This window comes from Monomorium pharaonis, chromosome 4 (genome assembly GCF_013373865.1).
Source record: "Monomorium pharaonis isolate MP-MQ-018 chromosome 4, ASM1337386v2, whole genome shotgun sequence".
In the NCBI taxonomy this organism is placed as follows: domain Eukaryota; kingdom Metazoa; phylum Arthropoda; class Insecta; order Hymenoptera; family Formicidae; genus Monomorium; species Monomorium pharaonis.
The window spans coordinates 27,666,584-28,193,355 of NC_050470.1; the positions used below are offsets into that span (position 1 = coordinate 27,666,584).

General features: G+C 36.5%; 7 protein-coding genes and 2 long non-coding RNA genes across 37 annotated transcripts; 5 read left to right on the top strand and 4 right to left on the bottom strand.

Moving 5' to 3' along the window:
• Positions 1-5,977: 5,977 nt before the first annotated feature.
• On the bottom strand, positions 5,978-134,205 carry LOC105836929 (zwei Ig domain protein zig-8). 5 transcript variants are annotated; one of them, XM_028188994.2, is made up of 8 exons: positions 112,956-113,072; positions 104,935-105,783; positions 79,388-79,563; positions 26,398-26,608; positions 25,963-26,016; positions 20,067-20,230; positions 18,484-18,640; positions 5,978-8,274 (listed from the first exon to the last, which is right to left on the bottom strand). In XM_028188994.2, exons 2-8 carry the CDS (start codon positions 105,071-105,073, stop codon positions 8,138-8,140), a joined length of 1,038 nt encoding a protein of 345 aa, XP_028044795.1. In that variant the 5' UTR covers positions 105,074-105,783; positions 112,956-113,072; the 3' UTR covers positions 5,978-8,137. The 5 variants fall into 5 exon arrangements, with proteins under 5 accessions (XP_028044795.1, XP_036141058.1, XP_028044794.1 ...); XM_036285165.1 differs by having other exon boundaries at positions 104,935-105,572; positions 112,956-113,031; XM_028188993.2 differs by lacking the exon at positions 112,956-113,072 and adding an exon at positions 112,252-112,388.
• A 7-nt stretch (positions 134,206-134,212) lies between these two features.
• On the top strand, positions 134,213-138,030 carry LOC105837958 (DNA helicase MCM9). Its single transcript, XM_012683176.3, has 11 exons — positions 134,213-134,441; positions 134,812-134,956; positions 135,284-135,445; positions 135,529-135,654; positions 135,726-135,832; positions 135,968-136,184; positions 136,305-136,538; positions 136,637-137,007; positions 137,087-137,293; positions 137,409-137,563; positions 137,699-138,030. Exons 1-11 carry the CDS (start codon positions 134,347-134,349, stop codon positions 137,749-137,751), a joined length of 1,872 nt encoding a protein of 623 aa, XP_012538630.1. The 5' UTR covers positions 134,213-134,346; the 3' UTR covers positions 137,752-138,030.
• LOC105837967 (secretory carrier-associated membrane protein 5B) lies at positions 135,139-141,911 on the bottom strand. Of its 2 annotated transcripts, XR_003625325.2 has the most exons (9): positions 141,517-141,911; positions 140,607-140,870; positions 140,441-140,504; positions 140,233-140,361; positions 139,744-139,900; positions 139,566-139,667; positions 139,343-139,469; positions 139,060-139,276; positions 135,139-135,411 (listed from the first exon to the last, which is right to left on the bottom strand). XR_003625325.2 is itself a non-coding variant. In XM_012683196.3 (8 exons), the coding sequence occupies exons 1-8, from the start codon at positions 141,571-141,573 to the stop codon at positions 139,115-139,117; spliced, it is 1,062 nt and encodes a 353-aa protein (XP_012538650.1). In that variant the 5' UTR covers positions 141,574-141,911; the 3' UTR covers positions 138,083-139,114. The 2 variants fall into 2 exon arrangements, 1 of the variants encoding a protein (XP_012538650.1); XM_012683196.3 differs by lacking the exon at positions 135,139-135,411 and having other exon boundaries at positions 138,083-139,276.
• Positions 141,912-144,821: 2,910 nt separating this feature from the next.
• On the top strand, positions 144,822-165,225 carry LOC105836449 (protein tyrosine phosphatase domain-containing protein 1). 2 transcript variants are annotated; one of them, XM_036285774.1, is made up of 10 exons: positions 144,822-144,970; positions 152,514-152,732; positions 153,323-153,519; positions 154,245-154,367; positions 160,177-160,466; positions 160,933-161,140; positions 161,444-161,566; positions 162,171-162,391; positions 163,062-163,395; positions 163,832-165,225. In XM_036285774.1, exons 2-10 carry the CDS (start codon positions 152,515-152,517, stop codon positions 164,011-164,013), a joined length of 1,896 nt encoding a protein of 631 aa, XP_036141667.1. In that variant the 5' UTR covers positions 144,822-144,970; position 152,514; the 3' UTR covers positions 164,014-165,225. The 2 variants fall into 2 exon arrangements, with proteins under 2 accessions (XP_036141667.1, XP_036141666.1); XM_036285773.1 differs by lacking the exon at positions 144,822-144,970 and adding an exon at positions 150,921-152,151.
• Positions 165,226-168,056: 2,831 nt separating this feature from the next.
• On the bottom strand, positions 168,057-458,381 carry LOC105836453 (forkhead box protein P1). 22 transcript variants are annotated; one of them, XM_036285767.1, is made up of 19 exons: positions 457,530-458,379; positions 359,495-359,548; positions 311,478-311,585; positions 271,857-271,991; positions 194,689-195,291; positions 194,020-194,106; positions 192,038-192,287; positions 189,999-190,103; positions 189,705-189,879; positions 188,032-188,218; positions 186,570-186,876; positions 185,791-185,859; positions 185,017-185,061; positions 183,879-183,955; positions 183,251-183,352; positions 177,182-177,357; positions 173,404-173,479; positions 172,888-172,994; positions 168,057-172,277 (listed from the first exon to the last, which is right to left on the bottom strand). In XM_036285767.1, exons 4-19 carry the CDS (start codon positions 271,977-271,979, stop codon positions 172,028-172,030), a joined length of 2,739 nt encoding a protein of 912 aa, XP_036141660.1. In that variant the 5' UTR covers positions 271,980-271,991; positions 311,478-311,585; positions 359,495-359,548; positions 457,530-458,379; the 3' UTR covers positions 168,057-172,027. The 22 variants fall into 22 exon arrangements, with proteins under 22 accessions (XP_036141660.1, XP_036141662.1, XP_036141663.1 ...); XM_036285769.1 differs by lacking the exon at positions 457,530-458,379 and adding an exon at positions 413,970-417,009; XM_036285770.1 differs by lacking the exon at positions 457,530-458,379 and adding an exon at positions 396,494-400,502.
• Positions 274,079-276,608, top strand: LOC118645171. Its single transcript, XR_004962987.1, has 2 exons — positions 274,079-275,227; positions 275,969-276,608. It is a non-coding gene; the product is annotated as an uncharacterized LOC118645171 (long non-coding RNA).
• Positions 360,963-380,010, top strand: LOC118645172. The gene is made up of 2 exons (XR_004962988.1): positions 360,963-363,160; positions 365,603-380,010. It is a non-coding gene; the product is annotated as an uncharacterized LOC118645172 (long non-coding RNA).
• A 55,743-nt stretch (positions 458,382-514,124) lies between the features above and the next one.
• LOC105836450 (histone deacetylase complex subunit SAP18) lies at positions 514,125-515,220 on the bottom strand. Its single transcript, XM_012680481.3, has 4 exons — positions 514,953-515,220; positions 514,762-514,868; positions 514,444-514,638; positions 514,125-514,357 (listed from the first exon to the last, which is right to left on the bottom strand). Exons 1-4 carry the CDS (start codon positions 515,022-515,024, stop codon positions 514,264-514,266), a joined length of 468 nt encoding a protein of 155 aa, XP_012535935.1. The 5' UTR covers positions 515,025-515,220; the 3' UTR covers positions 514,125-514,263.
• Positions 515,221-517,828: 2,608 nt separating this feature from the next.
• LOC105836455 (dual serine/threonine and tyrosine protein kinase) lies at positions 517,829-524,068 on the top strand. 2 transcript variants are annotated; one of them, XM_012680499.3, is made up of 5 exons: positions 517,829-518,079; positions 518,799-518,972; positions 519,061-521,496; positions 522,177-522,320; positions 523,308-524,068. In XM_012680499.3, the coding sequence occupies exons 2-5, from the start codon at positions 518,849-518,851 to the stop codon at positions 523,337-523,339; spliced, it is 2,736 nt and encodes a 911-aa protein (XP_012535953.1). In that variant the 5' UTR covers positions 517,829-518,079; positions 518,799-518,848; the 3' UTR covers positions 523,340-524,068. The 2 variants fall into 2 exon arrangements, with proteins under 2 accessions (XP_012535953.1, XP_012535952.1); XM_012680498.3 differs by having other exon boundaries at positions 522,177-524,066.
• The last annotated feature ends 2,704 nt before the right edge of the window (positions 524,069-526,772 follow it).

The window sequence follows — 526,772 nt, forward strand, 5'->3', positions numbered from 1 at the left end:
AATTAAATATTATAAAAAATAAAAATTATGTGTTTTGCTAATTAGTTATTAAAGAGATACTAAAGAGAGTTATTAAAAGCACAGAATTTATAGTAAAATATATATTGATTTTGCAATATAGAAATAGACTAATTATTAATATATATTATCAGTGGTGTATAAACAGCTTAATTTTAATGCATTATAAATATTGTTAATATTACTAAATTATTTGCAAGCTTTTACAATCTGTATTCACATTCTGAATGACGTCAAAATACAATTGTAATTTTATTTGTCATAAACAGTAATCAAAAATAGTTTTATACATAGTTAAATAATATATAAAACAATTTCCATATCTTTACATTTCTAAAAAAAAACATGAGCATCAAACATATATAAAAAATTTTTCTAATTAATAATGGCGGTAAAATTATCAGGTCCTTTAATCTGTATATTTGTATGTGTGACTGTTATTTACAATACAATGAAAAAAGCAAAAGATGGTGCATTAAAATTGTAAATTTTTTATCTGCAGTATGATTCAATCAAAATATGATTTTATTTTCTTATAGTACACGTACCGTCGCGTCGATATGTTATATCATTTTAAAAATATCTGTTGTTCTAAACGCCTTTCATACAGTTTTTGTTTCATAGTAGAAAAAACATTGACATGCATTGACAATAACTCGTTATTGACAACGAGAACAAACGAAACTAAATAAACCAAGTCGACATTTAGCCTGTATTTTTGAATATTTCGTATACTACATGAACTGGTGCACCAAAAATAATTGCATTGAATTATTTACGATTTATCATAGAAACAAAATTCTGCTTTTTATAAATTTCTGAAAATGACAATTGAATGAATCCATTTTGCAAGTAGTTTGTACGGAATGAATTTCAATGATTGACTAATGAGCACTGTTAAAAGTCGATCAAATCTATCCATGTGACATACAAATCGAAATGCAGGTTGTTTCAACGAGTCGTATTCCGAATGCAAATTTAAGTAAACTCCAATGTAAATTTGTTGAAACTGTATACCATTAAAATGTGCATATATTTCAATTAAATTCGCACTGACGGTCAGTGATTGATCAATTTATAATCGCCAAGTTCATTTTTTACAGACTCAATTAAAAAGCAACATGTGTGTCACAATTAAATAGTTGTTCGGCATATCTATGTAATACAAGAGAGATAAACATTTTTATTTCTGCCAATTTTTAATCGAACATGTTTTTTATATATCTAACTTTTATATACTTACATTTATAATATTCATGAATATAAATTTTTAAAGTAATTGTAAAATTGTATAATCAATTATTTAACAAATGATAATTAATAAATGGCTATAATATTAAAATGTCGGTAAAAGATTTTAATAAGAAATTTTTTATCGTTTTAATTATCTTAAATATAATATGTATGCCGAAATTAAAAATTTACAGATTTTGGACATATAAATAAATACGCATTCCAATATTCCGAATAATAAAATACGTAAACGCATAAAATATTTCTTGGCTAAACTGAATATGACTAGTGCATTCTACTGCCAATGTCTTTATATTATCGCGTCCTAATTTCGCAGGATCGATATTTGACGTAATTACGGGTATATAATTGTGTACCGTGCTGCTGAGTGGTGATAAATTTACACAATACTCATTAAACAACTTTTTATCAAGTTTTTGAACTGCAAACTCAGATTTCTTGAACTTCATAATAATACAAATGATATTTGCATGCAACGATATGAAAATTATACAAATGTGGATTATACAAAGTTTAAATATTATTTCTTTATCTTTGATTTGACATGTTGACTTTTATTCATATCACTATTATCACTGCATATGTTTTGCAAAAATATTTTGTATATTTTTAGTTTTTTTGTTTTATTATAATGATATTCATGACACATTACGATTCTGAATTTAAAATATGTATAATTACATATTACAAAACTCTAATTACAAATAAACAGAAATATTTAACATAATTAAAATGTAGAGAAGACTAACGGAAATGGTTATAGTAAAATGTTAATTAGTGTGTAATAATATTTTTTATGTGCTGTTACTTTCGGTCTTAAAACGTAATTCTTAAGTTGAACCAAAACAGTAGTATCATGATATTAAATTGATAATCAGTTCAATATTATTGTTTAACAAGCATTTATTGTAGCATTGATGCTAATAAGATCTTATTCTACCATGAAATACTGTAAAGAATTTATTGCAAGGATATTATCTTTTTGCGTACTGCTGCAAACGATTCTTTGTTGTGAGACTGATTGACTGACTGACTGACTCTAATGCTGAAAAACAAAATCATTAAAATGTCGTCACAACGCTTATCCTAGTAACCTGATAAGACACTAAACAATAATATTATCGCGTGAATTGTTTTAAATTTTATACGCAAAATACGAAACAATGAATATTATAAGTTATAATCATTATTATATACATTATAATCCTAAATTATATGCAAATTTATATTCTAACAATATCTATTTTTATCTGTTTGTTTTGTGCAAAATAATGTATAATGAAACAGAAAACTTATATATAATTGCACTTCATAAATTTACTTGATAGCTTCGTAAAGTAATCGTGAGAAAAGAGAGTCTATAATGTAAAAAAAAATCGCCCATTAATTCATTATCGTAGCCGTTAACAATTTAATTTACTGCATGCTCCACGTTCCAGATTATATACCTAATACTCTGAGGTAACATGATGGCATCTCGTATAGGAAAGACATTTTATGCAGATTAATGCGTTTAAATGCGTTAAAACCTTAAATACATTGTATATATTTAAGAAGATCAACACTAATTATTTTTTTCATTATTAGTAAATTTAATTTATTGTTTAATCTATATAAAACAGAAACTCTAAGATAGACCACGGTTGATAAAAAGTCACATTGCATTTTATTATTCGAGCTGATGAAAGTTTGCATTTCCAGCTCTTGGTATCTCTCGCGATAAACTTGGCGTTCGTAAATATTTTAACTGGCCTAGCTTTTCGTGGCAATTTGCGTGAAAAGGGACGCTAAAAGCGAGGTTGAACGCGCTATTGGGAAAGTACATTCGTTTGGCCGATCGTTGTTTATCCGAAGCAACAAAGTTGAATTGTCCGTTAACAAAGCAAGATCGCAAACACTTTTTACGGAAAAGCGGCCTCTTTTTTTGTTTGAGTCACGCACAGAGGCGGATCTGCGAAAATTAGCCACCGTTTGTCTATCCGGCTATCGAAACCTCTCGATAGTCCCGTGCGCATGTCGCTCTACGAAAACAAAGCGAGTTTTGACAAAAAAAAAAGAGAAAATAGCATATATGAAATGTGTCCAAAAAATCAACTGCATTAAATCATCAAGCACAAAGAATGTACGGTGCAGATGCCTGCCGTTTATAAAATTCCGTTTCGTCATATCGCGAGTGTTCAATTTAACATGGGTATTTCATTCTGAAATTTCGGTATTATTATGCGCTTTCACATGATATTGTGGATTTAGCGCCAGTGCTCGCAGGATTTAAACGTATCAATATGTTTTGCGGTTTCAATAGTGCTTCAAGCAATCCAATTAATATACGCAATTTCAATACAATATCAGTACAATGAATATCCTAATTTTTTAGTGGCTTTTAGCTATGGCAACTTTCCCATTATACTTTTCCTGTTTGTAACAGAAAAAAGATCTTTTTAATACATTTTATACTACTTATTATATAATTTTTTTATTATAAAATTAACTTTTATTATAAAAGTTTTGATTAGATCGTAAAGTAATTTCTTATTTATAGTATATTCTTTGCTTGCGATACTTTTTGCATAATTGTAATTTGAACTTATGTTTTTTTATATGCGGATTCGATAAACGTGTTTCGAGTATATTTTTCAATTAAAATAGAGTGATGGATGGAATAGTAATGCAGAATAGATGCTCATGTGAAACGTCACGAATCGTGTATCGAATCATTATGTGAAACAGAATTCAAAGCTATGTCTTCCAAAATTAACTTTATCAAAGTTCCTCCAGTATATCGCGGTATAAGCACATATGACGTCACGAATATTAAATTGATTCTCAAGATCCGTGTATTGAATCGTATCACATTTCGAGACTGATTTCACTTAAATTTGTATTTAGAAACGCCCGGCGGTGTAAATACTACAAGGTTCAATATTATTAAAAAAATAATTATGACTAGATGTGAAATTATTCTAATAAATCCATATTTTCTGGAAAATATATTTAATAAAGGCAACCAATCCGATAGTCGTATGGAGAGCAATCACGATCAGACTGATCTTTAATTTGAGCGCAGGTGAAAGACGGGAAAGTGGAAGATACGCGAAATTTATCGTCGGTGGACGATGCCCACTAACGAATGTGTCCCAGAGGGTCGGAACGGGTGGACAATGCAGTTTTCCAATTTTCATCCCCCCTCACCCTGAGCGGGCATTCGAGCTCCTGTTCGACCTGACCAGCTAACTCCCCGCGCGTGCTCTCATCCTTTATCATCCGTTACCCGAACAATCATAAAGCATGTTGATTCACGGTCCGCCGTAAATTTAGTGTTATTTTATTCTTGCTTTAGCGTCGCTTAAGCGGTACTTTTAACGATCCCCGACGCGCCGCTCGAATTGCATCGTGCCTCGTTAGACGCGAGATCGTCGCGCTCGTTGACTTTTCTGCAGCTGTCTATCGCTATGACATTCACTGACATCCAGCAATTTAATTGCGCGTTGCACGATCTAATTAATTACTACATACACAGAGGAGTTTCTCTTTGAGCAACAACTTGAATTATTCATCTTTCCACACGTACAAGAGCATTTAAATTTAATGATATATTGGCAGTTCGCGCATTATAAATGCTTTTCACACGCGACATTATTTGACGTGACCAGATCGATATTGTATTCTTGTCGCTACAATTTTGAATTTGCGATAACTTGGGTTTTTTTCTTTCAAAGAAAGAATTGTACGCTGCAATATTAGAAATTTCAGTCACGCAAATGCTGTAGTTTGGATCTGAATACACGCTGGACTTTACGTTGACGCGGCTGGCCGAGTTTTACAGTTCGTATCACCTTTACTGCGGAGTGACAGTTATATACGATTACACTGAGAGAAAAGCTGAACCGGTATTCGTTCCGGCGACGGTGAGCAAGCAGGAGGGGTGGCTGAGACAGGAGCCTCGTCCGGGAAGAGTTACTACCGTTGCTACCAGTGCTCCTGTCCGAACTTGAAAAATAATTCAGCACGAAGTAATGTCCTGAATATAAAATGCGCGTAGAACGCGTTAATTTCAAAATAGATAGAAGTCCGGACGGAAAACAGTCGCTTGCCGCATTTTTATTTACAGATTCGACACAATTATGACGAAATCAAATTATTATTCAATCTTCGTAAAAAAATCCCGCGAGGAAAGTATCGAGAAAATCAAAATTATAGATAAAATTAAATCTTTATTCTTTTAAATGCGCACACATTTATATAGGATAAAATTTATGTTACATAAAATCAAAATTTGTTGGACTTGAATTGTTATATTAAATCAACCATTGTAAATTTTGAAATTTTCTTCAGATTTTGATTCAAAATTCTACTAGTATGAAGTTTCTAGCAAAAAAATTTGTAATAAAAAAATATTTTTTTTAACGTTTGGAAAGTTTTACTTGTGATACTGTACTAATGTACTTCATAGAGACAATCGATTTAATATATTTGTTTACATATTACATAATGCTTTTATCATCGTGTGAATCTTCAGTTGTATATTCAAATTGTTCTTTTAAAATATTAATATTTTTATTATAATAAAACTAAATTGTTTTCGCGAATTAAGTTTAAAAAGCACACTTAGTAATAAAAGACATGCTTGGGCCGTCACGTTCAGTGGTAAAGGAAGCGTATAGCTGCGGCGTGACGTTCGACGTGAATAGTATTATAAATGCCGTATTCGCTCTTTATGATCTTTACTATACAACCATAAAATTATTAAATACAAACATTAAGTTAAGTATAAAATGTAGTCTATTTTTCAAATTCTTGACAACAAATATTTAGAAATAAACAAATTTTGTCATATTTAAATTAAAAATCATTTAGGAAATGATTCTTTTCTAATCAAATTTTAATCGTGAATGTAGTTTGTTATAAATAGCATCTGTTGCAGAAAGAATAATGTATATCTGTAAATACAGCATTAAAAAAACATTAAAAAGAGTTAATGCATTCGTTGTTCCGTGTTTCTTCAGTCGTACTTTCTTGTCGCGCAGGCAATTCACCTTTGTGATCAAATATGTAATCGCGCCTGTCACGCTGTGACTTTTTGTCCATCTTATTTGTAATTCATAACACATCAAAACTACCACTATGAGAGTTAAATACCGGCGTAGTGGAATTGCGAATTTAAGGAGAATTATGTCTTCAAAATTCACGATGCATGACAAGAGAAATTGCTATAATGCACACATGTACCCGTATTTTACAAATTCGAACATACGTTATTTTCTTTTACGTACGGGAATAAACATGAATAAGCAAACATTGTCTTATTCGATATAAAAAAAGCATAATTCAGCTAGGCTAGTGATTATGTTATCGGAATTTATTCCGTGCAATACGTAAGTCGAATAAGAATTGCATGATTGCATGTATATGTATTATTTGTGGAAAATAATGTTTATATAACACTTTTACATCATAAAATTATTTTTGTTCTTCTCCGCTATATAATTCTTATTAAACGAAAAATACAGATAATAATAAGTTATTAAAATTAATACGTACCTTATTTTTCGCTGTAAAAATCCGACGAGTTTTTTTATTATTTATATGTAAGAAAGACATGATAAAGTAAAGAGTGTAACATACAATAGACACTTATTCGTCGGAATTTCATGAAATTCATGACGCATTCTCCTCGACTCTTCGAACGAAAGGATATAGCACGATACACGATATCAAATTACCTCCGCATCCTTTGGCGCTGCGCGGCCGCTTTAATCCCATTGACTTTAAGAGCTGCGCTCAAAGAAACGCCGTGAATTGCGAGGGCGCAGCGAAAAGAACGTTCCGGAACATTGAGATCAAATGGAGTATCACAGGTCATTTAATGAATTATTTGCGCACGAAGCTAAATTTACGAGACAGCACACGAGAAAACTTGTGCAAGAACATTTTATTTTTGTTCCCATTTGCGTGAAATTCTTTCAAAGAAAACCTACTCTTGTTATCTTGTATGCACAATCGGAGATTTGAACGAATATACGAAATTTATTGCGGTTTAATTAATGAGAAAAAGTCGAGGATTTTTAAGCACGGACGGAAAAGACTTCTGTAACTTATCAAGCAAAGATTATTTTACGAATACATTTTCGCTACTATAATATATTATGACAAAAAGATCTTAAATTATTTATGATCCAACTTCTCATTTATATTCTTCCTCAATTATATATGAATTTGCTTTATTGTAATAAAAACTCGTTTTGTGTATGTGTAACCATTATCTGTAAAAAAAAACTGTAAAATCTACATTTCATAAAATCTACATTTATCATTTTGCTGCAACCAATATATGTTTCCGTTACGGAGTGATTCGTAATTTCTACATTAAAATATGTATATATACTTTTAAAAATTTAACTAGTTATAATTATTGTTTACTTTTTCTGTTACTTGTAAAGTTGTAAAGATAGATTAACGTTAACTTTATAAACACACGCATTAATATTTACCCTATTTTCTTTAATTGCATTATGCACACTAAATAATTATATAAATTAATTGCTATTCTAATTTATCCATCACCACATAATTATATCTTACGATCTATATAATATTTTTAAGAGCTAATCAAACTTTTTATAACTCTATTTTTGTACGTATCTGCAATTAATATGAAAGATAAAGTTGAATCCATGAAATGGCTCATGTTCGAATTTTTTGCATAATCTTTTCACTTGTTGTATCGTATAACGCGATTTATAAATATGTTCTTAAGATCTATAAAAGTTTATCTTTACAATCTAAATTTGCGGAGTTGGTCGCATTTTAGGTACATTTCAGCGTTGGAAACTGCAAGAAATAAGCGTGAAATACTGTCGGGTGTGCGCTAGAGCAAGAAAGTTTGGCTGTTGCGCGCGAGTATTAGAAACCACGAAAACGGAAGCAGAAGTCCGGGCCAGTGCCTGACGTCACTTCCGGAAGAGACGTATCCGGCGTCACGTTGCATGGCTTCCGTGCGTTCCTCTGTAACAGAAAGGCAAAAAAAAAAGAGAGAATCAAGTGTCAGTGCTACACTCGTCAGCCGTCCTTGTATCGCGCACGTAATCGTATGAATATTTACGAGTGTGGTATCAAATTAACGCGGTTTCACGCGATATCATCTAATGAGTGTCATGTCGGCGGGAACGCTTCGCAGGAGCAGACGTTGAAAAATTGCCGTATTAGGATATTGAATCTGGATATCACGCGCCAGAAATCTTGATACTTTTTGAGAATAATGACACCACCCACACTCGTAAATCAATGTCGCTTCAAGATTACGAGGGATTATGGGTTTCCTCGTATTACAAGAGATCCATTAATTATTGCGTTGTTTGAGGGATGTCGATACGCGTTTCTTCATTCTCCGCTATTTAAACTTAATATAATGTTGCGAAGATCAATTTGATTAAATTTGCATAGCAGGTACTATCAATTACCATCAAATTTCCAGAATGGCAACTTTAACAAACATTGTTATATCAATAGAATCAAATGTAATTTACGTTATCAAACAACAATAAAATAAAATAATATTATAGTATGATTCTAAATAAAGCTTTTTAAGTGATAAATTCAAAAGAAAACCTTTGAATGGAAACTTTTAACAATACATAACAAAACATGTACAATGTATTATATTGTACATGTACAATAATCTTATGTTTAATATATCGAAAATATCGGTGATATTAAAATGTTGCATGATGACATACTAAAAAAAACATACATCCTGGTGAAAGAATAGCGTCACGTATGACCTCGATCATGGATAAGCGCAATCAGCTTGCATGAGGGCAATTGGTTTCATCAAAATTGAATCCGCATTATTTTTAACGAGTCGACAACAACGTACACGATGATCGTACGTTACAGGAAATTAAAAAAAAATTCGTAAATATTTCAATCGACCTACCATATTGCAAAAATTACTTCGTGACGTTGGTAGAGCAATGGGAATAGAAGCAATGCTTTTGCACTTTGATCTCACGGAATTCATTTTGCGTTCTCTATTTGCACACTTGAGATGCATCTATACTTGATTGCTAGCGACGCTAGCTAGTGTAGAAAGTAGTTAAAGTCTTAATGACGAAGAAAACCTTAATTCCAACCGCCGCGGCCCTTTGAAGCTTAGATTCCAATCGCGCCTTCATCTTTGCGACCATTAACGGGAACGAAAGCTGAACTTTACGGAGAAACCAGTAACAGGTACTTTATTTTCTGAAATTACGCTTTTAACGACTTCTTCTTTGATTACGCAACGTTGATCCTTTAATAGCTGAAATACGTCCTCTTTGCGAACAAACTTTCCGAACCATTCTTTTTTCCGATGTTCAAGAAAGACAATATCGATAGTTCTATAAAAGTACAAAAGGAAATCATCACTAAATGGATCACATAATGTTACAGGATAACATTTAATTTGGACTGGCAGTATGAGACAGCCACGCAGTAGCGAGGCTTTATATTGATGAACCATTCGTGTTCAGTAGTATAAGTATCGATATGATCAGTCATATTGCATAAGCAATATGTCATCAAAATTCTACCAATGTTTGGATTAGGTATATGTACTCACTAATTACTAATTAATAATTAATTTCTTGATACAAGTGACATAACGTATCACGAGATGTAAATTCAATTCTACGATTGCGACTAAATTACCTCATTACTAAATATGTTTACCGTTACGCAAGGATATTTTTAATTACATGTATAACAAAATTAATATACAACTAATTAAGGTCATAGTTGAATCTTACTAATTTTATATACATTTCATGAAACATTTTCATCAAACTCTCTACACGCGGAATAAATGTTCGATCCTGAAATATAGTTCTAAATTAAATAAAAATAGTAATATTACATTATTAAATTGATAATTCAATTATTTCCTAAATTTCTATTCTATGTATGTTTTTTAAAATAAAAATTGAATAAAATTCCGATCATAAAATCTATTGGTGTTCTTAATACTTTAAAAGAAAAAAAAATATACAGGACACAAATTATTTAAGATATATCATAAGTGTGTGTTAAAAGTATAATATTATAACGCTTCCTAATTTATTAAAAAATGATAAATAGACTTCCTACAAGTTACGTCATTACATACATTTGACCTGATAAGATGATGCAATTATCAATGAGCACAGCGCAAAATTCGATGAGGATCAATGACGATCGGCTGTATCATATCAAGCGCGGTCTCTAGAATTCGGGCGACAATATGCTACCGGGGCATGCCTGCATACCGCTGGAGTATGCGTCCCGATCAGATATTCGTACGAAAGCTGCGTCATCAAACGCCGTATGAATCGCACGCGCCGATCGGGGTGAGCTCACGATCACTACCATGAACGTCGTGCGTTCGTGTGTTAAGGTCTGGGAATGCGACGCGCGTGTGTACGGGCACGTGGCACGCATACGCGCCGGAACTGCACGCGCGGCGTCGATTAAAGCGGAAGCGAAATCTTTGCACGTGCGGTGCATCTACATCTGGGAACGCGATGATCTATCACTGTTGGTTTGCGATCGCGTATATATGGTAACACTTGACGGCGTCCACTTGGCACCTCCTGCATGGACAATTCCGAATGCAAATGACGTGCAAACGTACGCTTGATTATATTACTGTTCCAAGTTGTGGTACCGACCTCGACATGATAATTTCAGACGTTCGAGAAAGTCTTATTCTTCATTTGAACTTTCTGAAAAGTATTTTCTATTCTTATATAGAAAAAAAAATGTTGAATGCAGCGTTATTGCGCAGAATAAATTATCGGAAGACACTACAAAATTATTGCATTTATGTTGCTAAAATAAAATAGAAAATTTTAGATCACTGACAACAAATAATTAATTGCTATTATCAAAATTTTAATCATATAAGCGTACAAACTCTTTTGTTTTATTATAAAAACGTTATGTATACAATATAAATAACTGTCAAATATAATTGACAATAAGGTTGAAAATAAAGTATAAATATTGTGTTTTCTGTTAAATTAAAAATAATTAAATTAAAAAACAATGAGAATAATGCGACTATAATTGTTAATAGTTAATTAGATTTTTAAATTAACTTTTTTTATTAAATTTTCTACAATTTTTCATTAATCTTGTCTCTCCAAATATTCCAACCTTTTATTATTCATTGTCGTTTTTCACGTTCAAAGTATTTAAGCTCTTCTGAAAACTAACTGCGATATATTTTAAAATAACACGCGCTTAATTATAACGGGATTGATTATCGGGCTGAGCGAGAGCGGAATTAAAAATTAATTTTCAATCTGCGATAGCGGTCCGGAAAAGTATCGCATAACTCGAGCAATAATTTCCCTCGTGAGTCAATAACTTTTTCGAACGACCGGCTTGAGAGAAAGACAATCGTCATGTGCGAGAACGTGGTAGTTAAAAATTCACATTCCCAATCACGTACATAACGAGCAATATCAATTAATGTTCGTGTAGCGTTTTGATTTTCGCCGTATATAATTTCCGACCTATTTTTTTTTTTTTTTTTTTTTTTTTAATGAAATAACTATCAGCATATAATAAGTGCGAACGCGTTTGCATTACAGCCGCGCGGAATCATAATGATTTATGAACGTAGGAAGTTCACGAGTAAGTTGCACTTTAGCTCATCCGCTCGCGCTCTTAGCAACTCCTTAGACACTGTCTCGGAAACTGTCCGTGTACGCCGCGGAGAGTTACGTCTAAAGCGAGGTAAAAGAGTACAAAGTTGTACAAAAATGGAGATCTTTAGTTAATGGATGCACACAATTTTCCTCTTCTCTCGCGCGACTGCTCTTCTCGCGTGTGCAAATTCATATATCCATAATTACTTTGCGCGTAATTAACGATAGATCTCGGATGAATTATTAATATTGATGCAAAATAATTTTGGATTTTCATGCTTTCCCTATAACAAACGACGAAGTTAGAAGATTAAGGGCTTAGTTTAAATCCGTTTATAATCCACGCTATAGCTGCACCGATACGAGCGCTTTAACTGGCTCGGAAGATATCTGTTAAAGTGTGCATTGTCGTATTAAACGAAATAAATGGATTCCGCAGTTTAAGAACTCTCTCTCATCGGGATGGCGCGCGGATATGGGCAACGGATGAAAAATTAGCAGAATTCCGCGGAAGCCGAAGCTCGCGGATTTCACTTTGCCGACGGAGTATTTCGGCCACTGCGAAATTTAATAATATCGTACGTTAAGAGGACGCGACACCGTAAGAGGAACGGAGTGCGAGATAAGAAACGAGAGGCGAGATCTCTCGAAGAGCGGAGAGTTTGGAGCCGGTATAAACGACAGTCTAGGGAGCCGTTAGGTATTAAACTCCCTGCAAACTTCCGCAGTCCGTCGTGCTCGATATATATTTAAAATATCTTGGAAGTATCCATGAATCGTCTAGACTGAGCCGGCGACGTACCGAGGCACCAGGGATTCGTAGGATGTCGGAAAGTGATATCATAACTCGCTACAACGACACGGAATGTCCCGATTTTGTAGAGTCATATTTAACGCCATGTTTACCCAGTTCTCGTTTTTTAAACAGATTTTAATCAATTTTCCCGATGCTACCGTAAATAGCTGTAATATATAAATCTTATTCTCCGCTCTCGTTCGCGTTTCTAATGTATCCCTCGCGCGAGCGGAGGAGCACTTTAACGGATCGCGATAAAACATATTTGCGAACATCGAGAATTATTTTAAATACGTCTAACTCAGTTCCTTTCTCTTAAACCTTGCCCTCGAAAGTTCGCAATCAGTTGCAAGATGGTGAGAGGGGCGAGCTCGAAGGTATCCAAAAAAAAAAAGAAACAAGAAGAAGCCGCGCTTGAATCGAGGTAGTGAAATTAAAAGGGATCAGAGAAAGAGAGAGAGAGAGAGAGAGAAGCTTTCGACGGAAGCCCTCGACCATGCCTTGGTACTCTCTGTCTGCTGACTTTCTGGACGTTGCAGTACTATAGCTCCGCAAACGAACAAGGCGGGATTCTACCACTGCTGTGAGTGTAGCACAAGCGGCGCGAAAACTCGGTGATGAGCAATTAAGAAAATTGAATTCCGCCGTAATTAACTTTCTTAATTAATAGGATCGCGGAATTGTATCTTTAATCTGACCGAGGCCATAAGTGCCACTGGCAGACGTGCAAATGCACGAGCGGTAAGTGACAGGGGAAGAAAGAGAGAAGACACTAAGAATGGTCAAGGAACGCGAAAAGGGCGCGACACAGACAGAGTGAGGGATGCAGGTAGAACAAAGGGGAGGAGGTGAGGCATAGGACTACCGCAGGAGACGGCGACGTCGGCTGCGACGCCTGGGGATGGGGAGTCGCTGTAAGTTTTGATATATGCGCGACATTATTTACGATCGCATAAGAATTAGCTCAGACGGCCGCCAAAGCCCATCCCCTGGCAGGAGCCGGTGCAAAAAAACCGGCATCAGCCGCGGACTGGCACTGCACTCGAGGCGTTTTTACGCGCGACGCATTGGCTTCCTCAAAAGTCGTTAAATCCCGCGCCGCTTTCGACAAATCGCGAGCAAATGGCGCTTCTTGCCGCACGAATGTTCGGTGGAAACGTTCTCGAATACTTGAGGAGATAGCGACGCGAAGAACTACGATGTAACAGCCTCTCCTAAATTATGACATAGAGGTCGTAAATTAAGAAACACGCGTTATAACGTGTACTATGTCCAAAGTCCAATATTTGATAAGAAACGTGTGGATTTTTAGCGTAAATACGGCGATCGATACAGCTTCACTACTAAAACTATATGAATTCCATATATGTTTAAAATATGTAATTAATCTAATTAAAATATTTGTATAAATTATAAATAAGTAATTAATAAAAGTTAATTAATGTAAGAATAGATGCAGATTTTTTCAAAAATTGTAAATAAGTTAGATATGTTTATAATGTTATTTAATTGAACTGATTTGTAATTTATTAGATTATAATAAATTAAACAATGATATTATATTAGAATGTATTTGACGTGGTTAAATAACCCGTCATAATTCCATCTTCTCTTATTTATGTGCTTCGAAAGAAGTCTGCATCTAGCCTCATTAATTGCTGTTATTAATTATCCACTGTCAATTTATAACGATCTTCTAATTAGTACAAGCTATTTATTATTTTAAGGGGATATATTCATATAGACTGTCCGAGTTGAAAGCTCGTGCTGAAACATACAGATGTGTGTTTTAATCCATGTATTTTAACTGTCGTGTAACTTCCGCTAGAAATATTTCATATTTTGTGACGTGTTCACAAAATTGTTAATCAAATAATATAATGCTCGTTCCAATAAAATCTCATAATATAGTTTTCCCGTCACTGATTTATTGTGCCGCGCCGACCTCAAACTTTAATCGACGATGTGAAAATTTTTAATGGCCTTAATTCAACTCTCTAATCTTGAGAATGGTATAATGGTTATCAGCTTAGTCCCGATTATCAATATAGATGCCAGTAATTAATTGGAGGATGATCAATTATTGGTTATCCCCGCAGTATTCCCGAGATGGCCGAAGAAAGTTTTCTTCCCTCTACCATTTTTCTTCGATAAGATTGAACACAAAGTTTTGATATGATCTCGCTAGATCGACATTGTTATACGAGAAAACCATGGGGTGTTTTTGAAATAATTTTTAAACTAATTTAATGGATCTTGACAAGTTTTACATAAATAATTACAACAATATTATGATTGTATATCTTCAATTTTAAATATTTAATTTAATGTAAATCAAACAAATCCATGAATTGACTTAAAAAACCCGGACGAATTTTTGAAATGCACGTTTTTCTTTATTCTACCATAATTTAATCTAATGTTAATATAATCTGTATTCATTTTAATTGACACGAGAATTTTTTATTTATTTTTAAGTCCGCTTTTCATATGCAATATTTGTTTGTCATCCAGCAGCAGTATTTTTGCAGGCGCACTCTCATAAAAATGCCCACTGTCCCGTTTAATCCCATTGCAATGGCACTTCCTTCGGACCTCGGCTCGTCCGTGCCGATAAACTGCGCGAATTCGCAATCTGCAAAACTAGAAAACAAGTGGCCAGACTCCTGATTTATCGTCGGGTTCTCGCGCGGCCGCGTGAGTACGTATCGTGTCTGCGGTTGATGTATCGTACGCGTACGTATACACACGCGTGAGTGAAACGCTATTGCAAAGTGACTCACGATCAGACGGAAATTCAGTTTTGCAACATTCGCGAGTAGATTTAACGCGGGTCTCTCCGCGCGCAGTTTTTCCGTACCTTTTCATGCCGAGCGATTTACCTATTATAAGTTATGGAATTATATAGAAGAGAATTGGTGGTTTACGGCTTCCAATTTACATTTTATACAATAACTTTGTGCATTAATAATCAATATTTTAAATTAGAAACTTAGCGCAATGCAATTACATTTGTTAATATAATTATTTAATCAATTTTAGATTCAAAGTTATTAATTTAAAGAAATATTTATTACTTAGATCATTATTTATAAAAATATGTGTCACCTAATAACAGAGATCTTACGAGTGGCCATTATATCTACAAGGGGCCATAGTTCTATCTTGTTTTTTATTTACAACGATCCTTGCACTGACAAAAAAAAATACTTGATTCAAATAAATAATTATTTAAATAATAATAATAACATATTTTATAAAACATTAATTGTATTTATTTCACACAAGTAACATTTCCCAAATTATAGAAAATATTACTTACTTTTTAATAAAATTTTTTATTATTAATATTCAAATAACTATTCATTTAAATCAAGTATCCTTTTCTGTCAGGATGTATATGCAATTGCACATATAAACATACATACATACATACATACATACGAACAAGTAATAGATATTTAATTACCTGCTTTTTTTAGTCACGATCTCCTCCCTCTCTCCTCATAACTTGCACACGTGTTGAGTACTGGTATAACGAGTAAATGTACAATTTATACGCGTTGCTCACGCGCGCGGCCCGGGGAAGCAACGAATTAATTCTATATTCTCACGGAGATTTACTCCGTCGTACACGTGTGCGTACGTGAGGTTTCTACACGGAGTCATAATTTTACAGTATTTAAACTGTGTTTATGACTGTATAAATAATAATGAGATTTCATGAGCTACGTCAGGTATGATATTATTAAGCTTTTGCTGCGCATTTTTTATTATTCCGCTGTAATAAAATATAATGAACCTTTATTAAAATCGAATTTTGTGTGAAGCATCAAGCTGAAAAATTTTGACAAAATAATACTGCACGTAAATTTATAATTATTTGCACAAGTTATCTGTCATAACAATTTATAAACTTATAAAAGTTAATTGTTTTCATTTCATTTAAAATCTCACTTTTTTAATATTAAATTAAGTAACAGTTTTCAAAGAGTGCAAAATTATTCAAAGAAACAGTTCAAAAATTGAATTGAATAGCATTAATAATTCATATCTCGAGGCATCCTCTCGCAAATCCTGCGTTATATTTCGATTCACGGTATTCGTTTTCACATCTATCGCGATATTTACGCCGATACACCCTCGTAAAAATCGGGCGATGCACTTTGCTTAGTTACGCGCGGTCGAGACGATTTCCTTCGGGCGCGTCATAAACCCGCGTAAATCCGCAATCTACGAGGCCGCGAGTCGTCCAAGTTTTGATTTATAGCCGCGCGGGACGCGTTTCACGTGCGGATAGACACCGGGTTTCTAGATAGCGCACACGCGTGGCGCACGCGCTCGCTCCTGGGAAAAATGCGACCGCGCGCGCGCCCACAGGCGCTTCCTCGCAATAACCTCCGAAGGGAAATTCACGATAATAGAGACTACCCACGTGAATTTCGCATGCAAGTGTTCCCGCGATCCCACGGCGCGCGGCGTCTGCCTCCAGGCTTTGCGCTTCCTTCCTTCCTCTTCCGTGCCATTCGTTCCATTTCAGCCGAGGTGTGTTCGCGCACACTTCTCAGTTCCCACTGATGTCTCCATAATTTCCGTTACTTTTACTTCGCTACCTTATTATTTTCTTCTCGGTCCGCGACCGCCGCCGTCGCCGCCGCACCATGCGCGGGGATAAATCGATTCGGAGCGCTCGACTTTTTGAGCGGGAAACAAACGGGGTAAGTCGGCGCGCAAATCTATACTCATCTTTGAAAAAATGTGTTAAAAGCGCGCGGAATACAGGCGAGAGTAGAGGAAGTGATTTTCGCTTTTCTTTCTTTCTCAACTTTATCGATTGTGTTTAAAACTATTTACTTTCGTTTTCATTCTCCTCCATCTTCCTCTTCCTCCCCTCATATTTATCCTCTCGAGCTTAAAAAGGGAAAAAAGGAACGAAATAAAACGTGCAGCGAAGCTTGAATGAAGAAAGGAAAACGCGAGGAATCTCTCCGCTTATACCTACTTCTCTTTCGCCCCGCAAGTTTCCTCCTTTCTCTCAAACTCCATTCCCTCTTCGTCACCGTCCTTCTATCTGCGAACCGCAATTTCTCTCCTTCCGCGATTCCTCGTTCCTCGGACATTCCCCGCTTCTCGTCTCGCGCAGAAGTACACGCGCCCGAGCGAGCGGTCTTCCGTCTTTTCCATCCCTTCGCAACTACATCCCTCCCCTCCCCCCTCCCTCCTCTCTTCCCAATCCCTCTCGTCCTTCCGCTCCTTTTCATCCTTGCCGTGGCGACCGAGGGGCTGAGCTAGACAAATAGCTTCAGCGTGAAATACCGCTGCCTCTTTAAAACTTTAAAGTGTTTCAAGTAATCCTAAGGTACGATTTTACATCATGGCTGTGCCCCGCGGAGAATACACGCGAACGTAGAAGGAAATGGAATATCGGTGCGCCCGCGGTGGGCTTCCGGCTACGCTCGTGGCACATCCGGCAACAGCGAGATTTCCCGGAAGATCGCGAGGTGCACGTAAGTGTGCTGTTATTATATCATTATGTTTTGCAGGGTATACCCGATACACTTTTATATCCATACTTCCATCATGTTGCATTATTTTAAATAAATATTTTCACGACAATATACAATCGATAACTAAATATACAAATATGTACATTGTACACTTATATTACAGTCAATTTTTATATATAGATATTGCTAGTTTTTACTTTACGTTACGATATATTCGTGCAAGTAGTAAAGGACTGATACTAACCTTCCTCAACGACTAAAGTGACAGTGGCTGATCGACCCTCCGTCGGCCTGCATGAATAGTTCCCGACGTCATCTTGAGTCACCGTCGCCAAAGTCAACACGGATACCGTACGTGCTGCACCCCTTTCGGTCTCTACACATATACCACCGCGCGCTGCCTGGATGAAGAATACACAAATGAATTCAACGATGAAGAGTAAGTAGCAGAACATTTTTTTTTTAATATTTGAGAGATACAGAAGCGAAATGCAGATTTCTTATTTTCTTTTAATTTGTGATGAAGCCGAAAGAATTTTACGGAACACGTTACTCGGACCTCTTCACCGAATTGCATATAAAAACCTCTACATTAGTCCTGTCGTAAAATTTTATGTATCTATGAATAAATTTGAAGAAATTTGAGTTTTTGCTTCTACACCTCTCACATGACGTTTCATGCTCGAACTGAGATTTCGTTATGCAAATGCATATTTTTATGTGTACCGACGTAAGCGCGATCGTTGCTACCGGAATCAATGGAACAAATGCAAACTGTCATTCATGTTATATAGCATACGTAAATCAGTCCATAAAAATAAAATAATTAAAATACAATATGTTAAACTGAAAATGCATAAAGTTACAAATGCGCATGCAAGCAAATAATGGGATTCAACAGATGTACACTCAAAAAATGTCATAATATTGATGTCAATTTTGTGATGCCTTTTTAAGAGTGTATTCCTGTTATAACAAAATGCTTTTACATTATCAATTACACTCTCGTAACACGCCTCATTTGCAAAAAGGTTGTAATTTGTGCTGAATAAGACTCATTTAACTTATTTTATTTTTTAAGAATTCTATTTGTGTGTGGAGGGACAGGGATATTTTTTGAAATAAGTGAAAATAAAATCTGGTGAATAATATCACAATATATTAATCCATAAAATGATGTATATAATGAATATATACTGAGATTTTTATTTTTAAAAATGCCCATCTACTTTGTCACAAAGTTTTTGCACTGAACAATTGTGTTTCTACTGAATTCAATTTTCCAACCTTTTTTCTGTTTTCTATGACATACTTTTTAGACATATTATACTTTGGGAGTGAAGTATCTTTTTAAATAATAAATTCAAAAATAAACCTTTATTTAATGCCTCATTTGACTAAAATGTTTTATAATCTCAACGTGTTACGTTTTCAAAACGCAAAAAGCTCTTTGCGTTACAACAAACAATAAATAATATAAAAATGTCTCTCTAAAGAAGACTGACGATCAATGCTTCAAAGGACGTGCGTATCAACCAAGCAGGATAGTCGCGCGCAATGGCAAAACCGCGTCGGCTATCAAAATCGATCAACTTTCAGCCATTATGTATCGCGCGAAAGAAATAACCGACGCGACTACCACGCAAACAAAAATGTTGGAAGTCCATGGTTAGAGGGGGGTTGGGGGGGCATATGACCCATATCCCTTCGCGTTGGGGCGTGATGATATACGAGCGCGCCTTTTTTTTCTCCCGTTCTTCCGATTTCCGGTCGTCAAACAGAAATTTCATTAGAGCGACCCCGCGTATCCAGCTGAGGCTGCATTACCTGGAATGTTAGGAGTTTGTTATCCCGAAGCCATTGTACACCCCTGATGGGACGGGTCTGATACGGCGACAATATGACGCACCTCAGGGTGATCGTAGAGCCCGATGGCACCCTTTGCTCCCGGGGACCCATTATGTCTGCTACCGGTGCTGTGCTCTCGTAGCCTGGAAGTCATGTTCGGACAAATATCATGCGGTGGCTGAAGCAATTGAATGACCGCGTCGTGACAAGATTACGCGCATATCCGATGGCTGAGGGTAACCACGACGCGCCACGCCGCAACGGCGAATTTCCTCGAACTAAATCTGAAGATTCGGGTAGCTGGATCTTGATTTGAAACGGAAATGCAATCGGGGATTCCTTAACCGACTGCACTGTTTTAAAAGCAGCAAACTCGGTTGTACTTTACTTTAGTACCAACGCGCACATTTATCAATTCGTTTACATCAGACGCAATGTAATTTGAGCTAAACCTTCATTTAGATTTACTTGATACATATTACATTGTTTGTTTTACAAATATATTAAATTACAATATTTTTGCATGAAAAGTTATATGGTGTACGCGTGAAAGGTGGACAAATATTTTCATTTTAATAAAAAATAATTTGCTGTTATCGATAGCAAATAATAATTAAAACATATGTTTATAATAGGTAAACAATTGTAAATTAATTAATTGCTAAAATTCAAAGGCTATTTAATGGGTTAGAAACATTATAATAAACAATATGTCTGCTCGAACAGAATTTAGTCGGAAAATTTACTCCAGACTTTATTTACATCATGCTTTATGGTATAAAAAAGTATAATTTTTAAGTCGCTTAAGGTGTACATTATTTTAATGCATAAAGAAATTTTTATTAAGTCCTCGAGGTGATGTCAAAATGGTGAACAAAGGGCGGCGCGCGGAAAAGAGATTTGTAACTTTTTAATTGACAACGTCATAGCGAGTGTGACGTATCGTGAATATCCTCTAATTGATGCAATCCGTTCTCGGTTTTAATACCTCTACGAGGGGAATTAACGCACTGTACCTCCTCCAGAAGAAAAGAAACACTCTGCGCTGCCGAGGACGAGATGTTTTTGCGCGCCCCGTCAAGGATGCTCGACAAATGTTAATGATTTTAATTAATGCCAGCGTTATATCCACTTTCATTGCGCCGGTGCTCTGCCGACGCGGCACAAAGTAGAGAACGCTGAGATAGGTAAAAAACGTAATACGCTCACACATGTACCGTCAAGCTTGTATATTTTAATTTAGAAAGCAGGGACAAGTATTCGTTTAATGCGCAAACCACCACTACGCATCGGCCTTTACAACGTGTACCATAAATTATTCAGCCTTGAGAACTCTTTGGTTCCCCATTACACGTACGATAAATTGCGGATGGGTTTTCCGTTATGAACTTTGCTATGTAATGAAGTTCCGTTTTCCTTTTGTAGCACGTCACGTCTACGTACGATTACTATTCGTCTTTGAGAATACACATCTGAGAATATCGTGGTATTTCCCTTTAATTACACGTAGAATTCTAGAAATAATACGTACGTACATTGTCGTAACATACTGGCTTAAACGAAGACTTGTGCTGAAAGCTGAATAACATATATTTAAGTTACTGGCATTGCTGTTGCGCTTAAATAACATAAAATTATCTTAATAAAGATGAAAGTGTAAATTGTATTTTAAATAAGATAAAGGTGATTTAATTGTAAATTCATCTAGATGAAACATAAAAGGATATATCTAGATAATTTTAAATATCACTGTAGAGCAAAACTGTTTAAGATATCGAAATATATATTCATATATTCTTATAAATCTTTACTTTTTAGAAGTACAAAAGTACTTCAAATAATTCAACCTGACAAAAAAATATTTGTCTTTTGATTTGGATCGATAAATAAAAATCAATGTTGAAAAATAAAGAAGAAGAACCGAGACTATACCATGTACAAAATGCCATGAGTAAAATTAGACGTCTTAAGAACAACTTAAAGATGTCTTTGAGTCATGTTATGCAGCTGATTGAATAAAAGAGGGAAATAATATATGTTCTAAGAAATCAAATAAAGATAAGAAAAGCCTTTCCGTAATCTAGATAATTTTATATAAATAATGACAAGCACTGACAGGCATTATTTAATATCATTACACACTACGATTGTATCATTAAGCTCCTCTCAGATTAGATTAATAATTCACCATTATCTTCGAAGCAGAAAAGAAAGATGGCCGAAAGTGGAGTTCTCCGTTCTCGTATAAAAATATCGAGGTCCTTATACATTATTCAGTACAAGGACCGCGGTCGAGACTCATTTAGCGGTCCAACTCCTATCCCTTAGAACTCTGAACTCTCAGTGACCGACGAAGAAAAGGATACGAAGAAGCTGCGGTAGGACCGCGGGATTAAGGATAATCCTATTAGACTTAAATGAATCCGGCGACGACTGCGTTCTCTCTAGCGAAATATTATGTTATGCTGTTATTACTGTAAACTCGCTTGCGGACGTTTCTTTTTTGAGCGCGGTCTTGCTTGCTTTTTTGCGTTGCCGGAGACTTTGTGGATAAATTCTCTCATGATCTACCAAAACCCACTGAGTTGCAACGCTCAGGTGCGGATTCAACGTGTCAGTATGTCAGAACGAATTCTTACTTGATTACGTATGTTTCCTGATCATTTCTTGTAACAAAATTAAATATTATAATTCAATAATTATTAAGGATTAATAATAGTAATAATATACTATAATTATTGAATTATATTATAAAATATATATGAAACACGATTGTGCGAAAAAAAGCTTTATATGTCATTATGTCAATTTATTATGCGGTTCGTAGTACTTCCATTTGCTTTATTTCCCTTATTTATCTGTTACGAAACTTCGACAATATAGCTGGCAGCGATCTGTGACTATCTTTAAGTCTCGCATACATTGCGAACAAAAGCGAAAGAAGAAACTTGGCGCGAGTATATTTATTAGTCGGGTGAAACTGCATGGAGACTTTCTGAGCGGAAACACGTCGTGATACGAAAAGAAATATTCACGGTTGCAACTTTGCCATTAAGTTGATAGCACCGCAAAATAGTTAAAAAAATATAGCGATAATGCAAAAATAAAGTACAACATCTGTTAAGTAATTAACTTCATAGTTTGCGTGTTTACGTGTGAAAAAAAATGAAGAGAAAATCGGAAAAAATCAAGAAACACGCTGTCAATAATACAGATCGTGCTTTTGCAACATTTGTGAGTTTTTGTCAATGATTTTGAGCCATGGTATCAAGAGTAAGCTCTCCGATATCGAGAAAACGCAGCTCTCCATAATCTGCCGTTTCGACGTAAACGAAAAAGCGTAGACTCCGTAACATCGAAGGCGTCAGGGGAAAGGACGACGTGTCTGAAATAAAACGACGTTACTTAAAAAGAATTATGAAGCGGCTGAAGAAAGTTCGCAAGAAGAATCGACGACGACGGATCACGAGCGTCAAAGCCAGGACGATGTCGCACTTATCCTTAAGTGATTGATGTCGCTCGGTTCTGCGAGAAAAATAAAAAGCGGCTTCTAATGATTTTTTAAAGGGTGTTCGATGTACTATGACGAGAACGTGTCGGAGTTTATTAATACATTTATGAAAGATGTGATACGTTATCGACGTCGACGCCCGACTTGCTCTAAGTTCTTCAATACGATGTTATTAATATTTTAAGCAATGTTCACTTTTCCTGTTTGTCTACTTGTCTATCATTTACTACAGTAAATTGTATATTTCGCGGAAGAATATCTACAATGAAATTTAGTGTAATAGTAGCATTGAAGTGGTTTATCCAGGCAGAAATTGTTTGACCTACTGCGAACTATCACCTTCAAATATCGAATATTGGCGATACATGAATTAGACTCGAAATGGTCGAAGTACTTCGCCAGTTACACACGTACGCTATGCAGATCTGATAATAAACTTTCATATAATGCACCGGCTAGAGTTTCACAGAGTATTACAGTGAACAACAGAAATAACGCTGTTTACTCGCCTAAAAGTTTGCCACCGACCATCTAAAGCGGTAAACAGGCATCGTGCAAGTTTTATACATACATACGTTGTAATGTTACGCTCGTAAAAGCTCAACCTAATCTCCCGCCTATGCTATCGGCAATTGTGTCTAATTTATGGATTTTACAACCCCAATGAACATAGTTAATATAAATTTTAATAAATCCAACGCGATTAGTTTTATATGCGCTTTTGATTTTTACAAAAATAAATAATGCAATTTAGAAAAAAGGTAAAATAGATGGAGATTGAATAATATGAATATAAAGGACAAGGCAACAATAAATACTCTTAATAATGCGTATATATGAAAGTAACAATAAAATATATCAATTTAATGAAATTTAAATTAATATTGTTTGCGAATAAATAATAGAAATAGCAAAAAAATTTATTCTAATCTACATTTCTAAAATATTTGCGGATATAAGTAATTTAATAACCAATAAATCTATAATATTTTTGATAATTTTTAATAATTTGTTATATTAGTCACATTATATCGTTAAAATATTATTCCATGAAACTAAAAACAAAATTAATGGCTACGGTGATACCTTATAGTGAATGCCTTACATTTGTAATGATTGTATTACAAGAAAGCGCGCTTCTTTGCTTGATAATTATCAGTAAGCTTAGCGCTGTACCTCGCGGCTGATTAATCGCGCTTTTTCCAACTGATGCAATCTTAACGACGATTCAACCAGTGTGCTTTCGGTCCCGCTACTTTCCGAGTGGCGAAACAAAGCGGAAATTGCCAGTCGCTGGCGATGAAAGTTATATTTTTAAATCTCTTGGTAACCAGGTCAATCTTTGCACCCGAGGGAATTTTACAGATTTCTATTGGTAAAAATTTTTATTGTGTGAAGTGGTGTTCACCGCGCGTATTTTATTACGTTCATCATCCGTGGCGTGCGCATAGATAGAATGCGGAAACGAATAAATTCGAAGCGAGAAGGAAAAAATGCATCTTATCCGTCCGCGGTCCGTGAAACTTTCGACGAAGTTTTGATTGCATAATTGTACGCTTGTCCGAGTTTCGTGCCGATCAAGAAATTCATAAAATAATTTGCATGATATAATTTCAAACTGCGCGATACAGGCGCCTCATTTTATACACACCGCGCGCGCACACCCGATTTGGCTAATGCTGATTACGCGGGAAATTAATTATGCAGGTCTGTGCAAAATATTATCGCTGATATCACAGACAGTAAAATAAGTTTAGCGCCAGTGAAATTAGAATCCCAACAAAATGCAAATACACACATATAGCCACATAAATTTCGATAATTAACTTCGATTGTTCGAAAAAATATGAAAGCTTTAAGTAACAGCGAAATTAATTTTGTAAAACAAAATTTGCGTAGTTCCACAAATACAATTAAAGCAGAAAGCTTGCTCGTAGCTATAAATGTATAGCATTCATAATGAACGTGTAATATAATAATGTGAAACAGAAATAATCTCTTTTTTTTATTATAGTCAAATGGTACGTTTTATCTTTGCATATCAAATATCTTTAGTAACGTTTCAATCAAATAAATTGTATTTTTATCATACTTTTTTTCGTTTGCTACAGAGAAGGGAAGCTATTATAGTGAAACGCATGAATGAGCACGATAGTTAACAAAGCTTAATTTACCCTTTGGAAATCTTTATCTCTATTTCCGACGGTCCGTTCAGTGTTAATAGGGAACGTTTCAGTCGTGTCTTTAAATGTACGACCGATTCGATCGGCGTGTGCTGGAACGAAAGGAACGTCACGCTCATATATGTCACAAGCGCGCCAACTAGAAATACGCGTCTCACGTTCGCAGGGTATGTATACTTACTTATACGTGTCTGCTGAGAATGCGGCTCGTCATAGCCCTCTGATCTGTCTGGATCTAAAAATACAAGATCTCAATAATGAAACATTATCATCGTTATAAAGTAAAGAAAAAGAAACGCGATGATTTAATGATTTATGAAATCTTAACGTAATGAAGATGAAACTATTTCGTCGATTCACTATACCATTTATATTCATGCGGTATGTTATAGAAGAGAAGTCGTTTCGTTCTTTTAAGGCGAATATATTTTTGACTCTACTTTTATGTACGTGTTTGCATAACGTTGTTGAGGGAACATTCAGTGCCACTTTAAAGTTTAAATAAAAATTACGATTTTTATTTGCATGAAAACAAAAGTGTCAAATTTTTCGATCGTAAATTGTCGTACGGGGGAGCAAACGTGAAGGACGAAATGTGAAGTGGAACGACAATCACCTCGCACAGAGAGCTGCACTGCATACATGATCTTCGGTTCCGTATTGACCTGGCACTCGTACTTGCCAGAATCCGTCTTCCTGGCGTTATCCAGCCTGAGAGTCCAGGCGTCGCTGCCTGGGGTGTGCTGAGGTCCGAATCGCGCATCCGAGCTGAACGAAAAATTTCCTGAAGTAAGGATATGAAGATCCCTGCTCCTCATCCAGGAAACCTTAAATCACAAAAATATAGATTACTTGAAGGAAGAAAACATTTCATGGTCTCAAAATCACGTGAATTTTTTTACTTTTTAATCCTTTGGCCTCTTTTTATATCGTTTAAATATGAATGTATGAACAATGCGAGCAAATAATGCACGTGAAATAAAAAACCAATTATTTTTGGTAAAGTAAAGTTACAATTATGCAACAATGTTCACAATTAAAATTCGCAATTAAATGTATATTATATAAATTTGACATGAGCATTGAGCCTGAACAGTTACAAATGTAATTCGATGCAACTACTTTTATGACTTTTATAAATATATTTTATTTTCTGAGTTATTAATACTCAATACAAATAATTTATATATTGTAAATTCTATATATCCAGTTTCAATCAGAAAATCTGAAAAAAAATTTTTTACATAAATGTGCAGAAGTTTTAAACAAGAGCACAAAAATTTGCAACATAACATTCCTGATCCAAATGTAAAAAAATTTCGAGCAAAATTCGTGATATGTGAAGAAATGTATACGTTTCAGAGATCTTTCGTTGCAGTACAAATCAGGGATAGTGACCTGGACGCTCACGCGATAATAGCGACTCTCGGGAAGTGTAAAGTTGCCAGACGTCATTGATGACGCTCGTTTGTCAGGATGGTGTCATTTAGCCACTTAATGATATGTGAAACCCCGTGAAACCGTGAATACCGATTGACGCTTAAAATCCGAGAACTCTTGTACATGCACACTAAATCAGCATGCCCCGCTGTGACTTATCTCTCTCGCATTTCGCGTTATTCATACACGTAACGCGCGTCGTGTAATACATAATAATACATTACGACGTGATGATAATAAAGTTAATGAAGTGGAAGTGAGAACATGCGGCTCGAAGGGCGGTAACGCGACGATGGGCGTAATGGCGCTAATGGATGCTCGATTACTCGAGCGGCACGCAATTATTATTAATTATCATCGATACTGTATCAGTGATAGCGTTTTAGTGATCGGTATTCTCTTTCTCTAAAAATTTTGCTTCACATTGTGTGGAATAATACTAAAATAAAAGCTAAAAGTAAGCAATAAATGAAGTTGGCATTTTTCAGAAATTCAGCTTTAATGTCATTCTTAATTTTCGTTTAGTTTTAATCATATCGTTAGGCTTTCTTCTTATCAGATAATCAAGTACAATTAATAATCGGTGTGTATATATATATATAATATGTATACGATATTTTGAAAAAATTCCAAGGCCTTTTAGTAGATGTTTATACTAGATAAATGTTTTCACAAGAATTATTTGCGCAAATAATTCTTTTATAAAAATTAATTTTTTTCACACGCCTAATATGATACATTTATAAGGAACTTGCTTAATTTTATAATTTATATATGAATTATTATAATGTATATTTTCTATTTTGTCGTTTGAATAGAATTTTTGAACAAACAGCGTGTAGCGAATAAGGTGAGCTTAAAGAATATATCCGTTTTAAGCCAACTACAAGCATCAGATAATTTTTTCTGATTATTTATTCTTTTGTTTTTTTGTTACGTTAATTTCAAATTATTGCAGAATCTATTTTAGAAACATTACTAATTTTTTCACACGCCTAATATGATACATTTATAAGGAACTTGCTTAATTTTATAATTTATATATGAATTATTATAATGTATATTTTCTATTTTCTCGTTTGAATAGAATTTTTGAACAAACAGCGTGTAGCGAGTGAGGTGAGGTTAAAGTATATCCGTTTTAAGCCAACTACGAGCGTCAGATAATTTTTCTGATTATTTATTCTTTTGTTCCTTTGTTACGTTAATTTTAAATTATTGCAGAATCTATTTTAGAAACATTACTAATATGAGTTAATCTAAAAAAAAGTTTATCCTCGTTTTACTGATTAACATACGTAAACATGTGTACGCAGCATCAATGCAACTGATCCCAACTATTTGAAGCAGTTAGATTTTAATCATCATTATAGCTTCTATGGAAATTAATATAGAAAATATTGCTGCAAAACATTTAATAATTTATTCATTGCGTGGTTTTCAATATCTCTACGTACTTGGTAATTAATACTGCAAAATATGCGAATTTATTTTGATTGTAAAATAACGGTTTCATAGAACTTTGTGTTCATGCAATATTATCGCAAAGTGTAACATTTCAGTTAAAAATTAACATAAATACAGATGTAATAAGTAGTCTAACTGAAATAAAGCCTTCTTACTATTAACTGTTTAATTTTCTTAAAAAACTTTTTGTCTCTTTTTTGTCTGCATATATCGTAATTTGCTACGACAGCTAAATATTTGCTGTGTCAGCAAATCTATCTTTTTTTCCGTGATTACTTCGCGTTGTAAAAAAAGTAACTGATATCGATTCTTCTCTTCAACTTGAATTTTCTACCACATTCCTGTTCATTGAGCCTTCTTAATGGAACATTCAGTCTCTAGCGGGCCGCCAAGGACGAATCAAAATTTCTGCGAGTGCAGCATCATTGAAGCAAAAGGTGCAGTCCGATGAATATGGTTACCGGACAGTGCTTATCCGATTCTCATATTTTTCGGTACTCGGGCGGCCAAACGGTCGGATATTAGATATCCGGTTATCGGCTGGTAGTCATTTCCGGTCTATACCCAGTTACCATTTTCCCATTGGCTATTCCGCGAGGTGCCTCACCGTGTATTAGCTTCGTCGAGGAACGCCCGAGAATAAACGATGCACCTGATGATTTGTTACCATTCCGGTGTATCGAAAAAGTTATCGATTCATGGCAGCAAAAATGTTAGACATTCGCTATCGCTTTTAGAAAGAATGAATTTTAATAACGTTGTAAGTAATAATAAATAATTATTTTCTAAGTATTATGCCCATCTTCAGTTTAATCTTGTCTCTTCAAAGATATTTAGAACGAAAAATGTTTATGATGATACAAAAATGTCTATTGCACATGCAGAATATACAGAATTGGATATTTGGACAAAGTGTTACAAATTACTATTATCCCTGAAACCATGTTTCGAGTAATTATGTGCTTTTTTTACATCAATTCATTTCATTATTCTGCACATAAAAGTATCAAGACACAATTATCAAAAAATTACTAGTTTATATGATAATTTGTATTGCCTATCAGAATAAAATATAAAAGAAGCTATTAATTTGTAGATAACTCTATAATAATATTTTTACGTTTACAAAATAATTGGAGGAATCATATTTAAGAAAATTATATACATTTATAACTTTTAAATGTTTTACTCTGTATTTATTATGTATTTGTATTATGTACTTGTGTAATTGTAATTTAAATTCTCGAAGTGATTACTATTGCATTATTTAAGAAAATAATATAATTAGGGCAATTCATAATTTTATAAACTCATAATTCAAGAAGTTAAGTCTTTAAGAAAAAGGCACTTAAGAATAATGTTAAGACGCATTCTTTTATTTGGTTTCTTTATTCGAGAAGTTAAATCGTGCAAACCTTTTTTTTCTTCAATTCATCACCAGTAGTGCCGGTGAGCACAATCGAGAATGTCCCATCGACGTGACATCGAGACTACGAGAAAGTCCAATAATCTGGACGACAAAAAAAGAAGGCAATGGCGCGTAGTCTCGAATATTCCGTCGGCGTGGCGGTGGAACTCGAGATTTATCGTCGTTATTAAAACAAGCGCAGTGATACACGAGCGATCTCTGGTCGGGCGAACGTAGACATTATTCAAAGGGAACAAAAGAAGTCTAGATTAATCGGTAATTAAATCGACGGCGGAATACCGCAGTATACTGATACGCGCGCTCCCGCGACTTGCTTCTCCCGATTTTATCGGCCTGATTCGTGGGTTGATGCATTTGATGTATTTGATCATCGGTTGTGTGCGTCACACGGGGTTTTAATGGAGCGTCGTCTCGTTTTAATAAAAATAATCCGATACTTTATTGCGTCATTATAAATCCCTCGCGTAACGTATCTGGCGATATCGCGCCCCTCCCAAAAAATTCATTTGAAACATGCGAGAAAGAGAAGCAGAAAAATCAAACTCGTTAATACGTGCACCGTCGGGAGCTGATAACCGAGGCAAAAAATATTTTTGTGTTGAATAATAACGTTGCACTAATGCACCATTTCTTTAAATTGCTTTCGTTCCTAAGGAAGCACGTTCTAACCAAATCGCAGTCGTTCTTGAATACCGAACAGGTAACGGATTGTACAACACGTACGCGCAATGTAATATGCTTATACGTAAGCGGCATTGTAAGGAATAAGCAAATCTATAATTAACTGAAAGTTTCTCATGTAGAATACACAAATGACTTCCGCAAAACAGAATCCGTAAAGAATGCACCGACGAACAAAGATTTATGCGTAACGTGCTCTTTTATACATATGTTATATATCTGTACACTCATAAAGCATAAATTATTATTAAGAATTTAATTATGTGCATCACATATGCATCAATTTAAATTTAAACAATTGATCAAACAAAAAGTGGATTTGTCCGTGTGTCGTGCAAATATGCCACCTATAGAGATTCATGTGTTTAAATTTAATTACAGCTGGAAATGATCGCGTTATAAGAATCGATCTCCATCCTTCTTTCATGCATGACATCAGTTGGTTGGCTGTAATCGGCAGCAAAAGCTAATTTATGAATTTTCATGTCTCAATATCGGTAAACATTTATGTTATTAATGAGACAAATTTCAGACTTCCGGAGAACACGGACATTATGCGCGATTTCACATTTGTTACAACTCGTGATAAATGGATATGCAGAATCATTATTTCAACAAATGACAATAAGTTATCATCCAACTCGGATGTCAATAATTTTGTAACAATTTGTATTAAAATGTATTGAGCGAGAGGATATTAAAAGTGATCGAATTTTGTTTACAGAGTTGAACAGGATCGATTCAGCACGGAGTGTAATTTAATTTCCGGCGAAAATTATCGTTAATTCTCGATAGGCTTAAATATCTTTAAAAAATTAAAAAATTTTTTCACAAAAAAAAAAAGATTATTTCTATACGATAAATACAAATATAGACGGTAACTGATTGTAGTAATCTCATTTAAATCTCGATCAGACTTTTTCCGTAGAGAAAATACCTCGAGGCTACAGAGGAATCCGCTCTTAGCGGAATGCAAGAATCGCATAATGCAGGGAGTCGCGAGGAATGGAGGGGGGCGAGCGAGCGGTTGGTTTGGCAATAACATTAGAGCGAGAGGGATTCGCCATGCGGCACAACACGTTATACGGCATGTTGCAAGCGGGGGGTGGCGGTGTATCACGGCATTTGGTCGTACGCCAGTGTGCCCGAATATACCTCGGATGGCCCAAAATAGAGCCTGGCTTTGAGGTCGCGAAAGAGGAAGAAGCGGAAAAGATGATGGGGTGCGGAAGGAGGGCGCGGGGGAGGGAGGGAAGACGGAGGTCGGGGGATGGAGTCGCCGCGGCTGTTAGGGAACGTCTTGGATACGGGGTAGGAGACAAAGAACGGCAATAGAGAGCCGACATAACCGCTTTCATCTGCTGCGTCGGCACCATCCCGGATAAAAATGCAACGGCTCCTGGTCGTTCTAACATTTCGCCGTACCTTACGAGCATCCCCGCCGCCGCGGCTCGACCAGAATTTTCCGCAGGATGGCACCTTATGCACGTCGTTCCACCCCACATTCGGCTACCTTCCGCAGAGAGAGGGAAAACCAGCCGCGCGTACTTTGCTCGTGGCTTTATACATTAGGTGTTGCACGCCATCAATAACGCCGGCGAAATGTTCCCCAATTGAAATCCGACATGGAAAACTTTAGAATGCACTTTCTGTTATTTATTTCTTGGCACGTGCCAGCGAATGTATTATTGTTCTACGTACTCCAATATCAATAAAACTTTTTCTTATACATTTAAAAAGTGTCTCTTATATCCTTTAGACTTAGACTATAGATTTTAGTAAAACTATTAAGAGAAATTATTTTTGTTATGTCTACATACTCAATTGAATAATGTATTGTTTTCTAAGTTAAACGTATTGTTTTCAATCGCGTTCTCTCAAATCTTATAATCATTGTAGAATAAAAATTATTCATTTGAGAATTCGAGATACTACTTAATCTTTGATTCTTAATTCTTCTCAACGATCAAGTTTTCACGGTCATAATTCAACGGAAGAAAGGTTAATAAAAAAGTCGGTCTACGAACGGAGATCTCCGCGCCTCGATTTCACGTCTTACCGGTCGTTGCGAATCGGAACGGCTCTCACAACGTCCGATCGTCCGACATCATTTACTCTCCCGTTTACCCGACGAATCACGACAGTCCTAGATGTGCTTTTGCTCTTTCAGCTGGGACGGGTGGTGTCCCAGGGAATGGCGAAGGTACGTCGATGGAAGTACAATGAATTAAGGGAGTTCCCTCGCTCACCCGAGAGCCGAGAAAGTCACGAGTAGTCGAGCGAAAGGAACGGCGAGGATGGAATTGGGAGGAAGCGGATGCTCGTGCACCAAAGGAAAGTCACTCGATGGTGCCATCGAATCAGTGTTCCCTAGGTAAATTATTTACTCCTGCTTCCGCATCGACGATAAGAATCACGAGCGTCGTCTCTTCACCGCGAAGGACGGCGCGACGGTGCGCTCTTCGGGGACGAAGGTAAAGCCGACTCAGCGCTCTTAGATTTACATCCGGCTAAAGTTGTTCGGCGAGTGCGATCGAGAGATTGGCAGCCTTTGTGATCCTCCGTTGCTACTTTCCAGCTGAATTCCTCGCGTTGCGATCTCGCGGAATTGCATGATTAACCGCGATGAGATCTTCCTCTGACAACTATTGACATTGTCATCCGCGATTAGATGGTTCGCATTTTACGAGGACAGATAATCTTATTTTTGTTGAAAAGATTCTCTCTCTCTCTCTCTCTCTCTCTCTCGTACGATGGAAAAAAACACGAAATATTATTCACTTCAATGTTGAGAAATGTTCTCAAAACATTGAGATAAAACTTTCCGTAATTTATTGTTACCACTTTTACAACCTAAACCTTTGTTAGAAATACACTTCTTTTAAAAATCTATAGCACTTACGTGCATTTCGGCAAACTTAAGCGTAGCCTTCCCGATTCGAAAAGTTGAAAAATTTACGGACCCCCCACGCAACTTTGTGCCGCGTAATCCTCTTCGACATTCGGACCGTGTGCCATTTCCGCTTGGCGGAACAATTTTTACACTCACGCCGGCCAGCAGTTTCTACCTTTTCCGATAAACGAAATCGGATTAAAAAACGGACGGTGTGCATTTTTCCTATCTCCACGCGGATAAAAAAATGTCACTACGGAAGTAATGTTTGCAGGTGAGAGACTTGGTCAGGAAGCTTCGCGGCGGAGAATTTTACGTCCGTAAAGATGACACTTTTCCTTTGGGAAATGATAGTTTAAACATCTCCTGTATACAACAAGTGTTACTGCAATGTAATTTTTTAATTAGTTTGCGATTTTTGCTGATAAAATTACAGAGAATCTTTTATTTTCTTGCAATTCTAGTCTTTACGTACATTTTAATTAAATTACAGTGTTCCATGATTATTTTTATAATATTGTTTTATGGTGCTTTACCTAAAAATTTATCTAGAATAGAGTAAATAAGTAAATCATATAAAAGATAATGAAATCATTAGATAATTAATTTATAATTGAATTTCGATTTATTGTGGTTAAATTAGATTTGAATTATGATGGAGTATCTATTTGTTTCATTTGTGAATTTTATATTATTCATTTTTAATGCAGACAAATTTGAAACTTTATAAACGTTAGAACTTGATTACTTAAAAGTTAATAATGCATTCAACTTTAGGAAGATTAGATACTTTGCTTTCCGAGCATGAAGAAAGTTTAACTCAAAGAAAAATCAACGTTAATAAAATATTATCCTCGAAATAAGAGTTTGTTATCTTCTATTAAGACGTAAAAGACGCATAAAGTTTTACGCAATTTTGTATGTCTTAGTAATTTTAATAGCTTCTAAAAATAAGCGAGCACGTCTATTCATCTACAAATATTCACATTCGGAGCTGCAAAGTTGTATTCGCGTCGCCATTAAATGATTTTAAATTTCCAATGTGCTCTTATACCCTTTTTCATCATAAACTAGTTTTAAATACTTAACTCGTGTATTCCAATGTTCGAGAGTTATCCCACGTTAATTAACAAATCTTTAAATGTCATTCTTTCTTCGCGATGGTATTCATGATAAATTTCGCATGCAGTTCTGATTTCTCGGCTGATCTAAGCTAATCTATGGCCAACGGTGGTCTCGGGTCACTGGTGTTTTCATCGATTGCCTTTATTGCGTTACACGTTGCGCCAGCCGTGGTAGTAATGCCATTCGATTATCCATGTGCCTCTGACACTTCGCGTAAATTAAAATCCAGCGTGTCCCGGTCCGCCCACTCCGACGACTCGGAGATGCAAACGGGAACTGGGTCAGAGAGAAACAAAAACCAGATGTTCTATCTTCTTCGCGTCTCTGCAGGAGGCGCAATCAATCCTGAATGCGTGAGCCTGACCAATCAACGTTGGAACATTTTTTTTTTTTTTCATTGATACTGGCTTTTTATTTGAAACTCGCGCGCTCTAGTGCCACTGCAAAACTAATGGAATCTAGATTTCTTCTAAAGGCACTCGCCCGCGTATATCCGTACACAGTCGAAAAATCAAAAATCGATTTGATGTAATAAATAAAATCTGTGTTCTTTTTTTTTAGTTATCACTATTTTGAGCAATCACATATATATTTTATGAAAGCTTTAAAATCCTCTTTTTACACGTAACGCAATGCAACGTATCATAGACGTAGAAAAATATTTCTCGAAATTATATTATTACAATAATAGGCTGGTATCAGACTGCGTATTGGAGGTTGAGATTAAGATTTAAGATTATTCAATATTATAATATATGATTGCAATCTGCATTGCAATTGATATTGTCATATATCGTAGTATTAGATTCTTTTTATTTTATATATTAATATATGCTTTTTCTCTATTTTCTAAGTTGTTATTTTTGTAAGTATTGATACATATTTGTTGACATTGATCACGTGACTGAAAAACTAGGAGCCGAAATAATTGGTTAATATTGAGATTGAAGAATGGGAGAACAAATGGAGTCTTAAATTTTAATCTCAATTTTGATCTGCTTCGTTCTCATTGATCAAGTTTTAATCTTAATCTTAATTTCTAATTTATAGTCTAACACCAGGTTTATACGGATTAATTCCCATATAAATAATTTCGATAGATTTCCATCGAAATCTACGGAGAACGGCAAATACATTGATTTCAGAGCGAACTTTTGGTTGTCTGCCCGCAGGAGCGCCTTCAATTTTCGAATGTAGGCCAAGGAGATTCTTTCTTTTCCTTTGTGCCCATCGGCGACCTCCTGAGCGACCTCTGAAAGTGCCTGAACACCCTGAAACGGTCCAATTATTTTTCGCCATTATCTGCCCCTGTACACTGCCTCTCTATTCCGCGGACATTCGACGTCCTTAGAGTTGTGCCTCCTTACATAACCGCAGGAAGAGAGCCGGCCAGACATACGAAGGCTGAAATTCGTTGTGCGGCTTTGTCGTATTTCCTATTATGCGATACAAAAGGACGCTCGACTAACTGGATCACGGTGCATCGAGACTGTGCTCGTCTGAGAATGCAAAGGTACGATTTACCACACGGTACGTAATTTGTTCGTGACTGTAGAAATGTTCAGTAGAAATGTCAAGACTAAACGGATAAGATAACTGTGTATATGGTACAGAGGAAAATCGCCCAAAACAAAAAGCAAATGTGTGATTGCTAAAGAAATAATTCTTAAGACTTTTTAAGAAATGTTCTTGAAACTTATTAATGCACGTAATCACGAGAAACAAAGTAAGAAGTCAAGCTGAGACTCGCAAGCGTTCGATGTATTTCTCCGCTGTCGACGAAAAGAGTTTATCGCAAACTGGGCAAAAGAGAGCGTGAAGCTCGCTTATCACCTCACTTACAATCCGAGAAATATGAGAGCGAAATACGAGAGGCCGATGTTCTCTGACTCCACGCAGCGGTGAGAGCAACTTTATTCGTCCGAAAAGAAAGGAAAGAAAATACGAATGCCGCTTTGGTGACGCGGATAACACGCGTGGTGCAACTCCAGCGTCTTAAGTTGGAAAGGCAAAGGCAGAAGGGGCGGATAGAAATTTCTGACGGTCTACGTTGTTTCTTAGCAAACTAACTTCATTAGAACATCAAAGATGGTCTGGTCGACCAGCGGCGACCGCGTCAGCGCCGGCGGGGGATCAGAACGGAAATAAAAAAGAGAAGAAATCTTTACGACTCGGTGGACGGAACGGACGTGATGGAAACGCGCGTAGACTGCAAAGTAATCAAATTGAGAAGATAGGATGGAAAGAGCACCAACCGGATTTCTACATAAAAATTCAATTGTGGGACGATTTAAATTTCGCCTCCTGTGTGCCGGCCCATTTATTCGCGCCATTGAAATGTTCGTAATTCAATTAGATCCCGGAGCAGAACTTACAAAGCAAGCAACTCGCAAGAAACAAATTGCAGAGATCCGGAACGGGACATTTGCGACAAGGAAGCGAGATAAAATCGGCGGCGCGAAGTCTCGAGGAAAGTGCCGAGGCACAAGGAAGTTTTTGAGGCGACGAAAGAAGGAAACGTTCGCGAAAGGAGGTGAAAGAAAGGGATGAAAGGGAGAGGGTAACGTGGAGAGGGAGAGAGAGAGAGAGAGAAAGAGAAGATAATGGTGGGAGAAAAGCGGCGTGGCGGATAATTACGCTACGTGCAAGGCGACGATGTGCGCTAGAACACGCACGACACGACGCACGGGACACGCGTGCTCGGCGTACGATAATGCCCGACGCTGTCTCGCATCTGCGATGCGACCCGCGCACAAAGAGGCGAAGAGTTCGCTCGTCGCGACGGGAACGTCGGGTAGAGGCAGGCAGCCACCCGGCCGGGCGGTTTCAGCGGCTGAACGGAGCCGTCGGTGTATGGTTCCCTAGTCGGGGCAAATGGAGAACACAAGGGAGAACCATGCGCGCATCCCTCCGTTCTCTCCCTCTCCCCCCCCCTCCTCCTCCTCCTTTCCCTTCCGCCGCCCGTGAGAGCGAGTTCTACGTTTTGCATACTGATGAGGACACTTGCCCGACCGCGCGCGATACGCGTTTCCTTTCTCGGTCGTCTCCTTGTCATTTTCCGAGTTCCGCTTTGAGTTCGGCTCTAACGCCGCTTGAGGCTGCCTCGCCTCCGCCATTTTCTGGGACGTGCTGGAAAACAGACGACGCCAGTAATGTCAATTTCCTGAAGACAGTCGTCTCCGTGTGGCAATATGATGAGCGATTTAGCCGAATGGTAGCTGAGAACAGCGGTAATAACTATATAAGCGATGTCGGAATAGTAAAGTAAAGAGATTTGAAAATGTTGTAATTCCTTGAAGGGTCGTGCGCTTTTGTGTGTATAATTTATAAGATAAAAACTTTTTTGTAGCTTTTCAAATTAAATTTATACAAATTATTATCCCCATAAATTTTCCGTTGGATATATTTTAATTTAATTGCACTAAATTTTTTGTACACTAAAAAAGTTAAATTTTGATTTAAAGGATCATTGTTTTGTATATTTGAGAAAAAGATTTTTATTTATTCTAAATTACATAAATATAAAATATTTGTTAACACAAATAGATTATTTCTTCAGTTACTATATTATAATCAGATGTATTTTAAAGCGATTTGTTATTTTATATCTTAAAAGCATGATTGAATAAAAACAGGAACATTCGATTTCACTTATCTGGTTATCAGAGAAACATAGTTTCGCAGTTTCACGAAGAAAAGTTAAATATTCTGGAAATATTAACGACAACGCGGGAACTTCAATATATCGCGAGCTTTAGTCATTCATGTCATCTCTTCTTTGCGCTCAAAGGCAGCGAAAAGTCTAATGCACTGTTTACGTAATCTCTGCGCGCGGAGTTGCAACTGTAAAAATATCGAAGCGGATCGTTGTGCTGTTGAAAATAAAGGTAAAAATGTCGGGAGTATAAAACGTTGCACGCGCTACGTTGGAACGTTTCCAATCGCTTGTGAACGGCCGCGTGTAAATCCGAATTTGCCAGAGGCCATTATCTCATGGGGTAGAAGAAAGAGGTCTCCTCTCGCACCGCGCGTTCGTAAGCGATGAAGCGTGCATTAGGTCAAAGATCCTCGGTTTTTGGATATAATTCTTCCTGCGCTCTGCCTTCCTGTCAACGCTCCGCCGAGCGTCCTGACTAAAACATCATAAATCGTCGTCCAGCGGAAGTACTTACGCTTTCGAGAATCGCTGTTTCGGTGAATGATATATAGATGGGTCAATTTAAAAAAATTAAAATCTTTCAGGAAGAAAGAAAGGAGAAAAGCATAGGGAAAAAAATTTTCCCCTTATTTAATAAGGGCAATAATTGGGTTTGGAACAAAATTATCAGTATGTAATAAAAATGTTATAGTATATCAATATTAAACATTTTTTAATTAGATAATTATTACAATTATCAAGTTTCATAAAAAAATATTTCCATATTAAGATTTCTCTAAGATTATTTTGTATGATATTGCATGAAGCAGACAGCAGAAAATTAAAACTCTGGACAAATTAATGCGCGCGCATCGAGTCTGTTATTGATTTCAGATAATCTCTCTTTTATTTACAATATTTTTATATTTATAATTTACATTTATTATTTTTTGAAAATTAAATAACCGCGTTATTAATTTTTAATTATTTTGTTACTTTTTATTATTTTTATTAATTTATTACTTTGAATTTCTTATTGTGTGTTAGTTATGTTATAATGTTATATATAATTTAAAACTGCTTTTGGCGTTTTACTTTTACAAAGCCAACATTCCTATCAAGTTGTGCAAAATCTACTTTAATTAAAACTGTTTTTCTGTAGTATCGATTTAACGCTGGAGTTTGGTTACGAATGTAGTATGTGAAATTCTATCAAAGTACTTGAATGAGTATTAGCAAATTTACAGAGTTGTTATGTATTTCCGTTAAATTGTATTAAGCTGTCTTATTTCATTTACACGAAAGTTACAGTTTTTCATGTTTACTGCACAATGAAGATTAAATGAATTTTTTACGTTATATTTTATTAATATTTGTCTCGATTTGCTCACATTTTTATATCTGCTTAATAGAATGGCATTACAGCATTTATTAATTATGTAATATTATCTGAACTACAAGCAAATCTCTATCAAAAACTTTGATGCCGTTAAGTTTATACATTTGTTGGGAGCTCAAAAAGAGACCATAGATAAAAAAAAGAGGCAAAAAACTTTTCTCTGGTGTAAAAAAACGGATATCGACCGTTTGGTGGTACCAACGACCCATAAATGCTTTTAATGTCAGATATCCGATTGAACGACAAAACTATGCGAGGCCGAAAAATTCCGCGTGCTTCAAATAATTGAAGAACGAGCAGGCGTTTCATATCGTTGATGCGTGACATCGTGTTAAAAAAATCGTGTGCAACGTAGCAACTTCTGGCGCGACGTGATAGCAATTACGTTTGAAAAAACAGCGATCTCTTCCAAAAAAAAAGAGATGAAAAGAGGAAGAAGCATCCACGCTTTACCACCGTTAATGTTTTTAGCCCGATCTAAATTAAATACCGTGGAAAAATTTTGATTGTGAATTTTTATTGATCATACCTTGATTTAATTGGCCATAAATTTCGAAAGAATATCGTAATCTTTCGTACTTATTGTAATTTACGATCAATGGCTGGATTATAATATTAAGCAGTTAATATTAAACTAATTATTTTTCTCAATATAAAAGAGCTAATAAAATATTAAAAATAATATCAAAATATATTTCTCTCTAAAATATTATGGTTATAGTATAATAATATAATAAATAATTACTAATATATTACTGATGTAATTAAAATATGCTTAAGATAATAATATTAAAAATATTATCACACATAAATAAAAAATATTATAATCAATATATTTGTCTAAAAAAATTGTGGAACAGTAATTATTTTAATTGATATAAACGTAGTGGATTTTTTAATTAAAAAATTATTAAAATTGTTATTAATGATTATTACACATTTTGTTTCACAAATATACTTATAACATATAAAAAAGCAAGTAATATAAACATCTCTGATAATTATTCAAAGATTGCTAGCGTTATTTAATATGAAATTTTCTTCATTAATAATGTTAATGTTAAAGTATTATACATGCATAAATTTTATGCATGGCGCGCGCGCGTGTGTGTGTGTGTGTGTGTGTGTGTGTGTGTGTGTAAAAACAAAATATTTTTTACACAATTATTTCAATTTAAATAGATATCCCCTCTTAACTTCTAACAAATGTTTGCATGGCTTGTGTTAATCGTTGTGATATGTTTAGGCGCGTCAATCTAAATCCTCAGAGCAGCATTAATTATTAGGGTCCAAATTCCCTGGCTAAGTCCAGTAAACCTGACTTAGGGCAACTTCGCTCGACGTTTAAAATTTAAGCGAAGCTTCAAACTCGGCTTAAGCAGGAACCATTTGGTACACGTAATTTGGTAGTAGCTCAGCCATTTTAACACTTAACGCTATCGACTTCGGAGATAATCAAGAAAGCGGATTACTCGAGCTGATAACCGTTTACATAGTTCATGAAATATCTGATCTGGGAGGTTTCTTAATTATGTAATGTATTTGCAGCTACTCAGTGTGATAATTTCTCAATAATTAATTTTCGGAAATTAGTTTGTTTGAAAAGATTTTAGGAAAAATTTTACAATAAAAATAATTTATAAATTGGTTTAAAAACTCATATGTTTGTTAATTTTAATATAAATTGTTGTATAAAATAATGTGGTGCTGAAAACAATATTTATACATTTTTAAATTTTATTCCTAGTGCATAGATTTGAGTTTATATAACTAAATATTATTAAGTTAGTTAATTATTAATATAATATTATACAAACGTAAAATCAGAAAGAATAGGAAAAAAGAAATAATTGTGAAAGAATTTAAATTCTCCGTTGATTTCTCCTTGTGATTTTGTGTTCAAGAATTAAACGTTCTTTTTAAATATGTTCCGTGTATTCTTTCATAGTGACCTCAATAACTTAATTAATGCATTTTAGCGACTTCAGAAACATGTGCAGAATGTCGGAAATAAGGACATTACGAATGAAGAATATTCTGAACTTATGAAACCAACGGAGCTTTCGTCCCGAAGATAACAATGCCGTTAGCTAATCCGCTTTAATTATAATACGCTCGCGTACAAACGATGGTCTCAGGATAGATTTTATAACTTTGGAGTCAGTGCTTTTATCCTGCTTAAGCAAATCTGCAAATTTGCAGCTATAAGAAACTACTGAAGCAGACATATTTATAAGAAATACACTTTTTCGCTTTGTACAATTTTTTACTATTTGATCGTATATAAATATATACTCTGATTGCGATGAAAATATCGATTAAAATATTACATCGTTGGGAAATATTTGCGAATATTTAAAATACAAGTCGTGTCTCGCGGACTTCGTGAACGAAAGCCGTGTCTACAAAACTTGGTGTGTCCAGCCTTTTATTTACTACGGAGCGCACCAACAGATATCGCAGTATATCGTACTTGTCCGCGGATGATACACGAACGGGGAATTCCTGCAAGGTGGATTTTTCCAACAGTTTACGCCTTTCTTGGAGTTGTCGAAAGCGTGCGTGCTTCTGAAGTGTCTGTCCGATCGAGGGCGGCGACCTTTCACACCGTTCGGCCACGGCGGAAGAGTTATCCGCGTAAAACGTGCTACGCGCGGCATATTCGATGTAAAAGTACTTTTCCCAAGGCTCGTTTGCTCGGCGTCGAAGTTCCAAACGAGTTGCCTTTGAAATCTAACTCGGCGCTTCGTTCGCCAAGGCAATAGCAGCTCGCGCGAGTTACCCGCGCCTCCGTGGCAACCTGCGGGGATGCGTCTATCGGGAAATTTAATGAACGAAAAAAGTTTGTTGAAAGGTGTGTTTGATATTTATTGGCAATTAACAAACAACTAGTTTCAAACGCCCGTCCCCTGACCGTCGTGATCAAAAACGGATAAATAAAGTTTTTAAAATCTGTAAAATTATTTATCAAAGCTAATACAGCTAACATTTCTGTACGGTAATGATCAATTAGAAATTTTCATTGTTACTAACATATTCTCTCGTATAGATTTTTGTAATAATTTATACAATCGTGTACAGATCGGAACGTGTATGTCTTGTCGATACTAATCAGTTCTGAGATATTGGCTGTCTTTTAAAATTATTTAAGAGATGTACGACAAGAAAGTAAAGGATAGTAAAGCAATCTAATTCGAAAGAGGTGTGACCGTAGGCGAAAGGGATGACCAGTTAGAAGAAACATAGGAAGGTTTTACCAGAGAAATTCATTTCACTTTTCCCGGGTTCTTTTTTTATTCACCCTCGAGAAATCCAGGATCATTTGAAATCAACTCACGGTCCATTCCTGCGTTCTTTGCAGTATATCGCAAGGAAAGAAAATCTCGGTGGTGGACACCCGTATCCCCGCCTAGTACCGAGCTCATCGTCCGCCACCCTTTTCTCCCTTCGCTCCCCCTCCCCCCTCCGCCATCCTCTTTCCATCTCGACGTGCAACAACCTCGACGTCGCTCTGATCAAGTTTTCATCCCTGGTTTCCTGCTTCCTCCACCGCGACGGCAAGCGGACCGCCAAGTCGCCACCCTTGGAAGTTCCACCGGGCCCTGCTGATTTTTATTCGAGCCACACCGGCTTCGTTTATAACTTCGTTCCTTTCGCGCGGTCGTCGTCGCGATACGCTATCGATCCGGCGATGTACCTGAGGCATTCTACTTTAGTCCTCCCGTCGAAGTTCATAAAGTGAGTTCAACCATCTCTTTTCTTCTCTGTGGTTGACACGGTCTAACAGTTTCAAAGATAATCCCACCGCGAGATTGACGAAATTATATCACGGATTATATCACGAAATTAATTGTCCGCACACAAAACGCGGACGTTTATTTTATGCCGCAAAATATTATAATTAAAAACTAAATATTATAATTAAAAAAGAAAAACTCTATTGGAAAACTCTTGTTAGTGTTACATTTTTATTAAAAACTTTTCATTTTATAAAGGCCAAATATTTTGTGCCCGAACAATTAAATCTGTGTAACTGTATATAAAAGATTAACTTATTTATTTAATATTATTCCGCCACAATTATATCATTTTTACAAACATTTTTATAGTTAAGCAAAAAACAAATAAAAATAGAGATAAAGTAGAATCAACGCTTTGTTTCAATTTTAAATACAATCTTTCGATGATTCTGATTTTGTCAATAAACGGATCAGTGATTTTTTTCAGTTTGAATACAAGTTTTGTTTTTAATGTATTATTAGCAAGAGTTTTCACTTCCAATCGAGTTTTCTTAAAAGATATAATATTTCGCAGTACAAAATAAACTGTCAGTATGCTATGTCCAGATAATCAACTCCGTAACTGTACGTTAGTGTAACTGTCCGTAGACTGTACAAAAGAATATGTTGTACATGTGTTATTTTCGTAAAGCTATGGCCCTGCAGTTCGATGGGAAATGTTACATATTTAATCCGTTGGCGCAGGAGTTTTAATCCACTTACTCCAAGACCGTTTTCTCCTCGTTTGTAGAAGCGCTTCATATTTCGCGCAACAATAGAGGATCGCCATACTCTATAGTTTCCAGCCGCTTCTGTACATTATCCTGCAGTGGCGGCGATGGCGTCGTAGTAGTTATACGCGATTCATTGTTATATGCCGTTACATGGCAAGCAAGAAAGGGTCGCCTGGAGATTCCAGGCAACCGACGTGGAGCGTCGTCCTACAATTCGACGCGCATGCGGACGTCGTCGAGAATCGGAATTACCATAACGACATACATATATGTAGGAGAATCGCTGGGATCCCTGGAAGATCCTTTTACTGCCCGGAATCGCGAATCTCGTGTGACCTTGAGGGGACCGAAGGGAAGACATCAGGTTTGGTGGTTATATACGTGTATAGGGTGGATTTTATACTGCAAGTTATTGCGCGCTTGCAAGTAACTTGAGAGTTTATAAATTGTTTAAATGCAGTCCTTTGAGGATTTCTAAGAAACCGACATTTTTCGTACCAGACACGTATACATTTCTTATCTTTTTTTAATCTAAAAAGACTTTTGGATTTTAATTCTTTCTGCAACTAGTGTTCTTCCACTTCCCGCTTCATAATTATTTCAAGCATTGTTTCTATTAACAATAAATTAACATAAAAACATAGAATTGCAAAGTTGTTTTAATCCTAATATCTATTAAAAATTTAAACTATTCATTAATTCCGTTTTAAATTAACTGTCTATTTCAAAAATACAAACAAGATTTCTGTACAATATAGAAAACAATTTAAAATATTGACATTATGTGGAATTATTTGTCATCAAAAATCTTTTATATAAAATTTATAAAAATCCTGTCTGCTAATAATTTTAAAAAGTTAGAATTAATATTAGCTACACTGAGAGAAAAAAATGCTGGTTTCAAATAAATATTTCTTTGAATAGTACTAATAACATATTTTATAGAAAATCAATAATATTTATTTAAAACAAGTAATACTTTCTATAATTTAGAAAATCTTACTTGATTGAAATAAATATTATTGATTTCCTATAAAAGATGTTATTAGTACTATTCAAAGAAATATTTAATTAAATCCAGAATTTTTTCTCTCAGTATATATAGTATTATAAAAACTCGTAATAATTTTATTAATAATATCTACAAAATTACAGTCATGTAAGGTAAAATAAAAATAAATTTCCTTTTATTAGTTATATATGTTTCTACAAATAAGTTTTATTGAAATTGTATCCCCAAATTGTATTTGGCTTTTCTCGATTTTCAATAAGGAAAAGAAGAAATTAAATCAGCAACGGTTATTTATTTGTGCGGACGGTTTATACGTCAAAAGAAGTTAGCCAGAAGACAGTATGCGGTTAGGAGGAATACCCGCCAATTTCTCTTTTTGACCCGCAATTTTTCACTTTGCTCCCATCATCCACGTTGATAAGTTTTCCCAGGAAGACCGTAAAATAAAATGGATGGAACCGAGAGCTCCGGCGTTACTGTTCAGTTTTTTCCTCGGCTGGTTCGCGGAAGCCAGTGAAACAAGAACAGGATGAAAAAAATGCAGGGGGAATTCGGCGGTTTGTCAAAGACGATCAAGAATTTGAATCAACATAATTGAAACGTTCGTAGCGAAGCGTACGCTGGGGAAGCAGTTTCTTTTCTTCTTGTGATTTCTTCTTATCTGCTTTATCTTCAGACGGCGTGCGAAAGAAGAAAGGAAGTTTTATAGAGGCAATTAAACGCGCGATAAGTACCAATTTAAATACTGGCAGAAGATATTTGATATAAAGATCGGTCGCGGAGGAGGAACAACGGAATGGGAAAGGCGAAAGAAAGCCCGTGCGATTTATACAGCCGATTTTTCCGCTGTATTACGCATGGTTGGACCTTCGAAGACCGCAAGAAGTTCTCGATTCCAAGTAGAATCTTCCAAGAATTGTAACGCTCGTACATATATGCATGGAGGTTTCTGGTCTTTAAACATGCATGTAATGCTGTTTTGTTTTTAAAAATCAAAAACTAGAGAAGAATTTCTTGTGATTATAATTTTTTAAATTTTAATTATTTAAAGTGAAAAAAAACTTTCATATTTATTTTTAAGTGCGGTATAAAAATATTATCTCATGAAAACAGAGAGAGAGAGAGAGAGAGAGAGAGAGAGGGAGAGAGAACCTTTTAAAAAAACTAATAATTCTTAATATTATAAGATTATAAGATAGTTGAAAACAATTAATGTAATTGTATACGTCTGTAAATATGCATGCATATAGGAAAATAAATGTTTATTCGTTTTTCATAATATCAATATAGTATTAATAAATGCAATTTATGAGTCGATTAGCAATAACCAATATTTTAGGTAGAGAAAAAGGGAACTTTTCTCTCTCTTTCTCTCTCTCTCTCTCTCTCATCCCAGGATAGATATCTACGACAAAACTAATTATTTTTAAAGTGCATATAAGAGCGTTTGTCGATATTGACATATTATTCATATTTCTCACAGAGAAAATCTAAATATATCTCTAAAAATAAAAGAATTGAAATTATATCCAAATATATATATTTTCAATAGAAATATTTTTGTAAAAAGCCAATTTTATAAAATTATTATTAATTAAGTTGAAAAATATTCTATATCACATAAGTTATTCTCTTATTCATCACTATGGAAATATTCGAGGTGTTGCTTCGTTTGCTGGACATCCAGCTGTTCATAAAGTTCCTAGAGCATCAAATTAAAGATCGTATCTAACTTTCACCCCTTCAGGTGTGCTTTAACAAGTCTGATACGTTTTTCTTCCGCTGACGACATATTCATTTGAGATACCTTAATTCAATTCGCCGTCGATGAGTAGTTCCACTAATGAAGCACGGCTATTTAGCCCGGAAGCGAGATACCGGATCACTTCTCTGTGTTCAATAATCTCCCGACGTTAGAGATTGCACCGTCGGTATTCGTGTGCGTTTGTGCGAGTATATCTATGTCCATCTTGACGTTTACGATCTAGTTGAATATCGAAGTTAAGCTAATAAGACAAAGCAAATTCCACGGACAATAAATTCATTTGCGCATACAGCGAAATTTGAGAAATTCTTCTGATAAATCACTTACTAAATATCTATTAAAAAATATTTATCTTGAGTATCCAAACTTGTAGTCTCTCCAATTAACTTATAGTCTGAAAACATTTATCCTTCTTATTGACTAATTATTGGTTATAGCATTTGTTTATAATTGAAAAAAGCATACTTTTAGAGATGTAAAAGTCATTAAAAAATTTTTCTATATTTGCAAAAGTGATAAAAATTAACAATAAATTCATGTCCCTAATAAGATTCCAGAAAACAAAGGTATATATTAATAATTATGGCTGCAGATAGTTCAATAATAATATTAAATAGAAGTTTTATCATCTATGATAGAAATTTTCATGTTAAATGTATGCTAGTAATCGGATTCACCGAAGTCCGTAATTAAATGTTAAACGTATTTATAATTCTGAGATTAAACGTATACGGCGTTCAAACGTCTTCTGGATTGCAATTATGTTCGTGTATTCAATCGAATTAATGGCATCCACAGGAACGCGGATATCAGCAAAGTTTACCACGGTTGCGTTTATTAGCCACGAAATTCAAGGCAAGCGGCGGATCATTCTCGCGTCCTTCCTGCGAATATTCGGGTATACGACATAACACGAGATGCTCGAGGTACATTCGACGAATACTAAGCCGTACTCGGGGAAACTATATCTCTCTTCACGAGATTAGGAGTGCAACTAGGCGTAGTTGATTCTGAAGACGTTATAGTGGCGCAGTTCCTAAGACACCGCACGTTAGCAATGGCGTTAAACATCATATAACGAGCGCTTATTAAACGCTTAATGTGTCTCTCAGCTTTTAATATCATTATATTATTTAATATAATTATAATTATATTACATCTTTTAATGCAATCAGAATAATGTTGAGAACAATAATAAGCTTTTTTCGAGCTTTTTACCGGCTTGTGAAGCATTCCGAAAACAACTTCAACCAGTTACGTCAACTCAGGAAATATAAAATATAATTTTATGCGCGTAATAAAGGATATAAACTTTAACTGTGTACTCACGGTGCTGAACTCAAAGAATAAAATTATAAAATAAATGTTATCTTCTGTCAGGATGCGCACTCGATTATTCTCAATTGTTTATCGTAATATAAATTTGAATGGAATTGATGTTGTGGTACAGTTTTGAATAGGAGCTTTGTAAAGGGGGGAATCTGATCCATTCGAACTATACAATACCTATTTTGATGTTCATCTCTACTATGCGGGACATTTGCGCTTGAAACGATCGAAAATTACGAATCGATAATTGGATTGAGCCCATCACTCCCTTCTCTCTCACCCCCTTTCTCTCTCTCTCTCTCTCTCTCTCTCTCTCTCTCGCACATACACATACACATATGTTATATATGTACAATCACATTCGATTGTAGTGCGTCGATCCACGCCGTAATTCCGAGCCATGAATTCCATGCTATCTGCATTGTCATCGCGATAAAAGAAAAGAAGAGAGTCGATTGGACGTATATCGGTGCGTTTTTTGGTTCTCGATGTGGTTTCCGTCAAGCGGAAAGTGCTGGGTTTGATGCGGTCCAATATAGTGTTAATATAATTTCTGATTATTTATAGTCATGTAACTTTATGTGTAACATATGTAATCACATATATAGTACATGTTTCTTTTTTATTTATTAGATATTTTATAAATTTAAGATATCAGAAGATAAATAAAAAAGTTAAAAATATAAATAAAACAACTTTATATGATACGACATACATGTAAAATTATCTAATATCTTAATATATTCATTATTGTTTAAACTACATAATTTGTAAAAGATAATTGTGTAAATTTTATTCTGTTATAGAATTTGTTTTCAGACTGATCTTATGTAGAGAAAAAATTATGAATGTATTAATCATAGGTTTTTACTTCTTTAATTATCTAAAATCATATTTTCATCAGTGTAATATTTTCGGAAAAAAAGAAAATAATATTTTAGAAGATCTATCTTTAGAAGATCAGTATAGATTTTCTTCTACACACACCGTAAATATTTTTGTACATTAATATGCATTAATTATGTATAATATATGTTACTTAATAAAAAAAAAGACAATTATTCTTGATTTTTTTAAAGTTTGATGCGTCTAGTAAGACCTAAAGAAATATGGAATGCATGAAAAAATATGTAAATATTTTGTGCCTCGATTGCGCTACATATATATGGATGCAACTCGCATTGTCACGATGATGGTGGCTGCAGAAATTAATTAGCTGAGCTAACTCGCAATTGTACGCTGATTGGCGCATTCTTTTGGTGACCTCACTTCAACCGCGAGAGCACGTTCCGGATGAACTTTGAGATTTCTGCGTACAGACGGAAGTAGGTCGAACGAAGTTTTAATCGAGCCATCAGATAGCCCGTACCTTCGAAAGAGACATCCGACACAATTGGTCGCCAATATGCGCGGATGGAATATAGTATGTGCCTCAAATACTGTAAGTTAGATACTTGTGATGTAGTTTTGTCACGTTGGCGATTGCAAAATTCTCTCGCGTTACAAAGGATTTTCTATTGCCAAAAACACAATTTATTATGGCTTTCATTTGTCGACATCATAAAGGTATCCCAAAATCCTACAGCAAGAAGGTTTTCAAGAAATTAAATTAAATAATTCTTTCAAGCAGTAATTTTTGAGATATAAGAATTTAAACATATATGTGTATAGTCTAAGTGTATATATATATATTAAAAATTATTATTTGAAATAATAATTTACAAATAACAATTTTACTTAATTTTTTTGGTAAACTTTAACTAAGGTATTTGGTAACTAAGGTACGATTCGTGTATTTCGAAACAGCTTAAATAATTTATAATTTTTTTTTATTATTTAAAAAAAGAAGAATGTTGTATTTCGACAGAATATTATAATAATTTATGACATATTTATTGCTAAATAGTTGAAACATTAAATTTTGTTATTAAATAAGAAATAGACAAATATATAGTTTCTATCATTTTGTGAAAGAGAAAAATTATATTAGATTTTAATATTTAAAATACCAACATTAAGAAACAAAACCAATTTATTAGTATTTTTAAATTTACAAACTTAAAATATTTACATTTGTTATTATATTTTATCATCGATACGATACTTAATGAAAATATTTTGACCGTGACTAAATATGAGGCGTGAGGAGCGTAATAATTTCCCTTTAAATATTATCTCATAAATATCAAAACCAACATTCAATATTATTTATTCAAACAATAGTTTTACTCGTAGAAATTACACACACACGTTTTTGTGAAATTATGAAAACGGCACAAAATGTACAGAATCCGATTTGAATGAGAGACGTCGCTTGGAAATAGAGAATAGCTTCCAAAACGATCTATCATGATCGAGAACCAATTTCTGGCGGATTGAGTGTATCGTCAAATACAGACAGACCAGCTGGTTTTATGCGAGCTATACAAGAGAAATGAAAAATGTGAGTAGAAATTATTCTTGAAAATGTGAATGTATATAGTGCGATAAAAAGAATACATGGATTGAAACACGAGACAATATGTAATCGGAATCTTTTTTTACCAAAAAAAATTCTGTCGTGTATATCCGCAGCATATGTACTGTTTTCTTCTTAAATTTTCTGCAGTCAATTGTTATTAATTGTAATATCTCTCCCTTTCTTTAGCAATATACAAAAAGTTATGTTATTTATATAAAACATTTAATAGATCGGATTTGTGTTTTTGCAACGGTTATTTGCAAAAGCAAATTATTTTTCTGGATTTTTCTTTGGTATAAAAAGGAATTATCAAATCGTGAGATCATCGCCATTATCTCTGTGATTGTTGAAAGTGGATCAACAGTAAGTTTTCCGAGACAGCGAGGGGGATCGATTCTAGTACCACTGAAATCCGGATAATCCGACTGTATGACGTTCGTCTATCCTTTCAATGATAAACCGCGTATTAGTCAAAATCTGGCAAAGGGCACTGATAACTTGGTTGTGGTTTCGTCGCGATTCACCTTTAAAACATTGATCCGTTGTAAAACTATTATCTTCATTAAGTATTCGAATACAAACGTGACTCTTTATATGCCTTGAAATAAAACATGCAAAGGGGATTATTACGAAAATGAGATAAAGCAATATTTTTATATTAACAATCCTTCATCAACAAAAGAAAATTATGACATTTATCTTGCTAATTTGCTTTTAAAACATTAAAAAAAATTTGATTTTGACATTAAAAAAATTACTAGTGTGTTTTCACTTCTTCCAAATATACTTTTTTGAAACAAGCGTTCTTATTAAAAGAAACTTGCCGATTAATTTCTGGAGTAAAAGATCTCACCAAACTCTAATTTCATATTGAACGATTTTGTTGGCAGTTCCCGTTTTATTCGTAACGCGTAGTAACATAAAGTCCGAGTAATTTTGCGAACGAGTAAGTAGCCAATACGTTCTCCACGGTTCGTCAATTACCGAAAGTTCGAGTATTGCTAGAACGGAGAGAGACTCGGAAATACGATATAACTTTATCGTGGTCCTTTCGACAATCTCGCCGGAAATGGCGCAGTGGACGTCGGGGATCGAACCGGGGGTGATGTCGGCCAGAGGATGGGGCGAAACGCGCGTTCAGAACGTATATTCCGATAGAACAATACGATACAATACGCGAACGAAAACGGACCCGCGTTCGTACGATTTTCTCTATACGATGAACAAGTCCCCCTGCTTGCAATTCGATTCATGTATTCGAATCGCGCGCGCGTGGAACGGCCTTATGGGTGGAAAGAAGAGGGATATCGGACCATCATTGTTGCGCTTGCAATATTCTTTTTACCGAGCAAGCTCACGAGGCGAATCGGTTGATCGAGACGCGGAATTTGGGTAAATCAATGTGAAATTTATCGGATGCAATCTGAATTGAATTTGCACATAAATTCCGCTTTCTTTGCGCAATGCTACGACGAGGGAGCAGAGCATTATTTTGCGAAAAAACATATTACGCTCACAGTTTGATGTATGTCTTAAAGATGCATTTTTTTCATTGTACTCAACAACTTCATCTCTTTTTTACTTTCTGCCTTAATAAATTATCACTTCATATAGCAAATAATAGAAAAATTAATGAAAAATAATAATACTGTAACACATTTTATAGTTAAATTGCAAAGGTAAAGTAAATGTTCTATTATATAAAAAATTGTAATAATACAAAAGATTAAGAAAAAAAATTACACAGAAAAAAGAAAATATTATATTTGACCATGATATATAAAAGACAAAAATATTTCTTATAATTTTTTAATTATAGACTTTAAGCCTTTATGTAAAAAGTGCAATTTAGATAATCTTACTTTATACAACAAAATGATAATGATTTATTGTTTAAATCATACGATTATTAAATCTCGTAAATCGCCCTGAAATCTTTCTCAATAATTTATTCTAAAATCATCTTTATAATAGATTATTACTCCATGAGCTCCTTGTTCTGATTTTCTCATTACGCGAACTCTTGTAAATGAATGTGGACTGTCACGATTATGTTCACTTGGTGCAACTGCTAATAGCCGAAAACTGGAAATGATAGTGCAGCCTGCGGCTGATAGGGCAGGTTCTCATCGAAGTTCTTCGATCATCGCAATTATGGTTATATACCGCCCGTGGAGACACACTGTTGTAAGCGTCCTCGATAGTCTAGTTCGATGTTTCGAACTGAATTAGCTTATAATCCGTCTAAGTTTAAACGCAATAAATTCAACTTATATAAAAGCTGTAATGGTCCTAATCTCTATCTAATCTTATTTGATTCGGCAGCTTTGCCCATACATTTTCTTGTAAAACTATCAAAGCTCCGAGAAATAAGCAAAGATTAATTCAGAAGTATTTTTTAAAATTTATGATTTCTTTCACAGATTCAATTAATTTTAATGTAAAAGCAAAATAAAAATATCATCAAAGAATCTTGCATTTTATTGTAATATTGAAGTACAAAACTATTGCATGCGGATTTATAGAAAGTAGTAATCAGAACGCGCGATACATTACATACCGCGACTTCGTCGCACTTCAGGAAATTACAGCCGCGGAGCTCTCGCAGATTAAAAGTACGATTAAGGATGACGTATATTTAAAAAAATGGTAGGCACGGATAAAAGAGATAGGCGTCGGAAGGTGGAACACCTTCGTGGTGTTTACAGGATAATCCAGCAGCGTGAAAAGAAGGAAAAAGAGAGAAGGCGCAAAATCGTGTAATAAATTTAATGCTAAGTATACAAGACCCCGTGCAGATCCGTGAAGCGTCTACTTCATTGTTTGAGGAGGTACAAGCTTGTCGACGTATTATAGAGAAAGGCATAATACATAGCTTTCGAGAACTCCTCCGGAGAGTTTACCTTTCGGCGGAAGATAATTACCTTTAGAGCCGGGAGCCGCGGATTTACGTGTGATCATTCACGACTGGTGTTCTGGTGTTACCGAGCCGAGGAGTTCAGGAAGGAACGAATGTCCTGCTTTATGAGTAAGCGTTATTCGGATGATATACCATTATTTTTGCAACGTTCTTTCCACTCAATTCCACCGCGGTTCCATTACGTAAAATTATCCAGAACGGAATAGTTGGAAAGGAACATCACTAGTTAGGTAGGAAACATATTAATCCGAGATAAGTAACACAGTAAAGTAAGTCTTTGAGGAGAGTGGCGAAGGTTAGGCCAAGGGAGTGAGGAACGATAAAGACAGTGCGGAAAAGTTTCGCCACACTGAAGACGGAAGACGCGCCGTTGTCTTCGAATGAGAAAAATTTCTGCTACAGACGTTCTCAACGTTGTCGATTTCTTGTCTGCGGAGACCTTCATTCTCGCAACGAGTTCGCTGAACATCTCGAGATGAGACTAAAGAAACGCTGTTTTGAAGGAAACATAAGTGAAGTACTATTACACTACATGTACAATTATATTGCTGAAAAATGAAGGTAAGATCCAGCGAAGAGATTTGACTTTTGTTGTTAAAATGAAATTAAAACTGAGTTCAAACTTTTATGAAATTTTAATTTTTATTAATCTGATATATATTATATTTTTAATAATGTTAAGACAACTAAATAATTGAAAAAGAGTTTTTCGTTAGCATATAAATATATATATTTTATATATTAATTTTATTTTATAAATATATCCCTTCTCTCCCTCTCTCTCTCTCTCTTTTTACACACACACACACACACACACACACACACACACACACACACAATGTATATATATGTATGTATATGTAATTTAAATAAATAATAGCAAGTATATAAGATCATTTCTTTAGAAATTTACAAACTATTTTTTAAGGAAAATAATACTAAATATGTACATTTAATAAATTTTTTAGTGCATAAAATAAGTTTTGCTTTGACAATTCTTAAATTCGTGTAAAATTTATTATAATATGCAGTAAATCCAATAAACAAATTAAATACTTGACAATAATTTATTGCATATATGTACATAAACTGAAGATAATACATTTAATGCTTTTCACGCTATCTCTTTAATATTGGATTATTTTTTACTATTTCTAACCTTTTCGTCCAACATGTAGTTCGTTGAGAAACGAGTTTCTGAAGTTTCGACAAGAAAAATACGAAAGGAAATGATCAACATGGTAAGACGGACTTTCTTAGGCAAGCCATTGGTCTTTGAATGAGAAAAATTTCTGTCCCAAGACTTTTTAGAACATCCTTCTCAACAGTTATTTTCCTCGAGTGTCGTCTTTCAAACGTTCCTACATAAGCGTGAGAAAAACCGTCAGGTGAGAAAAAAATCGACCCAGTACTTCTACGAAGAGATTAAAGGATCTTAGAAGAATTTTTTCTCTGGAAAGGGGAAACCTGGACGAAGTGGGAAACTAATCTAAGACAAGTAACGCAGTAATGCGATTCTTCGGAGCAGAAGTCAGAAAGATGCAGAGGCAATAAAGATAGCGCGAGGAACTTTTCCTGAGGAAGACTGAAAACGTGCCCTCGCCTTCGAATGAGAAAAATTTCAGTTAGAAACGCTTTAACTCTTCGGCCACCATTTTCTCTCAACGTATAACGTATTCGCCTTCGCAAATTCGCTCTTTTGCATCTTAACATTTCCCGTGATTTATTTTACAACTTCCTCCCATTGCACTGTTGCATTATTATTTAATACGTCTAATATTCTTTTATTTTCCTTGCTCAATTAATTGTTTAATAAATAATAATAATATTATTAAAAATATATACTCATTGGGATGCTAAAAAATAAGGAATCCGAGAATGAAGCAAAATTGCTTGTGAAAGCTATGCTGTAAGAGTTAATATTAATTTCACGTATAGTTGATGTATGATCGTAACAAGATGTCATGTAATTTCACGATCAACTTTTTTCAAAAACTTGTTCATCTAGTCAAAATTCGGCGGCAACGATAAAACAACATGATTTATTTATATCATGAAAGTCACAGGCATATCGAAGTTGGAGGCTCGATGAGGCGTGAGGATGCGGAAGGATGCGTTTGTGTGAAGACGAGAAAAAAAGAGAGAGAAAGAGAGAGAGAGCGAGAGAGAGAGAGAGAGAGAGAGAGAAACCGCAAGCACCGTGATAAAAGGAACAGAATTTATCCTGCGTTTAAAGAGGTCTGGGACATTCGATGTCACGCTATGCTGATGGATGGTGGTGAAAATGGTGCTTCTTGTTAATGGCGGTAACGGAAAGGTTGAAAAGAGCTTTGACGGTTAAAATACAAAGTCTTTGCGCAAGCAAACCAACCATGTCGACCAGCCATGTCAATATCTATAATCGCATTCCAATAAAACCAGTCGAAGTGTTTTGCGTTCGTAAAAACGTTCTGTTTTCACTTCAGAAGAATGATCCCGGGGAAACAATCGTAACCGGTGCATTTAGGAAATCAAAGACGTGCGTCTTCCAATAATCCAGTTACAAATGAATGCACTTTAATCTTTTCTCACAAATAATGAAATTTACAAAACTTGATTTTTGTACAACAAATTATATTTTTGACACATATACACATATCAGAATAAATGATGATCATATAAAAGTTGCGATCTAGTTGTCAGAAACTTTTAATAAGGCTGAATTATATTTTCGTAAGAAAAAAATTAATGTATTGCAGGAAAAAGTGGATAAAAAGTTACGAAAAACTCTATTTTTTAATAACTTGTCTGATCTTAACAAGTTCATAAAATTAAATTAAGAGAAAAATTGGGAGAGAAAAAGTGAAAAAAAAAAGAAAAGAGCAAATTCTTATTAAAAACCCAAAAATTATTATTCTATTATTACTATTAAAAAGTATAATTAAAGCCGTATGTATAAAAAATAATTATAGTTATAAAGAAATAAGAGAAAAAAGAAAAATAGAATATTTTACATATACTTTAATTTTCTGGCGTATTTTAACGTGCAAAAATATCTCATCAAATTACTGTTTTTTTTTTATTCATACTTTAATATTTTTATATGCAAAATATTATAGAAATCATATTATGTAAAAAATTACATAATTCTGTTTAAAAAGGAAACAAAGATTATATTAAAATCTCGAAAACACGACTAGAAAAAATATGTCTAATATACGATATCCCGAAATAAAGTAACTCTTACTTAAAGTATTTTTTCGTATTTCCTACGTTTAGAAATCATTTCTAATTTAGAGACACTGTATGTATTATATGTATTATAATCTCTAAAGATTACGTGCTACATAAAAAATAATTCAATTATTCCAATGCGGACAGTAATTACATAAATATCAAACATAGAAATGCTGGCATCGTTACATCGATTAAAGTAGAATTTTGTGTTTTGGCAGGAAAAAAGTAAGAAGTTGAAAAGGCGTTCTTCGGCTGAAACGCAAAGTCACATTGCAAACAAGCCGACTTCTATTGCGGTCACGTTAATTTCAAGAGTTGCATTCTAATAAAAGTAATCGAGAAGTTGCACAAGGAAAATAATGTCATAAAGGCAACGAGAGCCGCGCAACGTCCAGTCAGCCAGGGTTGGTTCTGCGCGTAGGAACTCAAGTTTCGTAGTTGAGAGTGGAAAAGGATGAAGGATTATCATACTACTGGCTGAACTTTGCGGGTAAGAAATAAAAAGAGAGAAAGTAGAATCTGCAATTGAAGGCCAGCTTTGAAAGTCTTGAGTGTCTTTATTCTTCTTGTTTCTCTCCCCCCCCTCTATCTTTTTCTCTTTTTCTCCTCTTCCTCTTTTTTTATCATCAAATTTGCCCGAAATATATTGTTCTATGTTACGTTCGAGTTTCAATTAAAGATTCGAGTAAATTTACATGTCTTGTTATACTTAATTTTTTCGAATTAATAACATTAACTGTAAGTACAAATAAAATAATCTATTACATGTCAAAGAGAGTGATAACCACTTGTAATAATAAAATAAAAATGCAAAATTTTTAACAAAAATTATTAACCTTGCATTTTCATACGAAATTAGTGTATCCTTGTATTATTCTTTACTGATTATTCTTGTACATTTAGATGTAGATAAAAATCATACTTTAAAATTAAATATAAAATAAAACAATTCGAAATAAAGTTAAGAGCGAAAACGCTGTAAGATATCAAGAGACCGCTATAAGAAATAATTCTTATGATTTTGAAAAAAGATAAAACAATGTTTTTTGATATATGCTCGCGAATTATGACTGATGTATAATTTCATCATTTATATAGTGGAAAACTTTGTTCTATATAGTAAAATACAGTTCCTTCTTTTCGGTACTGTTCTCGAATTCGCCCCCTTTCAAAGCCATCGAATTGCATTTCGCAGTGGCTGCTAGGAACGTGCGAAGAATTTCCTTAAGGATACATTATATACGGCACTATGCCACGCTCTCAGTTCCACATAGAATGTTAAAAGCAACCGTCGGAATTCACTAACTTCTAACGGTATACTCGCGCAATGCTCGTCAACATGAGTATTTAGTTAACAAATGGAATATATGTAGAAAGAGGGTAGAAATTGCTCACCAAGAAGAGAAACGTTACGCAAGAGATTTTGTGATATATGTATTTTAAGTATAAAAATTCAGTCAGACTACTTTCGGTGAATGACAAAATAATGGTACGTCAGATTAAGGCGTATCATGCCGGAGTAGAAAGGAGTTTCGCTGGGCTACATTCTCAGGGATACGTCAAAATGTGGTAGAATGCGGCAGAATTCGGTGGAACGCGTGACAGAATACGACAGCGAGAGTTTGTCGGAGTACATTTGAGTACCCCACATTACACGCATAACGCGCTTCCGCGCCATGATCTTTTCCTCCAAGTGAATTCACGTTTTCCACGTCAATAACGCGCGCTAAAGATCCTGGGAAATTCGCGCGCTAATTACACGGAGAGCGGGACAGTCGTCGTACAGATTAAAGAAACAATAAATCTAATCTTGTCTTCCCTGCGATATAGCGAATTCGCGGGACCAATTCCTCCTCCGGTCATTATTGCCGGAGTTAATTACACTTCGTGAGATTTACAACGATCGAGATTGCCTTCTTCCCTAATAATACGTCACGCTCGTCGTCCTTGTCTCTCTCCCCGTCCGATCGGAAAGTGGCGCACTTGAAATTTTCGATCTTTTTGGAATTTTAATCCCAAAAGAGAAGCGGAAGCCATTCGGAAGGAACGACGGTGAGGAATGAATTTAAAGCCGGCCTATCGTGATGGTTTGCTCGAATCGGACGTCAGGGAAAATCTCATAAAAGCGCTATCAAATGTAATTCTTAATCAAGAAGTTTCGCGGAACAAGAAGTTTGCGAGACTCCGGGAGCGGTAGGATGTTTGAAGGGAGGAAACAAAGTAAAGGATGATTATCGAGCGAGAAACGTGGGAGCAGAAAGATTGGAAAATGTCGAGAGAAATGCATTGTGCAAACTGGTTGATTTCACACGGAAGTCATCATCTCTGAGAATATCGACTGCCAAATTGCATCGTTGATTAAAACGTGAATCACGCTTGTCACACGATCGTAAATCCATCCGCAGGGAAAAAACATTTTTTCACGAAGAATCCACGTTGATCCTACAATATTTGAGTGATTGTAAAATTTATATTTTTATTATCGCGTGACACTTCGTTATTTACTAATACTTTAATGCATTGAAAAATTCAACACATAGAAACATCGCACAGTTCATTTGCGATCGCTAACTCGGATTTTAATCCGATCCATACAGCCTGTCGATAAAAAAACTACCTGTTACGTTAAATGAAACAAATCACTGTTTGTGTTAAATAAAAACGTTTCGATGTACATACAGTTCGAACGCTATACTGAAATAGACACTAAAATTCCCCTTGTCATGGTGGTTTTTCGCAAAAAAATGCGTTTTTTATTCCCTTTTTTGCTTATTTTCCACGAAGTACAATGTACAGACGGTGTTATCGCCAAAAATTTCGACGATAAATTTATTTTCCCAGACAGCCCTCTGGCTGCAGATAATTAGATTTATTAAGTCGGTTCTATATTTACACGGGGCTCGAGGCGCGTGATTTATTGGAGTGGGCTCTTCACGAATACGACAGCGGGCGGTCGCGGGGGTGGTGGGAGGAGAGGGTACTTGTTACGAAGATTATGAGGTGAATTGCGCCTTTTCTTTCGTCCCTCAATCGCCTCAGTGGGTGCGCCCTTCTTCGCCAGTCTTCTTCCCGTCACTCCTTTAATCAACTTCAATAAGCCTACTACTAGTAAGTAGACTAATCTCAGTTTCAGGAGGGGAAAGGAAGCGCACCGGGAGTGTTTTATTGCCGAAATTTTGGTGAGTAAGATCCGACATTGAAATATGCGGGAGGCCGATGGCTTTACGGAAACGCGAGAAAGGGCTTGCGTGTGTTTGTGTTTGAGGATGTGTTCTTCCTTAATTAATATTGTAACATGCAAATTAACAGTCATCGGACGTAATTCCGCGACCCGTAAAGCGTGTATAACGGAACTTGGATTATTGTTCAGTTAATTTTGAATGAGACTAAAATACCGGCTTGCGTCTATTGACATTCGAGCTTTCCACCAGGAAGCCTTCATACACACTATTGCTTTTCAATAATTATTAATGCTTCATTTAATTGGGTAATTGCAATGCGCTTAAATGTCTTTCTATACAGGATGCACTGTTTTTAACGTAAATTAATTGTGATAAATTTGCATTGTCAGTGATACATCAACTATTATAAATTATAAATTAAATCGTTTGAAATTAAGTTCCTTTGTTTTTAACAATCTGTTTGCCTTCGTATTAGAGTACATGTAAATAATTAAAGTATATATACATTTATCGTGACTGTAAATTATATTATTCTAAATACTCTACATAGTATTAAGCTAAATAAGCATCTAAAAGTCATATAATTAATGTTGAGTCATATAGAAGAGTCGCTAATATATCGACATAAGTCTTCTAAACTAATACCCTCGAAAATTTATGTTTCAAAAGCTTTACTCTTAGTTTTTGTCTAAGAAATACAATATCCAAAAACAAAGTGGTATGTCGATGGCGCGGCTTTTCTCTAATAATTAGCATATCATTATATATTTTTAATGCTATTTAATAACATTAAGATAATTTCATGACATCCAACATTATTGCTAATTTTAAAAATAAAATTAAGACAGAAGTTAATTCACATAAGCATACACACGAATTTTAAAGAGTTCGACTTTGTACATTATCCGCCCAATAAATTTAAGCAAATCTTATGCAAATTATCGATTATTTCGTCTCACGAAAGCCGCCGAAACAATTCCATTGAGTTTATCGAAGTCTTAACGACCCCGGGCGAAATGTATTATTCTGCTTCTTTCCGCAATTAATGCGCTCGGTCACGTAATTTAGCGGAAACTCGACAGCTTCACGGATTTGTGAGCATTTACGTCCTTAACTGCACGCCAGAGCCGACGGCGCGTTTTCGCCAATTTGGAAACTCGTTATTTTCACTAGCGCTTTCATAGCGCGCCCCCGATGCCATTTGATGAAATTTTTACGCATTCAGGGGAGGGAAGAAGGCGGGGGTTTGTCGACGAGGGAAGGGGAGAGTGGATCCCACGGTCAACGTTGAAGTTAATCGGGGATGAGAACAGTTCAATAGTCGTGCGTCCGTACGCGCGTTTTCGGGTGGTACAACGAACGGGTGCAATCGGGAGCGATCCGATGGAGGAGAGTTGGCGGTGGTTAAATGAAACTATCCCATCCCACCGATACCTTGCTCCGCATCGACGTCAACTGTCGCTTCCGCCGGTGGTGGGCGAGACCGCGCGATCTGATCCGATACTCGCAACAAAAAAAAAAAAAAAAAACACCGTAGTTTCATGGCTTAAAATATTTGGAATGTCGATGAATAAATTAAAACCGTTGCGCGTGCGCGCGTTTATTATGAATTTCGAATGGGGGAGAGGGAGGGCGATCGACAGTAACTGTTTCGACGATTATGAAATTTTGCGCTGACGCGCGCGAGCACGCGGATCCGGTGGATTCGGTTTGTTTGCGCGACAGCCGGGTCGCATACGCCGCGTGGAATCGTCGTTAAATACATTTGCATATCATTATAAGGGAAACGCGCGTGTTTCTCCAAACTGTTGGCGCTGTTTTTCCCACGGTGATTGATGACGCGATTCGCCCAAGTACGAACACGCATATCTTGTAAGAGGCTACTACATCGACCTTATTAATTCGTTGTTTGCATTTAAAATATTATCTCTACACCTGAAAAAATTGTATTTTTAACTGATAATGATTCTTGAGAGTTCCATCCTATTTTTACAGTAATCTTTTCTAAAAGAGGTATCAAAAAGATTTTCTTAACTTCAAAGAGACTTCTTTTAAAGGATAAACGTAGCAGATATTCTTGATTTTTATAATGTGTAAGTAAGGTGTATAAATAAAATAAAATTAAATTAACTAATTTCGTCATTAATTTAATTGACGATACGCCGAAAAAAATGTATTCTCAAAATAAGAGGGTTACCTTAAGTAAAACGGAATTTATGGGATTTACTCCTATATATATAAAGCTGATTTTCTACAAATATCAAGGAAATATAAAGTAATTTTGAAATATTGAAGAACCTTATTGAAAAACGTATTATTTTTCCCCAATTATAAAGATTATACTTAAAAACAAAATAATGAAAATTATAAATACTATATATTAATCTTTAAAAATGCATATTATTTGAGATGATTAAGTTAGCTCCTTGAGCCACTTTTACTATTACTATCTTATTCATTATTTAAATATCACCTAAGATGTTTAAAGCTTTGAGCACCAAACACTGCACTGCAATGGTTTTATTAAATTATAACGATGTAATTGTTGCAAGCACTAAATGAATCATAATCTAATTTTTAGAATATTATTGTCCAAAAGTTCGTTTTAAAAAGAACATATTCTTAGTTTCAAAGGACAGATTCTACAGATAAGAATGTATTCTCATTAATTAAGAATATGTATTAAAAAGAATTGTAATATACTCTTATTTCAAAAATACAATTTTTTCGGTGTATTAGCATTTAAATTAATATTAATTTAATCTCATCTTATTTATATATTTTTATAAAAATGAAGAATATCTTCTGCTAATCTCTGCTTTAGAAGGATTTCCTTTGAAGTTAAAAAATTCTCTTGCTGACTATTTTAGAAGAAATTACTAAAAGGAAAATTCTTAGTTGAAAATATAATTTTTCAGTGTGCACGTGGCATTAATTAATTAAAATCACACCATGAGATTATACAAGCAAAAACACGAGGAGCAAGGGAGAAACGAGCGTTTGAATGGAAGACAATCATAATCACAGCGAGCGCTTCACATTCGTTATTTATAAACGCGAAGTGAATAAAAGCAAGGCTGAAAGGTTTCCGAATTTACGGTTAATCCAAAAATTCTACGAGCGTTGAAATTGAAAAAGCCCAAGCGCGCGATTTAATCTGCTCAAGATACGATCGTTAAATTCACCGTTGGATTTTACGGTGTCGCGTGAACTGACATTTTTTTCGGCTGCAGAATTCGACTGACTGGTAGCGTAAAACACGGCTGAGAAACGTAAAACGAGGCGTGAAATCGCTCTAAGCTACTTACGACAGCGACTTAAGCCCGTTTTGAATTCCGTCCCCGAAATGCCCGTCGTCATGGCGTTGCACTGCTAAAACATTTCGATGCAATCCTATCTGTGACGCCGGCGATAATGGGGGGGGGAGAGGGGGGTTCTATAATGGCGGACTTAAATCCTCTTTAGATCTCGCTTCTACGAGGCCCCGATTAAAAAATTCTATGACTACTGCGCGATCGCGCGACACGCTGCACTCAAAAGCGGATTAAGCTCGTTTTGAACGTGGCTTACATCAGTTCATCGTTCCACGGTTTATCGACCTCCGAGAGGGATGTGTTAAGCCGCGAAAGGTATATTTGTATTCTGATATCTTGTAATATAGCGTACCAATACTTCGGCTTCTATTTCCCCTTTTATTTGTAAATGCCTTTGCAAAAATGACTCCGCAACGTTCTCGATATTACATTAATGAATAAATATTATAAAAAGTATTAATTTTACTTGGAGCTCATTAGTATTTAACCCTGATATTCTCTTCGGAAATCTGTTTGACTTAAAATGTATTCTGTTTCCTCATCTTATTAAAAATTTTTTTTCTTTGATAAGTTTGATGAAACTTTGTCTATTAATGTAAGATTTCTTCTAAAACTTTTTTATTTCATATAAAGCTTTATTATTATTATTATTATTATATGTATTGACCCAAACATATTGTATAATATAATACAAAAAAAATGATTTTTTAATTTAAAGTATATAAAGTTTAATTAAATGCCGAAATGTGTGTGCATGTAAAAATAATTTTGAAAATAATTCTATTAGAACCGAAATAATTTTGTAAAATGCTTAAGCTGATTGCTAGAAGAATGTCAAAACTTTTGCAGCATTGCTTATCATACTTAATGATTTTTTTATAATTATTTCAATGATCTAACAATATTATTTTTAAATCTATATCTACAACTAAACTTTGAAATACTAAAAAAGACCTTTTTTGCTTTATGATCATATAATAAATTTTAGCAACGCTAAAAACAGAGCTGAGAATATCTTATCTTTTTAAATCTCATAATTAACACTTTTATATCTTATGAAATTCAACGTAAACCGTATATAGTCAATCCAAAACCAATTATTGTACTGCATTGTAGCCATGTAAGCTAACAAGTCATTCTATAATTCTGCTGTATAATTCGTGACTCATAAAAATGTCCTGCGCGGTTAAAAACCGTGGCTTTTGTTCGTGCCAAAATCACTTGATACCAAGGATGCGAAGAAATAAAGGTTGAAAGTGTGTCCGTTGGAGGGGGAGGAGAGGAGGGAGGGGGAGAAAAGCGAGCGACGGATTAAGCGACAAGCGCGGTAGAGTTATCTGCCTGGCTAAGCTCGAAATCTCCCTCATAAAAGTGGTAAGAACCGTTGTTTGGGAAACAATGGTGGCACAGAGACTACGGGCAGATCGGCAAAAGTTCGCTCCGAAGGTGGAAAGGGGGTGGGAAGGATGAGGGCTTCGAGAATGAAGGAGGAGGAAGGCCGAGAAGCAGACGCGGGAGAGGGTTGAGGTGAAACGCGGAGGGCGGCGGCGGTGGCGGCTTCCGGTTCTAACCCCCGCGAAAGCCGTCCAATAAATATCACCGCTCGTTATTAGCGTTTTAATTCAGCCCACCGACGGTAACTTAATCCGCGCTTCTAGCGGCGCGGAATCGGAAAAACGTCGGCCGGCGCCGCGCCGGCCACGGCAAAATTCGTACCATAAATAATGAAATAATACCGCGTCATCGTTTGTAACGTCGCTGCCGCCCATGCCTCCTCTTGCACGTTGCTGCACCCGCTCATCAATTATCGGTCTCTGGAATGGCAACTTCGGCCGCGTCACTATTATCGCGTCTATTTCCCTTTTTTTTTTTTAACACCAGGTGCCCGACTTCTTAATTAAGCCCTTGTCAATCCGTGTCAGATTTCTACGTTACGCACAAACACCGCGCAAATAAATTTTAAGAAAAGGAATATCCCTTTTTTCCTTTTATAAAGTTATTTTGACATTTCGCGTATTCGTATCGCATATTCACTTCGTGTCGATTTACCATTTTATTTTAAGAACGCAAGATTTTCGTAAATATTTCAGCTATTTGCAATAAAAACTTTCGCAATTAGGATATCGCTTCATTAAAACATTAAAAAGTAAAATATATACATGTGTGTAACTCGTGTAATTAATAGGTTGTTTTGTTTAAATTTTTATTTTGAAATTACAACGACTAGAAAAGATAAGCATGTTTTTATTTTATCAACGCTTATTTCTTCGTAAAGTCTCAGCTTTAACGCTTTGATGTGTAGAGGCGAAATTTCTAGGGACGTCAATTAAATGGCATGACGTTGACTGGGATTAAATCAATTCCACGGAAGCTGCGATGCCTATGCTCGCGAGAGAACATTGTCGTTCGGGCGAACGCCCATCAGAGGAATCGCGCGTCATTTTCTCCGCTCGTGATCGCCAGCACTTTTTGCGAGTGACGAGTGAAAATGGCGGGGTGCACGAGTGAGGAGGGTAAGGGCGTCGTTTGTCACGACGAGAGACGTCTCCGGTGGAACTTCCGGAAGAAAACAATTAGATGACCTCTCGACGCCGGCGCCGAGCTATGGCGAATGATTTTATCGACATCTTCTTTTACAGAACCGTGATAGACCGGGGTGAGAGATACGGGACAGATGGTACGGACGCGTAAGCTCGAAAGCTACATTTTTCCTAAGCTGCATTAATTGGGGTCATAGGTCTTTCTTATGTATTCGTATATACATGTATACATACACTGTAATACGTTGTCATATTTTGTCATGCTTTTGTTTTTAATGCTGTTCTCCATAAGTTGTTGGCCTAACAGTGTAGAAGTTTAAATTTCTAGGAATTTCTAGGAACAAACATTTTTCCTAGTGTATATGAAAATAATCGAAGCAGTAATAACGAATTGTTATATTTAATATGCAGCGGTAAAAAGTCAAGTACTATTAAATTTATATCACGGATCTCCAACTAGAAAGGATATATTTTATAACAGAAGATCACATTGACTCGAATAAAGAAAGTGCTGAATATTAATCGACAAAGAAAATAAAACGTATGAAAAAGAGAATATCCTTGTCCCTGCATTTATGCAAATTGACTCTCTGACAATGTCCGCAGGTAAAATACGAACCACCTCGAAAACGTACGTCGTGTTCAATATGCCCTCTCATATTATTCCCAATTTTTTTACATCGTTTTCTATTCTTCACGCCCTTTCCCATATTCTTTCTACTTCTTTCTCTTTGTCTCTCATTGAGCCACGCCAGAATCAGTCTTCGTTCCATTGAACACCATCGAAAAAAGCGAGACTCGTTCGACAATTTTCTACTCTGAAAAAGGCTTTCTAGAACTCGTTAAAAAAAAAAGAAAAATCGCGAAATGCTTCATTCAAAGCGGTTTTTATACAGCAAATATATGGGTATCTAGGTGAAATATAGACGAGTTGCGATATACTATTGAGACAACTTGATTAACATTAAAGTAATTACATGATTATCCTAGGTTTTTGTATCTTTAAAATATTATAATTTTTATTCAACATACATATATATAATTTGATTTTCTATGGAAAAAGGTTTTTACAATTCTACTTTCCCTTTTTTACTCCGTATAAATAATTCAACAGTTATTTAGTAAATAATTCACTAAATGATTCACTAAATTTACATTTTATGTTATAATGCCTTTATCTTCATGTTATGATAATATACAATACTGAAATTTTAGTTTATTATCCTTAGATATTTGATATTTCATAAAAAAATTAAATATTTTAATCCATAAATATTTTTAAAATTATAATGCATTTAAAAAATGCAAACACGCATTTATATAATTAAATCATGGAAGCTAATATTCGGTTATTTTAATTAATATTCCGTCACATTCCATTTCACGCTGGATGTAAACTCTCAAGCATAATATCAATACGCTTTAGTGCATATTTATGTAACAGTGCTTCGCGCCGTTAATGGCAGAACGAAGCTTTCGACCTAATTAATTAATTTCCATGTTAGCGTTGATGCTGATTTAAATCCAATAGCCAAAACGGTAGGCGTACGTTAAAATATGGAAAATTGTAAAGTCGCATCCATCGAAATCGCGCTGCAAATACGTTTAAATGAGATAAATTTAATTATCCCCAGGCGTCATTTAATTATCACTTGGTGTACAAACTCGATATATGCTAACAGAATTCAAGAATGCACATGATAATGATATTGAAAAAATACAGAAACTAAAAAAAAGTATTATTATTATAATGAAATAAATGTCATGTTGTTACTATGTTATGTTGACCAAAATTATAAAGTATGTGATATTGTCAAATTTAGAATTCTGAAAGTAATTGATATATTTGTAACATATTAAATGTTAACACACAAACAAAGTTGGGTATAGCTACTCATTAAAAAATTAATAACTTTTAAATTAACTTAGTTATTTTTAAATAAGTTAATTTTTAATTTTAATTTGATATTTTTTAAGCACATACATTTTAACTTATTAACTTTTTCCCGAGTTAAAAATTTACCTATGTAAAAAAGATTATCAAAGAAAAAAACATTTCCCTTCAAAAAACAAATTTCTTTGTTATATCATATAAACTTTAACAAATAAAATATTATTTGATAATTCGCTTTTAATTGTTTTATTATCTAATTTTAAAAAATGACTGCATTTTACAATAATTATATATATAATACTTTTTAAATTTAATTTAAGTTAATTCAATCTAAATGTAATCTTTAATCTTAGTTTTTTATTTATGCAATTCTTAACACGATTAAATTTATTTTATAGGCCATTAACTTCAACTTAATTTTGTTACAAAATTAGAAACTTGCCCAACTCTGTAAACAAATATATTACAGATTTAAAACTCATTTCCAACTAAGTAACAATCAAGTAACAAAATATCATTTGAATGCCAGTGTACGCGACGCGGTTTTTGTAATTATGCCGAAATGAAAGTAAAGCAAATCTCATAGTTCGTGTACGACGTGAATTACGCGAAACGTAAATTGCAGTTGCTTGCAAATTCTACAAACATAGTTAAGTGGATTCACTAAATCTCTGGGTGTGATAGCACAAACTTACCGCACAATTCGAGGCTTGTTAGCACGTGTATAACGCGGTGTCGTTTCGTGCGCAAAGTGAGGGATCGCACGCATTCATCCGCCCAACTAACCCGCGATGGATGTTTTTAATTTTAAACGCGACGCGTTCGTTGCCTGTGCCTGTTATTTTCATAAGCGACTTTTAAAACGTATGCCGCGCAGCCGACCGCAGTTGTCATATTTTTATTCGTAATCCGACATTGCGTTTGTGTTTTTTGGACGTTAATTACAGTAGGAAGCAGACTGTCTGTCGGTGACGTTGTGTTGCGTAACGATCGTACGTAAAAAAAGTTCTGCGGTACGTTTCCTAGTGCTGCCAACGCGTTGTTTTGCTTTCATAATTTGAATCCTTTTTGCTGTATTTTTCCTCCTGCAATATTTGCAATACGCAATTGTAATTCTAGATTTCGCATTTCAACGCACCATGAACTCTGATAAGGAAACTTATTAAGTAACGGTCTTTTTTTCTTTACTTTTGTTTAGCAAACTTTCATCGGCTTTTATTTTGTCGTTAATTAATTGCAATTAAATTAATTTTTAAAATATAAATAAATGTACAAATTCTTATTAAAATTAATTATATCATTAAATGAAATTTTTATTAGCGAAACTAAAGAAATCAAGATCCAAAATTATTAATTAAATATAAGAATTTTATTCATATATTATAATATATTATAATAAAAAATATTAACTTTAGTATTTATTTTTCGGAGTTACTTAATATATACTTTTTTGATATAGTATCGAATAAATTTTTAATATGACATTTGTCACGAGAAATATAAAATGAAGCAATCTTCATACATTATTTTTAAGCGTATATCAGTAATATAAATCAAGTATCAAACAGATTTATCTTTCAAACTTTAAACTTCACTGACTTCACAGCGTGAACTAACTTTCATTTCAACTTATCATTAGGTTGCAAATATTATTAATTAAATTACACAAATATGATAAAATCATGAGATAATAAACACGACATTGTCGCCGCCAATTACATTAATAACATCGTTCATTAAAATGTCCCAATATTAAAGCGCATTCATTTTCCAAATGAAAATCACAGGTACATCAAAATATTGCTTTTGAAAATCGAATGATAATCCGAGATTTGTTTCAACAATAAATTTCGATAATATATATATATATGAATATTTCCAACTCTAACATTCAACGAAAGCCGCCAATAAAAGATACATCAATTACATATTCGATCACGACATGCTCTTAAAAATTGCCCTATTTTAACTCCAATCGTCATTGAAACTACCGCCAATTCGCGCGAAAACTGCTCTACCATCTTTGAGATTTATTTGGCGCTTACGCGGCCGCAAGGTGGATGCTGACGTAGATCGTTTCTAAAAGGCGGGAACTTCTTTTCAGAAGCGCCGCTTCTGAGTAACCGGACAGTTTCACATTTCGCGATAAAAGTTTCGTAAACGGCGACGACGTAGCCGTCCGACGTTGGCAAACGGAAAGAAACTCCACGCTGCATTTCCACCGGTTTCGGTGTCGACTTCGGTTGTACCGGGGAGTTGTTACTGCCTGTAGTTTGCGAGCAGTGCTTTCCCTATCGTCTGCAGCTGTGGTGAGAGGGGCAACCTAGCTATTGTGCATCCTTGGAAGCAATATGTAACACTTCACGCGAAGGGGAGATATGGGGATAATAATTTACGCGTGTCATTGCGGAGCTTTAGTGCTAAAAACGACAAAAGGAAATGTCTTATATGCACGAAAAGAATAGTTTTCCTGAAGTACGATGTTTTAGAATTTAGTTAGATACAGATTTAAAAATAATTTTGTAGAGTTATCAAAACAATTGTGCACGGCGTTAAAATGTAATGATAATGCGACAAAAAGTTTTCAGTCTAGCAATTACTTTCAGTGTCTTACATATTAATATTTTGATAATTCAACAAAATCATTTTCAGATCTGTAGTTAAATTTTCAGACACGTCAGCAAAACAGTTTTTTTAAGTTTCATGAAAAAATATAGCGATTTTTCGCAAATTATTTGAGGTACTAAAATGAGAGTATTGAATATTCACATTTGTGGTACTTGTAACTGACATATTGTTCTTCGGACTCTGTAAAATATAAGCTATCAAATCAATGTTCGATAGTCGATTATTTCAATAGTGAATAAATCAACCATGAATTAATTTGAAATCAATTTGATTAAATAAACAAGTTTAAACGAGATAACCATTTGTTTCGTTTTACTTCTGTCATATGTTTTACACAGTTTTTTTAACTGACATAAAATTGTATTTCGTGAAAACATATTAAAAAGTATTAAACTGTCAAAAACAACGACAAATTATTGTTTAAAGTAGAAAAGGTAACTGAAGTTTAAACTATTCTTTCACGCATCTATGGAATATAAACATACACGAGTAAATTAACATCAAGAATGCATTTACAAGCTAAGTCAATCGACTGCCACCATTAGCAAATATAATTTCGAATGTTGTATGCTAAGGGCAATTTCCTTGTTCATGTAATTACAGAAATTACCGAATTGTATAATCAATCGCTAATTCAATCGCATAATTTTGCGGTCGATTTGTACGTTATAAAGCTCCAGATGCCATTGTTGCAGAATCTTCGCTCATTTCGTACAGCAAGACTTGAAGCTATACGTTTCCACACAAACTCCTGCATGTCTTTCCGATCCATCCGCACGTTTTTCCACCTTGCGCGCATTTCACGTATGTAGCAGCACGTGAAAGGCAAGAAGTTTCTTCTAAACGCAAAGTGATCTCTCACCTTTGAAATACCTGGCAACATTCCATCCCAAGCCACCTACCTACACTCGCTTCACTTTCTTTCTCCCTTTTTCACCCTGTCGCGCCTCTCCCCTTTTTCTTTTCTCCGTCAGAGCGACACAATGGAAAAGGGAACATTTGTTTAGAAAACGCCCTGGCAGTCCGCTGTAATCTTAATGAAAAAAGCTCCCTTTCTTTTGAACACTTGAAAGACTTCTCGTAATTAAAACCCCCGCTGAATTTTTTAAGAGTACTTAAGAATTAGCTATTCAGATGCAGCGCGGTATAATGGACATGTTGTCGTGCAATTGTTACGCTTTCTATTCTTAACTGTCCGCGGCAACTATCATCGGTAAGATAATATTCAAAATTAATGTCAATTACCAGTGTCTCGATAAAATGCAATAAAATTATCGGCTAAGCATCAGACGATTTTTAAAAGCAAAATTAAAGCATCAAACATATAATTCAACAATTGTATATGAAATAAAAATTATAATGCATCTGAAAATTTGCTACTTTAACAGTTACTATTCATATATGTACGTAAATATCATTGATTTGATAGCAATTTGACCAGCATCAATCATTATTATGTTCTTTTGCAACTCGTTATTGAACGCAGCGATTTGTTGCGGTAATCTTCAACTGCAATTATGACATCAGCGTTATTTCCTATGCATCGTACATTTTCACTCGTCGTGATATGTTAATGCGCGAATGTGTTACTAATATCGTCGTTGTACTATTAAAAAAAAAAGCGTTCATACATCCGCGGCACATAAACCGTAAACACATCAAGCCATACATCAAGCTCGCGCAGCAGCCTCTGTTGATACAGTTCCGAGGGAATACGGGCAATTATTCAAGCACGTGATGTTTTATGAAAGCGCCAAAACATTTTCAATTTTATTCCGTAATAATCTCAGGGGAAACGATAAACGATACCTCGCGCAAATGTAAATTTATTGCGCTTCTCTACATAATCGCATTCATACGCTTTGCACTAATTTACGGTCGATAACGTTCAGATATATACCATCGTCCTTTTCACAAATTTCCTCTCTGCTGCAATCGTCATTAATTGATAGCAATGTAAGCGATTTGTTCAGTCTGTCATCGCTGAATTATCATACCATTTATTTCGGCGATATACGTCTCTTAACAAAAGTAAAAAAAAAATCTTGTAAAATTCTATAGATACGACGTATTCAATTGCAATTTAAATTTAATTTGAATTGGATTTACTCATAAATATTTTAAAAGTTGTCAAATATATTCAGAAGCGTAAAGAGTTAATAAGAGACTATTATTCTGTTATTCTCTTTGTATACGACAAATCGAAAATGATTCGTCTCGACACTCTCAAAAGATATATCTTAATCAAAATGGAATGAGATGACCGCCACATGTTAGCGTTTTTTACCCTTTTCTCTTATATTCGTGGAGATACACACGTCGCGCTCGGTTTTTCGAACCGATCGCATTCCCTTATCTCGGAATCCATGAATAATGCACGTCCGGAATTCGCGCTTGTCCAATTTATGCTGTGGAAATGCTGCCCCGAGGATTCGAGCCTTACACCTAGCAGAAAATCGATCTCGCAGCAACGGGCACGCGTTTTTTCGCCTCGATCCATCATGCTGCGCGACGTTTGACGTAGGGACGAGATTAACAAATCACGATTTTACAGAAAATTTTATGTGATACGTTTCACCATAAAAACATAATAATATTAAAGTTTAATGAAATTATTAATATTAAATAACAGTTATTTGTATTTTTTTAAATTTATACTTAAATGGAGAAAAGTCAATGCTATTTATCGAAGAAAAAACGCAAACATTACAGATTTAAATGTCAAGTATTTTGTGAAAAGTATAAAGTTTTGAAGCAGTGAGAGTGTCGATCAGTTTTCTGCGTTATGTCTTTTCATTGCGCGAATTTGGTGAATATCAAGTAACGCAAGCGAAATACTGACGAAGGATAAGCTCGTCGAACTTTATGAGCAGCGTAAATACCAAAGAATTCCCTTCCGGCCATCTATCATGTCGCGGATGTTTTGGACCGTCGAGAAGGTGAACGAGTTACGAGACACTTTTAGGGGGATTCTGTACCAGGACTCCGACATGCCTGATTTTATGCTGATGACAGACATTACCATTGGAACCATTAATTCACACAATTTCTAGTGACAAGTAATGCTCAAAACGTTTAAAGTTAAGGCGACCGCGTGGCTTCTAAACGTCATTAAATAATGGAAGTTACTACTAGAAAAATATAAATTTCATGAATTTCTTATTTGGCTTCTGAGTCTTCTTTATTACTATTATTATTTGATTTGTCGTAAAAAAAATACGATAAAAATGTTATAAACTGAAATAACTTCATAAATAGATGTTTGAAGAGACTATTCAGTCGATTTTATTTGTAACTAGCTATGCCCTGCCACTACTGTGGCTCTCTATTCTTATGCTACGTTTTTTTCAAATTTTCTTTGCTTTCAAATTTTCGTTGTTTAACTTTCAAGAGTCTTGCTTTACTGTTGCTCTTTTTATTTTATTTTTGAATAAGCATTTATCTATCTTTAATAAATCTAATATTCATTTATTCACGTACTTCTAACTTTTTTTTCTAAAACTTGCCATGGATTTAGAAATCCATTCAAAAGACTGTTTTAAATAAGTTCCTTTTTTTCAATAAAATAAAAGCCATCTTCATTTTTCTTATTACCTTAATTTAAACACAATAGAAACATTCTTCGCCTCTCCCGGTCTCTCCGGTCTCTCCCCGTCTCTCCCGGTCTCTCCCCGTCTCTCCCGGTCTCTCCCTGTCTCTCCCTATCTCTCCCCGTTTCAATGTGTCAAAATTTCAATAATATTAATGAAAAACTATTTGTTACACTTAAATTATGGCCATCATTGTTTAAACACACGGTATTTCCAAAATCAGATCCCATAAGAACACTCCCGGTTACGAATGCAACGTTGTGTCAAAATTTCAAAGCAATCGGTGAAAAACTTACGGAGATCTTAGATGAGGAACAAACATTTACATTTTTATTTATATAGATATGTTTTTAATATACGATTTAAAAAATATTGCATATCAAACGAGACAAAATGCAAGAGATAGAAATTTCATGTAAATATTTAATCAGTTTCAATTCATATCTTCCAATTATTTTCAAACTGACGTATCAATTATTATAAAGCTTTAGATTTAATTTAGTAAATAAATGTTAATTATATAAAAATTCAACAGTAAAAATAAATATATTAGAGGCTAATTGTGAAACAAACTGCGTGTAATGCACGTAATTATACTTTACTTTATTATGTATTTAAGTTTATTTTTATTACGAAAAATCTTTTCGATTATGATAAATCCGTTCCTAGTGATCACGTTTTGAAAAGCATATTTTCTCGCTTAAAGTCGTATTATCGGAAAATGGAACTTTAGTAGCAAGAAAGTTGATTTATCCTTCGAAATGATCGTCCCGACTCTTAATAGGAAATATAATAGGAAATAGGGTAATATCTAGTATGGCGGCAGCACAAAGCGAACGTTTATTGCATTTGGGCAGCACTTTGCGTTGCATTATCTTATTTCGACGCTTCTTGGATTCTTCCCGTGCGGAAGAATCGCAGCTTTCATAACTCATCTTCGCTGGAATGAATAAAGAGTGATGATTCTCGGCAAACTAAATTATAGAACTGGAATACAATACTTTGCACAGCTACTTACACTTACATCTCCACCCTCCCGCCCGAACGAATCGTAAAGTGGTATTTCAATGGAGATCAAATCTTGTTATCTTTGCGGAGAGAATAGATATATCTTTATATAAAATTGATTATCAGACTACATATTTTTGTTTGTGCATTTAAAGCACGTGCGTTCGGACAATAGTATAATAAATATCATACTATATATTGCTGCATGGAAAAAATGGTTTTGCTAAAATACCTAAAAAAATTTACTGAATATAGATTTGAAGATAACTTTGTTCATTAAAATTATTATGTAGGAAGCTCAAACATGATGAATAAGGCTGCAAATACTTTTAACATTTTAGCAATCAATTTAAATATCCAACACAATTATTTTGACGGACAAAATAATTTGCAGATTTATATCTAGCTAAATTTTTCAGTAAAACCATTTTTTTCGTATATTTTTTCTACTTGCATAGTACTCTTTCTTTTCAACGATTCACTTTCATCATTAAATGGATTAAGATATCGACATTCGAGAATAAGGATTTGAAAAATAAACGTTTAGCTATTGCGTTAAGCTATCCATTTTAAAATATTATTTCGATAATTATATTTATGTTCAATTTTATAGCAATTTATAGCAGATAATAAACTGGCACAAACTGGTAGTATGGTACAGATAAGTAAAAGTTTATAACAGGTATTATTACAGTAATAATACAAACTAGTAAAATAAATAATGAGGTTTCTCGATAAACTTTTAATGATTAAGATTACGCTGTAATATATACCTGCAATGTAGTTATTTAATTCTAATTAATTTTTAAAACAAAATATTTAGAAATAAATTTATTGACAATGTAATTTAAAGACTGATTAAAGAAAAAGTCTCATCTTATAATTAAATAGCAATTGACATATCTTCTCTCTCTCTCTCTCTCTCTCTCTTCCTCCCTCCCTCCCTTCCTCCCTCTCTTTCGCATTCTTTCCTGAATGTTCATTTTTTAATGAGACTCGGAAGATAATGACATTCAAGCAGTCAGATTCTTCATTCATAAGTTTGCAAGAATGTGTAAACTGATAATCCGATCGTTAATGAAGAGGCGTTACAAATTCCTTTTTCCGTTTAAGAGGCAATCTGAGTTTTACTAAAATAAATGCGACTAATCTCTCGCAATTATTTTCTTCTTAAACTCTATTTGATTTTCCAACTTAACTCGAGAAAACTTGCCGTAATCGACGCGTCTCCGCTGACCGTCGCCGCACGTAGATCGATATTTAATTAAAGGTAGATCGCGAGAGGAAAAAAGAAAACAGATAAGTGGAAGGAAGAAAAATGTGGAAAAGATTGGATAAATCTGGGGAACGTGAGCTAAAAATGCATCCGGCCGTGCCTGGAGAAAATGCGCGTCGAGCAATTCTGTATCCCAGCTATTAAAGAAATCTATATATATTCGTCCGCTTCCAATAAAATCTCTGTTAGATACAAGTACGTTTTCGAAATATTGCACATTGAACCGCGTTTGACTGTACGATCAATCTTCAGTTTAAAATTTTACGGTCGGATGGCAACGGTAAAACGAATTTTTTTTTTAACCAGATTGGACGCGGTTTTTATTATTAATTACACACGTACGAGAAAAGAATAATAAACTAAAGAATTATTTATTGAAAACTTTAATTTTTATTTTCAAACGCAAAAAGATTAATAATGAAATATAGCAAATGTATATGAAACACTTCATCATATTTCTATGCATATGTGAAGAAAATATAGGAAATTAATAATTTAAAAAATATATATATTATTAATGAATTATAATATATTATAATATAAATAGAATAAATTATATAATAAATTTTTATGATAAACGTAATGCACAATTAAAAAAATTAAAAAGTGATATTATAATATACATATGAAACATGAATCGAAACAAAATATCTAACAAATAAATAAGCCAGTATTTTCTCTTTCTGACTTTAATAAACTTTGAATACTAAATATAAATAAAAATAAGAGAAGCATGTATTTTTTTAATTAAAAAAAATTTTGTTATTATTATTATATAAATCATTTAACTTTTATTTAAAATTTTATACATTTTTTATAGTATCAATAATAGTCAAAATGTTTTACTCACGTTACGTGTAAAAATATATTTTAAAAATGAAAAATATATTCACAGTCTTTTATTTTTATCTATATTTCGACATCCGAAGGTTATTCAAATCGGAAGAGAACATTTAGTTATATTTTCTTGTAAGTCTTATAACTTCTAACAAATAGCTGTAATAAACTAAGGGAGAAAACTTTTGGCTGATATCAGTAGAATATGCATATATTTATTACAGGTTTTTTAAATCGACAAAACTCTTGTCGATTTAAAACGACAAAGAGAGAAAACCGCGGCTCATTCGTTTTAATGTCAATTTTATGAAACGTCATAAAAGCTTCAGTCGGTAGACAATTACGCTCATCAATTTCGAATGTTTCTTCCTCGAGCGAAAAAAGGAGGCGAAGCCTCGGTATAAAAACCGCATCCATCCACCAGTTGCATACGTTTACCGCCGTTCGCTCGATAACAATAAAGTCCGTACAGAAGCAGAAAGAAACCTGTACAAAGCGAGAGAGGAAATTCGGGAAAGCGGAAAAGTGGGTCGCGCAAATTGGATGGGTGTGTCGAAAAATTGCGTTTGTGGAGAGAAATGCATAGCGAACCGTGTGACATTCGCTTTCCTAGAGATGATTCCCGATTGGTGCCAAGTGCTTTTTAATCTAACGGGTGTCCACGAACGAAGCATAACCGGCTGACGGATACTGAATGCGACCATCGACGCGGCGATTCCGCGTTTTACATTATCATCTACCTACCTACCTACCTACCTACCTACCTACCTACCGTGAATCGCAGCTGAGCTATTCGCAAATTCGCACACCTCAGTCGTTTCGTCGACCTTCCTTTTGCCTCCCTTGTTACCACGAAACCGCGTTCTCGGCTTTCTAACAGCCAGCTCTCTCTCACGGAGCGAACGCAAGAATTTTCGAAAGATTCTATTTGCGCGTGTTCCACAGAGCGAACAATTTTGGTGGGTAAGTTATAAGGTGTTCGTACTACGATGTAAACTCTTTAGGTATTCCCCCTTTTCTTTTGTATTCTTTCTACGCTGCAAATTTATAAATTCTCGTTCGGTTTTTATGTCAATTGCAGTTTAAGAGCTACATGAAAAGGAAAAGTAAAAAATGTTCTTTTCTGACTTCGATGTTTTACCTCTTAGCAGAAGCAATTGAGAAGCCAGCCCTGCGTCTTTCGCTCCACATTCATAAAGTCTAATAAGTTCGGAGCAATGGTTCACATTGTAAATTCATATAGAGCACTCCGAAAAGTTCGACAATACAACGGAGGCCTGGAATGCAATGAACAAGCTAGTAGCTAAGGTGTGAGGACCTTGCTAAAGAAGAGCTGCGCTAAGGCAACTATACGTCTTCGTTAAATCTATGCCGCATTTAGTCAACGCCGCGAGATACGCATCGGAGAGATTTCGCCTTCGAAGGAGGCACACCGACGTCTGTGTCCCCGTGGCTCCTCATGATATATCGCCGCAGACACGCCATTTCCTACGCGCCACGACACCTACCGACACGTCCATGTTTATATGTGTGCAGGAGAAACGCGTGCTGCTCTAATCGCGACCGCGATATTTATTGGCGGCCCGCTATTACGGAAACGACAATTTGTCATGCTGCTGTATTAATTACGTAGGCTCCCTTGTGCAGATAAGGGCTGCTAGGGAAGCAACCTGTTTGAATCGAAGCCGTCTCCGGGTAAATTTTCAGATTAATTGCCGTCGGGCCAGTCAGTGCTTGTTTGCAATTAATAACGATACGTACATACGTTACGTCCTTTGTTAATTGTCCAAGGATGACTTATATTCTGAGTAACGTAATAAACGAAATTCGCATTGCAAATAGCTTCGTGATTGTATCTGGCATATAGCAGCTGTATCTTTAACGTATAAAAGATTCCAGCTTACTTAACACTGGCTAGTTTTAGAGTATGAAATACTTTATGTAAAACTTAAATTAAATCAGTAGAAAGAATTTTTGCCTGTGTTTATAAAAATGTTTGTAACAAGATTATGATGCATAATAATTGCAAAATCGTAAAGGAATTACTTACTACTTTGTCGCCCAAGTTTCGCACGCGGCATGGTAGATATGCGGTTTGCCCTACAAATGCACTGACGTTCGTTGCTGTCGGCTCGAAAACGGGCAGATCTTCCATCAAATCATTACTGGCATCGTTTACATGCCGCTGCGCATCTTCGCTAGATGTTACGTGTACGTGTGCTGACGCTGGAAACAGAATAAGAGATCTGATAAACATGGCTCACGACGATGATTAATATGCTTCAATAATCTTATAAAATTTGCTAATAAAATAAAATAAACTTTTATTTATATTGCACTTTTATTTATCATTCCGATATCATTGTTAACCCTCCGTTTAACGAGGAGGAAAAAAATTGAAATGTTTCAGAAATTTTCTCTCAATCTGTTTTATATAAAAAGTTACAAAAATTAAGTATTATTGAATTTGAGAAGAACAATCAAAATTGGATGCTAATCATACTTTATATGCAAAAAATTGCATGAAATTGTTAATATCTGTAGAATTAAAGAAGTCGAGTCTTTTTTACATGTTGGCGGTTTGTGCGCTGCGCGTTTCAAAGGGGCACGTGAAACGTGTTCCATCCCCCGTGAAACTTACATACAAATTTTGGACAGGAAACCAGCGCTCTCACCGACGTCTCCCACGGGAGCACAACTCTGAATCTGCCGCGAGAGCGACTGCTGGATATATACTACTTACAAGATACTAAAATCCAAGTGTGTTATAACTGGCAAGTAGCGAACTGGCGCCGAGCGAGCAAACTCAGCTCATTTCTTAAGAGTAATACGCTCTTCGACATTTCGGCGGAATATCTTATGGAACATAGCTATGCACTCTGCCTCATTGTATATGCTCGTTTGTACCTTCGTAGAATTCTGCCCGCCTTTCTTCTTCGCTCTCTTCCGGTTTGTCATGCGCTGCTATGAAGAATAATCTACCGTACTTTCGCGACAATATTCGCTCGTCTTTATGGCGATAAAAGACATTACACACGTGTGTGCAGCGAGCAACGTGTATTTCGTCGAAAACGCGCGTTCGCGCTGACAACTTTATTCCAAAAATTTGTGACAATAAATATTATAGTTGATATAAAAAAAAAACGAGAATAAAAATTGGTTTATATTTAATCGATAACGTATTTTTATTGGTTCGTCCGTAGGACTAATTGAGTTTGTAGTAAAACAGATTGTTTTAGGTATTCGAAAACTTGTTTTGATAATTGGATTTGAGGCTTATGCATTTTTATCGTGCGTATCGACTTGTAGATTTTCCACTTTGTAAATAATTAAAGCTTGATATGTAAGTTGATAAAACAATTAAAATACAATTAAATACAGTATATACGTGTATATCTCTAATTAAATAAATTTTCTGTTACATTTTTTAATAAAAACTATTTTATATATATTGTACAATTTTTTTTCTTCATGTAATCTCTGAGTATATAAATTCGTATTTATTTATTTTATAGCAATAATATTAAAATATTTCTGTATTACTACTATTATATATCAATTCTCCCAAAAATCAAAACTTGAAAATCTAATTACAACTCGGAGGGAAATGGCCTGCAAATTATGAAGAAAAGGTGTATTCCTTAAACCTGATTTACACACGTTTTTGCATCTATTTGCTTTACGTGTGCAAGTGGCAGTAGAATAAATTCGATTCGCATACATTTCTCTCTCGAAACCCATCGAATTTATTTCAAATATGCATGTCACGTAGAATAGTGACACGTACTACAGGTCGCGCGAAAGCCAAACTTTCAAACGATTTCGATTTTAGGAGATTATAAAGGGCACATTATTCACGCAAATTGTATGAGATGTGACCGCAAACATTATTTCACAATCATGGCAATGTAATCTAGTAGTGCTGGCTTGATTATATGATATAATGAACTTATATGCATTTTTTATTTCAATCATGTAAATTCAACGTATATACTTCGATCACGCTTTTAATCTAATATTGAATTTCCACTATTAACATTGAAATATTTCTTTCCATTGTGAATTAATATAATCTTTACTTCTAACACACTCTTTATGATCTTTCCGCCGGTTGTTTGAACATGTGTTGCATAAGGTCTTCGAAGTTCCCGAATAAACATCATTCAAATGGCTGCCGGGCTATACGGATCGTTCTCTGCTTAGTATACCTTCGGAACAGTTAGTATATTCTCCATCATCATCAATCATCATCAGACCGAACGACGATACTCATTGGCGGTTGACAGGGATTGATCCGAAAGGAAAGTTCGTAATAGAAATTGGCTGACTGCGAGTCCATTAATGCAAGCAAGAAAACTAAGTGATGTAAACGTATATTTAATTTCTGTTTTTCCTTGGAGATTTTATTTTCGCGCATTTAATCTCTTTATTGTTTGCAGTTTAAATTTTATTTCCGTTGTTTTATTTAAACCATTGTTCATCATTGTTACGCCAATTTTTTAAAATATTGAATACAACAAAAAATTTTCTCCCTGTATACATTTGTCAAAATTTAAACACAATTTAAGAAAAAGAAATCATATTTGCATACAATTCGCGAAATGGAAGAATTTTGTTTTAGATTATCAAACTCCGCAGATCTGAATTCTTCGTTTCAATTCGCCGCCATATCGCGTGCAACCATTGTCCACTTCGTGTCGCCGCAATGTCCCAATTGAGAATGGAAAAAAATACGTTCTGCCGCAACCCCGAAAAGACAAACGCCTGCCAATCATCGCGTATCGTCCCCCCATTTGACCCTCGTGCGCGTGCAATCTGATAAATTTAATTGGATGAACCTGCGTGCGGCGCGAGAGTAAATCCACGGCGAACGCGGAGCGGTTTACCGAGGGGCTTGAAATGCGAACGGCTATCGAATTATCAAACGAATCTGCCCAGAACAACCCGCTGACATCGTAACTCGTCGAGCTGACCATTTCACATAAACAACGCCCTCCCCAAAAGCCTGCGGTATCCTCTTTCAATCTCAACGCACATGATGATACGCTCTCAACTCTCATGCATAATCTTCACCCGTTTATCTTCTGACGTATACGAAACTTCCGTTCGAAAATTGCACAGAAGATGATATATCGTACCGCAACATGTATCGGAAAAGTATGGGAGAAAATAATGCAATCGTTCGTTCGTAATGGTTGGCTTGATTCCTCGTGTGGTATTTAATATTTAATTTACTGATTTGATGACTGAGTAAAAAGTTTTACTACGTTTTATTACGTTTCGCATTTAAGATCGCGCTGTTTAAAATGTAAAATATGTATGAAATAGTATGCGAGCAATGAGATTTACAAGTCGGAATAATATTGACGCAGTTTATATGAACATCTTCGCTTGGTTTGCTCGAGAATCGAGAGTAAATATTAGTTTGGTTTCGTCACTCCCTTCTCTCTCCATCCCTCTTCTGGCGCGATAACGCCCGTATACATACCCACTCTCTACTGGCGTTATACAAATGACCAACACTCTACCCCTTTATGCCTCCGTCCTAGTAAAGCCCTGCCACAGATCCTGATAACTCTAGATTAATTGACAAAAAGCTACCGTCACAAATAAGGATGATATACATTACATGGAAATCGACTTACGTCGCTGTTACCGCTATCTCTATCATTTCTGATGATCATCTCTTCTGGTACGGAAATCGGAAGGAACAAGGAATATTAAATTAAATTTTAACCTTTCCCCCTCTTCCTTCTCTCTTTCACTTTCATAATCATAAAAAACACAAAGAAATAATTTGTAGTATTTGAAATTTTTGCTGAATATAGATTTAAAAGTAGTTTTGCGGAATTATTAAAATAATTATGAAGGATGTTTAAACACATTGGGCAAGGTTGTAAAAACTTTTCACATTCTACCATGTTGAGCGTTCTACTGAACAATCATTGATTGTTTTGTGCCTAAGAAATTAGATAGTTTAAAATTATTCTTACGTGCTGATCTGAATATAATTTTATATTGGATATTCAACATGTAGAACACTCAAACATGATGCTATTGCGGCAAAAAGTTTTGGACATTCTCGCAACTAGTTTGAAATGACTAATTATTTAAATGATTCAACATAATTATTTTTAGATCTGTATTTCAGCAAATCCTTCTTTCTGTATATTAATTATTCTTTTAAAATAATAGCGACGATTAGATAAGTAAAATTACATTATAAAATTAATAAGAGAAAATTCTAATTCGGAAATTTAAAAATTGTGAATTAAAAATTTTTAATATAAAAAGGATACGTAACAAACTATTTTCGTTGCTGTCCTGAAAGAATAAAATTACTATAAATAATAACAATAATACCAGGAGTGTTTTTTTTTTTTTACGTAAAGTGCGTAATCTCCTACGAAATCTCTTCTTCCTTTGCATATGTCATATGCAATATTAAATAAGGAAACTCGGCACGAATGTATGAATCGTATCAACATACTCGCGGAACAATTTCTACTCTAGTTTTCCTCAGGCAAATACGTTAGTGTATTTTCACGTCTGATTACGGCCGTCCGTCTCCACTCTCGTCGCGAGCTATCACAGGCGCCACCTCTGCAAATGTGCTCGCAACCCCAGTACGAGTAGTCACATGTGCCCTCGGCACTCTTTTATCCCGAGGGCTTTTTTCGCTCACACAGATTTCGTACAATATTATAAACTTCGCGCGTAAATGTGCCGTAAACTAAGATTGTCGCTTTCCTCCGTCGTCATTGTTGTTTCTGTTGGCAGTTCTGTTGATCCATGGAGATTTTTCTTCGTAAAATGTCAGAAGGTATATATGCTTTTTTTCATAAAGATCAAGGAAAAACAAAACCGCGATCTGGGTTTTTATCGGTACTAAAAACGTCTGGTCATCGCCAGACGAATCATATCGCACACCCGATGACCGTAAATTCGGACCGCGTCGTCGCGTTAATAAATTATTAAACGCGTTTTTTATGCGCGCTGTCGTGTTTGCGAATCTCATTCCGGTTTTCGGCTATATCGTAATTTAACGACTAGCATCTCACCGCTAAAACAGGCGCAGATAAAACTGGACGTATTCACGGGAACGCACTGCGTGTCGTATCTGACGGACTTTTTTTTTACCCTGCCTAATAGACGAGAGCGTACGAGATAATTATGGCGTGCTCTCTTCATTTTTTACAGTCACTGCCGAAACGGACAATTCTTTTTCAGTCGCGTTATGACATGAAGCTCGTTCTTCTGCGCGTACGAGATATGTTTACTCAAAGTATTTAACAAATATTTAATAAATCGCCAGAATTTTCAAATATTTATAATTTTATAATATATATATATATATCAAATAAATATAAATATTTATACAATATTAATTTATCGTTTATTCAATTTCAACTACCATTTTATCTCGAGCTATTATTTTGGAAAATAAACGCGAGTACACCTGTGTCACTGTGGAAATTAATATAATTTCCTATTGCTCCTGTACTTCATCCAAAGGGTGATAAATTGAGATAAGAAATTGCTGTCTCCCGAGGAACAATACATTTTCGTAAACTCTCGTGTGAAGTCACAATTACTGCAGAAGACTAACATAACGTTCCACAAATTGCCACGCGCTAAATCTTCTTGGACTACTTCCTTCCAGATCCCACTTTCCTTACGAAGTTCCTAATTCGCGTGTTCGAGCGACCGACATTTTTATTTCTTGGTAGCATTATCTCGTTTTTCACTGGCATATTTCTTCCCGGCGGGCTTCTTTTCTCGCGCTCTGTTCCTTAACGTGGATGACGTGCAAGCATTCGGAGATCCGCACGCGAAAGCAAAAACAAATTTCGATTCGACTAACAGATAAAGGATTGCATCCCCCAGAATTTGTATCCAGAATACACATTCATTCAGAAAATCACTTCCAACGTGTATTTTCATATCAACAGATATGAAAGCCCAGTTAATAAACACGTGTCAAAACACGTCAGAATTTGGTCAGAGAATGAAATAAAATAACCAATATTATGATGTTAAAATGACGGGAAAATTGCAAATTAATGTCACATATTGATAACAATTTCACGTTAAAAGAATATGACTTCATGACTTTCTATTTTTTTAGTGACATTTTAATGACATACACCGGTAAAAATTTCAAATATAATTATATGGTTATACATAATTATATGAAATATTGCGATCACCCAAATGGTCCAATTTAAGCCATAGTCACCTAATGTTGCTTAATTTCGGTAATCAAAAAAATCAAGCTTAGGCCATCATCAACGTTGCCTGATCTCTGCAATCGTACGGAAACTAACACTTTGTTATGATCCATTAACACATGCGGGAAAACTCATTTGGACTATCCAACAATAGACAAACTTGGATCTGTTTCTATTAATGTAGATTAATTTTGATCTCAGTTTAATTTACTTTTTATGTTTCTCTAGCTCTAAAAATGAAAAAGAGATAGAAAATAAGTTAAACCGAGATCAAATCTAATTCGCAGTAGTAAAGCCGGATTTTAATCAGACCTATTAATGTAGATTAATTTTGATCTCAGTTTAATTTACTTTTTATATTTCTCTAGCTCTAAAAATAAAAAAGAGATAAAAAATAAGTTAAACCGAGATCAAATCTAATTCGCAGTAGTAAAACCGGATATTAATCAGACAAACACTCGATCTACGTGAACAGTGATTAACGCGCGCAACTTGTTTCATTCTAAATCATACAGCTCGCACGCGTATTGCTTCTGTTGTCTCACGGGCGGTCGGCGCAACAACGAGCACTAGTATATATCACGTCCACCCGTATCGTAATGCACACATGCAGACGAACGCAAGTGCGAGACGACCTCCATGTTTCATTCAAAATGCACTTAGATAAACACGTACGCAAACGGCGCGCACTCGACGGAGAACAAATCTCTGCCCCGTTATAGGCGGGGAAAAAGATGGAGGATGAGGACATAGGAAACAGGAGGACTGCGTAACTCTGAAATTATCCAGTGACACGTTGACACAGTGGCGTACTCCCCTCTTCCGCCATCGCCTCCAAAGATGTGGCGACTGGCAGCATGACCGCAGTTTACGAGCGTTGCGGCGAAAATATACGATCCTACCAGTGGTCTAGCGCGACCGTAAAACTTTCCTCCATTGTTTCGAGCGGGAAAGGCAGAAAAGGCCGTGAGCCTGGTTCAAGCAACGCGTCCCGATACTACGCGCGAGATTAACGACGGGATTATTTCATAGTTTCACGGGCAGACTCGCTGCCGAGATGACGCCGGCCTATTTTGCCTAGTTCGACAACGACGGATTCGACGAAATTTACGACGCGGTATGGCGAATGGAAGAATGGGACTTTGATGTGACTGAGGGATGACAGGCGAGAAGGAAGAAGAAAAGAAACAGTTTATTTCATCTCCGTTCATTGCGCCTGTGAAAAACGCCTTTAGAAGAAACTAATACGAGTGTGTAAGTCGAGAAATAAAAAGGCTGTATTATAATTGCTACGTTTTTCGTCTACGTATAATTATGCCAATATATGTAGACTGTTAATTAAGATCATTTAAGCAGAAAATCGATCAATCAACTGTTTCTGGTTGAAAAGCATAATTGAAATCGTCATTGTGATAGCAGCATCGTAAAATCAGACATTATTTTTTATCAAATCGGGGTAGTTGTTGAAAGTTTTACATAAAAGTTTATCAAACAAATATCAATTGTAATTCTTACAAAAGTACTTTACTAAAATTATTCATGCAAGAAATAATATGCGCAGTCAAAGTATGCATAAGCATATTTGAAAATAATCAATGACCTATTTCCATGATGTATTAAGATGGGACTTCAAAAGATGTTGCATGAACTGCATTTGCATACCTGTATATACGTGTACATTCAATATACAGACACACGTATTTAGACACTTCAAACAAGCGTGGGGGTAATGGATGCACTCCGCGTAGTACTCGCTATCAGGTACCATTTCAGCACAAGTGCTATAACGATGCTTAAAGCGGAAGTACGCTTGACGTGCAGCACAATATAAGCTGATGTGTGATTTTTAATTAAAAGAATGACAATGAGCCGGGAATCTATTAACAAATTCATTGTTCCGAGGTTCATTCATATTTACTATCTCTTAAAAGATGTTAGATATATACTGAAGTTACTAAAGTCGACAATATGCGCATTTTTATTTTATATTTAAATACTAATAAGTTTTTTCTTGTACATCACTATTACTTGTTATTAATTAATTTTTGTATATACACTTAAGAAATCTTGAATAATAGTTACACTTTTGCAAAATTAAAACAATTGATTAAGTGAATCAAATTGATTTATACATTTTTACTTTCAATATTAAAATTAAAATTATAATTTTATCTAATTAATATATTTCGCTTTTTTTGTTCGAAACTTTATTACTTTTTATGCAAACCGCTTATAATAACCAGATGGTAGTTGCATGCGGAAATTTCATTCCGTCCAATAAGAAAGAGACGATATTTTCATATAAAAGTTTCGCGACATTTTCGCAATAACCTTGGTCGGATTTTTCGAAATCTTCGAGTGCACGAGACGCGCCTGTCTAAGCCCATCCCGATTCCGTTGCGGAAGCGTCGACGGCTCAAGACTGTTTCCAATTTGACGTCGCGGGCGAATATAATTTTTCTCGCCTCGCCGGTACGCCAGTAACTTTGGAAAACCGTTTACGAGCTTAAGCCGCCCCAGTTAGAGATAGAGTTCCTTCGAGCAGGCGGCAACTTCCGGCCGTCGTCGACTTTGCTTGAATTTTTGCTATGCACTACGATGAAGAAAATTTATCCTATGAAAACTTCTTAAACAAATAAATAGCAAAATTTTATTTCATGCAAACTCTTCAGCACTTGCATTTAACAAGAATTGCTGATTTCAAACGAATCGCGATAGTTGATATCTTTGTGAAGAAAAAAATACCACTTCTACATTTATCAAAGAATGCGTCATTAAAGATTAATAGAACGCTGAAAAAACATTTCCTAAGTAAATGTGACGCGAGGGAATTGCTATATAACGAGATTCGATCGAGAATACTCATGGCGGCGACATGTCGGGGCTAGAAGAAGGTTCCCGCGTTTTCGTAGATGCTATCGAGCGACGAGATTTTTGAGGAAAGACGAAAAATTTTCTACGAATTGGATGGCGGATTGTGTAATGTCTGCCTCTATCAAATTCCAGAATGTAATAAGTATGTCACGTGCTTCCCATATGCGTCGGTATTATTTGGTCCTTTTCCATAGATAGTTTTGCTAACATTGTTTTCAAATATAATATCTCTATAAAAGATTTTACAGAATTTGAAAATTTTTATGTATTTTAATCTCAAAAATTAAATTTAACTATAAATTAAAAATTAAAAAAACACTAATATTTAACAAATAAATTTTATACACTGAAAAAAATGCAATATATCCAATAAGATATGTAGTTGCGGGCTGCCAACTACAGATATACTCAATATAATAATATATGTTATTGCAGTCTCAACATTGCACTTGCATTAACAGTAAATATTATTGTATTGAGTATTTTATGTAGTTGGCAGCCCGCAATTACATATGTTATTAGCTATATTACTTTCTTTTCTGTGTAGGTCAGATTAAAGAGTATACACTATTGCAAGATATAAAAATTTCTTATTTTAATAAAGTTTATATATATTGTATAACTATAGCTAACTAATTAAATTGTACTTAATTATATTAATAATTATATTTAACATTTTCTGTTATTATATATACACTTGAATACTTTTTATATTTTATTTATTTCAGTATTTATTTTTTATTATATTTGAAAATATTGGACATTTATTTAATAAACTCGGTTTTTATGTGCTAAAAATATCAAAGTTCACAAATAAAAGTGACAGATATTATTTTACAGGTAGCAGGAACGGAGGCTTTCTCTCGGATTAGTATCTGTAAATAGATTCGGCACTGTCTCATATGAGATAAATACCGCAAAAAGTTATGGCATAAAATATTCCTATGGACAACTACGCGAAGGATATGTGGATAAAGGATACACGTGACCTCATTTGTCGAGATCACAATGCAGGAATCCAGTTTTTTTCCACATACAGCACTATCATCTCTGAATTGGTTCTCTGAAAAATATAATACAGAATTTTCTGCTCTTTCGCACGCAATTGAAAGAATTTTTGGATTTTATATAAAATCCGCACGTATAAGTAACATTCAGAAATACTTTCTAAATCTACTAGAGAGAAATGTCACTATAAAATTAAACTTGTACAATTTTTGAGTCAATTGTACAATTTTAGAATCAATTCTTTCTAATATATATAAAACAATAGATAAACTTTACATTAGATATGATTAAGACAAGATTAATTTAACTTCTTTTTTATATAATATAAAATTTAAAGTTTATTTACAAATAATCAAATAAAGGTTTAATGTTTAAAATAATTTGAAATTATTTTTTTGCTTTGTCCCGCTTCTACAGCTTTCGAACAGCTAATGAAAATTCTCACTGTCATAAGTTAATGAAGTTTTCAAGATTTTTCTGAACCTCTTCTACTATCTTGAAATGTGCATCAACCAGATGATGTTAAGACGATTGTAACAGGTAATTTAAAAGAGCTGGATTTGGGAAAAAATCCGCATAAAGAAGAATTTTGCAATCTAAAGCATACACGTAGATGACATCTTTTTTGCGACATGTGACAGAATGTTGTAAAATAAAATTCTATCTTGATATTTCTGATGCTGACTTGACTTTTGCGTTTTATGAATCATCCTTCATTCCTTCAGAGCAAAACAAATCATTTCAATGATTTCAGCAGCATGATTTTTTAATAAAATGTGAAAATAATATTGCTTTTCAAACGTTGTGTTCAACGCTGTTTTGTGAACTGTTATGCCATTTGGTATGATGCTTTGTAAACGAATAGATATCCATACTTGTAAAGTGGAGCAGAGTAAGAAAAGATTAAATTAAAAAATAGAATTATGGGACAGTAAATTAATTTGCATATTAAATAAATTACTGATTTGTTATTACTTTTAAAAATTATCGAAATATACCTAATTAATCATCATCAATATTTCATCATCAAAAATTCGTGATTCGCAATGAGCAATGGCAGGCAAATATCCAATTAATAATCGTAAAGAATGCGCTGTGATCTGACCGTTAAAGAGATATCCGAGAGAATTCACGAAATCTGGCAGTAAATTAAAGAAGAAAGACACATAGAATAGGAGGACTGAAACCAGAATTAACCTGCCAAGAACAATTTTGTAGTCGTGCAAACGTGAAGTAATGTGGCGAAACTGGCAAATTTCGTCGGACGCGGAGAAACTTCATTTCATCAAGCAGAAACACAGAGGCTGCCTGAATTACGCGGTGTTTATAATCCGTAACACGGAGCGCTGGCGCGATGCGAGATATCGTGCGCGGGTGTATCGCGGATACTCGTGCAAACACATGCCAAGCACATGGTATTCTACGGTAAGCATGACGATTTCTTGGAAATGTTCCTTCCGCTTGATCTACCGAAATGAGCGGCTTCGCGCTAGAGAGAGCTCTCAAGGATCTCAAGGCATTTTAAGCGCCTATTTTGAAGTTCCCAGAAAGTCGATTTTCTTTTTTTTTTTTTATATTGCAGCGACGTTCCTCCCTCGATTTAGATATCAATCGTATTTAGATGTAATCTTGTTAATAAAGGAAGAACGAGCTTTTTTCATAACGGATACTACATTCCGAGAAGTGACATGTGATGACATAGAGAAATGGACTCTAAAAAAAAAAACCGGTAGAATGGGAAGATCTTGTTCACCGCGTTGCCTGCCAAAATTTAACGACCTAGATAGGAGAAAAAGTGTACAAGGCAAGCAGGGAAGAGGACAAGATTGACGGTGTGTCGCCTGAAAGTCATAATGCGAGATATCGTGGTTGACTTTAGGAAAATGGGGTACGAGAAAATGGGAATTGTGCAAGAGGGAACGTTCGACCTGCTAATAAAACCGCAGTCGCAGCCGATCGTCCGCAGCTTGTCAGGCAGACCGACCGACCGACGTCTACGGGGCGAAGAAACGGAAGTGGTAAAGGAAGGAACGTGAGCGCTCCCACGCGGAGGTAGAAAAACGAGAGGGGAAAAAAGGCAGAGAGAAATCCTTCGGAGAAATTTCAGTGTGCGGTTTGCTCTTTCTTGGCTCGCGAGACTCGTGCGACGTTTACGTGCGTGTGTGGGCGCGTGACACATGTCGCATATGAGGCATATGCGTTTACTTTATGACTGAAACAAAACAGTATCTTTACAAAATTCGATCGAACAGTATGCCACTCTAAGATGACTCTGCAATACTAGCTAAAAATTATCAAAATATAAAAACTGCGGGCTTATTAGGTTTATTCGCTTTTTTTTAATTAACGATAAAAAAATTTTAGTTGCCGAAATTTGCCTCTAAAACCAGCTGTAAAAAAGAAAACATTAAAAACTTTAGCTTATAAAGCAGCTTATGCAACGAAAATGACCCTATTTTGCTGCTTTCACATAAATAACTTTTAAACGAGTAAGTGGATTCAAATGAACTTTGCACGAATAATTATTAAAGTTTTATTAGTGTACATAACAAATTTGCTTTAATTCGTAATGCCACTTTCTCATCAGATTTGCAAATAAGGTCTATACAATGCAATTTTTAATAAAAATTTAGAACAAACAAAATTTTAAATAATTTTTAAATTAATAACAGAATTATGCTCAAATTTTATATAGATCCTCACAATAGCCCATGTAATAAAACAATATATATAAGTATATAGCGTTTTTTAATTTTTAATAAGATTACATTTTGAAATGTGACACATCTTTAATCTATTGATCGTAAAAATTAAAAGCGATACATTTTTTTCAATGTTAATTAATATTTTATAGAAGATTTTTTAATATTTTAAAAATATTTAATATTTATTCAATCTATTTTTGCAGACAAACAAGCAGGATTTATCTTTATTTTAATAGTTTTCTGTATATATTATAATATTTAAATTAATTACTAATTAATTTAAATAATTAATTTAAAAAATTATTTGAGGTCTAGCGCAGAATAAATTAAGAAGTAAAAATGATAATAAATAAATAATTAAACTATAATAGATAATCAACCAAATTATAATGCAAATTTTTTTTGTTAATATTATTAAAGCTTAATTTTTTACATAATACTTAACAGCTTGTTCTCGGGAAGAGGTTGCAAATTATGTAGCTCTTTCCCATAGAGAGATTTAAAATAAAATAAAAATTTGAAACAAATTATGACAATCCAGCGTAAAAGCAAGCAAAAAATATGTTTATACGTTTATAGTTAACTACCTGTCTCCTTGTATACTTCCCATATTGTCCACTGAGCGGGTTTCACCCGAGAGCAGGCAATTCGCCCGCAAAAACACACACCCCGTAGTAAATCTCTGAATTACATCGCTCGCGATAAAATCAAGCGTGTCGCCCTGTACGCAAGCCTGTTTGTGTTTATGGGCGCGTGGTCGCCAGAAAGTTACGATAACGTTTGCCGGGGCATTAAAAACGAAGTGGGAAAGAACACGGCGACGTAAGCGCGGGGAGAAAGAGAGGAGGAAAAGGAAGAGAAGAAAATGAGATAAAGGTGGAAAAAGGAATGACGGGAGGGTGCGATGAGAAAAGTGAAGCGGGTCGCTCACGGAGAAACTTGAAAAATGCGGCGGAGGCAAAGGATCTCTTTCAGCTTGGTACGTCCGACGTACGTGCCACGCTCTCGCCCTTTCTAAAGAGCAGAAATCACTCGTGCGCGCACACAACCGCGGTCCAAATTCCTATTAATCAGATTGGCTAACGCGATATCACGATGGCTGCCTGGGGGCGGGTTAAAACGAGGTAAAAAGGTTTCCCCTTTATTGGGAGTGGAGTTAAAACGGAAAATCGCCTGATTGCATCGGAATTGCGCGTTCCGTACGTCGATTGGAAAATTTTCCGACAACTATTTATGAATTTCAGCCCGCCATGTTTTTCACTGCCTATAATAATCTGTTGTCGATTAAGCGATTTCTGCAGTGCTTTGTGCTGTCTTTTCATTAGCCTCCACATCGCGAAAAAGCCGCATTGTAAGAAGTAATTTTCCAGTTATTTTGGAAAATTCTACCGTGAATCACGAACTACTTTCTTCGAACCATTTCGTATCGAAGCGTTGATATCACTCTTTTAAACTTATTGTTACTTCGAAACGCATTAGGCTCTAACTTCTTTCCATCTCGGGAATGCAGAACGCCAAAATGCTTTTCCCGACAATAAATTCGGAAACTCTTCCCCCGACGCCTTTTGACGCATCAATTTTCGAAGTTACGCGCGTAGATCGAACTTCTGCGGAAATACGCCAGAATTTCGGATTGCGACGAAGCGGACGCGACGGATAATGGCCGAAGAAAGTATTACACCTCGCCGACCGACCTTCTCCGACCTCAATTTTCTCTTATCCGCGGTTTCGGCGGTTTATTGAAAAAGCTGAGCGCGCGAGTGCGGCGTCAAAGTTCGCAATCCGCTCGGCAGCGTCTAACCGAAACGACAAATCGGACGCTGAATCTCATCTCCGTTCCGTTCACGTTTCGTAGAAAATCTTGAAGCGCCTGTCCCGTATTTCTAATATTAAACAAAAACATGAAGAATTTTATCGGTAACATTCACAACAAATGCAGTATGAGACAGTTTCGCGCCTTACATTTACATTATATTACATAAACTTAACAAATATGTATCTTTTTTTATTTTCAATTTAACTTCTTTTATTTATATATAATGTGATATTATATGTGAAATTACTACTTGTTGTTTATGTTGTTATTTGAGCAGAACATATTCTACAAGTAAATATCCAAAAGCATGGCAAATGAATGCGTGTATATATTTAATAATTATAAACAAATATGACCCATTTAAGTTTTATAATAACTGTTACAACCGCACTGTTATAACTGAAAATTATTTGGAATATTTAATCACAAATAAATAAATTGTTATAACAAGCAATATCTATTTACATGTAATATGAGAAATAACGTTTATATAATATTTCATACTCCCACAAAATTTTACAGTAAACTTGTTTACTTTTAACTATGTGTCTTACATTTTTAATTGTGATATATAAATGATATATAAAACATTGAATGAATATTAAACTTAATTCATAAATTTAAGAGAGATATTTTTATTATAGTCTTTAGTTGATACGATTATTTGCACGCAACATGAGGAGCTGTTAATTTCAATTGTGCATCTATGATCAAATCGAAACATTTTAGCGCATCAACTCTGCATGTTAACGTTTATTTTCACTTTTATATTAATCACATATAAAAAATAATAAGTAAGAGAAAAATATTAATCTTGCTTTCTGTAGTGATTATAAAAAATTAAAAATAACAATTAAATTATAGAAAAAACATGGCATATATTGAATTACAGAAATAAACAGACGACAGATAAAGTCCTTTTTGGTACACGGAAGGAATGGCTTTTCAAAAATAGGATGATAAATAACTGTTTGAATGAACGTCGCGACAGAAATGTAAATGTCGGTCGTCGTTGTGCGGTAGATACGTCCTGAAAAAATACAGTCGCGACACATCGACGCGGGGATGTCGCGTCTTACGATGCGGAAAGCACACCATAATACGTCAAATTAGTCGTAAAGCAAGACGTGTCGGCCAGGTTTATTTGTCGAGTCTTTGTAGGATTAGTGTGTGAAATCCAGACAACGGAAGTCACGGGAAACGAAAAAAGATCTTCTTGCGTGTGTGTTCAGCGCGCTAGGAAAAGCTCCGTACCGAATTTACATGCAGAATAAATTATACCGGACTCTCCTGTATACACGGTCGTGTTATATTCGACGAAGCTTTCGCATCCATTCCGCCTTACGCTTTGACGAGCAAGAAAATACATGTTGAAAAATCTACATCTTTAACATTAGTGAGTCTTCGTATAAAAAGTTTGCCTTTTCATTAAATTAATCGTCAATTTGGGTTATGTTCATCTTTAAAGATTCGCCAGAAATGCACGAGTCTAACGTGTGAGTTTTTAATTAAATTTCAAAGAGATTTTGAATTGATCTCGGTGTTCCGTTTCTCCGCCGTGCATTTCTGCAATAAATGAATACATAATTACGCGTCATTAGACGTAGTAAATAATCTCGGGGGATCTCGGCAAATACTTGCGTGTCGGAAAACTCTACGGGGTCGCCCGTGTCTGGAATGTCTCTTACCGACTCATTTTTCACGTTCGTACGAGCGCCACGGCAGCGCGAATGCATAAAACGACGACAAGAAGTGCGCCGTGGCAACGTACACGTCCGACTCCACCCGCGCACCCAAGTCGATGGGAGAAGAAACCGTGGCAAATGCTTTCCGGAAACCCATTGGCCCGTCAGCGCGCGCGTATCGGGACTGAAATTGTCGAAGAAACGAAAATAAAGACGGAACACGCGCGGTCGGGGCGAGAGCGAGGGCATAGATGGATCGATGTAGGGATTTATTGCCGCGCGGACTTCTTAAGACCCTAAGAAACATAGGGTGAAACAGGCAGCGTTAATCACGATTGCTATTCTGGACGTAGTTGCTGAATGATGAGCCACGATTAAGCGCTTTCAGATATTTGTTCTCTTCCTTGTCCTTAAACGTTCTTATCTAATTGCGAGTTGCCTGCTTCAATTTGTTATTTTTTAAATTCAAGTAATTAAAAGTATTAAAAAATATATGTATTAAATTGAATGTTGCTATGTTACATTGAAAATGTCGATATGTTGAATTTTTTTCAAATGCTTGTATCTGTTCTGTATTAAGTACTGCCTACATTTATTGCAAACAACACTTTTTGAGGTAGTTTTACGAATAGTGAGATTAGAGGTTTCAATCATCCCAAAATTCCAACAACGATACGCAGTTCGATGACACGCGCTTGAAACTATACATATTCCACGAACAATGCTCCGAAAATTATGGCACAATGTCAACGTGAACCGCATGGTATACGCTCGGCAAGCCGGAATTCATATGCGTAGTAATAGAAAGCCGTATCGGGGTTTCCATATAACATGGTTTTGACATTAAACGTCGGAATTTTATTACAACGATTAGTAACAATCGAACGCATTAAAAGATAATAAAGGATTTCAAAGCAATTTGTCTGAAGAATAATATAAAATTTCTTATAAATATAGAGTTATATCAAAATCTAGTCTCTACTTAATTTAAAAGTTTGTTCTATATAAATTTTTGGATTGTGTTTTCTTTGTTATTTAATTTAAATCTCAGTTTTATAAAAAATAAGGCATTTAAAAAATAATAGATTATTTCTTTTTCGTTTTGTAAAAACAAGAGTTATAAAACATTATTTTACTGATTCTATTTACGTGCCCCAGAAAGCCAATCTCTATCATCTCAATCCATCCTTATTCGTTATCAACGTGATTCTACCGCGTCACTGAAGCTTCTCCCGACTAAGTATCTCTAAAATGCCCATCACACGTCCTTTCCAGAGTACAGAATACGCGAGTCTCGTCATCTACGTCCATTGAGTTCGAGTCACGTGCTTAGACACCGATTTAACGTACCGTAATTAATCTATAAATAACACAGAACACGACGATGTTACAAGGCGGAAAAAGGATCCGTGTGACAAGCCTGGGACAGGGTTTTGTCGAGCCCTTCGCTGGCAAGCGCTAGATGCAGGGATTTGTAACCCGTTAACTCTACTGTGCGCCGCCGTGATTTAGGGGCATCTCGCGTAAACGTGTTGCGCGCGGATGCGGATCTGCCGCGCAAACGAATGTTTTCCTGTTTATGTCGACAAAGTCGTATTCCCGTTGAATCGACCGCGAGACTCCACTCTTTTTCGGTAAGCCGCTTTTTCCAGCGCTCCATAGTTATCTAGCGTACGATTCGTTTTAGCTTCATCGACGATTTGACCGGATTTCTAAGCACAATTAACACCAGGGACACCTTTCTTTAAATACGCGTTATGTTCAAAAAAATAATGCCTTTCATGATATTTTTTAAAAAGGTTTTCTAGTTTTTTTGTTTCTCACCTAAGGTGAGAACTTTTTTAATCAAATTTTGGAAATTTCTTAACTGTACTTTTCTTAAAATAACTTCTTAAAATAGTATCGAGAAAAAGAATGAGAGAAAGTGAGTTTGGGAAAGGGAGTTTCAAGCAATTTAATTAATCGCAAGCAAATTTGTTTAATAAAAAATCTTGAACTACATTTCTATATGAAGAAATGGAAGTTAAATTAAAGAATACTTTGAAATTAAAAATGAAAAGTTTTATCGTTATTTTTGTGTAAGAGTATAAAATGTTCATAAATTATTCTTTTTATACATGATATCACATTAGTAAAAACGTTGATCGTTAGTAAAAGCACATGTAATTGAAATTATTCATTATTTATGATTTAAAAGAGGACAAAAGTCAAAAGTACTTGTGTTAAAAAATATAAAATCTCACGTGAGTTTCTTCCGCTTTTTTAAGCTGAAGAACATTTTTAATATAAAGAAAAAAAAAGTAAGTATATTTTATTCTTATTGTTCAATGTATTAAAAAAAAAAGTTAATTAATAACATTGAAAGACATTTTCAGGAAAGCGTACCGTGATTAAAAAATGCGAGAAAACATGAATTATATGAGTTGTACGTTATAATTCCATACGCTTATTTGCCTGAGTTATTGGTATCTGTACTGCAGCAGTGATAACAAGTACAAATAGATAATTCAAAATGTATAGTACGCCCGTGTTACACGTTTTTAATTTAAAACAAATATTTATGCTTCTACCTTCTTGTTAATAGAATTCTCTTCGCGTAGTTCCATTTCATTTGTGTGGACCATTCCGCTTTGCTTAGACACTCATACCCACAAATCGAATTCGAAGATAATTCTAAAATAATTTGACACGTTCAAATATACTGTTATAAAATGTGATTATCATTTTACTTCAAAATTGAGCTATCATTTTGATTAGGTGATTAAACTCGATTAAAAGCATGATTGAAAGTCATATCGGCACCACGTCACCGTTTTCAAATCAGTACGAGCGCATCGATCTATATTAGAGAACATCTGCAGCCTCGAGTGTATAAAAAGTGCTCGCAAGCGGAAGTCAAAGAGCCTAGAGGATGGGCGACGGGAAACCCGCGCAGAAACGAAAATTTAATATGAAGGCGTCTCGTCCAAGTGATTTTAATATCGTGCAGGCAGACGAGCGAATACTCTCTGTCTCCCTCACACTCTGCCGATAGTCAGCGTACACACGTGCACGTCTACGTATGTGTAGACACGTTGACTCCGTCCATGTCGACTTTGTTAATAAAGTCAGTGGCATTAGAGAGTCCCCAACTTATCCTGCTACACACACACACACACACACACACACACACACACATCCACAAGCATGTGTACACAGACAGACGTGAAAACTGAATCGGCCTGCTGGAGTATCTAGGAATGTACCCGAAAGATTTGCTCCGCGAGATTGGCCCGAGATAAAATAACATGAGGCGAGAGAGAATGCAACAATGTTGCTTTACTCTGTTTAATTTAACGTGTAAATCTGCGGAAATAATATTGCGGCCGCGGAGAGCGCGCGGCGCGCCGTTCATCTCATTGTTATCGGAAGGCATTACGGTGTAATGCATGAAATTCGTTTTGTAGATGGAGTTCGGTGGGAAGACGAATGTTTTCACGTCATTATAAATCGCTTATGCAATTATAATCATTTGCGATAAGAACAGGAAGTTTCGTCGGCAAGGTAGTACGAAATAATCGTCTTCCGTTGCCAAAAACTGCCACTAAATTTATCCCCAATTATATTCTTAAGAATACGTTAGTTATTTACGCAATACTCGAAAATTCTTCTATTAATTATTACTACAATCAGAAAGGTATGCGATTAATAATAAAAACTTAATAAAATTACAACAATTAGCAATTTCTAACTTAATTAAATTCAAATGAGTAAATTTTTAATTTAATTATTTTTTAAACGCATAAATTTTATCTTTTAGTACTGTTTTTCTAAATTAACAATTTACTATGTAAAAGAAAAAAATGTTAAAAAATGTTCTAATTTAATATTATACATATATAAATAATGTTTTCCACAAAATTATTTCTTAATTTAATCCTAATGCAACTTTTAACTAAATTAGGTTTTTATTTACAACTTTATGGTACAACTTTTAATTATATTTGTTATGTAAGCTATTAACTTTAACTTAATATAGTTAAAAAATTACATTAACTTGCTCTGGCTAAAACATTGTGATATTTTCTTCTTTCAGTATTTTCTCGGTACTTTTCAGGCGATGAAATGACAAGACTTCCGACACCAACGGAGGGAGACACTTTCGCAAGACACGCATGACATCGCTGTGAGCTAGACGCGTGAAATGTCAGGGTCCGCGCGAATTTTCAGATGCAATTCGAAACGCTTCGCGGTGACTTTTAATTAGCGTGGCTCGCCCGTCTGGCAGAATGTGACTTTCGCCGAATTTCGGCCGGGCACGTTGTCGGCGAGCTTGAGCCAGACGAAGAAGGAGGCTAAACCGCAATCCGCCCAGAAGTAGCGGTGAATCATTCTATGAGCATAAATTAGCGCCCCGTCGCAACGCCGGTTAATTAATTAAGGTAAATTGTCCTAAGCGTAAGTAACTGCCGGCGCTTGGGCTCCTCACTCTCCTCGTTCCCCCCCTCCTGGACGGAGCGGCGCAGTCTCACCGTGATCCTCTTTATGGGTAACCGCGCGATGCGTTTCCGGCACCGGGGGGACAGAGCACCGGGGCAGTTTTGTTTTCGGTAGTCTCGACGCGGCTTGACTGCGTTTCGCGACGCTTGGCAACCCGACTGCCCTCGATAGCTCGGGTCTGCCGGGAACAGCGGTTACCAAACTTTCTCAGGTCAGCCGTCCTTTTTGAGATCACATATTTCACGCAACCGCAAATTTTAGCGAAGCACAGAGAATCAAGTTTCTCCTCTGTTTCGCGATAAATAACGTAATTTTACGCTTCAAATATTATTTCCCAATTATACATACATGCTTTAATTGACTTTGTTATTATTGACTCTGTGTATTGGCAACGGACAAACGAATAATACAGTAAATGAATAAGATTAATAGCGCAATTGATAGTATTAATAAAAGAAAGTCAATATTCTTCAAATTTGAATTAATATTGCACTCAACTGCAAATTTGCTCTACCCGCGGAGTATAGGAACAAATCGAGTTGTAGCTCGCTCTATTGATAGACACGGGGTTCGTTTCCGCCAGACGAGTACAACGGAGCACAGTTTGTTTTCGGTTCTCCCTTTCGCCAGAGATACGTAGTCGCTATTGTCTCGAGGAAAATCGAGTAATAAAATCGAATTTTCTGCCACGCGTTACGGTAAATGTAAAACAGCTTGCTCCCATCGAAATTTCTTGTTCTATTATCCTTGGCAGCTACACTCGCGCGATTATCTATAGATTATATTACAATTTTTTTAGGATTTTTATTTTCACGATTAGAAAATTGTACGGGTAAATTGATATTTTCAAGTTACGCGTGAAAAACTATTAACAATATTAGTGTTTTTTAATTTTTTCCAGAAAATATAAAATCGAGAGAAAAACAAAAAAAAAGGTTCTTTAAATATGAAGAATATGACTGTGATAATGTTATACTAATGTTCTCAATATTCTAGAAAAATAAAACTGAAGGAAAAGTTCTGTTTTTCTTTTTCGAAAAATATGAAAAAATACGATTGTATGTGATAATGACAGCAAATTTTATTGATAAATTACTTAGAGCTCTTAAAAGTAAATAAAATTTTAAAATCATTGATTTTTGAAGAAAAAGATAATATTATTTTAAATAAACTCTTGAAAAATGTGGCAAGAAAAAGTATGTTTTTCTTCAAAATTTTCAAGAATTTTTCAAAATTTATAAAAAACGGCACGTGTATTTTGTTAAAAAAATTAAAAACGTATTCAAATCTTCAATTTTATTGAATTACCGTCTATCATGTAACAGATTGACAGAAAAATTTATGAAAATTAATTTCACAGCATTAATTGGTAAATGTCAATTAAACATTATCTCGGGTCCGTGTTCTCTCTACCGCGTGAGAATCAACACGGGACTCAAATGTTTAGACCGCTAAAACCAGATGTTTAGTTTGCAGGGAACTTCAAATGTGGCACTCGGTTCAAGAAACCAATTAATGCGCCGCTCGTGTTCCCCTGGAGGTAAGTAAACTTTGCCCGAAAGTACTTGACCAAGGCTAAGACTATCTCTCTTGTTTCAGCACAATACCTCACGTCTAAGGATTTAAACATTTGTAAAGGATTTTGCTTAACGCCAATTAAAAAATTTATGTCATATTAAAATAAAAAAAGACAATATACCTTTTTAACCAAAACTCAAGGTACTACCTTCATTTTAACGTTGTGTAACTGTTATGAATAATATAATTTAAAAAGTCTCGCATATTGTATAATACATGTAACTTGAGAATTAATTGGTATGTTTAAACTTTAATATGTAAATGTATAAATCGCGTACATATTAAAGGGGATCAAATTAAACGCCATATAAAAGCATGAATTATCATCTGTATTTCTTTTGATATAATTTTATAGAGTTGTGTATATTTAGAAAGATTGGAATCTCGCGAATGCGTATCCCACACATGCTTTTATAACGATACTGTAGTCGTTATGAAGCCAATGATACATAAAAACACACATAAAAAGGACGTCACATTGGTGTTATATTTTTCAATTTTTTTACTTGCTGGTGCTTCATTACTTGGGTGCAAAAATATCACGTTACTTGGAAAAAATTGTTTGCGAAGAATTGAACCTCGTATATTATTATAGTTAAAAACAAAATGTTAAATCTATTTATAGCTTAAGTTTTTTGATACAGAAAAGAGAAGAGAGAGAGAGAGAGAGAGAGAAGCAATGTTCTAAAAAAATTTTAATTTAATTATAAGCATATCTTTGCATGTGCAGTAAGTTGCTAATCAAATGTACTATAAAAAATATTGTCTACAATTATTAAAAAACATTTATCGTTAATTCACACAATTAGATGTGATTTAACATCTATTCATTGAAGTAAATTACATGTATTACTTATTTGAGATAAGTATTAAAACATTAGATTATAATGAAATTTAACTACGTGTATTATTTCTTTTTTTATCAATTTAAAATAAAATTAATTATTTTATTTGATAACTTTTAGATATATTAGTTGGAAAATAAAAATTAGAATGTAGAATAAAATTGTTTCAGCAGAACTGCGATTATATATACAACTTTCACATTTTACCCTTAAAGACAAGCGGAATTTATTTTCCTCTTTTCGTCCAAATGAAATGTCAAATCCGTGATGAAAAGCGGGGAAACACAATGGCACACAGATTTGAGGGAAAATAGAATGAAAGGTGTATCTAGGAAGGAACACACGGAGTTGAGACACGAAGTGCCAGCGAGCGTTACTTGCGAATTTAATTCTAGCTTTACAAATCCTGAGCATGCTGTAGACAATTACGAGATAATTGTTAATACGACTTGCAATTTGCACTACGGCCGGTGCCGCGCCTCGTTTAAACTCTCGTGTGCTTAATTAGTTCCTATTTTGTCTGTGAAGCGTTACGAGTTGCATATCTCGACGCACATAGAGTTGCGCTTCGAGTGCGTCTGAGGGCGTCCTTTAATACTACCCTTGCGTTTTACAAGAGTCGTTTCTCTTAATTTATATTTCTAGTCACGCCCTTCTGACATCAAAACGGAGTGTAGCGGGCTTGTACTCCTTCATAATTTATAACGAACTTTAAAACAATCGGGGAAAATTTTCAAAAATTAAACTTGCTACTAGATGTTCTATTATAAACAAAAGAGCATAAGAATTCAATTGTTCATTACACATAAAATATTTTTTATTAATTTTATTAATTAAATTTTATTAATAATTTAATTAATTAATATAAACAATTAAACATTTAACTTTATGAGACATTGGTTTAGAGATTAGCAATATATATTTTTTTATATGGATTTATGATAAAGAAGAAAAAGAAAATTATAATATTTCACTATACATTAGCTTTATTATGATACCAGAGTAGCCGAATTAGAGAACGTGTTTCTACCAGCATAGCTTTGCTTCGGTCTCTCTGATGTCTATTTTTAATAAGACCAACGCTCGAATTGTCTCCGGACCTCTAAATGTATCTTTGCGGTAGTTAACCTCCCATATACAAGTAGATTTTCTCTTGCTAAATAATTTCTAATTATTACGCATCCCATAATTAAATAACCTTAATTTAATGTAAAAAAATATTAACATATTAAATATGTCTGTAAATTTTATATATAATAAAAGTACAATTGCGTCAGTTTCAATAAAGAAAATTACAACGTCAATAGCGAAACTAATTTGTAATAAAACAATATTTCATTTATATTAATGACTAAACTTTCTAAGCAAAACATTATTAACATTGTCTCACATATTAGTAGATAAACTGTTGTTAAGCTGAATATTGAGAAAGACGTACGGGCTTTTTGTAAATGTAAAGTTCAATATAATGCTCTGAATTCTTTATACAACACAAAGCGTTATTGCTTATTTCGTTCCGTCGCAGTGACTTTCTCATTATAAAGTTGAAGTACGGCAGGCATTGCGAACGACATTAAACTAATCTTTAAAAGATGGAGACGCGACAGCGCCCTGGGCGGGCGGCAAAGATTTGTGGGGAAAGTTTTGCAAAATTGAGACCACGCGAGGCTTGATGAGCGCCGTGATTTATGTTCTTCATTTCTCAGGTGAGACCGCGAGATCTTATATTAAAGAACGACTGCAGAAAAGTTTCGCTCCCGCATTCTGCGTTCGCGCGCGCAGAAATCATATTGTCATTACGCCTGGCGTTGTTGACGACGGTACGTGATATAGCGCGATTTGTGAGTTACTCTCTAACATCAGGTGATTGATTTTTTTTGCAGTAAATCGACCAAGAATATTTGCATAATGTTTGCCCAATTATCTATCAAGAATTTATTAGTTATAGTAATTAATAATCGGATCAAATAACTTTATGTAATTGTAATTCTATGTACAAAGAAATATTTTTTAAAACCACGAACTCACATCTTTGCACAAAGAAACTAAATAAAAAATATATTGCAAAATATATACGTATATATGTATAATTAAACATATTTCTTAAAGAAATCATGTGATATATCAATGTGATATGTTGTGTATTAAAAATTAATCTTAGTAAATTCTCTTATAGCTCAAATTTTTATATAAGTGAAATCATAGTCGCAAATATAATTTATTATATCATTTTATACTTATTATTTTTATGAAATGCACACTCAGAAAACATTATAGTACATATATAGTAGTGGCAATTATAAAAATGACAACTATACCTTGCATATTACATACGGAATCGGACAAAGAATCACATGATCATAGGTTCGTACTCACCGGTGAAAATAGCGCCGGGTAGCAATGCACAAATGCTCAAGTATACTAGCAACACTCCTCGAGCTTGACGCACCTCCTGGCAGTAGTCCAGCTTTTTCCCACTCGGTAGGCCACCACCGATTCTTCTTGGACCCCTCATCGTGCCGCATAGTTTTCGTTCCAACCACGTAAACCACGCACGTTACACCCGGATTAGAGCACAAGAAGTTTAATAATGCCTCACGTGTTTGCTTCCTTCCTTCCTTCCTTCCTTCCTTCCTTCCTTCCTTGCACTTTCGGTTCCCGTACACGTGACGCGAGATTTCGTAACGATCTTAACGCGCGTGCCGCGGATGCGAACTACATTCATTAATAGGATGCGATTGCATCGGGCGTAGCGAGTTGCATTCTGCGCGCGGCCGACTTGCGAACGACACGCATTGAAACAATCTCTCTTTTTCACAATACGGATTGTTTTATTGTAGCACTTTTATATCGTGTTACACGCGCGGGGAAATTTCATTCGTAAACGTATCCGATGAAATTTCGATGATTGAATAGTTGTATCACCAAAACTACATAGTTTCACTTCAAGCGCGAAAATTGCTTCTTTGTGGCAACGTTCTGTATCGTGATTTTGGATACGCGGTTAAAATAGGCTATTAGAAATAAGCATAATTCGTATCACAGCATTTGTCCTACTTAATAATAAATTTCTTTTTTGATATGCAAGTCATTTTGTTTAAGTATTTTTAAATAATTGTCTTACCAGTCGTGTCGTTTTTCACTTATTTTATGATATTTATATCTTTTAATTTATATAAAAGTGTATAATTAAATCCTTTTGCTTCATTACTCAGTTGAATTCATCTGGGGATGATACAAAGTAAATGCTTTGAGTACTCTGTTAGAAAAATCTTACTTTTAATGAAGTTCTCGGTACAAATAAACATTATACTTTCTATTGATAATTGCGCGTGTTTTTTAACTTTATTTGCAGTTGAAATCAACCACTGGATTTCTGTATAAAATAGCTATGGATTTTAACCAGCAAGCTGACGTAATTACATTTTATTTAATTATCAATTAGTTATATTGTAATCTCCATTCGATCATAAAACTATTTTTCTCTAGCTGTTCATCCTTTGACTACACAATATTAATAGTCTAAAATTTTTAATTAGTAATATTTTTTTTTTTTGTAACGTGAGAAGGCAGCGTTCTTTATTAATTTTGCTATAACGACTCGATAAACTGAAATTAATGGCTAAAGATTTTGCCATCACGTTCAAAATACATAATTTGCGAATTGAGATAGAACTTGAGACGCGCTATCACCACAGAAAATTGAAACTCGTCGGCGCGGCGCGATGGAGAGACGAGGAGATGCGTGGAATGTGGCACAAGTTGCCGTACACTTTTCGCCGCGATAACTAATTAACGAACTTCCGTCTCGCTATAGTACCTGGAACCGCATCATTAATGCTAAATTTAACGCGCTGTCACTCAGCCAGCGTAGTAAGACCTGGCAGCATGATAAATGGTATCCGTTTATGCGATTTCAGCATGCCCCTGCCGTTTGATACTAAGATTCAAATACGATGTATTATACGGGCGCTCATGCGAATGCATTACGTTTGTCATAAATTTTGGCAGTTAATTTTCGCGATTATTCGTATTCCGCGCAATAAAATGGATCAGCGCGGAGTTAAATGGCGGTGAAACGACCATCTTAATTTCTCCGTCGTGTCATCATTACGAATGGTTATGCTGTAATTTACAGCATCCCGCGGAGTAATTTTGCAATTATTCTGTTTATAATTACGTAAGTAATAAAGAGACAAAAAATCTGTGGAATTTCTAAAGAAATTTTTTTCTTAGAAATTGTGTGCATCATAAGTAAAGCCAAGAGGTTATTCGATAACTAAGAATTCCATGCCCGTTTTAAACTACAATGAAATTTGTTTAACAATATTTTAAATGAATAAATTAGTTTAAGATAACTAAAAATTAAATAAAGGGGGAAAAGAAAGGAGTGATTTTCGTTTGATGAAAAAGTCTCCTCGCGCGTTATATTCTTTATAATAAGAAGACAACAGGGACATTTTCAATTTATAAGAAGAATGGCTAAGTTTAACTTGGATAAAATAGATTAATCAACTCGATGCTAGTGGTTTCTGTTTCTAAGTAAAGATCATAAATTTGTTTTCATTACATGATATTTATAAAGATCTTATCGTATAATGCGTGACATTATTTATTTTTTATAATTCAGCAATTTTTCTGAATTTTGCATAGCAATAATTTTTTTTGTACACATACCCTTTATACATTTACGTTTATTGCTTTTAGAAATATTAGCACTTTGTTTTAATGGTGTTCTCACAAACTAAAAATAAACTGTTTAATGTGTACTTTCCATAATCATTTTCAATAATGATGAATAATTCTTAACTTTTTCATATAGATGGAATAATTTTGTTTGTCATATCAAATTATGCATACTCAATCCTTTCGCGATCGATAATGCCAAACATAAAGTAGGATCGAGCACTCCTATAACGATCATAATAATTCGAATGTGGTAATAAATTCCCTATGGAGCATTAAAATTTTGTTCGGCTTTAATTAAAATATTTAGCTATATTTCGATGTTCGGTATATAACGACACCGCTGAATTTTATCCGTATGTAGGTTAATTGGGGGCAGATGGATCGTGGAAATGCGGTTTCCACCTCTACCTTTCAAAACAACCTCGTTAATTTTCATCTAAAAGTCTCGATTTTCCGCTAATGAACACACATTTCTAGTTAAAGACATTGATTTCTGGCACAAAACGTAATAAGGTTACGTGATGCGAGATCAAACCGATCACGATTCAAATTAAACCATATCAAGATAATGACATCCCGCTATTAATTAATTTACCGGTGGGCTTTGTACCGGCACGTCGATGTCATTATTATTATGGACATCATCGTCTTTGAGGTGTCTCCGCGTGTCGGAGAGGTTTCAAGGAATTATTACTTATCACGGTCTATGATAGGAAATACTGCTTTTGTAGTAAAAATTATATTAAAAGTGACAAGAGAATATATATTAATAAGTAAAAACAATTAATTGAAGACACGCTTTATTTGGTCAAAATAGATACCCGTCAGCATCTTTATTATTAAATTGACTATCAATTTAACATTGCAATATTACTTCTTGTTTAACTTAGAACTGCGTTTGAAAATCAAAAATTTAAAAAAATCGGTACGTATTTTAATAACGTTGAAAATGTATATAAAGTCACACGAGAAATATCTTTGTTAAAATTCAGCTATTACCAAATAAGGCTTATTTTTAATTAGTTAAATTAAAAGTGTCGAACGCGCACGCGGTTTTTTATCGAAATGTTGCGATGCAATGGAATTCATTTTTAGAATTTACAGTAAAGCGTGACCATCCTCTCATCTTTAGTGCAAATAGATACAAAATTCACAAAATAAAATTTTTATTTAAATTTTTACTGAATTTAGCTTCATATTTTTAGAAATGACTTATAAATAAAAGTATTTCATATATGTGTAGGCAAAAAAAAAGATTGAAGAATAAAATAATTCCGATGTTAATAAAATATCATGGACAACTTGAAAAATTGTTTGAAATTTTGGTCTCGGTGGAAAATGATTGAATCTGTTATCGATGAAAACGTTAAATATTATTCCGCTACGAGCTGCGACACCTGAACGTGTTACGTTTAATTTCGATCATTTCAACGGAAAATTCAGGGACACGCAACCATAAAAAGCATTCTGGTTTGAAAATGTCACGCTTGTGATTTTACGAGAAACGTGTCGAACCATGAAATGTCGACGCATAAAATGACGAACCCAATATGGCATGTGAAATCTGGATGATAGAATAATGTTGTTTGTAGACACATCAAAATAAATATGTTATTATTGATTTTCGGCTGTCTTATTAATTTTGTTTTCAACCAATTTATGAAATAATAACGAAATTATCTGAATAGAAAACACTGCATTAATTGTGTGGAAAATTTGACCCCGGTAAATTAAATCAATTTTCACATGCTTATAATGAAGTGAAAAATACATGGCTCAATAATAAATTGCTTTTAAGCTATAGTTTATCAGAGTTGCAAAAGTCGTTCTCTGTGCTGTACATCATTTACAGCAACAATATCATTCAATTGTTTTATATTCTTTGCATCATTTATTTTACTTTATTTTACTTTATACGTAGCATCCATATTTTATATGCAACTTTATATATAACTCATATGTTAAACCAAATATATCTGAAAAAGTGTCGACGAATTTAATAGGAGTGCAGGTGATCTCCTCTTACCACGTCTACGTTGTTGACGCCGAAGGAAATTTCAAATTAATTACTTTCTGTATCAGTATTCTCTTTCAAATTAATTAATAATTATTGAATAAAGCATATGTTTTAAAGGATTTTCAGAATATCAAACCTTTGTATTTGTGCACAAGTTTTACACTTCTGATAGGCCATAACTAAAGAACTATTTATTATTGAATCTCATGACAGCTCTTCATGACAACTTTTGTTCACAAGATTGTGAATTACATCACATATAAAAATCAACTCGTTAAAAATTTTATTTTTGTTGTTAGTATAAAATTTTTTTCGATAAAAAATAAAAAACGTAGAAAAAATATCAATACATAATTGCAAAAAAAATAGATAAAACTAATATTATTAATTATTTCAATTAATTTGACTTTAAATTAATAGTAATAAATGCTGTAAAAATTAATTTAGAGAAATGTATAACAATTTTTTTGTATTCTACAACTACATATCTTATTTCTAAAAAATATTGTTATAAATAATACGTTTACATTAAACTAGAATCGTGTTTCCAAAACAATGTCAAAAATAAAATTTATAAACTACTGCAAATTTTACATATCTGTATAACTTGAAAGTTTACGTCGCAAATTAATGAAATGACTGTAACGAAATAAAACAAAACATCAAATTGTAAAAATAATATTTTTAGTTGTAAACGAGTACAACCGTTACATTTAATCTTGCCCTGACTATCTCGTACTGAAATAAAATTCATGAATATACGTTTGTAAAATCTTTAAATCTGAAGAATCATTAAAATATTTGTTTAGATGTTTTTATTTTAGGATTAGCGTCCAAAAAAATAATTTTTAATTCTAAGATAAGTTGAGACATTCCTCAAATTTCATGCAAAAACTAATTTTTAAAAAGTTAAGTTCTCTATTTGAGTTGATGTGTAATTTATGTTATATTCATCATGTCTCATAAATTCCTAATTGTAAAATCGTATCTAAAAAGCCAATGCGAAGCAGTGCATACGTGTGTTGAGCATGAATTGCGCAAGGTAAGTTTTAAGATGAATCCTGACACAAAGACTTAGACGTCGACTTCGTGGACAATGACAATGCTGATGCAAGACGGCAGGCACAAATTATCCCTAGGAGGTATTATTAATTAATGCCCTTGTTAAGCTACGGAGCTTGATAGGGAGCGGGCGAAGGAACGAGATGCAGGTTGGAGATAACGACCTCGAGTGTATTGCACACAGGTGCATTGGGTGAGATATAAAACTGGGAACACGTAAAATGCGTTTGTGTACGGCGTATACACGTGTGCGTACATGATAACATGGCGCGAATGTACGACATGCAGTGTACGAGCACGCTGGGAATAACGAAATTTTCTGGACCGGACAAATTAAAATTCAAACACTTATATGACATCGTCGAGAGGAAGAAGACTCGTGCAAATGAAAAGGAGAGGAGAAAAAAAATAACGTCGAAAAATTATTTTCGTGGAAAAGCAACATGAGTAAGCAAAACGGAATTTTCTCAAGAATTAAAAAATAAATTTTAAGTTAAAAGAAATTAAAAATAAAAAAGTAATGGATTTTGCAATAATAAATTAGAAGTATAAAATAAATTTTTCTATTCTCGCGCGAGAGCAATAACTTTAAAAAATTAAAATTAATATTTCTCCTTGTTTCTTTTTAAATTTATATATTATAAACTGTACATGTAAATTTGATACTGAATAATTTTTACATTAAATATCATACACATAAAAAATAAACTTATTTTGTTTTACTTCTTTTTATTAAAAATATATTTTTTCAAGACTTCTAAGACGTTAAAATTTGCAAAAATAGCGATCGTTATACGATTTTTTTATTTATATCAAATTCGTTCCAAAGAATTGATGTCAACAATGTGTTTCTCTTCTCTTCTCTTCACCAACGCGCGTACATACAAAGTAACAGAATAAAGCCCTTCTATCTTGCATACGTAATTACCAAAGTTAATTAAGATTTTGGAGGAAGAGAAAGAGCGAGAGAAAGTGAAATAGGCGTAATTGTGACAGAAAGGGAAACGGAGCTACCGAGTGTGTTTAAGAATGTATTAACTGAGAAAGAGAGAGAGAGAGAGAGAGAGAGAGAGAGAGAGAGAGAGAGAGAGAAAGAGAGCTAAGCTTGAAATGACATTAAGTCGCGAACTGCTCGTACCGGCGTATACGGTGACGAAAAAAGGCTCGGCGATTCGCAGGCGGTTCCAGTGGAATAATTTTAGCATCAGCGGTTCGAATAAACCTTTTCTTCGAAAGGACGAGACTGTCGACATCCGTTCGCCGTTTTGTCCTTCGCGGCACGACTTTGTGGTTTGATGGGTCGCTATTGTAAACGATATAGATTTACCTATTTCACTTCACAGCATTTTAAAATTTTTATCGAATCAAGTTTCGAGTACTTTATTTCGAGCAGCACTTCAGATTTAAATTTGGAATTTTTGTTAGAATCGTGATGCGCTGTAAATTTAACGTTTTTGTCGAGACATATTGACATTCTCGTTGTAAAATTCAAAATTGCGTGTACAAATAAAATAAATCAAGAAATTGCGTGCAGAATACATCCACTTTCCTTTAAAATTCAACGAAAGACAAATAAGTGCGTGGAAGAAAGAGAATTTGAGATAGAAAATAAGAAGTCATTAATTAGTTTGTCAATTTGATATGTGTTTAAGCTTTAATTGCCTTCAAACAATTCTTAGCGTTGTTTAGAGCTTAGCTTATTTAATTTGCTCTATTAATAAAATTATCTAATTATTATTTACTTTTTATGCTCTTGATCAAATGCTCATTAAAATATCGCACAATTTTTTAGCACTGCGCTTAACATATACGCGAAAATTTGCTTGACAATTTTACAAAAACACTATTTTTGGAGTAAACAATGTGTCTATCTTCATCGTCCTCGGACTCTCATCGAGCTATCGCGCTTTCGACTATCTACCAACCCCTCTTGAGTACTCGTGCAATTGGTTTTTCGTGTTCCAAGCACTTCGCTGTCCTCGAAATCCTAATTTCTCGTTTTTCACTCCCTCACTTCACCGCATCTCCGTCAGCGGATGAAGAGAACGGTTCTGCAATGGTGCGATGTCCGCGAAATCTCGCCATTGCGTTCCGCTTGATTTCCAGGTTTTGTAACAGAGGGATGTACGGAAAATGGGGGAGGGGCAGATTGTGGTATCTGTGTAAACAGATCGGAGGTATGCGTAGCGGTGACTTTTATTTTATTTGCTCCTGGTCCGCTTCTCTTCTCCACGTGTTTAAAATGGGCAGTGTTGTAATTCTGTTATTTCGGATTTAATTACGGCTGTGGAAATACAGCCATTGCGTCGTATTTCTATCCCTATTACTTCTTTCTATGCTTCTACTATGCTTTTGTAAGAGAACATTTATTTAATATCATGAAATAAATAATTTAATATAAATTTGTAAAATAAAAATTTCAGTCTTTTTTTATTTTAATTAAATTACAATTATTTAATTGTTTTGTGATACTCTCATTATTTTATCTTTTTATAACTTTAAATAACTTTGTTGAAGTTGTTTATCAAGAAGATTTATATAGGTAACTACACTTTTTCACTTGTAACTATTCAAAGATTTATTAATGCAACAACAATCAAAAATTAATTAGTAACATTTTGTGGTTCACCTTAGTTTACACTTGCACATATTATTACACGTTATCTGTCTGACATCATAACAGAATGATTGAGATAGAATGATCGGAGTTGGCGTACGTGATACCCGGACCGGCCTGCGAGATACACTAAATCCTCAAGCTCCGACTACAGTGTGCTACGCGGTCCCTCTAACAATAAACTTAGGTAAGCCGACGAATACGACGACGAGGACGACGACGACGAAGTATAACGCGCGCACACGCGTGTCGGCCACACGCGTGACAAAGCAGTTGCACGCACTGTGGGTGCGGGAGCCGCACTAGCGTGGTGCGATCCACGGAGACGTTCCACTCGAGACGTTTCGTCGGTGTGCGTAGCCCACGACGATGATCGTCGTGAATTGTCGTCTGCCGAGGCAAACGCGTGTGTAAGTGCGAGCGAATGAAATCCGTGAGGGTGGAGGGACCAATTGCCTTCCTCGTTGCATCGCACGATATTGTGGTGGTGCAAAGCACTTGCCCTTCATGAATTTGGAGCTCACACGAAGATACGCAGAATACGAGCGGGGAACTCGATAATCTAACGTCTGAGAGGAGCCCGCATTGTAGGCACCGCGACGCCGAAATGTGATATAGCAAATTGTGTTAATATTGTAAAGGGAAATACGGAGTAAAGTAAAGGGTTAAGCGATGTAAGCGATAGCGCGTTGCATGGATTAGCGCGGATTGTCGACGCGTGCATTACTCCGACTGTATTTTCCCAAAATGACTATTCTCCCCCGAGACATTTCAGTAACCGCGATTAAGGTTGAAATGCGATTTTACGAATAGTTATGTATAGCAAAAAGTCGCTAAGACCAACTTAAGCCTTTTAAAATAACACCCTCTTATTTCTCAGAAACTAAATATTATATTATATTATTACAAATAAAAATATAACAAAAATATGATGTTCTTAGACTGTTAAAGCAATGAAAGTCCCATAGTTGATACGTTCATGATTTTTTTCTATATAAAATCTTCTAAAAACTAATTCTTTAAAAGAAAAAAGAAACATTTTTTTGTAATTGCATAATTTAAACAATATATGAATATATTATTGAAAACATCATAGATTATTTTACATATTTGCAACTTTTCCTAAAACCATTTGGTTTATATATATTTTTTTTATTTTTCTATTCATCTTCTTTGTTTATATTTTTTTATAATGCGATTTTAAATTTAAAAACGCCATGCAGCGTAAACCACCTCCTAGCCCACATCACTTTAAAATTTACTTAAAAATTCAACTGTTATACTTGCACAGTTTCTATGGGTTTATTTGAGAACAATATAGTGGTACCACTGCTATGATACTTTGTTAGAAATGTGGACATAGTAGAAATTTTGTTTCAATTCAAAGAAAAATCTACATGATATTGTAACTATTTTTCGACATATTTGTAGCTGAATTACAGAAACAGTAGAAAATAAATGTAAAAGGCAAAAAATAAGAGATTTAATTTTGTTTAGATTTTGATCATTTGTAATATGATCACAATTGTTAAAATTAGATTAATAGGATTCAAGTTTTCTCTTTTTTCGTTCTTTATAAAATTTAAAGTGAAACGAGCTAGTGTAAACATGAACGATAGACACGCATTACGATTTTGATCTGCAGTACGATTTAAGAGTTTTTAATCTTTTCCTAATCACACTACTTGTAGACTTATCGACATACCTTATTTTAAAAAACTAGACACTACAGATACACGCTTCGGATGCGCTATTTAACTTTTTGTTTTTTATCTTTTAAAAATTGTAACAATAATTGTAACTATCAAAATTGATTGTTTGACACCTATGGAAATGACACAAAGTGATAGTTTGACAGCTAGAAGTGACACGAAGTAAAGCAAGTCACAACGCACTTGACAACGAGATAGCGAGACAATCAATTAGCATCTCGGAAAAGCGACAACAATATCAATAACATTTCCTTTTTACAAAGTGAATGGATTATAATAACACCAAAAAATTGTGAAAAAATTTCTTTTATATAACAGAGTGATGAAAGAATAATCTTCTCAGGATTTACTTATATTGATAACTTTATATTAATAAGTGATGAATTTTGTCCAAGAAATTTGCCATATGTATCAATTTGTAGAAATTATGAGATGTACATCATTTGGAACATGCAGACGCTATTAGTCCGAAACGCGTATGCAATCGGTATATGCAATCGTAATTAGCTACGCAAACTTGGCTGTTTACCACAAGTACAATGGGAAAACGTTGTATGGGCATATTAATATTATTCCACATTGTATTATTCCAAGATAGACATCGCAAACATTTCCGTGAAACATTAATTTATACTCTTGTCCCATAATTAATTTAATAGCAAATATCGTTGCAATATATTTTCTTAATTTTGGTCTAATCTAGATTTTAATAGTCTTCAATTTGATAATATATTGGTAAAACATTGAGATAATTTTCACAAAATTTACTAGCTTTCATGACTTAAAAATTCACCAATATTTTGACTCAAAGTTATTTAGACATACAAAAAGTTTTTTAAATTTGAATTCATATAAATTCACTACTTTCGTTATTACCAAACGTAATATCACAATTAACACACGTAACTTGACTAGTTTGTTACCGTTGCCAACAATAATCCTACTAAACTAACGATGCAATAGTAGCACAACGTGAATTCCTAGAGAATGTAGAATCAAAAATATTTTGTTAGCGGTGATGAACACACGGCAATCAATGATGAATTTCGCGTTGTGTCTCGCTTAATCATATAAATCACTCATAACGGACAGCTCGTCAATTCGAGGCAGCGTTAAAGGGTTAAGGGCCGAAATCTGCACACAGTGAACTCCGCTTATCAAGCAACAACGTAGTAACACCGCGTATCACGCGCACAGGGAATTCGCAGGCGGTTCATCGGCGCGACTCGCGCAAAAGCGCAGCATCCGAGCGTGCATATCTACCGCGATCGATCGTCCCCGGCGTTGCACACCGCTAACCACGAATGCACATAGAATTTGCGATCCATTGCGTTGAACGTGCGCGCTCTCCTTCTAATCACACGACGGCCCGTCCGTACACGGATTTAACATCTTACGCTCTTAGGACGTGCGCACATGAAAGGAAAGGCGCATTTTCTGCACGTAGGAAAATTTTATTAAGCGAGTCATTTTACGTGAAGCTTTCGTACGTGGTTGAATTTAAATATTCACCACAGTCCAACCCCATCTTTCCGACCGCGAGAAAAGCATCTTTATCCTGTATCTCGACATTTTGCTAACTTCTTTTCGGGTTTGTCTAACACAATTTTTTTTAATAATATATAATTTCTCTGTTGCTCTTCACTCCAGTTATATGTCTCATTATGATGTGCAAATTAATTAGATTTTTATATTTTCATCATACTTATTCTTTAGAAAGACAATATATCATTATCTTATTGCATTGCTTATACACGGAAAAATTTTCTTCGTTATATTTTATCGGAAAATTCGCTACAAATTTCATCATGTGATAGACTTTTTTTTAGTAACCTGACATATGACAATAGAATTTTTTTTAATATACATTTTTATAAACTGCTTGATAATGACCACACAGCATCAATTATAAAGAAAATATTTTTATAATGTAAAACATAATTTTTTTACATAATAATATGTATAATTTACAAAATTGTTCTTTGTATAATTATTTAATACAATATATTGTCTTTTAAAAAAATATGCTCATCAGAAAACTTTTAAATTATGAATTCTCCTACTTTATGTGTTATACTATTTCTTCCATTGATAAATGTGTTATATATTGTCTGTGACATAAATAACATATCCATCAAAACTACCATGTTGTATTATAAAATTTTCATGAATGTGACTAAATCAGATTAAAAATATCATGCTATAAAATTGATATAAGGTATTATATACGGGTTTTAATTATACAGGTAGTAAAAACAATTAAACATATTTAATATTTTACTGTGTCAAAATATAAAATATGTACAACATAAAATTTCATAAATCAAAAAAAATCAGATAAAATTCTTCGAAATACAATGCTATCCTATAACTCTACCACGATTTTTCAGGGTGAATTATATGACAAGATTCTATTTGTATATTTAAATATTGCCTTCAGATTCTTTTGATTATTAATACTTGCTGTGGCAACAATTATGCAATTTAACAGATTGCGACATAGAATATTCTAACGCGTCGGCCATCGAGCGACGCACGGAGCGTGACGTCGCACTCGCGCAATAAAATCACGTATAAGCGCGACATACAGGCGGAGGGCTTGCGCGACGCATCTATTAACAGCGTTTCACGACAAACAACATTACTTTCGGCACGCAACATTACCCATTACACGCATCATAACAGCATCCTGACTCTGTACCTGGTCCATACCGCGGCGATCCGTGAAGCCAGTTAACCCGCGCGGCGATCCGCACAAAGCCCCGATGCGCGCGATCTGCGAGATCGTGTCGCCCTTCTCTTCAGCCTGTGTGCGAAAGCCGCGAACGCAGGTGTGGGAAAATCCGCGATTTGCACGCCGCGCGTTTATACACGGACACCGACACGATACGGATCCCGGATCCGCGACGACGCGCGTTATTGCCGCCGCCGTCGTCGTCGTCTCGTCAGACGGAAGGTGGAAAAAGGGCCGACGTGAGCCGTGTACGGGTGCGAGCGCGACGAAAAAAGCGCGCCGATGGCTGCCAGAAATATTATGCAGATAAAATATTCATGGTTATCGGAACCCGCGATCGAGACCGGCTTTATTTTCCACGATGAATAGAAATGGCGCCGCCCTCACCGACCCGTGGGACACAAATTCTTCCTTTTTCCTGCTGGCGACGGCAAAAAAAAAGGAGAGAGGGCTGCCGCGCAGGATTTGATATGCCGTCGTCAGCTGTTCAGGAATAATTATTGGAGTATATTTATCGTGCTTTTCTGCGGTAAATAATTGTTGATAACCTGCCTGTGTCAGTTGATTAAACTTGATTCGATAACTGGTATTCGATGGTAATTATTGCTACATATATGCTTATTAGCTAAAAATAATTAACTTTTTAATTACAATAAAATAAAGAAAATATGCCCATTTTTGTTAATTAATTAAAAATGACAATTTCTCATATATTTGTGCACAAAGAATAATTTAAGGTATCTAAAAATTTAGCTAAAGATCCGCAAGAATTTTATTTAATCATTAAAATAATTATGTAAGATACTCAAACTGTTTGCTAAAATGTCAAAACTTTTTGCAGCACTGCTCATCATGCTCAACGTTCTGCATAATTATTTTGCTGATCCAACAACATTACTTTTTTTATCATAACTAAATTTTTAGATGTCCGTAAAACGGTTCGTTTCGTATGGTAATAATTGGTAGGATCACCTAAAAATATTTAGAAACTAGTAAAACTTAATAATAATTCTTATCTATGTTTTCGATTTGTGTACCATACAGTGACTCTGATAAGGAAACAGTTTCTAATTCTCATTTCCCACCGCAGTCTGCTAAAATGTAACGTTATTATTCGGCACGAGTACTACGAGCCTCACATTACAACTCCTAAACTAGTTGCATCTGTAAGAGCAGTTGTGCAACTTGCTATCCGGCACGAAGAAACGATATCTGATTTTCCTTAACATAGTCCAAGGAACGTTTTTGACTATTATTGTAAGTACAACGAAGAACACTTCTCTGCAATCTTTTCTTTCCATTACCACGATTGGCATTTAGGGAATATCGGGAATTTTTATCGTCATTGTACAACGATTGCATTTATCTCGTAGTAAGAAATTTCTTAATAATTTTGACTAAGAAAATATAAATTGAGAGTTTTCAAAAATAATACATATATGAATACCACGATAAAAAGTTCTTGCATAAATAATTCTTGCAATATCACGCAGAAAATAATTCATAATTAATTTGACTATTTTTTTCCATGCAAAATGCAAGGTCCCGCAGATGATTTGTGGAACTTAATAACAGCATGCCGGATTTAATTGCCATTTTTGTGCGTGGCCAGGCCCACGGCCGAAATGACTGCCGAGATTTGATTAAATTCCTAATTTGCGTGGGTGAAATTAACTCGGTCGCAGAAATATAAGTTTGAGGAATTAATTATCAAGGGCTTGGAACTCATTAAGGAACTATTGAAATTTTCATTAGAGTACAACTTCTATATTTTATGGCAAAATAATCTCCCCAACGTTTGAAATTAAATGATACTCCCACAAGTCAAATACGACGAAATGAAAACAAAAAGGACACACATAATTTCAATGCAAAAGTACAGAAAAAAGAGAAGATATATAAATTGTAATAACTAACATTAAATACTTTTATAGTTTAAAAATAGTAGAAGTATTACTTCTTAATAATAAGTAAAGAATTAACAAAAGCCAAACACGTTTATAAACGGTCACAAAAACGGTTGTGTAAAAATTTATATGAATAGCTTTGGTAAAAGTTGTCAAATATTTTAATTATTTTTACAATGGTAAACCATATTTAATTTTGTTTTTCTGTCATTATTTTTTATAACTGAGAATTTCAATAAAAGAGCTTTTATAAAGAATAAAAAGTAATAAAAAAAAAGATATTAATATATCTGCTTTCTCAATAAATAATAGGCAAATATAAAAGTCATAAATAATAAATAAAGCAATTAATTTAAAAAATATTGTAACAAGTTGCAAACATTATATTTAAATTGAACAGAACAAAATATATAGGTTTTGGAAGTGTTTATAAAGTCAACTGCAATATTTATAAAAACTGTATACGTAAAGGGATATTTTAAAAGTAACGACCGTAAAATCAAACGGGTTTTCCGGGACGTCTCCGTTTTAGTCGAAAATGAAATATGATTAAATTGCGCCTACGTTACGCGCCGATGTAAGCCGGATGCGCTTTCAAAATAATTGGAAATATAATTGGACAAAGATACCATAGAGGAATAATAGCGGCAGGATTCCACGCATTTCTCCCCCTTCCCTCGTACTTTTATAAATCAGCTCCCTCTTTCGTTATTGCAAAATCCAAAAATATTCCGGAGATTAAAATTCAATCATCTGAATGTTAATAAAGCAGCTATACAATAAATTCTAACTTTTCGTGCAATCGATCGCCCCTCAGGCGCTAAATTAAATTCAATTAATCTCGTATAAGTTTACCACATGCTCGGTCTAAAATCAACGCTCCGTAATTAACCCGAATGCTCCCTCGAAATAATTGGGTGTATAATTGACCAGAACTCTGGACACATGTATACGTATACGTAGCTATTATGTGACTGGTAGTGACCACATAATTTTCGAACTTGTCATTCAATTGTCTTTGATAATCACTTGTCTACAGAATATTGTAACGAATATTTTAACGAAGTATCATTACATAGCAAAATAAGATGTTATATTTTATTGCTTAAATTGCGTTATCTAAAAAAATTATCAAAAACATAACAAATTTTATATATTGTTCTGTTAGTATGTATTTGAGTGTAAAATTTGAACATAATTTTCTTACTAATTTAATAGTTATTTAAGTTTTTGTTTGCTCTTAAATCTTATTAAAAATCGCGATTTATAGTGTTTTTTTTAAATTTGATGAGAAAATAGCATAGCGAATAAAATCAAGTTTCTTCTTTGCAGCTGATTTTATGGCCAACATTTCTTGATGTTAAAAGAAAAATTTATAATTTTTATAAAAAACTATCATTTTTTAATTTTAAACTTTTAACTAGTGTTCTTGAGCCAAAATATCCTTAAGTTAACATACTGAAGTTGAAAAGATTCATTATGTTCACTGTCTGGTGTTATTTGCGGACTCCTCCGTAATCGCCACGTATAATGAGAGAGAAGGTTCCCTTTCTTTAACGTTAATTTACGCATTTCTACACGAGAGCGAGATAAGACGATGAAAAATAGTAGATGACGAGTGAAATGAGGTGATGACAGTGAATAACCACTATCTTACTGTCATCCCAGTGTGCTCGTCTCTCAGATAATATCTCGTGAATGCTCCTCAGTTAATTGTATAATGGCAAGTGGCAGTAGAATTTCTAAAAAAGCACGGCAACATGCAAATTGTCGGAATAATGGAAACCGACGGATAAAACACGGACTGTATCTTTCAGCGTGTCTTCTCCCTTCACTCCTATATATAATCCTATTCTCTTTATAAGTACGCGAATACGAGCTCACGGTTGGATCCACATTATCTCGTTATCATGTTATATAATTAGTTTCTCTTTGCGCTACTGCCAGAAACTTGGCCAGACGTGATGTAATACTTTAACGATTGGAACAATCATCAAAACGTTATTTTGCGCTCTTAGCGTATTCATTAGGCGAATTTCCCAAAATTGTAATTATTATGATATTAATATAGATTTGAGGAATGAAACAATATGAAAAAGAAGCGTTAGTTTAGTTATTCGTATTGATACATTAAGCATAATACTGAATGCATTAATAACGCATTTTTCAACAATTACTAATAAATCAATCAATATGTTCAGTCATTAAACGTCTGCCAATTTAGATGCTATCATGTATGAATATTTTACTGAATAGTTTAATGTCTAACAAAGAGGCTGCGAGTAGTATTTGGCTGTGAACCGAGAATCAGAATAATGTGGATATGGTTTATTACAACGGATGAGTAACTGCATTTTACATTACAAAGACAGACAGATTTAACAATTCACGCATAATTAGCTTCTGTAAAATTGCATTGATGTTTTCACACAAATTAAAATAGTATTCATGAACTCAATTTATAACGTATTATTATTATATTTTCTATTACACAGATATATTTGTGAATTCCCGAAAAAATTCTCATATAAATTTTCATCTCGCCATTGATTCACATTTCGATAAATCACCACCTGTATAAATTACACATTATTATTAACTGGCAATTGTCTACCAAAATTATTCCATTCGCGGGATCCCGGAGCCGTGTAGCAATTCTATAACCTACCGTGGGGGCCGCGGGTAAGCAGAAACTCTGACTTACAGGATCTGCAGAAGTGAGCGAACTGTAAGCCTTTGATTATGACGTGCTCGGTGAGAGTTTGAATCACGAGGAAGCGCGTAAGACGATATTCTTGAATGGAACGACCGGAAGTCGGGTACACCTCCGTGAAGGAGAGAACGCAATGCTCCAACGTCCGCGTACGGTGACAGAAACAGAACGAGAGAGAGAGAGAGAGAGAGAGAGAGGGGGGGAGGATGGGAGGATGTGCCACACATACTGGTTACCGGTTTGCCCGCACCAGGATAAGCCACAACCGGCGTACCGCGTCCGGTCCGCCCGTGTAATGAAATACAGTAACACAATATCCGCGATACACATCCGCGGTGTGCCGTTACACGCAACGAGTACTCGGCGACTGCGGATGCGACGCGTGGCCAAGGGTATCGCGTCGCATCTGGATTAATTCGACTTCGGTAGAAACCTGCGGGCACCGGTGCAGTACGCTGCTGCGGGCTTCTTCTTCGTTACGGATCGCGCGAAGGGAGAGAATTAATCATCGCCCCCGTCGGGGCATCGCGCCGTGCGACGGAAATTGCTCAGCGCGGCGCGGGCCGGCAGCTTTTTCACCCGAGCAAATCGACCCCTTCTTCCTCCCCACGCGACCCTCGCCGTATGTTTTAATAAGTAGCCCGCTTTCTTCGCGCGATTCATTAACTTTATCGCGCGGCTTTTTCCTTCCCGCTCGACTTCGCTCTTATTCTTCTTCACGTACACATTTCTCCACGTCGCTCTTCCGCCTCCGGCTGATTTTCCGCGCAAATACAGTTCTAAGTTTTATAAACTTGGAAACGGACAATCGGACGGTATGTGCACATCGTCTTGTTTCTTATCGTGACGATTATCACTCGAATTCATAGACTGTTCGAACGATATCCACTTGCACGCGAACGGCTAGCCATACGGAAGCGCCATAAAGCTAATGATGCCTAAGTGATCCGTACCATGACGACATGATGACTGTTGTGCCAGAGAGGATGGGATTACAAGCAAATGGAACGGGACGGAACATCCCATCATTATCCAATGATCTACGTCTCTTTACTGACTACACAAAACACACCTCTACGAATATGCATGAAAGATTTTACAGAGGCACGAAGCAACTGCGCCTTTTACACGCACAAATTGCATAATATACAAATTTATCATCAATTTTATGTATTTCTCTTCTCGTAATTCTGCGTTGGTTGCGCAAACAATATTTGCGATTAATAAAAAGACATATATGCATTGCCGCATGTATCTACTTTTTTTACGTTACTAGTTAAGATTTATTATAACTACTAAAAATTAATTTATATATATATAACAGATCATATATTGTAAGAAAGCAAAAGTATATGGCAGAATTATTACATGTTTATTACATTCTTATTTCTATTATTTACATATTTAATGTAACATAATAAAACTTATTTACTACATTTTTAAATGTGTCGAGTGTTGACCGGCTAAATTGAAGTTAAAAATAAAAGCGACGTAGGAAGGAATGCGGTCGACAAAGACGAACGAGGAGAAAACAGTTGTAGCGATCTAAAAAAGAGACCACATGTATCTAAAGCTGCGGAAAAAAAGACGCGACTGCTTTGTGCCTCACAAATCATAGTGCGACGACGAGAAAAATCTGTTGACTTGAGTTTAATGATTCTACATCGTCAACAAAATTAATCAAAGAAAAAATTTTCTATTATCCGCTTAATGTACTATAATGTAATTTAAGATTTAGGAGATATCTATGATTCCAAATAAATTTTTGATCTTAATATACATATAAAATTATTCTTTTTTTTACCAAATAACATCAAATATATGAAATTTAATACTAGAATGTATCTCTAAAAAGAATGTCACTATCTCTTTTGTAAATTTCTTAACAAATTTGGAATTCAATTTTCTTTAGCAAAATTTTGAATAGCACCTTTCTCACGAGGTTTTAATTTTCAGTGAATACGAATGCATGCTTGCAAAAACTCATTAATATATTTGTAACTCGATCAATTTTATTCTTATATCTCTTAATAAGAAACTCAGAGAGTTTCTCATTAAGTGTCGCAAATTGGAAAACGGACTAATCCTTTCGTTGAGTGGGCACGAGCGGCGAGATCAAAACGTCAAACGCACGGGATCTCCCAGCTATGCGCCGATGCATCTCCATAAAACGAGCACGGGGCTAGCGAGTCCGTCAAAGCTTTGTTAAACTACACCAAACGCCCCGCCGTGTTAACGTATCAGTATGTTTGGCGTCTAAACCACGAGGTACCGCAAGATCGGTACCGGCCATCCATCAAGCTCTATTCCCCCTATACAGGATGACCACCTGTATCTCGCTAAACAAGATTTACTCCGCTATAGATCATCCAGCGTGATCGAGTGGCCCGTCTGTGTGCTCGACGAAAGAAACAATTAGTCGTCGGATAATGATGAGCCAGCGTGCAACTCAGAGAAAGAAATGGATCACGTGGAGTATCGCGATAGTCCCTGACCGGCTTAGCGCCACTTTTTCGGGCTTCGACACCGCTTTATGCCTATATATATAACATATTAATCTTAGAGCCGACCGGAGTCGAAAGTAAGAACTCGAACTTGATCGATCAAATCGGATAAATCCGTGCTATAAGCAGTTCCCACAGACTTAGGCTCTGGGTTTGAAAGAAGAATAATCAATGATGGTGACGTGACGGTATTTGTTCTGGAGGTTCTAAGAAAGGAATGTCTCATAGGTCGAATAAATTTTTAGATGCCTAAAATAGTTAGCAAACTTTAATAACAGCGATATGATATAATATAATGGTAATAAAAGCTTGTTAATTCCGTAGGTACGTTTTACCCGTAAAACTATGCAAAAGATGTAATATATTTGTATTGACATAATGTTAATATATGTTAATGATTAAATTAAAAATGTATAAATATAAAAGTAACTACTAAAGTTACAAAAAAACAAATAATTGACTTAAGTTGCGGTAGACAGAAAGAAAGAAATGGAGTTAAATTACAGTTTCTGAAAAAAATAATTTAATTGTTACATGTAACAAGTTACTTTCCAACCCTGATTAATCCCAACAGGCTTATCAACTTTAGCGTCAACTCTGCTAACATATATAATCAATTTATTACATACTAACGCCATAAATTTCTACCAAAGCGGTCTTAAATCTTCTCTCAAAATTCCCACGTAACTTCATCAATTTTGAAAGTAAGACGCCGTTCAAAGGAAGCCGCGATATTAACGGAATGGTTGAACATTTGTATAAATCATACTCAATAGGAAATGACTCTTCGATAATGAGCGCCATAATGTTGTTCTTTAAGATACGGCTTCTTAGGTATCAAATATAAATGTCAGAGGCTTAGAGGCGGCGAGGGGTCGATCACCAGCCGAGTTGCAGAGTCACTGCGTTCTCATAATTCAAAATTCCAGACGACTCCAGTCGTCTGAAGTCATGTGCGCGAGAACTAGGGATCTCGCGCCAGACCCCCGCTGATAATTTATGAGGTGCAACCCCCGCGTTCGAAGCTGGCCGTTCAATTTTTGAACGGGCGTGTGGTCACGTGTAATATCGGGGAGATTACATCGGATCCGTCCGCGAGAAAGTTACTGACTACGAAAATATCGATTCCTTAAAAGCAATACATCTTGCATTTAGACTTGCGAGAGACTTGAAGAAGAGAAAGACAAACGCTCTTTCTCTTTTTTTCCTGGCGAAATTCGACGAAAATTTATTTAGTGCATTATACCGCGTATAATGTGTATATAAACTCGACTATAATAAATACATTCGGAACGCCTTAAAGCAGGCGTGCATAATATAGATGGGACAAAAGAGGATGTATGAAAATGACGTTTTATTTTCACTGCCACATCTCCAAGGAACCTTTCTAAAACAACGGTTATACCGCATATAACGTAGTATAGCCGAAGGCAATGCGTTTTTATTATATCCGACCATATTTTCCCTACTATACCATAGACCAAAGGTAGATAAAACATTATATCGGAGCATTTCTTCCACGCATAAAAGCATAATTCTTAGATTTAAATATTGTCTAGCCTTTTCTTACACTTTCGTGGCAAAAGCTGCCAAAATAGATGGGAAAAACAAATTGTATAAAATAGATAGTATTAATGACACCAAAATAATACAACAACGTTTCAATAATACAATTAATCATCACTTTTTAATTATTACTGTTTTGCATAATAAATAAATATAATCATTCTCTGTTTAGTAAAAATTTACTAATAATTATTAGTTATATTACCGTAAAATTAATATACTTTATTTAGCTTAATTACTCTTTAATTTGACAAATCCGTTAATTGCAAATAATTTTGCTCAATAAAAACATAACATTCTTCCATCAAAGCTATTTTTATTCTTTATTTCTAATCACTGTCTTATGATCCGTAGTGCAATGTTATCTACGCGCCATGCATTCTTAAGCCGCGCCGCAATTTTTTAACTCAAAAGCATCTAACAAGCGCAGTGTGAGAAAGGCAGAGGAAGATGGATGAAAATGAAGTTCTCTCTGAAGTTACAACCACAAGAAGTGGCTTTAAAGTATCGTTACACGACGCAGCGTGATACACACCGTGAGACAATGCTTCTTTATTATGCACGTCCACATGTTCTTAAACTGACACGGCGTAAGAATAAATAGGTCTTAGATTTTTCTTTGTCCATAACTTTGCCATTAAATAGTATTACCTGGATTAAAAAGAATAATAATAATAACAATGCGTAAAGTTTTGTTTAAAAATATGTGTAATAAAATGCAAGAAGTTTTAACTGAGATGCCAAATATTTAGAAAAGAATATTTAAGTTAATTAAACTTTGCATAATTTTTGGTATTCAAATTACAATATGCACAAATATTTCTAAGTAATTAATAAATTTTCAATGTATTACGGAAGATATATCTATAAAAATATAACAAATTTATAGTGACTCTTACAAGCGACATCGATCATGTAATGTATAGATAAAAAGATAGAAGAGCGAATAACCGTACATTGAAAGGAATTAGTCGGGTTAACGTGTTCCACTCGAATCTACGAAATCGAATAATGATTTATGGAGAGACTTAATGTCCTTCTTCGAAAACCGTTAGAGATAGTTTCCAGCTATCCGAAGTAAAGCTGGGAGAACAAGGCATAGAATGTCCACGAATATGTAGCAAAGGCTTTAAATCTGTTATAACATTAATAACATTACAATCTAATGATTGTAGGACAGATCAATTTCCTTTATAATGCAATATTTCACAGCGATTCTTTTACTATCTTTCGGCCGATTTTAATTCACGTGAATCTGTTTTAGCTCGGAACCCAGCAAGTTCCCAGATCACTGCCAAAATCACGGATCAAATCGTCAGGAACACCTTTGTCCACTGAAATTGCTATCATTGTTACAAACATCTCCTCGATTCGGTCCTCGGCAACAACTTCCGCTCCTACGAGTGTCACATAAAGGTCGAAAAGAACATGCTTGGGCCAACCTCATCAGTACGAATGCCGGCAATAACGAAGACTTCTTCGTCGAGTAACTGGATCGTCCCCTCTGGATCAATATAATCGATATGGCCATACGTGGCCATGGCCTCTAGCTCTCGAAAGTCCCTCTCGATAAGAATAGGACGAAGAAAATTTGGCGAAAAATATCTTGAAGTTGTATTATTATAAAAGACGAAATTATATCGTTTTGATTAGAGACAAAAAAGGTTCACATTTTCTTATCATTATTACCATGCCTTTACGTTAAAGATTGAATTAATATTATCCTTTGATATTCTAGAATATTTGTAATACAACAAAGCAATTTCAAATAAACATGATAATTTAATATTACATGAACAATTTATCAAAATATTAAAAAAATAATTTTGTGTATATGCTTATTAATGTCCTTTGCGCAAAAGAAATTTAATTTATACAGATTTAATTTATCAAAATATCGAGAAAAGTTTTTTCTGCTGTATATTTTCGTGTTTTTTTTTCCTTTAAAATGATAGCACCCTTATTGTCTTCTACGTCAATGGTTTTAGTAATTTATCAATGAAACTTTTGTTGTCATTATCTCAGTATTTTTCTGTATTTTTCAATTTTAAAAACTGAAAAAACAGTGTTTTTCCTATTTTATTTTTCCGAAAATTTAAAAACACTAAGGCCGGTATTCAGAGTCAGGTCTTATATTTAAGATCATCTTAAGTACTGTCTTAAGATGCCATCAACCAATCACAGAGCCGTATTAGCATCTTAAGACATTGCTTGAGACGATCTTGAAATAAGATTTGACTATGAATACCGGCCTAAGACTTCATTATCACAATTTTTTGTCTTTAAGAAAATAAACTTAGACTTTTTCTCGATTTTACTTTTTATATAAAATATTAAGAAATTTTTAAAACAATACTTATTAATTTATATAAAAAATTAAAATTACATTCCATCTCAACCATATAAAAATATTAAAAAGTAATGATAAGTTATTAAAAAGTTGTCATAAACTTCATATCAAGTACCGAGCAATTAAAGTTTGTATTCGCTTTTAATCTTTCTTGTAGTATGTGTATCTTCATGCGATTAATATACACTTTGTCGTGCATCAATGATATAAATTGTAAAAAACTGCGTGGACATCCTACTGATTGAATATTACACGTAAGTACCCGGATTGGTCCCACTACCATTTGCAGAGGTAGAGGACCACTCGTACGCTTCATATACGAAGGATTCCAGCGAATTGGGAGGCTATTGAGTACGGCCGAGTGGACGAATGTAATGTACAGCCCACACACGCCTTTCACGAGTGCCCATGCCAGAAGGGTCGTTCAGGAATACCCAACCCTTTATCGTTATTGCACGTCCGGGGTGGCGCGCTTGGGAGATCGCTTGTAGGTGGCACGTTTGCCGCGTGTTTCCCGGCCGTTCGTCATTTTTAGTGGTTGTCCCTCGGTCGTTGAGGTATTAAATTATATTTCATCGGTGTGATTAACGGTTCGAAGATGTATTATTAAAGGATAGGACTCGACAGAACGTGGAATCCTTGCTGGACAAGACGTCCCATCCTTACTTCTCCGACCAATGCTCGTTCGAGATATTTCCGTTCGGATCACATAGCTTTATGCTCTCGATAGAATAGTGAGTGGATGATAAAATGTCTCGCACGCTGAAGGTGAGTAAAAAAATTGTCTAACCTGTCAGGCTATCTTTGTATCCTATAAACATGCTTGGCTTATATTAAAAAATCTTGAGTGCTTGACAATGATCCCACGTGACAGGAACGTCTCAAGAATTTTGGATAGATCGGAATATTCATCAAAATTGTTGTCGGTATACTATCAAATAGAATTGCTAAAGATTCCTTTATGGTTACATAAGCAGTAGAATGTAAATCATGTGAAGAAGAAGTGATCTTGAGATAGGTAGTTTTTCTAATCGCGTTCGAAAATTATATGTAATAAAGATATTTTCAATGTAATTTATAGTAATTGATTGATAATAATAAGTGATTTGAAATCCATATTCATATTTTACCTAAAATTTTACTTATTCTATAAAATAATTAAGAAAGTATTAATTAAAAAAAAATTAAAGTTTCCATTCACATCACAAACATTTTTCAAATATTTTTAATTTAAGTTATTTTAACAGCAAAACATAAATTAACAATTTCAAAAAACAAAATAAATATTTTAAAATGTGTAATTTAATTTTTAATTCAAATTTTACTTGTTACTTTTGTATAAAAAATTTACTGTTTGCATGTCAAAATAATTTTTTTATTCAGCACATTTAATTTCTAAATAAAAAAAAAGTGACGTTCTGTCATTATATATATATTCAAAAAATCAGCGGTCTCACATATTAACCTAATATCTACTATAGTTTGGAAAAAGCCGTACTTTGTTCAAAATACAAGTATTACATATTTATCCTATCCTATCCTATCTAAAAAAATGCATGTAAAGTCGATTGCTCGCATCTCTCGAAATTGTTGTCGCTTTTTCGCGGTGCTGATTAGTTCTCTCTCTGCGCTTACTTCGTGTTGCAAGAGTAGCTATCATTGCGATTGAATTTTGACAGCTGTCAAATTTGTATAGTATAATATTATCTATACAATTATTGTTGTAATTTATCTTTAAAAACTAAAAAACAAAAAGTTAAGCAGCGCGCGCAAAGCGTACGTCTGTAATGTCTAGTATATATAAAATTCGCAAAATTAATGTAGAATCACATCTGTATGTAGCTAATGTTAGTTAATTAAACATTAAGTAAAAGAGATTAAATTTTAAAATATTCAAAACCACGTATTTTTGCTACAACGCAAAATATTATTTTCCAAAGTGACATTACATATATTAAAACTGCACATTAAAACTACATATACCGTCTGCAAATAATTATACAAACCGTAAACAAAACCAATGTACCAAAATGATATAAAGAAAATTCTTGAAGATAAAAGTAAAAAGATGATGTTAATTTAAAACCGAATATATTGTATGATAGAATTTCCATAATTAGCAAGATATAATTGGAAATTATATTAACGACAAATAAATACACACACACACACACATAAGAGGAAAAAGTATTTAATTCATTTGAATCAAGTAGTTATTTGAATAAAACTAACAACAAATTGTATAAAAAATAAATAATATTTATTTTAAATAAGTAATATTTTCTATAATTTAGAAAATATTATTTGTTTAAAATAAATATTAATTTTTTATCAAATACGTTTAACTACCTAACTACATTTTGATTAATTAAGACATATTTTATTAAATATATTCGAGATCATATTCTCAGCTACGTTATGTAAAGTATATTTTTATGCATTTCTCTTTAGATTTATCATTTCGCATACTATCATGTCAACCAACGCTAGTGGTTGCATCAATGGGCAAATAAACGTGTTAATGGTTCGAGGAAGAACGTGACATTCCCGGACGCACCGATGGCATTCAACTTTCTATAATTTCACTTGGAAACCACCAGCTGCTGCCTGCGACTGACAACTTATATAGAATTGTGCTTACAGGAAATGTACGGTATATGTATGACTTAAACTTCAACGATTTACCACGCTACCGTTCGATCGAATTGTCGAGTGAAAATTTGCGTTTCGAGCGAAATTTCACCTATGAAAATAGATGTCTATTGATCGAATGACACCGAGATTATTGTTGGGAAAAGATTAAAGAATTTCAATGGAGAACGATTTCCGTCTCGTTACGAGAGTTCATCGTCTACTTTTATTTGAATGGTGTTTCTCCACAAATTAGATGTATCGTTAACATCGATAGATCAGAAAGAACAATCTTCCTGCTCTTCCTCTCTTGTGCAAAGAAACAGTATTATAAGTATAGAAAGTTAAAACATTATGTTTAAAATATAACTGTTTAAAATAATTCTACCTTTAGCATTAATTTAATTGAAATAGAAATTGTATGCTAAACTTGGTTGCAGATTTTTGCACAGTTTCACAGAAGAATTACGTCCCACGTTTACATTATTTCATAACTTTGTGTCAAAAAGTTATGAATGAGATATTATCTCATACGAGCAAACTGTATCTACTCTCAAAGCTATGCATACATGTCGTAACTTCTTCAATCAAAACGTTTAAACGGTTTAAAACGACATCATATTAAACGATGCGGTGGATAATACAAAAGTAACTGCAACTTTCAGGAATTTTCTGTATATTTTATTTCTGCAATATGTATATATTCTTGTCGTACGTAGTTAAGTGCGACCTCTCTTATAATGTAATATTATAATTTGTCTAATGTCTGAATATAACGTTAAACGCGTACAGAGAAATGGACAGTAAAGGGTAAATTTAAACGATGCCGCTTTGAAGATCCACGAGATCACAGGACTTATGCTGGCGACGTTAGAATACAAAATAGATGAGGCAAGTTTTGTGTGTGATCGTGTGCAGACCAATTATACCTCGGCATATATATCCGGTTCGCGAGCACAGTAACGCTAATTACACTGTTTCTCTCCACCATCGTGTATCCGACTAGTAATTTATAACTCAGAAACAGGTCGTAAAGGGAATCGTTACTAATGACATCGTAAAACCAATACAGACATCATATATTTAATATACATTATCCCCACTTGAAATGTCGCCGTGCTCCAATTTAAATCAAACCCCTCCAGGGGTCAGAACCCGGAGGAAGAAATAGTGCCGGATGAGAATCGACAAATAAAAAGATGAATTACACCGCGCTACGTTATCCTAAATCGGATATCGTTAAAACGTTGATTAACGGACGCTTTGTTTCCGGACACTCGACTTCAGTTTGCAATCTCTTCCGCTCAATATAAAGCATTTTGTTCATGAAGAGAATAATTGTATAAGTAATGTAAATCTATATTAAAAATATAATAAAGAAATCGTCTAAAATAAATTAATATGTCTTTTAAATCAAATTTTAGCAATTTAGATTAAATTATTGAATGTTTTATTTTCGTACTTTGCTTTAAGTACTTTATTAGATGTTAAAGAGTGACATCAAATATTTATCCGTTCTTTAGGCGAGAGGGAATATTTGTATCATGTTTGTATAATAAATATTTAGGAAATCATCGATCTCTCCATAAACAATTACTATCAAGTAATAAGTAAAAAATAAATAGAAAAAAACAGTAGCACGCTGTGTAAAAAAAAATTCAGCGCAAAATCGAGCGAGGAAACTCTTCCACCAAATATACTATTATCTCTGCCGTATATATTTTCATCGATTTCCGTTTGCTTCGCCGCTGTTTGAACGAGCGAAAAATCCGATTTCATCGTAACTGAAATATATATGCAGGAGTCCGGAATATCTATTCAGCCAGGGCGTTCATTCGACAACATTTATTCCCCGATGCACCTATCGGATGCGCACCACCCCACGCGTACCACCCGCATCATTGCCGACGAAAATTAAAAGCGGAAAAGGTTTCCGATGTTACGGAAGAAGTTTTGCCGCAGAGTCTCGTACGAAACCCCGACGCGGAATTATGGGGCTCGGGTAGACGGTCCAGATACACAGGGATCGATTAATGGAAGCCGGTCGCTGATGTGGTTTGGCGAAAAGTAACCGAAACTGCGTCCAAACCCTCGTGGAGCGTGGCGCGAGAACGGTTTCCGGCTCAAATGGAATTTCAAGCGTTTAACTGACAGCTGACGAATCTGCGGCATTGATGGTGTTTTAGCAGACAATCACCGTTACGTGCCAAGCGTGACATTTTTGGCGAAATACATGATGCAGCGTGGGAAATACAAATCTCATTTACAAAAAATATTAAACTTGTTGAAGTTGATAATAAATAATAAATATGTAATACTTACATTATTTTAAATTACTTATAATATAAAATTAATTAATGAAAATATAGTCTTTGTTCTTCTTTGCAGCAGCTATGTTGTAAAAAATTAAAATTATATTTTCATTAATTAATTTAATATTAGATATAATTAAGAGATATTAATTGTTATAAGGAATTAAGAAAGTTTTGGTTGTACAATGTCAGATAAAAGTTATAAAAATATATAAACTGTGGGATTTTTGAATTTACTTTTCCAATCAACCACCAAAAATTTGGGTCATAAAATACTTGAATTTTCATATTGAAACTCGTTACAAAAAACAAAATAATAAATAATTTAGTTTTCATTTTTAATATAAACGGTATTTTGCTGCAATTATATATAAATAATTTCTAAACAAATCATCAAATTTGCAAATAAATATTGCAGAAAGTTTTATGTAATTTTTTGTAATTTTATGTAAGAATTAAGAACAAGCAAAAATGAAATAACTCTTAAACCAATAAGAAAATTGTATTTAAATTTTTTACAGGTTCTTAAACGTAATGATAAAACATATATGGAGAATATTTTCTTAGAATATATGGAGAATGTTTATATTTTTGATAATACTTCGTAATAGCACGGAAGAAAACCATAAAATCATGGACTTACCTACGGAGTTTATTGATTGTTGACTACGTAGTTCAATATTATATTTTATGGACATAGAGATGCTTCAAAATAAAAATCACATCACAGCGGAATCGTGGATCGTGGCCATGGTTGCAACTTGCACTGCACTGCTTGCTCATGCTTCCATAGGTCTGCATAGGTCGCACTGGTCTAGTGTCTCTTCTCTTTTTCTGAAAAAAGAAAACATCATTTATTTAAACTAAGATTGTTTAGCGAAAGGCGGAAGATAATTACGTGTTGTTTATGTCTTGGGAATCTTGGATATATGTTTGGATTAAAAAACAGTGATATTTTAGTATAAATTATCAACATGCTACAAGACTATCTTTTGAAGCACCACACGAAAGACTTGGAAGACATACTGAATGCTCCGGAGGATCATTTATCCTATTCAATACACATAAAGTAAATGATCTATTTTGTAACTCTAACGACGATATCACTTTCGTTACATTATTGTGCAGTTTTTTTATCATATAAAATACTTGTACAACAACAGTATAACAATATCGACTGTCATTAAGAGTTACAGAATAAGCTTCTAAGTCTCTTTAGAGTTTGCTTTAGCAAGGATGTACATATCTCATTAAGGCCTGTTTGTATCAATATAATTTAACTTAAAATTATATTGATATATGTGACCTATTTTTTCTAATTCTTAGAATTAGAGGATTGTTAAAGATTGTTAAAGATTGCTAAATTTATAAAATCTGTCAATGAAAATTTACTGTAATTCTGTAATATTTTGTTTTATCGTATGTTAACAATTTTGTAGTTTTGTGTCATTATTCGAAGCTGATGCCGAAAGTGCACAGAAAATTTTACGCCATCCTAGACACTATTTACCACAATGTAATGAAGCAGCAGTAAAAGCTCAGGAACAATTGGCATGTAAAACTGGACAAATAGTAAAAACAAGAGTATGAGTCTTTATTAGTTACTATTGCATGTGAGAGAATTGTAAATATTTTTTTAATAAATGCTGTTATTTTTATTTTGAAAAAAATAGATCTAGATTTAAAAGGATTTGTTAAGTAAAAAATAATAATTAAAAAGCAATATATATACAATATATAATTTACTTTTTATTATATATTAAATTATATAAATAATATATTAAACAGTAAATGTATTACATTACTATAGATATTTAAATACACATATAGATATAACTTCTACACTGTTGTTAATTAATATTAATGTATCCTTGTTTGGATTTTATTTTATTATAACATATCAATGTGCAGATTCACATTCGAATTATTACTGTACCAATAAAAATTGATGTTGGTCAAATTGGTGAGCTAATTTCAACATCTGGAATTGTGGTACGCATGTCTCAGCCCACAGTTATGAAATTGAAAAGACGTTTTATCTGTAAAAAATGCAAGCATATTAATACAGTCAACGTAAGCTATATTTACAAAAAAATTATAGTATAAAAAATTATATACAACCATGTGCATGTAACAATAGGTTTAATTTTTTCCAGTTAGAATGGGAAAAACAAAAGTTTAGAAATATAAAGTATTGTGAAGCATGTCGTTCTGAAGGTTTAACAGCTTCAACATCTTTGGAACAAGATGATTGTTCTGATTACCAAGAAATAAAGATTCAGGTATAGAAAAAGAACTGTGACTATTATAATTATATATTATTTTCTAGTTGAATAACATTTTACATATACAGGACAAATGTAAAACAGACACAAGGAGTTGTTATTCAGTTGGTCTGCAAGTGGTTTTGTTGGACGATCTTGTTGATAAATGTAAACCTGGAGATAATGTAGACATCAGGTACATAAATTATACATCTTTGTATTTTATTAATATGTATATTTAATTAATATAAGAAAAAAAAAATTAATATTATAATTATTAAAATAATAAAAATTGATTAATAACTAGTATTAATTATAAAAATATTTGTAGTGGAATAATTATACGAAAATGGGGTCCGCTAAAGGTTGGCCATCGCGCAGAAGCTACGACGTTCCTGTTGGCAAATAGCATTTCTGTACGCAAGAAAATCACAGAAGCAATATTCTCTACGGGAGAAATAAAAGATACTTTTATAGCATATTGGGAACATCATCGAGATAACGTGTTATCTGGTAGAGACAATATTCTTGCTTCTATTTGTCCACAGGTATATTTATATTTAATGTTTTGAAATGTTATATTATGTAGTATTTAATATATTTTATATTAACATCAAAAACGTTTTAATTAATATAACATATCCTGTTTCTCCTTCAATCATCCATAGTTATACGGGATGTATATTGCGAAATTAGCATTGGCCGTTGTTTTGTGTGGCGGTATAGCAAAAACTAATGAAACGGGGACGCGTATAAGAGGTGAACCTCATCTTCTTTTAGTCGGAGATCCTGGCACTGGCAAATCACAGTTGCTTCGTGTTGCTTCCCGACTGACTACACGGTCTGTCTTTACAACAGGTGTTGGAAGTACTGCTGCTGGACTTACAGCAGCTGCTGTCAAAGTTAGTACACATAAAAGTTTTACTCCTATTCATTGTTTTGAGAATTAAATGATTTTGTAAATGAATGAAAAAATGCGAAAAAATAAATGTATATACAGGATTCAGATGGTTGGCATTTAGAAGCCGGGGCTTTAGTGCTCGCGGATGGAGGTGTGTGCTGTGTTGATGAGTTCGCAACAATGAGTGCGCACGATAGAACTTCTGTACATGAAGCAATGGAACAGCAAACCATTTCCATTGCCAAAGCTGGCATGGTGAGCACATTAAATAGCCGCTGCTCAGTTATCGCGGCCATCAATCCAGATGGTGGATGTTTTAAGGGTGAAGAATGGAAAACTTGCTTAGGAAATCCCCTTTTGTCGCGCTTCGATCTGATTCTTCTTCTGAAAGATACTAGAAATGCTGAATGGGACAGAATGACATCAAGTCACATTTTGAAAACTGCCTGTGAAGACGAAGAAAACAATTCGTAATAATATTCGTTTTTTTTATATATATAATCAATGTCATATTCTCATAGTAATAAAATATGTAAAATATTATTACAGATATTCTGAATATATGGGTCCGTTGAATTTAATGGGCTTGTGGTCAGAAGAGACTCTTTGTGAATATTTCGCACACGTGCGCACGTTAAAGCCAGTGTTAACCGAAGAGGCAAAGAAAATACTTAGCGCAACTTATCTTTATCATAGATCGGACCCGCACAGAAGACCAGAGAGAACAACAGTGCGACTCTTGGATAGTCTTATCAGGTAGAGTAAAAAACGCAATTATTATAATTAGTCAATAATGAATAAGAAATTTTATGTTATCCTAATTTAAATTTACAATTATTGGCAATCTATATCATTAGACTTAATCTTTCAGATTAGCTGAAGGTCACGCAAAACTCATGTATCGAACCAAAGTGGAAGTTATGGATGCTGTAACTGCTGCAGAATTGGTTGGAACCACACTAGTAAATAGTTCTGATGCTGGTTGTCCATTTCCAACAAATCCAATAGCAACATATCATTCAAAAGGTGTGCATATATATATAGGTATATTAAACAAATTAACGAAGTTATATAAATATATAAAATATTTTATTTGTTAATAAAATATTATATATATTTATTATTTATATATAATACTAATGTCTTAATATTTTTTTACAGCAAAAGACTTACTCAAAAAGCTGAATTTACAGGAATTGGAATCATTCCTATAATAATTAATTTGCCAAAGTCATAATTATATTTAAAAAAGATTAAAATTTTATTTATATCTTAATATTTTCGTAAGATAAACATCTGTTAAACTTGATACAACTTTATACTCGATGATTTCGAATACAAAATGTTGTCTCTGATGTTTATTACATCTGTAAAGAGTTCATTTTTTTTAATTAAGTTGTATTTATGTTTATTTTATCATTAGCATTATAATATATGAAGAAATACAAATAAACATTGTATATTTCAAATCCAATAAATAACATTTTTTAACATTTTAACTGTAAAATTATGAAATTATTTTATAAATTTCTAGAAAAATCCAACTTTTTTGTCATTATTATTATATTTGTCGTTATAATACAGAATTGTTTAAGAAATAACAGTCATAATAAAATAATTTAACACGCTGCATAAAAATAGGAATGTATAGGGTTTTACAAGGTCTGTAAGAAAGCTATTTGTGAATATTTATAAGTAAATTAGCATTTATGTTAACATTAACAAATATGAATCAAATTATGTCCTATAATTCAAATCTTGCAGTTATTTAGATTTGAAAATAAATTTAATTATTTTCATAACTTATGATATGATCACATTGTCATGAGACTGTGCCACTAAAATATGAAAGCTAGTAAATATAAGCAATTATGTAATAATAAAATTATAATACGATTGATACGATTATCAATAACTCACTCATATCATTACAACTTAGAAGATTTCATAAATAAACGTACGTGATAAACAGTAGTACAAAATAATATATCAAACTTATTTAGAAATGTTATATGTATAATATGATTTCCTTTCAACACATAAAATGTTATACTTAGAAATAAAATACATACTGGTTTCAAAATAGATATTTGTGCAACTAGTACAATGAATCGACTAATTGCCCGTAAATACAGGATATCGACGCACGAGCCGAAGGCAAGTGCGTCCACTTACATTAACGGGCAATAGCCAATCCGCACATGTCACACACAATATTTTTTGTTGTCTGTGCGTCGAAATATTGGTCCTTTTGTGTGAAGTGACACGTGAAAAAAGGACCATTTTCAGTGCACTGATAGCGAAAAATTTCTTTAAAACATCTGTTAATACTTCGAGATATCTTGCAGTATTAACTGTACAACTTTAATAATACATTAAAGAATAAATTTGATCGTGAAGTATATTTGTTGATACATCGCAGCATTTCATTGTAAGAATAAAGTTTTGCAATACATTGCATTTTTCTATGATAATTTTATATAATTCATAAATAGTAGAACTAATGAGATCTATCCACTTACTGAATGATGTAAAGCCAGAACAATGTTTTGTAGGACAAATAAGTGGTAGAATTATTTAGTAACGTGGCTGGGTAGCATTAGCCATCTGCTGACGAACCGCACTTGCCGCGACATTGCTCGCGGCATTTTGCACATGCTCATTTCGCAAAAATGTTGTAGCGAATTCTTGCTGCGCCTTTGTAACACTTGCATCGGAAGTACGATAAATGCGATGAATCTAAAAATAAATTTTATTTTTATTAGAAATCAAAATTAATATTTACTTATTAATCTGTATCTATACCTTGGTAAGCAATAAAAGATCACCACCAGCCGCAAGAAGAAAAGAAATAGCGATGAAGAGCATGATAAGACCGACGAAAATACCTTTTGCCGATTTATCAAACATACTAATTGCTGTAATTATGCCACTAAAAATAAAATTATGCAATTATTAACATCCAAATGTTTGCACATTGTATATAAAATTAAAGCACAATAAATATGTAATAATACAAATATATTACCAAGTTCCAGCACCAGGAATACCTATAGCCTGAATACCAGTAACGATTAATTGAAAGAAGAAGACAAAGAAAAAGACCATAAAATTGAAAGAGCTGTCATTTCTGAAAAAATTAAAACAATTTAATTCTAAATTCCTCTATTTTACCTAATTTCTATAGTACTATGTGTATTACTTACTTGAAAGCCCTGTATGCTGGTCTAAACCAGCACATAAAGGAAAATGGAGTGAAGAGTATTAGATACAAGATAGCCAGGCCGAATGTCGAGAAACCCTGGCCATAAAGCATCAAGACAAATCCTCCAACTACATTCAACAGCAGAATACAGCCGTGAACTATAAGCAAAATTATTAAATATTATTAAATATTATATATAAACCATATTGTTTATTTGCTATTATCAATCATGACTTGTAAAAAATTTCTTAATTTGAATTTTATTATAATTTTTTAAAATTATTTTAAATACGATTTTGGCGTAACAATTTAGATCAGTAGATTGTACAGGAATAAAAAAATTATTAGTTCATTACTTAATGTATTAAATTCGCATAAGAATTATGTTTCTGCCTTACAAATAAAAATGTCACTTGTTTAATTATCGATACAACAAATGAGTGATATATAACATTAATAAATGTACTATTGTTTATACAATTAAACTTACACATCCAGAGATAATATAATTGCCTCACTGTTTTTTGAAAATCAGTATGGATTTCCACATCAATGTCTTGATAGAAGCATGGTTGAAAACAGCACTTGTCTGGCAATGGCGGCCAATTATTTCGTCTTGCTAAAATATCAATAAATAGTTATGTGTAAAGCAGTTTTGCTTGATATTAAAACTTATAAGGCACAATATGTATACTAACGGTAGTATGGGGTGTTTCTCATTTCTTCTTCTGCTCTGGCCTTCCATTCCGATTCCGCTCGTTGCTAAATTATTAGAAAACAATTTAAAATAACTTTTCTTATTTAATTTTAAGAGGTCCATGTATTCCATAGGTACATCAAGGTAAATATTCAATATAAATTTACATCGGATGGAGGTGATATAGTGCTTCCAAGCGCCGCATTAACCGTTTGCTGAGGAGTACGGGCATATGTGGGAGGAGGTGCTTCTTGATTAGTAGATTGAAGTGTAGCAGGTTGTTGTGTCGCCCCAACGCCACCATAGATGGGTGGATTTACTGCTCCTCTAACCTGTGTAGTTCCTTGAGTACTTTGCTCGGCAAAAGGATTATAATCTTCCAATCCTCTACTAGCAGGTGTAGAGGTTACTGCTCTTCGTATGGCTGGATCCTGTTATATACACATTACATGTCCATTGTTTCATTCTTCAAGCTTTTAATAAAATTGCTTATCTTATCTTTCTTTCTTTCTCTCTCTATCCTTTATTGTTCTTATAGATCATTATGTCAATTCCATAAAATACAAAGAAATATATGTACATGTATTCCAATAGATTATTCAAAAAAATACAATTTACTTGGATACTTTGAGGATAAATTACAAAATCAAACGCAAAAGAGAAATAACATTAAAATGATTTACGTTATCACAGCGTCACAAAGTAACATATAAAATCATTAAATATATAAGAGATATGAAATACAACGTAATAATAAAACATATGAAATTCGTGAAAATAGGTAATAAATTCGTAAAAAATTTTATCGGCTTCACATAAGGATAAGAAAAGGAGATTGTCAATGCAGACGGTTTAAGTCGACATTAGGATGACACATTCGATAATCTTTGGAGCATTGCAAGTTTTGCTTATCGACGCAAAATCATTTGATCACGATTGACTTTTCGAAGTGTCGGCGAGGCTGAACCGATTTACGCTTCGGAGAACTTCTGACAAACACGCGAGCAATATTGGAGCAGGTAATTGCGTGTTTCGCTCTTATCACTGTCACGCACACGAGGTGAACGTCGTACTCACCGAGAAGGGATCGTTAATCGTAGGCTCCCCGAAGGGATTCTCGTCAAAGCCGGACATCTCTTGTTCTCGTCCTCGCGCCGATGATACGTGGCCGAAACGTGGAGATGGTACGATTTTTATAATACTCGATCAATCTTATCTAAATCTGCCTAAACTTGGCGAGGATCCATGATTCCGCCGTTATGTATGGTGACGTCGTGGCAGCACCCGTTCATCTCGGTCGACGTCCATCATTACAGTTCCATGGAATTCAATACTGACGCAGAGGGATACATAAACACTTTCCGTAAAACGTAACAGTAAGGTTTCGACCAATCACGTACTCAATTCAGTTGGTTACGGTTACGGTCGCTCAATCCAATGTGTTGCAATCTTACCGTTACGTCTTACGGACAGTGTGTGACGCTGGTAAAGCAGTTTTTAGACGGGCCGGTTTTCTCGCGCATACGCGTCAAATATAACATTATTGAAGCAGAGAGGAATCTGAGAGCGGTCATCGCGTCATTTTAAATGTTTCAATCCATCAGCGCTTCTATGTGCACAAAATGTGCACATTGAACTATGTAGTCAAATATCTATGAATCCCGTAGATAATGTGCATGACTTTTTGGGTCTTTTCTATGCTATGTTTATTTGGTTCTGTTTCATGCTATACCCGTAAATTTTACAATTATATGCATTTATATTTTAAATCTGTTTTATGCAAATGTGCATAATCGTATTCTATAAATGTGCAATACCACATATACATGATATAAATTCAATTAATTGATTTGATAAAAATTCACTCACCGATCGCTGTCGCTGCTCCTGCTGCTGATGTTGCTGCTGCTACTACTACATTCCTTTCCCGATTTTGATTCTGAAAATTTGGTAAATATTATTTCTAAATTCAAACACAAAAACAGGTAAAGAAATGTATCACTTTAAAAAATAGTATATTTAATACCTAGTCGCTCCATGGATGCAGCTTTCTGCTGACATCATCCTGCTATTCTCGAACCGCACATTAATAGCGATCGCCCGATACTTTATTCGACAATCCCGATATTACGGATAACATCACACACGAGTAAAACGTAAACCGTGCGCGAGAGTTTCACTTGGCGCGACCGTTACATTTGAAAAAATACATGGAAAATACGGCTCGTCTGATTGGCGGCGAATAAAAAAGGAAAATATGGCAGAAAAAGTGATATGATGCGTGACGTCACAAAACACGAAACCCGAATGAAAATTACGCGCCGAGATACAATGAACGGAGACAAATTCGTTACGAGAATTTCGTATGCTCGCACGACGATTAGTAGCGCTTCTTAATTGGCACTCGCGATATTCTACCGAACGTATCCACGCTTTGCTCGAATGCGCACGCGAACACTTCACTCGAAATCGAAGGCAAACGATGCCGCGCTTACACACGAATACGACTTCTGTTAGGTACGATGTGGCTCGTATGGCTCGCGGGTCGTCTGTTAGCGCGACGGCACTCTAAACACAACACCGTACCTGCGCACAATGAATTCCGAATACGCGAGACACGCACGGAGTCGACAAAACGTCCGATGCGTCCGACCGGCACTGGAGCGCGGAGCAACATGGCGGCGGCAGCGGCGTACGTGACTCGGCGGTAGTCGGCGCAGGCGCGGCGAGTCAACCGCCTAGCAAGGCCGAGTGGCGCCGACTACCGCCGACTACTGCCGACTACTGCCAAGCAGCCCCGCGAGTCACGTACACCGCTCTGCCGCCGCCATGTTGCTCCGCGCTCCAGCGCCGGTCAGACTATGTTGCGTGGTCGGACTATGTCATAAGAATATAGGGACAGAGTATAAACTTGGTTGAAGGACGAGGGGAGTGAAGCTACAGGGGGAGTCCGCCATGATACTGTGCCTAAATTTGATTGGTTATAATTCTGCGCATGCTTAATATTACTATTTTGAAAAAAAAAAAATACAGATTAATTTGAAACTGTTATTTATTTGTTATACAAATATGAATCTAGTAACATTGTTGCTAGTGCTATTGGATTATGAAATTATTTACTTTATTCTCTACGTTATCAAATATTTATCATAAATAAATTTTTAATTAGTTTTATATACATGCTATAATGTAAAATAAAATACAAATTATAAAAGTTTAGTCGAATTACTACACAATATTTAATATTTTAAATATTTATTGTTGTCTATATAAATAAAAACTTTAACAAATATACATTGCTAATATGTAATATTATGACATAAAATATCTTATTAATACCTTGTTGAAATATTTTGAACATTTATTTATTAGGGCTCGATTCTTAAATTCATTCGCAAAAGAAATGTATGCGCAAATACCCGCTGGAACAGAAAAGTTGTAAGTTTATTAAAAGCCATACGATAGTTAATAAATTTCCAATTTTTCTATAAAAACAAAGTTTGCAAATACATTTCTCTTGCGAATAAGCTCAAGAATAGAGCCCCTGAGATATATCTTTAGAATTGCATTTAGAAATTTGGATCCAATGAGGGATATATTTATTAAATGTATGGTAACAAATATCATTATTAATTATATTTAATAAGTAACATTTATTGCTCTTTAAAAAGTACGAAAATAGTGATTGAATAGGATTCCTCGAAAATCGCATTCGGCCTGTTTGATTTTAAGTGCAAACGCTTGTCCGAAGTTTTTTCGGTCATCGAAAAACAGCGAGGCTTCCGCCTCGATGCTTTGGATAATCGCTTCTCGGAAATCGTCGAGGGGGACTCTTTCCTTTTCCGCGAAATCCAGAGTCTCGCGACTCACGGTGAATAGGATTCTTCGAAAATCGCGTTCGGCCTATTTGATTTTAAGTGCAAACGCTTGTCCAACGTTTTTTCCGTCATCGAAAAAAAGCGAGGCTTCCGCTTCGATGCTTCAGACAATCGTTTCTCGGAAATCGTCGAGGCTCCGGTATGTTTGTCCGAGGTTTTTTCCGTCGTCGAAAAAAAGCAAGGCGCCACTCAGTCGCCAGTCCCCTCGACGAATTCCGAGAAACGATTACCCGAAGCATCGAAGCGGAAACTTCTCGGAAATCGTCCCCTCCACGATTTCCAAGAAGCGATTGTCTCTCCTTTCTCGTGAAATCCCGAGTCTGGCAACTCACGGTAGCCAATCAGCTACTAGCTCCGCCTACTATTCTTTCAAACGCTTCGACGGTTCCGGGCAGTCCGCGCGGACTGAGCTCAGTTGCCTGACGAGAGGGGGTCGGTGAGTCAGTTGTGTCGCGAAGCTTCGGGAGTGAACATGTACGTTGCTCGTCTATCGAAAAAGAATATCGCGATCGCCTCGTGTGTGTGTGTGTGTGTGTGGTGTGAAATGCATCGTCATTGCCTTCCTCAGGATTATCGCTGCTTCAGGATTATCTTCGCCGTTGCCTCCCTCTCTGCTTCAGGACGATCGCTGTGGACCGCTGCGAACGAGAGCAGTAAGTACATTATTTTAGTAATACTTTTGTCTGCCCGTCCACAGCGCGCCATTATCTTGTTATCTAGTACATTATAGTCCAACAGATAGTTGAAAAATTTTTTTACTCGCATACTCGCGATCTTAAAATTTTACACTCGCAATCATGCGAGTAACAAAATCTTTCGACTATTTGATGGGATATAATGGCCCTGGGGTACACATTTTACTAACAGTTTCCTCATTTAATTATTTTTCAACATATTTTATTCTGACCGTCGACACCGCATTCGCGAGAGGCGTGAAGTGCAAACAATTTCGGTTATTTTTTTTACAGTTCTCAATAGTTCTCGCACAGTTCCGACTTATTCCATTCGTTTTATTAATTAATTTTATTAATTAAATATTTTTCAACATATTTTATTCCGCCCGTCGGCACCGCATTCGCGAGACGCGCAAAGTGCAAACAGTTTCGATCACTTTTTTTTGACAGTTTTCAATAGTTCTCGCACAGTTTCGACCTATTTCATAAGTTTTAATAACAATTCCGTTAATTAATTATTTTTAAACAATTTTCCATTCCGACCCCTGTCACTGCATTCAGCAGAGGTATGAGGTGCAAACAGATTCCGACGGGAGTCGGAATGGAAAATTGTTAAAAAATAATTAATTGACATAATTGTTATTAAAACGCATGGAATAAGTCGGAACTATGCAAGAACTATTGAGAACTGTCAAAAAATAATTGAAATTGTTTGCACTTCACTTCTCGCGAATACAGTGCCGACGGCAGGAGAAAAAATTTTGAAAAATAATTAATTAACAAAATTATTTATTAGAACGCATGGAAATGGTCGAGACTATGTGAGAACTAGCGAAAACTGTCGTTATAATAATGATCAACTCTGTTTGCATCTCATACCTCTGCTGAATGCAGTGACAGGAGTCGGAATGGAAAATTGTTAAAAAATAATTAATTGACGGAATTATTATTAAAACGCATGGAAATGGTCAGGGCTAAGTGAGAACTAATGAAAACTGTCGTTAGAATAATGATCGAATTTTTTTCTCCTACCGTCGGCACAGTATTCGCGGGACGCGTAAAGTGCAAACAGTTTCGATCACTTTTCTGACAGTTCTCAATAGTTCTCGCACAGTTTCGACTTATTTCATAAGTTTTAATAACAATTCCGTCAATAAATTATTTTTAAACAATTTTCCATTTCGACTCCTGTCACTGCATTCAGCAGAAGTATTAGATGCAAACAGGGTCGATTATTATTTCAACAATAGTTTTCACTAGTTGTCACATAGCCTCGACCATTTCCGTGCGTTATAATAAATAATTTTATCAATTAATTATTTTTTAAAACTTTTCTCCTGCCGTCGGCACATTATTCGCGAGACGCAAAGTGCTGTTTCGATCACTTTTTTTACAATTTTCAATAGTTCTCGCACAGTTTCGACCTATTTCGTAAGTTTTAATAACAATTCCGTCAATAAATTATTTTTAAACAATTTTCCATTTCGACACCTGTCACTGCATTCAGCAGAAGTATGAGATGCAAACAGGGTCCATTATTATTTCAACAATAGTTTTCACTAGTTCTCACATAGCCTCGACCATTTCCGTGCGTTATAATAAATAATTTTATTAATTAATTATTTTTCAAAACTTCTCCTGCCGTCGGCACATTATTCGCGAGACGCAAAGTGCTGTTTTGATCACTTTTTTTACAGTTCTCAATAGTTCTCGCACAGTTTCGACCTATTTTATGTGTTTTAATAACAATTCCGTTAATTAATTATTTTTAAACAATTTTCCATTCCGACTCCTGTCACTGCATTCAGCAGAGGTATGAGGTGCAAACAAATTCCGACGGGAGTCGGAATGGAAAATTGTTAAAAAATAATTAATTGACGGAATTGTTATTAAAACGCATGGAATAAGTCGGAACTATGCGAGAACTATTGAGAACTGTCAAAAAATAATCGAAATTGTTTGCAGTTTGCGCGTCTCGCGAATACTGTGCCGACGGCAGAAGAAAACAATTTTGAAAAATAATTAATTAACAAAATTATTTATTAGAACGCATGGAAATGGTCGGGGCTATGTGAGAACTAGCGAAAACTGTCGTTAGAATAATGATCGACTCTGTTTGCATCTCATACCTCTGTTGAATGCAGTGATAAGAGTCGAAATAGAAAATTGTTAAAAAATAATTAATTGACGGAATTGTTATTAAAACGCATGGAATAAGTCGGAACTATGCGAGAACTATTGAGAACTGTCAAAAAATAATCGAAATTGTTTGCAGTTTGCGCGTCTCGCGAATACTGTGCCGACGGCAGAAGAAAACAATTTTGAAAAATAATTAATTAACAAAATTATTTATTAGAACGCATGGAAATGGTCGGGGCTATGTGAGAACTAGCGAAAACTGTCGTTAGAATAATGATCGACTTTGTTTAAATTTCATACCTCTGTTGAATGCAGTGACAGGAGTCGAAATAGAAAATTGTTAAAAAATAATTAATTGAAATAATTGTTATTAAAACGCATGGAAATGGTCCGGCTATGTGAGAACTAGCGAAAACTGTTGTTAGAATAATGATCGAAATTTTTTCTCCTACCGTCGGCACAGTATTCGCGAGACGCGTAAAGTGCAAACAGTTTCGATCACTTTTCCGACAGTTCTCAATAGTTCTCGCACAGTTTCGACCTATTTCATGCGTTTTAATAACAATTCCGTCAATTAATTATTTTTTAACAATTTTCTATTTCGACTCCTGTCACTGCATTCAACAGAGGTATAAGATTTAAACAAAGTCGATCATTATTCTAATGACAGTTTTCGCTAATTCTCACATAGTCCCGACCATTTCCATGCGTTGTAATAAATAATTTTGTTATTTAATTATTAAAAAAAATTTTTTTTTCTTGCTATCGGCACAGTATTCGCGAGACGTGCAAAGTGCAAACAGTTTCAATCACTTTTTTTTTACAGTTCTCAATAGTTCTCGCACAGTTTCGACCTATTTCATGCGTTTTAATAACAATTCCGTTAATTAATTAATTTTAAACAATTTTCCATTCCGACTCCTGTCACTGCATTCAGCAGAGGTATGAGGTGCAAACAGATGCCGACGGGAGTCGGAATGGAAAATTGTTAAAAAATAATTAATTGACGGAATTGTTATTAAAACGCATGGAATAAATCGGAACTATGCGAGAACTATTGAGAACTGTCAAAAAATAATCAAAATTGTTTGCACTTTATCTCTCGCGAATGCGGTGCCGACGGCAGAAAAAAAAATTTTGAAAAATAATTAATTAACAAAATTATTTATTAGAACGCATGGAAATGGTCGGGCCTATGTGAGAACCAGTGAAAACTGTCGTTAGAATAATGATCGACTCTGTTTGCATCTCATACCTCTGCTGAATGCAGTGACAGGAGTCGGAATGAAAAATTGTTAAAAAATAATTAATTGACGGAATTGTTATTAAAATGCATGGAAATGGTCAGGGCTAAGTGAGAACTAATGAAAACTGTCGTTAGAATAATGATCGAATTTTTTTCTTCTACCGTCGGCACAGTATTCGCGAGATGCGTAAAGTGCAAACAGTTTCGATCACTTTTCTGACAGTTCTCAATAGTTCTTGCACAGTTTCGACCTATTTCATGCATTCTAATAACAATTCCGTCAATTAATTATTTTTTAATAATTTTTCATACCGACTTCTGTCACTGCATTCAGCGCAGGTATGAGATGCAAACAGAGTCGATTATTATTCCTACGACAGTTTTCGCTAGTTCTCACAAAGCCCCGACCATTTCCATGCGTTCTAATAAATAATTTTGTTATTTAATTATTAAAAAAAATTTTTTTCTCCTGCCGTCGGCACAGTATTCGCGAGACGCGCAAAGTGCAAACAGTTTCGATCACTTTTTTTTCACAGTTCTCAATAGTTCTCGCACAGTTTTGATCTATTTTATGCGTTTTAATAACAATTCCGTTAATTAATTATTTTTAAACAATTTTCCATTCCGACTCCTGTCACTGCATTCAGCAGAGGTATGAGGTGCAAACAGATTCCGACGGGAGTCGGAATGGAAAATTGTTAAAAAATAATTAATTGACATAATTGTTATTAAAACGCATGGAATAAGTCGGAACTATGCAAGAACTATTGAGAACTGTCAAAAAATAATTGAAATTGTTTGCACTTCACTTCTCGCGAATACAGTGCCGACGGCAGGAGAAAAAATTTTGAAAAATAAATAATTAACAAAATTATTTATTAGAACGCATGGAAATGGTCGAGACTATGTGAGAACTAGCGAAAACTATCGTTATAATAATGATCAACTCTGTTTGCATCTCATACCTCTGCTGAATGCAGTGACAGGAGTCGGAATGGAAAATTGTTAAAAAATAATTAATTGACGGAATTATTATTAAAACGCATGGAAATGGTCAGGGCTAAGTGAGAACTAATGAAAACTGTCGTTAGAATAATGATCGAATTTTTTTCTCCTACCGTCGGCACAGTATTCGCGGGACGCGTAAAGTGCAAACAGTTTCGATCACTTTTCTGACAGTTCTCAATAGTTCTCGCACAGTTTCGACCTATTTCATGCGTTCTAATAACAATTCCGTCAATTAATTATTTTTTAATAATTTTTCATTCCGACTCCTGTCACTGCATTCAGCAGAGGTATGAGATGCAAATAGAGTCGATTATTATTCCTACGACAGTTTTCGCTAGTTCTCACAAAGCCCCGACCATTTCCATGCGTTCTAATAAATAATTTTGTTATTTAATTATTTTTCAAAATTTTTTTCTCTCGCCGTCGACACAGTATGCGCGAGACGTGCAAAGTGCAAACAGTTTCGATCACTTTTTTTTGACAGTTCTCAATAGTTCTCGCACAGTTTCGACCTATTTCATGCGTTTTAATAACAATTCCGTTAATTAATTATTTTTAAACAATTTTTCATTTCGACTCCTGTCACTGCATTCAGCAGAGGTATGAGGTGCAAACAGATGCCGACGGGAGTCGGAATGGAAAATTGTTAAAAAATAATTAATTGACGGAATTGTTATTAAAACGCATAGAATAAGTCGGAACTATGCGAGAACTATTGAGTACTGTCAAAAAATAATCGAAATTGTTTGCACTTCACCTGTCGCGAATGCGGTGCCGACGGCAAGAGAAAAAAATTTTGAAAAATAATTAATTAACAAAATTATTTATTAAAACGCATGGAAATGGTCGGGGCTATGTGAGAACTAGCGAAAACTGTCGTTAGAATAATGATGAATTGAAAAGAGAAAGAAACTAATCTTTTGTCTTTCTTTTTGTATACATCAACGCTTATACAGTGGATGCTCGGTCTATACTTACTATGTCTATGGTGAAAGCTCTATAAGAGCCATCGCACACAAAATGGCATAACTTGCATATGCATAGCATAAGAGCTCTAGGCCAATAAGCATCTTATGTACTTCAATATAGTGACTTTATGCTGAGAACTGATTTGTTCACCGGTCTTATGCTATGCTTATGCAGCTGTTATGCAGCTTATGTCATTTTGTGTGTGATAGCCCGTAGGGCTATAACTGACGTTTGTATGTACATACATACTTACGCTTCCGAATCTGTTCATTAGCGCCTCTACGTGCATGCACATAAATTTAAACTACGTATAATATAACAAATATTTCGAACGGATAACACGTTGTATTTTTTGATTCTATTCCAGACTATGTTTACAAAGTGTTGATTTTTATTATTCTAGTTTAACAATTAAACAAGAACCGAATAAAATACAATTTATTTAGCACAGTATTATTTCTTACTTTCCAAAATAACAAAATTTAAAGATTTATTTTTATAAATAAGTAAAAATAAACTAAACATGTATAATTTAAATAAATTAAATATTGACAGAACTTTTAAATATAAGATTTTTTATTTATATATTCAATACGGTTTAAAAAAAATAAAATAAATAGGTAAGACTTATTTACATTATTTGTATACACACAAAATCAAATAGCACATATACATGCATATATGTATGTACATATACGTACATACATATACATGCATATACATTATACACTCTATTCAAAGTTTGAAGTATTTTATAAATTTTGAAAAGAAAATTTAATTAGCTTTAATTATTAATATTGTAAATATTGAAATTTTATGTAGTTTTATAAATTTTATTTTGTTAATGTAATAATATTGTTCGGAAACATAAAAATTGACATTTTAATAAAATAATTATATTATGTATAAAGAAGATACAATGTGTGTAGAGAAGGAAAAACAACTATAGAAAGGGTTAAAAAGTAAAAACGCTTCAAATATTTGAATAATAACGTATGTACGCTAAAAAGTTAATAAATTCATTAAAATAGTTATATCCCATACTTTGATCATTTCTTGAAACTTTCAAAGCAAATATTAAACGTGCAAAAAGACAGGGAAAGTTTCAGTGTAAGCCAACTGTCAAATAGAACATTGCGATACACGCACATAATTTTTATAAAACGCACTCCTAAACTGAAAAACAAAATCTGTATAATTTCATCATTTTATATTATTTATTAATTATCACAAATATATATCATTACAAATATATTAATAAATATATAATGGATGCGCTTCTCTAATTATTATTTAACACATATTTTAATAATTTCTTAATAATAAATATAATCCTAATCATTTCAGCTAAAAATGTGTTTTGCATACCTAAAAAAAAAAATTGAAAGGAAATAGAATCAACATGCAATCTCAACTCTTTAATGTAGGGAGGTCAATGCCCCTAAGCATACCTTGTCGTGTGTTAAATTACACGCTTACAAGCGCTTACTTCGAATATTCGTATGAACCCGTGTATACAAGAATGACAATATGATTTACCACCATGCCTGACGCAGGCGCAACACTTGCTATTCAATAACAGATAAAGTGACGTTATAGTAGCGGGACTGCCAGTCGCTATGCGTTTACCTTACCACGTTAGGTGCTTTTTTCTTTTTACACATCAGTCAGTACGTTAAATTCCCTTCGCGTGTAGTTCGGGTTGATAATCGATAAACGAGAGTGATTAATAAAAACAATCGTTATTTTCGTGCATGGATATGAGATGGATGATAAGCGCGTGAATATTTTCGCAAATGTATACATTATACATTTATACATACTGTACCATGCTCCAAAAAATAAAAAAAGTTCTTATAAATCTTAAAAATTCCCCTACTTCTGTTACATTTAATTGTATAAATTATATGAATTATATAAAAAAATTACAAATTATATAAATTACGTAAAAAATATATTGTAACTTCAGATAAAATGCATCCAGCAAAATTATATATCAACTCACAATTGTTGCTTATGCCAAAATACACAATAAAAATGTTTTAGGCTCTAAAAATTCTTTCTGCCTTAAAGTTTATAAATTTATTGTAATTTTCGTAATCTCGCCCAAAATTTTTATTAAATGAAGAAACTTCTACTTGAATTTTCTTTTGATTGTAGAATGGATGTGAGCTCGTTGGTCCCGGCGGGACTTCAAGGATCGCAATTAAATGCATGCGAAGTTCAAGCGGGATACAATAAGTTGTCTGAAAATTTGCGAAGATTCACACCGCAGGCTTTACAGTGTGCCATTTTTTGCGGTGGGTCCAGATGCAAGTATGAGAATCCGAAAACGTGGCCGGCTGTCCACATGGCAATACAGAACATCTTTTCGCATTGGTGAGCACAGGCATTTATTAAATTTTGATAAAATTTCAAAAATAAAAAAAATGATATTAGTGATACTTTACGAGCATAAATTAAGTTTGTCAACAATAGGCTCACTGTTTCTTAAACGCTTAATAAAAAAGTAACTTTAAACAACTTTTATATCGAACAAACGTTTAAGAATAACAAAACATATAATAGACCTTTAAGAAGTATTAATTATTAACTGCTAGAACTTGGGTAATAATATATAAACATCTACAATTATTTGCATAATATGTACTCATTCTCTTATACAAAGTCCTAAACATTGAATATTACTCGGTACATTTCTAACTCATCTGATAATTTATGTCGACTTAAAGACGCGCACTATAATGTATTTGAATCGTCTAGTTATTGACATTTTGTCAAAGCATTGCTCAACTTCAACAGTACTAAAGATTTATTTAAAATTTAGATATATAGTTAGCATATTAATATACATTCCATTGCATCAACATGAATAATTAAAATAGGTAGTCAGAAATTTGTTGTCACACGCTGCCAGCGTTCATATCACTTTTCAATCTAAATTCAGTTTAATTATTAAAATATTTTAGGGTAACTGACGATGTCCTTGCAATGGCACGACCCAATACCGCGCAAATAATAAAGAAAGATATAATTGCCCAATTCCAAGGGTGGAGTATAAAAACCATAATAAACCTGCAAACACCTGGTGAACACGCAAGCTGCGGTGGTCCATTAGAAGAGAGCGGTTTCACGTATGACCCTAATGTTTTTATGAAAAACAACAGTAAGCATTAAAAATAAGTATTAAAGTATTAAAAATACTAACATTAGTTTGCAATATTTATTAATTACTGTAAATTTATCTGATTATTCAGTTATCGAGAATAATTTTAAAAAATGTTGATTGCTTTTTAAATATAATTTTGCTATAATATTAAATTAAATATAGAAAGGTATAACTTGTAGTTTAATAATCTTTAAAAATCTATATTTATCTTTAATAACTTTCTTATTAATGGATAAATTAAAGCATTATATTAACATTTTATGTATTCATGTTTTAAAAATCGAAATCGTTTCCGCTATCGTGTAATACATTGCAAATAATGTAACGTTTGAAAAAATTACTGATTCAAATCATTCTTACTGTATCGTATTTCACATTTACATGATTATATGTAAATTGTAAAATAATGACGAAAAAATGAAACGGCAAAGAATTTTACTTTTAAATTAGTAAGAATAATAGCGAAAATGGAAGAGAGGGGTTGTCCTTGTGTTAAACGAATGTAGACTATCGTGTGCGAGCGTTTCTTCCCCAATCCTAACAACCACCAGTTAGATCGAAGTGTTTTACAATATAGTATACAATGCAGTAAACGTGTATATCTGTAGAGAGAGAAAGAAAAGTTCTAAAATAATTTGCTGTCACTCTTATTATTTCTTGACAGAAAAGTTTTAAACTCGAGCTGTCTCAATTACAATCACGTGAAAATCTGTGTGTTACAGTTTACTATTATAATTTTGCCTTGAAAGATTACGGTAGCGCTACGGTGGGAAAACTTTTGGACATGGTCAAGGTTGTAGCCTTCGCTGTGCAAGAAGGAAGAGTGGCCATTCACTGTCATGCCGGTAAATCGATTTTTCGTACAATGCATTTGACCCAATTGCATCCCTTACAGTTATCATAGTTTTTTGAATGTATGATAGTGTGAGAGCAATGTAGATGAATAAATCAATCTTCGAAAACACCATTTCCTAAATAGAAAATCTTAAACTTAAATCTTCAAACTTAACTCATCTGTTTGACAATGTTAATACATTTTTTTAATTTATTTCGTTTATTTAGTGTTATTTAACTATGTAATTTTATAACTGTAATTTGTTTCGCATATAATTGTAATAAAAATTTTTTTATTAATATTTTTAAAAATACTTGTAAAAAATCATAATAATTAAATATATACTTTAATACAAAAGTTCATATTTAGAATGTACTCAGAACTAATTAAACGTTCTAAATGATAAAGATAACGACTTAATAGCTTGTTATAAGCACGTCCTGAATACGGATTATAATGTATGTAATATTAATATTTTATTTTCAATAATAACAATATTTATATAATTTTAATACACAATATTCAATATTTAATAAAATAATGTATTTTCTTAAAAAAATAGTAATATTATATTCTTCAAAAAAATAGTAATAAAAAATAGTAATAATTATAATTGTAATTTTTAGTAATCTAACTTGAAACTTATTAATATTTTCTCTTTATTATTTATTATTATCTTAGGTTTTACTCATTATTCTGTTATTTACACATGCAGATACATTTATCATTTTCTATCTGAATTGTAAAATTTTTATTAATTAGCTTATATATATACATTTATACTATCATATATACATATATATATTTATATGCATTTTTATTAGTAAGTTTTAACAGTATCGATTGCATAAAGTAACATTTATAGAAAATTTATCGTGTATGATATTATCGTGCAGCATTGCATGCATACAAAATCGACTAACGTGCATGTATATGTATATATATGTGCACTATATATTCGAATCTTTAAGCGAATACCTTGTTAAATATAAAAAATATTAATCTCACTTAAATTAGGCACAGTAAAATTTACTTAATTTAATTTACAAATTAACACTGTATTTAATATAATGCAATTTTTATTTTAATGTTTTTGCATTAATTTTTATGCTTTTTACATTATTTGCTTATTAACACATGGATACTATTTTAGGAATTATATTTAAAATTAAATTTTGAAATAAATATAAAAACTAGTAGAAAAATTCAAAATTTCTTTATTATAAATAAACAATTTGCTACAAGTAATTATTTAAATTATTTTTTAAATATGATAAAAAATATGAAAATTTTGAAATAATGTCTCAATAGTCAATAAATAATTTGGTTTAAAAAAATTAATATATAAAAAATCTATTTTTGGTTATTGCATGATTTTACATATAATTATGCAATTTAGTTTGAAAGCATTATTATTAACAGATATATTAAAAAAATAATAATCTATAAAATAATAATCTATAAAAAAATTATCTATAAAACAACGAAAAGAAATTTTATGATAGAAATCCATCATTGCTCAAAGTATTATTTTAGACATTTAGATAAGCATCTACTTATTCTCAATCGATTCGTTTCTTCATAATGGTTGCTTCAAAATTATCGCAAGTTTACAATCATATTCTCGTAAAAAAAAAAATACTAACTTATATAGAAAATACAGAATATTACATTGCAAAGTTTACAAAATTCTACTTCCTATAAAAGCATTAATTGTAATTACCTCTCAAATTTTGTTCACTGTCGGAAGTAAAATAATACCATAAAATTAATTTTAATTAATATCTTCACGGTCTAATACTAATCAGTAATCACTTTCTTTGAGAATTAAAATTGATAAGATTTAATATAGAAGAAGGGCTTAGATAACATCCGTGAATGAGCGCAATTAGGAAAGTTAAATTGCAGTATTTATCCGCGCCAGAGTTATCGCGGTCAGTTGGACTGATCAGCGTACTGCAACTCCAGAAATGTCTTGTGTGCATGCTACGATTTAATTATAGTCGGAAAATATAATATATTCTAACACATACACACATTGTTAACATTAAGTAAGATATTATCTAACAAATATGTCATTACGTATGCGTATAAATTTTTTCTTCTTGTTTTTTATTCTAAAATTACAACATTTTACTTTTTACTACAATAATGATATAAATAAAAAATTGTTACCTGTAAAATTAGCTATGTGTAAAAAAAGAAAGTTCTGATAAGAATTCAATACGCTGAGAGTGAAGAGCTAATGATATTTTTCTTCTTCTACAATTAGATCAAATCACTACACTAAAATTTAAAAAAATAATATAAAATTTTAATAATTTAAATTGGAAAATTTATTTTTTAAGTTATGTTGCGAATAAATGATTTATGTTTCCATTTTTTATATTTATTAATCTGTAAAATTTTTTGGATCGATAAGATGATACTTTATCCCTAACATGACTATTCTTTCTATTTTTGGAATCTAAAATACGAAGAATATTTTCGCTTATAGTTAATGGACTTTCGTTTCATATCTACTCAAATCTTACACATTATTTAAAATTACAATCTTCATTTTTTTAATACTAGAACATTACAGGCGCGCGCTGTGCGCGCGCTATTTGACTTTAAAAATATTAATAATTGTAATTTGATTTTCTCTATCCTTCGTTTACATTAATCAAACGTCTTCGGCAATTTTGAATAAAAAATGTAAAGTTTAATTATACATACATACATACATACATACCTACATACCTACCTACATACATACACACCAACATACATGATTACTTGCATACTTACTGCTATCTAGCTACCTAGCTACCTAGCTACATATTTATCTAGTTACGCTCGCTCGTTTGCTCCCTCTCTTCCACCTTTTTTCACTTACTCACTCACACACTCAGTCACTCACTGGCTCACTCCTCGCTCACTTCTCGTTCACTCGTCGCTTACTCGCCAGCTCGCTCACGCGCTCACTCCTCGCTCACTCACTCGCTCACTCCTGGCTCACTCCTGGCTCACTCCCGGCTTACTCCCGGCTCACTCCTCGCTCACTCCCGGCTCACTCCCGGCTCACTCCTCGCTCACTCCCGGCTCACTCCCGGCTGACTCCCGGCTCACTCCCGGCTCACTCCCGGCTTACTCCCGGCTTACTCCCGGCTCACTTCTCGCTCGCTCCCGGCTTACTCCCGGCTCACTCCTCGCTCACTCCTCGCTTACTTCTCGCTCACTCACTTGCTCACTTCTGGCTCACTCCTGAATCACTCCCGACTCACTCCCGGCTCACTCCCGGCTCACTTTTCGCTCGCTCGCTCACTCACTCACTCACTCCTGGCTCACTCCTGGCTAACTCCCGGCTCACTCCCGGCTCACTCCCGGCTCACTCCTCGCTCACTCCTGGCTCACTCCTGGCTCACTCCCGGCTTACTCCCGGCTCACTCCTCACTCACTCCCGGCTCACTCCCGGCTCACTCCTGGCTCACTCCCGGCTTACTCCCGGCTCACTTCTCGCTCACTCCCGGCTTACTCCCGGCTCACTCCTCGCTCACTCCTCGCTTACTTCTCGCTCACTCACTTGCTCACTCCTGGCTCACTCCTGGCTCACTCCTGGCTCACTCCTGAATCACTCCCGGCTCACTCCCGGCTCACTCCTCGCTCACTCCCGGTTCACTCCTCGCTCACTCCTCGCTCACTCACTCACTCACTCACTCACTCACTCCTGGCTCACTCCTGGCTAACTCCCGGCTCACTCCCGGCTCACTCCCGGCTCACTCCTGGCTCACTCCCGGCTCACTCCCGGCTCACTCCCGGCTCACTCCCGGCTTACTCCCGGCTTACTCCCGGCTCACTCCCGGCTCACTCTTGGCTTACTCCTCGCTCACTCCTCGCTCACTCACTCGCTCACTCCTGGCTCACTCCTGAATCACTCCCGGTTTACTCCCGGCTCACTCCCGGCTCACTCCTCGCTCACTCCCGGCTTACTCCCGGCTCACTCCCGGCTCACTCTTGGCTTACTCCTCGCTCACTCCTCGCTCACTCCTCGCTCACTCCTCGCTCATTCCCGGCTCACTCCCGGCTCATTCCCGGCTCACTCCCGGCTCACTCCCGGCTCACTCCCGACTCACTCCCGGCTTACTCCCGGTTCACTCCCGACTCACTCCCGGTTCACTCCCGACTCACTCCCGGCTCACTCCCGGCTCACTCCCGGCTCACTCCTCGCTCACTCCCGGGTCACTCCCGGCTCACTCCCGGCTCACTCCCAGATCACTCCCGGCTCACTCCTCGCTCACTCCCGGTTTACTCCCGGCTCACTCCTGGCTCACTCCCGGCTCACTCCCGGCTTACTCCCGGCTTACTCCCGGCTCACTCCCGGCTCACTCTTGGCTTACTCCTCGCTCACTCCTCGCTCACTCACTCGCTCACTCCTGGCTCACTCCTGGCTCACTCCTGAATCACTCCCGGCTCACTCCCGGCTCACTCCCGGCTCACTCCTCGCTCACTCCCGGCTTACTCCCGGCTCACTCCCGGCTCACTCTTGGCTTACTCCTCGCTCACTCCTCGCTCACTCCTCGCTCACTCCTCGCTCACTCCTCGCTCACTCCTCACTCCTCACTCACTTCTCACTCACTCCTCACTCACTCACTCACTCACTCACTCTCACTCACTCACTCACTCACTCACTCACTCACTCACTCTCACTCACTCTTACTCACGCAAGCACCCCATCCAAGTCGCTAACCCATGTGCACACTGCAAACAAAGTAAAGTTCACATATGTTTGCAGGTTTTCAATACAGTGTCTGGTAACGGAATTAACACTTACTCATTTTACAAGTACACCCATAAAAAAAGTAAACAAAGGCATTGCTTCGCTGTGGTCACACACACACACACACACACATTTAAATTTTTGTCTACAAATTATGGATTTTCTACTTACCGACATTTAAAAAAAATTTTTTTGAGTTGCCAAAAATCCTTGCATGTTTTTTTTTCACTAAATGAAATTTCCAAAATTTGAACTAAATTGGAGATTGGTCCGTTTCGGAAGCTAAATTATTTGTACATATTTTTATGTCTGAATTTGTCAGGTATTAAAAAAATTATGATAAACATTTATAAAAATATTTAAAATAAATATTTATACCATTATTATCAAAGAATATAAAAAATATTTCAAGTTTATATACCACTAGACACCACAGACGCGTGCTTCGCGCGCGCTACTTAACTTTTTATTTTTTACCTTTTAAAAATAAATTACAACAATAAATGTATAGATAATATTTATACAAATTTGAGAGCTGTCAAAATTCAATTGCAATGACAGCTACTCTTGCAACACGAAGTAAGCGCAGCGAGAGAGCCAATTGGCATCGCGGAAAAGCGACAACAATGATCTTCGAGAAATGCGAGCAATCGACTTTACATGCCTTTTTTAGATAGGACTAGCACACACGCGCGCTAACGCGCGCGTTTCCACGTTTTTCGGATATTTCTTTGGTCAATTATTTTTAATCTTTGTTTTTTTTTATTATAAACGTATTTAGTAATTTATTTACAAAATAGATTGTTTATTTAACCTGATACAAAATTTTTAGATAGGATTATCTCTAAATATTATCAAACATAATTAAAAAGACTTTTACAGTTAATATTTTTTTATGCAGCTTTATACGTAACATTTTCATTACAATTTTTTTCAGTTTGCGCTACGATCTTGGATCTATTTTATATTATTTTGCTTGCTTGTTTTGTATCTGATTAATCAGGTGGCAATTAAGTTAACAGCAGCAAAACAATATCGACAGTATTTATTTTATTTTCAGGTCTCGGCAGAACCGGTGTTCTGATAGCGTGCTACCTTATTTATAGTCTTCGTGTAAGGGCGAACGATGCTATTAGATTTGTCCGCATGAAGCGTCCCTCCGCTATACAAACACGCGGGCAAATAATTTGTATTCAAGAATTCGAGCACTTCGTGCTTCCGCAATTGATAGTATTCCCTTCGCACAGTACAACGGGAGATCGCAGACTCTATAGTATTCAATCGTACCTGAAAAAACAATACAATATGCTACACGGATATGAGCAGCGCACCTTCAAGCATATTCCAAAAGTGCGAGACATTCCATTTTTTTAAATAATTTACTTATGTGACTTTAAACTCTTTTATTAAATTTTGCGTTCTTTATTAACTTATAATTAAACATTACTTAATTAATTTTAGTTAAATTAAATAAAATTTATAAATAGAATTTGAGTTTTCAAAAAGAAATTTTACCGGTAATTCTTATATCTATATATATAAATATGATAGGCTAAAATTAAAAAATTTTAAATAATTTATTCATTTATTTATATTAAAATCTGATTTTTTAAGAGAAAATACGAAAAATACTTAAATCTTACTAAAAAATAAAGAGACTTTCAATTTACTTTAAATTTGTTTTAATATGTAGCTTTCTCGACTTGCAATTAGTAAATAAATTTCTGTTATTACATAAATTAATTTTTTATTGTTATTCAGACTGCTTGTGCAATACATACAATGTAGCTCGATTAATTTATTATATGTTTCTCAGATCGTTTTTATTATTTGTGAGCGGATACTGCAGCTCTGCGATTGTCAAGAAGACAATTCGCCTTCCGAGATTATGTATACGGTCTCCAACGTGCCTTTTACGCAAAAGTTTATCTGCCACGTATTGGAGAAATTCCGTGACGGCAAGGGTAATATGCGGCACTCCTATTCGTGGGCGGAATCCCTTACGGACTCCTACGAATACTCGAGTGAGAAGTATTACATGCAATTTAATAATTGAGTAAACTTGTAATATCCAATTAACCTTTATTCGTCCTTAAGATTATCCAATTAATTGAGTTACTTGTTGAAACTCAATAACTTTTAATCAATGTAATTACTCTGTAAATATCTATGCATTTATAGACAAAATTTTTGTTTGTTTAAATAGTCTAAAGATAAATATATATATATAATTAATACTTTTGAAAAATATATAATAATTAATTTCTCTAATACATATCTTAAAATATTACACATGAGTATTTATTTTAAAAAGTTATATATTTTAGCTTCCATAAAAGCATGCAGTAGCAGTCAGGGTTCGTCCCGAGATACCTGCGATGATATAGGAAGATTGAGCGACGTATTTTGTATGTCACCGGATACTCCTTCTTGTGACTCCACATTCCCAGGTATTACTCTTTTAGAAATTTAGAAATTTAATACTCGCAATATTAAACTGTCCAGTAATTAAATACACATTTTGAGTATTAAAAGCATTATTGTTGCTTGTAATCGAAATAAGTAATTAAGGACTCGCCTCAATTTCCTAGTCAGAAATAGTTCCTCGAAACAGAGTCATTTTAATATCGTTAACATCAAAAAGTTGTCAATTCGAAACTAGTGTCAAGCTTAATAAAAAATGTAATGAAAATTCAATAGTTTTTATATTTTTGATGTATATATGTGACACATAATATTAATTATTTTTCAATATCGTTCGGAAGATTAATTTAAAAATTTATCTTCTATCTCTAAAATTAAAATTCTAGTAAAAAAATTCAGTGAAATTTTGAACGTTTTACAGAAATTTTGAAAATTTACGATTTATTTTTAACATTAAATTGATTTTTTTTAGAAACTGTCTGGGTTAATATTAATATTAAATTTCTGTAAAGGTATTGATAAATTCAACTATATAGGTTAATCGATACTCTTATTCTACGTCTATTTCGATAAAATCTCGCTTGAACAATGTATCTACATATCTGACAATAAGATCTTATATTGTGACAGGTCTGGACGACAGTTGCGTAGATGATGTTCTAGGTGATGGCATTCACGATCAAGATCTGGTTGATAACAACTGTTACAAGGAAATTCAGTCACACATAGACTTAAGAAGCGTCTCCCGCAATGACTACGAGACGGTTACAGCCGAAGAAGCTATCAAAGCACTCATCAGAGATAACGCTTCACTTCCTGATTCCATAAAGAAACGTTTGCAGGAGTATCAGGTGCATTTCACATATTTATGTACGAGAAAAAAACACTTTTAAATACTACACTTTAGATACTATAATTTTCAGTACATTGTAATTAGTGCATGCATGTGTACATACCGTTCATTCAGTTTTTTCAAGCTTATCATGCTCAACTGCTTGAATATCTATGTCCACAACTAGACATAGAGTCGTGAATAGTGAATAGCGAGCATGGTATATATGCTCACTGACAGAATGAATCAATTTAATGTACGTCGCGGATATACTATGTGTGTGGAATATATATTTTGTATAATTCTATTTTTAAAACTGTAATCAAGTGGCGAATTATAATTAAATCCATTTGTGTTAAAACCATTCATTTTATTTATTATCATTTACAATTAATTTGTAATAATCCGGCATATACATTGAATCGAGAAACAATCAAAATTTAAAAAATATGAATGTTTCTATTTTGATTTCCGAGACTATATTTGCAATTAGTTTGAAAAAATATAACGTAGTGATCATTATAGTAAATTAGATAAATCTTAACTGTGGATTTGCAAATAATGACATATAAAACAATTAACTAATAAATAAAATAATTTAACTAATATTTTTATATAATAATATGTTAATAAGTTATAGTAATCAATAGTTAATGTTAATATTAAAACAATAAAAAATATACTTTCAGAATGACTTGAATCATCGATGTACTGCCTGGCAACGATTAGAATTGGAAACTAATTTGGAACTGTTATCAGCTTTACTATTCGAATGGTTGGAAGGTCTTAAGCATCCTCTTCTTGATGTTGACAGCCTCAGTTACATTGTCGCGTGGAGTTCAAAACCGCAACGATGCCTCGCGAAGCTACCTGCCTGCACAAGATACTTATTAGAGTACCTTTTGCGATTCGTTACTCGCTTAAGGCCTGTAACAGCTGAGAGCCAGAGTTTAATTACCAAAAGACTAATGGCGGCACTGACGCAACAAACAATTTGGATCAAAAATTCTTTTCATCCCTCAAGTATGTACATATTTTAATTGATTATGATATTTAATTATCAATTACATAATTAAATAACAATTATTAATAACAATAATTATCACAATATAAAATTAAATATAATCAAAATAATAATCTTTAAGACAACTTAAATGTCTTCAAGAAAAACATTTACTTAAAGATGTTTAGACACTCAATAAAATTGAGTCCTATCCATCAGTTCTATACCTTATTTGCGTCATATCGCGATTCCCAGAAATATTGATTTGTCGCACACTGTCCGCTTTTATCCTATTTATATTTTAGCATTGATAATCTGTAGCGTCTTTATGACGATTGTAAAAAATACAGACTCATAGACACCACTCTTTTGTCACTTTATCACTATTGAATCGATTAATCTTAATATAGAAGCATAAACGATTTCTGACGTCAGTAAAACTTACTTATATTTTAGACAAACATTTCCACAAATTGCGACGCGGCACCGCTGGTAAGCTTAATGAATTTTTCGTTCGTCTGACGAACTTGATAGAGGAAGTTAATACGCAAGGATTGGACAAACCACCATGGGCGTCGAAGTGGGAATTATTAGCTAATCACTTGCGGGATATAGATAATCAGAAAAACGATGGATAAATGTGACGGATTTACAGTTTAGCATTTTGACAAATTTTTTTCTATAATAATTGCCAACGATGTAGATAAGTCTCCCATTTTTCATTTTTCATCAAATACGGACAAAACAAATTATTTATCAATTATATTAATCGTCCGCAATATATTGACAATTTTCTTATTAAAAAGGTGAAAAACATATTATCTGTAATAGCAGCTGTAGATAATCGTCTAAGCAGAATTCAATATACTAAAGAGTAAGAAATGAGTTTTGTAACGACATAAAATAAAATAGTAGAGAATATCTTTGTTAATATCAAAAATTATTGTTGCTCTATCTGTTATATATGTTTGACAATCGCGCACTCTGACATATGAAGTAATCGAACACTATTATTCTTTTAAAGAAAAATTAGACGATTCAACTTCCAATATTAGCAGCGACTACTGTGGATTTATAGCTCGCTTAAAAGAATTATGTACTTTTTACTACGGAACTTCAGCATTCGACCAACTCTGAATGCTAACAATTCCGATATAATTATAAATTTATAATAATGACTTTTACAATAAAACATTTAATTTTTTAATGAAATGTATTTAGTAATAAAAGAATTATATATTTAACAAATTAGTTTTATGTAAATAACTTTAAATAAAGACGAATATTTTAGCAGTGATTAGAAGTAAATATTTTAATTGTAAGCAAATCACTAATTTTATGGAAATTAAAGAGAGAAAGAAGTGATTTGCAATATGACAATTAACAAATAAAAAAAATTATATAGAAACAGAAAATATTAGTGTATAATATAATATGTAACAAAATATTAGAATAATTCTAAATTGTAAGATTAATATCTCGCATTGTAATTAAAACATTCAGTTGTTTATTAGATGATCGGTTTTAATTTGACTTTATCAAACTTATTTGATGAAATCATTATTGCATTTTAATAGAAATAAATGATGTTAAAGTGTTTCATCAAAGTCTCCCTATATGCGTAATATGTTATTCGCAGTTTAATTAAGATTTTTTTTAATTTACAGTTAACAATAATAGAATACATTATCAGCTATGGATAAAATTGTTTTAACCATAGATAAAATCCTTGTATATCTCATTTTTACCTCATTATTGTTGCCAAATCTTTTGCCATTAGTTTTAATACAACTTTGTGACGTTTTTACATTATTTGCTCGTTACATTAAATAAATTACACCTAATTTAAATATTCTCGTATTTATATTCTGTATTTAGCCATGAATACGACTCTATCAGCATTTCAGTTCAATATAATTAATGAAACTTCGTTCAGTTGAATATCAATTGCATGAAATTTAAATAAAATTCAAAATCAGGCGGATAACTTTGTTAATTGTGTAACGTAAACAGGAAATTTGGAAGATTATTCTTTCTCATTAAATAATATATACATTTAGAAAAAATATTTTGATGTGATCAAAAATAGTGAATATGAAAATTACAGATCGATATTAAATATCGCTTTACAAAAATGATAAAAATTTAACAGAACTATACAAAAAGGTGATAACAATTAGCAAAAAGTATTTAGGATCCCTTTATTAAATGCGTTAACAGGGAGTTTGAAAACATAATTTTTAAAGAGCTCAGAATTCTCGTGTTTTATATATGTCGCAATATTTTATTTAATATATATATATATATTTATATATATTTATATTTATATATAAGTATATCCTTTCAAGATAGTTCTATACCAGCTAGGATCTTAATACTAACGCTTACGTCGAACTAGAAAATGCGATTCCGTAAATTCACTATTTACAGTATGATATAAGTGCTTCTTGTAATCTAGACATATATTTTCCTAGGTACATTAATTTACGTATATATAAATCTCGATACGTCTAACGGGATTATCAAGCATTATACAAACGATGTCAGTCTTATCCAAAGAAAGTACGGTGAAAATGATAAATTCATCGGTACTTACTACTTAATTATACTACTTAATCGGCTATATTTCTACACTCCGTCCATTATCATTCCCGATGTAAAGACCGGAGGTTGATAAGAACAGTTGAAGAGAAATTGTGCATGGTTTTCTTTCAGTAACACATTTAATTTCTTAGTAAAATCGGTACATTTTTACAAGGCAACTTATCATACAAATACTTAACAAAGTAATCCAGACAATAAACATTGTAGGAGAATGCAATAATTTTTAATTTATGCTAGCGGTATCCTATTCGATCGATTACGGTCTTCCTTTACAGAATTTTCTTTGCGCGAGCTCGAATTGCGATAACAACCTCCTTACTTTTTTCATCCAAATTACTGTTAATTATATTTTTGAAAAAACGAAAAAGATATGTAGAAAATTATCTTCTACAATTTTGTCAGAGATTACAGATACACATTATTTTACGTTAGAAACCACATTTGTTTGTACGTCCTTCTAATATGTTTGATTTACTTGCGAGGGAATGCTTTATTTGACCGGAATCCTTACGATGTGAATTACATACGCACTCGTGAAAATGTTGAGTGGGACGCAATGAAATTTGTCATGAACATGTCCATCTCGATTACAGATATAACGAAATTGCTGAATATGTCCGGACATTAATCAATGTATAATAATTACTAAATTCATAAAATATGACGAACGACTGTTATTTTATTTTACCGACGTGCTGCACTGAGTTTTTTTTAACAGCTTCATAATGAACGATGAAAGATCTGAGAAAAATGTTTAAAAATTGTGATTCTTTAGGATTCAAACATTTTTTATTCGACTGTCTTGGTTTGTTTGTTAAACAAATAAACGTCAGCATCGATTTGGCACTGTTCATGTTGGATACTTTAGTCTATCTGATATGATCGCACAGAACCGCCGTTGCTTTCGTTAAAAGTAAAGCAATAAAATGCCATCGATGGTTATTGGATTCGTTATCGGCAATTACATTTCGAGCGTTTTGCAAAGTTCTACGCGGTACGGTTGAAAGCTACAATTTCTATAGCAATGTGTAAGCAAAATGATAAAATAATCTCTCGTCCAAATGATGCGCTAATCGATCGCAATGCCCGCGTACATAAATCTAAATTGCCCTCGTCACAAACATAACAAAAAAAAGAAAAAAAAAACATTATTAATAAAGCATCTGTGGGTATGTGTAACATTGTCATAATACAAAAGATTCAGCAGCAGATACGCGTTGCGCGAGCCCGCCCAAAATGTCACGCGACGCGGCGCTTGATCGATCAATTAACCGATTTTCAATTATAAATTATTATCCGGTCGTCAGAGGCCCCGCTCCTCCCCGCGACGTGACGAACGTTCACCCGGCAAAACGAGAAAATGTCTTGCGTCGAATTATCCTCCCGAGGAAACTTCAAGTGTCAAAATTAAATGCATGACGGGATTAACGGGGGGATTAACGGGTTAATTAACGCGTGCACTCGCATACACAATTACCACTCATGCGCACACATGCACACGTATATACGCGCAGTACAGGCCGCGAAATATCGGCAGAATCATCCGTCCGCGAATGACGTATGCGTAAATTCCTAATGCCTCGATGAGTTTAATTATTTACAAGAGAGTCTTCTATGTGTCATACATACGTGTGTGTGTGTGTGTGTGTGTGTGTGTGTGTGTTTATGTGTGTAAAGTTCTCTTAATTCATTATACATAATACATATAGACTTAGATTATTAATAGTATCATACGCGAAAGCAAGCCCAAACGGCACTGAACCTCGCAAAATTTTCATCCAGGTGGCTGCCGAACGTTTTACGGCACAAAAATGCAGACATACACATTCACACTTCGCATTCTCTCTCGCTCTTTACGCTTTGTCTTTCCTTCTATGCGCGTGTGATTTAATTATTCCTTAACCCTGCGGAGAAATTTACACTCGGGACAAGTACATGCAAATATCAATTTTCGCGTTTTAAATTATGTAGCGCACAAGTCTGTCAAGCCTCACAACGCAGATATGTATGTCTTATTAATTAAAGCTGAACTGTGGCGATTTGAAATTACTTATCACTTAAAATGCGAAAATTAAAATTTTTTTTTTTTAGTAATGTTTTGCTTTGTCAATATTCGACAATTATAAAAATGAAGAAACGCATTTCTATAAATTATAATTAATAATAAATTATTAATGTGTAATTAAGGTTATTGACATATAACTAATTTATCAATATATATTTAACAAACTTTTGTTTCTTTTATTCAATGTTTTCTAATAAAAGAATGCTTGTAACAACCGAATAAAGTCATTTAATAACACATATTACAAATATGTAATAATGATAAAACTTGTAAACAACTTGCAGAAAAGATTTACTCAAATTATATGCACAGGTTTAGTCAATTATTGATTGTTAAAAATTTCAAATTAAAACATAAAATTCGTAATATTTTATATCAATATATCGTATTTTCTTATTTTTATACGATTTTTCACTGAAATAACTAATTCAAACATTCACGTTATTACAATTCAATTTCCCAAAATGAGAAAAGATAATATCTGCTTAGACAGATAAACAGAAAAAGAGGAATGAAGTACAATATATTCATTCTTTAATAAAATTTAATGTTACTTTTGCATCTTATAACTAGACTGCGAAAGTTTGTGAGTTTCTACTGTAAGATTCAATTGTGATTTACGTGATTTCAATTACCTTTACATTTCTTTTACAATAATAATAGAAAAAATATCACTTAGAGATAAAAGAATACAAGCAAAAAACAATTTCACGTAATCGTTATCTTATTACAATGCGTTTTAACATCGCTCACTTAAGAAAGAACTCATTATAAAATTTCACAAACTCCCGTATTCTACTTACAGATGTACTAAAACATCAATAAAATTAAAATTAAAGTTGCAACTGGAATTTGCAATTAAAACTAAGACAACTGTGAATAAACAACAGATATCAAACAATTGTGAAATATTTTTCGAAACTTTTTTTTAAATATTCTACAGTATTTGACGTTGCCAAGAAGTTGTTTTATTTAATTCAAAGTTAAATATTTCATACGAGGTTTGCATAGATCTTATTTCCTGGAAATTATCGTTTTTCGAATTGCACATAATGCCACACTAATAAAAAATATAAATGCGCTTTTCGTCTCCAGTTGTTGCGTGGAAGTGACGTAAACGCCTTACGGTAATTGCATTAGCTTCTAAGCTCGACAAATATGTTGTTTACATAGGAAAATTTAAAAAAATATGGCTCAAGAGAAATTCGAATTGTCGAATACAACTTAAAGTGTTTGCCATACTGACATGGATTCGTTTTCTACACTTGCGTTTCAGGATTTGAAAACCGCGCACTTTAGAAGAAATATACTGTCCTCGATTTTGTGTGTGTGTGTGTGTGCATATAAGACTAGGAACGGGTGTGGGAGGGAGGAGAAAAATTTGGATGGAGAGGGCTGTCGACATCTAATTCCTTACAATTTCGATACGTATACGTATTAATATATGTGTATATGCATAGTACCTTTTTTAATTTATTTATAGACTTCATGCTTAGAGAAGTAGGGAGATCATTAACGTGATTATTGTTTAACCTTATTATTGTTTTATGCAATATTTTTTTCTTTCGACATTCGATTCGGTATAGCGTGACATACATTAATTACCTGTAATTGATAAGGAAAATTTGTGATATACAATAGACTTAGCAACCAAAAACGACTTGTAACGTATAGATATATATATAAGTCCCTTAATTATATGTATATATATTATAATTAAATATAGTGGTCTTACTATTCACGTATCACAGAAGGAAGTGCTAATAACTATAATATAATCTTCTTGAACGCGTATAATACCTAACAACTCGAAATTTTTTACGTTAATCGTCCAAGACGTTGAAATGCTAGCTTTCAATGCGTTGGAACTTGAAAAGCACCATCTCGCCACGGTGCTGAGTCTATCCTATACCTTAGAAACGATGTGTGAAGTTAAATATTTATATATATCTATATATATTTATCGTACAAAAAAATTGTCGAGATGTAGCGTCAAATCTGGAATTTTGTTTCCCGTGTAATGTATACACGTTCTTATAAAACGTCGCGTTAGCGATCTTCCCACTTATCCCCGGTTTCGTAACGTTCGCTCGAGTGTCATCCCCGATCGTGTCGCGCGGAGCTACATACACCTAATATAATATCATTTTGCATCGCGGATTTCTGACCGGCTCGATCGGAAAGTATAATTTGAAAGATCGTCTCACGCGCGCGCGTGCGTGCGTACGAGCGTCGCGTATCGCAGCGCTCATTTACAAACACATCGACCGTTTTCTTCTCCTTTTTTTTCGACCGATTAATTACCATTTAATGAATACGAAACTACTTACGATCAACTTCACTAGACTATACAGAGTGCTACCAAGTGTAGCGGACGGGTACGCCGGGACGCATCCGGTTTCGTCACGGATGCGATTCTTACTTTAACTTTTGTGTATGTGTGTGTATGTGTGTGTGTGTGTGTGTGTGTGTGTGTGTGTGTCTTGTATCTGATACACCGAGGTCTCTCTTCGAGAGAACCCGCTTAATCGCGAGAATAACACAATGCTCTTCGCTCGCTGGGTGAACGACTTAAAGACTAAACTCAGTCGCTCCCGTACGTACCCACCACCACCATCACTACCATCATGGCTTTATCGATTTATGTTTTAGATTCAATCCCATCGGATTGTCCGATCGATTCGCTTCTCCGGCGGAACCGCGCATTGCTTCCTCGTGATTTGGTTTTCTCTTTACCCAAAAGTTCCGAATTGTCGAATGTCATCGACGAGCATGGCACATTATTTCGCAACAATTTAGTCACGTGAGTTATCGAATGATCACACGAAACGAAAACAGCATGACTTTCTTTCAATACAAAGTACGAAGTATCGTACCACCTAATAGAAAACGTTTCGCACAATATATACGAGGTATTCCGGTGATTTCTGCAAGAAAAAATAAGTTGAAAACGTAGAATAAAAAATCTTTTTGGTATAATATATCATTTCCGAGATAATCGACCTGAAAAATTGGCATACATTTTAACAGGGTATTTCCAGTGGTTGTACCACCGGAAATACCCTGTACATATAACACATATATAATCATTTTTAATCATTTGTTTTTAATTATTTGTAATTTAAAAAAATTATATTGCTTGTTCGATAGAACGTAAAAAAAGTTTAAAGACTTAGAGCGTCCGCGTCCAATTACTCGGCATTTTATCTTACGCACGCGTGCATAAACCGCAAAGCCATCGGTTCCTCCGGCGAAGAGTACTTCCCGTTGCGTTTCCGGGGCGTCCGGTAAGGCGCGCCGACCGCAAGGCGCGCCGTGCTCGGTGTGCCCTATCGTCGCTACATTAATTTCTAATGCAATGTACACGAGAGAGAGAGAGAGAGAGAGAGAGAGAGAGAGAGAGAGAGAGAGAGAGAGAGAGAGAAAGAAAGAGAAAGATATATGTATATATTTATGTATACGTGTTTATTTTAGAGATATAACGCGGCTGACCGAAACGGAAAAAAGATCGAGAGGAAAAATAAAATACATCGTTGTTCGCAATTGCTTGAGTAAGGATATGGATCGAAGGATCTCGCTCCCGAAAATATCGCCGAGATTACGACGCTGTGACGTCGGTAGTGCCGCCGTCGCTTAAACCGACAGTGTCCTTCTCACAAATTCGATTGGCTCCCTTTTTCGTTACCTTAAAGCCGCCATTGGGACGTCGCGGCACAGATATGATACGCTGAGGGGGACTCGTACGTAGGAGGAGTGTGGAGGGAGTAGGTGGTCCTGGAGGGCTTTCTTCGTCATCCTCCTCGAATCTTCGGCTTCCCGTTCTACTCGCTCCTCGTTTTCTCCCTTCCGCTCATTCACCTCCGTCCTCTGATCTACCCTGGTCAACGTAGTAGAAGGGCTCTTTTCTCCTCGATCGCGTGACCGAACAAACGGGACACTTTGTATACATCTCGTTTTTATCGGCTCGTTACGACAGAGCGATACTACGCCTCGACCTGATCCTCCGGGATCATTATGTCGGGTGCCATCGACAAGTCCTCCGCGATATCCTCGTCCTGGCCGGAGTCGTGGCCATGACTCTCCGAGTACTCTCTCTCGTCCGCCTGATCATCCTCCGTCTCCTGCTCCATAGGCCCGTCCGGCAGCTCGCGCTTTATTAATCTCGCGTGCTTCCCTCCTTCCGGGCTCTGGCTCTCCTGCTTTATGTGCACGGCCGGTTCATCCAGCGGCGACCTGTTGAATCGACGACACGCACGAATGTGTTGTGTACGCTTTATGAGTGGAAAACTTGCGAGAGCGTCCCTGCGCCGGTGTGTGCCGGGACATATATATTTCATAGAGCGCGACAGGCGCGGCGGTATATTTTTTTTAGCGACACACACGCGCGCGGGGGAATAACGCTCTCGCTTTTCCGCCGGTATGTTTCATTGTCGCGGTTTCATGCGGTTTGTCAAGCGGCTGCAACGGATAGTTTGTGTTTTGCGTGGAAGAGTCGCGTGGACGGGGGTGCATTTTCACGGCTCTTGCATTTGCACCGCGTGCGCGCGATCGAAATGGATCGTATAAACTGTTCGCAAACACCGTCCGTGAATAAAACAAATTTCACCCGTAAATGGAGGATTTTCTAGGCAGTATTTCGGCAATATTGTTATAAGCTGTAACAACATTCCGAAAATGTAGGGAAAATGTTGGACATATTTGACAGATTTATATTGGACAGATTTGTAACGCGAAAAAGTTATCGCGGCGAGTTCTAACAACACTTTGGTCAACATCCGATAAAATGTACTCTGTGTGTGACATTCGAGGGACGAATGAGTGACGGGCATAATGGTGAACTTACATTAAGTCGTTATGAGGTAACACATGTTCCTTATCAGGACTTGTCGCTGTTGACGTGCACATCGGATTCAAAAATCCCATGTTAGACTCCCCGAGTGCCTGGAAATACTCAAATTGCATTAGAGGGTTAGTTATTACCGATTTAATACCAGAATACTAATTTCACTTAGATACTACGCATTAGTTACTTTAAGAAACAGTAATTGTGCTTCTTACTTATTGATTGTAATGCTATACTAAAACTTTGTTTCTATTTGAGAGGCAACATTTTTTTGCTAATCACTACTTGTTTAAAAAAACTCAATAAACTTGTAGAAACTCGTAAGTTGTCAACAGATCTCTCTAAGACGAATTGATTAATACAAAACACACATATTCAATTAGTAATCTCGTTACGACACTTATCCACTTTAATGTTTATCGAATCATACTTGACTAAGACAGCAAAAGTAAGACATAAGTAGTTTCAAGAATTAATTATTAATACAATAAATGATTGTTAATTATTAATAGTTACCTGCAGGTTGGCGTTAAGCGCGTCACCGTACATAGTAGGACTATGCGTCAACGTTGGACTCTTTGACGGTACACCCCTAGATATTGACAGAGAAAAATATTGTTAATAATATTCGAAATTCGGCCGTGTGCGTATATTTCCTGAAATCAATCGCGTGTATGAGTTTTCTTTAATCGTGTCAATGTTGGGACGGATCTGATAGAAAAGAGGGAGTTGAAGTTGAGTGTACGGTGACTATGTTTGTGTGCGTGTATGTATGTTGGAGTAGTAGATGTAGAGACGTTTAAAGAGACAAAAAGGAGAAAATAGAGAAAGCGAGAGAAAGAGGTGTAAAGTGAAAGAGAAGAGAAAGAGAGAGAAAAAGAGAGAGATACAAAGAGAATTATATAAATATGAAAAATGTATACATATAAATATATATATCAAAAAGAGATTAAAAAAGAGCGAAAAAAGTATCCGAGATACTCTTACCTACTTACAGTGCTTCGCGTATCGGTTTGTCCACCGCACTCGTCTCATCGGTGATTGAGCGAGATTAGATAAAAATTACAAAAAGATTTAAAAAAAGCGCTCCCGTTTCGAAACTTCATGAATAAAATAGTATCAATTAGTATTTTTTTCTTTCGTTCATTTTTATTACAACGTTAGTTTCGAAACAAATGTACTTATAAACGGCCACCAGGTTACCTGAGTTTACCATTCACTTTTGTTACCTTGCAAATCATTTAATAATGATTATTTGATTGTATAGCAATCAGCCAAACCCTTTTCTTCTCGGCGATTTGCAAAGAGAAGCTTTTTTTGGTTTCTTACGATCACCGTCAAATAATGGTAAATGTACTCAGTCTTAGAGTACGTCTTGACGAGAGATTAAAAAAAGCATGCGAAGAAGAAGATAAGAAAAAAATTGCCTGAGACCGTTTATCAAGCAACAAGGAGCGCTGAATAAAGAGAAAAATAGAAAAAGGATAGTGAAGATAGAAATGGAAAGAGGAAAGTTGATAGAGAAAGAGAGAAAGAGAGAGAGAGAAGTTAAAAAAGAGAGATTGAGTAAAAGTAGATAAAATTTTTAAAAGGTATTAAAGATGAATAAGTAAAAATTTTTCGTTAATTATATTATTAAGTATTACTTTGATTTTATACTGAGTCCACATGGTACCTGTGATACAAGACGAGTCGCAACGATGAAGATTGAAGAATTCCACCCGAGGTTATAATTGTAACGCATAGTATACACAATTTACACATGCGCGAGTAGCCCTAACGTACATATTCACTCAAACCAAGAACCATTCGCTCATTGCGGAAGCATGATGTAAGATGCTAAAGTTTATTTTGCGATTCTTAACTTTATTTGTCTTGAAATGGTATTCGTCATTCTATCTTAAAGTATTTTAAACTTTTAAGAAAGAGCATTTCCAATTTTTTTCCTAGCATTAGTCATGTAATTCGTTAAAATGGCTTAAATTTAATATTTAATATTTCTACTATCTTTTCTCAGACTTGGATTTTTTATGATACTTTTAAAAATATCTTTATTTTTTTCTAAATAGTTATGCAAGTAATCATCAAATAAAAAAAGTATATCTTTGATGAATTAAACACAACGACATAAATTGTAAAGTAGAGGAATTTTTCAGAAGAGCGTCTAATAAATATTTGTAAGTTGAAAATCGCAAAAGATATTGCAAAAAAAACTGCATCCGATAAAAACTGAAGAAACAGAAGTTCGCCAGGATACTATACTACTACATCATTCGGTAGGACTCAAATAAAAGTAATGTACGTAAAATATTACAAACGTCTATTAAAAGTAAAACGCTATTAAAGGTCATAGCAAATCTACGATAAAAAGAAGAGAAAAGTAATTCTCTATACTCTCGTTACAAGAGAACAAATGAACAAACAGAACGAAAAAAGGAGAAACAAAAGCAAAACTTCAACACAAAAGAACGCTTGCCCGCAGAAACACACCACTTTCACACGAGACGCTACGCGAACAGCACTATATTAAGCGTATATACGTTTATAAGCAGTGTTTTCCAAGTGGACGGGACAATTTAGAGGGCTTAATCGGAAGAACGGATATTAAGGATTCCTGGTAATCCATGCGAGCAACTAGTAGACACATTGAAGATCCGGCAACTCTGACCAATCGTCCTGTTGTTGGGACGTTGCAGGACCGTGCAGGATTCAAGCTAGCACGGAGTGCAAGAGCCTCGGGTTACAATACTGGTGACGTATACGAGGATATCCTATGAATTCTTGGACGTCATTTGCAAAAGTGTGCAAAATTCACATGTTTTCTAAATATAAAACCCTGTTATTTTTTTACAAAGGAAATTTTATTTCTTTAATTATAAATATTTTTTGATCAACTTAGAACTAAATATGAAGTATTACTAAACGTTAGACTAAATATCTTCTTCGTTTTAAATTCTAAACATTAATTATCTTGACAACTAAATGAATAACATCTCTATGTTCAAATTCATATTTAAAACGTTAAATAAGAAACAAGTTATCTATTTATTTATTTATTTAAAATATTATTTCGACATTTTGATAGGAAAAATGCAATTATAGAAACAAATGTGATAAAAAAATATATAAATAAAGAATATATGTATTAAAAAAATATATAAATTTTAAAACTGTTTGAAATTTAAATGCTTTATATATTAATGTTTAATTACATAGTAAATTTGTTACTTTTCTGCAACACATATATATATATATATATACACACAAAATTTTATTTGTATCTGCTGTACAATATGTGTTGTAATAAAAAAATAATTAAATTAAAAAGTAAAATTATATTTTCTTATTTTTAATAAGGTCATACACCTTTATTATTAGCAGTTACATAATATTGTCTATTTAATAAATATTATTTACACAATTTTATAAAATTGCACACTTATAACAAATAGACGAGCAAGATAACAGTGGGATAATACTACTGTCCAGTTTCTTAAGGAATCGGAACTTTAAAGGCGCTCGAGGCAGGCATGATGCGGAAATCATTTCCAAAGGGATTGGACAAACTGCATGGAGCTTTTCCTGCTGCCTTGGTGTAAGTTGTACTTTAAATTGTATTGCAATATGATTTAAAAAACGTTTTCACCGAGATGCAAAAATTTTATTAATACTTATGGCTGATTGTAAAACATCTAACTAATCCAAATTGATTTTTGCATCTATAATTGCAGCTGTTTGCCTTGTAAAAATAACTAAGATATAAAAATAAAAAATATATATTTATTCAAGAAATTATTACAATTTTTGAAAGCCAATTTAAGTTGCTTCATTGAGAAATTAATCAAACATAGAACAATGTTTATATTTTCAATAAATTAAACATAAAATTAAATAATTGTTTTCTAAAATTCAATTCATTTTCATGTTCATTTCGTTATATTCACGTTAATTCACGTTTAACATTATATATTCATCTTCTTTCATTTATCATAAATTTATTAATACAGAAATATGACGAAGTAAATTCGCTGCTTCGAAGCACATTTTTCTTTATTCCAAAGGGCATGTCGTTACGTCAATATAACAGTAACAGCTGCAACCGTGCACATCCGCGGAGTAAATGTGCACAAAGACTTTCAAAGGCAGCAGGTTGTAAAGCCCATTTAGTGGTTCGATTTGTAGACAACGACCAAGCGAAAACGTCCCGGTCGCCGCGTTCATAAAAAAGTACCGCGGTAAGGTCAGAACGTCGCGCCAGCCAGCCAGCAGAATTCTAAAAAGTGGTAGTGCTTACTGTGCGGAGAGGTGGGGTGGAGTGGGTGATGGGGTTGGGTCATATTTCCTGGGGCGGCCGCGGGACAGATGCCGCCGCTTTACGAACTCGGCGTCGTCCACCATCCAGAATGACCCGAAGTCGTCCTCATAGCGCACAAAACACTTGTGCAATGATAGATTGGTGCGGATCGCGTTCTGTATACACAGACAAGACCACCAAGAAATAGAGAAAAAGAGAATAAAAAAGACAAGGTTTCTGGTTGATTTTTTTTGCAGTTGATTTGCGCATTTTTTTCGCTTTTTTTCTTTCTGTCTTTTTGTTTTCTTAATTTGCGCTCGGCCCGTGCTACTCGCCGCTCGCTACCCTTCGCACTGAGGGGATGGGCCTCACGTGTTTGCTTGCGCGAGGCCGGTTTATGCTTCCCGGGTCGCGCATGTTTCACACGGGACCCGGACGCACCAGCGGACGCTGGCACGTCCCTCTGCCGACGGCTCCGTCGCTCTTATCGTGCTGCCGGGAACACACACGAATGATCTCGGCACGATCTCGGAAACGTCGACTTTTCAGAGAGAGTAAATAGCAGCACAGATTCGCAAAAAGAAGGGATGGAACAAATCAGAGAAAATAAAAACAGAGAGTACGCAGAGTATAATAAAAAACGTAGTAAAGGCGGCTTCCTCTCACTACCTGACAAAGTGCAACACTGCGGTTCTCACTCTGTTCCGGGAGGGGGGCAATTCCGCTTCCGGGCTTCCGGGGGCTTTTCGAGACTAGACTCGGGCCAAGAGAGACTGACTACTCGGCCCCGCCGTTCTCGATCGGGTTAGTCGCTGCAAAGCTCACATGCTCGTTATGAAAAGCACACACGACGTACTACGGATTCCCATCTCCGAGAACGTGATTAGCATCTCTAAGCTCTCTTTCTATCTGTGTGTTTCTTTTCATTTTTTTTTCCTTTCGTCTGTTGTGGCTCTTTCATCGGCGACGCACTCTCACGCAACATCCACGCACCCACCAGACTGCCGACTACCATCACACGACGACGGGCAAGTAAGAAGTTCACACACACGCGGGTTCAAACACAGTGATGACGGTAGTTTCTCGAGTATTTCAGTCTGCGTAAACATAAATTCATTTGCAAAGAGACGTTTGGAACTTTCCATTCGTCGCGCTTTGTTCACCAATTGAGAGAAGAAATCCGAATATAAGAACAGTGTCTTACTTATATTTTGAAAACTTTCAATTTCTCGCTTACAAATACAATAGACTTTTATCCGCGAATTGTTTAAACGACACCTCGAGAAACTGCATATTAGCAACAACATACAAACAGACGACACAAGCGACGTACAGTAAAGATTGTTATGGCATTTTAGGTGTATAAAAAGGTTTATACACACACAGATCTATACGTATGAATGCGCACGTATCAAGTACAAACAGGTACAATATACTATGAAGAGAGATGTAAAACAAGGGAAACACGACATTTTTGTGTAGGCGATTAAATATGATTAAAAAAAGAGTAGTAGAGAGAAATGCACAGGAGAGCGTGCGTGTATGTGCGTATACATACATACGAAGGCCACAAACGCACTGATACGTGCGTTCGCCTTTAAGAGTCGCATATATAGAAATATATATAATATATATAAAACAGATATATTAAAAATACATATATATAAAAAGAGCTATATATATAAGATAGAATATTAAATATTCTTAATATATATATAAATATGTGTAAATATATATAAATATCGATATATAAAAATATGTATAAAAAGTATGTAAAAAGTTATATAAATATGATATAAAACTGTAGAAAAATATTGACAGTATAGGGGGCTGGGGGGGGGGGTGGTCAGCGGTACGACTATAAATATAGTAAAAGCGAATAAGAGTGAATATAAATATGATTTAAGTATATGTAAAAAGACAGAGTAAGAGAAAGTGAAGTACAGATATACAAAGAAAGGGATTTTTCGGGAAACGGTGAAATCGTAGGAGTTCGTGATCCGGAGAGAACTGTTCTCCTTGATACACATGGGAGAAGGAAAGATTCTTCGTCAGTCTCGTTGGTCTCCGCTTCAAGAAGGGAAGCTGGAGGGAGGCAGTAAGAAATATCAGTGTGAGAGAAGAGAGAAAGTGAAAAAGAGATAGAGAGAGAGAAAGAGAATAAAGAGAGTAAAAAGCGCGGTTATAATTATTTTCTTTCTTTCTGATCGATGGGGCCATGGGGAGGGGCAACGTACCCGGTCGTGCTGCAAGCGCGCTGTGGGCGTCTCTTGTAAAACTCCACTTCGTCCACCGTCCATACGGCCCCTTTCACGTTTTCGACTCGCATGAAACATTTGTGGAGAGACAGGTTGTGTCGCACTGCGTTCTATACAAAATAATACACAGACTAAATAAGCAACGCAAAAAACGAACGAAGCCAACTCAATCACGGTCCCGGTAGTCGGCGAAGGGGAGAAAGGATTCACGGTCGTTTGTGGCGCGGTGTTGTGTACGTGTACGTGCGGGCTTGCATGTTACGCAGGCGGTAGAGAGTCCTCGACATCGGGTGATGATGACCGATCACGCTGATGAGGCAAGAATGGATGATGATCGTGAGACCGAGGCGCGAGGTTGCTAAGTGAGACGTGCGATATTGTGCGTGTGCCGTATGATTTGTCGAGGTGCCAAGGTGCCAACGAGCAGCGTTGCGAACGATCTCGTTGAGTGCCCGTGCAGCGGAACACTTTATGCGTTAAGCGCGCGCAGGACTTTGATTAAACACATCTCCCGATATTTACCGCAATGGTGTATCAATATCTTGAATTAATATTATGCGAATATATGTATACGTTGCGTATGTTCGAGTTTTCCTAGAACTTTTTCATACGGGATATTTCAAACACAGTTCTCAATATATTCTCAACGTTACTGGTAGAGATGCGCGACTTAAGATTCTTTGACGTCGTATAGAATTGAATTTTATTTCTTTAATCGCATTTAAACCAAACTAAATCAACAAAATTTTGCCAAAATCGAATCAAATCGTTGAAACATTAATTTTTATTAATAACATAATTATTGTTGTTATATTGAAATGATATAAAATTACTTTAAATATGATTTTATAAGACTGTCAGTACGTATGTGTGTGATTTGTATTCGAAACTTGTAAATTCGAAATTTTTAATTTTAATCAGATTAAATTTTACCACAATAATAACAAAAAATGTAGATGTAATCAAATAACATTTATCTGTCAATAAAGCAACGTGCAAAGTTGTTTGTCAATATTTTTATCATAATACTAAAATTTATTTATCCAATATTCATAAAAATATAACGAACAATAATAATTAAAATGTTGCAATTTAACTTTAACTGAAATTCTTAATCCCACAATGCGTATTTCTTTGCACATTAACGTTACGAATATATTTCAGTGATACAGAGAAGTTATAATCGAATTCTCTTAAATATTTTATAACTTCATGCACTTTTGTACAAAATAGTTTCAATCTTATAGCCTCGATTTATAACCTAGATCTTATATCCTCGTTTTAATACGATTCGAGTCTTTGTAGACAATGATTTTGGCCTAGAATTTTAGGATGATCTGTTCAACAACGCTGCTCTTGAAAGCTCATGTCAGCCATTTTTGAAGAGACGTGAGAGAAGTATGATACATTCATGATATATTTCAAAACAAATGTGTGTAAATAAATTACAAAAATGTCTTCTATCGTTTAGAAAAAAAAACAAAATTATTTGTAAAAAGTTGTATAACAGCTTTTATTTTATTTTTGTAAAATATATTTTATGAATGTTGTAATATATGTATAGATATGTAAAATATTTCGTGTACAATAGAAAAATTAATTTGATATTTATTCTATTTGCCGTCATTCAAAGATGGATGCCATGGCTATTTAGCATTCTTGAAGAATATAAGCAAAGCTGCCACCTTAAACTGAAATAAAAAACTAAAATGCTGCTGTATTGTTTCTACGTTTTCTTATTCGGAATGGTATATTTCCCAACAACGATTTGAACATTAGAATAATAAAAAAATAGTTTCGATAGCGTTCTTTAAAAAAAGCTGTTTTTGGAATGTAAATAGAGTTTTAAAAATACTAAGCGAACAAATAAAATAACGCAAACTAACGTAAACAATGGATGTCAAGTAAAAGCAGCGCAAATTACTACGCAAGTGCAACGGTGTGCTGTATTTTAAAGAATGTCTCTATAAATGCAATTATTCAGTCACGACTATTATTATTAAAAAAAATAGCCGGGCAAGTCTTCCAGGTGGCAGCCAATGAAGAAGAACCAAAATCGACATCGCGTTGTGACATACACAAACAAATAATAATAGATACAGAAAAAGTCTAGTCAGCCGATAATCAATGACAATAATGACGCGAAATCCACCAATAATATGATGATGGAGACGATGATCGGTGACAATGATGTCGGTGATGATGATGATGATCGCTGTTAGCACAGAAGGAAATCGATAATGAAATCGCGACGTTGAAGGCCGCATGAGGATGTAACGAACCAAAATATGATTAATCGAAAGAGACACGGTTTGTGGCATTCCTTTATCGTTAATGCACAGCTAAGTCATCTAAATCTAGGGGCAACGACAACAATTATTCATGCCGCAGGGTCGAATGTAAAATTCGACGAGGCCACGCTCGATGACGTGTCTGTTCGCCATCCGCTGTCGCCGACGTGCTGGTCTCGGCTCCGCTCCGCTCGATCCTTCACGCTTCCTCCTGCTCTTTACGGCAAACCTGTTTGCGTTTCTTTTTTTTATGTTTTCATATACACATAACCATGCGAGGCGAAGCGTCATGGCAAACGTCAATTACTTTCACGCACACTCGCACACACACACACACACACACATGTAAAAAAACGCACGCGCGCAAACACTCTTGCCAACAAGCGGTTTGTCACGTCGGCTTACAAATCGATCATGAACCATCGGCATGTTATATTCGTTTCTTTCGAACGCCTGACGAGCGAGACGCGGAATATATTAATTTTTACTACTGTGCCGCGCGACGTTTAATTGGCAATTTTATTCGTTCAATTCGTTCCAAATTAAATAAATGATGATAAGTCGTAATCATTTTAATAATATACGTTCTTTTGTCAAAATAAAGCAATTTATGAGATCTCCAATGAACACATATTTGTGTTACTATTTAATGCGGCTTTGCTAATAGACGATTTCTCTTTCAAATACGTTGGCAGCAATCATTTTAAATGATAAAATAATTGACATAATGTGCCTACAGAAAAATATATAACGTTATTATCTCTCTGTTTTATAACATTAGTACAATAATCGTCTGTAAGGACATTTCAATTCTATTTACCGCTGGTTTAGACTATTAGTTCACTATTAGTTTAAGAGGATCGCTGTTATTCTGACACGCGATGCTATTGAGTAGTCTACGAACGAGGGGAAATGGAGAAGAATATAATGACAGATGGCTCATAAATGACTCGTAATACGTCATATTTCACATGTTACCAGTTCTCCCCCCCTTTTCGAGAAAGCAACACAACTATCATTACCAGCTGCTCTGCCCGGCACGTCACTTAGCCTGTTAATCCAAATCAATACATATAATTATCCGAAATTCTCCGATAAGCTGTCATCCTTTCTTGTTAAGCGCATTCAGTTTAATCCGCTCATATAAATACAAATTGCGTGATTGTTTTATCCTTGTGACACTCCCGTTGCACAAACAGATTCGTGCTAACTTCGTCCAGTTAAAAGAGGAGTTACTTCCACTTTATCGTAACTCTGCCGCTATTTAAAGATTATGTTTTGAAATATATATTTCCGTTTAACTTGTGGAAAAATAGAACCGCTATAAAAGGATATTTTACACCTTGCAAGAATTGGCTGCAAAGGTGAAATATTAGGAAAAAAGAATTATAACAGAAGCTATTACATATTTTAGATATCTCGATACTTCAAATCAAAAGTTTACCGTTCTCCATTTTTCATTTAATTTTCTCGCTTTAAAATCGATTTTTTAATTATAAAACTGGAATTATAAAATATACCTTCCACGTTGCTGCGTTGCGCCGGAAGTAGCAGAATGTGTTTTGGAACCAGTTGTAAATTTCATTGAGCGTCAGCTGCTTCTCGGGTGATTCGATGATAGACTATGAAAAGAGCAACATTATAATTATATTAAGTTGTATTCCAAGCGACAAAACATCATGGCCAAGGTTTTTAACTGTCCATGAACGAAGAAATTCCCTACGTACGTGATATTAATTCATATAATACATCGTGTAAAATTTTTGCTTTTAGATTACAATATTACGTATTATTATATTCAAAAATATTAGTTTACTATTATTTTAATATTATAATTCTCTAATAAAATGTGATAAATTGAATTAATAAATAATAAAATAAATTTTATGACACCTATATAATTATAACATATAATGAAGTTCGACATAAAACGTTATTAAATCAAAATAATACTCAACCTAACTTTTAATAATAAATTGAAAATTAATTTTCAGGGTATTCCGCAAATTATTAAAATAATCGACGATAATACGATTTAAATAATTTTATATTGTTAAGGAAAGTCCCCACAATGATTCGCTAAGTTAACGACGCGACGGGAAAATACGATATCCGGAGAATCCTTCGACAATTATATTAGCCACTCACCTGCCGAATTAAGGATGCGTACGTGAACGGTGGTCTGACGTCTGCATTCTTGTAGAATTCCCTATTTCGCTGAATTTCTGAAACCGGACGCAACAAATTTCATTTATCCTGTATATTATTAAAAGCAATAGCGGATCGAAAGCTAATATCATTATTACAGATAACAAGTTATTAAACTTGTATATTTTTTTACGCAAAAAAATTTGAACAGTAGGGGGGATCACAACAAACAAGCAAACACTGTGCCAAAATTATGATAAAATTTTGCTCTTAAACGCCGAGTGAATTAGTTCTGTGCACTTTTCGCGGTATTCTCCTGTATTCGAAAAAATTAAATCGAATATGTATGTTTACATTAAATTGGAAAGCATTTTTCGTGAAAAGCTATGAATATATATTTTGAATAGGAATATAATATAATAAAGATATATCATTTCGATTTATCAACTTCATACTTCATATTTTTAAAAATCAAATTACGTTCTTCTAAATTTTATTTTTCTTAATTTCTCTAATGGATTTCTAAATTTTAAAATAAGAAAGTGTGATTAAATAAATTTAAAACTGTACATAAAGATATATCAGTATTAACTAAAAATTGGATAATTTTCTCTAAAATAATGATAATTTTTATATCTGCAGAAGCATGCGTCAAAAAACTATTACGTAAAAATCGAAAGAAGGCAATCCAAACATTAAAGTCCATATTTAATTTTTTCGTAATTTATACTATATATTTTAGAAATAATTGTACATTAGAATATTTATACTTTCGTATATTAAAATTAAAGTTTACGTATTTGCAAAATAAATAAAACCAATTTAAACCAAATACATGGATCACCTGTTTCGACACTTAAAAGAAAAGCGACAAAAGAAAAATGATGAACAGCGGCCAATCGAGTTATTCAATCCCAAATGTTTGCATGGGGTTTTGAAGTATTCGCGGTCTTAATTGTTTCGGGAATTATTCAGTAAAAAAATTTATTCAGTAAAAAAAATTAGAAAAATTGATTCTACGTGGAGAGGCAAGGGAAGGTAAAGACGAATAAGGAGGTGAATGCTCATGCAAGATGCATCCTTCCGCAAGAAAATGTGTAAGCCACAAAAGGGAATGTGGAAAATAGGTTGACAGTACCTTGTTGGACGTCAAGGCCAGCACGCTCCAGCATGTAGGGCAGCCCTACACGGTGGGGAGGGCGGGCAGCACAAGAAATAAGGAAACAACAAAAGCATCGATAAGAAAGAGGTTCGAGCTGGTAGATGAAATAATTATTTTTTCATCTCGTATCATTTCTTTTCTTATCACATCATAAATTCCCTTGCATCCCTTTCTCTACACACCTATGCTCGTTTTACGCCGCCAACAAGGTGTCGAACACTGTCGCTTCACGTGACATAGTCGCTACCATAAGTAATCTGTGCGTGTGGTACAATTTACGACAGGAAAAGGCACGAGACCAAGAGAGGACCGTAAAGAGCACTTGCTACAGGATCGGTATTTTTTTATTTCGTCAGAGTGAATATGTTTTTGTGACAAACTTCGAAATGTCAAAAGTAATTAAAAATATATATAATTAATATATAATTATTTTATTATATAGAAATAAGAATGTATTAATTGATATCTTTCTTATAAGACTTAGTATTGTAAAGAAAATTTTAAAAAACATTTGCTATCATACAATTTTTTATCTTCCACGTTTCTCTCAGCTTAATAATTTATTTTTTGTTTTAACACCATAGCGATAATAATGTTACTTATTAATTCAAATATATGAGCGTGCACAATGTAATTAAAAAAACTCCTCTTATTAATAATTTAATAAGAGTTGTATTGTGAATGAAAATTTTTACGATGGCATTTCGTAGTTCGCGCATCACTCCGAGTATGATCTTGTGTTATCGTTACCTTCGTTAATATCTATTCCAGATCTATCGACGGCTACTCTGCGCCTTACAGTGCCCTCGTCATACAGTCCTACGAATAGTATTTAATTTCTGAATTGTCATTTCTTTCGTTTCACCTTTCTTTGAGACGATATTAATCCACTTCCAAGTTCTGCATTTCAAGTATAAAAGCTATATGTTCGGAAAATGGTTATATCGAAAAAATATTTTTTAATTAAAAATATTAAATTTGCAGAATATATAGTACGCTCCTATAAATAAAATATGAAAATTATACAATAGGAGTTCCACTAAAAAAGGACTATTTAATTAGGAATGAATTAATATCACTAAACTCAATAAATGTAATAGATAATAAACGTATATAGATAATGTATGTGTGTGTTTCGCAAATTGCAATTAATAATACTATTTGGCAAAAATTTTAACAAATATATAGTAATATATATCTTTTTTTTTCTTTTTATAACAAATTGTTAATAATTCAATACTCTTTAATAAATATTCTTAGAAATTGTAATTTTTTATTGCTAATAACGAAACATACTATACATTATGCGTTAATATTTCGACGTACCAACAATTTATCAACACAGGATCAACCATTTTCCTTGAAACAGGTAAAACGGAAGAGCTGTCACAAAATTTATCTCAAAACAAAATTAATCTTGGTAACGTAAAATGTGCGATTCTGGCTCTTATTAATCCTAGAAGACGCTACCTCAAATCTCACTTCAGGCGAGATAATTAAAAATTATGAAACAAAGAGATTGATTTTACCTCCTGCCAAGGAAAGAGCCGATTTGTCGCTGATGCGCCGTCTAATTGGACCAGCCATACTGGGCATACTGCCAGGCATATTGGGCATGGGCGGCAAACTGGACATGTTTGGTATGGTCGGAAGCGGTATCGGGGCACTGCCAACGGGGGTATTTAACGACGGGGGTAGCTGACCACCCGCGGGCGACCTCACGGCGGACACCAACGCGGACATGGATACTGGTGACACTTGAGAGACCCCGAAGTTGGGTGGCGGCTGATTCATTAGTGCAGTGGAAAAATTTAGCTTTGGTAAATTCGAGCCCGTCTGAAAAAGAGAGTTTCCGAAATCGTGGAAAATCGAGAGTAGAAATAAAAAAAGATATAAACATGGGATATAAACTAAAGTGCCAAACAAAGCTAAAGCTCAGAAAAATATGACCTCACGGTTGTAGTTTTTAATATTACTGCATGCAAGCTTTGCCTCATAGACTACAAAAACAATGTAATATTCCATATTTATATTTTCTTCATAAATTTTATAATAAATGTAATCTATACACATTTAATGCACTTAATGCAATGTGAATATCAAATTATGCACTTTGCAACGGATATCTTATTACATATCGCAGTGGCGTACACGGGCAATCTGATCTTCGTAGCGGAACTACTCACACAGCGGCGTTAAAATAATTAAGCCGTCGGCCGTCGAGCGTTGTCGCTGGACGGAGGGCTAATGCGATATTGGTATTCTCCGACTGCCCAACTTGTTAGGGGTTTTAATTAAGGCGATATAAAATTACCACGGCTCCGATGAATTATTAATGCAAACTTTATGTATAAATTAGCACTCGACTCGGCGGCGCGTTAAAACTGAAACTCGCGTTGTTGTTAGCGGGCCGCGAGAAGCTCGTAAAATCTTCCAACGAGCCGGTCTGTCGTGAAAATCCGGCTTTACGATCTCGTAGCAATATACCGCAGCGGAGAAAGTTTACGCATCGCGGTTGGACCGTTTTTCCGGGTTCGGCTCTTAGTATTCATTCTATAGCGAACCCTTAAGTGTATTATAATTGCGGCTTACGATAAAAATTTCCTTTTGTTTCGTGATGTAATATTGATAATTTATAATAGAAAAAGATAAAATTATTTTTAATAATAATTAGTTCATTGTTTTTCAGTAAGAAATTAAGAAAGCAGTATTTATAAACCAGTCTTCTTAATACAATAAATATTCTGATGTCTAAATGCTGCTGCGAAGATAAGATCAAAAAATTGAATATATATAAAATACTACATTTAAATCTCAAATACTATTTCATAAAAAGTTAGATTGTTAGAAGAAATCGCGACAAAATTAATTTTTACAAATTTCTATAATTACCGTATGTTTTCTATCATGGTAATAAATAAAATAGTAAATTAAAATGAATAAATGTATCAAAGAAGAATTATAAGAATTATAAATATAATAAGAATTTACCGATGACTCAGATGACTTTGGCGGTTCCGGGGAAGCCATTTGTTTTGCCATATGCAAATGATGCATCATGGCACCTAATCGGTCTCGTTCTTTCTGCAACTGAATTTCTAGCTGCGATACTACTTGCATTTGGACCCTGGCTTGCGCTGTCGATCGGTCGTCCAATGTGTGCTCTGTATTTAAGTGTCTGCAATATTTCAGAATCAATTACAGTTCACTTTAATTCAAGTTATAGTTTTAATTGACGCAATCATAATCATAAATATTACGATGTTATATAAGTAAAATTAAGAAAATATTAATTAAGCAAAATTAACATTACTCATAATATTTTAACATTAAATTACTTTCGATCCTTTTGTTAAAATAAATTGAATAATAAAAAGGATATATGAGTGCAGTATAAAATCATAGATATGAAATTTAAATAAATTTATTAAATTTATCATCATTACGTTTATGTTTTATATACACAGAAATTTTATTTTAAGTCATTTAATATTTTAGCGTAATCTCTTCTCTTGTTATGGCCAATCTAATAAACATTTGTACCATTAATTTAAAAGCTGCAGTTTTTACTTCACTTTGAGTGTGAAATAATTGATTCAAAATACATTTGCAGATTATGTTTAGTAAAAAATACGAAAAATAAAAAAGACAGGCCACGTGCAATTAATTTGCAAGAGTCGCAAAAAATCTGCGTGTCAGAAAGCCACGAAAAATCCCGGGCACGTAACGCTTCCATTCTCCGACTACGGGGACTCAAATCCCCAGGAGACACCAAGACAGAAAATTAAGCTTCGCCGCGTCGTAGGTAAGAGGATGGGGGTGCCAACAACGCCAACAAGATTCCGTATTTAAGAATTTCCGTAATCCTTCTTCGTCGACGGAACGGACGGCTGTATCGACGAGAGAGAGTAAAGAGGGGTGGTGAGAGGAGGGAGTCGGTTAAAAGAAAGAAGATGCGGGAAGGTCGAGGGAGCTTGAACTGAAGAAAGAGAGGAGAGAAGAGGGACAGAAAGGGATTAGACTGAGGGGCATAACGATGCGGTCGAATGTCGTGAATATTAATGAGACAAAGGTAATTAGCGTTTTTCTTTTTTTTTTTAAGTAACGGCTTGTTTGAGGGAGAGTTTGCACCGAGACGAGCTACGTGATTACGAAGGATCTTTTGGATGGGATGGAGCTACAGCGAGCTTGCGGTTGCGGCTCGAAGCCGATGAGCGAAAGCACCTGATGTCAATGAGATACGCTGACACGAGCGATTTTTCTACACTTTCTTTGCCTCATTCTTCCCAATTTAATTATCGACTTTATTCCTTCTATTTCTTCAGTCTCCCCTACACGAGATATTCGACTTCTTTATCTGCGTTTATCTGTTTGCTTAAAAACAGTTTGTCTCTCCAAAATATATCGTGTTATAAACAATAATGTCTGATTTCGTTCAACGCAATCATGTATGTTTTTCGATTTGTTATTAATTTAAATAAATTACAATAGAAATTTCCTCATGTCATTAGTAAAAAAAATACTAAAATTGTACTCATAAAAATTTGTTGTTTGGTGTATGGAGAAAATTTTTATCAGATTTACAATAAAAATATTCAAATAATTTTTATATGTTAAAAATGCAATTAACAAAATAGATGAGAAAAATAGATTGGAAAACTCACTTAAGGAATGCTTGATAGTCTTCACAAATTACTTCACAGCCTGGCCACTTGCAAACCCCATGGCCATAGAGGGGATGAACCTTGTCGTTGCAGGAGGCGTCCAGTGGCTTCTCGTCCATCGGTGTTGTGCCGTTCACCTCGGATCGTCGGCTCGAAGCTATCGAATTCAGAATGCCTGCGATAGTTCGGCAAACGAACGTCGCATTCGCAAAAGTAAAACATAAGCATGGAGAAATTAGAGTACCAAAATGAGCGCGCGCGAGATCAAAGAGAAGCGTGATACTATTCTTTTACCGTTCAATCCAGAATTGGATTTTGACACATTGGAATTCTGATGAGATTCCGGCGTATCCGAGGGCTCTGACTTCCATGACGGTAGATTATCACTTGGTGGTAATGCTGCTTGAAATTAAGAAAAAAAGCATTTATAAATGACTAAGTAGATGATAAGCTCATTTGTCATGATTAGGCACGAGAATATGTAATAATTGAGAAAAGACTGTGATGTGTATAGCATAATTAAAATGGAAATATTACAATATTAAATCGATAATCAATTTAATAATACTGATACCAATAGATATCTATTGTAGCAGTAATGCCAATAAGATTTTCCTTTCTGCTTTAAAAAATACTAGAAAGTCGATTTAATATTGTATCATTTTGCTCAAGAACTAAGTCTCCGAAAGACCGACAAAGTAACGACATATGGTTAAAAAAATTTAAAAAATGTACATATAATCACATAAGAAATATTATTAAGTGACAAGATCCTAATTTTTGTGATTAATTACATGTTAACATAGTATTATAAGAAATTATTTTATTGCTTAAAAAGACATATCACCTAATATCAGATCGTAAGTATTAATTTAAAAAAAACTTAAAATCATAGATATTTAAATGTCACATTGATAATCAACACTGAGAATGTCTCGAAGCAATCATATGCGAAAAGAAACGAAGAAACATGACGAGAAGAAATATGGAAATACGAAAAGAGAGCGAAAAAAAGAAGGTGGTTGAACTTTTGAGAGAACTTTGAAGAAAACACAGGAAAGACAGAACAAATGATGCGAATACTGAATACACAGTCAAGGATGACAGCCAGATTTCGTTTCACATGTGAATTCTCGAAGCAACTGATGATGAATCACGGCTGCTATTTTGAATGATTCTTTCGAACATATGTATCATGTATACGTGTACTCTTCTCTTGACACGTCAGGAAGAAGAAGACCATCGTTGGAGCGAGCATCGATTTGTAATCGAAACGCTTCTGCATGAAAAGTTTTGTCCAGGATAAAGAGCAAGAAAGGAAGACAAAAGAATAAAAGAAAAATATAGAAGAAAAGAAAAAGAAAATAAAATTAAAATAAAGAAACAGAACAAAGAAACGCGTAAAAAAGGTTATGTATAAAATGCTGAATCGTTTTTAGTTTAAAAATGAAGAGATGCCTTCAATATCAAAGCTTATCTTCGTTTTTGCACACGTGCTACCGATGACACATGACTCCAACGATACGAGTATCTCACATTGTTGCAAATGCATGCATGCATTATATTGGTGTATGTGATTATCTTCATACAAACTTTATGTTTATACAATGCAACAATGTTAAAATATTCAGACGTGACAGTAATACGCGACTAAAAATTTATGTTATGCATAATTCTCTTATCATGAACGTGCATTGATGAAAACATCATTTTTCCTGACGATAGAGATATGTATTGATATTTACTGAACCAGAATATGTGCAAGACATTAAAATGATCAAAAATTATCTTGTAATAATCATATAACGATTTAAGAAAATATTATTTGTAAGGCACAAATATTTTTAAATTAAATAAATAGAAAAGGTTTTGAACATATTTTTAAAGAATTTTTTGTTTTATATGTAAAGAAAAAACATTCTTAGACAATTACAATTTACTCTTAAATCGTGTAGTTGTAAAATAACATCAATTCTTTCAAAGGATTTTTTATGATTATATCTGATTAATCAATTTATTTATCACAATAAATTATAAAATAGTTATATTTTATTGAATTTTACTAAAATTATAGTAAATTTCTTCAAAATACCACGTTGTCCTACGATTATATAATTTTGAGAGTAAATTCTAAAAAAAAAATATTTTTCTTATAATATTTCTTATAATATTTATCAAATATTTTTAAAAATACATTTTGTAATCATGAATATGTTTTTGCCTGCAATAGTTTATTAATATCAATACCTATTCATATTTACAAATTACTTATTCGCTGCTAAAATATACCAAAATATTTTTAATTAAGTGAGTTAATTTTGACGCATAAATACCTGAAGAAGGATTATGACCTTGAAGACTCAACCCTTGCTGTAGTAGATATTGCCTTTGTGTAATTTGCAGTTGCTGTATTAATTGCTGTTGCTGAATAGCTAATTGTTGGAGAGGCGCCGATGCTTTCTTCTTGTCCGCCGTTTGCAATAAATGCGTCTGCTGAAATAAGTTCAGCTGCAATTGTTCCTGCAGTTGCTGCATTGCCTGCTCCAATTGTTTCTTGTTAAGCTCCGCGAGTTGATGCTGATGCTAAAACAAATCAAACGCATGCAAACGTAATGCAAATAGGAATATATTTTATATCATTTTGCCATCTTAAGTATATTGGTAATTGTATAATGTCGTAAAATAAAATCTTATATTATAGAAAGCGAACAATTTGAGAATTTATTAAGAAAAAAAGGAAATAGAAAAAGAACTGAATTATTTTCATTTTAATATAAACATTATATTAATCACAGCGCTTTCTGTGTAGTAAATTTCTTGCAGAATGTATTTAGTAAAAAGATACAGATAATTAATTACAAATCAAACGTTGACAGTTTATTATTAAACGTCAGGAAAGTGAACATTTCACTCTCTTGCCAAATTAGTCGGTCGGAATAAAAAGGAGAGGAAAAAAAGGGCGGCACTTACGTCTTGGAATGATGAATAAATCACGGGCGCAGATAATTCGCGGCACCAAGGGGGCAAGAAGATAGAGGGCAGTTGATGGGTAGCTCGAAGACAAACAACGAGACACAACGGCTGATGGCGATGCTTAATTGCTTACCTCACCCTCCAGACTAACTCCCTCTGCCTATTTCATTTCTCGGTCTCTCTCGGTGCGCCTCGAGGATATTTTAAAATAAACTTCGAGGTACCCACCCTTTATCATATTACTATAAACGAACACTCTGCACGATTAACGGGTGCAAACACGTTCTCGATAATAAGCATTTTCCATGTTCATGTTATACGCACGATTTCTTCATATTTCGTATTTATCTTGTAGGTATTTTGTACGTTTTCTTTCCGTATTTAATTATAAATTTTTATTATTTTACAATGTTAAAAAAATTTTCAAGCAATCCATACTTACAACGGAACTAATTTACAATTTAAACTTCGTATAATATTTATTCGTTTTTATTAATCAAACGAATATCAAATTGCTACATTAATCGATGACCTTTAAAAGATGACTGATCGAAACGATCTTTAACTCGAGATCCGACGCACTTCCTTTTCTTCGAAGAGAATAGTTTCTGCTACAATAAACTACACGGTGCCATGAAAAATATTTGTTGTCGCTTGCGCTGGTATTTTTGAAAAGGAATATCAGAGTGCTTATTGGATCGTAGGCGCCAGGATAACATTGCGGCTGGATAGCAAAAGTGGTTCGCGCGACGTGTATTGTTATCGTAACGATATAGAAGAGACTACCTGTTTACACAGACCAAGTATCAACCCTCTCGCTACAGCATCGAACTTCCCGGCGGTCCCGACGAATTGCGCGTACACCGAAATTCGAAACCTCTTTTAAGATTAGCTTCCTCACGAAAATGTCTTACGTTTCCGTTTCGTTTGTTCAATTAAGAGTCAAAATTTAGATACCGCGTCATTAAATTACAACGCTACATTCGTGCCACACAGCAATTGCATTTTGCTCGAGTTATACGCGAAATGAAAATACACGTATCCCTACAAAAACTACGAAAGATTTTTACCAGCAAATTTATTCATTAAGTAAATAACAAAAATAACTCCACAAAATTATTCTGCAAGTTATTTTCATTGAAAGAAGAGTGTAGTTTTCAAGTCGTGTCTATTACTTTGGTCAAATTCTGAATTACTTAACGTTATTATTAGATATTATTGGTGAAACTATATATTAATGACATATAATAAATTGATAGGAATAAAATGAGAAAACATTTAACAATATTTTATAACGCATATTACATCAGTATAAAATAAAACAATTCAAAATTTCACTTACATTCTTTAAAGAGGAAAAGTAACCGAACCGCTCCTGATTAGATGGATGATCGGAAGATGAATCCTGGAATTTAATGAGATGATGTGACTAAAACAATAAACAATTAAATAAAAAAAATAAAAACTAAACCGAAAATTTCAACTATTGCAAAATTATTTCATAAGAATAAAAATGAATTAAATGTACTTAAAATTAATTCATCTAACGTTCATCATAATGTTTTGAAAAATTTAAAACTACATGATTTATTACGTTTACATTTACATATAACAGATGTAAATTCTAAAAAATATTATAAAGTTTATTGTAACATAACAGAATCTAAATAATCTATTCATAAATAACAGTATTTAAAAAAAGTGTATTTAGAGCCAATTGTTCCAACTTATTGGCAAACTTTACGCCATCTATTTCTGTCTCTATTTATTTATTTACAAAGATAAAGATAGAAAGTTATGTTTGTACCTGATAGGTAGGTTTATTTAGAAGCTGAAATCAGCCTTTAATGTATTATTATTTACGTTATTTGCATGCTGAGTAAAATTTGTTCCCGATATCTTACATCATGCACTTACAAATTATAAGACAGAGAGCAAAAATAAATAACATTAAATATTCACGCAAATGTTTATCGCGCTAAAAAATTAACGAAGTACGAATGGAATTCACCTGATGATGTTGCTGTTGTTGTTGCTGCATGTACAACGTATGCTGCTGCATAAAGGATTGCAATTGTGTGGGGCTGAGTATATGTTGCTGCAGCAGCTGTTGCATCTGATGGAGGCCGCTCGCCGAGCTGAGCATCATCTGCGAGGGGGTCTGCGACGGCGGAGCCCCGGGCGGGCCACCAGGTGGCGGGACCTGGGAAGGATTCGGCGGTGAACCCCTCTGTGGGGCTTGCGGACTTTGATGCGGGCTAGGTTGGGGCCCCGGTGCCCCTGAGCTGGGCTGTTGCGACTGCTGCGTGATGATTGGCTGCTTTTGCTGGGTCATGGGTGCTGGTGTCACTGCGTGTCCGGCGGGACTGAGCTTCCCATTGCTTTGGTACTCGATGCTGAGATCCTGCTGTTGCTGCTGCTGTTGCTGCTGTTGTTCAGCAACGACGCTGCCGCCGCCACCGCCACCGGTCTCCGCTATATTGCCTCTGCTGGAGTCGCGATTGCGGACTGTAGACAGACGATCCCTGTCGCGGCAGTCGCGGTCCCGCGACGAGAAGACGCTGTCGCGTGATTGCTGTTGCTGCTGCTTCAGGGCTGCAAACAGCGAAGTAGCCTGCAATATGAAAATTGAGATCGAGAGCTCGATCAAAGGCTGTTGCGAGCTGCCTCGTGGAAGAATCGCAGTGATGCTCCGTCGTGAAACATCATTAAAAAATTGCGCCTACTGTCCTAAATGTACGGATGAAAATTGACCGATATTTACATAGCGGCAAATTTTGGGATAAGAGACTGTTAAGTGAGAAAGATACAGCGCGACACGCGGAACTATGAGGGAGCAAAAGAGCAGCTCCGGGCGGAATATTCATGATATAAATGCCACGTAATGTACATGCGTTAAACTTCCACCGTATTTTGAACAATATTGATCTTATCTAATGGTATTCGAGCGCGCGGGCCAGCCTCGGCTGCTCCGTCATCATTGGCTGGCTCGAAGGAAAACTCGCTGTTGTCTGAATGACGTCGGTTCGAGTCTCCGCGGCTGTTTACACAGCGGGATTTGTTTTATTAAGTTCCATCATCAAGCAGATTGTCGAGTGTAAAGGCGGAACCGAGCTTCTCTTATGCTCGCTTCTCGCGAGGGTCGAAACTTTCAGGCGCGTTCCAGATGTCTCGATTGAAGTTCATCCTTATTATTGTGTTATTGTATAATATAATGGGGCAGTATTAGACAATATTCTCAGAGAAATTTATTATCCTTTATTACCATAAGATGTATTTCATTAGGAATAACTAGATTTTGCCATGATAATCAATAAGTTTTCTATATAAAAATATAAAAGTAGAGAGAAAGAGGGAGAGAGAGAGAACTCTTGCGTGTGCATATGTATATGTATCATATATAGCCATGTCTTTAAAAAGTATTTTTTTATAAGTTAACTCCCTGTACATACGATTTGACAAGTTTGTCTTATAAATTTCTTTTCTTTAAAAATTGTAGTCAAAAATACTGTAATTTAAATACATTTTTAAGATAAACAACCATATAAAAAAAATACTAAAATTTTTTTTACATTTGTAAAAGTAATTTAAAAAAATAAGTCCAAAGGATCCAGTATTCATAAAGATAAGCAACGTGTGTACAAAGGATTAATATTTTTCATAAATAATAAAATACAAGGTGTAATCAAAATGAAATTAGAATTTAATATATTTTAATAAATCGTGTTATATTCTAATTAAATTTTAAAAAATTTAAATCTTTTACACAATAAGCAATACTTGGAATAAAATATTATTACAAAAAAATGATTGTAGATTGTAAAGATTTATATTTTAAATAATGTTATGCGTACGTGATTTAATTGGTTCATTAAGCAACAAAAATTGTTTTTCATGGGATGTCAAATGAGACATTATCTATCAATATAAAAGTTTATAATACATGTAAATATATAATATATCATAAATTGCAAAACCAAAATGAAATGGATGAGTAAGCCAGTTATATTATATCGTCATTCTAATCAATAGCTTGTTTTTGTAAACATTTGTCTTAAACATATGTTATAGCACGTACAATAACAATAACAAGCAAAATGATGTACAAGACACGTTCGGCTGAAAATATTTCCAATTCGAATGTCCGTTGGCCTTGCACTTCGTGCCTTCGACGGGACCGAATTGCATAACAAACAATCATCGCGCAACAAAGTAATTACCACAAACACACGTGTCTCGGGGACACATCGCTTGTGCAAATATTTATCATCGCGAAGATCCATCGGGCAACAGAACAGCAAAACAGCTTGTCGAAGACGTTCATATGCGTTTTGCCGTGATGTGTTTATTCCGCGAATATATTCTTCCATTTCTTTTTATTACGTCGTTACACAGCGAAACTTTTGTCTGGTTATCATTAAAATATCAAATGATGCGAAACTGCTGACTTTATCAATTATATTCTAGTCGACGACAACAATCGTGCATGCACGGCATAAATGCGTCTATAATAAAATGTTATTTATAACTACTTTGTCATAAAAATCTCGTGTTATAATGCAACCCCAATTAATGATTGGTGCAAAGAAATGATATAAGGATTAATAACTCTTATACATGAAGTACGACATCGTATAAACTTGAGTATCTTGAGTTCATTTTTCATATATTTGAAGTAGTAGGAAATATCTCTAAAAATTTATAAGTACAATTTTTACGAAATTTTCACTTTATGTAAAAAAACCGTTATCTACTATTTTGGTTCATTAGTGTCTGACTACTTTTTATATATATCAAATATATATATATATATAAAAGGTTCACCTAATTTTTACATATTCGTTAATGTGATAAAAAATAAACCCAAACATTAATGACCAATTCATGAATTAAGAAGTTAAGGATCAAAAAATTATAGTGTGTATCAAGGGTTAGAGAATTATTAATTTTGTAGGGCTATTTTATCTATGCTAAGTCTTTGCATTCGGATTGCAAACATTTAATGTTCAATTTACTTCGTAATGATTAGCAGTACTTACGCAATGAACGCAATCTAGCCAACCAAAGCTTGGTTTTCCCGAATCAAGCATCCTGTTAGCCACCGGAGACGTTGGCGAAGATAAATTTAAAACACGTTTGCCTTTATACATGGCGCTACGAAACGATTGTCTCTCGGGTGGAAGACCGTGTGTCTCTTGCAAATCAGCATGCCGAGTCCTATGCTAATCTTATTTGTGTACGATTACGTATGTTTATAACATGCAAAGAAATTCCGTGGCGCGTGTTATCAGTGTTTAGTCAGGAGGAGCGCCAGAGCACGTGACATTTCAGGCCGAGTCTGCGAGGCAGAGGAAAGAAAGGAAAGGAAATAGAAAACGGTAGAGTCGCAGGCGGCGAAGGAAAACAGAAGTAAAGGTACTCGTAGAATTTGGCGCGTGTGCCTGAATTGCGGCACTTCGAACTTGTCCTTTTCGTTATTACAGCCGTGAATCAAGTAATTTTCCATTTTGCACAATCACGCAGCTTTCAATTTGTTATTCATACAATTCCTGTCATTATGCAAGTATTAGTATGTATAAATAAACGATCATCATTACTAAACATGACGGCATGTGGCAAAGCTATAGAATTTAAATTGTCCGATATTGGCTTGTGAACAATGTCAATGAAATATGTATGATGTGTCGTCATTCAACTTGTAAAAATAACAATTTACTTTTCCTAATTACCAAAGTGACTAAGTATATGTAACTAAGTACTGAAATATATGTATCAAGTAAATAAATATTCCAAGTTTCTTTACATGTATTTAAATATTTGTAGATTGGTATACAAGATATAAATACGAGCTACATCAAGAAAAAAATTGCCAATTTGACTAAATATTTCAACTCGATTAAATTATTTTAGTTCAAGCGTTTATGGTTGTATTTTTCACAGGCAATAAATTATATCAAACTCCCATTGCTAAGGAATAAGAAACCATGTGCACGTTCAGATTGCAAGCGACATCGTTTGCCTACGAAATTAATTAAACGCGACGATCAGCGGAACTGTTTAATCCACTTCGGCTCGCTACCGGTTTCTCGCAGAGCGCGGTCGACCTTTAATTCCTTAATTAATTCCAACCCCGCGTCTCTCTTAATGAAGAAACGAAGAATCTTAAACCGAAACCGCGACAACGCGAAAGGGATGACGATTCTCATCGCGGAAACGTAAAGAGTTTTCAGGGAGAAAGGGACGAAGGGTAAGGGGGAAAAAGACGATGAAGTTCGACGTGTGTACACGAGAAGTGGGGGGAGGTGAGGGGCGACGGAAAAAGATATAAGAGTACGGAAGAATGAAAGTATAAGAGCCGACGCTGAAGGGCCATCGACTACAGATAAGAGGGACTCCTAAGACTCTTTTAAGAAAAGGTTAAATAAAGGTCGGAGGCTGCGCTTGTTGTTGGCTGTTCAGATTCCTTCGACCCCCGCCCACCCCTCTTGCGCCGTCATTCCCTCGCGGGTACCACGCGCGTAACCCTACTTATTTGAATCCCGGAGGCTCTTCGAGTTCAACTCCCTCACGCGGGCCTCTCATATCTTTTATATATTAGAATTTTCACCAACGTTTCCTCGCAAAAGCTCCGCTCTGTTTACTGTTTGGATTTATTCCTTCGCTCCCCCGCCGCGGCAACCGCCCTTACCGAAACTCCGTGGCTGTATATGAGTTCCTTATGTACATCCTCGCCGTGATACTTTCGGTTCTCCACGTTGCTGAACTTTCCACTATGCCCTATCTGCTGGCATAGGGGTACCTTCGCGAAAATCTGTCGATGTTTAAGAGTTTAGAAGTTTTAATTATCTCTAATTTATCATTAATTTTACCTAACCAAATAATTAATTAATCAATCATGTACCGTAAATGATCCTACATAATCTTTTTTTCAAATTTCAAAATGGGAAATGTAAAATTAAAGGAGCATTTCAAGTAAGAATTAAGACTCAAAAGATTTGAACATATTGTATGTTCGATTTCGAATAGTTAAAAAAAGCATTTGGTCTAGTAGAATATTTCAGACAGTTGAAACTTAAGTAGTGATCAGTCTGTAATATCGATTTATTGTACACTGACAGAAAAAGATACTTCGTTCAAATAGTTATTTAAATCAAATAATCTTTTCTGTCAGTATATTTAAAATTTAAACAGTTTAGACAGTAAAAAAGGATTAAAAACCCATTGAAAACAAAGGAACAGTTTTTAAATCTTTTCTTTTCTAGTTAAACAAAATTGAGATTTAAACTATAATTTCAAACTTTCAAATCTAAAGTAAGCTCGAACATACTTTCAGTTCAAAAGATTTAAGCTTTATTTGATATTTGATCTTAAAATTAGATTGCTCAACGTGTTTAAGTTACTCAATATCACCTGATATTTCCAAGCACTAATAAAAATGTTATGTGTAACAAAATAAAATCATCTTTAAAAATGTTACAATATTTTCTAATTTAGAATTATTTATCAACCTAATTGCAATTATTTTAACAATCTGCATCTAATTTTAAATTTGAAAAATTTTTTAGGTTTAATGAGGTCTAAGAATTATGGCGCGCATTCTTTACAAAACAAAAATTAAATATAATCACATAATGACGCATTTATCACGATTTAATAATGAACAATCGACGCCAATCGTTTTGTAATTGCTGGCTAAGCGGAAAAAAGGAGGATATCGATATCAGCTGATAGGCGGAAATGAATACAAAACGGATATCGAAATTTCTGTTGTGTAGGCGATTGTTCGATAGCCGACCGAACCTCGGCCGTGTTTCAGACCGGTGGGATATCGTTAGATTTTACACTCGTTACAGGCACGCTGTCAGGAGTGTTTATTCAGCGCGCTTTTCTGTATGTCGACGATGCGCGGACTAAACTACGTGCGTCGAGTCCCGTTCGATGCTCCGTGTGTGCAGATTCGCTCGCGTTACAGATACTTTTGCATGGGAAAAAAAAGCCAACGAAAAGAGTTCGGATGTTTAAATTGATACCACATCGACGATCTACTTGCACGATGAATGCAAATTAGATTTCATGTCAATTCTTTATTTGTATTTTGCATTTATCTGCCTATTTTGCTTCGGTATACATAGTTGTTTTATCAGTCGTCCAATTAAATTGCATATAAATTTCTCAAGTTTAATTTCAGCCGAAAATCGATGTTAAATATATCATTTAATACGTCTTGCAACATTTGCTATGCGTTTCTGTTTCTTAAAGTATGTTGTTGGTAATATAAAAGTTAATTATTTATATACCAAAATATTGATATATTAGAAAGTTAAAATATCAAATTTAATTTTTGTTCAAGAAAATAACAATTTTCTTATGTGGTACTATAGTAGATAAGAAATATAAAACGACTATTTTCATTAAAGTAAAATTAATTTAAATGCGTGAGTATCACGTGAAAATATTTCTAAAGTGATACAAACAAAATAAGATACAGACCGTCAAATTTATCATACATATGTATGAGATGGTTTCAAAAGTTTTACTCGATACTGCAGGTTCTCTCAAGATACAAAAGAATAATGGAATTAAAAACCGGAAGACCGCATTCTCAACTGGATTAACACCTGGTCCCCTTACTCGCTTTATTCGCCAGAATTCTCTTCTGGATTTCCGTCGCAGGAGCAAAGAGGGAAGAGAGTAGCGAAGGGCAAAACAAGGGTTGTCGAGGTGTCCCTGTCTCTCGTTTCGTATTCACGCGGTCGCGGGCCAATCAGAGACGCGTCTCTTTACACCCGCCTCCTGTTGACGTTTGTCATAATATTTTAATATTAAATCGCGTTACGGGCAGTCATGCGCTCGCATAATCAGACGTTACTCACTGGCCCGAGTGTGTGTAAGAGTCTTACGAACGTGCGCGAGGGGGAAGAGAGAGAGAAAGAGAGAGAGGAAGAAGAGAGAGGACGAGGAGAGACGCGACACGGGTATTTGACGCCCCCCCCTCGTTTCGCGAGAAATGTGGAATACAAATTACCCCGCAGACTCCGACTCCCTGTCGCTATCATTGCCAAATGTTCGAAGAGAACGAGAATTTTGGAATAATAAGTAACTGGGGTCTACTGTTTGCTTGAAGCCCAACCAACTTACGCGTTAAAGGCGCAGACAATTGAAAATTTTGATATTTGACGTAATGTCCATCTATTTCATGCTACTTCCTTCAAGAATGGCATATTATATATAATTGTGTTTTTAAATGTAAGATACGCAGAGAGAGAAAGAAAGAGACAGCATTCGATGCTGTTCGTCGAACGAATTCGAGTTGTGGGATTGGAAAGAGCTTTCCTAACGAAAGAGAGCTCCCCAGCTCCAGTGAAATGTGTCCGCAATTTTTTGCACTTCCCGTTCGCGCCGGGCCGCAAATGTCCGTCTCGGAGAAAATAATCGCGAGAGGCGAGTCGCGTACAGCTAGAAACGCCACTTACGCCCTTTCGGGAGGCGGGAGGGAGCGAGCGAAGGGACGTCCGCTGGTGACTTGACGTCGCTTCTGAAAAGGACGTGCAATATTGAGAGGAATTAACGATTCCGCGGGCGTCCGTTTTGGTCCGACGGTCCCGACGAACGTTTCACGTGCCCGCTGCGGAAAAGAGAAAAGGGGCGGAATTGCCTCGGCGGTGGTGCGGGGCAGGTTTCCTGGGACGATTGACTAGCCGTGGCGCGGATATTTGGAGAATGGCTAGGACCAAGCGGACGGAATGTCTCTGGTCTCAATCGTTAACGGGCTGTGTACATTATAGATGGCCCCGTGATTGGTTCGTCAGCCTCTCAAAAACTCGAACTCATCGCCGACGACCTCCTCCTCCTCCTCCTCCTCCTCCTCCTCCTCCTCCGCCTTCTCTCCTCGCTCGCCCGCTCTCTCATTCTTCCACCGAGCCTCCCTCAATGCCGGAGTTCCGGAGTTACCTGGCCACCGCCGCCGCCACTCGTTTCGAAGGTTTATTTTAGTGCAGCGCGACGCGACCGAACGGATCACGATGACGACCCTGGACGGACTTCTATCGGAGCTGATTCTCCCGACTGACAATGTAGAAGCGCCCTTCCATTGCTATCAATTAGTACGATTCGCTAACCTTCGTTCGCCAGGATTCCGCGGCACGGTCCGTTCTCTTGCAGAGTTTGTTCATCGTCTGACGGTGTCTCGATCGTTACAAAAATTCTTGATTCAATTATCGTCGATGTCGTTTCGGCGATCGCCGAATTGTGCGCGATAAAATTTTCAATAGTATTACGATAAATGTTATCAATTATTCAGCCATAATCTTGCATGGATATTGTTGGAAGAGGAACAATGAAATGATTCTTAAAAAAAAAAAAAAAAAAATATCTTCATGCAATAACTAATGATAATAATATCAATTCAATAATGTATTGATTGCTTTTTACGTAACGCGTGTACCAAATTTTAATTCTAGCAACCCCCAGAAGTCTAATAAAATTATTTTCAGATTTGTATCTAGCTAAATTATTAAATATAATACTTGAGCAAAACCGCGTTCTTTCTGTGTATTTAAAAAGAAGTCTCTCGTCAAAGATAAATATCAAAAACTGTTTATAGCCATTTCATGTCTTAAAATATTCTCTGCTTCAGGAACAATTAATGGTGCAAATAATCATCGCGTCGGCTCTATCCGCAGGAAAATATTTACGCGAGTATTAAATATGTTTACGTTGCTCTTGACGTATTTTATAAATGAGAAAGACCTTGTGTGAAAAAAAGTGTGGCCTTTCGGCGCTCTCGGAATAACGTGACGGACGCTGGCGCAAAGGAAGAAACAAAGATCGCTGGCATTATGCAAGGTAAACGTTGCCCGCGGTATGCTCTCCCGTAGGTATCCGCTGTCTGTGTGTACAAGAATTAACGCATAGAGGTGTGGGACTGTCGCAGCTGGATAGGCGAGATACAGGAGATCGACGCTGTCCAGAGAGTACGGAACCGAAGTGACGGAGGGAGCGAGAGAAAGTGTGTGCGTGCGGACCCGCGAGAAGCGTAGGGCCGACAGCGGCGGAGGGTGAGAAACGAGAACGGATGAACAGAGAAACCGGGACAGAGGGTGCATCGGAGAGAGTAATTTCGACATTCTGCGGGTTTGCTTACATCCATCGGTTCAGCGATTTCCGCGTACGCATCGCGAAATGTGCAACGTCGCGACGTCGTACGTGTCGCCGCAGCGGCAATCTCCAATTCCTTCTCTCGTTTCGCCAGAATACGTATTTCCGCCCGGATACACCGGATATATAAAGACAATCGGAAAAAAGGGTTAAATGAATGTACGAAATGCTTCTTCACATCTTGCGAGCCTACACTTCGTTTGCTTCTTCTGACTAATTTTTTCGAAGTTTCGTCAATAACATATTGTAAAAAGATTCATCGCTAATTTATCGTATTAATTTTTTCCATTATTACTTATTCATAATTAATTAATTACATTACTTATATAATTAATATAATAATAACTAATAATTATTACACTGTACTTATAATAATTATTACATTTTCAATTGCTTAAAAAAATTTAATACTGGCAGTATTTTAAATTCACAAGTAATTAATTACTTATTTTGAGAATTAAAAGCGTTTCTGCTGGTTTTTAATATTCAAAATAAATAATTAATCATTGGTCAAGTTGCCAGTAATTAAATTTCTGTAAGGGTAGTTCTTCGTTCTAAAGAAATGCATTTTATTTCTAATCATTCATAATTTAAAACTACTGGTTACGATTCAAAAATATTTCATCTCATTGTAATGTGTAATTAATAACTCTGTTTAATATATGTATATTATTGTCATTAAATTATCGTTAAATTCATAACAATAATTTGAAAATGAGAAGTTTATAATTTGTGAAAGTAAAAATAAGAAAATGAGAGAAAATTTTCGATTAGCGAAGTTTTGTTTATATATACATGAAACAATCTGTTGTTCCATCGAAACAATATTTAAAGTTTCTTCTCCAGGAAACAGGGAACTAGAGGGATCCTTAGGCAATGGCCAGGTAATCTCTTCGCGCCGGAGAAGGTTGTGTTTTACTTTCATTCCGATTAATAATTCAGTATCAATTAGTGGCCGTTTGAATTATGAAGAGACCTTTCTTCGCTTCTGACTTTCCGGCTGGCGGATCTCGTGGCTTCCTTGCCAAAGGAACGAAGCAAAAAACACGGGGTCGACGAGATACCTACACTCGGATATCGCGCGGCGTATTGCGCCCGTCCCGTGTTTTTGATTAAATTAAGTCAATTGTCGTAATAAGTACGCCAGCACATCTAAAGCGTATGCTTTTACTTGATCAAGAGGTAATTATTCGAAATGTTTAAGGGTGCCAAATTTTTCCCGTGCTCTGTCAGCTCTTTTTCTTGGAAATTTTCCATCGCGGACGTAAAGTTGAATCTAACGAGTTTATGTATAAGTAAATTCCATAAGTCACAATAAAAGAACGCGATAATAAGCTCAAATCTGTATATAAAGAAAAACTCGTGGAGTTTTTAATGTTTTGCGCACTTAATGTTTTAAATACTCCTTCTACATCCACATTTTCCGAAAAAGATAGCTCAAACATTGCCACGAAGAAACAACAGTTTTCAGACTCCCGTTGTAGCTGTACAAACACCGTTAGACTTCCCTGTTACATTGAACACGATATTGTAATATCGAGCAGCGGCAAACACGACTTCTATTAATTCCATTTTCGCAAAGATACAGTAGATTAACGAAGGCTGGACGAGGGGGTAGAAAATGAATAAGAGAGGAAGGGGGAGAGGTATATACAAAGAGAAAAAGAGAGAGAGAAAGAGAGAGAGAGAGAAGAGGCCGCTGAAAGAACATGCTGGACCGGAGAGGCCGCTAGAAGCCCTCGCTGATGCAGTGGAGGAAAGGAAAGGCTGACGAAGGCAAAACCGCCCCTGAAAAGTCTCAGGGGTGGAAAAGACTGGGACGATGGTTACCGCCAAGTGGATGTAATTTTTCCGTTGTTTGATTTTCATTAACGACTTGTGGCCAACGCGGACTGGCAACAACGTAGCTCGAAGGCAGGGGAGGAGGTCCAAGAAATGGGAAATTATGTTCCACCAAACAGATGTATCCTTTATTTCATTTTCTTCGGTGAATATAGTCGGAAGTTTATTCCGGCCGCCAGAGGCGGCTACGCGCTAATGGTGAAAGTCAGCAAGAAGCAAAATATCTCTCGTGTTTTATCGCTTGGCATTATCGTTCAGCTGCAAAATATATCCTGAAATAAGGTCAACGAGAAAGCTACGGAACGAGATATTTTCAATATCGAAGACTGAACAGCATAATAAAACGAGAAACTCAACTTGATAATCTTTGATTTGGACAGTTTCTTCAAACGTAATCCAATCAAGAAAAGCTTCAGTTGTTAGACAGATAGATAGAAAGATACATATAAATATAGTTTTATTTGAAGAGTATTAATTTTAATATTCTTTTGCATAATATATCACAGAAAAGTGACACCAAATTTACGTCCAAACAATGTTCATAATTTAGAAGTAAAAGACTTAATAAAATATACTAATATCTTCATTAAATTAAATATTACTAACGCTAACATTATTACGAAATTTTGTATATCTCATTACATCTACAATGTGGAAAATATAAGTGTAATAATAAATATAAAAAGGACATATGTATATAAAAATATCAAGAGGACATCATTTATAAAAATTAATTGCATCTTACTTTAAAAAAAACTCAGCAAAATAATAAAATTTCTTTCTTAATTTTGTAATCTGAGCATTGAACACGTGTTATTTGTAGGTATCGGAAAAGCAGGAAGCATGACATAAGGACATGTGTAAACAAAAAACTATCGAGTTGGCTGTCTCTCTTTCTCTATCGGAAAAGAGTGGTTCTCGTACGATCCCCCCCCCCCTCCCCCCCAAAAAAGGCGGCGCGGACGCGATAAAAAAAAGGTGCGGAGTGAATAATGGAAAGTGGCGAATTCCTTTTCTGGTAGTCACGAGGCAGACGAGCTCCATTAAAGGTCTCTAAATCCCCGACGTATCCCGCCCCCTCGCGCTACGCGATTCACTCATCCCAGCGACCCCTCTCACAACCCTGCCGCGTACATGGACGGATCATGACCCAGCATACGGGCGTTCGCTTTTGCTCGTAGACGCATATTTATTCGCAGTCCATTTTGGTTTGTTTGCACATACGAGAGAGTCCGTCAGGCCGACGACGGACCTCCGACCGCCGTCGCCTGGTCGCCCCACTTTTCCGGGCACTTCGCTTTTGCATTCCTACGCCCGCCCGCTTCCGGGGGATAAAAAACACAAGGGAAGCGCCGATCGCCCGTGTCCTTGACGAAATTCATGATCATTTTATTGTGAAATCGCGCCACGAGCCGTCCAGATACACTTTTATAGAAACGTTTGAGAAAATTTCGTCTGACGATTGTACATTGTGAAATTCGTAGTATCAAATTATATTCGAATTATTTTAATCATTTCTGTAGGTCGCCATTGCTCCTTCTCAATATGTCGTCAACTTAACTAAAATAGTGAAGTTAAACAATTTAACTAAAAAAAAAAAAAAAGTTAAATTTGATTAAAATTTAATTAATTAATTACTAGATTACACGTACGTTAATATGGACGCTGTTTACTTTAAATTTAAGCCATTCAACCACAAAATAGACTCCTTAGATGAAGTTGTTTCTCCAATTATTATTATAAATAATAACGAAGATTTATCATTTTAATTAGATTGTGAAACTAAGTATTAAAAAGTGTGAAATCATGCTAGCAAAATACAATTAATAAAATTCTTCTGGGATAATTTCTCGTAAAATATATTTCCCTGCTCTTGGAAAGAACATATCTTCATGATAAATGATAGTGACGCAAAAAGGAAGCGCGATTAAGAAAAACGTGATACGCAAAGGGTTGGGGTATTCGCGAGTGGCGTCAAACCGTTTTGAATTTCAAGCCCGACGCGGTTGGAATATCGGATGAGATTGCGGTTAAAAATTGTACGGTATTACTTAAGCCTCGTCTCGCCGAACTCGAGGAGTTCTTGATGATACAATTAAGTCGGGCAACAGCGGATTTTCTGACTCGGAAAATTATCCAATATTTTTCACGCGCCGTAGGAGGGTACGTCGCCGGCCGAGGGACGAGCCAAAGGGTGAGAAAAATGTCAGGTTGTTCCGGCATACTCAGGAATTAGAAGCGAAAGGGGGTGCGAGAATATTGAGAGGAGTACAAGGCGTCTTTAGATAGGACAAAAGGGGTAGCTTTCTTTTAATGAAAAGTGGACTTGATGTAAGATGTTTTTCACGACAAGAATAAAAGGTGCAACATTTAGCTTAAATAAAATTGCCTCTCCTTGACATCATCGCGATATAGAGGCGATAAAAAGATCCATCTACATGAGAATTACAATGTCTCTAAACATAATTTTCAACTATTCTAATTATTCTATAGCTTATCAAGTTCTTTAGATATATATATGTACATATATAGAACATTGCGTGTCTTTTATTCTTCTGTCGTCACAAAAAGGCGGTCTATAGTACGCGGATAATGCATATACACGGTCATGTATACACCTCGGAAAATAATCCAATATTAAATATTACCGATTTACAGTTGGTATACACACGCTTTAGAGTAGATTTTATTTTGGGATACATCGGATATAAAATAATCTTACTCGATTTATTTATTAGCTCCTTCCATAAATTATAAAAAATAAATTTAATTTAAAAAATATGTTGTGTGCGCGCGCGCGTGCGTGTGTGTGTTACGTAAAACATCCTATTCGTTTTTCCATTTGCTTAATTCTCTTTTAATACATAAATGTTAAACGAAAATGGAACACAAATTTAGTTATCAAAATAAGCATACTTTTAACTAGTGTGACTTCTAACACAACATGAAAGCAATGTGTTGTAACTAGGTTGCGGTCGAAGTACTCTAAATCACATTATACATGTGTTAATTCTTTTATCTCATATACACGTCAAAAATTTTAATATAATAAAATTTTATTCTTCATTTATCAAATTATATTAACTTAAGCAACATAAAACCAGTTTTTTAATGTTATGTATAACTCTTAGATAAAACAGAAATTGAAAAGAAAAAGAGAGAAGAGGAAATGCATTATAGAAGGCTAAAACGATTACCGCGTTTAATATTCATTTCGTTCGCTGTCTTGAATATTAACGTCGATATAAAGTAGAGGGTGGTGTAGAAAACTCTAAAGAGCGAGCGCGGAAAAATGTTATACATAAATAAATAAACGGAAACATTTTTGTAAATGAACATTATCTCTTTTGAGACACGATAAAATTGTTACTTCTCGGAATTATATTACACCTTTTCCTTGTGTTTAATCAGTTAGCAAGATGCAGAAGTAATTTGATTTTCACGACGCGATGGATTAAATAAAATTAAATTTCAATCCACGACACATTCCTTTTAGAAATTAAAGCCACTAAGTAGAATATTTTCAGAGAATAATTTAACTCTTGTCAGTTTGGAGACGTGTGACTAAATAAGCAAGCTTACAGTAATCCATGAAAAGGATTATTTTCAGTTGTCTAAATACGTTCAAAGTTTCTTTAGGCAATTAGTAGATAATTGAGAATCTTGTGTCTTTCGCAATTTCTAATATTTCCATTGATTAACTGAGAATCGATCTTGTATAGCGATTAATCGAGCGCTGAATATTCTTTTACATGCATTCCAAAGATTTACCGAGTACCTGGCTTATTGCGTCGAGTACTAAGAGAGCCTGCGAGATTTTTGAAATCACGTTTCTCTAATGGAGAAGAGGAGGTAGAGGAGAAAGAGGAGGAAGAGGTGACAGCGGCGGTCTCTCCTCTCCTCTCCTGTTTTGCGTCGCTAATTCGCCGAGAATTGCGTTGCGCCGTTCCCGCTCCCGAAAACCGCATTTGTATTCAGTCGTCGGCGTCGCCCGGATCGGGGGGGTGTGCTCTCGAGATCGCGGCAGATGAGGTGCTTTAAAAAGAGAAAAGGAGTAAACGCGCGCGCGAAACGCGGCCGCGCGGGTGGAGCGAGGCGAGATGAATAAGAAGGAGACGGTGCTGCAGAGGAGCAGGAGATCCCGCGTATTTCATATGCAGGGGGCTGTTTTGCTTGGCCTCGGCAATATTATTACCATATTTTTCGCATAATGCGCTCGCGTGTATGTCTCTTATTTCACGCGACACCCTCTCCGCTACGCGCTATCGCGGCGAGAGGAGCGGCGGGGAACGTGATGCATTTTAACGTCTTATCATTCCGTTGTTCGTACCCATATCTTTATATGCTATCTGCGATGCACCGATGAAAAGTTTATGCGCTACGGCGACGCAAGGCATCGAAATCCGTCTTTGACCTAGCATTAAATGTAAGCATTTTTATAAAGCATTTTTTATCATTTGTCGCGAAAGTGTTTGTACTCATAGATATTGAAAAAGATGAAAGGTCAGTGTTATTTAGTATTATTCGCGGGGAAGATAATTGAAACAGAAAATAGAGAAGACTTATTTATTCATGACAGCAAAATGTAAAATGAATATTTTATTCCAAGTAAATAGATATATAATTGTAAAGTAGTATTTGCTTCATTTTATATTTATTACACAAAATACTTATTTCACAACTAGTATTTTTAATAGAAATATTCTTGAAATAAATATTTCTATTGAATTTATTTCAATTTCCTCAGATAAAAGATACGTCGAACAAAAATAAATTTAGAAAATTTAGAAAATGCACTTTAAACTTGTTAGAGAGAAAGAGAAAGAGAGCATTTAAAAAAGTATTATTATCGAACATTATCTAAAAAATTAAACACTTATCATTGAGTCATTAAAAATGTGTTAGAGAGAGAAATTACGTATTATTAGAATGTTTTCGTCAGTAGAAATTGACATATTAATGTAAAAATATCTTTACCGAGAGAAGATCAAGATTTTTCCGTGGAAAGTCAGAATTTAAAATACACGCGACCCTATGAAAAAATTTAATGCTCTTCTCCATACATAATATATCCGCTCTACGACACGAAAAAAAATGTGAAATCGCAGAGTCATTTTCCGAACATTTACCAAGGCACTTCGGGGCAATACTTCACCCTCGAAAGCGGAAAGGATAAAATTTTAGAGTTGCGGAGCCGTGGAATGATGGGAAATAGTATGGGGATGACGCGTCGAATCGTAGCGCTTTTCAATACAAGCGGATGAAAATGAAGGAAGAGCGATACGGCGGAGAGCCGAAACTACTCGCATCCCCCTTGTTCTACCTCCACGCACGGTCCGCGGAATCTATTCGTGTGTAGATTCCGGAAAATTATAGTCGATAAAGAAACAAATTTCGAATTCCGTCGAAACGGCACGTTATAAACATTATTCCGCTTGTAGCGGGATTCTCACCGCCAACCCTCTCGTATTCTGTTTTCTCGAGCACCCTCGAATGTGTTTCGAGCGGCATCATCCCTTTAACTTGAATATGATTTTCGAGTGCTCCTGCGTGTGCGATAAACAATGCGCAGATACAGGGAACGATCGCGGAATACCTCAACGAGGTTCGATCGATTGGTAATTTATTAGCAATCTCGAATTTCATTCTTCTGTCAAAATATTTTACCGTGCGTAAATGTATCCGTGACTTTTATAACTATACGTGAAATTGCAGTAAAAGCATAATAAGAATCATACGAGTAGATTTCGGAGTATTTATTTTAAATTGCGCAAAAAATTTAATCATAATTACGACGGCATGCCGAAGTTAATACTTTAAACTTTCAATTGCATTCGCTTACCTACATGTCCGAAAAAGTAGAAAGGTTGAAACGATTTAAAAATTTTCGAGGCTCACCTGGAAACAAAGGAAATTCGTGTTACATATCAATATATTTGATTATATGATTAAATTAATTTCTAATATTAAATATAATTTATTTCTACATAAGTAAAAAGTTGAAAATTTTGTATTATCGTGTAACTTAACAAAATTGAATAAAATACATAATTTGATATAATACATAAAAGACATATATAATTATTCAATTTATTCGAGCATAAACAAATTTCTATCCAAAAAATAGCATTTGCTGTAGAAATCAATAAAGACTTCCCAACTCAAACAAACAGAACGCGCAAGATCTTTATCGAAACGTTCATATTGCGTAAAAAGTACAACCATGTGTTTCGATTTATACAAGCAGGGCGCGTTATGTGTTTGCATGTACTATCGCAGTTTTGTCTAGATAAACAATTGCGTAATATAGAGAGAACGAAAGCAAGAGAGAGATAAATAACTAATAAAGAAACTGCGAGTTACATAATTTAAAGAATGCCGCTCGGTGTAAACATTTTTGTAAATATATTAAATATTCAACTTTGTTAGTTTAAAATTTTTTATAATATTTATAATATTTTAAATACACTTTCCTTTGAATGCTTCAATTTCAAATTCTAACAGCATGTGTCTATTACAAATTTTCATTGTGCAAAGTACAGGTACAATTTTTAAAGCAATACATTCGACACTTCTTAAGCATACTTTATGTTAAGGGGGTTGATAGCAGAACTAAGGTTTAATTTTACATATGATTAACAATTATACGGTAACAGAAAATATTTGTCACATTGTTTTCAGAATTAGAAAATAATTGTAATATTGAAATAATTATTACAGTTTTATTTACGCTTTTATTTTGTGAAACGCAGACGTGTGTTATGTGCAAATATTATAAGGAACACAGAGAAAAAGCTTTTAATCACAAGTTTCTCAAGTACCTGAAGTTTTTGAAATTTCTGAAGTTTCTGCTTAAAGTAGGTATACACGTCTCACTCGTTTACAATCGATATTTGACTCCACGACCGGATACTTTATCACCGAAGCGAAGGTGAGTTAGAGTGGACTTTGTTTCTAACGGGACAGAAAATGATGAAGACATGAATGGAGGTACCCGAACGACCGTTGGTCCCAACAGGGTGCTTAAGTAAAAATATTTAGGCCGTTATCGAATCGATCCTGCACGTGACCCGAACTACTTAGCAAGTGTCTCAAAGCTTTGTCTCGATGGACGGAGCGCACGTTGCGAGGTACATAAATTCTTAACTCCATACTTTTTTTTTTTCAAGCGCGATTTGCATAAATCATACTAAACACTTAAGTCTTATTTTATTATTTTTATTATTATTACTAATTAATTTGAAAAAATCAAAGTTTGTAAAAAAGATTGAATATTAAGTTAACTTTAACAACAGTAATTCAAGATTTATTACATAGATAATTGACGATAAATTATATAATTAAAATATATAATTAACTCCAACAGATTCGGATGACTGGTAAGCAGGAGTAAATTAGAGTTACAACAACAAAAACATGGTGAATCAAGCAACATTTTTTCAAATTAAATAGATCTTCGGGAGTCAAAGTAATTGCGAGAGGGAGAAAAGCAAATATACGAAAGCTCTAATATTCCTCCTAAGTTGTTCATAGATTCTATAAGGCGGCCGTTTATATGCAACCTACGGATAGGGTCAGCATGGCAGAAGATATATTTTTCAATATAACACGCGGGGGACCGGCGGCTCGGACCGTGTGAATCGCTCGACAGAGGATTCGAAGGAGGATTCCAGCAGAAGTCGATGTTATTTTTTATCTTTATTAGATTGCCGGGTACCCGTTAGTTGAGGTTCGACGTGCTACGGACGAACGTGCATGAATATCAAGTGCCCGGTAACACGTGGCGCATTTTATCGTCTCCTCCCGGCGACTTGAGTTTATCCTCCGGCCGTAACGGACTCCGCCCTGTGTCAACCCTTTCGATAACGGGCTAAGAAGCGCCGCGTAATTAAACTTATAAACATTCCCTATGTCCATGGAGCACAAATGCAATGTTTATGCTGCACAATTTTATAAAAAATAAATCTGCGGTTATTGCAATTATGAATGTGCATCTTACAATTTCAGTTCTAAATTACCGTGAAGTATAATCACATAAAAAATATTTCCACACATAATTTATTTTCCCAAATTACGTATGTCTAGTGACGGGAATTTCTAATTGCACATCAGACATGAGGACTAACTTTTCTCACCAACTTTTACATGGATAAGTTGCAATTACATTTTAAAGAAGGCGGATGGGCCCGCCGCGCGTTTCAACGATAAGAAAGCATAGACGGATGTTTGTTTGGTGAGCCGTTAATGTCGCCGTGTGTATTGTTTACAGAATAACCGCCCGCCTCCCCCGCCAGCGGCGGCGCGGTGTGTCGATATTGAGAGAGTCGACGCGGCGGTGTCTTCCTTTGAAAAATACTCAAGGTAAACTCGTGTGTTGATTGTATGTTCAGCCTGTGAGAGGGCGAGCTCGTGTGTAAAGAGCGCCTCTCGGTGGAATTTCCAGGACGTTACATCGGCTCCTTCCAAAGTACTTTAGTTTCTGTGGGAATCATAATCCCAGTTGTGAACGACTCCGCGAGTTATCGGGGAATTTGCAAACATAAGGGTCGCTTGGAAATCTCGCCGATCGGAATCTCGTCGGCGGCCTCGAGTAGGTCAAAGTATTCGATTTTGCCTTAGCAAAGAAACGCGCAAGCGGCGATCCGTTACCACTGCACAAATCTCACGGATAACGTGACAAAAATAATAAATTTCGCAACAGTTTTTGGATATCAATGTGCATTAACACACTAAGACGCAATATATAATATATTTAAAAGAGATATTATGTGTTTCATGAATAATTAATTATAAAAGAATAAAGTGCAACCAAGTACACGTACTATAGATAAGGAGTAACTAACTTGTAGTATTAGACAGTACTGGCTAGTGTGAGAATTACTGAGGACGCATGGACGAGAGAACGATGTATAATTGTGAGGAATCTTTCAAACGGCTTAGCCCGTATACTCCCTCGCGTTTCTCAAAATGCGTACGGACGTACAGGTCCGGCAGTAACAGTAATTAATGGAGACGTAACGAGTGGGCGTAGTCGGGGACTAATATGCGAAATAAATCTGCGGTAATAGTAAGTAATTTGGCCAATAAGTCGATAACAAATTGGGTTTGCCAGCGGCAGCGCGCGACTCCCTTAATGGCAGGCAAGTGACCGGATCCACCCCCTTGGACACCCACTGCCCTTTCACCCGTTCGTCGACCATGTAGAGCCACCCCCGCGTGCGCGTCGCCTTTCATCCCCTCCTTCGCATACTCGAGAAGCACCCCCCTTTCGCTGGCGTATTCAATATTTCACGGACTCGTAATATAGGAAAGTTTTGTTTAAGCTATAAAGTCAAAGGGGTGAGCGACAAAGAATGGCAACCTTTTAGTGGACATTGCTATGTCGAGGAACAACGAGGGGACACGCATGAGAAAAGAGATCGCAATTTTTATAGAAGATTATAGACATGATATATAAATCATTTGTATTTATAAAAGCGTATAAATAATGTTATAACTTAAATTGATTAAATTACAATTTGAAGAGAGATTAGAGCTTGACATAAATTGTAAGAATATCTCAATTATCTAACTTAATTCAATGTAAAAACTATTATCAATCTACATCGGTAATCTCATTTGCTCTTATAAATACTCTCAAAGGCTATGGTATACTTTGTAATAAAGCAAGGTGTTCAATTAGACTAAAGATCGCGATGTATACGATAGATGCTACGGATTCGAAAGGTAGCGCCTTCCTTTTATTCGAAGACGAGGAGGCATAAAGGAAGCCCGTTGGTCAATCGTAATGAATAATGCCCACATCTGTTCGGGACATCCCATCAGTAACTGCAGCCCCTTTGCCCCCGTGTTCTATACTTCCTCACCTTGGTGCTCACCCTAAAAACCATTTCCACCCCATCGCTGCTTTCTCACCCGATTTCGCTGCATATCAAATTATGGACTTCTGAATGGCCGATCGTCGCCTGCTGCTGCTTGTGATATATTTGGATATATTAAATTTTTTTTCATACTGGACACCCGACATACACATCTACGTTTACGCGCGCGGGCCGAATCAATACGATATTCGGCCCACTATCTTCGTATTTCTTTCGTCTTTTCGTTTTCCTTCGTTTCACGATATATAAACGATAATAGATGGAAAAAATATAGAAAAACATTTTTATAGATTTAATTCTTTAGTCACACAAACAATTTGATAATATCAGTGATTTAAAAATATTCAAAAAACTATTTAACAAATTTGAGTACATTTTTAAATAAATAATATTAAATATTCAAATAGTATGTATAAAATTAAACGTTATTTAATTATATTTTCAAAATTATACTAATTGTAAGTTGAAAACATTAGAAACAAAATTTCTTTAAAATTTTACTGTAATTTTTCAGAAGTTTTCTTATCAATTCTACAAGTATTTTTATTTTCTAAAGATATGTATATTCAAATCAACTTTTTGATTTCTTTCACTTAAAAAAAATGTTTCGTACGAAACATCAGAGAGGTATCGGAATTAACGACAAAAGCGCGGCTGAAAATTGGCAAGAAAAACGTTTATTGGACAATTACGTTTCCCTTCGGCCCACCCATAAACCTCCACCCATAAGGTCGAGAGGCTTCGTTTGCATAGTCGCCGACACCTTGCGTGTCCATTACGCGGGGGTGGCACAGGCGAGCGCGGGGGCGGAATTTGGGGGTGGCCGACGAGGGTGAGACGGTAAGAGGTGTGAACCGTAAACGCGCCACGTGCGCCAAATGGAAATGGACCAAATATCGCTGCAAACACTCGACCGTGCGAGTATCGATATACGACGCACCCTCCTACATCTCTCCTACCTCCTGATCCTCCCCCGTACTCTACTACGCTCAAGGCACACACATATGGGCTCGTGTGGACCTCCGTTTGTCGTTTGTATGCCACCCCTCCTCCAGCCTCGTCTCGCCAGCACACGTGTGCGACGTTCTGCTCGAAAATTCTCCGGTCATTCGAATCCATCAGGAGTCCGCAAAATATCGTGAGCTACTTCTCTTGTACTCTTTGACGCTTGCAGCATGCGTGTGAGTGTGGCACAAAACTGTATATGGCATCCGATGTATGTGGAAAGAAAACCGTACGGTTTCCGAATGCCGCATATTCTGACGATAATACTTTCTGCGCGTTAAGGACCAGTAAATTTTGCAATCTGTTTTGCAAATTAGTTATATATTTTTTATATGCTGTGTAATATTGCATTATCTTTATGGTTCATATATCGGATAAATTATTATGGAATTATTTTTTCTAAATTTTTAATGTGAAATACAAAACGCATTTTTATCAATGTAATTAAATCACGAATAAAGTTTTGTTTTATTATATTTATAAATATATAGATTATATTAAAATAGTAGAATTCAAGTAAAAAAATAAATTGAATTCCTCGAAATAAATATGTACAATGATAAGAATGAGTATTAATATCTTTATATAGTATGTAACTTAACGTTCAATTTATATTTTTTAATAAATAAAGCCTTGAGTTATATAAATATCGACTTTTCCTCTCTAATGTTCCATGAATTTGCCTTTGCAAATTACATTCCACCATTGAAGTCTTGCTTCTAATATGAATCTCGCACATTAAACCCATTACCGCGACGGATCAATTAAATTCTCTACTCACAGGACACCGCACCGCGAAGAAGAGACGCGCGAATGGAAATAATTCCCTTCTTGCTTCCAGCCGCTTCTTCATTTATCCATTCATCCAATTCGCCGACGAGAATCGGGGAAAACATGAAACTACAGCGAAAACAGGCAAAAAGAGGAAGAAGAATAAAGACAAATGTGCAAGATGCGAACTGGGAAACGGAAAGGGGGAAAGAGAGAGAGAGAGAGACATAAAGAACGACAGAAAGCGAATGAAAGATAGAAAATGAGAGAGACAGACAGAGAGAGAGAGAGAGAGAGAGAGAGAGAGAGAGAGAGAGAGAGAGAGAGAGAGAGAGAGGGAGAGGGAGAGAGGATCAACGGGAGATGGAGGGAGCGAGTGCTTCTAACTAAACAAATATGTACTCACGTACTCATTCACCTATCTCCCAGTCAGCCCTACCTACACTCCTAGAGCCCTTTTAAAGACTTTTCCTGCTGCTCTTCTACCCCGTATCCCGCATCCCCGCGACTCCACGCGCGCCGACACATACTCGTGGCAGTCCCGACAAAGAGAAAAGCGCGATTAGAACTTGGAAACGCGTTCATACGTCCGGCTGTACATGTGTGCACGCTTGTACGAGCGATTTTAACGGGAAGAGGAACGTCACGCGATGCCCACGAAGTGCTGCCGCGGCGATTGTAGCGAGTCATCGCCGAGAATTTCACAAGTCCTTCGAATGGAGGCTACCCGATACTCGAACTTCGAGACGTATTCATCTCCTGGTGCGGAGAAGCCGCGGAGAAATAGCTTTTCTAATTAAGTGTGTTCCCAGTGTACGAGCGTCTACGTATGCAGATCAAAGATTATCTTTATTCTTACGCGACCGTTATACATGAAGATCCTTTTGCAGGGTATTTACTGAAATTTTATACAAGAATTTTCTGAGAATTATCCAGAATTCTATTCGAAGTTCCTCAGGTAAGATTAGAAAATTTTCTAACGCAGATCTTTTTATATATTCTTAAATGTAATACAATTACAATCAAATATCATTTAAGTTTTATACATTAAAAATAAAATTTTGAAAAAAGTTAATATTAATACTAAAAACGTATTAAAAAGAATTAATATAAACTCAATATGACATATAATGATCTGTTTACAATACACGTAATCAGCTCATTAAAAGTACTGTCAATAATTTTTTGAATAAAAATTTGCGAGTTACGTAAGAATGTAGATAGACATGTTATGCAAATTTATTTTGCAATTAATTTTGCATTATCAAGAAAAGATCACAAAAATAATTTTGTTTAAAAAAGAGATGAAATTTAAATTCAAAAGTTAAGTTCCAGAGATTCTTCTAAGCATCCCTCCTCCTAATCAAAATCCCGTAAAAATCCATTATTTTTAAGGAATAAAGAATAAATTCCTTAAAAATTTCAGATTTTCCAGGTTTTCCCAAATAATATATATCCTGTCTTATGACTTTATCTGCTTTTACCAGCAATTTGTAATGCGTAAATGAGTCGTTTGCAAGGATACAAGTACTTCTTTTCGCAAACGTGTCAAAAAAATTAATTACTCTTGCCTATATATATTAAATAATTGCTCAAGTTTCTTCTTACGCTGGAAGAATCGTCGCTTCTTGTGGAACGTTTTCATCACGCTATGCCCAATTGAAACTTGCATTTAACTGACATTATTCACAGATCCGCCGTTTAAAATCCCGTGCATCGCGGATTCCAAGATAGTCACAGCGATATTTATCAAGGCGCAAGAAACCGATCGTATCAGGCGGATCGTTTTTCCGAAGTGCATCGTGCCGATTTCGAAAATGGCATCAGGTACGATTAATCGCGATGCGCGGGGGAGAGTGTGGGCAAACGCGCGTTCCTAACGAAGAACGCGAGTCGGACGTAATCCGCTCTCAGAGAGAGAGAGAGAGAAAGAGAGAGAGAGAGAGAGAACGGAAGAGGGGAACGAGAAGCTTCGCAAGGGAGAGACTCACCGTGGCCCCGAGGTGGGGTAGTCGTGCGCGTAGATGATATCCAGAGGATTATTCTCTCCCGGTCGCATCACAAACTGCCGTGACAAATCGCCCTATACTTTATGAGACGAGTCTTTCTTCTGTGCGGCCCGGCAGCCGCTCACTCCGTCGGAGCATATATCACCCGCGGCTGTCGATATATTATCGCCCGCGACGCCTACCGTCGCCGCTCAGCAGAGTCAATACACGATGCGCCGAAACAAATAGCTTGCGAGAGACACACGGCGCGAGCGGGAGAAGTGACAGTAGCAGCCGGCCGTCAGACGAAATCCTTCGTGGATTTAGACGACGATATATAGATCTCGAGAATCGATGTGCGATCGCGCGCCTCGCGATATCTTTTTTTTTTTTTAGCCGGATGTCTCTCGCAAAAGCGTGCAGAACACTGCGAAGCAATGCGAGAGGATACGCCAGAAAATAATGCCTGGCGCTTGCAGCGTGTAAACAAAGACGTGCAGAGTTCAAATGCATAATTACGTGACGCATAAATAAAATTTATGCGATACAATAATTCACGCGTATAAAATTAAAAACAGCACTGAAGACTGAATTCTCTCCGTTGCGACCGAGCCACGATAAAATGTTGATAGCCTCCCTACCGAGGATAATAATATTCGATGCACCCTCGCGCGTCTCGTGCTCCCACAATATGAGCGCCGGCAGATTTTTAATTATATTCTTTCCTATTGCGCGCAACGCGCCGTCCACGCGGTGTCCTTTAACGTAGGCCGTATAACTTGTTAATTTACAATTATGATATTCCTAGCCACTTTGTGATCGCGCAGCCGTTTCGCCATTCGGCGTTTTCTCAGCCCTCAAGCCCGTCGTAACCCTTCCCATAAATTTCCTCCTTTCAGTAGCCGATTTATAATTACCGCTTTCATATACCCGAAGTGTAATTTGCTTGTGTAAATTCCACATGCTCGGCTCGATGTAGTAATATTTCACGAACAATTCCAAAAGGTATACGGTTTACGCGAGTGGCCGCATATTTTCCATTGCCCGCGGAAGATAACGGGGTTTGTATGAGATTTATAATACTTTTATATTATGCACTTCTCGTTTTCAATTTTATAGAAAAAATTTACGGAACGACCCAGCATTGGCGGTCGTTCGCAAAAAAAATGCAAAGTACGTAAAATTTGTGTGCAGCAGCAAATATAAAAATTTATACTATTACGCTAATATTAGTTTTCCGTGGAATGTCTTCCTCGAAACGCGCAAGCGCGGTAGCATTCTCTAAATATAAATTAAAATCGAAGCATTAATGCTTAAATTAATAACGAAGTAATTGAGACACGTGTGTCATATAGAATTTTAGTCGGTTTGATAATCCAAGTTTGTACCAAAATGACGCACCGTACAGCGAACTGTAATGCAATTAGATTTTAATAGGACCGTACATTATTCAGAAACGGCAGTTTCCACGTCGATGAAAATTTAGAGGCGATACTTTATGTTTTAATATTCATACGTCATATCAATGTCGAATAAATGCGCGATTGCTGTCCACGATGCTTTATAATATATGCAAAGTGAAATATGTAACTAATGAAAATTGAGGTGGAATTGTTTCTTCGCGTTTCTATTTTCACGAAGATTTTTTGACAACTCGCCCGTTGACGGAAGATATAAGACAGTAGACAGCGGAAGTATACCAAATTTATATCATGCATTTTTATTACAAAAGAAGATCTCTATGGCTTTATAATATTAAGTAATAGACTGTTTTCAATATGTTTTTTTAACATTGCAAAATATAAATAATTAAATTCAAATAGAGATCTTTTCAGTCTCAAACTCTCTATATTTTCTTTTTTTATTTTACGTCTCGCTTTGCATATTCTCTTGGCATTTAAAATATCTTTCATCTCATTATCAACTTGCAATTCATAACAGAAAAATAGTTTGTGTATATTCTAAAACTTAATTAAGACAAAAAAAATTTTTTAATCCATAAATACAAAATACGTATAATAATTAAAGAAAACGCAAAGATATTGCGAGTAACTGATAATCAATTACATTTTGGCATGACCTAATCGTTGGTTGCATAAGAAACAGAGTGGCATGCGTGCGATCGGCATTCCGCGGTTCGCAGCTGCAGAGATCGCGGTCGCAAAATGATGCGTTTTGCGCGGTGTTTTTGTGGGAAAGAAAATATTCGTCTCTCTCTCTCTTTCTCTCTCTTTTTCTCTTGCGGTTTTCCCAACGGCTGATGTTTCGCGATGCTTTCGTGCGCACGGTGGCGCGGTAGCCACGCGACTGTCGAGCAGGTAGCAGCTTACAGCTTTTCGAGCGTGGAGTTTCGAGGTTTCGCGGTTTCGGGGAGGGATAGGACGAGCTGTGGGTGAGAGCATGGGGTGGAGTGAAAGGGGATGAAGCGTCGGCGCCCGACGATACACTACACTACCCGACACAACGATGCGTGCGACTATTCCCAGTGCGTGCCACGCGCTCGACACGACAACACGTATTTCCCCACGTATCTCGTGTCAGCAACGAAGGCAAATCTTTCTAATGGATACAGTTCGTAGAGTAATGCTTATTTTTGTAATAATCTAGGATTTTATTAACACATTAAGCTACCGATTGGCATCAATAGTTGCATTCGTACATCTCATTAATATATTTAAAATATAAGCAATTGAATTTAAAAGTATAATCCATCAATAAAGAAATTAACTTACGTCTATATGGATGTTAACTTACAAAAAATTGAATACATTCAATTCAATTAGCAATTTTTTTGCTTAAATTTTTGCATTAAATGTGAAACATTTAAGAGTTCGAGTACAAACGGAAAGTCGTTGAAAAATGAAAATAAGATATAGTAGGTATTCGCGAATTGATAAATTTTTTTATCAGTTTTAATAAACAGTCATAAATAATGCAATAACACAATGGTAATATAAAAATACGTATTTCTGTTTATAATTCACTCGTAAGAGTTTTATTTTCAGTGCGGTGATAATAACGACGTCGATTATAATAATAATACGAATCTTACGATTAGCATTATTGAGGTAATATTATTGGTCAGAATTATTGAGTGATTATTATTACTTCATTATTGAAAACGGTGACAGAACATTTCATAGAATGCAATTTATTTTTAGCTATGAACGCGCGCACATACACGCGCGCATGATTGGCATAGAATGCGAGAGGTCAAATTCTAGAGTTGTATTTTATATCGTATCACGTAACAGTTTGTATTGCTCGCTGGAATTTCAAATATGTATTTTCTACGAAATGCAACTGCCGTTAATAGCCGATCGCCTGCAATCTCGATGGCCACGTATGAACGCAAAAAATTGATCCGAAACGATTTCAGCAGCTGTTCACAACACGTCAAAAGAGAATAGCACGCTCTCCACTCCACACCTCTCATTTTTTATTCATGGGTCTAGACCTGGTAGATTTGTGCCAAGTTATATGAGAACGGAACATATATCAGTCATCGTACGCTTACTTGCTACAAAGAAGAATGATGACGAAGAGAGACAGATGTTGATAACTTCTCTGATTTATTATTATTCGACGATCCTTTGCGCTTATGACACCGATATTACGTTTCACTAGCTCTACTCGATCATCATCTTTAAAAATCTGGCTGATTCGCATATTTCCACTTAATGACAATTCTTCAATTTGAATATTTTTAATATCTTTTAATATCTTATTACACTTTTCTTTCAAATTGTACTGTTATTCATATCAGATTTATCGCAATTTTATTTCGTTCCCGAGATAACTTCAATTCATTTTCATAAATCCAGTATGTCATATCAATCATTATTAAGATTTCGAAAAATTAGCAATAGTTGATGCTAAAAAAACGGTACAAAAATTAAAATAGTCATATAATCGTGAAAAAAATATCTCGTCTGACTTGGTTAAACTCTCTCTTATTTCGTTCAATGACATTGTTCAGAGCATGGAAAATGTACGTCATTTAGAAAGCTCTTTGTACGTGATGTTTCTTACCGACTTGAAAAACTTTTATGGAATAGGCGCATTCAGCGTTTCAGTAGATGCAATTGCAAGCGATGGCTTGCAAGATGACCTGATAACAATCGCGATCGATAAAGAAAACAGCTTGGCCGACGATAAAGCGTAAACACTGCGTTCCCCCTTTGTCAGCGTGTACACGCGGCTTCGCGAACGTGAAACAAGATAAAGCGGAACAATACTTTCGTCGATTAAATGGATGCACTTAGAGGAAATTAATTTTTCGCGTTGGAAATAATGGCATCGGGTTGCTGACATAATTGACGGCGCTTTTTATGAAATAATAACGAACCACGGCTCGTACATGGGCACAAATATGTAATTTGACACATTAATGTTAAATTCGGCGTCAGTCGTAACTCGTACCTCGCGATAATTATTAGAATATTTTCTACTTGTTATATCTGGTCACATCTGTCAGATAAGGATAGGAACGCGCCTATCTAAATGATGTCTCGTTACAAAGTAGATAACAAATAAATTAATTTCTAAAAATAAAAATGCCAGAAACTGAAATAACATTTTTTCGAATTCAAAAAAAGGGAAATATTACAACTAAAACACTTTTTCGAACACATTATCGAGTATATACAACATTTAAAAAACGCATTACGATTGACGTATACTTCTCCGTGTTATAAGAATAGTAACATCCCGAGACGCTACAAAAAACGGCAACAAGTCGCAAAGGGCGGTTGCGATTACAAATATTGCTCATTAAGTCACGTCGTGTTTAAAATTCGCAAAGCGAGCATTATCGGTTGCTTACTTTACATCGTGTCGCCATCGTGAGATTAAGCCGCTTGTGTTTTAAACGCTTTGTCAAGAATTTTGAAGTCTGTAAGTGGCCATCGCGTATCGATCGCTGCATTTCGGCGGAGTTTACGCTTACACACCTGTTTGATTGCCTCGCTCGCTGTTGCTACAAATTGACACGACGTCCTGATAACACTCGCGACTTTAAGCCGACGTGGTTGCGCGTCGGACTGATGTCATCGGAAACGTTTTTTTTCACTGATATTGTTACACATTTATTACGACGCTTAAGCGCGATGTTTATCTTGATTTGTAGTTTATACTCCCGTAAATTTATATCTCGTGTCGAAATACCTCGAACGAATAAATACCAATGTACCTATTGATGCCAAACACGTTTCACTTCAACACGAAATACGTCTCTTGTGCATTTTTTGTGCAAATGTAAAAATTAATTGATTAAATTCCGCAGCTAGTCGTACTCGTCAACAGCATCACGACACACAAGATTGCAAATTTTCTATTAAACAATTATGTCATGTTTCAATCCAATCGATTTACGATGTGTTTACAGTACTAAATTTATATTTAAATATCATCATTATTATATTAGCATCTTGCGTGTAATAATATTATCGATGTTATAATTTAATTTAAAAAAAATCAATTTTGCTCGATAAATGCACATTGTTAAACTGTCACTTCTCGCATCTTGAAGAACACTTGAACCACTGTAACTAAATCACTTGTGTCGCACCTGACAATTATTGTATCCAGCGGCATCAGCGACGAGATCGCCAAAGCAAGTGGATGTCCGCACATCTGTGAACGTACGCACTGATCAATCACCGATGGCTCCAACCACCGATCTCGTAACATGTGTCGTCCCCACGGAGCTTGGAATTCATGCGCGACATTCGATACATAAAAAGTATCCACTCCATTCACTGACAGTGAAAAGTTCGTTCTCTTTCTCTATCTCTCTTTCCCTTTCTCGTGTGTTCACAACACGCTCGGGGGAGGACGATCGTTGCGCGATCTTGGCAAACCGTTAGACAGAGAGAAGCAGATCGACAGGTCGTCTCAAAACGAACCTGAGCGTAGGAAAGAGATGGACATACTGGAGGCAATTGAGAGAGCAAGCGCGAGCGTGCGGGGGAAAGAGAGAGCGAGAGAGAGAGAGACAGTCCGAACACACGGACACACGTGCTCGATGTGTCCGTGTATGCCCACAAGGGAGAGAGAGAGAGAGAGAGAGAGAGAGAGAGAGAGAGAGAGAGAGAGAGAGAGAGAGAGAGAGAGAGAGAGAGAGAGAGAGAGAAAGAGAGAGAGGGAGAAACATACCCCAAAGGTGTCAGAAGGTGCTGGCAGTGTTCCGCGGTATATCTGCCGGTTGTCTCGAGACATCCACGCTCAGTAGGCGATACCGTGTTTGCCACGACGCTGCGAGGCACCCCAGGCAGGCCTCCGAGGGTGGCCTCGAAGGCGGTGGTAGGGCGACTTGCTGTGTTGTGTCGGATGCTACCGGGTAGCGAGTACTTGTTGTTGAGATGCCGGGTACAGGGGTGTAGGGGTGGTAAACGCGCGGGGTATACGGTGACAGAGAGAAAAAGGGAGAGATATAGAAAGAGAGAGAGAAAAAGAGAGAGAGAGAGAAAGATAGAAAGAGAGCAAGAATGAGAAAGAGAAGGTGCATACACACAGGAAAAAGAGAGAGGGAAGGGATTGGTGTACAAAAGGAGAGAGGTGGAGGAGCGGGAGGGGAAGAAGCCGGGGGGTGGCACCCCCGAGAATGGCCTTGCGCAGCTACGTCGACTAGCTGGCGGAGAAAGCGCGGGATAAGGCGGTGGTTGTGGCCGCGGGTTGGGTAGATTTGTACGTTGCGGGGGGTGGAGGGTGTGCGCGAATCTCTAGCGGTAGCTGCTGCTGCTTCTGCTGCTCCTGCTGCTGCTGCTGTTGCCACTGCTGCTGCTGCAATCCGTCCCGAGCGGAGGCTCGTCCGCTAAACAGCGGACGCGCGAAAGCACGCGAAACACAACTGGGTCGCGACGTGGTTCCGCAGTCATTCTCGGCGGTATAGGGGTGGTCGCCGCGATACGGCCGATGGCGGGGATGCAAAGCGGAGGGAGGAAGGGACAGACACGCGATACGTGTCGCGGAATGCTGACCGGATCATCGGATGTTGTTGTATTCGGGAAACGAGGGGACGTCTTTGGGCTGTAGGGACGAAAGGGATGGACGATAGATAAGGGGTGAACGACTACGGGCTTTGGCGCGCGTTCATCGACGGCGACGGCAAGGATAACGAAGATGACTCGCTTGCACGCGACGCGACGCTACGCGATGCGATGCCGCAATACTTCGCAACTCGACGAGACAAGCCAGCCAGCCGAGGACGCGACAGGAGTGTACACGCGGCACGGATGCGCGCAACTCTGCGGGCGGGCACGACCGGCTGCGCTGTTTTCCTCCCTGCCGTTAAAACAATAATGCAATATTTAACCATACACACGGGGAGCGAGAGAAAGAGCGTGAGCGAGAGAAACCGAGAGAGGGGGTGCCGGCGTCGGGGCGAGAGAAGGTAGGGAGATAAGGAAAGTAGGGGCAGCCGTAGGGAAAGCGCGGGGGACTTTCCCCCCTCCAGAGATACCCGAGAGAGGCAAGTTGTAAGCTCTTCTTTCTCTTTCTCTCTCTCCAGCGATCGTGGTTGCTTCGTGCGCCGTTAGTTGTCTCGGTGCTGCTTTCTCATCGTTTTGTCGCTGCGTCTCTCTCCCTCTGCCATCTCGTCTTTTCCCATGCTTCCCGATCCGTCTTTCTCTCTCGCCACCTCGCGCGTGGTGCAAGCTTTTAGGGGCATCTCACCCCGCATCCAGCGCTTTTATGCGACGGCGGCGGTAACAGGGGGTAAGGGCGCGAGAGGGGTACGATATAGAGGCGGACGTTGTAGTGGGGATCGGAGGCGGCGCACGCCTCTCTCGAGAGGGATGCGAGGGCCAGCAGCCTGGGGTGGCTCTAGACGCATTCTCCCAACGATGCAGGTGGGCGAGCGCCGACGGAGAGGATGGTACGGACGCTCGTGCACGCGTACACTCCGTCATTCGGCTGCCTACTGACGGCATTATCCAAGGAAGAATTATCTTTGCGTTAGAAAGTATATAAGAACTTCCGTATGTGCGTGATAATCAGATCCTTCTAAGGATCAAATCTGATCCTTCATATGATTTTTAACCTTTAAAAAAATATTAGCTGCTCTCTCTCTCTCTCTCTCTCTCTCTCTCTCTCTCTCTCTCTCTCTCTCTCTCTCTCTCTCTCTCTCTCCCTCTCTCTCTAATTATCGAGATAGTGATATTTAGAAATGTATCTAGACAAATATAACCAAAGATAAATATAAGCTTGCTGCTTATTGTGTATCACAATTCAGCTTCAAAAGAGCTCGTCTGTAATTTTCTTTAAAAAAATCTCTCAGGACGTTTGGAGAACGTAAGTAGATTATTTTGCAATGAATATCGGCGAGGAACTTCACGTTATGATCAAACGATCGAGACTAAAACTTTCAGCATATATCTGTTTTTATATGTACAGCACGTTTCCCAGACACTATATACTTTATTTTAATTCAACAATCTCTGACATATATAGAATTAATTTTCACTAAGAAAATGATAACGTTATTCTTCATTGGTCCTTATTAATATTAATATTTAATATTTCTTTAGATAAACTGTAATTATTTAGTATATACCTTTCATTTTAATCTATATATTCAAGTTCCATTAAACCAAACTTGGAATTAGATTAAAGAAAATAAATTTAGTACATATACATATTTAAAGTAAGAAAAAGCTTTTATTTTTTACAAACTCATTATAATTTAAGATTACTTTTTATTACTCCTTTTATTATCTTTTTCCTATTCTTATTAAATAAAAATTCATTAAATAATTTGATTAAAGAATCAATAGAAAAGTACACAATATATATATTGGAAACGTTCTAATGTAAAAATTCATCGCATTTCCATATTTTCTTACATATAATTCGAACACGCAGTGGTCTGTTTCAATTTGTGTTTTTCACGTACTACAAAATGAATATATCAATATATCCTAAGCACAAATGAGACAAAGTGACATTTACTGCTGCTTTTACATCAGTCAACCACAATTTACTTTCATGAAAATTTTTATCATCGTCCCGCATTTATCGCGAAATTTATTTCTATTATCGACCTGCGTGACGGTATAATTAATATCGCAGCATGTCTAATCAGCGAATATAACCCTTAACGGTGAGATGAAATGTGGTATCTAAAATTACAATTTTCATCGATTAATCATAGTAGTGCTCCATGATAACGTAACCAAATTCGAATTTAATTCGATTATATCAAGTGGACACGTCTGATATTATCTGTCAATGATTACTCATTGTCCATAGGCAACAAATACTGATTTATGTCATTCATTGGCTCTTAATACAGATACCACGAACAGATTATGCCATTTGATCCAGCTAAATTCCGTTCGTTCGGTCAAGAGTTCAAAAGGTGAATCATCAAACATGAACACCCTATTTAATCGTTGCATACAAGTAAAATAAACGTAAATAATTATGACTATTGTTTTTCTATTTAAATATTGTTTTTTAATCAATAATTTTAATATATTATTATGTTTTTGCGTAATATCACAATTGATTGGCAATGATATTATAAGTGTTGTGTTACACTCGAGACAAAGAAATAATTAAGATTAACTGAATGTTTATGGGATATCAAAAATTTGTTTCTAAATTTTTCTTATTAATTACATTTAATATAAGATGTATCGCTATTAGATAAACTTGATTATTATACATAATGTTATACATTAATTAAATTAATTTGATTATATTATTGGACGAAAAATCAAATCGATTGTATCAAGAAGTCAGTTAAAAAAACAGAAGAACATCGCGAAATGACGTTACGTTAATTAATAGCAGCTATAGCCGAGCGATCGCCATAAGTTAAGCCGTGGGGTCATAAGTTACACGGAGAGATCGAAGTTTTCGATACGAAAGCGTCTCGTAAAACGGGGCTTCGACCCGCGTCATAAATTTGCAGTATAATTCCAAGAATAATCGTTAGGAGCAGATGTTGCTAACAATAATCTAGGTAGGTATCAGCACAGGTCTACTAAAACATTCCGGAACCGATCCATTGATATACGTCGTGGCGCGCGATAGGTACGAATATAAAACTGTGTCGAGTAAGATTGTGCGCATGAATCGCGCAGCTAGATAATGCCGCGTCGGTGATCGAAGTTGGATATGAAAGAAGCGAAGAATCGATACGAGAGAAGGATATCTGCGCCCTGTTGAATTCCCATTGCACTGTCTAGACTATAGCAAGCGCGAATGCATTTTGCAATCTATTATTTCCGTACACTTCTTGACATATATTCATTAACGTATGAATCAAAGATCTGTAATAATGTAATAATAATAATTTGTTTAGCCAAATAAATAGAAACGCGATTCGCCAACTTTGTATTTTGTATTTTTCGACAAGAAAATACATCGTTTATGAAATAGCTATATACACACATCTCCTTTTAGCTCTTGCACTATCTTTTTTATCTTTTTATCGTGTAAAATTATATTTATTATACTGATCCAATTAACATTATACTTTTAAGTAAAAATTATACCAATTAAAATTCTTATGAAAGACACAGCTATATCGCAGCCATTCGTTAATTATCAGCGATATTAAAGCCTTCTCCCCAAACCGTTCTTGCATTCCCCAGCATAATTCCAAACGCTACTCGCCGGATGCTGGTAGCTCAAGCAGCAAAATTAAATAAGAGTCACGCCTGCATTCTGCGAGGTATTTCTCCCCCGTCGTTACGAGCAGATACGAGGTTGGTCCGCGTACGTAAGGTAGGTACTCGGAAAGGGTCATCCCAGGGCCCAGCCGCTATCCGGGGAGGACGATCGAGACGGGTAGGTACGGTATGGGGGTAGCTTCGTAGTCCAGATAGCCGGTACACTTAGCCGCGTGTATAGCCGTTCTCTCTCTCGAGGACAAAGTAGGGGCGCCGATGGAGGGGGCAAGAAGTGAGGCCGGTGGGGGGTGGGTGGCAAACCGTGGGGGTGGCTACCACCCTTTGCAACCCCCCACCAGCGCAGGAGTCGCGTCGCCGACGCTCGGCCAATAAGGAGGCCCGCCGACACAGAGACAATTCAAATGCTGCGCCAATAACAAACGTCTTTTGTTGTTACACGGCAAACTTTCTTTTCGCCTGGTGCTGCTGTTTGTGCCGTCCCCGGGATGCCCAACCCTGCGGGCGCCCGCCACCACCCCCTGACTGCAGCCTCCACACCTCGCGACCGCCCCTTACCGGCGATCCTGTCCAAGGGATATTTTTCTTTTTGCCTTTTCACTTCTCTTCCTACTAACTTTTTTTTCGTCATTCTGTCCCCCGTCTTCTCCCTCCCTCCTCCCCCATCCGCAATCCAACGGAGCGTCAACATATTAAAACGGGGGGAGAGGCGGTAGGCGGTGGCGGCGAGAGGATCTGCGCAATGCTGACATTGCCTTTCCGCGTTTGTCTGGGCCGCTGCCTTTCGCCGCTTCCGTCTTTTTCTCGTTCTACATCGTAGAGCGTCTCGACGCCTCCCTCGTGATGGTCATCCTCGCGAATATCTACTCTTTCCTTCTTGCCATCATATCGCTAATTCGTGTATCCAAACACGAGGCTTAATAGAGTTTGTTAACGACGTTTGCTGTTTTTATTTTCATCCACTAAAGCGCAAAGAATCGCAGATAAATATATTACATTCTTTGAAATATACTGCTAATTCGATTATAACGTGATGAGACGCATGCATTCTATATCAACTTTATTCGCTCATAAATTTTAAATACTTTAAAAAATTCCAATGCACCACGCAACTTTTTATCATTATAAATTATTTTATCCGATACTTGGATGAGACTATATTCGTATACTATTTATAATTAAATAATTTTTAATATACTTCATCGCGCGGGTTTCCATGACATGTGATTATCTTGGACTCACGTGGCATCAGGATGTCGGATTAAATACTGATGAAACTTCGCCAATCGACCCCGCTTAATGTCTCGTCTTAAAAGAAAGGAACACTGCCAGACCACCGGCAGGGTTGAGGCAAGATGGAGCCTTAGCGGAACGAAAGGATAAATATTCATTGACGTCTTCATCAGGACTTTTATGACCCGGCAGAGAGGATGAGATGACGGGAATCACGAGACTTCCTTGCCTTCGGCCGGTTCTCTAGTTTGTGGACCGCATAACTCGAGTGTATAATGCACAAAAGTATAATAATGTACTGAAAATTTTTGCGACCAAAACATATTTAAATAATTGCAGAAAAAATATAGATTAAGTTATGTAATCATGAAATATTTAGCCAGCAATACTTAATAAGACAAATTATTTTTTGTGATCTTAAAAATGAGTGTAATACATTAATTGAAGGGAGATCGATAAGGTCAAATTGCGTGCAATAATATTTCAGGTGTTCAGGTACAGATATTCATTCTAAAATATAATTTCAAAATCATGTAATTTAATGTATGATAAAATCATGCGCGCGTAAGAATAGTCCAACTCTACTAGTATAAAATGTCGAAATATTTAATGCTTGACGCGACGTAATCTATTAAAACCTTGCGAACCGCCAGAAAGCGATTCTAAAAATCTAAAATGCATGTAAATCATTATTAATATATAAAAAAACATTAAAAAATATTTGTTTAACATAAAAATATAAGGAGGTAGCTTTTTCTAACATGAGAAAAAAAAGAGTAAAGTAAAATTAAAAATTGCTAGATTCTCTTCTTCTAATTTTATTTTCATTACTCAATTATAAAAGCTAGCCTTCTTATTCGGAAAAATTTATAAAGTTCTACGTTCCGATTAGAGCTTGGAACCTCATTAAACAAATACGCGAGTCAATGAGGGACCGGAGAACGTCGGGAATCGAGGTGATGTCGAGGCAAATTAGCCGCGCGGATATCGCAGCCGGATGTGCCAAAATTCTCAGCAAGTGACGGTATCGCTTGGTGGAGGAAGAGGGAAGGGGACTGAAGGAAAAAGGGATCCGTCGAAAGGCTGCTCCTCCGCGGCGCGAGAAGCGGCACGAGGGTGGGCGGCAAAATTGAAATTTCTTCGCTCGAGCGACGACGCAGCAACTCATAAAAAGTTTAAACGTTTCACTCTCTGGCTGGTGCTGCTGTTGCTGCCCGAGTCTCGCCTTTTTTTCCCAATATAAACTCCCTCTTCCCACTCTTCTGTCGATTGACTACCGCGTCTTTCTCCATTCACCCTGATACTGGCTCTGGCTCAACCCCGTCGCCCCTCGCGGAGATGCTTACGGCTGGCAACTTTTACCCTGAGAAATTAGGGGCTTTATACTGCGCTCCTCTCCATCGTTACCCCTCGAGATATCGCGAAGCCAGCATGCGTGTCACCCGCGAAGTATCGTAGCACGATTGTTTTTATTTAGCGAAGTGGGTCGCCTGATATTAAATTCGGAAGACAGAGGATATCGATAAGAAGAGCAATTGATTTTGTAATTATAGAGCTTTGTTAAACTTTGCGTCGCATCTATAATATATAACGTCTGTATGAATTTCAAATTAAAATTTAATTAAATTCTACCATCGGTAGAGGACGGATTTAAATTGTCTCTTTTATTTTTTATTATCACAATCCCAGGTCCCGAAGGAAGCGATTGAGCCGAGAATTCTGCATCGTGCGTTTACAGTCTATGTCTATCTCAGTTACGAATCACTGGAGGCAGCGAGCGGAGGGTTGCTGACTCCTGTTTACCGATATGCTGATGTAATTATTATATTGCCTTCATTTCTCCTCCATCATGACTTCTTATTAATATCATGCGTATTCATCAGTTGCGACTCGAGCAGTTCACTCGCTCGAGGGTTCGGGTTTTTCTTGCGTTGACTTGTTTTTATTATTAAATATTTTTGGAATAATTTGGCAATAAAATTAAATTAATGTCTCGTTTCAATTTAATGCAGATTTGTGATAATTTAATCATAGATTTACCTTCAAACGCCACTCTTTGTCATGCAACTTTATACGATTCATATATTGCCATATATTCTGCTGTTTATTTATACAAAAAACGGTCTGATGCGATTAAAAAAAAAGAAGAGGGGAAAAAATGTAGCTGTATAATCTGCAGTACCGTTTCCATAATGGCCTGTGTCAACCATCGCTTTCCATTTCTGGATCACGCAGACCAAAATAGTTTCTCGATGCTCCGTTCAAACAATACATATTCAAATGGATAATTTGATCCCGCGTGGACGCGAACGCATGGACGGGAGGAAGAGTGAAGGGTTGAAACGGAGTGGGCGGAGACGTGTGCTTTACGGCTCGTTCCATTATGAAGGCAGGATCTGACGACTGCCGATGAAAATAAAAGCGGGCACACGGAAAAATGTTGCTGCAAGAGCGGCAAATATTGTTGCGCCGCGCGGTCGGAGACAGCTCTCGCCGTGGCGGATGCCTGGTCGAAATTATTAATCGCGCCGCTGGTCCTTCGACCGGCGGCAAATGTTGACGTTACCGGTACGACGAACGTTGCGATCGCACACCGACGTGCATCTACGGTGAACGGCGCGGAATTTAAGAGCTTCGGGAATTAATTGTATCAGCACTGCGTCCCCTTTTGTTTCCGCGAGCGCTCTCCCACTCTATATGCGATTAAAAATCGTTCGCAATTCAATTTATTTAATTTGATATACCCGCTTTGCTATTGATATTAGTAGCCGTTTCTTACAATAAAATGAGAAATTAATAATAAATCAAAATATTTGTTAGTTCGATTTAAGGTTTATTCATTACAATTTTTTACTTAAGGAACTTTAATGCAATTCTTTTGAGTTTCAATAACAATCTATCTCTTACGTTCCCGTAATACTAAATAAAAATAAATAAAAACAGAAATACATTTCTTCGTTGACTTATCATTTAACATACATGTATATTTTTGGAAATTTTTTATATTTTTTAAAAATATTTTTAAAATTTTAATATGGCAGTTTTTAATAAAAACATTTATGTATCTTTCTAAGTATGTTAGCACGGAATATAATAATACATTTAATAAACGTGGCCGATTAATAATACCTGATCAATTAGTAAAACTTTTGTATATCCCTGGAATAAGCCCTCCCCCCCTCCCGGTTTCGCTCGCAGATCTATGAGACTCTTCGACGAGATATATAGAGATGACGGGGGTGAAGCCCGGTTGCTTATAGGTCGCATGGGTGTCAGAGTCGATATCTTGCCGGCTCTGTGTCACAGAAGGGACGTTGGCGGCGGAAGGGTGAGAGACGGGTGGTAAGAGAATCAACGTTGGGGGAGGGAGTGGGAAGAGGGGGAGGGCGTCGGGTGAGGTAGAGTTGCCGGGGTAGGTGCGGCTGCGAGCGTTGGGGAACGGGTACGAGCGAGGGGGCATGATTAGCATTACACTCTGAGCCTCGATGATCAATAGTGGAAACGTCTCTCCCTTCATTCTCATTCTCTCGCTGTGTTAGCCTTATCTCCCTACCCCCCTCGCACCCTCTTGCCCCCTCCCCCTCCCGGCATCGGATATGCGCGACTCTCCCACCTCCTTCCCTGGAGCTTTCTGTCGCCCTTCCTCCCCCTCCTCTTTTCCGCGCATTCCGAGTACCTATTTCTCTGCCACTCTCTGTACTACTCCAAACGCCTTTCTCCCTCTCTTTTTGCCGGGACTCTCTGTTTCACTTTAACGCAAATTCTCAAAATGATGGTCGTTACCTTCTTCAGCTGTACGCTGCTTACCTCGATGGACCAACGAGCGCTCCGAGATCATTATCGTTTAGTTAAAATTATAACTTGATTAATGAGGTACTAAGACTCCATAGAAAATCGAAATTTGAATTAAATTACAAAAAGTTTACTGCAGCATAAGGTTCCTGTTATTTTGTTAGTCTCTCGTCTCATATTCTTATCAATCTTATATTTGAAATTCGACGAGAACAGATCGCGAAATTGTGTAAAGTAGCTACTAAGAAACTCGCAAATTTATCAATCAAGAGCATCGTACAGCATCGTTTTCTTCTTCTTCTTTCTCGTGCTCTTTCGAAGCACCTTACAAACCCCTAAAGCATCATTCCCAGCAACGGGTATAATCCTCTGGCGCGAATCGCCAAACGCCAACCCCCCGTCCCATTCCCCCGCGACATTCCACGAAAACGAAATGCCTGCAGGTTTCTCGCATTTATTCTGAGCGGCGCAGAAAAAAGTGCCGCATCAGCCGGATGATGCGTGGTGTATCTATACGTACGTACATACATAAAGAACCGAGATTTCCTCTCGGCGTCTCGAGTCTATACTACCGTAGGTTACACCTTCCTCGGGCCCAGCCCCGCACCAACCCCGAAGACGACCCGGGGATGTTTTATTTGACGGTGTCAGCAAGCGGGAGATATTAACCGAACAGCTCTCGCCTGCTGGAATTATGTGGGCGGATGGGTGGCGCGAGATTCGACTTCCATGGAATTTCCGGAGAACGCGGTATTGTAGCGAAAGAGAGCGACGGAGAGACGGCGCGCGCGAGAGAGGGACAGAGAGGGGAGGAAAGGGGAGACGGGCGTCGGGTCACACAGGGAATCTACCGGGCGAACTTCACCATTCCGGATACCATAGTACCCCGGAGACACTGGCCGTGCCTAACTGCAGTCTCATCCCTGCCGGTCGTTACATCGTCTGGGTATCTGCATCTGCATCGGGAGCATATCGTATTCGGCGGTAACTCACGTGGCGCGTCCCTGTCTGCCGGCCCCCGCCGTACGTCGCCTCGGACTCGGAGGTGATCAATGAGAACCGCTCCGGAAACGACGGAGTTTTTGCGAGAGATCTATGCGAGGTACATATTTAGAAAAGTACTCGAGAGATTTTCAGATTCCTCGAACAAAGTGTCGCGAGAGGATGTGAGAGATCCTAGTTTTATTGTCCATACTGTTTCGGGGTTTAATTAGTATCTTTAAAAAGACGCTTTAAAAGCGATATTAACACGCGGATTTTCTTCATCTTTGCACTCAACGTCACTCAACGTTCGCTACGATATAATTAAAACGAATTCCCGTAAACTTTTCTGTGTATTTCTGGTTGACTGCTTCGAATAAGTTTAGAAAAGTAGCAGTTTTCGGAACTTTCGTAGGAGTGACACCGCGGTGGCAATAAAAAGTCGCAAAGATAAGACTTCATCCTCCATAGATTATAAATAAAAGAACGTGGCGACGCTTGAGTGTCATAGATAAGGTAATACTTAAGAATAATTTTTTTATCTAATGTATTATATTACATAATCTACGTAAAATACAGACTTGTTTTTAGTAAGCGATAAATCAGATGGTGCAAAATTTTATGTAACAAATACAAAAATATTGATAAATAAAATAGATACAAGACCCAACCTTTTTTCACTTTCTTTCATACTGATTAAATCATAATTCTTTGCAAAATAATATTTCCTTTTGCATTGTACAAAAAGATTTCTGCAGCCAACGAAAAGAACGCAATCGATGGTGCTCATTATGTGAAAAATACATAATTGCTACTAGCAATTACGACAAAATGATCGCGTGAAGTATCGGAATCCTCTCTACCGTCATCTATCGCGCGCACTCCCACTCTTTATTTCCTCTCTTACTTTGACAATTTCTTTCATCGGATCTCCTTTCGGTTCATTTGACGCGGGGCGACCTTTTTTCGCGCCCGCCGCACAAAGTGTCGATCCGTCGTTGTCTTAATGGGTGGCAGGCCACTCGTCCTTATTGCAGACTTAATTACTACCTGACGCCAGAAAGTTATAATGGCCAACAAGGAGTACTCGAGGGCCCTGGAACCTTTCAGCCAGACGGACAAATCACTGTCGAAATAAAATTTCTTATTCCAGCGATATTTCAAGTGATGCTGCCGATTCATCATCTCAACTTCTCGGTAGTCTCACATAAGCGAGGAATCATAGCCTTATTTGAATACATTCAGTTTGTGGCAAATCTAAATTTTAATAATAATAATAACTTTAATATTACAACTAATGGCAAACGTCGTTAACAAGTTCTTTGACTTTAATATATGCTTTAATAATAATGCTTATCTTCTTCACATTGTTTAATTAGAGTATTCATTTAATTGAAGAAATCCCGACTCTACATCCATATCTACCAGTTTCCACATCTCCAAAGTAAATACAAACTTGCAATAAAATGAGGCACATGTCACCTTACGACGTAGAATACATTTCCTTGAAGCGGTTGTTACAGAGAGGAGGGCGTTATACATAAAATGTGGATACACGACGAGCTATTTATACAAGTAGTTTCCCTCCGAAAGAACAACTACGAGAGGAGGACGCACCTCGGGGCGATTGGCGTAGGACGACTGCCGCAGTAAAGGAAAACTATGCTTACTACGAGGAAAATTTTTATCGACTATCGCCAGTCGCGCGCGCGAACGATACCTCTACGAGTGATAACATAACGTGGAAATGGCGGAGCCGCGCGTTCGCAGGGGACAGTCTTCGAATCGAAAATCGGTCGCGGGCGAGATGGTGAGGGTCGGAAACGGCGAGCCTAAACAATATCTTGCGGCAATGTAAGGAGCGTCTATTGGGCCATTACCGCCGGTGGCTGACCATTTTGGCCATTTGGCTTGGACAGTGCTACGTCAGCGGTCTCGATTCTCCCGCCTGTTCTCCGCCTATTTCTCCTTTCTTCCCTATCGAACTCGGCTCACTTCCGTCCCTCTGCCCTTTCCCCCATCCGCTGCAAAAAGTTTGTATCGTCCGGCAATTGAGCGTGATCAAATTCAAATTATAAATTTATTGACAATCAATTTAATATTGCGGTATTAAAATTGTTCTCATTCAACTGCGTTTCAAGATCAACAATTTATCCGGCTTGCGGTTCGATGAAAATGTACAAGGCTCAACTTTAATTGTTTATTTCGCTCTGTTATTATTATTTATAAATTTGTTTCATGGGAATTGTTCACACACACAGTGAATAACTGTGCATAATGATACATTGATACAAGAGTTTGAAACTTTTAAAAGAGATTCAAAAGATCCATTTTTGAATGCATAACAATTGCGTGCAACGAGGCACTTTAAGTGCATTTGAGGTTCCAATCTGCAATCCCAGTTTTTCTCACCCTCACTCCCTCACCCCTCGTCCCACCCTATAAATTCGATAAACGCGCGGATGTCGAACGTCCATGGCTTTTACGCCGTCCACGGGCGTCTAGGGCGCGAATCGATAGATCCCGCGATTCATTTCCAAGACGGTGGGAGAAAGCGCGCGCGGCAACGACGACGTTTCGAAGAATAGCAGACCGAGAAACCAAGCGAAATCGATCGCGGCCTTTCAATGTGTCTCGGCTTTATCGTCGGCCATATATCATCGTGCCTATATCACGGCTGCGGGATCTCGAAACTTTGCGTTTTTTTTTCCTTCTCGGGATGTGTAGATACGCACGAGAGCCCTGAACCCGAAATCGCGCGAGCTCGATCCACAAAACATAGCACGGGGGAGGGGGAAATGAAACACAATTTCCGCCGACGTCACGCTTACGTTTAAACCTGTAATGTGAGTTCGGTTCAATATGACGCAATATTTTACACTCGTATCTATTAAAATACGGCGAAGAAAAAATCAAATACAGCTGGATATTGTTGACCTCGCAGATCAATAAACACGGATAAAAAAATATTATAATGCAAAGCATATCGTTGAAATTACTCTTGTTTAATTTAACAATATTTTAAACATGTGCCACGATACGATTGGAAAAAAAAAACACGCGCGGAGATGAATAAAATTCTCACGTATCCTAAACGACTTTTATTTTCCAACGCGACACACTTGGTCCTTTATAAAAGAGAATTCAAATTTTCCAACCACCAGAATCGTTGAACCGCCTGAACCGTCGCTTCTGAGGGAACATTGAAATTCGATGCATGACGCGCAGCGGCGTTTACCTTCCCGTATAAAACAAGAATCGCGCAATTCCCGGCGGAAGCGCGTATTATCAGCGTCTCGAATAAAATTCAAAGACAAACGCTCGCAGGGAACGCTCGTTTTCTTCTCTCACCCCGAAGGCGCTACCTCCCGCCCTCGCTACCCTGCCGCCCCCGGCTTCTTCCGCGCTCTCGTTTCTGCTCCAGATCCAATTCTCGGTCGCTTCTCTTCATCACACCCCCCTCCCCCTCCTCCACCTACTTGCCGCGCTTCTCGTTCCGCACTCTTCGAAACATTGCGCGAAATAACGTTAAATATTTACTTTCGGGACGATTGTTCCCGTCGGTACGACGGGATAAACATCATTATGTAATGTATATAAAGCCGCGCGGGCGGAGATAGCGGCGCGCGAGAATATGCGGGCGGGAGACGGAAGGCGAATAAACTTTTCTGCACCTTTTCCCGCGAGGGATTGACCTTGCGCGAGAAGGCCTGCCGGATCCATCCATCTATCTGACCTGTCCGCTCGCGATGTCGATGTCCACATCCTTCATCACCGCGCGCCCATCCATCTATCTGAACTCCCGCGCGTCGATTGGCTGGCAGAGTCACGGCGAAATTTCAACCATTAGACGAGACTCAATATGTTCAACAACTTATAACGTAACTGCCATCTTGTTCGCAAAGTCAACTGAAGTTTTATGAGTATTATGTTAACGACGAGTCGTGTTCACATTTAAAACAGAGCAAATATATAAACAACCTGTGTACGATGTTTTCTCTGATTGCCTATACTTTTGAGACCGAGTCCTTTTTTTTTTCGAGAGCTTAAATATTTTTGTAGTACTCGAATCAAATTATTAAGAATCATTTTTCCTGATAGTTTTCGAAACTCATCGTGCGTGACATCACGTATCTTAAACTTGCCACTCGTTAATTAGGTAAATCTTTCAGTATTTACACTTATAGGCAAGCGCGCGGACAAGAGAAATCTGTACGCGCGTATGGAAGACAAGATACTTGGTCGTCATCAACCATTAACCGGTTGGTCGGTGACCCTAGTTTGTGTTTCTGTATTGCGAAATGCGAACTGAATGGCCGGCGAACAGTTCGCTGGGGGAGCTGACGTTGTTCCGCGAAGTCCCTCGGGGTAAGCGAGGGGTCGCCGCGCATAGCCGTTTAAGGCGACGCGATCGCCACTATCCCTTCGAGAACGTCGTTAATTATTTCTCGACTTTCGTCTAGCGTCATACTCAACCCGGCGGAATGACCGCCGGTCGCTGCATGCAGCGTGTTTATGTGCGTTTCAAAGAGTCAGACGACAGCAAGGGACGAACTTTGCAAATCTCAAGTTTTCAAATCACGATTTAAAAAGTGTCGCATTATAGCTTCGCACACGATGTGTGTGAATTGCGTGTCCGCTCTTGCTGAACATTCGCTTCAAGCAGAGTACGTTTATTAAAACTGAATTGAGAAAGATTATATAATAACTGTTAAGATATTCAACTTAAAATTCCTGTATAGAATGCTATAAATTCTTGTATAAGTTATAATAATAATAGTATATATTCTGCATCTTTTTAAAAGAAAAATTGTTGCAATTGTCTTTCTTTAAGAATCAATTTCTAAATTTTGAATTGAATTTTTGAGAATCTAATAAAAATTTAATTGCTCTAAGGCTCATTTGTATCAATATAACTTTAAACTCGGTTTAACTTTTCATTTTTTGCTAATTCTGAAAACTAGAAAAAGGTAAAAAGTAAGTTAAACCGAGTTTAAAGTTAAACTATATTACTATAAACGAGCCATAATTTACAAATTAAATTTTAGTTTGTGCTTATATATTATTATATAATCTTATTAATATATATTTATTTATTTTTGTTGCATCGCGTATTATATTTACTCACAGTAGTAGAAAATTGTTTGGATGTCAATCCTGACAGTTACCTAAAACAAAAAAGAAATTCTAATTAATTTGGGACGACATTGATCACTATGAAATCGAAACACAGAAAATAAAAGTGTTTTTTATATATTAATAACAAATAAATCTCCCAATATAAATGTTTAATTTCAATAATAAATTGTAATCAATAAGCTTATTATAATTTTGCTATTGTTATTGTTCCAAAAGTAATTTTCAACTTAATAAAATGTGTATCTAGTTAAATCTGTGTTATTTCAAGTGGGCAGTAGGTAGTTGTATTATCACCGAAATAAACAGCTCAGAGGGAACGCTCGGAGGGGTTATTTCCCTCGGATATCAAACCGTGGCAGGTACCATTGTGTCGTGGCGGTCAAGAGTACAAACGGACCGTACCGATAAGTGGCTCTATCAATCCATTCGGTCTGATAAGGATTTCACCATTGATCGCCGTTTCCCATACCGGCCCCCTCCTACCCCCATGACGTTCGTTTCGCTGCGATTAATGGACAACTATCAACGCCCTGGACGATCATCAATCACGATTCCCGAAACACTCGCTCCGTTAATAGGCGATTTTGTATTTCCACGGGCTTCTGTCGAAAATTGTTTCCGACGCGCGGTTTGTGTATTGTTTCGAGAAAAGCACAGCTATTTTTCTCCAAACCTTGCTTACGTAACAAATTTGTGTACTTTTTAAATAATTTTAAGATTAATATCATATTTAAAAAATTACGTTCATATGTATATAAAATATAAAAAAATATATATATAAAATTGCTAAATTATTTCTTATAAAATGACGTCTATAGTACATTGCGGCGACACGCCGTTGAATTATAACGTTTGCGTTTACGCGACGTCATCATGGACCGAAGAAAACTATGGTTTGAAAGAGCATACCTAGAGAGCGCAGAGAGGGGAGGGCATGGTTGGAACAATATCGCATTTTATAGTTGTAATCGAGGATCGTAATTGAGCAAGTTTGTATGCCTGCCTGTTTCTACGACCGATTCTCCGCTCAGCGCTCTTCAGCCTTCTCTAAGACACCCTCGAAGAATGCCTCGGGTGTGCCAGGCTCCTCGCGACCCCCTCCAATTCCCCAATCCGGTATCCCCGACGGTATAACCCGTGCTAACAAGATTTCGTATATGTAATTGGTCGAGTATTAAATTGCGTATTCTAACGTCGGAGCATAGGAAATTGGGGGACGAGGTGAATGTGTGGAGAGATGACGGGAGACTGTCGGGGGTGGATAATAGCCGTGAGTTGGATCATTTAGTAACATACTGCAGTGCCGTGACGGTTAAGTTTCTCGGTGCGGAAAGGGGTGGTTACATATACCATCCTCTCGAGATGCCGCATACTGAATCTTGAACCTTATGTTTCTTTATGCTAATTACGAGAATATAATAAACTTTACAATAGAACGCAGTGTGCGTGTGCGTGAATAAATATCGCACTTAGAAATGTTATGATTCACCGTAATCTAAAATTTAAATTTCAATTCATCTCTAAGGCAGATAATGTTTATAAAAATGTACAAAGTTATTTGTAAAATGACAAATTTAGATATAACGGTTGATATCAATGTATTAAAAATACGGTTATTTAGTAATTTTTTTTTCTCTTAAATAAATTCGAATCAAAGCGTTATCAAGCACTATCTTCAGTGCACGTTCAATGTCACAAGGCGGTAATCAGACACAAGCTGGAGCACACATTACGGCGATTACATTGCGTGTAGTCTCAGAGAGAAGAGCGGCCAGCTTGAAGGAATTATAGTTCCGCTTCTCTCGAAAGGGTTGAGAGTGGTAGTGAAGGTACCCGTAAGGGAATCTCTGGGAAGATACGAAACACCTTCAAGCTGTCCCAAGGGTTCGCGAGGAACAGTGCCAATCTTGCACAGGCGTCACGGCTAGCCAATAAACGCCAAAATCACTAAGCTAACTACTTCGGGCTAGTGGAGGCCTGTCGTTCTCTCGCCCCTTTCGCCACATCGATGCTCCTTACAGACGATCCATCCCAATGATCCCCGAAATTGTCCTTTAGGTGTATATACTGCCTTCTTCCCTTCCTGCGCATTTAATTAAGCTGAGAGCGTCGCCGCGATTTTCGAAGCGAGTCGGCACAGATGACTCGGATTGAACTGCACTGTATGAAACACTAATTTTCCGGAAAAGATAAAGAGAAAGACAGTGACGTTAGACACGTCACGTTACACTGACTATATAAAATTATATTGGGATAGCAAAATTACAAGTTAACTAATATTTATAGAATTTTTTATTTATTATTTATACATTAAAAAGGCAAGTCTTTGAATAAAAGATTAATAAAATTTGTTATCCCGTAACATAAACCGGTAACATAACAGACATATTCGAGAATATCTTTTCAAGGAACTTTTAGACAATATTTTTCTTTATGGTGATCCTGATAAATCGTTACGAAACATTCCATTTGTGTGCAAGGATAGGAAAAGACTCGCGTTCGTGCAAAAAATGTTGCACGCAGTTCAAAAGGAAACTTGTGAGTTTCGGCTACGATCCGCGAAACTTCTATTACGGCAAAAGTAGCTTGGCAAACAAAGCTATTTATTAACGTAATATCCTGCGAAACTTTCTCCGAGCTTATCCCTCTATATATATATCGATTCACCAACTTCTGAGTCTGCAAATTCTATAGAAAAATCGTATTTCTTTTCTTTTTTTCAAGCATTGAGAGAAAGAGAGAGAGAGAGATCATTACAAATGTGTACTTAATATATTATTTACATATTATTAAAAAAGGACGATGAATAAAATTAACTAACTTTAGCGCCGAAAATGGCTAGGAGAACAATATGTTCTTTATTGTACAATCGTTTTCATTTGCCATTCCAGGGTCCAAATTCGACCCATTTTATCCTATTGTTCTCTTTGTAAAGATGTATTTTTTAATAAAACAAAAATAAAAAATTTAATCAACTTTTGTTATAAATAATTCAATATAAAATATAATATTTTTTCTATTTTCTCCTCTACAGACACACATACACAAAATTATGAAAATTAAAAACCCCAAAAATCATATATCAAAAATAAATGTTTTATAAATTACGAAGTTCTTACATTTATCACATTTTGTAATAAAGATAGAAAACTATTAGTCAACTGTGCAATTTCATTTCTCTCAATCTCTCTTTCGCTTTCTAGCTCTAACTTTCTTTCGACCTTTAAACTGACGTTTAATGCATCCAATGTACAAGTGTCCGCTATAACAAGGATCAACAAGCGCCGAGAAATCCATGCCTTACGAAATACAACATGGGGCGTCGTATTTACACTCGCGTTCACGCTGTAATAGCGGTACGATGATGCCCATCTTCCCGACCACCCCCCCCCCCCACCATGCTTCATCTGTCGGCTTTCGCGAGTACTCGTAATTCCGCGATGTTTGTTTCCATCGTTGGCTTTCAGGGCTGCTCTGGCATAAGGGATGGGGATAGCGATATCGTGCTCAATCCTAGCCGCAACATCCCTTCTTCTGTTCGTTTATGCACTCTCTCTTAACCATGAATGTCCATCTTTGAAATATTTTGTCCACAGCACGCTTTAAATGGTATTTTTAATGCGCGGGTGAATAACTACTTGTTATTTTTATGATTATTAATTTATTATAAAGAATATCAAAATATTTTAGAGATTTTGTAAATCCGCTTTTTATTTAGATTAACGTCCAATTATTCACTTAATTACTTCTACACAAATTTTATTGCTTGAATAAAGTCATTTTTGTTTCTTTGCGAGTATTTTATATTAATTTGTTTCGCCTTACGAAAAAGATTACCTGCAAATTTATCAATTTATTATCCTTCTTACTTTCTCATTCATTTTTCTGCCTGGTTACCTCATAGTCGCATTTTCCTAGTTTGTTCCGTCTTTCATCTACCTTCTGCCAATCCGCTTTCAACGTCTTCTCCCTTTCATCTTACCCTCATCCATAGCGTCTTCTTCGTCCTCGCTAGCGGGGCGCGAGCTTAAAACGCGCGCAGCCCGGGGGCAATCGCGCGCACGCCTTGTTTAACTAGCCTTTTAATTAGAAACGCTTAAAAATTAAACGGTAGCGCGAAATACACGCCGGTCTCCTCAAAATTGCGCGTGACTGCAACCCTGCCGGGACCTGAACGCGCCGGCGCCTTTTGTTGCGTTTGCTACCCCATTGTGCTGAACGCTGCTTAATATTTATCGCTTAGACATTGACGTGTTCCACTCCTGCGATCTTATCAACGTAGTGAACACGAGGAAATAATATGTTAAAAATTTTTTACAAATATATACATATATATGTACATATATGAGTAATATTATTAATTAGCGTAATCATTATCAAACAGATGGACTAAAATAGTTTTATTTGTTCGATAAAATAGTAATGATTCCCATTTTTAATATTAATAATTATTAATACTAAAATTTATATTATAATACATATATATTCAAATCATATCATCATTTACAGAAAAATCCAAGATTATTACAACAAATTATAAGATCAATATTAATAAAAAAATAGATAATTATTATATTTTAGTATTAGTAAAAAACAATATAATGATCTTATATATGCCATAATATTTTTTATATTAAAAAATTAATAATAATCGTGTGATAATTATAAATACAATAAAACGACGATGTATGTAATTTTTATTTCCCTGATACGCGCTATACAAAGAGAAATTTTATATGTACAAGTATATATTCTCGTATTTTTGTATAATTTATTAAAAATTAAATTCTGTTAAAATTGAACAGAATTTAATTTCTGTTTAATTCTGTTCAAATTTAACAATTATTTACTATTTACTATTTACATTTATTAATTCTGTTCAAAATTAACATGTATTATTTATTATTAAATAAATTTTGCATGAGAGATATTGGACTACGGTAAATATTTTTCACGTTTGGTTAATATTGCATTAAAAAAAATGTTATCTTTAACGCATCTCACTATTGTACTACTTTCTTTATGCAAATGTACACATCATAATGCAAAATTATAATTATTTTCATTATACTCAGTTTATGTTAACTGCATCTGCAGCTCGTGCAACGTTCGGAGTTTTTTTTTTATACAAAAATATATAATTACATGTAAAATATTCCATCCCATTTGATGCTCTTTATACACTGCTAATAAATGTAAATGTGAAAAATGCAGTCCCTCGCACAGATTCCCAACACAGAGCATTTGTGCATCGGTGAGCGTGCATTTTTCGTTCGCTAGAGAATATTGAATACAATATGTGCCGCGCGGCACGGTATTATTTACACGCGAACTTCGTATTTAAAAAAAAGGCCGCACAAAGAGTTGGATTTAATTCGTTTTTGGCGGAGAATATCCATTCACCATTGGTTGCTCGATGTGGAGAAAAAAAAATACTGCACCATATGTAGCCGTTCGAGCGCGCATTATACACAAACTGCAGTGCGCGTCGGTGTAACCCGTCTGATACGAACGAAATAAGAGAAAAAAATAATAATCAACCGTGTATCACAAAATTGCGAGGTTAAGGCATTATAGAATCGTGCAATAATCGAATAATAAAAGCGCAGCACTTTTTGAAGCGGGGCCGAATTTAACTTTTCCTTTCTTCTTCTTTTTTTGTGGTAAGTGTTTCCATGCAATTTTCGAGTCAAAATTGATTTCCGTTAAATAATGCATGTTACTTGTAATTTGTATGTACGTCCTAATGTAAAATTTTCTTCGTTCACGAGTCAATTCCCACAATACTCAACATGTATTTAAATTATTAAACAATTTGTATAAATAAAAAGTGCTAAAACTATATCTTTTCTGAGTCTCTTACATTAAAGACAAAATGCGCAAAGCAGCAAAGACCAGAAAGATTTAACATATATTTTTAGGACGTTGCAGGAATCTTTCTACAATATTGGATTTATTCAAGCCTACTAAAAGTTGCGCCCTAAATAAAAAGGGTTGTCACTTTCCGGCCGCACCAGCCGATTCCTCGCACACGAGTCCACCAGAAACTTCGTGCCATCTCCGCCATTTTTCGCGCCAACTTTCCTCGCCTTAACTTTGACAGCGGAGCAAAAATACTCGGAGACATTATTAAATATGATTATCCAAGGCAAGGGGAGGAGAAAAGAGGGGGAGGGAACTCTTACGCGGAGATGCATCGAAGACGGTGGGGAAGGAAGGACGCCAAGGAGAAACAGAGAGAGAGAGAGAGAGAGAGAAAGGCCGCGGAGGTGGGAAGAAATGACGATAGGGCGGTAGGGTCAGGCTAAAAGTAAAAAGTTGCAGAGAGGTGGGGGAGTGCAGAGGGGCCGCGCGACTTCTGGAAGGTGGCCGGCGTTGGATATGAAGTGGTGCAGCTTCAAAGGGTGACGCAGGGGGATGGAAGGCGTTTCGCGTCGAGCACGACTCGGGCCTGACTCGGCTCTCAAACTTTGATACGATTAAGACGGAACGAATTAATCTTCATCCCCCGCCGACGCCGTCTGCTGGCAGCCGCAGGGACGCCGATGGTGAAGAAATGGTTTTTAAAAAAAGGGGTGAGCAATAGCCAGGCCAAGAAGAGCTCAAGCTTTGGTGCCGGGGCTAAGGGTCGACCCCTTTACGGAAACCCTCTTTACTTTGGGGGCGAAGGTGACGTTAATTAGAAAGGCGCGACGAGATTCCTGATCCGTGACTATCCTTAGCAGGACCCATGTCTATGTTTGAGGTTTTCTTAGCTCGCACAATTTTATCCACGTGCAGTATAGCCGACATAGGAGGAGAAATGATATTTATATTCGTTCAATAAAACATACGACGAAATTCATTATGTAGAACATTTCTACTTTTAAATTTAATTTAACGAATTTAATTATGCGCCGAACTAGAACGAGCAAAATTAATTTAGCTCTACAATTAAATATAATATTTAATTATATAATTTTCTTAGATACGCAGAATACCTTAATCAGAAAAGTCAGATTTGGACAAAATATTATATGTCAACCAAGCATTAATTTCAATTAGTTTAAAATAAAAATCATATGTAAGCTGCAAGCTTTTAAAGATTGTACAATCGTTAGTTACCGATTCATACTAATTGTTAATAATATTAAAGTAAATAAATTATAAAAAATTTTTTTTTCAATATATTAGCGAACAAGATAGGTTTGCTAATTCGTAGCGCGTTAAAATGCGAATAGATCGGGCAAATGCTTCGCGCTTATAAAGAAGGGATAGTTCCAGCTACGAATGGCATGGTCAGCAGCGGTCTACCGGTCGTTTTTAATCCCATTGTGAACATGGCTTAATCGAGAAACCATTACCCTGGTTTGCTGCGCGAGCTAGAATGTCTGGAAGGGTAGGATCTCTTATAGTGGAGAGGGAAGGCATGTGGTTCCGTGTGGATCAAGCCACCGATAGAGAGACTAAACCGTTACCTCACACCTTCTGTTTCAGAAATCGTGATTGCGGAATCACGTTTTCAAAAGTAAGAGTTCGATTCTAGCCTTTTCAATGGCAAGTTCATGAATTTTATCGAAGAGTGCAAATAAGCATAAAATGATCTATCAAACAACGATTTTAGGAAAAGATTTACAATTATTGTATGTATCTATATGTGATAAAACACTCGCATAGAATTTTTTATTTCAGTACATAGAAAAAAATTTTTAAAAGGTTAACACAAAAATTATATATATTTAAATATAAAATACAATCTAGAAAAAAATAAAAAATTTTTATTAAATAAATAGTTAAATATTTAATTATATCTAATTTATTGTATGTTTTTTATTTTATTAATATATGTATAATAATTTATATAAGAGAAAAAAGTTATTAACTCTTAATTATATTTCTTAACTTGATTAAGAATTCTGTAATTCAAATGCTAATATATTTTGCTTAAATATACAAATACTTAAACCAAAGAAATTTAATCAGTCAACTTTCTTCTCCATGTAATCGTGCCATTTTTTAGGTTTCTTTACATTCAACATTCGCGTACATTTATTTATATTAAAAAAAAATAATTAAAAATTAATAATAAAACAATTTAATACACCATTACGTATATTGTCAAACTTATTTTTAAAATCTTTAAAGGTTGTCATACATATAGTTGGTTACATAGTATATAAAATTATGTAGGCATATATAATCTGTTGTCGTAACGACACATTCCTTTTCATTCATCGCCACTTACGACATAGAAATAAGCTCGTACGGCTAAAGAGAGGGTGTGAATTTGCTGATCGTATGGTATTTAGCAATAAAGTTCGATTCCCTGGACTGGTGAAAGAAGCAGCGCCTGATTTCGTCGGGGTTGCGAAAATTACAACCTCAGAGTGGCCGCGTTTAAGCCTAGCGTGTCGTGTATCGACAGGAGGTAGCGGCGACAACTGGAAGGGTGGCTTCCAGCAGGTTGGTCGGAGGAGAGCCTCGGAATGGTCACCGAAGTGACGGAAAACCTCGGGGGTGGTGAGATCTACGAGCAGGGATGACAAAAAGACCTCGGGATCGCACCACGTCGAGTGAGGAAGGGGACAGAGGGTGGAAGGGGATGCTGAGATCGGTTCGAATGGCTTCGACGAGGGTGAGAGAGGATCTCTCACCCTGGTCATCGCTCTTGTCGTCGGCGGTAAGCTCGGCGAATGAGGTTCCGCGGGAAACGCGCCGGGACGGATCGTTCCTTTTTCGTGGACGTCGGAGTTCTTTCCCAAGGGCGGTTTCGAGCAGCTGGACAAACTGCCTCGTTACGGGGGTGCGCCCGTCGCTTTTCGGGACGTTAGGAATCCGTAATTGACGTCGGTCGGGCGGGTACGTCCGACATAGAGCCGCGATCGCCGTCTACTTCATTGAAAAGTTTTCGTTTACCGATTGACAGAATTCGCAAATTTTTTTTTTCCTCTTCATCTGATCAATGTACCTTTCGAATGCCAATCTTTTTACCTAACATTCCGCAAACTCAAGATGCATCTTTGATACATAATATAATAATTTATCATTCACAAGTAGATAATTGCATTGAATGTCTTTTTGTATTGACACTGTAGAGAAAATTGACTTTGAAAATAATACGATATTGTATAGACTGAATTGTTTTCAATACATATGAAAAAAAAAACCCTGAAGAAAGCGCTTCGCGGAATTTAAATCGCTCGAGTTTACGCCCGTCGAGAGTACGCTTTCGATCTGTCTTGAAACAAGTCACCCCCGAGCGGGCTCTTCGCGACTCTATTTACCCAATCGGTTCGCTGATGATCGGGAACGAACGACGGGACCATGGAGCAGAAAGAAAAGTATGGAATATTTAGCGTTCAGTGAGCTATAAAAGCAATTATATGGGAGCTATTGTTTGGCGGGAGTGCGCCTCCGCGATACCGGGGTGCACGCTCGGGGATACCGGGGCGGCAGGCAGCATCAGTCCAATGAAAATCAGAAGTACGGAGCAATAAATACGGGCGAGTCAATCCCGTCCCTACCCCCTTTCCTCTTCCCCCACAACTCTCTCTCTCGCGGAGTTACGGAAAACCCCACGAAATCTCGATTCGGTTTAAATGTGAATTCCCTTCGGCAGGACCACTCAGGAGACTTTGTTCTCGCGACGGAATTCACTATCGGTTTCAAGAACTTTGATAGTTCGTAGTGAATCAATTGTATGATTATGCAATAACTTATTCTAAGTAAATGCGGCATGGAGCTTAATCGAAGAAATGTATAATAGTAATTTAGATTTTTTTTATTATCATGTGGAATTATATCCTTGACTGGAATAAATTTATGGAACAAATCTTTTTTTCACATATATACAACATAATTATTGTATAGTATCAAAGTATGTATATAAAAACAAATCCGTTATTCAATTTGTATAATTGAAGAGTTTCTTATAAAAATTTAATAAGTCCAACAAGTTAAATTTTTAGGAAATAAGAAACTTTATCTTCAAATTGTTCGTTCGTATAAATATATTATTTCTCCAAATACGTAAAAGGATTAAGAACAAAGTAGTAGGCTTTAATTATTTTGAGCTTTAATTATTAAAATAATATTTTGAGGATTTAAAAGAGAATTATAAAAAAAAAAAATAAAAATCTTTGGACTTGTCTTATTCTTGCAAGAATATATATTTACTTGTTTAAATTTATATTTCTGTTTAATTCTCGTGCCGGAACAAAATTGTTCATGATGTCACGCTTGACGTATTTAAAACTTGAATAAAAAATAATTAACTTTTAATATTTCGGTACATTTCATGCGCACAACTTGCGCATCTTGATAATATATCTCGATTCGATACACATACACACACATACATTGTAACTTATAAATAATAATTTAATGCGTAATTACGAATAACAGATTAGCTCGTCCTGCTTGGCGGAAGGCATTGCGTTTCAAATCTCGGGGAGGGTAAATGAGAAAATGAGCAAGAGCGGAACGAATGAAAGAAGAAAGGGAGAGAGAGAGAGAGAGAAAGAGAGAGGAAGCTGGCAACTCAGAAAGTAACCGGCTGTTGGAGGTGAGGAACAACGCTTCAACATAGAGAAAAGAGAAAGATAGAAGAAAAAGGCAGGAGAGAGCAGTTCTAATATAAATGTCCTGGCCGAAAGGCGGAATGGAGACATTCGCTAATTAAAAAACTTGAAAAATTAATACACATTTCTCTCGTACCTAGGGGGTTGTGTTACTCTTCTCTTAATCCCTAGTATCTGATCGGCCATCTGTTCCCAACCATCGTGAAACTGGTTGGTCTCGCCTTTTCGACTCGCCTACTCGCACTCAACTTTAGATATTATTGTACTATATATTGTAAAAGTGCAAAAGAAAAAAATTACAGAGAAGAAGTCATTCTATTTTTTTATGTATGCATTAACACAAGCTAAATACTGATTCTGTTTGTATCGGCATCATTCTCATTGAAATTTTAATATGCATAAATGAGAATTTATTTAATTAAAATAATTGCGTTAGGCATATTTATACAAATACAACAAATGTTAATGACAATAAATAGCACGTGATGAATTTCATATTATAATCTTGGAATACTAATTTACTTCGTAAGTAAATTTTCACCTAGATTATTATTCAATATAAAAAAAAAAAGAATTTAGAGTTAATATATATACATACATACTTTGAGCATTAATTAACTAATAAAATTATTTATAGATATTACAATCTTTCACTACAAACTATTTCTCTAAAAAAAATTATGTATTTTGTTACAGCGTAACTAAATATTTTTATTACTTATTACTAATTGATTTCCAAGTATTCGCATTTATTACTTCGTTACCACGTTTTGCCCTCGGAAAAATACGTCCCGCAGTTTCCGTAACTCCACGGATGCGACCGCCACCTTCCTCGAATTGACGAGGAGGTGACGAGGTGATGAGCGGGAACAAGGAGAACAGCCCGGATGAAAGGGCGCAAGACACCGAGCGTAGCCCACTTCGTTTTGGAGACCAGACAGGAGCACTTAACTGCCCGCCTCACAATGGAGTCTTTCGCATTATAGCGTTCAGTGTCTTGAGGCCTATTCAGACCGACTCCTGGCTCATTCTTTGCCATTGTCTGTCTCCGGCTGGTTATGGGAGGCCACCTCTGCTCTCCCACCCATTACACCCGGGAGATACCGAGCCTTGGAAAGGGGCCCGCCGAGGGTACGAGAGATCTTTTGCGCCGCCATCTAATTAGCCCCGGCATTTAACGGGACATAAATAAGTTAAACACTATTGAATTGTTGATAACGATAGTCCGGAGCTTTGTCGCTTCCTTCGCGATTTCTCCTCCCTGCCTTTCCTTTCCAGGTTTTGATGGTCGACTCGGAACGTCGCTTTGCTTCAACCCTTCCGTCAAAGTCTTCCTCCCTCCTCCTTCTCTGCCACGGTTCGTTTATCGAGAAATATATTTGACTTCCCTTTAGTGTTCCCTCTGAATGAGGTGTCCCGCGGGCGTGAAAGACTTGTGATTATGCAAAGTTTTATTGATAACAAACTGAATTTAACATCAGAATGAACACTGAAATAGTCTGATTGTTGAATAAATGAAAACAGTTTATAGATTCGCATTAGCTATTAATGTTTAATTAAATAGTCCTTTTAGCATACAATAGATATATCTAATTAAAATTTTGCGAAAAAATCACACAACGACTCAATAAATAATTTATAATAATAAATTTGTCACGTTGCGTTTTAATAAATAATTTTATGCCCTAATTCCACAAGCATTATCGAAAGAATTCACGCTTTTTAAAGAGAAAGCGTATATTTATAACAATAAAATATGATAAAAACGAAAGAGAAGAAACTAAAGAAGGCGAGGCGGGGAAAGTTTCGGTATTCTGCAAAAGAAGCGCCTGACCAAAGCACGATTCGCAGATGATAAATCGTTTAAACCTTTTCGCCGGAATCGTTCGGCCGGAAATAAAATGAATTTAAGATCCGACCACGAAGACCCATGGTTCCGCGGCTGGGTGGAGATGCGAGAGGATGAGAGAGAGACTTCCTCTTGCAGTCGGAAAGGTTTCTTTAATTCGCGGCACCAGCGCAAAATTTACATATTAATGAATAACGCAATCTTTAATTAGTTGCCGCCTCTTTCTGCATTTTTAATCTGTTATAATTTTAATTTCATTGTAATGTTAAATGGCGGACGTTTTAGAAAAATCGTAAATAACCTTGGAGAATGCAGATAAATTATGTATTCCACGATTTATGTATGAAACTCTCATCTATTCTAATTTTCATAAAATTAAATTTTCTAGAAATTTTCTAACAACATTTATATACTATTTAAAAACTTCGAGTATAATGTAATATTTCAATTAAATTAAAAATAATCTCAAATACGTGAAAATCATTGAAATATTTAAAGCTTGAACGTATTATTACAAAAATATCAGAAAAATGAAAGATACATAATGCCTTATCAAATAATTTACAGCATTATATAATGCTTTATCAATTTATAAGGTACGATATTTTGCCGATGTAAAACGTCGCAAATGATATCGCGAGATTGCGCGATATGGCTGCAGTTTTTATCGGGCATTGAAGCAGCGAAAATAATTTAAGCATATTGAACAGATACGTTGTAACAATTTGCTGTATCGCAGCGACTGGATACCCGCGCAAATGCATTAACGTGAATCGACGATACATACTAACGCAAATGCAAACTAACCGATACATTCCCTCCCTCCCTCTCTCTCTCTTTCTCTGTCTCGCGACTTTTTCCTTCCATTCCATCGCGATACTTCGCGCATGCTGGCCTCGAGAATACGTGACGAACGAAAAATAATATATATGTATATATCGCAGTGAAAACTCGTGAAGGAAGATGGACGTGTTTAGCCGTCGCAGTTGGTTGCTCGGCTACGTTTTGTTTCTTTGCTTGTTAAGTACTCGCACACGCGCTTATTGTGTAAGCAAAAAAAATCAGCTATCTTTCTCTTTTTCTTTTTCTCTTACTCTCGCTCCCTCTCACTTATACCTTAGAAACAACTCCTTCGTGCAGTTATCGCTTGGCGTCACGTTCGTTCGGTAGTTTATCCATGGTCTCCGATTAATTGATGATACGAAGCTTTAGGAGATTAACTCGTCGCAATTATCTTCCAGCGTTTCAGGGGATACTTCAAGTTTCGCGCGGCATTTATGCGTATTTTTTGAGCCGCGTGTAAAATGAGAAAGAATTTTCTTCTATGCGCGTGTCGTACAGATAATATTTCTGAGATTAAGCTTTATTATTGGAACGCGTGAGCCTTTTAATCCAATAATTCGCGGTTACCGAGCAAAATATTGTGTTAATAAATCGGATCGTTATCGCGTGCTTATACCTCTCTTGGAGACGGAGAGAAAGAAAAGGAGACGGGTGGTGGCGCGCTGTAATCTCGAACGCGAAAACAATTCCAAGTAGTAACCGCTGCCGCGAGAGTTTCGACATATCAGCAGCGGTGTTCGTTGTGCATGTTGCGAGATGTGCGATATCCAATTACCTTCCCGTATACACCGACGGCATGCACGAACAATTTCTTTTTCAACCAGTTCGCAACGCCGCCGGCGACACGTACGACGTTACGAACAACAACGATGCCCGTCTTGTCGGCATTGCGCGGTGGAATTAATGTTCCGGTGTGTTCCCCTTAAAAAAAAAAATATACTAGCAAAACAAAAATTAGAAGGATGAAGAGATCGGTAAGTTCGGTCGGTTGCAAACGGCGACGTTATTTTAATTTCCTGGTGTAATCCTGGAACATCCGGCGGTATAATACCGCTTACGTTTCGTCTCGACAGAGTTATCATTTTTCCTGCTATCTGATACACGCACGCAGTCTGATATTATTTCAGCGATACAATTCTCTGCTACTTATGCATTGCAGTAGTCTTTCGACCGCATATTATAACCGTATCATTCGATATTTACTTAAACTAGTTTCTACGATTTCGAACGAAATCTTTAAAAAGATTGCACACATTTATAGAGAAAATATCGAAATAAAAATGACCACTTTTTAGGGAAGACCACTCCTAACGTTTAACAAAAGAGACTAGAGCTAGTTTTATATATAGGGATAAGTTGACTAATTGAATTTATATTCAAACAAAACATTGAAGATAGCTATAACTACGTTTACACATGCAGTAAGCATTGCTGCTCGGTCGCCTACATTTCGGCACAGGAATACATCGTTCTAGAACCATTATCGAAAAATTACATAGGCATGTAGTAAGTATTTTTAGTCTTACACTTATTGTTCTTAAATTACTATGCAGTTGTCTGAGTATTGGATGCCTGCTTAGATAGTAAGTGTAGATTATACTTCGATATTTCCACAATTTATTTTCGTCTATCTTATTATTTGCATACTTGAACCTTTTTTTTTTAACCAGACAAATACACCCCAATCTTATCCCGCGATGACACGTGCTAATTAGTCCCAATAGTGATAAATTTCAACAATGAATTTTTTTAGATAGCCTAATATATCTGATATAGAATTTGCTTTTTCGATAAATTTCTTAATTTTGTCCGTAAAAATGTAACACTGCAAACTTGATCAACCAGTCTTTCCTACTGCTATAATGTGACGGTTTCATCCTGTAATTTTAGAAATCTTATCAAACAGTTCTGACAAAATTTTCACGGCGCAACAGTGTTCTCTCTTCAACTATCTTGTTAACACCAATGACCGTTGATGTATAAACGATGAAGAAAACACTTTGTAAAGGAAACATTTTGAAAACAGCCTCACCTAGCTATCCTCTTCCCTCTCTCTCTCTTTCTTTTTCTCTCTTAAGATTGTGCGCGTGCAACGCAACGCGCTCGTCTCAACTCTCGAAATGGCGCACCATGCCGGTCGTTCGTTTCCCTTATACTCCTGATAGGAGCCTCGTAAACCGAATTAACAGTACTCCCGCGCTTTCGTGTGCATACACGCATGCACCATTGCCTATCGTGGCGCTCATCTACGATCCAGTAAGTATGAGGGAGCGGGAGCAATAAGAGGAACCGACAGAGGATAGCACGGAGAAGCGGCTTGTGAGAAATGGACGCGGAGAGGGAGGCCGGTGTGGGGGTTGGGAACCGGAAAATGCATATCCACGGGATGAAGAGCCGGTCTCTCTCAGAGCTGGCACGGTACAACGGCTATCCAGCCGCCACCCTCTCGCGACCACCCGACCGCCTCCTCTCCCCTCTGCCGCGCGCGAAACCGGCGAAACGTATATCTTCCCTCTGTACACCCTTCGCATGCTCATCCCCTTCAGTCGCTTACAGCGCTTCCAAATTCACGTAATAAAGCTTGCCGGCTCGGCAGCTTGCGCGCACGCTAAGTACATTTACACGGATAGATGAAAATATCAGAAGGATCGACGGAGGAGGTGCCCAGGGCAGGGCGGAGCGACGGGAGAGCAAAGGGAAAACGCGCACTACTTAACATTCTTTGCCCAGGACTGGCGGATATCGTGTTCTTTCTAAACCCGTGATATACATACGGGTATATATTTGTTTATAGCTATAGCAAACTCTCTCGGTTCGGCGGACGTGCTGCAGAAAATGAGCCGTGTCTCTTTCTCATTTTCTCGTTCATAATTTCAGCCGTTTGTACGTCAATGTACATTATTTACACGGAACAAGGAAGGTAGCCGAGAGCCGCCTGCTTCTCGCGCTTTTTTGCACGATTCTACTTTCCTACTGTTCCAGCGCTTCTCTTTCACGGCACTTTCCGCTTTGTGCTTTCATCCCAATTCAATAACGTGAAATAAATCGAGTCGTTTATAGATACGGTTATTTTCTCTCTATTCAATAGAGGTACTAGAAAACGAGCGTTGTTTGTACTGTAATTTTAAAAGTTGCTATTGGTATGCCGCTACTGTGCTTACTATAATATTTACGTGGACCAAGAAATACGCTAAAGACTACCTATTTGTCGCATTTTTCGCGAAAACTTAATTTCAATCTTTCTCGTCTCTATTTTGATTTCTGGCTTTTTCAGCACTTTGTCCTACTTTATACACTGTTTTCGGTAAAATGTAAGGTAAGCCAAGACCTTTCCTTCTAAAATACCACTCTTCTTGCTCCAGGCGATTCCGGCATGTAACTTCCTCTTCTTCAGCGGTGGACCGCGCGAGTTCCGCACGTTTGTATTTATTTACTCGTTTTTCACGAAAGAATACTGGAGATGGGAGAGGGTGAATGCGCGAATGGTGGTTCCACCCTACAATATGAAGTGTGTACCGGCGCAGGAAGCCGGTACTTTTGCCGACGTGCAGCTGGATGGAGGGAGGAAGTATGTACGATGTTCATCGGATACTCGCTGCAGGCTACATTGGAGCAGATTAACCGGAAGGGATTATTACAAGGGAGAATAGAGGATGTACGCGTTTATTCGGGGCAAGGGATGAGAAGGACCTGCACGTTGCCTCCGCGATGGCCGCACCGCTCTGTGAGAGGATACTTTTTAATTTCACTTCCCTTTTTTCCTCGGACTCGCTGCCACTACCGCCGTGGCTGTCCTTCAACGATCCACGATATGGCATTCGATCCTTCCTCGAACCCGCGAACTCCGCGGGGCACGCTGCATTCAGCCGAACGTAAACTCTCAACGGAGGTCTAAGCGTGATTGTTCGATCGCCTTTGCAAGGTTAGATCGTAGGGAATTTTAAAATCGTATGAAAAGAAAATCCCACAGATCTCAAAGATAAGATACTTAACTAAATAAGAACTAATACTTTTCTTTTTTTGCACATCTCGGGTTGTTTAGTCTTATTAAACTATATAACGTAAATAAAATATTTTGCATAATTCTTAAAATCCTCAATAAAACAAGTACACATTTAATATTAATGTTCTAGCTATAACTTTTTTGCTATAACGCATAAGCATTTATAAGAAATTAAAGAAATTAATGTTACACTTTTTTTATCATCGCGTCTCCTTACCTTACCACCCAATCAAATTTCATAGATAGATAATCAATTGATAATAAAATACTTTAATGCATATGCGTTTTAGAATATCTGCAAAATAAAATTGTCGTTACAAAAAAAGTTACATGTCGATTCTGTAAACACTGCTTTAATTGCATCGTCTATTCAATATATTTATATTTAATATCTGAATGTAAAAAAAACCGTCCACTCGCAAAATATATACTTTCGAATTTGTTACAAGAAGTAGACTTATTGATTTGACAATTCACACTATGTTACCTGAGATATTTTTTCTACCAAAATCTTTTTCGTCTAGAACTTTATTGTGAGGTCCGTCAAGTGGATACGGACCGGCGAATAAGATAGGTATATCTCAATATGAATCAAGCTTTAGTTACACGCACAGGCACCGTCCGCCTGTACACACTCGCGTCGGCGTGTGCTCGTACACGTTCCTATCCCCGACGAGGAAAGCAGGGATTAAGCGCATGCACGTGCGAATTCCTCCCCGGCGTATTAAACGATTCGACGAGTTTTATTTATTCAGGAAATGAAAATCCTAATAGACTTTTGCTCCGTTGTTATAATTTCTTGCCGTCCAACGTATTGACGTACGTATCTTTCGCACGTATCGCCGCGTCGCCGCGCCGACTGATATCAGATACGTGATCGCGCTAGGTTACGGAATAAACGGCGCAGCGGCAGTTAAATATCGAAATGGATGGATTTCCGCTAGCATGCAGAAGAGTTGTCCGCCCACGATAGCGAGGAGAGAAAAAAGGAGAAAACGATTTTTTTGCCGATCGATTTTGATATAAGCAAACGTGGCTCCTCCATCTCCTCGCCTCCGCGATATATATATGAATATCGTTGCGCAGTAATAAAAGAGAGCGGATGGCAAATATTTGTATAATCTTGTGATATTATTTTGATAAACTGTTTCACTCGAAATTCTCTCTACGACAATTGTTTGTATCGGATAAAAGAAACTTATTTGTTCGATACGACGAGTTTTGCATGTATTTTGCATCGCAGATTTCAATAAATTGATCTATTTATGGATTTCTTGCAAATCGTGTTCCTCCAGCCTTTTTAAATTTATGTATCTTTGTTTCGCGAGAGGACACGCGGTCTATTGAGTAACGTAAAGACCAAGGTAACCGTGACTTCTCAATCTACAATCAACAGAAAACAGTTATAATATAATTGAAGTGTGCTCGAGACTTTTTAAAATGGTTATTGGCATGAGGAAAGATCCATGGGATAATCACATCGAGCGGTGTCTGTCCACCCGAGGCTCGCATACGCGGCGTGCATTAGCGCGTATTGTTTAAAAGGGCCAAGTGCGTGCGTGTGCGAGGTCGGTTATCCGGTATAAGAGAGGCGTGGTAAATATTAGGTACCGTCCTGCAGCAGCGTTAAGTGTATAAGGGTGAAATGGACAGATAGGGTGCAGGATCGGTGTGGGGAGAGAGGGGGGAGGGATACCTTTCGTCCGTAGAACAGCTGAAGGTAGAGACGGAGGCGGCGACCAAATTGAATTTGGGTTCTGGCCTCTGTTTAGATTCCTCGTTGGTTGTTTAGTTTAGAGGAACAAAGAAAACATCTATGTGTTTATTCTAGCCGACGCTTCGCCTCCTCCTCCCCTCTCCCTCGACTGTACCCCATCGCGGCTTCATCGCACCCTTTCTCTTTCTCTCTCCCTCTCTCTTTCGCGCGCGCGTACAAGTCCTACCCTTTCGCGCGGACACTCTTTCTCTGTCCCTTTTTCTTCATTTACCTTCACCCCGACGTTTCTTCCTCTGGTCGACGTACATACCCTTCCGACATACGTATGCTCGCTCTTTTTCTCCTTCTCTCTCTTCCACCATCGAGGAGCGATAACCCCTTCATCCCTTAAGCGTCTAACACGAGTGCCGCGGCGTTTTCAATTGTACATCGACAAATCCCCCTTTCGGTTATTTCACCAATTTTGCTTGCAACCGTTATAAAATCATTTGATTAAAATAATTCTTATAATTTAAAAAATGTAAAAAGATGTTAAGTAAATAAACAGAATTAATTCTGTATATAATTTAATTAAATAAAATTATGTAAATTATGTAAACTAAACCTGCCACAATTTTTTCAAAATATATGTAACAATTTTAGTTAATCTGTAAAAGATATTAAGTTAAATATTCATATATATTAATTAATTACATATAATTTATCTTTGATAATTAATTTTATATTAATTCTTAAAAATAACATCTTGAAAGTGATATAAGCTTTTCGATATAATTCAAAATTATTCAGACACAAAAAAGCATATTAATGTAATTTACTTAATTTTTGTATTACTTAATATCTTCATTATAAATCGTTTTTTCTTTTTAAATTGTCTATATATTTAGTTATTATTGATTGCAGCATTAAAAACCCGATTTTTCAGACCTTAGATAACACTTTTCAAAGAGCATTTCGTGCGGCTATATCGAAAAGGATTCCAAACCCGTTCGTGAGAAAGCGTTGTCTAAGCGACGCAATTTCCAAAATAAACGATGAACGGCGGCTACGCAAATAATCATCGCGCGTGCTTTTAATTAAGTTTCACTGTCTGAGAACTGGGTATTCTTGGGAAACTCTCAGTCCAAAATTCCTTTCTTCTAACCAGCAATATACGGATACCTCTGCAACATACGGAGGGATGTCGCAGAGACAGGAAGTGCAGCTTTCAATAACGATTAGAGAATGAATTTGTATTACTAACACATATATATGTCGGTTTTGCTACGTTATCCGTTACTTTGTACTGCTAATATGATTGTCAATATATAAAATAATCATACTTTTCCACAGACAGTGCGCTAGATATAGTAGAATACTTTGATTGGAAAAGTTTCGTATACATTTATTTGTAATAAAAAACAATAACTTTTAATCATAATAAAAATTCCAAATATGTACAAATACGAAAGATCGGATTAGATTAATTATAATATTAATATTAATCATTCTTTATGATTAAGTTATTAAATATAGTTAAGCAATAACATTTCAAGATTTTAATACAGAATTGAATATTCTTTGTAAAATATTGAATCTTTGATAAAAGTAGACTGAATTTGGAACGATTTTGTTTTATTAATATAATAATAAATACATTAATTTTATTAAAATATAAGACCTAGTTCTGATTTATTATCCTGAGAGAGAGAGATAGCTAGATAAAAGATAGATAGATAACAGAGAGAGAGAGAGAGAGAGAGAGAGAGAGAGAGAGAGAGAGAGAGAGATTATTACCTATAATATCTAGACTTGTTATAATTGAATTTCGTAAAAAAATTTTTTTTATCATTTTCGCTTACTGTCTAAACAATAAAACAGTCCTTTTTTTAGACATCACTTTAATGTGATCATCAATATTTCAATTATTATCGTAATTTTACTTACGAGAACAGATAAAATGGGATATAGACCCGTCAATTTAATCCTAGAATTAGATGTAAGTTCTTTCGAGATGTAATCGAGGAACCAAATCTGGAGTATTGCATATGAATGAACGCGTCGGAAGCGGAATTTTCAAAATGGAACTTGAAAGAAGTCGGATATTCCGATACCGACGCCACGACAACCAATCAATAACAAACATGATAAGGAAAAACGACAGAACGCGCTATGGTGACTGTGATAAAAATGAACAGATGGATAGTATTCGTCTACCTTTCCGATTATAATCAGTTTCAATAAGCTAGGTTAAATTTCTAAATATGATCAACAAAACCAATATAAGCTAATAAAAATATATCTCTTAATCTCTTCTTCAATACACTCGTCTCTTATCTGACTTAAAACTTTAAACGAGAAAATGTAACGTTCTTTTCGAGAACGACAAATAAATAGAGGAAGATCGCCAATACTGCCTCCTGCATCACTCCCTTATTTCTCGGAAATTAAATATTGCGTTGTATTAATACTGATAATTAATATAATAAAAACATAATCTGCTTAGGTCCGGTTTCACCAACGCGAATTAATCTAATCGGTCAATTAACTTTCAGAGTTGCCAACTACTAAACATAAAACTGATCTTTATTAACCTATAGGCACGATCGACTTAACAACGTTCGTTTTTGAAGTCTTACTATTGGCAATTCTGGTGACAAATTTAATCGACCAATTAGATTAACTCGCGTTAGTGAAACCGGGCCTTAGACAATTAAAGAACTAAAAACCCCATATTTCATACATTGATGTTTTTTTTTCTATATGAAATCTGATGCTAAAAATTAATTCTTCAAAGCCGAAAAATTTCTTTTTCAAATTGCATATTTAAAACAATAATAAGTATATTACGGGATTGTATCTAAATTCTGCTATTACTGGTTATTATATATAACAGCTTTGGAGTCCTATTTCTCAAACATTTATTTTTGGTTATTAAAAGCATTGTTATAAAAACTACTGTATCATCTGATAAGAAACATTTTCTAGTTTACATTTGTTTTCAATTTTATTTTTATCTTTTGTTTAAAAAATATTACCCAAGAACAAAGTGATATGCCAGTATTGGTAATCATCCCTCAGGAAATGAAATTTTTGTATTATAAAATTATTTTCTGTATAAATAAAGTTTTTTCATCTATAGTTTTTACTGTCTTTACAGTAGCAGACAGATCTTCTACATTAATTTATTTTTTCTATAGTATCGTGATTCTTTGGATGATATAGAAAATTTTTAATTTAGCTAAATAATTATATACTTCCAACTTAATTTCGATTTATATATGCAATATCTAAAAATTACTCAATGTTCATAGTTACATGATACGATAATTGAATTATCAAAATAATATTTTAAAGTAACTCTTTATGAATCATGAGAAACGAGGAATCGATTGTTTCAAGTGTGCTATATGCACGACATTATTACAAATTGTTTTACCTATACTGGAAAGAAATCACTTTGACATGTCGACATTCGTCGCGATTCCGTTGATGCAGTTATGGCGCAACGAGAAATATGTTTGATCGCGATGCTCTCGCGAGTTATTTCAGGTGGCATATAGGGATCTTAGTTTTGTCAACTGACATAATCCGATGACCCAAACTGTGGGAAACACCTCGATGTCGTCATTGTCGTACTCGTAATAACACCAACAATATCCGGTTTCTATTGCTTTCTTATCATATATCAAATAAAAATGATTCATTCAAGATAATAAATATCTCATATGATAGATCAATATTTCAAAGTGCACTACATTAATAAACGCCATTTAAATGACTTCCAGTTGAATTGTAATATTATGAATAGATAGACAATATCGACTATTAGAAAAAGAATATTGGTCCGTGGATTTTTTTCATTAAATCCATAAAAAATGACAATAAAATAAATATATTAAATAATGAAAAAACGTAAAAAACCTTTCAGTTGAATAAATAGTTAATGTTATCACTAAAAATAACACTTGGCATTTAACAGAAAAAGAATCTAAAGAACCAAATAAATTATGCTAATAATGAAACAATCGCGCGCGAATGGTGACGTAATGTAGTTCGAGATATCACCGAACATTAGAAGGATGTTCGACAAGTTTCTCTCAGGTATCACTCAGCGGTACGAAGTGAGCGTGTGAATAATGGAGGGTAATCGCCCTTGCCAGTCTCCGTCGACCTTTGCTCTCTCTTCGAGGTTAGCGAAGTGGGAGACTAGAAGGGTGGGATTTCTAGATTGGATTTAAGTACACAGCCGTGAGGTTTCGACCGGTTAATAATGCAGATAAAACCGAGACTTGGAAGACTACATGAGACGTCGCGCTGTACCATGGCATTCCTGAGTTTCTGACTTCTGTCTTGTGCAGTCGAATTCCACCATCACCAACTTCACCATTACACACTATCGTGCATCGAATGTTCAGTCGAGTTTGATTTTCAATTTTAAGAAATTGACAAGTACTTTTTGCAGTGTATTTATTATCTGCCACACGCAATATTGGAATATGTCATGAATTTAGAGCACATTAAAATTACCGTTTAATATAAAAGAAAAAATAGATATATATTGTTTGATATTACAAATATTGTACATTATAATAAAATCTCTTTGCCATTACTTATCGTTATATAATTATTCCATAAAAATTAAAAATTCATGAAATATTTATATTGAAATTTGACTGTTTTTATTTTCTATCATTTATATGACGTTTTCTTCATTACTCGCATGCAATTGTAATTTGGGTTTTCTTGGCTTTCTGCAAATTGTCTTTTCAAATTCGTCTAATGGCTCGACAATTTTCATGCCATAAAGCATTCATATGTACATATAACTGTATCGACTGTAACCAATTTAACGAGATAATCTTTCCAATCGACAAAGTAATCGCAGGAGTGCCGTGTTACGCACATTTTCCCACACTAATCTGCTATTATCCTTATATTAATCGTTACTCATTAGGTACGCGTATTATGATGAAAATAACGCGTATATGATGACGCGTATTATGGTGAAAATAATAACAGCTTTTATCCATCAGTAACTTTCCATTTTATAAAATAACGAATGCCATATAAAGATAATCGTAATTTCTATGGACAGTACATTGTAATAAGCATTTGACTTAAAAAATAACTGAATAAATATAGTTACATGAGAAATTAAAATCATTATTCCTTGGTTATAACACTCCATTATTTTCTTGACATTCTTTTATAAATATCATTTTTTATACAATTTAAGAAAAATTATTTAAAAAATCGTATTATATGAATACATTTTTATATGTAAATACCAAAGGTAGTGTTAATTATTTGTTAAAATTATTTAATATTTAAATTATATTTTCAACATCATAATAAAAACATTGATGTAAAGAATAATTAAGACGTGTCACGAGTACTCCTTTGGAAGAAACGTTATTAATCGTTTTCGTCAGGCTGATTCACGCTCGACATACATACTTTAGCAAAGTAACTTGGGGGAGGCGAAACAATTCCCTTCGAGAGTTCCTAGCAGCACCCGGCGCAAACGAGCCTAATCAGACCAGAAGCAAACCAGATCGCTACTCTCGGAAAGGAATTTCCACCCCCGACGATGCAAGGCCCCGAGAGGAGAATAAAGGCCACCCAAATCCACCCGGTTTCGGTAATTTATTAAAATCCTCGTCGCTCACGTCGTACCGCGGAGTTGTTCAACGCGCGAAAGCTAACGGAGTGCTCTGATCCGAGACCTTTTATGCCCCGGCCAGCTGGTTCAGCACGACAAAAATTCTTTCAATTACAGAAAAGCGAGCTCTCCTTAACCCCACCGGCATCGATATTCATAGCGAAGCGTGTTACGTAAAAGTTACGGCCTCGCCGGGAGAGAAGAGGATGCGAGTCGCTTATAGACTGCGAGGGTAGGGGAGGAGGCAGAGAAATGGCACGAGGGAAAGCTGGGAAAGAAGAATTGGTCGGCGAGGGGAATGCCAAGCCGCCTGATTGGGAAGGACAGCCTATCCGCAATTTGCGATCCATAAAACTGGAGCGGGAGGTGAGAACTCGCTTGTCTTTCATCGATGCTCGTCTCTTCCTCTCCCGTTGCTCTGTCCTTCTTTTTTTTTTTAATCCCCGCTCTCGCCCCCTTTCCTCCCATTCGTTCATTCGTTCTTCGCGCCCGTTCTCGCAACCCCTTTTAGCATTTCAAGGAACGCCGATACTCCCGCTGGAGATCCTTTGGATTCTCCGAGCGTTTGGATATTAACCGGAGATAAACGGAATGAGGGCTCTAATGAAATATCGACGTCATTCACGGTAAAAGTTTGTTTAATTTTGAACTGCCGTCCACCCGACGGCAAATTATTGAATGCACGGACGAACGGGCATCGCACAATAGTTAGTATTAGGAATAATTCGGAGTTTTTATTCGGAAAAGCTGAAGGGCAAAGCTCCGTGATGTGTGACGGGAAGATAAATGGCAATTACAAATATCACACTTATTCGAGAAATACGTCATTTAAAACTTACTATCTGTAAGAATAGAACACTATCTGGATTGTTTCGTATCCAAATAATTATTTTAAATACTAAAATAAATTATTTTAATAACAAGTTTGATGATCTCTTCGTCGTACATAATATGAGGTCGTCAGAAAAACTGCATAAAATTATTACAACAATGACGACAATTAGCAAATTAGAAAATAAATAGAAAATTGATAAAAATATGAGCGGTAAGAAGTGACATCACTTCGGTACACAAACGACCTAAAAAATTCTAGACATATAAACGTAGGTTATAAAAGAGGATATTACGTTGATGTGTATATGTATACGTGGGCACACACATAAGGCTTACGTTACACATGCGACACCGTACATCTGCTCGGTCGTTGCTTGAGTAAATAAGGATTCGCTTATCGGTAAGCTAACGCGTATGTAGCGAGATATTTTGGAAGCCTTTTATATTACTTCTCATATATATTCATACATGTCTATGTATATGTACGTTTATACTCCATTGGGTGAATAAACAACGGTTAAAAAATCATAAATTTTTGTTGCATGAAAAAGTAGTATTAATTAGCCGTAACAATACTCGAAAAACTATTTGGTTTTCTTATAAATTTCGGATGAGCTTTATAAATTTCGGTGAAATCCTTGTATGAGCCTCTGAGGCTCATTTCACTCTTATTTTAAAATCGGAGAAAGGAAGTGTCGATTGAATCGAACATCAACGAACTTCGGGATCTTACGACTTTATGAAGTTGGCTTGATCGTTTTGGGATCGAGTTTTGGGTAACCATTGACTTTTGCTGACCGTCTTACGACTCGACCGCGATTTCCTTACTCCCATTGTGTCACACTTGAAGCAATCTTGATAGACTCCGTAACTTCGTAGAATCTCGCTAGCTTTCCAAGTAGTAATGGGTTAGGTTAATGTCGACAATTGTCCCGTTGAGTCAATTATTTGCAATCTCTATGCGGAACTTCAAGGCGACTCTGTAGTTAACTTATTAACCGGGCGGAAAGTTTAAGCAAAAGTTAAGATTCTATACCATGCCGAATGAAACATTACGTCATCGATGTAGACAGAATTTTTATCTGCGGGAAACTGAGGATTAATCTCATTTTCTATCACTTTAAAGTAGCATTTTTCATCATTAAAAATACAATAACATTTTTGCGTAAACTATCTATCGCAAAATTAATTAAAAACTTAGATTTTCGTCAGAAAGCATTGATAGCTGGAAATTTTTGTGTTTGCGGGATTTATCGAAACTACGTCGATAAATCTGAACAATTCAATATGGTCAAAGAGTTTCGACAAATATTTTATCTGATAATATTTTAATATTTCCACGAGAATAAACGGTATAAATAAAAAAGGTTATAAAGTCAAAAAGTGTACGAACGCAAATAAAAAATCCCATGTTCAGTGCGGGCACCGAATAACGCAGTTATCATTTTAATCAAATGTGCTAGTTTTTCAAAATGGCTTTCCAACTGCGAGAACTGGTATAACACCTGAGATGTCTGCACAGTATCTAACAACCGCGTCGAAGTTGTTCCGATACGAGCAGTCGGCAGTCAAGTTTGCCGTTTCGAACCACGGCCGCGATCGAAGCACCGCGGCCTGACACTGTTTATAATTTAAGGGGTTCTTGAGAGTCGAGAGTCGGCTGCGCGAGGGTTCAGAGTGACGCGGTAGCCTAAAGACAACGTCGGTAGCCTAGGGACAATGTCATTCCACTGCGGTTACGTGTAGAACGACGTAAGGATCGGTAGGCAGGGGAAGAGACACGGAGAGAAGCACACGAAGTCGAAGTGTCGAGGTGTCTACGTGCCCCGCCATTGAGATTCTGATATCTTCGTGACTTCGTTACGGGAGAATGTAATTGCCGCGACACTTTCACGTATTCCAATTCGTTGGAACGTTGCTCGTGGGAAGCTGCGTGGTTATTAAGAATGGGGTGACTTTGGTTTTCAAAACTGCAAAATCTTTGATGAAATTCGAAATCTAATGAGCAGTAAATTAACTAAAATACAGAACCTACTGCAAAGTACAATTAATTTAAAATATTAATAACAGAGGTGTATAATTATAGAGGTGTAAAACTCTTTCTTATTTAAAAATTATTTATTGACCATTTAATAAAAAAATTAAAAGACAACTATGTTTCTACAAATTATTCAAAAATAAATACTGGTGTATGTATTTATTTATAAATAATAGTATATAATTAAATATAGCAGAAAATGGAACATATTAGCACTCTATTTCGAGATCAAAGTTTATTCTTCGGGATTGAAATAATCGTAAATAGATAAAATTTAAATAAAAAAACTCAATTGTCGTTAAGAGAAATTATTATATAATTATTAAATAATTGAATCTGTATTGATTTAATACAATATTAGAAATTCAGAATCCCTTAACAACGATGATACTCTTTCGGTTTGACCTGGACGTAATAAAATGTCGCGACCTGTATTCATTTTGATATATCTCAGCTAAACTCGGCAGGATTAATACGGTACATGCATTTTAATATTAGCTCGATAGTCGATCCTTCGGAAGGGGGGAAACACGATTTTACTCCTTGGGTCATCGGGAATAGGAAAACCGAAAATAAAACTCGATAAACGGTTTCGTGTTACGCGGGTCCCTTGGTATTAAACCTGCTTATCCATTTATAATTAATTATCTCGGCTAATGTCGAGCGCGTGTAAGGTTTGCCTTTTGCTCTTCGCGGTATATATGAAGAGTGGAAGAATTCGAATATTTTGAAAGAAATACAAAGTAGCAGTATGTGTATGTCAACACTTTTAAGGCGTCATTTTCCAATAAGAAATAATTGGTTAAATCGATGTCGATCGTACTGATTGATTGACGTTGATACAACTAATTATTTCTAGCGGGGTCAAATATAATAGATTGGTTACAGTTTTGCTAAAAACTTAGGTTTATTTGATATAGACTGACGAAGAAGGGACAAAGCAGATTTTTCACGGATTGATTCGCGAAATATACGAATATCATATAGAAACGCGTACGTCATGAGCGTATTATACCCTTTGCGGAAACGAAATCGTAAAAAAGGTTGCTTTAAGGACCATAAAACATTTGTTTCCACCGTCACCGCTTGCCGAGCTGGTATATTGCGTTCGTCCGCAAGCGCGGGATTTTGAATTGAATTTGAAATCAGGGGGCCCGATTTTATAGCAGCCGGGTGTCAAATGTCGAAGTGTCGCGCCCGGTGCCGGCTTATCGCCGGAAAACTCTCCAAGATCCCGGGACGAAAGCTCCAGAAAAGGCGTTATCGGTTTACTCCGCAGGTCGCGATACAGGATGCGGAAGACTGTTCAATTCCGTTTTCGATTTGGACTTCCCGTGAAAAAGCACAAAAGAGGGGCGTAAAAGGGCGCGGAGGTCACTGTTTCGTTTTATTGGCTCTGCTTCACCTTGATGATCCTCGAAACGATCGGGTCATACTTATAGCTCAGAGGTTGCTTCAGAGAAGCTATCTTCCTCCAACTTGTTGCAGTTTTCCGCGAGATTCTGAGAGAGATTTTCTTATTTTTATTAGCAATATTCAAAATACAAATCTAGAATCAAAACACTATAATAAATAAATATTACTAATAAAAACAAAAGAATAAATTTTAAATAAGTTTTTAATTGTGTGTGTTTTAATCGTTGCGTATTAATCGTTGCCCGCACGCATAGACACGATTAATTTCATATTAAAATAGAATAGGATCAAAATCCATTCCATTGTTTCTATATACATATAAGTCATCTCTTTAAATATATGTATATAATTTTAATAAACAAGTTTCTTCGTTTGGTTATTATACTTATTACACTTAAATAAAGTAACTGCGAAAAGTAACGTTACTATGAAGATCCCTTCTACAATCATATTTGTAAAATAGGAACGGATATAATATTAATATGGTATTGATGTCAGATTATAAACCACAATCGTCAATAATATAATTATATACATCGTTTGTAATAATTCGTGTTAATATTAATTTGCCCGTGTGACGCATTAATATGTCGAAATGTTACGAAATGTATATAATGTATATGTTGAATAAATAAATTTTATACAAGATCAACACATGCATCATTGATATCTGGACAAACAATATCAGATTGTGGAAAATTACTATAGTAATATATTCCTGCTGACAATCTTCGCGATAGCGCGCGTCATGTGGCACACGTGGCAACAAATGTTATTAATAAAAAGAATGTTACATTGTTGGAACGTCAACGTTTTTAATCTTATCGCGTGTAAACAGGTGCTTTATATTTAGTAAGTTTATATAAAGTAATCATAATTCGTCATCACTTGATAAAAACCTGATTATTGTGATCTAAACAACTAGTTTAACGTACTTCAGCAGTTAATAAATATTTTTCACTCCATGTTTAAGAAATTACTGTATCAATGTTGAATTAAGTTTAATTAAATAAAGTGCCGCAAGAGTATTTCAAATTTTTAACTTTTTATACTTAACATACATATATATATATATGTATATGTGTGCGTGCGTGCGTGTGTGTGTGATGTATTTCTACGTTTACATTTAATTATCGATTTATATTAAGACTTACTAATCAAATATTTTTTTAACATAAAATTAAGCAAATATAATTAAAGAAAAAAAGAGATGCATATTATTGCATTTTTTAAATAGTTGCATGCTGTAATGATTATTAGTTATGACCTATAGTATACATTTAATATATACATCAACTCTTCGACTGTATCATTTTTTTATTGCTTTCGGACTGCATCTATAAGTCTGTTGCGGCGGACAGCATTTTCTTTATTTCAAAGTAAACAAAAAATCGGAAAAAATTTCAAAAAATATCTGCTAATATTATGGTAGATGTCAAAGTTAATTTCCACTACAATTTTTTTTCAAATGAGAACTAAACATACAGGCTTAATAGTTTTAAAGTTTACGAGTAAATATTATTTTAACTTGGACCTCTCAGACTCATAGATACAGTTAGAGAATTAAATAAATGGTATTAGTATTTCGTTAGATTAAAAAGATTATTCAACACTAATGGCCCTTGTACAATACGAGACAACAATCATTAGGAACAGGGAATAAAAAATGAGAGAATGAGAGAAAGAAAGAGCATCTCTCTCTTTCTTTTTTCATTTTTCCCTGTTTCTACTGCCTGTTCTCTGACATTGAGCAAGAGCTTTAACACTATGATACTAAAAAAACCAAGAAAAACAATAAAAACAAATATTGTGTAATAAAAATTTTTTTCTTTTAAAGATTAATTTCTCACCTGATCGTTGTCTTGTTGATCTTGGCCGTAAGTAGGAGTATCACCATTAGGGGTGGTGGCGGCGGAGGGTCGCTGTGACGTTGACAAGTTGATCGCGCCGTCTCCGTCTGTGTCATGATCCATTATGCCATCGTCCTGAAATCACGATTATTGTTACGTCAGTACACTCCTGTGCAACGAACTTGATTATAAATGAGATGCGCTTTTGGAAAAATGTTACGATTATTCGTAATAATAATCGTAATAATAATGACTTATTATTTTTGTTTCAGTTTTAATACAATTTGAGTACACCTTTTATTTTTATTTTACTTTCAAATCAATATTATATTAGATGTATGATATTTTTTGCAAAAATGTTTTTCAAAATCTATTAAAACACATAAATTATATGCAAATACAAATGTAACGTGAAATCTTTGGCCGTATTCTATCTCTAGTAAATAGTAGTAAAGAAAATGCAGAGATATCAAAGATACCCAGAAAGAGATCTACATTACAAAGACGCAACAATTAAATGTAAAGTGTATTTTAGGAGTATTCGGTCACGGTTTCGAAACGTGTGGTAATCGTGACGAAATCTCGAAATGTGCACTCTTATCCGACATTGCCCTCGCGCGAGGCATGATTTTAGATCGAAGTCTGACGCATGTGATTCCACCTACCCAACGCAAGAGAAACAATGTTTTGCTGTTGCGGGGGGAGTGAAAAGCTAATAATACATACTTTCCCGGAAATGCGTAACACACATCACGCTAAGATTCTGCTAAATTTACGCCAAGACTCTGTTTCTCATCATAAGCGGCGTGTAATACACAATATCTATGTGGTTGTCGTAAATATTTCGGAGCATCGCGATAGTATAAATAATTCGTAAATTCCACCGTAATACACAAGGTACGCAAAGCGAGTGTATATTTTGATGAAATTAGAAAATTTATAGTAGAAAAATATACAAGATGAATTATGCGTATGTGTTCCGAATAGCTAATTTATTTGTAAGCTCGTGTGAAAACGAAACTGCGGTGAAAAATTAATGACAAAGGATGTCCCGCAGATTGCTGCATTACTATTCGTGCTTATGTACAAAATAGATTTCGAATTATATGAGTCATAATTAACATATTAAAGATTCAAGAAAAATTAGCCATGCAATATTCCTCGAGCCTGCATCTTGCCATGTGGAAAGCATCATTTTCTCCAGAAAGGAATAATTACGCGCGACATGCAACCCGTTAATTAAACATCGACCAGCTATTTCGAATTCCATGGCTAGAAGAGAATGCGCGTTCGGAGAATGTCTCGTAAAACAAAAAAAAAACAAAAAAAAAAAAGAAAGAAAGAAATACGTAATCAAGCATCGTATAATTAATGCCCACTTCACATCATTGATTATTCACGACGACAGTCGCGCGATTAATATTACGTCACGCCTAAAGCAACACCTAAGACGCTTAATTAATTCTTAATTAACGTGCGCGCCGTCGCCGAGGATTCAATCAAAATTCCTTACATCTGTTTCGGTTTGCGAGTGGGCGCGTTGCAGTCCATGAGAACTAACGGTCGCACTCTTTCTGGCGAGAAAAAGAAGAAGATCCGCTGCTTCCGGCGTCGCGGCAAGACACCGCTGCGAAACGTTTCACGCGACGAGCGGCATTTCCGGCCCCGAAAGCGCAACGACGTGGCGCATACCCGGTGGTCGCAAACACTCCGCGCCTACGTCCACTGTGAACATCCGGTATGCACACGCGGAAATCCCGTCGCAATAGCGACGGATGTCACCTCCCCGCGATTGTGCCTCGCGAAAACACCGGCAATACACGTTTCCCCGCACTGCATCCAGAAAGCGGCACTTTGAACCTCCTCCGCGAAACTTGGCCTCCAGTCTCTCGCGGCTGAGGGGAGGGGGACTGGACGGGAGGGAGGGCGGGCGGGGACAGGGAGTAAGACGAGAGCGCAACCCCCTGACAAACTGCGTTCGCGATAGACGGCGACAGAGTGAAAAATAAAAAAAAAAAGGTAAGAAAAAAATGAGCGGAAGAAGGAGAGGAGGAAAAGAACACGTCGGATTCGCGAAGACGAAAGCCAACGTTAGCACGCCGACCGAGTAGAGCGAGGACTAAACACTAAAAGCGGCACAGGCATACCAAGCAGCTCGGCCGGAGGGGCTGTTGCTTATTGTGTAAATATAAACAAATATAGTGAAACCAACCAACAGGCCTGCTTTCAGGCTCCCCCACCCCACCCCTCATCACCCCGCTGCCGCAGTCCTCCGCTGAATGTGTGTACCCTGCCTTCTTCTTCTCCTCCGCGTCCCCTCTACGCGGCACAGCCAAAGACTTTCCCTCCTCGTCCCGCTTTAGGCACCCACCCTTTGCCACGTCCCTGACCCCACCGCCGCTACATCATACGCGGCACATCGTGGCCTGACTCGCCTTACCATATGTTCGTTTCTCCTCCTTACTCTCGTTCTCTGTCCATATCCCTTTCTCTCTTTTTCTCCTTCCCTCTCTTTTTTCCTTCCTTTTTCTCTTTCTCACTCACTCTATCTCGCTATGGCCGCGCATCACACATCACCAACTCTACTCGGCGCACACTGTCGCCGAAGTCGGTGGATTACGTGCCAGCGGGCCCCTAAGAGATCTCTTCGAAGTTCCTCTTTTTTTTTTGTGAGACGCCTCCATGGATCGTAGAGAAAGGAAGCGGTCGAAGTGCGTCTTTCTTAGATATTTTCTGACGTGCGTGTTGTGGGAATAGCTATGATTATTCGGGACCAGTTTACGTGCCAAAGTTCTACTATCAATCAATTGGTACGAGGAGAAATGTAAATTTTTTCCGAAGCTCTTGGTATGAAAATTTTAAGGAATTTGCATGACTTATAAAATAAGAAATTAAAAACGAAATGAAAAGACTGCTTTTGATGTGCGTATAACGGATACTTTTAAAATTGATTTATTTAGGAAAGTAATTTACGCGTTTGTTACATATGTTTACAAGATATTTCGTATCTTTTTGACTGTAATTTTGTTAAGCACTTATAATTTACGTTTCAAAATGGTATCAAGGTATCAAGTTTGTTAACAAATCTCTATCGAATAAATATTGAAGCTTCTCTTTTTACGTCGCTTTGGCCACAACTTATCTTTGTTTATTGTACTGTATATTTATCTATATTTTCAAGACGCAATCTGAGTTGTATAAACTGTATAAACGGTTCGTGCGTACAGACAGCTTTTGACAACACAATCTTCAACATATTAATGACGCATCGTCATGCATCATCGAAGACTAACCCTCTTGGCGCACTTCACGACAAGCACCTTGCGACTTCACTCCGCATTTCGCGAAAAGAAACGAAGTGGACGGTGCAGGTATGGAAATCCCATTCTTTGGTTAGCTAAGTATATATACGCGCAAGAGGCGGTACACACGAGCGATAAATACGCGTGTACACACGTGTTGCCTGACGCAACTTGAACCACCGGCTTCGAGTTTGTACAGGCAAGCCGGAAACGTGGGACAAAATGTTCCTCGAAACGACTTGCGTCCTTAAAATATTCCTTTCACTCGTTGCCTCAACTCCAAGACAATTATGCGATGTAGAGCGATACCTGCTGTACTTCCTTGCCTGCTGCGAGAGATCCTGAAGACAAACATATACGCTCTCGGATTTCAAATCATATCGCGCATTCGTTTCGTGAGCTTATTGTTATACGGTGTCCCTACGAGGGATGAAGCTTTGACTATGACAATTTATTCTACAATTAATAACGGGTAGAATATGTATCTGTAGTTCAAACATATTAAAAAGATTGATGTAATTAAATACTAAAAAAAAGATTTATAACATTTATACATAGATTAAATAATTTAATTTAATAATTTGTATTATATATATTATTTGTATTATATATATATATATATAAAATACATAATTGTCTATATATAATTGTTTGCAATAAATTATTTACATGAGAAATACGATATACTAAATTTAGAGGAGTCTTAAGTTGCAAGTTATTTTTGGAACAAATTTTATCTTGATAATATTAAGACAGCAATTTATGTTTATATATGACTTACAAAATTAACACCTGTATTATTATTTTTAGCACCTTCAGACCGCACACGTGGACTAGTTATCTGTAACGCGCTTATTAATATGTATAGTAAATATGTTTTTAAAATTTTGAAAAAAATTTATATACCTTCTATGAATTTTGTATAAATAAAAACTAGAATAATAAATTTGAAATATGATTTGTCTAAATATATTGTTATTGTAAATGTATGAAGTAGAAAATTGATACTCTTAGAAATTGTACGGATAAAAATGTATCACCAGTACAGAGTAAGTATTAACAAAGTCTGTACATATATGGTATATAGGTGAAAAATATTATTAAAATGTAATTTAAAATATTATTAAATATTATATATAAGTAAAAAAAGATTATTACAATCGGTAAATATGTAAATAGTTCAAACTCCCCAAAACTAGATTGAACATTCTAAGATACTTTCCATTAAATGAATATTTTGCTGAAAAATTCAATAGAAATCTGTATTTCACGGAACACTTGAATAAATAACGTAAAGCCGAAGTCGAAGTCGGGACGACTAACCTGCATAAATTCCCGTCGAAAATCCGGCGCTCGCCGTAACGCAAAATTTTCACTGAATTTTCCGCGACGGTGCATCGAGCCTTCGGCTCGCGTACACATTCGCGCGTAATTTTAGAGCGCGACCGCGTAATATAAAAAAAAAATAAATTCTGCAAAAATGCTAGGCGGTTAACGGCGCAAACGGATATAGCCGGTATTACACGCCTCGGTACGTAAAGTTCTTATTAAGCGGGATATGTAAGGGTGGCTTAACAACGAGAATCTCTACACAACCGTGCCTTTTTTCACGGGTCGCGCGGAGAAAGTTTGCGAGCGACTTTATTAGACCCGCGATACCGACCCAACTATCAGAAGCATCCGAAGCGATTCACGGCTTTAGACGTCCATTGTCGAAGATCTAGGCTGTCCGTGGCGGCATCACGAGGGGAACCATGTCCCATCGTTCGTCCTATGACAACAAAACTGGAGGCAAAAATAGACGCAGCCGGCTCAGTCAGCCTATATACGTCGTATATGTACTAAATATGTATTTATTAAGTAAACAACGGTGGACCTGGGTTCCCGGGTACGCCTCGTTTCCTATTTCAATGCGGATAATGTGTCCGGGAATTTTGGAGGACTTGCTTTTGCGCCACTGCTCATAGGCGTGGTCATAGATCATATTTCGAACGTGAGGAAGGCGTGAATGCACGCTCGCTGAGCTAAAAAATTACATACGTAATTATTTCGGTGGAACGATAAAAAAGTTGTGTGGGAAACGAAGAGGTAATTCGGTTCATTAAACGGACCCTATAGATGTGTTTTATAGTTTTGGGTAGAAAGTTAATTTAATGCAATAGCATTAAAAATTGTGAAATTTGAAAAAATCGAAGTCACATAAATTGAGATATTGTTAAGTTGAGATCGGGAATCACTCTGAATTAATAATAATAATAATCTAATTGAATTGCCCTATTTATAAGAAAAAAGAAATATAATAAAGAAATGTTATATATAATTATATAAGATATAAAATTTGTTAGATTTTTCATGTAACTTCACAAGTGTTTAAACTAGTTAAAAAATCCTTTAGTTGATACAAAATAATTAATTATAGTAAACATACACATAGAAAAAAATCTTCATAAATTAATATTAATTGGATCGAATCATTTCTTAATTTGATTGAAACAATATCCGAAATTTAATAAGGATATCATAATGTATAATTTAGTTGATGTTGCCGGTATACACATTACGCATCGCCAACTTGCATTTTATCCGATGAATTAAAATAAAAATGTAACATTAAACGGAGAATAATGTTGCAACTCGTTATAAAGCAGCAAAATGATATACGAACGGCAGCAGGCGAGCGATCCACCAATCCAGCCGTAAAGGAGGATAATCGTCGAGAGTCGAAGCAAGAAGAGATAACGAGAGCCCATATATCCCCATCAAACCGGAAAGGGCGACAAGGCAAACGCGCGTCTTCCCACGTGCTTACGGCCGTTTGAAGTCCTTTCGGCATATATACACATACGCATACATACCCATACCGAGGGTCCGGCTCGTCCCTACTAAATAATAAACGAGAGGATTTACCCCCGTCAGGTTCGCGCGACGGTACATAAAAATACTTGAATCTGAGAAATTAGCGAGGTAACGGGCTGTCGTCCGTTGTGGGTGGCACGAGAGTGAGGGACGAGGGTGCGAAGCGAGACGAAGGAGGAGAGATGGTGAGAGAGGAGACGCTGAAAAAGAGAGAAACGTGGAAGGGGTCGGCCGGCGGAGGCGTTTCGGTCTCCGTGCGGAGTGGCCAGGAAAAAAGGGTACCTAAAAGGGTTGAATTAATGTCGCGATAAATATATGATTTAAGGTGGAAACGTTTGCAACTCCGGCTAATTTTTTATCTCAGAACCGCGGCCGCTCGCCGGTGGTGAGGGTTTTTACCCTAGAAAAGCAAGCGCACGATCTATCTATGGCGCTGGCCGCGTCGGCGGGAAGGGGCGGCAGGGTGGAAGGGCGGAAGGGTAGGAAGAAGAGGGCGGCTGAGAGGAGGGTCTCGAATCCGCCGCTTATTTCTTTTTTCGGGTAATTTACTGCCGGCGAGAATTTGAGCGGACGCGCGCGTTTTAATAGTTCGCGCCACTCTCGAAGGACCCCGAGCGTGCTCTTTTTTTCCCTCCCCTCATCCCATCGTCGCGAGCACCCCCTGCGCGCGTAGGCACGTATTGGTATCCTTCCGCGCTCCCGTGTGTGTCTTTCCTGCTCTCGGTCCCTCTATTCCCGTATCGGAAGGACAACGAGGAGGCGTCGTCGTTCGCGGCGGTTACGATGAAAATTACGAGACTATAAAGCGGGCATCTACCACGCGCTTTTATGTCGCACGACTTGTGGAGCGGCGAATTTTACTACAGATTACTCATCGCTTTTTTTTTTTAGCGTCGTTTAACTTCGAGAACTAACGCTAGGTCCACGGGGACGCGAGAGCGCGAAGTCAATCAGCACCGGAACGATCGTTTTACACGCTCGTAATGCGCCTCGTCGCGGTCTCGTCGCGCATACGGCCATTACGAAACGCATAACAATCGCCGATCGGAGGGCAAAAGTCACACACATTGTTCGCCTCTTCATTCAAGAAAAAAAATTACGTATTCATCCAGCGATGAATTCCAAGAAAGAAAAATTTCCTGTTTTCCTCTAGAAAACTACGTTTGTTTTCTGCCCGGAGTAATTAATATTTATGCCGCGCGTCAAGAGTAAAAATAGTTGTTTGCTTGTTCCATTACTCAGCTCAAACCAATCGATTATTGCTATTGGAATTTACAATGTTGCCGAACTAATTGCTTCATGAAAAAATTGAATTAATTTAAGTGGCGAAATTCACTTGGAAGAATAATTTACATCTTAGACAGACTACGCGACAATGAGCATTTTATTTTTTTATTAGATAAAGATTTCACTGTGTGTTTGGCGGAAAATTCACCATTTCGCATATATATTCCCCCGCATTATACATTCTGCAGAATGTATTTTAAGACGCGTAATGATTTCTTCGCCAAGTTTTCTCGCTTTGCCAAAGTTCGGGAGCAAGAAAGAAGTTTCTTCGGTGGCCGATAAATAAATAGGAAACACCTGCGGGGGCCACACGCGGTAACATATGCGTCGTCACGTCCGCTCACGCGGAAATATTTATCGCAATGCTATAACGCGATAAACATCGCCATGTACATTTTATGTTTACCTTAACGCCACGTTACGGACGATAGCCAACCAAACATTTACATCTGTCTCGTATCGGCGCGACACGATAAACACGTTTCTTCGAATCTAAGGAGGAAAAACGATCGCCGTCAGCAGCGGTCGGCGAAAGGAGCGTTTCGTCACGAAAAGCGCAACTCTCTCGACATCCGTCCCTTCACATGCGTAATCGGAACAGCCGCCTGCCTCGTACATGATCCCTTAGACTGGAATATCCCGGCGGGACCGCAAACACGCGTTTCCCCAATTATCTACGTGGTCTGACGTGGGCGGTCGGGGGTTAAGCGTCGTTAACCGGCACCGAATCTCGCGTGTATCAACGGCATACGTGACATCGGGTCGGTAGATGATCACGGAGAGAGGCAAGAGCTGACTTTATTCCCAGGTCGCACCGCGAGAATAGGAAAAGCGAAGGAGAGTAAAATAAGACACACATACACACCCGCATAAACGCGCGCGTCTGCAAAAGAAAAAAAGAGACTCCCTAATGCAACAAACAGAAATGGAAAATAACAAATATAAATGAAGAAGAGGAAAAGGGGAAAAAAAAATTCAAGATAAAAACAGGAGAGAGCGTAGACAAGTACAGAGTGGAGCGGAAAATGTCAAGGAAAAAGACAGTTGAAGAATAGCAACAGAAATATTTACTCTGCAAAAAAAAATATAACAAACAAAGGGGAATGAATGATGGGATAGTGAAGAAGAAACACGAAGAAGAAGTGCAAATAAAGAGGCAGTACGCGAACGGACAGAACAGTAAACGGGGTGGAGGCCAGTCGGAGATCATCCGAGAATAACAGAGGGTGTCTGAAGCGGAGCGAGAGGCAGAAACATGGAGGGGAGGGCGGCCACCCTCCAGGAAGCGAGAGGAGCGCCGACCGCTTAGGTTTCCGCAGCGTCGACGCTTTTTGGATTAACCTCGCTCGGACATTAGAATACGGAATTGATATATTATGGTCGTGGACCACCGTCGTTGGACCGTTTCCTCGACCGTTTCCACCCGCTACCGCCCCTTCTTTAGCCGCGAACCGCGGGGTCAGGCGGATCCGTGAAAGAAGGAGGGCGGATGGTCCGGTTACACACACTCTTTAGGCATGACTGCTCGCCGCTCGCATCTTTCATCGCATTATCTCGCCCTCGTAAAACATTCCTTTATAGGTTGCCGAAATGTCCCCTTGCATGAGGACGAGGAGAAAGAAGAGTAGGCTGCCCACTATTCCATGTCGTTGCGGTGTCTTCGTCTTGAACGTCACAAGCGCAAGAACGTTCTGCGTGGACATACACACTTTTGCGAGTTTTTTGTTAAGTAATTCAATTTCAGAGCACGCAAAATAAATTTGCAAAAACATCTACTAATATAATTATTGATAAAAAAAAATAATATTTGAGTGAAAATCTAATTTCTTAATATAACAGAGCTCTAAAAGAGATAAAATATAAAAGACTTACAATAAAAATGATTGTTGAGTATTGCATTGATTACATCGAGTATCACTTCAATACACAACTTTTCAACATACACAACTCTGTGACATATATAATGTTAAAATATATTAGATAATCAAAAGATTGTTATTAAAACGAAATTACGCTCTTCTTCTCCCCCGAATTTAGCAGCCCTGCTTAGATATGATAAAAAAAAACCAAGAACGACGATCGTTCGAAAATACCAGTATACGCGACATGGAGATCACTGGTATCGCGTTTTTTTCGAGGTGATTTATCGCAGCGGCGATTAAGGAGACGGCCTGGAAGCGAGCGTTCGGCCCGAGTGAACGTCGATCGACTCTCCCGACTCGGGTTCGATCGGCTAATGGCCCCCTAGTAGACATTAACATTGACGGGGGGAAAGTCGACGGGCGTTTATGTGAGCGTGGCGTTAATTCGGCTTTAAGACGTCTCCAGTACCTCCCTTAACATCCGTGCCGGTGGTTCTCTTGTTAGCATACTTATCATCCGCTCGTGGAATTAAGCAAGCGAGCGAGGTGTCCGTGGGTGGCGCGGCGGCACGAAGAAGCAGCGCGCGAGGGTAGAGAAAGACGTTAAGGGATGACTGTCGTACGGGGAGAAACGAGGGAACGGGAGGGAGGGAGGGTGGTACGGGCTGTTGATAATATCAGTCCGAGCAGGGTAAGATGGGTATTGGCTGGCGGACTATTGTCGGAGTAATGTTGATTGGATTCAAGACCGAAGGCATTAATCTGCCTTCTTTTATTATGGCACCGAGAGAACCGTTCCCTACTCTCCTTCCCTATCCCTCGTCTGCGAGGATTGGTGTCGTCCTCTCGTGAGTTGATACCCACTTACACGAAATACGAAGGTTTCCTTTCCGTTTCAAACGTTCGCGCGTTCGCTACGAGTTCCTTACGGCGCCGTTCGGCTCTTATGCCCGTATCTGTACTTGCCATCGATTCGAAATATCTCTATTGGGACTTAAAATATGAAGTGTATTTCGGCGGCGTTAAAATCTCGTTCACTGGCGTCCGCCCAAAAATTTCGTCTCGCCACTCAATTTATCGGATATTACCTTCACTTGAAGGAAAAGTTTCGATATACGAGTTTAATTTTTAGAAACACAAGATTCTGTTACTACATCACTACCTATGTATAGATGGCGTTCCATTTATATTCTATTAAATGAAATTCGGATTCGGAACAAGTTTTTTAAAGAATCTAATCCATTTTCTCTCGGCAAAAACTTTACGGGCTATTGGTTTCTTCTTTGCATCTTTCAGTATCAAATATTTTGGTAATCGTATGTTAAATAACTCATTTCTTAAGAATTTAGATTTAATTTAAAAGTAGATTTTCCTCATTTCAAAAAGAAGATCAATTCCATATTTATAGAAGAATGAGTCATTAAAATTTTATTAAAATTTTATTTCTAACAAAATGAAATACATACATTATATAGTATATCATTTCATTTTAATAATATTCAATAAGTTAAAAAGAAGTATTAAACACTGATAAGAAATAAAATTTCTTTTTTACACCGAAATTTTGTAAGAAAGAGTAAAATCTTGTAGCGCGTTACTTACAGTTATTTTAAACCCTCAAATTGGATTTCATCATTAGTTTCGCGGATTAACGATGATTTATCAACGTAAACCGGTACAGTTTGTATCGCGAAAAAATCCAACGGACAATAGCCGGCGTCGCTATCTCGTAGCTTCGGGTTTTTCGCTTTAGAAAAGAAGGAGATCCAGATGGATGATCGTAAGTGGTGGACAGTGTCCGATAAGGGACAGCCGTCGGAACGGAACGAGGCGAGGGTGGTCCGCGGCGGTTGCCGCTCCTGAAGAATGGACCTCTTTGTTTAGCCGTTTATGGTGGAAGAGATTTAGCCGGATTGCCGTCAACCGATAGCCACCGAGGGGGGCGAACAGGCGAGGGGGTGAAGCCGTGGAATCCGTGGAAAACTCGCACCAATACTCGCGCGCGTTTGACTTCTTCTGTCTTCCCTGCTTTTTACCCAGCTCTCCGTCCTTTTTGCGCGTTCCTTTTTCCCGCAGGGCATCGGCAACACCTTCCAAGGAGATTCGGTACGCTTACGAGCGACCCCTCACAATGGCCGGGCATTAGCTGACAACAGAGGTGTGGACACGGATAGCCCTAACGCCCTTAACTCCCGCTCTCGCCTACCCCGCATGATTGGCCGGTCGGCCAGCCGGGCGAAACGTTTCGCATTTATAGCCAGCCGGCGGATCGCCGGGATCTAAATAAAATCTCTGCTCGCGCAGATAAGAACAGCAAGGTTTGCCGAGGAGCAAATCCTCCTCCGCAAGTTTGTTGGGGAGAAAAAAAACGCCGAACGATGTACTCGTGCGCTTCGTTGAACCTTGATCCAAGTAAGATCACTGCAGAAATGAATGCCGATAACAAGTATCGACAATAAAGAATTCATAGATGAAAGAAACATCACTTTTGTATATAAAAATAGTCTGTGTATCACGGTTGTATACTACCACCGAGATTATATTACCTTGAATTTAACTATGGTAACTGAATAAATAAATTAAAAAGCTGCCAATTGCATTTATTAACATATATCATACATCATGTATCATATATCATAACACAATTATCATACATCATGTAAGTAAATAAATTATATAATACAAAATGTATCGATTAAATATGAATAGCGGAGACTTGCGTTTCCAGGAGGTAAGCTTAAAAAGGATGAATGGTATAGGAGAGAGTTTAGAAATGACCCTTAAAATCGACCTTTACAGGAATCCTACAGGCGCAAACGACTAAGCGGTTGATATGACCAGATACAGTTATGCAATAATGAGCTAATGTAGATAATAGGATTATGACGAAATCTCCTGTAATTGGCCCCTGAAAAGGTGAGCTCGGTTTTGCTAATCACCCACTAAAAGGTAACTTTGGACGCTTTACAGTTTAAGCTTAAGAGGTTTACTGGGCTTTACGTACATACGGAGACTTTACGATTGTTTCCTTTTTCAAAATTAGATAAGACGTAAAAACCAATGATTACTGTTTGAATACAACAGGATTAGTCATATAACCCCCCTGTATATTATGTGCGTGGAAGACCTTTCTCTTCTTTGTCTTTTTAACATGAAATTACTTCTACCAAAAAATCGGAATTATATCAATTATGTAAGCGAATAACTTGAAAAATTTATGTAACATATTAAAAAATGAGTGTAAAATTTCTATGACGTGTGCTCATAAAATTTTAACAAAAATATTTAATCATTGTCTTAAGTTTAAAAAAATTATGGATAGATAAAAAGTTCTTCCCCGTAATGAATAGCTTAATAAAATTTATAATGAGCTAATCATAAAAAATTTTATTCAATGTTATAAATTAATTGAATTGTATTTTTCAATATTGAAGATTTTTATATCAATATTATTCGTTGACTAATCTTATAAAATTATTCATTTACATTCCCTTTACAAACTTGTATCGATGTTCCTCTGCTTTAAATGTACGAGATTTATATGTATCAGCATGAGAGATGAAGACGCAGGTAATATCTTACAAATGTCATGACACGCTCGATAATACGCATATCGCGGAAATACCCTCATTTTGCTGAACATCCGAGAATCGAGGGCAAGGGATGAAGCTGCCAGTCGAGGAAAACTCCATAAATCACTGCGGAGGCAAGAGGAAACTCGAAGGAAAACTGGCACGTATGGATCGCAACTGTGCGAACGTGCGTGTGCTACCGGCAAAAATACACACGTTCATATATGTACGGGAGAAGGTCCTTATTTACTCTAAAAGGTAAAGGGAAAAACCAACCGCCGTGCTGTCCATCCATACCTAGATGGCTGCTCCTGGAGCCTGACCGTTCTCACAGTAAATATATCGAAGTGAATTGCAACTTCGTCCCTAATCCAACCCGAATACCCCATACTCGCGGCTTGATCCATAGCTCCGCAGTAAATTTGCGCTGAATTTATAAGAACTGCTCCACCATCTTCGAGAACATCGTTCTTACCCCATAAATAGATCTTCTCTGTGATCTGGCAATTTTTGTCGCACATATTTGCCACGAAATGCGAATACGAAAATCGTAATATAACATTTTTTCAATAAATAATATAGAAGTAAAATTTCAAAATTTATCTAAAAATTATTGAACATCAAGTATTTGTATTAAAATTAATTATTAGAATATCTTTAAAATATAACACGGTGGAAGTGAAACAGTTGGTGATTATAATTTCCTTGCCGATATTTATAAAAATGTGAAATGTAAATCATGATAGATTTATGCTATGTTATAAAACATTTATATATATCAAAATGCGTCATTTTGGATGGCGTGCAATTTTAAAGCGACCTCGTTCGGTAAGAATAATTCACCATTCTTGAGTAGACGCGATGAGAACGAACTACTTCAACCGCCACCTTTTAGCCCGCGAGTTTCGAGGGTGCTCAGCCGTGTAGTGTCAATGAATAAAAATTTGCGGTGAGGGTGGCGTTTGATGCCGATTTTAAAGCTTACCCAACCCGCCTCTCTTTTACCTCTCTCCTCCGCCACTCTTTCCCTCAGTGGTGACATTACTTTATACTGCGGCGCAGGACCCCGCGAGAGAGGAGTCACGGCCCACACAATCAAGAGCGCCCGGGGAGAGGGTAGCTCGCACTTATTTTCGCCTGACTGCCCGCAACCCCCTCGAAGCCACCCCCTTCGGCGCTTGCTGCGAGCTTGGAATAAGACGATTTCGCCTGGAGATCATTACGCCACGCCTTAAGTCGAGCTAATATGTCCTTCTCCGTTACGTCACCCCCGAATTCTACCTCCATCCAACCGCGGCTCGTATATATCCCTCGAAGAAGAGAGCGTCGCGAGCCAGAAGCCGCCACCACCGCCACCACCGCCGCTGTCGCCGTTGCGACATAGACAATTTAATGCCGTTTTATAAATTATACATCGCCTGCAAGCTCGCGAGACGAGCCGATTACCAGGGTAGATCCTTCGTCCTCTATTTAATCCAGTCTCGAGGTATATATGTGTGCACGTCGGGATATGTACCTATGTACGACCGCGACAGGTCGGGCGAATACGTGTATGCGTGACGGTGAGGAAGAATTTCAGGGAAGAGTAAAGGCATCCGGACGGGGATTCCTGATGCGGAACTTGCCAGACGTCGCGGGACGTTTATCGGCGCTACTAAATGTAGTATGTGGATTCGGGGGAGATAAGTAAGTGTAAGACCGGTATGTTGGTCCGTACGATACGTAGCCGGGATCGGTGTAGTCGTTTATAGATGGATTCCGTAACGTGAAAGATATTATATTTCGATAGAGTCTACTCGCGTTGGCCATTTCTAATGCCAGATAGATTTACAGCTAATTTCAGTTAATTATTTTAAAGTCCAAGTCTCAATTTTCTTCAATAAAATTGTAACGTGAGACTAATCGACGTGTCGTAGATAGAAACTAGGAGGCTTTGAAGTTACATTGAAATAATGAAAGAGGGAAAAAAGGACACTCACCCTAAAATCGATAACTACGCCCGCGCAAATCTAAAGAACCCTCTCCACACCATCCAAAAAGGGAAACGAAAGGCGAGTATCGTCGTACAGAACCAAAGGCACCCCATGACATTGCCGTATTATAAAAATAATATATCGATATCGTAATAAGGGAATGATTGGATATACGTCGAGGCGTATATATCCAATCGACACCCTAAAATTTCCACCTCTCTTATTCTTATCTGCAAGGTGTCTGCGCTATATCTTTGAAACGAGTAAGGGTGGCTTTTGAATGACGTATTGCGAAATCTAACGAAAAATGGAGAAATTGATGCTAAATAAGCTCTCTGTGAATCTTGGATAATTCTCGAGTTTTTCGTTGTTAAATCTTACTAGGCACGTACACATAGTACATATATATAATAATCATTGCTTAAAAAGATTTAAGCTTAAAGGGCAATATAAAAACACTGGTAATAAACCTCGGAATTAACTTTTATAACTTAACATAAAATTTTTCACTAGACAAACTCATTATATTTTCTGTAAAATAGAAATTTAAGAGCTTTTATTAATGACAAATTACTTAATGCGATCTCAATATATAATAATTACAATATCTTTTTGTACAAAATACGTATACACATATGCGTAAAGATCTTCAGATGAAAAAAATATTACTAGTTTATAAAAAATTGAAATTCTTTCCTTTAAATGTTTATAAGATTCATCATTTGCAATTACGAGACGTTCAATAGCTTTTGTACACCATGCTATTCGATCAGTAATTCCTCCACATATGCTTATCCGATAATAAATGAAGAAAATACTGCACTCTTGTTATATATACGATATCGCGCGACATCTTCTGAGAAGACGATCTTCCACCCTCGCCCGTCGTGCTCAGAAAAAAAGGGAACGCGAGCGAAGAAGGGTGCGACTATTCTTTACGCTCTCACGTGCTGCGATAGGACTATCGATTCTAGGATTAGGCAGCAATTTTTCAAGCCTACGGCGAATAATTACTGAATCCTTCCCTCGACAGGCGGCTTCGAGCGCCAACCAACGGTTGGCGTTGCCACTTTTGCCTCCTTGGCGCGCCGTGCCACCGACACGCGGGCTCCGCTCTGCGGAACGTCAATGAAAAATGTGGTGCGAAGAATTTGCCGGCGTGATTAACGGTCCTGCACCTCTCCCCCAACCCTCCTCCCCCTTCCTTTTTTTGCGACGGAGTTGGAAGAGATACGTGGATTGTTTGGGATTTCTACATAGTGTCGCGACAGATTGTCCCGGAAATTGCAACCGACACAGGAATTATTCGTTTATAATTAAATATTAAGTTCATAATCAAACATTTCCCTTGTAACAGAGAGAATCTTGTATGCTTAAGAAAAAATGTAGAATATTTCTCATGCCTTTTAAAAATGATTGTATACACAACAATTAATTTTCAAAAATTGAGGCTAAACACGACTCTGCCATCTTTTACCCCTTTTTTTAACAGCCGTTGCGTTCGCAAGGTACTCGAATAAAATCCACATCGTAAGAAAAAATTCTCACACAATGCTCCATTTTAAACAATTCAGTCGCCGAGAATCCAGCAGTGCGTGACAGCGTGGGTGGACTCGACTCGAGGATTTGAGAGAGCCACGGGGGCGATACTACACGTCGGTGTAGTAACTTTCCGGGAAGAAAGCGGAGGGGCTAGACTAGATGGTGGCCGGGGATACCTTCATCTGCGGATTACTTATGCACGAGCAGCCGGGACTCATTTCATTGCAACGGAGCCAAGAGCCGGGAAGCGAGCGGAGCCAAGCCGACGGAAAAATGTTTCTATTTAGCTCGCTTAAGCTCTTTATTAAAGGTTCGCTTCTTCTGAGAGTCGCTACGGGCCGAAGTCGGCGAACCGACGCTGCGATTCGTGAAAAAGAGATTGTGGTCTCTTAACGGCGACATCCCCCCCGCTTTCTCTTATATCTCTTATCTCCGTTTTTCGCGATCCCACACCGGCGGCGTCCTCGTTGGCCTTCCGGTCTAACGGCTCGCGGGAGATTCTTACGAGGGTGATTCGCGTTGACGGGAGGAAACCGAGGGGGAGGGGGGAGGAAAAGTGGGAGAAATTGCGTCAATTACCCGCTGATTTCGGCATCTGATCCATGGCTTACGTCCCGCCGCGAATGCTGATCCCTCTGCCGTTTATTGAGCGACGTTTCCGAAAATGGCGCAACGGATACGGGAGCACGGGAGAAAGAGAAATCTGCTGCCTTTCACGCGCGAGAGACGCGCTTCCGTCGCGAGAGATAAGAGCTGCCGGGAGTAATATACGAAATTGGATGTTTTAATAAACCACCGGATAGCGCGACGAAGCATCGTGCGAGCGCGCGGGCGGCTTTTCGTAATGGGACGGTAATATTTATAAGGGAAATATATTACCTGCAGTTTGAATTAAATGAATTCTAGCCCTTTACGCTGGGATGTCGAGTGCGCCGCGCGACGCAACGTATAGGAGAATTAAATGATAATGTGTACAATGAGGCGAGGAGAATATAAAGTTTGGCTTAAATAAATTTCCACTTTCGCGTGCTCTCGTGTGACGATATGGCGCCGTGATGCGGAGAGAGTTTATGCAACTTTGTGCGGCGGCACCGTTATTTTACACTGAAAGTTACTAGTAAATTAATGCTCGCGTGGTTAACAATTTGTTTCTGTAATAATATTTATTATATTGCAAATAAAAACGTTCCCTTTTAGAAAGTTGACATGCAAAAGAAATCTGGAGTATAAAATAACTATGATTGTTGAATAAATTTTGCAATAAATTCGAAATTAAATAACACAATGTAATGTTTTTTGTATCGAAGCTGGATATAATAATTCCACAGTTATGGTACATACACAAAGCACAGAATAAAAATTCCTTCTCGTCTAATTCGCCGCACGACTGAAAATATTTAAAAAATTCGTTCCGTAAACTAGCTCGACCCTTCGCGATCTCTCGACCCTCCCTTCCGAGGCCGATTGTCTCTCATCGCGAGAAGGGCGGTCGAAGGAGGCTACAAATAATTCCGGAGCGTTATTCGATGGCATATTTTCGATTATCGGCCAACGAAGCGTAATCTGCGCCGTAAATGGAGGATTGTCTCTGTAGCGCAAGATGAGGTGCTGCGGGTTCTTCGAGGGACGGTATCGAAGGGGGTTGGTGGCGCGAAAGGGAGATTTACAGGAGTACGAGGGTGGCGGTAGGGGAGAGGAAGCATAGCCACCAGCGGCTCTTTAAAAGAAAGCGGGATAAACAGACAGTTCCAGCAGCAGGGAGGAAATGTAAATTTCCAGCGAGGCGGAAGGACGGGAAAAGAATAAGGGCTCGAACACCACGGGTGTATTGAGTGAGCTGCCGGCCTTTCCACCCGTACGACGAGTCACCCCTCCTTTAAATTTCATGTGCCAATTGTACGCGATTGTCTTTACTTTGCTTCCCGCGCGCTCCGACGTCGCGGGACGTCGAGTTTTCGAAGTTGCGCTCGTTTCTTCCGCTCGATGTGTTACGCGTCGCGAAATTTTCGCGCCGGCGGAAGATTGCAAAGCGAAAAACAGAATGTCACGATTTTCCTGCGTGCGTAACGCAATAGTTCGCGATTGTTGAATAAAAGATTAAAATGTTTATTCAATTTTTTTTGTAATAATACATAGCAAAAATATAGTGTAATTTAGAGAGAAAGAGAGATACAATCTCCCTTTCCCCCAAGAATATAAAAATTCAAATGTGATATGTAATAAGATTATAAATACATAAATTCAAATAAAATTATTTCGATAAAAACAAATTTATAAGTCCAATCGCCTTATAAATATCTATTATATTTTCTCTTCATGTTTTTTTTTACAAAGATTAATATTCTTATCTATTTCTATTCGAAAAAAAATCGCACTAAAAAAAGAACTTTTTATTAGAAAACAAGTATTCTTAAAGCTTTGTTGCATTAAATTAGGAAAATCATGAAATTAAGACATTGTGAATAGACTTTAAACATAGAAGAAGCAAAGATAGCTCTTTTAGAATCCTGATGAAACTAGGAAGCTATTCAAAGCAAATTGAAAAACTCGAAGAAATTGAAACTTGAATAGATAAAGTAAGAGAAGTGATTTTGATTTAAAAAAGAAAAAAGAGTATATTTGATCTGTCATACAATAATTAAATTCTTTTCATAAAAACATTGTATATTGTTTAATGGTAAAAAAAATTCCATTTTCTTTTTCAGAACACAAACCATATAATTCAGTTTTAATCTGCTTTTTCTATAAGTCTTTTAGAAATTTGTAAAATACTTTTCGAACACCAACTAACACGATATCGATATTATAATTTCATATTCAACAATATATAGAAACGAAACTAATTATATTTTCATCAAAAATATGCTTTTGATTTGTGGCATAAAATAAACTCCCAATAGCCTGTATAATTAATTTCGTGACTCTAAATGTAATATAGTACATGTTGTACGTAATAATTATATTGTTCAGTGTGAAATTATAATTTATCATCATTTAACACCGGCTAATAATATTATTGATAATATTTAATAATGTAATATTATTGACGTTATGTACTATTAGTCGGTGCTTACTATTTTAGTATATATATTGGAGTACAAATTATAAAATAATTTGTACCCCAAGTACTGTACTCCAATATAATAATTATAGAACAATATGATAAAGTAGAATATTCTATAAGTTCTTCTTCAAAGACGGCGGTTTGAAACGGATCGAGGAAAGATCATATACATCGAAAAAGGTCGTATCTGACAAGAATGAAAGCGATAGAAGTAGACGGCTACGAAATGATATTCAGAAGGACACGAGACGCTAGGATGAGACGGATCGAAGGCAACGAGATCGCTGTCCACGACGTATAAAGTGAAAGATTCTCTCGCGGAGGGTGGCCCGTGTGACAGGGGTTGAAGCGACGGTGGTCGGACGGTCGCCCTACGTGCCGGGAATTTCGCGCTGGGAAGAGGTTGCTGGAAAGAGTACACGAAGTCCGTCCCGGTGTTGCGGAACTTCGAAGGGCCGACGGGAGGCGGTAAGCGAGAGCAACAGTCGTTGAATAAACACAAAGTCCAGTTAAAGTCGTAATAAATGTCTCCCGCCTTCCGACGGGCTTTCCCTCTCTCTTGGCCGCCTCCCGCCGCGCTTACTCCTCTTTTCTTTCCCGGAGACAAACGGTATTGAGGGTGAAAATTGACGGCTTTATCGTGCCGCTTCCGTGAGCGCGAACTTTCCGAGGAGTTGCGCTTTCGCCCGCCTAGCTTCATATCCTGTAGTCCCGAGGACTCTAGGCGTCTCTCTACCGATATCCTCGGCGTGATAGTCAGCGAAATTGATGCAATCTAATTTGCAATTGTGTGAAAAAAAACGTATAGACAAGAAAACTTCAGATAATAGTTGCTCTTTTAACAAAGTTAATACAAATTAAGAAGCATGTTACAAGGTGTTTCATTCATTATGTAAATTATCGTGATTAGTTTCTTGTTCCTGTAATTCGTAGGCTAAAGCAGTATTAGCAATAAGATAGATGTGTAGGTTATTTGATTATGGTCCGTTTCCACCAATGTAGATTAACTTTAATCCTGGTTTAACTTACTTGTTATCTTATTCTGTTCTGAGAATTAGAAAAAGATAAAGAGAAAGTTAAACCGAGATTAAAGTTAATCTATGTTGATAAAAATGGATCTATTCCAATAAAATGTCGCAAGTTTACCTTTTGCAGAATTATTGCCCTATATTTTTATCCAAAATTATTATTGGTTTATTCTGCTGGTACAGGCAAGAGAACTCATTTTATTAGATACAAAATAAAACATTCGAATTGTATGTAAATTCGACGTAGATCATACATATTTTATATATGCTTTATTAGCACACACACAAGCGATACAATATATAATATTCCATAAATATAATATTCAAAACTTCATGATAAATTTATAAACTCGAAAGAAACATTGACATAAAATAATAAAATAATAATCCTGTGACGAAAATATAATCGCACGGCTGGCGATTTTGCAATTACCCGCAAAACCGCACGACAATTGACACAGAACATATGTTGGAATTGTTTATTCACGTAGGTATCTCACTAAACCTTAGCTCGGTATCACAATCCAGTGGGAAAATAAATTTCCATCGGCCATGTGTTTGTTCGATGTTGTGGGATATCGCTATATACATAGCAACTCTATCGTAACGCTTCAAGATCTTTTCGCCGAACCCCTAATCAGTCCTGTGAAAATATCTATTTTAACGTGTCGCGCGCTTTCGTTCGCGATATAAGTTAACAGTTGCTGTGTTCGATTATTCAAGTAGTAAAATCGACAAAGTTCTATAATAATATCAGAATGTTAACAAATAAAACGTGACTTGAAATTCTCATTACGAAATTTAACACGCATCTAACATTTATTCTTTTAAATATCGTACTTCTTCGAAAGTGCAAAGTGATAAAAAAATTCTTGATAAATTTCTTTAAGCATAAAATATTTTTATGACATAAAATAGTCGTAATTGTTCATATTATAAATGTCACTGAAGAGAGAGGATCTAGCTATACTAAGTCTATAGCATCAATGACGTATGAAATCATATTTTTATAACTGCATTGATCGGATAACCAGCACTGTAATCAGCATCGTTTGATATATTGTACGTTTTCATAGCATTCTGATGACGTCGATATATACCCACGCGTATTTTTATCGCTTTCACACGAAACTAACGTAGCGTAGATATCTGTTTGAGTACTTTACGGGAAATCTATTGACACGTTTATGAGAAGAATAATTTTAGCTCAACACTTTAAATATTATTTAACAGAATTTGGCGACTAACGAGTAAGTTAAGTTATGTTAGTACAAGAGCATATTTGTTAAATACGTTGTAGATAATACATTTCAAAACAAAGCAATAATTCCAAAATTTGATTTTATGCTTTGATAAAATTAATGTACAATAATAATTTGAAAACTCAAATTGTTACGTAAGTATTGTAATAAAATATTACAGGAACATCCCAAATCCATTGAAGCTATTTTCCAGCCATTTCCTACAGAAGTCGCCTTATGTAGCGAACATTCGGCGCCGATGTCCTGAAATATGTTCCTGCAGAAATTCCTGCTGGAAAATTTTGTCGCAAGTTTTATTTTGTTTTGCCGAGACAATACCGCGAAACTTTTCGCCATCTGCACTGCAATGGTGGCGATAAAGTTTGCCATCCGTGTTTAATTAAATTTATTTCGAGCAATAATGTACGCAAAAAAATAATTGCTTTGTAAAAACTATTTAATATTCTCTAAATCGCAAAAACATTTTTAAATAGATTTACGAATAAATGCACAAATTTATTAAATATTCACCTGCAATAATATACTCTACTCATTCACATTGCTATCGATTTTCTTCGCAGAATTTGATATCGCGATGCGTAACTATTCGTGCCAGAGTCAATTAAAATTTTTTGACAATACCGATCAATTGACTTTACACGGTACATTTTGGTCGCTCCCAATGAAATTTGCGTCTGTAACGCATATTCCGCATTCGGGCCTTTCGATCAGCTCGTTATTTCGACTCGTCACAAATATTTACCAAATATTGATCTCACCCCCATGCAAGCTCGAACGCCCTCCGTGTGTCGTGTCGTGGTCACGATGATAGGCAAATTGCATTTGCAGGTCATCCGCGACGTCGATATTTGTATTCGTTTGTACATCGAGTAGCAGATTGGCCGTTTGCCAATTAAAAGCCGCGTTCATTCTCGCGCACTCGATGCAAGAATCCTCATGTAATAATGACAACCAAATATGCACATTGTAGACGTATATTCACGTACTTTGTTTTCGCAGATGTACTTGCAAATGTACAATTTATGCTATACGAAAATAAAATCATTATGACAGAGATTTCGTAGCATTTTTTAATTAATTACTAATCCTGAAAACTGATCACTTGAACTAATAATAAATATTTGGATTTAATTTAACGAGAATAATGTGAAAAATATCAAAGTAACACACGACTGAGAATGTATCGAGACATTACATCTCCATTATCGATTATGCAGAATAAAATTTTGCAGAAAAATGTCAAATTACTGTTATTATAATAATGATAGAAAAAAATGTCATATATAACTTTCAGTATATAATGATATTATAGTAAGGTTGAAGTGCGTAGTTTTCCAGAAAAAGAACTGATCGCAGAGTTTAGAAGCATGTCGATCGCTACAAGAAAAGCTTTATTTTTAACTAAATTGTAGTACCATATGGTCAGGAAATGTTAGTTTCTGCCTTCGGTTTCTCTATGCGGAGGAAGAAGTCTTATTGATCTACGCGCATCGGAAATATCGTGGATTTTTACCATGTGCACTTGACTGTTACATGATGATCACCATTAAAGTACCCTTCTACATATCTCTGTCTCTTATGGCTTCGCTGAACCGAGAATAAATATTCGCCTTTAAGAAGACTAAAAATGGATGAGACGTCCGGAAAGAATTATAAAAATTCTTCTGGACGAAGAAAATAATTGATTCACATATTTAAAACATACCTGCAAAGCCCTTGATATATTTTGAGAATGATATAAAAATATAAAAATCCTTCGGTGTAACAAAAGAAATTAAAAAGGTGGTCGGTGGTATGATAATATGAAAGAACGTTGATTCGTGGGGCTCTCTGAGCATGCAGAGATCTTCATAAATTTTGAATTGAAAATGACCCAAACTATATATATGATCGGAAAGACTCGCTATGAAAAAGAACGCGGTGTTCTTCATTAGCTTTGCCGCCAGCGCTTAACTTTATCTTGTGCATTCGATAAAATAACCGGATATCAGTAGCCCGTGCGCGGGCTCAAAAAATTCCCTCGAGATTCGATCGGAAAACACAGATATGTAATCACCCCGCGGGTGACCGTCATCATCGATCGGAAGACATGCGATCCCGCACGGTCCGAGCGAAGGTGGCTCTTCTCAGCCTCACACGTACGAGGTCGCCTAACAAAGGTGGCGGAGACCGTGGACGTAGGTCGTTAAAATAATAAAGGTTGTTATTGAACGGCGCCGCTGTGCTGAACCGCCAGGCATCCGCGCAAAAATTTGAATTTCTCCCGCTCGGCATCTGTCGGTCTCGCGCTTTACGTCTCATCGCTCGGTCTCGTCCCCTACGCCCTTGTTCCCCTTTCCTTTCCGCCATTCGCCGCCACGGCGAAACCTTGGCAATATCAGAGGGCGACCCGATATTATGCCATTCTCAATACTGCACGCGGCTGCGGCCGCGCCGTATTATTAAAGGCATCGTATAGAATGGCCGGAGTAACGAGAAAGAGAGAAAGGAAAGAGAGATAGCGACGAACGATGAGGAGAGCGATGATTTTGACGGTAGCAACGATTGTTTTTTTACGCCTTCCGTTGCTACATGAATATTCCGCGGAGTTCTAATCGCATAAAAAGACAGAGAAGAGAAAAGAAAAATTCGACGCGAAACAAAGAGAAAAATGCAAAAAAGACGCATTTATTTTGTTGATATTACAAAATTGTTCGTAAAAGAAATCAGATCTTACTTCTTTTTCGCAAAGAACATTTGGAACATTTTTTTGAAGAAATCTAGATAAATTTTATACACAATATATTTTATCATTTTAATTGCGTTCAATAATGGACAAATACAAAAATATAACATGTACATTTTTTAATTCGCAAAACATTAAAAAATATTATTCTTAATAATAATAATATTAATATTTTAATTTCGATAGTACTATCTTGATGTCACCTGATGCTGTGAGCGACAAATAAAAAGAGCGAGCACAAGAAACGGAGTTTTCCTAACTCCATGTCAGCCATCTTTTCTTTCCTCACATAAATACTGCATGCATGCGCGAGGAAATCTAAGAAGAGCGTCCGTGCGGGCGGAGAGTAAGAGGAAAGCGAGCAAGAAAAAAAGAATGCAGAGGAGAAATATACGCCTCCTTCCGCTTGGCGTCTAGGTAGGTCGGAGATTCGCCTTCTACGGTGACGTATTATGCAAGCGGATGCGGGAGGAGGTGCGGTAGTTGGGGGAGAACGGGGGGGTGATAGGAGAGGGCGTCGTTTGGCAATCTTAGGGGATTCCGTGGATACAATGGGATCTCAATACATCACTTCACCTAACCCGACTCGCTCCTCTCCTCTCCTCTCTCTCTCTCTCTCTCTCTCTCTCTCTCTCTCTCTCTCTCTCTCTCTTTTCTCCGTCTCTTTCATCTCTCTGGCTTCCCTTCTCTCATGCCCACCTCTTCGGTTGCCGTCGTTTCTGCGGAGCAGCACCAACGAGGCTCCCAGATGCCGTAATAGCTTAGGAGCCGGCGTAATAGCTGCCACTGCCTTCCTAGAGAGAGTTATAGTTCAACAACGCAGAAATGGAATCGCGAGAGAAAGGGGATGAGCGGAAGGTAGGCAACGGGACGAGCGGAAGAGGGTGGCTCTCGCTGAAGATGAGGAGAACGCGAAGAGAAGCCGTCGGAGGATCGCCGACCCGATGCTGAAGGATCCCGGGCAAAACGACGGGGGAACGCAATAACTGCGGCGGAGGACGGACGATTACGAAGATGCGAAATGTCGCGTACGGCGCGATGCATCGTGGATCGCGGGGAGCTACCGAAATCGAACTTGCCGTTGGCAGACGTGATTGGAAACTCTACAGGGAACGAGAGACATCCCCGGCGAATGTGTCTCCCATAATTCGCTCGCACCTCAAAGCCCGTTCACCATTTTACGTAAAGACTTAATAAGGACCGATTAAATTTTTAAAGGGGTACAATGTTCTAAAGCAAATCTACCTGTTTTATTCTGAGATTTGTCAGTCAAAATATATATAATTAATAATTAATAACTATAGTAGAATAATCAAATTTAAAGCGAAATTTGTCTAATAGAGAAAAAAGATGAAACTTTTAGAGTTCAAAATTTTGATTTATTGATAGACAACTAGCTGCGTGTTTATTATAATGCGTAATGATAATTCACAGCAGTGTTTTGGCAAATATATTTTATTTAAAGTAAATGTGTGTGTAAAATGTTTAATGTATTAACTGTGAATAAGAGATAAGCATTTTGATGTAAATAGCAACTCTACATTGATAATTTTATTGAATACGAATGTACCAGTAACCAATCTGAAAGATATATCGTAATTAAAATAATTAATAATTAATTAACAAACAAAAAAGTCGTTTACAAAAAAATTTTACAGACTTCTCTCGATTGTGTAAGTCAATATAAAGTATAAAAGTATAAAGAGAGTAAGTAATGATTCTCATATTTTCTTAAATGGAATCTGCCAGAGCTATTCAAATCTTATGCAGTTCCAAATACGGTTTTCAACCATATATTACATTTTCCATGAACCTCTATTAATACAAACTCTAATGAAATATCCTGTCTGAGCACATTTATCTAATATTTGAATCAAATATAACATATAAAAACTCAATTATATTTAATTCTACATATTTTCATTTTATTATGATGGGTTAATTAATATCACATTAATTTCGTATAGATGTGGGTGCGGTGTTCGTTGCAATATTTGTTTATAACAGTTTTATTTTTTTTAATTTTAATTTGAAAAAAATGTCAACATACAAAATACATTTACATATTTTTCATCAGAAATTTAGACGTTAGTTGAATAAAAATTTGCATAACGATCTATATTCTAATTATATTTTTGCAAAAATTTAGAAAATTTTTGATTATTTTCGCATACGTTATAAAATAACATTTCGTGTAACAAAGCTAGCTACTGTTATATTTAGCATACTTCGTTTTAGGAAATTCATACGAAAATTTCTGCGCATAATTTTATTATCAAATAAAATAAATTAATTTCTCGCATATATCAATTTGCGACATCAGCGACAAAGGTAACCAAATTTAGATATATAATTTTCTGTTAATCTATTGTAAGCTTAATTAAGCACAAAAGTATATACGTTTGACTATTCGGCGAACGTAACTTACTTGCTGAAATAACTTGCATTTTGATACTATTTTCTATTAATATTTGAAATCCACGAAGAAATTATCGTCGATAGCATTATCAGTACAAGCAATATAAAAGCCCAAGGATCCCGCACGCCTATCCCCCGAATTCTTTTCTCGAAAAGCAGTTTATCGACTACCACCCATCAAACAGATACCACCCGGTCTGCCGTTGCACTTTCCAGAAGAGAAAATCACGATCACGTCTGCGACCTCCCTCATTTCTGTTTACCGTGCACCGAGGCGGGCGTGCTACGTGATGGCGAATACTGTCATCCCGCATTCCAGTCGCGAGCATCGGGAAAGATAGAAAGAATCCCGTTGCACCGCCCGTCCTACCCGTTTCCCGTCCTCCCGTTTCCTCCCACTCGGTCCCCCGCGACCTACCCGGCGCGCGTAGAAGGTGCATATTCAGGAGAAAAACCCGTGGAAACTCCGGGACGTTGACACCAGAAGCTGGATTCTGGACGTGGGGATGGCGGTGGTAGGTCGGACGCGACCCGTCCGTTAACATACCTCCCCTCCCCCCGCTAGATAGTGGGTGGCACGGAGTAAGACAGGAACAGAGAGGAAGAGAGGTCGGGGTACCAGCGAGGTGGTGGTGCCGTGCGGGAGGGGAGGAAAGAGATGCAAGTTGTTCCAGGCATAGTGAGACGTTCGAGCAGGACGGATGCGGCGCCTCCGTACCCGGCTGGACAAGGATGACACGATAATACGCCGACATCGTCGCCGTCGTCCTCGTCCTCGTCCTCGTCCTCGTCCTCGTCCTCATCGTCGTCTTCGTCGTCGCTGTCGACGTCGTGCGGTCGCGGACCACCGTCGGTCCCGTGGAAAAGGCGTGGCGACGTCGCGTTCGCGCACCTTTGCACCTGGTGCGCCGGGGAAGACACGCCTCCGTAGAATTCCTCTCTCCGGTCCGCCTACACGCCCGCTCTCGCTCTCTTTCTCTCTCTCTCTCTCTCTCTATCTCTCTCTCCCTCTCCCTCTTTACCTTCCTCCTTCTCCTCCGCGTATTGCCGCTGTGTGCGCTTCTCCGACTTTCTCATCCGAGCGTTCTTCACTCTACCTCTCTCTCTCCCTTCCTACCCTCCGTCGCCTAGGAGGAGATCAAGGATCTCTATTCTCTCTACCGACAGTTCTCCCTGCCTCTTTCCCTCCCACCCTTCCTAGCCACCACCGCCGGCGTACTGTCGCTGGCAACAGGGAGGACAAGGACGCACCGCGCCACAACCGCCGCCGCCGCTACCACCACCATCACCACCACCACTACTACTACCACCACCACCATCACCACTATCAACACTACTCTCTACCGCCAACGTCTCTCGTCTCCTATCTTGGGCCTGTGTCCTGGCTAAACCGCTACGCTCGCTTGTTGCACATGTGTGCAGCTTGGTGGTGCACATACGCGCCCATCGCACGCATGCTCGCCGAGCTCGGTGTCTAGCATGAGCGTGGGTGCCGTATCTAGCCTCGCCGGGAAAGCGCACACATCAAAGTGCGCGCGCAAGTGTTCTCTCTTTCTCTCCTTGGACCATCCGCCCACTCGATATTCGCCGGTGTCCCAGCCACGTGATTCCCCTCTCGGCCTCCTCTCCTCCTCGACCGGGCATAGGTTTTCAAGGGAGGAAGAACGGTGGAGGAAAGAAGGCGGAAAAAGACGGAGCAAGAGTCTTCGGCGAAGTGCGATTACCGCAGACTCGCAGAATCCTTCGGCTTTTCTTCCCACCCCCTCACCGTCGTCTCCTTTCGCTCCTTCGCCTTCTCCCCCTCCCCCTCCCCCCAAACCTTCCTTCTTCTTTTTTTCACTTCCTTCCGATGCGAAGCTACCGTCGGGATGTTCCTACGTGCACGTCTCGTACCGAGGGACGAAAGACGTAGGTATTGATCAGAGCCCGCCGCGGCTGCGGAAGCCGACCTTATTTCACGGGGAACCAACTGTCTCTCTTCGTATGCGTTCCCTGTTTAACGCGCATCCATTCAGTTCTATTAATTAGACGGCCAAACAACCTCTTATTTTATGTACAATACTAAGAAACTTGGCAGGATGGTCCATCACACGGGACTAGACTCTAATATGTTGCTCTTGTGCTAATACACATCGTGAAATGTACAGGAGGGATCTTTTAAGGATTCTTCACTCAAACCTGAAAATTCTATTTGACACCATCCGTGATTTCAAAAACTAAGTATCCATTAAAAGTCCCGCTATTGCTTTTTATGAAAAAGATAGATACACCAATAATTATTTCATAAAAACTACAGAAGATTTTTGTTACAATTCTTCCAAATTTATGAAGACTTTTACAAAATTATAAACCATATTTTATCTCAAAATTTATTAAAAAGAAAAAGGAAAAAGAATATGGTAAATAACGTTTTTCGTTATCGTTCACATAATTTCTTTTCTAAGAGAATAAAATTATTGACATCAAATATCGTTTTGAGAGACATAATCCGTTATTTTATATTTATTGTCTATAAGCATAGGAACACAATACAACAATGAATAACACTCATCCTCAAGCGAACTTTAATTTTATTTTATGTAATTAGAGCTTAACATAATTAGTATATTACTATATTCAAAAGTAGTTACGCAGAATGCAAATAAATTCTTTTCTTGAAACAAAATCTCGTATTTGAACGAAAGTAAATTGAAAGTAGAAAGAAATGGAGACGGAATAAAAGTTTATACTCACTGTGTTATAACGATAGCAGTAGTAAGAGACACAAAATGGAAAAGAGAAATGAACCAAGCACGAAGCCACCTGAGAAAAGGTTCGGGATTGGCTGTCTATATTCAGATTTTCTCAGACGATCTATCTCGATTTTTATACCACAGGCTAAGTCAAAGATGGAGGAGAAAAAGGAAGAACGCAAAGCGAAAAATATGAAATCGTAAAAGTAGTGAGCGAATAGAGTACAAGAGAGTATATACAGTAAATGGAAGAATCCACTACACATTTCTACCGGATTGACGACGTTCCTTGTCCTCGAGACCTGACACTCGTAACGAGCACTGTCGGCAGCAAAAATCGCGATGTGGCGTGTAAAAATGTGAAATAGTACATACACGAAGACATCACGCGTCACGTGCTGTCGGTTATTTTTAACGGCATGAATGTAATAAAACGAACACGAGACACGTTGATCTCAATGTAATACTTGGATTTTTTATATTTTTGGCAATTCCTATGTTCTCTTCTCATCCTCAGGATTTAAATAAATGGGTTTACTTTCTCTGATCACGTTACAATAATCTGTATTTATCCCACAAACTGTAAAAATACACAAAAAAAATAATTTGCTAAAATGTCTAAAAATTTAGCTAATAGATCAAAAATAATTTTGTAGAACCATCAAAATAAACGATTGCTAGAGAATGTCAAAACTTTTGCAGTCTTGTTTATTATGTTTAAATGTCTCGCATAACTTTTAGGTCAACAAAATTATTTTTACATCTGTAGCAAAATAAATTTTTTAATACTTTAGCAAAATTGTTTTTTCCATCTATCTAAAATACTTTAGATACATGGAAAGAGCACGATTTTGCTAAATAGCTAAAAAATTTAGCTGGACACATCTGAAAATAATTTTGTTGGATCGTCAAAATTATGTAGGACGCTTAAACTGGTTGCTAGAATGTCAAAACTTTTTATAGCATTGCTCGGATATCCTTCATAATTATTTTGATGATCCCACAAAGTTATTTTCAGATGTTTTTAATTAAATTTTTACTATTTCATCAAAATCGTTCTTTCCGTATAAATCAAATATAGATGTAATATTTTCGGATAAATTTCACGTTACTTGCGCATCGCGTCGTACAATTTGCTGTATAATATAACAAAATGATGTCAAAATTAACATCTACGCGTACGAATGTTACTCCATTAAACCATCCTCGGAAAAACCGTGGACCGAACGCACACGCGCGCTGAGACGATCGTCGTATTTTATGTCGCATCGTAATTCAAATATCGCAGTATATAAAATTCAAATCGCCCGTCGTAAAGTAAAAAGTCGTTCCAAGTCGAATAAGGGTGGTGCATTAGCGGCCGGACCTACGTCAGACTGCACTTAATGCACAGTAAAAACAGTAAATATTCTTTCATTGTGTTTCTCCGTGTCGGAGAGGAATTCAAGTATCGTTAAAAATATCAACTTCTGCGCGTAGAATCTTCTTGCCTGCCGGTTTGGAGGTCGCAAACAACGGAAAAAAGGCATTAAGATGCCGTTTACGACGACGATTAAAATTGGATCAATCTTAATCATGATCTGAAAGCATCGTAACCTGCAGTTATTGCTGTTATTCGGCGAATCAAAGTTTCAGCTGCAATCCGTAACTGTCGTTGATCTATTATTTAGAGATACACATAAAAAAATCTCAAACTTTCAGCTTTCTTGTTTTTCTACTTAATTAAGTAATAATAAAAATAGCAGTAGAATCCTGTAATAGATAATTCGATATCGTTTGGTAGAGTTTTAATAAAGATACGACTTTTTTTTCCAATTTGATTAAAATTCCCGTAGATATTTTCTTCGCACAGTGCTTCACATTTTGCTATCTTCACTTCTTTCCTGGTAGTAAATACCTGGTCTCAGTTTAAAATTCCGTTAAAAACTATGTCAAATTGGAAACAGAAGAAAAATTGTTATTCTCGCGCTTAACAAATACTGGTTAAATTACAATAGAAATACGTTCAAAAGTATTTTTTATCTTTACGATATAACTGGGTTCAATTACGAACATTTCAATTATAGGAACATGTACCTCCGTTTACCTATAAAACAGTAAACATATTACATCCGTAATCCGAGGTATAATCCGCCTCGCACGCGATCGGCATCAAATGCGCCACGTTTATTACACATACACGTCGAAATCCTACAACGTGCAATTTCGTCGCATTAAAACGTCATAATGCCACGGCGACACTCGCGGCGAATCAGCGGCGCGTTCGCACATTCGCACGCGGCCGCGTGCGCGGAGGCCACATTAAATTAATGCTTCGCTATTCCGCGCGCACGCAATCGCACTTAAAAACTCGTGTTTCCACCCTCCGGGCTCGGGGAAACACCCCGTTCCCCGCTCCGTGTCCCGAGACCCGGCGGCGCCGAGAGACGCGTGCTCGGGCGAGCCCGGGCGAGATCGCGCACGCTGGCAATTATTTGCGCAGCTCCTTACCCGCGGCGCGGGTTCATTAAGACACTAATTACCGGCGTGCATGCGTGTGCACGTAAGAAGCTGAGTATATGTACGACGAGGTACAACAACGACCCGGGCCCAGAGTGGCTCGCTCAGCTCTGCGCGAACTTCCCCCGCGACGTTGCACCCTTCTTGCCCGCGTATGTAGCGAGCTAGGTAGCACGAGAGAACTCTCTCTGGCACGCTCCAGACATCTATTTACAAGGTTGCACGTCTCGGTTACATTGTTAGAGACCTGACTTGGCTCCGACCGACTGCCTGCCTGCCTGCCTGCCTCAGGTTAGTCCGGGATGGGTAACCGCAAAACCAAACCCTACAGGCACCATATAACATTTCGCTGCGTCTGAAAGCACCTCTGGAACGCATTATTCACGAACGTTGCTTCCGGTGCGCGGATTTTTGTCCGTCTCGAGTCGATAATAACGAGCTAATACGTCTGTCGCGAAGTAATGACGAATGGATTTTCGAAACGCCTATGCCGTAGCTATACGTACAGCTTGAATCATTCATGTTTTATAAATTGCTGCTTATAATGCACGAAGCAGTCGCGCGCTGCGCGTTTGCTTGGCACAAGATACTACCGTGTTTCTTGATTATGTCACAAGTGTAGTAATTGCGATATTTATTTCAAAAAGCTTGTATAATTCATTTATAACACGATTATTTTAAATCTCTATTTAAAATCTATCGCAAAATATCAATCAAAATATTACAACCATGTAGTTAACATATTGGAACATTTTTATAAAAGTATTTTTCGTTTAATTATTTATGTTGCGAGCAATTTATAATAAACGACAATATTTATTACAAACTTATAAGTAACAAAGTCAATAATAAATAAAAAATCGTTAAGTAGCATGTAAAACTAATTGTCACGCGATGAGAATTTTACTTCCGCTGCATTATTGCACGTGCCGCATGGAAACTGTTGCAGCAGCCACGTGGTGTATCGCGGGTGAGTCTGCGTTTCCCACGGGCGGGGAATGACAGGGGTGTATACGGTCCGCCGATCAGTAGGTAGAGGGGTTGTTTAGAGCGAGCGAAAGAGAGGAAGACAGACGGAGAAAGGGGAGAGGTGGAGAAACACCGAGGAGGGGTGAAAAGCACGTGGCGCAGGCGACGCGCGCCTCTCTGCCACGGGTGGCTGTATATCTATCGGGCTTTCCACCCCCAGCATCCCCCCCACTTGTTGTGCTTTACCGTGTTGTGTTGCTATGTTGCCTTGTGTATCGAGAAAGTTCAACGCCAGCTAGACGATGTTTCCCATCTGCTGGATTTACCGCCGTCAGAATCAACAGGCTTTCTACGGGAAGCAACTTCGAGAAATCACGAAGAAAATATCTTTCTTTATGTAGTTGTAAGTTAAAATAATGCAAATTTACAGGCAGAGTACTTCAATGGTAGAAATAATCCCCTTTTTTAAAATTCGCAACAACAGGCGCAGCTAAGACATGACACGATCTTTTCAAACTTCAAATGGGAATTCTTAAAATATAACAAACTGCTTTAAAATTGGGAATCATTATAACGAATGTCATGTTAATTTTAACGCGATAGTCGTCCAAAAACAAAATATATTAATACAAAAGTCGATAATTTTTAATTACTTCAAATATTTTATAATTAACTCGGTATTTTAATATTAATAATTATGTCTGTTATGAAAAGATAGCAAGATACTGACTCTTGAAGGGGATGTATGATTATTGAACGCCCTTCTTTGCTGGGGTGTACTATGGAATATTAAGGATAGCAGCCCTAAAGGGAATATTCTGAGTGCCGCCTGAGAAAATTTCCGGAGAAAGCATCGTTAAAAAATTTTAATTTTATTACATTGATTTGGACATTTATGATATGTAAGTTAAATTATAATTAAATTATTTTCCATTTTTTATGTTTTATAAATAAATTCTCAATAATTTTATAGCTTTAATAAATGTATCGGTACAATTTTCCATTTCGAAATAAAATATCCCGAAACTTTTATATTAACGAAAAATTATATTTACTTAATAAATTCAATTTTATTTATAATCAATATTTGCTTCTTATATAATATTACCGTGTCACTAATTTTATTTTTAAAGTTTCTAAACTCCTTCATTTATCTTCTACAAAGTTCCATATAATGATATACGTGTGCTAACCAAAACTATAGAAACTCATTTAATCTAGTTTAGCGTCGCGGTCGTTTCTCTAATCCTCCTATCTATCCTGCCGAAACACATTGGAGCGAATTTTTCGCGTCGAACTCGATCGCACCCTCGAGAATTAAATTCCCTTTTAACATCCGAGCAATTTCTTTTCACGGCGATCGCGAGCGTTTAATTGGCTCAACCGAGAGGCAGGTAGCTACATTAATTGCAGCGGATTGCTGGTCAGGTGGATGCCTAATCACGGAGGGAGGGATGCTGCGCGGCGTCCGACGCGTTGGAAAAGGCGCCTCGCATTGAATGCTAAACAAAAGCTAATTTATATCCGGAGGTCGAGACTATGCCGGAGATCAGGAGATGAATGGCTGTTCTCTGTGCATACCAAGTGGCATGCCGGGCCCTTCAGGACCGCGGAGTTAAAGATCTTGGGGGACGTTTCCCTGTAGGGTAGTCGCTTGTATCTTCAAATATCACGTACGGTGAGGCGGTGAACAGGGTTTTAGGAGCTCGTCAAAAGTCGCTCGATCGCCGCTTGATTTCTATTCAGACAGCACACGCTTTACCCTGAATTCGGACGCCGTGAATGATTTTCACTCTGCAGCATCTAGCGATCAACGAACGTCTGTGTGGACGTTCTCTTTCAAAGTAAATTCTAAAGGATAATTTCTAGAAAAGTTAAGTTTGCAGATTATGAGCACGACGTATTTTAGACAGTCAAGAAACAAATTTCCTAGTTTAAAATCGTCATACGATTCAGCATGTATGTTCTTCTAGTCTCGTTATTAATCCTGTAAAATAAAAATGTCAAAACGACGTAACGGCGAAATTGTAAGTAATGTGCTTATGCTTTTAATAAATGCAATTGATAAAGTTAAATGTAATCTGTGCACCGTTATTATTCGTAATCTGCAACAGATATCGTTGCGCAGGTCTGAAGAGTACCAACCGGATACACCAGCCTCTATCGATTTGCGGAAGGAAAAAATTTCCGAGCACGTATCATTGCGGTGACGAGCGGGATTCGCATCGCGAGCTTCCGAATCTAGGTGGTTTAATCTATCATTGCGACGGCGAGACGAGAAGCCGGGGTAACTAGCACGGAATAATTAATAAATGCAGGGTGCATTAGTATGCGTTGCGAGGGATGAGTTCGTGCGGACCTGAAGTCGGATGAGCGCGGGCCCGGGGCTCGAGACCTGGGAATTATAAAATAATAAAGAGAAAATTACGTAATGTGAGGATCAGATGAGAATTAGAGGACAATGAAGACGGGGTAAACCTCCCGTCGTCTAAAGGGGGCCGCGCTCGCCAAGGGGTTGGCGCGGGGCGGAAAACTGGAGGTCGAGGACCAGACGTCTTAATGTCTGCATCGTCGGGAGCTCGTCCCTCGCGCATGACTATCTCTACGACCCCTACATCTTTCCGATAAGAACCTTAAGTCTCGGGGATAAATTCGACTCTTTCTGAACCTTTGATACTCCGAATTCCGACGCGCTATTTTGGCGCGATTCGGTATATCTAATTTGTTCGCAAACGTCTGAAAAAATGGAACTCAAATTTTTATCGCCAATGGTAGTTCGTCAATCATGTGTCACATATACAGTTTGGGATCTCACTCTCTTGTAAAAATAAATGTCTCGATGTCAGGATACAAATGAACAGATCTGTTACAAGAATGTCTGATTGGAAATTGTGCGAAAGATTATAGTGAAATAATTGCAAACGTAGACTTTAAATAAGCATTGATGAATTTTTGCAATGTTTCTTTCAAACGACAGAAATTACCCAAGATAATATCCTGTACCTTTTTATTTGCCCGAAGGAACGTAATATATTCCAAACATGACGCATTCAATTATGTATTATTACCATTTGCGCAGCAACATTAAAAATCACCCTACCACGCAACCCTATCTCGCAACCCTTTTATTATGAGAACTGGCAAAATGTCGCGAGACTTATCGAAATGGAATACGATGTCGCCGCGGGTGCTAATCGAGGATTCTAATTAGTAGTCAGCCGGCGCAGACTCGACGCGACTTTGTAAATGGTAACAATGTTATGTAATTAGGTAAAAAGTTCTGTAATCAAGAAGTAGATCTTCCGAGCCGGCCGCCACACCATCGCGCTCTCGTCTGATCCTCCCACCCTCATTCGTATTAAAATAGTCTCGCTAGGAAAGCGTGCGTTGTGCTCTGCATATCTTAAAACCCAGGGGCTGCTGCGAAGACGCCACTCTAAGAGTCCACCCCCCCGTTCTGATTTTTGCTGCGATTCATATTACTACAGGCGTGGCTGAGATTATGAGGGCGGTGTGAGAGAATCAACGTTCTTCCGCCGGAAATTTCGGCTATATTGAGACGCGCGGAATACACTCAGCTCGGCGCAGTGAGCTTGAAATTTCGCGGGCCGATTATGCAAACTCGCGAAGAGCAAAATATCATAACGCGAAATTACAGAATTTTAATTATTATCAAGAAATTGTTACAATTAACCAGATTCATTGCAGCTCGGTAGTTTAGCAGAAATCATTGTTTATTTATTCTGTTCGCAAGACATCTCTCTCTCATATCATTAAATCTTACTTCTTTCCACAGTATCGTTAAACCTTTTGAAATTGTTCCTCCATTAGTTTAGTTCCTACAAACCTCCATGCAGTCTGATTAAAAGCGGGACATTCCGTGCCTTGCAGCGCGAAAGTCTCACGCAAGAATTTGATTTCAGGCAGATAAGATTGGCGCGCGAGAAAAAGAGAGAAAGAAAGAGAGAGGAAACCGGTGGAAGAGTGATACATATACCGCTGCGTATTATTTCTCGAGATGCTGACAAATGCACACGTGGTTGCAGCAAACGAGCGTACTGCACCGCAGCGTTGTCACGTATGGACATGTACGCGATAGCGCAATTCGTGCGTACGACCGCACGTATGACCGGCGTAAAAGGAGCTGCGCTGCGGTTAGGTAAGCACACATGTATATGCACGCATGAGATCATCGGTCGCGTATATAACGCTCGCGGAAACGCTGACGTCAGTGGTTTCGGTTTTGTTACTTTTGTTACTTTGCAAACGATCGCGCCCGATACGATGGTATCAGGAAGACGAGCGCCGATTGCACACGTGCGCGTGACAGTACGCGCGCGTTTAATCCTCCTTAAGTAAACAAAGTGTGTCATCCGTCGAAGTACAACTATTATTGCGAACCGCAGATTATTCATAGCCCATCGGATTTTTCCACGTATCTATAGTAAGTCAAATTAATATTTTCTTGTTATTTTTATATACATGTTGCATCGCATTTTAAATAAATTTTTATCGTACAAATATTTGCGCGTTAAAAACAATATGTTTTGAAAAACAAGGAAGATTAATTCTCGTAGACACATTACTTTAAAAATGTACAGTTGAGAGAAAGAAGTAGCGACAAAATCGGTACGCCAGTCAGTATATTTGACATTTTCAAATAAATAATTTGATTCAAATTTGTATAAAAATTTATCTAAAAAAATATCAATTAATTTACAAATTATCATTTTAAAGTTTTATTTTAATATTTTTCTTAAACAGTCATTTACTGATGATTATTTAACGATTGGTGCAATATAATTCTACTTCTTAAATATTCTGTGTTCTTTCAAATGTAATAAGTTTAATAAGCAAACTCAGTGCATAAGTGTAATGCATATTAATTTCTTTCATTCAATACATATAAAAAAATATCTAGGATAACTTTAAATAATAACAGCGTGTACAAAAAGTTATGAAAAATCAAATGAAGAAATATTGTACAATTTATGTCGTTAAGATTGAAGATTTGTACATGATTAATAGGAGCCAGGAAATAAACAAATTAGTGACATTAAAATTATTATTTGCAGCCTATAAGTATTATGACGCGAATATTAGCAAATCGTCAAACAGTTTAGATTTCGAACAAAGATTACCACGAGTTGCGGCGGTATGTGAGTCATGCACAATGATACGTGAAACTTTGTATAGGTATACAGAAATATTTATTTTTCACATCGCGTATTCTAGTAAAATCTATAATCTTTGATAATCTAACCCTAAATTTTTATACAGCAGAAAATCTCACATAGAAAAAGAATTTTCAAAACTAATTAATTATGTTACATTTTGTTTTTTCCAAAACAAAGTATAGACATTTGTCATAGACACTTGAAAATATTTTCAAAGTTGAATGTTCAAAGTTTCAGAATTATGAATTTTTGTAAAAATTTCTTTGTCAGTTATAATTAGTAATTTTTTGTAATATTTATATGTAATTAACTATCATATTTTCTAGACACGTTAAAGTGTACATATGAGAGTCACCGAAGAATTATTTTATACTTATAAAAATAATAAAAATTAACTCAAACACGAATGACTCAGTTGTGTATAGAGAAAAAAAATCTAAAAACAACGTCTGGACAGAAAATGTTAATATACTCATTGAGGAAACTGATTCCAAAAATTCCTATTCCTATTTTAAGTAATTCTCTAATTCCTAATATTTAATATTCCTCAATTGTGTGCAAAGAGAAATTAGACAAAAGTCGCGCGATATTAAAAAAAGTCTCGTAAAAAATTGTTCACACGACCCCCTCCCGCCTCTCTCTCTCTCTCTCTCTCCCCCTCTCTCTCTCCAACACGTTCGTTCGTTAAGTTGCTCGAAGGATAAATAACGAGGACGCGGAGGGAGGGTGGACTCGACACGGCGGAATTAAATAAAAATAAAACGCGGGATAATAATGTTAGCGAAGAAGCCGAGAACCCAAGACAAATAGCTGAGGGAAAACAAAGCGTATTATAAATACCGGGTGACAGGACGAGTGGTGCGGGAGAGTGAGCGCGAGTGTAAGAGGGTGGTCGGCTACGGTCGGACCGAAGGGTGGAGGGTAGCCGAGGAGGGGTATAACGATATAGTAGCCGACGACTCCTGAGAGAAAATGCTCGAGAAAGCGGCGACCCCGCCAGCATTTTTGCTACCTGCCGACACAATGAGCCGCCGGATTTCTTTTCCCGTTCCACCCTTCCTTCCACATCCTCGGCGCGGGCACTCTTACCCGCCGGAATTATAAATTTGACGCATCTACCCTAGCGAGCTGAGAATTACGGCCGATAATCTCTAAATCGTATTAAGCGAAATATGCAATTGATGTAAAAAGAATGAGTCTAGAATAAATTCTCATTTCACATGAGAAATTCACGTTTTGTCAGTCGTAAATGGTGAAATTGTAGATAAAATTTGTTTTCATTGCCTAACAATTGTAATCGATACAGTTTGCGTAATAAGTTAGATGAGGTAAAAAAAGAATAAAAGCACTCACACTAGGACGACCGTGGCTGCGCGGATTCAGCTGCCAGGGAACTGTCGATGGCTGAAAGTGCTCCTTTCCCCACGAACCGTTGTCGAACGGATTTTCACCAATGTGTCCCTGAAACAAAAATCAATATCACAATTATTAAGATGAAATAGCGTAAACAGCAGACTCAATAAACAGCAGAGATATATTAAACAGATATTCCCATTAACAGTTTTATAAAAAATAAAAATGTAATATGATATAAAAATGTATAAAATTATGACATAAAAATAAATATTCGCATCCATATATACTTCGCGTGGGAAATAATCATATTCAGCATATTTTTTACCTAAAATATTGTGAGGCAAAAATATAGAAAAATTCGTAATGTGAGTAAATAAATGTGAAAAGTTAATTGAACGAAAGTTAAACTGCTAGATGCCTGCTTTTCTTTCCTTCTCTTTGTTTTTTTTTTTCTCTGATATAAGAGTCCGTTATAATTACATTAATTCTAAAAGAACCGCAAACAAGCATAACAAAAAAATAGCTGACGTGTTACCATCGCAAGAAGTACTAATCAATTAGCTACGCTCGATCTGTTTTAGAGACACAACTCAATTCGAAGTTGTATCCTCCTCTTCTGTTTCTTTAAGAAATTCTGCTAGAGCAATGAGTCGCAAGAAAAATTGTTCGCGAAATATGCGAAGTTATTTGCATGATTGCGCGAATCGTGACCGCTGGATTTTTATTCCCGCGCCTCGATAAACAAGGAAAGTTACACGGCAGGGCAGGACGAGGGGCATCGATCTTTCGAGGCTCTCCTCGGAGTTTCAAAGTTTTTTTCGGTGCTTTTCCGCACGCCGCGTCTCGCCGCCCGAGCTTATTTTTGTAATATATTCCGCGAGCCGCGGCGCCTCCTTCCTCTCCCCCTCCCCTTCCATACTTTCTCGACTTTACACCCCGTAAGCCTTATTTTTCTTTTAACTTTATTTCTAACCTAGAATCTCTTCCGACGGCAAGGTGGCACGCACATAAATCACCGGGTATAATGAGAACACTTCGTCTTCGGGTGCTTCGCCCTCTCGGTCGCAGACGCATCTCCCGCGGACCGGCTATTATATTATTCGTTGCTTCGCCGAGGAAATCGCGCGGCCGACCGCGCGACGCGCTTATATTAATATTCATTTTCCTCGTGAGGTGACAGTGGCATTTCGCCCGTTGTCCCCGGGCGAATAAAGAGCGCTCGTCGATTAAAAAAAAAAAAAGACCTCAAAGATCCGCAATGCAAGGACACACGGACGCGAGCGCGTAATTTAAATATGATATTTCACTAAACGTCACACAATGGAGTATTTTATGTGCTATTGATACTGGTGATATTTTATGTTCCGTATTTCATGATGTAAAGTTTTATTTACATTGCCGTTATTTTAAATCACGTTTTTCGCTGTAAAAAACGAGACATCGCGTGTGTGTTGCTGGCTTTATTAAAATATATATGTGGCATGCGCTTTGGTCATTTTCGACTCTTTTTTTTTTGAGTGATGACGATGGCGTGAACAAATTTTGAATACTACCTGACTATAGTTTTTCTTATCCAATATATTATTTGTTGTAAATGTATGTCATATGTATGTCAATAAAATCTTATTCACAGCCATATTATCTTCTACTTAAAATCACTAATTGTCCTAATAAATTATTTAGTATGATATAATCCATACATGAATTATATAACTCGACTGAAGTCCGAGAGTTAGTCAAAATCTTAATGATGAGATCATAGTGAACGCGTCAATGAAATATTACTGAAATTATTTTGTTACGATAGTCGAATTTTTACACCTGTGCGTTACGCAGAAATGCAATGCGAAAACAATTACCTAGGGTGTTTTTTACACATCAGCGTCACAAAAATAAAATCCACGTCACAATAAATATTTTTTGCTGATCAAGATCTATATCTATCTATCACTTGAAAATCTTAAGACCCAATTTGTACAAAAGAAACAAACTGTGACTCATATATTCATATAATAACAATTTGTTAAAACGAGTTGAAATATAGAAATCAAGTAATCGTTTATATTATAATATATGTAATGTATAATTAATAAGAGTAATTTTTAACAGAGTATAAAAATCCTAGGTGTTTGTTTACGTAAGTCGTAAAAAAATAGGACAATTATTTTCGCATTAATGACGTTGCGTGAATTAACACGATTAAAGAAAAGAAAGGAGACAATACTATGATTTTACATCTTTAAGTCGTTTACAAATAAATTTCAAACAATACCTACGGCAATATTCTCGAGTCGAGCTCATCAAAAAATTGGGACAGTGGTATCGAAATCTCTAATAGGAACGTATCATACTTATAGAGGCGTTAAATAATGCGCAGCGTTACAAAGACCTCGAAGTCGTAAATTTTCGAAACCTAGCCGCAAGAACGCGTGATCGATCGCTACGCGGAGTCGGCATCGACCCGAGGGGTGTAATTACAAAATGTAACTCCGTTTGTTTCCACGCGCGACGCGCACAGGGTGGTGGTGAGGTAATACGTAACGATCGTCGCGCGCGATCGATGGAACTCGCTCGCCAGCGCGGCAAGTCTTTCTTTCTCTCTCTCCTTCTCTTTCTCCCTCCTTCTTCGACGGTCTTCCTTTTTTCCCACCCTTTCTCTAAAAAGAGAGAGAAAGCCTCGCACTCATATTCTCTGTGTACGTGGCAGAAATAAACAGTCGCGCGGTGGAAAATACTGAACCGGATAGCATATAGCATAAATACGTGGAGGCTATTGAGGCACATTGTGTGCCGTGCATTTGCATGAGCCGGCCGCGTTCTCAGCGCGCAGCTGGACATACACGCGACAAAAGAAAACGCGCAAACAAAACACGCAACGCACACCACCGCGCACCACCTCGCCCGCGCTTGTCGTCGTGCTCGTCATCGTCCCGCGCAACATCATAGAAATGTTGTATGTTAAGTATTGTGCACCCCGCATCCCGCATGTGGAAATAAACAAACGGATCTTTTACCGCCGCGCGACGAGCCCGAAGATCCGACACGTTCCTCTCTCTCACCGACGACGTGCTCATTGTCAAATCGCGTCACGCGCGCGAACGACGACGACGCGCGGCAAGGCAGAATTGACGGCGATTTTAATTAACTTCTCTGTTACAGTCTCCAGGGAAGATCAGTTGCAGTTAATACCTTTTATATTTATATATAATCGTTACCGTAAAATTGGATGATGCCAATGCGGAGAATACAGACTCGTCTTCTTTGCGGAACAATCGGCCGCGTTACACGCATACGCGTACGCGTAGCTAAAATGCATTTCTTACTACAGCGAAATGAAAATGAAAATGAATCTCGTGCCGATGGTACACACATAAACATCGTCGGAAAAAGCTAAAGAATTAATTATTATTATGATATGTTTCGCGATTCTTCGAACCCGCATCGAAACAGAATTGAGGTTTGATACGAATCCAGCGTGACGATTGATCTCATAACTTATAAAAGTAAATTAAACATTAACGCCTGTTCTCCCAAGGACCAGTCTAAACATGTGTCGCACGTTTTCGAAATTTGTCAATAAGTCTGATAACGCACGTAGCGTTCGTTTGTTTGTATAAACACGTTACTCACGATATTATCAGAAATAGTCTATTTTTTACGTAAACGATCACTTGCAATGATTTTACACTCCAGGCAAAAGTTAATATTCCATTAATTATATATTGTATATTATTGTTCTATTTATTAATATCTAAAGACATTATTGCATATAAATTTAATTAATATTTTCTTAGGAGAAACTTAGAAAATATTTTAAACCAACCAAAGCTCGTTAATCCTCTCAGTATGAGAATATTTCTAATGACTATTCTTGTGTAAAATGTTTCGAGATAAAAAAAATCAATTAATTGCCATCGTAACAATAAAGACAATGATATAAAGAAATCACAAACTACTTGTTTGAGATAACTGTTTAGATTGTATTTATAAAAAATTTTACCCGAAATTATATGACGGGACGACTTTCGCACCAATCTAATAACATTTCCAACTATAAATCACGTGGTTACGATCACAGCGTGTGCCTCCCGGTATTCCGTAGCTTCGCATTAAAGCGGAGTACTAACCGCGACCTAATTCGCAGATAAGATAAGTCGTTAAGTGCACGGCGCGGCGCGGCAGCCCCCTCGCGATACTACTCGGTGTTTTATTGCCGCGACGGCCCACCCCCGCCGTCCTCCTTCGGGGCACGGTGAGATTTATTGTAAAATTCGATAGATATTGCCAATTACAACCCCCGCGGCGCTACCACTGGCGCGGCGCGGCACGACTCGCGCTATCGACGGAGACGGGAGCAGGCACCTTCCGGTCGCGCCTCAAGAATTTTAAATGCGTTTTATGTACAGAGAGAGAGAGAGAGAGAGAGAGAGAGAGAGAGAGAGAAAGAGAGAGACACGTTGCATAAATCCGTCCCCCTGAAAATATGATTACGATCACTCTCCCCGATACTCTGTACGGAAGAGGAACGAACAACCCGCTGTTCCCCTCAGACGCGGCACAGCGATAAAATGTTTCATTTCGTCCCGAGTGTCTCACGAGGAGGTCGAATAATCTCGTCAATTATTATTTTTACTACTGCCTTCTACATGCTAATTTTTTCGCGGGTATAGCGCGTCTCCAGGATCGTTGGCCGTACGTGCGACGAGGTGTCTCCTGGTCTGAAATGGCGCTCGCGAATGATAAATATGCAAAATCCATTCGACCGTCCCTCGAGATCGACACAAAATTTCGAATAATTGCACTGTTTAAATTTATAATTCGATTATTTATCGATTTACGGTATTATCGGCTGTAAGTGTAAATGGATTTTTACTGCAAAACGGCGCTGACGGTGCATCAATTCACACTTAAATTGGCATAAATGATGAGATCGCGAAGATATTTTAGCTGTAATTAAATAATTAATATACAACAACGGGGACAATATCGGTAAATTTATGCCAAATACAGCTAATAGGACTAATTTATCACTTTAATCAATGCCATCAATGGAAACCGTTTGTCACAACGTCTGAATGTTAACCAGCATTCATCAATATATATAACATTATCGTTAAATGCACGTCGACTTTGTTATTTTGACATTTTTAACTGCGCAGATTGTATGTCTTTAAAATTGCTAGTTTTATTCCAATGATATCAATTCGAGTACCTTTCATTGTCATATTATTCTACAAATGATATTTAATCTTCGCTGTATTTTATCATAACTTTTTTGCATAAATTTATCTGATTTTTTGTTATGAAAATATTACTTCTGGTTTTAAGATAAAGATATCGCTTTTTACATAAAAGCTGTAGATAAAATAATAATAAAATAATATGAATTTCGAATATTTTAGTAAAATCGACGGTACGTATGTGGAACGAATAATTTTGCAAGAGTATGTCAAAATTTTAAATGAATCAAATAATTATGTAACGCGATCAAAAAATACAATACAAAATTTTTGATACATTAATGATCATTTTGAACACTCCACATAATTGTGACGGTCTGAACAGAATCATTTTCAGATCTGTATTTAGCTCAAATTTTCCATGTTTCAGCAATATAGGTTTCTTCTGTGTATTTTTATTCAGTCTAATGAACAAGACTTGAGCAGATAGCAAGACAGCGTCCGTATAATCGCCAATTTTTAATCATCCAGCCGTTAACTTGTGTAATGCCGACAAATAGACGCACTTGCTCTTTCGAACGCGATCGTCCGAGCGAACGAGTTACGACCGCGGAGCCTCTAAAAATAAATATGTTGTTTATTCACAAGTAAACCGGATGCCGTTGTTTGCTTTGGAGCAAATTGTTTTGTTAAGTTTTGCCGTGCGAGAACGAGGCCGCGGACGTCCGCCTCCACGCGAAAGACAGAAACGCGCGCGATACGAAGATGGGGCGAGGAACGACGGGGAGGAGGCAGCACCCGACGGAGTCGAGCATCCCCGGGTGCCTCTGTGCTTTTTCCGGTCTGTTTTGCCTCTCCCTGTGATGCGTGCTAGAAGGCTCCAGCTGTATTCTAACACTAATAACCGGCGCTGACACTGACGGCGCGGCGCGGCGCGGCGCGGTGCGGCGCGTACGAAGACGCGACGAACAGCTGACGCCGTAATCGCGATTCTCGTAGTGATAGTCAGATTGCGTCAGGCGATTCGTAATTTGCATTGCGATGACTCACGAGTCAAAAATAAGATTAACGCTAACACCGAGAGATGTAAGAATAATATATCACTCGTGACATCGTGATTGCAAGTTTGCATTTAATAGCTGTTGCAATAATGAGCCGCTCGGTAATTGATATAATTAAGTCATTTCATTGTATCATCCGGCTTATCCAATCGATGCCACAGAATTTTTTTCCTTGTGCGGCAGAAAGATAATGCGAAACATTTTGTGTTGCAATTACGAAAAGCGCACGTTTCTCGCGACGAAATTTATGTAAAAATAAGTAAAAGCTGTTGCGTATGGCAGGCAAATGTAAATTCCCGTACTGTATCCAAATAAATGCAAAAACAAAACTTGTAAATTGCATGAAAAATATTCGAAGACAGGAACGAATCGATTCCCATGCGATTTCCATCGTTAGCTACGTATGAATCGTGCTGTTTCCAGCCAGAGAACCAAAGTTAACATTGTACGGCCTCCTCCTTGGCCATTCGTGCGCGCTGCAGCACGCCAAGGTATTCTTAGCATCCACTTCGCAGACATAAAGTTGCGATATGCGTGGATTCCCCGCATTCGCGTTTACTTTCTAGAGCGGCGCTGTGCATAATGCAAACAATGTACAATATATATCCGCACCAAAGATAGAACGCTCGCGGTGTATTCGCGCCATTATTTTAACACCAACTGTTGTTGTTGAATTGCTTCATTCGCACTTCAGATTCGTATTTTCTTAACTTGGATTACCAAACGGCTGGTTCACGATCTGGCAATTGATGAATTTACGAATTTGATGCACAAATATTTTATAAACAATTTTATTATTTTTTCGTACGGAACACAATCTTTTCTTATTTTAATCATATTAGATTTGACATGAAGACATGATACGTATGTAATATGTTATCTGACATTGTATTTAACCTCATTTTGTGGTAAAAGAGAGTAATCATTTAAAATACTTTTTTACATAGAAACTTAAATTTACTACCAACTGTTAACTTTGAATTACGAATTTGTTTAATAAATTACTGCTACATAAAAATTCATGAAATTATCGTTATCAAACTTTTATGTTAAATTATAATAGTTCATATTAAAGGATAAATCTTATAAATAATAAAAAGTAATATAATAAATAATACGTAATTCTTATAAAACATAGACAATGCATCTCAATAACACATACATGCAGAACGAATTTAACACTCGTGATTGTAATCACACACAAGACCTACGTGGACTTTCACGCAAAGTCAACCCGGATAACTACACGTATTCAGTGTGCACAGCGTAAAATCCGACAAATGCAATTATGAATCTTGCGGGACATTGTAGAGGAGCAGGACTCAACGGGCGCTGGCGGTGGGAAGCGCGTCAACGGCGGAAGGACGAGAAAAGAGGAAAAGGAACGACGAGCGCGAGCCCGACGCGTGAGAGTTGACGGGAAGAAGAGGGAAAGAAACCACCGAGGAAACCGTGGGCGCAATCGTGGGTGCGCGCTGCCTCTTGGCTAATTACAAAATGCAATTTAAACGAGCATCACGGAAACACGCTAAGTAATATCGTTTAGCGAGAGGTAAAGCGGTACAGATTCGCAGATTAATGCCCTTTAATAAACAGCGCCCTTTAGACTCGACGACGCTCGAGCGCTTCTGCCTGGCCATTCGCAATCGCGTTTTCCTTTTTGTTTATCTCACAGTGGAAACAAAAAGTCTTTCGAGAGAAACGCGAGCACCTTCATCATCCTGAACGCGTTCGCGATATGCATTTAACGCGGATTACCCTTTCTCCTTTGCTATAAAATGAGCGATGATACAAGCGACGCCGTAATTACCACGAGAGTAAATAAGCCTAGCAGATGCTTTACACAATGATATCGAGTTTGTTGAAAGAATTGATTTAATGTTCCCGTCCACCGAGCAATACCTATCCCGCTTCGCATCAATTTACTTATCATAACTTTGTGTAGTTCTGAACGGATCCAAGTTTGCATAAAATTCTATATTCCAGGATTATACATATAAAGAATCATCATCATCGATAAATGTCATTGGAAAAACTCATCACGTACGTCGATTTTGGATTACGGTAAGCCTGGTTTACGAGTTATACTAAAAATTATTTTATCAAAATATTTAGCAAATATAGAAATCATTTCCTATATGATATATTGGATTGGCAGCAAAGTTACTGCCACATTTAATATAAAACTATTTTAGTAAACTAAATTAGTTTTATTGACAAACATTTATTTACATAAATCACATCCAATCGCATGCATAAATTTTCTCGTTTCTGATATTGTAATTAACGATGACCAAAGTTATCCTCGATTCTTAAACCAACACACATGTTAATAAATTACATATATAAATGTTCTTTTATCGCATATTTTAAATATTAAAAAATCAGTACATTTCTCAATCTAAAAAAAAAAAAAAACATTTTTGTAAAACAAGAATAAATTTGTACACAATATTACTGTTATTCCGACCACTGCGTTATTGTCACCTGATTATATATGGTATGAAAAATGAGGCAAGTTCACATTTCAGTGTATTCAAATAACAGTGCACATGTTTTAACTCGCAGCAATTAGCATTTAAATTAAGATACGATAAACCAGTCGGCACAGTAATGAACTAGAATCGTCCAGTTTACTTTATGCTAACTTATGAAACAGGTTGCAAATTGTTCGTCGGTATTAAATCAACCGTAAATTAATATATATGTTCCTTGCACCGGATTCTTAACTATATTTTCTCCTTGTTTAACTATAAATTTTTGTGAATTTATTGTATATAATTAGTATGTGGTAATCAATTTCCAATGTTGAATTATATATAGTAACGCGATTAATAATTTTTCGCATTTTTTACGGAAATCCAAGTTTCATCAAAATCTAAAATTCTAAAATAATCGCGTTTATCAAATGAACGTCATGACACAAACAATTTTGCATGTGTACTCTCTTATCGGTATTTGCATACTGCTTAAGACGTAATGCTGAATTAATAATCGTTAGATTCCCGTTGAGACAGAAAAAGAGAGAGAGAGAGAGAGAGAGGGAGAGAGAGAGAGAACATTCGCGGCAGTACAATTTGCTGATTGGCGTCCTTACCATTAGCCGGCTTAAAATTATTTGTGATCGTTGGCGCGTTCGTTTGCTGACAAACACTTTTTCCCAATTTCGACGGGCGTTGTCGTCATCGTGGCACACTTGTTCAAACACGAGTTGGCGCGCATAAATAACATCACGGCGTAAATAACATTAACACGTGCGCCCTATGCGTGGGTGTCGAATTTCCGAAGTCAAATCGATACGCACGGGCGATATCGCTACGCATGGCTCTATACCTTTTATTTTAAGCATGGAAAAAATTAAGCCTGTTTATCAGTTAATGGAAAAATCTAAATTGTGTAAATTTAAAAATTATAAATAGTTCACCAAGAAAAATGTTTTGATTAAACCAATCAGACATATATATGGTAAAATACATTTTGATGAGATCAAACAGAATTTCTGATTATCATAATTTAACTCGATATTTATAGCTCGATATATTTATACCCAGAATGTTTCATAGACTTAATTATAGATGTTTGATTAGCATTTTCTTATTAGCATTTTCCGGTTTAATCTATAAAATTTCTAGTTATGTTCACGATGTGTTTCATTAAAGAGATTATATGCTGGCCTAATAAATATAAAGTTAGTATCATAAAATTAGATTTTTTGTCGTTATATTATAAATATGTTTTTTATTTGTATGTATGTGTATGCTTCTTTATGCCAAAATAATAATTCGATAAATATATAAGAATTTTAAAACCGTTATATAAAAATGATCGTAAAGTTTTTGTCACAAATTAAATATAAAAGCAAATTTATTATTTACAGAGTTATTATACATATACATTGCAAATATTGTTTGTTTGATTAGTCATCTCCGTAATTAGCATACAAAATTTAAATGTGATTAATTTTTTCGTTATGTTTTCTATCAAGCAATAAATTAATCGATGATGAGAGAGAACGCAGCAAAAAGTGTTGCGTGGAATCTATGTATATTACAGAGATATCTTTATGATATAAAACATTCGATTAAAAAAGTGGACGGTGCGAAAAAGATGCATCGTAATTCCTCGACATACATTCTCGGAAACTGCCAACCTGACTGGACTCTCGCGAGAGCAATAACATCTTTCAAGGCTACTCAATATGAACGAACGAAAAGATTCAATAATCCAATCCACACAATCGGATTATGTCCGCTAATTTACATTAAAAAACGATCTTCCATAATACATTTTAAACATATTGACACTCTTATAACGCCAACAAATATGTCATTTTATCCATTTTATAATATTCTAAGAATATATCTCATAAAATATTGAGAAAAATTTTTTTATAAATTAAATCTTTGTTACAAGTTTAGAAGAATAAATGAAAGAAAGAATTATAAATTAATATAAATAAATATCTTAACAGACCATTTTTTATTATTGGTTCGAATAACCTAAAAAGAATTAGAAATATATATATTTAAAATATAAATAAAATTTTACTTGCTTCTGCACACACGAGACCATGATATTCTCAATTTTTTCCTTCGTCACGTTCTTTATGGGTAGAACGATTAATGCTATCGCAGCATTCTTGAATTGATTGAATAAAATTCTTAGAATAACTCGCGATGTAACTGAATCACAAACAAAAAGCCAACAGAATAATACGAGCAATGCAGTTATTATATATATCTTTCTTTATCATTAATTATGTTATATCCCTCCGTTGATGTTTTTCTCTTATACGCGATATTTCTTTAGCTCTTGATAATAAAATACAACAACTGTATTTCAAATATTATAACTGTATTTCTTAAAATAGTGGCTTGATATTTTAAAAATTTAGCAGATTTAAATAATCAGATATTTTTTATACCTCGGGTAATAGCTTATATTTTCGCGTCTTGATGAAATATTCGCTACAATATTGGAGGTGTTGTGCGCGGTGTATAAAAACACAAAAATAATAGGTTGGCGTTGTCTCCTCTTTGCGTTGGTAGGCCAGCAGCTAAGGAGTGAATGCTAGAGGGTGGGTGCCGGGTGGTGAAACGCTACCCGAATAAAAATGGGGTGTTTATAAGCGAGTATCCAATGTATCACGCTATATTTACATACGCCCCGCGTTTACAGTCCTCGTTGTATATCTATAGTAGTATCCACCGCCCCCTTTGGTTCCGAACCGCTGTCGGAGACGAAGGGCAATGCATATAACCGATGCAATAAAAATTAAATATGATACTTTATCCGATGCCGTCTTGTGGAATATATAATAAGATTCTTCGCGTTTATTTTTACTTCTGATCAAAGCGCAAGGTAAGTGTTTTAAACGTAAAGCAAGAAATAATGTTAACAAGGTCCCGTATGTTCTTTCATATCCATAATTTGTTTTTCTAATTTTTTATTGTATAACTTATATATATATTTATTTTAAAATAACGTCATAACAAAGGAAAAGAGAGTATAAATTCTATTAAAATTTTCAAAACGTCATGTAAAAGTATTTATTAATACTGCCAGATCGCAAATATTTACTGTCGACTTTACGTTTTATATTTTATTATAACCATAAATTATAAAAATGCAGAATTTACGAAGAAATGTGACTAAAGCTAATGAAAAAAATAACTGTAGTAAGGCACGCAAAAAATATACCGATATTTCCGAAACTGGATATTGGAATATTTTTTGCGTGCCTGACAACAAAATGACAAAAATCAGATTCAGACAATCGCGCGGAATCACGCGTCGATTTATCAAATATTGTTGATGAAAAGTCGCTTCGTGATACAAATATGTTTTGACGTCGGGCAATCCGTATTTTAAACCATAAAGCACGGCCAATTATATATATTTTTTTTACGCGTTGGACGTGGCGGATAATTGCGTAAATAAATATGAATGCATACGTGTTGTCATTAATACCTCCGCGTAATCCCACGTTCAGTGCCGGACGATGATTTATTTAAACAGTAAAAATTTCGGGATAAAAGTCGGAGAATAAGCGCGCCGCAGTTATCGATCGACGGCGGTGAGTTTATAGTCCGATAACCTCCTTTATTTAGGGGAATTTCTGTTTGATCGAGCATCCCTTCGATGAGAAGGGTCCCCGTGATTTGCCTGATTCTTTCGCACGGCCGCTTCTCAATCTCAGCCTAAGCCCCCGGAAGGACCGCGTTCTATATTGCAAATCATTTCTCCTCCCGAATTACGTAAACAGAGGAAGTTGATGCAGCCTTACAATTACATTATATTATTAAACTCGTGGATACTTGTAATTAAACATCCATTTAATATACACACATTTAATATACGCAAACTTTCTCTCTTAATTTATTGATAAAATAATAAATAATTTAATAAATAATTTAATCAAGTAAAATATTTTTCGTATCAAATATTTTTATATTTAATACGACAAATATTATTAAATAACATTAAAGACTAAAAGAATTTTTGTAAATAAAACGCTTATATAAAGAAATACTCGAAAACAATAGCCACAACACGTATTATAAAATATTACATGTGACCCGTTGTACCAATAAATCATATTGAAATGATTCATACATGAAAAACAATATCACTTAATTTGTTTGCATATGATTTACCATTGAAGCAAATTTTGACGTCAACAAACGCAAAAGTTTCAACAAGTCGAATCAATGCTCGCAATAAAAGCCAAAACATTCAAGAGAAGTAAAGTTTAAAAGATATTGAATTTGCATGACGCCTAAAAAGTTTATAGTTACCACAACTCTCTCTCTTCCCCTCTCTTTCTTTCTCTTTCTCATGGACGAAAGCCGAGCTCTAGCGAACTTGATATTCCGACAAGAATTCGGCAGCATTCAATTGAATTTTCGATTCGGTTTACAGTGTAGTAACACATACAAACATATACGTACATGGGTGTCAAGGCGACGCTCTGATTGACGCTGATTCGACCGCGACCTTTTCTCGCACGAGTAATATTCACTATTGGCCATTGGACCTCTTCAAATAACGTCAAATTTTTTTGAGTCTTCTTTTGCAACATATTTAAGTGTATTATGTGTGCCAAATATACTTTGTATGCTACTAATCAATATTTATTTTAAATCTCCGTTAATTTATTTTTATCAATTTGACACATGCAGTATTATTTGCGATATTATTAGGTTCTCTTTTCATTAAGTATGACAGGTCGTGTCCTTGTTGTATTATTTTTTTAGAAAAGTTTAAATTATTTAAGTTTAGAACCAAAAATAATACACACGGTATGATGGAAATCTATTGTGTAGACACTGCGTGCTAAAAAGATCATCAGATACAAAACAGAAAATCTTCTGATAACTTAATATTATCAATATAGTTTTGATAGCTCTGAAATCTACGTAGACTGTAGATTGTAAATTTTCCAACCAAACATAGGATATTAATGTGACAGATATTTACTATTTGCTGCCTGACAACGTTCTTAGGATTACATGTCGGAATAGCTGACAGTACACCAAGTACGATACCGAGAATTATGCACAACTCCTGTTATGATGTATTGTTATGATGTTATTCTAAAGTTTCAAAAGTGCATGAAACAGTTGCCGGTCAAAGATCTTGTATGTTTATCATATTCCCGCAGAATTCATGAAGGGGCTTGCCGTGTTTTATATAATCTATTCAAGCTAATCTGCATATGAATTATTTTCTCGAAAATATCTGCGAGTCTTGACAAGCTAAAAGATATATTGTACTATATATTGTACCATAACTATTATTGAATACATAAAGATCAAATTTATTAAGTGCTATTTGTGATTACATATTTAAAAAATATCAGTTTTAATATTATCATACTATTTCAGAATAACGTTCTTTGTCATTTATTAATCATAAAAAAGTTTATTTTTATTCGTACTTTATTTCAAAATTTTCGAGAAAATTAATATCTATGTAATAAAAAATTCAATATGAAGAATTTACGCCAATGTGTATGTTTATATCTAGATACAAAGTATTAGCAATTTTCTGACTCTTGGTATAACTCCAATATAAATTGTATAAATTTATAATAATTTTTTTATATTTACGTAATTCAACTACATAAATAAATAAATTAAGATTTATTTAATTTTTCCATTTCTTAAATTCAGAAACTATTAAACACAAATTTAAATATTAGAAAATTAGAAACAATTATATTTAATATAATTAAAAAATTTTATTTTAAATTTAATTGAATTGCTGTCCTTAATAATCTATCATATTGTTGTCGCATATATATCACCGCAAATTAGATTTAATTTCTAATTCGATTAAGAATTGTTGTCATATAGATTTCTATCGTTAATAAATGAAGAATATTTTTAAACGCAAAATGTTAAACATTTGAATGCAAGATAAACATTTCAATAAGATTTTTAATAATATTTACGCGGACACAAGCGAGTTCTCTGTACTCCAGACATTTGTCCAAAACATTTTTTCGTATACATAATATCTGTTTTGCGAATTACGACGAGTTATCCGGCAGTAAAATTCCGCCACTAGAGTCAACGTCACGTACTGTACGTATATAACGAAACGGGCGACGCAGAAAGTATAACCCGGGGAAAATGTGTATCTCCGAAGTAAAGTCGACGTAAAAATAATGGCGTCGGGGCTTACCCGATTATTTATTATTTCATATACAGAGCCGAGCCGATAACGGGCGCGGCGGTGCATTAGCATTTTTTTGTTGTTTAAAAATGAAATATACGGGGTGTTGTCGGCGAAAGAGTGCCTAGTCTAAAGTCGTCTCGCTCGAGGGAGCTCCTGATCTCCAAATAAGTGGGTATACGCCTTCCTGAATACTAAGTCGGATATATAAAAACCCTATCGCGTTATTCATTCAGTCTAATAATGCGCCAGCGCATCGCTCTCCGATTATAAGCAGATGAATCAAATGTTTTCTCTCATTCCCTTATTCGAACTGTAAAATTAGATTAGAACTGAATAGCTTCAACCAGTGATGCATAGAAGATATATTCGCATCTCGGTCTTCTTTTAAAAGCTTATTGACTCGCATCGGGACTTTCATTATCGATCGCTTAGGGTCATTAGCCCAATACTATGTATCATTCACAATAGCCATGTGCGATGATTTACTAATGATCGTATTTTCAACTCTCTTTAATGCTAAAACCAAACTCGAGTTAAAATGCGAACTGCATATTAAGATATGCAAATTTAAGTATTCGTAAAAATTAAAGATGCAAAAATCGGAAAATATATTATGATAAAGGAATTTTAATGAAAGCAATTCCAAGATCACGTTCTTTCAATAATCCGTACCTGCACAAAATTGGGACTAATATTCCGCAGTTTCTTAGCTTCAAAGTTACATTAAAATTAGCTTCATTAAAGCCATTATATATAAAATTTCGATCACAGATAGCGCTGCTTCAATTTGTATTTAAGTACATATTTCATTTAAATTTAAATATAAAGAATAAATTTTCGATTTTTCGGATTTTAGCTTATTTCATCGTTGACAACGTGTCCATAATTGGCCCGAGATTCTCAACATTAGCGACGGTTTTTGCGGATCGCGCTAAGAGAAACGATTCGTCTCGATAAAATCGGTGAGACAAATTCGTATCTCGTGCGAGCGATCCTAGGACGCGAATGCCGCCAAGGCAGACGGAAGCGCCCGTCGGCTAAGACCTTGGTCCTTCGGCGTTATTATTTGGAGATCAGACCGGGGCGAATATCTAATTGTAGTAACGACCGCGATACGTACCCGTGCCATCTGGCGTGCTGTTTGCCCGGCACGGATTTGAAACTGGTTCGCGGCCGACGTCGCGACGCCGCCGTCGGCCGGACAAAAGTTACGCGGCCGACGCGTTCTCGGCGGGGCCGGGGCGAAATCTGTGAGGTGTACAATCGCTTTCGTCGCTCCTAAACTGTACCAATTACAAACACTGGCGGCTTCTCCATCCCCGATGTTAACTAAACACTAAATACTAACGACACACATCCACCGCCGCCGCCGCCGCCGCCGTGGATGTGTTTCCTCCCAGAAAGCGAACATTACCCGGAATGAATGTACGCCTCCACCAATGAGCCGTTGATTACTCGTTACCGAGCTCCACTGCAACCAAACTGCAGCCAAATTTTTATCAGCGACACTTTAGCACGTTCTTTCACGATGTCGAGTTCACGCCATTTTTCATTTGCACACTTTTACGCGTGATTAAATTTTGAAAATGATACACTTCTGTGATTTGTTGCTACTTCACTTAAAAATGCTCTAAGATTATTATAAAAATCTGTGATGTTGCGTAGTAGAAATTAAAATTAAAATATTATTATGCAAAAAAAGATGTATGGATTTCCACGATTTTCCCGACGTTTGTCATCGATTTTAGTTTACCATTTATTATGCGCACTCCGCCGCGCCGCAAATCGATAGATTGGAAATGCGATTACCTGGCAATCAAAGGACTGGCACGCGTCACGGGTCTGGCTTCGAGGTAAGCTTAATCGATTATAACTGAATAATGTTTGTTTAATACGTAACAGAAATGACTGCAGCCGCGGCTCCGTTCTTCACGGAAGAGCGCGGCGTGTTAGTGTCGAGCCGGTGAATTGCAAGATTCCGTGTTTATTGCATTTAGCAGATGGCATTGGTCGCCCGCATGCAATCGAGCTATACCAAACGCTTACAACGGCGAGCGGTCCGTCGTGTTATAACGTAAGCACGTACATTCATTGTCAAAAACGTGCGGAATCCGCGAATGCTCAATCCGCATCGCGAATTTCATCCGCGATTACGCGCACAAGTAAATTTATTTTGTGCAGACAAATATTGACAAATAGTGACTTACGCATTGAACTAAACTACGCATTTCTCTTTGCGCGAATGTGAATTATACTGCGTTCCAATTACCACTACCGATGTGTCATCGAATTCGCTTTGTTGTGCACAAGAGTATACACATACACAGTTATTGTGCCTCGATGCTCATTGTATTATAATTATATATTTTGATTCGCGGAATGCAAATGTGCCGATGGTCGGCCTTCGAACTGACCGTTCTTGAGGAAGAGTGTACGGGGCCAAAATAACCGTGCACACGATATGCTTGAGCCCGTTTCTAGCCCTCGAGCTTGCCCGACACACCCTACCATTTCTAGTATTAAATCTGACCCGATGCGAGCCCCACGTTATGTTTTATAGCCCGCGATCCGCGCCCCGGATGCGAGCGCGTCCACGGCGCGTGTACGTTGCATCCGTTGGAAGATGAAACGCGGCCATTCGATAGCGTGCAAAATTTACCGTGTAATTCGGCCGAATGCGACGGACGCAATCGGGACCGACGTGGAAGGTATATCGCACCATGTATCTACGCTCATTTCCATATCGCCTACCGTCTCGTCGATAGCTCAGCCAGTGCGGGAAGAACCGCGCGCGCGTTGCTAAGAAGCGCGAACGCGAGTGTCCGATATCACTCGATCTCGTATATACACCGCGTGCGTAAGGCAAACGATATTCGATAAGTAAAATAACGTGGACGATAGCGTCCTGCATGCTTGCGTGCGTTGCAATTGCCGCGCGCAACCAGGAAACGGACTCACAGCGGGAAACTCACCGCTGCAACTTTATCACGGAATTCTCTCCAATTCAACTAGCATTTGGTATTTCTTGTTGGTGTCCAAAGGCGCAGTGTTGCTTTGCATGTGACTTTAAACGTGACCGATATTTAGAAATTGCCGTTATTAAAAGTGACGTTGGAAAAAGAGTTTGGAAATAATAATAAAATCTAGATAGTTAGTAAGCATCGGTGAAATAATTTCAATTAAATATTTAGCAATATTTATTAATCGGTAACCATTTAATTGATTAATTATTATTGTATGATTGATCATTAATATAATTACTAGATATCTGGTTATATTGGCTGAATGTTTAATTAAAGTTATTTTAAAACTTGCTTATTATTACCAAATTCTTTTTTTATACATGTATGTTTAGAAATAATACTCAAGTTTGAAAAAAAATATGTGATAAACTCTATCATCTTACATAATTATTGATAAAACCAATGTGCTAATTTTTTATAGCGGCATACTGAATAAAAAGTTGACAAAAGTTTTGATACTTTGATTCTAATTTTTTAATCCTGGCTTGTATTTATTTCTTAACTTTGCAGTATTGAGAAACGCATCGTATTTCATATAATATAAAAATACAAACAGCAGAAACGGAAGATTAACTGTGGAGCTGATTATCTTATAAAATATTTCTTATAATATTAGTGAGGAATTCAAAGGATTCTATCTTCTTTCTTCCTAGTGCACAGCAAACTATTTTACCTCCTTAAAGCGTCAGCTAATGTGCATTACAAATTTGTATTAATGTTATTGCGTTCCGGTCAACTGCATCCGTTAATTGCATTTCTATGTTAGAGAATGTAAAGTATGCTATGTATCTTACGTGGTATAAAACAAACAACTAATACATAGATCTATTATTTGTAAATATACGTAATGGTCACATTAAGCAAGCATTTTTACTTAAATTCTTTCGAGTTACTATTTTTACATAAATGTTCCGTACTTTGCATTAATGCGTTTATAAAACACACTTTAAAAGAATATATGCACACGAAAAAAATCACAAATTCAAAAAAATAACTATGCTTTCAAATTACTCTATTTTTGCTCATCCACTCATAAAACGTGTATAATAACCGCTATCTGTTTGTCATGCAAGCAATTTAATGTGCCACAGAATTTATCATGGACAACGGAATATATCCTTAAAGAGAGATGATCGCTTCCAATAGCGCGCCGAGACTCGAAACGTCGGCAAGGGCGGCAAAAGAATGGCGGCGTGGGGGCGCGTAAGGAGGGTCGAGAAAAATGCCACACATTCCTAGGGACAAATTTACGAGGTGAAACCGCACAGCCGCCACTCCATTCCTCTCCCTTCCCTTCCACTCACCTCCTCCAACATCCTCCACCACGCGCGCGGCCCGGTTTACTGTTTTACTTATTCGCCAACGGCAACTGGTCAGCAAAGATACTTTGTATATAAATTTTGGTTACTGCGGGGGGTGGTCCACCGGCCTTTCTCCGCCGATGCCGTTCAACCCCTGCCCGACTCGCCAGTTTCGTTGTACTGCGGTTTCTCGGTTACTCAGAGGGGGACTCCCTGTAGACAGTGGACAGCGCGGGGTGGAGTTGTCTTCTGACACATCCCACGCACCTTCCGGGGTTGGCAGCAAGACGTGGAATGAGTTATTGAAGAAGGAGCCGGCTAGACTTAAAGGGATGGCACGGAACGCTTTCACTCGATATCGCAGACCAACGCACATTCAAACAGTTACATGAGTGTGGTTTGACGAATATTAAACATCCGTCGAAAATGATTATATAAATGAAATATGGAGGAAGATCTTTTCTTAATCTTATTTAAACGAGGCAGAGAACCGTTGAGAACGTACGAGCAACGGTGTTATTTGCTTAGGCTCGAGAAGATAAAGCTTAAATAAGTAGATTACAGAAAATGATATTTGGCTTTGAGAAGTTAATACTACAAACTACAAAGCAAATACTCCGTAGTGAAAGTATTATTCATATGATCTGTAAGACGTTATTTTGCAAATCAGGTTTTTGCTATGAAACTAATGTTATCGTATTTGTCTTCCAATAAAAGTATATGATTACGAATAATGGGCTTAGGATGACAAACAACCAAAAAATGTGAAAGTAGTCTTTAACGATTACAAAAACGTTATATAAGAATAATATAGATTTTACGTAGAAAAATTTATTTGCTGCTTAAAACAATGATAATCTCTCTTTCTCTCTTTTAATATCTTTTTAATATCAAGCAATCTTAATATATCAAATAAAATAATATTTTAATATTAAATAATCAATAATATAAAAAATAAGTCAGAGCCAATTTATCAAATTTATGTTATTAATTAAATCTAGAAAGCCTACTTTTCTCACATTTTCATTGTTATAAACCATTTAATAAGCAAGCTATTGTATTGTGTATATATATACGTATTACATCGCTTCTCTGGTGAATGATAAATCGATCAGACTCGTGCTCTTTAGATTCTCTCTCTCTCATATTCACTATGGCGCAACACGTCTTATGATTGTGCAAATGCGATGACGGTCAAGTTGCGACGAGTCACGAATATAGTGTGGATCATAATAATTGCCGAAACTTGGTTCAAAGCGCGAGGCGTATTCCTTTTGTGAAGGGTTGCGAGCGCGAGAAGCGAAAACTGCCGGAACGGACTGAGGGAATTGGTCCGAAGGGGGTTGGGGAGGTTTCGCGCGCTCAAGCATCGTGTCAGACGCGTTCGACTCCTCTTCCGGGCCAATCCCCCCAAAACGTTTTCCACCTTGAACCTCCTTCCTTCCCCTGACCAAATCCATCCTCCTCCCACCTCCTTGTTCGACGCGGTGCGGAAGGAGAGACGTTCGCCTCGGCTCGGCAAACTTGCGCGAAACTTCGATGCCGGAACTCGTCTACGGAACGAAGCCGTCGGGACGGTGAGGCTTTATAGTCTTCGCCGAGTAGGAGCTCGCAGGCACGCTGATCCGTATCGCCTAAACGAGGTTTGGCAACGGGCGCTTAGCTCGGGCCCGCCCGGAGAAAAGAGTTTCATTAAAAGCGGGTAATGAGGCAGTCAGGACCGGGGCTAGGCACTACTCGCGAGATTCGCGTTATACGCGAGGGGTGTGCCGGGGGGGGGGGCGCCTGCTATTATTTTGAGGAAGAGTTCGATTAGCGTGGCCGACGACCTCTCCCGGGAAGGGGTTGAAGGATCGTCGGCATTTTTCTTTTTACGGAACTTCCGCGACGCTACTGTATTACCGAGAAATTTATATCAGCTTCTCCGATTTCCTTGATTACATTACTCCTAATTTAATCCTCCACACAATAATTATCTCTTTTTTTAAATAGTATCTTATACCTCATATGTATCTTATTTTACCACAAATCGCAATATTTAGTTCGCACCTTCAAATATATTATGCAAATTATTATATTATACATTTAAGTTATTGCGCGAACATTGTAAATTTTTCGCTTGCAGTTTTATGTTTTCGATTTTGTATCGTTACGAGTCGTGACGTGTCTATCAAAATATATACAATATTTCAATAGCGGGGAAAAAAACATATCTCTCGCGTGTTGTTGTTATTGTTTGTATCAGCGCTCGAATTCAGCGAGAGTCGAGAGGCAATCGAGGAATGAACCGTGGTGATCGCAGAGTAGCTATCAACGGATTTGCGGTATCCTAATCGGCAAGGGTAGCTAATCGAGGCGTTCCATCGAGAAACCGTCGGGACATGGGATTACTCGCTTATGCGTGTTAAGCTTTCAACGAGCTGCTACACGCGTAGAGCTCCATTAGGGTAAATGCTCGCGATGCGATGTCAGAGTTGTGCACTTCCTGACAAACTGACCCCCCCCCCCTTCTCTCTCTCTCTCTATCTCTCGTTCTCACTCTCCACTCACTCTCCCTACCTTTCTTTCTCTTTCTCTCTCACTCTGTCATTGCAACCGGTATTCGCTTAGCGAGTCGACGACACCGCGGGCAATAAGTGCGTCGGATGTGGAATTCGCATCTCAGCGTATCGCAACGCCTACACACAATAGGTTTATTTGCATGTTTCCTCAATATGACGCAGCGCATAGAAACATTTATCAAAAAAATAACGTGTCAGTCACGCAGGTGATACCTTGACGAATTAATCAAACGAAATATTGTATACCTCGCAATGAATATCATTAACGTCACTGAGAATAATATTAATTATTCAGTAGATTCTCTGCCAGCGTTTTGCGATAACATGTAGGCGCCTATACATTTTTTAAAAAACAATATATATTCTTAAATAGGGCAATACGTTTTCTGTATGTTATATATAATCCAAACAATGCAATATCTTACTAATATTTCCCGGCAATAAGAAAATCTCAGTCTAAATCCAAGCAATAGATATGAATAATTTTATTCCGTGCAAATTATTTTTCGAAAAACACTCTACCTGACGTGTATAATACTACTTACTTTTCAATATCAATAAATTACTAATATAACATTACACTAAGTTGGATTATGTAAATATTTAATTAGAATTCAAAATTCGTGATTGAATTCAACTGCTGCAAAAAAATTTGAAAGTTGACGTAGCACAAAGTAGCTGCTACATTATTATTACTGTCACTGCACTATTTCCTATTATTGATTATTTGCTAAACTATTATCGAATAATTTCTAATTGGCTTCACATCAGCCACGCATATGTCGATTCTCGGAAAGCTCTGAAGCCGAAGGAGATATCGTGGCACCTTATGTGCATCAGAAATGCAATAAACATTATCGCCACCGGTATCGTGAATGTAAGAGACATACAAAACACGCGAATGTAAGTATATAGGTATGGGCGCGCCGTTTGCCGATGATTCACAGACCGTTGCACCGTTATTACGCGCTATACACGTTGAGACGTAGCGCTGTATCGGCTCTTTTGCAGATTGCAGAAACGTGCAAAGATTATTTTGTATTGTAGTCACTGTTGAGACGGTGACTTGCCTTGCAAATACTACTGCACCACTCCTGTCGGATGTTTAAAATTAAGTTCTTTATTTTGCGACTGCATTGATAGATGTAATCTATCAATATACATAATTAAGCCTCCGTAGGCATTTGGAGTGCTTTTTTGATAAAAGCGTAATTTCACTCTCAAATTTTACTCTGCTCAAATTTCCATTTTTATTAAATAAAGATTTTAACAATTCAGTTAAACAACTATTTGTTAAGTAGCAGAGATGTTAAAAGTAAATTTGAATTTTTCTAGATTTTTTAACAGCCTAGAGCAGTAAAAAAATTCAGGTTAGACACAAAAAACCCAGATTGGCTACGGAAGGTTCAAATGTCATATTTGAAAACAATAGAATTTTGCTAAACCCATGTTTACAAACTTCTATTTTATTTTTTTTACAAGTTAAAATGCGTGCACACCAGAGTTTGTGTCAGGTACTAATATTTTTTTAGAAAAAATATGTTTTTGTTTATCGTAACTCGAGTCTTTTTATTTTGCATGTTTGCGATTGTTTGCATGATAAACTTCGTAAATATCATTTCTGCGTGATGTACATCACACTGCTATGCGGTTTATCTCCCACGCGGCTAACGGCAGTACTGTAAAGTCGAAACAAATTCTGGAGACTGTCAAAGCCTCGGAAAGATTTCGCATTTTCGCACCGTCACGGATTAATTACGTACGTTGTGCGTGCACGCGTATCACGAGCGGCAGTCAGGTTGGAAGAGCAATGGAAACGCCGGAATATCAAGGATATCTCCTGTTGCGAGATTGCACCTTGCGTACGTGCATCACAGCCCGCGTGCTATGCCTCGCTACGTTTTAGAATTATACCGGAAGTAAGATGTGCCCCGGTGCTGCGGTAACGGTGCTTCGAATTAGTCCCTCCTTCTCGAGTGGGCCGCGGGTAGCCGGGACAGGGTGAGTTAGGGCGAGTATAAGTGCGGAGCCGGCCCCTACGTCGGTATACATCGCGGAAGGAGGCCTACCGTTGATGACAAAATAGCGTGATTACGGGCCATCAAATAAACACTAGACTTACCGTTATTCCGCGCCGCTAGCTCCTTCGAGCTGTACCCCCCTCCCCATACCCGGTGAAACCCTCGGCCACGGTGCCAACAACCCCGCGCTACCCATCGGCCACGAACAAATGCTGACCTCCTCGACCGCATCGAGCCGGCTTTAAAAGTGCTACCCGGCGGCGATCGGCGGATACCGCTGGCGAAGAGGGGAAGCTACAAATTGTCTTTTGTTCTCTTGTTGTCATTAAGGAATACGGCGCGACTGCAGAAACACGTAGCCGAACTTGAAAAAGTTTCTAACCCCGTCGCGTGAGAGAGGTCTCCGTCTATCGGGCGATGCGTGCGTCAACGTTGCGCGGTGTAACGGGGTTAATAACGAATTTATATTGCTCGCTCTAGCGCAACCTTAAAGTTGGAAGATTGTCAAATTACAAATTGGCTGCAAGATAATGTCGCTTTTCGATGTAGACACTAGTCTTCAGTTAACGTCAGTTGACTCATAGCATATTAGATATGTACGTTTTACGTAAAAAGCGCTAAAACTATTTAAATACAAATGTCCTAGTGAATATTAAAAAATTTTTTAAGTAATATTGCGTAAACATTGTAAAAAGATTATTTAATATATGATTTTGTTGAAACGTCAAAATGTTTCAAAAATTTTCTTTCTATTACATACTGGATACACTAATACAAAAAATCAATTAAAGAAAAGCACTGTCTCAAAACTACAAAAACAGATAGCAAAACTTTTCGCAAATTTATCGATGCGACATAAAAACAAAAATTTTTTTATAAATCTTTCCATTTTCTTACAATGTATGAACGTCTGAGACTCATAATCAACTTCTGCCGGCTGTGCTATTTAATTTTTTCCTTTAATTGGCTAATCACGAAATTATCAGCCCCATAAAGCTCGAGAGGCGCCAACCCTTTGTAGCCCCTATCGTCGGCGGCGTCGACTCCCGCGGGGGTGGTGCGCCGCGCTCTTAATTGCAAATTGGTGAAATAATTGAAACAACTCTCGTAAAAATAGTTGAAAAGTCGTAATTCGGTCGTAAAAGCTGAAAACCGCAACGCGCGACCATTACCCTCCACCCCGGTTCTCTTTTACTCGGCAAGTGCTTCGAGAAAAGGGATTGGACGGAGGCGTTGGAACAGTTCTGTCGGATTTTGATGGGGTTCGGGTAGCTCGATCTTCTTGGCGGATAAGCCTTATGGTCTCGTGGGATGAAACTGTGTATTTAGATGAAAAGAAGAGTCGCAAGAGCGACTATTAACGTGGCGAACGCGCAATTTGCGAGTCGCGAGTATTCGTTCGTTTACGATGGATTGCACCTGGGAGTGAGAAAACTGCACATCGAAGCTCGTAAATTGTTATTCCGACAAGCATTCTATCATATAAATACTGCACCGAGAGAGCGCGCGACATATAGAAAATCTATTTATTTAAATCCACCTCACACGCGTGCGCTTAAGTGGTTCGAAGTTACGACCGTAGACACTAACGACCTGCACGCGCGGGGAAAGAGAGAGAGAGAGAAAAAAAGAAGGGAAGGGGAAGGGGAAGAGATAGCGAAACTATGCCAAATTGGGGTTACGGGGAACTTCACAACCTGTCCATGTAAAATTTATCGCTTCATTTACATGTTACTGTTCGGCTCGTGCCGCGCGCTAATACCTTCCACGATCGATGAATTATTCATAAAATGAGTGCCGCTTCTTCACTGTGTGTTTCGACTTATTGTTAGACTTTTTCTCGTATGTTGCAAACGACGGGATGCCCGCATAAAATTGGCTCGGTTCTTTCGTGTCAGTAGTAAAACTAGCATGAATATCAAGATCCCGCGGAAAAATAGCTGCGCCGCGTTACTCCCACATTGGCGTACGTCCAGCTTCTCGAGTTACAATAACCAGGAACAGGCAAACGAAAGTCTGATTTTTAGCTGTCCGGCTAATAAATATTTATTTACGCGCGGAATTTAACGCAAGGAGTAGAACGCGTAAATACCACATATTAATTATCTGTCATTCTTGACGTGATATGCGATATTAAATATAATTTATGCAATCCGCAGAAAGAGAGCGCAACATAAAAATACCGTGAAATCAATAAAGCATTTAGATCCTCTCTGGGATTTCCGCGATCTCTCCACCGAGAAAGGATAATTTGCATATCGGCTTTCTCAATCTGCTGATATGAAATCAGTCAGTTTTCAAAACATTCACGTCTGCCGGTTGCGGAGCGCATTGGAGCAAGCGGAGCGTGGATTAAGTCTCGGTTATATTTCTTCCGGCGGAAGTAAAATATTTGAGCGCGCGCCGCCGCGAGAAATGCAGGCGATCGGGTGTTTTTCTTCGGGAAAAAAGGAGGAAGGGGGGAGAAGGGAGGGGAGAGAAGATTTGAAAACACGGAAGGAATTTCCGCGCTGCGATATTAGCCGGTGTTGTACCGACCGCTGTTATATTTGATTGGGCCGCTCGTGTAAGAACACCCCCGAGCTCTCCTCCGATTCCCATCCACCCTCTCCCTGCCCGACCACCCTTTGCTCATCCACTCCCTCGGTCTGCGCAGCGAAATGTTGGTTAAATAATATCCGCGCTTCCAACCGTAATTATCTCGCTCTCAGATTTTCTGCCTCGCGGGGACGGCGGAAGGGCGGGGGTGGTTGGTTGGGCGAGTTTCGCGGTAAGAGACGCGAGAAAGAGAGAGAAAGAGATAGAGAGGAGGAGAAAGAGGAAGAGTGGTTGGATAGAACTTCGAGATTGAAGGAAAGACTGGGGTATGAGGGGATTAGAGATAGTGCTGATATTCGCGCTACAGGTATATTCGGAGATACCGGGGATTTTATTAAATGTAGCGGAGTTACTGAATAATACTTTCATGTACTTTTGGACGTTTATTTATCATATTGTTTCGTTACGCCGTCGCGGGTGCGGGCGAGGAAAAATATTTCTAAATTAGTGAATAAACACCTTTTCAAACGACGAAACTTTTATGATTAATGAAGTATTCGTATAGAATGCGGTGAGATATATATTTAAATGTATTCTCTTTATTCGCCCATTTCTAATTTAACTTTTTATTATTAGTTTCCTAAAAATTTTTTATAATATTTATCGTCGTAAGTTTATATATCATTATTTTGTACAATCATTAATATCGCTGATAATTAAGATACGCGAACGTGCAAGCAATTGAACGTTATTATGATGAAAGGTGTGAAAGATGCAGTATAGAAGAGCGTTCGGTATCGTGCGTCGCCAGAAATATACAAGAGAAGCCTATATATGGTTGGCACCATCGTGCACTTTCACGCGATCGATTTTAGCTAATTGCAAACCGGTGCTATATAACGCGCGTACATACGAGGGAGACAGAAGATCGTTGGAAAGGTGGCGGTAGGTAGGTTGGAGGGTCCGCGAATGGAACGGGAAATATGCAAAGTGTTTACGATCGCGCAACATGCTGCCGACCCGAGTTCATCCCCCCCCCGTCTACCTCCCCCTACGTCGCACACTTTCATCCTAAGAGAGATACAGAGTCTACGAGAAAATGAGCCATATCCTTCATTACTAATATACAATACGTTATTAATGTACAATTATATAATTCCGTTATTAATGTACTAAAGCTGTAAATCCCAATTCATACCTCCTCATCGTCAATGATCGCACTCACGCAATTTTCAGGTGACCTTATCTTCTTCATATCATATAATTTTACATTCTATAAAGCGAGTATATTTTCGATTAAATCCAATATAATCAAAACTGATCGAAATATATCATGAAGAAGTGACAAGTCAATTTAGTTTTTACTTTGAATTATTTACATTTGTCCGCATTTCATAAAGGAACAAATAGCAGTGCTTCGATGTTGATAATTATAGTAACGTAATTGAATTAAAGGGTGAAGAAATATATTTCTTAATCTGTTTTAGAATTTATTCTGGAATATTATTAGATCAAAAAAGAAACATTATTTATGTTATATAATAAAATAATGATATAATTATTTAAAATAATAAAACAAATTGGAAATTATACAATAGAAAATTATGTGAACTTTTATCAGTAAAACAGATTTACGCATTTGACGTAATTGGGAGACTTTATTGCTTTATACATTATTTTCAATAATATAAAGCGAATTATTTTTTATATTATTTTGTCCTACGACTGCACGAGACATTTTTACACAGAATTTTAATAATGCATGTACCACGCCTATCTGCATTTGAATAATAAACGATAATTGCGAAGCACCTTATAATTATTAGTAATAAAATTGTTTATCTGGAAAATCAAAGATACAAAAATTTATATTAAACTCTGTAAAATTAAATTTAGCGTTTAAAATAAATTTTGTCTTATCTATAAAGCGATTTTAATTGTATTAATTACATTGGATTTAACGAAAAGATAAATAATTCCTGCAGATTAAATATAACAATAAAATATTATCGTATGGATGTATTTTTTGTTTAATCAAACTGTATTTTTTAAATAAATTAGGCAATTAAAAATATCCTATGTGTTTTATAAAATTGTCCGAGAAATAACGTAAGAAATGCGTTTTGTGGAGTAATATATATTTGTGTTTTCCTCAATATTGCTTTACGAAATGTCTCCTTTATTAAGTGATATATTGATCGTTTTGAAATAATCGGTCCAATTATATCTTCGCAATTTATAGCAAGGCAGGGTAAAAGACACGCCCTTTGCGGCTCGATCTCGCCGCGACTCCACTTATAAAAACGCAATTTCCTTGTAACAATATAGCATAATAAATGCCGAGGGTTACCTTCTCGGGGGCGGTTGAAGAGCCCACTTTCGTCAGGCGTAGACCAAGCGGCGAGCGGCTCCGATTCGCCATTACAGTTTGTAATGTACTTACGTAACTTCTGTTTATACACCAACTTTTCTCCACCCGTACTTATTCCCGTCTCAGCCTCCTCGCCGCTTACGACGGCCCGTTTCATCCCTTGCCCGCGGCGCTCTGCTCTAATATCATTTTTAATGTCTGAAAATTATCTCCGCCACCTCTCTATGCTTCTACCTCTTTTTAGCTAAAATGCTCCTTTTTACTATCTTTGTCTTATAGTGGCAATGTGCTTCTTTGTTTGATTGTTTAAGTCGTTTTTTATTTGAGACCATTCTTTAGAAATCAAAAACTTATAAAACGTTTTCACTGTATAACAAAACAAATAAAATTTAATGCACGTTTAGATTCTATTTTTACTTAAATTATATAAAATTATTGAATTCACATTTAATTATTTAAAAAAATATTATTGTACGTGAATGGTATAAAATTAAAATTTTACAAAATTAATCATTATGGCAAAAGCGTTGGTATATATTTCCGACACTATACAATTGTGGATTTGTTTTTCAAATTAATTTTTTAAATACTCAATCTCACACACACGCACACACATACGCGCGCGGGCACGCGTGCGCACACAATGCACATGCTTTCGTACATTCTAAAGATATTCTTCATTATGCTCAAATTTTCCATGACCAATGCAAAAAATTTTTCCTCGCACCGTAATTGCAATGATTCGACACGTAATTCAGCGTGTTGCTCGATGCATTTTTCTCATTTTAAATCGGTCATGACATTTCACAAAGTACGCAGTTCCGGCTCGAACAGCCACGATGGGGATGAGGCATGGAGCTGGAATGCAGCTGCAGTTCAATGCAACTGCATTGAAAACAAGCCACGATGCATCGGAGCCTCGGGCGCTTATAATCGTTATGTTTAGTCGCTTGTGTTCCTGCATTTTCCACGGTATTTACACTTCACTGAAATCTCATGAAAAAGTAATAAAATAAACACCGATCCGGGGATCGCGCGCCGGAAATAGGATATCATGATATTTATTCTGGCTTCGTGTCATGCGCCTATTTATAATGGACGGCATTTACTAACTCGGCTGCATATTTTATCTTTCACTGTTGCAGTAATTCTGGATAATATCACCCTCGCAAAAAATGACGCTGTTCGTTGGTCAAAGCGAATATTCCCTCGTGAGTTTTTCCGATGATTTCATATACGATTGTAGCCATAAGGAAATTTTGTTGCGTCGTTATAACGGCGAATAACATTTTAACGCGTATTTGAATGCGTATATTTGGTTAGTTCAATTACGCATTAATGATTTATCTTTCATTAATAATAATCCTTTAATAGAGAATGGAATTAGTTGGTTAAATGGATGTTATTCAAAAAATAATGCCTATCTAAACAGCAAGTCTCTAGACTAGACGAATCAGTGTGTTGTTAAAATTTATTTCAATTGACATTTCTTTCTAATAAAAATTTAATTAAGATTTAAGTATCATTTTGGCATTTCTATAAAATTGATTGACTATTCTTTCTTTAATCTACGTATTTTTTTTTTATCATTTCCACTTTAAATTTATAAATTAGCAAAGTACACCTATCAAAGTCTCGTACGCAATTAGTTTTTATACAATATTAATATATCAGAACGTTTAATATAACTATAAATTGAATGTGAGTCGTCCAATTAATAGCCAAGTTCATTACATTAATTAACAATGTATGTCATTATTCTGAAAAAAAATTGTCTTCAATTTTTTCGCAAACTTAAAAAAACGGCAGAGCAAAACGTCATCCACTTTGCTCGTCAAATAAACATCTCGATTCGAACGGCGCACGAATAAACTCGAGTCAAAGGAACGATTATCATCGCGTCGTATTTTGCTCGTCGATTTCGTCGGTTCGCACTACTCCGTGCTTCGTGTTTGTGCCGGCCATCGAACGACGGGGCACGACACTCGCCGCGCGAGTTGGACGGCAAAACTAAACAGACCACGAGGCGACGTTAAAGTGATGGCGCGAGTTAAACTGACAACCTTCGCCACTTTCCCGGAAGCATAAGCTATCTCGCGCGGCCTGTCGCTTTTGCCGCGAGTGTATTTTCATTGTCGCTTTTATCCTACGTCCGCGATCGGTAACGCGTCCGCGTCGCGCGTTCCGCACGATCTCGCAGGGCGTTTGATTGTTTTCCGAATGAATGAGACGAAATTATAAATAGACTCGCGAGCGATTTTCCGCTACCGTTCGTACACCTCTTCATGCGCGACTCCCCGGACACGATAGCGAGATGGAAATTACGCATCATCGCGCTCGCTCCGCGCCTGTCAATCCGTTCCAATTAAATGCATACGATCGAATAAATTTATGCTCGGTCTCTAATAACTAGCTATTTTAGAGTAATTTATCGATTTGTAACGTTATCTATAATGCAGCGCCGCGAGATGCGATGCATCATGCAGCGTTCGTTTCACTTAAATATTTTAAATAAATCTTGACTTTATAACAAAGAGGGGGGTTTAATCAATGTTCGTTCTTTTGCTCCCATCGATCTTCGAGAGATTTTTGCGGTTATTTTACAAAATAGATAAACCTTGTTTCTCCGTTGAATTTCGTCGGAAATCTAGTCTATGCAAGATTTGATTGCATGATAACATTTGTTTGCGTATATCGATCGATTCAAGATGGTGACAGTGCGCGACATTAATTGTACATCCATTTTTAAGAAACTTCAGAAATATCGCCGCAGTAAAGTTTCATGCGCCGCAATCTAATTATTCGACTTTACGTAATCTCGTTGTCCGTCTGGGATCTCTCGGCATCGAAGAGTCCCGTAAGTATAAGAGAATTAACGCGACGTTTTCTCGACAGATCGAGGAATCTGTGCCGTCACCGGCGTTTCTTCACCTACCGCGACTATGAATCACCGCGACGGTTGCAGCGGTGCTGCTGCACGGAATAGCGGGAGGAGGACATCCCGCGGCAGGAGGAATAGACTGCAGCCGCGGGTGCCGGCCGAGGCGTAAGAGGCGTGAGCGAAACGGCTGAACACCGGTAAACAATCCTCCGGCCAGACCGACCGACCCATCTCTGATTGCTAATGAATCCTAACACTATTATGCATACAACAACTAAAAAAAAACTTAGGTCGGAGCACGAGGGCAGGAGTCGTTGGCCGTTCGTCCGTGTCTTCGTCTCTTTGTGCACATCGCATCGGCTCGCACGCTCACACACACACACACACACACACACACACACACACACACACACACACACACACACACACACACACGTACACGCGCACGCGTATCGTGTATGTGAAAGCTGCGAGTGTGCCCGCGCGTACTTCTCGGACAAAGAGTTGTGCAAACACGAGTTTACCAGCGGGGGACATTATTGCCCTGGACCCCGGAGCAAGTTACCCGTCAGGCACTTCGTTAGTGCAATCCTTTTTGCTCGTTACCTTGCCGGTTACTTCGACCTCGATGCGTTACGATCGTTACGATACCTGTTTGCGTGTATGCCTACGTACGCGGCCCTCGTCCGTTACGCGCGCGAATACTTTCGCGAATAGCGACGAACCGGCGGCGCGTCGAGATTTCGGCGCGACGTGACGCTCCATCATCCGCGCGAAAATTATTTTTGACGGACGCGTCGCGACGCGCGGAAATTGCAGGCCTAACAGGCTATCGGCATCACACGAACGGGTGAAACGAACTTGAACGGATTAAGTCATACGGCTACAAAACGTCGAGACTGGTAAGTGTATGGTATGTACGGACACACAAGAAAACAAACATATATATAAATAAGATAATAATTACGGAAATTAAATATTTTTATAGAAACCAATCGCCGTTACTGATTTAATTTCGAGATTTCTAAAAGTATCTATTATGTCAAATATTGTCTTTATAAATCTCCAATATAATCAATTGTAACACTATGAAAGATAGAAAGTAGTTTATAAGAAATGTGAATTTTTTTTCTTTCAACAGAAAATACACAATTTAACCTGTAATAGATATTCGAAATTTATTATAAATTTAATTTGTAATGTGCATTTAGAGAGAAATAAACTCATATGCAATATTAAATTAAAAGGCCTAATTAAGGCCCACTAATAAATTTAATTTTTTAAAAACTCTATGGGAATATTGACATGCAGTATATTACGTAATAACCCGTTGCACGCATAATGTACAATAATAAGAAGAATGTGTTCCATATTGATATATTGTCAATTTTATTTTCAAAATATAGGTAACATAAAAGCAGAAACATGATAAAACATTATCGTCTCTCATAGAGTTTTTAAAACATAAATTAATAAGATTTATTCAGATCAGACAATCTTATTTATCTCTCAAATAAAATTTTATAATTGCATCAAACAATCATATTACATCATCAATCATATAATTCATTCAGCTTTCTAGAAAGAAAACATGGAGCTAGAATTTAGAGCTCTAAAAAAATACGTTCTTTTTTTACAATTCTTTTTTACTAGGAATTTCATTATGAGTATCATATAATCAGTAAAAGTAGCTGTCATACCCGCCCGTAATTATTCGAAAATGTGTTCCGCGTCCCAGTTTTTCGACGCTATCGCTGACTCGGCTGAGAGTCGATCGCATTCTCCTCAATTCTCTTCAATAATAGGTGCGCGCGATGCATAATGCGTTTATTGCTTTTCGCCACCGTTTCGCAACAACAGCACGTAACGTGCATTAACACCGTCGAGCCGAGAAGTAAGACTGCAAAGGGGCTTTATATGCAGCGAGGTGTGCACGCGATGACGTGATTCTATCGATTATTAAACGAATAATATGCGCTCGCTCGCACTGCCCTGTACCATGTGCATCGAGCCACACAGGCAATTTGGGTATGCATCGTATGCACGAGTTTATGATCGCGCGAAAATCCGGAATGTTCGGCACGGAGTGATACGATGAAAACGAAATAGAGTTCCCCGCGAAACTAATTTCATGAAACGGTTACAACCGACGCCTCGAAAATACCGTTGTGGTTTTCTGAAATTAGAAGTTACACGGAGGGAAAATTTTTCCACGCGTTCGATTTTCTGCAACGCAATCGGAGAAGCGCAACCGGTAAACATTTTTAGCAGCTCGCCTTAATTAAGCCGCGGGAATATTCTAGTCCCGCTAAAATAACACATCGGTCGTTTTAATCGTTATATTCGCGACGTAATCAACAGCACGGATTTTTAGACACGAGTCAATCTGTAACTTAGAAGTTTATTTTTGCTTCACTTTTCTTACAACTTAATGACGGAATTTTCTGTCACATATTTTCCGTTAATAGCTTCACATCGATTTTTATGCCAACTTACTTATTCTTGTTCCGTCCACTCAGATATTCTTCTCGGCTAAGAGGAGACATCGAACATATTACAAATATGCATGTTTCACGTACGCAATAAAAGCTTGTTGCTTTCAATTACATCTTCTATAAATCCAAACTCTTTATCATTCATTACTCAATTTGTATATAATTATCTTTCATCGTAACATCTTTATCAAATGCATAATAATAAATGCACATTAATAAAATATCATCTTTAGTCAATTCAATTACCATGTAATCGAGGTAGATATTAATCGCGATTTTTCGACTCTCGTTCCTTTTATTTCGATTTCCCAATGTATGAGCGTCGCAAAGTTTCAGGTGAGCTGGAAACGAGGGAGAGTCGATTTATCGCAAAACGTAGGAAGAATCGAACGGAAGAGCCCCGCGGGCTCTACACACGGCACGACGATCCGCCATCACCCTCCCCCGCTCGTGCGTACGAACGGGCGCGAGGGTGTACAGCGCGAGTCGAGAGGGTGCAACAATAGCGAGACAGTTACTGTCAACACACTCGGTGCACATTAGTTGTTTCGCGGAAGCGGCTAAAATGTAAAACGAGGATCCCCGGGAACAAAAGGAACGTAGCGGGTGGAAAAGGTATAGGATCAATACAATAGTATATTTGTACAGACCGACTGATGAGGGGTGGTGCCTTGCAAGTGGGAGGCCTCGCTCGGGGTCGGCAATGTCTGTCCAGGGTGGGTATGCCTGTTGTTTACAGTGAAATGCAGGAAGCACAAGAGATCAAAAAGAGAAGCTCGAAACACCAAGCTCGTTTCGATGTCAAAGCTGATTCGCAAGCGTATCTGAATATAATGTTACATGAGCTCTTAAATTTACCAAAGGTACCTTCGTGCATTATACCAAAAAAAAGTTATGAAATCCGCAAGCGTCAAAATTGTATTTTTCTACCAATAATACAACTAGAGTAATCTATAAAAAATAATATTTGTTACTTATTTAAAACGATTGTTGCAAATACGATTGTAATACATAGATCGTTGATTTACAAAGAGAAATTATTTCATTGCAAACACTAAAGGTATTAAAAATTCCAAGTACTATTATAATGTTAGGATATACTTATTAAATGTATATGTAATTATACATTTATATAATATATAAATAAAATATAAAAACACAAATACTAAAATAATAAGATTAATTACCATTTGCTTGTAAGAAAAATATGCAATAAATGAAAATTGTCAACAAGTTCAAATATTATTAGAGAATATATATAAAATCAATTGAATAGAGTATATTTATGCTCATTTACCCCTCGATAAAGATAAATGCTTCAAAAAGATGCAACCCATAGTTGGCACTGGTTTCATATATAGAGATGATATGTTAGTTGTTTATCGTATAAAGGTACTAAGAGAGGGGGAGGAAATACCAAGAAGGTAACAGAAATAAGTAGCACATGCAATAATACGTATACAACTGTTATAACGAAACCACTATCGCCACTCTGTTACATTTGTATACTGACAATGTATCGGTTTACTCACGTAGATGGAAACCCCCGTCACAGTAACAAACAAAATATCCAACCGTAATTGGTCAATCGTTTCACCGATTTGAATGATATCTATGATATACGATATTTACTGTATGAATGGTTACTATTCACCACAATAACTATTTATTATGATAACAGCACATATAAATATATTTATTAATAATTTACAACAAGAATAACCAATGTTATTTTGTATATTAACAATAAAAAAACAAGATTCGATGCCTTTCCAAGTCACAATATCTTTAATTTTTGTTTTTCATAAATTCCAGAATAATTTTAATCGTAGCCATTGAATAATATTAAATTATAACGCTCTAAAAAAAGAGCAAATTGCTCGAATCATAAAAATAGCATGTAGTGTTTATTGAAAATGTCTCAACAAACATACAAAACGTACATCTGTTTGCGATAGCCTCATTTGTGCCGATGTGTAAGCATAATAAGAGCTTATTGATCTAAAGGGTATAATTATGGTTCATGGTCGATTCATGCAAGGGAGATCTAATGTTTTTGTAGCAATTACCGCGAAACCATACCGTATTAAGTTGTCATTTGAGTCTTTAAAGATAATTCTCGCAATACTGTAATTTTAGAACATATATTGCTAATTGCAATATATTGGTTATTTTTTCCTTGTCCAAACATTAATGAAAGACACAAATGTATATATGTATATATGTATATATATATACAATATATATGGATATGTGTTTCATGATCGCAGGAAAAAATGTTAAGTAATAATTCTTGTAATAAAGTAATAAAGTTAATAAATTATTTTACCTTATTTTCGTTTTCTTTCTCTTTCTAAACTTTTTTTACAGAATTTAAACTTTACGATCGGTATAACTATTACCTTCCAAAGTTAAATATCATCTAAATTAATGTCACCAAAAAATATGCAAGTATGTATATGTCACAAATGTAAATTTTAAAAAGGGAAATATTTCACATTCAATGCACGTACATATAGTATATTCTAATTTATTTAAAAACAAGAAAATGCGTTAATAATTGTTAATTACATTAATTTTTATAATCTACCAATTTTTTCATAATTTTTATATCCTTTTATATTTTATTCATGGATTCATTAATTTATTACTCTAATAATTGAATTGTATTTTCTTTACTTTGTACAACTATTTGTATAACTATTAAAATGCATATTACTAATAGTATTTTAGCATCAGCTAATTGTTGCAATAAAATTTATGTTTCAATAATCAAAATCAGCTGAGCAGTAAATATCAGATAGCAAGAAAATCAATAACAGATGACAGAGAAATCGATACATATTTAAGCGGTTACAGATGGACTTGAGCATGAATTCTACGCGCTATCGTTGATCAACTTGATGCTTATAACTTAAAAGTTATTATAACTTTAATATTTTATAGTATAATTTTTAGCCTTAATTAATTTTCAAAATATGCTGTTAATGTATTATATGACAGCAAGATATTTGATATGTGTACATAATGTAATATTTTTTGACGTACATAGTCTGCATTCACATAGAAATTAAAGTCAGTAATTAAATTCAATTTGAAGTTAAAGAATTATATAAATATTATAAGTAATTTCCTCATAGAATTTTTTAGGATCTTAGGATATAAAACGATAAAGGTGTGTATAAAGGCATATATGCAAATTTAGACGAATGAAACATATTTAATTGCAATCGATGTAAATCGCGGAATTTAAATCATCATTAATACGTTTAATCGGGTTTCCGCGAAGCGAAATGTAATGTTTGTTTTCACCACGAGATCAAATCGTAATTGTTCGCATCGACAGGAATGAAAATTGCAACGAACAAGGTGAATCGCGGATCCCGACCGACTAGCAACAATTCTCGGCGTACGCGCGCACTCGAAATCATTATGTCATATCTACTTCATTTGCTCAACCCCGTTGCGTTCGTATCCGCTTGTGTATGCACGCTGGTATGTACGCATTCGTGTTGCTAACTTCATTCTCTACGACGTATACGATCCGCCTACTCGATCTTTACTTTTGGACTTTTTACTTTAGTGCTACATATTAGAGAAAAAAATATCTGAGGAAAACGTGAACGTTAAACGTTTTCACAATGTAGGCTGCTTAGCCTTGTTAAACAGAACTAGAAGAAAAGTCAATTACAAACTTTTAAATGACGATTTTCACGACCAGAGCTTTGTGGAATTGTCATGTACAGTTCGTGAGTAAGAGTTTTCTTTTCCGGAATGACAATTTTCGCGACCGGTACCGCGAAAAGTGTAAAATGCTGGTGCAAATTTCGGCGCGCGTTCCACCAGTCGATGGAGTTATGCGTAACAGAATTGAATTTACCAAGTATAGAACATATAACGTAATACTACCGAACAACGGGCACGATAATTAGCAAATATGCAATACCTATGATTAGAGTAATAGTTTCGCAAATAGAATATTTTCATTTGACAGGTATGTGTTCTCTGTGACGTTTACGACGGGCTCGGTAGGCAACAAAGAGCTTGGTTTGCAAAATGAGGATCGAAAATCAAAGCCCACTTAATAATGCGTTGATGAAATCATTCGCGCTCGTATGGCCAGGCATCGAAAATGTCAGACGCTGAGAGGTATTGCCCGTAATATATTTTTGATTAAGTGGCCGGAATAACGGCGATAAATAATAAAACGATGCACTTGTTTACGGGAAACCACAATTGAATCAACGCGAGTGCGTCCGTGCGCGTCTATGCCATTGCGAAAAATCAAATGCCCGCCGATGCTTACACGAATGTAACGATATGAATAATATAGGTGTGTGATTGATGACGATGCTTTGCCGCGATCAAAAGGTTGAAAATTATTTTGCTGTTGAAGAAGGAAAATATAAAACTTCCTCAACGTAAAAAATTAACAGTTCATAATAAAAAAAATTTTTCATAAACCCTCAAAAAATTATGATAGCAACGTGAAATAATTTTTTTATATAATTATAATTTTTCTCATAATTTTTCTCAATTAAAAAATTTTATTAACAACACAGACAATTAGTATGTGCACGCACCTAAAATCTCTAAAATACGTATTAGTTTTATAATTGTTAAGTTCTCATACTGTCTAAAAATATTTTTTTCACAATACTTTTAAAATATATTCTTTATTTAAATAAGTCCGAATGCACATTTCTGAAAAACGTAGACATAAAGTTTTAATAATCATATAATAATATCAAAATTAACATATTATAAAATTCACATATGTTATTAAACGATAATTTTTTAATATAATAATAAAATAACGGTTAATTAATTCCTTCACGTGCAACCAATTGTACCAGCTAATAGAGTAAATGAGAAACAAATTATAAAATCTAGATTCAGCTCTACGTTATGGAAAGATATATAATTGCACGTGTGTAACACACGCGCGCGACTCGAAGGGGATGGCGATAGAAGAATTCGGTGACAATATCGCGATATACCCCGGAGACGTTTTCTCGTCCGGTACAATCACGTGGGAAGAGTGGGTTGGACAAGCGAGGGGAGACGTGCGACCGCGTCGCAAAGGATTCGGATCCTCAGTCCCTCGATTCCCGAAACCTTCCCGAAATAATCCTCGCGCGGTGTCGACACGTCGCGCAGGCGACACGGTTACGCACGTGTGTGCGTGGCGGGAATGAGACGGGGATTGGTGAGACTTACATATGACAAATTCAACGCGCTCCTTCCCGCCGCCGTGCCTTCCTTCCTTGCTGACACTTATGGCCCAGGGCCACCACCGGGTATTATTATTTTCATTCCTTCCCGCGTGTCTGTCTGTCCGTCCGTCTGTCCGTCCGTCCGTCCTGCCCGTACATCCGTTCCGTTCTTCCTTTCCGCGTTTGTCTCCTCTGTCTGGTCGTGGCGCCTTCTCCCGCACCGCGAAAATCTCTTTTCGGATGCTTTCGAGGGCTCCCCCTGGAGCGAGCCTCTTTTCCCTCCCCCGTGCACGCGAGACTCTTAGTTTTTTGCGCGCGACACGTGACGGAAAGTCCTCGAGGCCGCCTTTGTTGCCGGGACGTTACCCCTCCGTCCTGCGACGCGTCCTGCGGGATTCTTGTCGACGAGCTTTGCCGAGGATGGAAAGTGGAACACTTACATTGTAATTATACGTCGTGACGTGCGTCGCGGCGATATGTTGAGAAATTGGTCACCGTGAAGAAGAGACTAATTAGAGGAAGTAATGATATATACCTCGTTCAGGATTAAAGTCTTCATGGCACGGAGTTAGTACAAAAACTTCCTACATAAAATATATCGATTTAAGTTTAATGACAATTTTGTTGTATAGTTTGTATTATAAATTATTACTGTAATTGCAATAATTATTTGAAGAATATTTGTCGGCATGAGTACAATTAGCGCACGCGATTTTTATTAAATAAGATTTAAAATCCAATTTGATGATAATTATCCGAGCACTTTGTGCTACCGGAATATAAAAATTCTGCTGAAAGGAAGGAAATTGTCACGTTTAGAGTGTTTTGAGTAGTGCCTTATGGTCTTAAATCATATTACCCAGGTGCCCTTTTTACCCCTTCTCGCGTTATCTCCTGCGGGCCCGGGCTCGTTCTTATTTTATTTGTTTCGCTTATCCACCGCCGTTCTTGAGGCTCGCCGAGATTTCGCGGCAATTTACTTTATGCGCGTTACGTCGTTTTCCGCCCTCTCGCTTCCGCCCATCGTACCGCATACCTACCCTAGCCATCTCTTCCCAAAGACTCACCCTCGCGATGTTCTTATGGAGCTCGACAGCGTCCGACACACACACACACACACACACACGCGCGCGTGCGTCGTGCGTGTACATGTAGACTTACAACGACGTGTTCGTTTCCATCGCCAAGGCGGCCCCGGGTGTTCTCTTCTACACTTATTTCGCACTAATTCACCCCTCAAGACCGCTTACGCCTCCTACCACCGTCTACCGAACAGGTTAGCTTTTTTTTCTCACGTGCCGCGAAGCAGTTCTCGTTAAGCGGTTAAGGGGTGAACTCCGGTAAAGAGAGGCTGTAAATTCATTGACTGGCGAAAATACCCCTCGGAATTCCCAGAAGCGTCTTTCGAGCAATTCCAGTGCTAGGCTTACTCGGGATCACGCCTAAATCGTGTAGAAAAATAAGACTGAAGTCTCGATGCCTTCGTGAAATGTTTGCAAATGTTTGCAGATACATTTAGTAGTGATGCGCAAATCGAGGTTTTTTAACCCAATCGAATCATCAAAATTTTACCAGAATCAAATAGAATCGTTGAGGCGTAACTTTTAATTAACAACATAATTATTGTTACGTTGAATTTTAATATATAGATAAAGGAAAGATTTCTATATAAGAAAAATAATATTGATTACATGTTATAAAGTTACTTTAAATATGATCAAGATTACAAATATTTATATATCGATGTATTTAAGTTTTTAATAAATTAACAATAACTACACATTTCATAAATAAACATATATTGAATTTAGAATAAAACTGTCAAATGTTTATTACAGTAATTGAAATGAAATTATTGCGCCTACGACAATATCTCTCGTTCAATTGAGATTTCAATCTTCGTACTTGGTAATTATTGCTGCATGATACGAACCATAAATCACTCCGGCCAACAATGCCAACCTCCTGGAAGGAAAGAAAGCATTATCCGCGCCAGGATTCGCTACCTTTGGAGTACGAAAATATTTTTGCCGAGTGGTAGATGCGGGTGACATAGATGCGCAGGCGGCGCAAAAAATAACACGCGGCGGCAACGAAAATTCGTCCAGAAAATCGCGCTCGGACGCCCCGGATGATCGACGCGACGCGACGTCGAGGATCACTCCCTCTCGAAATACGGCCGCGTATATAATTATCAAACAAAATCTACAAGCCGAAGAGAGAATCGAGGGTCGCGGCTGGGCATTACAAACGCATTTACATTTGGTACTTGACAAGAGCCAACAAAGGGGTCCGGGCTGCCGGAATGTTCACCGTAAATAAGCATTACGATATAATTTTCTGTCACAACAATGGCCGCCGGTGTTACAAAAGGTTTAGCCACGAGGCGGCCGCCGGGTACCACCGCGGACAATGAGAACGGCCGCGTTACGCCGTAAATTGATTTGCGAAAGCGTTCCTGAAAAAGCCCTCCGCGGCGAGAGTCCGCCACCGCCGTACGTGCCGCCGTCCAGGTTGGCGATGCGGGAGGGGGTGGCGCGAGCTTTTGAGCTTATACCGCAAAAATTACGTCTCGGCAGGGATTGTATTTATGTTACATAATTACGCCATGCGCGACCGCTCGGATAGGGACCGCGCGGGGAGGGTGGTGGCTATGTGCGGCGCGGAACGACGACGGGCGCGAGCGGAGCGAGGAGGAGAAGGCGGAGGCGGAGGGAAAAAAACGGCTGGCCGAGGAAAAGTTTTTCGGCGGCTGGCCGGCCCGACCGAGAGCAACGCCATCCAGCTAATGAATAGAAATAATTCTCGCGCAATTGTGCTTTTCGGTAGTTTTCAATTAACAGCCGCCCCTGCCGCGCCGAGCTGGGCTGAGCCAAGCCAAGCCGAGCCGAGCCGAGCCGAGCCTGGCCAAGCCAAGCCGCCGCCGTCGTCACAGTGAAACAGGCGCGCCGAGTGGCGCGACGCCACGGCACTGCTTTAAGTTTTTATGCCGCGCGAACGCGCCCCGCAGCTCGTAATTATAATTTTCAGGCAGAGGGTTAACGCGGAGATCGCTTTCTTCTTTTTTTCTCCCCGTGCATCTCTTCCCTCCCCCCCCCCTCTCTCTCTCTCTCTCTCTGCATTTTCACCCCCAAACCCTTTGTTCTCTTTTTGGGGGTGTAACAGAAATATGCTCCGATTTCTGAATACGCGCGCGTTTCCCTGCAATGAATCGGTGGTTTTTGTGTTCCGCAGACTCACGAAAGTGTATTATAACTTTCTCGTCTAGATTTTGAAAATTTTCGTATGCACTTAATTTCAGTCAAAGCATTAACTTTAACAGAAAAATATACTTTTTTGCATTTTCCCATTCTAGTGATGTACTTTCACCCTGTTAGGGTTACTTGACATAGAAAAATATACGTCAATCTGTAATTATGTAATTATGTAAATGCATCTTCTAACATTCAATCTTTATAATAAATATGTACATGGAAAAAAAACGGTTTTGTTAAAGTATCTAAAAATTTTATTAAATATAATTTAAAAATAATTTTGTTGGATGATTAAAATAATCATGTAAACCCTCAACTGGTTGTTAAAATGTCAAACTTTTTACAACATTGCTTGAATGTTTTTCGTAATTATTTTGATAATCTAACAAAATTATTTTCAAATCTATATCCAGTTAAATTTTTTAAGTAAAACCATTGTTCCTATTGCAGAAAAATAATAAAAATACTTGTAATACAACACCATTCTAATCGCAAAATCAGAAGACAAATGGCATTTGTATCGTACAATTCACAGGTGGCAATAGTTAATCAAGGGAAGATCAGACATCGTGGGTTACGCTCGCAATGCCTCAACTTCAACCACATGTTGTAACCGGTCCTAAATCCGTGTATATCTCGTAGCCACCGGAATCTTCGCGCTGTCGCCACGCAAAATCCCGCAAAATAAATCGCGTCTTTCGTCCGGTGATCCTCGGTAATATTTGTCTTTCATCGGGCCATTTTACAAGATTCCCTATCTACTCGACTTTCTAGGCAAGAAAGATGAAATCGGAGGCGGTCGTAGACGCATTCGGACACGCACTCACGTCGTGCGGCCGGGACTTGAAGGGGGATGCCCTCGTGATTCCCCGACTCGTCGGGGTCGGGATGAGTAAGGTGGTAGGAGGATACGGACACGGGGCTCCCGTGGGATAAAACGGGTTATCGGATACGAAACTCGCTGCGTGGAAATGTAAAGGCACCCTGACAAATCGGTTTCTATTACCGGACAGCGGCGGGTCGTCTTTTTATATATTGATGGCATTATTTCGCACAGCTACATCCACCTACATTCACTCCATGTCTCCCTCAATAGGGCTCCTCAATAGCGATAGGCTCTTAGTATTTTATGAGAAAAATTTCTGCGGAAATGCATTAAATTTAATAGTTTAATTTGACAGTTTGCTGCCTTGTACGCGAAGAGTAAGAAATATCAGGTTTGCTCTACTTCTTCTACTAATTCTTTTAATTCAATAAAAATTTAAATTGTAAGATATTTTATTAGTATTAATATGATTAAAAATGCAGTATTATTAAATTAGTATTATATAAAATCAGTATTATTAAATCAATTATCAATTAAATATTGTGCCCGTTTATTAGTCTTTTGTCGAATTTAATTGTGTTATACGTATCACAATCTTATCTCAATTAATATTTGGAATACTTTAGTAAACTAGAATTAATTATCTAGATTTTTAGTTAGCCACGATAAAAAGCTTAATCATTAACACAAGTATATGTAAAAAATAATAATAGCTTTCTATTCATATTTTTTCAACGTTTTTTTTTTACTTTGTCATGAGTAAAATGTCGTTCTACTGAAGTTACATAATTCTCCTTGGATTTTCTTGACACTGACATTACCTTTTACATTATATGTGCAACGGTGCAAAATTTGCCTTTGATTTACAATTAAGATTGTTCGTTACTTTTATTGCAGTTAATAGAACGATTGACCACGGAATTCCCAGCGCATCTCTGCCCTCTGACACAATATAATCGGTGCGTAATCATCCCATTGTTTGCCGAGAAATTAAATGGACAGTACATTCGCGTTGCTGGAGTGCTCGCAAACGATTGTCACAATGTCCGATAATAGCATTTATTACTGCTATTCGCATTTTTGTTTAACCAGACGTTGATCATAGGCAGCCGGGTTATATCTTGATCGCTTGAAATGCTCCCGTGTGCGATCGATTAATCCGTTACCGTCGAAATCAATTTTATTACGACTTCTAATTTGTAATCGATCATAATGACTGTAGAATCACTCAGAACCTTAAATCTCATTTATAACTTGGAAAATTTGTTAAAATATAATAAAATAATATACGCGTATATCATAGAAATAGTGACGGATTAATAAACATTTTTTGTGCTATAGATTGGTAAAATAATAATTATGGAATATATGCATTGTAATTTTAATTCGATTTCATATTTTCAAAACTCATTCAACAATTTCCTATTTTAGTCCGCCTTTTTCTTTAAATTTTTAAAAAATATTTATTTGTATATAAACATTGAGGAGTATCAGAGCTAATATAATATCTTTCACCAATGGTATTAAAACGAGATTTATTTTGCATTATACAGTGCGCATTATACGATGCATATTGCGAAATAAATGGCTAATATTTTTCTATGTTTCGAGCAACGTCGATTCCCTTATTAATATACACACAGAAGAGAAAATATATTAAAATAAGATACAAAAACGCATTGCGATTGCAGAAATAAATACGTATACGTAAGGAAGTCAATTACAGATAGCGACCGAGGTCGGCGGGAATTGTTATATAATACCGTTGGCCGAGCCACTTTTTTCACGGTTGTGTAAAATATTTATTTATAATTAGTACAAAGGAGAACGAGTGCGCGAATTATTTTCAGCCGCGTGGTCGCGCGCGCACAGACAAAAAGGTGAATAAATAATGTAAAAATGTTAATTGTCGTCAGCACTTGGTGTCACTGAGAACACAAAGGACAAAGGTATAATGATATATCGATGGTATATATTATTATCAGTTTCAGGAAAACGCAAATTTCCCGGAGGCACGAGAGCTCCCAGCCGCTCTGCGCTTTTAAAAATAAATTCGAACGAAAGAAATATCAATTAACACGCTCAATAACGCAAGCAATATCCCGAGCGTTCATCCGAAACCACCCTCTATGCGGTTAGTACGCGGGCAGGCAGGAACGCGCTGCACCCATTCATATACAAGAGGATAAAGCAGCCCCCACTCGGCCGATAGCAAATAATTAGTATCTTAGTAATATCGGGAATGCGTTTATTGTTGGCAACTAACTTGGCTACTTGATTAAATAGAGCGAGTGATGAAACTATTTGATCGTATATATCGAATTAATGTATAACTAGTTGTAATTATATGAATTAAATACGAAATTATATATCATTCTTGTAACAAATAATTATCAAAAGTACAAAGAGATAAATAAAATGTAAAAAATAAATTTTGCTTAGAATACCTTTTAATATATATCACCATTATATATGTATTTATTCTAAATATCAGTTATGTACGTCAACGTTTACGTTAAAGAAAAAGAAAGTTCATACTTTGTTGTTAAAACGTGTAACACCAAACAATACCGCTCACATAAATAATTAAATTTTACCTTCATAGATATTTTTCTCAGTATTATTATTTAGCAATTTTTTTAGCACACAATGGAAAACAGTTAAATAGAACGATATATGAAATATTCTCGGATGTACTTATACAATGAGGCGAATATTTTTCATGCATAAATTTTGTATTTTGTTTATATTCTTTCCATATGTATTTCACAGAGTTCCCCGAATATCTCAAATGTTTTTTATTTAAATTATGTGCGAGACGGTAGAGAAGAGAAGAGAAAAGGAAAGAGAGAGAGAGAAAAGGAGGGAGAAAGAGAGAGCGTAAGAACGACTCGAGCGTGGCAGAAATTAATTGGCAGAAACATCTTTTGTGGAGAAAAACTATTAGTACATCCGTGTGTGCTTTTCTAGAATACACAATCAGACATTCCCCTTTATTCGCGAGCCAAGCAGGAAAAAGTATACACCGCGCAACGTAACGGGCTAACTTCCGGCCGCACCATCCGCCTACGCGTTATACCATCGATAACGCAGACAATTACAATTTCAGTTACGTTTTAATTAGCTAGAATGCTAATGTACTGCGTGAGGAAGTAGCCAACGAATACCGAGTTGATCCGGAAACAAGCCAAATGTACTCCCTTACACCGCCTCGTGTACTAGCATCTCGCACGGATACGTGCATCGAAACAGGAAGAAAAAAATAAAGAAGTCGCTCATATCATTAGCCTCCATTCGAGGACATTATTCCGAGAAGTTCAAATTACATTGCGCGATGATTAATTCTTCTCAGTAAACATTGCGTATAAGAAAAGTAAATTGTTTCATTAGCATAAAAAAAATACTACATATATATTTGCATGCAAATTATTTTCTTCATAAAAACAAACCATGCTGTTGTCAATGGTATAAAAGCTAAAAATTACAAATTTATTTACGAAAAACAAGATCGTCTTCCTATCGATGGTTTTATAATTCACATTAATTTACGCAATATTTCGTATAAAATATCTATAAAAAAATTCATGATTTTATTTTGCAAAATAATGCCACTGTCGATTCAACGTGAAAGCGATAATTCCAAAGGTCTCGGTGGAAGAGAGATCCTACGGGAAACGACGACGTAAAATACGCGGCGCGGATAGGGAGAGGGTTGAAAGGAGCAGCACGTGGGATCCGGGGGCGCGTTTTCCATCCCCTTTGCTTTAGGGAACGAACGAGACATCGATAATCGTGTTTGTTGTACGACTGCCGATACGAAACTTCAGGAATGCCGCACAGCCAAGAAGCAAGGGAGGTTTACGACTTAAGAAGTATTATGTCACCCGAATATTCGCGCGGCATCCTCCTTACCCTCTACCCGCCCAAATCGTGATTCCTTATATGCAATGAGGGGCTGTACGACGCCGAAATTTTGACAACGCTCGCCGTCAACACCCATAACGTTTTAGGGTCGTCGCATATGAAGGGTGATCTCTGATCGCGAGTTTACGAAGACTGGGAGAAGTTTGAGTCGCGCCGTGTCGCGCGAAAGTTTTAATATTTGTTGTTAAAATATTCAGAAGAAGTCGCGACGTCGATCTAAAATTGACAATAGAGCTATCGGTTTCCTTTTAGATATGCAAATCGATGCGTTTTAACTATCCAACGGCGCGAATTTCGTTTTTCTGCAAGATTCATAATCTCGAAAACTGGGAGTGTTTCATAAAATCTCCATATAATGATTAATTAATTCAGAATATATCAAAATGAAATTTTAGCTCTGTTTGCAGAAAGGTTTAGATATCGATCTACATTATATATTGCCATACTTGAAATATATAAATTGAATTAGTACTTTACCTTTATGTAAATGTTCATGTAATTGATTCTTTTAATTAATTTCATACTATGATTAAAAGAATATAAGTGTCGTCTACAGTCATTAAATTCTAAATTTACGCTTAATCAGAAAGTAAGCAAAATGAAACTTTACGCTTGTTCCATAAAACTACAAAAGCTGTTAATGTTAAATGCACATCAACTACGAAAAATACTCCACTCACATCAACAAGCCACGTCACTCTGTCTCAGACGCCAGGGAAGTATACACCACTGACCTGAAATAAAAGAACAATAATTTTCAAGTAATAAATTAAACGACATAGAAATTAATTATTATTTTTAATTACTATGCTTAAAGTGTTACTTCTACTTGTATGTTTTCCATTGTTTCCTTAAGTATTTTTATTTTTTACACGCGCAATCGATATATTTCCTACAAAATTCTAGAATAATTTAAAGGCATAATTAAAACATTTCCATAGAAAAACCGTAAAAAGTCAATCGTACCTTCTCAGCTCTCAATATTATAAATTAATACAAATACGCTAAATAAATAAAATATTGAAAGAGCATAACGTGCATTCCTAACCGTCAATGTCTCTCACAGTGCACGCAAGGACAAGTCAGCGCGCAATATTCATTCCGCCAGCGAGAAGAACAATACTCCGCATTTGAGACTATCAATCCCATTCGGAGCCATTACGGCGCATTCTTCGACTCGGCGGTGCCGTTAATTAACAAACTCGAAAAGTACTGTGCAGAAAGTCCCGTTCGTCTCGGAACGTCGACGAAAGAGTAGTACGGGTCCATCACGCATCGGGCAGGGGTGGCGGCGAGCGTAGGACGGAAGCGCGCGCGTATAAAGGGTCGGTGTCTGGCCAGACGGGCAGAAATGAAGCAGCAAGGGTTTTGTTTGTCCGGCTGTCCACCCCTTTCCTTCCTCCGTTCAGGCCCTACCACCCCCCCCGCCCCTTCCATCAGCCCCCGCGTAACCGTGGCTCTGCTCTGCGAACCCCGTGGCACCCTTCAACCCCTTCTTCATCACCTCCTCCCACGTAGCTTCATCTCTCCCGGCAACCCCTCCTTATACCGTCCACCTCCCGCGGCCATGTAACAATGCACGTGTGTACACTGTTTGCCCACATCCTCCCGCATATATCTTCGCGAGCTATAATATTGATTACTTCGCGAATTTCAGGCCGAGCGGCGCGAGCTGAGACCGTTTCTCCGACTCGAACCGCCACGCCGCGCCGTGCCGACAACCCCTACGCGAGCCACCCCCGCGCGGCGCAGCCTTCAAGTCAATCTCTCGTTGTCGACGTCGCCGACCACCCCCTTCCCCTCTCACCCCAAACCTCTAACATTTGACGTCGCAATGCAGCTTTTCGCTTTTACGTTCGCGATCTTAGTTTGTCACTGCATCTTAGAGCAACAGAATGTAGTCCTCGGGATGTCCGGCTTTTCAGTTGCAAAAGTTCATTATATTTTATCTACTGAATAGTTTACAAAGATAGTTAAATTTATTTTAAAAAAAGAAAAGAATAATTAATATTTTCGCGAATTGTACAAAAATTTTTAAACATTTCTACATTTAATATAGACATAATAAATTATTAATATGATTACTATTTTATAATAGCTTTCATATATTCATTATGTACATATATACATTTAACAAATATACAAATATAATTATTGTGTTTTAGTTTTCAATTTTATTTACATTTATTTATGTGTTTTAAAAGATAATATGTACATTGTGTAGAAAAGCCAAAAGAATTTTGTTGCATCGACATAATCAGCGCAAACATAACGTCAATGTAATAATTTTCACAAATAGCATGACATTAAAAAAAATTGTAATATCTTTGCCACACTGCATTTACAAAATCTTCTCTTGTCACAGTATAAAATTAAATACTGCAGTAAAAACTCACATATAATTAAAAAGGCATAATTAGTTTCTCTCTCGATATTTTTCCTCCCATCACACGACCCCCTTAAGCGGCCAATAAAAATCGCGAGTCTCCTACCACAGTGCCAACCTTTCAAATGCAACGTGTATTAAAAGCGCGAGCGGTGCGCATGAGAAAGTATAAACGAAAAGCGCAACAATACCAAAAAAGCGTTATAACTATTGCGCGTAATGCTGGACTTTAAAAGAGTCCATCGTTCCGTTCCGGCAAATACCGCGCGACTTAAATTGCGTCACGGTCCTTCCCGTGCTATCCCGTGAACACATTTAATTCCATTCGCGAACCACCCTCCGTCCCGCCCGCACCGCCCCGTCGGCCCTTCCTGTCTCCCGGCTTGCATCAGCACCAAGTCCGTATGTCGCGAATCGAAGTACAAAGAAGCAATAGTAGAAATAAGATAATTGCTATTACAATCGCAATTTCATCCAGGACGACGGAACCTTGGTGGTAAAGGGACGCGGGGGGGTTGGAGCGCGAGAGCGGAACGAGGGAAGGGACGGAGAAGGACGACTGCCGCAGAGAGCTGAACTACAAAGTACGTTAATGTCGTGCTCACACCCCCGTGCACCCCCAGCGCCATTCCGATGCCGCAGACAGTTTGTTGTCGAAGCTTCGGGGATTACACAAATGAGGTTGTTCAGCGGGAGAAATGTACATTCCGCTACAAAGCCGGTGTCCGCGCGCGCCGTGTGCCACGCACGGAATTAAAAACCGGGGTGGAAGAGCGAAGGTGAAAAGTGCCGCTCTGCCGCGATCGCCCCTACCCTCCCCCGCGCCGCGGACAATATTTTCTTTGCTGAAAGCCGGCGCGCCGTAGAATGGATTTTCATCGGCGCGGCGTTTGAGCCCTTCAAGAACGGAATTCGTTTTTATCGGATACGCGCGCGCTCTCTCTCGCATCGGAATATCGCCGCGGTGACCGGTGTAGTTTTTAAAAATAGCATCCTTCGACCTCGATCGTCGCCGTCAGCGGCTTGAACATATTGCAGACGCGTTGACGCGTGTCAGTAAATCTCTACGATACGTTCGCGAATCGGCCGCGTCGGCTTTAAATGTCTCGGAGGAAAAGCGTTGTTTCCCACGGCCGCGTCACTTTTCATTAACTAGTAATACTGATATTCTTAAATTGTTATTAATAGTGGTCCATTAAATTTCATTTTTCTTATGTGATTTATAATATTTATATCTTATCTGATTTATTTTATATGTGAGTCTGTATAACTTTTGTTCTTAAAAAATTAATTTACTTCGGTTTTATTTTATTCAAATATTACATTAAAATTGGATGAAACATAAGATTTTACAACTAAGAATCTCATAATTCAAAATTGTAATAATATTTGATTAAAAGAAGAACTTTATAATAAGAAATTTGTAAAGAATTGCACAAGTAATTTCAAAAGAAAGTATATTGTATATCCACGTTCATTCTCACCTATATAATTTTTTTCAAATGTTCCTATGTATATTTACAAACTTCTAACCATACCTTATCCCATTTACAACTGATCGCTAATTAATGAAAAATTAATTAAGGTACATTCTATCGCAGAAACAAGTTATAATCAAATGTAAAGATACGTATTAAATTATTGCATAATAATTTAGATTCATACCGTGTAAGAATTCTGCGCTTACAAATATCGCGTGCACTAACACTTCCCAAGTGAAGCCTTGAGAGCTTTTTCGCCTTGTCTAATCTTTCGCAAATAGTAGCGAAATTCTCGGTAAAGTTAGTCTGTGTTTCAGGAAGGAACAGGACGGCAGCCGAGCGCGATAGTGACGTCGGCGGAAACTAGTTAGGTCGGAGGCCGGCGCAAGTCCGAGGGGGTTGTAACGGAGGCGGCTCTCGTGCCAGCGCACCATAGGGACCGGGGATAGTAATTGTATACGTACTGGGAGAATGGCAAGGTAAACAAAACTATGTAAGATTGCCCCATTAATATACATATCTCTCGGTTCAGCCGGGCCGTGAGAGAGCCAACCGTCTTCTCCGAGCCACCGATGGGATGGGTAGTCTTGGCCTCAGACTTTGGGGTTAGGCCCGCTCGAGAGCAAGTAGGGTACACAATGGATATTGAGACCATAATTTACGGCTGATTGTTAGCCCCGCGATCTATGGATTCCTGCGTCCCGCCGCCCACCACCGTGCCCGCCTTCTAACAACTCGCGCTTCCACGTCGAATTTGTATTAGGCCCGTAATAAGTACGTGGTACGTGTTCACCGGGCGGAAGGGAAGGCATTAGAGGAATCCCGCGGGAGCGATCGGTATGGGTATATGAAAGACGCCGCGGGCGTCGCGGTTGTAACGCTTGTCATCCCGCGGATTTTTTAGATTAACCCTATCGTTGGACGAAAAATATATGGAAAACTATATCCTATATATAATAACATCGTGTGCCTTAAAAATATATCGTATTATCGCTACACGATGTAATTCAAAATTTATACATAGACAGTATTATATCCATTTTTACTAGATGCTCTACAATTCGATACGCGCGTTAAATAATCTTGCATCCACTTCCGCAAATTGAATTAGACATATCACGTCTTGTCTTAAAAAAAAAAAACATATAATTAAAATATCAAGTTTCTCAGAAAAGGGAATAAAACAATTTTTAACTTTTGTCATTTTTAAAGACGCTAAATAGTATACACCTAGAAGCAATAAATAATAATAAATCAGCCCGTAAACTCTAATAGTAATAAAATCAGCATATAATTAACAATATTAGTGTTTTCGAAATTAATTATTCGTATTAAACGACTCGTAAGCGTAATTGGCCGGAGTTCGAGGAGGAGTATTTCCGTGCGATGTCAGCTCTCTCTCTCTCTCTCTCTGCTTACTCAACTGGCTTGCAACAAGAAGGCCGGTTATAAATTAATTACAAGGGTCAAAATCGCAACTGGGTGCCGCTCCATGGATTGGAGGGGCGAATGTCTTACTAGTTTCAGCTGGTAGCTCGAGGGACCGTGTAAGGAGGAGACGATGTTTGGTCTTCCTTACAAGGGGCCGACCAACCAGCCGACCAACCTGCCTGCCACTTACCGAAGGATAATAACGTAGTAATCCTGCCATGAGACACGGATGAAGTCCTTAATAACCCCATAAACTCAAGATATATCTTGCATATCAATGTAGCAGAACAAGCACGCCGCTACAATACATACGTCCCGCGCGTTATTTCTCGTTAATTAAACAAACGATTCACGTCAAATTCTCTCACAATCGAAAGATATCGCAGTAGCGTTAAAAGCGTTATTTAAGCCATTAATTACAGCCGGTTAAGTGGTAAATGCTTTCGTCAATATTCAATTCGGAATTAATCACGAAATGGATAATTAGGCAAATTTTTAATATTTCTCCTTTATGCATATGTAAATCGGAGCTTGACGTTTGATATTTTGTTACAAGTACTATCAAGCTAACAAACCGTTGCATATAGATCTGTAATTTAGTTATGAAATTCATCGAATAAATATGCATAGAAATAAATATGGCTCGGCGCATAAAATTTATACGTCGGGCCGTTAAAAGTTCAGGGTGATCAAAATCTGTTTTCTGTGCATCTACGATATCGAGGACAACGAGAACGATCGATAATTAATAAGTCGATTGTCGGCACGAGGCGGTATTTCATATCTGAGGGCGAGAGCGCGCGCGTTACATTTTTCCGCATTCTCGCGAAACTATCGGGGAAAAATGATACGGCGATTCCGGGAAAAATCGCAGCCCGCGGCGCGCGCCGCGCCGCTTGTCAATTTTGCACCTTTCAATTCGATTTGGAAAGTATCGCGGGGGAAATAGTATCGAAATATCGTTTATACGTCTCTCTAAATCAGGCACTTCGTATCGGGCTTGTTGAGGTCGGTTGCATTCCTATCGCGCTATGCAACGTAACATGAATTTGCAGGAATTCACGATATAATCACAAATTAATTACGACGGCTTTATTGAAGTTCGCGGCGATTTTTGAAAATTTCCGGAAATTACGGAAGGCCGATCTGAAATTGGAATTCGCGATGCGCATGCTGCCCGCTGCAAATTTGTGTAAGTAACGCGATATGTAGTTCATTTAACGTAAAGTGCAAATCCATCTGAAAAAGAGGCCCGCTCGCGAAATATCGTTCGCTACCAAATTTGTTGCATAACGTGATAACGAGGGAAGAACACGAGGGAACAAATGCGCTCTATTTAAATAGGGAACCCAATCGAAGCAGGATCGAAGACGAGAGGGGGAAGGAAAAGAGAGATATGAAAAGTTCGTACGATAGTTTGTAAAATAAAACGTACAAGCTGCTGTTATAATTAAGGTACATAAAAGTAAAAAAAAAATATCTCTTCCCAGATATGCAGCTACACCACCATCGCGGCGACAGATTTTCCCCCAGGGACAGTTTCCACGTCCGTCAAGACGCGGCAAAAAGTGAGGACGATCGACTATGCCGAGGGCTGCTATGGCAAGCTGTTTTCCCGGCCGATGGCGGACAGATGACGGCGGAGCGGAGGAGCTTAACAAATGGTCATTCGGTCGTTGCCACGAAACGCACCTACTTGAGATGCGGAGGATCTATGGCTGCCATTTCTCACCGGCGCTTTGCGGCCGAAGCAATACCCTAAGCGGACCACGCATAAGAACTGTTGAGACATCCTAGAAGGACTCTCCGAGCAGGTTGATCACCGTCACGTGGCTTCCGTGGTGTCTTACTGAAATACTATGGCGAAACACAAGCGAGGGTTTGCTGAAGTAATGCGCCGTAATGACGAAGAAACTTCGCGCTTCAGGAGGAAACCATTACCCGTTGTTTTATACGTAGAATGAAGGACGTACTAATCTCGTATGAGATACATTTAAGTTATTATATTTATTTATTATATCTCGTATATATTATAGAGATACGGATAAAATAGCTAAATATACAATACCGCTCGCAAAAAGTATTTGCCTGCTTTATCTTTTTAATTATAATAAATGATGAGAATTTTGAAAAAGAATGAGTTTTAATCTTTTTCCTTTTTAATCTTTTACATATTAGACTTAACAATAATTTCTTTAGTGACTTCTTCTTCGCAATTGTCCTTTGAAACGATACTATCAAGACTGGCAAGCAATTCCTCAACTTATTTGACACGTTTTCCTTTATTACGTGTACCAAATAAAGCAGAAGAGTGATGTTGCTAGAAAAACGATGAGTTTAGCATGGAAGTGGATTTATAGACGTACGGTTATGCGGCGCAAGCTGTCAAACGATCATCCCTCGACAGTTTGGGGTTTACTGGGACATCGGACGTAAACTGCCCTCGGGGACCTTGTTAGTTCAATTCGCCTGAACGCCCCCCTCCCTCCGCCTCTCTCCTCCCTTTCTTTTTCTCTCTCCCACCTCTAAAAAAATCTCCGTGGTCCCAGAGTCACCACCCTCCCCGTCTTTCCTCCGTCATCTGGCCGCGCAGCGAGACGAGAACGTGCGTTTACGTTACCGCTTATTATGTTGTTCCGGAAAAGAGGATTATTGCGATATGCCCGCCGTCGAAAAACAGCGCAAAACGCTTCCGGCTATTGCGAGCTCGCGTTTAAATCGTTGAACCTTTGTGTATACAACGTATGGTGTTTATTGTTTAATGTTTCGCGCGCGTTGAAGAAGGTGCCACCGCGTTGCGCGCCCGCTTGTTAAAATTTTCGCGTTAAAAATTGTCCGCTTCTTTTGTAAAGTCGGTAAGGAGGACCGTGAAGATGGAATACAGATGGCACATATCAAAGAAATCAAATGAAAACTCTCAACTAGGAGAAATTGAAACGGATTGAAAATGGTATTGAATCCTTTATATGTTTCTGAAACATATGAGAACTAAAATTGAATTGGATGATTAAACATAATAAAGATTTTTTTTTTAAGATATTGTTCCATATTATGTACTTCAAATATTATAAATTATTATTATAAATGCGAACAATACTCTTTGAAGCTAAAAAGATCTCATACAATAAATAAAAGTTAGTTTTCAAATTAATCTAGTTTTGGTTATATCGAATATCATCGTAGAAATTACATATTCGTTCAGTGATAAATATTTCAGACAAATAAAAAAATGCTCGCATATCTCATTTTTCGAAATATATTTGAGAGAGTTGGGATAAACAAATATTTATTTACTGCGACTAAATTTTCGAATAGATTCACATCCGGCCAAAGCATTTTCGCTTCGATGTATATTATAAACGAGTAAATATTGGCGCCGGGAATAAGCCCCGAAAAAAGCATAATCTCTGTAACGATAAAATTGAGGGAAAAATTTTCCAATTTTTCCGGTAAAATATAACTCCACGTAACTCCCTTTTATATATGACATAGTCACATAACACAGGAGTGACATTGCCATCAACGAACTCGCGTAAACTCGTTTCTGTAAATAAAGATATTTATTCAGATTTATTAAGAAATATTTAATGACGCTTGTGCAAGTTTTTATCAAATTTTTATTCATGCTCATCGTTTGATATAAAATTTACTTAAATAAAATGTTGTTTACAATTACATTATTTCGTTTATTAATGAAAATGATTTTAATAAATATGATATGTGGATACAATTTTAATGTCTGTTATACTGTTACCTGAATGTATGCATTAATTTTTTTACTTATTTATGATATTTTCAATATATTATATTGTTGTATTTTTACTGTTACATTTTATAAAAAAATATATGTATTTAAAAAATGTAATAATTTTCTTTCTTATTATTTACACGCGTATTAGCGTATCAATGATTATTTCGCAGAACGACCAATATAATTCTAAAAAAACATGACGACCGTTCAAAAACAATATTTTATTACACCTAGATTTATTATAATGTTTAATAAAATTTATTAAGAAAATAATAACTCGTGTATACTTGCAAGCATACAGCCGAGATCAAGCCTATTTGACTAATACGATTGGCGCGTACGTTTGTAACGTGCCCGATCAAAGTGAGTAGCGGTAACAGCAGAAATCAGCCTTTGAAAGCATTCGCTGATATTCGATAGCCGTGCGCGGGGCTTGGAAAACGGGAAAGGATAAAGAGAGTGACAATAAGAGAGGTGATGGTAGACGATCGAACGAAACCGCCGGTCAGAGTATTGTCAAGGTATTGTCCTGCTCCGCTTCCGAAATAATCGTCAAGCCGACCTAATGGGGCATAAAGTCCCGATATCAAAATAACTCATCCGTGTCCGGCACGTGGTCAAACGCGTCGGGCTTTCCTCTCCGCGCTTTTCCGCGCCACCAGAAAGCTCCGGGCGTTAAAAATAGCGGCGTGAAAAACTCCTTTCTGCGTCTATTGTCCAACCGCCGAGATAGATTCCCCCCCGCGGAAAAATCTTCGGTCCCGAGTGATAGCACGCGAAATCAGACTGTCACCGAGTTTTGACATTCTCAGCCTCCACGTAAAAACGGTCCGTGCTTTTCAATAGCGCGCTTTCAGACTTTTATATGCCATAAATTAATATGAACAAAAAATATATAAATTATTACAACTAGCACTAAAGTTATATACATGTTTATTATATGTGTCAAAAATAATCATATGTAATAATAAGATAAAAAAATATATCTTTTTAAGGTTATACAGTGAATATTATCATTTTTGTTAAGTAGATTTATTGTCATAAGTATTGATATATTAAACAATTTTATAGAATTACACAAGTTTTCGTGGATCTTTCTAACAATGTAATTCTATTTAATTTCTTAATAAGGATCCAAATATGAGGTCAAAATGTCGTGCCATATCATTTTTTAATTTAATAAATCTGCCAGTTTAGTGACAAAATTAAGAAGTTTCTGATTCACTTTAAACAATTTCAAATACGTTATTGTCATTAATATAAATATATTTGCAAAGATATTATAAATAATGCTAAAAATATTTCCATCAAATATGACTTCTTAAATAAAAGTGATATTATTTCGTTTCTCAAAGTAATCAATAATGAAATTAGTTGTACTTTCAAATATCTGTAAATAACTAATCCTTCCTAGAAAAATGTCATATATAAACTGTTGAAAATACAGCCATATGCTGGCAATTTCTTCGATTTCCCGGAATATGCGGCAGGAACGCTAAAAAATTGATTCTACCATACATGCTCAAGACCATACACATCTTTAACGAATGCAGGGTGTATAGGCCGAAAGTAGTTACGACACATCAAATACAAAGTTACATTTCTGAAGTTGCACGAGCAACTCCGCTAAATTGCTACAATGTGTCCTTCCGCGCGTACGTAGATCGCGTTTAAGCGAGCCTTCGTCGTACTTTTCAACACACAATGCACAACTCACATTACAATGCATCTAAATTATTGATTACGGAATAACCCAGAATAGGACATAATCTAAATTCGTAATCGCTCGGTATTCCGTCGTGCATTGGCATAAAGAAAAAAAGATAGTCGTAATGCCACGAGCCGTAATATGCACCGCTCAAGACCCTCAGTCGTTAAAAAAACCGACCATAGAATAATATCGAAAAATTACCCGCTTCTCTCCTGTAATTCATACAATTCGATTAATAAGTCAGAAATTTCCCATGTCAGAAGTCAACGTACTCGGTAAATGCCCGTATATCGGGCACGCATGTTTAATGTGGATCAAATAGGAAATATCATATGTATATGTGTACGTCGACGTAAGACGGATTGATATTATAAATTGATAAACGTTAAATGCATCACCGCGAAGTGCAACAGTTTAATCGAATTCAATTTCAGCGTTTACGTCTGCATGAATTTCTTATAATACATTACTGACATAATCTTTTTTTTTTTCAATTTAAAAATTATACGATATAATACTGTATTCTTCGAAATATTAATTTATTTAATTATTATCTGTTTAACTATTATTAATTTATTCACTTATTTCTCCTGATAAAACATGTACGCAAAAAATATCGTGACATATTTCAATCGAGCGTCATGAATAATTAGACTACTGCACGCTCGACGATCGAAATGTACAAGCGAAATGTGGCGGCGGCACAGATCGTGCGAAAATTCGGCATCAAATATAATTGCGGAGCGTTGCAGGCTGCATGCGAAATCGAAGCCCGTTTTATCGAAAGCCTTTCCTGAGTGAGGCGCACGCGATCGATCGCGAACGGCCTCGAAATCGCGCTTACGTAACGGGCATCGGAAAGTCGAAATTACCCTAAATAGCAACACAGTGTTGGTGGCGCGTATCGGACCGGCGGAGGGTATCTACCGCTGATAGTTGTGGCGGTGGCGGTGGCACGACGAGGGACGCCGGGGACGAGCTCCGCGGGGTGGCCACCACCACCCTCGCAAGCCGGCAACTCGAAAGTAGGAACCGCGACTATGGGCGAAGCTAAGTCTGTCCGTGTAATGGGGCATCGGCACGCGATTTCTCCGGCCAACCCTCCCCTTTCCCCGCCCTCTACGTTGCACCCCTCGCGATTCTAACTTTCAACTTCGCTCACGGCTCCCCCGAGCCCCCGCCTGCCCGGCCCATCGGTGCACCTCATCCCCGCGTGGCAGGGTGTTGCGCTGTGACTTATCGGCTCTAATTATTCGCCGGCAAGAAAGCGGGCAGGCCGACGATCAGACCTGCCACCCTCGTAAAGTAGCTTTTCTCTGACGCATCGCGCGCACCTTCCTACAGCCGTTAACGTGGTATTCATTCGTTCGACGCTGGCTCGTGTGCGTAATTGTTGTATACTGTTGTGTACACCACCGCGAGCGCCGATCGTTCGAGCACAACCTCTCGAAATGATTAAAGTCGCTTCACCGTCGGCTGTCTTATCCATCTATCATTGTTTGCCGGAGGAAACGTGTTTCAACCCGTTAACCTGAGTAATTCGACGTTACGAGAGTTGTTACTGGCCCGGTATAACTTTTATTATAGAAATGATAACTGTGTGTCTTTAATGTAGCTTAATATTTGCGTATTTGCTGAAATTCAAATAGAGATCTGAAAATAATTTCTTATTAGAAAATATATATGATTACGTAAGACGTTTGAATTGGTTGATAGAACATTAAAACTTTTGCAGCGTAATTATTTTAATAATTCAATCAAATTTTCGGTTTTGTATCTAGCTAAATTTGCAACATTAATAACAAAATATGATAAAATTGTTCACTGTGCTAATGTTCGTTTCGCTCTCTTTCTCTCTCTCTCGCTTTTTCCTGCCTCCCTCTCTCTCTCTCTCTCTCTCTCTCTCTCTCGTACCATTGTATCGATTTAAAACTTTATTATTTCATTTCTGGCATATTACATGATTTGCGGGATGTTGAAAGCAACAAGCACGACTTTTTCAGAAACGGTTTTGGAGCCGCAAATGGCCTGTTTCCGGAGTCTTATATTTAGCTCACAACTTGATAGATGTTTACACGCCTGGCGAAGACTTAATTCGTTCCGAAAGTTTTGCGAGGGGTGAGAAAGTTATTTATCTAAAAAACTAAAATGAAACGCCGATGGCGTGATAAATTTCTGAGTCACGGAAAGGAATTCTAATTCTAGCCTGTACACATCTTGACCCGTTTCAAAGGCGATCTCTTAAGTGATAGACACGAAGATCGGAGACACAGATCAACGAGGGAACTGGGTAAAATCGTTACGCTACAACCGGTTTACCAAGCAGGTTCAATTCAACACACCGACACATGGAATTAATAATGTAAGCACTAAGCTATATCAGTGCTCAATCCTTGCAGAAGCGGTGCCAACGTACAGTGCATATATAAGCACAGATACGCTCTACCGTGTATCTACAAACAGATGTTGACGGAATATCGACGATCAAATCAGAATCTCTAACGAAGATGTGGCAACTTAAAGAAGGGCAAATTCTCCTCTCCTCCCCTAAATATTAATATTAAAGAAAAATATGCGACGTTAACAAAATTCTGCAAATTTTATACTTGTAAGCTTTAATTTGCATTTAACTTATTCAATTTACCTTATTTTCAGAAGACAGCAAGAATCATTTATTATGTTTTAGACGAACGATTTCAAGATTAATTCATACCTTAAACGCAAAAATAACACCACTGACGGATAAAAAACAAGCCAAATAGGAAAAACTGAATCTCAAATAAAATATGACACAACAAAAATAGTAGCAAACTTAAATTCATGAACGTTATATTTATAGAATAAAGTCGAAAAAGATTGACTAGATTTTATAAAATGTATCTCCTCATTAAAAGTCTAGTTATTAGTGTAAATAAATACTTGTGAAGAAAATACTTAAAAAATTTCAAAAATAAATCACGCGTTTCATCAAACTTTTGTCCAGATATTTTATTCGAGTTGTTTTTTCTATATTTATATCAATAATAAATATAATTACCATTGTGAGATAAAAAATTACAAGTTTACTATTTCTTCCTTTTATTCTGTAATTATTTTCCTCTTAATAATCATTAATTATTAAAAATAAATGTATAAAAATATACATTTCGAAAACAACTTCTATTTATTGCGCACGAAAATTCCCTAAGAACAAATTTGCTGTTTTCATTCCAAAATATTTACACAAATATTATAAAAAGATTTCCACGAAATTAGACGGTGCGCACGTGTGAGGATCCAGAACCACCCTCTCTCTAAACAGTTCGCTTTGGTGTGATAATTTTTCAATTTGGCTTCATGCGTTATTGAAGCTCGCATTGGAAGCTCGTCAACAATATCAGTGGCCCTTTTCGACGAGGAGTCTGAGTGGCTGCCGTACAAAACAATACTAACCCAGGATAAGCGATCTCCCTTCTCCCTCGTAGCCGACCTCGTGTCTACCACTACGTTCCAGCCCTATCCGGGAGTAAGAAGAGTGTAAGCAATGCACATGTTGTGTGCTACCATGTTTTTTACATCAGCCAGACGATACTCAAGTCGCGAAGTAAGAGAGGACGTCCGTCCATGTTAATCGCCGGTACATGCGCGCCACGCACACGCAGAACTGTTTGCGGAAGTTCGTTACAAGTTTCTCCTCGGCTGCCGCTATCCTTCTGCTTGCTTATGATCCCCTGTGACTTCATGATGCCGGCGAGCCTCCACTGCGGTCAGCTAATTCTTTTTTTTATTCTGCGGTTATTATCGTCATATATCGTCATATATTCATCGATTAATGAATCGAAATATCATGTAATGTTTTTTCAAGCATTTTTATCATTCTTTGATAGTTTGATTATAAGATTTAAAATTAAAATAATCATAAAATAACTAACGTTAAACGTAATGCTAATTCTCGATTTTAAAGTAATGGAGGTTTAAAAATTACCTTACAATTAACCCAATTAAATTAAACATAATATGTAAAATAAAAAAAAGTTGTATGCGTACAGCACTGAATTTTGATGCGTCATTATTTCTTTTATATTATTATTATTATTATTATTATTACTGCCGTAATGTATCTATCTCTGACAAACTTCGATCTCATCAAAAGAATCTAATGTATTCTGCAAAATGTCACGGAAGTCGTTTCTTCTCGTTCTCCCATTCTTCTCTCGAATTTTAGAATAATTTTTACATGCAATTTTTACGACGCGAGTAGTTTATAAAGCGACTGCATCAAAAAATCTACCGATGATCATCCGCACAGTTTCCCGCATTACGTCAACGTACGACTCAAAACACTGACGCAGAAAACGCATCACGATTGTTTGCAACTCGGCCGGCCTGTCGAGCTTACACTGTGTTTAATATATAACGATTGTATATATACACAGAATGGACGGAGAGTGGCGATATAGACGGAGATGAATGGGGTAAAGAGGCGGAGGGTTGACGTTGAATACGGCAAAGGAGGACGGGAGCGAGGTGGAAAGCTTACACGTACGAGAGAAGGGAGAGAGGAGAGAAAGGTTACCGGGGAAGAGGTGCGGGAGGGTGGCGCGCGAGGGCGGGAACCACCAGTCGTTTGTCGTCCGATAGATAAACAACGTCGTTATTGTAAATGCATTGGAACAACACGCTGCGGGGCTTCATTGGCGGCTTTTCTTCGCGATGCGAAGCGGCGCGCGCCCGTCGTTGTTTACGAGATCGATAGTCCGATCGTTAGGAGATCGATTTTATCGTATCGCCTCTCGAGACGGGGAGAAACAATCATTGTAACGTATCGCCGTTGTACTACGGTTCGGCGCTTACTCTCTCTCTCTCTCTCTCTCTCTCTCTCTCTCTCTCTCTCTCCTTTTTTCTTTTTCGGTATGCGAAGAATCGGCCGCTGTCCATCTCTCTCCCGATCAGCCCCGACGTCATCCAATGTCGTTCATGCGCTCACGCTCACCCTTTCGCCCTCATCCCTCCTTCCCTTTTCACCCTCGCCATTTCCACCCCTCTCACTCTCTCGGGGGATGATGGACTTGCACGGCGGACGACGTAGAACAGAGAATAACAAGGCAGGTCACGCGATACAGGCGCGGATGCAACGAAATTACACACCGATCTCTCTGTCTCTCGCGCGATCGTACGCCCCTATGAAATATTTGTTCCGTTATAATGTAATACTGATTCGCGAATATTCCGCTGTTTTTTCCATTTACGCGCAAAGGGGCCACGCGCGAGACGGATACTAGGACATTCGATCTCGCGTGAATCGTGCTCGCGCCCGGAGATCGCGCGTTGCGTTCCCCGACGATTTTCATTCTCGGACGACGACGGCGGGACAGGATATTTTATCCAGAAAAATTTTGATACACTCGTGACTTCCTCGTAAGTCCCGGCGAGCCCGACCACGGCGGAATCGAGCCGATATTTATGTGCGAGGGCGCGCGCGCGCGTGGACTTTCATTTGACTGTAATAACATGTCGCGCGCACGAGACGTAGTGTTTGCAAGGGGGTAATTCGGGATGCAAATTAATGCGCGTAATGGCGATAATACGGGCGGAGCTGCGCGCTTTTTCGCGACGGGCTGCTCCGTTGAAACGTAACGCCGCCAATAGGGAGCGGAAAATCTGATCCCGAGTTCTTCCGGTGCATTGCCGGCAGAAGTAACATTTGCATGCCATATTGAGATTTTTGTATTGTTTGCGCGGATAATGATGGATCTTCGTTGTTGATTGCGCACTAATGATTCCTTATTAAGCCGGCCTGCGCCGAGTTTCTGGAAGCGATAAGGAAATTGTTGGGAAATACAGATTCCCGAGATAATCGCGGGATAATCGCATTAGGTTGAATCCCGCGGTGGGATCTCCTCCTCAAAATAAACGTTGAAGCAAGCGAGGTCGCGCGGGCAAACGATACAAATGCACCGTCGAACAATTGGGGCAACGCAATAATTTTCAATGGCAACGAAATCGCCGGGTCAATTGAATCATAAATGATACCGCCAAACCGTAAATAACTTGTACAACTTCGTTCGCGCGCTATCGCCTTAAATTTCTTGCTCGCGGCTTACAATACGGTGGAACCTTGAGGTTCATTTGAACCGTCCTTTTTTTTTTTCCGGACGACCCGCTTCGGCCGAGCGATCGTTTCCTCGATTTCTCAACCGCATTTAAGTGCGGTGCTATGACGGACTGTACGGTGACCATGAGAGCCCGACGCCCGCTGTTTGTTCCTCGCTTTATCTCGAACGTAAACATCGCTTGGAATATATAGGCGGTGGTGTTAGGAGCGACCGAGATGCACGGTACGAACGAATGCGTGCACCTACGCGCCGCGGAGGGAAGAAGAAGAACGAAGGCAGGCGGCGAAGAAGAAGAAGACGACGACGACGACGACGACGACGACAACGACGACGGCGACAGCCGGGGCACGCAAGGACCTAGCCGGAGGAAAAAGGAGAAACGAAAATAGAAGGACGGACACACATGGTCGTGCAGGACGGACGGACACTGGATAAACAAGGGGCAATAGAGATAAACAGAGAATATTACGAGAAATATGCGCAAACACGAAACTCTCGTTCCTCCTCTCGCGCATGGTCTTCTCGCTCCCACACACACACACACAACACACATACACCTACACACGTACATACACCGCCGTCCTCTTTCCGCTCGCTTTCGTTTGTTTGGCCGCGTGTTTGCCCCCGCCGCTCATCCGCGCCGCTCATTTGCAACCTACTTTTTTAAGCCCTGCTCTCTCCCTCTCCTTTGCTCCGCTCCCGCCCCCGCATCGCACTCACCCCTCGCGGTCGTCATTCCCATTGCTCGCTCGCTCGCTTGCTTGCTACGTCGCATTGCTGCTTAATTTATACCCCGCCAATGTTTCGTTAAAGATTTTCTCGCTCGTCGAGAAACGCTCGCTTTCTGCTCCTCGAGTATGTTTGGCCGTAAAGTTTTTGCCGTAAGTTTCAAATGCATTCGACACCATGGAAAAATAATTGAATAGCCACGTGAGATTTGTTTCTCCCAAGTAATGTAACCCTTCATTTCGAGTGCAAGTATGCGGTTGGTGATAGTCTCAAAAATTTATTGTTAATTCTGGAACACTATTGATATTGAATACTATAGTTATTTGTAATTACATAAATTATGTATTTATGAATCATTCTTAATTTAAAAATCAGTCACGTACGTATTATTAAGAGAGCTACAATGTTAAACAATTAATGTAGAAACAATGTAGAGAACAATGTTGAGAAAAACAATGTATTTTCAATATTGTAAATTACTGTAGTTTCACAAAACGCAGCGTGTCACTTCTTCAACATATTCAAAGCGTCTATCGTGTAATGCATTTCAATTACAAAACCTAGCATAAGAATCTTTGAAAAAAGAACTACATGTGTAGTTTTAGTCAGCGCGTGACTCATCAGTAGTTGCTATATAGAGATAATTTTTCTAAGGATTTCTTTCTAAGATAAACTACCGTAACGTGTGCAAAATTAAATTGCACGAAAAGTTGCAAACCCAATATTAATTTAATAAACATGAACGCACAATATAATTTTCAATAATACGGCGAAATGGATAAGTTTGTGACGTTTAAGAAAATTAACTCTGTAATGTTGCGACGTACGCGACATTTTCAGTCGATGACGTACTTTGCAAATTTACATACGCAAACAAGTTGCGCCAATACAAATAGGCAGAAGCAAATAGCGAAGCCGCACTAACGAAACTTTTATGAGCGAGCTAATTGTCAGAACGGTATACGTGACTGCGACTCAACTGCAACAAAGCATTATTCGAATTATAACATCAAGTAATGTCGAATATTATGCATAAACGTTCGTTAATTGTTTTATTTAAGATGAATTCAATATAATGAAAAATAAATGACGCATCAATTCATTAATAGTTTTACAAGAAAAAGTGACCTCGAAACCAATAAATATAAATACGTTATATAGAACAATTAATACATTAAAATATTGTTTTTTGACTGTAACGGGTATCGTTTTTCGAGACATTTCCATAAAATGATTATTAATTTCAACTTGTTTAATTCTTGTAATTAATAGCATTTTGTATCATATTTCTCATTATTATAGGATTGAAATTTGCATAGAATATTAAATTTTACTGCATTTTACAATTTACCTTTTTTTTAAATTTATCTTGAAATCAAAAGTTATATATTCATTCGATTATGTTATTAAGTAAATTGCATGGTGCGAGGAAAAATTCATTTAACATTTCGGAGAAAATAATTATTAAAGCAGGATCATATTTCTTTCGTAATGGAACAATATCGTTTCGATCAATTCACATAATACTTCACTTTGCTGCAAGTACTTCATAATTTTGCGTATACGGTCGAAGTGAAATTAGGTCAATAACGAGACGTGGAAGAACTTGCCGCTGAACGGAAGATTAATACGCAGAATCTTTCTTCAATTAATAAACGCTTACTCATCCGCCCCCGCATTCGCAGCCAATGCTGATTTTATTACAGAGCCGTTTATTCCGGCGAATTTAAAAGATACAAACATCATTTGTCATAATGTCCGCGCTGCCGCTTATTTTTCTCAATTCTTTACGCCAGTTGATTGATCGATTAATCTTGCCTTGTCAATCTTCCGGTATGCAAGCTCTTGCGGAGCGACTGCGCAATCGCCAGATCGGTAACAACATACCGGAGAGCCTATAATCAAGCGTTCACGCTCTTGCGTAATTGATCAAAGATCGTTGAAGCAATACGATGACAAATACATTGTCATACTACAAATTATCCAGTACCTTTATCAATATTTTTCGCTTCTGATAGGGCAACCTGCCGTTTTGCAAATATGCGAAATACAAATTTAATAGTGTAAAAATGTTAAATAAGGAGTGCGCTTGGATTTTTTAGATGTCAAATAATTTTGTAAGAAAACATCATTTAACGAATCAAGAATAATTATCCGAATACTTTTTACGTATCGCGATTACGTTTCATATTTTTAAATATTTTGATTATTATTATAATAAACTTTCTGAGCGCGATTTTTAAATTTCGTGAGTTCTGTTTAATCACTGACTGGAAGGCGTTCTTCGTCGAGACATTCGCAATAACCTCAGACAAAAAAATGTTGCGGCACGTATCAATCGCCGGACGCTCGATTATTCGAGCACAACCGAAGGTGTCCAAAAAATTCGCAGTGTCCATCCCGGCTCTCTCGGACTACCGATATAGGGACGAGACACGAAAGGGAATGAATGCAGACGGGACAGGTAAGGTATTTGACGGTCTATGGTGCCTGGGGTACGTCGAGGGCAGACTATATAATTTCCCTTGAGGGAGATCGGGATGGGCGATACGGGGGTGGGCTGGAGGGGCCAGCGAAAAAAGGGACGGCAAAAGGGGTGGGGGAGAGGGGGCAAGGGAGATCGGCGTGTTTTCCAGGTAGGGAGGTGCCGCGCTCATCCGCGAGCCCATCAACGCAACCATCCTCCGACAATCGATTATTATCTTTCCAATTTGCATAGCAACCGAGCTCTTGTTCAAATCTGCACCCCCTGTTTCGACCCCTTTGGCAACCCCTTGCAAATCCTGCCCCGGCCGCCAGCGTGACTCCTCGTCAGGCACTCCGTATCGTTTCTGTTACGCTGTCGGCTTTTTCTGTCCCGGGCATTCACGTTCAATCTCCTTGCCAAGGATGAGGGGAGGGATAACTTGAGGGTGCTCTTGAAAATCGCGAGGCGGCCCTTGCCTCGTTTCGCACGCGGGATGCTCATTTTTTTCGCCGTGATCCCAAATTTTAATCTAACGTCTTGTTACGAGCAAAGATTTTTCATTAGGGCACTGAGTGTATTTGGCAGACGAAATATTCGCAATAATATAAAGGTATGACATAAGCACATGTAAAATATATCGTAAATGTGCATTTATAAATGAAGAAGAACGCTTCACACCAAATGTTTAGATGTTTAAATAAAATCGTGCACATATTAAAAACAGCAAAATAGACTTTGTCCTGGACATAAATAAAATTCCATACCACGCGTGTAGATCAATCCTTAATGTGACATTTTATATATTGAATTCTTTTTTAAAATTTTGATTTATTGATTTTCATGTGTGCATTGTGACATATGGCAAATCTTTCTTCCAATTTCTTATTCCTTCATTGTCAGTCAAATCTATCTGTTATTTAACGCCATGCAATTATACTGATTTAGATATTCACGACATACGATCGTACTTTTCTTAAACTCTACTTTTCATGAACTCGTAACGTGTGTCTTACGACGACAATGTATATTTACTTTCCGACATTTATTCGATTATATTCGATTCGATTTCAACTCTGTCGCGTTATGTTGTAAAAGTATTATAACATTATCTATTTTCATCAAATAACAAGATACATAATTAAAAATAAACAAAAGATTATTAAAAAAATATAAATTCCTTAATCTCTTCATTATATATTGTATATTATTACATTATATTAAATAAGATAAATAAATATATTCAATAAAAAATTTGGAGTCTAGCTTGAATATTTCAGATACTGCATTTCCTTCATTTTTGCAAAGTGTTCAATATGAAATAAGAAAAAGAATGGAAAATACACATTTCGTTATATGCAAGAAATCAAAACTTATGCCTGTCATTAGTTGTCTCTCGACAATCGACATATCAATTATATCAATTTACAACATCCCTCCAGAATTCTATCAACGTTTAACCGGCATCCTATACTCAATGTTGAGTTACATTTTCCGTTTATTCCGGAATTTGCGGACTGTATCCCCATATTAAATAACACGATACCAAAAGCTGCCACGCAATTGAATACGTTGGCTGTATTCAGGCGCCTGGCTGTCGTCCGATCGAGTCAAAAATACGTGGCTAGATACCAGCCCTAATAGACTTTCCGTGTTGGCGATAAGATTAAAAATGAAAACGACGCGTATTTCTGTCAGTCGGCCACCCGGTCGATTTCGTTCGACAACCGCACGTATCACCAGTGATGCCGTCATTATTGACAGCTACCTGTATTAAGAAATTCATTAAAGAGCTGCTGATAATCGCGACTAAAAGTCATCAATCGCTCGACATATGTGACATGCGAATTTTGTTCGATATATTCGTGTTTGTGAGGATTGAATTTAGTATGAGATTAGCTCGTATGGAAAAATATTCTCTGCATAAAATAACAATTTCCGCACAAATCGTTGAAAAGTATAAATTCCGAAATCCAGTATTCTTACATTATATTTTTATTTGTATTAATAAATAAGATACAAAACACGCGAGACATCGCTTTCTTAATAATCGACTTTTCATTTAACTGTCTTTCTTTCAACGACTTGGAGAATGGACGAGGCATGTCGGTCGGGAGGTCCAGAGGGTTGGAATCCCTCCTTTATAAAATCTTTGACGCGTCGCCGAGCGAGGCAGCACCACGACAGTCATTAATAACTTTTAGGTGGCAGATTTTGCGCGTATTAATCCACCATATTATACCACGAGGCTGTGCAGAAGCCATCCCCCTTTCGGTGCCATCGCTTGTTGGTTCCCGCTTTGCACCCCCTACAGGGGAGAGCAACCGAATAGCTGAGTCGACGTCTCCTTAATGAAAAATCCGAATCCGGAGCGCGCCTTTTCTTTCGCCCATCGCGCTCGACAAATTCTCGCCGATCCAACGGCGAATCCCTTACTGATAATGACCGGCCAAATCTCACTGACAAAAGTCAGAAATTTTATTTCATACATATACTTTTGTAAAATATCAAAAGTTAAATAAATTTTCAAGAGCGTGAAGAATAATGTTTAATAAAATAAAAGATATATTTGTCAAATGTAGTAAATTATATAATTAATTTCTTTATATAACATTGATAAAAACTGATACAATTATTTTTCAACAGTTTATTTCTGGTAAGGACAAGATACGATCAATAATCTATGTTAATGTAATAAAAGCTTGTGAATTCTATCTTATTATATTTTAATATCTATTTATCTATTAAATAAAATTTAAAAAAATCAAATTGATACATCTATAATTGCTAAAATGCAATTGATACATTTTTATTTAATATATGTAATTGATTTTTATTATTATAAAATAATTTTATAAAATCATAGTATCAATTTCATGTAATATACGTTAAAATCATTAATGTAATTTTAATAAATGGTTATTTCCTAAATCGCTTAAAATTTCAATGAATCAATGAGAAAAGCCAGTGTGGCCTCTCGTATTAACAGGCAATACCTCAACTCCTCTTTCCGTCGCAAGATCCGGAGAGTTCATCAACTCCGCCACATTCTCCCTTCATCGCGCTGACAATAAGACACCGGGTGACATCCATATCCACGACTACGAAGCTACGAAACCACCCCCGACTTTTCTCATTTCTGTTTGCCGGAACGACCAAGCGGCCGTAATGTGCTCGCGTGGCAAATTAACAAACGCCCGAGGAACGGACTCTGTTCCTCTTTCGCTATCAGCCTCTCCTCCCTTTCCGGTACACACCGACACGTGCTGTTCCCGCTTCCTTCCTCTCTCACATTCTTTCTCCCTCTCGCTCTTTTTCTCTTCCTTGTGTGTCAAGGAGGTATATTCGAGTCGCTCTTGAAGGTCTCTCTCTCTCTCTCTCTCTCTCTCTTTCTCTCTCTCCAAATTTCATGTACAATTAGAAGGCTTTTGTAGAAGCTAAACTGCTAATAGTCCCCGAAAAGGGGCTCGCGCCCTTCCGCCACCCACGTCTCGCCTCTTCGCCACCGTGCACCTCATTTCGCGTGACAGTCGTTCTCCCCATCGCCATCCTTCTTCGCCGTGCCGCACTCCTCCGCGCGCGCGTGTACCTCGGGTTCTTCAACCCTTCTGAGGATTCACGTTAACCCATCCTCTCAGCTCATGTCATCTCGTAGAACGTACCCGCCAATTCACTTCTAGGAGTCAAGGCGACCATCCCGGTCCCCCGTTCCTCCCCAGATCGAGGTGAGAGAATTCGGCGATAACGGGAACGGCGCCACGAGACTTATTGCGGATTATAAACTAGGATTGTTTTCATTAAACACGGCGTTTCCCGGTACCCCTTGCGACAACCCTTTTTAGAGTGTGTACCTTATTGACTCTCAGCGAGACGCGGGAGTTGAAACATGTTTCTACCTTAACGCTACTTGGAGCCACGTGTACGGTAAATCCCGCAAACTTTGATTATTTAATCGAGGTGCTGAGAATATTGCGAATATTGAGTCACAATTTGGCGTATTCCTAGCGAAAATTGCATTATAATCGCATGATTAGTAAAAATGTACAATATTTTTTTTAAGAAAGCGTTAAGTGTAAAAAATGATTATACATGTATAAAATAACCGTGAATAAAAGAATTAAAGTTTATTTACAGCGAATTTTAAAGATGTTGTATATACCTCAAGTATTTAATTTATCATCTTCCTAAATTATTTTCAAATTACAAGAGTGTCGTGACTGAAATTACAGAAGTTGCAATGCACTTGTCGACGGCCACTTAATCGAGTGTGACGCGTGGAGACCGCTTTGCCAGCGCGATAAAGAGCATGTGGTTACACGCGGATTATGCTAATTGGAATCTAAGGTCTCATACTTGCGTCGTAAATATCTCACTTCTAATTATGTATTTAGACGTTCTAACAGAAACCGGATTGAGAATGTTCACAAAGTTTAAACTACCTGGTACGTTGTATTATTAATAAATTACGATGTAATTCTGCTGAAAGTATTCATGTAAAATGCCTATATATCCTTAAAAATCTCTAATCCTTACTGTCTTAAATTACTCTAACGCATCTTTATAATGTAAACTATAAAAGAGAAAAAGAGAGAGAACACAAAAAATAAATTTATGAAAAAAAAAAGAACGACGCTAACGACGCTCTACCTTTCAAGTAGATTCTAGAAGGAAAAGTGGAAGACGACCTACGAAGAAAGAACTCTTTGTTATGTCTCCTTTTTTAATTCGGGACGGTTTCCGGCACAGGACAGATATACGACCAACGACCTTTTTTTTATCGCCGACAGAGACTATTATTACATGTGACTTCTAGCCTTATAAATATTATAAAAAATCAAATGTAGATAATAATTATGCAACATAATTCTAAAATCGTGTTCTCTCTCTCTCTCTCTCTCTCTCTCTCTCTCTATATATATATATATATATATATATATATAAAATTATACTTCTTATTGTGTATTATATTTTTGTATAATGTATACACATATGTTCGATAGCAATTTTAAAATACAAAATCAATTTTTTAATAACTTTAATAAAATCAAAATAAATTTACAAAACTAGAAAATTTTCTTTCAAAAATAGTATTTGATTTCATTTTTGTTAATTACGCACAAATAATCTTTGAAATAATTTTAATTATAAAACATAAAAGTAAGTAAATATTTTATTTCATATCATATTACACTAAATACAATATTTAGAGTTCTCCTTTCTACTAAATCCTTTTAAATTATCCAAGTACGTAAATATATCTAAAAGGATAGATGCGAAATATTTCAGACGCAATTAATCAAGTGAGAATAATATCTTACAGCTATAATACACGTGTCAATTAAGGCATACCAAGTGTAGCAGTCACATTCGCGTCGCTGGACGCAGTAAAGACGTAGCGAACTAGAATTAGGAGGTAAAGAGAGGACGTGACGATAACTGGGCTAATGTGCAATAATGAACACGGTTGCTTATCAAATGGCCCTGACGGTTCTCTTCCTGCTGCCTGTGTAACTTACGACCGCGTCTTTCATGAACCGCGAAATGCGATTGTAACGTGAGTAATAATGCGAGGCAACATCCGACTACTTTGCAATGTTTCGCAATTCGCGTGAAATAAAAAGTGCGAACAACGCGACGTTAAAATTCATTCGCTAGTTAGGCATCTCTATAAACTTGAAATATACAACATGCTAATCTACATTACTTTATAAAAACGGGAAAAATCTTTTGATATCTCTTATTGATAACGAATTCAAAAATGTTCTAATTGTAATCATTTTTGTAATTGTTATAAGATACTCCAGTTAAAACGTTAAAATAGTCAAACAATAAAAAAAATAGGGTAATAAATATATTGAAAGCCTTCGTTATGCTCAAAACTATTTAGGCAGTTAAATCTATTTTACGAACGAATGAAAACGTAACAGTTGAGTTCTCAATATTTTAAAATAGCTCTTACTATAAATATCTGACTTATTTTCGAAAATAACGAAATAGAGATAACATTTGAAAGAAGTACACATATTATAAATAAATTCTCTCCATCTCTTAATCTCCAAAAAAAAAAAAATTAAAAAATTATTTTTATTATTTCAGACGCGATTCTTATATATACGCGCCTAATACTTAATATTATATATACATGTGTACACATATATACATACATATGTATTTTTTCCTCCAATTTTTTTCTCTCTTTTTCCCTCTTTCACACAAATCAATAAATATGATTAAGTTTATAAATATTAATCTTATATATTTAATTAATTTAAAGACTTAAAAGTTATATAAAAAGAGTTATAAAATAATATATTACATACAACTGCAGTTAAAGAAATTCTTTATTCAAGTTAAACGCGATTACTCATGGATTAATTACTTAACATACTTTTTTGATCTTGTTCTCCAAGATTGAAAATAGAGATCATTAAATAATCAACAACTTGCAAGCCAGACCATTAGAAAAAGTCTGATCTTCGTCGAGATCTAAAACTTTTTTGGAGCAAACAGTCGTCCGTTTTGCATCTTGAAAATATGCGTCACATCAATTATCGGTATACTCGCACGAGCGACGTATTTTCGCGCATTGCGCACGTAAGAGCGTACACCTTGACATATAGTATGTACGGGGGGATATATAGTATGCATATGGAGCTCCACGTGCTAAGAATAGGCAACATACAGACGGTCGGATATAGCTAGGACTTTGCGCCTATAAGCGGGCAGGTCATTGGCATTAGGGGTTCGAAGGGTGTGCATTTGCGCGATGCGCGCATTCGTACGCGATTCAGTCCTCAGTGCCGATCTGCTTTCGATCGTCAAGCGGCTGCAACGCTCAGTGTCAAAGTTCAAACTCGGAGCAATTTAGGTTGCACTCGGCGCTATAAGAATTCATTAGATTAATCGGTGATTTTTTTAAATTGTTCCCGATACAGAAAGGAAGTACGATCAATTCATGCGCAAATTAAATAGCGATTTGATTGACTGCTTTCTCTTCGATTTAATTTGCCGAATGTCAGATTAGACAATGACGCAATATTATTTAATGTTTTCAAAGATATTTTGGTATAAGGTAATGGAGCAATAGGAAAATCGCCATTTTCGCTTTTTTTTTTTTTAATAATCTAATTCTACCCAATAAAGTTTTCCGACAATGTAAAAAGATTCGAGCGATTTTGTATAAAAGGTATATATATATATATATACATGTGTATATATACCTTCTTTTATTCTACCCCATATACCCGATACGCGTCAACGTCGCGGTACTTCATACCCTTTTAATGACCAGCCTGCCCATTACAGAATACAGTTAATATTCTATTTTCTAAGTTTTCAATCGCGAGGCATGCGAGGCGCAGCTTATACCCGTCTACGCTGAAACAACCGCCCCCTCGATTAAAAACGACGCGGTGCACTTTCGCGAAGTGACGCCCGTTGACTTCGATCGGATCGCTGATTTCAATTTAATGGCCCGTCACTCCGGCTCTTTGCCCGTTAATTTTTCCGATATCGGCGATCAGCGCGCGCGCGCGTACACGCGGTCCTGTTTGTTCTTTCCGTTTTCCGTACGCGTGCCCGCGCCACGCCGCGCCACGCCGAGCCGCGACGCCATTCATACACATCCCCGCGAAACTTTCGTCTGTTTATATCCACATAAATTCTCACACCGACCGCGCGATTCTCCCCTCTCCCTCCCTTCCGCCCTCCGTTCGTCCGTTATATATCGACTCATCGATCCACTTTATCAGCCTCTTCCTAACCGCGATATTTCCCACGACCAATCACCTGGGAACTTTCGCTGCCAGGCTCCCGCACTCTTTTATTTTCGCTACCGCACTGCTTCCGCCCCGCGGAATCAGAGAGAGCGAAATGCAGGCCGCGCCATGGCGTTACACTATAATCAGTATGATACAATCGCGGCATCGACTAACATCGGCATCGCCGCACATAAGATAGCCGGTATTTATAGTCGCTTACGTCCTATGCGGACTTGGTTATTTATTCGGACGAACTATTTCTCTCTCGCGCTGAACAGTTACAATCGTTGTTTGTACAACCGAATATCTAATATTATTTATTAACTGCATAAGAATATTTTACATACGTATATAATATGGATGTTTATTACATCTCTTTCTCTCAATAATGCATTAAAAATAATTCTAAATATAATTATTAATATCATTTTTTTTTTTGTAAAATACAATACAATATAAAATGTCACTTTTAAATTGTTAAATAATAAAACGTTTGTTTTAATCGAATATTTAACGCTTTTCGGCAAAAGTACTGTTAAAGGTTTATCGTGTCGCGATGTCGTAGGACAACAACAAATCAATACTCTTGTACAAATGCTATGGCTGATGAATACATAACGGAACTAGCAGCATGCCTAATGCAGGAACCAAACGTACTCTGATGTAGGTTTATGATATCAAGCAATGCTGCGTTTACGATCGATACAAGTGCTCGTATCGTATCGGAGTTTAGAATGGTTTAGAGAGCATGACTAAATACTGGCGGACATGTACTAATGTCGCCTTTGTTTTGATCACCCCTTTCAACGTTCCAAGAACACAAGCTCTTATAATCTACAATCTGAAAGCGATTTCTTTAACAAGATACAGATCAAAGAAACATTTTCATCCTACATGCAGACAACATACTAAATTAAATATTTCCTCGAAGAAATTTAAAAATACTTATTTTTGTTATGTGTCAAGAATTTAATTGATACGAATTTCATTCCAATGTATTTATTCGGTCTTCGTAGAAGACTTCAATAGTAAACTATAAATTTGAAATGTGTCATCTTATGAAAAAACATATCATTCTTGATGCTCTATATAAAAAAAGTAATTATTGTTAAAATCGCGCTTTGCTAGAAATAAAAAAAAAATAGTCGAGTCGCATACGTTTGAAATTGTGGATTTTTTGGTGAAATTATCGACGGCTGGCCAAATATTAAAAGACCCTCCATTATCGTAACACATCGTTGGCGGTTGATATGTTACACATCAGACACACGTATGCGTTACATAACTTGATGGCAAAACGCCAGTAATGCAAGGAATTCATCACCGGCATGATAGGTATGTAGAATACGATATTGCGGATTAAATACAGCTGCATTTACAATAAAGCCAGCATGCACTCCCGCTGATACAATATTTTTATGCGTTTACATTACGCGGAATATTATCGGTGAACAATCGCGTTATACATTAAAAAAAAATGATTCTTTTACAAAATTATTGTATCACATTTGTCTTTTATCTAATTCTAATTTTTATACTGTTGACATTCATAACCCTCGACAAATTTCTATAATTTTTGAAATTTGTGTAATTTATTACATTTATTAAAATTTATTAAAAAAATTTTTTTTGGATTGCCAGAAATTTCAATACAATCGTGAAATATATCAAGACTGAAAAAGTAACATCTAGGAAAAACAGCATATAGATCAGAGCGAGATCGAGGATACATTTATTAATCGCGGTGAATTGTATTAATTCCGCGCGTAATGTGCGCATATTTATAAAACTGCTCATTCATTAGCGAGCCGATTGCTAATTTCCCACCCCTTACTGTCATATCAATCTTATCGAGTATCTGAAATCTAAGTTTGGTTTAAGAAATAATGTAATAACAGTAAAACCGGCGTATCGCGTCACCGATCGCCGATGCTGAAGCAACGTTGGCGCGCGCACGTGGGCGGTTGACCTTAAACGTAAATGCAAACGCATGCGGAGATATCGGTGCTGAAAGGAAGAGCCCGAGACAGGCGGGAAGGTGCGAGACCATAAAATACCGCTGTCGGGCCGGCCGCGTTATCGAGGCACGCAATGCTATGGATTACGAGAAAATACGCGAGCGCGCGTCGACGTGCACGCTTAGAAAGGTGTACGCGCTCCATCTATTTTCTCTCCTGCCCCCATCCCCCCCTCGCCATTCCGTCTTCTCCACCGTTTCTCTTGCAAATTCGTATCGCTCGCGGTATCCGACGCACCGGTCCCTCAAGGCGGACTCGCGGCGGACTGGAAGCGCAATATTTGCCGCGCCGGGAAATTTGCATGCTACTCCTCGCGCCAAGTTAACGCCTACCGCGCGATATAAACGTACGAAGTGCTCGGGAGAACCGCGCGCCGTTTCCGCACGATACGACGTCGCGGGACGTCGTAATGAATGAGACAGCCGCGGGAAACGCGCAGAATGAACGGAATGGCTACTTGTCGCTTGAGATTATTTGCGTCTCCTCGGGACGAACGAGGATTTCACATTATTGCGAAACAACGCGGTCGTAAATTTTTTTTCTGTATAAATTAATAATGCGTAATAGTGTTTGCAGCCACGAGATGCGGTGTTTCGCTCTTCAGTCAAGGCATCTAGCAATTTCCTGTGCGATATCTTCGTGTACGTCAAACATTTCGAATCTTCTTATTATCATCCCCACCTTCGCTTATCTTGTCCCTTCCGTTTCTCTAAGATGCCATTAAATATATCTTACGAACGCAAATTATGCGCGATACGTTCCGCCTGTAAATTAACAAATTTTAACGAGGGAACAGTTATGCACTCCTATCTGTGTGTACGTTATATAATGCATTCTCAGATTGATTAAAATTTTAAACCGAATCATTGCTGCGGTGCAGAGCTAACCGGTGGCGTGTAACAATTTTCGCGAAATAGATACATGACGATAAGGATACAGAATAGAGAAATACTCACGCAGAGGGAACTTGTAACAGATGTTGAGCGCTGGTAAGCCTAGTTTAAATACCGTTATCGGTTCGTATGCCATTGGGCATAACTGTTTTCCCCGCTGACATACCTCGTATCTCCCAGTATTTAATTCCATTAGCTATCCAGCAAGCAAATGTACTTTAGTGTATGTAATGTTCCTAATATATGTACATTATTAGCAATCTGAAACAACTGTACGCTATATCCTAAAAAGCCTCGCTTACAAGGTAGATAAGGTAATGAAAAGTAACAGAACCATCTAACGAAGTTGCATTTAAAAGTACAAGTTGCGTACAAGAAAACGCGTCGCGGTTTGAAAGTCTTTTATTCCGAAAATTCTCTATCTCTCTCTCTCTCCTTATATAAATATTATCAAATATTTTATGAAATATTCACAAACGCTTTATCTGCATAAATTTCAACCGACGGAATATAAAATTGAAACTGATCACTAATCGTATATTTCGATAAGTTACATAACGTAATTCTGTGTAAACCAAATTAAAATCAAATCAAACTAATATTTCAATGTCTCACGACAGTTGCGCAAGTTGTTGGTCAATTATCGTTACCGCTACTTTATTTGGAAGATACGGATCTTTCCTGCGACACGACTTAACATACACGTCGAAGAGATAATACCTTCGAGGAGCGGGACGGCACGTATAAAATATATGTGTGCGCGAAGAAAGCCCGTGGCAGATATGCGGCTTGACTCGAAATACGATTATCGGTACGACGCGACGAGGCCGGCCGGGCGTTCGGCGCTCGCACGCACACGCACGGGTATACGGGTCTACGGGTGCGTGCTCTACACGTCGAGCGCCGCGACGTGTACACGCTAGAAAATACGACTCATTACACGGGTATTCGGGCGAGTTTCGTTTTCAAGTTACATATGTGCTACGAATAATAAACAACGGCCGACCAGTGCTGCCAGACCCCCCGCCATGGGTCAAGCCGCGCATGTGTAATGGATGGCAAATACAGTTATGTGTATTATGGGCGCTTAATTTTGGCGGGCCCAGTACTCTCAGTACAGAGGATATCTCAGTAGTATTTTTGCCAAATAAAATATTTTTCTTAATTACAGAAAAATGTGTATTTTTTATCATTATGTGAACATTCTACTCTCTACTTATCCACGCACACCTGAGTGTGTAGTCACAAGAGTCTACAGATTTGTGATACGTTACTGTATTTCAACTCGTAAGCGCATGCGTCGGCCTACCGTGCCGGGCAACCCGGCAAAATCTGGCAGCTCTGCGGCCGACAACGGAGATTGCGTGTCCCACGTGCGCGACCCCACGGCAGCCCTTGCCTTCTCTTATGCAGAAAGACCGACGATTATCGATATGACATGTGGCGCGGCGATTTCCATGCACGACTAACTCCTTACTTGCGGACTTTTCTTTTTTTTTTCCTTTGTTTTTTTTTTCTTACGTTCCGATCGAAGTTGAACCTATGTCGATGTAAACTTTTTAATTGTTTGTATGTTTGTGTGCGATTGGGGTTGCCACACATATTAAAACTTGTTAAACTAGAATTTACAGGCCAAAAACCCCGAATATTTCTGTTGTAACCCCGGACATATACGAGAATACGTTAATTACACATAATAAATATTATAAAAGCTGCCCAATAAGTGGTCGTGCCATTGGAGAAAGCACGGTAAAGAAAATAAATAATTCAAATATTTAAAACCCTAGACGTACATAATTTTTTTAGACAAATTTTCAACACTTTCAAAATATATGCTTTTTATTATAGAAAAGATGATGGAGAGCAATCGGTTTACGTAGTGGTAAACTTTACAAATAATATAAAAATAATATAAATTCCACAATGGAAATATTATAGCTATAATATCGATACTATAATAACAATCAGTTAAAGGCCGGTTGTTACAACTTTTTGGTAAATTTATCTACCAGGTAAGCATGTGTCTATCTTCTTTTCCTTTCTTAAATAAATAAAGACAAACATATATTTACCTGACAAATAAATTTATCAAGAAGTTGGAACAATCGACCCTAAGTCGTGTAATGTAATTTACAAAAATTGTTTCGAGTAAATGATAACAGTAGTTATATCATTTATTCGAACTAATTATATTTTCGAATCCATAAAGTCCGATAGCAGTCAGCCTGTTGCAAAATGAGTTTTTTTTTTAGCATAAAACTCGATAAACGAGAGCAATTTATTAATAAGACAAATTGTGCATTACAAAAGCAAATCACTTAAAGAAGTATCTTAAAGCGGCAGCAGCATCTTACCTCTCGTATATGTATTCCATATGTGCCAAATTGTTTGTCATGTCATTTCATGATTCGTCAATGAAGGTGGTAAATCCCCGTTAGTGCTGCTAATAAAAAAATTATATTACATATTATACAATTGTTTAATAAATATACTGACGATGACGCCACGTGCGCCGATTAATTCCGCGAATATAATAAATAAATTTACTCACCAGCCGATGAATCGATGATGTTTTCCTCGTTGCGTTCGCCGCACACACTCGCACACACGCACTCGACACGAACAGAAATGCTAACGACGCGAGAGACGCCACTTCGCACGCCGATTAATGTCCGTTCGACATCCCCGGCGATGCCATCCGCGGGGAAACTCGCTCTCGACCGACGAGAAGACGCGGGCACGCGACGAGATCGAACGGAGACGGGGACCGCGACACGACGCGAACGCGGGCCGACCGTTGTACATGAACTACGTCACACATGACCGTCACTGTGCACACGACGCGACGAAAAGCTCAAGCGATTTCCGCGCAAAATTCTCACAGACGAGAGGGGAAAGGGGCGCAAAGGACGCGACTTTGCACGTCGATTAACAACATCGGCTCGATTTGACATCCCCGACGATGCCTTCCGCGGGGAAACTCGCTTTCGATCGACGAGAGAACGGCGAGGAACGCGACAGGATCTCATCTCGCGGCACTAAAAAGACGAGACAATGGCGGCGACGCGACACTTTTCGTTGCCGGATACCGGCATCCCCGGCGATGCCTTCCGCGGGGAAACTCGCTGTCGACCGACAAGAGGATGGCGAAGAACACGACAAGATCATACTCCGCGGCACTAAAAAGACGACTAAAAAGACTCTTGCCGATTGGGAAAATGCACGATCGCGAAGCGTAAACGACGTGACCTCTTGCTTGCGTATTCGCGATGATACTGAGTCGCCTGGCGAACCGTGAGAGGGGGCAAGTAGCTGATTGGCCTTGACAATCGGAAGAGAAAATTCGTGAAAAAGAAAAAACTCTAGCGCTTCGGCTCGCGCCAGGCGTTTAAATGTCACATGAAAACACGAGCTCTGCTTCTTAGAAAAGATTAGCCACACACATGGCGAGGCTCGATGTTTTAATCTAAAAATTTTTCGTAATATATGAGAATTATATATACCGCAATTTTCTAATAATTTGAAACTGTATTATTGGTTAGTCTGTATTAAAAAGAAGCCAACTCTTGGTTTAAATATAAAATTGGTCCAAAATAATAAAAAATAAAACATACACAGATTTAATTTGATTTAATTTTAATTTAAAAAATTAAAAAACATAATTGACACAAATTATATTGCACAAAATTAAATAATTTGTTTTCATAAAAATTTGCTCATTAAGTACTGGAACGTTAATTTTCAAAAAAAGAATTTGTGATACTATTTTTAAAATAAAAGGTAAAATTAAGTTTTAAAAAATATATAAATCTGCAGGATAGCTATTTGACATAAAGGACATATAATCATCGTAGCCTTATCTCTTCATATTATTCAATTTCATTAGCACACATTGATATGCAATGTGGAATTCACGAACGTTTTATCAGAAACAAGACAAAAGAGAAATATTTATTTATTTATTTATTTATTGTTGTATACGTACATATATTGAAAAAACTGGCCGAATCTAATAATTTTTTTCGTATATTAATTTATATAACATTTAATTCTAAAAGAATAAAAAAGAAAAAGAAGAAAAAAATAAATTCGATATTTTTACTGTAAAATATTAATTATTTCCTTCTCTGCCAAATTCTGTAAATAAATCAGATCTACACACAAATATATCTGAATTTCTTAACGATTTAAATTATGATTCAAATTATTCACTTTTAAATTGACTGTAAATTCCATGAGATAAATTAGCTACAAATTTGAAATTAAAAATTAAACTAGTATTTTATTGTAAGTCTATTAAGTATTTTAATTTTATTACATTTAATTGTTATTCAGCCGTTCAATGGTCGTGCCATTGGAAAAATCACGGTAAAAGAAATAAATAATTAAAATATTAAAAACTCCGGACGCACATAATTTTTCCGGACACATTTTCAACATTTCAAAAATCTCCCCGGGCGATTCCAAATGCCCTAAAAAAAAAAGACAGTGTCTGGAGAAAAGAGGACGGATGGCAATCCTATATGCGATTTTAGTCCGTATAGAGAAAATAACAAACGTATAAAAATTAGATTCCGCATTCACTTCGAAAGTCGTCACAAATTTAAAAAAAGGCCAGCATACTTTATATCATACATTCTATCTTTGTCTAATCCAATTGTTAAAAAATTTAAGTTGATGATCGTACTTTTTCTAATTTATGACCCGTGGAAAATGTTTCGGCGTGGAAAAAAACAGGAATGCGCACTCTAGTTATTACCTGTCTATGGAAAATACCGATGACTTATAATCGTTCACCTAGTTGACGATTATCCGTTTGAAAATTGCAATGTTTGCGAGACTATTTTTGCTTCAATAGCAGAAGATCGATGAAGAAGTCGCAGCATTAATCTTCCATATGAATTGAATAAATATATTTGAAAAAATGATGTGTATAATTATTGAACTGTGTAGTAATAAAGATTTTTATATATATATATTAAGATGTATTTTTGAATTTAATAAAATATTGAAAACAAATCGCAAAGTAATTATCGACTTTGGTGCCAAAGGCAAAATGTCAATGTTCGCTTGTTTTATCTGTTCTGTCTTCTAACAATATTCTCACGAGTATATCACTAAAATAACACTCTGTATTTTCAATATATCAATATGTTTGCAATATATACGACAATATATATGGAGTTTATCTATGGTTCCATTTTAATAATCAAGAGTATACATTTATAAACTTGTGACCTGATTCTTATTTTACTTCACTGCGGTATTTAGGCATCGATACACATCGTCCGTAATCTTAAATGTAACAATCTTTAAATCCAATCAAATGCTTTTAGTAAGAGAGAAAGACATTATTTTATTTATAACAAAATTGCGGAAAATGGGTATCCGTTACTTATACATATAACATTTGCAATTAACTAATAATCAAATTATATCAATCAAGATAAAATAATCTAAACTAAACTTAAAAAAATAATTTTTTATAATATTTCTTATTTTTTTATTGCCACATTGCTGCATTTAAATTTAATTAAAAATATATAAATATAAACAAAAATAAGTTATACTTAATAATATAGAGCCTTTGTTTTCGATTATCTATAATTCTTATTTAATATTGATTAAATTTAATCTCAATATTATTAACTTAATTAGCAATTAAAAATAATAACACCATTTGTAGCGCCATAAATTCCAATATTTACGAAGAGATCAACAAAAGCATTATGTAAAAGATGAAGTGACAATGTGTCGAACGTCCGCGTGTCTAGCATATTTATTTAATTTTAATCATATGGTTGGAAACTGAAATTAATATCTATAAACATTATTTATACCTTTGACCATATAATTAAAATACAATGCAGCTGCGGTTGCAGTTTTATCACCGAGGTTATTGCCGTCCTCCCATTAATAATGTTGCCAGCATTCTCGATGATCGCGGCGCTCAGCGAATGCTTATTACGATCGAAGGTAAGTCGGGGCAAGGACCGCGAACCCGAATCTCCTCACTTCCCCAGAGAACGTCGCTTCCTAATCTCGCGACGATCATCGAAACTTTGGACGTGTCTTAACCGTCGAAACTTTACGGAGGTCGCGGTCTGTCGAACGCGAAACAAGCTCTCAGCCGGCAGGAGAGACAACGACGTCTTCCTCCGCGTCACAATACGATAGGAAGCAGGGGGTTTCGAGGCGTTTCGCAGTTAGTCAACGCCAGGAGATGAAGGCGTAAGTAGGTAAGAAAGTTATTTCCCGACCGGACACGGTTTAACCCTTCCCGAAGGACCGCGTCGCGGTGATGCGGTTTGTACGCGCCGGCAGCAACGTCGCGACGCCGGAGGACTCCTCCCTCGCCGTCACACCTCCGCCGTAAATCGTTTAGATGTCGTAATTACGCGGTCGGGACGGGCCGAGGGAATCGGGTATCAAAAATGGAACAAGAGGAAAAGCGATTTTTTTTTTTTGTAGCGAGCGCCGCTGAGAGCCGCCCCGCGCCCGTACGATCGCGAGCGGTTCTCTCCCCATTGGATTTATGTTGCCGTAATTTATTTGTATCGCAGATTTTTAATGGTGCATTAACTGTGTATTAAGTTACCAAAATTTGACCGAGAGAATTCTACACGTGAAAAGCGACGATTTTAAAAATATTTCGATTTCGAAAATAATACGCACGATGTTACACGTTTACATATAAACTTTTATGGCTATACCGACTTTTTTAAATTTAATATTAAATTAAAATAAATGTACTTTATATTATCACTATTGATCACTATGATATTTGGATCGTTCTTTATGCGATCGACATAACTATGATACATCAAGATTCGAAACTTTGGAATCGTGAACTTCCTGTTGACGACGCGACGCCGGTGTATCATGAATAATTTCAAGTAAATTGAATAAATTAAAATAGCGCACAGAAGCAAAGTGAACTTTGTCATGAAAATTACTTACTTATCCCTACAATGTGGCTGTCAGATGCTTGATCGGCGATCGCTACTGCCTGCATGCTCGCCGTTGCACCAAATGCGAATCAGTGACGTCGTAGCGTATCCCGTTCACGTAAAGATAACGCATCGCGCCTCATTGTTCCCTTAAGCATCACGTCAACGCGTCGCGTCGCAAATCGTCATCGTTACAACACAGCAAACTACCGCATCCGAGTGTCATTTACTATTGAAGGCAGCCTAGCCGTGATACGCTAAACTTAGCATCGGGCACAGCGCGTCTCTACAAAGGAAATGACGGGCCTCGCTTTATACCTCATACGCTGCCGGGGAAACCATCGCGTTGACGTATGCATTGGCAACGACGATAAATCGCACGGTCAAACGAGGAATTATGCCTCGAATTACGGCGCCCGCCGCCCAAATATGCGCGTAAATACACGCCCCCGTACGCGATATAGATGGATCAAATGGGAATCCGTTTAATCCCTTATCTAAGTCCACCCCATTACAGATTTTAATCCTCTCGGTACATCGCTCTCTCCGCTCACTTTTTCCATCAACCGTATTCGACGGAGGCGCTTGTAAAGCTAACCTTTGTCGGTGACGTACGTCTCTTATCTCCTACCCGAAGTCTCAATGGGAGCGTTTTATAAATGGCAAGGTGTACTTTGAAAGAGAGATTTTAGGCAACGCCACGAAACGGCGAATTATTCCTCCGCTTCCCGGAAACAATTATTAAATCTCGCAACGGAGGGAAAGGGAGAAAGTGAGTGGGGACATCGGCGTTACATTTTATGCCGGTGTTCAACGTTGTCGCGCTGGAGAATCGCACTTCACGTCGACGCGTACCGATACGCGCTTTGTTATTTAATGTCTTCACTCGCCGCGAGGTATATCGACTAAAACGCGAGACGTCACGCGACGCTGGTTATGCCGTGCACACGACGCGCGGGACAAACCGAGAAACGCACGGGAGAGTTTACAGTAATATACCGCACTATATGCTCATGCACGCAACCGACGTCTGCGTGAGGTTTCACGAGGAAAACCGCGATGACCGATCTACACGGTGCGCGCCTCCGCGCCGTAATAATTCAACGGTACGTCTGCATGTGTAAAGTAAAATGTGTGATTCCTGGAGACGCGATTTAAAGAATAACGATGTTTTGCTTCGTCAGATAAAAGATATATAATACTCGCGAGAGAGTCGCCGCGGCCTTGCGCGCGAAACGAAGAACAAGCGCGATTGTATTATCACGATTGTATTTGTGTGTGTGGCGCGCGCGCGAGTTGCACTGTAAAATCACGATGACCGAACTGCGCGCGCGCTCCGTCCATTAACTGCGAAATAAGCGTGCTGTTTTACGAACGTTTATATTTTATGGTATCTGCAATTTATATTTTAATGCAATAACCGAGATAATGAATATTTCTCGTGGAAGGCAAATATCTATCAATTATCTAGTAAGCTAACTGTACTCCAATGTAATTGGCACTGCAATGACCATAGAAACTTTAAGAAATATATTTATATAGTATAAACATTCACACAGAGAGAAAAATAAATAATTGTTTATAGATACGTCAACCTAATTTATATTGCACGAGAAAAAAAGATAATATTCTATTAAATTTCGTTAAAAAAAAAATATAACGAAGGATGTAACTTTATTTTACAATACCGCACGGAATAAACGGTTTTACTAAATATCTAAAAATGTAAACAAATATCCGAAAACAATTATAAATCATCGGACTATCAAAGTAATTTTATCGAACTTTTGATTGTTAGAATGTCAAAACTTTTTGCAACATTATCTTCACGCTTGAATATTCTATATAATTTTGACAGTCCAGCATAATTATTTTCATATTTATATCTAGCTAAATTTGCAGACGTTTCAATAAAATAGTTTTTTTCTGTGTATATATTCAACATGTATAAAAAATATTCTTTTATTTATTGGACTCTGATTTACCTACCTCACACAAAATTAATATTCTTATTTTATATAAACCGAAGAGGGGATTCTCATTTGCGCGACATTAATCAAAAATTACATTTAAAAATTTAACTGCACGGTTAAAGATGTAAGAAGAATAGTATTTCTCATAGAAAATCTTAGTTATTCTCGAAGATATTTAGCGAGCAGGTCACTCATCATCCCCTCGACAAAGACGGCGTTTTCGGAAGGATACGCGAAGGAGGCACGTGCGCGCTCTTATCGCGGTGTCACCGGGCGGAATAAAAAATAAGGAGATGCGGCGTGTTACGTAGAGAAACGTGAGATTCAGTGGCACGGTCGGAAAATTGTGCGGAGTGGGAGGGAACGATGTTCCGTGAGACGAACGGAGACGAAAGTAGCTGGGCATTCGGATAAACGAGGGAAAGCTACGTCGGAGGTCGGCGCACATGTACGTTAAAACACGTGCGAAAAGGAGAGAACGGGAGAGACACGACGAGTGAGGGAACGGACAAAAGAGAAGGCGAGAAACACGGAGAAAGAGAGAGGCGGTCGAGGAGTTTAAAGGCTAAATGGCCGGGATGCGCGCCATGCATAACAATTAGCCTGGGAAAATCATGAAAACGTTGCGGACCTCTTTTGACTCCGGAGAACTAGCCCCCGGTACCTCTACTACCCCTCGAGAAACCGTCCCCACCCCCGAGCCCGCCGCTCGACGGAAGCACGCCGAGATAACGGAGAGTTACACTCCCTTCCTTTAACCCTTTGCCGCAGGTTCTCGTCGCGCAAAACGGAACAGCGGTTCTCAACGCATCTCTTAATAATTCTTCTAATCACAAAAAGTGCGGAAAATTTATGAAAGAAAATTTATGTATGCAACTTTACGTAAATAGTACCATTAAAAAATAATTAGACACTCGATACATATCAATATTTCTTATATTATTCCTAATGATGCGTTATGCATCACTTGAAAAAATATATATATGCAATTTTCATACAAAAAAAAATAAATATTAAAGATATCATATATAATCAGTCATTAGAAAAGCAAGTATATTTCTTAAAATATCATTCTGATGAAATAATATTACTCAGTAAGCAAGTGCTAAAACATTTATGTTAATACACGTGAATAAATTATCACGTTGTATAATAAACCACTCTAACATCAACAATATTATACTATTTATACCGCGACAGAGTTGTACATGATGGACCTAAGCCGGAAATAAGACACTCAAGACAAAGGACGAATGGAAGGGTTGATATCGCGTCATCTTAAGGAGCCAGGTACCATCAGGGATGCACGCACGTACGGGCATATTAGGGCCGGGATAATATATGGATTTCCTTCCAGGCAAGGTGCTCCTTAACGTGATTTACGTAATCTTACAATACGCCGTGCCGGGTTACATCGGCCACTGAATATATTTTATGCGATTTCTCACTGAAATCATTCTATCGTCTTAATGTCCTGTGATTGGATTAATAGCCTTTCGATATTGCCAAACATTCTATTTTATAATAGGTATTTAGTAACAATAGTTATTTCAAGATAATTCATACACAATATGTCAAAGAGGAATCGCGATTGCCAACGTGATCCTCACGTTGTAAGTAGCGTAAAAGAAACTTAAAACAGAGCTAACTAAAGCGAACTATAAGTTTGGAATGATAATAGAAAATATAAATAATTTATGCTAGATGTAAAACTTGTTTCAGTTAATTCTTACTTCCTATTTTCAAAATACTCCTGATTAATAAGAAAATATCGCTATCTTGTTTGTGTAAACTAATTTCAAGATTCTGTTTTAATATTTGCAAAGACAGAATAAAAGATTTATTTACTTTGTATAAAATCTCATAACCATTTGTAATGCTTGAAAATAAAATGCTTCAGAAGTTCCTCTTCTGCAGTATTTTACAAGACAACAATAGTACAATATTCTTATGCGTCATCTCCATTAAAAACTACTTCAAATGTTTTTGCGTAAGCACGCTCGCCATGTTGTAAGCCATTAGAGAGAGAGAGAGAGAGAGAGAGAGAGAGAGAGAGAGAGAGAGAGAGAGAGAGAGAGAGAGAGAGAGAGAGAGAGAGAGAGAGAGAGAGAGAGAGAGAGAGAGAGAGAGAGAGAGAGAGAGAGAGAGGAGAGAGAGAGAGAGAGAGAGAGAGAGAGAGAGAGAGAGAGAGAGAGAGAGAGAGAAAGAGAGAGAGAGAAAGAAGATATTATATCATATTTATTTATACACATGCTAATGAATCGCATATAAATTTAAGCCGCGCGTGTATCTAAGCATCAATCATTAAACATTGTTCTATTAACTTCCTCACGCTAAAATTGGTTTATAATCCGGCGCGCTGACGATTGACGTCAGCGTTACTTTTTGCCCACACGTGTATAAAATGTATGTATGCAAATTATTTACAACAGGAGATCAACTTTTTCGCTCAGCGATATCCCAATGGAACGTATACTGTCGATCACGTTTATCCTCTCATCGCTATAATACGATACGCGCGTGATAAAACGATCTCGCATTTAAGACGTGTTGCACGTCTCGCGAGCTGACGAAATTGTTAAATCTGCGTATTAGGCAGAGTATGCGTAATTCAACACAATGCTAGCGAGAATAGAGCGTATCTACGAACACCCACTTAATCTCATGGCCTAAACAGGAAATCCTCCTCTCAGATAATTGCGTGACTAAGTTAAATCTGCAAACGACTAAAGCTTGTTCAATTAATCTATTAGAGAGACGGCCTAGATATTATCGCGAACGATTCGTCGCTGTAATTTTTTGTAAACTACGAAAACCACGATTAATACGAATAATAATAATTCTATTTTCTGTCATAAAGACCAACAGTTGTAATATGAAATATTAATTATCTCGTCTTACACTCCAAGTATCCTACAGGAAAATATTATCTTTGTTCGTTATTCTTATAATGTTCTTCAATTATACGTGAGAAGCTATTAAATCATCTAACGACTATTCTATATAAATATAAAACGTCGGCATACATTGGATCTTTAAATAACACGCTTAATTATTAAACCTTTCCGATCAGCGGCGATAAATGTGAATTTATGCGTCCGCATATAATTTGCATATATAAATTCGCGCATGTTATTCCACCAGTTTAAATCTACTTTGGTGTAAAGTATTATGCGTGCGCATATGAGTTCGCAGCGTCGACGGCGAAAGTGTAACCGAAACAAAAAGGTTTTAAGAGAAATTGCGTAGCGAACGTGCACACATACGTATACACGTATTTGTTACCGCGTGTCGCGCACGTGTAAGTGAATGTATCGACGTGCGTGTGAATGTGACGTAGAGCGCACGCTTACCCCGCGCAGGAAAGTACCCACGTGCGTGCGTGCGTGCGTGCGTGAACACACGCACGTGATTTCCCAATACAACCAGCATTCCCCGTGCGCGCAGTTTACGATATTTTCACGCTGTCGCACCACGCGCGCGTTAAGCACACTCGTCTTGAAGCACGTCAGGACGCGGTTATTCGTTTGAAATTGCCGGTCGCTAGTCGGACGCACAATTGAACCAGCGCACTCAAAAATAATGCAGACACATGCGTGGGTACGCATCACCGGGGATAGCGCGGAGCGTTTCTCAAACCCGCAGCAGAAGGAAACACGTTGAGCCGGTTCCGAGAGACCGAGAAAATCGAATTAAAGCGTCCTGCATTGTTCCGAAATGTCGTTGCACCGGTGTCCTTGATGTCGGAAAGTAAACTCGATATTACGCGCATAAATGCCCGTAGATGAACGAGAGACGTTAAATACCGAATAAGTTATGACCGTAATATGAAAATAATATATACGGCTTGTAAATACTTATAATAAAATGTTTTTATTTCTTTAATATTATTTGTAATGTTGCAAGAAAGATTTAATTCGATATCGCATTGGCAATGTTCGGTATTCTGTTCTATTTGAAGCTGAGACGAGATAATATTATGCTATGTAACACACACACACACACAGACGTAAATTAATCTTACTTCTTATGTTCGCAAAAGAAAATGAATAGCGCAAGAAGTAGAAAAGATTGATGTAAATGTTAATTCAGAGGTTGTTTGCCCCAATGACCGAGTTTTAGTCTTTTAATGAAAGGTATCCCAGCCTAAACTTGTTTAGATATGTAACGGACATGTTGCACAACGGTACAAATCCTTGTAGTTGAATTAAGTGTACGTCATTATGACAAATAGATTACACCTAGAAAGCAGACATGCAATATTACGGGCATCATGCTGACTCACGACGAAAAAAAATTATAAAAGCCTAATCGTAATAATACACTGCTGATTATTAAAGCTTATACTGTAAACTGATGCAATGAGTCATATATATTTAATCATATATTTTACCATAACGCAACATTAAAACTTCATAATTAAAAAGATTCTTATCAATGAGGCAAAATAAAAAGATATTTTAGAAGACGCATTCAAAGTTTTAAGAAGGTATACTATTATGCGACAAAACTTTATCGTTTATAAAAAGGAACATTGAAGTGCATATTACAATTGTTGCTGTCTTTTACTTCGCATGTCATAATTACAGATAACTTCAAGAATATATCAGCAAAAGGCTTTAATATATACATAAGCATTTCTTTGATCTCTTTAATAATTATATATGTAAATCATTATATATCTTATGATTTTATATATATACATACATAGAGAGAGAGAGAGAGAGAGAGAGAAAAAGAATATATTTATTCCGTAAAGTTCTTAGGCTCACACGTAATACTTTTTCCGTTGCTTTGAAACGACGTATTAAAGAGTTTAAGGTTTCAAGGATCGTTTAAGGGGATGGACGTTTGTACTACACGATTAAGGCTCGAGGGATCGGTGCTGCAACATTGAAAAGCCCTGTTTATAACGTGCACTAGAATTACTCCAAAGTTGAAATTTTTTCAGCATAAAGTGCCTCTCATCGAACTCTCTGCGCGCGACAAAAAGAAAGCGAAAGTGACGCGAGACGACGATTCGACATTTTTTGCCGCTTAGTATATGTGTATGTGTGTGTGTACGTGCAACGTCGTGGGTGTGCGTATACGTGTGTGTGCCCGGGTTTCGTTCCTCCCATCCGGTTAAAGCAGAACAAAATAAAAGGTGAAACAAAGCGGAGTACGTTTTTCCGAGGGAGTTTCATAATACCTTCTTGAATAGAGACACCGGGATAGCATTACACGCGCATTTATAATGTCGTATGTGTATCCACGTGCGCCCGCGCGCACGTTCGCGCAAACAATGAGTTTACCTTAAAGCTTGGGGAAAAATGCGGCGGCCGGTGACACGTGGTAAGCCCGGAAAATCGACTGCGACACGCACGGGCTGCTACTTCGTGGGTTTATGTTGAGGGAACTATTGTTAAGAGTTCCCCGAAGTAGGGGAAAAAAAAATACTTTCCTTGATATTGTTATCGAGGATTTCGCGAAAGAACGTGTATGAAATAAAAATAACAATTCCATAAATACATTGAAGTATGAAGATAAAATATCAAAAATTATGTTACAATAATTAATTAATGTTATATGATAACTCTCCTTTCATAAACTTCCAGATAAAAATTAAATAAACAAAGCTGATATTATTGCCATGTATAATAAAAAAGTTGTGTGCTGTATTATCACAAATTCGAGTCTCATTATAAAATAAAAATGTTATTAGCCAAATGTGTGTAGCTCTTATCATTGATATGTATAGCTTTCGTATATTATTACTTATATTTTCTTCTTACCAGACTACAATTTAGAGCAATTAGCTTTTTTATTCACTAAGATATTATTTTTCAATCACTTATTTCTGTCAAAGCATCATTTTTATAATGGATATACAATTCGAAATCAACTCAAAGACATTTTTAGAATAATGTTACAAATTTAAAATTACGATTTCTTCCTAACTAAACTTTCCAAAAAGATTAAAATATAGTAATATTTCTTAAAAATATATAAAAGCATTTCACAGATTTAAGTCTAAAAATGCAAATAAATGTTTTTCGGTTTAAATTCACTGAATTTCTATTTGAGACTTGTTTATGAAAAAATTAACATAAAACATTCAAAGACTATAAAAATAGAGATTTCCTTCGATCGTTTCACTAAAAAGAAGTCATGTAATTTATGAAGACTAATAAATTTAATCTTTTAGTAGATTTTATTTAAACACATTATTATAAAGTTAAGTGTTAATAAGCAAATAAAAAAATATTTATTAAAAAACACAACGTTCAAGATAAATTATAAGTTATAGTATACGTGAACCTAAACATTTTTTCGTAAACTTTTAATATATGGGCAGCTTTTGAAAGCATCCTGTGACTCCATGACTTTATTTTCAGCTTATTGATTGGGTTGGTATTCCCAGAGGTAATACCAATACCAATACTCAGGTCATCGAACTTTGAATATCGAACATTGATCTATTATATCTCTCCAGATTAGTTTTTATGATGAGAATGTGTAAAATAAAAAGTTTCTAAAGCCCTGGGGATACTTGGAAAATTACATCATTTGTATTCCTTGTTACAGGAAATTCGATTTTTGTAACATATTGTTTGCCGTAAAAAAACTGTAATATTATTCCTCGAGGCTCAAAAGAAACGCATCAAATACATCCAACAGATGTATTTGAAATATAGTTGATATAAATTTTGCCGCAACGGTGCATAATTATTTACGACTGTCATGAATCATACACATATGGTAATTGGTATGTAGGTATAACTTTTTTTATATTTTACATAATTTTCTTGAGGATTTTACAATTAAAAAAATTTTCAGATGAACTTAATTCAATATACGTACAACTTTCAATAAAAAAGATGACAAGATATTTTAGAAGAAAATTGCAAATAAAATTTAAGAAAGCTGAAAAAGTACAGCATACAATAAATTTTTATTTGTTTATCAGTTCTCTATTCCACTAATTATATAAAAATATATATATGTATGTGTAAACGCGTAAGTATAATAAAATATAAATATATTTCTTCCTTCGGTCTACAGGACGAACGCAAAGTCGCGACATGAGAAGAATGTGTTTTAGATAAAGATAGATTTCCTTTTTGATGATCATCCAAGAAGCAATAAGTTAGGCAACAAGTAATTTTACGCACTTTGATTTATGCACACGCGAAGAGTCAAATTACAAATTACTTAGCTAATTTCTGAACAGTCGCTTCGTAAGATATATAGATGTACGGCATCTCGCCTATACGCGCTATGTGCTCGTCATTCGCGCCAAGAAACCGCACCGTGGGATTTATCCATAACTCCTTGCTCTCTAAACGCCGTGAAAAAAAAAAAAATGCTACTACAACGCAGTACGAATTAATGAGCGTCGAGCGACGCTGGGAGCGTGAACGGACGACACAAATCGAAAGTCGTTCCACTCGAAGTTTGAATAGCGTGCCTGCTTTGTTTGCGAGTCGAAACGATGCAGGAACAAACGATTAATCTCCATTGAAAACAAAAGAGAAAGGAAGCGTTCAAATGCGTGCGAACTACGCGGGGCTCGACATCGGCCAGGCGCGATTGCTGGCTATTTATACAACGCGACTCTGTAAATCTCGCGCTTCAAATGGTTGGGCGCGGATTTTATCGGGGAACGTGATTTTATTTATAGAAAAGCAATGATAATGACAACTACGAAGACACGCGCAGCGTGGCATCATGTCAACATACGTAACAGATAGTTGTTGCCCATAAATAATTTTGATACTACGATGAAAGCAGCGACCGCATTTAATTACCCGCATAGCATAAATACTTACGCGTGATGCGTTCAAGATATAAACTTGGACGTTAATTATAGCTACGAATCTATACCAAGGTATTATTTGACAGTTTAACGGATTTTAAGTTTATAAAATATTAAAAAAGACAAGACGCGAAATGTAGGACACAAACCGTTTATCTTTGTTTTCAGAAATGCATCTTTCAACGAGTTTAACGAGGAGTAATCACATATATATCGAATATTTATGCTTAAGAAACGCATCTCACGCGGAGCAATAAATGAAACAATCGGGTATTCACGCTTTTATCATAACGCGGAGGCAAAAATAAGGATAAAAGTTAAATTAATTGAATGAAAGTGCACACCACGGTAAAGACGTATACAAAACATAAAACAGTCAACAGATAGATTTGAAATAAACTCAAAGAAGCAAATTGAAAAATGCCCATAAAGAATAGACATTCTGATGTAAAACGGCTGAGAAAAAATCGTAAATTTTGCTAATTATGATTAAGAAATTTGTTTGTCAAATAACGATATACGAAAGAGATTGAAAACATTTTGATCTGATAAAGTATATTTTCACGAAATATGAAGAAAAGATATGAGGAAGATGTAAAACATAAAAATCAACCAAATCTATCTTCATTGCCAATTCAAAGGAAATTAATTAAGAGTAATATTAACATCGGAACGATTATAGATCCGATTATAGATCTACGAACCTTTACGAATAGCATTTTACTCAGGTCCATTCAGGTCAATCGGCCTCTCAAAATAATCCTTTGAAAATTCGGCAGCTATCGGAACTCGCGACTATCAAACGTCAAACTTCAAATTCAAACTAATTAGCACAAAAATAGCTTTTGCCGCATGACGGAGCGTCAACAGCTGCACTAATCCCACGGATTCGCGCGCGTACCAAGCCGTACACGATCGAACGCGCCGAAATACGATTTTTCGCGGCCTTCGCGAGGCGAGGAGAGAAGTCGCGGCTTGTGCGGCCGCAGGTGCCCCATTCGTGCGAGTCTCGCACAGCTGATTCCCGCGTGCGGTCGGGTCGCCAGCTGAGAGCAAGGTTAAGTCAAGGTCAACCGCGGAAAACGAACCGTGGAACGCGCGAGGGAGAAGAGAACGCGCGTCTGAATCCCGCGCGCACGATTTCCCGGCGCGCGGCGCGAAGTATCCGCGCTCGCTAACGCGGGGACACGCTTTAATAACAACGCATTGTTAACAACAGCCCGACAATAGTTTCTTTTGATAATACGAACCGCGTGGCATGGCGTGGCGTGGCGTGGCGTGGCGTGGCGTGGCGTGGCGCGCCGCCGCCGGGCCTCTGTGTACGCGACTTCCATTATCGTGGCAGTTCAATGAAATCTTTAAACGACAATCTCTCTCTCTCTCTCTCTCTCTTTCTCTCTCTCTCTCTCTCTCTCTCTCTCTCTCTCTCTCTCTCTCTCTCTCTCTCTATTTCTCTCTCTTTATTCCGCCTGTATCAGTTGTTTGCCCGATGCTGTTTGCGCCGTTGTCGCTGCAATGGCTTTTGTCCGGCTGATGCGTGCATTTTTTTTTGCTCTTTACCGAATGACAATACCTCCCGTCGAATTTGCATAAACGTGTCTCTTGACGCGCGCGACATGGAAGTTGCCGTTAAACAGGACATATTGAGGTTTCACGCAGTATTAACCTTCCTCTACGTTTTTCCGCGAGCTTTTCAATAGAGATTATATTTATTAAACAGCAAAACTATATGTAGTGATATGCGTAAAGTGCTTGTAATATTATTCATTTGCGTCAAGTAAAATACAAAGATAAAGAATCAATCATAAAATCGCAGGTATCCATTATATTTAAAATTTCGTAACTATTAAAACGCTTTTATTGCTAATTATTAATAACAGATATATTATAAATATGTATTGATATTTCTCTTCTAACAAATAAAAAATTTGATCTTTTATTCCGTTATGTTCACTTGCAACTCGTAATAATTGCTGCATGCACAGAAGTATAAAATAAAACAGATATGAGTCGTCGACGTTTTTAAATTTTATTACTATCATTAGTAACAGTGAAGAAAGAGAGAGAAAGAGAGAGAGAGAGAGAGAGAGAGAGAGAGAGAGAGAGAGAGAGAAAAGAGTTAGAACATTATACGCAGTTAACAGCAACGTACACCTCTGTCCTCGGCAAACAATTCAAGATGGTAATTTAGCAAATTTGTTACACTAGTAAATGCACTTGCAGCTGACGCGATATTGCAGAAAGATGCAAAATGCCGACGTGTTGTAGCAATTGCGGCATTGAAGAAAGTTTTTGCGGTCGTTCAACGATTATAATGTGTTGTGAGCGTCAATGGTTTACTCGAATATCTTAATGTCATCTTTCATTCCTATTCGCGTTTAAATTTATCCTTATAACTTTATTACCTTCTTGCAATCTTAGCATTGTACATAGGTATTTTCCGTTTATGGTGCTTCTTGCTTAGAGGCATCATTGTAATATCCGGACACTATTACGTATAATTTTACAATACACATATTTTTATCGTACATTCAACATCGGCTGGAAATAATAATTGTTTCATTATAAACGATTATTATGATTTCCTTAAATAGCTTATCTTTGTTAAATATCACAACAAAATAACATTGAAGTATAATACTAAACGGTTTTCTGTTACATTTACATAATAATTTATTCAAACTTTTTAATCGAATTTATTTATGTCAGCAATTATGTAAGCTGGAGTCTTGCAAGAAAGAGATAATTAAAAAGTTTTAAGATTTGTATGTATGTTTGTACCACTATCACAATAATTCGTTAAAAAGGCTTATTAGTGAATGACGAAATATTAAAAGATAATTCATTTGATATTCATTATATAATTTAATTTCTTCAAATAGATTACAAAATTTTTAGTAAAAAGGAATTGAAAATTTAATTAAAAGAATAACTAAAAGAAAGTCTGTGCGAAGTTAAAGAATCCGAGAATAAAAATAACCTTTAATTCTACAATAGCGCACACAATTTTTGAAATTCCACTACAAAGTTACGGATCTAATGTTGCGGTAAAATAATTATTAGCTTTAATACATCGATTATACGCGAAGAGCAAAACACGAATTCCCTTTGATGAACGGTGCAATATAATTCCAACAGGAAACAAATTCCTACATTTCACGTATTGTGAGCTAATGCCTTGATACTTATCGAGGTAAGAAAGTAATGAAGTTTAACGGGATTCCGGCAAGATGAACGCGTACGAAACGCTGCGCGTGTATGATGGAGGCAATTTTATTTTGCATGCGAATAGGCCCAATCATTCTGCAATCCAGCTAATTCAAGAAATAATTGCGAGAAACGACGGCAATTCCTCAACTCCGTGACAGAGTTTCGAATGTACGGCGCAGTCTCGCGGTTTTCCCCGTTATTCGCTTCACCTTACTAGTTGACGCACAGCTTGGCTATAAATAACCATCTGTTTACTCGTTGCTGCTCGCAAACACTTTTTAATGCATCCTACTACCCGCGAAGGTCTGAAAGTACTGACTGAGTAACGTATGTATGAGATATCGCAATAATGCAAGGCTAAAAAAGCGGGAAAACCCGCTCTAGTTCATTCAAGTATTAGAGTACATTGAAAATATTATTTCTGCAATAATTATCCGAAACAAAAAAACTATTATATTTTTATTTTGTCACAATACCTACACGGTCTATTATGTTTAATTTGATTTTTGTTTGCCAGAAAACTCCACATTATTATTCCAAGACACATATTAACCTAAGGCAATACCAACTCCGCCGTAAAATTACATGACACGTGGTTATAAACAAAATAAGATTAACTTCTTATCTTCAGCTATAAAACGATCGTAACTTGGAGTTACTAATGGAAATCCACTTTATATAATCTTCCATTCTGTTCTGTTAATACACGGAGGATCGTATTCATGAACAATTTACATGCATTTGTTTATTTAAAAATTATTATCGATATCCACAGTTCATAATAGTACCTAACACTTAAAATATCTTTATGACAATTTTGATTTTACGCGCGTTATTACACGACACAAGAACAAGTTTTACACGGATTAATCTAACATGAAATTTCAATAATATCATTTCCAGTAATAGATTAAATATAAAAGAATTGTTTTCTTTTAATTTCCTAAATGTAAACAAACTCGTCTATTAGACAAATTACTTTAAACAAGTGTATCGATACGTTTTAGTGATTAAAATACAGTAATAGGAAAACAAAAATCCGTTTAACTTCGTTAGAGATAATTACACTAATTACACACAAGCATGACGACAATATAAATCGCAAAGATGGATACTTTTACCTTTTTTGCCCTAATATTTATTACTTAACGCTAATGTGTTAATCCGTTTGAATCATTCACAACGAACAATAACTGTCTTTCACAAAGATTGATCACGATTGAGAAGTAACAGTTTTAATTTGACGTTTGAATGTTTGACCCTGTGTATGGACGTTGGTACAATAAATAATTACGGACAATTTGCGGGCTTCGCGTTTCCAGACAAGACTGCAGGCACGAATTTCGCCGATTAATCGTCTGGCACGAATCGTTAAACTGTTCAGATTCGATCAACGAGATCAAATCGACGACCGATCCAATTAAACGTTTTCTCCCATTGCGCTTGAATCGAACTCTCGCTGGAGATCGATCCGACTGACGCGGCGGGATCGATAGTTAAAACGTTATTAAACAGCCCGGCAATAGTTTATTAAACATCAATATAACATGAGGAGAGGCAGGTGCGCGTGGGTTTTCGAATCGTTTATTGCCACAATAAGCATCGCACATACCTACGTAAATTTTCCACTATTTAAATCTTTTGTATAATGGCATTTGCATAATATTCTAATTCTTTCAATTTTTGCTTAATGTTTCCTTGAATTATATATTTGTCTTAATTTATCTTACTCATTATATTCGCATTAAAATAAATTAAAACTGTTGTAATTTATTCATATAGTTTTCACCATTACTTAGTCTATTATTACTGATAGAGTTGAAAGATTATGGTTTTAGCCTAAAGAAAGGGTACCGAGGGAAAACTATTCATTCATTATAAGATGCCTATTTGCAATCATTCTGTTCTTCAAATTATCTACTCTTGACTACGTAAAACTATAATTATTGTACATTATTCAATTATATAATCGTTTTTTGTTATCATAACTAAGATTGGGTTCTCAATTTACCTTATGCAATAATTTCTATACAAGAATTTCTTTGCTCAATGCATAGATTTCACAATCGCATTCAACCTTTGACCCATATGTTTACTTATATGTATACTTTCTTATGAAAGGCAAAGAAAGAGTGATTGATGATTTTTAAAAAAGATTTCAACATTCATTTCAAACCGATCAATTAAACGTTCCTTCTAATACACTCGAATCAAACAGTCGACAACGTCCATCGAACTCCAATTGATTAAACTGTCATACGTCGTGCACGTGCGTGCTCACATGTTCCACGTGTTGCTGCATTCTAGATTCCATAAATGGCGCGAGAACACGAAATGGAATATGCCCATTCTAACATATACCGTTAAAAGTATCATAGTAAATAACGTAATAATTTAATCGACCCAATTGTTTTAATTTAAAAACTCTAATGATGATTATTTGTTATTTCAAAATAATTTTTTGGTCAAATCTCCCTGTAATCATACTAGTAGTACATAAAATGCGTCAATTTACCTGTATAAGCTTCAGTGAAAAAAATGTTTTGTATTAGCAAACATATAATTTGGTCGATAAGTAATAAAATTATATTATTGTGTTAATTAAAAGGTTTGCTTGTCTAATCAAAATATTTGTTAAGATGACAAAATTTTGCTTTTTAATTAACATAATAATATTATTTCATTATTCACATATAAACCAAATTACGCTTGGTAATATAATACATTTCTCTCGGTATTTAGATATTTTATATCCCAGTTCTAAGAGTAATAAATTTTGGGAAATTCCGAAACAAAATTTTCAATTATAATACCTCTAGTAAGTAAATAAATAATTACAAGACTCAGTACAAACGATCTGACGCGCTTTTCCGAGGATTATTTAGGAAAAAAATTGAGAGAATTAAAATTATATTAATCCGTTTCTCAAAAATAGAGGCGAATTAGAATATTTCTGTCCAATTTCTATCACAAGATTTTGCAACTATACCTAGGAAACAAATAGCATTCTGCATTAGTCAGATGGTATTATCCGAGAATAATATTTCTATTCCATTCAACACTTCTTCCCGCGCTCCAATTTAGACGCGCTATGCAACGCGACGCGATACCGGAGGTAGGTTCGCGCGAACGGACGGTTCGAATTTGCAGACGGACTAGCGATGGTCAAAGGCTGCTGCCTCTGGACCGATAATTAATTGGCCGCTCTTAAATTTGGAATACCCGGAAAGGTGTTTGCAGGATCGACGATTTATGAGCGCAATGCAGTCATGATAATGAGCGGGTAATGGACGTGGCGAGCAGTTTTCTTAAAAGGCGCTCGCGCGAGCGGGCAATTAGAGAACGTGTGCGTATATAGCGTCTCATAAATCTTAATAAAAGCCGCGAGTAACGATTGCTCACTCACACGGCCTGCCGCAAGAAGATAATGATTCACGCGAGTGGCCGCCAATATGCGCGCGGATAATTCCTCCGTTAGGTTACTCGCCACGTTAACAGCGATTTCCATTTTCTCGGCACGTCGTCGTTCGGGGACAATCGCGCTGCCGGGGAAACATTATCACTTCTGATTTCCTCGTGTCATGATATAATCGAGTTCTCGGTTAACAAAATTGCGGATGCCGCATTACAGTGCGCGCGCGCGCGTTCCACGTATCGCGGCAAATTTCGGAGCGATTACATTCCATCGTGATGTACTTGATGCAAAAGCGCAAAAGGTCCGCATAATCGTGGCCTCCGTACGTTTTATTGACATTTAGACCGGAAGCAAATAGCACGTTTTTGCTACTTGTGCCGGAGTTACACTGTGAACTCCTTTCACTGTGAACAGCTAGATAACTTATCAATTATCTTGTTCCATAAGGAGACATTAAACTACATTCAGTATATGAGAGACATAATCACAGCACTAAATAATTTTTAAAAAATCACATAGTAATAAATAATATTTTGACATTTCTTTAAATACAATTAATCGAAAATTCTATTTTAAGAATTATTGTGCCGTCTTAAATATTTGCTGAGTGGCAGTCACGATTTAAATAACACGGTTATAACATTTTTTGTCAAAGCAGCCTCGCGGCAACATGAGCGTCGACAAAATCAATCCATCAAAACATGCATGTTGATCGTAACCTTTTGACATCGGCTACATTAGCAAGCTATTCGGCAACATGTACGCAATAAGAGTAATCGCTTTCAGCATCAACAATGGCTAGTATCCGGTCGGTCGATACCGATTCTCTCAATTCAAAATTCAACGAGAGACTCAAATTGACAATTTATTCCTATAACAGTATTATGTAATATTTGCGTATTTTTTCCTATTTTGGCAGTTTACGTTAACTACGAGCACGTAATTATATTATAATGGTGATGATATTAGAGCTGAAATAAATATACAATGTACTTTGTGTGAACGTCAACGTTCTAGAATCCTAGATCTTTCGAATAGTGAAACGAATCGTATCGAAATGATAATAGGTAAAATACACTGACTGATTTACCTGAAACGTGCACAAAACGTGTGATTGTTTTCCCCGGAAAGCGTGCATTTCTCGGAGAGCCCTCGCGGAAATGCGTATTTTCCTTGTTCACTGCAATCGCGCTTCCCGCGCTCGAACGGCGGGCAACGCAACAACGTGTCACTAACGCACTGAATAATTACAAATTCATTTATTGCTCATTAGCAAATCCTTCTCTCTTCAACGTCACGTTATTGCACTTCGTTAGTATGCATGCAAGTATTGTTATTCAACAACTTACTATCACACCAATATTGCGGTCCAAAGACTAATGTCGACTATTTTTAATTTCTGCACCAGAAAAATTCCATTGGACAATCCAAAGATTTTTCTCGAAGATCTGTAAATTGCACATTACAAATTCTCACATCAGTTTACAGTCTGTTCTAACAATTATTTTACATTAGAACTATTTCTTGTTATTCCAAATCAGCGTAAAAAAATGATAAGGACTAAAGAGATTGCTGCTAAGTACATATTGCAACACGAGAGAAATGCTAGTTAAAGTAGGAACCAAAAGTATCGAGGAGGAAGCTTTGTAAATCACTAAAGACGTCTGCCTTAAGCTGGCCTGCAATCACTGATGTAAAGGATCACTCATAATTTACTTTTGACTGGGAAACTTGATTGAAATTGGTCACACTTTCAGACGACATCCAATTGACTGCGTTCTCCTTATATCCTGGATTATGCACTGTCACAAAATCATTATTACACTGACACTCATACAATCACAGAATGATTGATTAGGCAAACGAGTCGTTAAATTCATGCGCGCGAATCTAATTGACGATACGATGAATTAACCGCGTTTCGAAACACACGTTGACGCCTTTATCGCGGTACAGCAAAAATTCACATGTACAGAGGTGTGTGTTTTATCAACAAACGCACCGTTCTTCTTTCTCCTTCTTCCTCTTTTTCCCCTCTCTCATCTTTTCGCTTTCTCTCTCTCTCTCTCTCTCTCTCTTTCTCTCGACACTGGCGAAACCGGCCGGAAGAAATCCGTCGAGCGCCGAACGTTCCTGATACGTGGACACGCCGCTCTCTCTCTCTCTCGTTTCCGAATTTCGGCGGGTTTTCGATTTGCCGCCGCCACCACAGGGGCCGCAGCCGCTCGAAGGACCCGGCGCAGGTACAATCGTCCGTCCGGCGGCTCGCCGCTTGAACCACGCTGCGCGCGCGATTTAATAAGTCGAACACGCGTAGACGCGATGCGTTACTCCGCGGAGTGCGGGCGCGCACGGAAAACGGAGCGCGCAGCGACGCGACCGACCGAACGAACGTACACGAGTCTGCTTGCCTGTCTGCCTGGCTGCCTGACTCCTGCCTCCTGCCTGCTTGCCTGCTTGCCTGCCTGCCTGCCTGCCTGCCTCGTTCGGCGGCGAACAGCCCGCGGCCCCCACGTTGTTTGTCTCGCGAGTGGCCTGTTTACATGTTGACTCTCTGTTTACGCGTTTTCCGCCCCCTCCCGAGCCGCACTAGTCCGCGACTCCCACCCCTCTCGCGGCCTGGCACCGCGCAGTTCCCTCTCCCCTGTGCTCTATCACTCTCCTTCTTCGTCAGTGTCATTGACGGTCTTTGTCCCTCTCTCTTTCTCTTTGTCTGTCCCTCTCTCTCTTTTTGTCGCGACACGAGTATTCGCGATGCCGAATAAAGCCCGTTTTACACTAATAAAATTATCGTAGTATATCCGAAAAATGAATGTATCTCAACGAGTAGTTCTGCGATCTTCATTTGAATCACTAATTTGATAATCCACTGAAGTGTCTCCTGAGGAAAAGTACTGTGAACTACGTAGAAGAACATTACGACATGATGTCTACTACTGATATGATGTCTACTACTTTTTATCGCAGCATTTCGAGGCTTAAATTTCACGCAGCGATAGTATTTGATTCAGACCAATTAAAGGAATGACTAATGAAATTCACGTTCCGTTTGTCATTATATTTCCTTTTTTACCATGAAAGTGACATTGTCTACAATTTCATGTTCCCAAGTCATCACTTTTCTTATCTCGTGACACACAATGTTATAAAGAGTATTTTAATTCCTGTACCTTAAAATATAACATGATTATCTAAGACTTATTTTTGAAATTTCAAGTTGATAATATAATATAAAAATTGATTTATCAATTCTAATGGTTTTCGATGTTTTTGTTGTTTATTTCGCGAATATCAAAGTATACAGAATGTCGCAGCTAGTAGATATGACCTACATAGGCAAAACTAAAACGTAGTTAACTTATCAAATAAAACAACTGCATTCATATATTTTCTATTCCAAACTTGATTGTGATTTTAGTAACTCGGAGAGATGTTCTTTGCTATCTATTTTAAATTATTGACATGCAAAATACAATAAAAAAAAATTGTCAAATAAAAACGACTATGAATATAACGATACGTGTTTCCCGTAACAATCCAGAAAGCTAATTATTAAAATTATTATCTGATGAAGAGCTGAAGTTACATGCTTTTTCAAGCGTTTATTTAAGTTTGTGTATAAAAAAATATTCATTTATATTTGCGATTTTAACTAAATCAAGCTCATGTCTCGTAACGCATCTAAGATAATTACGTTAGTAAGGTAATATCTCAATTGAAATAAAATATAAATACAACTTCTGTATACGTATGTGTATGTGTGCGTGTGTGTGTGTGTGTATAAACGATATCAAGATACAATACTTGCAAACTTTATAATTACTGAACAGTTAGATAAAGTCACAGAGCAGTCCTTTACAATAATTATGGTAATTAACAAGTAGTTACGTACATCGACCTCGCAGTAGTTACAGACCTTGCGGAACAGACGAGTTCTAGATGATCTCTTTTTGAGACATACACATACAGGTTAACAAAAAAAGATTATTATACTGTTGCTTATATAAAATAGAGCATATATAAATTTAAATGTGTTTGAGGAATTGAAAACAATCATAATATTTCATGCTTATTACAGAGAAGAAAACATTAAAATATTTCAAAATGTTTCAAATGTAACATAACTTTAATATAATATAATTAATAAAAGAATTAGAATAATAAACATTATTTAGTAGCTTGAAAGTATATTCATTTAAAAAAATAAATCACTTTCAAATAAAAAGGATGTTATTATTCTAATCCTAAGCTCAAACAGATCAGAATTCTAAGCCTGTTCGTCATTAATTAAACTGATCAAATTTCTTTAGTTCAAGGTACTTATGTATTTCAGTTAAATATATAAAAAAATATTTAAACTGGAAAAATTTCTTTAGTTTAAATTCAGTTTAATCAAGTTTGAAAAATATAGTCAAATCAATAACTTTTCACAGTATATTGTGGTTAAATTTAGCACAAGATTACGTCACAAACACAATTTAATGCTAACTCATTCAGCTCTGTCCGATTATATACTATTTTAATATTCTTCTGTAAAGTAGTTATAAATACCTAATAACAATCCAATGATTATTATCAACAAACGACGTAGTTCAATAATTAATCTTAATTATTTATTTGTTACATACACACACACACACACACACACACACAAATTTTAATCTGCACTCTGTCTGACTAATAAACTATGCATTTTAGTCTTAGGAAATGCTCACATTTGCTTGGCAATGCAAAGTTTGCGTGACGAAAATTTCCTTCAAACTTATTGAGCGCTCGCGGCTTGAAGGCTGAAGCCGTTTGAAGCGGCGCGTGCCGATGCGTGCGCCTATATTATCACGTTGACAACGTATGAAACACGTTATTTACATCTGCGAACCTAATGTGAGAGATATCTGTGATATTAATAGATCGTCGTATTAGAGAGGCGTCGCGCTCGCCGGCATTTATTGAGGTCGCAACATTGGTAGAAATTATGCGACGTGCACTCATTAAACAGCGCGACGAAAGAATCGTTTAGCATGCGCAAATTGTGCAAATGTTTATGTCCTAATTGTTTACAGCTATGCCGTTTACGTAATACTTTTGCGTAATTCTTATTGACACGATAAGATTAAGGATTGCTGTTACATGTGATAAGTTCCCGGTATCATCGAAAATATCTCGGCGTTTCCAATCAAGAAAAGTAAGTAAAGACAATCAGAAAATCTCGATATCAAATGAATTTTGTTTGTTAAAAACTAAGGCTATACTTGCTACAAGTTAAATCATTCCTGCTCGTTTTAAAAAGATATCGCGCAGTTGATTATATTTCTCGATATTGTGAAGTTTTTGTCCTGCGTTAATTTTGACAAATGCAACACGAGTCTCCATCGACCAGTTGTCTCACAAATTGCATCCCAGTTTTTATATCAATAAATAGACCTTTCTTTTATAACCATATCCGGAAAAAGCGAAAATCTCAAAAAAAGAAACAGAGAGAGAGAGAGAGAGAGAGAGAGAGAGAGAGAGAGAGAGAGAGAGAGAGAGAGAACGATAGTCGACTGATTAAGATCCTCATGATAATTGTATTTAGAAATACATCGGATCACTCATCTTTTATTATCGAAGCAAAATGAGCGACACAATATAAATATACGGTCTAATAAAACTAATAACCAACAGATCCCGAGGTCGTTAAAATGATCGTCATTAAATGGAGCGTAACTTGTCTACTTCAAATGATTGTTTCAATTTCTGCGATTTGCACTCTGTTTACAACACAATACAACATTAATTTCTTTTCCAGAATTATAATTATTTATTTTATTTCACAAATGTATTATTTATTTCTTTATTTTATTAATAATTACTGTTGCGTCTAGAACAAGAATATTATTTTGCACATTTTATTCTTCATAATGTTCATCGTTTATTTTCATGTCGCAATTATGTGTCTAGAAATGATAGATATAATGTATAATATTACGTTAAATGAATTAATAATAAATTAATCAATATTAATCTTGTGCGAGAAAAAGTAAAGTGTGAGTCACTTTTCGGATACTTTTACATAACCATGTAATATAATTCATAGAAATGTCATATTCGTAAAGAGATAAACTAACTTGCCGTCAATAAAACTCGTATGCAGTTGCGTGCTTTTTACAACGTTCTCATTTAAGTTCTGACTGTTCGATCGCAAATGAAAAACGATCGATCAACTATGCTGATGAGACGTAGAGTTCGTTGTAAACCAGACTTTAACCTCCTCCCACGAATCGTCATGGTCCGCTGCCTTCATCGGTCTCACTCGCTCACATTTTCTGCGTTCGCCGAGTGTGACAGTGCCGTATGAATGCCCTGCCCTTCCCTCTTCGCACCTCGCGCCACGACTTCTTAGTGTCAGCGTAGACTTGCCCGGATGACGCCTTCACGACGGTTTTCGTCCTCGATTCTCGCAACTCTTTAAACGATAGTAAAGATCTAATCTGTCATTATTATTTACGATTCATCCGTTTCAATGTGACGCGATTTTTTCTTTATCGAAACTGATACGGTGTAACCCGACAAGGTACTCCTCTGTGTATTTTTTTTAATTAGTGAGATAATGCAATAAATTACATTATCAAAACTCAATAACGATCCATAGTTAAACTAAAGTGCATCGACTTTTCTTATCCGTTTTATATATAGATATCTTTTGTATATTCATGATAAATGTTAATTAGTTGTTAAAGTAACTAACAGCTACTGAACACAAATCTAGACGTGATTGAATGCAAACTGTACACAACGTTACCGCGTGTTTCACCGCGTGTACTGCTGAATGCATGTTAGACACTTTCTAACATCATTTAGCATTCCTTTTACTTGAAGCAGTAATCGAACAGAGTTGCATCATTCGGGCGTGGTGTCACAACCTGTCACTCACTGTGTTATCATAACGCCAAAATGATAATTTTCTCCCCATGAAATATCACGACAATTTGAATATCATCGTATAAAGCGCCTTCATCTTGATCTCCGAACGGCGGCGTCGTCGGAGTTGCATGGCTGTTCGAACACGTGGATCGTGATAAACCTACACACGAACTGTACACATTTGCCTTACCCTCGCCGTCACTTTTTGCCCCGCCATCCATTGGCGGGATGTTTCATCCACAGCGAGGAGAGAAGTCGCTTGATGCCTCTGCCTACATAGTTTATTTACTTGATCTCGTGTTAACGCACATTTTCCTCGACGCTTCGCGGAAACGACGTCGCGATGCTTCCCCACGAGCTGTGTGACGACAGTGTACAAAGATTTGCATCGTCCATAAAAGTGTTCTGCCTAAATCTTTTTTTCGGGGAAGCGCACGTTTCTTTTTTTTTTTTTTTAATCAATGCGTATGTGCGGGACAGGTTCTGCAGATCAAAATTTTATTTTCCTCTATTCAATGCTACGTTTAGGCCGCACACACCCGCATATAAGTTTATTACGGTAATAATGTATGAATACATTCGTATGCAAATCATACTGATGCAATACTCGACGTTTAAAGCAACGTAAAGGAGCGCTTATCGACGACGTTACTTGTGATTAATGTTACATAGATGAATATTCCCACAGCTACATCACAGCAACTTATGTTGATTATCCTTATATAGCAAATCGCTACTGAAAGCATAAGAGTAAAGTGAAAGATAAATTATGAGAGCACAAAGCTAATTAATGTTAAGCCATTAGTGTTTAAACCGTGTGTCAATGTTCAGGGTTTTAAAATTTGCGCCAAGTTAAAAGTGTGACTTAAGCTTTGGCATACTTGGGAACCCGGCAACCGATTATAAAAATGATAACAGTTCTGATAAGCGCAAATAAACGCCAATTAAATATAAAGTATATAATAAATCAGAGTTGTTTACTCAAAAAATTCACTAATAATTAAGCAATTGCCTTGATATTTTAATATCAACAAAAAAAGTCGCAAGAGAGATTATGAAAGAGAATCTTAGAAACCAAAAAAAGAAATTATCCCCCCCGATTCCTTTGACTTCATGCGGCAGTGCCTCTCGCAAGGTTATCGTAGAAGACATACGTTAATAGCTAATGACCGATATCCACGCGGTAATGATTATCTCTCACGTATCGGTGCGCGGGATTACGTGTGCCCAAATTGACCCGATTACATGGTTACCTCATCGTGACGATATATTTTATCTTGCCGGCACGAGGCCCCATACGTCGGTCGCCGAGCCGCCGTAACGAAACTACAACGGCGCCGATCGATTCGGCCATTTATCAATTAATCTTATCGACGCGGCCGTGCCGGTGTGCTCGTAACGAATTCCCGCTTTAATCACGTACAGCGGGCTATACTTTTCGTAACGGCGGGCCTCCTGCTCAACGTCTGCTCCGCTAATAGCGAGTTAATTGCATCAGGTATGGGGAAGGAGGGGGAAATCCCCTTTTCCGTCACTTCTCGCTCGCCGCCACCGCCGCCAAGGAAAGTACGGGTCGTTATCCTTGGAAAAGAATTACGTGATGATACACGTGGGAACTCACTGTCGCTTACCACGTGTTAATTTCGTTTCTAAACCATTATCCATTGTAATGTATTACGTATCGTGAGAGAGAGAGATACTCAAAGAGAAAGAGAGAGAGAGAATTACAATACTTCCCCTCCCTCTCTCTCTGCCTCCTAAAAATAGCGATTTCTCTGGAAAAGCATATGTTTTGATGTTATCACTTTCTCATGGTGTTCATACTCGTTCCTTATATTAGTATAATTAATTTATTGACGCTGAGTAAGTAATTAATGTAAATAATAATTGCGTATTGCTCTAAATTTTTTCGCAAGTATTTGTTGAATTGTTATCTAAATCAAATATATATACATATACAGATTTCGTAAGTGTATAATATAATAATTACCAATAGCGTGTCTTTTTCACTCAGCATTGCGTATTTTTCTTATATAACAGTATATTACTTTTAAACTGTTACTTATTAAGGTAAAATGAGACGCGATAAGACGTAACTAGGTGGCAAATATTGAGTCGTATAATTTTATTATTTAAATAAAACGCGCGAAACAATTTTACGCATTAGCAAACATAGTGTAACTGGATTTTCATTACATTACTTATGTAATATTAGAAATTATTATTAGAGAATGCGATTTAAATTCTTACTTAATAAATAATACATCAAATTAGTTAATGTCACAAAACGTATGAAAACCGTCAACGTTCGTCAAAAAAATTTTTAATCCCGCTGCGCTCCCTCCGCCACGACAGAGTTTAACTGGTCGGAAGTCTTTCGACCAGGCAGGTACGCGATGTCCGGTATGCGAGGGAGGGGAGGGGGGGTATGTTTTCGGAGTCTCGACGAGTTTTCGAGGTCCGGATTACCTTATCTACGGAGTCTCACTCGCTCGCGCCAATTCCGAAACGAAATCCATGGCGATTCATATACCGAGGCGTTTACGCGGCGATTTAACTCGGAGAGGACGGTCCTCCTTCCGCGGACCGCAGCTAAGTCCGAAGGGCGGATATTATGCGATATACGGACTATCGGAGAGCGCATCCGCCACCCTTCTCATATTCTCATGAGAGTGATTCGACAGTGGCTATATCGATCTGTCACGCGTTGTAATCCACGGCGTTTACGGGATTCGCAGCTTATTATCAATTTTTTATTGACAGTACAAGGAATATTTTCCTTACAAAAGGCATGTTATACAAAAACACAAGCTCTTAAACATATAAACACAATTTTTTTATCTATGTTATTTACAATAAACACATTTGCTAATTATTTTTACCGTTTTCACTGATTCTTTAACAAATAAATCGTTTTTATGTAAACTTATATTGCATAAACTGCTCAAAAATCAACATTTAAAATGTAGCGCTATATTAAAAATAAATATTTTCAACACAGAATATCGGTTTATTGCATAAGAAAACATGTTTGACATTATGCTCAATAAAAATTCATCACACTTTATCATGTCGTACAAGCATTTCAGTATTTAAATTGCTTTTACGAGTTGAGCTATCGAGATGCTCAAAATCATCTTTACACGATTCTATCACGATTGTACGAAGAAAAACTTTAAAACACCGACGAGAAATCGTTGGACGAACGGAAGGAAAAAGTCAGAACAAGAGAGAAAGAGTTATTATGCGGAGGAGGTTCAGCGGGGCCCACGCGGTCCGATTGATTGATCGACGCACTCCCGCGCAAAGTCAGATACCGAAAGCCCGAACTTTTCCCATTATCGTCAATATGCAGCCTAGACATTGGTTTAACGTTCCGAGCACCGGGGCATCGGTGCCGCAGTAAAAGGGAACCGGTTAAATCGCGTCGACGACCTTTATTGCCGTCTTAAAGCAGTTAAGTTAATCCGCACCGTAGCGAGAACTACAGAGAGAAGCGGGGGTGCTGCGCCCGTGCGAATCGAATCGCCTTTTGGTGTATCTCGCCTCCGAGACAAAAACATTAACATAAATCACGGGACGGAGGAGCGAGAAACGGTAGAAGGAGAAATGAGAAAGAAAGAGAAAGAGAGAGAGAGAGAGAGAAAGAAAGGGAACGAAAGAGAGACCGACAATCCGGATCGGGCGTTTATTCGATTCACTTTGTGCATCCCCTCGCGGCACCCCTTTAACGGCACCGATGAATTTCGTTCGTTGCCTTGGCAATTAGTGCCGCGAAAACTTACGGGTGATTCGTTTTCGGAAGAAGGACAGGAAAGTGTGAGACTCTACACACATGAGTGCTGACCTCATTGAGAGTAAAAAGATAAGAAGCTTTTCTTGGATTTTGCAACGAATTTTTAAAACACTAAAACGTACATCATTGATTTCCAATTCATAGCACATTCTAAACAGATTTTGCAAAATTTAAGAAAAAAGATTTTTGTTAATACATATATTACGTTATAAATTTTAATGACATAGGTATTATCGCTAAAATCAGTATCACTAAAAAGTGATTTAATTTGATTAATTTAACGATAATACTAACGAGCATTTATTGGCCAGTCTCCCTCTAAAGACTGTAAAGAATTTGTAAAAAAAAAAAAAAAAAAAAAAACAATCTTATTTAAAAAATAAAATTATTTTTTAAAAATTAAAAAAAAATTTTTGTGTACAATAGAAATAATCTAGAAATACAAATCTGTCAGAAATTTTTAAATTCTTTTTAATTCTTTAAAAAGAATTTACAATTCTTTCTCATCTTTCAAAATAGCACTGCACAGAGTAAGTAATTTTCTAAGTATACAAGACACATAAAAAGCGAAAAAAACATGTATTCCCGCAAGAAGATATAGATACAAGAAAAGATGGAAAGTTTTCAGTTGCGTGAGAGAATGCGTGAACACGCGTGAGTATGTGCAAAGGGGTGGAAAAGAAAAAAGGTGCCACTTAGCCCCACCCTCGCGGCCGTTTCCGATAAACGCACCTCGCGTTGCACGAGTGCCAACCCTCGACCTCAACTCTTTTGCTTTTAGCGGGAATTCGATGAATTGCCAGCCGCTACGGGCAATAAATAATGCATTTTGTGTTTGCCCCCGGTAAAAGGGTCCACCCTCAGTGGACCCCTCCCCAAAGTCCGCGCGCAGCGCGAACCTAAATTTTAGATCGACTTCAGTTGAAGGCGGCCGAGAGTGTTCCGAAGGTAAACGATCGGGAATTGATGCGATTCGAGGGACCCGTATTTGCTACAGAATGACTCATTTGTTGCTTTCTTTATGATATCAATACCATAAACTTCTAGATCCTGTGTAGATTCGCAATTGGTTCGTTCTTACGTGATAAAGTATTATTCCGTCGACATGTACTGCTATATTAAATGCATTTTATTAAATGTTCATTTTAAAACATAAAAAGATTCTCAGGTAAAGAAATTTAATAAATTCCTTAATAAATTTTCGCAGATATATTATGTGATAACTTATTCGAATTATGAATCGTCGCTGATATTGTATAGCGTAATTCGATACGCGCTATGATAAACATTCTCATGAGATGCTAATGCCTCATACATCATACGATATTAATAAGCTTGCTTTCATCGTTTACGATGTTGATATTTCAACACGTAAAGCGACGTAAGACATTTGCGGAAAATACCACTGGAAATGAACTCTCGGGGATCGATGCTCTGCGGCTAACGAACGATATTGCTGAAGGTAACGAAACAATATAACAAAGAATAAAGGAAAACCTTCAAACTCAGATCGCTTCGAGATAAATTTCTGGACAATGCCGACGTTACGTAGGCTGGTGGACTTGTTACGGGTAACGGAAAACGGACAGCGAAATAGCGCGCGCGGGAAGGAAACGAAGTATAATGGTACCGCACAACATTATAAGGTATGCATTGTCTGTAATTTAGCGGGGCAGATCTGTGTTGCCAATTACGGACAACTATTATATAGACGGTCGCTCGTACACGGAGAACCAGCGTACCATAAGGCGATCAGACTTATTGGCTCTGAATTCGTTCGGCCACAAGAACGAATAATCGTTATTCTCTTGTTGGCCTTCTCAAATAAATTCAAAGCAGACTCGTAACAACAGTGCACTTGGTATGCTGTGATCGTTATCCAAAATGTTCACATTGTTGTAATAATAATAAAATATATATAGAGTATATTATAAATTATAATATATCTACATCAGTTACAACTTTTATATTTGGCAATTTTTAATTTATACAATTACTCTATCTCTGCCATCAGGCATTATTAATTTAATATTGACATTATAAATTTAGATACAAATATATAACGTGTCCATGAATAAAGATGATGAAGGTAAGAGATTGTAAATTTGCGATGGATTTTTAATTTATTCTCAATCCTTATCTATCTCTCAACGCCGAGGCAAAATAACGGTGGGAGAACAGAATTGGCAACTTATCACGGCAATAATTAATGCGCGAGATTGAACTTTCGAAACTTCTTTTACTTAATACAAACACAAAATTGCTGATTTAATAGATTATTAATCGGCAATCTCCGTTACCTGCAATGTGGTTGCTGGACTGGACTTCTTAAACCGAAATTTTCCATATCGATGTAAATATAGAAAATCCGATATCGATAAAACAAACAATCGTACAGTTTTAAATTGGTGAAAGAAATGTGTGCCATTTAAGTGCCATTAATTACAAACAGGAATCTATGTCCAAATTTATATCTTGCTTTATAAGGAAAGATTAAGACTCGTATTTATAATCATTATTTAAATCTCGCATTAAAAAAACGAATCAAATTTTGAGATACTCAGAATAAAATTTCATATCTTAAGTCACACAAACGGTTTAATAATCATATTTTGATTAAAGATCAACCGAGAGTGTATTCAAATGATTGTGAAAAACAGAGCATTAATCTTCAACGTCTTTAAATTTCACGTCTTTAAATTATTGTTCAAATATTGCAAAGCATTTTGCAATGTTATATACGTAATAAAATAATTACCAGATCTCACGATGTCAAATCTTGTTTCAAGTCAAATTATCAATAATAATGCAATATCTATCTGTATTCTTATATACATGTACAATAGTCTAAATTCAATTACACAATTGATAAATGTTAAAATACATGATATGATAATGATTATTATTACATTATATTCATTATTAATTATTAATTAAACGTATCGTGATCATGATTCAAAGTCGATTCATTTTATACACGCGACGTTTCGTTTATAATCAAAAAATATAAAAACAACGTTGACATTCTTATTTCTGATGCGATTAATAAAGACGCAAAATACCTCTTAAACGTGTATGTTTAATAAAATTAAAACGATATATTATTTTCAATTACTTGAATTATTCGCGAACCTATGTATTAACAACCTATGTATTGTTTCATACTCTCCATCCAAAAATAACAAGTAAATTTCTTTATAGACTAGTGAAAAATTTGAAACCACAAAATATTTTGAATATTTGTGCCGCAAAATACTTTAAATAATAATAAAAAAAGTTATTACACAAATATAAGTAATAAAACAATTTGTAACTGTTCACCTTCCTATTTGATGCTAAATTTGTAAACTGATTACGTCGTTTAAGATTACGTCTAACTTCCGTTCTAGAAAGCAGAAGTTTGTGAAAATAAAAATAGATTAGTAGAATTTAATTCAATTTGATTGTTATATAAAAGTATATTATTAATAGCAAATTGTTTAATTGTTAATTTAAAAAATTATTTCTTTTAAATAGTTAAATAATTAATTATTTTACTTTTAAAAATTACCAAATTTATTATTTGAAACATTCTGAGAGATAATTTTTCTTCACATTGCTCAAAAAAGAAATTAACAGTTTAAAGATTGATTGAATTTTAAGTCAAATTTTTATACAAATAATAGTTCTCTTTCTAAAAACAAAAAATGCTTAAAATTCGAAATTATTAACATACGTATGTATAAATCCTTTTCTCGAGACTCAAGTATTAAATCACAGGGAACAAAATTCAAACTATATCTAAAGACAAATTTTATCTGAGTATCTCAATTGAATTTCATATATGTGAAAATGTAACGAATATTAAATTGAGTCTCAAGATCCATTCATTAAAGATCTCAAAATGTAGCTATTCAACTGTATCATGTCTCAAGAATGGTTTTAGTTAAGTCCCTCAGCAGAAACACAATTCTAAATAAATACAAGCGTAAGACGCGTCGCAATACGAGCAAGTATGGCAAATAAATGTTTGTAATGAAAACTGAAAATATCGTTTCAATAATAAGCTGTTGTACCTGGAGTCGGATCGCGAAGGACGAATGTTTATCGCAATGTGGATGGTAACATCGAGTAACAGTTGCTCTTACCTGAAACAAACAGAAAAGGTATACTTCGTTTAGCCAAACATCCCAGAAAATAAGAAATACTCATATTTTCAGTACATGAAGATAGCAAAAAATCGCGAACAATGGTCGCCTCGGTAAAAACAGCTCCCACGCTATTAATTACTTTCTACGCGTATCATGCCGTAAAGCACGGGAGTTTTGTTAGTATCAGGGGGTTTATATTTTCCATATTTCAAGAGGTTCATTAATCATGCGTAATCAATGGTAACCGATCGATTAAGGCACCCCCGCACTTTTCCACGGGCGCCGAGATAAGAGCGGGATGACGAAGAAAGGAAGGAAACTTTCTTATTAACACGATCAATCAAATCGCCTCGAATTTAAAGCATTTTTCACGATTTTCCGCGTTTCTGAGCAGCTTGCTGAAAAAATTTCCCTCGGTGGGAGGCCAACGGCCGGTTTCGGGGGGTAAAAGGAGGGTAAGTTCTGCCAATCGATGCGGAATTAAGAAGCGACGCTTACTTCTCCGGCGGCTAATTACGAAAGCGCGATCACCCGCCGGAAATGATCGCTGCAAACCACTTCGTCTTCGTCCCATTCTTATGCAATAGAAGAAAAAAAGTTTTGTTCGTAATTTCTAGATTTGCGTGCCAAACAAGAAAAGGAGAAAGAGAACAATAATTTATATCTTATCGATTTTGTACCTAAAAGTAATTATTGCAATGTATCTAAGTGGTTTAAACTTTCAGTAGAAAAACTTAAAATTTATGTAGAAGTATATAATTAATTATAATTATAATTTTTATTATATATAATAAATTATTACATTAGAATTAAGTAATATAAAAAGAGCCAATGTCTTCTTTTTATTGCAAACCCATTAACATTAATGCATTTAATTCGTATTTAATTTTTCATACTTTTTCTTATCGAAATCGTATTGAGAGGTCGCGGGTTTGTCGGCCTAATTGTTTACGAAATATCGGGGGATGGAAGAAAAGAAAGAAGTTTTCAACTCATAAAAGTCTGGAAAACGAGCACGAACCACTTATTTTCTTTGTTTACCGCGTTCTCCACGCTTTTATTACGTTTTGCATTACGTTCGCCTACAACGTCCTAAATGTCGTCGCGCGCGAATTGCTTTTTTTAATTAACTTCGAAATTTTAACATAGCAATGTATTACGAAGAAGGAACCTGCGCTCGATATAAACACCCTCATTTTTTATGAGGGTTGCTGTGAGGTAACACCATGAAAATTGCTCAATAAACTTAATTTAAGGATCTGAGATGATGCCTCTATAATGATATACTAATCCATATTTCGCCTTTTGTTAACTGCTTTCATTTGCAGATAGCTTTGTTAAAAGTCAGCTTCTTATTTCTTATACAATTACTAACTGCGCCACACAAATGTCAATTATGTAAAACAGAAACTTTTGTATAAAAATCTAAAATAATTGTATAAAATATTTAAAATAAATTTTTTATATTACAAATAAACATTATATATATACATGCATAATAATTATTACTTTAAAAATATATTAAAAACAATAAAAATTATGTTAAAGAATAATCTTGAAAGTTGATAGGTGTAAGAGAGACAAATTTATGCATTTATTCACAAGAAACTGATTTCATATAAAACGCAAAATAAAAATTGCGAACCGCATATAACATTACATGTTTATTAAAATGTCTCTTGCAGTCGATGAGAATGCGATGTGGCCTCTCAATATTTCACATACGAAAGCATCAAACCATATCGGATTATCCCGAGTAATAAAAATACCTGATTCGTAGAGACAGTAATGAGTGATCAAATATTACATGTAATATTTCCGTAACACGCCGTCGCATATTCTGACATAGCTTCGTTAAATATCATATCCTAAATGAGAGCGCGACAATGTCTGGCGAGATTTCTAAAGCGCGTCTACCCCCCGGTGACTGAGTTTAATATTTAACACCTGTGACGGTTAGTCGCGGTAGTCAGTGGTTCGCATACTCATAGACACAATCACAAATGGCGATGATTATATAATAATGTCCTTATAAAGTAATCGCGTCATTTGAACACGCTCTAGTTTAATGATTATTTTTCTCACAATCAGTGAGAAGAAAAACAGTTAAACCTTTTTTTAGAAAGTAGATTAAATGTTTGTGATATTCTTATTTTTCCGTAATATTATTTACATATTAATTTTTGGAAAGAATTCTGTTCTTGGTATGAAGACGGCGATCGCAAACAGTAGATCATTTATCTTCAAAAGATTAAATTATAATTGAACTGTGTTTGAAGCTTCATTTGTCGCAGCTATCAATATTTTGCAAAGACAATGTGATAGATTTCAAATAACTATTTCATTCCATCGAGCGGTAATTTTTTACATTAAATTAATTATCGTGATATGCGACGATCAGAAAAATAAATAAAAAGGTGAAATGTGTTATCAAATATTAACATTTCGCGATAAATGAACGAATGTAATAACGACGTCTCTTCTTAATTATTTCTTTAAAATTCAAGAAAATTATTGGGCTCTATTATTCTTCTCCGAAAATAGAAAACAGAATGAAATATACGGAAATCTTCCGTGAGTTACATTCACTTTCTTTCACGTAGAATTGGAATCTCCTAAACTCTATAATACGAAAGCAGGAAAAAGAGCTTCTAGAATTGAACCGTAAAGTCGAGGAACTCTTTATTGTGCCTGTTCGTGGCCTCTGCCGATTCGTCCTCTCGACTCGTTCCAATGAGGACATCAGGTAAGAAAACTTAGGAATATAATTCTCTCCCTTCCGTATATTGCGGCAGTCCAGTATATCTCTTTGCTGTTTTTTACAATCCCACGCACGAACGCCCGATAAATTCGCCCAATCGATTTCTCACAGGTTTACACCTTGTCGCGAGATAATCCAGGGAGTAACGAAGCAACCGGTAATAAATTCGAATTGAACAGTTCCTTACAATGTCTGGCACCCTATTGCCGACGTTATTGTAACTCGTTCGCTCCGAAAAGCAATAAAACTCGCAAACGCTCGTCGCGATTGCGTACAACGTTTACCATCACGAAACAATGATATTATCGAACGCAATATGCCGAGAATATAAATTACAGCGTTGCCCTCTACCAATGATCTTAATAATTCAGTGGTTGAATTAACGATAAAACTCGAACGGAGAACCTCTGTGCCGCAATGCCCGCCGTTTTAATTATTCCGTACATAATTATTCCGAGATAAGCGAACGAGATGGGATGAACAAGTTCCGCGATCTTGAGACGATGCGATGTGTCATGCGAAATATGACATGTGAATAACTGAGCACCAAGCTTTTCTTTTAAAGCATCTCACTCTGCTGTTGACGCATACACGCGCTGTCAAGTGTCAAAAGCATTTACGATGTATCAAATATTTAAATACACTTTCAAATGCACCATAAATAAACTTTAATTCTTATTGTTTTTTACGACGTTTTACAATGAAAATTATCGAACGTTTGTGCAATTTTATCGCACACGTTTCGCGTTTTCAATCATTTGCATAACGCATTCCTTCGTGCCATTTTATGAGAAAACACGGCAATCGCGAAAACAATTAACACCGTGCGGAATTTACAGCAATTTGGAGAGCGAAATACTGCCTATCGCGTCGGAGAATAATTGATAATCGAATTATCAAAATAAGGAGAATCATGATTGAAATATTTCATAATAATAATGCGTAATATAAAATTAGTGAACTATTTGGAAGCAATTCGTATACATTCCGTTGGTAATAAAATACCGTTGATATTTTCTTAGAAATTGTAATTTAAAAATAAAGAAATTATTTAGAATTAATTTAAAAAACAGAATCATTTAGATGTTAAATGTTACAATTATAACAATTTTCATATTTTGTCATAAATGTTATAAAAAATTTCATTTTCTATAATAATTTAAAATAATCAATAAAACATATTAATAATATTAGTTTACATAATTTTGTGTACAAGTACTTATTTTTCAACGCTGTAGTAATTTTCAACGCTGAGTCAGAATTTATCATCGAAATATTTTTAAGTCCAATTAAAAAAACAACTCTTTTTTTAATGTATAATAAAGTTTGATCCAAAAATCATGAGGATTTAATTTATGTTTTTATATAAAAAATAATATAAATAAACAAATTTCAGTAATTCTATGACTATATCCTTCTTTCCAACAACGTGTTGAACATAAACGTAACAGAAATAGTCTAAATTAATTTTTACACAATCTTTTCGACATTTTTATGTCATAATGTAAACTAAAACAACAAAGTTGTGCGATACTTTTATAAATAAATAATATATATTATAATTATAATATAGATTATAATGTTAAACAAACATATTATAATGTCAAACAATGTGCTATATTTTAAAAACTGAAACATAATGAAATTATTCTGGCGACAGATATTTACTCAGCGCCCCAAAATATTTTTAAAAATTGTTCTTTTTTTCTCTAAAATTAATGTAAAATTTGTAAACTAGTGTAATTATTTATAGATTTATACTTATATCTACAATTTGATTTGTTACAGAAATTCTTTTCCTGAATATCTTATTAAGGAGCGTTATATTTTTGACAATACGAACAATAGTCTACTGGGACAATAATTTTCGACTGCAAATCCAATATTAAATCCATGCACCTGTTAGAGCCGTTAGAGGGTCTCTCGTTTTAATACGGTCCAATAAGGTTCGATCATTGTCTCGTTATTTTACACAAAGTCGGACTGATGAGGGAACGACACTCAACGCTGATTGGGGAAAAATAATCACAATCGGTCGCATCGTTCTCCGATCATCTACCTATCGACGCCACTTTACATATTTGTGGGTCGCTGATCCTGTACAAAATTCTGGTCGTTATTGTACTTGGAGTTCTTGATTATTACTTTCACATAACGATGTGTCGTCAAAGACAAACAACAATGCTAATGATAGTATTTGCGTATATACTCGATAAAAAAGACATGATGCTCAAAACATCTTATGTGTATATCGAAATTAACGCAAGATGCTTAAAAATATAAATTTTGCCTTTATATTTTCACGTTTTCTTTTATGTCGATATTTATCTAAAATAATTTACTGTAAAAGTACATAAAAATCGAAATCGTAAAATTAAAATTATATCATGTAGTACAATCCTTTTATATAATATTGATTTTATAAATGTGAATATATTGCGAAGGGAACGTATTTCTTTATTATAGCCACACGCAACACGCAGAAAAAGAAGAAAGAAACTTGGAAAACACACACACTCTCTCTCTCTCTCTCTCTCTCTCTCAAACAGAATTTAAGGTAGTCAGAGAAAGAAGCCTGTCTAGTTTCCTCTAACTCATAAGCAACGCTCTAAAAGCTATACTATAAATACACCTGAAGGCAGACAGAGCATCTAACACCAAAAGACGAACATTCGAATGATCAGCTAAAGAACTTCTCACATTTTAAGTCAAATTACATTCCAATTGTTCTAAAACGAATAACAGAATTCTTTAGACACTATATAAAAATTGAATATAATTAAATCACAAGAAATTTACCCATTTACTTCTAAGTAGGTTAATTCTTGCAATTTATATGACTCGTATCATAGATCATACTTAAAATTAACCACACATAAATTTTGGTTAATAGGTATGAGGCCCAAAATTAAGACATATTTGACACACTAACGAAATTATCCATACATAGATCACTTCAGAAAGCTAACTCTTCTTTTTATATTCAATGTTTGCCTTATTATAGAAATATGAAAAAACATTTTATTTGATAGTATCGTAAATTAATAAGCAAGTAAAATACATGTATATTTTTAAAAATTTTAGAGAAATAATTTGAAAGACCCACAAATACGATTTATGAGACTGAACTTAATTCATACCTTTTTTGCAGTATGTTGCAAAAAAGACAATAAATTAATTTGTTATTAATAAAAGATTAAACACTGTAATAACAGGTAACCAAAACATCAACCTACAATTTCCAATTTTCGTTTGCGTACAAATCAATACCAAATGGAAAATATAATAAATATATAATAAAAATAATTTAAGTGATACGCATTCAGCAACTTTTTCTATAGACTTTTTTTTTTAATTTAGAGATAATGTCATAATAATTTAATATCAACGTATAAAAAGCGTATAAAAGTTACTTTCTAAATCGAAATCAGTATTATCTACTAAAGGAAATAAATATGTAGTTTAATTTCAGTACTATAGTTATAATTAAAATCTTTTCAACATAACAGGTTTTCAACACATATTTTCCATCATTGAAATAAAAACAAAAAAATATATATATATATAAAATATATAAATGCTAAAATATAGAAATTAATCTGTGGTAATAATCCATAAAAAATATCAGTAAATAAAAATAAGACTACATAAAGCTACAGAGTATGTGAAATCAGTGTGTTAATCCCACGGATGTCTGAAAAGGTCGATTATTCGCGTAGTAAGAAGCGTTTATCTGGTTACGAAGGCGAAAAACGCGCTCGCGCGAATTCGCTCGTTATCGCGTCTCTCTGTTTTGCGCTTTCACACGCTCCGTCCTGTACCGTTCACGCCGACATGCCGCGATCGTTAACCCTAATGGCATTCTCAGCAAGTTGCGTACAGAGACTTTGGGACGCGCGATTTTCCGGGAAGCTCTTTTTCATCAAGTTTATCGGCGCGGCGTGCATCGTGACCTTCCTTCCTCGCGCGAGCCGCGCCGAGACGCGTGCGATTCAACCGACCGGACTCGGACTCCAGAGACGGGAAGACTCTCTCGATTTTCTAACATTCCTCGCATTTGCATTCATATCTCCCGACAGTGAAACGCGCGCGGATGTACCTCGCATATCTGCATGACACACAGCCTGGTACGTTCTATTCTAGATTCATAACTATTAATACTAATGTCAACGCGCGCGCGTGCTGTCCGAGGTAAGACCAGGTTCTTGGCCGACGTTGACTACTTCTACCTCTCATCAATGGCGCATTCAGACACATGCAAACGCGAATTTATCAACGGGAATGAGCCACCGCGCCGACTGCTGCTTCATAATCGTCGTGTCGAGCTCAGCGTGGCGTTCAAGACGCGCTCGCGTTGCCGCAATCGCCGTGGAAAAAATCTCCCATAAATTAGCCATTGCGACTAAACGTAGATAAGCGCAAATTTTGAGAAATCGTTTATTGAATTTTTAAGACAGTAAATTTTTGGGCAAGACATATTGTTCATTTTAAAACACTGAACTGGAAAAAAAGAGTTTCTATTATTAAATATATTCTAAATTATTTTTTCTATATTTAAATAAATCTTAGCAGATATAAAGTAATTTCTTTATAAGCTTACAAAATATTTCTTTAAAAGTTAAGAAAATGATGGCAAAATAGATTTACCCAATAATAAAATTTTTTTCGGTGTAATTAATTACTTTGCCCTGTCTATATTCGATCTGTAACTGTAATTCATGTCGTAATTTTTAATGTAAACTAATTTAAAATAAAATATTAACAATATATCATGCAAATCTATAAAAATGATTATTGACAGATAGAAATATATAACATCTCATAAAGATTAAATCGCGACGTAAAGTCGTAAAACACTACATGTGCGTCTTCATCGTGCAGTCATGAAATAGTAATAAGGTATTTGGAATACGTTGTATACTCGATGATTCATATATTAATTTTCTTGCCGTCAGTTTCCAGATAGCAGACAAGTCTGCGATTATTCTAATCACGTGATGCTTCGTATAAATTATCTTATCTCAATGTATATACCTTTCGCGGTAAATAATGGATAATGCTGAATGCTCATTGTGCGATTCCACAATTAGACGGAAAAAGTATTTTCAATTTTCAATTTATACAGACAGTATTTCTTACATGAGACTTAACATGTATTAGTAAATTACGTTTAGCACACGTGCATCAAAGACTGGCATATAATATTGCCGAGATAATGGAGTTCAACAGCAACGCAATGCGACGAATTACATTTTTTAAACATCGCACAAATTATAAACAAGCATCAAGAATGATTCTGGTGAAAAGAGAAAGTTTCAAAAGAGAGGAGCGTGATAACTTGCGCCCTGACAAATTTTTCATTATCTCGCGCCATAATCTATTTACGAAAAAGATTTAGAGTCAGAACGTGCGGCTCGGGCAGTCCGAATTCATTATTCCTTTAAAAATATTAACTTCGCTAAATCCACCATTTTCTGAAAGAAAGCAAACCTATGTGAAGAAGTGATAAAAGTTTCGTGTCGGCAACACGTGTGTAGAGAACTCACGCTTTTTTTTCCTGAGTTATATGAATTTTTGTATTTCGATTTCTGATAATGCACGTACTTATTATACAATTATTTTCAAATTTATAGACTCTTGAATATAAGTGTATTCGCACTTCGCAATTGATTCGCTCTTTGACAGTTGCAACGTAATAAATTTTACGTGTCACCTAGATTTTCAAATTAAAATATCTTCACCAATATAACATATGTTTTTGTCGAATTTCGATGAATATACTCTCAAAATGTTCCCAGACACAATCAATATATCGCCAGAATTCAAATTTTCTAAAGTAATTTCGAACATCCCACCTGTCTTGAACGATTCATTTGAGAACCCATTTTTGATCTCATATAATCTCATATGATATAATCTTATTTTGTATTCTTAATCCCTTCGAGAAGAAGCGTCTCCATATTCTCGTCAAAGAAAATTCGACTTTTGAAAACTGAAGAAAGCATCTTACTGAAGGACATGTTATATAACTATACGTATAATATAATAAGTCATAATTATATATCTGTCATGACGAAAATTGTGATAAACAATCTTCTTTTAACAGAAATTAATATGATTACTTTCAATAAAGTTATTAATGGATATTTTCTCTTTCAACGTCCTAAATCCATGAATGTTGGTGTAGAATTTCAGTGACGGATTTTTTGAAAGTTTGTCGCCCGATTGAAAATAATTAACTAAATTAAATAATCCTCGTTGCACTACACTTCCAAGTCATATTTCAAACGCGATACATGTTTGTCGCTGTGCGTCGCTACGCCTGTCGCAATTAAATTTACGCCATTCTAAGAATAAAGTCGTTGAAAATAGACTCCTGTTGTCATTGCTGTGCTCGATATATTTCGCGTCCGTAATCAGATTCGAATCAAATTGAGTTGCACAGTTCGACGAAAGGCTACAAATTATATCTAAAGCTATTTACATTGCTTCTTTACATTATTAATTTTCGTTGCTCATTAAAATTGATTCATGTTTACATAATATTGTACAATAAAAAACATTAATTAATATCAAAGTAAAATTCTTCACAGAACTTTTATGGTTCGGATCTTACGAATTGCCATTAACTTTTATAAGATAACCTACGCAACTACTATGATCAGTAAATAAAGATGAGAAATAATTTTGGTTACTATTTCTTAATTTTTCTAAGTAACCTATGTAAATATCTCCAACAAGATAATTTTTAAATTTTGTTTTCTCAAAATATAAAATCTATATAAGTTTTACATAAATCTAAACTTTTTTTATGAAAATAGAAGTTTTAACTCACAGAGACTTCTGTATAGTCAATAATTAATAAATAAATAAAAAATTAAAATTTAGGTTAACAATATTAATCTAAAAAATTAAACCAAGTTGATAGATATTATAAGATAAAAAAAGAAACCATGTCCAAGCAAATATCTACATTATTACAAATTCTAATCACTACAATTCTTAGTGCCTCATGATTGCGGAAGTTACAGCAAAGCAAAATACTAATGCTGCTAAGAATGGAGCGTACAGTAAATCTGTCTCATCGTTTGGCACGTTCGTGCTTTCTCGAGCGAATGATTTACTTATCGATTATACGCGGGCAACGCGCGACACATCAAGATTTACGTCCACAAATGACCGCACTGCTTTTTCGCGATTCAATTACACAATATGTAACTACTACATATTTATATCTTTCTATCGAAATCCTTATCAAAAGCATGATATGCATAACACAAACAAGTTATTCTTCATTTTATTGAATATGTTTACTAATATCAAATACATAAACATATAAAGACAGATCTATTTCCAGTATAATTTTTGTAAAAAACTAAATTATTATCAGTAAATTAAATACGATAATAAACGCGTCAACAACTCGCTATGATTTTGCAAAGTCTTCGAAGTCTTGGCAAAAGCTAATAGTAATAAATTAATACACTAATAAAATCATATATATGAGTGTATGTGTGTGTATAGAGACGGTTATAATTAGGTCTATAATTTGCAAATATGTATAAAGGTCACATTCAATATATATAATGCAGATTGAATATTGTGAATTTATCTTCATCTTCTCGTTTTGCTAAATATACCTATTCACATATTAATATTTTGAACAACATTATCTAAAGAAGATATCGCAGGGAAAAATATTAAAACTAAAATTTCTAAAAAAAAAAAAAACCTTTAAAAACTTGTTTTAGTATTATTCATAGATGGACATAGTCATTATTTGATATTTCATTTGCATTACAGCATTCAGTAGTTTGCATATTCTATTATAATGTTAGAAAATTGAACTCCTTTTGATATGTCCATTATGGATTTATCAAGAGGTGAAATTAATAGAAATACGACGGATGCATTCGCGACATCTACAATTCTCACAAATATGCATATAGTTCTTTCCTGAGATATCTTGATTACCCCGGATTAACTCCAGGGACTGCTGAAAAATCGAAAAAAAAAGGCAGGCGAAGGAGCGGAGCAGAGCGAACATGGTGACAGTACGCTTTCGCCCCGCGCGCGTTCCGCGCGGAGTGCAAAGAGCAACTATTCCCGTGAACGCGACACATCGAGCAAAGAACGCGAGCGAGAGGAAGAGAAAACGTGTGACGTGCGCGGCAATGTTCACTATTTGCGAGCCGTTCCTCCGACTTCCTGAAATAGGAGCAAAATGGAGCAAAGTCGACGGCGCGACTCAGCTCGGCTCGGCTCGGTTCGGCCGGGACTCGACTATATCGATGTCGTACACAGCCGAGCAGTAAATCCATCGCGCCGTTCGGTATGTAAATCGCTTATCGCTCCTAGTGGACCACTCGGTATAATTAGGTAGGTAGGTAAGTAGCTGGGATAAGTATAAATAGATAGAAATGGCATCATATATATGTATAATGTATATATATTTATATATTTATACATACATATATATGCGCGTTGAGCATGTATCTGCGCGTCTAATGGCGAGGAGAGCGAGGCAGCCTCGCGGAATTAGGCTCTTCCGTTGTTTCTATTACAAAATAGATGGCACGATATTGCGAGGCAACGTCGTCGCGCGGCTAATCTCCGTTTTTTCCACCGGAAGGTAGCGTAACCGCGCGAATGAGCTCCGCGACTCGCGAAAACCATCGCAAAGAAGAAACGCGAAAGAATGGCCCAATATAATCACTAACGTTTCTTCCCCGATTATTTCAACACTACTACTCTTTAGATATAACATCTTTTTTATAAAATAAAATCAAATTATTACAGGACTTTTACAAGTAACATATAAAAATGGATGTGTTTCCAGAAAGCACGCTTGTTCAAAATCGGGATGTAACACGATTAAAAATGATGATTATGATTTTGAACATGGTGCTGTTTCAGTTTCTTCTAGATTATTCTATAAATAATTTAATAGAAAAATACATTTATATGGTCATATATATGGAGTGTATACCGAGATAGCAATCTGTTCGCTTTCGCATTAAAATTTTTTTCATTACAGTTTTCTTAATATTGCAGAATAGATACGCGTTAAATTTTCTACATGGAAAATAACTTTTTTCTTCTCTGCTCATTAATACTTCTTTGTAATATTCTTTGTAATTTATTCTTTATGATTGTGAGAATTCTCTGTCGAGCACTTGTGTAATAGCCACAACTGACATATAAGTAGACATGTGATTCGAGATGAAGTCGAACAAGTCAATGTCAACGTGATTAATTTACCAACGTGATCCATTGAAATCACAATTTGATAGAGATCTATTTTTTCTTTCATGCAAGTGTACTTTATTAGTTCTCCGTGAGGTATCACGCGATCAATTTGTCGACTACGAATTGTTTTTGCGACGCAAATTGTGTTTGCGAAACAATGATAGATAAATCGTCAGATGTTATCGGCAGTGGATCAAAGCATGACGATAAGATTTGAATTTAGAAATACCTTGGAATTCATTTCAAACAAAAATTTGCAAATTGATACATAACGCAGCGATTTATCATAGAAAAAAAATTAAATTAGTTCTCAAATTATACACATATAATCAGATAATTATATATTTTATTATTGACTAAAGCTTGATAATAAGAAATTTATGTATTGCAATAAAATATAATCTGTTGCATATTACACCTTAACAACAAACACAACCTGTGATGTCTAATTAAAAATCGATAAAAGTGCGTACAAAGAATATTAATGAATTTTTATTTAAAATAGTTTTGTATTAAAATAATGTTAATTCAATTCTAATAATATACAACTTATAAAATAAAAAAAATGTTAAAAAAACTTTTAAATTTGTAGATGAATTTTCACCTAAAGTAATATTAATGTAAAAAAATATGAGTAGCACACATTCTAAAGTTAAAAATATATTAATATAAACTTTGTATTTTCACATTGACAAATTATTCGTAATATAAATATATGTAATAAATACATTTATTATAACTTGATGTAATTAATAGTCGGAAAAGACAAGTAAAAAAAGAATTAAATTCGTTACGAAGACTCTCATTATGATGACACGAATTATGTAACATCTCTCAATTGCAAATTATTTAAACTTATTTTCTTAATAGTAATAAATTCTACTTGCACTTTGAAAAGTGTCACGTGTGCGAGGTGAAGAGTGCATGTATGTGAAGAGGGATGGGTCGTGAGAGGAAAGACACGAGAAAGAGGAGGGAGTGCGCTCTTACGCGCTGAGTGTTTCGAGTGCATGCTCACCTAGTTACAGCAGTGTTTCTACTCTGCCCATATTTCGCTTCGACTCGAAATTTAAGGGTGCTGCGAGAAACATTTAGCCCCGAACGACGTGTTTTCGATTCGGACTGCCAGAGCTTACATTTTCCGTATCGGGACCATTCTCTCGTTGGCGAGAAGGGAAGATCTACTCGAGCCGAGACGGGAGTGCTTTTAACGGTCTCGGAATACCGCCAAGCCAGCCGATTTTAGACGTCAAATTACCGAGTCTGAGGTGTCCCGATAATTAGCGACGGCGATTATCGGGACGTCGCAAAGTTAGCTTAAACGTTCCCGATGGATCCCCCTGATCGATTGCAATTAGTAAAGTGCGCGCTTGCGTACGTTAATCCGTAATCGTGTGTGTGTATGTGTGTGTGTCACACGGACATCGTTAATGACACCGGGTGAGTGCAACGAATGTCATCCTCCGCAGCCCCATGCGTTCGCCGTCGTTCCGCGATGCAGGCCGGTCACGTGACCGACAGGAAGCTACCAATCGTCTTGTGCGATTATCCCGGTGCCCCTGCCCCGCGTGTCGTACATACATGTCGTACGTGTGCGTCAGCTCAGGCATCAGGGACGGCGTTAAGTAGGATTCACCAGCGAAGCAGCTACATCACGCTTATGTGTGTTCCCCGCGTGTGTATTCGCGGATTTGTCTGTGCACGTGTTATATAGCATTGTCCAGGAATCGGGCAGATCAGACGTGATCGGAGGAGATGGCTAGATTAATTCGATCCTGATCACGGTGATCATGATAATCCATTATTGATCGATGAGCGATGATTGTCCGCTGTAATGTAATAGACATCCGAATAAATCAAATTTACAATTATATAATTAATGTGGTTATTACCCTTGGAAATTCGGAGCTTAATCCTTCTTTCTTCGCGAATCGATTGTTTCTACCATTTGAATTCAAGAATTTGTAAAGCTCGAAGCATTCGCCACTCTATCACCGTTTTTTCTGATCAAATTCCTTCGATCAAATCAAGTGGTGGAAAATACATCGAGTTTTATTTCAGTAAATTTCTATTTATTTATTTTTATTCGTAGACTTTTGCACAAACGCAAAAAAATTTTGTATCTTACATGTATCTTAAATATCTCTATCTGGTTGCTGAAGAAATCACGCGCGCGCGATCAATAATTCATAAAAATGCATCGTACGCGATTAACCAAATTAATCATATCGAGTTTCGCGTCCCACATCAGGTTATCGCCGACGGCTGATTCTGAACGACGCTGTACGCACTCGCACGCATGGAGAGCATCGAGTCCAGTAAACCGCGCTACACATTATCATAAATGCCCGCGCCGGGCCCGTCCCACGCGTAAATCTGTTTCGCAAATTGCGAGAGTGGGATTATGTCATCTTTCCCCTCTCCTCTTCGCTCCCCCGTGACCGCTGTGCACTCCTCCACGATGCGTTCGCCTCGTTTCCACGGAGCGGAGCGGAGCGCGCGATCTGATCGCGCGCTCGTTCTTCCCTCCTTCCTCACGAGCGGCTGGAGTGACGTTTCCGGGTGCACTTGTACGCTTTTTCACCAAGACGCGAATAGTACGTTAACCTTCGCAAAAATTAACGCTACGCCTATAGAAGAACTTGGCGATTTAGAAGATGTAGATAAGATTGGACTTTTTAAATAAAAATACAAGATAAAGAAATGCTTTTTCGTGCTCATAAAATATGAGTATTTTAACTGGAAGTAAATCGATGTAGCTCATGATTTTAGAACGAGTTTCTGAACTAAACAGAAATAAGTCGAGCAAATATATGCTCGTCGGCACAATGGGCATGGGGAACTTATCTTGGACAAAACAATATTGCGCAAACAATAACGAGCGCAGATAAGAGCGCAATACACAAATGATGACTTCTTTTTCTGCGGCTCTACATGCAACGTATTATTTTTCATCGAATGCTATTTTTAATTGCGTTACATTGTAAAATAACAGTCATAATTTAGCATTAATTGACCACGAATTTTACATATTTCGATATTATAAATTTCCTTGTATGTAACAAATCAGTAAGTATTGTCAAATAATTAAATTAAAAATAAATTTCTGAAACAATGACATTGTGTTTTTCAAATTAAAAATTTCGTAATTGTAGAATATTTCATTCTTTGGACTTCTAATAAACATGGTTTATATACCAATCTAACGTTTGCTACGAATAATATAAAAAGACACCAATAGTTAAAATTGATAATAAAACTACTTTTTATAATCATATATACCATAAATAAAACTCTTTAAGAAAAATAAAATCTAAATTAAATGAAAAGTTTATGCTCGATGAACAAACCTTAATAGACTTTCCATTTCATAAATTAGGAATTTTTATGCCGCCTTCGCGCCAACCAATGAAAAAGCACATTTTTGAATCTTGATTGATCACAGATACAAGCACAAGGTTGTGGAGCATTGGCAATCCATGAAACGTCGCTCACAAGTTTTTTGCTCACGTTTAGTGAAATTTTTCGCGTTTATATATACAGTGGCGTGCAAAAGTTTCCGGCCAGTGACATTTTGTACTCTAATTTATTTTAAAAAAAGATTAATGATTTTTAATTATTATGAGATGTGAGTATGAGATATAGGAAACAAAATAATATAGTAAAACAATATTATTTATGTTTGTAAATATATTTATTATTATAATTGTTATATTTGGATGTGCAAAAGTTTCCGGCCACTTTGTATTACGAGAAAAATTATTAGTCTACATGTTCTGTAATACACTTAAATTATATTTTAGTATTAATATTTTGTAGCCATACCATTTGCAGCGATAACAGCCGCACAACGATGTGGCATCGACTCAATTAATCGATTAATACAAACAGGTGAAATTTTAGCCCATTCTTCCTTCAACGATTTGAATAATGCGGCTTTATTTGAATATGTATGCTTTCGAACTTGACGGTCTAACGTTTCCCATAAATGTTCTATGGGGTTCAAGTCCGGTGATTGAGATGGCCAACTTAAAACTCTCACATTTGAAGAGGAAAACCACTGTTTTAATAACTTGGATGTGTGTTTGGGATCATTATCCTGCTGAAATATCCAATTATGCGGCATTGTTTCTTTAGCATATGTTAATAAATTTTTTTCTAAAATGTCTTTGTAAATAGCAGCGTTCATATTTCCGTTGATCTCGACCAATGGACCAACTCCTTGTGCAGAAAAAATTCCCCAAACCATCACACTTCCTCCACCGTGCTTCACAGTAGGAATTTGATACCGAACGTCATTTCTGGTACCAACAGGACGTCGTATATGTTGTCTACCATCGCTTCCAAAAAGATTAAATTTAGATTCGTCTGAGAAAGCTACTTTTTTCCAATCTTCGACTGTCCAATTTAGATGATCTTTGGCAAATTGTAATCGGGCCTTCTTATTCTTTTTACTAATTAATGGTTTTTTAATACCTATACGGCCAAAAAGTCCCACATCATGTAGTCTTCGTGTCACAGTACTACGACTAACATTAGCTAAGTTTTCATCCTTTAGCTCGCGTGCAATTTCGGCAGCAGTTTTCTTAACATCTGCAGTTGATTTGCGTTTAATGATACGATCTACCTTTTTAGATGTCTTTCTTGGTCTTCCACTACGCGGACGATCTTTTAAACCATACCCACAACTGTATTTTACAATAATATCATTCACGGTTGATTTACCTATCGATAATAATGAAGCAATCTCACGAGAAGACTTTCCTTCTTTTGAAAATTTTATTATTCTTTCACGAATTTGAATTTGCGTATGCCGAGCCATGTTTATGCTTCCACGACCTTCTATGAACTAAATGTAAATATTCAACGCTATACTCTATTCGTAAATAAATTTTTGAAGTCCTACTACGTCAAATATATTATGTGGCCGGAAACTTTTGCACATGCAAATATAACAATTATAATAATAAATGTATTTACAAACATAAATAATATTGTTTTACAATATTATTTTGTTTCCTATATCTCATAATCATATCTCATAATAATTAAAAATCGTTAGTCTTTTTTTAGAATAAATTAGAGTACAAAATGTTACTGGCCGGAAACTTTTGCACGCCACTGTATATATATATATATATATATATATAGGGCAACTTTTGTATTTAATAAAATATCACGATAAAAATAGACGTTCACAAATATAAATTCCGAGTTACACGTATGTCGTCACGAAACCGTAAATGAAAATTTCCAGCGAATATTTCATTAAGGTCAATGAGCGTCTGAGACAACGATTATGTCGTAAACCGTAATGTATCGAGTCATAAAATAAATGATGCGTGTCTGATGCAGTTGCGAGATGCAAATGAGATGCACTTTCCAGAAGACCGGCAGAAATTTACACAGTAGTTTAGTTCATCGGAGGGAAACTTGACGCGGGAACAAAGCAGACTCGAACGTGTATCACAAACTGTACTCTCCACGGACTTCTGCACGAGATCTCTTTCTACTACGACTGGGAGACGGTGTCGACAAACTGATAAGACCGCTCGAGTCTCGAGAAATTTAAAGTGAACCGCGTGGGTATTGCGAATAGGCTTCTACTTCGCGATTGGGTGCAATAGTTTTATATGACTCGCGCTTGCAAAATGAACACGAATCGAATTTACTCGTGGCCATCTTATTTGTCAGATTAATGACGTAAAATTTTGACAAGTGTCAGATATATATGGCTGCGTGATGAAACAACGTAAATGTAAACATGAATAATCCCGACGTGATACTATGACAGAAGCATATGATATTCATATTTAAACCGTTCTATTTTTACGTTTATAAATTTTTCTTGCAAAAAAATAATGCTTTTAAATTATTTCTGAAATATGCAGTAGAAATGAGTTTGCAATTACAAAAAGTTGTTTTAATTGGAACCTATTACTAAAAATAATATTCGCGTGATATCAATAAAAATGAGATCTGCGCATGTAGTCGATGTAATCTAACTACGAGTGGAATATTTACATTTAAACTATAAATAAATAATCGGTAAACACCTCCCCGATAAATAATTTCCGACCATCAAGTCGAGTTATCTTAAGTCCATAGAGCAACGATCAATATCTACTTCGGTTAAAAATGATCATTTTTGTGGTATTGTAATTATATGATAAGACCAACTAATGTAGTTGCACAAAAATGCCGGTTTCGTATGTAATGTGTTCTCCTGCGAAAACAGTTGAAAGCAGATAAGAATACTAAATAGTAAGAATATCTTGAAACTTTGTTACTTATTTACTCGTTTATTGAATATTCTCTTATCGCCGTGTATGCAAGCTGCAAATCGATGTTGTTATTTATTTGGATTGCTGACACGATTAAATTCTAGCGCAAACGCGCTCCTTTTTTTATCTACAGATAAAAAGTAACATACGATAATCGTGTCGCGCAATAAATGTATAAAAAAAATTGTTTAATCTTATACCTTTGTTAAACTAAATTTTATTCTATGTATAGTGAATCCTCATAAACGCTTTCTTTTGATTATTAGAATTGTTAGAATTTGTTAGCAAAAAATTACATATATAGGTTTTACGTTTCTGTGAGAGTACGTGCAAAATTAAACAAAATTTAAATGCTATACAAATAGTTTATATATAAAGTATTAAAAAATTTAAAATAAAATCTAAAATATTAACAAAACAAAAAATAAACTTATTATGTAAATAAAAATTCTCTCTCTCTCTCTCTCTCTCTCTCTCTCTCTCTCTCTCTCTCTCTCTCTCTCTCTCTTTCTCTCATTAAAAATCGGAAAACAATTATTAAATCAAAATGATATGTAATGAATACAATATTAATAGAAAATTTTAATTTAGTTTCAGTATGGAGATTTACTTAAATATAACATTGCTAATTTTTTACCTAAAATTAATAACAAAATTAATAACGAAACATTACTTGTAGCAAATTCTCAAAGAAAATCAAAAATTGAACTTAAAGTCGAGTTTACCGTTATAAATGTTATGTTTCCACCCAAGAACAACTTTTCTTTAGCTTCTCAACTCGTTTAAATTAAATTTAGACTATAACGACTGACGTGTTGTATAACCAGTATACTCATGACAATCTATGTATTCAAAAAAAGATGAACCCCGCGCGCAAAAGATAAGAATAGAATTTTTCTTTCCAAGAATTCATTACTAAAAGATGACAGATGAATGACGTGTAGACACAAACAATTTTTGTAAATGAACAACAAATAAATATAAAGTATCAAAGTAACGATTGTGATAAAACTTGGTACTCTGTATGTATAGCATAAGTTCTACATTTATGCAATTCTTAATTTTTAAAACATAAGACTCTATTCATTATGCTTAAAAAAATAACGTGTTTTTAAAAATTTACTTAAAAGATTTAAGTTTCTTAATTTTAAAAAATTTTATATTTATAGGATATTTAAAAGCAAGAAAAAAATGAAGAGATTTTTTTCTAAAAAAATGACATTTATATATTATTAAACTCTGATGTTTTTAACTTGTACGTGCTACTTATTTCTGTTTCAGTAATCAATAATGCTGTATTCATTATAAAAATAAATTCTGTTGCTAAAACAGAGGTAAAAAAACACATCTATACGTCTTATGTTGTTCTGTGGTATAACGGTAATGATAGCGTATATTCTCCATTTTAGCAACGTCTGGTTTAATAACATCGCGTTCAATATGTTAATGTCATATGTGGCTAAGGCTAAAGCACAACACAAATAGGATACGATATTGCTTTCGCTTTAGCAGCATGTAATATATTAATATATCACGTCGTACTTTAACTGTTATTTTTCACATATCAGTTACAGAGTTTTTGTCAATTAAATATTACACTTTAATAATCAAATAAAAGAAATTTTTAAAAAAGTTCTTTCGTACACAACTCCTCTAAAATAAATTAGACTAATTTACTAGTAAAATACGGGATGAAACTTTTAAATTAGATAATATATTCAAAATAAAATATTTATATTTGGGATATTACTTTTTCGAATAAAAAAATCTCATGATTAGTATTAATAATAAAACCTGCAACTGTTGCCGTTCCGTTCAATATAATTATGTCACTATAAATACGTTTAACAGATAAATACATTCGAAATTGCCGCGATGGCATTTATACGAGAAGGAGCGTTCATAGCGAATAAAGACCCCAGCTTTGTTCAGAATCCTCCGCGTTTCTCTAGGCGTGACTTCGACGAACTTGCGCCATCGTTTCGAATGGGTAAAGTTGGATGGGATGATTATCGTAGGAAAATAAAAAAGAAAAGAAAAAAAATAAAACACGCGTAGGGAAAGCGCGAGGAGAGCGCGAAAGAAGGGCGGAGGGAAAAAGAGAAACGATCGGTGTACGACGATAGCGGGTGCATTCGTGCAGAAACGATGAAACCGGGCACGGGATGCGGGAAGAGGGGGGTGACGATCTCGCGTGTGCAACAGCGAAACACCGGCGTGCACCGGCGCGCATACACACGCAGCCCTTTCCCTTCACCTCCACGCATGCGAATGCCTCCCTTTATGTTCCTCATCCTTCACGCGCGAGCTTTCGCCGTTGTGTACGAATCCGCGCGGTAATTGATTCATGATGGAACCGCGAATTCAAACACGGCCGAGCTGCATTTTGATATGCCGTCGGTACCAGGGTGCGCGGCGGCCTGCAGCGTCTCTCCATTATGCCGGTGACGTTGCAACGAGGTGCATCGAGAAGCGCGACCAATGCGGAACGAGTGCGTAATGATCGGCTGTTTCAATAGCGGTATCAACACGACCGATTTTCCTATTCCAATGGAGCCTGAGAAAAGCACGCGCGGTGGTGCAGCGAGCGATCCTGTACACGCATCACTGTCATAATAATGCAGGTATCAATGATACCGCGATTTCGACGGGACACAGAAATTTTTGCGAACAAATCTATACTCTTTGAGAAAAAAAAAAACGATGATATGTGATTTGACAACGTTCATTGTTTGTCTAAAATTTGGACTATTTGCAGATAACATTAAGTCGAATAAAATTCATATTTTATTTCCTTAAAACATTACAAGACGGCTTTATATTTTTGTGATAGACACAGCTAATTAGACAAGAGTAGTAGTATTAAAAATTAAAGAAATAATGAAAAAATTATTTCGTCTTATAAATTGTCTTATAAATTTTACTGATATTTTAATACAATTTATTAATTTAAAAAAGTTACTTCTAAAAACGTGACAAATTAAATTATATTAATTTTTACAGTATTATTAAGAAACTGAAGAGACAAATTATACGATGAACTTTTCAATTTATTCTTATTCAGTAAAATATAGTAACATTATAGAATTCATATAATTTCTGAATTTAAAATATATTAAACGTTTCATAAGATAATATATTCTGATTTTTTTTCGTGTTATAATAAATTTCGCCAGAATGCTTCTTTACATTTCTGAAAATATGGGTTTATAATTCATTGTGGTTTACTATCCATTAATAACTCCTGGAGAAATCGCTATCTCGGCGAGAAACTAGAGAACACTTCACAAGATTCGTGCGTTTATTAGCACTTAGGGCAATATAGCCCGATTGCAGTTGGTATTCGGCAGTGAAAACTGACCTACTCACGTCAGACCAATCCGACCATAAGGCAGGAGATACGGACGGTGTTATCGCAGTTTATGTTTCGCTGGCACATCGACCATCCCCTTTACATACGTATCTTCGTAGTAATTGGTACACAACGGGGCAGAGCGATTTCAGATACAGGCCATTTACACTTGCGGGTCAAAACTCTCGTCCTCGTTTTTCTTTTCATTCTCTTATTCGTTCTAAGAAAGAATAGCACTTTGCAAAGCTGTCACTTTTAAATGCAATATAAAATTGTACTGATCCATAAAGTTGGTTAGTTCGTGTGATATGATTATCGATGATTTATTCATAAATATTGGAAGTGTCTTTTTTTTGTCGTTAATTTTAATTTACTGACATTAGACATGCACATGTATAAGTTACGATATATGAATGTTGATCCGCTCAATAATTATAACACAAAATTATATTAAAGATAAATTTTCCGTTGAAATTTTGGTATTATTAATAAAATTAATAGAATTTTAGTTGTACCTGTCATTATTATAGATTAATAAAAATGTGGTACTATTATCTTCTATCAGCATTAAATACGTCGAATTAACGTAACGAAAGTAACGTTGAAACGCTGATAATGAAGTATATTTTCAATCCGATATGGAATAGAGAGAAGCGTCTTTCGGTGTCCGATTCTCTTTTCGCTTAGCAAAGAGTCAACCAGCGTTCCGTATTTTTGTCGTCGACGATGCGGCGCGCAAAAAATCGCTCGCAAGTCATTTAATAGCGCTCCTGGCGAATGCGTTCGGCCGCGTCTTCCGATAGTATACCGTTACACGAGATTACGGGTTTCCTTTCAGTAGAAAAGGACGACCGCCCTCGTCATTGTGCTCGGACGAACGAAAACGCGAAATCGCGACGTACAAAGCGCGTTTCACGTTCCCTGCGGGACGCCGGGAAAATGGTTGCCGACTTTGTCGGCGGGGCGATCCGAGTGGGGTTGGACTTAAAAAAAAAGCCGATCACTCGGTTCTGCATTGGTCGCGCTTCCTGATGCATCTCGTTTGTAATGCGCCCGTGCCATAATAGAAATCCCGGTGAGCGCTGGACATTGGAAGCGGGAAGCATATTAAAACCTCCCATGTGTGTGTCCGCGTTCACGGTCCCATCGTATATCAATTATTACGTAGTTTGTACACAAAGAGAGAGCAGCCGAACGAAATATGAACCATCGGCGATATCCTTCAACTTTTGTTTTAAATGTCTATCCGGTCTACTGACTATTTCTTCCTATCAGTCAACTATCTCAAAAATTGATGCAATTTTACAATGCAAGCATATTAGATTGAAAACAAAATAAAACCATTGATAAAAATATTTGTAATTGACAAAAGAAAATCTCAATTAAATACTTCCGTACGGAAGTGAATTTTAAACGTGCACATTAATAAGCATAAGACATAGCGAGATCGATAATCCCAAGGCGGGAATATCGGCTGATCTGTTCTCTAAATCGAAGCGAAATCTCGATTCGGCCATTAGTGCCGTTGTCGAGCGGCCATAACAGTCTGTAACCTGTCACAATGAAGATTCACCAACGGCAGATACATCAGTTATTGACGTCACCATCGTCAAACGCGCGTAGCGGTGCACGGGTTTGCGTGGACGGGTGTCTGTTTAACGCTAATCGCGGCGAAGAGACGAGCGCAGAACCATTATCGTGTTATAACGAGTCGCCGTACAAACTGCCGGTGCATCAGAATCACGGGATGATAATTTAATGTAACGACGCGAGTTAGTGCGCTGATCGCAAATGAGCCGGCCGTGTTGAGCGCGCACACGGGAACAGCTAGAGGGCACATTTGACACGGCTCCGTCATGGATCGACGAATCATCGCCGATGCCTGACAACATAACGGCCCGCCATTTCATTGTTATTATGTTTTTAACGTTCAGCATTAGACGCGATATTTTGAATGGGCCGAAACTACTCTCCGCTGAATGGTTTGCACCATGGCGCAAACTTATTCACGACAGGATGAAATAAGTGATACCGTTTATAGGAGAATTTATATGTCGCGAATCGCTGAAGCAGCTATACGAAGCAGCACATATCCGCTCTTCTCTGTACTGCAGTTTCTTCGGTTATTGATTAAGCTGAGCCACTCAGCATTAATACCGCGATACCCAAAATACCGTGATAATTTTAATTACTAATCTAGTCAAACGTGTAGTCGATATTCAAGCAGGATTCAGGGGACAACCCGATTCATAACGCGTCGCTAAAATTCGGGTCACTCGCGAGAGCGTGTCGAGGGCTGGGCAAGCGGACATTCGCGAAATTGTCGCTGCGAGGGAGAGAGGGGCCCCATTATCGCGGCACGGCGAGTCGAAGTACAAACCGGCGGCGCATCACAATCGCGGCGCGATTGATAATCTAATGTAACGACGCGCGTTAGTGCGCCAATCGCAAATGAACGGCCCGGCGTTTTCCGTGTTAACGCGCCCGCGAGAACGGTCGCGGGGTATATTTGACACGGGACAGTCATGGATCGGCAAATCATCGAATCATCGGCGGTACGCGACAACGTAACAAGTCAACAGCCAGCCGTTATGTATATTGACGTATACTTGCCGCGGTTGCGGCATCGATGTCTGTTTCTATTGACAAATACCCGTCGCGGGGGCGATGATGCATTGCCGTACACGCGCCGCCGGAATGACATGGAATGCATATTATCGCGACAAAATGAACCGGGTTATAGGAATTCGGCCGATTCGCATCGACGATGCCAATTTCGCGACATCCGCAACATATTTTCGCCCGGTGCGCACCACCCTTGTTCACATTGCCGTAATTCTATATATAAAAGTCATTATATATATTCCCTCTTTTGTATATTAAGGTAAAAAAAAAAAAACAAATAAAATGTAAAAATTTGACTGGATATTTCATGTATTTCCTAGTTAGAAAGGTAACTAACGAAAGGACGGCGTTTCTGTGATTACGTGCAACATTGTGTTACAACAATTTTGTTCGACATCATCTCGCTCAATCTTCATCAGAAACTCTAACAAAGTAAAATTGCGGGATAATCGTGAGCATAAACACGATAAACCTTCATGAATATCACAATTTTGTCTTTAGAATGATTCTTCGGTCTGACTTACTAGTAATGCGTATTATAGTTGGGGGTAGCACGCTATGATTAAGATCTTCGGGGTGAAAACAACGGACCTGCTGCGCGGCGTTAAAAAGGGAGCAGTAAGGTGTGGTAGGTCGGGAAATACTGGTCACGACATAGAATGTGTAACGATGGATATCTCATGCTAACATTGTACCTACTAACAGCTACGGATCTCTTTCCTTTTTTTAGTTAAAAATTAAGTTACAGAAATCTTTCATTCTAATCTATACAGGAAAGCCTCTCCAAATCGATTATACGATACACGAAAATAATTACCGTCGAATAAGATAATACATTAGATATCGTGCAACGGCTATGAAAGGGGAATATATCGAGGATAAAGCAGGAAACGAATTTGAGTGCCCGACGTGTGGAATCGTCGCAAACTATCTCGACAATACAATGCGCCGTTATCAGCGCCGCTGCTCGGTGAGGACGGTGCGAAGGGGTTCTGTCAAAAGAGAAATTAAAAGCGAAGGGACACGAGGTGGAATATCAACCGGGGGCCGAAGTGGTGGCGAAGTGGTCGCGACTGGCGGAAGCGGCGGAGAAGCAGTCACGATACACAACGTGCAACAATGGAACCAATATCTGTTGTTGTAGGAAGGTGGCATTCGTAATAGCCTGCACACTCTACCCGCGGGAAACAAATGTCGCGTCTATGCGTGACGAGCCTTATTGCGGCGTGAGGGGACGCGCGTTTGCGAGCTGCGTGTTTATTGCTCGACCTGGTAATAATAACAGGTTATTATTCATTACTCCGGCACCGAACACACGAACGTTGCGTTCACCTGCGCCTCGCCGCGATTCGTTTTTCGCCGGCGCTCCATTGGTGCAGAGTAATGATCTTCAACAAGGAGCGTTAAAACGCGCAAATATTTCCTTTAAAAAGTTATTAACGAGCTACTCGCAATTAATGCGCCATTAGAAATATTGAAAGAATGATGATATAACGTGGAGTGTATCGCGTAACGACAGCTAATATCTGCATTATCGAATGTGAAAACAAATATCACGGTGAATTTAAAAGCGGTATTGTGAGCTATCTGAATTCCAAACGGAAAATTAATTCGTCCGCATTATTTTCTGCGGTACATTGTTACCAACCTTCGCCATATATAAATTAATTGAACTATACGTCTTTGTGATGCGTCGGAGAAGCTAACGGAGGCTTGCTGTGAACAGCTACGTGAATATCTCCATCAGCCTTGCACCGTCACGTCTAAAGCGCATCGTCGCCGTGTTTCCGCGAGATCGACGGCGAGACGAAGGGGAGAAAATGGAAGAAGAGAGAGAGAGAGGGAGAGAGAGAGAGACGTCGAGGCCCGCGTCGCAAGGCCCGGGACATGAATAAGCCAACGGGCAAAGGTGTGGTTCCCAAGCGTCCGCGGTAGGAAATCGCTCACTGGGGAAGAAAGATGGAGAACAGAAGCCAGGAGCGAACCAAGACGTGATTAATATAAAAGTGGGCGGAGCCTGGCCTGGCCGGAAGTGGCCGAAGAGGGATGCTGTGCCGTGCCAAGCAAGCGCGAAAACGGGGGGGCTATGCCGCCGCAGCTGTGCTGGCTCTCGTTGCACTCCGTGTCCATGTATATGCACCGTGAATGTGTGCAACCGCGCGCTCGGCACGTACGTCTGAACTGTAGCGGCGGAGAAGGTGAGAAAATGGGCGAAGCCAAGGTGGCGGGGATGATGCGAAATATATATCACGATTGACGCGCACACCACCCTCTTCCCCGTGGTCTGGTCGGTCTGATCGTCGTCCCGACGCGACCATGGAGAAGGCGTGACACCCCGGGCCGGGTGTCATCAACCGGGAAGAAGCACGCTCGAGTCTCCAAGCCGCCGATATCGCGCACAAAACACTACTCAACGACACAGAATCGATCAACCGGCTGCGCGCAGAACGGAGAACACGCAGCGGCCTTCGTGGTTCGTCCGTCGGACGCTTGTCTCGGCCGAGCTGCCGCCTGTCTCCGCTCCGTCTCCTCGCACTCGCCAGGCTGATCTTTGAATTTTGAAGAAATCGACGGTCACCGAAAGGAAACCCAGACAGCCAGATGGCCGCGCCAGGCAATCCTCGTCGGTAGAGGGTGACAAAGAACAGGATGGTTGATTGGCGAATATGGGATCGAAGAGATCCGGGGGGAGCATACCGAGCTTTCGGAGACGCGGGGTGTAAGGGTTGACGCGCGGGGGTGGCCAACCCCACCTACTTCTTTAACGCCCCCAAGCAGGGTAGGACCGCCTCCGTCTCTGCCGTTCCACCTACTACACCACCCGGGACTTCTACAGTTTCGTAGACGAGCCACCCACACTAAGCCGCAACCGGGAGCACCCGACTATCTCTATCGGCTATACACTTCTAAAAAATCACCCCTATTCCCAGGTAACATGGAGCGTTCCTCGATTGAAGCGTAACTGCCGTCACCCTCCGTCTCACCCTTTCGATTGCGCGACGATGCCATCTCTGATGTTTCGTTCGAAAGAGTGAAAGGATTCTACTGTTAAATTCAAAGGACCCCATTGTCATTACAAATTCAAGTTCATTTTGCAAATGTTTCACATTTTTCACAAAAGTTGCATTGACAATAGTATTACAATTGTACCGATAGAAAGCATATTAAAGCAAGTGAATTATTTAGACATAAGATTTTGTGTCAAAAGAGAAAGATATCTTAACTGTTTCAAAATGTATTATATTACACCCTAGAAACCTATATCTTAAAATGGAATAGTGGAAGTATAATATAAATATTCCATATTTTAAAGTGACGTGCAAAATGACAATATTATAAGAGAGTCCAAAATTCCATATATTTACATCTTTAAGAACAATTTCTAACGTCAAATTTAAAAGTTTTTAATTTTAGTTATAATATTGAGAATAAAAGCAACATAATCGTTACTGAAAATATCAGCAAGTTCAACGCCATTTATAATTTTTAAGTGTAGATTTTAATGTATTATTTAAATAAATGTTTTAAATATCGATGTAATTTTGTATATCAATATTAATAAATTTGCTTCATCATAACTAGAAAATGGATGAGAGAGAGGGGGGGGTTTACTAATGATGATTGTTGTAGTCAACATTTCAAAGTAACTTGAGCATTCACAAACGTGAGTAATGATCACTGATCTCTCCATTTGATCACTTTGTTACTCGCGTGGTAGCAAAGCCCCGGTGAACAGTGTGCAGGCGTTGCGTGACAGACGATGAAACACGAAATAGGAATTTTTGTCAGGTTGTCAGAAACGTTTCGAAACAAGTCGTTGGACTTCCTCAGCCAATGGCATGGTGATTCATACGATATTAAATTACTCTGAGACTCCAGGCAGCTTCAAAGGCGGCGCACCTCTGCCAAGATTATTTTCGGAAAAATGCGCTTTACACCGCAAAGATTTCTGTACTAAGGCAGGTACGTATTTAGTAACCCGAACGTAGTTAATCTTAGGCCGGTATAGTGAGATTTATTTGACCAACCATTCTGGTTGTCCGGCGCACCTATTTGTCTTGTCACGATCGTTAAAGTGTCATTTCCACGAATATCATCCCGACCGGTGGAGTGCAGGATCAATCAGGAAATCTTGGGATAAGGAACATTTGTCTGCATTACGGGTACGTCCTATTTAATTTGTTTAACATTACGAGATGGATGCGCTAAATATCGTCTTGGCAACTCTTCCTGGCGATAACGCGATAACGATTCTATTTCCACATCCACATTTTTGGCAACTACATATTGCCTATTCCACTAATTACGAAAGGATTAAGGAAGCCATTAAGAGTAAACCATTATTAGTAAATAATATGCAAGTTTAAATCATCGAATAACAGTAAATTAAGTACGGAACGGCAGGTACCGTTTAAACGCGCGTGCGATAATGATCGATTAGTTCGAAATTTGTACCATGCCATAAATCTCCATTTACATCCTTTCTATTTTTGCCACGACCTAAATTCAATTAAAGTAAATTGCGCGAAATATTCGTCGATCTCGTTCATCGTCCGCACTCTTATGTTTCTATTTAATCCGAATACCTATATTTACAACATAATTTATAAGATTAATAGTGACGAAATCGTACCACTAGATGTTCTAAGCTTAGCCAATTTCAATATTTTAAATACACACCCCTAACATAAGTCCTAAAATGTATGAAAGGATAAAAATATCAAATCTGTCAAATAGTAATAGCAATTCTAAACGATTCAAATTAACATTATTACGATAGAAAATCATGACAAAATCAATAATAGAATTGCATAGTAAGATAAAAAAGGAGAATAAAAAGAGGAAAGAGATTCAAACGTTAAATGTTTATATGTATAATATCAAACAAACACAAAAAATTTGACGATTTTGAATTTGAATTTATAACAGCTATTTAAAAAGGCAAAAAGCTATGCAAATTTAAAATTACAATCAAAATAGAAAAACGTTTGATAAAAACAAAATTTCTATCCTGATTTCAGATAGATTAATAAATTACTAAAGACACAAAGTACAAACTAAAGGCTTCACGTGATCAAAACTCTATGTTAGATGGCAACAAAGAATCGATAGCTAACCACGAAAGCGTGCGTTAAACGAGTGAAGCGTTTAAAAGGAGTACTCCAAATTCCAGCAGCGGCATGCAAAGGGGAGCGCCGGTGGCACGTGGCTGTCACCAGTGTCTGCAGCGCGATGCAAAGAGCGTCAGAAACGTACGAAGAGTTGGTGACAAAAAAAAAAGGACACAACTAGCAAAGAAATGCAAACGATTGAGTGGAGAATAAAACAGAGAAAAAGCAAAATAGATAAAGCACAAAAGAGAGAGAAAGAGCGTACGCGCGCGCGCGTTGTGTGCTGTGTGTGTGAGAGAGAGGGGGAGGGGGTAAAAACAACAGAGAATATTTATGAGACGCAAGTGCATTATATGAATGAGCGCAGGCAGGCAGTTCAATTAGACATCGGGCGACATAGGCAGTGCACTGGAGAAGTGTTTTGCAGGGTGAATAAGGCTACCTGGACGGGTCTCCAGCGTGGTTCCAGCATGTCCCGCTTCCTCCTCGTCGATTCACTCGTGGCTGTCGGTTCCTCCGTCCTTCTTTACGTGATAGAATTGACAGGAAAAAACGAAAGGAAGATACGAAGCTCCTTTCGGCTGCCTTTGGCGATTTCCTCTATCCGTCGGGACGCAGCTCCTCCGTTTCTTTTCGTCTCTACTCCCTCTCTCCTCCCGCCCGCCCCCTTCCGGTCTCTGTCTCTCTCTCTGTCACCTCTACCCCTTTTCTGCCTCTCTCCTCCCTCAGTACCAATCTATGTTTCTCTCTCTCTCTCTCTCTCTCTCTTTCTCCCCTCGCCCTCTCCGTCTCTCTCGGCTTCTCTAGCACGCGCGTGCTACCTATCCACCTAACTGTCTACCTATCTATCTGTCTTTCTTTCGAAGCACCGCGTGCCGCGCGCGCCACGTGCACCGCCGCGACGTTTAAAGAACGATGCCGGATCGGACACCGTTGCCTCGATGAAAGGAGGCAACCGATTCCCAAAGACGCCGACGGCGACGCCGCGCTCCCTCTCTCCCTCTCTCTCTCTCTCTCTCCCACCCTCCTTCTCTTTCTTTCTTTCTCTTTCTCTCGCTCTCGCTCTCTCTCTCCGGGGATGAATGCCGGAGGGGGGTGGCGGCAGGCGGCCGCGGAGGACGCCCTCTCTCTCGCAACCTGGGGCAACGTTCCCTCGCCGTCGTGGAGACAGGCAAAACGTGCGCCGAACGTAGCGGTGCGGGGTTGAGTGTGCAGGTTTGAAGAAAAGGGGGTATAACCGCGCGCCGGTGGCTGCCGTCGCGACTGTGCGACGCTCGGCACCGCTTAGCCGCGAAACCCTCCGGCCGTGGCGAGCACGCGGCTACTGAGTCGGCGCATTGCGAGAACCATCGCGGTGTCTCGCTCCCGTCGACGTCGCGCAGCGGCCGTGCCGGTGTCTCCCTCCGTTTGACGGCCACCTCCTCTCCGTCGCTCCAGCGTCGAACGTCCTCGTCGCGCGCGTTATCGCGGTACTCTCGCGGGGTGATCCTCCGTCTCCATCCAGACGGTTTTCTCTCTCTCTCTCTCTTTCTCTCCCTCTCTTTCGCTCCGGCGTGCCGTGGGTGTTTCTCGGCTCTCCGGAGAGAGGTAGCGTCCCGTCGGTTGCGCCGCGACGCACTTCGGCGATCGTCGCCCGGCGTGCTGACCCACGCTGTGTCTTCCGATTTCCATTGCACTTGCTTTCTCTCCCGATACAATTCGTTAGCTTCTTTTGTATCCTTTTCAAATTTTCGATGATAAAAATCCCACGATAATGATAAAAAATCCACGACAATGATTAGTAACGAAATAATTGCTTCTATTATTAAACATCTTTATTTTTTAAATAATTATAAAGAAAATATTCTGTTTTCGATACTAACACTAAATTTTATATTAATTATTTTTTTCGTAAGATATTTCATTTTATTTATTTAATTTCAATTTGTGACGTTCTTACTTTTTAATATTAGATTTTTAATATTACAATTTAATAATTATTTATTATTATTTGTCATCAATCTTGATCTTGAATTATTTTAATGGATTCAATTTTAATTTTAATTATTATTTACTACGTAGGTCGCAATCATAATAAATATATAAACATGTTATTATAGCTGTGGAAACGTCTTAAAACATCGATTATCCTACATTTCATTCTGTTGCGAAATCCAATGCCAATAAATATCATAATAATATTTTCTCATTTATTTTCCCATTAAATTTTTTTTTCTATACGATATAGCGCGATATTTATGACAGTAAGTCTGATATAATAATATGTGGTTATCAGTACATTTGTCGAACAAAAATTAAGCTTTGTGATATTATAAATATTCATGAACAAGAGCTTAATTCAGCTAAATTATTATGTTAACACGCATCGCATATTAAAAAGTGCCACATCTAGAAAATTAACAAAGTCCCGTCATCATAAACGAATCTCTGACATCACGTATGATAGTATAGATGTCCATGTAGTTATTGTTATCGATTCGACCTACTCCTAAGACCAGACTAAAGCCGACCTGTTCTGATGTATTCATCATGCTCAGCATAATTTCCTATTCTCCTACTTGAGATGTCCTCGAATAGCTACGACGCGTCCGTTCCTTATTCGCAATGTAGTCAAGTATTAATCCACATCATCCTAACATCTTTTGGCCCTTTTTATATAAGATTTGCAGTTGCCGATATATTAAAGCTATTGCATTTCACTTGACATAATTTAGCAGAATGATTTATCTTGTTTATCATAAAATCTATATCACTAAATGTCATTATATTATATTTATGGGACACATGATTAAATATAAAAGAAACTTATGATCAGTTATATACTTTAATGAAACTCATTTACTTTTGGCACTATTTTTTTATAATCTATATGGAATTATTGTCAAGTATAGTGATACATCTTTGTACATTCAATTATTCCAGTATTCAAGTAGGATAGCTACTGAAAGCTGATTTAAAGTTTACATTTAAGCACAGCGATTTATTGTATATCTTTTCTAAACTATAGTTGCCCCAAATGTCCTGTCTTCGCAAGATTGAGTAAAATAGTAGCAAACTTTCATTGAGAGAACGTACAGCGAGTAAGATAGAAACTGTCATGGCTATAAATCGGCGCGATAACTGAAGATGGTCTGGTGACAATGTCGGAAAAGCAGGTCGCGGGTAGGTAGGTACGGACAGCGCGCGACAGACTTCATAGCGGTCTAGTTTGTTGTTGTTTGTTGTTGTTGTTCGCGTGCGTTGTTTCTCGCGGCGGTACCGAACCGCGGCACAATGCCGAGAACGTGTCGCTGGTATTGATAACAGACAGACCTCGCCGATGGGAAGAGAGGGAGAGAGATGCCGAGAATACCCGTGATTGAAGATACATACTACCCCATTTTCGCCACGAACAACTTGCACTTAGAGGATCGTATTGGAAACAGCGCGATGGTTTCCAGACTGCGCGGTATCAATACCGTGTATCCATAGCGCTTTGCGATGCATCTCACTGAATTTATCAATTTAACGACTGTGTTGCGAGAAAGTGATTCTTACCTTTCTGCTAACTGCCGCATCTTGAAGTCACGAGGCATCTTCCTGAAACAAATAATTTCCATTTTTTATTATATATCTTATATATAATTATTTTGTAAAATAATTATACAATATTTTGTGTGTAAAATAATTTATACATTATTTTGGAATATTTGTTTTCTCTCGTGTATAATTAATTAAGATCGACCGCTATATACCTTTCACCAATAATCTCGGCATCGATAATACGCGCATCGACAAAAATGAAAATTGTTAACGTACTTGTCGACATATGGGGAACTGTTCTAATTTTGCGCTCGTGCCCAGGCGGAATCCGTCAGAGCCGGCAGAGCGCAGAGAAAGAATTGAATATGAAAAAAATGACATCTGGTTTAATAAACAGCGGACCAGACCGGACTTTGTGCGCCGGGAAATTGTCGGTGCCGATATTCGACGAGATATCACACAAACACCGTCATCCCCTGATGAAAAGATTGTCAATAACCTCTAACACCTGTTGCGCAGTTTAGCGACGGATTTTATTCTCACGCGTGGGTTATATTCATTTATTGGTTCGCGGATTTGACGGGTCGCGTCGCGACGCGACGCGATGCGGCGCGGTGCGGCCCGGCGCGTCGCGTTACGGCGCGCGCGTCGATACACGAATGACACGAAAGCCTTTAACGTGAAACACAGCTGCCGAGAGTAATAAAATCATATTTCGTCAGAATTTTTTAATAAAATACGCAAAATGTAGCGGCTGTCCTGTAAAAGATTGTAAACTAATTTCACGTGGATTCTCTCTTTTCTGTACGCGAATACAGGCGCGTTCCATGACTTTTTCCAAAAATCAACAATTTATTCGGCAAACACCCATTTGTAATACGCTTTTGAAACAATCTGAAATTATTATATCAGTGACACTTAGAAAAACGTAAGTAGTCAATAAACAAATCAGCATATCACAATCGAGATCGTAAGGCAGTATAATCAGTAGTAAATCAATTGATTTATTTACTATTTAAGTTTTCTGCCTTAAAGTTACTTCACTCGTTAGCTTCATTTTATTCTTAATTAATTAAAATACATTTGACTAAATTATAAGCATATTATCAACTATAGTTTATTATCATAGTTTTAATTATTTTTTACTGTAATAAACGTAGCTCATTAAGTCTATATTTGTGGAATGAAATTACGTTTGTGCTGTATCCCATGCAAAATCAAAAACGGAAAGGTTCGAAATTCCGTAACAGGAGACTCGTGTCGTCCCAGCCGCAGCATGGGAGATGCATTTCGTAGTGTTGTTGATTTTTGCATAATTTATCAAGGTTGTTTGGTTAAGCGAGCCGTTAGGGTGAATCGCAGGGGTTGCTGAGCTTGGGAGTTACGCCATGGGGCGACAATTTCAGACACCCTTCGCCAAGATGATTAGCATCCACATCAGGGACGGATTCATCCTACTATAAAATGTTTTTAAACATCGCGTTGAAATCTATCAATCAATATAGTAACAAAGAACGCGTCTATTACTGTAATGTAACTACGACATAAAACTCGTTTAAAGAATGTGACTGAAAAATTATTATATAGTTAAAAAAAAATTATTCCAGCACACATTGCTATCTTGTCCGATTGTATAATTTTCTGAGAGTTTATGTCGTAGACAGCTAGTGGTGTAAGTAGCTGCTTATAAACATAGCATCTCTACGTTCAATATTGAAGTCAATAACCTACGTCTGACTACACGTGTCTGAAACTACTTGCGCCTAAATTTATACGTCGTGCTTTCCTTCTCTCTCTTTCTCTCTGCCACAATTTTGAATTAATAATTTTCCCAGAATAAATAATAGCTTTATGCAACCACAGAATCTTTAAGAAAATCAAAATTACATTAATAATTAAGAAAATAAAAAAGCAAGAGTTAATAATAGTAATTTTGCGGAATTACATTGCCTCTATAGAAATAACTTTTTGCGTAATTAAAAGAATTATTTTAAAGCTATATAAAATAGAAAAAGAGTAAGGCATCGAGATTCTTCTAAAAAAATACATTATATAATACTAAAGTTTATAAATTACTTTCTACTTCTACTTTTAGACATCAAAATTGATTTTAAAAACTTCAATTGTATAACAAAAAACTGAAGATCATTATAAAATTATTTCTATAAATCAAGCCCATACAATGAAATCCACTAATTATATATAAGGAAAGTATATATAAAATAAATTTAAAGATATAACATGTTTTATGTAAATCTCTTTTATGAATATCTCATAACTCTATCATCAAACTTTGTCGAAATCAATTTATCTTACTGACGAGACATTATTTATTTATTAATTTACTAAATAATAAATTTGGGCTCTCCATATTTGATTCTTTATACAAAATAGTTTTTCGTTTGTAATACTTCGGGGTATAAAATTCCTGTAATCTGTGGTACAACTATCTGAGACGGATCGCCTGCGTTTTAAAATTCTCTTGAAGGATACGGTCGTATTTTTCCGAGCAATTTGCCGACAAGGGTCGGCCCTGCTCGACACGTAAGCAGGCATATCGCGAATACACGGCGGCGTTGTTGCGGATAGGAGCGGGTGGACGCAGGGTTGGCATACAGAACGAAGGGGTTATGCGACGCCGAGAAGCAAAGAGAAAGAGAGAGAGAGAGAGAGAGAGAGAGAGAGAGAGAGAGAGAGAGAGAGGGAGGGAGAGAGAGAGGGAGAGAGGGAGAGAGAGAGAGAGGAAGGAAGAGATAGAATTCTGCGGGGGTTGGGGCACCGTTGTGGGACAGTCGGTGGTGGGACGAGGGATCGTAGCCTATTCTATACTATACTACTCTACAATAGTTGTTTACCAGAGTCATACTGATCGATACTCAGTGTTTGCTATCAGAGGGAACCATGCATGCCGGGCGCTACTTGCCCAACACCAAAAGTAAACACCCACCCCCGGTCGCTATCACCCCAACAACACTCCCGCCGCTCCTCCGTCAAGCATCTACCGGTGAATTCTCACTCGTCCTCTCGCCTCCTCCCCCCCCTCCCCCTCCATCGCCTCTGTGTCTCTCTTATCCGCTCCTGGAGACCCTCTTTCCGTCGTATCTGACCACTGCTGTAGGTGCATGGACATTCACCAACGTCATTACACCTACGAACGTCTATAAGCGTACCGTTATGACGCACGTTGTCGACGCTGCCCCGCACATGGATTTGTGCCTCGTTCTTTTATCTCCAAGACATCCAGATAAGGTTAAAATGACAAGAATACTTTAGTTAACGAAACTAAGTCTAGTTGCAAAGCTAATTATAATTATAGTTTTTGTTGACAGTCACTGCTATATAAATCAGATATAACCAAAATAGCTCACCTTAAATAGCAATAACAGCTAATGTCGTGTATCACATTTAGAGCAGCCTCTTTCTCAGTTTCTGAGAGTGCAAAAGTGTGACTGTATAAATTTAAACAATCGATGAATGATTTCTAACGTTCCCACCAAAAAAGAATTACATTATACACACACACACACGCATGTTCGCGCGTAAAACAAAACGCAAACACATAAGTATTCAAATCTGAACAAGAATATCCGTGTAATTGTAAGTAGTATCATGTTAAAAATTAGTAATTACAAGCGGTCATTAGCTTAACGTGGGGATCCCATGGAAATTGGTAAATACGAGCATCTACGAGCCTATGAGCCGAGTACGCGTGTATGGCACGCAGCCCATTTCCTCCACGGCTACCGCCTTGCGCAGGGTGCAAACTACCCCCATAGGAGCGCGGGAAATGTCTCCGAGCGATCATAGCCAGGTCCAGGCCGTTTCACCTAGTACATTTGCATAATAGGGCAGCTCGTGTCCGGGAACACGACGTCGGGGAAATAAGGGTGTTAAAAGGTGTAGCGTAAAAAAAATCGTACGTGTCGTGAGATTCTTTCGGGGAATACGGGATTCGCTGCTAGTGGCCGTCGTTACGTTGGACGTAATGCTGTGTATAACATCATCAAGAAATATGTAAATCTAGAATTTAATATCTATTTCATACGAAATAGATGCAGTAATAATGTAAGAATAAGATGTCTAAAAATCACTGTTTAGTATTTTAATAATAGTTATGTGTACATTATAATTTCTAATTTATGTATGTATGTTATGTAATTTTCGTGCACATGATAATTTTCTTTACTAAAAAAGTTTGGAATTACATTTTTGATAAAATATATTTTAATATGTCTATATATTTATTTTAATTAAAATCAGAATTATAACATTGTAATACCTAACAAATACATACACAACTTTTATATATTCAAAAGAATGTAAAAATTGTGCTTTAATATGTAGTCATTTTATCGCAAAAACAATTAAACATAAAAAAATTGATATGCAGTCTATAAAATAATTCGCATATACATTTTGTCTAACGCTATGTAATGCATTCGTAAAAATAATAATCCCTGTATATATGCATATTGTGTATGTTTTTATATAATATGCCAGGGGCAAAGCTCTAAATACAATAATGAAATGTGAGGAAAAGGTTTTACATTTTTGCATTTTTAATGCAATATAATCAGTACAAATGTTTTTTACTTATTATAAAATTCACAATACATTAAAATTTATTTCAAAATGAATCATATGAATAATAATCATATGCATAATAAGAATTGCGTTCTTATTATCATGAAAAGAACTTTGAATGTGAACCTAAGTTTAACTTTCAAAAGATAAATATAAATGGATAATTTTTTTATCTATAACAAAATGTAAAATAACTTTGTAGTATCATCATAATCAGAGACAGTGTGATAAATGTCGTAGATACGTCACGAAGTAACTTTGAATCGATATAAGGCGGAAAGTGAAATTTTCGGAGGAAATGGCGTTCCGGGAAATGATTTTAATACGGTGCCGGCTGAGAAAGGGTGAGACACAGCAAAAGCCGGAAAGTCGCCGCAAATCCTGCGCGGACGGGTACAGAATAGGGAGGCTGGTAAACAAACAGTGAAAATAATATAATTTACAGAGGATTAGGAATGGTCGGGACGGTGCAACGGATGGCAGGGGAAAGCAGGAAGGGGCAGAAAGGGTTTCGGGTGCACAGAATAACTGTTTCTGGTTATAATTGATATCCTGGCAAAGCTCTATAATCCCACCCAGCTCGGCTGCCACCCTCTTGAAAGTCGAAACCAGGTACGGCAAAAGGTGGAGACCGCAAAACCACATCGCGTTTGGTCATGCTTCTATTTACGGAACATTTTCATAACGGTTTGTTTCCGTTAATGTGGCCCGACCGCCGGGAAAGGAAATATATTTCCTCACAGGCTTTTAATGTGAGATCGTCGCTCAGATCAGTGATTAATTCATTTGCAGGGTGTAGTTTGTGCAATTTCAGAAAATGTCCGTTGTCGTTTAATTATTTATTGCAAGATTTATATACCAATAAAATTTACTAGTGTTATTAGTTTGTTATTAATTTTTAATTAAATAAAATCTTGGATATGTTTTTTCTACCTACCATACGTATATACACGCATACAATTTTATTTATATTACATATGCTACTATAGTACATAAAAATATTTTACATTTATTTCCATACATGTATTAAAAGTTTAATGCAATACAAGACTATTGAAAGACGACAATGACAAAAAAATTGATGAGCTATAACAGAACAAGTAAAAGCTACAAACGAAAAGCAGAGTAATGTAATCGGAACGACGAAAGAGACAAGAAAACGAGAACATAACGCGACGAGCGACAGGCGAGAAGAGACCAACGAGACAGAAAACAGAAAACTCGAAGAACGGAGCGATAAAAGAGAGGTAGATGACAAAAAAAATGGAAAATGCGCGAATGGAGAAGAAAGGAAATAAGCGAGAGAGCACAAGGTAATACCTCTGCTTGGCAAACGTGTAATTACGATGCCATTGAAAAGTTGGCCAACGCGGCCTTCCGTGGGCGCATTAATGCGACTGACCGCCTCTTCCCAATTATAAAAGTCTTGAAACAATGGATGCTGCGAGCGCTGACATCGTGCGAGCGCGTACACGCACGGATAAATGATATGCGCATCTGTCCGGCCGCACTCGCAACGGCCGGCTCTTCGACGCTGTTCTTCCGGCCGTCAACCGGATGTCAGTCTCGTCTCCGCGAGTTCGTCGAGAGGAACTCGTGTCCCCTCACGAGTCTGCCCCTTTTTCCGTGGATATTTTATGCTTGCAATCCTTTATTTCCCTTAGTACCCCCGACATCAATGCACAATAGGCCGGACTGTGGTAATTGGACAACAGATTCAGAATGGAATTCGATAATTAGGAAACCTAAGGAACTTTTCCGCGTTCCAACATCAGACATTTTTTCCCTTTAAACGACAGTTCATTTTTACGATTATAAATCGAAACGTTTATATAAACATATTTATAAGAATACATTTTTTGTGCTTTTTAAATTGGAACTGAAAGTGTATTATTCACTGAATAATAGTATCTAAATAATCTAATTTCAGTGCTATATTCACACCTATATTAATCAGTGATATATGCACTGTTTTTCAGTAATAATACTGATTCTGAGAGTATCCTTCTTTTAAATAGAATTAATGAAAGACAATAAAGAGTCATTGATAATTATAGTTAGGTACTGCAAATCAATAAGATTTTTACTGATTCAGATTAGAGAATGTTACTATTTTTTTATCAAAATTTATATATTGTAATAAATTATTAAAAAATAATTATTATAAAATATTAAAACTATCTGTAACAATATGTAAAAAATATAAACATTAATTTCATTATGTTATAGAAAGAAAAATTGCAAGCAAACTCTTTAAAATAAAAAAAAAATAAAATCTTTCCGCTAAAAGTTTATTTTGAAAAAGAAATTTTATACGAATCTCATATAAAAAATCTGTATCTGCTTAATACTCTATATTGATCGTGCACAAGAGATCTAATCCTTATAAATCCGGAAAGTTTGTCTTTCTCCAACATTGCAAATAAAACAAGAGGCAACCGTCGACGAATTCTCACGAAGCGAATTGCTTCGCAAAAGCGCCACTTCAGAATGACAAATTAACGAGTCGTAGTCTTCTTGCGCATTGCCACCAGAATCCTTTGCGATCGCGCGGATCCACTCCCTCAGTACCTAATCCTCAGCAAAACTTCGACGAGACCGTTAAAAGAGATTGATCGCCATCGCGATGAAATCGAGTCGCATCGCAAAAGAAGAATCCCGCTTTCTACAAATATCCACAGAGCGACTGTTGAATTATTAATTACATATTTAAAATGTAATTTACACATCTACAATTGACAAGACAAAATATCTAAAAAGCAATTGTTTTATAAACTTTTGCAAACCTTGTAATCGAAAATATACGAAACTATCTAAAAATTTACGAAAAATGTAAATAATCGTAAACAAAAGCCAATTTTAAGTTAAGTATTCTACTACGTGGCAGATTAATTTAGAGGAGATGCATGCAACACTATATTTAGAGTGATAGTTAACAATTATAAGTGGTTGTCAATTCAAGTATTTGCAAACTTTTAACTTTTTGTATTACTATAATTGAATCAAATAAAAAGATCCATATAATTTACTTAAGTTAAAATTAGATATATTCAAAATTAAGTATGCGTGCAGAAAAGAAAGGAAGAGAAGGAGAAAAAGAGGAAAGAATATTAACAATGTGCATTCGATGCACATTGTTAATATTTTTCCTCTTTCTCTCTCTCTCTCTCTCTCTTCCTCTCAAAATGTTTCATATAAAAAATGGCATAGTTCTAGAAAAGATTTGAAAATCATTATTTTAAAATTTTCCTATACAATTTCTCTTTTAGAGTGCTAACATGACATTACTGCAGCTATTAACTGAATTATTAATGACTTTATCGCTCTAGCAGCGTTGATTACACTGTACTTCATGATTGAAGATCTCGGTTGAAGGACAATACGATACTTTTAGACTTCTACGTTTTACATAGCAATTTTATGCTGGATAGAAAACTTTACGTAGGTAAGTATCAAGAAGTCAAGGATACCGCGTGATGCCAGTTCGAGAATGAATTGCGGCCACGAAGGACCGGAGGGAGGGGGGGTGTCATTAGAGATCTGGCGGGGTTGCCAGCCACCTCTCCAAGTCTCAGCCCTCTCGCGGACGGTCCCCTTATTCGAGGGGAATTTCTAACTGATTTACGAGAAAACAAGTCTGTTTAATATTTCTCTTGTTCCCTCGGCGCCAGCGACGCGATCGCGTCTTTGCGCGTGACTTGCCGACTTATAATTTCTCTAAAGTGACTTACATTCTATAGTAGTATCCATAACACAGGTTATCATATATCGCATATAAGATTAAGTCTTTAATTAGATATAAGATAATTTTAATATGCATGTTCACGCTCACATCATACACGCTAAGTCAACAATACCATTTTTTATTTTTTATACAACCGTCTTTGAACGCTGCATCTATTTCTGAATAAAGCTTACTTTGTATTTTATAAAAATTCTGCAATTTATTACGCTCTAAACTTTCCTAATAAAAGTATCAGAAAATAAGGCATTCCTGAAGTCTCTTGTACGACTAAAATTAGCACAATTTTATTTCCTGAAGCTGTCGATTATCTACTCAATCATGTAATTATTTTCAATGGTTCGATTGATGGATATAAAAGAGGCGAGTTAAAAAATAATGCACCACAATTCATATAGAAATTATACCGTCACGCTCAATGCATCTAGCATGATACATCAGAGTAACGTACAAGCTAATCATTCAAAAAATTATGCATGGTGCGATTCTAACTTTATTTTATTTAACGAAATGACAAAACAAAAGAATAAAGTATATAAGAATATTATTAGCCTATAATTTTCAGCCAGATTTAAAACGCCGCGGAAACAAACGTCTCAAGGCATTTACACCGACGGATTAGATATACTCCCGATTTACGTGACGGCACGCTGGAAGCTGTATCGTTCCTTTATATAAATCTTCCACTTGAAATCTACTTAGAGACCTCCAACCCTCGCGGCTTGAACCCTCTGTAACGTCTTCACGGCCAAACAAGTCGCTTTTGCTTTCAACCCTCCTGCCTGATTTCGATAGCGCATTTTCCAAAAATAGTACTTCCTTGTTCCGTTATACTATTTTTATTTTAAATTATTTTATTTTTTAACTTAAAAACTCAACCTTTTAATTTTGATTCAGTTCAGAAAGAAAGTAACACGCATAGTAACAAGCACATCCCTATGTAAATAATTAATACATGTAGTTTTATGTCATATTCGTATTTTAAATCCAACGTTAATATTATATCTTTCTAATTAAAAACTAATTTGTTACTTCTGTATAATTAAACCAAATCAGATTTTGTCACTGAGTCTCATGGTACGTGGTACGATTGCATAATCGGATAACGTGTTAGATAAAGCGTGCAGACACTTTGGAAAGTTGAAGGAAACATCGTTTATCAGCAATTCTATACCGTTTTAAGATGCAATAAAACACTTCCTACTGCTTCTCTCTTTAAAATCCTGAAATTCTTTACTCATAAAAACAACAAATAAATATAATATTCCTTAAAAAGTATCAATAATATATTACTTAAATGTAGTACAACAAATAATCATTCCGAGAGCTATTAATAATCTTTAAAAAATTTATTATACATATTTTTTGAAGATAAATAATTACAATTTATTTTATTTTAATGATAGAATAATTTAAATTATTTTTGAAGATAAATTAAAGTATAAAAAAATATTATAATCATTAATGTAATATAAAAATTAATTATTCTATTAGAATGTTTAAAAAATTTAACTACCGACATATATTTCATTAATACATATTTGTAATACTTGTAATTTAATATTATTATTAACAATAATGAATAACTAATAAGCAGAATTTGATTTTTTATATGTAATTGGACAAATAAAAAAAACATTTTGGTATATTTCCGAGTCTAATAATTTGCGCGAGAAATTTGAAAAATACTTTGCATTTTTTATTTACTATCGCACTTAAATTAATAGCTCCGTCTATGTGTTGCTCTCTAGCCATTCGTCGCTTTAACGTTCTAATTATCATTAGTGCTGAGCAGGCAAATGTATCTTGTACATACATATATATATAGCGTCGCGTTCCTTAAACCACCCTTGTCTTTGTTCCCAAACGCAGCCGCGAGTTTCTTAACGGAGTTAGCAGAATATATCGCTCGCCAAGGGCCATATTAATGACTCAGTGTCTTATATATAGGCGATTGGTTAAATATAAATTTAATATAATAGTGTATAAGACCGGGTTTACTTCCCCATACTTATACTTTCAAAGAACATGTCAGTCAAGTGACTCGAAACAAGGACAAAATATATACGTACAATGTAAGACAGTACATCAAAGTAATAATAAGAACAAGAGCTTTATTCTGTTATGCGTATGTACTCTACAACGTGCACTATCTTAATTTTAATAACAAAATTTTCATTAAATTTGGACTCGATATTTTTCATTAATAAAAATGTCGGAATTCCGGCAAGCTTAAAATAATGCTGATAAAATTTTTTGTCGCTTATGTAATAAATACCATCCCTCCCTAACCCCATTTTCTCTTCCGCCTCTCTACGTTAGTTTCGCATAAAAGAAAAGGAAGCACTCGTTTTTTTTCTCTTGCGCGAAAAAATGCTTAATAGCTTCCATGGCGTTTTTTGCAAGTATCTACTCTCTTAGCCGTGGTTTCCGCCCTTCCACCCTTTTTTCACCGGTTTCCTCCTTTCTCATCTCTTTCTCTTTCTCTCTCTCTCTCTCTCTTTCTTTCATGCTATCCTCGATTGTTCACTAACAACCACCCTGGTTTTCCGCTTCTCTAGCACGAAATGATACCGAAACTAAGATATGCTTTTTTGTAAATTCATTCTCTCTACATAAATATATATGATATTGCTAATTTAATAAAATTTCATAAAATTGATAAACTGCATTAATCATAAAAATCTTGTAGAACTTAATAATCACAGGTTTTCTATAAATATCAAAAATATATTAGATATTTAATAATCAGATTCTGAAAGAATATCCTAATAAAATCATAAAATAATACTAAAAGTAAAAAAGTAGGAAAAGAAAAAATTTTTCGATAGTTGGCTATTGCAGTTTTACACAGTTACATTGCGAGAAAAGATTATTACGAACATAAACAGCCGTTTGGAAAGGAGTGTGCGCTCGTTATCCGAAATAAATCAAATGGCAAGCGGAGATATAAGCCAGTACGAAGCATATTCCCTAGTAAACTTTCCCTAGTAGCTGTACGAGAGTCGAGGATCATAAATGCATTTACAGGCGCGCGATACGGGGCGACCAACAGGATTTACATAGCTGCACTTCCGCGCGCTTCGTTTTATTGTGTTCTTCTGGCAGCTACCGGCGGAGTAAATAGCTAGTTTATAAATAACGGAACTGGCAATATTATTCCCGTGCTTTGGAAAATGCCGGGATCCACACATGTCAATGCATCGGCGACTGCAGCAATGGAATTGCTGTTGATAAGAGCCACCGCTAAGAGAGAACTGACGCGACACATTGACGAGTTCAGCGTTATTCATTGCGAGTGCAGTTTCGATACAACTAGATTCAATTCATAGTGGAGAAATTGAGTTTATGACTGTATCACTAAAATTTCATGAAATTGTATTATGTGTTTTCACATAATAGTATAGCTTTGATCAAACTTCAAAGTTAATAAAAATTTTTTTTAATTTTGCAAAATATATTTTAATAAGTAAATATGCAAAAAAATATAGATGGAGCAAAAGAAAATGGAATTTGATTTGAAATAATTCAGTGAAATGAGCATTTTATTTCTAGATCATTAATCAAATTTCTTCTTATGCAAGAATATTTGTGAAAAGTTACATATAAAACTTTATGCAAAGAAATCTTATTTTATGACATTTATCTTTTCAATTTTCCTACCAGCAATTTATAGCTATTCTTAATATCAGTTCAATCATACATACAGTGTGTCAGAATCTTGATTAAATGACTCATTGAAGTTTCATTCGCCGGCATGTTCACCGTCTCCAAACTCTTCTTCGTTAATGAACGGCTGTTATAAATAATTTCGATACCTCTTCGTATTGTGTCAGAATAGGGAGAATTTGCGCTCGTCTGCGTTTTTTTTTTCGTCGTGTTCGCCAAATGCGCCAAGAGGGTAGCTTGGCCGCTGGGGCAAATTTCAACGACGGAGGATCCGCTTATTCGTTTCTTTATCCGGTTATAGAAAAAGGGTGCTTCGGTCGGAAAGGGTTGAATAATCTGTGTATTGACCGTTTGATTTGCAAAATGTGTTGAAGTTTTCTCTTGCAAATTTCTGTCTTTTTTAAAACGACTTTAAACTTTTAATCAATTTTTTAAATATATATTTTTTAATAAAACATGTTGAAAAATTGTTCAAAATTATTGTAATCCTTTATCTGTAAAAAAATTAATGATTGAAAACATTGTATCATGTAAAATATTTGCAATTGTAAAAGTTTTCTAATCCAATTTTATAAACAAATTATGTATAACATTTTGTTAATATTATTTCGTCTTCTGTAAAAAATTTATTGTTTCGTATTTGTTTATTTTTAAACAAATTTTTTAAAAATATAACAGCTTTTATTTTATTTTTAAAAATGTAATATATTTATGTGTATATATATTAAAAAATTGATTAGCTACTAAAATTTTTGTTCTTACCTCCCTCCCCCTCTCCCCTCTCTCTCTCTTTCACTCTCTTAAATAATACGAATAATAATCTCAACATAAGAAAACTTAAGTCCTGTCTTCTGATGAAACAACCCCAATTTGACGCAACCGTGAGCTTAGATGACGCGGAACGCTCGTAGGTGGTTGAAGCGATCGAAACGAGACATGAAGAAGCAGGACGATAAAGCGTGAGAAGGACGCGGAGGCCAAATTAGCCCAGAGGGACTTCTTAACAACTGGAAGAGAATAGCGGGGAAGAGTAAGAGACGGGTTGGGTGACTCTTACACGCAGTTCTAACCACCCTTACGAGACTCAATCCGCCCTCTTATGCCTCGGTAACTCTGTCGAATTTGTAGTTAAGGTTGTAAACGTAAACCTGGGAGTTCAACCCGACCCCCCCCCCCCCTTCGTCCTACGAGAGTCCTACGAGCGTTTCTTGTACGAACCCCTTTCTTGGTGGCGACGCGCATACGCGCGACACTGCTGCGCAAATGTTGGATTATGTTTGCAAACCCTCTCGTTGTTCATACCATACATTTCTTCTCTCTCTTCGTCCCTCTCATTTCGGGTATGTATCAAACTTGCGTCTTACAACTACTCCCGTGAAGTAACAAGCGTAAAACTGAACTTTATCACTATCTCTTAGACCTTTTCAAGATCAAATTTTAAATTTAAATCAATACAATGTGGCGACAAAAACTTTGGACAAAGTTTATTTATCTTGTATACAATAAAAACCTAGTAAAGGAAAAGAAAGAGAGAAAGAGAGAAGATTAAATAATATACTAAATATATTTATACATTATTTATCTGTTATCCTCTTATTTTATCCCCACTAAATCAAATTTATTTTTAATTATTATTTTATTATTAATTTCGCGATTTAAAATTCGGATTTCCCTGTATTTACAACAGCATATATATATATTTAAAACAACATTCTGTCAACGTACACACACACACACGCGCGCGCACGCGCGCACGCGTCGACAAAATGTTTTTTTATTTCAATTGGAAAAAAAACATCGTAAAACATGCACACAGATATCGGCCACTTAGAATATTACAATCGCGCAATTAAAACAGTTAAGCGCTGTTCGATCCCTTCGTCGTGTTTCCCCACATGAGTTTTTCCACGCGCGTTCACGCAAGAGCACGAACACATGCGTGTGATCTCGTGCACACCTAGCAACTAATACTCGACGCAGCGAGTATATCGAATCCGCAGTGGAAACGTGCACGGGAAATGGTTGCGGATATTGGCCATAGATATATTTCTGAGGGAGCGAAAGGGAGCGCGTTGGAACATAAAAAGATCGGCCGCCTTACAGCAAACGGCGACCACCCTCGCGCCCCGTCGCACTACCCGCGCCGCCCTCGCTCAACCTCCCCTCCGATTTATGGAGCATTCTGTACATTCGATATTTTCTATTGTCGATCGCCCCTATTTGTCTTATTTATGTTTCTTTTAGGGGCCAGCCTTAGCAGCGGTCACCCCGCGTCCGCCTTGGCTTGGCCAGCCGCCATCCTGAAAGTACCTCGTCCACTCTCGCGCAAAATTCAACCCCCTCTTCCCGACACGGCCGGCCAGTGGATATTACAGGGGATTTGCTCGTGATGCAAACACGCCGCTATATTAAAACGATATATTTCGGCAATGCTCGTACCGCAATGGGTGCGCTGCCGCGTTGGCTATTAAATAGCATATTACACGCACAACACACCGGGTTCCTAATAAATATTATTAAAATGTTTCAAGCGCGTCATGCCTGATTTTAACATCGGACTTCACCGCGGCTGCACTAGATAATTACGTGTTCAAAATTCTTTTTCCATTATACTTGATTCTCTGAATTTCTCTAATTATCAGCACATACTATCTACGAAAAATTTATTAACAAAATATATACACTAAGGTATACAGTGACAAAAATTTTATTGCAATACAATTATACACGGACTACGTAATCATGACGAATCGCAATGAATTATGTTGTAACTAGTTATAAGAAATTGCGAATTTACTTTATAACTCATTTTTTGTTACGGTCTTATTTTAAAAGTATATCGGAATGATTCGACAAGATTTTGTCGCAATGTGTAGTCCAAAGTAATTTTCTGCATAAACGCTTAAACCTTCACAAAATTCCTGAGAGTCTTATACGCGAAGGCGTGAAATGTATTTTAATCGATTAAACTGAAAAGACAGAACAATTATATCTCGCTGGAACATATTCGCGATATTTTCTTTTATATAAGATACATGTATATATGCACAAAATTGTTATTTTGTAAAAATTATGACAAGATGCGTAAAGTAACGATATATTAATCGTACGATTTACGTTAACACAATAAATCAATCAACTTGAATCCTTTGGCGCCTTATCCTGAGGGTCAAGCTCGAATGCCTTCTTCGCGCGTAGTGTACACGATTTGTCTTCGGATAGTTTAGGCACGGTGTTAATACGAGAATAAACAGCGAGCTAAGATCCTTCCTGGCTTAACGCGTCTCTCCTTGAGTAAGCCCGGTTAAGTCGAGAGGTAGGTTCGAGATTCGGGGTTGCAGGTTCCAGGTCTGAACGGCCTCGAGCTAGGATGAGCAAGGGCTTTCTAATTAAGATCGTTAAACTGCCATGAAATTCAAATTACGTTTACTACTGTCCTTACTTCCCTTTGCGGATTCTTTTGCGGACAATGCAAAAGCATTTGGACAATGATTGGCAAGCAATAGTACTCATTTTACATATTTTTAATTTGTTAATTTTACATAACCTACGTTTTAAGAAATCTTCCATTTTTGCAACAAATTATTGCATATAAAAGTTCTGCCGTAAAATATTGCTTTCAATATTACACAAGTATCTATTTATCTTATCTAATTAAAGTTTAGTTTATTAATTCCTAATTTCTCTGTAGCATCTTTGAACTGACAACTTCAGGCTTGGTCCGAATGTCGTTTGAGATCCCGAAGGATATTCGTCGTCTATGAGGGCGGCTTGTGAATCTTGTTTAATCAGTTTCTACGATTGTGACATCGTATGTGCGGGTCGCGTCTCGCTTTCGAGAAGCTCACACGCATACACACGATATTTGTTAACATACGTACAGTGGATTTATTGAATACAATAATATCCAATAGATTAGTTTTCAGTAGCTTTCTATTTAATAATAATTGCTTCTCTAATTAAAATTAATGTAATGTTTATTGCAACACTTTAATCTGCTGTCAAGAAAATCAGTGCACCAAGGGTTGCCCAACATATGAATAGTCAGGATTCTGCGAGGTTAAACCAGTTGACCTAGTATTTGGGGCGGGGGTGGTTTCCATCCCTTTGCCTTACGTTAATTTAATAGAAGGGACGCGTGCTGCCCCGAAACCATCCCTCTCCTTACCCTTCTTAGCCGGTAGATACGCTAACTTACAAGAGGCGGTTATCAGACGTCTCTGCCTTCGACCCCTCAAGATTCAAAATTATCTACCGTCCAGGAATCTATGCTAATATCGTCAGATTAGTGCGGAGAAATTGCTCTTGGTTTATTGAAATTTTAATAATATTAATACTGTCTCTTGTTTACTGAATCATATACGCGTTATAAACGGTTACTATCAAAAAGTGTAGAACTGATTTCCGTTTTAACATATCAAGCTAAACATAATTTGTAAGATAGCTTAAATATATGTATAAAAAGAACAAATGTATTATATCAAAACTGCATTGTGATATTTTCATTTTAAGAACATTAAAGAAAAGAGTAGATATTATGGGCACTCATTATTGGGTAACGAATTCTTATGATCACTTACAGTATCACTTGTTTATTAGTCCACCGTTATGCAGTGATGCTAATATGCTAATACACAATTGCTGATATTTGTTATATAATTTTTTCAAATCTATTTTTGTGTGACGAAGCCACATTATCACCTGTTTGTTTTCAAGACATTATGTAGCATTGTCATATTATTATAAATAACATTCTGAATAATAAATATTTCATAACTTTAAATCTAAACTCAACTAAACAAGACATTAATAAATCGTTAAGTTTTTAATATAAAATGATTATTAACAAACTTTGTTAAAATGTGTGTGTAAAAAGGTACAATATCATTTTCTTCGCTATTATTTCTGTTTTATTAAAAACAAACAATATTGATACTGTTAAATAAAATCTTTTTGTATTCTGTTAATCTCATCTCTAATTTTTTTATAAAGTTCCAAAATAATATAAATATTTCTTAATTTTGCTACGTACAATATATAATAAAAAACGATTAAATTGTGTGTGGAAATAATTAAATTATACCTTCATTTCTTCAAACCGTTTATTTTTTAACAATTTAATCATTAATCGATATGATCATTGAAATAATAGGATGAAAATAATAGAACGTAATACAATCAATTTCATCTTAAAAATGCATGTCATAGCATACTCGGAAGCTTCAGTACAGAAGATACATCTATCTCAAGATTTATAAAATTCCAATGTGCGTATTAAATATTCGATACGTTCTCATAATTTCTGGCAATCATCTCATTTCGTGCCACACAAATACAGACGCATCTCGCCGCGTATGCCAGCTAATAATCGTCAGAAACAGCTTTATCGAAGCTATAAAATCTCGGTAATTGACTTAAGTAGGAGGCTAATTCATTATTTAATCCGAACCATGTACGTATATGGCAGTTTGAAGTGAAACGGGAGTCGACCCACTTTCGAATTTTTACTGCATTAGACAGAATATTCTCAAATTACCCAAGGATAAAAAATCCAATAGGAAAATGGTGAGCAGAAATATAAAAATTACTTTAATTTTTTCACGAGTTGGTTTTTTTTATTTTTTCGATATTGTTACAAGAAAGATTTTTGAAAGATGTCTTCTCTGTTTATATTCTAAATTCAAGCATGTAAAAAATGCCTTATTCGTGTGTGTCTGTGTGTGTGTGTGAGATTTAATTTACGTAAAAGTAACACACTACTGCATAAACATAAAAATTTACATATTTAAACATGCAGTTAAACATGTTTGTTGTTATTTTTACGTAGAAAACTAAAATATGCATATAAATAAAGCATTTTTTACACAGTTGGATTTACAGTAAAGACAATAATTATATCATCACACATTACGTTATGGCAGATATAACCTTATAATACAAAATGCAAGAGTAAAAAAAGCAGTATTCTACAAAAATTCAAATTGAAGTCTAATAAGCATACACAGCGTATGTGAGAAAGGCTGATATCTATTTCGATTGCTACCCCTATGCTCGGTCCAAGAACGTCTATACTATCCATCCACCTTTCCCCTACATGCGGGCATCCTATTATGCAATTAGAGAGTGGTACCACGAAATTCTAAGGGAACCAAAACCCAAGGTATATCGCTATCGAACATGACAGGACACGGCCGTCCGACACACCCTTTCTTCGTTCAAATTCCTGCGACTCGAACTACCCTCTCGCACCACTTGCTTATCTCGAAAACATTCTCACGGTTTTCATCCGCGTAGATTATCGAGATTATTGTTAAAATCTCCGGACAATTTTCGCAAGAAATTATACGATTGTCTTTGATTATATTTATATTCGTATTATTAATTTAATTATACTTTAAATTTGAGAGCAATATGACATTTATATTTACTTTTAAAAACTTTGTTCTTGTTACTTCTGTTTTGTTTCATTACATAAAATTGAAATAAATATCAATCCGAGAGCTTAAGAAAATTAACGAATTTACTTCAAACCAGCAGATTAAGTAGCAATTCTCCAAACAATAACAGAAAAGATTAGTAACTTATCACTTAACTTCCACTTTGATTGATTTTATAGATTCACATAAAAAACTTGAAATATTCGATACCTTCATCCACAAAAACAAAATAATTCTATCAAAGTGTATTATAGTTGTATGATAATAGATATAAGAACTTAAAATTGAATAAAACTAAAGTTAAAAATATAATAAAAAAATCAAAATGTTAAAATATTGTGTTAAAACAAAATATTATAATTGTGACAATATTCCTTACACTTTTACAAAATATTTCATTATCTCTTTCTTGTACAATTCTTTTATATCTTTCATATTTTATGATTCAGCATGGATATCTTTTTGCACATCTATCCAGCGCATGTTACCATTCGCATAAATTACACAATTCCTAAATTCATTCACGAGTCCCGTACATAAATAAAGCATCCCAAGAAATGCATGGTAACGTCATCCAGTATTGCCGCGGTTGTTTCGCGACGGCGAAAAATTTCACGGTACATTTGGTTTCATGAAGCGGTCCGTCGTAACTTATACGAAGTATCCGGAAAATAGAGAACGTTGTCGCGTGAAGAGCATGGGGCCCCATATCAGCGTGAAAAGTCCCGGTAATCCCGCAATTTGTATTTATTTCCCATCCAGAGCTTTTTTTCGTCGGGGAATAACGATGAAAAACTCGACTCGTTACCCAGTCTTTGCAGTTCCATCGGCGGGGAAAAAAATTCTTTAGTCTAAGTTCCCGAGACTTATTGCTTTTTCTCGTGATCGATCTTGGCCCGTATATATATAGTCGTTGCATGAATCTCGTATCAAAAAGTGTAAGGGTGAGATAGAATAAAGTTTCATATTTTGAGGTACGAGCATATAATTATGAGCTTCATATCTATCCAATCCTACAAATATTAATAAAAGTATTTCAATTCAAATGTTATAATCTATAGTATAAAAAGTACCCTTACAAAATTTGCCTCAGCGATATAAAGTCAAAATATAAAATGTGCAATGGTGAGAGTGGAGATTATGTAGATTCCGAAGGTAGGATCGATCAATCGGCCACTTATCGAGACCGCTTGATATCGCGGAATATATATCGAAGCAGAACAACGGAGGGTCTTCGCGTGAAAGGCCAATTAATAACACGGCGAGTGCCCGATCGTTATAACGTAGTCATCTTATTACGAGGCTGCCGGTGTCTCATCAATTTATTGGTAACATCCCTCAACCACTCGACCGGTTTCAGCTACAGAGCTGCTTAAAATTGATAGATAACATCTCCCATCGCTTGCACCGTCCTCGGGACAACCCGAATATCTTTTTAGAAGAGAACCAAAGGTTAACAAACGAGATCAAAATGGTAACTCTTGTGATTAATCATCGACGTATTGAGCGTGACGATTATCGGTAATAACCTTTGTCGTTACCGTTCTCTTCTGGTGCTCGCTGCTTGTGTATTTTAGGTAATTGTAATTCGCCATCTTGCGGCGGTGGCGTCGACGACAGTGAAGCTTGATGTCAAGATGAACGACGGCGGGGATGATCCAATCTATGGGGAGTTGGTGCTAATTGCTACTACAAACAGACAAACAGACACGATTCCATTTCCAAGGCGCAAGAGACGCGAAGCGAGAGTTGTATCTTCTACATTTTACACCGTACTAAACCATATTGAATAATAAGTCTTGACTGAGGTGTACCGCAACCTTGGGCAAATATACGTTGCTTTATTAAACAGAATGCTCGTAAACAATTCATTCCTCGTCGACGAGACAAGTATTATAAATAAAATAGCTAGACGGGATATTACCAACCCATGCATTTTGTTCACTTTGGAATTGAATAAAAACTGCATAGAGTTAACGGAGATTGCATATAATTCATGTAGGCATATATTATTCGTTTTCAATGCTTAAAAGAAATAAATACGTTTCCTATTATTTTAAATTGTATGTCAATCTAAATTACAATAAATTTAATTATATTTTGTAAAATAGATTTCTATATGGCGATCGAATACATAATATGCAAATTAAAAGTAAATTTTTAAAAATCATGTATAAAATTATTAAAATCTATATATGATCAAATAATACGATGTTAAAGTCATTTATTTTTGTATAAGCAATAAATATACATGTGCACTTAGCATTGTGGTCGCCTCGTACGTAAATTTTTCAAATATGTTCACAGCGAGGAAAAAGTCGAAACAAAAACGGGCGATAACGAACGAACGGACGCGCGGCAAGGCGTACTTTGTTAACCAAATTTGTTAACCAAAATAAACCAAAATCGCTATTAGAGAGACCGTGGAGGATCAACAAGAAAATCCGACGGACCCTCTAACGATAAAGCGTTACGTAAACAAGCCACTCAGTTCCCCCCCCCCCTCTCTCTCTCTCTCTTCCTCCTTCCTTCGTATTCGGCACAAAAGCTTACTACCCCCGGCTTTTCTACCCCTCTGTGTTAATGGAAGAATACGACTCCGACGTGCGCATCTCTTAAACATATTCTGGTGTATTTAGGTCGCTTTTAACTGGCGTCCGTCATGGACGCTAGACTATTTTTCGCAACAATGCTTGCGCAGTCCCGAGAGAGCGGGAAAAGAGAATGACCGAAACAGATTTTAAAATCGTTTGATAGAAATAATGTCGTAAATTCACAATTACGAACAATGCACGTAATTGACTAGCCCGCGCGCGGGTAAATAAACGCGCTTAAATACCTTGTGCCCGCTTGTGTCCGCCGGAAAAAGCATTCTTTGTCTCAAATACGTTCGTTCGCGTACGTTTCTACTAATTAGGTTTAACTTTTCAGATCGCGTGTGTATTCTCAATTTATCAAGCTAATTGGCGAAAATTACAAAGGACGGAAACTGTAGCTTTATGCGAGTTTTCTCGTACGAGTACATTCCACATCGTATTGGCGCGACTTTATTTTATATAAAATGCCTATTCGGAGTATATAATAGATAAAACAGATATGTTCTTTCACAATCCGTTATAATATTTTCATGATTTCTAGGAGATTATATACACAGCTTATATATACAGCTCTCGGAAATGTAAAAAATTTAACTTATATTTCTTTTAATTGGATAATGACAAGAGAGCATTTATTTTGTACAATAAAGACATTAGTGGTCCGGCTGGAATAAATACGATTCTAGAGCATAAAAATGAAGAGTTCTCATCGACTCGCTGAATAGATGCTTAATTTTGCACGACGACGTAACTGGTCGATTATTCGTGGTATTTCATTACGATCGTGGTCGTTTATTGGCTGTTTTCATCGTAAATCTCTTTACAACGCTCGACCCCTCGCTTCGCCACTTTGCAATCGAGTACGCTAAAGTCCTCGGAAATATTGTGGCTGGCCGTAAAAAAAAAAAGAAGAAAACGAGACTTCGCTTCAACTTTTATAACGGCGAAATAAAAGTGCGGAGACGGTGGTGAATTTGCATTTCGCTCGAACGCTTACACGCTTGGATTCGTCATCCGTTTTCCGCGAATCTGGCATTTATCGGTTTATTTTGACGACGTATATTTTGCGACGAAACGTATATAAAAACGACGTCGCTAATGCATGCTTATCGACAGTCTCGTAAACTTCGCTTTCCATGCTTCATCATATTGAGAACATAGCGCATATCATTCTTTCTACAAATATGTAGATTCTGATAAACATTTATTTTTGCGATACAATTTATACAACGCGAATACTCCGAATTATATTCTTCATAATTTTTTATATAATTCATTTCAAATTTATATTTGTATATTAATTAGTAATCAGAATTAAAGCATAATATTAATATAATCTATAGAAATAACAGAAAATGATAATATAATTTACCAAACTACTATTATATATAATGATATTTAAATATTCATTTTATATTCATATCGTGTTATATAGGAGGTTAATCACGAAATAGATTTATCGATTATTAGGAAAATACGAATTATTGTACGACATTATTCCGAAGACGATTATAGCATTCATTTCCCGAGTAAGAAGTATATCAATAATTAAATATTTGATTGTCAGTTCCTGTTTCATGTCCATTTTCATATTTTCATCTTCATATTTTCGCCTGTATAAAAATCTTCGATTTGCAATTACGCAAGACAATTTTTAGCTTTAAAGTAATTTTTTATATCACTTCATATCAATCAAGAATTTGTTATAACAGCGCTATTATTATTGTAGCAAGGCAGAGAATATGTTTAAACGCAATTGCGTTCTGCGTGTCATGGGAAAAAAAAAAGAGAAAAATTTTGACTCGTTGTGAAAGCCGCACATATTACCGTTCGGCATTCACTGTATATGATTTTACCGGACGCCTATCGATCAGACGTGTTAATTAAATAACTGACGAGAGTTTACCAATAAAGTGGGCATGTGACACGTACCACGGAGAGGTAGAAGGCCACCGCGACCATCCGACGTTCGACAATGTGCGGCCGAGGCAGTAGCCGCGGATTTTTGGTTTTTACTTTAATTAAATATTTTCCGTGCGTCTGTCCGCTGTCGCTGTTCGAAACATCTCCATAGAAGGCTCGCTGTCCACGATGGCATTTTTATATACCCACCCTTATTATTTCAGTAATGGAACGAAGAGCGTCTCTAAAGAGGATTATTAATTGTACATGTTAAGTAGACGCGAAAATCTTTTAAAATCAATTTAAGATATGATAGATGTAATAGATAGCAAATTGGAAAATAAGCGATATACGTATATATAATTTGTGCGAGTACTATTATTTTATCTCAATTCATTACTGATCGAGAAATTAATTGGGTGTAATGACAATTTAAGAAAATCACTTGTAATCTATTTTAAGCATATTTAGATACATTTTTATATATCATTAATTAAAAAGAAAGCTTAAAAGGGTCACAATTATAGTGATTGCTAATAAACCGACAATTAATTTCGGAATGGTATTTGAAGTTTATCGGAGGGTTGGGTACAAGATACAGAGCGTCAGCTGCCAGTTTTCATAACTTTTGATAAAGTAGCAAAGAGCTTCTCAACAACAGAATTAAAGAAGCGTAAGGTACAGTAGCAGGACGGTGGCGGCCTCGCTAAAAATGTACATCTTAATAGATTAATTAATATAATCTCTCAGCTTGGACTTCCAAGCAGACGAACAACTTCGTTTCGGTGTCTGCGGAATGAATATTATTAAGGTTAATTATAATTGGGAGAAACCTCAAGCAAATATTTCAACTGCAGGGACTGGAGTATGGCATGACGGAGAGAGAGAGGAGTAGAAAAAACGGAAGAAAGCCCTACTTTCTTTGTTTGAAGGAATTCTCATTCGGTAATTTAAAAAGAACGAATGTGTGCGCAATTTTTATGAATTTCATCAGCGAGATGCGCGAAAGTGAATCAGAAGTTCGTACAAGTAACAAAAGATGCGAGTAAAAATATATTTTAATAATTTAGAAAAATTTAAAGTTAACTCTCTAAATTTCTTAGAGTGAAAATACTGCCACTCCATTTTTTCAAGTGATTTTTCACTCTTTGAGAGTGAAAAAAATTGGAGTGGCAATATTTTCACTCTTAAAGAATAAAAAATCACTCAAAATTGAGTGAAAATTCACTCGAAAAATTGGAGTGGCAGTATTTTCACTCTAAGAAATTTAGAGAGAAAAATACAAATAGTAACTGAAAATTACAATCAAATCTTAATCAAATATTAATATTATTCTCTGATATCATTCTCCCTTAAACATGCTAATTTTTTGTCTACGAAATTAATAATATTAAAAAAAATAGCTTTATTCTTTGTCAATATACTACAGCATACTTAATTATATTTAAAAAATTGATTATTAGGTGCGACATAAACGGAAGATGACAGAATTTTCATAAAACTTTGACTGAACTCTACCGGCGGTTTCTTCGCGAAACTTACGCGCCACGATGCCGCCGATATTAAATGTGGATGAATATTTATGAACAATAATAGTATTTATACAATGTGTCGGCGCACGCCGGTGCAGACATCCAAACCGCGCTAATTAAATTCATGCTAATAAGTATGAACGAAATTTCTTTCATCTCGCTGTCCAATAAAATCCGCATAACAGTGCAGAAATAAATACAAAATGAGAGACCTTTGTGAATTCTTTTATTTTATCACAAATAAACCTATCAAGTTTATTACCGTTTCCAATATCACAGTCACATAAAATTAAATAGTTATTTAACGAAATATTGGAGTTTGATAGTCGTTACGAAAATTACATAGACAATCAAAAATGTTAATTGCAAGAAGAACGGCGAGTTGATTATTTTACGAATGGAGAGAATGAGAAATTATAGATTATGGTAGTAACGTATTATACGAGACACGCAAAACTGGAAGTCAGGACACAGCGTAAATTATTTAGACAACCGTGGGTCGCCACCCCGACTCGTGGCAGTTAATTATACTTCCACCGGGATATAATCGAGATCGTGAAAATCTCTTGTGGAAAGTAATGTTTCTCGACTTTCGTACAGACTTAACTCTTTAAACAAGTAACCCTCAGTTTAATATATGTCAAAGATAAACCTCTCTAATTTTTACTATGTGCTAAGAGCTTTGTGACTTTTTATTTTGCTAATTAAATCATATAAATTGTGTTTTTACATTTTTAAAAATTTGAAATCGCAATAATAACTATATAAAAATTTATCATAACTGTAAAATTTTAATGCTCTACTTATATCATATATTTATGCAGAAATAAAAGTATTAAATAGATTCAATTAATTAAACTTGTTAATAAATTATCCTACGAGACGTAAACAAACTAACGAAGTGGCTATTTCTAACAGACATTGTGTAGAATAAACTAATTACGGAATAAATATAATTTTGCCATATATACCGTAACGTATGCTTTAAAATAGGCAATGTTTATGTCATACTAAAGTGATATAAATTGGCAAAAGCGGGCTAGCCTCGACGTACCATTTGTACAAACGTTGAACTGCAATTATCGCCCGGGTAAAAAGCGATCGAAGAAACTCCTCAGACAATGGGGGAGGATAAAAGATAGGGTTGACCAGGCAATAACGGGTAGTTGTCGCATGCACGGTCGGCAAAGCCCTTGGTGACTCGAGCCCTTTATGCATACGGAAATAGATTTCAGCCACTATCATCACTGTTCGACTCCATTGGATACGCAATAATTAAAAATGCATTCCTTAGTAATGCTTACTAGTATGTTATTACGACTTAGAAGTCATTTCTTATGTTAAGTACTAATTATGTTAAATATACATCAAAGTGAATATTCAGTTCAAAGAAAGCAAATATTAAATACATTGCTTGCTTATGAATACCTATGTTATACCTATACACTATTTATGTGTCTATACTTTTCTTTCATTCTGGTAATATTAATAATTTCTTATACTGCGCGAACAAGATATATTCACATTTAATAAAAAATAAATATAATATTAAAATTTAATAAAATAAAGTTATATTGAAAATTTAATCACGTAATTTTGCAAATTAGCATTAATAATTTTCAGATTTATATTAAAATAACATTTCATTATAAATAAGCAAATAAATATTGTAAAACTATTTGAACAACAAATATTACGTTGTATATTTATAAAGATCAAACTTTCCGTACACTGTTGCGATTATGTAATTAAAACGAATCGGCATTTCAAAAAGTATCATCCGTCCCCTGAATAAAGAATCGAGTCCCTGAGATAATTGTTATTGCCATAACGCCCATTATAAATGATTCGGAAGATTCTTCCTTTGATTGTTATGTCCTGTACTTAATAATAACTTGTCAGACGGGACTCTGCCAGATGACGGAGAAATCAAGCGTGAGACAGCCCACCCCTTTTAGTCGCGCTTTTAAATGTCTTTCAAGTTTTCAGCTGCGCGCAGCATTCTTATCGGAGCCGGGGTTCGTCCACACTGCCCTTTTGTACCCGATAATTAAATCTAACAATTGTCATATTTTAATTGTTCTTCTTTAGCAACGGACACGGGCGATACCATAATGACGATAGTGAATCCACCGAGGGTGCGGCGTGAGGGATTCGTCAGAACGACTTTTGTTCCATTACGCGTTTCCGTCGTTTGGTTTACGACAGACCTCTTCTTACGTTCTTAATTGCTAGCTCGTTGTAGCGCCGTTTATCAGAGAAAAAGTCGGCGGCAATGAGAAATTTGTTTTCGCGATGGTAAATTGTCGCCACTTTAAAGATACCGCACAATCCTAAGGTGATTTTCGAGCACTTTAAATTCTGCTGCTTGACCGAAGCAAGAATTTCCTAATGCGTATAGATTGTATTTAATTTTTATTAGGTACATTTATTGTGAGCTGTTGAAACAGTTTCATCCGAGACAAATGTGATACTCTAAACCAAATTAATTATATTGTACCAACAAATCATTATTTATAGATGTGTGTAGAGGAATCGCCAATAGTACTACGTTAATAACGACGATTTTTCTTTATAAATTTGCATTCATATACTTTTAACATAATAAACTGTGAAAGAAAAAAGTAAACATATTTATTTAAACAAAAATTATTCAGAATATATATATAAGTATTTGTGACGTAGCGTAAAAGTTGCGCGTTTGCTTTCTGAATCAAAGGTCCAGGTTCAAATTCACTCAGAATTAATATATCAAATTTTTAATTAATCATCACATCTCTCAAAAGATAATGACAAATTACCGAGAGTAGAAATGCTTTTACCAAAGCAATGCGCGTATAAATATACATCAAATAAAGATTATGATTTTCAGTTATGAAAACTGAGAGAGAAAGAGAGAGAGAGAGAGAGAGAGAGAGAGAGAGAGAGAGAGAGAGAAATAAAAAAAACAAATGTTCAAAAATTCTTTCTAAGTGTCTACATATATCATGATATTCTTGTTTAACATTTGACAACAAAAATAAAATAATAATTATAAACACTCAGAGAAATTTCTGCACATATCTTGTTTTTTTATCTTTATGCACTATAAATAATTTTTGTTTAAATAAATGTTCACAGGTAATTTCTAGATTCTAAAACGCTCATTATGTTTATAATATAAAACAATAAAGTCAGCAATATACTAAGTAATAAATATCATATAAATAATGTTTAAATACAGTTTAAAATTAATTAAAGACTATTATTTGTTGTGCAAATTTCTAATATAAATTATAAATTCATCTCCAAGATTTTAAACAGGTGCATAAAATTAAATTGACACCTGTACTCTGAGCTGAACACGAAGGGATGAGATAGATAAAAGAAAGGATGGAGGGAAAAAGAAGTAAAAGTAAATTGAGCGGCCGACGTGGTTTGTGATGGGTATGGGGAATCTTTGAAGGGTTTCGGTGCGAGTGTAAGGTAGCTTCGCGGAAGGGAGTAAAAGAAACGACTGAGGGGAGAGGTGAGCCATTATCGGGCGAGGGTGTATCTCGTCTAAACCAGGCGCGAAAGAGGGCAAAAAAACGCTGGCCCTCGCATGTCTCATTGCAATCTGCAAATATCGAGAATGTTTTCCGGCCTTGCGGCCGCTCGAACCAATTGTGATTATCTGGCAGAGATAAAAAAATCCGCGGGCTGGATCCATCGCGAACCTCGTCGTTCCAATCGCCGTCAATATACCCCCCGTACATATATAACTGACGATTCCCAAGGAATTAGGTGTTCTCGTGTCCCGAAATACACGGAACAACGTGGCGCGGAGTAGAAAAAAAATTAAACCAAGCTAATGGCATTTCTATCGGTTGAGAAAATACGCCTGGAGCTCGTTTAAGTTCTTAATGTTCCATCGGTACTTATCAGTATCTTCATCGTACCCAGGAAATGAGGTAATTAAATTGGTTTTGCAATCCCGTAGGTGACTTTTCTTATTCAATTACGTGTTCGTCTGAATTATGACCGTACTGAATTGTACAAAACTGCACATAATCGTTTTGATTAATTTCCTATGCACTTTCCTTTGGCAACAAATTTTTTTTAATGAGTTTTAATGTTATCAAATAATTAGTTACCCATTCGTAAAGAAACAAAAAAAAATGTCACGTGACTTCAAGAAGCCATTTGCATTATCTCTTTTAAAAAATGTTAATCGTAATTAATGAGATTCTTGCTGCGATACTTTTATTCACATTATTTTCATATTCTACTCGAAAGTTTTCTTTGCAAGACACATTAAGCTCTCCTTTAACAAGACGTATTTTGTGATATAGGAGAGTCACCAAAACTTTATGGGCCAATGAAGGAGTTACAAGTTAAACAAGTTTTACTCATAAAGCACGCGAAGTAATTTGACCTTAAAAACTACGTGCGCGTAATGTCATGATCGAAATGTAACAAATTTCATAACCGACATTTCCTCCATAAAAATATATCAAATATATATAATGTGAAGGTTCGCGCTGTGTGTAAAGATATTAAAATCAATTCTCGCAATACAAAGAGTCATAAGAGAATCATGTAAAAAAATAATTCATCAAACGCTTCCTTTAAAAACATATCAAGTTTTAAATTTATATTTTTAAATAAAAAAATATATATATATAATTTTGTGGCATTAAATATAAAAAGTTTAAGACAGCAAAATATATTACGCAAAGGATTAATACATAGTCGAAGACAAAGTTATATGAAATTAAGGACAGTGTTTCGTGAGAATATCATTCTCTGTGCCGCGAACAAGATGTCCCCAATGTTATTTTCCAACGTCACATCAGGTTAATCATCTCCCGAAAGTTATGGAAACGACATGACTGACGGGCAAACAGGAATTCGCTCGTTTCGTAAGTTTCCTCGGGGGGGGGCGATGAAGCAAGAGACAAGGCACGTTTAAAAACTTTTCAAATTTAACCCCATCTTAGGCAAGACTCTTCAAGACATCGTAGTTAAAAAAAAAGGGAAATACTGATGTAGTATACACAAGGTGACGAGTATGGCAAAGATTCTCGTAAAATATCCCTCGAGATAACTAACTTCAGCCACTCGTTAGACACCCTTGATTTCCTAAATTTTTTTTTTCTTTTTACACTTCCGAGACAAGTTTAAAGATAAATGACAAGTTGTAATGACTTAAAACAAAATAATGACTTACAGGATATCGTACAGGACATACAGGACGACCCAAGAGGAAAAAGCCTAGCCAATCTGTAACAAATAAATTTAATTTAAAGATTAGCTTAGTCAGTAAAGAATTACATCCATAAAACTTCAAATACAAACATATGTATTATAAAATTTATGCAATAACAAATTTTACTTTAAATAACGAATCAATAATTAGCGTCACATATGGAGAACGTAAATAACGTCACAAAATTATGAAATCGTCAACATAATAGCGCCAATCTTTAATTTGCACTGGTCACAGACGTATTCATGATATGACCATGTTTTATTCGGTATATCATTTAGCGGGGTAAACAAAATAATGGCGATCAATGCTTTTCATTATTCCATACGTAAACAACGCGACCGCTCGAATCATCGAACATTGCCGCCAACGAAAACAAATTCGCGGCGCGGCGGCCTTGGCGGCGAGGGAGGAAAGGGGTGATATCCGCGATATCTCACTCCCACGATTTGTATCGGCGAGGGAAGCCGACCGAGGTGAAGTTTTCCAATTAAACGCGGATTATATCGCTTTGTCTCGGTATTGAAAATACATCGATAGCCAGGCCAGTTCACGATTCACCCTCGTGTCTGCTCGGATCGGCGCCGTCCACCCTTCTCCCCCTCCCTGCCTCACATAATCGTCCGGGCACGAGTTGAATCTTTCTCCAGCCGGGATCATCGAAACTTCGGTCAACAACGACTCGGCGATATCTCGATGTATCACGGACTCACGGAGCGAAGCGGCCGAGAGGCGGGATCACCCCCAACGTCACTTTTTTTTTCCTTCTAACTCGTTTTCCCTTCGACGATTGTTTAAACCGTCTGCCGGGCGCCGCCTGGCCCGTTTTCGATTCCAACGCGAAACCTGGACTGCGAATAGGAATGTTCGGGGAGGAAGGCCGCTGGGAGGAGAACATGGAAAATTTCAAGCAGGCCTACACTCTCGTACACATCGTACCGACGGAAACGCGATATTTGCGGAAGACCAGAAACGAAACGACCTGCGCTGTGTCAACCAGGTGCCGATTAAATGTTGCCCCTATAGCCGCGAGAAAGATTAGCGGCTTCGACATTTTTGTTTCGCTTGCTGTTGGCAACTGATCGAGGGTGCACGTACATGAAAATATTGTAACTTCATAGTGAATGCAATATTTGTTTGATTTGGATTTATTTCAAAAATTGTTATGTTTAATTGCAAAGCAGTATTTTAGTCTTGTATTGCGATATCATGCTTATTTTCATTTTAATACTCACAACATATTGAGAATATTGTGTATTTATTAACTTTAATATTGAGAATGCAAATATATTTATTAGCATCTCTAGAAGTGAGTATAGACAACAAATTATACAAAATAAAAGAGAGAAAATGCAATAATAAATAAATTGTAACGTACAGATGCTAAATTGTTAAATAATAATTAAGTAAATGGAATTACGCAAATGCCAAACATTTTAACCTACATTGCAAATTTTATTAAATTATATCATTGTGTTATTTTTATAAAATAGTCTCTTTCAGTAATTAATCTTCATATAATTTTTTATCGAGAATATCTGCGATTAAATCTTGATACTTCTTACATAAGTAATTATTTCTCAAGATAGATCTGCTTGCAGAATAACTTATGCTATTATTAGATACTTATTAATCTCATTATGACTTGAGAAATATTTAGTACACAATGTATACAATAGTATTATAATAATGAGATTGTGTAGCAATCTCTCTATACATATTACTTAGTTCTAAAAAGTTTCTGTTTCTCCTGTTTACGAATTTAAAAATCTGTATGTATGCAATCAAATTCGCGATCTGTCACTTACTAGTCCGTCGCTCTCACATAGAGCAACACATTCTAATGTATACAATAAGTAGCATAGAATTAATTTTATTTTTATGTATTTCATACACTTTCACATAACTTAAACAACACTTATGTAATTCTTTCATAAATTTACATACAGTCAACTATTCTTCTTAAAAGTTTTGCTTATTTCACATTTCATAAAAAAATAATTATTTAAAATTTACGAACCCATAGAGTCTACATTAACAAATGTTTACATATTGGAGATTGCAAATGCATACCACACTTAAGCATTGTTTCATATTTTCCATTTACTGAATTGTACGATATTGTTCCAAATGAACGTTGGAAATTGTAGCTTAATATTTTAAATATCTATTATTACAATAAATCTTCTTTTGTAAAAATTTTACATAAAATTACATGATTACATTATTATCAGTTACATAAATTGATCGAAAATTAATATTAGTTATACCTATTGTTAACACGCACAAAACAAGAAATGTAGCTTGTTAAATTCTTTTCTATTTCATATCCCATTTATTCCGTATTTTTGTGACAAATATAAAATATTGATGAGATACGATTTAAGTAAACCGGTATGCATTTAGCAATTCTCTCCTAAATATTTAGTGGAATAAAATTAATTCAAGTTCTAGTGAAAGTAAATTGTTTCACTTTTATCGGTTAAAAGAAAATGTGCGCGCGTGATGTGTACATAATCGACATTATTGACAAAATTACTAAAATTATATAAGATGATGCAGAATGCTATTATACTAAGGCTTATGTTGCTGGAAATCGATGAAACAATTTGAATTCGATGTGAGGAAATAACTTCCCATTGGTCAGCTAGTGATCTGTAAGTACATCGACTCGATTAGATTGACCCCTGGTCTAACTTCATGTGTACCGGGAAGTTTTGTACTTTCCCAAGTTCACTCCCTCGGAAAAAAGCTCTCGGTCTTCGTGTAATAGCTACTCTACTACCATGCGATGGACTTTGCTTCTACGTTTTGTTGCCTTCCGCTTCACATCCAGCCATGTCCAAACATGAGCGAGAATAAAAACTTATGCATGACGGCCAAATAATAAAAATAATTTTTGCAATTCCTTAATCAAGTTTTGCACAATGTAGTCTCACTTTACTTGATACATTAATATGTTCTCATTGTAAAATGCGGAATTTCAAAGATTTTTTAAACAAATGTAATTTAATTTATTTTTACAGCACATGCAAATATATTTTTGATGGAAGAAAATTGTATTTAAAATAATATTTTGTTAAAATAATTCGTCTTGGTATTTCTAAAATATTATTTTTTAATATATAAATATCACATATCGATGTCATTTAATTTTTTGATACGTTTTTCACGTATTTATTAATTACATAATTTAAAAGTACTAAAAATATCAATATGCTCCGTGAAACAAAAAAAAAACACAAATGGTATTTGAACTTAAAGCCCAATAAGTCCTCTTTAAAGACTAACGACCCTCTAACAAGGGGTGAACTGACTGTCCAGGGGTGAAAACGAACGTACATACATAGGCGCGTATGGACTCTATCGATTACTGAAATTATGGCAGTAGGTCAGAAAAGGGTGTTAGAATTGGATGCTTTGACGAGGATATGAATAGCATCAGCCTAAGAATTTTTAATTTTAATTTGAAAAAGCAAACGCGTAGCTAAAAAATAATATTCATCGAACTAAACACATTTCTATTTAATTTTACTAATTATTATATCAATGCATTTTGACTACAGATATAACATTATAATATATATTCTTTTGTGTATTCTAGTTGTATTCTTGTTGTAAATCATTTATAATTTATCAAACTCACAAAATCGATTACTTTTCTGTATTGCTCGCAAGAAAATTTTCACGTATCATATTTTGAAGAAACGAATATCAACGAATATCCCGCCTGCCGTTTATTCTCTAATTCTTTCGCGTAACTCCCCTCTGTGCACGCGGCAGCGAAACGATATTAAAACAATCGGGCGTTGTAAGGCCCGCCGGTCCCCTTTAAAATTTGCAAATACACAAGTGAAGTGCGAATTTATTCGACGGTCACGAACCGCGTAGAGAAGCTCCGCGATTCAGCCTCGGTTCAGCGCCGTGAGCCGTTTGCGGCAGCCGCGAAATGGAAAAACGGGCTCTCCTTCGTCGCCGGAGAGAGAGAGAGGAGGGCTGAAACGGCTGCATGCCGCGAGAGGGATTAGCATAGCCCCCTCATTAAAATACAAACACAATTCCATCGGTACGTGTATAGGGCGCCGCTCTGCAGCCGCCAATCTCGAAAACCAACCCGTTTCCACGCCAAGAGAGTTCGACGCATCTCCCCTCATCCTTCGTTATTCCCGTCTCTCCTCTTTGTCGCACCCTCGTAACAACACCCTCGGTGCTATCCGAACAACTTTTAATCTATATTTGTTAAGTCGCCCTAAGTAAAACTTATGTCGATTTATTATTAGTCGCGCTAAAACAGACGAGATTTTTTTTTTAATTATAATCACATTATATAACTCAGTGTTCATAAATATGACGCATATTTTATTAACTACCAAATCAATCGCATTGACTGTAAAGTTAAGGACTACAACTTTGTACATTCTAATTTTTTTTTAATTATTCAATTTATCAAATTCATAAAACACACCATCTTTCTATTGCTTACAAGACATTTTTATATTAAAAAATCTAAAGAATCAACGCAATATTGAAAGAAAGGTATATATGAGAATTTATGTAGCCAAGAATATCTTGATGTGTGTAAAAAAAAATCATGCGAAAAATCCAGCTGAAAGAAAAACGCAATGAAGCGAGCAAAACTTCCACGTGACCAATCGGCACATGCAAATGCTCTATCTTCGCGTCATCCCCAAGTCTGCCTACCACCTCCCTCTATTCACCCCCTTTGTTTTTTTTACAGGAGACGTATCCGCGACAGTATTATCGCGAGTCATATTTATTTTACTCTTACCATAAAGTCTACGTAGAGAGAACATAATTGCAAAGCTATTTTATAAAGTTAAATTAAGCACCGCAATTAATTATAATTTAATTAATTTAGTAGTTCTATATATACATAATTATACTTAAACAAGTACAAAAGTATAACGTATTTCTTTAGAAGAAGATTATAAGGATATAAGACATAGTTATAAAGCTTTTCTCCAATAATTTGTTAAGAAATTTTGCACATGAAATTTATACCGGTCGATGTATCGGTAAACCGTCCAGCGAATGTATTGTCATAAGCGGGGGTTAAAGATACATTTTTATATTTGGCAAATACGATGGCATTGGTCAATGGTCGCATCGTCAGCGAATAAGAAAGACCGAGCGGAAAGACACCGTCTGGTCTCATGGGGTGATTGGACCTTATTGACCGTAGAGAGAAAGTAGCCGTAAACAACCCCACCTAAACATCCCCACAGGCCTACAGGTCATCAGTTTAACCGTTGCTCTAACTACCCTCGCTTGTTTACCAATCGTGGATGCCTCTCGCGTGATTCGACGATCCAACACGCGGCGGGCCAAGAGATCTGCCCCGGAGAATATCTATCGTTACCGACTCCCATTAATTTTACGTCCTTTCCGCGGAAACACCTGGATCCACTTAATTACTTACACGTTTGCTTACCACGCGTTTCCGAGGCAAGCTTTTTCCCAACTGACCGCGAGGAATATGCTTAATAGTAGCTTATTCATACATAAATGATAACATTATAATTAGTGATAACAAGACCAAAAAACCATGTGTAAAATACGCGGCTTCATTAGAAAGTTACGTAACCAAGTTGCTAAAAGCCAAATAATGTTATATTTTGTATTACTTTATAAATATTTGATTATCATTTCATTAAATAATATATTTTTTTATGGCTTGTCTTAATTGTATTTGTTAAAATTATCTCAGACACCAAAACACAGCTTTTATAATTTAGAACATCTGTTAACTTACAATAAAACTCAATTAAAATTTTAGCATTTTAATTATTTAGATAACCGAGTGCTACCTTAGAAATAAACATTCCAATTTTATTCTCAAAATAAAATATTGCTTCACGGAAAAGAATGTGCGGTGAAATTAACTAGATAAATCTATTCACGCGTAATATATGGCAAGTCTCCTTGATCTAGCGGAATATCCTATAAACATCGTAAACATCATCATCAGATCTATCCAGGAGATCGTCAAAGGATGGTATATTTTGAGGGCAAACAATCCATTACATGCCGGCATTAATCATAGGAAACGCACCACGCGAAATACGTGGCATTTCTTTGAAGGGCAGTCGGACCGACACAGGCTCTTGCCAAATACAGAATCCGTTTGACCGTCAAACGTACAGAGCAGAAAGCTTTTATTCTTTCCACCCTTGACTCGGTCTATATGGAGAAACCCCTTCGACTTCTCCCCAGTCCCTCGGACTCTCCACAAAGAGGAATATTTACAAATATTTCGCAACTAAAAACTTCCCGTTCGCGCGGCAGCACACTCTCGACGTTCTGTCTCGAGTGCCAGCTGTCTCGATTTCCCAGCTTCCTTCTTTTCCCGCGGTATTCGAAGACGTGCCACCATCCAGACGGTCCGCATCACCGGGAACGCATCACCCCGGAAATTCGACAGAGAACCGTTTTTGTCTGCCAGTCGCGGTTCGACTTTCCATTCGCTCCGTGCAACATATTTCGCTATCTGTTTTATACACTTGTGTGTGGATGCTCTTCAAACATCGAGAGAAATTTCTTTGTGCAACCCCGTCAAACTGAGTTCGAGAATAAAATTATCTGTTACGCAAAATTATTTTACACTGCGTATAAAATTTAATAGAAAATTTAATATACTTTTATCTAAATAAATCTTTGTAATAATGTATCTTTCTTTCGTCAAATTTTCTTAATGTTCGTAAATTCTTAAATAATATTTTTTCTAAATTTATTATCATTGCATATGATGTCCAATAATTTAAGATAATCAAAAACACATTATAAAGATATCATTGTAGATGATAATTCTCAAATGATAGCAATGTAGTATAAAGTTTAGCGTTTTCACAGCATTTTGTTTTACTTCTTTATCTACTTTCAGTAGAGCTGATACATATGCAGAGCCGATATCTTCGGTAGTTATTCTTTGCCGGCTTACTAGGGACGGAGATAAGGCAAATGCCGGCAGTAATTTGAACTTGGAGGGAATAGCCGATAACACGACCCCACAGTGTGTTCATTGAGTGTTAATACTGTTTATGCCCTTTGTGACATTTCTATGTGAGAAGTTTTTAGGAGCGAAAAATTGAGATGTTTTTTTTTTCAATTCGAAAATAAAAACAAAATCTATAATTCCGCGTAACCAATACATCTTGCATAAATTAAACAAACCATAAAAAGCTGTAACTAATTTAGTTCTGTAAAATCGATTTACTTGAAAATTAGTTCTAACTTTAATCTAAATGTAAATGATAAATAATCAAGTATTCACTAACACACATTAATTGTGCTTAAGTCGCGGCAACGGATGATTGCGTAGTTCAGGTGGCTATTTCTCAAACTAAATCCGTACCTCGATTAGTATGAGAGATCGAAGGGACGGAGGGATGATAAGTACTCACCCTTGAGGGGTAGTAGGTGTGGCTAACGGTCGAGTAAATGAAGGGTCACATTACGAGTTAATGTTCAGCTGTTACATGTAATTCGCTTAATTGTCCGACCGGAGGGATGCAAAACTATGCGACAGTTGTGCCGCTCTCTTGGCGTTTATCCCGGAAATACCCTTACACTAGTCTACAGTACCGACAATTTCAATTACGTGACATAACTTTACATATTGCGCGCACGCTCAAGGTTGCATGTTCAAAAATACCGGTCCAAAGTAAACGCTATATTAGTCCATTAATTTCATCAAAGCTACCGTTATCTTTTTTCATAGCTGCAGAACGATTATGCTGAGCAAGAGAGGCATCTTTAAACCAAACGATTTCCTCAAACTTCTCCGTAAATGTGATTTCTTTCATTCTATTTTATTTGCAAATTTCATATATGGTAACATGTAGTTATTAAATTTATTATTTTGTTAAGAAATAAAAACTTTAGATAAAAACTTTGATGTACAATACGAAGAAAACAATATTTCACAACCTTATATCAAAATTAAATTATTTTTCAAATAATTAAAAAGTGTACAATATTATATAAAATTAATACATAGAAGTTCCGTCGTATAGGAGACGATTTATGATTATCTTCCGCGCCTTTATCAGGTTGCATATTTAAAATGGCAAATTAGATACGCGAGAGTGCCGATTAAATTCCAAAGCAAGAGGTTAAACGTCAATTGCCATCTCGTATTTATACCTTGGACCGCAACTCGCGGTGTCTCGCGCCTCATAAAAACCGCTTTGTTTCACAGAAAAGAGCAGACTTTATTTCACTCCACGTTGCCCGCGGCACCGCTGGATACTTATAAATGTTTTGCACCCTTTAATGGAGGAGGCGACGGCACAGCGGCGGCGGCGGTGTTGTGTAATTTTACGTTACGATAACAAGCCGAGTACAAACATGTAACATTACCGTCCGCGAATCTTATTACGTGTTAAAATCAACCGGCCGAACAGAGGAGAGTCCGCTGAGGGTGGGTGCGGTGACGGGGTATCGCGGGGGTGATAAAGGAGAGAGAGATCTACGCTGCCTCGAATCTTCACAAAGTGATCGCCCCGGGACATTGTATTCCCTCCACCTGAAACAAGCGCGCGCGAAGTGTGCCGTACTGATTACGTTCTCGCAGAGCTGGAATTTTCACTTGCGCAATTTACTTGTTTCTCTCCGCTCCGTATCAAAGCAAGCCCGACGATGTAAAACGTTAAAGTAACGCTCCGCCAAACGGACTACCGCCAGCCAAATGGAAATAAAACATCGCCAACACTCGCTGTTTATTGGAAATAATACGCGGCTTCATTTATAAATCCCCATTTATTACTCATTAATTACCTTGCTACCTTAAAGAGAGTTGGGAGAGAGGACAATGCAAATGTGCAAAATTACTCATCAATCTGCTACTTTATTGATAAATTTCATAATCTTTTATACATTTTTTATTTCTTCATTTATACAAGTTTCTTGTATAAAGAAATAAAAAATGTATAAAAGAATATGAAATAGCGCTATGATTAATGTATGCAACAGAAAAAGTTGATTGAATTGTCCTCAGACTTTAAGTACCCTAAAACGAAAGATTCTTTGTTTCAAAAAGGAAAACCTTCGTAAAAAGAAACAAAATCTCGGTGATCTACACTTAGTAGTTAAAACTAAGAGTCACGCAATGACATCAGCAGCATTAAAACAGGTTTGATACGAATTAGCAAAGGGTCGTCCAAAATCCGGCTATAATCTGTCCCACGGATTGACGCGTAAGAAGCGAAGGAGGTAGGATACGGAGGACTGACGGGACAGGAAGCTAAAGAGGGCGGTTAACAGGAGCTTCGAGGCAATAAGCGACTCTACAAGCTTTGGGAGGCGACGAGAGATGACCGCACAGGAAAAGCCGCACTGGTCAGCAGAAACAGCTCGCAAAAACACGGTCGGCCAGCCTCTTCTCTACTTCCCCCCGCCCTCCCCTCGAAGCGAGCGACCCTTAGGGAGAAAAGCTCCGCCAAACCCTCGCATATCCTTCGACCGCTTCTTCGCCGTTTGACTGCTTCTTTCCGCGCCGGACAACGCCGCGCGTTAAAGGGACGCACAAATTTGTAGCTTCCGGCGATGGAGAAACAGCTTTAAAAGGTTCATCGTGAACGACACTACGTCTTACAGAAATGATCACGTTAGTAAGACAAACTATTCAATATAATACGATATGTCTCCGTTTGTTATATTAACTATATGCTAATTATTTGAAAGAAATAATTAACAATAATTAAATAAATAAAATAGTGAGATACTAAACATCAAATTTCTAAAATTGTAGCTCGTAAATTATCTTTGCGGTTAAAAGTGCGCTCATGCGTGTGCGTGCGTTTAGCTGTTTCGCCTCTTCTTCAAGGTACGTGACTGCACCCGGGAGCGCCATCCCCTACTCCGCCACTCCACACCGAGAACTAACGGAACCCAACCCAACCTCCGCCCTCGCCATTGCATACTTTATTGTGCGCATTATTTAAATGAGCGCAACTTCGCCGTAATCTTGCCACCGAGCGACTCCCACTTTTGGTCCCCGTTGCTCGTTGCCATTTCGGTCTTTCCCACCCTCTTCGCGGACTACCCAACTCTTAAGGGAATGCATAACCTTGAATTTCCTGAATCTTTTTCATTCCACCTCGATCATCGCATTATCGTCATCAAGAGATTTCCTTCGATAGTACTTAATTTAAAAATATTTCCTATTTCCTTTAAGAAATACCAATATGTTATCACAAAAAGAAAAAAAGATACAAATTTGATAGAAGCTGCAAGTGTAAAGAAAAAGCTGCGTGCGAAAGCGTCTTAAGTACGCCCCATTTCACCGTGATGAACGGTGGTGTTTTCAGGATACGATGCAAGGAAAGAGGAAGACAGGAAGGCAGCGCAGAAGAGGATAAAAAGTCGTGGGAGAGATGCAAGATTATTGGTAAAAAAAAGTTTCGCTTCGACTGGTAGGGATTTCCTTCCGAATCCCCGTGGCCTATCAAAACGGGTCATTCGACGCAATGTCCATGGCCGGAAAACTCGGATGACCTTGGATAGGAATCACGATCGATCGGCGAAGCCTTCGGGGTGGAACATTCAGGCTCACCCTTCCGATCTTCGCGCGATAGCAGCCGTAGTGTGCAAGAATGGAAACAAGCTATGCAACACGGTGGAATCGAATGAGATTTATGCACGGAGGAAAACCGATAAGTCAAGCCTGTACATAGGCTTGCTACGTAATGTCTGATATCCTGCAAACTTATAATCAATAATAAGTTGAAAATTGTACATGTTTGCTATCTATAATTACTTTTAACAATCCTCACTAGCGGCATTATCAGTTACTGTCATCTCTGCTTTTGTTTAAAAATGCTGACAAATCGTTTCAATTAAGAAAAATTATGTCTCTGTCGCAAGATGTAAGAACGTATCACATTGCATAAAGCATAATAAATAATAATAGATTGGAAAAATATTTTACGAAACAAAGATTAATCGGTTTAAAGAATTATCATAATTTTTATATCTTTTAATATACATTACATTATTAGCATTATTAATTAATCTTTAATCTCTCTCTTTATCTCTGTTTGTATAAAAAAATTTCTGCTGTTAATAATTAAAGAATAGAAATATCGATAATAAAATAAAATTGTATCAAATTTTTTTTATTATCTCTACATTGTATATGTATATACATACATACATATATATATATATATATATATATATATATATATATATATATATAATCAAAACTACAGGTCCAATTATAATTTTTAATTGAATCAAGATTTTATATATATATAATCTTGATTCAATCAAAAATTATAATTGGAGCTGTAGTTTTGATTACAATGTTATATAATATTTCTAATAATAGTAATATAATATTTCTAATAATAGTAATCTCTAAAGCATACATATCTTTCTTTGTTATGCATCACATATCTAAGATTATCAGTAAAGTGAGTGCCGACGCCGACTTCACGAAGAATAAACGAAAAAATGGTGGTAACAGGGTGGAAGATAAAGTACGGGCCTCTCACCAATAATATGCCGACAAGCTTTATTTTATTTAAGCAGCCCCAGTTTTTCATTACGTTCATTTTCGCGCCTCCCTCTTCATCCCCATAAGACGCGCGCCGTTCTACAGGGTGAGTTGTGCACGCAAAACGCGGCGCAGCCCCTATTACTCGAATATATTATTTACTATTCTTATTTTTGTCGGACCCGCTCTTGTCCCCCTTTACTTTTCCCGGTACTCCTCAAAGAGAGTCGATTGCCACTCCCTGGAGGTCGCGGCTTTGTGCATCGCAAAACGCACTTGATACAATCCCACACTCATAAAAGTCGGTACTATCTTGAAAAAAGATTACTACTAATCCACTGCTTTAAAACTTACTTTGAGTCAAATCGCGCAATGGGTCGTTCTGGTTAGAAGAATTGAAAAAAAGACTATGGATAAATTATGACAAAAATTATAAATGACTAATGGAAAACTTTAAATATTTCTGAATAAATTTTTTATATAATTTAAAAGATATTTTAGTTATTTAATTTATAATATCATAATTTTATTTATACAATATGTATTCTTTTAAATATTAAAAATATAAAAAATTGCAATAACATATAAGTATAAAATTATTATTTTTCCATTGTAATTATTATCCAAAATTTGAAAAAATAAATATATTCATACTAAATATATATTAAATATGCTTATATCTATATATAATAATTAGAACAGAATCATATACAAATTGTATCAAAAATACATTTGAGTCTTTAATAATTTTGAGAACCGCAAATAAATTACTAATTTTTAAATTCTCTACATTATTCTTACTTGCATTATAAAATAACTGGCCTTTCAAGTAAACTGCTCGACAAAAATGACAAATAGCGTAGCGAAGAAGATGCCTAATTTGCATATCCGCTAATCTCTATCTCTCGTCGTGTCTCTGGTACTAATTCCACACTAATTCGGAGCTCGGCAGGAAAATGCCGGCAAAGAGATTGTCTGAATCCCTCCTTGTTCATCGCGTGAGTTACATTATACGGCACAACATTCGCCTTACCCCTTCATTTCGAGACGGATAATAGATAAGAAGAGATCTAGATTCCCTTTTATTAATTAATGCTTCCTTTTCAATTATATCATGTAAAAAATATTTTTATAATTAAATGTATATGTATGTATTATTCATAGAATTACAATGAGATTGGAAACTGCATATTTATTTGTTTATATCTTATTACTGTTATGTTCGTCTACCTTTCATTAGATACACGAAAAGAAGGATTTTGCTATCTAAATCTAAATATCTAAAAGTTTAGCTGTGTGTGTGAATTAAGAATAATTTTGTTAGACCATCAAAATTGTAAAACGCAAAATATGCAGAACTAGAGGCTGGAATGTTAAAATTTTTTGCAACACTGCTCATGATGCCTGAACATCCTTCATAATTATTTTGATAATACAAACGAAAATAATACAACGATCTCTAAATATGTATCTAATCAAATTTTGTTTCACCAAAACCTTCCGTGTAATGTTTTCATTTAAAAAAAAGAAGAAAATACCTTAATACATTTCCATTTCCCTGACGTATTACAAAGATTTATGACATAACGAAATGAAATATTCTTAGATACAACAATCATATAAAATTGTCAAGATGACACGTGCCACTGATTGCCAAACGTAATTAGTAATACTAATGTCACAGCGCGTCGGTTAAACTTGAATCAGTTCGTCATTTCATCCGTTCGTCCTTCTAATGAAGGATGTAACAGCACCGCCCCCATAAACATTTCGGAATCGTGCAGGTGTTGTCCCTGATTTATGACTGGCAATTAGAATCCGACTGCCTTATTTGCCATCGCCGTGTCTAAGAAGCGCGCCGGCATGTGAACACGACGCATCCTAATCTATGCCTGAAACCCTAATCCTGAATTCTAACGCCAGATGACATGCATACCCAGCGCTCCTGTGCGTAATCCTTACTAACAATAAAACACAAACGAGCAACTAAGTTTTATTTGCCGAAATTGCATTTTACGTACGACGAATTATTACTTTAGACAGCAGATAATTCCCTTCACGCGATTACCCCGAGCAATTATTTCTAATTAAATAATGCGTAAGCTGTGTAATTTAAAACGACAAGTATATTGATGAATTATACAAGTTTTTATAAGTATTCGTCTACATGCATGTGTTAAAAAAAATTCATAAAAGTCCTATTTGCGATTTCAATAATATAAAGATATTTATCAACAGCAGTGTCATGATATTAAATGATAGAGAGAAGGGAGAGTTACATCACTATAGAGAATGTAATGGAGGAACGGTAACAAATTCTAACGGAGTTTCACAGTGCAAGCAGACAGTGTCAGCTATGCGGATAAGGAGAGCTGACTTTATACTTCCGAGAATAACTAATAAGAATACGTTATACGCGGTATTAATAATGTGAGCTGTGTAATGAGTCCATGCCGTAAGCGGATTATAGAATCCGGGGGTGAAGTCGACGTCGGAAGGAGACAAATGAAGAGAGATGGCTTGCGGAGACTGGAAATGCAATATTCTCCTGGCAAACCCCGTCACCGTCGGGCACGCAAAATAAATAGATATACATCGTTGCGGTTCCTTCGACGATTCAATAACTTTGTCACCGTGTAATGTCCGTTTGTGTAACGTCGCGTTCTCGCAATTACAGCACGGGAGTTAACTTATAACCGATATTAGCACTACATTGCATTCATCGCTTCACGGAAGACAAATTTCATCAACGTTTGGAATTTTAAGTTCAAAATACGAAATGAATTTACGTTTGAGTGGATCTTGGCGCACAATGTGCGTTATTACTCGTCTCGAGTAACTGTCTCTCTTTCTCTTTCTCTCTCTTTCTCTTTCGTGGCCCTTCGTCATCAGAATTTAGTGCAAAATTGAATCTCGCGATCCTTTTGATATTTCAAGATATTATATAGTTTCAAACAAAAGGTAGACATCTCAAAGGACGTCTCCGACATATCGATGCCACCGGCGGCGCATCGGAACGCTCACGGGAAAAGAAACGAAGCCGATTCTCATCATCGGAAAATAAGAGAACGTCGCGACGCGGCGGCGGCGCGGCGGAAAGAGGCGCGGGGGATCGCGAACGGCGCAGTCTGCTTCGGGTGTTCTATCGGAGGTCAGGACTTCCAGAAGCGTATAATTAATTTCCCGTGTCACTCGGGCGGCCCCTGCCAACCCCTTCCGATCCGCCCCACGCAAATCCCCCGGACCACGACGACAATATTGCTGGCCATTTCGTTCGACAGTGCCCGAGCGCCTCCGTCGCTTCTCCTCCGCCCGAATCCGCATGGAGAAAGGGGTGACTTTGCGAACAAGCAACCGGAACCAATCCCGCCCTCCCCGCCTCTCCCTCTCGCCCGCCTACCGCTCCGCGGCGCCGCGTTTCTCCTCTTCGAGGCACATACCGACCCGTCAATATCAGCCCCTGTAATTAAACATAACAGATCAACATTCGGCATTAGGTATATATACGTAATGGAGCTTTCTCTGGTATCCGTACGAACGATCCCGCGGAGGAACGCGGAAGGGCGCGTGTATGTAGGTGTGTGTATAGGTATCGGAACGATCTCCTGACCCCCGGTTACTCGACTCGAATCGGTTAATTGGATAAATGTCCGATGAACGCCCAGGTCGTCCTTCGATGTCTCTCATTTCCCTCTTCTATCTCTTCCTCCACCTTTCTTCCCTTGGCTATTCTCTCATTCTTCGAACGCGCGACGGACTCGGTCCCTCCTTCTCTCCCTTCCTCCCTTGTCTCTGCCACCCCTTTCCTCATTTTCTCTTGTGTCCTTATTCTGAACTCATTGGGAAAACAATCGTTTATTCTGTAAAGATGAATTTATCGGACAAGCTGTATTTTCTTCAATAAACTCTATAGCGAGGGTGAGACAGGAGAATTTGCAAGACGTAGTGCTCTGAGTAATTTATAAGATTTAAATCTACAGATTATTACGGACGCTTACTTTAACTTACGCGTTTTATTGAAAGATAAAGATTAATACATGTTTGCAGTTTTTAATAACTATACGATTATACGTAAAAATATATAGTATATACTGTTATTTTTAATTTATATTACTTTCTTAATATTCGTTAAATGAACATTTCCTTTAACTAATGTTGCTCTCAAACTTTCATATGCTATCGTTTAAGTATATATGAGATATCTATCTTTACTATTAAACTGTCACACGCGAAAATGAAAACTTGAAAGCAGTATTAATAAAGATACCGTCAATTTTATATCTAATATTTAAGACTTTATAAAATTTAATATGACAATATTCTCTTAAAATTAAAACTATTATACAATGATTTAAAATAAAATGCATACTTTAAGATTCACCAATAATGCATCAACATTTTTATATTCTATATGCATTTTTTTGTATTACTGAAAAAGAAATGTAACACCTAAAGACTTTATAAAATGTAAGAAACTATTCGTTGTTAAAATAATTTTCACTGACTGTGTAATTAATCAAAAGATTCACTTCAGTATTTCGACGATCCGCGCGTGATCCGTCGCATTTGTCTGTTAAGACTTTATGCGCAGTCTAAAAGACAGCTACTTGGAATTTTGACACTAAGTCTTGCTAATGACTGGGTATTAATGTAAACAGATGTGCAATTTTTTATCGCGGAGAATTCCGGCGCCATTTGTTTTCCCGTAACGTCTCCTCTCTCGATTCACCCCTAAATCTCTTGCCGTCGTCGTTGGTTTCTTACGGTGCCTCATAAACAACGCGGTGTTAATGCCTTTCATCGAGAGGGAGATGAGGGAAGGCTTATGAGAAAAAGAGACGTAACTTACTGATTTTAAAACAATGTCTTAGTTCCTCACTTTTAATAACGTCAGATTATAATATATATTTAAAGAACAAATATCACTTATTTTAATCTTAATAATAATTTCGATTATCAAAATAAAATTATATAATTCTAGTCTTGTTATTTTATAGATACGATAAAAGCCTTCATCAAAGGTCAGTATTTTTTTTAATCGATACCATAATTTATAAAATAAATTTACAAAGAAAAAAATCTCGATCACCACGTGATACAAGTTTTTACTTTATGCTTGTTGACTGCGAGACCGAGACAAAATGACAAAGGGATGGAAAGCTAGACGGGTGTGTGAACTGCTCCGCAAGATGTTGCGGTCCATTACAGCCTGCTGTGTTCGAAAAAAAGCATAACCATCCGCGACTTATCGGTAAAACATCATCGGCACTGTACTGGAATACCAAACAATACAGCGACAGAATACAAATCTTTTCAGAAACAAAAATCTATTTTTAAATAAGAAAAATATCATTTTCAGACATTAAAAAAAAGAGAAAAACATAATTTATATACTATGTTATATATTATTATATATTTCTTTATTATAGTCAGCAATTCGTTTAAATATAAATAATGAAAATACATTCATAAAGACTCGATAATGTTATTACCATAAGCACGTCATCTGTTATATTAATATTTTCATATTCTCATATATTAATATTCTCTCATCACTATATTTTGATATTGTTTTAAATTGCAAATACTAATGTGAAATAATGAATGTGTCTATATCGTGAGCAACTAGTATTAGAGCTGATTCAGACCCAGGAAACATCCACTTCAGGAGTATATCCGGGGTCCATTACCGAGATCTTGGAAAGCAACCGCCCGAAACCGACCGAGATTTGTGTTTCTGCTTTTATATCGCGCCCTAACTCCAGCTTCAACGTATATGAATTTATAATCTTCCAACCACTAAATTAACAGTAAAATTTTAACTTTTATGTCTATATACAATATTTAAAATAGTGTTAAATTACGAATAATTTACAATTAAAAATTTTATATATTAAATCACGCTAGAGAAAGAGAGAAAGAGATAGAGAATTGTCAATTATTAAAAAATACTTTCGTCCACTTTCACCAATGTAAATTAACTTTGATCTAAATTTAACTTGCACTTTATCTTTTTTTAATTTTTATAATTATAAATAGAACTAAATTAATCAATTTTTATACATGTTCCAAATTTACGTAACTCAATGCAATGAGAAAAATATTTTAAATCAAGAATTTGCTTCATTTATTATTTAAAATACGGATACCTGATACAAAGGAATAAGAAATACAATAAATGATAACAAATATTTCGTTGTCTATAAATTTGGAATAATAAAATTCCATTGTAGACAAATGTGGATTACATATATCTCCGATTATGGATCCGCAGAGGGGCAGCGTAATCGAAAAACGGGCGTAAATCATTTCGCGAATCTGCGCAACGCCGTAAGCATACGATCATCCATAAATATACCGGTGACCGAATAAAAATCCGTACAACAGCACAGCAGAAAACGGCGTCGGCTTCGAAGAGAGTATCGGTACAACCCCCTCGCCATGAGCTATCCACGTCGAGTTTATCGGTCGTTCTATGCAAGAGATTTGAAAAAAACGATTTATTCGGAAATATGTCGGCTTTATATATCGTTATGGAGCATACAAGCGGGAAACGACATCGTGCCCTCCACCACCTTTTCTCCCCTCGCAACCCCCGTACTTTACTGTCCCCGCTCGTCCCACACTCGGTTCGCATACATTGCGAATATTTATTTTTATTACGGCCACCTCTCACGCTCCTGAGTCAACAGATTTCTTGTCACCGCACCGGTGCGAATCGATTCTGACGCGTTTGCGGCTCCGACACTTTCGGAAATTAATAAATCTGGAAACTTTGAGTTATTTCCTTCATTCTTTCCTGACCTCGCCGATTTTTCGTGTGTAACATACATTTTCACAAATATTACGGATGAAACGACATTTTAATATTCCTGCATTTTTTTATGTAATAAAATATTGATTAATATATTAGTTACTTATAATAATATGTAATATGTATACATATGTAATTGTACCACATATCAATAAACATATCAATAAATAATTAAAGAAATCAATTTTAAAAATATTAAAAAACGCGTACATATTCTATTGTAAAAGATAAACTATCGATAACAGAGTAAAAAGATGTGTAAAGGAGAAAACAAACTTTTAACTTTTCAAAAAATTTATAACATATTTACAAATATAAAAAATCCAGGTAAAATGATTAAAAAAACTATAACTTTTATATAAAGCAAAGCAAGTAATGTTATACTTTAATTTGCTTAAAATAATTAAAAGTAAACAAAAGATTAATAATTCTGAGTAAGTTTCTATGTCCAAATAATTCGATAAGCAATTTTATCTTTCTCTGAAACGACCGTTTAAGTTTTCGCTCACATTATATCGCTTTAATATTTTCAAGAAGGCATCCCTTACAAAGTTGGCGGCCACTAGCGAGTCCAGTAAATCTTGCTCTCCTCCTGCCGAGGAACCGAGGAGAGAGCCACCCCCGAAGCCACCCCCAACCGCCTAGCCATTCTTATTCCCTCGTTACTCGCAGCTTCGCTCGAGGCGGCTCTCTCCTTATTATATCGTCTTTCCACGCCATAAAATCGGAAAAGAATTTCGCCCCCCAAGACAATAGAAACTAATAAATTTGATTACTGATTACACCCGCGAATTTTCGAGAGAAGGTGCGGCCCTTAATGCACGCCAAATCCACTCTACCGTCTCTACAAACCTCCCTAGTGCTTTAAACTTTACTTTCTCATTAAAATTTTTCCTGTACGATATAGCGGCAGTAAGTCTGATGTAATAATATGTGATTATTAATACATCCGTCGAAAAAAAATTAAGCTTTGTGATATAAAGAAATGATAAATGTTATTAAACTTATTTTTTAATATAATGATAAATAAAATGTATTATTAGATAATAAAATAATATTTAATTACGATATAAGATTATTTTTATTTATGGCAATACTTCTTCATAGTTATAGTAAATCTTTAATTTAAAACTGAAACTTAAAAATGTATAAATCAGAATTTTTTTATGTCAAATCAAATCAAGTAGGACCTAAATTGAATTACATGATATAATCTTACGTTACAATTAACTAAATTTTTATATCTTTTATATCTAGCAAAGATGTAATATTATTGTAAAAGAGAATACTGCACAGCACTACCGTTAGATATTCCATGTTATCTCCCTAGCAGTAACATCTTACGTTAGCTTATATATTTATTCAGGGAAGGTAGATATTTTCCGGCAATACTGGAAAACGAAAGCAGTAGTAACGCTATCGTCGAAGTTAGATAACGGTCGAGGAGAAATCGTAACGGGAAGACTGGGATGGGTTTTTGGGGTGTGCACAGTTTAAACTTTCCGCGACCCTAAATCTCCGGGACCCGGCTTATGCTTCGTAATATCATAATATCGTAATATCGCGAGAGCGGTTTGGTATAATTAAAGTGGAAGTGTCTTTAAAATAGCCGCAGGTGATTGCGGTAAGAAGCCACCCCACAATCTTTCCGCCGTTTTGCGCTTCTCCCACTTTACAAGCGCCAACAATAACCGATGTAGAAACTGTCTAATGTATACAAAACATATTTTTCCTTACGAATACATAATGAAGAATCAAGTTGAACTTGATAAATTAAAGCGGTTAACTGAGTTCATAAGTATTATTACACGAAATATAATTAAATTAGTTTCAAATAGAGTAAAGCAACCACCAACTTTTTCGAACCGAAATGTTAGATACCAAAGTTATTCTTAAACATATTGTGCTATTATTAAATATAATCTTAGCCCTTTTTCATAAGTAGAGTATAAGCCCAAAATTTCTTTAGTAAAAATACGCAATAACTAATCTTGCCTAGGTTTCTCATATGGCACATTGGTCGTGTGTATATAATATATACAAGAAATATTTTCGAGATTTATAACATTTCTAAACAGTAATTCTTTCATAGAAAACATGCATCATATTAAAATTTCCATTAATTTTACTTTGATTATTATTACGTTAATTCTTTCTAAAATTCTAACAGTTTTAAGCTATGCATTTATTTATTCATGTTACATTCATAATTTTGCACAAAATAAACTTAAAAAAATTATTAAATTAAGATCTGAATTAGATTGTATATTCAATATATATTCAATATATAGATTTAATTTTAACTACTTACATATTTCAAACCATTTTATGTTCTGGTAATAATAGTATATGTATGTCTGCTGTAGTACTGCATGAAAAACGAAATCTCTTGAGCGAAGAATATACTGCTTGTCAGTTACAGATGCTTAATCTGACATATCTCAACTTCTACGTTGTGGTTTTTCTGATTTTCTGTTGGTAGACCTACAAACAAGATTAAAATACATTATCATCAGTTTTTACATCCCTTTCATCCTCGTTCAACATGTCAGTGAAAATCGTCAATATCAGGATGCTTGTAATATATTATAATATTCTTAATAATCTTACTACAGTAAATTTAATTATTTGTTATCAAATTAAGAATTCTTTATCAAAAAAACGTGTTTTATATATTTTCCAAAAGAATTTATAACTGAAAACATATATTTATTATTTAATATATTATTGTATTAAAAAACAAAACAAGTATGTTTTTAAAAATGTTTTTCTGGCTCAAAAGTAGCATTGTAATAATTCTAATATGCTCTTATAAAAATTTCTTCTACAAATAAAGATAAAAATTTTGCACTACATACAATATCTTTTTAAACAGTTCTTGAATTAAAGTATAAGATATAATCATTCAAAAATATTACACTTTAATAAAAAAAATATATATATATTAATTTAACATGTGGATTGCATGTTAGAATAATAAACAGATATTGTATCATATTTTTAAAATACAATATTTAAGAATCTTTACAGAGTAGGGAATCATTAATCTTAAATGATAATTAGAGAGATAATAATATATAAATTTTAATTTATCAAAGATATTTGTCAATTTATCTTGCTCGTATTATTTTTATTTCTACTTACATTAAACTTGTTAATTTTTATGACCTTGTACTTTCAGAAGATACATAAAAATTTGTATAATTAGATACAATTAATTTGTTTTTTATCTTAACTTTTTTTATCTTACTTACTGATGGCAATTGATGGAAAATATTTTGTAAGCTTGTGCAATAGAAACCTTATTTACCAGGTGTCGTATGGATCAAAAAATGTACTGTCGCTGTCCAAAAAGTAGAATACTTTGAAATACAAATATCCAAATACAGATAATCAAAATTATCTTAAGTTAATATTAATGATTACAATAATTAAAATTTTTAATTTTGAGATAAAATATTAGTTAAATTTTACAGGAAATTTGAACTATTATCAATACAACCAATTTATATTGCCAAAATACATTGAGGAATGTGAATGAGATACTGAAACTTTTTTGATTCCGAGACTATTATGTAATTTAAATAATACAAATTTTATTAGATAAAAAAATAAAATATTAGTAAATAATAATCTTTAAAATTTTCAAAAATTAATCACATAATTTTTCAACTATAAGATTAACAAATACTATGTAATATGAAATAATTAAAAAAACCTCAAATTAAAATCTGTTTCTGATTTAGTAATTTAATTTAAAATGTGTAATATTTTTTAATTAAAATAAATAAAGTTTAATTTACCAACATTAATCACCTTTGATTTCCTATTATTTAAATATCTCAATATTTGGTAATATAAATATCTCAAAATTTCATAATATAAACAAATTTCTCACAATATTTAAACAATATTCTTCAAATATATAATAAATTAATGCAATTATATGTGTGTACGCTTATTATCACACTTATTCATGGATCATATTTAAACGTTTGCTTATAAAGATTTTGGCGTACTTTTTTGTTGTTCTTTATTTATCGTTCGTTACACGTTAAATAAGGATAGAATGAGAAAAAAAGTTTGTCAATATCTTTGTAAGTCTTCTGAATACGGACCAAAAAGCCTATTCTGTATTTCTTAACGGATGGTTCCATGTCGTTGAGGTATTGTTGTGCTTCTTTGCCATCAAATAATATCTATACTGTACCGATACCGAATTACATTTAAGGGTTAGGCCTAGTGAACGACGTAAAATCACATATCGATGCACGTATTAGCACGTTCTAATTAAACGAGCCTGTGTATTTTCTGACATATATACGCATGTAAATGAATAATTTCACTCACCATCAAGAATGTGTGGCATATCGCAGTTTCCTCTACCAGTTCCAAGAATTCCATTCCTCCGCAACGGACTTTTTTGACGAAACGATGAATTGGCGGGACGAGCACTCTCGATCGCATACCCTACCGAACAAACTACTGAACTTCGAAGTCTACTGCGTGCTCTAACTTTAAAAGAACACTAAAAATTGCGAGATCAGCAGAAAATTACGGTTCACCGCGCTTTTTAACAGATAAAATTTGCTACTTATGCGGAGCGATCGCACTCAGCATTCAGAACCGACCGAAAAGTGTCATGGTGGCTAGAAAAGCGCGCGCGTCATCGAGCGACGAGCCGTTTCATCTGAAGATAGTCGCAAGTAAAACCGATTAGAGAATCGAAACGAGCATTAAACGGTTTCCATTCAAATTTCAAACAACGCAGTTTATTTAAATAATTGACTGCTTTAAATAGGGATAACAATCATTAAGCAATAATTAAAGTTGTTGACTGTTGGTAATATTAATTCTGTTGGTAAATGTGATTGTACTCTGAGCTGTAGCAAAATAATTTCAATTATTACAAAGCAATAACTCAACCCTTTGTTCTAAAATGCAATCCAGATCAAGAAAAAAATTATCAAATAGCTAAACTAATAATAGATACGTTGTGTCATGTTTAATAGTTAATGAATACAATAAGCAGTAATAAATAAATTAAATAAAAAAAATAAATTTTAAATTTCTTGATAACGTGTCTATTTAATATATTGAAATTATTAATGGAATGCGTTTAATTCTTAATTAATGTATCACAGTTCAAGTACATTCAAATACATATAAAAATTTCACATAATTAATAAATAAATATGCTACAAAATTAAGAATTCCATATTAAATGAAGAAAAATAATGAGTATCAATAGAAATTTAAATGTTATTCGACAAAATAATTTGAATAATGCAAATCTAAATAATACAAATTCAATATTAATGAAATACCGAAAATTATATTTCACAAAATTTTTCTGTTTAATAAATGCATTAAATTTACGATTAATACATCTTAAGAATGTTCTTATAATTTAAGAAGTGTTTCATAAACCAAAATGATTTCAATTATTGAAAAACATTTACAAATAAAAATTGTTTAATGTAGCAAAGATAGAATTTCAAGTGAACATTTTTATTTGAATCATTCAAAGATACAAAAGTTTGGGAAGTCTTGTATGGAATTCTACAGTGACATATATATTTATGTATTATTTATAAGAGACATTCTTATCATTATTTAAGTTGATATATTAATATTGACGTAAACCACCACGTCTAACAGCTGGTTGCATCATCCTGTTTGGTGGGGTTATTGATATGTCCAGATAATCTCCTATTGTAAACCTATAATAATACAAAATATACACACACAGTCATGTGTGAATGCTTATAAAAAAAGAACCATCTTTTCCTAAATTGCAATTTACTACCTAGCTTGTGCAAGTGTTTTATTATCATCGGCGCCTTTTTGCCCAGAACAAGTAACACCAATCTCACGCATGCGATAACCAGAATTGCGTAGCTCAGGAGTCACTAATGAAAAATCAAAGTACGTTCCCTTGCTACGAGCATCCGGGTTCACTTCCTTAACTAAGCCTGTAATTTCTCGCAAAGTTGCATCCATCCTTCGTGTACAGAAATAATTAAAATTAGAAGTGACTTCTTAGAGTAATAAGAAAGACATCAAATTGATAGAAATCGTAGCGAGTATCTTATGATCTATTGTTTTTGAGTAAAGTAAAGGTTACCATGTGTATATCTGCAACTCATTCGAAGGGACGTTCCCTCTGCTGTATTCCATTATATTATGATGACGTCCGGTATTGCAGAATACTCGTAGTAGAAGCGGACATGTCTGAAATACAAACAGATACAACATTTTCGCGTTTATGTTAAGAATTTTCTTAGAAAACACTTGCTATCGTTTCACAGCGTTTACCTTTTCTCTATCTACCGGCTTCTCAGGAAGCTGTTTCTCATCGACCACCATGGATTCCAAAGCCGATGCCATTTTGGATAGTCAGTAACAAAACTGATAAGCCACAGAAAAATCGCTCTTCTACGATGACAAAACAACAAGAGATGTCAAAATCGTGATTGCGATTGATCGTTTAGTTCAGCAAAAATGGTGAAGCGGGCAAATGTAGAGGTTATGTTTCAAGAGAGCAAATGCCATTTCAAAAATCGCTCTTTAGCTACGACTTGAGCGCCTCTATGTCCATAAAATGTGAATATTGAACTTTATAGCTAATGTTAATGAAATCTGTAGGTAATGAAGGAATTTTGTGGTTCTCTTCCGTGTTATAACCTAAAAAGCAAGAAAAAATAATTTATATTTACACATGTTTAAAATGTAAACTATGTAAATTAAATTTTACGTGTCGCTTACGTAAACAATGTCTATCATAAAAGATTCAGATTAGATTAGAAATAGTGAAAATTATATTCTATTTTTATTAGTTAATATATTATTATTATACATGTACTTTTATTTTATATCAGTACTAAAGTCCAATATTAACAATCTTATAACTTACTTTTTTCTGTATTGTGTTGTCTAATTTATAATAATTTACATTGTCTACGTAAAAGAAATTCGTCCAAACATATGTAAATAATCCACGTATTTTGATATTTTGATATTTACGGCAGAATCCTGCTCCTGGTGCAAGATGCTAAAAAATAATTAATGTCAATGAATATTTAAAATAACTGATAGCGCAATGGAGATTTCCACGAAGGTCGAGGCGATCGTTCAACAAATGTATATATGCGATGTAATGAGAACAAAATAATCTCATTGAGCAGATTTTACTGGAATCTTCCGGACGAAATAAAGCGAACTACTTAACTGATCCACGAACACAAAACGTCCGGATCGAAGAAATCGTGATTTATTATTTCTAGTATATCATATTGCTTTATTTTCGCCACAAGTATCCACAAAGCTCAATTATATACTTTATATAAAATGCATACGTATTTGAATGTTCTCAAGAATTAAATCTGAATAAATCAGGAGACACGGTAGTGGCTCGCACCAAGTGAAAGCGCAGCGCGAGACCGACCGTGTTTTTATAAATGTGCTCTTGCGAATACATAAAGCACGCAAACACGAATTTAATATAAACCGTTTCCTAAAATATTATAAAATCGAAACTAATAAATTTTTCATGTACGTTTCAATATTTGTTATGTGTGAGAGTAACTTCAAGACCAAACTCCCATTAACTTAATGACTCGATGAGTCGTTTGTCAGGAAAAATCTACATTTCGTATTCAGCTGTCAACAGTTTCGTGATTAGTATTGCAAATCACGTTTGTATTTAAAAAAAAGTCATTCTATTAATAGATCTTTGACAATGGACTATCAGCAGAGTTTGTTATATTATTTAAGCGGTTATGAAACGAGAAATTTTCTACTTGGTTTCTATAGTCAATCTACTATTAAACTTTGTTACTCTTCTTGTTACATTTCTCTTGGCATTCTGCTGACAAAATTTGCAGCTAACACTCGATCTGCAATGTCCGTTCGGCAATCTGAGGAATTATGAATTTCTTGTTAAAAAAGGAATAATTAAATTAGAGACGACATAATTATAAGTAATCATGAATTTCATTAATGGGCAATTCTGTCGATCGAGTTAATCAAACTTTGGTCGTGGTCAGATCAGCGACTCTCGCAATCCTTCGCGCTTTCGCGTTCGGCCGAGTGTGCTGCAATGTATATAAGTAACGTGAAATGTAAATTCGCATGTCGGCAACTTTTCTATACTTCTGCCGGCTATTTGCAGACCACGATTATCGCGTATCGTTCGATTTAAAGAGACAAAGGGGACTTAATGGAGCGGGAAGATTAGCTTGGGAGGCCACTACTGTGGGCTTGGCACCTAAAAAACGCAAAGTGTGTCGTACGCCGTGTTGCCACCGCGTACCGCATTATCTATCCGCGAATGAGGGAGTCTTGTTTACGTTCTTCTTTCTCGGTTCGCGTGTCCTCGCGAACGTGAAAGTGTGCAGACGATATACACGTTACATATATTAATTAATGAGACAGTGCGCTGTCCCACTGAAACGGAGGTCTGCCGTCGGCGTTTAGCAATTCATATCCGTAAATGAATACTTAAGCAGTAACGATTGGTGGCAAGCCGGTAAAATCGGATAAGAATATTTAATCGATCGGATGACGATGATGGGCGAAAAGGAAATTCACGCGTTAAATATAAAGCTTCAGCTTCTCGCGAATGATGAGAGCGTAGCGAGAGAGCGGTCGTCGGAAAGATAACGCATATCGTAAGTCGTCAATTACATTTATATACAATGTACGTGTTTATATTATCTGTACGCGCCTATAAAATTCAATAAATATCTCAATCATCCGGTCGCTGAGACACTCGGGGCGAAACAGAGGCAGGAGATTTGTGGTCATTCCGACATCCGTCAGTCGAAATGACGACAGATGTGTTACGACAGCTTGCCATTTATGTTCGCGATCAAGTTCGTTAATCAGACCGGGTAATAGGACATTCGGGATATGGTTCTTTCAAAAGTAACAACAATATCAATTATGACAATATCAATCATATCAGTCAAATTTGCGTCATTTTTTTGGTCAAAGCCTTTAAAACTACAGTCACAATGGCTTGATTCTTCCTCCCTCTTTCGAGGGAGAGACAGTCATCCATTCGAATTTTAATAAAAAAGCTTTCATTGAATTCGCGCGTGTAAGTAAATCCCGCACGACGTGGTGCATCTTATCGCGCGCATAGCTCCTCGCCAAGAGTTGCCATGTTGCGACGACGCGACGCGTGCCGCTGGCGGCAGCGGCGCCGCGCGCGTTTCAGCCACTCAAGACTCAAACTCGAGCCCAGGCGCCCCAGGCCCCAGCCGCCCCAGGCCCAGTCGGCATCATGCGTCGGCGACGTACGTCTCGAATGCCTCGATACGCGATACGCGGTGATCGCGCGTGAGCTATTGTCCGGATTGCCTGTGCTCGGATGACCTGGTGGTAGACCTGGTGGCGATCTTCCCCTCGCGCTCGTATGGCCGTGGGAGATCCTATGCTGGTGAGCAGCCGAGGAGTTGCTCGCGCGATGAGCACTTCTGGATTCTACGCCGGTCTCTCGGTCACGCGGAAAAACAATGTTCGCGACAGGGACGACGAGCAGAGCGGAGCTGACATCGCGGGGCGATGACAGCCGGGTAGCCGCCGCGAGAGAAATCCCCCGTCTGATAAAATGCCGAGAAAGATTTTTAGTTAGCCCGATATTCCCCGCCTTAATCACTATTCTTGGACGTGATTCAACTTGACAAACGTTGTTTACATCTATGTCTCGTAGCTCTATCATAGATATATGCGTGTTGTCGCGCTGATAAATTTGCATGCACCGCTATAACCTGTTCCATTTCATTCGGAATTCGAAAACTAAACGCTGACTTATGTGCTGATTTAGCGCATTGTTGCAGTACTTGTCTCTCATTTGCTACTACAACAATAATATATGCTGAACATTGTCATTTTTTTAATTTCGTTCAAAAAGAAAAATTTTCACGAGAAATTTAATACACACTGTATGTGTATGTGTGTGTGGTATGTGTGTTTGAAGTGTCGATGGTACTTTTATTCTTTTGTAATCAATAGATAAATTTTTATCAAATTAAAAATGATATTTAAGTTATGATGTTGTTGCTGCAAATGAGTATTATATTTTCAAATCCAATTTCACAGAACTATTGCAAGAAATTATTTTATGACTTTCTTAACTGTTTGATAATATGTTTATAGGGTATGATCATTTTGTGGAATGTATACATGACTAAAATAACGTGAGAAAAATGGTAAGCAACTTACCACAAGAATTCAAGAGGTATCAGCGGAACAGGAATCAGCTATGTCATATACTTGAGGAGACACAGCGTACACTAGAAGTCATAAAACTCGAAAACTTTTTCCCTGGAGGTAATTATCCATCCATAATTGACATTTAATTCAATAAATTTTATGTTATGTTACTGACCCAACTTATACCTATGATATTTCCTTGTAGAGAATATTATCGAGGAACTATTACCTCCGCTGACCTTGGATAGAATAACACACATCCTTGATAATTTCCCTGCAATAGTCATTTTTGGGCAGGACAACAAAGCCAAAGCCTCACTGGTTAATAATTTGCTCTGCGCTGATATTTTGCCACTATCCAATGACACATGGAGATGGATCAAAATTACTTATGGTCATACAAATCATGTCAGTCTTACATTAGGTTTAGAATACGAAGTAGTCGAGACGCTACAGGCAAACGAAAAGTCATGGAGCACGCTCCCTCTCGAAGATCTGGAAAAATCGACAAACGAAGATATCAATTGTCCTACAGTGCTGGAAGTGAAGTTAGATCAAGCGATACTGAAGGAAGGCGTTCAAATATTTGTTGTCCCTAACAGTGATGTAGTAAAAATTCTCGCTAAAGGCTTACTGAAAATTTTACCTATATTTCTTTATGCTCTCGGAGAGCACCCATTGACCGAGGAAAATTTGGAAGAATTGAGAGATTTGAAAGATACTTATCCATATAATCCGATTTTATTCATATCATCATTACCTAACGTTCTGTTGGACGGCACAGATGCAGAATTGACTGAGTCTGAGCAGCATAGTCTGCAAAATCGTATAGAAGTGCCGAACGTATCCAAGGAGTCTAAGAGTGATGATAGTATTAATATTGACAAAATGAATTCACTCGGTCTAACGTGGTTAGATCAGTTGAGCAATTTAGGGTTCCTAGGGATGGAAGAGTCCGTAGAGGTTCATCAATTAACGTGGCTTGTCGGCGAGCGATACGTTAATAACTCGAGTGATCTAGTGGATTCATGCAAAAAAACGGACCGCGTTCTTCACTTTACGCGTGCCTGCTTGCAAAGCTACCTGATCAATGCAAGCACTTATTTGAATGAGATACACACGACCAGTTTACGTAAATTTATTTTAAGTGCGTTTGACATGGCACGAAAGATACAGATCACTCCTAGAAGGATACAGTACGCCCAACAGAAGGAAAATGAACTTTATGCTAGTCTAATGAAGGTTGTTAATGAGCAACAGGTGGAATTAACTGAGTTAATACAATGTATTATTCAGGAGATGAAGGACGATATATTAGATTCTACTGGTGATATTTTCCCATATCAGACCGTTTCTTTCGATAACGGTGAACGAACAGAGTGGACAGTTACTGTTCGCGTCGCAACATCGGAAGTTCAACGATTCGTGCTAGGCCGTTTGGGCGAGAAAGTAGCAAAAGAACTCGTAAACTCGGTCAACTGTCTTCGAGAAACTTTTATCGGGACTCTTCAACGTTGCTTAATAAGTCTCGAAAAGACTTACGAACACGATAGTAGCTTGTTGGCTAGCGATGCCTTGAAGCAAATACTCTCCGCGGCGTACAATGTGGAATTGCATAATTCGTCGCCATCGTTGGTGCATTCGTTCTTGGAAAGATTGAGACAGCTCTTCAAGTCGTTACCGCTGCCATGGACACCCACTCCGACTTTGAACGCGGCTTGGAGGCGGAAGGTTACTATTGATATTCTCAATTCCTTGTCGGCAGCGAGACTTGCAAAAACAATTTCCACACAGTTTAGAGATAAACTGAAATCATCACATGACGCTTTTCAAACTGCCTTGAAGTCTCTGGAGAACTATTATTCAGGGAAGCTAGAAAGGACCGAGGAGCAAAGGATAGCTATACGAAAGTATTATGCGCCTAAGCTAGCTAAACTCGCGTTGGAATCCACGTCGATGATGGATGCGATTCGCTTTGGCATTCCTCATTACACCAAGGAGATTGGCAGAGGACAGTATGGTGTGGTGTTTGCTTGCGATGGTTGGGGCGGAGCACCGGGACCGTGCGCGGTAAAATCCGTTGTTCCTCCGGACGAGAGGCATTGGAACGATCTTGCGATGGAGGTTTACTATACCAGGTCAATACCAGATCACAAAAGGATAGTGAAACTTCGCGGATCTGTTATCGACCAATCGTACGGCGGAGGATTCGGATTGGGCACTGCAGTTCTCTTAATCACCGATCGATTATGTCGTGATTTATATTGTGGTATACATGCTGGTCTCTTGTGGCTGGAGCGTATACAAATAGCGATAGACGTGCTAGAGGGAATACGCTATCTTCATTCACAAGGCTTGGTTCATCGTGATATCAAACTAAAGAATGTCTTACTTGATATGGAAAACAGGGCTAAATTAACCGATCTCGGATTTTGTATTACCGAAGCTATGATGTCAGGCAGCATCGTAGGAACGCCAATCCACATGGCACCAGAACTCCTATCTGGCCATTACGATAGCAGTGTCGATGTCTATGCCTTTGGCATCTTGTTTTGGTACATATGTGCTGGGAAGGTTCGATTACCGTATGCATTTGAACAATTTCATAACAAGGAACAATTATGGACAAGCGTACGAAAAGGTAATACTTCGTTATCTATAGAAAAAGAAAGATTAAACCAGTATTAGATATTTTCAGATAACGTATCTGTATTGTTACTAGCATGTTGCAATCAGAATTATAATTGAGTTTGCATTTATTGAGAAATTAATGCCTTTATATGACAATTTTTGGTAGTAACTTACCAACAATTTGGCATCAACTTTAAAATTGTCAAAATTTGTACTATTGTTGTTATATTACCATCGTAATTAAATAAAACATCACACAATGCTGTCATATTAGTATCAATGTGAGATAACTTTAATGTTATCTTGCTGTTAAATGCTAGCGATACATATATATATAAAATACATTGTTACAATATCGGTATATTTGAAATCATTAAAGACAAATATATAGCAAGTTGCCAGTATTATAAGCAATTATTTTTCTTAGACATGCTTGATTATCTAGATTTATGCGCTAAAAAAATAATTTTATATTTTACAATAAAAAAATAATTTTATATTTACAATAAAAAATTACATTGAAATTTCTCTATAAAAAATTTTAAATAATTCAGCAATACTAAAGAATGTATAACATTCTTTTAGCTGACTTAGCAGATTGTTTGCTAATTCAAGTTATTATTTATCTCAATTATTTTAGTCGTATTCACATTACAAGAAGCGTTAAAGAAACATATTCATATATTATAGGTCTTAGGCCTGAGAGACTGCCACAGTTTGATGAAGAGTGTTGGACGTTAATGGAACAATGTTGGTCTGCAGAACCGTCCAAACGACCGTTGCTCGGTGCAATTCAACCAGTGTTAGAATCCATTCAGGAAAAAGCAGAAAGAGGCAAGTCCTTGCAACTAGGTGCACTGAAACCACAAGAGAGCTCATCATCCGAACAAGCAAATCCCGCAATAGCATTAGCAGAACCTAATAATCAAAGAGGTGCTGTATTCAGTCCACTTCCTGCTAGACGCAAGGCATTTAGAACTGTCAATCCTGTTGTAGGACCTTTTCACAAGACCAAATTTTTTCAAACGGGTATCTACTCTAACATGTTCGTTCAAATGCGTGAATTTTAAAAATACCAAGGGACCGAATATATTGTACTATTACTCTGTTAAAAATAGCTTATTGATATATTTATTGCTTGGAATGCGCTTGATACACGGCTCATCATTCTCATTTTCGCTAATTTGATTCTTAATAGTATTTTATAGCACAGTATTAAAGTGACGAACTTTATATCTGAGTTACTTCATTTTTTACACAATATAACAATTTTCTATTTTTTAAATAAAATTATATTGTTGGTATATAAAATATGTGTACTAGAATCAAATCTAAAATAACTGGGCCAAAGTCATTCCAAATAAAATATGTAAAATGCATATAATAAATATTAAACATTTACACTTACGATATTTTATAGTCTTGTTATAGAAGTTTTTGCAGGTTTTATAGTATATAAGCATCTGATAATAATGTTTTTATTGTTAACTAACAAAATATGTTGAAACTTTTCTTTTTTATATTTATTGCCACAAAATATAACATTTTGATTGTTGAATTATTTCTTAATGTTCTTAATTGTGATGACTACATGATTTTGTTAAATCGAAAATATGAATGAACAACCACGAATGTATATTGTTCAAAAATAAATAAAGTTTCTCACTTTTGTATTTGCTGTTGACACACTCATTTTGTTTCTTATAAAACCTATCGCACTTATTTTTTTATACATATCTACAGACAATATGCACAGTCGTTACTTCGCAAATAGAAATCTTTATACTTAACTATACAAAATTTATTTTATATTGCTTTCAGATCATACATTCTTCACGACCAAGCCTGCATGAAAATCGAGATATTTGGCATGCAGCATGGATATTGATAATACAGTTGTTTCAAGGGAATATAATGAATTGTATAATATTTTTATTACTCGATAAAGTATGAAGATATAAAGTCTGTATATACTTAAAAAAAAAATGGAGGAAAAGTAATTTTATAAGATAATTATTAGTCACCCAATCTTTCGATTAAGTTTTAATCAAATATTTATAACAGTTGATATATGTTTACAGAGAGAACATTTGTTTAAAAAATTCTTATCAATATAATTTAATTGACCATTATTTATACATGTATTGTTAATATAATAGGATCCATGAGTTAATTTTTACATCATAAACAAAAAAATACACACAAATCTAATGTAGTTATTAAAGTTGATCAACTTTTTTGTTAAAAATTATTAAAGCTCTTTTATTTAATTATTTATTGTATCAAAAATTTATATTTTTAAAATATATATAAGAGGCATGAGACCAAACTGAAAACATAAAAATGGAAATTTTTTAATGAATAAAATTAGATTGCACACAATCTTCATACAATTATACACACACACACACGCACACAGACACACTTTCACAAATACAACATCAGAAAATTGGAATTATTCAATTTTTATAAAATAAATTTTTATGTAAAATGTTTTTGTTTTTGCTTCAAAGCTGTAGTTTGATTCACTCAAGCATTCTATATATGATGAAAATTAATAAATAGAAAATCTGAATAATATATACAGTTCCTTAGGTGACTTAATTTCCCATACTATAATTTCCTAGTGAGTATAGACTGAGCCATACATTTTAAGTTCAAAATTAATCAACAAGGACCTATGACATTAAGATTATGACGTTGACAAAAATTATCTAACAGTAATATTATTTAAAGAATTATCTTATTAGAGATAAACCAAATTTCTATTCTTAAATAATAAATATTTTTATTTTAAATAATGTACAGATGACAAGAAAATGTATAAAAAACTTTCAATAAACAATTGCTTCTAAATATATCTTAACATAGGTAATATTTATATATAACATTATTGAAATATTTCAATTATACCAACAAATCAAGATTACATTTTGCCTTTTCCAAGTCGTGCAAAAATTTATAAAACTGCCCTATTGTCATCTCAGTAAATACATTCTTAACTTTACCATCATTATCAAGACATAATTTAAGTTGTAGAAATGATTTTGCGATATTGTTGGAATCATTACTTGCTGCAGTCACTAGAAGAAATAAAAATAGCATTCATTAATGATTGATATTATGAGAATACATTATCTATTATAAATAAGAATGCACTTGGAAATTTGCATAAGTTGTCACATTAAATTATCTTGTTTATTATCAATTATTCTTAAAATTAATTAAAGGTAAGATTTAAAATAAAAATGTACAATTTTGTACCAATAGCAAATTACAATTAAAAAATAGAATATATTTATTTCTTATTTAGCAGATTTTCTAATAAAAATTTAACTTGATAAAAATTTGTATCTTTTAGCATTAAAAATTTCGAATTCATGCGAGACATGAAAAATCAAAAAATATAAAGTGGCACATCCATACTTGTCTATAACATATATACTATTACCTCACCTCCGAATCTCCACGATATGTCAAGTATCTTGCTAATATTTCTCTCCATTTTAAAATACGTGTTATGACATACGATGGATAATTACAGAAGAGAAAGAAATCTAAGAACAGCGAAAAACTCAACAACAATCCTATCTTGAGGCTGTCTACGTGTATCTACGATTCCGAGAGATTCATAACAGAGAGGAACCCAGGGTATGCGCACTCCTATTACTTTAGTGGGGACGGAAGTTCTATTGGTTTTAGTGAACGGGGACAGCGATAGTCGGCAGCACTATCGACCGTTGCTAGACAACCGTTGTCAACCGTTGATGCTGGCTACGTGTTAACGGTCCATAACAGTCAACGGTTGTGATCAGTTGTGATAACTTGTGCTAACCAGTGTGTAACAACAGTGTGTAACGAGCTGGACGTTATAAAAGGCTCTCAAAGGCTCTACAGTTTTGAAAAGCAATTCTCTGAACGAAAAAGGTAATTGAAGTAATATTTATAATAATTTTTTGTAGTTATTTATATATAATCATTTTTTAACCCTTAACTGCCGGCGTGTTTTTTAGTAGGATCAGAGAGATAACTCTGGGGCTCGATTCTTGAATTCATTTGCAAGAGAAACATATTCACAAATATATATAATACGTAAATTTATGTATAAAATTGTATTGTGAATGGTTGTGTGAAATGTTACATGATGCTGTGGTTGCATTTTGGCTGTATTCCAAATTACATTGCAAGAACTGAAAATCTATAGTTCACATTATGTATACTATACATTTTCAGTACAAACAGTGAATTTTAGAATACAGCCATTATATGCTTTGCATCAAATTTTTTAACCACACCGGATATTATATAAATAAGGTATCCGACAGTCCGCAGTCTGTAAAGTGGGACGGAAAAATTTGTTGCAATTGTATAAAATATTAATATAAGAAGTATACAAATTTATTGTGTATAGAAAGAAAATTTAATTTTAATTATTTTGTTTATATTTTTAATTAATTTGCTTATACTAGTAATTTTATTATAATGTAGAGAAAATCTTTGTGACAAAAAGAATAAAGAAAATTTATTTAAATGTATATATAATTATAATAAATATAGAAATAAAAATAAAAATATTTATATTATAAATTTTTAATAATCTTAATTTTATATAAAAATCTTAATTTTAAAGTTAGTTTCATGCGAGAACAATTTATTACACTTTGTAGTCAAAATATCATATATTGTATTATTGCATTACAAAATTTTCTTACTGTACTTTATTTATAGATTATATAGCACAATCTATTTTGACTACAAAATGATATTGATTGTTCTTGTATGAACCACAATTAAAAATGCATGTAAATATATATACGTGCATATATATACATGCGATTTGAACGTAGCGCGACTAGTCACGTGATCGCATTTAGTTCGATGGTTTCCGGGGACAGCGATAGAGGCGCTGAAAATCGTCGCCTGTTTTTACAAGAGGGAGTGCGCATACCCTGGAGGAACCTGAGAATGATCATCCCGTCATTTTAGGCAGAGAGGAACCTGAGAGAGCGGTGGAGAGCGGTCATCGCCGCGATGACATCGCGTCGTTTTAGATGTTTTCATCCATCAGCGCCTCTATGTGCACAAAATGTACATATTAAACTATGTAGTCAAATATCTATGAATCCCGTAGGTAATGTGCATGACTTTTTGGGTCTCTTCCGTGCTAGATATACATTTAAAAAAAGTAAGTGACCATTTATTCATATATCTTGTACATGAATAAAATAATTTAGAAAATTTGTGTCTATTGACTAGAGAATCGAGCATGAACCGATTCTTAAATGA

What these genes read in the sequence shown, in the direction of transcription:
- LOC105836929 (XM_028188994.2), bottom strand. Translation starts at nt 105,073, where the DNA reads ATGAGGGGTCCAAGAAGAATCGGTGGTGGCCTACCGAGTGGGAAAAAG. An exon ending in GAAACTTGGGCGACAAAGTA is followed by an intron (nt 26,609 to 79,387) that starts GTAAGTAATTCC and finishes TTGTGATTTAAG; the next exon opens with GTTTCCTGGATGAGGAGCAG. An exon ending in CACTTTAGTCGTTGAGGAAG is followed by an intron (nt 8,275 to 18,483) that starts GTTAGTATCAGT and finishes TTTCTGTTACAG; the next exon opens with AGGAACGCACGGAAGCCATG.
- LOC105837958 (XM_012683176.3), top strand. Translation starts at nt 134,347, where the DNA reads ATGCTACAAGACTATCTTTTGAAGCACCACACGAAAGACTTGGAAGAC. An exon ending in TTGCTTCTATTTGTCCACAG is followed by an intron (nt 136,185 to 136,304) that starts GTATATTTATAT and finishes AATCATCCATAG; the next exon opens with TTATACGGGATGTATATTGC. An exon ending in TTACAGCAGCTGCTGTCAAA is followed by an intron (nt 136,539 to 136,636) that starts GTTAGTACACAT and finishes ATGTATATACAG; the next exon opens with GATTCAGATGGTTGGCATTT.
- LOC105837967 (XM_012683196.3), bottom strand. Translation starts at nt 141,573, where the DNA reads ATGTCCGGCTTTGACGAGAATCCCTTCGGGGAGCCTACGATTAACGAT. An exon ending in CGATTAACGATCCCTTCTCG is followed by an intron (nt 140,871 to 141,516) that starts GTGAGTACGACG and finishes TGTATATAACAG; the next exon opens with GATCCAGCCATACGAAGAGC. An exon ending in ATCTTTTATTGCTTACCAAG is followed by an intron (nt 139,277 to 139,342) that starts GTATAGATACAG and finishes ATTTATTTTTAG; the next exon opens with ATTCATCGCATTTATCGTAC.
- LOC105836449 (XM_036285774.1), top strand. Translation starts at nt 152,515, where the DNA reads ATGGATGTGAGCTCGTTGGTCCCGGCGGGACTTCAAGGATCGCAATTA. An exon ending in CAGAACATCTTTTCGCATTG is followed by an intron (nt 152,733 to 153,322) that starts GTGAGCACAGGC and finishes AAAATATTTTAG; the next exon opens with GGTAACTGACGATGTCCTTG. An exon ending in TTGTGACTCCACATTCCCAG is followed by an intron (nt 161,567 to 162,170) that starts GTATTACTCTTT and finishes ATATTGTGACAG; the next exon opens with GTCTGGACGACAGTTGCGTA.
- LOC105836453 (XM_036285759.1), bottom strand. Translation starts at nt 414,017, where the DNA reads ATGCACGCTTTCCGGGGAAAACAATCACACGTTTTGTGCACGTTTCAG. An exon ending in ATCCAATTCTGGATTGAACG is followed by an intron (nt 189,880 to 189,998) that starts GTAAAAGAATAG and finishes GAACTATCGCAG; the next exon opens with GCATTCTGAATTCGATAGCT. An exon ending in CGCTTAACGCCAACCTGCAG is followed by an intron (nt 172,995 to 173,403) that starts GTAACTATTAAT and finishes ATGCAATTTGAG; the next exon opens with TATTTCCAGGCACTCGGGGA.
- LOC105836450 (XM_012680481.3), bottom strand. Translation starts at nt 515,024, where the DNA reads ATGGCATCGGCTTTGGAATCCATGGTGGTCGATGAGAAACAGCTTCCT. An exon ending in AGCCGGTAGATAGAGAAAAG is followed by an intron (nt 514,869 to 514,952) that starts GTAAACGCTGTG and finishes TTTGTATTTCAG; the next exon opens with ACATGTCCGCTTCTACTACG. An exon ending in GAGTTGCAGATATACACATG is followed by an intron (nt 514,639 to 514,761) that starts GTAACCTTTACT and finishes CTGTACACGAAG; the next exon opens with GATGGATGCAACTTTGCGAG.
- LOC105836455 (XM_012680498.3), top strand. Translation starts at nt 518,849, where the DNA reads ATGGTAAGCAACTTACCACAAGAATTCAAGAGGTATCAGCGGAACAGG. An exon ending in CGAAAACTTTTTCCCTGGAG is followed by an intron (nt 518,973 to 519,060) that starts GTAATTATCCAT and finishes ATTTCCTTGTAG; the next exon opens with AGAATATTATCGAGGAACTA. An exon ending in ATGGACAAGCGTACGAAAAG is followed by an intron (nt 521,497 to 522,176) that starts GTAATACTTCGT and finishes CATATATTATAG; the next exon opens with GTCTTAGGCCTGAGAGACTG.